Source organism: Lithobates pipiens, unplaced genomic scaffold (genome assembly GCF_037356315.1).
Source record: "Lithobates pipiens isolate NorthernLeopardFrog02 unplaced genomic scaffold, aLitPip1_a1.2 Scaffold_27, whole genome shotgun sequence".
NCBI lineage: Eukaryota > Metazoa > Chordata > Amphibia > Anura > Ranidae > Lithobates > Lithobates pipiens.
Window position 1 is genome coordinate 138788699 of NW_027507788.1, and position 576716 is coordinate 139365414.

The following is a 576716-nucleotide window of genomic DNA, read 5'->3' on the forward strand; positions in this document are numbered from 1 at the left end:
GGGGGTTTTGTACTGCCCTGCCATTTTAGCACCTCAAGAAATGAGATAGGCAGTCGTAAACTAAAAGCTGCGTAAATTCCAGAAAACGTACCTTAGTTTGTAGATGTGACAACTTTTGCGCAAACCAATAAATATACAATTATTGACTTTTTTTTTACCAAAGACATGTGGCTGAATACATTTTGGCCTAAATGTATGACTAAAATTGAGTTTATTGGATTTTTCTAATAACAAAAAGTAGAAAATATCATTTTTTTTCAAAATTTGCGGTCTTTTTACGTTTATATCGCAAAAAATAAAAATCGCAGAGGCAATCAAATACCATCAAAAGAAAGCTCTATTTGTGGGAAGAAAAGGACGCAAATTTTGTTTGGGTACAACATTGCATGACCGCGCAATTACCAGTTAAAGCAGCGCAGTGCCAAAGTGTAAAAAGACCTCTGGTCATTTACCAGCAAAATGGTCCGGTCTGAAAGTGGTTAATTAAACTTACCGTAAACGTTAGGAATTAATTATCTGCATGCAGTCTTCACAACTGTTATTTTCCTGCCTAATTTGGACTAATTCTCTGTTTAGACCAGTGTCAATATTGATACAGTTGACCATGACAGGTGGGGCCGAATGGAGTATTTGGACCCCTGTGTTGCGTTTGACAGATGTTTTGGTCTGTAGAATTATGAAAAAATCGCTTAATCTGTCAATGTGTGCAATTTAACGAGGAGAGACATGGTTATGGAAGATGTGTATCCTTTCCAGATTTTGGTAATGCTGCTTTACATTCAAAGGGTTTGATTCACTAAGGTGGAGAAATTATTAAAACGCAACAACTTACTTTACCTGTTTCAATTCACAATTGTAAATGTAACCTTTTATTTTTTCACATGGGGTGAACATTTACAGTATCCATTGAGCGTTCTATTTTGTTATCTTAACATGTGAAGTGTTATTTTGTTGCTTTTTTGAAGCCAGTGTTACTCTTTAAAGTGACAGTCCTGTGTAGTAACTTTTGACACTGATTCATGAGGGCCAATGAAATAGCACTGACAGTGATAAACTTTGAGTAATATTTTACCAATATAGTAGGCCTAATAGAGTAAGTTATGTTCTTGTGAATTGAAATTTAAATGATATAAGGTATTAAGGAGAGTAGAAGAAAAACACACGGCCATCAACAATTAGCAATCGCTTGATAGAATGTGGAAGGATTTAAAACTGGTACTGAGTACTGATTATAAATGACCGTGGTTGAATTCTCAAATAATTGAAAATAATGAGGTTTAGTTAATTATTATTATAGGTATGGAGTAAAATATTCTTAGCATACTTTAAGTGGTGTTTAAGAGGACCATGACAAATAAGGTGCAAGGTTTCTAACTTTCTTGCTATCTTACTTACAACATTCAGAAAACCATGGTTGAGAGTGGGGTGGAAGAGAAGGGATTTCAAAAGCATATTTGGGCCTTAATGAATAGTTCTGCTCTAGTTGACACTCCGTTGAACTGGCCATACTCAACTGATCTTTGAGTGATCAAATGACTAAACCAGTTGTGCCCTGCGGTAATAAGTTTTTCTCTATTGTTATTGCAAGATGTATATAAGCCAATCACAAAATTCTCCAGTATGCTGGAAATTTTCTGATAGTTACAGCAGGCATGTGTAGCTTAGACAGTGTCTGTTGAAAAAAAAATGAAACAACGGGCTTGATTTCATGAGTGGAAATAGATGTGGCGCTATACCGATAATACCAATTATTGTTGCGAACCTCTGTGTGAGGACTCTATTGTATGTAATTCTCAGTGTGCTGGCAAATTAAGTATGGACATAAATGTGCTATCATACACCCTATGCTATTTGTTAGTAAACATCACATAGGTGGGAACACATATTACATGTAATTCTCTGCGTGCTGGTTAATTTAGCACAAAAACACGTATTACATATATTTCTCAGCGTGCTGGTTAATAAAACCCAAAAACACAAAAAATCACAAAAAATCCGAAAATCAAAGACACAAAACCTTGTGACCATAATATGGAATACTTATCTCTATATCATAACAGTGTATAGTTATTAATAAGGTGCAAGTGCAAATAAATCCATATGTGCCTTAAAGGTAAGGATATACTGTTCGGTAATGAAAATAAAAATAAAAAGGAAAAGGAGAAAAAGGACTGGATATAATAATTGGTGAAATAACCGTGAATGTGATATTAATATTTTAAAATAGGTGCTCAAAAGTAATGTTAAAAGTGAATATCACAGTGGTGGCACAATCTGATAGCTAGTCCAATTGTGATAAATAGTACTATATAAGATGAAAGAAAATTTTTTTTTGCAGTAAACATGAGAATACCATAAAACTTAAATGCAATAAAATACCATAAAAATTGAATAAAAATTGGAAAAAATAAAATAAAAATAAAAATAAAAATAAAAAAATGTGCAAAAATGCAGGTGAACTGTGGACACTAAACGTAGTGAAACAAGTCTCTAATAAGTGACGGAATCTTCCGTGAGTGAAGGGGGGAGGTGATGGTTTCCAGTTGTGTTCCTCACGTTCGGTGGCTACTTATATGTTATATTTTTATGCTCTCACCGGAAAAAATGCCCCATCCGGGGTGGATCAGCCTTCACAATATCAGCTATTGTGTCGCTCTCTGGCTTCCTTCAGATGTAAAATTAGGGATCCCTCGTTCCTCCGTGAGTGCAGTGTGCCACGTTATATAAGGTAAAGAAGAGGCACATCCATAGTGTGATACCATTTAAAACATTGCTTTTATTCCAAGAAAGAGATTAAAACTACTTACAAACAAAATGTTTAAAATTGCGGTAGTGCATGTAGCTTTAAAAGTCCCGCTCTGTTATCTCCGCCTGAGCTCGAGGTGTATGTTGCCTGGACACGCTCTACGCGTTTCGTCACACGGACGTCGTCTGGAGCGGCCATTTTCGTACACCTTTCATGCTTTGTATGGTGTATTGTGTCTATCGCGCATGCGAGGTCAATCTGCGCCATTTTAAGTGAGGGAATGCCCTCATAATCTTATACTGCGAGACAGACTATACACAATAAAGAATTGGGACTTCGCAGTAAGCTAATACCGGAAAAGGAACTTTTGTCTAGCATAATTTAACAAGGAGAATAAAATGCTGAAAAAACAAATGTGAAATTCCTAGCGAGAGTGAGGGCGTCTATACTGAAATACTTAGTGAGGAGGTTGATTGTGTTAAAGTGAATGTGGGTGCTGGCTATTTGAACATTAACTCTCTGTTGTCTTGCAGGGGCATGGAAGACGTTATATATAAAATGTATATTACGCTGATTCATTACTAGAAATGGGAATGAGTGAGGGTGAGGAATAGTAAGTTTAAATATTATAATTAAGGAAAGATTAAATTTAAAATAAAAATTAGATAATAATAATAAAAAATTAGATAATAATAATAATAAAAAATAATAATAATAAAATAAGACCGAGGCAGGAAGAGATATGGTATTACTGTAAGGAGTATAAAAATGTATAAGATATAGGGTATGCAAGGTATAAAAATATGTAAAAAAATATATATAGAAATATAAAATGGAATATGTATAAAATGGGAGAGAAATAGGACCCTATCCAATGATCAATATGTGGGGGAATATATGGCAATGTGGGAGAATATAAAAAATAAAAAATAACAATGTGAGAGAATATAAAAACACAATTGGGTATATATATATATATATATATATATATATATATATATATATATATATATACCGTATATACTCGAGTATAGGCCGACCCGAATATAAGCCGAGGCCCCCAATTTACCCCCAAAAAAACTGGCAAACTTATTGACTCGTGTATAAGCCGAGGGTGAGACATGCCTGTCCATCCCTGTGTGTGTGTCCGTCCATCCCTGTGTGTCCGTCCATCCCTGTGTGTCCGTCCATCCCTGTGTGTCCGTCCATCCATCCCTGTGTGTGTGTGTGTCCATCCATCCATCCATCCCTGTGTGTGTGTGTCTCCATCCATCCATCCATCCATCCCTGTGTGTGTGTGTCTCCATCCATCCATCCATCCATCCATCCCTGTGTGTGTGTGTCTCCATCCATCCATCCATCCATCCCTGTGTGTGTGTGTATCCATCCATCCCTGTGTGTGTGTGTGTCTCCATCCATCCATCCATCCATCCGTGTGTGTGTGTCTCCATCCGTGTGTGTGTGTGTGTGTGTGTGTGTGTGTGTGTGTGTGTGTCCAGCCTACCTGTGTCCCGAGCCTTTGTCCCGAGCCTCCGTCCCGTGTCGTGCCTTGCCTTCGTCCCGTCCCGTCCCATCCCGTCCCGTCCTGTCCCGTGCCGTGCCTTGCCTTGCCTCCGTCCCGTGCCCTCTTCGTCGGCGGCCATTGTAAAATTCAAAAGCCGCGCCTCCTCCTTCGCCTGTGATAGGCGGAACACTGAATTTCCCAGCAGCCTGTGTTCCGCCTATCACGGACGTCGTATCATCCTCGTCCGTAGTACGAGGATGAGAAGATGCCCGTGATAGGCGGAACACAGGCTGCTGGGAAATTCAGTGTTCCGCCTATCACAGGCGAAGGCGGAGCCGGAGGCGCGGCTTTTGAATCAGAATGGCCGCTGTCTGTCTGCTCGACACGCTGATCGAGCGGGCAGACAGCGATGACTCGAGTATAAGCCGAGGGGGGCACTTTCAGCCTCAAAAAAGAGGCTGAAAATCTCGGCTTATACTCGAGTATATACGGTATATGTATATATGAAGAATCTTCTTATGATATATGCAAACAAAACCTATAATGAATGAGTTTCCGTTTCTATCCTAAAAATTACCTCCGAGGGGTTTATTTTTATTTTTATGAATAACGTTCGACCCTATTCTTTACAAGAAATAACGTTATTAAAGTAGGGTTGAACGTTATTTATTTATTTATTGTAAAGAATAGGGTCGAACGTTGTTCATAAAAATAAAAATAAAAATAAACCCCTCGGAGGTAATTTTTCAGCATTTTTATATGGACTCTAAGTGGGTGGACTCTCTCTCTAGGGATGTTTATGTAGTAAGAACACTTCACATTCCTGGAGAAACCAGCCTTATTCCAATCCTGCGTAATTTACTGAATGCTCGGTTAAGATGATTTCACTAATTAAGGGTTAGGTAAAATGTTTTTTTACTGATATTTTATTGAAGATAATCATTTGGGTGGAGTAAATAAACTCACTGCTTGAAATGTTTTTTTTGATTATGCAATAAATTAATTTCCTCTCTGGTAACTGTGCTGCTGCTTTAGCATGTCTATGGGTAGGTAAGAAGTTATGTCCTCCCATAGAAGGAAGTTGTCAGACCCAGAACCTTTGTACACCATGGGACCAGGAGAACTCATAGAGGTAACTGAGGCCCACATTTGACAAACCTAGGAAAGACCTGATTTTTGTATGAATGAGTATTAGATGTTTGCTAAATGCACATAACTATGTTATAACTGCTGCTTTAGACATTATGGTCAAACCTGTGTCATAAGCTCCCTGGGACCTTTAGGTAGCTAAAACAAGTAAGCTAAGAATGTTCCTATGATGTGACCATCTGGCAAAACATGTTGAAGACTATCTGTACCTTTATTGTTGTTTATTTATAGTGTGACATGCCATACTTGGCAATCTGTCCAAAATCCGTCATGCGGACAAGACTGCAATTATTTGTAAACAATGTTGAACCGTGTATGTGTCTTCCATACAGTATAAATACCCCTGTAAAAGAACAACTCTTGGCCAGTCTTCTTTAAGAGCTGGTCCATAAACATGTATGTTGTCAATAAACAACTTTGTTCACCATAAGAATGAGTGGTCTTGACAAAATTCCACAACAGTGGGCCTCTGGCCTGGCGGCAAACACCAACAACTGGTATAGCAATCACTGTTGGGACAATGGAATCTCCTGTAAGGGGAGATCCAGCTGATTTATTAGATGTTGGTATTGGGAGTCCTCCAAGGTAGACATGGAAGCTTGCAATGGGGCACAGATAGCCTCTACCCCTGGATGGCAGGCTGCATTACACTTCTTGGGTACCACATAGATTCCTGCAAGAATTATTTTGTTTGGTGAATAAACAGGTGTAGGCCTTTACGAGGAACTACAGTCTGCTCACATCATTTGTAATAAAAACATCTTTACCATTCTGAAGCTTCCTTCAACCACTTTGCATATTATTTTGTATATACTGTGATTCTGTACTTGCCAAATATGCTGCAGAAATCTCCCTCCACTGAGTCTGGCTGCAGCCATTTTAACTCTAAGCAGCTGAAGTTGCTGCATGTACACTTCCTGGATTTACACAGACACACAGAGGCACACCTCCAGCTCTGCAGCTCTCATTGGCCCTCTTATGACTCACCCCCCCCCCCTTCCTGGCAAACTCTCACGAGAGAGAGAGAGAGAGAGAGAGAGAGAGAGAGAGAGAGCCGTGCATGATGTCATAAGCATAGGCTTTTTACCAGATGAGAAACAGGAAGTGGGATGTACAGTATCTCACAAAAGTGAGTTCCCCCCTCATATTTTATTATATTTTTTCATGTGACAACACTGACGAAATGACAGTTTGCTACAATGTAAAGTAGTGAGTGTACAGCTTGTATAACAGTGTAAATTTGCTATCCCTTCAAAAGAACTCAACACACAGCCATTAATGTCTAAACCGCTGGCAACAAAAGTAAGTGCACACCTAAGTGAAAATGTCCAAATTGGGCAGAATTTTCAATTTTCCCTCCTGGGTATCATATGACTCATTAGTGTTACAAGATCTAAGGTGTGAATGGGGAGCATGTGTGTTAAATTTGGTGTTATCACTCTCACTCTCTCATACTGATCACTGGAAGTTCAACATGGCACCTCATGGCAAAGAACTCTCTAAGGATCTGAAAAAAAGAACTGTTGCTCTACATACAGATGGCCTAGTCTATATGAAGATTGCCAAGACCCTAAAACTGAGCTGCAGCATGGTGGCCAAGACCATTAAGTGGGCCTTCTCCATGTATCCTCCTGATCCCGAAAGTTGCTCCTTCTAGCGACTACTTCTTGCCTCCTGGACTGGGGTCATACTGTTTAGGGTTCTATGCCACCCCTTATGAGAGAACTTGGCTGTGGGCTTCCACTGGTCATCCCCTGCCTGGACATCCTAGAGCTGATATCGCACAGCACTGTAGCACGTTATCCCCTTCTCCCTTGTTTTTAAGTGGATGCAAAAATATCTTAACCACTTCCCGACCGCGATCGTCTCATGGGGAGGCTGAACGGGGAGATGCCGATGTAAACAGCATCTCCCTGTTCTGCTTAGCAACAAGTGACACTGATCTCTGCTCCCTGTGATTGGAGCAGAGATCAGTGTTCACTAACACACAGCCCAGCCCCCCACAGTTAGTAACACACCCCTAAGACACACTTAACCCCTGCAGTGCCACCCCCTGGTTAACCCCTTCACTGTCAGTGTCATTTACACAGGAATCGGTGCATTTATATAGCACTGATTGCTGTATAAATGACAATGGTCCCAAAAATATGTCAAAAATGTCTGATGTGTCCGCCATAATGTCGCGGTCACAATAAAATCGCTGATTACATTACTAGTAAAAAAAATTATTAATAAAAATGCCATAAAACTATCCCCTATTTTGAAAATGCAATAAATGTTGCGCAAACCAATAAATAATAACTCATTGCGATTTTTTTTTACCAAAAATATGTAGAAGAATACTTATCGGCCTAAACTGAGGGAAAAAAAATTTTTTTATATATATTTTTGGGGGATATTAATTATAGCAAAAAGTAAAAAATGTTTTTTTTTTTTTAATTGTCGCTCTATTTTTGTTTATAGCGCAAAAAATAAAAACTGCAGGGGTGATCAAATACCACCAAAAGAAAGCTCTATTTGTGGGAAAAAAAGGATGTCAATTTTGTTTGGGAGCCACGTTGCATGACCGCGCAATTGTCAGTTAAAGCGACGCAGTGCCGAATCGCAAAAAGTGGTCTGGTCTTAAGCCAGCAAAATGGTCCGTCTGAAAGTAGTTAAGCTCTCAAGTAATACTTCTTGGTCAGTGTAAATACAATTTTTCTTATTAAATACATATGCATGATGTCTTACCCTGCCACCACATTTTATGTTTACAATTGTCTTTTAAATTTTTTTACCAGTTTTTGTGCATCCTGTATACCCACTTGTTGATTTTTTACACTCACCTTTCTATATATACGAAGATTGTGTTTGTCTAATATAGGGATGAGCTTCGTGTTCGAGTCAAACCCATGTTCGACTCGGACATCATCTGCGTGGTGGCCTTGTATAGTAGGTGGTTAAAGCCAGACAGAGAGAGACGGTGTCATTTAATTTGAGTTAGACAGAGTAGGCAGGCGAGTCAGTTAGCTTTAGTTACAGTGTGTAGAGGATATATATGCATCCTAGGTTTGTTATATATATATTTATACACTGTATTCAGTTTAGCTAGATCCATTCCTGTTCTTCTCTTCATAATATACTGACAGGCAGGGAGCTGCACTATTTTCACTTAGTGTACTGTGTCCTTTGCACAGTGTGCACCTTAAAGGGGTTCTGCACTCAAAATACAACATTTGCCCATTCTGTTGCCTATAGTTAATATATCTCATAATGCCACCTGTTTTTTTTTTTTGATTCACCTACCTTTTGTAATCTTCAGTACTTTATTTCAAACCCCTGCGGCGATGGGCGGTCTCTTGCGGCGATGGGCGGTCTCTTGCGGGGATCAGCGTAATTTCCTGTTGAAGCCCGCACTGTCTCCTGTGATCTCGTTCGTGTAATCCCAGGAGACATTGCGGCTAATGCACCCGACATCTCGCGAGATTTCGGGTGCTACAGCCGACATCTCGCGAGATTTCGGGTGCTACAGCCAACATCTCGCGTGATTTTGGTAATTACAGCCGAGATCTCGCGAGATCTCGGCTGAAATTACCAAAATCACGCGAGATGTTGGCTGTAGCACCCGAAATCTCGCGAGATGTCGGCTGTAGCACCCGAAATCTCGCGAGATGTCGGGTGCATTAGCCGCAATGTCTCCTGGGATTACACGAACGAGATCACAGGAGACAGTGCGGGCTTCAACAGGAAATTACGCTGATCCCCGCAAGAGACCGCCCATCGCCGCAGGGGTTTGAAATAAAGTACTAAAGATTACAAAAGGTAGGTGAATCAAAAAAAAAAAACAGGTGGCATTATGAGATATATTAACTATAGGCAACAGAATGGGCAAATGTTGTATTTTGAGTGCAGAACCCCTTTAAGCTTTACCTGAATACAATTGCCGGTGTTCCCATACAAATACAGGCAGGGAGCTGCAGTATTTTGTTTTAGTGTCCTTTGCACAGTGTGCACCTAAAGCTTTACCTGAATACAATTGCCGGCGTTCTCATACAAATACAGGCAGGGAGCTGCAGTATTGTGTTTTAGTGTCCTTTGCACAGTGTGCACCTAAAGCTTTACCTGAATACATTTGCCGGTGTTCTCACACAAATACAGGCAGGGAGCTTTAGTATTTTGTTTTAGTGTCCTTTGCATAGTGTGCACCTAAAGCTTACCTGAATACAATTGCCGGTGTTCTCATACTAATAATACTACAGGCAGGCAGTTGATTTTTCTAGCTACAGTATAATTAGTATATATATTCGTCCCAGCTACTACATCTCCCTGCAGGCCATTAGTATGTCTGGAAGGCCAACAAGGAGAGGCAGACAGTCATGAGCCAATAAAAGAGGGCAAGCAGGCTCTGTGTCTAAAGGCAACAGTGCTAGTCATGGACACGGTGCATCCTCATCAGCATGTGGCCGTGGGACACGCTTGTCCTTTTTTTCAGCAGACCAAGCCGTCCTCATCCTACTCGTCCTCTCTCACCCAGGCTCAGGGTACTTTGTCTGGCAAAGCAGCTGCCAACGCGGCCTCTTCCCTCGGCTCAATGGCATCAGTCACTCCTTCCCAGGCCCCAACATGTCTCCTGAGGAGTCCCCGAACTGTTTGACCACAGTGTTGGGTACATGTTCCAGGAGCATGCCCAGCGTTTTGAAGGCTCTGATAATGATACCCAACTAGAACAAGGCAGTAACGTGAGCTTTTGCATACTGCCAGGTTTGCTCCAGTGATGAGCTGGGAGGGGATGATGAGGTCACTGACTCCATGTGGGTGCCCACTGTCTGATAGGAGAGAGGAGGAGGAGGAAGAAGAGGAGGAGGAGGTGGCACATTTCCAACGAGGCAGGATGCCCTCCAGGGGCCAGCTTAAGGGCAGCACACTGACTGCATCACACCGCAGAGCTCCACATGTGCAGGGCACTGCTGTCTCTGCACGTTATTCCAAAAGTTCTTTGGTGTTTTTAGAGACGAGTGCATCAGATTGCACCGCTGCTATTTGCAATATATGTCTCAAGTGTATCTCGCGTGGCCAAAGCATCAGCCGCTTGGGCACCACATGCTTGACCAGACATGGTATATTTTGAGTGGTATTATTTGCTTCAATTAATTTTTTTATCTTGTTCAAAATTTGATGTGGATAATTTTAATGTATTGTATATTATGATTTTTGTAATAAAAACTTTTTTATGGATATTTTCCAATATCTATCTACTTTGTTTATGACACCTTAAAAATCCCGGGGTTTTCCACCCCACTGTCCTTTGTCTCTATAGTGTATGGTGTTACACTGTCTATCTGTTAACTCTGTATGCTTTTGGAACCAATGTTTTTATGCATGTAACCTTTTAATTATAGAAGTCTTACATAATTTTCAATAAAATTCAAGTTTGAAAAAACAAACAAAAAACAATTGGCTTCATGCATCAAAAAAGTGCAATTATGACACACATGTTGCAGCCCTTTAAAAATGAAACAAACTTTTTGATGAATACCTTTCTGGTTTTGGTTTGAAGATGCTAACAAATACCATTTTACAGTTTGATTTTTCAAAGACACAATAAAAATGTTTGGATTATTAAATAATCACATTGAATCCTGAGTAGGAGCTGTTAGATCTTTTTTGTGCCAGATCTACCACTTAAATTACATCAGCAATTTTACAGTAGGGGGTGTGAAATTTATAAGACAACATACATAGCTTTTATTTTAGTTGGATTATTAAAAGAAGGCCTAATGTCATTTAAGGGTTTTGACCACAAATATTGCTGCTCCTAATGAAGACGATCAAGCATGTATTATTACAGTAGCACACCCTAATGTTCCTAGTAGGGATGCACCAATACCATTTGTTTAACACCGAGTACGAGTACCGATACCTTTTTTTAAAGTACTTTTTTGGTATACCGATACCAATTACCAATACCTATCGGTAGGAAGAGTAGGTGGAGGGGTGGTTTAGGAGGTGGGGGGTTAGGCAGCTGGCTGAGGGCAGGGTGGGGGGGGTAAGTGAGGGCAGGGTGGTCAGGGTAGTAGAGGGATAAGTGAGGGCAGGGTGGGGGGGTGTAGGGGGATAAGCGAGGGCAGGGTGGGCGGGGGGAGTAGGGGTATAAGTGAGGTCTTGGTGGGGGGGGGGTAGGGGGTAAGTGAGGTCAGGGGGGAGTAGGGGGGTAAGTGAGGTCAGGGTGGGGGGGAGTAGGGGGGTAAGTTAGGGAAGGGTGGTGGGGATTAGGGGGGTAAGTGAGGGCAGGGTGGGAGGGATTAGGGGGGTAAGTGAGGGCAGGGAGGGGGCGTAAGGGGGTAAGTGAGGGCAGGGTGGGGGAGTAGGGGGGTAAGTTAGGGCAGGGTGGTGGGGATTAGGGGGGTAATTGAGGGCAGGGTGGGGGATTAGGGGGGTAAGTGAGGGCAGGGTGGGAGGGATTAGGGGGTAAGTGAGGACAGGGTGGGGGGGGAATAGCTGCACAGTGGAGGATTAGATCCTTGGTACACAAAATTTAGAACAGAGAACTTTGAGAGAGCAACCCACTTTTCATGGTGTGCTCTGAGAGTTTTCAGCAGCAGGGAATGAACCAATAGGTAGCCTGTGCTGTGTTCTGTGCTCTCCAGTATCAGCCTGAAGCTGCATAGCTGATTGTGTGTCCTCCTCCCTCCCCTGCCTAGATTTGGCTGGACTTTGTGTGGTGGGGGTAGAGGGGGGGAGAGAACTCACCAGTGTCCTGAGAGGGTGAGCCATATCTTCAGTTATGCAGCCGGCGCCATGTTTCCTGTCCCACCAACAGAGGGATAGAAGTTGGTAAACTGCTGGGGAGGGATGGAGGACTTCCGGATATGTCACCCAGGTGAAAGAGGATCTTGGGAGGCAGCTTAGATGCCAGAATCAACTCCTCTAAAGTTGCTGTGTTTGCCGCTAAACACCTCAGGAAGGCAGGAACGCTGAGCTAAGCGCCCTCTTCCTCGCTGGCCAGAAATGCCCCCTGTTGACAGCTGTTGACAGCCCAAAATGTCACTGGTTGTTAAGGACGCGCCGGCCTCACTCCTTAACAACCAATAATTGCTGGTATTCTTTTCTTTACATTTCAGTTGTTAGTGGGAAATTCCTCTGACAGCTGAAAGAACCGAGCCAAAATGTTTGGGTTTCGGTTATCAGTACGTTATCACGAGTACCGATACCCGTGCAAATGCCTAGTATCAGCACTGATGCACTGATACCGATATCAGTATCGGTGCAATCCTAGCTCCTAATGTTGCTAGTTTCTAGTGATCAGGAAATTAAGATTACACAAATCTTTGATTTGCTTCAGACATTTTCTAACATACCAAAAATATTTATAATTATTAATAATTATTTTAATATTTTCAGCTTGTGGAAATGCACGTTGAAAATAAGTAATCAGACTGTGTGTTTTTGACAGCAGTACTGGGTTTCCATCACGTACCCAAATAGTGTCAGTATAGGAGACTGCAACACATGCTCAGAGTAGGCACATGTATTTATACAGAAGGTATAGAAACAAGAACTGTCAAGATGTGATACAATTTCTTTATTATAAAATACCCTCTGTGCAAGCATATTGACTAAAAGGACAACTATTCTTCAAAACAAAGAAATTACACAAATTCAACAAATTCACTTTAAGACACAGGTAGCTTTAGTTAGGTATATCTACAGGTGTACTTCGTAGCCCTTGTACACACGGTCGGAGATTCCATTCGGAATGTGTCCGATCGGAGCGGTTTGTCAGATATTCCGACTGTGTGTGGTATGCATCGGACTGTTTCCGTCGGAATATCCGTCGGACCAAATTTTCCAACTTGCTGGAAATATTTTCCGACAAACTGCTCCGATCGGACATACTCCGATCATGTGTAGAGAATTCCGATCGGACAAAGTGACACACATGCTCAGATCAAATTCCTACATCAAAGCTATTGGCTACTAGCCTGAACGTAGCCCAATCGTAACGAAATTACGTTCTGAAAGATCGGATTTTCCGACAACTTTGTCCGACCATGTGTATGCAATAGTTTCGGACAAGATCCGTCGGACAAAATCCGACAGAAAAAATCCAACGGATTTGGTTGTTGGAATCTCTGACCGTGTGTACAAGGGCTTATAGGTGCAAAGTGTATTCTTACTTTGTATATATATATATATATATATATATATATATATATATATATATAAAATATATAAAATGTGTGTGTGTGTGTGTGCGCAGCACTAACCCCTGAAGGAGCTGCTGGTTTTATGCAGGCTTACCGTTACCTCTTCTGCTCGCCTCTTCATCATAGGGGGGTCCCGTGGAAAGTAGCCCAAATGAAGATGTATAAGACACGTGGTCCCTTTTTGTAGATTTATTTAGGGATAACATCAAAGAAAGACCCAAGACACAGTCCTTCAACAGAGGGTTAGAGGATAAGGGGAGTTCAGGCACCTGGTAATTGCAGGCTAGAGGTATCAATCAGATCCAGAGGACAAACAGCTCCACAGACTGGATCCAGCAGTCACCGGATAGGCACCTCTCACTTGACCTAGCAGCTGATGATATACCAAACAAAGTCTCTGCCACAGACTTGTTAAATGAACTTAGTGGTTCTTGAAAGTAGGTGTGCAACAAAGTCTCTGCCACAGACCTGTCAATTAAACTTAGAGATTCTTCAAAGTTTTTAGGAAAACTACCATACAGTACCAGATTCTTTCAGCTGACCCGGCGATACTGTAAGGATATTGATCCGGGATGCATCCTCAAACTGAGTTTCCAGGCTCCTCCAGAGACACCAGCCTTGCGCTTGGTCCTCCACTGGAAAAGTCCACCCCTGGGTCCTTCAGCTCTCCTCGGCTTCTCCTCGCAGGCGAGACAGCACAGGACCACCCCTGGATCAGTAGGCCCCAAGACATTTTTGGGCCTACACTCTCAGTTGCAGAGCCTCAGCCAGCAGGCCCCGAGGCGCAGGACCATGCGTCACACACCCCAGGCCAGTTGGGATCACGGACCCCAGATGGTGACAGTGACACCTACGGTCACGTGGGAATTAGTACAACCCAGCTGAACTGGTACAGAAACCAGAACTTTAGAGAAATTAATCTGAGCCAAACTACAGCTTTAGATAATTAAATAAAAAAAATAAAAAAATAGTGTCTGCCCCGTAAGACCATGGAATTGGTACAGCGTACCTTCTGGTGGCCCGGCCTGAAGGAATTCTGCAAGAAGTATGTCGACTCCTGTCCTGTGTGCATCCGGAGCAAGGCAACAAGGAATCAGGCCTGGGGACTTCTAAAGCCTCTTCCTGCACCTGATCGGCCTTGGAGGATGATCACGATGGACTTTATTGTCGAGCTTCCCTGCTCTGAAGGTTGCATGGCCATTTTTTGTGGTTGTAGATAGACTGACTAAGATGGCCCATTTCTTGCCCTTGAAAGGGACTCCATCTGCTCCAGAGACGACCTGTGTCTTCATAAAGGAGACTGCATGCATCGTGTCTGACAGGGGGGTCCAATTCACCTCCCGGTTCTGGAGGGCCCTGTGTGAGTGTTTGAAGATCGAGCTGGCTCTGTCATCTGCCTACCACCTCCAGACCAATGGACAGACTGAGCGTACCAACCAGACCCTGGAGCAGTACAATAGATGTTTCACGTCCTTTCTCCAGGATGATTGGGTATCTCTGCTGCCCCTTGCGGAGTTTGCCTACAACAACGCTAGTCACTTAGCCACAGGGCAGTCCTCGTTTTTTGCTAATTACGGGTTTCACGTAACCTTTCTGCCTGACTTTCTTCCAGAGTCACCAGTTCCAGCAGTCCAGGACACTGTGACCTTCCTCAGTCATAACAATCGGGTGTTACAAGAGGCGGTATCCAAAGCTCAAGCAGACAGCAAGAAGACCTTCGATCGTAAGAGAAGAGGGGAATTGAACCTGCAGGTCGGAGATCAGGTATGGCTTTCTATGAACAATCTTAAATTAGCCTGTCCTTCTAAGAAACTTGCGCCCAAATTTTTGGGACCCTGTAAAGAGAAGGATTAATGAGGTGTCGTATGAGTTGGTCTTGCCTGATTCAATGAAAATCCACCTCCACGGTCTTTCATGTGTCCTTTCTGAAGCCCTCGGTGCCTGATCCCTTCCCGGGTAGAAGTTCCAGACCACCTGAACCCGTTTTTAGCGATGGTAGCGAAGAGTATGAGGTGGAGGCTATCCTCGATTGTAGAAGGAGACAAGGTCAGAGACAGTTTTTGGTTAAGTGGAAGGGGTACGGTCCAGAAAGTAATTTGTGGGAACCCGATGGTAATTTGCATGCCAAGAGACTGGTCCGTGCCTTTTTCTCTGCTCATCCGGAAAAGAGGCACCTTGTGGGCACCCGGAGGTTGCCCCTTGTGGGGGGGCAATGTCAGGGTTTCTCCCGCACGGAACGGGCGGATGCGTGGTTTGCACGTGCGCGTCGTGCGCGCTCGTGTGCGCATTAGCGTGGTTTGGCGCCAGTGGGCCTATTTAAAGGGGGCTGCTGCATCTACTCGGTGCTGTTTGTCTGCAGCTCTGTACCCGAACTACCTGCTATCTGCCTGTTGTTGTGATATCTGACCCGGCTACCGTCTGACCTCGCTGACCCTTCCTGCTCTGACCCCGGCCTGCCTGACCTTGCTTTGGACTGTACCTCTGTTGCCGAACCTCTGCCTGCCTGCACTTCTCTTCTGCCTGCTGTACTTACATGTCTGCTTATCCATTGTGACCCGGCCCGCCTGACTATTCTTCTGCTGTTCAAGTGTGCTGCACCCAGTCCTTGCTGCCGCTGCCTTGCCTGCTGATCGCTGCCTGCCTGTCTACCATCTTCTCTGCAGTTCCAGCATCCAGAAGTAACCAGCAGCTGCTTCCAGTCAGACACTCCTACCCTGCTGCGCTCACAGGGCCACTGTCTCCATTCCAGTGGTCCCTGAACCAGAGCTGTAAGAGAAGTCTTCTTCCATCAAGTCGGCTCATCACCAGGTACCTAACACCCTGACTTCTGGCCTGGCTGACTACCCGATCTGGTTACTGGACTCTGGCTATGCTTGACTACGCTTTTTCTATTTACCCTTTTATTTTTATTAATAAACAAGTGTGATTTAAATGTACTTCTGTCTCAGTCTGATTCATGGTTTCTGACAGTAAGCAAGGCCATGAATTCAGAAGATACAGTCAATTCACTTGTTGGTAATATTTTTTCCAGCTTGGATGAGCAAGATCACCGCATGGATCAGTTTGCCATGGCGTTACAAACGTTCCTGAATCGCACGGCTCACGTGGAATCCCCCACGGTGGCTTCTCCGGTACAACCTGAGTCGCAGGCTGTCCCTGTTGCTGCGCCAGTCTTTGTGCAGGCACCCACCTCGAGTATTACCTCTATAAGAGGTATGTCTTGTTCTGCTCCACTTCCCCAGCGATTTGGGGGCAATCCAGTTCAATGCAGAGGGTTTCTCAATCAGGTTGAGATATACTTCGAGATGCTGCCCCAGGCGTTTCCCACGGACAAAAGCAAATTAGGTTTTGTGATATATTTGCTTTCTGAGAGAGCCCTGGCCTGGGCTAACCCTCTATGGGAGAAGCAAAAACCTGTTGTCTTGAGTTACCCTCAGTTTGTGGCCTCCTTTAAAAGGGTATTTGACATTCCCACACGCTCCGCTTCTGCTGCCAAGTGCCTCATGTCCATCAAAGTACGAGAACTGTTGCCGACTACGCCATTGAATTCTGTACTCTGGCAGCAGAGGTTGCTTGGAATGAGGCCCTCGTGGCTGCTTTTTCTCATGGTCTCTCGGATTCCATCAAGGATGAGATAGCAGCCCAAAATATACCCATGAGCTGGAGAGCTTGATCTCATTTGCCATCCTCATTGACTCCAGACTCAGAGAAAGACTTTCTCTTAAGGAGCGCTTACGGAAGCCTCCTGTACGTTTGCCTCTGAGCTTTGTAGTCCCACCCATGCCTCCCTCACCTCCCATGCCTCCTGGTACCGAGTTGGTCAGTGAAGATGAACCCATGCACCTGAGCTTCACTTGTCTCTCTGCGGATGAGAGAGCCTTTAGGAGGAGGAAGACATTGTGCCTTTATTGTGGCCAGGCAGGTCACTTTTTGAAGTCTTGTCCAACCCGTCCAGGGAACGCCCAAACCTTGAGGTCCTGTCATGGACAGACCTTAGGTGACGTTGTTTCATCCCCAGTTATCCAGAAGGATAAGCCCCTGGTTTTGGTCACCCTTTCTTGGCCTGAGTCATCCATCGAGATACAGGCTCTAATCGACTCTGGGGCTGCAGGCCTGTTCATTGATGCTGCATTTGTTTCTCAGCACTCGATTCCGTTGCAGCTGCGTGACACTTCACTTGCCATTGAAGCTCTTGATGGGAGACATTTACAGCCTGCCCATGTGACTCACGAGATGGTTCTGTTGTCCATGGCCATAGGGGCTCTTCACCATGAGATAATCCAATTCCAAGTTATTTCCTCACCCAGGTTTCCGCTGGTTATTGGTTATCCCTGGTTACAGAGACACAACCACTCTTTTGATTGGCTCTGTGCTGAGGTTCTCTCCTGGTCACCACAATGCAGTGAGACATGCTTCCTGAAGGTATCCAAGGTCCTGTGCACCTCTTCAATCCCCTCCCTGCTGGAGGAATACAGTGATTTTAGTGATGTCTTTGATAAAGGTCAAGCCGGTAGTTTGCCTCCACACCAGTCTTATGATTGTGCAATTGACCTTCAACCTGGTGCCATACCTCCTCGTGGCCGGGTTTACCCTTTGTCGGTTTTGGAGGATAGGGCCATGGAGGAGTATGTTGCTGATGCACTTGCTCGAGGTTTCATCCGCAAATCCTCGTCTCCTGCTGGTGCTGGTTTCTTCTTTGTGAAAAAGAAGAGCGGTAAACTGAGACCTTGTATAGATTATAGGGGTGTCAGTTGTGTCACGATTAAGAATGCCTACCCGATTCCATTGATTACAGAGTTATTTGACCGCCTCAACGGTTTTCACAAAGCTTGACTTGAGAGGGTTCATACAATCTCGTGCGCATTAAGGAGGGCGACGAGTGGAAAACTGCGTTTAATACCAGAACAGGCCATTATGAATACCTAATAATGCCTTTTGGCCTTTGTAACGCCCCAGCAGTTTTCCAGGAATTTATTAACAATGTCCTCCGAGATTTGTTGCAGTTGTGTGTGGTGGTTTATCTCGATGATATCCTCATATTTTCCAAGTCCCTGGAGAGCCACCACACAGATGTATGTCGTGTGCTTCAGAAACTAAGAGAGAACAATCTCTATTGTAAACTGGAGAAGTGCGAGTTCCATCGTGAACAGGTTACATTCCTGTCATTTCCACTGCTGGTTTTTCGATGGACTCAGAGAAACTTTCGGCAGTCCTACAGTGGCTTCGACCTGTGGGTTTACATCCTCTGCAGCGTTTCCTGGGCTTCGTCAACCTTTATCGGAAGTTTATTCGTAACTTCTCGTCTCTGGTCAAGCCCCTGACCGATAGTTGGTCTCCGGAGTCCATTAAGGCCTTTGAGACTCTCAAGGCTGCCTTTGTTTCTGCTCCTGTGTTGGCACATCCTGATCTCATGCTGCCTTTTATCCTAGAAGTTGCTGCTTCTGAGACTGGAGTTGGCGCCCTTCTGTCTCAACGCCCTAACTCTGAGAGCGCTATGCATCCGTGTGGCTACTTTTCCAAGAAATTGTCACCTGCTGAGTGATATTATGAGATTGGTGACAGAGAGCTGTTGGCGATCATTTTAGCCCTGAAAGAATGGAGACATCTCCTTGAAGGTACCACTGTGCCTGTTCTTATTCTTACTGATCATAAGAATCTTACATTCTTGTCTGAGGCTAAGCGACTCTCTCCCAGAAGGGCGTGATTGGCTCTTTTCCTGTCGAGCTTTAATTACATTGTCTCATTCTTACCCGGTACTAAGAATGTAAGGGCTGATGCCTTGTCACGACAATTTTCCTCCACTTCCAAGTCGGAGTCAGTTCTGGTTCCTATGATTCCTCCTGATGGTATCTTGACTACGGTTTGCACCAGTCTTACTTCTCCTTTGGGTGACAAAATTCTTTCTGCTCAGGTCCATGCTCCTCCTGATAAACCTTGTGGCCGCTGCTTTGTCCCAAAAAGTCTCCGTACTGCTCCAGACTTACCATTCTCCCAAGGCAGCTGGCCATCCTGGGAAGAATCAACTCATTTGGGCCATTTCCCAACAATTATGTTGGCTTAGTCTACGGGCTAATGTTACTGCCTTCGTAGCTGCCTGTCCCGTGTGTGCTCAGAGTAAGAATCCACGACACCTTCCAGTGGGCCTCCTACAACCCATACCCAATGGAACGAGGCCCTGGACTCACCTGTCTATGGATTTCATTGTGGAGTTGCCCAACTCCCAAGGCAACACTGTTATCCTTATGTTGGTTGACCGGTTCTCAAAGATGTGTCATTGTATTCCACTTAAGAAGTTGCCCACCTCTAAGGAACAGGTTTCCATTTTTGCTCGGGAGATCTTTCGCTTAGATGGGCTACCCAAGGTGATTGTCTCGGACAGGGGCAGTCAGTTTGTCTCCCGGTTCTGGCGAGCCTTTTGTGTACAGTTGGGAATCCAGCTTGCGTTCTCTTCTGCGTATCACCCGCAGTCTAATGGGGCCGCAGAACGAGCCAATCAGTCCTTGGAGCAATTCCTACATTGCTATATTTCTGACCATCATAACAACTGCTCTGACCTATTACCTTGGGCAGAGTTTGCTCACAACAGTGCCTTGAATTCTGCCTCCCGATTGTCTCCATTTATGGCAAATTATGGTTTCCAACCTTCCATGTTGCCTGACTCGTTTGTTCCGCAGAGTATTCCTGCGTTAGAGGAGCATCTCTGTCACGTACCTGGTTGGAGAGCCCAAACGTGCAGGGAGCGGCGCCTCGTCAGCCTCCGGCTCGAGAGCCCCTGGAGGTGGAGACAGGGATTCAGGAGTCCGGAGGACACAAGTGCCAGGCCGGATAGCAGATGGCAGGCACAGCCGGAACAGGTAGCTGACAGGAACGGTAGGTGCAACTAGCGCTGGAAGCCGGACAGGAACTGCAGGAACAGCTGGCACAGGTAGTCAAGCAGGAACCACAAGGGTAGTAGGTGCTGGCACTCGGGAGGACAGGCTGGCGTGGTCAGAGGCGAGCCGGGTCGGTAACTATCGGACAGCAGAGGTACAGAGCAGAAGGCAGAAGCGTGGTCAATCAGGCAAAGGGTCGGAGGCAGGCAGCAAACAGACAAGGTCAAGGAACAGGCCGGGTACAGTATCAGGAACACACAGGAACTGGTAGCAGAAGTCACAGGAACGCTGTAGACAGGACAGCACCGCGGAGCAGAAGCTGATCCCTTAAATAGCCTGTTGGGTGCCAGGAACGGTCGCACGGTACGTTTGCGTACCCCCGCGGGTGACCGTGCTCCCGTTCGTGACCCCGCGTACCCGCGTACGCCCGATCGGATTATCGCGCACCCGCGTGCGCTCGCTCGTATCAACGCGCACCCGCGTGCGCCTGTTAGGGACTACATGCACTCGCGTGCGTTCGTGTGCGCCAACCCGCGTCCGAGGGCACCGACGATCCTCTTGTACAGGAAACCCGCGGGTAAGTCTCCTATGTACGATCGGGATGGTGGAACGATCGTGACAATCTCCGTGGTCTTCGTTCCACTTGAGTACAAGTCCAGGAGGCTTTGTGTCATGCTAATGATAGGTACAGACTCCATGCTGTCCACAGACGCCTGCCTGCACCTTCCAACCAGGTTGGGGACAGGGTCTGGATGTCATCTCGCAACCTCCGGCTTACACGTTGGACCTTCCTCCTAGTATGCGCATCTCAAATGTGTTTCATGTCTCCTTATTGAAACCGTTGGTCTGTAACCAATTTACCACCTCGGTGCCACGTCCTCATCCTATTCAGGTTGAGAAACATGAGGAGTATGAGGTACAATCCATTGTTGACTCCCGTAAGTTCCGTGGGCGCATACAGTACCTGGTGCATTGGAAGGGCTACGGTCCGGAGGAACACTCCTGGGTTTCATCCTCTGACGTACATGCCCCTGTCCTTCTCTGCGAGTTCCATAGACGGTTTCCCCTCAAGCCTGGTGGCCCCCCAAGGGAGAGGGGTCATTGAGGAGGGGGTACTGTCAGGGCTGGCTTAGCCCTTCCTTCTCTGGCCTGGCCCCACAGCTGTCGGCTAATTGCCAGCTCTCTTCTCTCTCCACAGTTACCAGCTGTTCCTGATGATGCTCGTCTGACCTGCCTACTTAAAGCCTTCCAGCTCACTTCACCTCTGCCTTCGCCTTGGTCACATCACTAGAAACCATCTCCTGCGGTTTGTTTAAAGACTGGCTTGCTGACATCCCTTCTGGCTCCTTATCCTGCTTGCTGTTGATCCACTTGGATCCCTGACTTCTGGCCTGGCTGACTACCTGATCTGGTTACTGGACTCTGGCTATGCTTGACTAAGTTTTTTCTATTTACCCTTTTATTTTTATTAATAAACAAGTGTGATTTAATTGTACTTCTGTCTCAGTCCGATTCATGGTTTCTGACACCCACAAACAGTTTGCTGAAGACAACATGAATTACTGGAACCATGTCCTGTGGTGTAATGAGACCAGGTTAAACTTATTTAGTTCAGATGGTGTCAAGCGTGTGTAGTGGCAACCAGGTGAGAAGTACAAAGACAAGTGTGTCTTGCCTACAGTCAAGCATGGTGGCAGGAGTGTCATGGTCTGGAAATGCATGAGTGCTGCCGACACTGGGGAGCTACAGTTCATTGAGGGAACCATGGATGCCAACATGTACTGTGACATACTGAAGCAGAGCTTTATCTCCATCCTTCAGAGACTGGGCCACAGGGCAGTATTCCAACATGATAACAACCCCAAACATACATCCAAGACGACCACTGCCTTGCTAATGTAGCTAAGGGTAAAGATGATGGACTGGTCAGGCATGTCTCCAGACCTAAACCCTATTAAGCATCTGTGGGGCTTCCCCAAATGGAAAGTGGAGGAGCGCAAGGTCTCTAACATCCACCAGCTCAGTGATGTTGTTGAAGTGGAAGAGGACTCCAGTGGCAACCTGTGAAGCTCTGGGGAACTCCATACCCAAGAGGGTTAAGGCAGTGCTGGAAAATAGTGGTGGCCTCACAAAAGTTTGACACTTTGTCCCAATTTGGACATTTTCTCTTAGGGGTGTACTCATTTTTGTTGCCAGCGGTTTAGACATTAATGGCTGTGTGTTGAGTTATTTTGAGGGGACAGCAAATTTACACTGTTATACAAGCTATACACTCACTACTTTTCATTGTAGCAAAGTGTCATTTCTTCAGTGTTGTCACATGAAAAGATATAATAAAATATTTACAAAAATGTGAGGGGTGTACTAACTTTTGTGAGATACTGTATATGTCTTGAATATTTGATAAAGATAGTCATTCTAGAGGGAGTAGCTCTCTGCTAATGTGGAGCTTGGTGTTATACGCCTTCTATTCTTTCTTTGAGATGGAGATGTATTGTTTAAGAATTTTGTAATTTAAGTATAGTGACCCTTTAATCTGGGTCTGCATTACAGCCTGCTGGTCTGCACTGACATTAGAGTCTTACCATACAATATATCTTATGACAAAACATAAACTATCCTGTCATATATGAATTTGGATCACAGCTTATAACCAGACTTGTAAACTAAATCTCATAATCCTATACTATTTCTCTATTGATATTTGCGCATTAGTGCTTTCCCATATTTCATGCAGTATAATCAATCCTTCAGATATTTGCAGACAGTTCATAAAAATTGCTGGCAGATTAAGGTTGTCCATAAAATCTTTTCCTGCATTTGGATATAAGACAGCCATGGTATTATTATGACCTAGTAATACAAGCTGTAATATTTATATTTCAAATGCCCTCTGAACATCAAATAGATCCTTGTATGTTGTTTAGCACTCTGTGGTTCATTGCCAGCCTAATTAAATATTGCTCCTGGCTTACTTGTTACTTTTTTTTGTGGATTTACAGGGGGGAGGTTATTTCTCACTGAGGTTAAGCCTTGTACACACAGTACGAAAATCAGAAGAGGATTGTCGTTTGACACGCTGTTGTCCAAAGTTCTTACCGTTAGTACGCTCCTTTCAACAATTGTTTTCCAATTTTCAGCCAACAAATGTTGGATGACAGGCTAGTAAATTTTTGTCAATCGACGGCTCCATGTCTGATTTTCTGATAACCAGTACACAAATCTGTCACACAAAAGTTGAAAGTACAAGCATGCATGATCAGAACCAAGGAACTAGCTGGAAGCAGTCGGTCTTGTGAACTAGCCAGAATCGGTTGGTCTTGTGAACTAGCCGGAAGTGGTTCGTCTTGTGAACTAGCGTTCATAATGGAGAATTAACATTCGTCATGTGGCAAATTATGAAATGTCGAAATGCAGCACACATTCTCTTCTTCTTTAATGGGATAATAATGAAGCTGCTTTGCTGGTGATACTGATGGAGTTATGCTAAACGTATTTTAAAAGGCATTTATTTTCTAGTGATATCAAGATTATTATTATTATGCTTGTTGTTTGATTTTTTGGGCAAGTTACCACAACACCATTATCCCTGATTTTTTTAAGATCAAAGATACAACTATGTTGGTGTTCCTTGTTAATTTTACATTGAATATTTTAACTGTAACTGCCTACTCCCAAACTGTCATTGTAAAAGTAAAACACATTGCTAAGTATTATTTTACACAATTTATTTATTGTGCATAAAAAATAACACAAATTAAATGAAACATGCTATATGCCATCCAAATACCAAGAACGTAACAAAAAGTGCATTCAATGTGTACAAAAATATAGAAAATATAAAAAAATAAAAACAGTATTCCAAAAAAAAAAAAAAAAAGAATAGAAATTAGTAAGTGGGGAAGGGGTGAAAATCCCCAGACCAGTGGGGTTGTTAGGGTACCTGTGGCTAGTATTGCCACTGACCTGCATGCTGCTGTGGTGGATGGGGTGGCTGTGGTCAGTGGGTTGGCTGTGGGGGTGGTGGAGGTGGGGCCATAAAATCTGAAATGTGGGTGTTTTCAGAAATGTCATCCCTCACCCCCTTGTTGGGGAGCTGCAGGATCAGTTCCTCACACCTGCTCCTTTGCTCACTGGCCATCTGCCTTAATTCACACACCCAAAGGCTTCAGCCTCATCTGGGTCAGTAGGGAGTGCAGTAGTGGCTTGGCTGTGAAAGGAAGCTGTGGCCTCCTCCAGATTTCTGCTCTTCCTGGCTCTTTTTTCAGCAGGAGGGCGTAGGGGAGAGATCTGCAACTCCATCTGGCTACTGGCCATTGGCTCTTCCAGACTGACACTTTAATGTGTATGAAAATGGGACATAATTAGAATCTTTTTTTGGGTTTGGTCATCAATCACACACAGTTTTGTCTCCTCACTGTTGCAAATTGAATGTGGAGAAATAGAAAAGACTATCATTCTGACCCCAGCATTTTTCATTCTTGTTCAAATAATTTTTGGTCCCTACTGTCTGATCATATGGAAATCACTCTGTTAAGGCAGAAATATTTTCACAATAACGTCTAGTTATCATCATTGTATTTTTGGATACAAATATGTTCAACAATGCTATACCTGCAAGTCGGGCTCCTCCACATCTTCATCTTGTGCATCGGGACCTGTGCGGACCTCAGGAGCTGTGGCCTTAGCAGACGTTGAAGGGAGCATAGACAGTGATGGCCTGGGTTCTGTCTGGTCTGTCAAAAACTGCAGTTGTAATACCACAGCCTGGGGACACATAGGTCATCCGATGCTGCTCCAGATCTCTCAGAATCCATGACCTTGTTCAGCTCCCTTTTAAATGTACTCGGAAGGTTGGCTATCTTTTGCTTGAAGTAGTTGGTGTCTGCCCTGGGGTACACAGGTTTGCACAACTATACCAGTTTCTCCAAAGCTGCCTTCCTCTGTATTTTATTTGAGTAGTCTCTACTCTTCACCCTCCAGAGACAGGGCAGCTCCCAGTACATGTCAATGAAATGGGGGAGAAATTCTGGCGAAGTGAACTTATCAGTCATGATGATATGATTCCTGCAAGACAGAACACAAGACAAACCATAATGTCTGGCTTAACCCAGAAGCTGGCCCCAATATAGGCCTTAATCTAAGCAGTATAGGCCACTAACCATCCATGCCCCAATTTCCAATTGTAACTTTGTTTTCTGCCTCCTTTCATGCAATGGCGATAGTTTGTCCTCCATGCCAAGATCGTTCCTACAGCCGTTCCATCGACCACACGTTCTGGCTTTATACACACTGCGCATGCATCAAACTCCGCTCTCAGTGCATCATGACGCTGGGGCATGACCATCTCTCTTCTGCATGCAACACACACGGTGGAACATTCGTGAGGGACAACATGGCGTATTGGGCAGATTGCAGCCAGCCCCTCAGTGGTGGAGCTCATAGGAGGCACAAAACAACCCCCATGAGCAAGGGTGAGATGGTGGAGATGGTGTGCATCCTAGAGAAGCATGATTACAACTGCAAGCTGCGCAATTACGAAATGTCCAACACCCGAAAGGACAGCATTTTGGAGAAGATCATCGCCGTTTTTCAGAGAGAATTTTCAGTGGACCGATCAAATGAACAAATCCGAAAAAGATGGTCTGGTCTAAAACACTGGGAGCAAGACCAGATGGAGAACATGGTTGATATCATAAAAAAGGTAAGCAATATTTGGAGCTAAACAATATGTATATGTGTAAATTAGCTGTCTTTCTCCAAGTAGCTCTAGAGAATTCTATATAAGCTTTTCTGAAAAAGTGTTTGGGGATCCGGGTCCTGCCCCATGGCAAAACAGTTTTAAAGACGGACGTTTTTTTCAGGAGCAGTGATTTTAATAATGCTTAGTTAAACATTAGTGAAACAATAAAAAATAAATATTCCTTTAAATATTGTGCCTGGGGGGTGTCTATAGTATGCCTGTAAAGTGGCGCAGTTTTCCCATGTTTAGAACAATACCACAGCAAAATTACATTTCTAAATGAAAAAAAGTAATTCAAAACTGCTTGCGGCTGTAATGTATTGTCGTATCCTGGTGATATAGATGAAAATCATTGAGAAAAACGGCATGGATCCACCCCCCAGCCCATTACCAGGCCCTTTGGGTCTGTTAGGGATATTAAGGGGAACCCCACACCCAACTTTTTTTTTTTAAATGGCATAGGGGGCCCCCAGGCACTATATACTCTGCAAAGAAGTATGTATACTATACGGCCTGCCAGTGGCCGATGGTGCTCAAAATTTTTGGGGGGGGCGCAAACTAAAAAAAAAAAAAATCAATTGCAGCCTCACTGTGCCCATCAAACGCAGCTACTGTGCCCATCAAATGCAGCTACTGTGCCCATCAATTTCCACCACTATGCCCATCCAACACAGACAATGTGCCCATCAGACATAACCACTGTGCCATCAAATGCAGCCACTGTACCCATAAATTGCCACTACTGTGGCCATCAAATGCAGCCACTGTACCATCAAACGCAGCCACTGTTACAATAAATTGTTACCACTGTGCCCATCAAATGCAGCCACTGTGCCATCAAGCGCAGCCAATGTACCCATAAATTGACACCATTGTGCCCATCAAACGCAGCCACTGTGTCATCAAACGCAGCCACTGTACCCATAAATTGCCACCACTGTGCCATCAAGCCCAGCCAATATAACCATCAATTGCCACTAGTGTGCCCCATCAATTGCTGCCAGTTTGCCCCATCAATTGCCGCAACTTTGCCCCATCAATTGCCGCAACTTTGCCTCATCAATTGCCACCAGTGTGCCCCATCAATTGCCACCAGATTGCCCCATCAATTGCCACCAGATTGCCCCATCAATTGCCACAAGTTTGCCCCATCAATTGCCACCAGCTTTCCCCATCAAATGCTGCCAGTGTCCCCCCCACCTGTCTTCTCCCATCCTCTTCTGCTATGATTGGACGTCCGATAGGCACCCAATCACAGCGCCTGTCGCTTCAGCCAATCAGGTGACAGGTAACCAGACCCGGTGCACCTGATTGGTTGAGAGGTGCGTCAGTGTTAGGGAATCAAATAAATTGCTTCCCTAACACAGCACTATGTAAGCAGTGAACGCACTGCAGTGCGCCCACTGTTTACCAATTTGGATGCCTATTAGAGCTGACAGCGCTAATCAGGCACTTCCAAAAACACCCCCGCCACTGTAATTCAGATGCCCGGCGCCCAACAAGGGGCCGGGCACCTTAATAGGGGGTGGTAGTGGTGACAATAGATAGATTCATGCAATGCATGGATCTATCTATTGAAGATTGACGGGTGCAGGAGAAAGGGGCGGCGCTCCTGCACCCTCTATGGATTCACAGACACTGCGGCCTGCCCAATATACGCTGCAAAAAATTGGGCCTTAGGTGTTGGTGGTACGTCCTCACAGTTACTCTTGGTGAGTGCAGGAATGGGCACTGCTGTGAAATACTATATCAAAAATTTTAATTAAATGCCCCTGTTGAACAGGGGCAGAAAAACTGGGCCTTTGGTGGTGGCGTTGGTGGTGCCACAACACTGTAAGCCCCCACAGTTACTCTTGGTGGGCTCAAGAACAGGTCCTGCTGTGAAATATTAGATCAAGAATTGTAATTACATGCCCCTGTTAAACAGGGGCAGAAAAATTGGGCCTTTGGTGGTGGTGCCACAACACTGTAAGCCCTCACAGTTACTGTTGGTGGGCACAGGAACGAGCCCTGCTGTGAAATATTAGATCAAGAATTGTAATTACATGCCCCTGTTAAACAGGGGCAGAAAAATTAGGCAGTGGTGGTGGTGCCCTAAACCAAAAATATTGTTGGAAGCTAGCATCATCAAGATTGAGGAGGAATAGGATAGTCACTCAGCATAGGCAGTCTTCAAGGGATCCCACATCCATAGAAAAATCAATCAGTTACATCAGCATCAGGTGCTTGATAGCTGCTGATCCAAGACTGATTCATTTTTATGAATGTGAGCCTATCAGCAGAGTCTGTGGACAGGCACACTCTATGATTCATTACAAACCCTCCAGCAGCACTGAATGTGCGTTCAGAAAGAATGCTGGATGCAGGACAGGCCAGTAGCTCAATTGCATATTGAGCAAATTCTGGCCAGTGGTCCATCCTTAAGACCCAGTAACCCAGTAGATGCTCTATTGGAAAGGTCTTCAAGTCTGCTCTTGCCCCTAGGTATTCCTGCACCATGTAATGCAGATACTGGCGACAGTTGCTTGAACTGATCAGACCTTGGTGCCGAGGACTGAAAAATCGTCTAAAGGCATCGGTCAGCTGTCTACCTTCTCCACCGCTCTTCCTCTGACTGAATGAAGCCTCAGCAACCCGTTGTCCAGCACCAGGAAATTGTAACCTCCCAGGGTCTGAAAATGCATTGCACAGACCTTTCTTCAAGGCCTTCTGAAGATGTTTCATCCTCTGCTCCCTCTGCAAAGGCAGGATGAGTTTGGCAACCATACCCTTGTAACGTGGATCAAGAAGGGTTGACAGCCAGTAATGATCTCTCTCCTTGATACTACAAATCCTAGGGTCCTTTCACAGGCTTTGCAGAATCATGCAGTGTAAGTTTGCAGAGGAATTAGATTCTGAGTCCTCTGGGTCACTAAGGATCACATGATCCGTAACAACCTCCTCTCAGCCAAGTGCAACTCCTTGGGTTTCTGGGGACTGAAAACCATCCCTTGAAGACTTTTGCTGAGTGTTATCTTTCACGTCCATGCTGACACAATCCTCCTCTTCTTCCTGTGTGTTTGGCAGGCCTGCAGAAATACTATCTAGATAAAGGGGGCCTTGAGAGGAAATTAAGTCCTCCTCTTCCTCCCGCTGTTCTGCCTCAAGTGCCCTGTCCATTATTCCACAAAGCATGTGCTCCAACAAAAAGACAAGAGGGACAGTATCACTGATGCATGCATTGTCGCTGCTCACCATCCTCGTGGCCTCCTCAAATGGCGACAGGACAGTGCATGCATCCTTGATCAGTAGCCACCGGCATGGCGAAAAGAAGCCAAGCTCCCCTGACCCTGTCCTGGTGCCATACTTGCACAGGTACTCATTGATGGCCCTCTGCTGTATGTGCAGTCACTGCAGCATTGCCAATGTTGAGTTCCACCTGGTGGGCATGTCACAAATGAGGCGGTTGGTGGGCAGGTTGCATTCCTGTTGACTGTCAGTCAGCTAAGCACTGGCATTGTATGACCAGTGGAAATGACCACAGACTTTTCTGGCCTGCCTCAGGAGATCCTGTAAGCCTGGGTACCTGCTCAAGAAATGCTGCACCACCAAATTCAGGACGTGTGCCAAACATGGAACATGGGTCAAGTGTCCCTGTCGAAAGGCGGAGAGAAAATTGGTGCCATTGTCGCATACAACCATTCCTGGCTGAAGCTGGCATGGCGTTAATCACCTCTGAGCCTGCCCCTGCGGAGCTGACAGAATCTCGGCTCCAGTGTGGCTCCTGTCCCCTTAGTAGACCAACTCAAGCACCACATGGCATCTTTTTGCCTGAGTGCTTGCATGGCCCCTTGAAAGCTTATGGAGCACCGCTGGTTCAGAGGACAAATCTGCAGAAGAGGCCATAGAGGAAGAAGAAGGGGAGGGGGTGGAGGAGAGAGCTGAGGCAAAATCACCACTAGCATTTTAGAGGCATGGTGGCAGAACAAGCTCTAATAATACTGAACCCTGTCCTGCATCCTTCCCAGCTGCTTCATGGGTGGTGCCCCATGAACATGGGGACACGGTGTTTTGGGGGGGGACCCAAAAACATCCTCCCCATGTTGAGGGCATGTGGCCTGGTACGGTTCAGGAGGGGGTGGGGGTTCTCTCTTGTCCCCCCCTTTTCCTGTGGCCTGCCAGGTTGCGTGCTTGGATAAGGGTCTGGAATGGATTTTGTGGGGACTCTTAAGCCATTTTTTTATTTTGCCACGGGTTCCTATTAAAATCCATACCAGACCTGAAGGGCCTGGTATGGATTTTGGGGGGAACCCCACGCAATGTTTTTATTTTGGCCAGGGTTCCCCTTAATATCCATACCAGACCCAAAGGGCCTGGTAATGGACTGGGAGGGGGACCCATGCCAGTTTTAAATTACATTTTTTCCTTTACAAATGTCATTTTGCTGCTCTCATTCATAAAACTATGTACGGCTGCCATGTAAGCAGCCTTACATAGTGTGGGGTGTGGCCAAAAGCACCTTGCCTTTGGCCAGTCATGGCTCTCAAAGTACAGCACGCTGTGATTGGCCAAAGCATGCAGCAGGTACATGCTTTGGCCAATCAGCAGCCATCAATACATTGCGATCTCTTCATTATGGGGCATTCCGCCGGCGATCGAATTTCCCACGAACACCCCATAATATTCGATATTCGGTAAACGCCCGATGTCCGACTCAAACGTAAGTAACATTGGGCTCATCCCTAGTGTTAGCTGGTCAACATATGATTTCCTGACGACATATGGGCTATTGGACTAATCAGTTTATGTAGAGAGTGTTTTGACCTTTCAAGACATTGAGAGTCACATTAATTCTGGTAAGTGCATACATGTGTTTTAGCTTATGGAGCACTGGGTGTTTCACACATGAAAGTGTTTGAAGAGCACACTTTGTGGAAAGTAGAATATCACACTGGTGGATACAAACTTTTTATTTTTGCGTGGACCTTTTTTGTCGGATATATGGACTTTGTGATGTCATATTCTATGAACGCAGCATGTATTTATTAATATTCTATATTTACAAGGTATGCCCTGTTCATATTATGTGTTTTCACTGATTTGTATGCCCTTTTGCACGTTAATTGTTTTGTTGTTTCAGGTTTAAGTATAGCTAGTATTTGACTGGAATACTACTTTAAATAGCAATTTCAGTCCCAAATTTACTACAAAGAGCACAGGCTGGAGTTTTAGTACATGATTTGAGATCAGCAGCACAGTGGTTAAGTGGTTAGAACTTCAGCCTAGTAGTAGCACTAGGGTCGTTAGTTAAAATCCCCTGCATGGGGTTTGCATGTTCTCCCTGTGCCTGTATGGGTTTTCCTGTGCCATGTGTGTATGTATAAATGTGAGTTAGAGTCCTTAGATTGTAAGTTCCTTGAGGGCAGGGACAGATGTAAAAGTACAATATATACAGCATGTAAAAAAAAAGAGCTTCGTAAATTGATGGCACTATACCTGTAATAAATAAATACTGCAGTTTAAAATTGGCCAACAGTAGGACATTTTTAAATAGCATTTTTATGCCCAAATTTACAACAGATAAATTGTACAGGTAGGGGTCCCACTACAAGAATTAAGTTAGTACAGAGGATAGAGCAGTGTAAAATTAGTTAATAAAAATTTACTCAAAGTTTGGCATTGTGCTTTAGGATGTTTTCCCGAACCTCTGACTTTTTACCTAGTGGCATTATTTCTATGGCTACTTCCTATGATAGCTTCATATCAATGTTTGCTAAGGAAGCAGCAGGTGCTGGCACCCACCACATTCTTAGCAACCAATGACGTCACCTAGTCCCATTAATTTACTGTTCAATAATCTCCGACAATGTGAACAACCAACCCGTCTGATTTTTCCTAAATGTTCAGTGCCGCTAGCTATAGTGGGCAAAGCTGATCATTGTATTTTGATGGCAGGGAAGGCTCCCTGCTGTCAGAATACAATATCACAGTGGGAAGGATTCCCCAATTCACCTCGAAAGTGTGTGTCACGTACCTTACAGCAGAGTCCGAATGCTGGGGGTTGCCTCTTGCATGTTTCAGTCTCAACACCCCTGGAAGTGAGGACAGGGAGTGCTGAGGCAGCGAAAGGGTGCAGGCTGAAGATTGATGCTTGAAGACACTGGATCCTCACGGAGGAAGAAGTGTAGACTGGTCACCGGAGGTGTTCAGTGGGAGCCAAGCAGGTATGTAGAAATACTGCACGTCAGGAACAGGCAAGGTTGGTAACAGGCTGGCAATGAGGTACAGGAACAGAAGGCGGGTTCATAGTCAAGGACAGGCAGAGGTCTGGCAACGTGCTGGCAGTGAGGTACAAAGTCAGGAAGCAAGCCGAAGTAGAGAGTCCAAGCCGGGGTCAGTATAATAAATCCAGGTAAGTAGTAAGTAGGGGTGATCCAGAAGAATAGTCAAGCAAGCCGGGTAATCAGGAACAAGGTAACAGGTACAACAGCAGTCAGGTATCTCAGGAACGAGCTGAAGACGATCCAGCACTGGTATCAGGTCAGGACCCTGTTTAAATATGGTGACATGTGCCAGGATTGGTGGACGTGGTCGTGCATGCATGACTACGTACACACGTTCGGATTGGCGCGTGAGTGCGCCCACGTGTTCGTATTGGCGTGTGCGTGCTTCCGTTCATTCCGGAACTCGTTCGCCTCTGACGGGGACACCGGGCATGGCCCTCGGAACGAAAATAAGCTGCTGCTATACGGGGATGGACATTCACATGGTGAGTTCCCTGACAGTGTGGATGTGGGAATCTGATCTTTTTTTCCATTCAACCTGTTGGTTGTGTGTAGGAATGTAATGTAAATACTGAAAATCTGAAAATTCCTATTTTCTTATTTGTATACATGTTTCTATGCAACTCCTTACTTATTATATAGTATACAGATTGGCTCTGTTTGGAACTAAAGATGGCGGCTACCCCCTGCTTCCCACGCATTGCAAGAATGCGGAGGTGAAGACAGAGCCAGCAACAACCAAGTCTTGGCATCAAATCTCTCCATTTCTCTTGTATTTAAACCAATGAGATATACCTATTAGATTGACATAGCAATGACGTATCTTTGTTTCTAAACATTAGCACCACCCTGGAATAAACCAGAAGTGTAAGAAGTAACTGAGCTGAACATGTCTCAGAGTGTGTTTACTTCTAGAGTGCATGCACATCTACACTTTCTAATTAGAAACAACAGCAGATAACCTTGAGCTTGATTGAAGTTCTTAAACTTATCAATTGAATGAAAAAAAAAGATCAATGTATAACTTGCCTTAGCCTATAAAATGGCAATTACTGTTTTTTAATATTCAAGCTTCATTAATAGAGATGGCCTTGCGGTTCGCCCAACGGTCGGTTTGCGGCGAATTTTGCGTGTTTGCGATTCGCCAAACTGGCGGACTTCTTGCGCTGTTTGCCCGGTGGACATATGTGTTTACATTGTGAAAGAACTTTGACCCATGATGACACATCCATCATGGGGTACAGGACAGCCAATTGAGACATTTCAGCACATGGACAATTGGACATTCCCCCTACCTTATAAATAGACCATTCTGTCTTTTGTCAGTGTAGGGAAAGGTTGCTGTGTGGAGCAGGGACAGACTGTAGTGACACAAATCGCTAGCTATTAGGTCCACAAAAGTCCTTTTAAGGACTGGTATAGGTGTACAGTATATAGGGTTCTGGTGCACTGCTGTGTTGGTGATTGCTAAGTGCACTGCTGACTGATTCTGCAGCTGTCTTTTGTCAGTGTAGGGACAGGACGCTGTGTGGAGCAGGGACAGTCAGTTTAATCACTAGCTATTACTATTAGGTCCACAAAGTTACTTTTAAGGACTGGTATAGGTGTACATTATATAGGGTGCTGGTGCACTGTTGCTGACTGCTGTGCTGGTTATTGCTGAGTGCACTGTTGACCAATTCTGCAGCTGTCTTTTATCAGTGTAGGGACTGAGGGACAGTCTGCAAATCACTAGCTACTAGGTCCACAAAGGTCCTTTTAAGGACTGGTATAGATGTACAGTATATAGGGTTGTACACGTATAATATACTTTCTTCCAAATATAGAAAGAATATTATACTGGACTGCTGCCCGATTCTGCAGCTGTCTTTTATCAGTGTAGGGACTCAGGGACAGTCTGCAAATCACTAGCTACTAGGTCCACAAAGGTCCTTTTAAGGACTGGTATAGGTGTACAGTATCTAGGGTTGTGCACGTATAATCTACTTTCTTTCAAATATAGAAAGAATATTATACTTGACTGCTGACCAATTCTGCAGCTGTCTTTTATCAGTGTAGGGCCTGAGGGACAGTCTATCATGGTGCTGGTGTCAGTGCTCTCTATCATGGTGCTGGTGTCAGTGCTCTCTATCATGGTGCTGGTGTCAGTGCTCTCTATCACGGTGCTGGTGTGGTGTCACTGCTCTCTATCTCGGTGCTGGTGTGGTCTCAGTGCTCTCTATCACGGTGCTGGTGTGGTGTCAGTGCGCTCTAACTCGGTGCTGGTGTCAGTGCTCTCTATCACGGTGCTGGTGTGGTCTCAGTGCTCTCTATCTCGGTGCTGGTGTGGTCTCAGTACTCTCTATCACGGTGCTGGTGTGGTGTCAGTGCTCTCTAACTCGGTGCTGGTGTCAGTGCTCTCTATCACGGTGCTGGTGTGGTGTCAGTGCTCTCTATCTCGGTGCTGGTGTCAGTGCTCTCTATCTCGGTGCTGGTGTCAGTGCTCTCTATCTCGGTGCTGGTGTCAGTGCTCTCTATCTCGGTGCTGGTGTCAGTGCTCTCTATCATGGTGCTGGTGTCAGTGCTCTCTATCACGGTGCTGGTGTCAGTGTTCTCTATCACGGTGTTGGTGTCAGTGCTCTCTATCATGGTGCTGGTGTCAGTGCTCTCTATCTCGGTGCTGGTGTCAGTGCTCTCCATCACGGTGCTGGTGTGGTGTCATTGCTCTCTATCACGGTGCTGGTGTGGTGTCAGTGCTCTCTATATCGGTGCTGGTGTCAGTGCTCTCTATCATGGTGCTGGTGTCAGTGCTCTCTATCACGGTGCTGGTGTCAGTGTTCTCTATCACGGTGTTGGTGTCAGTGCTCTCTATCATGGTGCTGGTGTCAGTGCTCTCTATCTCGGTGCTGGTGTCAGTGCTCTCTATCACGGTGCTGGTGTGGTGTCATTGCTCTCTATCACGGTGCTGGTGTGGTGTCAGTGCTCTCTATATCGGTGCTGGTGTCAGTGCTCTCTATCTTGGTGCTGGTGTCAGTGCTCTCTATCATGGTGCTGGTGTCAGTGCTCTCTATCATGGTGCTGGTGTGGTCTTAGTGCTCTCTATCACAGTGCTGGTGCTGGTGTCAGTGCTCTCTATCTCGGTGCTGGTGTCAGTGCTCTCTATCACGGTGCTGGTGGGGTGTCATTGCTCTCTATCACGGTGCTGGTGTGGTGTCAGTGCTCTCTATCTCGGTGCTAGTGTCAGTGCTCTCTATCTCGGTGCTGGTGTCAGTGCTCTCTATCATGGTGCTGGTGTCAGTGCTCTCTATCACGGTGCTGGTATGGTCTTAGTGCTCTCTATCACAGTGCTGGTGCTGGTGTCAGTGCTCTCTATCTCGGCGCTGGTGTCAGTGCTCTCTATCTCGGGGCTGGTGTCAGTGCTCTCTATCTCGGTGCTGGTGTCAGTGCTCTCTATCACGGTGCTGGTGTCAGTGCTCTCTATCACGGTGCTGGTGATCATCTCCTGCACCCTCTTCATAGCCTGCCCTGACCTTTCCTCTCCTCCATGACCTTCATGCGCTCCTGAATTGTCAAAATTTCACAGATAAAAAAAGAACACTTGTCGTTGTCGATCCCAGATTCACTTAATACTTTTGTTATGTCAGTATCCATGTGGTGGGACTATGTGTGAACAGCTAGTAAGTATTTTGTGGCTGAAAATATGACCTGTAGGTTTTTAAGGTTCGCCTGCCATTAAAGTCAATGGGGCCTGCCGCGAACTTTGCGGCTTGCAAACTTTTGGCCGCATTCGTGGTTCGCGAAACATCCTGTCGGAAGTTCGTCCATCATTATTCATTAACTGAAATGAGTTTTGGTTTCGGCACCCAAACTCATGTTTGCCAAACCTCCCTCAAATTAAACAGATACATTCAGCTCATCCTTATTTTCCAGCAACAGGACAGTTTTAATCAGTGATAATAGGCCTAACTAGTGTACGCCTAAATTTTATTGTATCTGTTGGATGGGGGGGGGGGGGGTATGTGCATTGAGTGATATTATGTGCAATGCTTTAGGCACACACTGGGGGTTATTTACTAAAGGCAAATCCACTTTGCACTGTTGCTGTAGCTCTAAGGGGGACACGCAAGGAAAATAAAAAAACAGCATTTTAGGTTGCACATGATTGGATGATAAAATCAGCAGTGCTTCCCCTCATTTCAGATCTTCCCCTCAGATCTACAGCGACTGCATTTCCAAGTGCGCTTGTAGTGCAAAGTGGATTTGCCTTTAGTAAATAACCCCCATTGTTCTTCCATCTAGTTTTATTTTAATTTCAATGAAGCATCATGCTGAAAACAAAGGGCAGATTCAAAAACAAAACAAAAGCACAGTGGGGGTTATTTACGAAAGGCAAATCCACTTTGCACTACAAGTACACTGCAAGTGCACTTGGAATTACAGTCGCTGTAAATCTGAGGGGTAGATTTGAAATGAGGCGAAGCTCTGCTGATTTTATCATCCAAACATGCGCAAGTTAAAATGCTGTTTTTTATTTTCCTTGCATGTCACCCTTAGATCTACAGCGACTGCACTTCCAAGTGCACTTGCAGTGCACGTGTAGTGCAAAGTGGATTTGCCTTTAGTAAATAACCCCCAGTGATTTGAGAACCCCTAAAGTATAAACTACCCTTTTAACATAAAAGAAAAAAATGTAAACACCCCAAAACATGAAATCCTAAAACACGCAACCTTCAAATGCCTTTTTTAGAGGGAAGCCCTGCAACAACAAAAAACAGTTTAACCTAAAAAGGCCATATCAACATAAAATAAAAAATATAACCACAAATTAAATGTAAACCAATAAATAATACCTCCTGAAATAAATGCCTACATTGTTGTATGAGAAGCCTTGCACACTGATTTCTAAAATTCTTGGTACTTTCTCCAATGAACCAGTACAATCCTATTATATTGATTACATTCAACGTATCCCCCTATGTTCATAGACAAAATACAAGTTAGGCGCATATTAGTTAGGCCTATTATTCTGCTGGTCAGTTTTACACTGCTGTATCCTCTGCAGTATTTTAATTCTTCAAACGGAAATTAATCAGATTGAAGTGGTGCTGTTGTATATAAGCCAAGCTAATTGTAACAGAAAAAAAAAAAACAATTACACAGTTAAATATGCACTACCAGTATACTCTGTTGCTGAAACTGTCTATGAGAATTGTACAGCATTAAGGCTTCTCTTAAGCATTTTGAAGGGTTGTGTATTTGTAATGTTGCTCTCAAAGCTGCATAAAAAGACCCTCTCCCCTCTGTCCTGTATTTTGTTAGCATTGGTACATGTACCCCACACCAGACGTCAATAGCATTCACACCTAAGTTCAAAATTGCAGAACTTGGAACAAGATGAGACAAACCCACGGTGAATCAAATCAGGACAGAGTCATCCGTCGCTACTTTTAGATCTGTATAACATAAAGGCTACCAATTCTGCAGTCTTCATGACAATGAAAAATGTATGCAAAGGACGCAGGACAGCTCTGGATCTCAGATATGATTAACATGTATTTTTTGCACTTATCAAACACATATACATAAAACCTACACTAAACAGAACAGCATTTTGTTAATTGCAAGGGCTTATATAGACTTTAAGATTTCTGTGCAGCTTGCAGAAAGTAAAGCGTGGCAAGATAAAAAATATATTTTTCTGTACTTGTAGATAATGTACTTAGCCTGAAAAAAAAATTAATGCAGCCACCAAGGACTGGTAAATTGCAATACATGCAATGTTTATTTTTGGGTTTAGATACTCTTTAAACTTTAGTAATTGCAATCATATACAATATTTTGTTAACGCTTGTCTTAAAACATTAAAAGCAAAAAAAAAAATTACATGTAGAGTGAAAGCTAGCAAACATTAGGTCAAAGAAAATGCTTGTTATATTCATTTGATGTATATATTGGTCATACGGTCATATCAGTGTCCCCCTGTAAAAAGAGTCAGGTGTCAGTTTGGTTACAGAAGGAAACTATGTAACAGGTGCTGTGAAGCTGAAGAGGGTGATAGCAGCCAAATATCATAACCCTTGGTATTCACTGGCCAATAGGTCATCTGAAAGGAACTCACATGCTGTATCCTTCAGTTACTTTAGATATGCAGATCTAAGTCTCTCTGTGGAAAAAACAATTATTGTGCCAGCTTTGTACGATAGAAGGGAGGGATTCAAGATAAACTCTTTGTGAGGTAAGCAAAGGTACAGCCAGTTTTCTTTACACCTAAGCCATGGTGCTTACATGATACAGAACACCACAATAATATCAGCAAATATAAGCAGTAATATGAAAGGGCTTTAGTCAAAGTAAACATATGCCCCAGTGCCCATTGCAAGAAAAATGGGGGGCAAATCTTCTTATCCCTCCTAAACCTGTTTACAAATGAGCCTGTCAGCTTTCAGTAATAGTGATCCCCTGTAGACCACCAACTCAAGTTTACCCAAGGTGCAGAGCCTAAGCCCCAGCCTGCTTCTTCACCAGATCCCGATGGTGGGGGTGGACTTGCAGAAAACTGGTAGGAGGTCACAGCCCCTAGGTAAGCCTAGCTGAAGATGCAGAGACCACACACATGTGCAGAGTACAACCGGCAGGAAACAGAAAGACATCAGGAAACAAGCCAAGATCAGGCATGTACTGGTCATGGGTACTAAGGGGAGTTTCCCCGGTGGGCTGATGGCTCAGTGGACCGGTTTCAGTGACAGCCTGTCAAAGTAATGGCTGGGCAGCTCATGCAGCTATTAATTTAAGCACTGATGTACTGCCCAGTGGCGTCGCTAGGGGGTGGCTTTTGGGGCTAAAGCCCAGAATCTGGACCCCATAACCCAGAGTCTCTGAGGCCGCGTACACACGCGGGGACTGTTCGCTCAACTTTGTCCGCTGAACAGTGTTTCGGCGGACAGTCCGCTCGTGTGTGGGCTTCAGCGGACAGTTTCAGCGGACAGTCTGACGAACAAAGTTTTTCGGAAATTCCGAAAAACTGTCCGCTGAAACTTGGTTTGAGCGGACAGTCCGCCCGTGTGTAGGCTTGTTCGTCAAACTAAGTCTCGCGCATGCTCAGAAAGAATTCACACGCCGAAGGTTGCATTGCAGTGTATAGGACGTCGTTTTCTAGTCCCGTCGTACGTGCCGTTCACGTCATCGCGCACGGTTTCAGCGGACTGTTCGTTCGTCGTGTGTGGGCAAGTCCGTCCATGCTAATTTTGAGCGGACTGTCCGCTGAAACTGTTTGACGAACAAAGTTGAGCGAACAGTCCCCGCGTGTGTACGCGGCCTCAGAGATGCCCATGGCCTCTCTGCAGCTGGGCTGCGAGTGCAGCGGGCAGCATTGGAGAGCGGGCAGGCATGACATCTTCTCTCACCACCCGCCCTGAATCACCGTTGTTCCGCTCTCACTGTGCAGATGCAGGCAGCAGAGAGATGACATCATCTCTCACTGCCTGCCCTCTCTTTTGGTGATCCTGATGTAAGGAGCGGTTCTCTGGGGACTCTGAGGTAGGGAGGGGCTCTCTGGGGACCCTGATGTAAGTGGGGGGCTCTCCAGGGACCCTAATGTAAGGGGGTCTCTGGGGAACCTGATGTAAGTGGGGGCTCTCTGTGGATCTTAATGTAAGTGGAGGAGGCTCTCTGGGGACCCTCATGCAAATAGGGCTCACTGGGGACCCTGATTTACGGGGGGTCTCTGGAGACCCTGATGTAAGGAAGGGGATCTCTGATTACCCTGATGTAAGGAAGGGGCTCTCTGGGGACCATGATGTAAGGAGTGGCTCTCTGGGGACCCTGATGTAAGTGGGGGGTCTCTCTGGGGACCCTGATGTAAGTGGGGGAGGCTCTCTGGAGACCCTGATGTAAGTGGGGGAGGCTCTCTGGAACCCCTGATGTAAGGAAGGGGCTCTCTGGGCACCCTGATTTAAGGAAGGGGCTCTCTGGAGACCCTGATGTAAGGGGGAGGCTCTCGGGGGATACTGATGCAACTGGGGGGCTCTCTTTAAACCCAAATGCAAGGGGGCCTCTCTGGGGACTCTGAGGTAAGTGGGGGAGGTTCTCTGGGGACCCTGATGTAAGGAGGGGCTCTCTGTGGACCCAAATGTGAGGGGGCTCTCTGGGGACCCTGATATAAGGGAGAGGCTCTCTGGGACCCTGATGCAAGGGAGGTTCTCTGCAGACCCTGTTGCAAAGAGAGGTTCTCTCAGGACCCCTGATGCAAGGGGGCTCTCTTGGGACTCTGAGGTAAGGAGGGGCTCTCTGTGGACCCTGATGTAAGTGAGGGAGGCTTTCTGGCGACCCTGATGCAAGGGGGGGCTCTCTGGAGACCCTGATGTAAGGGGGAGGCTCTCTGGGGACCCTGATCCAAGGGGGCTCTCTGAGGACCCTGATGCAGGGGGACTCTCTGGGCACTCTGATGTAAGTAGGGGCTCTCTGGGGACTCTGATGCAAGGAAGGGCTCTCTAGGGACCCTGGTGTAAGGGGAGGCTCTCTGGGGACCCTGATGCAAGGGGGCTCTCTGGGGACCCTGATGCAAGGGGGCTCTCTGAGGACCATAATGCAAAGAGGGGCTCTCTCAGGACCCTCAATGCAAAGAGGGGCTCTCTCAGGACCCTCAATGCAAGGGGGTCCTCTTGGGACTCTGAGGAAAGGAGGGGCTCTCTGGGGACGCTGATGTAAGTGGGAGAGGCTCTCTGGGGACCCTTATGTAAGGGAAGGCTTTCTGGGGACCCTGATGTAAGGGAGGCTCTCTGGGGACCCCGATGTAAGCGGTGCATACTAGCTCATTATGCCTTTGCCTTACAGGGTTTTTTTTTGTGGTTTTTTTTTTCTGTGGGTTTTTTTTTTCCATGTGCCATTTTTCCAACTGCTTTAAGTGCCTCCTAGGATTGATTGATGAGTTAAATTCCATTCAAAAAGATTTTATTTTGAGGGGATTAGATTTGGTCTTGAACATAAATATTTTTGGTTTGGTGGGAAGTTCAATAGACAAGTCAAATGGACGACGGTGGGTGCCAAATTTGCTCCTAGTGCCACCAATGCCTTTATGGCAAAATCTGCACCCATTCTGAATGAGAGCAACTTATTATTTTACAGGGCTTTATTGACAATATTATAATGGTATGAAAAGGCACAAAGGAGAACTTATGTTGTTTTTTGGGGGTTTTTTTGTCACAGCTTAACAAAAAAAGTTTTATTTTTTTAGTTATTAAAATGTAAAATTATAGCACACATCCCACGACAATGATTTTTTTTTGATATGGAGCTGTTTGTTAAAGGGGACCGCTTGGCAACTATAACTTTTTCAAATACACTGTCAGGAACAGTTTTATACCCCTATCCAGTTGGTATTATTCTGCAAAGTTCTCAAACATCCTTAGAGGCCAATTCCTCAGGATAAAGAGGATAAGCACGGATGAAGAGGATTTTTTAAAACAGTCTGATATACTAAAAAAGAGATTTGTACATAAAGATTATCAGGAAAACAAGTTTATTTGCTTGTGATTTAGCCATTATTCTTGACTTCAATATCCAGTATAGACAAGTTGAAAAGATAAAAAAAAAAATGGGATATTTAAAATAAGATACACACATTGGGAACATTCCTCCAGATAAACCTATAACTATTTATCACAAGGCACCGCCCCTTGGAAGTTCATCTGTATTACTGGATCCTTTAAACCCCTGTTTCAGGATTGGGTTGGTTTTCCATTCATATGGTACTATGCATGTAGGGTAGTTACTGGTAATGAAAAGAAGAAAAAACATTTTCGTATTCGAACTTCTAACAAGAGGGTTACAGTTGATCAATTTATTTCATGTTGTTCTGAGGAGGTGGGCTTCATGTTACAATGTCCCTGTGGCCTCCAATATGTGGGGAAGACCACCAGAAAACTAGCCACTCAACTCAGAGAGCATATCTACAATATTAAAAGGGGCTTCAAAGGACACAATGTCTTTAAAAACTTTAATTTGTCACAATAGAGACCACTGGGGTTTAACATTTTGTGGAATAGAGAAGACCATCAAACACTGGAAAAGGGGAAGTTTTAAAAGAGCATTATCAAAGAGGGAGACCTGGTGGATATATGAGGATAACACTCTTGTCCTGTGTGGCTTCAATTTGTATATATATTTAAATGGCTTTATTAGTGATTTGTAATAAATTCCCCCAGGCTTAGCCTCTTTTATACCCCCTCTATGTTCCTATTGTCAGTATTGTTTTTACAATTTTTATTATATTTTTTTGATTTTATCTTACCTGGCTCTGTATGTCAATATGACCCTGAATGCACTCAATCTTGTCTGATTTTGGAGGTTAAGTAGGGTTGGGTTAGTACTTGTATGTATTTGCTTTTTATTGCTGTTAATTGATATGCTATGATTTGATGCTTTATATTGTATTTTATCATGACTTTGCCCACTGTAGTAGTATTTTTCAGTTTGCAATACCGCTCCCCTTTTTTATAAGGATAGACACCAACTGCAATACTGCTGCCTGCAATGGCCTTTTTATCACAGAGCAGAGCCCGTTTGTGGCAATTAGAGTGTGGTATATCAGCTCTCTGTTGTGTTGAGAATGTCTGCTCTGAGTGGGTCCGCTTGCCTGCTGTAGATGAGAGATTTGAGCCCAAGCCTATCCGCAGCAGCGGAGGGCAGAGTATGGGTGTCCAGTGTATATATATCTCTCTCCCAGACTATGATGGGCTGTGTACCCTGATGACGTCACAGCGACAAAACATGTGGGGCAGATCTTCACTGATTCTGGAGAAAGAGAGTATATGGTGAGCTGCTGGCTTCTGTTGGCTTTCCCTACAGGCTGTGTCTATGCTGATTAGAGAAGTGAGAGGAATACTTCTTCGTGCAGTTATTCTGTCTCCTTAATGTGAGTGCAATTTATGCTTTTAATCAATAAAATTAGTTTTATGAGTTTTCTTCTGTTTTTTTGAGTTAAGCTTTGGTTTGAAATTAAATATCCTGTCACCTGCTGTGAATACCTGCATATCCATCGGATACACCTGGCAGCCATTTTGGATCCCAGATTGTTTCGAGACTTCATGGCCTTTGTAATAAGGGCCTAGCTTTAAGGTACACCTATTTGGGGATTCCTGGTGATGGTCCTATGTGTGCATTTCTGGATTAATATTTCTCCTTGAAATTGTAAATCCAACTTTGGTCATGGATAAGTTTGCATGGATGAATAAAAGAGGTTTAATGTTGATAAATCTACAGTTATGCACTTTGGGGCTAAGAATATGCATGCCTCATACATAATAGGGGGAGATACTACTTGGGAAATCAGTGATAGAAAAGCATTTGGGTGTTCTGGTAGATTATAAACTACTACTAATGTACAAATCTCTTATAAACTTAATAATAGCATGCAATGCCAAGTTGCAGGTTCCAAAGCAAGCAAAGTCCTTTCTTGTATTAAGAGAGGTATGGACTACAGAGAGATAGATATAATTTTTCCCCTGTAAAAATCATTAGTAAGACCTCATCTGGAATATGCAGTTCAGTTTTGGGCACCAGGTCACAAAAAGGATATTGTGGAACTGGTGAAAGTGCAAAGAAGAGCAGCCAAACTGATAAAACTTTTTGTTTTCCCCTTTTTATTGGTTGAACTAGATGGACTTGTGTCTTTTTTAATCAGACTAACTATGTAACTATTTAACTATGGGGGTTATTTACTAAATTCTAATTTACAAATTTACACTGCAAGTGCACTGCAAGTGCACTTGGAAGTGCAGTTGCTGTAGATCCAAGGATGACATGCAAGGAAAATAAAAAACTGAATTTTTGCTTGTACATGATTGGATGATAAAATCAGCAGAGCTTCCCCTGATTTCAGAGCTTCCCCTCAGACTTACAGCGACGGCACTTCCAAGTGCAAAGTGGATTTTCCTTTAGTATCAAATAGTATTAAATCAACCCCCTATGTATGGATCACGAGTAAACATGAACTTATATGAACATGATTTTTATTGATATTTGTCATTATTTAGTGTTTGGTTGTGCACATTGTGCGACTGTACTTTTTATATTGATGGTTCACACCTAAGTTCACAGGAATCATGAATAAATATAAATTTATATGTTCTTTATTTATGTTTATTGTTGTTTATCAATTGGTTGTGTATATTGATCACACTGCTTTACAACAATATTTTTTTTTATCGATTGTACTTTGCATTTGCACCGACTTCAATTTTCACACATTGTCTGCATTTTTGACCAGTTTGCACCTTAAAAGTTCATTTGTTTGAGGAGACATTAAAAAGTTATTTAAAGAGGATGGCCACCTGAAAAAAAAATATTAAAAGCCAGCAGCTACAAATACTGCAGCTGCTGACTTTTAATAAATGGACACTTACATGTTCCAGGGTCCAGCAATGTCGGCAGCCGATGACGAGCAATCGCTCGGCTGCCCCCGTCATCCTTGGTCAGGGAATCGGGAAGTGAAGCTCTGTGGCTTCACTGCCCAGTTCCCTACTGCTCATACGCGAGTCGCTCTGCTCCACTGGTCCCTGCAGCGTCCTGGGAACTGTGTGTTTCCCAGAACACAATGGGGGGGGGCATCTACAGCTAGCTGTGGCTAGCTATTCCTGGAAGTGGATGCAGATACCTGTATTATACAGGTCTCTGCACCCCCCTCCCCCCTGAAAGGTGCCAATTGTGGCACTGGAGGGGGGGGGGTCCGATGAGCGGAACTTCCACTTGAGGGTGGAATTCCACTTTAACTTTTTTTAGCATAGTACACGTTATGCACAATGCTTATAAAGTGTTAGCTGGAGTCTGGCTTCAATTTGTTAGCGTATTTAAATCTACTAGTTAATCTAACACTACCTTCTCCCAGGACTGAAGATGCTGTTGTCCAAATGTGCCCTCTGTGTTCCTTCATGCAGATTGGAGGCTCTCTAACACAGGGGGTGTGTTACTGGCCAGATCACCAGGTAAAAACAGAGTGAAAGAAGCAATATATCTACAATAAAGAGCCCAGCTCTAGACCCTGTAAACTTGCTTTGTACCTGCTCAGTGTCTCTTAGTAAGCCCCCTTCAATCACTCACATGTCCAGGGAGACAATCCCTTTTAGCTCTTATTTTGCATGCCCTGTTTTATTGGTTTGCGTACAGTTCTCTATGCTTCCCATTAATAATGGAATAAATTCACCAACCCATGCCGCCCCAAGTCTTTACTGTTAAAAGACAGGCAAACTGTATGCAAAACATATTGTTGCATGAGTTGTGCCTTTCTGTTGCAGCCTGTCTCAGTCTGTTCATACTGCCTGTTATCACAAAATTGCTTACTTGACTCCTATGATACTATACACAAACATGGTCAGAGTTTTGCATTCCTAACACAAGCCATGGTCTAGGGTGGCACGGGTAGTACAAAGCTAGCCACACAATATGTTTCTAGCCAGCAATATCACAATTAGGTTTATGATAAAATATTTAAGACTGCCTTTCTGCATTCCACATTAGCCCCATGAAGTCCACGCTGTTACTGTCCCCATTTTTGTATAACCTAGTGTTGCCACCTGTCCAGTATTCACCCGGACAGTTGGGGTTTGGAATCATGTGTCCGGGTTTCAGACTGCCTGAAACCTGCACGCTTTATTTAGACTGGACTATGGCTTCCCAGCAGGGTTGCTGGCTGCAGTTGTATAAGCTGAGAGTGTCTGTTACATTCTTTCACACTGCCCAAAGCCAGCACTAACAGACCCCCAAAACACACACACAGACAAGAGAGGAGAGAAGGCTCGACCTGCAGCTCTTACCCCCACTCCTACCCCTCTGTGTCTGCCCATGCTCCAATCCCCGGTGCTGTGCCTCAGAAAAGGAAAGTTGGGGCTGGAAATCTGAAGTCCAGCAGCCTCAGATACATCTGGAGGAGAGGTGCCAATGGGTGAGTGAGCTCACCATCCATTCCTGTCTGTGACTGAAGTATCCCTCCTTCTCTCTCCCGCATCTGAGTAAGTATACTAAGGCAAATCAGGGTTCTCAGAGCACCCCTTACATCAGAGTTCCCCTTTACATCAGAGGCCACAGTGTTTCCCCTTACATCAGAGTTCTCAGTGTCCCCCTTAAATCAGGGTTCCCAGAGCATCGCTTATGTTAAAGGCCCCACAGTTCTCCCTTACATCAGAGTCTGCAGAGTCCCCCCTTACAGTGAAAGGGAACTCTGCGAGTTCAGATGTACAAGGGGTATTCTGTGGACTCTAATGTAAAGGGGGACTCTTGTTATTAACTTCATATGTTTAGAAATGTTATTTAATAGCAAAATATATGTATAGTTTATGCTACAAAAAAAATTGCTGTGCACCGCTAAAGTGTTTGGGTTTGACTTGAAGAAAAGGTGGCAACCTTAGTATAACCCCAAATCCCAAAAAGTTGGGACCCTGTGTAAAATCTACATAAAACAGAATGCAATCATTTACAAATCTCATAAGCCTATAATTTTATTCAGAATGGAAAATAGAAAACATCAAATGTTTAACCAGTTCCCGACCGGCGCACACCAATGTACGTAGGCAGAATGGCACAGCTGGACAAATGGGCGTACCTGTACGTTCCCTTAAATTTGCCACCGTTGGCGCGCACGCCGGTCGGGACCACCGTGAGTCAGGTTGCGGGTCCCGCAGACTCAATCACCGCGGGGATACCCGCGATCATCTCACGGACAGGAAGAACGGGGACATGCTAATGCAAACAAGCATCTCCCCGTTCTACCTAGTGACAGTGTCACTGATCTCTGCTCCCTGTGATCGAGAGCAGAGATCAGTGACGTGTCACACGTAATCACACCCCCCACAGTTAGAAACACTCCCCGAACACACTTAACCCTTACACTGCCTCCTGGTGGTTTACCCCTTCACTGCCATTGTCCTTTACACAAGAATCAGTGCGTTTGTATAGCACTGACTGCTGTATAACCACTTCGCGCCCACGCTATAGCCAAAAGACGGCTACAGCGCGGACGCTAAATGCCGGGAGGGTGTCCCTGGATGTCCTCCTGTTTACTTCCCCTCTGCAGCTGCAGCGTCACTGAAAAGTAAGTTCACACACACACACACACACACACACATGCCCACCTGTCCCCAGTGCACCTATCAGTGCCATCTGTACCCTGTGCCACCTGTCCCCAGTACCACCTATCAGTGCCATCTGTCCCTAGTGCCACCTGTTAGTGCCATCTGTCCCCAGTGCCACCTGTCAGTGCCATATGTCCCCAGTGCCACCTATCAGTACCATCTGTCCCCAGTGCCACCTATCGGTGTCATCTGTCACCAATACCACCTGTCACCAGTGCCACCTGTCCCCAGTGCCACGTGCCACCTGTCCCCAGTGCCACCTATCAGTGTCATCTGTCCTCAGTACCACCTGTCCCCAGTGCCACCTATCAGTGCCACATGTCCCCAGTGCCACGTGCCACCTGTCCCCAGTGCCGCGTGTCATCAGTGTCACGTGGCATTAGTGCCACGTATCAGTGCCACCTGTCAGTGTCACGTTTCGTCAGTGCCATGTATCAGTGCCATCTGTCATCAGTGTCAGATGTCATCAGTGCCATCTGTCATCAGTGCCACGTATTAGTGCCATCTGTCATCAGTGTCACATCAGTGTCCCGTGCCATCAGTGCCATCTGCCATCAGTGCCACGTGACATTGTCCTGGTGCTCCAGGGCCTTCAAAAGTGTAATAGGTAGTCAACAAGTTAGATATGTAGTTTATGCTCCTAGAACACATGACGGCGCTCCCTGCATGTTGGGCCTCTCTAAGTGGGCAGGCTGTGAAAAAGTCCCACACGTGGTATCATAATACTCAGGAGGAGTAGCAGAATGTATTTTGGGGTGTTATTTATGGTATACACATGCCATGTGCGAGAAATAACCTGTTACAATGACAATTTGGTGGGAAAAAAACTAAAAATAAAAAAATCTTCATTTTGCAAAGAATTGTGGGAAAAAAATGACAACACCAAAAACCTCACCATGCCTCTTACTAAATCCCTTGGAATCTTGGAATCTCTACTTTCCAAAAAAGGGTCATTTGGGGGGTATTTGTACTTTCCTGGCTTGTTCGGGTCACAAGAAATGATATAGGCCACCAGTACATCAGATGTGATACATTTTTTATGATTTGCACCACAGTTTGTAGACTCTCTAACTTTCACAAATACCAAATAATATCCACTAATTTGGGTTATTTGTACCAAAGATATGTAGCATTATAAATTGTGGCCAAAATTCATGAAAACATTTTTTAGTAGTTTGCAAAATTTTATCACAGAATCAAAGAAAAATGCATTTTTTTCAAAATTTGCAGTCTTTTTCCATTTATAGTGCAAAAAATTAAAAACCCAGAGGTGATCAAATACCACCAAATGAAAGCTCTATATTTATGAAAAAAGGACAAAAAATGTATTTGGGTACAGTATTACATGACTGAGTAATTGCCATTCAAAGTGTGAAAGCACGAAAGCTAAAAATTGGTCTGGGCAGGAGGGGGGTTTAAGTGCCCAGTAGGCAAGTAGATAAATGACAATGGTCCCAAAAATTTGTCAAAAATGTTCAATGTGTCCATCATAACGTCACAGTCACAAAAAAAAAAAAAAAACGCTGATCGCCGCCATTACTAGTAAAAAAAAAACTATTAAATTATTATTATTATTATTATTATTAAAAATGCCATAAAACTATCCCCTATTTTATAAATGCTATAACTTTTGCGCAAACCAATCAATATACGCTTATTGTGATTTTTTTTACCAAAAAGCGACGCAGTGCCAAATTGCAAAAAGTGCTCTGGTCAGGAAGGGGGTAAAATCTTCCAGGCTGAAGCAGTTAAACTGAGAAAATGTACCATTATAAGGAAAAAAAAGGTAATTTTGAAATTGATGCCAGTAACACATTTCATAAAAGTTGGAACAGGGAATCAAAAATATTGGGGTAAGGCACATAATTATTTTTGTACTCTATAATTAGGTTGCCTGGTATTCTTAATTTTGTGTTTAAGTAATTAGAAGCTCATATTGGTCAGTTTAAAGAAATTGTAAGTTACTTGCACTGTGTTCATTATTTTATTCCAAGTTGGTTTTCTTACCACTGAACATGTTTTTATTGCTTATGAATCTTCAATGTACCTAAAAAATTTAAAAAATTATGTACTGAAACACTGAAAAAAGCGTTCTATTTTTGCATCACTTTCAGCCCCAATGACAATGGACATCAGGGCAATTAAACAAGGTAAAGTACTATAGCAGAGATCCAAACAGCAATTAAAACCTAAAAGGGGTTCTAACCCTTCCCTACTCTCTTCAAAATAATAAAAAAAAAATCTTTGACTTAACACACTTTAACCACCTCCTGTCCAACCTAATATAATAATAGGGCCGAGCGGGAGCACCATTATCCCAGGTGGAAATCATATGACATTCTCCCACTTGTGCACCTCGTGCACAACATAGTGGTTGTGCATCAATGCGATCTGTGACCCGCTATGTCCACTGGACATAAAGGGAACACAGATCATTGTACCATGCCAGCACTGGTACTATGTGATCACTGTGACCAATTACAGAGATCACAAGTCATTTGTATACAAAGAATAAGGCCTGGAGATGTGCAGCATAGGCCGGAGGCCGGACATGACTGGGTTGGCAGGATAGGTGCAGTAAAGCATGGGTTAAAAATTTAGTTGTGGTTTAAGCCATGTCCCCTTCCTGATTGGAGAAAGCAAGGGTGGGGCAGGGTGGAGTCAGTGTAGGAGTAAAGAGGTGGTCCTTATTCGTTAGAGTCAGTCTGAGCCAGGACAGCGTGTAGGAAGAAGCTTCTGACTAGGTGCTCGGTCAGTTTGCGGTGATGCAGAACAAGATGGGTGGTGGTGGCACACAAAGTGGTGAAAAGTTATTTTTATAGAGCATGGATGTGAATTAGAGTATGCATATTGAATTCATATGATAAACGGAAGTGGACTTTGGGGATTAGTGTAAAATACCTCAGTTCTGGGGTTTCAATATTTTGCACTTGATAATTTGCACTCTATATTGACCCATTGACATGTTGCACTTTACAGTTTATAGTTTTTTATTGTTAAGGTTTGTATACAAGGTAAAGACACGGTTTTAGTGGTAATATTGCCATAGTACTTTTGGATCAGTGCAGTTACATTTTCAAATATATATTTTTTCCTAATCTATGGTATTCAAACTTTTTAACTGCAGCACATCAATTTTTTTATTTATTATTACTATCTTTGATCAATTTGTGCAGGTTACAAAATGTTCTATTCATTAATGGAGAAAAATAACCAGAGTAGTGTTCCCCCCTTATTTGCTACCTGGACTCCATTAGTGAGGCCCATGGGTATATGGGGGAGTTGCTTGTTTGCGCTATGACAAAAAAATGTCATCAGCGCAAGGTGGTGAGGCCGGCTTTGAGATTGGACCACAAGGACATTAACTTGTGGATGAAGCTCATGACCCAGGCCAAAAGAGCCAGCTCGCCCTTTCTGAGCGGGGTCGGCAGTGCCTCATCCTCGAAACCTTCAGCCACAAAGCAAAAAGGGTATTGCTGGCAATATAATGAGGGCTCCTACAAATTTGGGAGGTCATGCTAATTTAAGCATGAATGTTCAGGTTGTGGAGGTCAGCACCCATCATCCAGATGTTTCAAGAAAGGACGTGGTAAGAGTTCCGACACTGGAAAAGGGAGGACACCGGTGAGAGTGGAAAAAATGGGCCAGTTCCTAAGTAGGTATCCTAATAGGGAAGTGGCACAGCTTTGTTGAACAGGTTTTCTGATGGTTTCTGGTTCTCTTGCACTTTGTCAATTGTTGTTTTACCATGGGTTGTGCGATTTCATGCTCCCTGTTTGAAATGTTTAGCTCATTTTTGGAATGGGTTATTAGGGATGTTTCCAGTTTGTCTTCTATTCTCAATTATCTGGATGATTTTTTGGGGATTGGTCCTCCTGGGGATTTGACTTGTGTGACGTTGTTATGATAAAACACATGTTCTCCTCTTTTGGGGTGCCCCTGGCTCCGGATAAAACGGAAGGTCCTTGTACAAAATTGAGTTTTCTGGACATAGTTATTGATACTCTGGCTATGGAATGCCGTCTACCTCTCCACAACCTGGCGGATTTGTGGGGGACCATTGAGGAGGCGTTGGGTTGCATGCTCTACAGTCTCTGCTTGAAAATTTTACTTTGCCTGCCGCATAATATCCATGGGGCAGGTGTTTTGTCACTGGTTGGCTGCTCCCACGGCCGTTGTCAAGTCCCCTCATCATTACATTAGGTTTACCAAAAATTTTCGTGATGATCTGAAGGTGTGTGAGATGTTTTTGCCAACATTCTATGGTCGATCATTGTGGTCGGATGAGCCTGTGTCTGAATTTGATTTGGAATTGTATACTGACACGGCAGGTTTGGCTGGCTTTGCAGCGTACTTTAAAGGTCAGTGGAGTGCTGGGAGGTGGCCAGATTAGTGGAGAAGATTGGATTGTATACATAACCTTGTGTTGTTGAAGTTGTTCCCCATCGTCTAAGCCATGGAATTATGGGGTTTGGACTTTCAGAATACGCAAGTGAAATTTACTTCTAACAATTTGGGGGTGGTTTGGGCTATCAACAGCATTACTTCTTCCTCTCCTGCAGTTATCTGCTTGCTCAGACATTTGGTGTTTAAGTGCTTGCAATCAAATAATTTTTTCTATGCTGTTCATGTGTCAGGGGTTACTAAAACTGTGGCTAATGTTCTAACTCGATTCCAGTGGGATAAGTTCCATCAGTTGGCACCGGAAGCGGGGCAGCGCAGAATCCCCTGCCCGAGCATTTGTGGACCATCGCCTTTCCACAGTAGCTGGCTTGATATACAATCCAGTAAGTGATTCCACACGGAATGCGTACGAAATAGTTTGGGCTGCTTGGTATGATTTGGTAATTTTTGCGGGGGGGGGGGGGGGGGGGGCGATGACAGATTACATGTTTTGCTTTACTTTATTGTTGGGCTTAACTTTGAGGAAGGGTTTTCAACGTCTTCACTGAACCGCAAGCTGGCTGGTTTGGCATTTTTGTTGATGATGACTGGATTTTCTGATGTTACCAAGCATTTTTTGGTTAAAAAGGCCATGCAGGGGTATAGTAAGGGTAGACTGGTTCCTGATTCAAGATGCCCTGTCTCCTTTACAATGCTGGGGCAGATTTTGGAACAGTGCAGGGGATAGCATTGGGGGTTTGGGTTGTTATCAGGATGGTGAGACGGGAGGAGTGAAGTTCCTATTGTTATGTTTGTCTGTCTTTGATGTATGTCTGGTGGAGAGATGGCCTCTTCAGTTGCTGTGCAAGTTTTACTTATTTTATCTTTCAGGCTCGCCTGAATGCTTGGTCTTGATCCTCGGGCACTCATATGTCTTTTGGAGTTCCAAGAGGGCAGATGTCAGACAAGCAGGCTGACAGTTGGGTCTTTTAAGATGGGAAGCCAAGGTGTGGTGGATTGGTATAGCTTGGTTTTGCCTGAGGCTCACCACTATGCCAAGTTTGATAGACCCCCTGATGTGCTCCTGTTGTATGCTGGAGCTTCAAGGGAATCAGTCAGGGACATAAAGTTTGACTTCTTAAGGCTGAGGTCATTTTAACCTGAGACCATGCTAGTGTGGTCGGAAATTGTGGCCAGGAAAAGTTGACGCCTGGCTTGTTCCATTTATAGCCTTAATAAAGCAAGGATCAATGTCGATAAGGCAGTGGCCCAGTTTTTCATCAGGAACTGGGGGCATAGCGGTTTGCCATTCGGAACTATTCGGGCATTGGATGTATCTTAGGGCTGATGGAGTTCATTTGAATGATATCGGTATAGACATGTAATCGTTAGGCCTTCAGGATGGAATACAGTGTGCCCTGCAGGTGTGGATGGCCACCCAAGCATAAGGTTTCATGCTAGGGTGTTTCTGGCAGGAGTCTCAGTGTGTTGGAAGTCAGTGGGTTAAAAAGTTAAGATTGGGGTAAGGTGTACGCAGCCGTAATATCTACAAATACCTCAGTCATGATTTTTATTTATAGCCAATTCATTGAGTGCTATTGTGATCTATGTGATCACATGGTACAGGACCAATCACCTGTGATAGCTGTGGCCAATCACAGTTATCACAATTATACACAATGGCATATGAATGGACGTTATTCATAAAAAAATTATTACTTATAAAGTGATAGTCACTGTAATAAGCAATCATAGTGCAAAAAAATCCTGACCACCCCCAGAGCTGTACAGTGTAAAAAAAATGTAAAAACACACACACATATATATATATATATATATATATATATATATATATATATATATATATATATATATATGGGTCATTTTGGGAGTATTTGTATTGTCCTGCCATTTTAGGGCTTCAAATGAGACAGTCAGTACATCAGGACTGATCACTTTTCAAATATACCATAGTTTGTAGACTCTATAACTTTCACACGGAGTAAATAATATACGATCATTTGGGTTGTTTACCAAAGAAATGTATCAAAATACATTTTGGCCAAAATGTATGAAGAAAGATTATTTATTTGCAAAATTTTATAAAAGAAAGTCAGAAACTAAGAAAAACACGTTTATTTCCAATTTTCGGTATAAAATAAAAAAATTAAAAACTCAATGGTGATTAAAACTACCAAAAGAAAACTCTTATTAAAAATGTATTAAAAAAACTATAAACATTTAATTAGGGCACAGTGTTGCCATTCAGAGTGTGACAGCGCTGAAATCTGTTAATTGCCCTGAGCAGGAAGGGGGTGAAAGTGCCAGCTACTGAACTGGTTAATGAGAATATATTAAGGCAGACAAGCGGGGCTCCCTTCTTCAGGTGGAGCTCCGCTTGTCTGCCTTCTCCCCCCCTCCTCTGCCACATTTGGCATCTTTTGGGGGGACAGGTACCCATGCCCACTTCCGTCTGAGTTTTCCACGGTCCCCCTTTTCCTTCCTCGGCACCTGAGCTCTTCACAAAGAGCAGCACGTTTTGCGTGGTGCGTAGTAGAGAAATAGCTGTGAAGCCGCAAGGTTTTCCCTTAGCCGAGATGGCAGCGGCTCGGGTGAGGACACTGCTGGAGTCGTGGACGGGTAAGTTTCCTAATATTAAAAGCCGCTGACTTTTATTTTTATCTGAAGGAGCCTGAAGCTCCGCTTTAAGACTGGACCAGCCAGAATGTGGAAAAGCCATGCATGGCAACCAATCAGCTTCTAGCTTTAATTTTCAAAGCTTAAAGTGATTGTAATTCAGAAGGTTTTTTTATCTTAATGCATTCTATGCATTAAGATAAAAAGCTTTGTGTGTGTAGAAGCCCCCCTCGCCGCCCCCCCCCCTAATACTTACCTGAGCCCAGGGATGTTGCAGCAGTGTCTTGACTGCCGTGGACTCCCCTTCTCATTGGCTGAGACAGCAGCGTGGCACCATTTTCTCCAGCTGCTGTTAATCAAAGTCAGTCAGCCAATGAGAAAAGAAAGGGGGCAGAGTCGGGCTGCGGCTCCGTGTTTGAATGGGGAGGCTCTCAATAGGAGGGAGGGGAGAGGAGCACTGAAGAGGGACCAGAGAAGAAGAGGATCTGAGCTGCTCTGTGCAAAAACAACTGCATAGAGCAGGTAAGTATAACATGTTTATTTTTAGCTACAAAAAAAATGAAACTTTACAATCACTTTAACTGAACAAGCTGAACTTAGAAGCTGATTGGTTACTATGTACCGCTGCTCCAAATCCTGTCTGCGTCAGTTTTATTAAACCCTCCCCTTTTTGCTCCACTGCACAAACTCTTCAGTGTCCCTTTACACATTCTACATGTGTTTTATAAGCATTTTCCATTTTGCAAGAGAAAGCAAATGTGAACATTATTAATTGCATTGTGGAAAAGAAAGAAGATCACACGTGACAAAAAGCAATTATTACTATCACCGTTTTTTTTTAAAACATTTTTTACAAAAAAATAATTATCTTGATGTGTATATAAACAGAGGCATTCATCAATGTACAAAATTATCTGAACTTAAAAGAAGAGCCAATATAAAAGTAAATCAGGAACAAGTTTAGCTAATATCATAATATATATATATATTTTTTTATACAGTATAGTACCAATAGTTTGTGTGGTAATCTACAAACTACAAGAAGGCATAACATTCATTTAACGTTGGGGGCAGTCTGTCTCTAGTAATACCGGGCACAGTCTTTCGGAACATAGTAGCAGTAAAAATAATTGTGAGTAGACCTTTTTGCCAAATTTTCCATTTTTACTATGAGAGGAGCAGTACTGTGCATAAAATATGTTGTAAAATGTACTTGAGAATAGAGCATGTTGGAAACAGTTTTGATACAGCAAGATTGCTATTTAGCTATTTTTATAATGAACTTCTGTTGCCAAAAGCCAGATCATTTTATTAACAGATATCAGAATATCATGTAATGCTGATAGCACAGCCAGTCTATGTACTAAGCTCTTGCTAAATAATGGCATGTACTATGGTAATCTATGTGGAACTTACTGAATTACCAGACAGCGGATTTCAACAGAAGAAGTAATTAAAAACCCCAATGACAAAACTGTTGTCTATATTAAATTAGAGTGATTTGAATGTGCTAACCACTTATGACACAATTAATTAACCTCCCTGGCGGTATGATTTAGTCTGGAATAAGGTGCTGAAAGCGGTACAATTATTTTGCATGGAAATCTGGCTTTTATTTTGTAGTCCTGTAATTCTTAGGAATAACGCTCTGAAATCTCTTCAAACCAGAGTCTAGCGGACATCCCAGGTATGATAAAGTTTATAATATAATAAAGAATAATAAAAATTATTCAATAATGTAATCAAATCCCCAAAAAACTGAAAAAGGGACATGTTTTGGTTGCTATGGACAATCTCCAAATTCCAAGCAGTAAAAAACTGTATTTATAATATAAAAGTGCATGCAGGGCATTGCACAAACCACTAGGGACAAAGGGGGTGTGTATTTTTTACTACAGCACTGTAATCTGTAAGATTACAGTGCTGTGTGTGTTTTGTGTGTTTTTACTTTTTTGAATTTGCCGCCGTTCTCCGCTCCCGTGCGTCGTAACGCCGCAGGGAACGGAGCTCGGCGGCATTCGGCACTGTGAATCGAGCGGAGGACAGCTCGATCACACAGCGCGGCGGACATCGCTGGATCCAGGGGACAAGGTAAGTAACGATCCCTGTGTCCTCCCCTGCATTGAGCGGTGCAAACCCGAGTCTGGCTCGGGGTTACCGCTATTGTAATGAAAATCCCAACCCGAGCCAGACTCGGGATTACCGCTAGGGAGGTTAAATAAGCAGCTTTTACGTCCCTGTCTGATTATTGGTTACAGATCTGAGCCAGATACTTATGATGTCTAAGGAAGCACTACTCCACTGATCACTAGACATGTGCATTAGTTTTCGTCCGAATGCATTTTCGTCTGAATTTCAGGTATTTTCATTATCCTTTTAACAAATGATAACGAAAGGGCAGAATCTGAAAAACAAAAGATCCAACATAAACAAATGCTTTATTTTCATTTTCGTTGTGACAACAGTTCGAAATAGATAGGAGATTCGACATGACACTGACAATAACAATCTGTGTCTATCGAACCTGTGGTCGAATGTGCCTAACCTTAACTCTATTAGTCCAGGATTATTCAACATAGAGAGAAAAGATTTGACATAGAGTGGAAAGATTTGACATAGATAGAAAAGATCGCTGCTGGAATTGGGTGGGGGAAGTAAAATAAAAAAAATGATGATGATGAATGTTATTGGCTGATTGTAACCAAGGAGGAGGAGCAGTAAAATAGCTAGAAGTACACACGTACAGCCAACTTACTTACGATTGCTAGCCGAGAGAGACACACACACTGAATCATTTCAGAAGACAGTCAATCTCAGCTGGTCCGTTGGTCAGAGAACTTAAATTATTTAGCAATTAAGCATAAGTACAACAGAAGAACAATAGTGAAGCAAGCTATAGTTCAACTTAACTTTTTCATAATAATCTTCTGCTATTGTGTTACTATTGTGAACTTGATAGTGATACTAGTGTTGCTAGTGTTGTGATAGCCTCAGAGGCTGCTTGTGTTGTGTGTGTGTGTGGGGGGGGGGGGTTTATTATTATAGATTCTATATTATAGATTGAGATTCTATATAGATTCTATATACCCTATCTTGTTACCTGTCTGATCAGTGATTACTATCACCAGTCCATTTTCTGTTTGAACTATATACATTCAACATAAACGACAAAGATTTGACAAAGCAGCGAAAAACATACGGACGTTGAATCTTTGGCTTATGGTGTCTGTCGAAAGTTATAAGAAGATTAGAAGGAGCAGCTAAACTATACAGAGTCATACAGTTTATCTGCTCCTTTGAATCTTCTTTGAACATTCGACAGACACCATAAGCCTTCAATGACAGATTCAACCTTAATTAGGCTGGATGCACACCTATGCATTTTTAGTGCTTTTTGCATTTTGCAGATTTGCACTACAGTCCATTTAACATGGTTTCCTATGGAACACCTTCTGTAGTGCAAATCTGCAAAATGCAAAAAGCACTAAAAATGCATAGATGTGAATCCAGCCTTAATTTGGATTTTTGGACGGATGCATTTTTTTAACGAAGTAACTAAGTAAATGTATTTTTCGGACGAAAATGAAATTCGGAAACAAAATATTTCACTGTGCACATGTCTACTGATCACCAATGTGTGGGAAGCCTTCTCTCTTGGTCAGTAATGTAAGGGTTTTATTTTTATACTGATACACTAATGTACTATGGCATTTATACTGACAACTAATGTAAACAGAGTCCCGGAGCAGAGAAAGAAGGAGATAGGTGCAGGGACGGCATGACATTCTGGGACAGCCCAGTCAGGCTGTTAAAAGAAACATTTGTCCCCTTTAAGGAAAGGGGAGGGACCGTGCAGCAGGGAGGCGCTAGGGGTTTAGGAATGTGAAGAGGAAGGGAAGTGATGTCAGTTTAGAGCGGCGGAGGAGACTATTCCCACCCACCCACCCTCCCGAGTTTGGGCAGAAGGCAGTGTTGGGTCTTTGGAGGAGGAGAAGATGTATGTTATATGTATATAACATGGCTGGTACCCATCTATGGTAGGGGGGTTATCTGGTACTTCCAGGTTATGAGGGGTTAACCTGGAAGGGGTAAAAAGGTAGGTCACTGCGAAGGTTGGGTACCGTCTCTGAGTCAGGGGGCTGGCAACTGGAGGCCTACATTTTAAAGAAGTTGTTTGCAGTGACCAGTGGTGTGTTGTTTCCCTCTAAGACCACAAAAGTACATAGTTTATTATTGGTTATTTAAAAAATGTTGTTTATTAAATTTTATGGTAATTGTTAATAAAAGGCCGTCAAGGCCATTTACTCCAAATCATGTCACGTCATTTGTGAGCAGATTTGGAAGGGTGGGGTTTTATGGATAATTGGTGGGGTCAGGTTTCTGTGTTTAGGTCCTTCAGATGTCAAGGGTCCTTTATAAGGCTTTCCTGATCCTTCCACTGGTCACCAATATAATATGAAACTTTTATTAGGGTGTTGTCCACGAGCCATCAATAAGAAACAGGTGAAATTAGGAGGAGTGTGTAGGCTATCACAGAGCACCAATAAATAGAATGTCCAATAAAATATAGGTCCCTGGGGGGGATTACTCATACAATCCTAACCAGATGCCTTTAAGGATTAGGGTCTGGTATGAATTTTTAGAGGAAACCTTGTTTTTTTTTTTTTTTGTGGGGCACCTCTGACAATCCATACCAGAGTATTATATAGGATAATGGTCTGATATGGATGTTAAAGGGAATCTCAGCTGTTTTGTTCACAAACAGAATGAAATGGCAAGGAAATGTACTTTATTTGCAATTTAAATGGTATTTTTGTAAATGTCACTTTTTATTTAGCACATTGTATAGGTGCGCCACTTCGCATGAACGTTTAGGGCATCCCCCCAGTATGTTAGTTTAGAGAAATGGGTATTTTTAATGTTACCCTTTAAGCCTTATGTAGGTCCTTTCAGTCAGGAGTGCCCTGCTTTGTTCAGCAGGGGATCTGTGAGCAGATCCCTTGCTAAATCAGAGCTGAACAGGTCAGAAGTCAGTTTTGTGACATCTTTGCCTGTTCAATTTTTGTCTGCATCTTGACAACAGACTGCAGTGGACCCTTGATGGTTCTATAGGCAGCTGGATGTCTTAAAGGAGCAGATTATTCTGCACTCCTGTGATCCGTTTTTAGCTGACAGTGGGCTAAATCCAGCTGTCGGCTGACGTCACTGAGCCAGCCCAGGCTGGGGAAAGATCATGACCAATTTTAGTTTTTCGTGAAATTCAGATGTATTTCCGAATTACAATAGTACCAAATTTCATTGCATCCAAAATAACAGAAAATTCCATGCCCCACCAGGTGGAACTCAACATTAGCAAAAGAAAAACTGCGCTATTCAAAATAAGTGCTAAAAAGCTGCAACTCAAAGTGATATACAACACAAGTAAAACAGTAAGGTCCCGTTCACACCTATGCGAATTAGATGGATACACCACATCCAATTCGCAGGACGTTTCAAAATACATTCATTTTAATGAGGCTGGTTCACATATCTGCGGTGCATTCGCACTCCGCATTGCACAAAAAATGTGTGCGTTTCCTAGACAATACGGTTCGGCTCAGGTGTGAATTCAGGCACATTATCTTCTATGGGCACGCATCTGATTTCGCAGATGTGATCCGTTGTAAACAGGATAAAATACTGATGCAATTCTGAGCTGATACTGAAGCAATCCTGAGTTGATACTGATGAAAAACTGACATGAAACGCTGAACAACTGAGTTTTCTCTTCGTAGGGAAACCTGAGCTTCAATTCGCACCACACATGTGTGAACCCAGCCTAAGGGCCAGTTCACACCAGATGCAGTTCCATGCAGTTCTGTTTTTTCTGCACCAATAGTCAGTTCCGGTCAGTTTCCAGTGAGTTTCTGCACCAGAAACTCACTGCAAACTGACTGGAAACTGACTGCATGGTGTGAGCTAGAGCCATTGGAATACATGGAAAACACTGTGCATGCATTTTTAGTGCAGAAAAAAGCGAACGGAACTGCGCCTGGTGTGAACTGGCCCTAAAACAAAAAGGAGCTACGCTAGTGGTAAATAGACAATGATTAAGTGAATAAATACACAAACTTAAAATACAGTCATGCATATGTGTTTGTGTGTCACACCAGAATTACCATAATGTTAATGAGCACTATGGACCAGATCAAAAATGCATGAAAAAACAATGGTGCTGATAATGAACGCAAATGAGCACAAAGTCAGTGGCAGTAGTAATCAACACGATGATGATGCTGTGACACCCTGTGACAAATCTTCATGGGTCAGGGAACAATGTGATTCCACTTCCTTAAGGAATGCAGGCATGCCAGATTACCAGCTGAAAAGGGCTTGTCACCCAATCCTGGGTAGTAAAGGTCTCCCGCTGCTGCAAACGGCCGTTACACACAACTTGAAACTCATGTGTCCAGGTTTCAGTCCATTTGAAACCTGGACACATTATTCAGACAGAAATGTGGCTCAGAAACAAGGCTTGACAGGAGGGTGAGGGGTCACTGTGTGCGCCACATTACTATTCATCCAAATGTGTCCCAGGTCTGTTACAATCCTATGATGTATACTAAAACAAAAAAAAATGTACTGTGAGCTGTTAAAGTGTTTGAGTTTGGCTTACAGAAAAAGTGGCAACCCAACTACCCATGGGGCACACACCCCAGACTTCTTAGCATAAAAGTTGATTGAGGATTAGTGGGTGAGAGTCAAGGAAAGTAAAGGATTCCATATATACTGCAAAAGATCTGACATCACCTAGTTCCCAGTTCCAACTATTCATGATGCAACAGTAAGTACTGTCAATAATACTTATCCCTTGGCAAAGCTCACACCATTCCCATTCTCAGCAGGCAACTAAACACAAAAGCAAAACTTCCCCTGCATTACATATTCGAAAAGCAATGAGAGGTATGAAAGGCAGGGACGAGGGTGCAAGATTATTTTTGCTCCTGAGCCATATGACATGTCAGGCTAAAATGGACAGACAAGTGAACCACAAGGTCAAAAGACTCTTTTACTAGAGAGCATGCTAAGCTTCATCTTTAGAATGGAAGCTGGATAAGCTTCTGGGGTTAGTGGTGCAAATAGTCAGATGTCATTTTACACAAACAAATACCTGGGCATATTAGAATAAGGCCTAGGCTCAGACTAATGACATTGTGAAAATAATGATGCACAATTAACAATAACAACCAAATAGAATGTGTTTGTTTTTCGGTTTAGAACTCTCTAATCAATTAAATATCATTTCTTAATAGCTCATATGGTTTGCTTGTACTACAGATTGTATATTACATTTTGTGTTAAAAAATTGCCTATTTGTTTTAATTTACTAAGGGGGTCTATTCAATTAAAAATTTGCATAGCTGTTCTTCTGTTGACAGGGTGTTTTCTCTTCTTGTCATATGTTCTTAAGGATTTAAATAATGTAACTCAGCAGGCACTTGCTTTAATTTGCAGATGAAATAAGCATCAGTGTATTTTGAATACTCATGTCAATTCTGAGATTGGCAATACTGTGTGGTAGGTAGATACAGTAGTCACTGTGGCACATAGACATCTTAAAGCTAGGGAAGACTTTGCAGCAAACTGAGGACTGGAAAACCAAAAAAAAAAACAGAGGGTGCACCAGCCTTACGTATTACCTAAATAATTTTTTTTTTATTGAAGAAATAAAACAGTTACAGTATCTCACAAAAGTGAGTACACCCCTCACATTTTGTAAATATTTTATTATATCTTTTCATGTGACGACACTGAAGAAATTACACTTTGCTACAAGTAGTGAGTGTACAGCTTGTATAAAGCCCCATACACACTATAATTTTCTGCTGTTTTTTTCCTTCAGATTTACCAAAACTATATAATATGAGGTCAAACCTTAGGAGTTTCAATTTTTATGCAATCAGGCAGGCCCTTGTACTACATAGTTTTGGTAAATCTGAACACAAAAATCAGCAGAAAATCTGATAGTGTGTATGGGGCTTAACAGTGTAAATTTGCTGTCCCTTCAAAAGAACTCAACACACAGCCATTAACCTCCTTAGCGGTAATCCCGAGTCTGGCTCGGGTTGGGAATTTCATTACAATAGCGGTAACCCCGAGCCAGACTCGGGCTTGCACCGCTCGATGCAGGGGAGGACACAGGTAACGTCACTTACCTTGTCCCCTGGATCCAGCGATGTCCGCCGCGCTGTGTGATCGAGCCGTCCTGCGCTCGATTCACAGTGCCGAATGCCGCCGAGCTCCGTTCCCTGCGACGTTACGGCGCACGGGACCCGAGAACGGCGGCAAATTCAAAAATGTAAAAAGACACAAAACACACACAGCACTGTAATCTTACAGATTACAGTGCTGTAGTAAAAAATACACACCCCCTTTGTCCCTAGTGGTCTGTGCAATGCCCTGCATGCACTTTTATATTATAAATACTGTTTTTTACTGCTTGTAATTTGGAGATTGTCCATAGCAACCAAAACATGTCCCTTTTTCATCTTTTTTTGGATTTGATTACATTATTCAATAATTTTTATTATTCTTTATTATATTATAAACTTTATCATACCCGGGATGTCCGCTAGACTCTGGTTTGAAGAGAATTCAGAGCGTTATTCCTAAGAATTACAGGACTACAAAATAAAAGCCAGATTTCCATGCAAAATAATTGTACCGCTTTCAGCACCTTATTCCAGACTGAATCATACCGCCAGGGAGGTTAATGTGTAAACTGCTGGCAACAAACGTGAGTACACCCACAAGTTAAAATGTCCAAATTGGGCCCAATTAGCCATTTTTCCTCCCCGGTGTCATGTGACTCGTTCGTTTTACAAGGTCTCATGTGTGAATGGGGAGCAGGTGTGTTAAATTTGGTGTTATCGCTCTCACGCTCTCATACTGGTCACTGGAAGTTCAACATGGCACCTCATGGGAGAGAACTCTCTGAGGATCTGAAAAAAAAAGAAATGTTGCTCTACATAAAGTAGGCCTAGGCTGTAAGAAGATTGCCAAGACCCTAAAATTTAGCTGCAGCTTGGTGACCAAGACCATACAGTGGTTTAACAGGACAGGTTCCACTCAGAACAGGCCTTGCCAAAAGAACTGCAAGGTGGTAATATTGACAAACTACAATGCCTTATGGTGAAAGACTGGGATTCCGTCATTGGTGATTGAGGTCAAATCTTGTGGCAAGAATGGTAAGTATCCTGGGTCATAGGACTTGACATGGACAAGGATTAGGTCCAATGTGGAAGTACTAGTAGTTGTATCAATGTGATAGCAAAGTAATATATTCCATCGAATCTGCAGTTCATAAGTAATCAGAGCCGACATGAAGCAAGGATGGGTGAAATTGGAGGCTAATCAGAAATGATGTATGATGGACAGTGTAAAGCTCTGTAATACACAGAATCAATCAACCAGCTGATAGTCTCTTCATCCAATCAGATAATTATCTCAGAAGACTAGATAATGCTGATCCCAATAGTTAACAGGAGTTAGCAGTATGGTAATACCGTGTGTAACAGTCACAGAGATATACTGTAGCAGAGCAGTATGTCACAGTACATGTTGGCATTCATGGTTCCCTCAATGAACTGTAGCTCCCCAGTGCCAACGGCACTCATGCAGCCCCATACCATGACACTCCCACCACCATGCATGACTGTAGGCAAGACACACTTGTTTTTTGTAATCCTCACCTGATTGCCACCACACACACTTGACACCATCTGAACCAAATAAGTTTATCTTGGTCTCATCAGACCACAGGACATGGTTCCAGTAAGCCATGTCCTTAGTCTCCTTGTCTTCAGCAAACCCCTTCAACCTCTCCAGCAATGCTGGCAGCACTCAAACGTCCATTTCCCAAAGACAACCTCTGGATATGACGCTAAGCATGTACACTTAACTTCTTTGGCGAGGCCTGGTATGGAATTTAGGGGGATCCCCACGCATTTTTTAAAAATTTTTGGCTACGGGGTTCCCCTGTGGGGAAATCCCATGCCGTTTTTTTTAAATGAACTTTAATGTGTATTGCTGGACAGACAATTCATTATAGCCGCGAGTAGTTTTAAATTACTTTTTTTCCTTTAGAAATGTCATTTTGCTGTCAGTCTGTGCTAAACATGGGAAACATGCACCGCATTACAGGCATACTATAGACACCCCCAGGTACCAAATTTAACCTCCCTAGCGGTAATCCCGAGTCTGGCTCGGGTTAGGAATTTACTAGCAGGAGCGGTAACCCCGAGCCAGACTCGGAATCGCATCGCTGGATGCAGGGGAGGACACAGGGAGAGTTACTTACCTCGTCCCCTGGATCCAGCGATGTCCCCCGCGCTGTGTGATCGAGCTGTCCTCCGCTCGATTCACAGTGACAAATGCCACCGAGCTCCGTTCCCTGCGACGTTGCGGCGCACGGGAGCGGAGAACGGCGGCAAATTCAAAAAAGTAAAAACACACAAAACACACACAGTACTGTAATCTTACAGATTACAGTACTGTATTAAAAAATACACAACCCCTTTGTCCCTAGTGGTCTGTGCAGTACCCTGCATGCACTTTTATATTATAAATACTGTTTTTTCTGCCTGGAATTTGGAGATTGTCCATAGCAACAAAAAAGTGTCCCTTTCAGTGTTCTAGGATTTGATTACTGATTGATTTGAAACTTTATCACACCCGGGATGTCTGCTAGACTCTGGTTTGAAGAGATTTAAGAGCGTTATTCCTAAGAATTACAGGACTACAAAATAAAACGCCAGATTTCCATGCAAAATAATTGTACCGCTTTCAGCACCTAATTCCAGACTGAATCATACCGCCAGGGAGGTTAAAGGAATATTACACTTTTATTGTTTCACTTTAAGCATTATTAAGATCACTGCACCTGAAAAAATGGCCGTTTTTAAAACTTTTGTTTGCAATGATACATGTTCCCTGGGGCAGGACCCAGGTCCCCAAACACTTTTTATGACAATAAATTGCATATTAACCTTTAAAATTAGCACTTTTTATTTCTCTCATAGACATTTAAAGTGTGTTCTGCGGATTTCTGTCCCTTTAATTATTTTTTTTTATCATTTTTATTGTTATCACAGGGAATTTAAATATCCACTATGAGAGCAATATGTAGTGACAGGTACTCTTTTTTGAAAAATTTGGGGTCTATTAGACCTAGATCTCTTTTCAGCCCTTAAAGCATCTGACCACACCAAGATCGGTGTGATAAGATGCTTTCCCAATTTCCCAATGGTGCTGTTTATATCTGGTGAAACTGAAGTCATGAAATGCTTGTAGCTTCCGGTTTCTTAAGCCATAGAGATAATTGGAGCCATTCTGGTCATCGCTCAGCTCTATGTTCAGTTGGCGGAACCACCGTCTGCATTCTCCGGTTCCCCAGGGGGACAGGAGAGCCCTAGGAAAGCATGGAAGACAGAGGTGCAGGGGGGGGGGGGCGTTCCCTCCCAATGCTTGTAAAAGCCGTCTGTGGTTAATTAGCCACTAGGATTGCTTTTACATGAAAGCTAACTGCCTGCTGAAAAGAACACCAAAATGGTGCCGAAACCTTCAGACATCATTCCAGTTTAACCACTCAAAGTCCAGCAACATACCAATACGTCGCTGGTCCTTGTTGGGAATATATCGCAATGTTCTTTTTTTTCATGCAGCCTGTGGATTAAATGAAAAAAAAAAAAATCGATCGGTGGTATTCCCACCATTAGACTACCACCTGGCATCCACCCACTTCTAATGATGGCCATACATGCACCATTCAAATTTAACTCTGGTGGTGAAATCCCCTCCTACAGTGCTGGAGCTGCTGATTTACGTATCGTGAGAGCAAACCCTGTTGCTGTCAATAAAAAAAAAACGTGCTGCAGCTGAATGGAACATCTGAAAAGCAAAAAATGGTAACAATAAAACATTAACTCAATAAAACAACAATGATCTGTGCCAAAAAAAAAAAAAGAGTAAAAAATATATGCCAAAGTATTGGGGCAATCCGCCCCTAATGTTAGGGGCCGATTGCCCAAATCGCCCAACCACCCCTGCCCCTATGCTTCATCGTGTATGCTTTTTTTTAACTGTGGTGGTGAAATCACCTCCTACAGCTCTGGAGTCACTGATTTATGTATCGTGAGAGCAAACCCTGTTGTTGTCAAGATAAATAAATCAGTGCTGAAGCTGAATGGTGTACCTGCGAAGAAAATAATTGTTAACAATAAAACACAGTAAACAGTAAAGTATAAAGAATTACAGCAAACATGATAAAACAAAGTACCAATAAAAGTTTGCAGTTAAGCATAAAATACAGTAAAACAGAGCAGAGCAATAGAAAGAGAACACTAGAGAGAGAACAAGAAAATTACAACTATTTTTGGCTTTTTTATTTTATTTATTTATTTTTACTTTATTTATTTTTTTACACTTTTATTTGTAACTGTAATGCCTTGTACACACGTTCGGACTTTCTGGCGGAAAATGTGTGATCGTAAATCCGATGGGGGGCGGGCTCCATCTGACTTTTTCCATCTGAATTTCTGACACACAAAGTTTGAGAGCTGAATCGAAGATTTTCAGACAACAAAATCCAAGTGTTTCAATTCCGATCGCGGGTAGACAATTCTGACGGACAAAGTGCCACGCATGCTCAGAATAAATTACGAGATGAAAGCTATTGGCTACTGGCCCGTTTATAGTCCCGTCGTATGTGTTCTACGTCACCGCGTTCAGAATGATCGGATTTTCCGACAACTTTTTGCGACCGTGTGTAGGCTAGACAAGTTTGGGTCAAAACCTGTCAGAAAAAATCAGACGGATTTTGTCGTCGGAAAGTCTGACCACGTGTACAGGGCATAACTGTAAAGGTTCCAGGTTTCGGTCTCTCAAAATGCGATTGCATCTTTGGAAACCCTGTGAAAGTGTGCCCTAGAACTGTGCATTGCTGTACCCTATGCTAATATTCCACTAGTGTGTGGTAGTAATGGTAACAATCACTGATGCAGAGACCAGGTTAGTCAGAACAGGAGGGACAATAAAAGCGTGTGTCAAACCTATATCCAAGCTTGAAATAGATACATCTTCTTTGGGGTGTTCTTTGGGTAGGGTTACCGGGGTGAACATCCAGAAAATGTCTCTCATTCTGCCAACTCACTGCATTTGCATTGGAAAGTTGGGGCACAGCACCATCTGGAAACAGAAGGGCTGTGATGATCTCTTCCTAGAATTTAAGGAAGGATCCAGTTTGTCCTGGTGCTTTGTATAGCACATAAGCGTTCAGCAGAGTTAATTGAAATAGATATACAGACACTTTTTTTACACCAGCTCTATGGACAATTAAGTACAGCGCCATCAACTGGTCATTAAAGTCCACCCCTCCCATGTTAATGTTGTAATCATGGACACAGAGGGGCTTCTCAACAACACCAGGCACCGTTGCAATTTGGACTGTCATATCTGTGTGAATGGAGGACAGAACAAAAACATTCCAATTATCCCTTTTAACTTAATCAGGGACTACTCAATGCAGACAACTTGATTCGGAATAAACAAGGCTGCAAACTGTTGGTTGAAGTGGTTACGAGGGGCTGCATTTTGTGAAGCCGATCAAATCCAGGATCATATCGAGGATGATAGAGTTCATTGTCATTAAAATGCATGAACTGCAAGACATGCTCAAATCATGTCCTGGTCATGGAAGCAGAGAACACTGGCATATGGCGAATTGGGTCAGTGAACCAATATGACCGCAACTCACTTTTTTTAGTTATGCACATGAGGAAGGATAGGCCAAGAAAGGTCTTACGTTCGTAAACTGTAATAGGTTTCCATTCTCTGGCAAGGGTCAAATGGGGATTAGTGGTGACAAATTGACCAGCATACAAATTGCTTTGGCCCACAATAGATCTATAGAGATCTTCTGTGAAAAACAGTGAATAAAAATCAAACAACGTAAAATCAACTGTTTCCACCAGAATTCTGGGTTGGCCAGTGAATGGGTGAAGTACTGGCACTTTAGAAGTGGTGGGCTCCCAATAAGTATTGGAATATGCAGCAGACACTATGGGCTCTATGGGCCTGTCTTTGTCTTCTTGGTAGCTGTGGGACACTACTTGTGCTAGCAATTGCGCCAACTTGAACTGCACTTATGGGATGCGCCACGTCGCCAAGTGCTACTGCAGTGCCAGTTTGTCTACGACCAGGATGTAATAGGCACTAGTACTGGCTCTCTGCTCCATATGAGAGCCCTGCGGTTCTTGCACCTCAACATCAAAAGAATGGGGTCGGGTACGCCAGACCTTAGTAGGGACCATTACTCCATCGTCAGAGGTATCTGTTAGGGTGCCGCTGCTCTCTACTGGTTCGTATACTGAGCCTGAATCTGAGCTTCCCCATAGCTCTCACCTGTCATGCTCAGCAACGTGTAGCCCTCTTCACTAGTGTACCTCTATTTGGACATTTTGGCCTCTAAATATATAGGTACAGCTAGTGTGACTCACCTTCAGCTTCAATCGCTACCAAAAAAATTAACTGTTACGGGGATCAGGTGTGATTTTGTGAAAGCTGCAGTTATGTGTGCTGTGATTTGTAAGTGACAGTGATCTATTGATACTGCACTTGGGTGAGCTGGGCTAGGCTGGGCGAGGGGCTAAACGCAGGTGCCAGCACATGTCTGAGTTGATCCCGCTAATGCTGCGCTTTTGGGAACACTAAACTACTGGGAACGCTAATATAGTTTTGTTTAGGAACACAGAAAAGACAAACAGCTGTGCTATCATAATGGGTGTGATATACTCGGTTGCTGCCGCCCCAATACTTCACACCTCCCAAAGAAAATTGTGAACTGTAGCTGTTAGGAAAAAATAGGTGAAGGACTCTGGCGCTACCTATACTGAATACAATTGTGAACAAATGTGTCCTTACTAAGTAAGATAATCTATATTACCATTTTAATATTGATGTTCCATAGGTAGGAAAGAGAGATATACCACATGTGAGTGGCAAAGAAACAAACAATAAAACAACAATAAAAAACAGTAAAAAAACTGTAAAAAAAGGGGCAGCTAACACATGGAAACCGCTACAAGGGTCCCTATATTTAAATTATATTGTATTCCCAGGACCTATAAGGGTTATCTACTAGGCTATTGCTTAATGTATAGGCCAGCTAATTGTTTGTAAGCGTACTATATAAAGATGAAAGACTCAAACTTAGTGCAATTTCACATTATGAGGCCATTAACCCCCCCTAGCGGTAATCCCGAGTCTGACTCGGGTTAGGAATTTACTGATAGGAGCGGTAACCCCGAGCCAGACTCGGGATCGTTTCGCTGGATGCAGGGGAGGACACAATGAGACTTACTTACCTTGTCCCCTGGATCCAGCGATGTCCGCCACTCTGTGTGTGCGAGCCGTCCTCCGCTCGATTCACAGTGCCGAATGCCGCCGAGCTCCGTTCTCTGCGATTACAGTGCTGTATTACAAAATTACACACCCCCTTTGTCCCTAGTGGTCTGTGCAATGCCCTGCATGCACTTTTATATTATAAATACAGTTTTTTTTCTGCCTGGAATTTGGAGATTGTCCATAGCAACCAAAAACTGTCCCTTTTTCAGTGTTTTAGGATTTGATTACATTATTGAATATTTTTTATTATTCTTTATTATATTATAAACTTTATCATACCCGGGATGTCTGCTAGACTCTGGTTTGAACATATTTAAGAGAGTTATTCCTAAGAATTACAGGACTACAATATAAGGCACCAAATTTCCATGCAAAATAATTGTACCGCGTTCAGCACCTAAATCCAGACTGAATCATGCCGCCAGGGAGGTTAACAATCAGCAGGAATCCATATGGACCAGGCTCAGAGAGAAACAATAGAGGAATACAAAGAATACAAAAAAGTTGGCGGTATCGGTAACCAGCTGTAAGGCACTATGCCAAATCCAGAGAGTCTCCACTCCAAGTGAACCCCCAAATACCTTATACAAAAAATTATATGTGTAAGCACATGAAAATGGTCCACGAACAGGGGCCTAAAGTGCAAAAATTCAAACAGGTAAAAAAATGTGCAATTAATAGAAATTTGTGCAAATTTGGTGCAAATTATGCAAGCAAAGCAAATAAAAAGTAAATTATCATATATACACAAAGAAAAAATAATAATACTACATAAATATGTATAATATATGATATTAGCCAAGGGGTGTAATCAAGTAAGAATGACCACAGGAACCCTCAGATTCAGAAAGTGCAATAGTGCAAAACCCCAAAAAATTGTGTAAAAATATCACAAAAATATCATAACCACGAGAGACTCAGATTAGGTAGATAATAAAGTGCAATAAGACTATAATTCTTATATAAAGTCCTCGAGCAATAAGTCCACTTGTTGAAGATAATTATATGTATATGCATGCAGACAATCCGGTGACTTCTGTGCACCCCCTCAGGTCCCCACTCACCAGATCCCTATGCCCACTAAGGGGCAGATGTGCGTATATATCCCAATAACAGGAACCCATCAGGCCCAAAGAGTCCACCGCTTGTTCCTCCTTTGGTATATAGTGGATGCTTCAATGGAGCTGGTACATGCAGGCCGGTGTGTCCTCAGGGAGATGAAAAAATATACCCCATAGTGTAGTAACGTAAGTTCACCAGCAAGAGCTTGTATTCAATGATTAATTTTTTTAAGGGCCATTACAATCGGCCAGAAAAAAAGTATATATAAAAGCTATATATAAAAACAGCTTCCACAGCTTACAGTCCCAGTGAAAGCAGGTAACAAAAAAAATAAATAAAAATAATAATAATAATAAACAATATAAAACAATAAAAAACGAAAAGCAAAAATTATAAAAACAGCAGTCCAGAATGGCTATTATTAATGATCAAAGCCAAAAATCCACAGATAATCAGGTTTTTAATATAGTGCAGGCAGCGGGGGTCTGCAATGGAGTGTGCCTAGGAGCACAAGTCCGTATTGTAATACTCCAATAGTAAATAACTAGGAGACCCACCGCCCTTAGTTTTGATCAGGTCAAAGATTTTTATCCGTTCAGACAATATACTAGTAACGGAGCTATCTAGTGTGTGTGTGGGTGTTAGAGTACCTACACTAATCTGACCCTGCCTGGGATTTACACTGACCCTAACCGATGCTAAAACCTGATGTCACCCGCCGGGTGATAAGGGGGATAAACCTTTATTAGGTGATATGGCGGGTACCCTGTCCCCATAAAAAACAAACTAGCATCACCCATGACACTAATGCAATGATCACTGGTGACAGGGGGAGTGATCAGGGGGTTAAAACCTTTATCAGGTAATACATGGGGGTACCCTAACGCTTTAAAAGACTGATGGTAAAATTAGCCAATTAACTAGCATCAACCGTGACACTAATACGGCAATCAGAAAATAGATCTGTACACAATACTAGTGACGCTGGTGACAGGGGGAGAAAGGACTAACTGGGGGGCGATCAAGGGGTTAAACCTTTTTTGGGGTTAATGAGGGGTACCCTAAAACAATCTGGGGCTACTACTAACTGCCCTAACACTATTTAGTGTCACAAATGACACCAGTGCAATGATCAGTGAAAAATCTGAAAACTGCACTTGGTGACACAGTGACAGGGTTAATTGAGGGGGTGATCAAGGGGTGACAAGTGTGCCTAAAGATGTAATATTCCTTTAAATTTCGTACCTGGGGGGTGTGTATAGTATATCTGTAAAGGGGCTCATGTTTTCCGTGCTTAGAACTGTCCCTGCACAGAGTTTCATTTCTGCAGGAAAAAAAGTCATTCAAAAGCACGCGCGGCTATAATGAATTGTCGGCTCCCCGTAATACAGATAACTCTCCGGGGTCCAGCGATGGGTGCTCTGATCCAGCAATGGGTGATCTCTCCCTCCAGCGCAACACATCCATCCTCTGTCTCCACCGGAGACACTGCGGGCATCCCGGCAGCCTGACACTTCTTAACTGAGGAGGGCGGGGCCATCCGTACGTCACTGGGGAAGCCCGGATTTCCCCTTGTGTCAGAGGGGGGCGGGGTCAGGTGACGGATGGCCCTGCCCTCCTCAGTTAAGAAGTGTCAGGCTGCCGGGATTCCTGCAGTGTCTCTTGTGGAGACAGAGGATGCATGCGCTGCGCTGGAGGGAGAGATCACCCATCGCTGAATCAGATCACCCATCGCTGGACCCCGGAGAGATGATCATCCATCGCTGGATAGCAAGAGTGGATTACCACCGCTGGAATATTTTTTTTATTTTTTTTTAATTTTTAATAAAGGGCTTTTGCAATGGTGTGTGTGTATGTTTAACATTTTTTTACACTTTCTTTGTGAAATTGTAGTGGTACTTTTGTACCCCCTTACCATTTCAAACAGGGGGGGATCTGGGGGTCCCCTTGTTAAAGGGGGCTTCCAGATTCTGATAAGCCCCCCACCCGCAGACCCCCACAACCACTGGCCAGGGTTGTGGGGATTGGACCCCTGTCCTCATCAACATGGGGACAAGGTGCTTTGGGGGGGACCCAAAAGCATCCTCCCAATGTTGAGGGCATGTGGTCTGGTACAGTTCAGGAGGGGGGGGCACTCTCTTGTCCCCCCTCTTTTCCTGTGGCCTGCCAGCTTGCGTGCTCGGATAAAGGGTCTGGTATGGATTTCTGGGGGGAACTCCACTCCATTTTTTTTAAATTTGGTGTGGAGTTCCCCTTAAAATCCATACCAGACCTGAAGGGTCTGGTATGGATATTTGGGGGGAACCCCACGTCATTTTTTATTTAATTTGATGCAGGTTCCCAATAATATCCATACCAGACCTGAAGGGCCTGGTAATTGAATTTGGGGAACCCCACGCTTTTTTTTTTATCAATGACTTTCAATGACTGTTCTCTGTATTACAGGGAGCCGACAATTCATTATAGCCGCGAGTGCTTTTAAATGACTTTGTTTCCTGCAGAAATGACACTTTGTGCAGGGACAGTTCTAAGCACGGGAAACATGCGCCCCTTTACAGGCATACTATACACACCCCCCAGGTACAAAATTTAAAGGAATATTACACTTTTATTGTTTCACTTTAAGCATTATTAAAATCACTGCTCCCGAAAAAACTTCAGTTTTTAAAACTTTTTTTTGCATTGATACATGTCTCCTGGGGCAGGACCCAGGTCCCCAAACACTTTTTAGGACAATGACTTGCATATTAGCCTTTAAAATTAGCACTTTTGATTTTGAATATTCGAGTCCCATAGACTTTAATAGGGTTCTAAAATTCACACGAAGTTTAGGTCTGTTCGCAAGTTCTGGTGTGAACTGAATCGGGGGGTGTTCGGTTCATCCTTAGCAGGGATGAGTTACTGGATGTTAGGACACTGTCAGGTGCTGGTTCCCTAACAACAAGGAACCCTGAACAGTAAGCCATCCTATCAGTAGTACTAATGCTGCTTCTAAATATTTGACTTCACCTTGCAGCTGAAGATTTGATCGGCAGAACACCCAATTGTTTGACTTTTCACACAGGAATCACAATAGACTGTACACGGTGCTGAGATTTCTCTCACAGTATTTTCCCTGCTGGCCATATTTTCTTAGCCTATAGTGTAAAGCTATATTCTCTATTGGCGAATATTCTTTAACTTTTATGGTCAAATCATTAAGTTAACTAATTAAAGAGGAAGTAAACCCTGATGGGTTTACTTACTCTTTCATTCCCTGTAAAGGTAAAGCATAATGGACTACTATGCATCGCATAGTAGTCCATTATGTGTCACTTACCTGACACAGAAGCCAGCAAATTCACCGCTGTCCCCTGTAGTCCGGTGTCCATTTTTGTCGGTGGGCCTCGCCGTTCTGCCACTGTCAGTCGGCGAAGCCGCAATGACGTCACTCCCGAGCATGCGCACGGGAGCCGCCACGCACGGCATATCGCCGTTGATGGGTGCCGCACTCAGTGCGCCTGCGTGCCGCTGTCTACGGTGCATGCGCCGTAGACAGCGGTGCCTGTCTTTCGGCAAATATCTCCTAAACCGTGTAGGTTTAGGAGATATTTCTTGGACCTACAGGTAAGCCTTAATCTAGGTCAAAGTATGTTGTAGGGGTTTACAACCACTTTAAGTAGAGACAATGCTCACTGACCATACATGCACACCAATGTGCTGTTCACAACCGATGAGTGATCAGCTGTCAGCAGGGTTTCCCGCTAACAGCTGAAAAAAAAAAAAAGAATTGCCGACAAAAAAAAAAAAATTTGTGAAAAAAAATCTCATGGGGTCCCCCCCCTCAAATCCATACCAGGCCCTTCTGGTATGATTTGGAAGGGAACCCCATGGCAAAATAGAAAAACAGTGTGGGGTCCCCTCCAAATCCATACCAGACCCTTATCTGAGCATGCAGCCCGACAGGTCAGGAAAGGGAGGAGATGAGCGAGTGGCCCCCCTCCGAAGCATAACAGACTGCATGCTTTTAACATGAGGGGGATGCTTTGGGGCAGGGGGGGCTCTGCCCCTCCACCCCATATCACCTTGTTGATGTTGACAAGGGCCTCTTCCCCACAACCCTGGGCTATGGTTGTAAGGGTCTGCGGGCGGGGGGGGGGGGGGGGGGGGCGCTTATCAGAATCTGGAAGCCCCCTTTAACAAGGAGTCCCCGGATCCTGCCCTCCATGTGAATGGGTATCGGGTACATTGTACCCCTACTCATTCACCAAAAAAGTTTTTGACAAATCCTTTATTAAAAATCCAAAAATAAAGGCCCCCATTGCAGATCCATCAATCACGCTGCCCACCGGACCTGAAAAAAAAAAAGAAGAAAGCTATGCACTCATAGAAGGCTAACCACTGACCGCCCGCTCCTCCATTTGACAGTTCTTAACCACTTTCAGACCGGACCATTTTGCTGGTAAATGACCAGAGGTCTTTTTACACTTTGGCACTGCGCTGCTTTAACTGGTAATTGCGCGGTCATGCAATGTTGTACCCAAACAAAATTTGCGTCCTTTTCTTCCCACAAATAGAGCTTTCTTTTGATGGTATTTGATTGCCTCTGCGATTTTTATTTTTTGCGATATAAACGTAAAAAGATCGCAAATTTTGAAAAAAAATGATATTTTCTACTTTTTGTTATTAGAAAAATCCAATAAACTCAATTTTAGTCATACATTTAGGCCAAAATGTATTCAGCCACATGTCTTTGGTAAAAAAAAAGTCAATAATTGTATATTTATTGGTTTGCGCAAAAGTTGTCACATCTACAAACTAAGGTACGTTTTCTGGAATTTACGCAGCTTTTAGTTTACGACTGCCTATCTCATTTCTTGAGGTGCTAAAATGACAGGGCAGTACAAAACCCCCCCAAATGACCCCATTTTGGAAAGTAGACCCCCTAAGGAAATTGATAAGAGGCATGTTGAGCCCATTGAATATTTTATTTTTTTGCCTCAAGCGATTGAATAATGACAAAAAAAAAATTTTTTTTTTTTTTTTACACAAAGTTGTCACTAAATGATATATTGCTCACACATGCTATGGGCGTATGTGAAATGACACCCCAAAATAAATTCTGCTGCTTCTCCTGAGTACGGGGATACCACATATGTGGGACTTTTTGGGAGCCTAGCCGCGTACAGGGCCCCGAAAACCAAGCACCGCCTTCAGGCTTTCTAAGGGCGTAAATTTTTGATTTCACGCCTCACTACCTATTACAGTTTTGAAGGCCATAAAATGCCAAGATGGCACAAAACCCCCACAAATGACCCCATTTTAGAAAGTAGACACCCCAAGCTATTTGCTGAGAGGCATGTTGAGTCCATGGAATATTTTATATTTTGCCACAAGTTGCGGGAAAATTACAAACTTTTTTTTTTTTTTTTTTTTTTTCACAAAGTTGTCACTAAATGATATATTGCTCATGCATGCCATGGGCATATGTGAAATGACACCCCAAAATAAATTCTGCTGCTTCTCCTGAGTACGGGGATACCACATATGTGGGACTTTTTGGGAGCCTAGCCGCGTACGGGGCCCCGAAAACCAAGCACCGCCTTCAGGCTTTCTAAGGGCGTAATTTTTTGAGTTCACTTCTCACTACCTATTACAGTTTTGAAGGCCATAAAATGCCAAGATGGCACAAAACCCCCACAAATGACCCCATTTTAGAAAGTAGACACCCCAAGCTATTTGCTGAGAGGCATGTTGAGTCCATGGAATATTTTATATTTTGCCACAAGTTGCGGGAAAATTACAAACTTTTTTTTTTTTTCACAAAGTTGTCACTAAATGATATATTGCTCACGCATGCCATGGGCATATGTGAAATGACACCCCAAAATAAATTCTGCTGCTTCTCCTGAGTACGGGGATACCACATATGTGGGACTTTTTGGGAGCCTAGCCGCGTACGGGGCCCCAAAAACCAAGCACCGCCTTCAGGCTTTCTAAGGGCGTTACAGTTTTGAAGGCCATAAAATGCCAAGATGGCACAAACCCCCCCCCCAAATGACCCCATTTTAGAAAGTAGACACCCCTAAATTTAGGGGTACACTAGTGAGACTAGGTAATAAATGGCGGGTGCCCTGAAACTATAAAAAAATAACTAACCAACCAGCGTCACCTGTAACAGTTATATGGTGATCACTGGTGAAAGGGTTAACTAGGGGGCAATCAGGGGGCTTTATGCGGTAGTATATGGGGGTCCCTGGCGCTATAAAAAGCTGCGGCGAACCTAAATACCTACCTGCCTAACTAGCGTCACCTGTGACACTAATACAGCGATCAGAAAAACGATCGCTTATTAGGCTGGGTTCACACTGGAGCGATGCGGGAACGCCACGAATGCGCGGCGGGTTCCCGCATCGCATGCCTCCCGGCGGCAGTTCACACTGCCCTATGCGAACTGCTGGGAGTGTCAGTGAAATGTTAATGACACCCCCAGATCAGTTCGCATATCGCAGTGCGATCTGCAAACTTGGATCGCATGGTGTGAACACCCATGCGATCCGATTCTGCTGCGGACCAAAAAAAGGGTCCCGTGCGAGTTTGCGGCGGGTGCGGCGGGTGCGACACGAATTCAGCCATACTATCTGTATAGCTGAACTCGAATCGCACAGAGATCGGATGTGATTTGCACTGCAGTGCGGTGCGAATCACATCCGTTCTCATAAACCGCTGCAATGTGAACCCAGCCTTAGTGACACTGGCGACGGGGGGTGATCACGGGGTTAAACCTTTATTGGGGGGGTTAGGGGGGTACCTTAGAACTAAAGGGGGCTAACCCTAACTGCCCTAACAGTTATTAGTCACAAATGACACCTGCCGGGTGATCAGGGGGTTAAACCTTTATTAGGTAATAAATGGCGGGTGCCCTGAAACTATAAAAAAATAACTAACCAACCAGCGTCACCTGTAACAGTTATATGGTGATCACTGGTGAAAGGGTTAACTAGGGGGCAATCAGGGGGCTTTATGCGGTAGTATATGGGGGTCCCTAGCGCTATAAAAAGCTGCGGCGAACCTAAATACCTACCTGCCTAACTAGCGTCACCTGTGACACTAATACGGCGATCAGAAAAATGATCGCTTATTAGGCTGGGTTCACACTGGAGCGATGCGGAAACGCCGCGAATCCGCGGCGGGTTCCCGCATCGCATGCCTCCCGGCGGCAGTTCACACTGCCCTATGCGAACTGCTGGGAGTGTCAGTGAAATGTTACTGACACCCCCAGATCAGTTCGCATATCGCAGTGCGATCTGCAAACTCGGATCGCATGGTGTGAACACCCATGCGATCCGATTCTGCTGCGGGCCAAAAAAAGGGTCCCGTGCGAATTTGCGGCGGGTGCGGCGGGTGTGGCGGGTGCGGCGGGTGCGGCGAATGGCTGAACTCGAATCGCACAGAGATCGGATGTGATTTGCACTGCAGTGCGGTGCGAATCACATTCGTTCTCATAAACCGCTGCAATGTGAACCCAGCCTTAGTGACACTGGCGACGGGGGGTGATCACGGGGTTAAACCTTTATTGGGGGGGTTAGGGGGGTACATTAGAACTAAAGGGGGCTAACCCTAACTGCCCTAACAGTTATTACAGTCACAAATGACACCAATGCAAAAAAAAAAAAAAAAAAAAAAAAAATGACATTGGTGTCACTGTGACTGGGGGGCAGGGGTAATTGGGGGGGTGATCGGGGGGTAAAGGGGGGGTGTGAGTGTGCCTGGCATGTTCTACTGTGTGTGGGATGTGTTGGTGCAACTCACTGATCCGCTCTCCTCCGTGTCGGAACGAAAAATACCGACACGGAGGAGAGAATACATCACTTCCTCTCCTGTGTTTACATTACAGGAGAGGAAGTGATGTCACCGGGGATTTCCATTCGTCGGGAGCGATCGCGAGGGGGTGGCCATGAATGAATGGCCGTCCCCTCGTCCGGGATCGCTCCCGAACGAAAACCGACCGCCGCAGGCACCGGGCGGGGGCCCGATCGGGCCCCCGACCCGCGGGAGGCAAAGGACGTACATGTATGTGCTTATGCCTGCCCGTGCCATTCTGCCGACGTACATCGGCGTGCGGCGGTCGGCAAGTGGTTAAATAGGTAAGGAGTGGGGCCACGAGTTGATGTTACCCCGTGGCCCCACCCCTTGTGCCATCACTGCCCCAGCATGCACCCATATCCTGGGAAGAAGTCCAGTGGAAGAAATGCATCAGAAGTGATAGCAGACACCGGAAGTGACATTATCATGCACAGGAAGTGCAGGGGTGGCCATTGTAACAGTTTTAGGCTTTAAGGTTTTTTACAGTGATTGATTGTAAGTCGATTTTGAACACTTAACTTTGGGTTTTTTGCTTTGGCCCTGTTTTATTATCTTGCATGAGTGAGTCCTAACCCTGGAGGATGGATGATCGGAAAGTATTAATGACAGCGTTTACTTGTACCACTCTGGTAAGGTGCATGGTGTGATACCAGGTGGCTGGGAATAATATTTCATTTTTTGGCCACTTGAGCATGTAATATCACAGGAGTGGATTGGCACTTTGCATATTTAAAAAAAAATCCTAAAGAGGTATTACACTATATTTTTTTATTTGTTTATTTTTATTTTTTAAGGTTATATGCCTTTAGCTTGGATGTGGAAGCAATTGAAGTTCATCAGAAAGGATTATGTGAGGATGTACATATTGATGCACTTTTGTGAATAATCAGATTTTGCAGTTGGTGAAATACGTTTATTAATTAATTTGTTAATTTATACGTTTATAGTATCACACTATGTGAGTTTTTTCATAATTTGCAAGTTTCCAACATATCGTATTGAGGTGAGGAGGGAAAGAATCCGTCTGGAGGAGAGGTTGAGACAAACAATGACAGACGCATGCGATTATTATGAAAGGCTTTATTTGAGATACATGAGGGTAAGAGTACATATATATGAGCACATTTGGATCTGATTGAGATTTGTTTGATGTAAGCACAATATAAACACATGGTATTTATTGATGGTATCAGACATACTACACCATATATACAGTAGTATTTTTTTCTTTCAAGATTTCTCATAGACGGGAGGGAAGCATCACAAAGAAGCTTCATCAGAGGGGACATCACTGAAGTTGCTTGGCCCATTTTGGACTTAGAAATGTTTTAAATCCTTTGGAAGGACAATTTTTAGACTGGGAATTTAAGAGCACATTTTGTTTATTTTTATTGAGCGCTGTTTTTATTTATATGTTGTTTCCCTATTGTGGGTTTTTCTCAGCCTTGAGTTAATACATAAAACTCCTTTTTTACCTGTAAGGTATGGTCAAATGTTCTTGTTTTTTTGTTTTGTTTTTCTCTTAGGATTGTATGTTAAGAAATGAAAAACAAATTGAAACTGATATTACACACATATTACAAACATTACGGGTATTATTTATTATGCTTGCTCAAATCAAAACGTAATAAATAAACCCCTATGTTTTGTTATAACAAGCTTAATAAAATGCTATTATGATGTCATACCACCAAGTGCCTGCACAAGTCCTTTTTGTTCTTTAAGGCTGGGTTCACATGTGTGGCTGCAGCTTCGTGTTCCGGGGATTCCTGTTCACAGGTTCAGGTCCGAATTTTTGCCTGAAATTCGCACCTGAACCGGACCCAAATATGCACAGTAACCTTTTAAAATCTGCACCTGTGTAAATTGACTCCATTGAGAGCCAGTCACACTTGCCTGTCATGCGAATTGGATGCAGTCAAACCGCAACCAATTCGCACATATGTGAGCCCAGCCTTAGCAGGTACCAGGAGTCCCAGAAGCTAGAGTGCTGTATTATGCAAATACTGACTTCTGAGCTAAAGTCACTCTTGGAATAATAGAGGAACCTGTGTATGGTGGCTCCTAGTGTACTCTAGAGCAGTGCTTCTCAACTCCAGTCCCCAAGTCGTCCCAACGGGTCATGTTTTCAGGCTTTACATTATTTTGCAATGGTGATTTGATCAATTTCACTACCTTAGTAATTACCACAGCTGTTTTATCTGAGGGAAATCCTGAAAGCATGACCTGTTGGGGCGCCTTGAGGACTGGAGTTGAGAAACACTGCTCTAGAGGGCAACTCAGGAGATGAGACACCTAGAGGTGTCCAACAGAGATGGATTATTAAGTCCTTGGTGCAGTGAAGTTTAATATGCAAATTCTTGCCACTCTCATAAAATCACAGAACAGACATACAGTATATACGAGGGCGAGTTTAGTCAGAAGCCAATATACCTACCAGTATGTTTTGAGAGAGGCAGGTTTCCCTGAATAAAACCCATACCAACACAGGGGCAACCACCAACAAACTCATTGCAACTCAAGGCATGAGTGCACACCAATACTGAGCAAATATGATTCAGAGTAGTTTGAAAAAAAAATTCTGAAACACAGCTTTTGAAAAAAATATTACGTTAAGTTAAAGGCAAAACATTTCAGTGGATACCACAGGCTTACGTTATTATAACAGGCATTAGCTACATGAAATTCCTTGCTGCCATGTATAATTGCCAGTGCCTGTCTATTAGAACTTGATCCAGTAGTGACATTTAATACTCCAACGAAATCTCCCACTGTGTTCCAGCAGTCAGCGAAGATTATACAGTATCGGGTGCAATACTTCACTTTCTCCACAATGAAATATAATATACAGCTTGCCCATTCCAGCGGATTATCATTCTGCAAATCTTAAGAAATCAGAGTTAGGCCTGGAAATGCACTTTGCAATTAATTCCTTCCAGCATGTTCTACTAATTTATTAAAGAGAAATTATCTTTGTATTCATTCTTGATTTCTTTAAATTCTGACAGATGTATTCAAATATAGAGGTTATTGCTCTGTTGCTAATGTCTTTTACCCAAAAAAAGGGCATCATTAAAATGGTAATAAACCCACTTACTTAAAAAGTACTGACAGGGATGGTTTTTATGACAAGTGAGTCTCTTCGGCCATAAAGGCTTCTTCCTGGCTGTCAGCTGCCACGTTCACTGAGCCACGAATGTGCAGCTCTGTGAACATGCATGGCACCTGATCTGTGCCGCGGTGATTTTATTCCCATGCACATGTGCGGGTTTGATGTGGTCCTGGCCAAGCCATTCAAGGGGCCTCACAGGTGGAACCTGGAAGTAAGACTGGGTAAAGCTAGATGTGCCAGAGCACTGACATTGCAGCACTGAATGGTTTCCTGTAACAGGAACTGACTGGAGGGGACTTGTGTTAAAAAGTTAGCTAGACTTGCATACAAAAGATTGGGCCATATATTTCAGGTGAGGATTTAATCCACCTATTTACAGTTGTGCTCATTCGTTTACATACCCTGGCAGAATTTATGATTTCTTGGCCATCTTTCAGAGAATATGAATGATAACACAAACATATTTATTTCACTCATGGTTATTGTTTGGCTGAAGCAATTTATTATCAAGCAACTGTGTTTAAATCATAATTACAACAGAAACTAGCCAAATGACCCCGATCAAAAGTTTACATACCCTGGTGATTTTGGCCTGATAATATGCACACAATTTGACACAAAGGGGTTTGAATGGCTATTAAAAGGTAACCATCCTGACCTGTGATCTGTTTGCTTGTAATTAAGGATGAGCTTCGTGTTCGAGTCGAACATACGTTCGACTCGAACATCGGCTGTTCGCCCATTCGGCGAATTCCGAACGTTATGGGCCGTTCGCGCCAAATTCGTGTGGCGCTCACGGCCCACAATGCACTGCGTCATCGCAGTGCATTGCTGGCTCATGATTGGCCAAGCATGCACTGTGACCCCGCATGCTTGGCCAATCACAGCGCCAGCAGCGAGGAGAGCCATGATTGGCCACAGGCAGGATGCCTGTGGCCAATCATAGCTCAGGCTGTGTAGTACACGCCCCACACTATATAAGGCCGCCAGCGCGGCGGCCTAGTGTAGTGTGTTGGCGTCTGAAGCAGTTAGTGGGTGTTCTGTGTACCTTCAACACAGTACACACCGATCGTTTTCGGCCGATTTTCGATCTTGCTGTTGTGTAGTGGTTGTTGTCTGTGTGCCCTGACTGCAGTATACACCGCTATATTCACCTCACCTATATAGCTAGTGATCTATCTTTTATAATAGAGCTTGCAGTCAGTAGTGTTAGGAGCTTGTGCGTGCTGTCTGCATGCTCTGTATCCAGTACACACCGCTATATCCACCTAGATAGCTCTTCTCTATTTGAGCCCACTTGCCATCTGCAGGAGTTATTGGAAGTTGTGTGTGCCTCCAGCACAGCACAGTATACATCTGTATATACCCCTTTATCTCTGGTGTTCTATAAAAAAGGCATCTGCAGGAGTTAGTGGTTTTTTTGTGCCTCCAGCACAATATACACCTGTATCTACCCTTTATTGCTGTTCTCTAATAGAGGAATCTGCAGGGCTTAGTGGGTGTTGTGTGACTCAATTACAGTATACCCCTTTATCTCTGGTGTTCTATAATAAAGGCATCTGCAGGAGTTAGTGGGTGTTGTGTGACTCCAGCACAATATACACCTGTATCTACCGTTTATTGCTGTTCTCTAATAGAGCCATCTGCAGGGCTTAGTGGGTGTTGTGTGACTCCATTACACTGCTGTTTTACCCAACTCCCTTCAGGCCATTACCATGTCTGGAAGGCCAGCAAGGAGAGGCAGAGAGGCGCGAGCCGATAAAAGAGGGCAAGCAGGCTCTGTGTCTAGAGACAACAGTGCTGGTCGTGGACGCGGTGCATTGTCATCAGCACGTGGCCATGGGACACGCTTGCCCTTGTTTTCGGCAGCTGGACATGTTGAACCGCAACATGCCAACGACTTGGTAGAGTGGATGACCAAGCCCTCTTCATCCTCCTCATCCTCTCTCACCCAGTCTCAGGGTACTAGCAAAGCAGCTGCCAACGCATCGTCTTCCCTCCTCTCAATGTCATCATCAGTGACTCCTTCCCTAGACCCACCACGTCCTCCTGAGGAGTCTCCTGAACTCTTTGAGCACAGTGTTGGGTACATGCTCCAGGAGGATGCCCAGTGTTTTGTGGGCTCTGATGATGACACTCAACTAGAGGAAGGCAGTAGCGTGAGCGCAGAGAGAGGGGATGCTCAAGAAGGACAGCAATCTGGCAGTCATGTTCCACAAGCTGCAGCATACTGCCAGGTTTGCTACAGCGATGAAGAGGGAGGGGATGATGAGGGCACTGACTCCACGTGGGTGCCTGGTAGGAGAGAGGAGGAGGAGGAGGCACATGTCCAATGAGGCAGGATGCCCTCCGGGGGCCAGCTTAGGGGCAGCACACCGACTGAATCACACCGCAGAGCTCCGCCTGTGCAGGGCGCTGCCTCTGCGCGTTATTCTAAAAGTTCTTTGGTGTGGGCCTTTTTTGAGACGAGTGCATCAGATCGCACCGCTGCTATTTGCAACATATGTCTCAAGCGTATCTCGCGTGGCCAAAACATCAGCCGCTTGGGCACCACATGCTTGACCAGACATATGTTGACTTATTGCTCCTCATCAGCTGGCATCTCCAACCCCACTAGACCTTCAGTCCTCTCTGAAACCTGCTCTGAGAGGAATGAAGGTGTAGAATTAGGTGTGTCACAGCCAAGTGCTTCCTGGAACTCTGCTAGCAGTACACCCACGTCCGATTATAGCAGGCAAATGTCCCTGCCCCAGCTGCTGGACCGGCGAAAGAAGTTCACTCCCAGCCATCCACATGCCCAGCGGTTGAATGCTAGCTTGGCTAAATTGCTAGCACTTCAACTGCTACCTTTTCAGTTGGTAGACTCGGCCCCCTTCCGTGAGTTTGTACAATGTCCGGTTCTTCAGTGGCAGGTCCCCAAACACCACTTTTCCTCACGGAAGGCGATTCCGGCTCTCTACCGGCATGTGGAAGGCAATGTCCTTGCCTCGCTGGACAGGGCGGTCAGCGGTAAGGTGCATATTACCGCTGACTCATGGTCCAGCAGGCATGGACAGGGACGTTACCTGTCTTTCACGGCCCATTGGGTCACTCTTCTGGCAGCTGGGAAGGATGCAGGACAAGGTGCAGTAGTGTTGGAGGTTGTTCCGCCACCACGCCTCCAAAATGCTACTATTGGTTGTGACACACCTCTCTCCTCCACCCCCTCCTCTTCTTCTTCCTCCATGGCCTCTTCCAGTGCTCTGTCCTCAGAACCAGCGGTGCTCCGTAGGCATTCCAGGGGCTACGCAAGTACGCAGGCAAAACGATGCCATGCCGTGCTTGCGCTGGTTTGTTTGGGGGACAGGAGCCACACTGGGGCGGATGTTTTGTCAGCTCTGCAGGGGCAGGCCGAGAGGTGGTTGACGCCACGCCAGCTTAAGCCAGGAATGGTGGTTTGTGACAATGGCACCAACCTCCTCTCTGCCCTCCGACAGGGACAACTGACCCATGTGCCCTGTGTAGCTCACGTCCTTAACCTGGTGGTGCAGCGGTTCTTGGGCAGGTACCCCGGCTTACAGGATGTACTGAAGCAGGCCAGGAAAGTCTGTGTGCATTTCTGCCGATCATTTAATGCCTGTGCTCGGCTGGCTGAGCTCCAAAAGGAGTTAAACCTGCCCAAGAACCGCCTTATATGTGACATGCCCACCAGGTGGAACTCAACGTCGGCCATGCTGCAGCGGCTGCACACGCAGCAGAGGGCCATCAATGAGTACCTGTGCGACTACGGCACCAGGACAGGGTCAGGGGAGCTTGGTTTTTTCTTACCACGCCAGTGGGGCATGATCAGGGATGCATGCACTGTCCTGTCACCGTTTGAGGAGGCCACAAGGATGGTGAGCAGTGACAGTGCATGCATCAGTGACACTGTACCTCTTGTCCACCTCTTGGAGCATACGCTGCGTGGAATAATGGACAGGGCACTTGAGGCAGAACAGAGGCAGGAAGAGGAGGACTTCCTTGCCTCTCAAGGCCCCCTTTATCCAGACAGTGTTCCTGCTGTGCCACCCATCACACAGGAAGAGGATGAGGAGGAGGAAGAGGAGGAGGAGGATGATTGTGTCAGCATGGAGGTGGAGGCTGGCACTCAGCATCAGCAGCAGCAGCAGTCTTGTAGGGAGGATTTACAGTCCCAAGAAACACGTGGACTTGTACGTGGCTGGGAGGAGGTAGCTGCAGATCATGTTGCCCTTAGTGACCCAGAGGACTCCGGACCGAATGCCTCAGCTAACCTATGCTGCATGGCCTCCCTGATCCTGCAAAGCCTGCGGAAGGATCCTCGTATTCTTCGGATCAAGGAGAGGGACCATTACTGGCTGGCCACTCTCCTTGATCCACGGTTAGTCCGCAGCCCCAAGGTATGATCGGTTCCAGCACCCATCGCCAGCGTCTGATTTACATGGTGCAGGAATACCTAGGGGCAAGGTCAGACTTGGACACCTTTCCCATCGAAAATCCTCTGGCTTACTGGGTCTTGAGGATGGATCACTGGCCAGAGCTTGCACAGTATGCAATTGAGCTACTGGCCTGTCCTGCATCCAGCGTTCTTTCGGAACGCACCTTCAGTGCTGCTGGTGGCTTTGTTACCGATCACAGGGTGTGCCTGTCCACCGAATCAGTTGATCGACTGACCTTCATCAAGATGAATCAGTCTTGGATCACCCACAGCTACCAAGCACCTGAAGCCGATGTAACCGAATAATTTATTTTTTAAATATCACATTCCTTCAAGACTGCCTATGCTGATGCTGAGTGACTGTCCTGTTATGTTGATTGTCTATCCTCTTCCTCCTCCGCTGATATGTTGGAAGAACATTTCTGGTTCTGGGTGATGCCATTAGCCCAATTTTTCTGCCCCTGTTTAACAGGGGCATTTAAGTACAATTTTTGATGCAATGCTTTGCAGCAGGGCTAATTCCTGCAATAAAACTAGAGTATATGGGAGAGGTTGCAGTGTCGTGGCACCAGCACCAGTGCCTAAGGTCCAATTTTTCTGCCCCTGTTTAACAGGGGCGTTTAATTACAATTTTTGATGCAATGCTTTGCAGCAGGGCTAATTCCTGCAATAAAACTAGAGTATATGGGAGAGGTTGCAGTGTCGTGGCAACAGCACCAGTGCCTAAGGCCCAATTTTTCTGCCCCTGTTTAACAGGGACATGTAATTACAATTCTTGATATAATATTTCACAGGAGGGCCCGTTCCTGTGCCCACCCAGAGTAACTGTGAGGACTTATAGTGTTGTGGCACCAGCACCACAACCACCAAAGGTCAATTTTTCTACCACTGTTCAACAATGGCATGTAATTACAATTCTTGATATAATCGTTCACAGCAGGGCGCTCCAGCGCCCAGCAAGAGTCACTTTGAGGGCTTACAATGTTGTGGCAAAGTAAAAATATGCTAAAATAATAATCCACGCCAGCCCATATAGCACACTGCTCTGCGCTCTTGGGTGTTTAAATGCAATATTTACACGGTATCACACCTATGTAAGAAACCTACTTTTCAGCTGCTGCTTTTTTTTAAAACATAAACATATAAAAAATGCACAAAACCTGTAACTCAAAATAAAATGAAAGTCCACTTTTTATGTATAGCAGCGCATGCACATTTTTCACAAAACATGCGTTTAAGTAGAAGTTCAGTTCAGTGTCCATAGAGCAGGGTGCTTTGTTCTATCCACTCGCTTTGTGATTGAAACACAGCTTCCACCATATAGATCACCACTTGTGGAACAAAAGACGACCCCCTATGGGGATGCACTCACCGAACTCATGAAACAAACAAGCCTTCAAAATGCCAATGCAGCTTCCTCCTTTTTGTCACTAGTTATCTCCCTTATTGGAAATCGGCTTTCACATATAGGAAACAAAAAATAAAATATAAAATCTGTATATGCGTACCAAGTAGAAAACTGTTTAAGCATTAAAAATAATGTGCCTTATTCCGCTGGGTCAATTGCGCCCGAGGAGAAACGACCGTTTCAACGTGCACCTATAGATATGCACTTCCGCCTTTCCTCGGATCGCTGGAACGCAGGCGGAAGTGCATATCTATAGGTGCACGTTGAAACGGTCGTTTCTCCTTGGGCGTAATTGACCCAGCGGAATAAGGCACAGTATTTTTAATGCTTAAACAGTTTTCTACTTGGTACGCATATACAGATTTTGCTTTTACATAATAAATATTGTCATACAGTATTATGCTATGTCTGGGCATTTTTGTTTCCTATATGTGAAAGCCGATTTCCAATAAGGGAGATAACTAGTGACAAAAAGGAGGAAGCTGCATTGGCATTTTGAAGGCTTGTTTGTTTCATGAGTTCGGTGAGTGCATCCCCATAGGGGGTCGTCTTTTGTTCCACAAGTGGTGATCTATATGGTGGAAGCTGTGTTTCAATCACAAAGCGAGTGGATAGAACAAAGCACCCTGCTCTATGGACACTGAACTGAACTTCTACTTAAACGCATGTTTTGTGAAAAATGTGCATGCGCTGCTATACATAAAAAGTGGACTTTCATTTTATTTTGAGTTACAGGTTTTGTGCATTTTTTATATGTTAATGTTATGGCAAAACCAACACCTTGTTCCGCCATTTCTGCAGAGCATATAGGGCAGGCCCCTACTTTCAAACATCCAACTTACAAACATCTCCTACTTGCAAACGGAAGGAGACAACAGCAAGTGAGATGAAAAAAGATGGACGACAAAACTAATTATACAGGGGTGATAACCCTTCCCTATGTTTTCCAAAAACAGCTTAAAAATTGTTTTTTTGACTGGAGCTACACTTTAAAAATGTACCAGTTAAAAATTACAAACAGATTCAACTTAACACAACAAACCTACACAGTCCCTGTCTTGTTTGCACCGCCTGTATACTGCTGTTCTGAGTATATAGGGCCTGGGGGCCACACGCATTTCCTTTTTTTAATATGGGTACAGGGTTCCCCTTGATATGCGTACAAGACCCAAAGGGGCTGGTAATGGGCAGGGAGGGCTACCCATGCCATTTTTCTCAATGGTTTTCAACCATATTGCAGGAACCAGATATAACATTAAAACCGCAAGCAGTTTTCAATGATGTTATTTCTGTTTAATGTCATTTTGTGCAGGGACTGTTCTAAACACGGGAAACACGTGGCACTTCACAGGCATACTACAGACACCCCTCAGGCACCATATTTAAAGGAATATTTCACTTTTTTTTCACTTTAATCATCATTAAAATCAGTGCTCACACCAAAACGGCCATTTTTAAAAACATTTTAGGCATTGACCCATGTCCCCTGGGGCAGGAGCCAGGTCCCCAAACCCTTTTTAGGACGGTATCTTGCATATTAGCCGTTAAAATTAGCACTTTTAATTTCGAACGTTCGAGTCCCATAGACGTCAATGGGGTTCTAAAGTTCGTTCGAATTTGGGGTCCGTTCGAAAGTTCTGGTGCGAACCGAACCGGGGGGTGTTCGGCTCATCCCTACTTGTAATTAGTGTGTGTGTATAAAAGCTCAATGAGTTTCTGGACTCCTGACAGACCCTTGCATCTTTCATCCAGTGCTGCACTGATATTTCTGGATTCTGAGTCATAGGGAAAGCAAAATAATTGTCAAAGGATCTGCAGGAAAAGGTTGAACTGTATAAAACAGGAAAGGGATATAAAAAGATATCCAAGGAGTTGATAATGCCAATCAGTAATGTGACGTCAGAGGAAGGCGGGGTCATCCATTTACGTCACTGGGTGGCCCCGTCTTCCTCTGACGTCACATGGCATCAGCGGGGGCATGGTCACCCCCGCTGATGCCCTCAGCTATATACTTTTTACAGCCCCACCCTCAGCTATATAACAGCTTTCATCGCAAAGAGGCTTCAGTCAGCGGGAGCCTCCCATGGAGGTGGAGTTGTTGCATTTTTTTTTTTTTTTTATTCTTGGGTCTTCGGATGCTGTGATCGAAGATGAATAGACATCGCGGGACAGTTTTTTTTAATAAAGGACTTGTCCTAAATTATCTACTGCCATCTTCACCATTTTGACACTTTTTTTTGGTGAATGTGTAGGGGTGCAAGGTACAATGTACCTGATACCCATTCACGTAGGGGGGCAGGATCTGGGGGTCCCCTTGTTAAAGGGGGCTTCCAGAGTCTGATAATCCCCCCGCCCACAGACCCCCACAACCAGGGGGCAAGGGTTGTGGGGATGAGGCCCTTTGGGGGGGACCCCAAAGCATCCTCCCCATGTTGAGGTCATGTGGCCTGGTATGGTTCAGGAGGGGGCACTCTTTCATCCCTCCGCCCCTTTTCCTTTAGAAATGAAATTTTGCTGTGGTATTGTTATAAACACAGGAAAGATGCACTACTTTACAGACATACTAAGGACACCCCACAGGCATGATATTTAAAGGAATATTTCATTTGTATTGTTTCTCTTTAAGCATTATTGAAATCACTGCTCCTGAAAAAACTGCAATTTTTAAAACATTTGTTTGCATTGATACATGTCCCCTGGGGCAGGACCGAGGTCCCCATACACTTTTTATGGCTATAACTTGCATATAAGCCTTTAAAATGAGCACTTTTGGTTTTTCATGTTAGTGTCCCATAGACTTTAACGGTGTTCCGCAGCTTTAGAATTTTCCGCGAACACCACATAATGTTCGCTGTTCGGTGAACAAGCAAACACCCGATGTCTGAGTCAAACTTACATTCAATGTACTGTACATGTAGGCAATTGGTGTCTAATAGCAGTACGCACACACAATACAAATAATGTGGCTTCCCTGTGGATATTTCATTTTATTTTAAGGTCAGTAAAAGAAGGATGAAGACCAAAGCTACCTTGCCTTTGGACCATTTTGCCCTAATCCATCTCTGCATGGATACAGGTCATTCAGAATAACAGCTAAGCAACAAACATCTTAGAAGGTGGTCAGCAATGCCAGCCCCTATACTTCATAGTGCCAGAATATGGTCTTTTTTGACTCAGTTCCAAATGTTGATAGGCTTCTCAGTGTCCCCACGTGCAGGATGTGGCAACTATCACAAGTTGGCATCCTGCACCTGGGGACACTGAGATGCATAAAAACTTTACAGCTGTGTTAAAAGGCCCCTGTTATGGCACAATGAAGTCCCACTGAGGATATACACAGCATACCATCTTTATACTCCAATCCCATTTGTCTCTCCTAGTGAACATACTTGCTGGCCCTCAGATGGGGGTAATGGATAAAATATCCAACAATTACGCAGCTTCATAAGCAGATTATAGTGCTTAAGTTTTCTCAACCAGTTTCCCTTCCCAGTCTGCATCTAATGTGCCCTTGCACTTGCCCCTAGAAAACCCATGGTGTAGTATATTTTACATGCAGGATTCTGTATTCAAATGTCATTTGCTGCTTTCTCTCTCCCTCCTGAGGAAGTGAGCTGCATCCTGTGAAATGCTTTGAGGCAACACAGCCCCCTTGGATATTCCAATATTGCTATATAGTGGCATGATATTTATACATAAATAGAAGGAAAATGGTAAGTAAACATTGAATGTTTAGAGCCGGTTCACACAGCGGGCGATGCGAGGCGACACGACTCGCCTCGCCTCGCTCTCGCAAGTCGCCCCCGTTCTGCACAATGGAACCGTTCTGAGAGGAGCGACTCGAGTCGCTCCGACTCAGAAAAAAGGTTCCTGTACTACTTTTGGGCGACCTCGGGGCGACTTGCATTGACTTCTATACAGAAGTCATTTGCAAGTCGCCGCCGAGGCCGCTGCAGGTCGCGGCGAGGCAAGTCGGAGTCGCCTCGCCTCGCCTGCAGTGTGAACCGGCCCTTAGTATCACTTTAACCACTTCAATACCAGGAACTTTTACCCCCTTTCTGCCCAGGCCAATTTTCAGATTTCATTGCGGTCACATTTTTAATGACAATTGCGAGTCAGGCAACACTGTACCCAAACAAATTTTTTATCATTTTGTTCACACAATTAGAGCGTTTTTATATTTTTTTGGGTGGTATTTAACCACCTCTGGGTTTTTTCTTTTTTCCTAAATAAATGGAAAAAAGACTGAACATTTAAAAAAAAAAAAAACGCATTTGTTTTCTTTGTTTCTGTTATAAAAGTTTGCAAATAAATAATTGTTCTTCATAAACTTATCCCAAAATGTATGCTGTTGCATTTCTTTGGTTAAAATAACCCAAATCAGTGTAAATTATTTAGTCTGTAGGAAAGTTATTGCGTCCACAAACTGGAATATATCTGAAAATTGATCAATCCTGATGTACTGACGGACAATCTCATTTCTTGAGGCCCTAAAATGCCAGGACAGTAGAAATACCCCCAACTGACCCCCCTTTTGGAGAGTAGACAGTTCAAGGTATTTAGTAAGATGCATGGTGGATTTTTGAAGTTGAAATGATTTGTCTTTTTTTTGGAAAAGTAAAAAAATAAAAAATTCACAATTTTTTTTTTTTTACATACTGTCACCAGTGCAGTACACATCATCATATAACTGGTTTGGCAGTGTTTGAGGACACTGACTGGTGACAGAAACAGAAAAAAAAAAAAATTCTATATATAATTTTTTTTTTTTTTGTATTACATTATTTTTCTTTTACAAATTTTCTGGATACAATATCATTTTACCATGTTAAAATTGTACTACTCTGGGGAAGTAATCAAGATTTTTTTTTTTTTTTTTTTTTAGACAATATGTTTGCTTATAGCAGTGAATTACATTGCTATAATGTCAGAAACCATGAAACAGACTGAGACAGAAGTACAATCAAATCACACTTGTTTATTAATAAAAATAAAAAGGTAAATAGAAAAAAGCATAGTCAAGCATAGCCAGAGTCCAGTAGCCAGATCGGGTAGTCAGTCAGTCCAAAGTTCATTAACCAGATCGGATAATCAGCCAGGACAGAGGTCAGGGATCCAAGGAGAGCAACTGCAAGCAGGATAAGAAGCCAGGAGGGATGTCAGCAGGCAAGTCTTGTAACAAACAGCAGGAGATGGTTCCTTGTGATGTGACCAACGCAAAGGCAAAGGAAAACGTGAGCTGGAAGGCTTTAAATAGGCAGGTCAGATGAGAAATTAGCCGACAGATGAGCGGCCAGCCCAGAGGAGGAAGGGCTAAGCCAGCCCTGACATATAAGCAATAATTTTACTGAATAAAACCTAATTATTCAGTTTGTTTTGTTGGTATCTGGTACTCTGGTCAGTCATCAGTTGTGCCCTGTTTACACAGCCGGTGACAGATCACGCCGCTGCACCACTGCTTCAAGTCTGCGTGCCACTCGGTTGTCAATTGACTATATGCTGGGCTTAAAGTGGTTAAGGATGAGAGTTTGATTGCTTACCCCTGCCTGTAATAGAAGCTTCCAGAGCTTAGTGAGGGTAATGGAAATAACCAGTCTGAATATTTATCATGCTCCAGCCAATCCCAGGAGACAATCGTACAGAAGGGGACTGGAAAGGTGATAAATAGCTTGAAGCACTGGAGAGCTGGTTTCCTTCTCCACAGGAGTAATAGAGCTTGGGTGTCTGCTACCCTCAGGCAGCCCATGAACAGTACAGCTATTCTAGAGGCCTCAGAGGTGTCAGGCCTGAGGACCTCAATGGATCTGCTTAGAAGCTGATTGCAGGACCTTACTACAAGGAATCTGGTCTAGAGAAGGACTATCTGAATCACTGGAACGAGTCCAGAGGAAGCCGGAAGGTGGCAGCTGCGAGTTAAGACCCTAAATTGATCCCTGTGCAGTGTTCTGGAAATCACATTGGCTACCAGTAGTTGTGCATAGGCGAAAAACTTGCATACCAAAAAACGTGCCTCGTGGTCTCCAGCTGTAAGGTCTTAGCCTGTTCAAAACATTACCACATGATCTTCAGCTCTGGGGATTTAGATTGTCCAACATTCACATTTACTTAAGGAGAAGAAGAAGAGTGTCCTCTAATTGCTAAATGCGCTAGTTCTTATGGAGTATCCCATGCCCTAATCCCTCTCCTGTTTAAAGTTTCTTTAAGCAATAAATCTTAAAAAGACATCCCCTAGATTATGTTATTGGAGCTGGTGTGAATGTACTGGTGCTTGTGGGGACAAACAGCCTCTGTACTGCTAGAGAAGAACCAGTTAATGCCAGCAGTACATTACAAGTGTCTTTAGCATGATCGTCACATTTTATAATTGCTACCTCAGTTAGGGACTTTTTCAGTACATTCAGCATGTATTGTAGGCTTTTACACAATCATAAAGCCTCACAACTTCCCCACAATTGGCCAAAATCATAATATATGCCAGAGGTAATGTTCCCGTCTACAGTATTTTCTTTTCTTTCCTATTTTACAGTTCTAAGAGCAGTTTGGTCTGCCACCTAGACTGATTTTTAGATAGTGTTCCAAAAAAAAAAAAAAAAGGCTTTACCTGACAGATTGAGAAACCTAGTGTCCCTCTTCTGTGTAGAAATGGGAACTCTGCAAAAACAGTAAGATCAGCATCTTTGATAGGGCAATCCTTCATCCTCTATATCTATATATCTCTATATCTATCCTATAAAATAAATAATGTGAAATAGGTTCTTTAACCATTTCAGCTCTGGAAGATTTAGTCCTCCTTCATGACCAGGTCATTTTTTGCGATACAGCAATGCGTTTTCTTTAACTGACAATTACACGGTTGTGCGACAATGCACCAAAATAAATTGTATGTTTTTTCCCCACAAATAGAGATTTATTTTGGTGGTATTTGATCACCTCCACATTTTTTATTTTTTTTGGACATTTTCACTTAGGGGTGTACTCACTTTTGTTGCCAGCGGTTTAGACATTAATGGCTGTGTATTGAGTTTTGAGGGGACAGAAAATTTATACTGTTATACAAGCTGTACACTACTTTACATTGTAGCAAAGTGTAATTTCTTCAGTGTTGACACATGAAAAGATAGAATAAAATATTTATAAGAATGTGAGAAGTGTACTCATTTTGTGAGATGCTGTATCTCTCTATCTATCTATATAAAATCATTACATATCTGAGTGCGGATTCCCCACCTACATCAGGGTCCCCAGATATCCCCCACTTAAATCAGGGTCCCCAGAGCCCCCCCCCCCTTGCATCACGGTCTCCAGGGAGCCTCCCTACTTACATCAGGGTCCCCAGAGAACCCCCCTTACATTAAGGTCCCCAGAGAGCCCATCTTTACATCAGGTTCCCCAGAGACCACCCTTTACAACAGGGTCCTGCAAGACCCCCTTACATCAGGGTCCCCAGAGAGCCTCCCCTTACATCAGGGTCCCTATAAAGCCTCCCCTTACATCAGGGTCCCCAGAGAGCCTCCCCTTACATCAGGGTCTCCAGAGAACCTGTCCTTACATTAGGGTCTCCAGAGAACCCGTCCTTATATTAGTGTCCCCAAAGAGCCCCCCTCTTACATCAGTGTCCCCAGACAGCCGCCACCCCTTCCTTCCAGAGGTTCCCTTGTACCTGGCAGGTCTCCGCTGTGCACCTGCAACCCCCAGCACATCTCTGTACCCCCCCAGGGGGAGGTTGGAGGCAGTGATCGTCAGCTCTATGGTGTCCATGGGGCTTGTAATTCTCTTCCCCAGTGTAAACAGTGGGGAGGGGAGGGGCCTCTGACCGGGGCATGTAACCGTGTACAAGCAGAGTGACTCACTTGTACACTGAAGAGTGAAACTGATACATGCCCGGTTCAGAGGCATCTCCCCTCTCCACTGTATACACTGATACTCGGAAAGAGAACTACTAACCCCAGGGAGATCCCATCTCCCACGGGCATCATAGAGCTGCCGATCGTCGTCTCCCACCTCTTCCCACTGCATTCTAAATGGGCAGCCAGAGGTGCAGGGGGAGATGCCGGGTCTTGGGGCCCCCCACAGCAGCAGAACGGCAGGACCCAGTCACAAGTGCGACCTCAAAAGTTCTGCCACTGGGCTGTATTTAGCAGTCACCTCTCTCTTTCATCCCACAATGGCTGTGTGTGCTGCAGAGCCACTTTAATTGGTGCAGTACCCTTTTTACCTATCCAATCACCATGCAATCACATGACTGTGCCTGGAGGATTTAATTAATTGATTCTCCACATAGAAGTGACCTAACGTGATAATTAACCTTCCGTTTTTAAGCACTTTCAGCAGCTGGTTTAGTCATTTACTGAGCATGCAGCTTCTTTATCACTTAAATCATTGTCTATGTTCCAGTTTAAACCAGTGCCATTACTGCTGCCCCAGGTTACCTGTTTTAGGATGGTTTCTTTCTCTTACTTTATCTATCTTGTGGAGCCACACCTTGACAAGAATTCTATCTTCCTACACTGTGTGCATCAATATAATCGCTATAGTGTAGACTATAGTATAGACTGCACTGTCCACTGTTAACTGCTTCATGTAAAGACCAGGAATTCAGCGAAGGAACCATTGCAAGTTGAAAACAAGTGTTGAGGTAAGAATTTTAACAAATTGTTTACTGGGTAAAGTTTATTTTATTCTGCTCAAATTGTTAAAGTGGTTGTAAACACTCCCTCACAACTTTGTCCCATGTAAATCAGCATAAAAAACCCCCAATGAACACTGTTTGTAGATATCTCCTTACTTGCTTAGTATTGTTGTAATCCTTTTTGTTCTTTAGAATGACGTCACTGAGCATGCCCAGATCTCCCCTGATTTACGCCACACTCTGTGTACTTTATCTATTATCAGGACTTCCTACGGCATAACACTGAAATCCCAGGAGACTGAGAGCTTCCTCCTACACCCCATGTGACATCACATGCAGTGTAAACCAGGGCATGGGACAGCATTACTGCAGTCTCATCAGCTGAAACTGATGAAACTGAAACAGGCAAACACTAGATAATCGGCACAAATACTATGAAATAAAACAAGTCAGCTATGAACAGGGAAGCAGGGTTGCCAAAGAAATGTTGGATTGAGAAGGAGGCTTGGTTAACTTCCCTGGCGGTATGATTATTTTAGATTTTTGATGCGCAAAGCAGTACAATGTTTTGCATGGAAATTTGGCGTTTTATATTGTAGGCCTGTAATTCTTAGGAGTAACACACTTAAATCTGTTCAAACAAGAGTCTAGTAGACATCCCAGGTATGATAAAGTTTGAAACACAAAATCATAAATTATACTATACTAAATAACTATAAATAATTAGAACAGATAATATAATAATAAAAATGATTCAATAATGTAATCAAAAACACTAAAATTTGTTCAGTTGCAGAATTGTCACTGTCATTACTTTCAGTGTTTGAGGACGGATTTCCCCACAAATCACTATCGCTCAATTCTGCAAGTCATTCTAATTTATTGCAAAGGAAACTCTATAAAAATGAATCAATACATCTAACGATAAATTCATCCATCAAAACAGAGAAAAACAGCGCATAATATTATATTTGCAAACAATGACCATAGAGTGCAATAAATAAGATGATCCTCATTAAAATTATGTGAATTCACAATGTATATATAATCCGTGGATTCAAACTCTGTATCTCATTTTATAGTCCATCTCCAATATCCAGTTATTAACCCCATGGTGAGGCCATGGGGGCTAAATTTGCCCCCAGCATAGCAAATTTGTTCATGGCCGAATGGGAGGATAGGGTGGTCTTTTCACGACAACAACAACATAGAACATCACTTGTATTTTACAAAAGATTTATAGATGACCTCTTGTTCATTTGGGGGGGGTTCAGAAAGCTCCCTGTATGAGTTTATGAAGTTGTTAAATACTAATAATAATAATATCCATTTGGAATACGAATACAGAAAGGAAAAAATACATTATCTGGATATGGATATATTGAGGCAAGGTGTGGCCCTTATCACAAGAGTATATTTCAAACCCACAGACAGGAATAGTTACTTACCTTTGAATAGTGGACACCACCCACAGTGGTTAAAAAATATCCCCAAGGGTCAAGTGATGTGTATTCGGCGTAACTGCACATTAGACAGTAATTTTTACGCTCAGTCAGATATTATTAAGAAACGATTCGTAGAAAAGGGGTATAACGAAAATGATCTGAATAAAGTAGTAGTTGAAATAGGAAAAATTCCGCGGAACAAATGCCTTAAGAATAGATTAAAGGAGAATTCCACCAATCAAGAATGGGGGTTTATCTGAGACTTCCATGTCCAGTACAAAGAAGTAGAGACCATACTGAACCGGTACTGGCATATATTGCTCCTAGATAGAACATTGTCGCAGTCCCTACCACCTCGTCCGTTGTTTATTTACAGAAAGGCGCCTAATTTTGGGGACCAGGTGGTAAAAAAGATATTGAATCCCCCAAAAAATTGGAAACCTTTTGGGATAAATGTGTTTCCTGGTGCCTCCATGGCAGCATACCTGTGACAAGCTCCGCCTTGGCTCCTCCCTCAGGACTAGTGAATAGTATAAAAGAAAAGGTTAGTACAGCCCCCGCATTCTCCTTTTTTTCCTCATACCTCATGGCAGTGAATCCTGGTCGGCGTCCTTACCTTCTGCATTCGGCAGCGTCCGTCCGGGTTCAAGCCTCTCCCGGACGCAGTTCCTTCTCTTGGGCAGCTAAATGCGCTAATAAGGTTGGAAGTCCCTTCTGTAGGATCTTTTGGGACAAGCAGTTTGTCTCTTAAGTAAGAGCTTTACCTGCAGTACGGGCATTCAGGCTTTAGTTCATGGCAGCAGAGGTGGCAGCTTTTCCCTGTTCTTGAGACTCGTTTTCTGGTCTCCCCTGTCTCCCTCTCTTTCTCTTTCCTCTCCAGCACCCTGGTTGTTCCCTGGCTCCCATTCCTTTTAGAGGCCCCCCCCTCCTTCCCCCTTGCGTCTGTCATTCCCACTCACTAGGGGCCGCGCGCGGCGAGCCTCTGGTGCTTTATTGTCGCTCGGCGTTCCCCGCCGTCGTCTGCGCATGCGCCGGCGGGTCATATGTTTCGACGGTTCGTCTCGACGCTCGGCGCATGCGCGGTAGCTTCGGAGGCTTTGGCGGCCTCCACTCCACTCCCCCTCCTCCTATTTTATGCCTGTGGCTGACAAGAGAACTACACTCTGGACTTCCAGGCTATTCCCACCGCTGTTAAAGGTAAGGCATGTCTTAATGCTTGTAGATGCATTTTGTCTTTTATATATATTGCTGGAGGAATAATTTTTTTTTAATCGATGATTTATTAATTTATTAAGTTATTTAAAAAATAATAATAATACATTTTATTTTGTCATTGGAATTTCCGAAAAAAAATAAAAATAAAAAAAAATAAAAAAAAAATAAAAACCACACAGTAGTATGGGGGGAAAATCGTTACTTCTGTAGGCAAATTCCCTTCTTTTCCTTGTAAATTAGTGCATGACCAGTCGACGCCCCTCCTCTGACTCTTTCCTAGCTGTTACCTCTGCTAAGCCGCCTAATATGAGCCTTTCGCCGCCCGCTCAAGATCCTACTCTACTCCCAAGGTAAGGACCTACGTCCAGGTAAGTTTAAAAAAAAAAAAAAAAAAGAGTGCACTAAGGACGGTACTTTTGTATTTCAGTCCTGTACGCCAGAAGATGTCTAAGAAGACCTCAAGGCGATACGAAGATGAGGATGACTCCTGTCACAGTAGAATCAGATCGCCCATACATGGGACTTACAGAAGTGGCAGAAAAGCTTCGGCCAAGAGGCGCCGTCACTCACGTTCCCCTAGACCTAGACCTACTAGATGCCAGGCCTGCGGTGGCACCCCGCTTCCGGACAAACTAATTTGTCGAGATTGCCTTAGAGACTATGCAGCAGACAGAGAGTCTGAGGGCCTACAAGTGCCAGATCTCCTTAAAAAGGCAGTAAAGGTTGGTCGCCACAATGCCGATGCAACAACCGGCATCCCCTTCTCAGGAGCAGGCGGCTGAGGCCTCCATGCCCAGGCCGTCCACGAGTGGAAGTTTTTGTCCGTTCCCTGCCCCCTCCTCTAGGCATCAGGACGAAATGGCCGTTTCAGAGGATTCCTCAGATGACCCAGATGCCTCTGTCTTTGCCTTTGCCTTGGTCCGGCCTTATGTGCAAGCTGTTAAACAAGCGATCGGAAGCGGATTCCGCAATACTGGAGGGCCCTCCAGTAGTCGATGCCGCAGTAGTAAGGCTGGCCAAAAATGTCTCTTTGCCCATGGAAGATTCAACTTCCTTCAAGGACCCTCTGGATAGGAGGATGGACCTTGACCTTAAGAAGGCCTATCAGATGGCAGCCAATGCCTGTAAACCTGCGATAGCCCTGACATCAGTGTCCAACGCATTACGCGTTTGGACGGATAATATAGAGTCGGCAATCCAATAGGACATCCCTAAGGAAGATATAATCAAGGCGTTGGATGAGCTGAAGCTCTCTTCATTCAGTAATGGCCAAGAGGGCACTGTGGCTAAAACCGTGGGCAGCGGACGTTGCCTCAAAGCAAAACTGGTGCAAGATACCTTTTGATGGTAAAGCCTTGTTTGGGGAGAAACTTGATAAGGCCATCTCTCAGGTTACTGGCGGAAAGTCAGGCATACTTCCCCAAGACAGGCGATCCAGACGTTTCAGATCATCCGCACCAAGGTTCCAATACTCCAAAAATAGGGACTACCGCCAATCCAGACAAGGGAAAGGCTTCAGGCACAACTGGAAAAGCACAGAGTCTACGCTTCTCAAGTCACGGAGGTAGAGGCCAGTACCCACCCCACAGGATCCATCAAAATCCTTTTGACGCCAGGCCAGCCCAAGTAATCCCTGTGGGGGCCAGGTTGAAACAGTTCTCAAAGATTTGGGAACAAAAATGCAGGGATCCCTGGGTAGTTGCAACAGTCAAACACGGTCATTTCTGGTCTTTCCTAGAAAAACCTCCCAAGGACTTTTTTTTCCCCGACAAGGGTATCAAGATCTCCTCAGAAAGCGGAAGCTCTAAAGCAATTTCTTCTTTCCCTACAGGAGCAACGAGCAGTAGTTCCAGTGCCTCCATCCGAGGGATTTTTAGGTTTCTATTCCACCCTGTTTCTAGTCCCCAAGAGAAACGGAGGGTGGAGACCCGTGATAGACCTAAAGAGGCTAAATCGCTATATCTTTCTGGAAAAATTCAAGATGGAGTCTCTACAGACGATTATTCGCGTAGTCCAACCAGGGGATTGGATGTTGTCAATAGACCTGCAAGACGCTTACTTACACATACCCATACTCCCTACATTCCAGAAATACCTGAGATTCGCGGTGGGGCAAGTACATCTGCAATTTCAGAGCCTTACATTTGGCCTCTGCACGTCACCAAGAGTCTTTACAAAGACCCTGATTGCCATAATAGCACCTCTGAGAGAATTGGGGCTCCGGGTGTATCACTATCTGGATGACCTTCTACTCCTGGCGAAGGACCCAACCCAGTTATTGGAACACAGGAATATCCTGTTGACAACACTAGTGGATTTTGGATGGAAGATAAACCACGAGAAAAGTCTCCTCTCTCCGACTCAAGAGATGGTCTATCTGGGAGCCCTGTTCAATACAATGAGCAGAACGGTGTCTCTCCCACCTCAGAAGGTATCTTCCATTATCCAACAAATGAAGAAGGTGAGCTTGAGATCCTACCTGACAGCCTCAAATTGTTTGAGCCTGATAGGACGGATGTCATCATGCATCCCTATGGTCCCCTGGGCCCACTGGCATTTGAGACATTTTCAGCTGGAGTTCTTAAGACTGTGGAACAGACGATGTCTATCCCAACCCATACACCTGACGATCCGGATGCTCAGGAGTCTACATTGGTGGATGAAGAGACAGTCGCTTCCGAAGTCTTGCCCACTAGGGCATGTCGACTGGATCATAATTACTACCGATGCCAGCGCAGCTGGTTGGGGAGCACATTCCAACCAGACCTCAGTACAAGGAAGATGGTCCTTCAATGCAGCCGGCATGGTGTCCAATGTCCTGGAGCTCAGAGCGGCCTATCTTGCACTACTAGCCCTGGAGTTCGAGTTTTCGGGCAAACCAGTTCTCCTCAGGATGGACAACAGGGCCGCGGTATCCTATGTGCACCGACAAGGGGGAACACGCAGCAGATCTCTCCTGAACGAGGTGGAGCCCATATTCCTCTGGGCCGAAAGGAATCTGAAGGACCTGAGGGCAGTCTATCTGCCCGGCCATCTCAACTCAAGGGCGGATGGCCTTTCCCGCAGGTTCGCAGATACCAACGAGTCCTTACACCCGGAAATCTTCAGCTGGATAGTGATCCAGTGGGGGCCACTCGAGCTAGACCTCTTTGCGACAGCATCCAACACCAAACTTCCAAGGTTTATCTCGAGGTTTCCGCACCCCCAGGCGGAGGCAACAGATGCCCTCTTAGCCCCTTGGGCATGCGATCGGGCCTACGCTTTTCCTCCGCGGCCCCTCATACCGAGGTTCCTGTCAAGACTCATGAGGGAGACATCGACGGTGATAGCGATTCTACCATACTGGCCAAGAAGGCCCTGGTTCCCTACAGCAATGGATTTGAGCACCAGTCCTCCAGTCAAGGTTCCAATAGTACCCCTCCTCCTGTCGCAAGGATCCCACATCCACCCAGATCCCCGCAGGCTGGACCTTCACATCTGGCAACTGAAAGGAAAAGGTTGCAAACCCTGGGGTGCTCCGACAAAGTGATCGCAACCCTGCTCAAAGCGAGAAAACCATCCACGAACAACATATACGATAAAGTATGGAACAAGTTCAGGGCCTTCATGCTTGATAGAAACTGTGACCCAGGTTCCCCTTCGTCATCTCAAATTCTTGAGTTCTTACAGGCAGGCCTGGACCTAGGTCTTGCGTTAGGTACATTGAAGGTACAGGTATCAGCGATCTCAGCAGCAACCAGTAAAAGATGGGCGGAGGATCCATTGTTAATCCAATTCTTTAAGGCCGTCAGGAAGATCAGACCACCAACCAAACAATCTTTTCCCACTTGGGACCTTAAGGTCATCCTGGAGTCCTTAGCCAATCCACCCTTTGCCCCTTCGAACTCAGCATCGCTTTGGAATCTAACTTTAAAATTAGCCTTTCTGATAGCCATAACCTCCGGCAGACGGGTGTCAGAGTTCCAAGCCTTGGGAGCAGATCAGGATCACATTATATTTTACCCAGATAGAGTGGAACGCAGAACAGTACGAGGGTTTATTCCCAAGGTCGCTTCATCCTTGAGCATGTCAGAACCCTGGGCACTCCCAACATTTTCTGAACAGGACTCTGTCGCTCTTCATGAATTAGACATCGCCTCCACTCTGAAATGCTATCTGCAAGCCACAGCTTCATTCCAGGCTTCCATCAGACTGTTCATAATTCCCTGGGGAAAATACAAAGGAAAGGAGGCATCAGCCAGAACGATCGCCTCATGGATCGTCAAACTCATCCACAAGGTGTACAGGACAAAGGGACTAGAGACCCCTTCGGCGGTCAGGGCGCACTCCACAAGAGCGGTTTCTGCCTCTTGGGCGGCAAGAGCGAATGTGTCGATCGAAACTATTTGTCGGGCAGCGACCTGGTCGTCCCAACACACATTCCTGAAACATTACAGGGTGGACCCAGGAGCTCTCTCCTCAGTGGAGTTTGGCAGACAGGCAGTCACTTCGGCCTTCGCCTCTTCTAAATAATAAATTCTTTAAATAAACCTCTAAGCATTATCCCACCCGTCTCAGCTAGTTATTTGTCACAGGTATGCTGCCATGGAGGCACCAGGAAAACAGAAAATTGTACCATACTTACCGTAATTTTCTTTTCCTGGTGCCTATCCATGGCAGCATACATTCCCACCCTCGGTATTCTATATTAACGAGAATGCGGGGGCTGTACTAACCTTTTCTTTTATACTATTCACTAGTCCTGAGGGAGGAGCCAAGGCGGAGCTTGTCACAGGTATGCTGCCATGGATAGGCACCAGGAAAAGAAAGTTACGGTAAGTATGGTACAATTTTCTGTTTTTTTTTCTCACGTAGAAGGTGTCAACCTTGTATCAGAAGTAATCATGCGATCAGAGGCCTAGTAGAGTTTATTTCAACAGGTAATAATAGAAAATTTGAAATTAAAGAATTTATTACATGTAATTCTACACATGTGGTATACATGTTACAGTGCCCATGCAACTCGATGTATGTGGGAAGAACAAAGAGGACTCTGAAGAAGCGCAGCACATGTATAATATAGAAGTAGGATACAAAGATCACAGTGTGTCCCTGCATTTTAAGAAATACCACAATCAAGACCCTTCTTTATTAAAATTTTGGGGAGTAGATAGGGTGTATACCAATTGGCGAGGATCAAATATGGTTCGGGAAATTTCTAAGAAAGAATCCCAATGGATATATCGAATGAACACCCTCACGCCTAGTGGATTGAACGTCGAATTAGACGTGAATTGTTTTATCAGTGAATTTAAAAATAAAAATAATATTATTGATTTTTGTATCATTTTATAAAGAGTTCTGTGTCAATATAGGTAGATTTACATTTAAGATGATTAATTCACTTACCCCAGAAAACGGTCATTTTGGACGTGAAGAAGGGGGGTATAGATAAGGTAGGTAGATATAGAGATGAATATGCTAGGTAATTGATATGCCTTGTAGAGTTGAGTTTATTTTATGGGTGCTATTCATGATGTGGATTTTTATTCATTGTATCTGTTTATTCTTTTAATTCATTGTATCATCTGAGTTTTTCTCTGTATTTTTATTTGTGTATCCAATCATTTATACAAGAATATAGTCTGTATATTTAATAGACGTAGCTAGATAAATATGTGACTAGTATGTGGCCGATCCGTCACTCGGGGAGGTGGGTTATACCTAAATATGCCCTTTTTATGAATTTTCTAATAAGAATTCTTAGCATACATTTTTAATATGATTTTAGAATAGATGTCCCTTTAAATATGGATGAAATTATATTTGGGGCAAAGCAGATTATAATAGAGAAGTTTGTCACATTTTTCGGCCTCCACTGACGATTAAGATCGGGCAGTATATGGTCCATGGGGACAGGGTAAATGCTCGTTTATTGGAGGGGGTGCGGTACTTGTGTAGGATCATCGATATGGCAGCAGGTGAGGATTACTGAGCCATCCACCGATAGAGGAGGGATGGCTCCAGATACCCTTAAGTCTGAGGATAATATGAGGCTGAATAGATTAGTGTTGCGGGGATAGTACCTTGAGCGGCGAACCGGGTATGGAAATGAAGCCTGGCGAGTCCCCCACTAAGAATGAAGAAGCAGGGGATGATTGGGATTAGTATCCATCACCTCATCCACTGATGAGCATCGTTAAGGGTTCCCAGTTCGATGCACAATATATATGTATTTTGTACTTCCTCTTTATAGGTGTAATATTAGTGTGAATGGGATAGTGCTTGTAGTAGAGATGGAGAGGACCCGCACTAAAGAGGGATGGGGTACGAGCGGGATGGACTATAAAATGAGATACAGAGTTTGAATCCACGGATTATATATACATTGTGAATTCATATAATTTTAATGAGGATCATCTTATCATTTATTGCACTCTATGGTCATTGTTTGCAAATATAATATTATGCGCCGTTTTTCTCTGTTTTGATGGATGATTTTATCGTTAGATGTATTGATTCATTTTTATAGAGTTTCCTTTGCGATATTGACAGGTTTTGATTTTATATAAAACCTGATTTAAAGCAGCTGCTAAATAGGAGCGAAATTCCACAGTCCCCAGAAGATATACACACAATTTTGGGGTGTAAGCGCTTGTCTTTTTACATCTAGCAGGGCGGTGGTTAGCTGTAATTAAGTTGGGGTAGTTTGACATTCTAATTTATTATTCCTGTTATCTAGCTGGACTAAAACCGCTTTTGATGTAAAGGGACAGTTTTGGTTGCTATGGACAATCTCCAGTTTCCAGGCAGAAAAAAAGCAGTATTTATAATATAAAACTGCATGCAGGGCACTGGACAAAGCATTAGGGACAAAAGGGATGTGAAATTGTTTGATACAGCAATATAATCTGTAAGACTACAGTGTCTGGCTTTTCAGTACCAAAAGCGGTAACCTTGAGCCAGACTCGGGATTACCGCTATGGAGGTTAACAGTACAGGAAGTGCTCAATGTAGGGGCGGAAATACACTCCACTGTGGACTCAGAAAACAATACTTAAGATGGTGTTGCCTAACCCCTGGAAACAAGTTTTTTAAAGATTCTTTAAACAGTAAGTAATATGCAATTTGGGCTGGATTACAGTGGCTATAGTTTGATAATTACTTATTATAATGGACTAAAATGAAAAGAAGCATCAGAGTGGGAGAGTTTACTTCCTCTTTAAGATAAAAAACAAAACAAAAAAAGAGAACACTGAGTGTTTAATACTATTTTAACATACCAACTCAAGCAACTAAGGCCCCGTATGTACAGTAACTGACTCACCACCACTCCTGTTCAAGGACTGATATTTGTAGGGTGTAAAACTCACCTGAGCACACTCTGAGACATTACGAAAGTATGTCCAGCATAACATAGTATTTTTGCCAAATATGTTCCCTTTTCATCCTGTAGCATAGCAGGTTTATAAGCTACGTGGGAAAAACTGAAACTTAATTCCCTAATCCTGTGGCATGTATCATACTCAATCATTATTCTGCAAGAGCTTCAGAGAGACTCTCTAGTTGAGATCTGCAGCCCTCTAGTGGCAAACACTGGTGGCTTATACCATCAATTTAAAGAAGAATGTAGAAAGTGAGCTTGATCCATCAGGTGACAGCATACCACACTGGGTATCTATAAATAGGTTAAAAAGTAAGGATCCCAACACTGAATCTTGGAGAGTACATAACTAATATCCTTAGACCATTCAGCATATGAATCATTAAACACTACTCTCTAAATAGGGTATTTTAACCATTTTTCTTTCCATTTACAGACTGGACTTTCTAAGTTTGTATACTTTATCTTACACTTTTTTATTACAGGTACTTATATAGCGCCATCAATTAACGCAGCGCTTTACATATATTGTATATTATACATTCACATCAGTCCCTGCCCTCAAAGAGCTTACAACCTAAGGTCCCTAACTCACATTCATACATAGACATACTAGGACCAGTTTAGACAGGAGCCAATTAACCTATTAGGATGTCTTTGGAGTCTGGGAGACTCATACAAGCACAGGGAGATCATGTAAACTCCAGGCAGGTAGTGCCATGATTGAGATTTGAACCAACGACCCAAGTGCTGCTAGGCGGAAATGCTAACCACATTAGCCGTGTGTGAGGAACTATGTTAAATGCTTTTGAAAAATCCATGTATACCATCTCCACAGCCACAACTTTGTCTAAGTTTTTGTTTAATTCCTCAAAAAGAAAGCAGATTTGTTTAACTTCAGTCTTTTGAGAATTCTTGTTGACTATTGCGATACAGTAAAACCTTGGATTGCAAGCATAATTTGTTCATGCTTGTAATCCAAAGCACTTGTATATCAAAGCAAATTTCCCCATAAGAAATAATGGAAACTCAGATGATTCATTCCACAACCATTTATTCATAGGTCTTTCAGTCTATATAAAAAGATGTACACTTACAAGTCCATATGATGAAGATACCCATCAGAGATTAAAACGACCTGGGGTACTCAGATGCTTCTCCGGGGATTCCGGTATCGACCCCTCAGCCATGGAGATGTTGGTATTTGGTCAGGGACTTCTGTATGGTGTTGTTCACTTGGCAAGAAGCTCCATGCTGACCAGTCTGGAATGCGGAAGTGGAAGTGATGTCACCACGGTAGGGCAGGCATTTGAGCTGGGGACTGTAATGCAGGAAATGTACAAGCTATGCGCTCGGAGCTCACAGCTCCTTCTACTGGCCTAGTGCTCTTGGGAGGAGACAAGTTTAAATACCTGGGCAAGATGTCAAAGGACGTAAGTCTATAACGGCCAGCAGACCTACGACTGTAAAAAATAAATTTTTATCTTAAAAACATATGTTTAATGAAAAAATAATATAAGATGTGATATAAACTATGTTAAATATGTAATGGAACGCATTGTTGGTAATGAGTTATAAAAAAAAAAGACCCAAAAAAACAAATGGGAATGGGGGAGGGCTTATTCTTTTAGAACAAGGAGTTACTTACTATATGTATTAGATACCACCACCCCCAACTTGTAAGGAAACCGATGTCCAGGAATAGATGAGAAATTACCATAAAAATTATGCTGTAAGACGCTAAAGAAATTGGGGTGATTAAAAAGAGAGAAAAGTGATAAATAGAGGGCTATAATATGGAATGTGTCTCGATTTCTTCATCGAGTCCCCCTGGTGAGAGAGTATTCAACAAATATATCTATTAGGCCTCCTACTGACATAAGCGTTTAAAGTGTGCTGCAGCAGGAAGACCTCTGGGGACAGCCTTGGTGACTCCCAGGTAATTTTAATCTCTGATGGGCATCTTCATCATATTGACTTGTAAGTGTACATCTTACACTGATATATTTAAACAAATTCGATTTATTCAGTTGGCGCCTCCCCTCTTTTACTTTCTCACTTATTCACAGAGGTACTGGACACCCTCTGAGGATGGCTGCCTCCTGTTTATAAGCATTTATCTAAAAGGACTTGCTATAAAAGCTCCTACTATAACTCTTTACTTAGGGCATCACACCAATTGGAGCATCAGAACTTTCTTCCTTTACAATGCAAGTTTTAGCCATTGATTTGAATGGTACAATTGTAACTTCCCTGAATAAATCCTTTTAATGTTGAGATGAAATGTATATTTCTCTGAAATAAATTTTGCTTCCAGCATTGTTGCTTCTACTTTATCCATTTTGTTTTGAAGAATGCTAGAATGTGGAATATTTTTATGTTTTGGTAAAATATATTTCTCTCTGTCACTTTCACTTGTTACTTTCCATCTCACAACAATCTTTACCCAAACTCACACAGATGTCTTTACAAACCACAAACAATACCATTGCTAATGCAAATTTAAAATGAGTCACAATTTTGTTCTTTTTATTATTTCCAAATAATCATAATTTGAGCCAACATCAGAAATCTAAATTTAATTCCCAAACATTTGAGGGTAATATCACTATTCTACACTTACCCACAAAGAACCACCAAATATCACAGAATAAATCAAGAAGAATAACTATTGAGTAATATAATTTCACCACCTGTATGTCCAAAGAAATGTAGTATTTATGTGTAGGAGATTTTCACATGTGGCAGCTCCGTGGCTTAGAGGTTAGAACTTCTGTTGAATCCCAAACATGCCGCTTCATAGGAAGAAGTTATCTCATCTCCCAGGTCCTAAAACTATGTCTAAATGTAGTATTTATGTGTAGGAGGGTTCTACCACTATTGTAAATCTTGCTAGATACACTATCTAGCCAAAAGTATTGGGACATCTGCCTTTACACACACATGAATTTGAGTGGCAGCCCAGTCTTAATCCGTAGGGTTAAAAATGGATTTGGCCCTCCCTTTGCAGCTATAACTGCTTCTGGGAAGGCTAGGAAGACTGCCCACAAGGTTTAGTGTGTCTATGGGAATGTTTGCCCATTCCTCCAGAAGTGCATTTGTGAGGCTAGGCACTGATGTTGGATGAGAAGGCATGGCTTGCAGTCTCTGCTCTAATTCAGCCAAAAGGTGTTTTATCAGGTTGAGGTCAGGACTCTGTGCAGGACAGTCAAGTTCCTCCACCCCAAACTCTCTCATCCATGACTTTATGGACCTTGCTTTGTGCAGTCATGTTGCAACAGGAAGGAGCCATCCCCAAACGGTTCCCATAAAGTTGGGAGATTGACATTGTCCAAAATGTCTTGGTATGCTGATGCCTTAAGAGTTCCTTTCACTGGAACTAAGAGGCCAAGTCCAACCCCTGAAAAACAACCCCACATCATAATCCCCCTCTACCAAATGATTTGGACCAGTGCACAAAGCAAGGTTCATAAAGACATGGATCAGTGAATTTGGGGTGGAGGAACATGACTGGCCTACACAGAGTCCTGACCTCAACACAACAGAACACCTTGGGAATGAATTATAATGGAGACTGCAAGCCAGGCCTTCTCGTCCAACATTATTGTCTGACCTCACAAATGCACTTATGGAAGAATGGTTACACATTCCCAATAGACACACTTCTAAACCTTGTCGACAGCCTTCCCAGAAGAGCTGAAGCTGTTATAGCTGCAAAGGGTGGGCCAAATCAATTTTGAAGTCTACAGACTAAGACTGGGATGTCATTACAGTTCATGTGCGTATAAAGGTAGGCGTCCCATTACTTAAGACAATATATTGTATATTGTTTCTGACACTGAGCGTGTCTACAGACTTGCTGGTTCACACCACAGAGATGCAGACAACATGCCTAAGGCTGCCTGCTGGCTAAATGGGTAACAATTCCATCTAGCAGCACTGCGGTTGCTGGTTCAATTCCCCAACATCCTAATGCTTGTGTTGAAGTTTATATGTTCTCTCTGTATGGGTTTCTCACCACAATCCAAAAGACATGCTGGCATTCTATTTGTCTCCGGTCGAAATAGTGTTTAATGTAAGAAAGTTAGTTTCGGACTTTAGATTGGAGGCTCATTGAAGCCAGGCACTGATGTTAATGTTTGCTAGCGCTGATTACGCCCAGGGACTTGGACATTTTAAATTGTAGGGTTTACACTGCACAGGTACAGATGCATAGAAAACTGTCTTTTTATTTATGTGCATGCAAATGGACTTCCATCTTTGGCCTGTAGTTGGAGATTTGATGCACATAGCCAAGGGCTAACACAGTTACAAATAGTATTGTGTTCCTGGTCATCAGGTGCAATCACTTTAGGCATACATGAAGAGACAGATTGAAAGATACTGGTGGGTATATACTTCTATTAGGCATGTTAGTGTGCCAACAATAACAGGGGGGGAACAGCGGCGCTAGATATGGTGATAACATAAAGTTATATAGCAACTGGAATATAAGTATACATAAAATGTGTGTGTGTGTGTGTGAATAAGCGGACATAATATTAAAACATTTGTTTAAAACATAATGTCCATAAATGATCCGAGATCTTGTATGATTAGCACCTGGAGGCAGCTCCCTTAGAGTGAAGTGATGGGCTCCGTGTAGAAATGGGAACAGAGGGGCGCCAGACTGAGTGCAGTATACATCATATATTTAATAAAAACAAGTAGTAACTCACAGGTTAAATTAGATGAGTTCAGTATGTGGTGAAAATCATCAGTCCTGGAGTCTCATAAAAGTCTTCCCTTTGCAGCCTGGGGCACTGGTGTGATCTTACAGGGATCCAGAGGATGCTGGGAACCAGGAGGGAGGAAACAAGAAGCAGCTGGTCGTGACTTCACAGGAACAGGAAATGTGATTATTCACAGTGGCAAGGAATGGTAATGCATTTCGAAGCTACAGTTTCTTCATCAGACCATGATTGGCTGGCAAACCTGGCAGTCTTAACCACTTTCAGACTGGACCATTTTGCTGCCTTAAGACCAGAGCACTTTTTGCGATTCGGCACTGCGTCACTTTAACTGACAATTACGCGGTCGTGCAACGTGGTTCCCAAACAAAATTGACGTGCTTTTTTTTCCCACAAATAGAGTTTTCTTTTGGTGGTATTTGATCACCTCTGCAGTTTTTATTTTTTGCGCTATAAACAAAAATAAAGCGACAATTTTGAAAAAAACAATTTTTTTACTTTTTGCTCGAATCACAGGGAGCAGAGATCAGTGTCACTTGTTGCTAGGCAGAATGGGGAGCTGCTGTTTACATCGGCATCTCCCCTTTCAGCCTCCCCGTGAGACGATCACGGGACCGGGGGCACCGGCGGCGCGCATGCGATGGCAGGGCGGCAAATACAAATGGACGTACCTGTACTCCAATTTGCCTGCCCGTGCCATTCTGCTGACATACATCGTCGTGCGCCAGTCGGGAAGTGGTTAAATACAGAGGAAACAGAGAAATCTGATGGGCTGGCCAGCCCGTCAATCAAATAGACAAATTTAAAGAGGTAGACGGTTGGAGACCGAAGTGAATGGAAATATGAGTAAATATGAGTAAAAAGCTTGCTGATTAATAGTGGATGATGATAATTTTATGACGTTTGAAGAAATCAATCAAATAATTAATTGATTAAATACATAAATATAAATGTATAAATATACCTCAGATATAGAATGAATACATTTTTATGAATAAATTAACTGAAAAATTTATTAAGAAAATTATTAGCAATTGGTAATCAATTGATTATTATAAATTATAATGAGTTAATAAAATGGTGAGAATGGAGGAAGGAAAGGACTCTATGCTAGATATAATGTTAAAGCGGGCGTAAACCCGCTGACATTTTTTTTTCTTTTTAGAGCTGCAAGGCAAAAGGCATAATGAGCTAGTATGCACCGCATACTAGCTCATTATGAAATACTTACCTTAGAACGAGCCCCCGACATCTCACCTGATCCACACCAAGGGAGCTGACATGTTCCCTCGGCGTGTCTTCCGGGTATCGCGGCTCCGGCACTGTGAGTGGACGGAGCCGGGATATCGTCACTCCTACTCAAGCGCGGGAAATTTCTTTCCTGCAAAGTCTGGCGTCTGCCGGGCTTTCAGCCAAAAATTTCCTGTGCGCATGCACCGCTGCAGTCAGCGGCTCATTGCGAGGGGAATATCTTCTAAACCTGTAAGGCTTACCTGTAGGTAAAGGTAAATAAGAAAAACCCTATACAACCGCTTTAGGCCCCATTCACACCTGAGCGTTTTTTAGCTTGAAGCCTGAAGCTACAAAATGTTGGAGGGGAAAAAAATCTATTATTCTCAATGGAGATGGTTCACATGTCCACTCCATGTCACCTGAAGCCGAACGCCTGAAGCTCAAACAAATCCTGGACCCTTTTTTGTCCCTCAAATCGGGCAAATTTGGAAGTTTTTCTTCTTTTTACATTGCTGACCTCTTGCCCTGTGCAAAATCGCGGCAAAACGCAGTAAAAAACCTCACAAAATCACGGTAAAAATGCAGCAAAATTGCTGTAAAATTGTGCGATTTTCTGCCTGAAAACGCTATGTTCAGGTGTGAATGGGGCCTTAAGGTTCTGAGTTATATCATAACCAAAAATACTTCTCAAAAGGATAAAATTAAATCTTTAGATAATAAATGGTTAATGGTTAATGATGGTGATACCTACTGTGTATATATGTGTGCACACATATAATCATACATACATACATACACAAATACAATAACAGTTCATGCATATACATGCACGTACGTATAGTTGTAAACATGTACATGTGCAACAAACACATGTATACACGTAAGTATATGCAAACATCTTTCTGTCCCAATACTCTCTAGCGGGAACACAATATTGTACAAAAAAAGAGAAGGGGGGAAAAAAGGGGGGGGGGGCGGGGGTATACACCTGCAAGTAAATGATAAAGGTGGAATCTTTATATATAACAGCTGTGGAGAATTGCAGGTAATGAATTCAGCCGATGGATAGGCGGTGCTGTATGTGTCAGCCCTGGTTCACATTGGTGCGATTTGACATGTCAAATTGGCAGCAATTGCACTGCTCTTATTGGTGCGGCGCCGCAAAGTGGCAGAAAAATAGTGTGACTTTCAGGTCGCAGCATTGTAAATGAGATTCATGGCTAAAACCTTTGAATTAGGCCCTATTCTCACTTGTGCATCCTGCAAGTAGGCCAAATTGATCTCTTCACTACTTTGGTTTGACTTTGAAGCGACTTGAGGTCCATATACCGCAAGATTACATAGGCATTGGTTGCACAAGTGCAAATGGGGCCTAATTCAAAGGTGTTATCAATGAATCTCATTAGGTTCCTTTCACACTTGGCCGACCTTTCATACAACTTGAGGGCCATAATGCCCCTTTCACACCTGGAAGTCCTGCGATTTTGCAGTGCTTTTTGCCACAAATTTGATGTAATTTGAAGCAATGCGATGTGATCTTGACCTCTATGGAAGCAGGAGTCGCAAGACAAGTTGCACAACTGTAAAAGGGGCCTTAGGGCCCAGAAGATGGCGACAAAAGATGGTGGCAAAAGAGACATCACCAGGAGAAGATGGGGGGGGGGTGGATCTGGAGGCCCCATTGTTAAAGATGCAAATTAGCCCCCCACCCGCAGACCCCCACAACCAACAGGCAAGGATTGTGGCACTTGTCCCTATCAACATGGGGACAAGGTGGTTTGGGGGGGACCCCAAAGCACCCTGTCCATGTTGAGGGCATGTGGCCTGGAAAAGTTCAGGAGAGGGGGGGGCTCTCTCACCCCCCCTTTTCCTGCAGCCTGCCAGGCTGCTTGCTCGGATAAGGGTCTGGTATGGATTTTGGAGGATCCCCATTCCATTATTTTTAAAATTGTGGCATAGGGTTCCCCTTTATATCCATACCAGACCGGAAGGGCCTGGTATGGATTTTGGTGGGAAACCCCACACAATTTTTTGCTTATTTTGGCACAGGATTCCCCTTAATATTCACACCAAAGGGCCTGGTAATGCACTGGGGGGGGGGGGGGGACTCACACAATTTTTTTAAGTGATTTTTATCTATATTGCCGGGATGCGACAATAAAATACAGCCATCAGCAGTTTTAAAAAACATTTTTTACCTTTAGAAATAAAATTTTTCTGCACTACTGTTCTAAACATGGGAAAAATGCACTACATTACAGGCATACTAAGAACACCTCCAAGGCATGATATTTAAAGGAATATATCATTTTTATTGTTTCACTTTAAGCATTATTAAAATCACTGCTCCTGAAAAAACAGCTGTTTTTTAAACTTTTTTATGCATTGATTCATGTCCCCTGGTCCAGAACCCAGGTCCCCATACACTTTTTGTGGCAATAACTTGCATATAAGCCTTTAAATTTAGATTTTTCATGTTCGTGTCCCGTAGACTTTAACGGTGTTCCTGTGTTCGCCCAAATTTTTTGCCTGTTCTTAAGTTCTGGTGCGAACCGAACCAGGGGTGTTTGGCTCATCCCTATCCAATAGCCAATGGCACATGAGCATGGTTGGTACCATAATATTAATGCCTCAAATGCAAAACATTATTGTATAGAATGAAAAGAATCAAATGTTAGTAATAGTATTTTCTGTGGATGATTGTGCTCAGTTCCATAGCGTAGTGGTATGCCCTGCTACCTTCAAAGATTCAAGCCATGGGTTTGAATCCCACCAATGGTATCATCTCCTGAAAACGTTCATTGTACTCAGCAGTATAATTAGTGAATGCACAGTTTGGTTTAGACCCTCATTTTAACTCCTCAAATGCATGTAATGGCATGGTATGCATTTTAAGGGGAACCCTGCACCATTTTTTTTCTAAAATGGTGTGAGGGTCCCCCCAAATCCATCCCAGACCCTTATCTGAGCAAGCAGCCATGGCAGGCCAGGAAAGGGGGGATGAGCGAGAGCTCCACCTCCTGAACCATACCAGGTCGCTTACCCTCAACATGAGGAGGGTGCTTTGGGTCCTCCCGAAAGCACTTTGTCCCCATGTTGATGGGGACAAGGGCCTCATCCCAACAACCCTTGCCCGATAGCTGTGGGGGTTTGCGGGCGGGGGGCTTATCAGAATCTGGAAGCCCATGCCCACTTTAACAAGGAAAGAAAATGTTTTTGGACATTTCTGGTAAATTTAGGATATATAATATAATGCAGCAGGGACAAAGTGATAGGGGGAGCACAGTAATATTTTAAGTAGGTTACGAGTCTAAATTATTTGTATCAGCCTTAATGTTTTAAATCATTTTTTATGAAGGTTAAATAAACTTATGTATTTTATAAACTAGTATTGTTTGTTATTACCTAAAAAGTCCTTTGTTGATATATTGTTGTTATCTTGCAAAGGGCCCACATGCTCAGACCTGATCTTTTTACTAGTACAGTGTTACCTCATTCAAAAAATTAGTTTGTGAAACGACTCTGGTCACGAACCAAATTGGTTGCGAACCAAGGCAAATTTTTCTATAGGGTTCAATATAAATCAGGTTAATCCGCTCTGAACTTTTTTTGTTTATATATAAAATTATGAAATGTATGTACAAATAAAGGATTTTAAATATACAGTATCTCACAAAAGTGAGTACACACCTCACATTTTTGTAAATATTTTATTATTATTATTTATTATATTTTTTCATATGACAACACTGCAATGTAAAGTAGTGAGTGGACAGCTTGTATTATAGTGTAAATTTGTTGTCCCCTCAAAAAAAACACTGGCAACAAAAGTGAGTACACCCTTAAGTGAAAATGTCCAAATTGGGCCCAAAGTTTCAATATTTTTTTTTTTTTCAAACTGAGTGTTTATTGATTTTAAAAACAAAGAAAACATACAGTTGTACATACATGGTGATTTTTCTACTGGTAGAAGGACAATGTTTAAATCGACATGTTTACCTCAATACAAAGTTACTTCTTGAAGCATTGTCCATAGACAGTCGAGTAGCAACCTAGCGTCCACTTCCCATTCACCCCCAACGGGTACTAGCTGTGAACGGTAAGTGGGTGCCAGACTTGAGAACCCTAAAAACAGTAAATGAACAGAAAAAGAGATACTATTATAGTCTTAACGTGACCGTACCGGAGTTCAATATTTAGCAACTCCATAAGCATCAGTACTATAGTCCTTGCATGGATAGCCAGGGTGATGGCGTATCCTTTCTGGGTGCATGATGTATAGGAAGACAGGAGTGGGGGGGGGGAGAAAAATAAAAAATAAATTAAAAAAAATTAAGGGGGGGGGGAGGTGGGGCATGAAATAATGCCAAAGTTTCAATATTTTGTGTGGCCACCATTACTTTTCAGTACTGCCTTAACCCTCTTGGGCATCGAGTTCATCAGAGCTACACAGGTTGCCACTGGAGTTCTCTTTCACTTCTCCATGACGACATCACTGAGATGGTGGATGTTAGAGACCTTGCGCTCCTGAACCTTCCATTTGTGATGCTCAATAGGTTTTAGGTCTGGACACATGCTTGGTAAGTGCATCACCTTTTCCTTCAGCTTCTTTAGCAAGGTAGGGGTCATCTTGGAGGTGTGTTTGCAGTTGTTGGAAAACTGCCCTGTGGCCTAGTCTCTGAAGGGAGGGGATCATACTCTGTTTCAGTATGTCACAGTACATGTTGGCATTCATGGTTCCCTCAATGAACTGTAGCTCCCCAGTGCTGGCAAAACTCATGCAGCCTCAGACCATGACACTCCCATCAATATGCTCGACTGTAGGCAAGACACACTTACATAGTTGATTGAAAAAAGACACAAGTCCATCAAGTCCAACCTATGTGTGTGATTGTCAGTATTACCTTGTATATCCCTATATGTTGCGGTCGTTCAGGTGCTTATCTCATAGTTTTTGAAACTATCAATGCCCCCTGCTGAAACCACCGTCTGTGGAAGGGAATTCCACATCCTTGTCGCACTTACAGTAAAGAATCCTCTATGCAGTTTAAGGTTAAACTTCTTTTCTTCTAATTTTAATGAGTGACCACATGTCTTATTAAACTCTCTTCCACAAAAAAAAGTTTATCCCTATTGTGGGGTCACCAGTATGGTATTTGTAAACTGAAATCATATCCCCCCTCAAGCGTCTCTTCTCCAGGGAGAATAAGTTCAATGCTCGCAACCTTTCTTCATAACTAATATCCTCCAGACCCTTTATTATCTTTGTTGCCCTTCTCTGTACTCTCTCCATTTCCAGTACATCCTTCCTGAGGACTGGTGCCCAAAACTGGACAGCATACTCCAGGTGAGGCCAGATCAGAGTCTTGCAGATTGGGAGAATTATTGCTCTGGAGTTAATCCCCTTTTTAATGCATGCCAATATTTTGCTTGTTTTGTTAGCAGAAGATTGAGCCTATCCTCTACTAAGTCCTTTTCCAGCCTTGATTCCCACAGAGGTTCTCCCCCTAGTGAGAAGATTGCATTCATATTTTTTCCTCCCAAATGCATTATTTTACATTTTTCTACATTAAACCTCATTTGCCATGTTGTTACCCACCCAATTAATTTGTTCAGATCTTCTTGCAAGATTTCCACATCCTGCAGAGAAGTTATTGCCCTGCTTACCTTAGTATCGTCTGCAAATACCAAGATTGAACTGTATACCCAATCCTCCGGGTCGTTTATGAACAAATTAAATAGGATTGGTCCCAGCAATGAACCCTGGGGTACCCCACTTCCCACCCCTCACCATTCCGAGTACTCTCCATGTATTACCACTCTCTGAACTCGCCCTTGTAGCCAGTTTTCAATCCATGTACTCACTCTATGGTCCACATCAACAGATGTTACTTTGTACAGTAAACGTTTAGAGGGAACTGTGTCAAATGCTTTTACAAAATCCAGATATACCACATGTATGGACCTTCCTTTATCTAGATGGCAGCTCACCTCCTCATAGAAGGTTAATAGATTGGTTTGTGACAGTATATTTCTAAATATAAACTTGCGCTTATGGAAACAACTAGGTAATAAAAATTTGCAGCTGCTTTACACAAGGTGCTAATCACTTGAATGAATATGGATAAAAAAAACAGCGCTCACAACACAAAATATTAGTAAAATAAACAAAAAAGTCCAAATGAATAAAACTGAAGTGTTGATCCACAGTGGAGTAAGTGCAACTCCACCCTAGCACCTATCAGGGAGCTCTATATTAACCTGTGCACTGCAGGCCAGCCTTGCTGATCAACCTTTGTGTGTTAGCTTCCTGTTTCCTGTTGTGTGCTCTTCTACTGTTTTCCGTTACCGACTTTGGCGTGTCTTTGACTATCCCTGTTTGCCTGTGATCCTTACCTTTTGGCGGGTCCCCGACTATTCTTGTCTGCTTGTGGCCCCGACCTTGGCTTTGTCCCTCACCATCCCTATCCTCCTGTTGCCTACTGTGGGTGTGAGCTGGGGCACCCTGGGGGTCGTGACCTGGAGATAGTTGCAGCCAAGTCCATCCTCACCACTAGAGGCGCTGGTGAACACCTGCTGGCTCTTAGGCCGCGTACACACGGGCGGACTGTTCGCCCAACCTTGTTCGGCAAACAGTTTCATCAAACAGTCCGCTCAAAATTTGCATGAGCGGACTTGCCCACACACGAGCGGACTGTTTGACGAACAAGGTTGGGCAAACAGTTCGCTCAACTTTTGAAATGAACGGACTCGCCCACGTAAGGCGGAGGCAAATCCGCCCATTTCGAGCGCGTGTACAGGTAGGCGGGGCCCGCGAAGGAGACGTCGCGGGCTCCGCCGCCTGGAATGGGCTTAAAGGGGAACCCCAACGCCGAAAAAAATCGGCGTGGGGGTTCCCCCCAAGTCCACACCAGACCCTTGTCCGAGCACGCTACCCGGCCGGCCAGGAAAGGGGGGCGAGCGAGCGCGCCCCCCCTCCTGAGCCGTACCAGGCCGCGTGCCCTCAACATGGGGGGTGCCTTGGGGAAGGGGGGGCCGCGCGGCCCCCCCACCCCAAAGCACCTTGTCCCCATGTTGATGAGGACAAGGGCCTCTTCCCGACAACCCTGGCCGTTGGTTGTCGGGGTCTGCGGCGGGGGGCTTATCGGAATCCGGGAGCCCCCTTTAAGAAGGGGGCCCCCGGATACCGGCCCCCCACCCTATGTGAATGAGTATGGGGTACAATGTACCCCTACCCATTCACCTGTGAACTAAAGTACAATAAAAAACACAACACAGAGAAAAAATACTTTATTGCACAGCTCCGGGGGTCTTCCGTCTTCGGGGGTCTTCTCGCCGGACTCCTCCGCTATGTGTGTGTAGCTCTTTTGCTAGCGGAGGAGTCCGGCTTTCTTCCTCCCCGCCGCCGGCCTCTTCTCCCGACTTCGGGGGTCTTGTCCCCCTCTTCGGTTCTTCTGCCGGGCCACCGCGCCTGGTCCGGTGGCCCGGTCTTCTGTCGCCGTCTTCCGTTCTTCTGTCGCCGCCTTCGGTTCTTCTGCCGGGCCACCGCGCCTTCTTGTAGCTCTTTTACAGGCGGTGGCCCGGTCTTCTGTCGCCGCCGCCGCCTTCCGTTCTTGTTCTTCTTCTTGTTCTTCTTCTTCTCCTGGAGATGTTGACTCGACGAGCTCTCCGGCCGGAATGCCAGAGCCGCGCTGTGCGGTCACTTATATAGTGACAATGGGGCGGTGTCACATGGTATATGTCACATGGGTTGGTCACATGGTGACCCCGCCCCCTTACGATGTCATAGTCCCCATGTGACATCAACCCATGTGACCAACCCATGTGACATATACCATGTGACACCGCCCCATTGTCACTATATAAGTGGCAGCGGAGCGTGTCCCTGGCATTCCGGCCGGAGAGCTCGTCGAGTCAACATCTCCAGGAGAAGAAGAAGAACAAGAAGAAGAACAAGAACGGAAGGCGGCGGCGGCGACAGAAGACCGGGCCACCGCCTGTAAAAGAGCTACAAGAAGGCGCGGTGGCCCGGCAGAAGAACCGAAGGCGGCGACAGAAGAACGGAAGACGGCGACAGAAGACCGGGCCACCGCCTGTAAAAGAGCTACAAGAAGGCGCGATGGCCCGGCAGAAGAACCGAAGGCGGCGACAGAAGAACGGAAGACGGCGACAGAAGACCGGGCCACCGGACCAGGCGCGGTGGCCCGGCAGAAGAACCGAAGAGGGGGACAAGACCCCCGAAGTCGGGAGAAGAGGCCGGCGGCGGGGAGGAAGAAAGCCGGACTCCTCCGCTAGCAAAAGAGCTACACACACATAGCGGAGGAGTCCGGCGAGAAGACCCCCGAAGACGGAAGACCCCCGGAGCTGTGCAATAAAATATTTTTTCTCTGTGTTGTGTTTTTTATTGTACTTTAGTTCACAGGTGAATGGGTAGGGATACATTGTACCCCATACTCATTCACATAGGGTGGGGGGCCGGTATCCGGGGGCCCCCTTCTTAAAGGGGGCTCCCGGATTCCGATAAGCCCCCCGCCCGCAGACCCCGACAACCAACGGCCAGGGTTGTCGGGAAGAGGCCCTTGTCCTCATCAACATGGGGACAAGGTGCTTTGGGGTGGGGGGGCCGCGCGGCCCCCCCTTCCCCAAGGCACCCCCCATGTTGAGGGCACGCGGCCTGGTACGGCTCAGGAGGGGGGGCGCGCTCGCTCGCCCCCCTTTCCTGGCCGGCCGGGTAGCGTGCTCGGACAAGGGTCTGGTGTGGACTTGGGGGGAACCCCCACGCCGATTTTTTTCGGCGTTGGGGTTCCCCTTTAAGCCCATTCCAGGCGGCGGAGCCCGCGACGTCTCCTTCGCGGGCCCCGCCTACCTGTACACGCGCTCGAAATGGGCGGACTTTCCGAGCGGGAACAGTCCGCTCATTTCGAAAGTACAGCGGACAAGCCCACACACGGGCGGACTGTTCACTCAAACACAGTTTCAGCGGACAGTTTTTCGGAATTTCCGAAAGACTTTGTCCGTCCAACTGTCCGCTGAAACTGTCCGCTGAAAGCCCACACACGAGCGGACTGTCCGCCCAAACACTGTTCAGCGGACAAGGTTGGGCGAACAGTCCGCCCGTGTGTACGCGGCCTTAGACTCCGCGCCCCAGGGAATCTTACGCTCTAATCCCAGTGGGATCTGTCCCCCGTCTGCAGCAGTCAGCCGTAGGGTCCACAACCTTGCGGTGCACTCCTGATCCCTACGGTGTGCACCTGTCACCTCGCCTCAAGGGGACCTGACAGTTTGATCAGCCATGGACCCGGCTAACGTGCTGTTTCCTGCAGTCGATCCGTTGCAGGGCTTAGTTTGCAGACTTGAGACCCAAGAATCGCATCAGACCCAGATGATGCAATTCCTTCAGGATTTGGCATCCCGTTTTGAACAGGCTCAGGCCTCATTAGGACCCCCTGTTCAACAACCGCAACCGCTATCTGCTGCTACACCTATCGCATCAGTCGCAGCCACACATTCATTACAACTACCAGCTCCGGTCCGTTTCTCTGGGGACTCCAAGGCTTGCAGGGGGTTCCTTATACAGTGCACAATTCATTTTGAACTTCAGCCCCAAAACTTCCTGTCCGATCGGGCAAAAGTCGCACATATCATATCCCTCCTGTCCGGCGAGGCGTTAGCTTGGGCTGCCCTTCTGTGGGAACTGAATGATACAGTGGTTTCTAGCCTGTCTGATTTCTTGAAACTTTTTCGGAATATCTTCGAGGAACCGGGTCGTGTCTCCTCAGCGGATAGCGCTCTTTTAAGTCTCCGTCAAGAGTCCGCGTCTGTGGGACAGTATGCTCTTCGGTTCCATATCCTCACAGCTGAATTGAGCTGGAATAATGAGGCCCTAGTTGCAACCTTTTTACATGGCCTCTCTGATAGAGTGAAGGATGAATTAGCAGGAAGATCCCTTCCTGCTGATCTTGACAGTGTCATCACCTTGTGTAACCAGATCGATATTCGCTTTCAGGAGAGGGCCCTGGAAAAAAGACGCCAGCACTCCCCGTTCTTTAGGCAGCTGGTCAGATCCTGGCTTGGGGTTCCTCCTGTTCCTCTTCCTGCCTACTCAAGGGTACCCCAAAAGAGAAAATTCCTGTTACCACCATCCCAGTATCTTCTGCTATTCCCGCTGTATATAGCGATCTCTGGGACGCGTCCTGCAATAGTTGGACTGATGCACTCTCTAGGTCATGTGGTACTCTGGATGAGGAGCCCACCTATGAACCTGAGTCGATCATTCACTCCAGTTTGCATGGCCATTTACCTTTGCCTGTCCCTAACCTTCCTTGGACGCACAGTCAGGCTAACTTGTCTGCAAGTTCCACAGTTGCTATGCCCTGTGATGCGATTGAGATGGTCGCTACACCTGACAATACTATTCAGCCGGCCTCTGCACCAGTTATGCCAGTCCAGCCCATGCCCAATAAGCTTCCTGCTTCTTGTTCAGGACCTTCTGTAAGCCTGGCCTCACCCTACTGCTACTATGTCCATTCAAACCCGTTTAAGAGGCTCAATCCATCCTTTGGATAGACTGCCTCATTCGGCCAGGTGGGGTTTTCAATCTTTTTCTCAGGGTTCACCGCATTCCGTTTGTGTTTCAGCTATCCAGCTTGACTCTTGTGACATGTCACCTTCTAACCAACCTGACCTCAGGGATCCACTGACCTCTGCCCAGTCTGGTGGTCCTGTTCTGGATGCCCAGCTCATCTTTAAGGGTCTGGGGGACCCTGCTCAAGCTCCTGATCTTCTCATGCCCTTACCCATTCCTAAAAAGCCTTTAGTCCTCAAGTCCTCTCATCCTCTCCCTACCTCGGTTCCAGTCTCTGAGGATAATCTAAAATACGACGTTAGTCAAGTTTTGGATTCCCGGCTCCGTAAAGGCATTCTTCAGTACCTCGTACATTGGAAAGGGTTTGGCCCTGAGGAGAGGCCTTGGACCTCTGCATCTGAGGTCTTTGCGCCTAGTCTGTTGAGGAGGTTCCATCTGGAGTTTCCCTTTAAGCCTGGACCCAGGCGGAGGAGGGGGAGGCCTCGTAAGAGGGAGGGCACTGTCATGGTTATGCAATAGTTTGTCTGCTTACCTGTTCCCATGTGTTCATCTAGAGACCAGCCGACCCTCACCTGTCTGCTTTTGTAATCCATCCTCTGGCATGGTTCCACCTATCAGGGAGCTCTACATTAACATGTGCACTGCAGTTCAGCCTTGCTGATCAAACTTTGTGTGTTAGCTTCCTGTTTCCTGCTGTTTGCTCTTCTACTGTTTTCCGTTACCGACTTTGGCGTGTCTTTGACTATCCCTGTTTGCCTGTGATCCTGACCTTTTGGTGTGTCCCCGACTATTCTTGTCTGCTTGTGGCCCCGACCTTGGCTTTGTCCCTCACCATCCCTATCCTCCTGTTGCCTACTGTGGGTGTGAGCTGGGGGACCCTGGGGGTCACGACCTGGAGCCAGTTGCAGCCAAGTCCATCCTCACCACTAGAGGCGCTGGTGAACACCTGCTGGCTCTTAGACTCCGCGCCCCAGGGAATCTTACGCTCTAACCCCAGTGGGATCTGTCCCCCGTCTGCAGCAGTCAGCCGTAGGGTCCACAACCTTGCAGTGCACTCCTGATCCCTACGGTGTGCACCTGTCACCTCGCTTCAAGGTGACCTGACATTTTACCAGTCTTGTTGATGGGCACAGTCTTTCAGATTCAGCATTAGCGCTAAATTGTCCATAAGAAAAATAAACCTTATGTTGCAAGTATTAATCTGAATCTTTTTGTTTGTCCCTTCTCCCCTGAATGTTTGTCAGAACAAATTTGCAGTGTGGTATGACACAGATGAACTGTCAACCAGTTGATCATCTTTCAGCTATGTTCCAGAGACCTCTCCAGTCTCGCTCCACCAGGACTCTGGAAGTGAAAAACAAGAGCAGAATCAAATTCTTATCCACAATATCTACTCGCTTGCTATGTTTACTTATAGTTCCTCCTTGGAACCCAGGAACTGGCTTCTGGAACTCTGAACAAATTATTAAAACAAAACAACCATGGTTTATTTTAGGATTAACCCACTCTAAAATGGATCCCCATGGTAAGAGCAAAAAAATTTAAAAAATAAACGTGAATGTTGCTTCTCATAAATTCTCATTTTAAACGCTAAAAAAAAAACAATCCATCCACCTTAAGACCTATGCACTAACTCCCCTGGACAAAACTTAATCATTTTGGAACCTTTTCCACCTTAATGTAAATAAAAACAAAAAACTACAATAACTCCAGCAGCTGAAAGGGCTTTCTACCATCTCTTGTGTTAAACAAAATGTATTCAGCTGCTAATTGAGGGCATAGTCAGTGACCATGTATTCAGTTGCTTATTTAGGGCATAGCCAATGACCCCCCTTTCAGATGGACTAAACCTAACAATTTTCCACCTGGAAAAAAACAAAAATAAAATAACTGAATAACAAATAACAAAAAAAATGTAAATAAAAAAATAAAAAAAATAAAAAAAAACAAATATGAATAGCATGCTTCCAGTCCGAGTATAGACCTGTAGTTCAGAAGAAGCTGTCTGCGAAACACGTTAACACTTTGTTTTTGACACACATTGTAACTGGAATTGTCATAATCTGATGAGAAATTTTTTTCATGATTTTAAATGTTTATATGTATATGTTTTCTTAATAAATTTGTTGAAATGGAATTATATATGAGTTCCTCACACGTACCGCAATAGTCAGTTTTTCTGGTTGTTTTTGTTGTAAGAGTACGAGAACTGTTGCCGATTACGCCTTTGAATTCCATACTCTGGCAGTAAAGGTTGCTTGGAACAATGAGGCCTTTGTGGCTGTTTTTTCTCATGGTCTCTCGGATACCATCAAGGATGAGATAGCAGCCCAAGATATACCCACTGAGCTGGAGAAGTTGATCATATTTGCCATCCTCATTGACTCCAGACTCAGAGAAAGGCTTCCTTTTAAAGCGGAGGTCCACCCTAAAATGGACCTCCGCTCATCGGAATCCCCCCCCCCCCCTCCGGCGCCACAATCGGCACCTTTCAGGGGGGAGGGGGGTGCGGTTACCTGGATAATCCAGGTAACTGCACCTACTTCCGGGCTAGCTCTCTGCGGAAAGGGGCGTACGCTACGCCCCTTTCCGCAAGCGCCTGCCCCCTTCAGCAAGTGCCCCGCTGCCTGCTGGGAAACACACAGCTCCCAGAGGCAGCGGGGACCGTCCGGATTGCGCCGCGCGGCTCGCGCATGCGCAGTAGGGAACCGGGAAATGAAGCCGAAAGGCTCCATTTCCTGATTCCCATACCCAAGATGGCGGCGGCACGAGCGAGCGATCGGCTTCGGGTGCCGACATCGCGGGCGCGCTGGACAGGTAAGTGTCACTATTTAAAAGTCAGCAGCTGCAGTATTTGTAGCTGCTGGCTTTTAAAAAAAAAAAACGCGGAGTCCCGGTGGACTCCCGCTTTAAGGAGCACTTGTGGAAGGCTCCTGTACATTTGTCTCCAAACTTTGCAGTCCCACCATTGCCTCTCTATACTCCCATGCCTCCTGGTACCGAGTCGGTCTGTGAAGATGAACCCATGCATTTGCGTCTCTCTGCAGATGAAAAAACCCTTAGGAGGAGGGAGAGATTGTGCCTTTATTGTGGCCAAGCAGGTCACTTTTTGAAGTCTTGTCCTACCTGTCCAGGGAGCACCCAAACCTTGAGGTCCTGTCAGGGACAGACCTTAGGTGGTGTTGTTTCGTCCTCAGTTATGCAGAAGGATAAGTCCTTGGTTTTGGTTACCTTTTCTTGGGCTGAGTCATCCATTGAGATACAGGCTCTAATCGACTCTGGGTGTCACGATCAGGGGTCAGGCTCGAAGACCAATTACTATAGCAGTTGCAGGACTACAACTAACCAGCAGGATAGGTACACAGGCAGTCACCCTGGCAGATGACACAGGCTCACCTGAGGTGCGGAGTCTAAGTACTAACCGGCAGGGCAGGACTTAGGGTGGTGGGAGCCCCTGGGCTTGAGTCACTTTCGGGCCCTACCTTCTATACATTACCGTATTTATTGGCGTATAACACATGCCGGCGTATAACACGCATCCCAAGTTTAGGAGGGAAGTTTAAGGAAAAAACTTACATGTAAAATGCCCATCAATGCAGCCTTGTCCATCCATCTGCTGCCTTGTCCAATGTCATTGCAGCCTTGTCAGTGTAGCCTTGTCATTTGCAGCCTTGCCCCAGTGTCATTTGCAGCCTTTTCATTGCAGTCTTAAAGTTTAAAAATGGTGCAGAGTCCTGTGTATCTCGGTGACTCTCGGCAGCTCTCGGGTCCTCTCGCAGTCCCGAGCGGAGCCGAGAGTAACCAAATGTACTCGGATCGGCTCACAGTCACGCCCAGTCCCTGTGTTATGTCCATCATAGGGCGTGACTGGGCATGACTGTGAGCGGAGCTGAGTCGAGTACACTCGGGTATGTATCTCGGCGGGGTGTTAGTACCAGGTCGCGGTCCTCAGGATCGCCCCACCAGGAGGTGAGCAAGCCGGGGTTCAGTAGCGGATGAGCAGGTAAGAATTTATTAACAATGTCCTCCGAGATTTGTTGCAGTTATGTGTGGCGGTTTATCTCAACGATATTCTCTGGCCACCCTGGGAAGAATCAACTCTTTTGGTTCATTTAACAACAATTCTGATGGCCTAGTCTACGTGCTGATGTACCTGCCTTTGTAGCTGCCTGTTCCATGTGTGCTCAGAGTAAGACTCCACGACACCTTCCAGTAGGCCTCCTACAACCCATACCCAATGGAGTGAGGCCCTGAACTAACCTGTCTATGGATTTCATTGTGGAGTTACCCAACTCCTAGGGCAACACAGTTATCCTTATCGAAAATGTCCCATTGTATTCCCCTTAAGATGTTGCCCACTTCTAAGGAACTGGCCTCTAATTTTTGCTCGGGAGATTTTTTGCTTACATATGCTACCCAAAGTGATTGTCTCGGACAGGGGTAGTCAGTTTGTGTCCCAATTCTGGCGAGCCTTTTGTGCACAGTTGGGAATTCAGCTTGCTTTCTCCTCTGCGTATCACCCGCAGTCTAATGGGGCTGCAGAACGAGCCAAGCAGTCCTTGTAGCAATTCCTACTTTGCTATATTTATGACCATCATAACAACTGGTCAGACCTCTTACCGTGGGCGAAGTTTGCTCATATAGTGCCTTGAATTCTGCTTCCCGATTGTCCCCATTTAGGGCAAACTATGGTTTCCAACCTTCCATGTTGCCTGACTCATTTGTTCCGCAGAGTATTCCTGCGTTAGAAGAGCATCTATGTGGTCTTTGTTCCACTTGGGCACACGTCCAGAAGGCTTTGCGATATGCTAATGATAGGCACAGACTCCATGCGCCTTCCTACCAGGTTGGGGACAAGGTCTGGCTGTCATCTTGCAACCTCTGACTTTGTGTTTCCTCTCTGAAGTTCGCACCTTAGTTTTTTGGGCCTTTCCGTATTCTTCGCAGGATTAACCCAGTGGCTTATGCATTAGACCTTCCTTATAATAAGCGTATCTCAAATGTATTTCATGTCTCCTTATTAAAACCTTTGGTCTGCAACTGCTTTACCACCCCAGTGCCTCATCCTCACTCTGTACAGGTTGGGAACCATGAGGAGTATGAAGTACAGTCCATTGTTGACTCCCGTAGGTTCCGTGGGCGCTTACAGTACCTGATGCATTTGAAAGGATATGGTTGGGAGGAGCGTTCTTGGGTCTTCATCCATCAGACATATATTGCCCCTGTCCTCCTCTGTGATTTCCATAGACGTTTTCTCCTCACACCTGGTGATCCTCTGAGAGGGAGGGGTCATTGAGGAGGGGGTATTGTCAGGGCTGGGCTCAGCCTTTCCTTATCAAAGCTGACCGCTCAGCTGTTGGCTAATTGCCAGCTCCTTTCTCTCCACAATGACTCACCTGTTGATGATATCCTGCTCATCAGTCCTGCCTGCTTAATCTGTCCAGCCCAGATGATCTGTGCCTTTGCGTTGGTCACATCTCTAGAGACACTCTCCTGGGTTTCTGTTAGGGACTTCCTTTGCTGATATTCCTTCTGACTCCAGATCCTGCTTGATGTTCTACTACGCTCATCTCTGGCTCCCTGATGTTTTGACTTGTCTGACTATCCGTTCCGGTTCCTGATAGGGATGGCCGAACTGTTCGCCCGGCGGCCGGTTCGCGGCAAAATTTCGGCTGTTCGCAGTCCGCCCGATCGGCGGACTATTGCCGCTGTTCGCCCGGCGGACTCACGTGTTTACAGTGTAAAAGAACTTTGACCTATGATGACACATCCATCATGGGGTACAGGACAGCCAATTGAGACATTACAGCACATGGACACTTGGACATTCCCCCTAACTTATAAATAGACCCGATCCGGCGGCCATTTTACATTCTTTCTACTGTCACTATAGGGAGAGGTTGCTGTGTGGAGCAGGGAGAGACTGCAGTGGCCCAAATCGCTAGCTATTAGGTCCACAAAAGTCCTTTTAAGGACTGGTATGGTGTAGGTGTAGTTCAGGATATAGGTTTGAGGCACTGCTATTCAAGTTATTGTTGCAGCAGCCTGTGTTTTGTTAGTTTAAATAGGGACAGACAGGAAGCTGTGTGTAGCAGTGAGGGACAGTCAGTTTAATCATTAGATGTTACTATTAGGTCCACAAAGGTCCTTTTCAGGACTGGTATGGTAATAGGGTTGTACACGTATAATATTCTTTCTTCCAAATATAGAAAGAATATTATACTTGACTGCTGACCTTCTGCTGCAGTAGTCCTTTATAAGTATAGGGACTGAGGTACAGTCTGCTAATCACAACCTACTAGTTCCACAAAGGTCCTTCTAAGGACTGGTAAGGTATAGCGTACTACAGTATATAGGGTTGAGTGAGGTACAGTCTGCTAATCCTTAAGGAATGGTATAGGTCCACAATATATAGGGTTGAGGTGCACTACTGCTGACTGCTGCCCTTCTGCTGCAGTAGTCCTTTATGAGTATAGGGACTGAGGTAAAGTCTGCTAATCACAACCTACTAGTTCCACAAAGGTCCTTCTAAGGACTGGTAAGGTATAGTGTACTACAGTATATAGGGTTGAGTGAGGTACAGTCTGCTAATCACAACCTACTAGTTCCACAAAGGTCCTTCTAAGGACTGGTAAGGTATAGTGTACTACAGTATATAGGGTTGAGTGAGGTATGGTCTGCTAATCCTTAAGGACTGGTATAGGTCCACAATATATAGGGTTGAGGTGCACTACTGCTGACTTCTGCCCTTCTGCTGCAGTAGTCCTTTATGAGTATAGGGACTGAGGTACAGTCTGCTAATCACAACCTACTAGTTCCACAAAGGTCCTTCTAAGGACTGGTAAGGTATAGTGTACTACAGTATATAGGGTTGAGTGAGGTACAGTCTGCTAATCACAACCTACTAGTTCCACAAAGGTCCTTCTAAGGACTGGTAAGGTATAGCGTACTACAGTATATAGGGTTGAGTGAGGTACAGTCTGATAATCACAACCTACTAGTTCCACAAAGGTCCTTCTAAGGACTGGTAAGGTATAGTGTACTACAGTATATAGGGTTGAGTGAGGTACAGTCTGCTAATCACAACCTACTAGTTCCACAAAGGTCCTTCTAAGGACTGGTATAGGTGTACTATTTGGTGTGCAGTATATAGTTGTGTAATACACATATAAAATACTTGCACATATAGAAAGCATAGTATAGTGCGTTTCCACTGTGCAGCATTGTGACTGCTGAGCGGTTCTGCAGTGATACTAAAAAGAGTGACAAACACAATCCAAAAAAAAAGTATTGTAACTAGTGTGATAGACCAGTGGCCCCCAAAAACAACAGATTGAAGTGGGGTGTTATATACCTTCTTCCACATACATACTGCACTTCTGTAGAGAGTTTTGTCATAGGGTCATTTAAAAAATGACAGGCAGAGGAAGAGGCAGGTCCTTCCGCAAGGGTGGTAGGGGTAGGGCAGGAGCAACGGGCTTGAGCCAAAGTGGGAAATTGCAGAAGGTGTGTGCGATTACGTCAAAGGAAGCACCAGAATTGGTTGAGTGGCTCACTCAGCCTTACTCTTCTGCACCCTCCTCATCCTCTCAATCTGCATCCTCTTCTTCACTTTCTGCTATGTGCACCCCCAAAGACACTACCACCAACAACACCACCACCACCACATACCTTCCGCTTGAGTCACAGGAATTATTTTCCGATCCATATCAAGACATTTCTGATGCGCAGCCACTCTTGGCATTGGATCAGGAAGAGGAGGTAGCAACAACCGCCACTCAGCAGTCTGACGACAGTACCCAGATCAGCCCAAGGAGGAGGTTGGTCACCGGTGTTGCTGCCTACTCCGAGATCTCTAATTATAGCGGTGGGGAAGGTGACGTCGATGATGTGTCTAGTGATGTCACGTGGGTGCCCACAAGAGAGGAAGAGGAGGGGAGTTCAGAGGGAGATATGGACCATCAGATAGGGAGGAGAAGCAGGAATAACTTACATTGCACAGGAGGGACAAAGCAGACTGCTAATGTATCAGGAGCGAGTCATCGACCATGTACAGTCACATCTGGCGCTCCCAGGACGCCGGCACATGGCTCCGCAGTGTGGGCTTTTTTTAACGTGTCCGCTGCTGACAATAGTGTTGCCATCTGCAATCTTTGCAGTCAACACATTAGTCGCGGTAAGCCCAACACTCACCTAGGGACGACTGCCTTAAGAAGGCACATGAGCTGCCATCACCGAGCCCAGTGGGAGCAACGGAACACACAAAGCCACACTCCAGGCTCTCACCATCCAGCCTCGTCTTCTACTTCTCCTTCTCCTCTCTCCTCACAATTGTCCTCCACTCCACCTTCCATCACACTAAGCTCACGTTTTTCTGCAAAAAGGCAGGCTTCCGTGGGCCTAATGTTTGAGCGTAAAAAAATGATGACGCCGGATAACCCTCTTGCCCAACGGTTGACGGCTGGCTTGTCAGAACTGATAGCCTGCCAACTACTGCCATATAAACTGGTGGACTCAGAGGCCTTTCGAAAAAGTGTGGCCATTGGAACACCACAATGGAAGGTCCCAGGAAGAAAGTATTTCTCAGAGAAGGGCATCCCAGAGCTATATGGCCATGTTCAGCGGCAAGTGAATGTATCTCTGGCACACAGTGTCGGTGCCCAGATACATCTGACCACCGACACGTGGTCTAGCAAACACAGGCAGGGAAGGTATATCACTTTTACTGCCCACTGGGTGAACCTTCTGATGGCCGTCAAGCATGTAACCCGTGGCACCCGTGTAGATTTGGTTTTACCGCCACGGATTGCATGCACGCCTGGCTCTTCTTCTCCTCCTCCTCCTACTCCATCCTTCTCCCTCTCCTCCTCGGCTGACTCCTCCTTTTCCGCTGCTAGCGTCTCTTCCGCTGCGCCGCCCAAGCTCCCCAGAACCTATTCGACATGCCAGGTGAGACGTTGCCATGCCGTGCTGCGTCTGTTGTGCCTGGAAGCCAAGAGCCACACTGGCCCGGCACTCATTTCAGCTTTGCGTTCACAGGCAAATCAGTGGCTAACACCGCTCAATTTGACAGTTGGTAAAGTGGTGTGTGACAACGGTGCCAATCTGCTTAGCGCATTGAAACAGGGCAAAATGACGCACGTGCCATGCATGGTACACGTCTTAAACTTGGTCATGCAGCGATTCGTTGTCAAATACCCTGGGGTCCAGGACATCTTGCGGCAGGCAAGGAAAATCTCTGCCCATTTCAGAAGATCTTACACGGCCATGGCTCGCCTTGCTGGCATTCAGCAGCGACACAATCTGCCGGTCAGACGTCTTATTTGCGATTGCCTGACGTGATGGAACTCAACCTTCTATATGCTTGATAGGCTGCTCCAGCAGAAACGTGCAGTTAACATCTACCTGTATGAGCTCTGCGGCAGAACAGGTTCTGGGGAGCTGGGGGTTTTTTCACCGCGCCAGTGGCTACTCATGCGCGACGCATGCAGACTTCTGCGGCCATTTGAGGAGATCACCAAACTGGTCAGTCGCAGCCATGGTGCCATCAGTGACATGGTACCTTATGCCTTCTTTATGGAGCGTGCATTGCGTTGTGTCATTGATCAAGCTGTGGAGGAGCAGGAGCGGGAAGATGAGGAAGTCGCAATGCTGGATGAATTCCCAGGGGGGGCTACTCTATCTGAGATAAGTGAAGAACAGGAGTCTGAAGAGGAGTCAGAGGAGGATGGTGCCGGGGCAGATGAGGAGGAGCAAGAAGAGCATGCTTTAAACCTTTCTGGGATCCCTGTTGTTGTGCGTGGATGGGGAGAGGAGAATGAAGAGGACGACATTATCCTGGATGATGAGCAGGAGCCAGGCCACCACACTGCTTCCAGTTTAGTGCAAATGGGGGCCTTCATGCTCCAGTGTTTTAACAGGGACCCCGTATAAAAAGCATAAGGACCAGTACTGGGTGGCAACGTACTTAGACCCCCGGTACAAACACAAAATGGTGGAAATGTTACCGCCGTCACAGAGGGCTGTCAGAATGGAGCACTTCCAGGCCTTGCTTCGAGAAATGCTGCATTCTACTTTTGCGTGCGCTGGCAGAGGAGCAATTCCCACTCCCAGAGAAGGAGTTGCGGGTACTAATCCAACAGCGCCAGCAAGAAGAGGCCGGTTTGAAGATGTGTTGGTGACTTCTGATATGAGGTCATTCTTTCAGCCGACCCATCGACAGGTGTCATCCGAATCCAGCATCAGGGAACGCCTAGACCGACAGGTGTCTGACTACATCGGGTTAAAGGCCGATGTGGACGCTCTGAGGAGTGATGAACCCCTGGACTACTGGGTGGGCAGGCTTGACCTCTGGCCAGAGCTTGCCCAATTTGCAATGGAACTGTTGGCTTGCCCCTCGTCCAGTGAAAGGACATTCAGCGCAGCAGGGGGGATCGTGACCGATAAGCGTACTCGCCTAGCTCACGACAGTGTTAACTACCTCACATTTCTAAAAATGAATGAGGCATGGATCTCGGAGGAATTCAACAAGCCCGTACCCTCCTGTTTGAAGAGGTTGAGCGGTGTCATATTTTTGGGGCCCAGCAGCAAGTTGCTGGTATCAGTGCTGCTGTTAGTGCTCTCTATCTCGGTGCTGGTGTCAGTGCACTCTATCACGGTGCAGGTGTCAGTGCTGTATATCACGGTGCTGGTGTCAGTGCTTTATGTCACGCTGTTGATGTCAGTGCTCTCTATCATGGTGCTGGTGTCAGATCACTCTATCACGGTGCAGGTGTCAGTGCTCTATATCATGGTGCTGATGTCAGTGTTTTATGTCACGGTGCTGATGTCAGTGCTCTCTCTCTATCACGGTGCTGGTGTCAGATGACTCTATCACGGTGCAGGTGTCAGTGCTCTATATCACGGTGCTGGTGATCATCTCCTGCACCCTCTTCTTTGCCTACCCTGACCTTCCCTCGCCTCCATTGCCTCATGAGTCCTGAATTGTCAGAATTTCACATATAAAAAAAGAATGCTTGTAGTTGTCGATCCCAGATTCACCTCATACATGTGTTATGTCATTGGTCATGTGGTGGGACTATGTGTGCACAGCTCATAATTATTTTGTGGCTGCAAATTTGACCTGTAGGTTTGTAAAGTTCGCCTCCCATTGAAGTCAATGGGGCCCGAACTATCAGCCGCGTTCGCTTTTCGCGTTCGCGAAACGTCCCGTCGGAAATTTGTCCATCACTAGTTCCTGAACTCTGGCTATGTTTTGACTATACTCTGTTTACCTTTCTTATTATTATTATTAAACAAGTGTGATTTAACTATACTCCTGCCTCAGTCTGATTTATGGTTTCTGACAGAAACTCACATCTAAACCTTATTCAAAGCAAAGAAACATTAACCAGAAAATTCTTACCATCCATGCAGCTCACTAAGGGCTGCTAACATTGTTTCCCCCAGTGCTATATTTGAATTAACATGTGGCTACCTCCATTTTGAGTTTATGCAGCTGTTCTACATAGTGATGCCTTTCCTGTCTTAATTGACTATTTTTGGTTTGTAGTCTCGGCATTTGGGTACTAAAAGGGACCCGGGTTTGATTACTATGGCCTCTATGCCTTGGATTGCTACCCCATCTTGCAGAATAAACTTCACGACGCCTTGGTGTAGTTTTAGGGTAGTGCGATTTACCTTTGTGACCCCCCTTTTTTACAAAAAAAGCATTTGAGAGCTGGTCTCTCTGCATAGGCACTTCTCTGATCATATGGTGATGGAGACTTACATTGCTGCACACCATTACTATGATTGGAATGAACAGACTTTACACTTTCATTGTCTGAGGAGTCACTAGAAATGGACTCATCGGAACTCTCCACTGTTTCAACTCCTGAATTTCAAGCTCAGTTACTGCACTTTTATTTACATATTCCTCATTCAGATCTCCAACATTGATTCCTACCATAGCAACATCAGTTGCAGCAACAAGAGCATTTGGCTTTCCTACATGTTGTTCTAGAGCTTTTATTTCTGCTAAGCACTGAGCATGTTCAAATGATAACTCCATTATGGCAGATTGGGCTTCATGTAATTCCCCCTAAGCAGTGTTATAATACAGTCATTCTCAATATGAATGTGCTAATTTTGTATGAATGTGTCTTTAACCAGTTCTCACCCAAGCTTTAGCCAAAAGACGGCTTACTTTGAAGTAAAGGCGTCCATTGATGTCCTTACGTGATCCTTCAGATTCAGCTGATCACAGATCGAGGTAAAATGGTCAATTACAGTGACCCTTTACCACATGATCAGCTCTATCCAATGACAGCTGATCACGATGTAAACACAAGCTGGTTATTGGCATTCCTTTCCTCATGTTGACGGAGAGGACAGAAGAGAGCAGATAACCAGCTTGTGTTAAGGGGACATCTACATTGATAATCATGGCACTGATTATTAGTGTCCTGATTGTCAGTGCAGTCCCAACAGTGCCCACCAGTGCTGCCATTCAGAGCTCATCAATGCAGCCAATTAGTGCCCACCATTGCTGTCAATCAGTGCCCATCAGTGTCACCTATCAGTGCTGCCTATCAATGCCCATCAATGACGGTTACCAGTGCCTATCAATGCCACCTATCAGTGCCCATCAGTGCTACCTATCAATGCCACCTATCAGTGGCCTTCAGTGTTGCCTATCAGTGCCACCTATCAGTGCCCATCAGTATCGCCTATCAGTGCAGCCTCATTAATGCCTTCTCATCAGTGCCCACCAGTGGTGACTCATCAGTGCAGCCTTATCAGCGCACATCAGTGAAGGAGAAAAATGATGTTTTTTCGCAAAATGTTATAACAAACTATGAAAACTGTTTGTTTGTTTTTTCAACATTTTGCAGTATTTTTTCATTTGTTTAGCAAAAAATAAAAAAAGCCAGTGGTGATTACATGCCACCAAAAGAAAGCTGTATTTGTGAGGAAAAAAATTATAAAACTGTTTTTCTTCCCCCCCCCCTTTTTTTTTTTGCTTCTTTTCCTTTTTTGGATTCTATTTATATTTTTTTCTTTTTCTTTTCTCCTTTCTAACCGTTCGCACTTTTCCTTAATGTATCGCTGACACTTTTGCTCCTTCTTACAGCCGCTTTTTCCTTTGGCTCTGCCACTTGCTTTCGCTTTTCACCCTTCCCCCCTCCTCTGTAAATATTTATATTGAACCAGGGGCACCTGACATTACGGGTTTCAATGGTAACGGCGGCTCCGCGTCTTCCCACTGCCTGGTTACTCGCATATCATGCATTCACGAAATACGTGGCGCTTCTAATGGTGGTTGGCTTCACTATTTGCCGAAGCTTACTTCTGGGACCTACTGCCTGTAAGGCTCGATTCACACTAGCGCGTTTTTGATGCATTTTGCAGAAATGCAAGGAAATTTTTTAACATGGGTTCCTATGAAACATGTTCACATCAATGCATTTTTGTGCCTCTGCCTTTTTGGAAAGGGTCGGGGACTTTTTTCATGCAAAATGCAGCATTTTGCATGTAATAGAAGTCAATGGACCTGCATTAAAAATGCAAGTACCGCGTTTTTACTGCGTTTTGCCGTGCTTTTGCCACGATTTTGCCACGATTTGCATTTTGCCTTTTTTTTTTCTTTTTTTTCACTGTATATATCTGGTTGCTAAGCAGCCACAGTGTAAAAAAAAAAGAAAAAAAAACGCAAAACGCGGCAAGCACCGCAAAAAGCACTGCAAAAATGCTCAAAAGCAACATGCATAGATGTGAATCAAGCCTTAGCCAGGATCAGGCGCATCTGGCTGATGTGCCGATCCATAGCAATCTGAATATTGCTAACTGCACTGATCGGTTTACATTCTTTTATAAACACAATAGGTTTATCTGCCACACTCAGTCCTGTAACCATTATTCTTTTTGATATATTTTTGAGTTATGACATCACTGGACATCAGATGAGGGGGGTGTCACCATTTTTATGTTTCTGATTGGTGGGTTGTTCACATATATTTTGTTTTGCCACTGTGGCGCTTTATCACATACCTGACGAAGGGGTCCTGCATGGCTCCCAAAATGTTGCACTTGTCTTTGTGATGTGATCTATCTGCAATAAAAACCCTTGGATGGTAACTGAAGATTCCTGGTGTGCTGGCATCTTCATCACATGGTGGGAGATTAGCTAGGGGTGAAAACAGATATGGAGAGCTTTCCAGTTGATGATTCACTGAATTACTGGGTCATGAGAATAGACCACTGGCCAGAACATGCACAGTATGCAATAGAGCTGCTGGGCTGCTCTTCATCTAGCATGCTTTCCGAATGGGCATTCAGTGCAGCCTGTGACAGATAAGAGAGACTAGCTTTGTAGGTGTTGATTTCATCTGGAAGAACTTTTTTGGTGTGGGCTTCATGGGCACAATTAACACACAAAGACCAAGTTTTCCACACCTGTTTGGCAGGTGCATATCTTTGCAATTTTTGATAGCAAGGCCAATTCTTGCTTTCATCAAGAGTACCTGTATAGGATTACGGTGTGAAGTCACCAACACCCAATGACCAAGTTTTCCACACCTGTTTGGCAGGTGCATATCTTTGCAATTTTTGATAGCAAGGCCAATTCTTGCTTTAATCAAGAGTACCTGTATAGGGTTATGGTGTGAAGGCATCACTGACACCCAAAGACCAATTTTTCACCTGTTACTTCTACCCAAAGCCTGCAAAAGAGACACCATAATTTATCCAAAAATATCTTGAATCTTGTTCCGAGTGCACTAAATTGTGGCCTCATCATACAGACTGGCTCCCAAGCCATTGTTTATAAAATAAAGAAAGCTTGAATGGAAAATGTATTTTCTTTGGCTTTATAAACATCATTATTGCTGCAGCAGGCTCTATACATGGTAGAGATGTGCCACATTAAAGGCAAATTAAGGGAACCCTCAGGCACTATATTTAAAGAAAATTTTCATTTTTATTGTTATTTATCATGTTGATGGTTTCACATTAAGCATTACTGCTCATTTAAAAATTATGTTTACAAACAGCAGATGGAGCCATTGATTCCTGCTGCTATCAATCAAATCCTGTGAGCAGAGAGCAGGGGGTGGGACTGGGCGTCAATAGATGCACACAGGAGCAAACCCGCACATGTGCCTCCATAACAAGCATTGTCCTAAGGTTAAGCATGAAGAAGAGCAGGAGCCAAAAGTGCCGGCAGGGAACCCCAGAAGGGAAGCTTCTGGGATGCTCTGTGCAATGGTAAGTATAACATGTTTGTTATTTAAAAAAAGATTTTAGCCTTTATAACTAATTTAATCTTGGCAGGATTCTTGTGAGCTGCTAACTTCCTGTGCTTTCTGTCTGTGGTCCCTCAAGGGCAAGGTACTGTATTTTTTTGTCCTAATATGTACTTTACTGTAAATGAGTGTTGTCATGCTAGAACTTGAAGTGTGTACGGTAACTGGCAGAATAAATAAATGAAAATAAAGAAAAAAATTGAAAAAAGAAAACTAATACAAGCACATGATCTAAAGACTGGTAAGCTGCAATATATAAACTTTTTGTGTTTGGGTTTAGATATACTGTATGTTTTAAAGTATTTTTCTTTGACGATACAGCACCCTCCTAGTTGCTTTTGGCTATTCTGGATCTCACAGGCTGCAGGTTTGATTGTTCTCTTCTGCCTTCTGGAGGTCCCTGGAACATAGAAGATTGAGCAAGGCAAATGAGCAACCTGACTATTTATTGTATATTTAACTACATGCCCACCAGCTGCTGCAGTTGTACTGTGGCAGAATGGCACGGCTAGGCGAAATGATGTTATGTAAAGTCGCTTCACCCTGTGGCCACTAGGGGGCACGTGCGCACCGCCGGAGGCACTCGCGTGTGCCCCCGCTCGCTCCCCAAGCTGATGCGAATGCCCGGTGGTCTCCAACACCGCCGGGCTCCCGTGATCGCTCAGGGCACAGGGAGAACCTGGAACTGTGTGTGTAAACACACGGTTTCCGGTTCTCTGAGGGGAGAACTGACAGATCATCTGTTCATACAGAGTATAAAACGCGATCTGTTAGTTTTCCTGCACAGTCCCCATCCCCCTTCAGTTTTAACACAAACTAGGACACACATTAACCCCTTCAGTGTCCCCTAGTTTTAACCCCTTCACTGCCAGTGACATGCCATAAAACGATCCCCTATTTTGTAGACGATACAACTTTTGCGCAAACCAATCAATATACGCTTATTGCGATTTTTTTTTTTTACCAAAAATATGTAGAAGAATACGTATCAGCTTAAACTGAGGGAAAAAAATGTTTTTTTTATATATTTTTTGGGGATATTTATTATAGCAAAAAGTAAAAAAAAAATGCATTTTCAAAATTGTTGCTCTTTTTTTGTTTCTAGCACAAAAAATAAAAACCACAGTGATCCAATACCACCAAAAGAAAGCTCTATTTGTGGAAAAAAGGGCATCAATTTTGTTTTGGACCCACGTTGCATGACCGAGCAATTGTCAGTTAAATAGACGCAGTGCCGAATCGCAAAAAATGCTCTGGTCTTTTGCCAGCCAAATGGTCTGGGGCTGAAGCAGTTAATATTCCTAATTTTTTATTTTTTTTGCATATTTATCACACTTAAATGATTCAGATTATCAAACAAAATGTAATATTACACAAAGATAACCTGAGTAAATCCAAGATGCAGTTTTTAAATTATTATTTAATTTATTAAAGGAAAAAAGCTGTTCAACCCTGCCTGGTCCTATGTGAAAAAGTAATTGCCCCCTCTAATGCTGAATCATGAATGAACTGTGATTAACCACAATTTTTTTGAAAGCTGAGCTAAATTTCACTCGCCACCCAGGCCTGATTACTGCCAAACCTGTTGAATCCAGAAATCACATAAAAAGAAGCTGTCTGATAAAGTGAAGCATGCTAACAGATCACAAAAAGACACACATCATGATGCCACAATCTAAAAATAATCAAGAACAGATTAGAAACAAACATGTATCGTCTAGGAAGGGTTTCAAAGCCATTTCTAAGGCCCCTTTTACACGGGCGGATAGAATTGTGCTTTTAGCTGCGGACAGATGACGTTATCTACCGCAGCTAAATGCACACAATGCTTTCCTATGGGGCCATAAAAGAACCCAGAAAAACATCTAAAGAACTGCAGGCCTTACTTGCCTGTAAGATCAGTGTTCATGATTCAACAATAAGAAAGAGTCTGCTGACCAAAACAGAACACAAAGGCTCATCTCACATTTACCAAAAAACATCTTGATTATCCCCAAGACTTTTAGGCAAATATTCTGTGGACTGATGAGGCAAAAATGTAACTTTTTGAAAGGTGTGCGTCCCATTACATCTGGAATAAAACTAATACAGCATTTCATAACAAGAACATCATACCAACAGTCAGACATGGTGGTGGTAGCCAGGGCCGTATTAACATAGGGGCTATTGGAGCTGCAGCTCCAGGCCCCTTTCTCAAGATAGGCCCATTTGCCCAAAAAAAAAAAAAAAAAAAAAAAAAGATTGACTTCGAGGATTGTAGCTCGGTGATCAGGAGTCACAGAGACCACACGTTTTGGGGGATAGATAGCTAAAGACCCACTCCAGCACTGGTTAAAATATGGGGCTGCTATCTTCTACGGTTCCAGAGATACGGGGCTCCTTGCATAGCCTGTCAGAAGCTACATACAGAGCGGTCAGTATAAATACAAGCTGGAACAATCTGCAGCAGACTGAGAGGATGAACTCACAGGGCTTATAATAATAATTTGTATATTACTTATGATAATTAACCCCTTGCCACCCAGGCCCATTCTGAGACTTCTCTCCTACATGTAAAAATCATCATTTTTTTTAGGCTAGAAAATTACTCAGAACCCTCAAGCATTATACCGTATATACTCGAGTATAGGCCGACCCGAATATAAGCCGAGGCCCCCAATTTACCCCCAAAAAACTGGAAAAAATTATTGACTCGTGTATAAGCCGAGGGTGAGACATGCCTGTCCATCCCTGTGTGTCCGTCCATCCCTGTGGGTCCATCCATCCCTGTGTGTGTGTCCATGCATCCGTGTGTGTGTGTGTGTCCATGCATCCGTGTGTGTGTGTGTGTGTGTGTGTGTGTGTCCATGCATCCGTGTGTGTGTGTGTGTGTGTGTGTGTGTGTGTGTCCGTGCAGCCTACCTGTGTCCAGCCTGCCTGTGTCCGTCCAGCCTGCGTCCCGTCCAGCCTGCGTCCCGTCCAGCCTGCGTCCCGTCCCGTCCCGAGCCGAGCCTCCGTCCTTCAGCTCTTCGTCGGCGGCCATTCTAGGATTCAAAAGCCGCGCCTCCACTGACTGCTGTTCCGCCTATCGGATGTCCGTGATAGGCGGAACACTCAATTTCCCAGCAGCCTGTGTTCCGCCTATCACGGGCATCGTCTCATCCTCGTCCGTAGTACGAGGATGAGACGATGCCCGTGATAGGCGGAACACAGGCTGCTGGGAAATTCAGTGTTCCGCCTATCACAGGCGAAGGCGGAGCCGGAGGCGCGGCTTTTGAATTCTAGAATGGCCGCTGTCTGTCTGCTCGACACGCTGATCGAGCGGGCAGACAGCGATGACTCGAGTATAAGCCGAGGGGGGCACTTTCAGCCTCAAAAAAGAGGCTGAAAATCTCGGCTTATACTCGAGTATATACGGTATATTGTTTTAGCAGAATAAAATGGTGGTCTTTGCAACTTTTTATGTTACACGATATTTGCGCAGCAATTTTGCAAACGTTTTTTTTGGAAAGAAACTGTTTCATTCATAAAAAAACACTAAAGTTAGTACACAACAAAAAATCGGGCTAAGCGATGCTTTACATTTTTTTACAGGTTACATTTTTAGGGTTACAGAGGAGGTCTAGTGCTAGAATTATTGCTCTCGCTCTAAAGATCGTGGTGTATGTAACCTGTGTGTATCTGGCTCTGATACTAACCAGTGCCTACCCAGGGACTGACTAGTATCTCTCCCCAGCCTGTCCCCACACACCCTCTCACCTGCTGACCTGTGAATGGGGCAATCACTCCCGCAGTGTTATTGTGTTCTGCCAGTGAATACAATGATTAGTGTTGCTAATTATAGCTGGCAGCACTGATTGTTTTGGGGAAAACCTGACAGGCTGGTTATACTCAAGTCGGTTAATAGGTTGACTTGTGTAAAACCAGCTAGCCCATACATAGATCGACTATGGCTGGTTTTTGCTTAATTGGTGTAATTTCAATCCATGTCTGGCCCGCTTAACCACTACGCAGTGCCTAAACATCCTTCCACAAACCTTTACATTTTTCCTTTTACTTCATTATTTCATCCTCCTCTCCTGTACATACTGCTCACAGTCATAACCTCCACACTTCTCTCCTATACATAACGCCCGCTGTCATACCCTACACACTCCTCTCCTGTACATAGTGCCCGCTGTCATACACTTCTCTCATGTACATAGTGCCTACTGTCGTACCCTCCACACTCCTCTCCCATACAAAGTGCCCACTGTCATACCCTTCACACTCCTCTCCTCTACATATTACTCACCGTCATACCCTCCATACTCCTCTCCTATACATAGTGCCCACTGTCATACATCCAACACTTCTCTCCTATACATAGTGCCCACTGTCATACCCTCCACACTCCTCTCCTGTACATAGTACTCACTGTCATACCCTCCATACTCCTCTCCTATACATAGTGCCCAGTGTCATACCCTCCAGACTTCTCTCCTATACATAGTGCCCACTGTCATACCCTCCACACTTCTCTCCTATACATAGTGCCCACTGTCATACCCTCCAAACTTCTCTCCTATACATAGTGCCCACTGTCATACCCTCCACACTTCTCTCCTGTACATACTACTCACTGTCATACCCTCCATTCTCCTCTCCTATACATAGTGCCCACCGTCATACCCTCCCTCCACACTCCTCTCCTCTAATTACTGCTTACTGTCCTACTCTCCACATTTTTCTCCTGTACATAGTGCCCACTGTCATACCCTCCACACTCCTGTACATATTGCTCACTGTCATACCCTCCACACTCTTCTCTTGTACATAGTGCCCAATGTCATACCCTCTACACTCCTCTGCTGTGCATACTGCCCACTGTCATACCCTTCACACTCCTCTCCTGTACATAGTGCCTTCTGCCATACCCTCTGCACTCCTCTCATGTACATAGTGCCCACTGTTAGACCCTCCACATTCCTCTCCCTCACCTGCACATACTTCCCACTTTTATACCATCCATACTCCCCCCCTATGCCTCTTACCCACAAAAACTGTTATTTGAAATTATACTGAAAATCCTCAATGTTACCAGCTCTAGAATGGGCACACTTTTGTTAGTTCAACTAAAGGAAATCTCACAGTCCTCATATTTGTTCTGCCCCATTATTAGTACTTATTTCATTTTGTAATTACTATTGTGATGTATAGAGGAACACGGGGGATGTCAGCTACTATAAATATAGCACTTGTAAAAAAACGTGTCCCTGAAAATATTTTTGAAATGTTGACAACTATGCACTTAGGCACTGCCCAAGGGCCACAGGGTCAGTAGGGGGCCCCATGAGAGGCTCCTGTGATATTAAAGCGGTAGTAAACTTTTCTAACATTTCTACTTTTTAGAGGCCTTGGGGTAGGTTATGCCATAATGTACAAGTATGCCCAGCATATTAGCACATTAGGGTACACTTAAGTTATCAGACTGAGCCCTACAGTGCTGTGCTGTGATCAATCTGGCGGGGCCCGGGCACTTCCATCTTCACCCGGGCATCCTTATGGGTTCTGTGCCTTCAGTCACTTGCCTTGGCCAGGCTGCGTTGATGCCATTCCCACACATGCTCATGTGCAACCTCTTTCTCTCATGAATGAATGAATGAATTAAATACTTGTATAGCTCACAATACGAACTGAATCGCCTCTAGGCGCTGCTCATCCCCTGTTCTCTCTCGTCCTCCCTCCCTTACCCCTCACACCTCTTTAATCCCCTTTCTCGCTCTCTTTCTCTCTCTCTTATTCTCCCTCTCTCTCTTTAATTGAATTTGTTATAACAAAAAATAGTTAGCATTTTTATTTATTTATTGTTTATAAAAGACCCCACCAAAATCCTCAGCACCAGGCCCATGATGTTCTTAATCTGGTCATGGTGGTAGCGTGATGGTCTGGGGCTGCTTTGCAGCTTCAGAACCTGGACAACTTACCATAATTGATGGAACCATAAATTCTGAGCTCTATCAGAAATTCCTAAAAGAGAATGTCCGGCCATCAGTTTGTGACCTCAACCTCAAGTGCACTTGGGTTATGCAGCAGGACAATGATCCGAAACACAACAGAAAGTCCACTTCCAAATGGTTCAAACAAAGCAAAATTTCGATTTTGGCGTGGCCTAGCCAAAGCCCAGACTTAAATCCACTTGAGATGCTGTATCATGACCTTACACAGGCTGTTAATGCTGGAAAACCCTCCAAATGGTTCAAACAAAGCAAAATTTAGGTTTTGGAGTGGCCTAGTCAAAGCCCAGACTTAAATCCACTTGAGATGCTGTATCATGACCTTACACAGGCCGTTAATGCTGCAAAACCCTCCAATGTGTCTGAATTAAAACAATTCTGCAAAGAAGAGTGAGCCAAAATTGCTCTACAGCAATGTGACTCATTGCCAGTTATCGCAGACGCTTGATTATAGTTGTTGCCGCCAAGGGTGGCACAACCAGGTTGAGGGGCAATTACTTTCACATAAAGCCAGGCAGGTTTGGGCAGCTGTTTTGCCTTAATAAATGAAACCATCATTTAAAAACTGCAGTTTGTATTTACTCAGGTAATCTTTGTGTAATAATAAAATTTGTTTGATGATCCGAGTCATTTAAGTGTGACAAATCTGCAAAAAAAATAAAAAATCAGAAAGGGGGAAAATACTTTTTCACAGCATGATTATATACTGTAATATATATATATATATACATACAAACAGTACTATACACATTATTATTAGTATTATTGTGCTCCAGCCAATTCCTCGGGAGGTGTGCTTAGAAGGTGGCTGGAGAGGCATATAAATAATCTGAGATTTAGAGCAGCAGGGTCTCTTCTCCCTGTGCCAGGCAATCCACCAGTCTGGGTGGGAGTGCCTGATTCCAGCTATTATTGATCAAGGTCCCAGCTGTGGCAGAGCTGGGGGGCTACTGCTAATATTCAACATTTAAAGCTAGTGAAGAGAATCCTTATCTGGAAACCCTTGTCTGGTGAGTGCATGGTGGAGATTAGAAGGAGCTGTGGCATAATGAGTATTAACGTTTCCCTTACTGAAGAGTGTCCTGTGGATATTGGAAGGAAGCATCTGGTGATCTTGTGACATTGTGAGTACTGAACTGGGTTCAGAGTTCTTGTGACTGTGTGCTAAATCTCTTGGGTGGAGAAGCCAGTAGTATTTCTGCCTGGGATAGGTTCTAAAAAAGGGACTAGTTTTTGCCATATGCGCTTGTTCCCACATGGAGACTGCTTGGAGAAACTTAAGAAAGTGAAGTGTCCTCCTGTAAATATTCAGTGAATCTGGAGTATCCCAAATTACCATATACCCCACCAAGTACTTCAGCAATAAAAACTCTAAAAAGGCACCACTAGAGTGATTATTGAGAGCATGGATAGGCTTTTGCCGTGTGCATGACTGCCTCTGCACTAACTCTGTGGAAGAACTGGTTACATTTACAGTGGCTCCTACGGTTGTAGCGCTACAACTATCATGCATATTCTGTTACTAAAATTGGATTACATAACTCTTTGAGTTTCATTTTAACAATGATGGGATGTAAAATTTAATAACCCATAGCAACCAGATTTCTGATCAGTAAAAAGCATTTTTTATTGTCTGTAATGGATTGCTGCACTTTTTATGTTTCTCTTTGCCCTTATTGAATGAGCATTATACTGTGTGCTTCGCTTGTAAAAAAGAGTATGAAATATAAACTGGAGTGTAATATGATGACAGAGATTAGCGATGGTATAAAAAAGTGTGGCCTGGTGTAGTTAGGCTAACAGTTCATGAACAGTAGAGAACAGCTGCAAACAGTGATACCCCCTGGCTGAGGACCTGAGAGGTGTCATGTTAGGCAGAGAGTATGGAGTCAGCGATCTTTGCATTCAGCAAACTAACCAGTTCCTGTCTGAAAGGTCATACTGTATATTTTACGATGTAGCAACATCTGTGCTTTGTAGCCATGTATTATAAAGCAGTGAAAGTTACGTGAGATTTAGAAATGTTTTTTTCACACAGAACAGTTCAGAGAATTGGCTCGTACTTATATTTATGTAATTACATTATATTACACTACGGGGGTTATTTACTAAAGGCAAATCTACTTTGCACTACATTCCCTAGAATGCAACACAACTCTGCCTTTTAATAAAAAGCCTGTATTCCTTATTATTCCCCAATCAATATTATTCCCAATTATTATTATTATTATTCATCGGAGAGCACAACTTTTTTTTTAAAGTTTTAGATCATCATGAAATTGTGATTTTTGCTTTTATTTTTTACAGTCTGGGAACCCATTGGGGAGATTTCTCCTCACTTCCTGTTCCTCTGACAGCCCGTGACAGCACAGCAAGAATTGAGGGAAGCTGTTGTTCCAGGAAGAGGAGGATTCTATTACTTTCCTATTTTATGTTAAAGGCTAGATAATTAACCACTTGATCTCTGGAAGATTTACACCCCTTCATGACCACGCCATTTTTTTTTGCGATTCTACACTGCGTCACTTTAACTGACAATTGCACAGTCATGCTATGCTGTATCCAAATAAAATGTATGCTCTTTTTTCCCCACAAATAGAGCTTTCTTTTGGTGGTATTTGATCACCTCTGCGTCCTTTATTTTTTGCTCTATAAAAAAATTGTAAAAAATATATTTTTTACTTTCTGCTATAAAACCTATCCAATAAAACAAATTGAAAAAAATCTAATTTCTGCATAAATTTAGGCCAATGTGTATTCTGCTACATATTTTTGGTTAAAACAAATCCCAATAAGTGTATATTAATTGGTTTACACAAAAGTTAGGGCATCTACAAACTATGGGATATTTTTATTTATACATTACTAGAAATGAAGGTGATCAGGCACTTATAGTGGGACTGCGATATTGCAGTGGACATTCTGACACTAACTGACACTTTTGACACTTTTTGGGGACCAGTGACACTAATGCAGTGACCAGTGCTAAAAATATTCACTCTCAGTGTACTAATGACACTGGCTGGGAAGGGGTTAAACATCTAGGGCAATCAAAGGGTTAAATGTATGCCCAGCTAGTGTTTTACTATGCTTTATGAGGTGCTTTTACTATTTGAAGAGATGGAATATATTCATATTCCATTCCTTCCTTCCTGTCAGAATGGCGATCTGCCTTGTTTACATAGGCAGATCATAGTTCTGTGTCTCTGCCTACCAATTGGCAGGTTCCGGAAGACATTGAATACCCTGCACTTGCCAATTAGCTTACTGTGTGTAATCAAAGTGAAAGCGAGACTCCGGCTGTGCGCATGCGTGCCCCCTATCCTGATGTGGCGAATCACGTATATATATACACGTGATCAGTCGCTCAGGTGACGTCCTGTAGCAGTAAAACTGCTATATAGTGGACCTAAAGTTTTAAACCCAGGACCTTGTATTCAAATTATCTGATCTCCCACACAATGTGGAAATGCAATTACTTTAGTAAATTTTAATTGATAAGTACCTTTTCTCATCAGCAGTTAAAGCAGTCTTGTGACGTCTATCAGTGTCCAGCCAAGCACTGGTTAAAGCTTGTACGAGGAGTTTCCTGACTGTCCTATGAGACTGCAAGACCCTCTCCCATCCCTCTGTCTGGACAGTGCAGATTGGCCCTGTGCTGGTCACATGCACCCTCCCAAGAAAAAAAAAACTCTCTAGTAATACACACCAAATTGAGCATGTGCAGCCTGACTCCATAGACTCTGTGTGTGAAATTATTAGGGGACAGTGGAAGGAGGGGAGGATCCGAGAAGAGAGGATTAAACAGCATTTTTACACAATGTGGATGATTAATCCCTTAGGTTCCACAGTGAGTATAACAAGCATGCTTTACTGCATATACAGACTGATTTTACGGTTGTGAATTTAGTGACTCAATCGGTTTGGCTTTTTTCAACAAAACAATCTTATTGTCAAGCATGGGCATATCTCAACATGATTCTTCCCTAGGAATACTTAAGATGACACCCTTTTCTACAAGCTCTGTTCCTTGTGTTATATCATAATTCATAAATCATAGTAAATACCAATGCTAGAATGAACTATTGCAGGCAGTATGGAGTCTACTAGAATTACTTTTTAACTGTACAAACTGCAAAACAAGGAAAAAAAAGGATGATTTCAAATTTCCAAAACAATCACAATGTTTTTAAACCCTATTAGCATGATCTATGCCCCCCTAACGCCATTATCTCTTCTTTTTCTTTTAGATTGTGTCTCATAACGTTACCTCTGAATATTTCTGTGAATCTGATTACCTGATATTACTCTAGCATTTTTGTTTTGATGTTAGTAAAGAAAAAAGGACCAAAAAAATTCAAACAAATGCAGCCACCACATCTATGGATTGGAAGGCTGCACTATATTACATTTTTGTTTTTGGATTTAATACAGTTTTAATATTAAATATTCAATTTATCTGAACTTTGCTCTCCATGGGCTGGAGAGAGGAAAATATGTAATATGTATATTTTCTCCCTTCTTTACTAAACTATTATTTTTTCTGCTATTATTCCCATTTCTATGTTTTAAACAATTAATATTTCAAGCTTTTATTTTACTTAATTGTATTCATTTTTTGGTAGTTTTTTTTTTTACTGCTGTCTTAAACAAATGTGCAAAATAAAAAAAAATAAAAAAACACCTGATTTTAATTTTATTAAAGGAAAATAATAGAATAACATTTGTACTTTTAATCTACAGTAACACTATATTTTTTTTACAAAACTAGCACTGATTAAAATATATAAAAGCGAGTTTTATGGGGGGGGGGGGGTTGTCTAATGATTGCATAGAAAATAATACAAATGTGTTTGCAAGACAATATACCCCCCCCCCCAAAAAAAAAAAAAAAACCTTGCTTGTCCTGAAAAAAAACAATAAACCTATTGCTTTGTTATCGTAAACAGTGACAGCAGTGATCACTGATAACAGGCCCAAGGCAAAAAGAGGCAATCTGGTATATTCCCTGGATCAACTTTACCTATAAATATTAGTATCCAGTTATATTATGTCTATCTAGGAAAGAATCCAGGCCTTTGTTAAAACAATCTACTGAGTTGGTCATAACTGCCTCATGAGGGAGTCTATCTCACATTTTCACAGCTCTTACTGTGAAGAAGCCTTTCCATATTTGGTGATGAAATCTCTTCATCCTCCAGATGTAAAGATTGCCCCCTTCTCCTCTGTGATGACCTTAAAGTGAATAACACCACCAAGTTTACTATACTTATGTATTTTTACATGTCGATCATATCTCCCCTTAATCTCCTCTTCTCAAGAGAGAATAAATCCAGTTCCTCTAATCTTTCCCCATAGCTGAGCTCCTCCATGCCTCTTATCAGTTTGGTTGCCCTTCTCTGCACTTTCTCCAGTTCCCTGATATCTTTTTTGTAAACTGGTGCCAAAAACTGAACTGCATATTCCAGATGAGGTCTTACTAATGATTTGTACAGGGGCAAAATGATATCTCTATCTCTCTCTCTCTCTCTCTCTCTCTGGAGTCCATACCTCTCTTAATACAAGGACTTTGCTCACTTTGGAAACTGCAGCTTGGCATTGCATGATATTATCAAGCTTATGATCTACCAAAACCCCCAGATCCTTCTCCACCATTGACTCCCCTAACTGTTCACCTCCTAGTATCCGTGCATGAAATTAAATCCTCTGAAGCGGGGCCCAGATAGCAACAAATGTTACAAGGGTGTTAACCCTTCCCTATGCTAGCTATCCAAATGTAAAAAATAAAATAAATTGGGCTGTCACTTAAAAAATATACATGTTACAAATTCAACTTATGAATGAACCTACAGAACCTATCTCTATATATCTTGTTTGTAACCCAGGCACTGCCTAAAGGGGTGGCATTAATAGAATTCCAACTAACAAACACACAGCTTCCATATTTTTTATTGTAGAGTTAAACAATAATTGTACTGGGTGGAACTAATACTTTGTTTCACTGAATATGAAAAAAATCACACTAACAATTATTTTTTCCGTGGTAACTTTTTATTTTCAGACAACATTGAAAACACAAACACTTTTAGTTCAAACTGGTAAAATCATTCATGAAATGTGTAGTAACTCCAGTTAATGAGCAGCGGTTGTCTAATTCTGATGATGGACACAATCTTTTTGTTAGATCACATTGTTGCTTGTTAGTTATTTCTGCACGGATGCTCTTTGCTTATTTGCTTGCATGTTGCCCTTGTAGAACAAAATAAAACCTTTTGCAAAGAGGTCATTTTTAGCTCATGCAGTGTCATTTATGCATAGCAATCAAGCAGTAACATTACATGACTAAGAATGAACATCTCATATGAAAGTAAATCTTTTGGCTTATCCTGTGAAGAAAATGATTCTACTACAAAGCACTTCAAAAAAATAAGAGCTGGAAGCTGCCACAGATAATACAATATTTCCTAAAATAATTAGCATGTGTGGTGAGGTCTCCATGCAGAACTTCGGTGGCTCATTTTATTGTGTTCATTCTGATTCAAGGAACACAGTTCCAATAAGACACAATTGTCATTAAGAGTCCCATAAAAGTCGTTATTGGGACAAGCACAGAGATTACACAGGGTTGATCAAGTCACCTTCTTCATCAAGTGACAATGTTTGAACCTAGCGACTGGCTGCTCAGATTCTAGCACAGCATCACAGGAGGAGGCCATATGATTCCCCATACAGAAGCAACAGGTATATTGGGGTGGCTGCAGCATAAGAAAAACCTATGGGGGAACTCTGTAATGATGAGTATCAGTAAATTGGGGGCAGAGTTTAAAGAGACTCTTTCACTTTGTCTTCACATCCAAAAATAATAAAAATGTTGACATGTTTAACAGAGGTAAAGCTATGGGCAAACTTTTGTTTTTTAGCTGAAATCATGAAGGGTTAAAATTTTTGTCCAGCTTTATTGCTCAGGAGAGCTTTCCGCTCGCTGCTATGCCCCGTGACACCAGGACAAGACATTAGGGCTATGGTAGTCACTGGGACAAGAAAACACAGGCAGAATTTTTTTTTTTTTTTACAATGGTCCTAACTTTTCCCCACTAAACACCACTAAAAAATGTTTTGTTGTTCCTTGGTGTACACAGTATTAAGATTTTTCCTAATTTCCTGTCCACTCAAGACTTTGCCACCCGAACAAGAAGCAAGGGGGAATCTCCCCAATGGGATCATAGAGAAAAAAGGAAAAAAAACGACTCTGGGATTGTAACACCTCCCCACTCTATGCAAAACCTAGAAAGTTTTGGCTGGAGTTGTACTTTAACTACTGCAGTACTATCAAAATCTAAACTAGTCCACCAATCATAACAAGAGTTCAAGTGTAGTGTGGAGATCTTTATCTTTGATCATTGTGTAGTTATTGCAGCCAATGTCAAAAGATTGTGGCCCTTTCTGACCCTGTACTCAGGCCTGTGCAAACAACTAGGTAGGATTGTTAAAGGAATACAGTCTACCCATCACATCTATTAATCTTGAGCTTGAATATCAGTTTTCTTTTACTATCACTTTGTACATGCTACTTTGCTATCAACATTTGAAAGGTTATTCAAAGCACATTGCATTTTTCTGTCTTCTCAAATACACCATAGTCATATACAACACACAATAACATACTAAATAAATAATGATATGCATATAGCTTTACAACATCCCATTATCCCTCATTTCATTTTAGGGAAAAAAATATGACATGTCAGGTTCGGTTTATCATCTTTTGACTTGCCATTAGTTGGAATAATAAAGACTTGCAGTCCTGCCTATAAGTATATATACCAAATAATCAGGATGAATAAAACCAGCAGTCTTATATATGAGTTGGACTACATTTTGCATCTTTAATGGGTTAGCACAAGGTTTCTCAACTCCAGTCCTCAAGGCGCCCCAACAGGTCATGTTTTCAGGCTTTCCGTTATTTTGAACAGGTGATTTTATCAGTTTCACTGCCTTAGTAATTACCACAGCCGATTGATCTGAGGGAAATCCTGAAAACATGACCTATTGGGGCTCCTTGAGGACTGGAGTTGAGAAACACTGAGTTAGCATATCCCTAATCCATCTCTATAGTTTTAACTTAAATTGCCGACTTGCAGATTAGTAATTCAAATAGAGACACATAAACATTTTATCACCCAACAGGCTGTGACTTAGACCAGGTTATTTTTGTAAAAGGAAAAGAGAACATGTAGGACTCACAAGAAAATTTCCAATCAGATCAATCGCTTTGATGCTGGCATCCTGTGTAAAGTTCTATATTGCACTGCATTGTACCCCGTTCAACCCCATTATACTGCATTGACCCCATTTAATGCCCAATAATTGTTGCAAAAATACACATATTGATTACAAGGTTACTCCACACCCTGGCCTATTTATAAAATGCAGGCCATGGTGTGCATTCTGCAGTATGGCACAGAGTTCTGTCTATGTAGCACTGCAAAAAGTACTCTCTGATTGGAGAAGAGGTCAGCCACATGTTTTTAACAGGTAATTTGACCAGGCTCTACCTTCTGAAGCAAGCGTGCAAACCACACCACAGTGTTAGGCCATAGTGCTGCTTTACAAATGGACCCTTAAGTCAGATACTGATATTTATGAAGCTTTGCTATCTAAAAAGGTAATATCACACTTGCGTCTGTTTTCAGGCAGGCCATTTACAATTTTAAAAACTGAGCACAGTTTGATAATTCTTTGCCTTACAGAGAATACAATAATATCATCAAGGTTTTAATCGTATGCCATAAAACATAGAGTATTTTTAATTTTACTGTAGATTATTCCATTCTATCCCTCTTTACTCCCTATTACACATGTGCTAAGAGATTTTAGGTTTTGTGACCTCTAAATTGTTTGATATTGCCTATCCACTCTCTCACCTCCCTAGAGTGACATACCACCAACTTCCCGCAGCCTCCTGGAATTTTTAAATTACACTTCCAAGGAGGGTGCAGGTCAGTAAGTACAGGATTATTGCAAGTTTTTGCATCTGCATAGCTGACATCTAATGTAGGCGCAAAGTCTCGTGATACCTCGGCTGACTTACCAAACTACAACCCCCAGGGATATTTGATATGAAAATCCCAGGAGGCTGTGGGCAGCTGAAGGTATCTAATTTATGGGAAGTGGGAAGGGTGCTGGCAATATTAGGGCCGGTTCACACAGCGAGGCGCGGCGAGGTGTCTCCGACTTACCTCGCCGCGACCTGCGGGGAGCTCAGCGGCGACTTGCAGAGGACTTCTGTATAGAAGTCAATGCAAGTCGCCCCCGAAGTCGCCCCGAAGTAGTACAGGAACCTTTTTTCTGAGTCGGAGCGACTCGAGTCGCTCCTCTCAGAACGGTTCCATTGTACAGAACGGGGGCGACTTGCGGGAGCGAGGCGAGGCGAGCCGTGTCGCCTCGCCTCGCCTCGCTGTGTGAACCAACAATTCACAGGTAACAAAATATTTCTAGCAAGTGTGTAATTGAGGAGAGGGAATGAAAAAGAAAAGAAATAAAGGGTGAAAGGGCCACTTTAATGCTCTTACTCTCTCCAATAATTTAAGCAATACCCTAAAAGAGATTAGTCCCAAGCATTTTCTTTTTTTAAGCTTTTTCTGAGACGGTTTTACTTACAAGTAATCTGTGAGCAACATAAGCAGTAAGACAAGTGGGTCTGAACCTTAGTCCTTGAGCCCAAATAATTGCATTTTTGCCATCCGAAGTTCACTAAGCATGCTTTTTAGATTATGGCATACAGCGATTTAAACATGAACAAGGACCTCTATACAGGACATACAGAATCTGTTTTTTAGCACACATAATGATGAGACGACAAAAGGGACACATATTACATAAGAAAAGTGCAACAACAGTTAACAAGAACAAAGAGGCAAATTGTTCACATATACTAAGATGTGCATATTTAAAAATACACATTAGTAATAATATAGGACATCACAAAACACATGATGAAGACGGATTTCTTTTTTTTTCTTTGCAGTTTTAAATGAAAGACCCAGGTATATCTCATTCAGACCTCAAGCTGCAAAATGTAAAGAAAAGGCAAAAATTAGTGAAACTTATTTACAGGACATATTTTTGTAAATTTATTAGCTTTCAGTACATCAGTGATGGAAGTTTCACAACAGGGTTCTCTTTGAATAATAAAATCCCACCTTTAGACTCCCCTCACACTTTACTTAACCCTTCCTGTAACCCTTACCGCCATTCTGACCCTTCATTTTTTATTTTTTGTACTGTCAGAATTTTTCCTGCAATATAATCTGTGCAGTAAAAACAAACACCCCAAACCAAAATAACAGTATTCATGTATCACGTTTTTGACAAGTGTGCTCCCCACTGTGCATGTGCATGGCAGGGCAACACTGTGAGCCCTGCAGCCTCTTGGGATGTGTGATGTGTCCTAGGAGGCTGCAGGTAGGGAAGGAGGCCATAAAAAGCTGGCATAATTATTGTCTAGGTAAGTATTGAGGAAATGAGAGTGGGCACATTAATAGATCCTTATATGTTGTTTTAAATACTACTTACCCTGAATTTGTAGAACACATCCCCTTAAAGGAGAATTATACAAAAAGGGTTGGTTAAACCTACAAGTGTTTTTTTTTTTTTACCACTGCTATGCCTTTATTATGGATTTTGGAATTTACAGATGCAGCAATTTAGAAACTGGAGGATACATTTAGCATTGTAAAACATTTTTGAATAGTTAAATAGTGCATTTTATATACAAATACTGTATATAAATCAGACCAAAAATTAGGGACAAATCAGAATCAAAGAGGGACAGAGGGACTTTGTTCAAAATGAGGGACAGACCCTCTAAATCAGGGACAGTTGGGAGCTATACAGTATGTGTAATGCAATTGCACATTTAGCTGTTTGCCTGGACTTTAGCTTGAATTGCAGTACATCTGTTTCTTTTACGTGTCAATGGCTGTATCAAGCTGGCAACATGATAGCTTTGCATCACAGTAGGTGGGCTGCCTCATTTGTCAGCATTGATGCTGTACCATTTACATTCTGTAATATTTTTATTGACTTGATTCCCCTTTTTGGGAAGACACTAAAGTCAGGGGCCATAAAAGGAAACATGCACACGAACACTGGGTACACTATGTACCCATATCTTGCGTAGGCAACCCCTATAAGTTAAAGATTAGTCATTGTAACACACAAAAATTAATGTTCTCATAGATTTAAGATGCCAACCTCCTGATTATTGTTGCATGGATCAAGCAGAGATCTAAAGCCTGTGGGGTAGTTCCCAACAGTCATGAATAGGATTTTCTGGAACCAGAATGATCAGATATATTAGAAAAACCTGCCATCATTGTTTTCAACATAGATACAGTAATTCTGCACTAAGACTGTCTGCAAGTACCCCCCCCCCCCTTTTAATGGCCAAAAGAAAAATGTTAATACAAGGGGGTTCTGTTTTTGGGCAGAAGTTTGCCCAAAAAACATTTGCTAGCACATGTAGGCCAGGCCGTTATTGTCTATAACCATTCGCCAGCTTTATTTTCAGACTTTCTTTTAGTATGAACAATACTTACTGGAACTGCTTATCAATCCAGGATGGGATTACTGGGGAACTGCATTAAGAAATGAAAAAAATGTAGTTAACACACTTGTATGAACTCTTTTCAAATACAGATACACATTTGACTTGAATTGAATTTTTGTTTTTGGTGCCCAATTCCTTTTAGTTTGTTAAAACGGTATTAAATCTAAAAACACACATTGGCATATTGCAGTTTACCAATCCTTAAAAGTGGTGACAACGTTAGCTTTAATTTTTTAGTGTTCATTTTCTTTATTTTCATATAGTGATCTGGCCAGTAACACACTTCCTATCTTAGGGTGTTTCCACTCTGGATACCAGAGCAACAGAAATACCTTTGGATAGCAGCATAGTCAATTTTAGGAGTGGGTGGTATTAGATGTACTAGCATACTTAGATGAACTTGACTAACAAATTATAGCCAAACTCCAGCTAACACATTTTTAAGCAGTTACAGTATTTTTTTTACTTTCGGGATAAAGGTTGTACATACAGTATCTCACCCCCATCAGGTCACAGGACATGGCTCCAGTAGTCCATGTCCTTAGTTTGCTTGTCTTCAGCAAACAGTTTGCAGGCTTTCTTGCGCATCATCTTTAGAAGAGGCTTGCTTCTGGGATGACAGCTGGCAACAGCCATGCAGACTAATTTGATGCAGTGTGATGCGTATGGTCTGAGCACTGACAGGCTGATCCCCCACCCCTTCAACCTCTGCAGCAATGCTGGCAGCACTCATATGTATGTCTGTTTCCTAAAGACAACCTCTGGATATGATGCTGAGCATGTGCACTCAACCTCTTTGGTTGACCATGGAGAGGCCTGTTCTGAGTGGAACCTGTCCTGTTAATCCTCTGTATGGCCTTGGGCACTGTGCTGCAGCTCAGTTTCAGGGCTTGACAATCTTCTTATAGCCTAGGACATTTTTATGTAGAGCAACAATTCTTTTTTTTAGATCCTCAGAGAGTTCTTTGCCATGTTGAACTTCCAGCGACCAGTATGAGACAGTGAGAGTGATAACACTAAATTTAACACACCTGCTCCCCATTCACACCCGAGACCTTGTAACACTAAAGAGTCACATGATACCGGGGAGGGGAAATGGCTAATTGGGCACAATTTGGGGTGTACACACTTTTGTTGCCAGCTGTTTAGACATTAATGGCTGTGTGTTGAGTTATTTTGAAGGGAAATCAAATCGACACTGTTATACAAGCTGTACACTCACTACTTTACATTGTAGCAAAGTGTCATTTCTTCAGTGTTGTCACATGAAAAGATAAAATAAAATATTTACTAAAATGTGAGAGGTGTACTCACTACTCACTTTTGTGAGATACTGAAAATGAATAAAAACACATCATTACTGTATAAGCACCCCTGTCAGTGTTAAATGGTTGATCTCAACCCTCTTACAATTTTGGCGGACAGCTTGGTCTGTTAAAGGAAGTTGACTGGCTTGATCACCAGGTGAAAATAAAGAAAAGAAAAGCCTTAAAAGAGAAAACAAATGTAGCAATCACAGTAAATATATAGAAAGCTGCAAAATAATAATAATTTGGGGGTGTTGGTTAATACTAACCTGACCATTACAATATACTGCCATTTTTAAGCTAAGCAATAAAATAATTGAATAAGTTACCTCTGACTTCCAATCTACAGTCCACTTCAGCTTCACCCAGCTCGTTGATGGCTTTGCAGGTATAGGTTCCACCATCAAATGGGCTGGGTTTGCGGATATTTAGGGTAAGAACTCCTTGATTATGTTTCATGAGGAATTTTGGATCATCTCTAATCTCCATTTTATTTTTCATCCAGATCACTCTAGGCTGCATTAAAGAAAAACACTTTAAGAATGACTATTTGAGAGAAGGTCAATTAATATCTGGAGGCACCTACTTATTTTGTATTGTAGAAGTTTACTCCACAAAAAACTATGTTTCATTAGTAGTTTCTTATGCCCCTCTGGAACTCTGAGTTAGAAGTGTCAGGCCTTTTGCCCCTCTGGGACTATGACCTCCAGATTTCAGGTAGGGTGGCATTTCACAGGGGGCCTTACCCTATCTGTCAGCTGTTTCACTGACTATGCAAAAGGCAAACATCTTTAAAATAGTTTGAAACATTGCTGTGCCAAAAGATCTAAGTGTGCACATATTGCATCCCATAGTCTGTGCATGCTCATGCACTTTAATGAGCATGCATGTCTGGCACTGGTTTAGGTGCCAATCACCCTATTTAAAGGTGAACTCTCTGAAAGATTCAAAACTACTTTAGCAGTGTGGCTCACCCCCACACTGCAAGGGTTTAAAACCACTCACAATCCTGGCGCCCAGGAATCATCTGGCAATTAATGTCATAGTCCACTGCTGCTTTGAGTATAGAAGCTGGTGTGCACTCCAATCCGCTGGTGCTGCTTCCAAACCAAGTGGATGACTCGCCCCTATGCGTACATCTTCTGTCACTCCAAGGACATCATCCATTGTGAGTGGTTTTAAACTTCTTTGTACTTCGAATGTTAATAAATGGTATGCACTATGAATATCCTCTCTGTTTAAATCCTTCCCTGCATGTGAGCAGTGATATGGACCTCTGTTATAGGCTGAAACTAGAGGAAGATTGACAAGCACAGCTGCGCTGTGGAACAAGCTTTTCAAGCCTACCTGGGTAGAAGCTAGGGTGGTTATCTATATTTGGCGAGTGTGATCCCATCGGGGGCAAGGGCACTATTTGCACACAGTGGAATGTTGGTGTTGAAGAGTGGGACACATTATTATAGAAGAAATAACTCTTTGAAGCACTGACACTTTTTGAGCACAGGCACTTTGAAAGACATTGATTTATTGCACATTATTTGGACTACTAAAGTTTTCACACAGATTTTCTCTTGTTTTATTTTTTGGTTTTGGTTTATTTGATTTATTAGTTTGCACATATTTGATTGATGGAAAATTTCATACAGGATAAGTGTGGCTTCTGGTATTTACCGTGGTAATGTCACTACAGTATATAAGCTGAAGCACCCTGCACTTGTATTATTACAAATCGTTGGGCAGATTTCTTAATTGTTATCAAATTGTGTTATCATTATTAATCCTGTTTATGCTTGCCTAGTTACCTAACATATTGGGTGACAATATATTATGTTTGCCTTTACTATCTGGTTTGGTTCCTGTTTTCTTTGATATAGCACTACTACTGGGTGCTAAGTATTACTTACAGTGATTTCCTATGATACTGTATGTTTGTACACTTAACCTTTTGTGTTAGAGGAGAGGAGGCTTGTTTTTTTTTTCTTCTACATTTCTTCTTTAAGGTTGAGGCAAAGAACAAAAGACCCATTCTAATCAGCAGCTCCTTTGGGGATAGTGCTATATGTAATTCTCATCAAAACTTGTTTTTATATATGTTTGGATGCAGCAGAAAAGAGGTTAGGATCTTTTCTATGTTAATAATGCTGTTCAAGGTCACGAAAAATCTGCAGTGGGTACACTGACCATAATTAAATGTTGGTGGGGTTCAAACCTTACCTTAATCTTCCTATTTTTACATTTTCTGTTATTGCTGTCTATGTTACAGCTGGAGATTTCCATTTCCTCCTTGTCTGGGTAACAATGTTGTCACCGGGACAGAAAATAATAAATCTCACCAAAAAATCTCAGACAGCATTAAAAATATGAAAAATATTCTAGACGTTCCAATAATAACCACAAAAAGAAATGTCTGGAAATAAGCTTGATGTGAAAAGCTACCTGGGGGACTTCCATATGAATTTACTTATAACCGAAACATCTCAGTGGGTGTACTGACCTGACCTCACAATTATGAGACATATTTTTTGAGAAAAAATTAGCACTACCTGACACGCTACTTACTGATAAAATCCATGTTCAAAAGAAATTATTTTAAATAGGGTATGTGTATTGACATTTATAAAAATATAATCAGTTCCATGGCAATCAGGTTTCTCTGTAGAAGATTGCTGAATGCTTTTAAATGTACTGTACTGCAGACATGATCTGTTTCACTAGAGACAGCTGTGTACCTTTGGATAAGCTCTTACAGCACAATTCAAGGCTGTACTGTACCCAGCCACTACACTGCGGTCTATAAGAGGTGTAAGGAACTTAGGAGCCATGCAGACATCCATTTCTTGATAGTCACGAGGCTTGTAGACTAAACCTGAAAAGCAAAAAAGGAGAAATTAATTTCACAAATTGGGAAATATATTGATTTCTTTTTACAGCCTCTGGTTGAGAAAACTCCCTACTATCTTAAGGACACAAAACAAATGATTAACCTATTAAGAGAGGTAACGTGAGGACAAGCTATTACTTGTCACAGTAGATTTTTCCATAATAGGGGTTTTGAAGCAGCTAAACATTTCCTCCATTGAGGTTACTCACACCCTGAGATGCAGAGTAATTTTATTTTAGAGCTCTTGGATTTTGCATATTTATTTTTGGCACAACAACACTTTCTTACACAAAACCAGAGTGGTGATGGGTGCCAAGTTTGCGCTCTCACTAACAAAACCTATTTATGTCATGGTGGGAGGAAAATGTTGTTTGGGGCACTCAACAGCCTAAGCTAGAACTTTGGAGGAGGTTTATTGATGATGTGCTCCTCCTCTGGAGGGGAAATGAGGACTCTTTACATAAATTCATGGCCAGGTTTAATGCCAATGATTTGGGCATCAAATTATCTAAATGCAGCTCCACCCAAATTACCTTTTTTGGATCTCACCATATTGGTTAAGATTGGACGATTTTTGACAAAAACTTTCTTTAACCACTTCAGCCCTGAATGGTTTTACCCACTTCCTGACCAGGCCATTTTTTCCGGTACGGTACTGCATCACTTTAACTGACAATCGTGTGATGCTGTACCCAAATAAAATGTATGCCCTTTTTCCCCCACAAATAGAGCTTTCCTTTGGTGGTATTTGATCACCTCTGCGGTTTTTATTTGTTGCGCTTTAAACAAAAGACCGACACTTTTGAAGAATTTTTTTTTTTTTTTTACTTTCTGATATAATACATATCCAAAACAAAAATGTAAAAAAACTAATTTCTTCATCAATTTAGGCCAATACATATTCTGCTAAATATTTTGGTAAAACAAATCCCAATAAGCATATATTGATTGGTTTGAGCAAAAGTTTTAGCATCTACAAACTATGTAATAGATTTAGGGACTTTTATTTATGTTTATATTTTTTTACTAGTAATAGCGATCTGTGGTTTTTAGCAGAACTGCGACATTGCGGTGGACAAATCTGACCCTCAGTGACACTTTTTGATGACCAGTGACACCAATACAGTGATCAGTGCTAAAAAAATACACTGATTACTGTATAAATGTCACTGGCAGGGCAGGGGTTAATATTAGGGGGGGTCAAGAGGTTACATTTGTTCCCTGTGAGATGTTTCTAACTGTAGGGGGGAAGTGTTACACTGGAGGAAAGGAGAGATTGTGATTCAGTTTAGCTGAAACACAATCTCTCACTTTTCCTTACTGACAGATCAGTGGTGTGCTTTGTTTACATCAGCACACTGCTGATCTGTCTTTCCTGTGAAGGATCGACGGGTCGCTGTGGCCATTGCAGCCGCCAGACCGGCTGATTGGCTCCCGCTGTGTCCAGTCACAGCGGGAGCGGAACCCTAAACTGCCTGAATGAAATCATGTACAGGTACGTGATTTTGCGCACCCGGGCCACCCTGCTGCAGTAAATGTATGTGGGCGGTCCAGTGGCGCCAGGCGGCTCTAGCAATGAGTGACCAGTAGATCTCAGGCAGGGGCAGAGCCAAGGCTATGGTGGCTCAGTCTACCCCTGTTGCCTGCATTCCAGACTTCTCTGATTCACTTTCATTGCGGGAAATGTGGTCACCCTAGCAGGGAGCGGCCTTTTTGCCGGCCCCCAAAAATGGCCGCCATAGACCTGGGCCTTGTCTGCCTAGGCCAGGATACAGCCTTGGACTCGCCCCTGTAGCCAATTTTCAATCCATGTACTCACCCTTTGGTCCATACTGAGTTTGTACAGTAAATGGCCGAGTTTGTACAGTAAATGCTTGTGGGGAACTGTATAGAATGCCTTCGCAAAATCCACAGGCCTACCAGCCTTCCTTTATCTAGATGGCAGCTCACTTCTTCATAGAAGGTTAATAGATTGGTCTTCATGAATTAATGCAGATTACTGCTAATGATACTATTCTCATTACTGAAATCTTGTATATAATCCCTTATCATCCCCTCCAATAGCTTGCAGACTATTGTATATTAGGCCAACTGGCGTGTATTACCCAGGTATATATCTCAGTCCCTTTTTAACCACTTGGGTACCGCGCTATTGCCGAATGACGGCAACAGCGCGGACCTAGATTTCCGGGACTACGTCTATTGACGTCGTCCCGGTTACGAGCGGCCTGCGCGCCCCCTGAGGGGCGCGCGCGGCGCGCTCTGTGATCGGCGAGTCTATGAGACTCGCCTGATCACCGATCCGTGCAAGGGGTCGATCCCGACCCCTTATCACGTGATCAGCTGTCAGCCAATGACAGCTGATCATGTGATAGAACGGAGCCGGTAATCGGCTATTATTCCTCCTCGCGCTGACAGCGCGAGGAGAAAAAAAAAAAGCCGATCACCGGCGGCCGTGATCGGGACATCAGTCCCGATCACGGCCAGCAATGCAAGGCACCACATGCCACCTGCCAGTGCCCACCTGCCTCCCGCAGTGCCATCCTGAAGGATAAATAAAAGTAAAAGTAAGTGCCCCCCGTCTGTGCCCATAGTGCCCACAGTGCCACCCACAGTGCCACCCACAGTGCCACCCCACAGTGCCACCCACAGTGCCACCCACAGTGCCACCCAATCTGCCTCAAAGGTGCTGCACCCCAGTGCCGCCCATCAGTGCCCAGCAGTGCCGCCCATCAGTGCCCAGCAGTGCCGCCCATCAGTGCCCAGCAGTGCCACCTATCAGAGCCACCTATCAGTGCCACCTATCAGTGCCCATCAGTCCCATCTATCTGTGGTACCTATCAGTGCCCATCCGTGCCACCCATCCGTGCCACTTATCCGTGCCACCCATCCGTGCCATCTTATCTGTGCCCATCTTTGCCCATCAGTGCCGCCTTATCTGTGCCCATCGGTGCCGCCTTATCTGTGCCTATTAGTGCCGCCTTAACTATGCCTATCAGTGCCCACCAGTGCAGCCTATCAGTGCCCACCAGTGCAGCCTATCAGTGCCCACCAATGCAGCCCATCAGTGCCCACCAGTGCAGCCTATCAGTGCCGCCTTATCAGCGCACTTCAATGAAGGAGAAAAATGACCCGTTTGCAAAATTTTATAACAAACTATTAAAACATGATTTTTTTTTGATTTTTTTTTGCATCTTTTTTTGTTTGTTTAGCAAAAAATAAAACTCCGAGCTGTAACTAAATACCACCAAAAGAAAGCTCTATTTGTGGGAAAAAAATGATAAAAATTTCATTTGGGTACAGTGTTGTATGCCCGCGCAATTGTCATTCAAAGTGCATCAGCGCTGAAAGCTGAAAATTGGTCTGGGACTGAGGGGGGTTTAAGTGCCCAGTAAGCAAGTGGTTAAATATTGGTGCTACGTTAGCTTTTCTCCAATCAGCTGGTACCATTTTAGTCAGTAAACTGTCCATAAAAATTAGGAACAATGGTCTGGCTATCACCTGACTGAGTTCCTTAAGGACCCTTGGGTGCAAGCCATCTGGTCCCGATGGCTTATTAATGTTACATTTTTCAAGTCTATTTATAATTCTCTCCTCTGTTAGCCATGAGGGTGCTTCCTGTGATGTGTTATGAAGATTAACATTACCGTCTTGGTTACTGTATCCCATCGTTTCCCTTGTGAAGACTGAAGATAAGAATATATTTAAAACCTTCGCCGTCTCTCTCTGTCTTTTGTAACCAAATTCCCTTCATCATCCTTTGTGGGGCCATTATGTTCTGGCCTCCTTTTCTAACTATTTATATACTTAAAGTATTGCTTGGGATTTTGTTTACTCTCCTCCCCTATGTGTCTTTCATGTTCTATCTTTGCCACCTGATTGTATGCTTACATTTCTTATTGCATTCTTTGTAAAGTTGGAAGGCTGACAATGACCCATCAGCCTTGTATTTTTTGAAGGCCTTTTCCTTTGCTTTTATATGCATTTTTACATTGGCGTTGAGCCACCCAGGATTTTTATTAGCTCTTTTCAATTTATTTCCCATTGGAATGCACTGACCAATACTTTTATTTAATATGCTCTAAAAGCACTCACATATTTCCCCTGTGTTCTTTGTTCCTAGGATTTTATCCCATTTAATATTTTCTAGCAAAGAGCGCAGTTTAGGCAAGTTGGCTCTTTTGAAATTCAATACCTTTGTATTACCCTTGTGCTTCCTATTTTTGTGATTTATACGGACATCTTTTTCATTGCAATATGAAGACACTATTGGACATTTTTCTAACTTGATGTCACTATTTTTTTATTTTGATTTCACTATTTAAGTATGTTTTATTAGCATGGGCACATATGGCTTTTTGTGTAATATTCATAGTTTGTTTGTACAGTTATTTCTATTCCTAGGAAAAAATATGCGCATGTGTCAGGGTAGACTGTATAACACAAATTGGTATATTTATTAAAAATTCACAGAGATATTTGTTCTGAGAAACTCTATGTTCATCCATTCTGTGCAAACAGGGGGCGTTTGAATTTTCTTAGGTTGAATGTTATCCATTCATAGAAAATATTATTATTATATTATTATTATACACGATTTATATAGCGCCAACAGTTTACCCAGCGCTTTACAATGATTTAGGGGGGACAACACATTTACAGTACAGTTCAATACAAAAGGTACAGGAGGGCCCTGCTCCTAGAGCTTACATTCTAAAGGGGGGGGGGGGGGGTGGTACAAAAGGTAATAGCTGCAGAGAATGATTTGATGGGGGTGGTTTGGGGACAGTTAGGTGGGTGTGGGATAGGCTTTCCCTGAATAAATGATTTTTCAGGGATCTCCTAAAGGTGCACAAGGTAGGGGCTGATCAGATATACTAGGGCAGGGAGTTCCAAAACATAGAGTACCAAATAATAGAAAATAGAGTAGTTTTGAAGATAATGCATTTTGTAAATTGTTCCAAAGCCATAGCACATAACCATAGCTGGAACTATGCACTTACCAGTTTTCTCAATGACAGCTGTGTTCTTGGAGACACCGGGTGCGTCACTGAGCCCAACTATGTTCTCACTGAACACTCTGAAGTAATATTCATTTCCCATGATGAGGTCAGATACTGTACAGCGTGGCTGACGATTGTGCTCATATACTGTGAACCATTCCTAAAGATAATATGTGTACACCAGTAGAAACATTTATTGTATTTATATCCAGTAAGCTTTATAAACTTGTAAACACACTAAATAACCAGATGTATCAAGGTACATGCTTTTTCAACATTTAATTCTGAAACCAAGGATATTATTGTGAATCAGAGCCTCCATTTACTAGTGCAGCAGCCTTTTCTTTTCTGGGAAGGCTTTCCACGAAACATTGAGGCTGGGTTTACACTATTTGCAGACACTCGCAGCAGGGGGTCTGGTGCATCCCTGTTCACCATTTCAGTTGCAAATCAGGACTGAATTTTTGCCTGAATTTGGACCTGCAATGGAGCCAAAGAGGCACAGGACCCTTCTGCTGTGCTCTTCACAGTTGTCCCGGAGCTGTGTGAATCGGCTCCATTAAGAGCACGTCACACTCTCTTGTAATGCAAATTGGATGTAGGTTTCTCAAATTCGCACAAGTGTGAACCCAGCCTGAAACATTATTAGTGGGATTTACTTCACGTGAGCCAGAAGAGCATTAGTGAACATTCATTTCATCGCCTAGGTCAGTGATGGCTAACCTTGGCACTCCAGATGTTTTGGAACTACATTTCCCATGATGCTCATGTACTCTGCAGTGTAGTTGAGCATCATGGTTCCAGAAATGTAGTTCCAAAACGTCTGGGGTGTCAACGTTTGCCATCACTGTCCTAGGTGTTGCATAAGGTTGACTTCAAGGCTCTGTGTGGACTAGTTAGATTTAGTCATGAGATAAATCGGCCAATTAGACTTTCCTGAAACTTCAGTTACATTTGCCATTTTTTTGCCAAATTTTTTCCTATAGGCAAAATACATAGTCAATAGAGAAGGTGAAATTATGAAGGTTTTTGGTATTTTTTTCTCTGTTTCAGGGGTTGATTTACCTTTTGTTTGTGTATATTACTGTTTTTCTTGACAACGGGCAGTGCCAGATTTAGACCTTGGGGGGCCCGGGGCACTTTAAGTTGGGGGGCCCCTCAACATAGAAATGTAATTATATGACAATGAACTGAAATGAATGATAGAACACATTTGTTCGATAATAATATGTTAGGTCCCATAGAAGACACTTGTCTGATTTTTTTCCCCTCAATTTTATTGACTGTAAGAATCCACATTACACGGTGTGACATTGGGAATTTCTTAGCTAAATGGTAGTGCATAACAGTGAGGTCAGTCCACTTCAGCAACTCTGTTTAAGAGCTTGGTGGCCCACTTTTATTAAAAAGAACAGAAAACTTCACAAAAGACATCAGTTGCCCATACACGGGGTTTCCACCATCATCAATGTAAATTTGCTCAACAGGATACTTCAGCCTCCTGGCTCACTCTCTGATCACATGGCTGCTTCAGGCCTCAAGTCTAGAACTTAGGTCTGATTCTCAGACCAACACACACAGTTACTTAAACTCCAGTTTTCTCATAGCTTACTCTCGATCAGCTCATTACTGCTCTGTCACAGGCTAAAGCTGCCTCTGGCAGCTATGTACTCTCTGCATGCCCCATGCAGCCTTTCTCACTCCTGTGGAGAAATTGGAGTCCTCCTGACTCTTGGCACAGACCTCCTGTCTGTTGGGTGGAGTCCTGACCTACTCTAAGGTCCTAGATTATAACAGTGTGAACACCTGCACACTGAGCACCTAATGGTACCTGCTAAAATTTGGACATAGGATTAGAGAAGCACTTTGAAGTTTCTGAGTTCTGGTCCCTGATCCTGTAATTACAAAACCTGGAGAAAAATGAATACCCATCTTTCTCCACTCAAAACTTACATTCTGGAGCAAGTTTTCACACAGGCACAGACTCGCACTGCAACATGTGACCCCCCTTGTTTCGCACTGGAGGGTGGAACACACAAACTACTCACTCTGGCATATACGTGCCAGTGTCCAGCTGAATTAGTCTTGTTCTGCCTTACCTTTAGAGGGTCACTCTGACTTACAAGTTTTAATTAGACCATCTCAAGTCTTTTTCCTGGTATGCTTCCACAAGTGTTTCTTCCGAAATCTTAATGGGGCCCCACTGGTCCTTCTACAAGCCCTTCTACCTTTTAGCTTTGGGGCTCTGGGCATACTTTCAGTTTCTGGGGTACTCCTCTTTCAAAACTATATCCCCAAAGTTGGAGAGGACCTCCTTCTCCTGTAAAGGGACCACTTCTTCACCTTAGACACTGCAACCTATCTTTTAGAGTTAGCGTCCCTTTCCTGGTTACTGTTGGCAACCAAACTATCAGACATTAACACAACATTATTCTGTTAAATCATCAGCAATGGTCCACAATAGATTGCATATTTCCATGTGACAGTTCCCAATATCATAAGTAGGGATGAGCCGAACACCCCCCGGTTCGGTTCGCACCAGAACCTTTGAACGGACCGAAAATTTGTAAGATCTTTAGAACCCCATTAAAGTCTATGGGACTTGAATGTTCAACATTAATAGTGCTAATTTTAAAAGCTAATATGCAAGATATCGTTTTTTCGGGAGTACTGATTTTAATGACAATTAAAGTTAACAAAAAAAAAGTGAAATATTCCTTTAAATATCATGTCTGGGGGGTGTCCATAGTATGCCTGTGAAGTGGCAGGTGTTTCCTGTGTTTAGAACAGTCCCTGCACAAAATTACATTTAACGGAAAAAGATTTAAACTGCTTGTGGTTTTAATGTAATGTCTGGTTCCATCAATATGGATGAAAATCAGTGAGAAAAAAACCGAATAATTTTTTTTGAAATGTCACATCCCTTCAAGACTGCCTATGCTGATGCTGAGTGACTATCCTGTTATGTTGACTGACTATCCTTTTCCTCCTCAAAGATCCTGCTGATAGCTTGGAAGAACATTTTTGGTTCTGGGTGCCGCCACCAGTGGCTAAGGCCCAATTTTTCAGCCCCTGTTTAACAAGGGTGTGTAATTACAATTTTTGATGCAATACTTTGCAGCAGAGCTCATTCCTGCACTCCAACTAGAGTATCTGTGAGGGGTTGCAGTGTTGTGGCACCAGTGGCTAAGGCCCAATTTTTCATCCCGTTTAACAGGTGCATGTAATTACAATTCTTTATATAATATTTCACAGCATTGCCCGTTCCAGCGCTCACCGAGAGTCAAAGATGTGGAGAGGCTGATTCTCTGATATTTGAGAGGTTGAGGTATTTAAAGATACCTCCTGCTCACTGGAGATATCCAACATCACAGCTTGGTGTTCCCCCAGAGTGCTGTCAGATGCATGTCTCATACTCATCCCCTTTCTTTCAGAAACAGTGAGCCACTACAGGTCATAATCAATTCTATTTTTACTTATACATAGGGATGAGCTTCGAGTTCGAGTTGAACTCATGTTCGACTCGAACATTGCCTGTTCGCCTGTACGGCGAACAGTGAACAATTTGGGGTGTTTGCGGCAAATTCGAAAAGGCGTGGAACACCTGTACAAGTCTATGGGAGAAATCTAAAGTGCTAATTTTAAAGGCTAATATGCAAGTTACTGTCCTAAAAAGTGTTTGGGGACCTGGGTCCTGCCCCAGGGGACATGTATCAATGCAAAAAAAGTTTTAAAAACTGAAGTTTTTTCAGGAGCAGTGATTTTAATAATGCTTAAAGTGAAATAATAAAAGTGTAATATTCCTTTTAAATCCGTACCTGGGGGGTGTCTATAGTATGCCTGTAAGGCCGCGTACACACGGGTGGATTGTCTGCCCAACTTAGTCCGCTGAACCGTGTTTCAGCGGACAATCCGCTCGTGTGTGGGCTTCAGCGGACTTTTTCAGCGGACAGTCTGACGGACTTTGTCTTTCGGAATTTCCGTAATTTTGTCCGTCCAAACTTGGTTTTGTCCGTCCAAACTTGGTTTCAGCGTACAGTCCGCTCGTGTGTAGGCAAGTTGGACGGACTAAGTATGGCGCATGCTCAGAAAGGATTTACACGGCCGAAGGTTGCATTGCAGTGTATTGGACGTCGTTTTTCTAGTCCCGTCGTACGTGCTGTACACGTCATCGCGCAAGTTTTCAACGGACTGTCTGTTCATCGTGTGTGGTCAAGTCCGTTCATTCAAAATTTGGACGGACTGTCTGTCGGATTGTCTGACGAACTTAGTTGGGCAGACAATCCGCCCGTGTGTACGCGGCCTAAAGGGACACATGTTTCCCCTGCTTAGAACTGTCCCTGCACAAAGTGTAATTTCTGCAGGAAAAAAAGTCATTTAAAATCACTTGCGGCTAAAATGAATTGTCGGCTCCCCATAATATGGAGAACAGTCATCGAAAGTCATTGGTAAGAAAAAAAAAAAGTGTGGGGTTCCCCCGAATTCAATTACCAGGCCCTTCAGGTCTGGTATGGATATTAATGGGAACCCCACGTCAAATTAAAAAAAAAAATGACGTGGGGTTCCCCCTAAATATCCATACCAGACCCTTCAGGTCTGGCATGGATTTTAAGGGGAACTCCACGCCAATTTTTTTAAAAAAATGGCATGGAGTTCCCCCTAAAAATCCATACCAGACCCTTTATCTGAACACACAACCTGGCAGGCTGCAGGAAAAGAGGGGGGACGAGAGAGTGGCCCCCCTCCTGAGCCGTACCAGGCCACATGCCCTCAACATTGGAAGGATGCTTTGGGGGTTACAGACCCCTCAAAGCACCTTGTCCCCATGTTGATGAGGACCCCCTTACCATTTCAAATGGGGGGCGGGATCTGGGGGTCCCCTTGTTAAAGGGGGCTTCCAGATTCTGATAAGCGCCCCGCCCGCAGACCCCCACAACCACCAGCCAGGGTTGTGGGGATGAGGCCCTTGTCCTCATCAACATGGGGACAAGGTGCTTTGAGGGGTCTGTGACATACACATACCTTAGTGGTCACCCATAACAGATTGGCCTCAACACTCTGCTGAATGGTGTCAGGCACATGCATAGAACATGTTTCACTCTTATGCCACGTACACACGATCGGAATTCTCATCAGAAAAAGCTCTGATGGTTTTCCTGACGGAATTCCGACGGAATTCGGCTCAAGCTGTCTTGCCTGCACACGGTCACACCAAATTCTGATTGTTTATAACGTGGTGACGTACAACATGTTTGACGTGACTAGAAAAAGGAAGTTCAATAGCCAGTAGCCAATAGCTTCTGTTTCGTAGTTGAATCTGAGCATGCGTGATCTTTGGCATGTCGGAATTGCATACACACGTTTTTCCATCGGGAAAATTGAGAACATGCTATCAATTTTTGGCTGGTGGGAATTCGGACAGCTAAATTCCGATGGAGCATACACACAGTCGCATTTTCTGATGAAAAGCTCTCATCTGTCTTTTTCTGGCCAGAATTCTGATCGTGTGTACGCGGCATAAGAGAACACAGTTGTATATACATCAGCATTTTCAAACTTATTAGTAACACATCATTATATTCGGTTTTAACACTTATCTCCCTGCTACACAGGGCATTACATGGAAACCAGCCCTTAAAGCGGAGGTCCACCCTAAAATGGACCTTCCGCTCATCGGATTCCTCCCCCCCTCCGGCGCCACAGTTGGCACCTTTCAGGGGGGAGGGGGTGCAGTTACCTGGATAATCCAGGTAACTGCACCCACTTCCGGGCTAGCTCTCTGCGGAAAGGGGCGTACATTACACCCCTTTCCGCAAGTGCCCGCCCCCTTACGCAAGTGCCCCGCTGCCTGCTGGGAAACACACAGATCCCAGAGGCAGCGGGGACCGTCCTCATTGCGCAGCACGGCTCGCGCATGCGCAGTAGGGAACCGGTAAATGAAGCCGAAAGGCTCCATTTCCTGATTCCCATACCCAAGATGGCGGCGGCAGCACTCGAGTGTCGATCTAGAGATCGGCTTCGGGTGCCGACATCGGGGGCGCGCTGGACAGGTAAGTGTCACTATTTTAAAAGTCAGCAGCTGCAGTATTTGTAGCTGCTGACTTTAAAAAAAAAAAAAAACGCGGAGTCCCGGCGGACTCCCGCTTTAACAGTTCTCTGTCTTGCTACATGTTCAGCTTCAACCCGTGCTTCCCCATCCAGGGTATTACACAGCAGCAAGTCTCTTTTCACACAAATAGCAAACTTCCCAGCTGGATTACTCCCACTTTACCAGGGTCTGTCCTACAGCAATCACATTTTTTATCAGTAGCAGTCTTACCCTTGGCAAGTTCTGCAATCTTCAATTGAGAGCGTTATCCTTTTCTGTAAAAATTCCACAGGCTAATGTCTCCACATGGTCACAGGGCAACATTGCAGCCTTCTTGGACCATCCAACACCTCCTCTAGGCGAAACAGGTTTCCTGTTGCCAGGGGTAACAGCAGACCCAAACACATGGTCATACCACTTGCAGGATGATGGATACTGTGCCCTTTTTTCTGGGCTTACCACTTCACATAAGCAGGCATAATATGAAACCACTGGTTTCTCATGATCTCTGCCACCCCCTTCAGGCTGAACAAAAGTTTCACCACAGTTGCCAGGAGTGGCAACAGACACTTTTTTACTCGCTCAAGAATTTGAGCCACATCTCCACTGTAGCTCCTCCTTTCTGTCAACAGACTTTCTCCTGTTGCTAAGGGTAAAAGTTTTCCCTTACCAGAGCATTACTGGCTTTCCCAAACATGGCAATTCTATGTTATTTTCAGGATTTCAGCTTTAAGCTTTGTAATTCCGGCAACCTTGGCACATCCCCAGATAGACTGCCTAATAATTTATCCACAAAAGAAGCAGTAACTCTTCTAACCAGCTTTTTTGGGCCAAGCTACTTGTAAAGTCTCACTCTTAAACTTTGCAAAAAAGTCCTCAACATCATGAGGAGGCAACATGGGCTGTATGAAGTCAGCTACTCCAATCCCAGCATAGTTGCAATATCTAACAGCAGCCATCTCCTGCTTTGGCAAACTCTGTCTAGGCATATAAGGGACTTCTCCTGGCAATAACAACCCCTCCAACCATAGAGTTCTGTCTCTCATCTGAGCAAACATTGCTTCCTTCTTGCTTTTTGGCTGCCCCATCTTCACAGTTACTCTACTGTACAACTCCAAAAATATGGAGTACTGTCTCTTTAAGGGCTACAACACACAATGCTTTTCCTTTTGTAGGAACACTACCCGTTGCACCCACTGCAGAGCAGAAAGAATTTCTTGCAACACTCACTGCAAGAATGCGAGGATCTGGAACTTCACCATTACTTTGCCTGCATCCGTGCACCACTTGTGACATTGGAGAATTTGGAACTGGCAAGTCATACATCACAGCTATGCATTACACTACAATATTTACAAAAAGTCTTGCTTCCTGCACTTAGCATCTGCAAAATCTTTAACCAACTCATCAAACTGCATCATCTTGGGGACAATGCTCTCGACAGCCAGTAGGCACAGAGCACTTAGTCTTTCATGTGTCATCGTGTTCCCAGATAAATCTTTATCAGTGCCAATTTGCTGAACAAATATTCTGCCGAACAACTAGTGACCATCATGCTCAAATATATACTAGGAACTACATTAACACCCGAAAAGGTATTAACAAGCCCCTAATCATGTAATAAGCTGGTTGAGAAGGGATAAGACATGACCGGAGCTTGGCAAAGGCTGCAAACTGGTGGTTCATTTCCTTAACAAACACACTTCTGAAGTCTCCAGGGATTTCATTTTTTTATAAAGAAAGTCTGGGATCCCTCTGGCAGGGAGGGCTCGGGCAATTTCTCCTTTTGCCACCTTATATATCCGGCATTGATAACAGGAGCCCAAAAAGCAACCTCAATAATATAAAGGGACAGTTTCTTGCTTACTTTGTATATTTAAATGTTATTTGAGGTTTTTTAAGCAATAGAAAAAATAGGGTCTAAATATTTGTAGCATTTGCATTTTTAATTTTGGGCACATGCTTGTGTTACTGTCTCCCTTTTAAGCTATTGTTTGGACTTTTTTCTAATAAACCTCAAGAAAAAGCAAAATATGCAAAAAATTTTAATAGATACCATTTTTTTATTTTTACTTTACCCAACCCTCTTCTCATCAATCATTGTAGTAAAACAGACCCTAGGAGGAGCAGTTATTCTGACAGGCTGTTTAAAAGGCAACTTTGGAAAAAGTCATGGATGATTATTTGTAAGTCAAGCTATCACAGCACTGAACCCTGAAAAGGGAGTGTAACAAGCTGGTATTGAGGGGGTTCATGTACTGTGCACAAATGAGAAAATGGTTACTCATCACTTCTTATTTGTACCTTCTAAAACCATATTCATTAATTCAGTTGGGTTTACTATACAGCTCACTAATAAATAAGTCCATTCATAAAAATAATTCAATGGCCTTCTCTATTGATGAGCTGAATAGTAAACAGTATTTACTGTCTACTTCACAATTGCTTTACAGTTAGCCAAGACAGCTTTAGCAGGGAAGACATTAAAAAAACTGCCTTGTTGCAAAGTTGTCATGCTTTGCTGGGGCTGTGTTGATTATCCCGTTTTTTTTACTCAATAATACACTTGTCTTAGCAATGGATGTGGTGTTAATAGCCAGTTTACTGATTAGAAAATATCTTCTTCTGACCGTTTATACATGAAGTATCCTCCCGAAGGATGCCAAAAACTGGCAGAGGTCTACTCTGATAGGTTATGCAGATACAGGAATCTGATTCTGAATAAAGGTGTAGCATTTTATGTAACTAACTGATGATAGCAATTATAAAATGTGTAAAGTTGTCCATACATTTTATACTTATTGTACTGTCAAATTATAAAATCTCCAATTTATTGTAGTGCCAAGCTCTAACTAATTAATTGACTTCACTTTATATTCAGTTCACACTATTACATAGTTGTTAAATAGATAGTTAAATAAATTGTACAATCAAACTGTAAATTGTGTGGTCGGCTAATTATTTAACATTTATATAACATGAAAACGCTTGCATTTGCCTGAATACATAGTTTTTCAATTCAATGTAAATTGCAGCAGAACATTTGTTTAGTTGGTGAATGCATTAGGAATGTCTGTTTTAATGGGAAAAATGCTTTGCTTTATTTAAAACTGCTTTTCACTACTGTTGAGACTTGAGACAAATGACTGATGTACTTGCTACTGGTTCCAGTTAAGAACATAATTTGCAAAGTAGTAAAAAAGATAAAAGTAAATTAATGAAATCTCACCATTGTCTTTTTATCAGCTTTCTGAATTGTGTATCCTGTGATTTCAGAATTTCCATTGTCTTTAGGGGGCTGCCATTCCAGAAGTGCATTAAAGCCCCAGATCTCCTTGACCATTACAAGATGAGCTGGACCGGGTTTATCTATAAAACATAATTCATTTATTAGAAATGCTCTAAAACTGCAGTAGGTTTTAGTATTTAAAGATTATATTTGCAAAGTAGTTTTATAATGTGAACTATATATATTCATTATACCTTTCTATCCAGCAGGTGGCACTGCAGTATGATAGTGTGTTTTCTATGGTACAAAGTAATATCAGGATGTATTGTCTGTATCTAAGTGCATGTAATTGTATCCTCCTGTTTCCTGTAAAGATATGTTCTTATAATTCTCCATGACAGTAACGTATTCTGCTGCATACAAGAAGCTTCCAGCCATGATTTTAATACCCAAATTATCACATTTCTAAAACTAATTTACCTCTGCTCTTCCTTATCTTTCCTTACCTAAACATGTTAAATAAAGTGTATAGCCCAATGCTCCTATTGTTCCTAAATGAAATACATGCCAAGTAAGTGTAAAAAGTACCTAAAACATACAACTATCACAAATACATTGGAACTGTAACAATCATAATGTGTCGTAACAATATACAGTATACCACAGTTCAAATGAAACTGCATGTCATAAAACAGGGTCCAATCTAAAATCTTCCAGAAACAATGTCCTTGGAAATAAGCATTAAACATCTTGCATGACTCCTATCAATTTCATAAATTATTCACCACACTGTGTCTACAAATCTATTCTATGATATCAAATTATCCCCCACCTATTTCTAAAAATCTGATCATTTTGTAACTTTTCTAAACAAGTTTACTAGGCTAGGTGCAAACGGTGCCGCCATTACAACACCTCCAGTCTAGAAATAAAATATAATACTGTACCAAAAATAAATTCTACTTGTTGCAAATTCTAAACTGCTTAGAATATGTTTAATCTGTTTACTGAGTATGCGTTCTAATATTTGCAGTCCCCACTGGGCTGCCCTCATACAATCTTTGTGGACAATATATGTGTACACAGGAACTGCGTATACTGTTGCAGACACTAGTTTTTTTCAACCTACTTATCACTTTCAAATAGTTGATTATATCCTTATTATCCTTTATGATGGGGTTTTTAGTCAAATCAGTGTTTATTAGTGGAAAACATGACAAAGCATCTCACGTGAGATTTAAAAATACAGCTAAGGTTGGCATGGTATGAACAATAGAAGTACAGGCAGCTACATGCCATTCACACAGAAAAAATACATAGGGGGTTATTAACTAAAGGAAAATCCACTTTGCACTGCAAGTGCACTATGGAAGTAAAGTCGCTGTAGATCTGAGGGGGACATGCAAGGAAAATAAAAAACAGCATTTTAGCTTGCACATGATTGGATGATAAAATCAGCAGAGCTTCCCCTAATTTCAGGTCTACCCCTCAGATTTACAGCACAAAGTGGTTTTGCCTTTCGTAAATAACCCCCATAGTGTTTACATAGTTGCGAGAGCGATCAATATTATATGGTAGCAGACTTTTTCTATTAAAGAGGGGCATAGCCCCAAAATGAAGAACAATAAGGGTGCAGGAAGCAGTAGCTACATACCCAGTGCAGCGAGTAAGAGACAGAAAGAAGAGAGAGAAAGGGAAAAAAAGGGGTGAATCATGTCACAACCAATGTGGTGGCCGGGTTGAAGTTTCTACCTCTAGCGGTTGTATCATAAATCAATACATTATCCACTCTGGAAACGATTAAGTCTATCCCGAGTACTATTGTCCTTCTAAAGTTTTTTTTTTCTTTAGGTCTTTGTGGATCTTAGGGAAATAGTACATGGAAACTATTAAGTCTATCCCGAGTACTATTGCCCTTCTAAAGTTTTAGTTTTTTTCTTTAGGTCTTTGTGGATCTTAGGGAAATAGTACATTTTGCTTTGCTTCTAAGACCCACAAAGACCTAACCCCCCAAACACACACGCACATCCTGCTGTAGTATGTGCTTGTGAGATTTGGGCTACTCAACATTCTCAGGGATCCTGTCAACAGGAATATGTAGGAAGATTACATAACTTCATGCACCAACTGACTTTCCAGGAGTTTTTTTTTAGATCAAAGATGTTACTATTTCTATGGAATCCACAAAGGCCTATGCCCCCCTACCCCCTTGTTGACGATCTTGTTGGCAGGAAGATGACCTCACTACCAGCACTTTAGAAGTTGGAGAAAGAGGAGTATGTTATCTAACTGTTTTACCCCCCCCCCCCCCCCCACAGGGATATAATTATTTAGGGAGGGGAACCTTGATAAAGTGGAGCTTGCTACTGAGGTGTATGGTCAACTTTAACAAAAATCTAAAGCCAAATGTTTTTTTTTCTTTAAATATTGTAGGGAATCTCTATATTCCTGGTCAGATTTTCTTGCTGTCTGGGCGCTTGTCCTAGGAGTGAGAGAAATGCTCTCCAAAATGAGGCAAAATCCTCAGTTGTAACTGTAATAGGTATCCTTATTGGAAGATTTACTCTTGGTTTGTTGGCACACGTAACATTTTGTATTTCCCATCAGTTTATGTCCTGGTGGCAATGGTCACTAAAACAACCACAGAGAGCAAATCTCCCCAGCAGTGACACAGACAGCAATAACAACTTCACGCAGTGGAAAAACAGGCAATGTGCAATATCTGCACATCCAGCACTACTTCAGTGAAAAAATAAATAGTACCTGCTGATTGTACATGTAAAACAAAAATTCCCTAAAGCTGGACAAAAGGGAAAAATAAAAATGATAACAAATAATTGAAAAAAAACAAAACAAAACGATGATGCTCAATCCACAAAAATTTCGAATCTATTTAAAAACACATGTATTTTCGGCAGACAAAATAGATGATAAAGAGATCAATGATCATTTTTTTTTTTGCAATTACAAAGATTGATTTCCACAGAAACTCTCCTTTGGTGGCATCTTTAGAGCAATACCTCAAAAAAGGAGAATCTCCAAGGGCTTGAGAATCAAGATATTCCCCTCTTTTGAAGTAGAGGATGAGAAATTTAAAGCGCAAAGGACTGGCATATTGAATGAGGCATCTAAGGTACTAATGAGGTTGATTATCAACCATAAGAATACACGTTTAGAATAGCTTAAAATAGACATCAGTCAGTCTAGTTTCAGGGAAAGGCATCCAAATGGCCTCTTTGGATCAAGAAGTCCCTGGGACACTCCACTGGTAGCTTGGAGAGACCGGGGCATACTCAGTGTGTTCCCCCAGAGCACCCAGTTCCCGATTCATTGGGGATCAGTATGTGAGTCAGTATCCAGCCCCTGTTTCTGATGGACTTCACTTAAGTATCGCAGGACCTTCACCTTTGGGGAGATCTGGGAGTTGCCCTTGTAACAGGCCCAGTGACTTGGTCCCTAAGCTGGACCATGATGAGTGTGCTGCTCCTGACTTCAATATCCTTCACAGAGACAAGACATAACCATCTGGCTCTCCTTATCTGAGGGTCTCGGCATGTATGTGTGAAGGTTTCACATCTAGTTGCTGCTCACTGCCTGCATGTCAGAAAATATCTATCACTGAATGGCCTTGTGCTCTTCTGAATTGTTAGCTGTAAGTTCCCTCAGTTGGAGATAGAGTAAGCCTGGTGGCCTTCTTGGGACCTAACTATCACAATCTATGTACTCTTTTTGTGGCTGAGTTGCAGCCTCATGGGGAAGTTTCTTCAGATTCCTTTCTTGTTCCTGTTTCTAATCAGGTAATTGTTTCAAGCAGTATGACTAGGATTCCTGCCCTTTGTTCCTAATCTGAGCATACTTCATTGGTTTCATTTAGGTTTGATGTTTCATGAAACCTTATTTTTGGATAACAGTTAGGCAGGTTTGCAGATTTCCTCTGTCAGACCCAAGGGACAACTTCAGGTGTTGGAAAGCTGGGTTCCGTCTCATCTGTTGACATTTTGGTGTCATATGCAGCCTGGGACACCATTATTCCTGTTTATCCTTTTAAGAGTGCCTTCCACTCACCTTACTTTCCATCGGTCAGTTGATTTTAGTAGTTGGTACCCTTAAAATTTCTCCTAGTCTCAGGGTGTCATGGTCCAAAGTACCAGGTCGATCCTCTGTGCTCCACCGTCATCATGGTAATTCCCCTTCCTTGCAGAAAGCTTCAACTCTTCTGGTTTTGATTTGGGTGTTGCTCCTTGAGATACTTCTGCATACAGATAGTTCCATATTTTCTTGGAACATAATGTAAGCTGTGCAAGACTGGCCACTCTGCACAGTGCCTACACCAGTCATGCTGCTGAGTAGGAATGGGCCAAAAACCTCCCAGTTTGGTTTGCACCAGAACATGCAAACAGGCAAAAAGTTCCAGCGAACATGCGAACACTATTAAAGTCTATGGGACACGAACATGAAAAATCAAAAGTGCTAATTTTAAAGGCTTATATGCAAGTTATTGCCTTAAAAGTGTATGGGGACCCGGGCGCTGCCCTAGGGAACATGTATCAATGCAAAAAAAGTTTTTAAAACAACCATTTTTTTCAGGAGCAGTGATTTTAATAATGCTTAAAGTGAAACAATAAAAATGAAAGATTCCTTTAAATATCATGCCTGGGGGGTTCCCTTAGTCTGCCTGTAAAGTGACGCATCTGTGAAATGTTCCCTCAACATGGGGAGGGTGCTTTGGGGTCCAGTGAGAGATGACATCATCTCTTGCTGCATGTCCCGCATCACCGCTCTTCTGCCTTCACTAAATGGACCAGTGCTGCCAGCAATGCAGCGTCAGTGCACATTTGGTGGCACTGGCTGGCATGGCAAGTGACAACCCACATCTGGTGACTGATGACGTGGCAAGTGACAACCCACATCTCGTGACTGGTGATGTGGCAAGTGACAATCTGCAAATGGTGGCAGGAGATGTGGCAAGTGACAATCTGCAAATGGTGGCAGGTGACGTGGCAAGTGACAATCTGAAAATGGTGGCAGCTGACTTGGCAAGTGACAATCCCCATCTGCTGCCAGGTGAAAGTGGCAAGTGGCAATCCACATCTGGGGGCAGGTGATGGTGGCAAGTAACGCTCTGCATTTGGTGACAGTGGCATGTGACACGCTCCATCTGGTGGTACGAGATAGGGCAAGTGACACACCCAGGGCTCCCACTAATTCTGCGTTATGGTGAGTTGAACCACTTCATTATATATTAGAATATAACAATAGAAACAATGAGCTTCAATCACCCTGACACCATATCAACCATTGTGCCATGATGATTGAAGCGCCAACACCAGCCATTGCCTGCAAAATATGGCTTACCACCTGTCCCTGTCAACCCCCCCCCCCCCGCGGGTTAGGGAGCGCTGCTATGGGCTCTAGCCTGGGATCTTTTGCAGACCTAGCCATGCCCCTGCTACTCTGCATTGTGAACATAAAATAATGGGGCAATCCCTTCAATTCTTAGATAAAGCCTATGAATATTTTACTATTAGGAGCTTAGTTCTGTTACATACTTTACAAAAACCAATATTACAGCAAAGCGGAATAGGAAACAGCAAGGTTTGTCTCAGATTAACAGGATAATTTTCCTATTTCCAGGCTTGTGCAATTTAAAATCTGAATTTGGATGTATTGAAATAAACCTCCTTTCACATTTTGCGGCTTCCACGAGCTTGGTTTAGAAGCCTTAACTGGATATTATACTCTAGGATTAGATATAAATAGATCAGATAAGGGAACATGATCTTTGCAGATATTCCGCCCTCGTGAACTTTAAATGTTGCGCTTGCATCAGTCAGCAATATGAAGACAGGCGTGAGCAATGTTAGTCAGACGGTCTACATGCATTAAGACTGTGGAATATATTTGGTAACACTATAAGTATCTTTCTGCAGTAGAATGTATTTAAACTGCTTTGACTAACTGGTGATAATGGAATGCAATAGAGAACTTAATAGACTTTACTTTAATGGGAAATGTCCTAACCCATATTTACTTATTTGCAGATATAACAAGTGAATGTAATTATTATTATTTTATTTATTTTTTATTATTATTATTATTATTATTAATTATATTATTTAAATTAAGCCAATCATTATGGATAGACTTGTGTATTTTTTTCAACGATGTAACTATACAATATCTATAAGCTGGGGCGTTTTAAAACTTTGTACTTATATTTTCAGTACAAATGTACATGGCAGCATCGATATTTGTTTTTACATGTATGCTGTGCTTTATGCTTAGAAGTACAGCATAATAGGTGTGCTTTAGTCTGCCTTATCAGCAGTGTCTAACTAAAAATCAATATCACTGAAGAAAACCTCTTTAGGCAACACATATTGGGAACAATACACTGTCCAGGTGGTTTTGTATTTAATATTTCCATAGCAGTTATCTATCAACTGTGATGATTTTACTATCTGATTGCCACAAAATGGAAGCTCTAAAACGTCACTGGCATATGATAAAGAAAAATAAGTAAGTAGTATGAGCATGTGTAGCAATGACAGAACTGGACCTTTCTAACTGATCAGAATACAATATGTGTAAAACAACAGATCTGGGAGCATTTGGGAAATAGACAAGAGCTGACTATTTATGACTGAGGGGGGGGGGGGGGGTCCTACAACCACCCTATTTGTGTGGATGAAGGACACTTTTTATGGACAGCTTAAGATATGGTAACTTTTCAGTTAATATTTAAAAAATATTGAACAATGGTGGGTGGGGAAAGGGGCAAAATGATAAACAAAACCAAAGGGAATTTAGATGAATATATAAGCACTTATATTATTGAAATGCCATATATAGCCCCATATGAGCAGACAGAGTGAATGGAGGGTGTACCTTCTCTTGCTTTACTATAGACTATAGAGCACCATCTGCTGGCATATTACCTGACCAAAAGAAAAATAAATAATTGTTTCCAAAGCCTGAAACATAAAACAATAAAAAAAACAAAAAAACAACAAAAGTACTAGTAGTTGCACTTTTAGCTGCTATCCCATTCATAGCAATTTTTTTATGGTATGTTGATTGGGCCTTTATTTTAGGTTAAAGTGGTTATAAAGCCTAAACATTTTTTATCTTAATACATTTTTTGGGGTAGTAATATTCTCCCCTCACCCCCCCTTTACACTTAACTGAGCCCTTATTCGATCCAGCACTGTGTCCATCTCCTCTTACTTCCTGGTCACACAGGCTTTGCTGAATCTATGTGAGCCAGTGGCTCCCATTGCTGTCAATCAAAATCAGTGGGGAGCGGGGCAGAGGCCACTGTCTATGATAATAGATGCACACAGTGAGGTTTAGGAGCCAACCCGCATGAGTGCCCAATAGGAAGAGGCTTCCTATGGGAGCACTGGTGAGAGAGGAGGAGCTAGAAACGCTAGTGGGGGACCCGAGAACAGGAGGTTTGACCAGCTTTGTGCGATTCCATTCCTTAGAGCAAGTAAGTATTAACCTGTTTGTTATTTATTTAGTTTTTTAAATTACATTTACAATAACTTTAAACTATTTTGTTTCTTTCATGTGCATTTTGTTTAAGGTTGGCATTTTGGGATAGGTTTGACTTGTTACTGACCATCTGTTCTTGAAGCAGCCTTTTGTTCATAGCACACTGCTCTATTGCTTTAAAGGTAAAAAATAATAAGCTCAAGAAACATCTCACATTATTACTTACATTCATAGCACCTACTTAATTCATGTAGCAAAAATTCTCTCTACCGATGAAAAAATAAATCCTACCTGTGCTCTTTGTCCAAAATAAAATTTGGCCTATCTTTGCTTATTACTGCCGGTGTCTTTTCGAATACTGTCCCTCGTCGGATAGTGTCCTCCCTGTACTGCGCCTGCGCAGTACGGAGGACAAGGAGGCACCGAAATTCTCCGAAGATGAACGGCGCCTGCACACTGAGCTCAGGTTCAAGCCCCACCATCCAAGTGGACATAGAGTTAGAATAAAAAATTGCCAAGCAAAGTGAGGCCGTGCCTGAAGCGTGGTGAGTGAAGCGAGCCCGCGAGGAGCTCAGTTACTAAGTGCATAACGTATGTCTACTTGCATGGTGGGGCTTGAACCTGGACTCAGAAAGTACTATTAAGTGCGCAGGCGCCGTTCTTCTTCAGAGACTTTTGAAGTCTCCTTGTCCTCCGTACTGAGCAAGCGATGTGCCTGCGTAGTATGGGGGGAAAAAATTCCAATGGGGGGACAGTTTTCGGCAGAACACCAGCCAATTGTATGTCTGTAGGCTCTCGGGCTCTTTAATCCTAAGATAGTGTTGTATCTGTGAGAAAAGGGACAGCCACAGTAAACTTCTGCCCAGTTTCTAACTGCCATCCAAAGTGGGAGTGGACTGTAATTATTTAATGAAAAAGTATGTGTCACTGCTATAATTACCTATAAAAAAGCCTTTCTTTCAAACCGAAATAAATCACATTGGGGTTGTGTTGCTGTATAAAAGTCAGGCTAATTGTAAAAATAAACAAAAAACAGCCAAGTATGTTCTGTCAAGTGTACGCTATCGCTGAGACTGTTGGTAAAAACAGTTCCGTAACATCACCTACAGCTTTAAGGCATCCTGCAAGCATGTTATTTAAAGTAGTCCTATATATTCAATGTGGCCCTCAAAGCCACATGGAAAGACTCTTTCCCCACTGTGTGGTATTTTTAAAATAATGATTTTGTATTGGTGCATGTCCCTCATAACACAGCCCAGTGTGCATAGCTTTTAGCAAAATGGCAGTAGTTTGCCTATTCACACAAAAAAATTGCCAAAAATGTACAAGATTTGCCACCTTTCCCCATAGGCTTCAATGGGATTATCTCAAGTTCAAACCTGATTTTCAAACAAGATTTACCAGTCCCTTGGCAAATCAAACCCAGGCCGATTTGCTTATCACTAATGACAACTTTATTCCCAGTATTTTTACAAGGTTTTACAACTTACCGACAATGCGAATGTTAATTGTTGCTGCGTCTTCCATATTCTCGATCTGAACTGATAGGTCATATTTTCCTGAATGAGCCCTTTCAGAGGATCTTATAAATAAAATGGTGTCTGATTCGGAAGTTCTGATGCTAACTTGCTTTGGATCCAATGGTTGGCCATCCTTAGTCCATGTTACCTTTGGTCTTGGTTTTCCCTGTTATGAGAGGGTCAAGAAAACACAATATTAAGAATTCTCAAAAAAAGCAAAATACGTGCACTTCACTTAGTGTCCATTTCATCACTGTTTTCACAGCTTTCCACAGTTCACAACATTCACTCAGTGGACTCAAATCTTCTCAAAGTGGACATGCTGTAGATCTTAGAAGAACAGACAAAAAAGGATGCACATGTGGATTTACATTTCAAATGCCATTTTATATCTATAGGTCAAAACATTAGTTTCAGGTGCCAGAACTCCTGCAGCAGTATCTACTGGAAGAGGAAAATTAGCCTACACATCAGAGGATCAAGGCATAGGTAAGGTTATGTTTACGTAAACGATAGTTGTACTTTTGTACATATAATATATATATATATTGTATATTCTACATATCAGTGCCCATCAGTGCCACCTTATCAGTGCCAACTCATCAGTGCCCATCAGTGCCGGCAGTGAAGGAGAAAACAACATTTTAAGTAAGAAATTTCAGTCTTTCAGTTTTAGTTTGTTTTATCAAAAAATAAAAACCTCAGAGGTGATCAAATACCACAAAAAGCTCTATTTATGGGAAGAAAATTATAAAAATTTAGTTTGGGTACAGTGTTGCATGACCGCACAATTGTCATTCAGATTGAGACAGCACTGAAAATTGTCCTGGGCAGGAAGGGGCGAAAGTGCCTGGTACTAAAGTGGTTAAACTTCCCTCTTTAAGCCACTCGCACTGTAAGGTACAACCTGACCATGACTACGAACATAAATTGTGAAAAACGAAACCAAAAAATATCAAAGGAAAATGAACCAATTACTGAAATTAAATGTCCCAATATGGAATGACTATACTTAATGAGTAATCAAAGTTTCACCGACAGTGCAAATCATGATGAGAAAGACCAGAATAAATAAAAAATGTCCTTCCGGTGATATTAACACCATCCAACACCACAAATGAAGTGAAACCTCCACCATAAAAAAAGAATGCTTACCAGCTTGCATGCACCTCCTATCACTGGAGGGCCATCACACTTGTGGCTAATATTCTGCCAGGGCCTTTATCCATACAAAATGATATGTAAATGGAACTCCCACCATATATGAACTTCCCACAGCACAGGTGCACCGACAATCGCAGCTCAGTCTCAGCAGACACCCTCCACGGAGCCCATACGGCACAAAATCTCCCTTCAGATAGTCATGCTCACGGAAGTTCCCCAAAAAGATATAAGGCTCACCATAGTGTAAAACCATATAAACTTTAATCCAACTTAAAAATATTACACTTACATTAAAATTGCATAGAATATGCATTGGATAATCTTAAGGCCGGCTATAGCATAAACACCCATCCTTCTGGGATCTAAGAAGCACAGTGACGTCAGCACGTCGCTCTTCCCGATTCGTTTCGTCACACACTGACGTCATCCATGTCACATGGCAGGGGTCTGCCCCCCTGCTAAACTCTACATGAAATGGCTGGCGGTACTTTTTTTTTTAACAAGGTTATCTTTATTGGTACACATATAAAAGTTAACAATAACAGACAAGAACCAAGCTAGCATGGTCAAAGATGAAGAGAGAAACATTTTGCAAACATCTCACAATGTTAACCAGATATATAGGGGAGGGGGGAGAAGGAAAAAAAAAAAGGGAAGGCCAAGCAGAAAAGGGACCTACTGGGCCATCCAAGGATATCAAACTCTATCACACTTTTTACAATTCCTGTTCATGTAAATCAGCATATTTAAGAGTAAGACAGTACTGATGATTTCCAGGACAAAACAGTAGGAGGAGTGGAAGAATTACACTTACAAAGGATTTCCTTCTTGGCATAGTACAGGAGGTAAGAAATCAACAATTTAGTATGGTGAGCTCTCTGGACATCTGCCTGTAAACTTAGCAATGCCATCTCAGGGGAAACTGGCTGGTTCAGTTGCAGAAAGACATTAAAAAGGTAAAAAATTTCCATCCAGAACTGAGACAACTGAGGACAGGTTTAAAACATATGAAAATATGTGCCTAGAGCTATGAAAACAGCGGGGGCAGATGGGCGACCTCTCAGGATATATCCTATGAAGCCATAGGTAGTATAGTACATTCTATGCAGAAATCTCTTCTGTATCTTCTGAGATAATTAGGCCTTCTGGACCAAACATGAAAAACTGCCCACCATTGTTTTCATTAACGATCAATCAAGAAGGGCTACATACAGGTTGGAAAGAGGCGTTTGTAGAGTATGCTATGATAAGGGACTCAATAAGAGCAGCTTGAGCTGGTGGTACTATTTAGTCAGGCGTGTGTGAGGGGAATGGAGTTTCCAGTAGTAAACTCATCAGTTAGGAAAGCTCACACAGGAGCTGGGGGACTTAGCTGTCTTAAAAAGGGATAGATTTTGGCCTGATGCTGACTGGAGTGATCGAAGGGGGGGGGGGGGGGGGCAGCATTATAGCAATGGGCACATGCACTGAAGAAATATGATGTTTCATGGAACCCTCACATCCCTGTAAAAATCAGGCTCAAATACTGTGTGTCGATGAGATAGTAAAGTCTCTTTTTGACATTTAGATTGCATTGGTTTTAAATAGCTATATACAAACACTTGCACATTTTTTTATCTTACCTGAAAGGGAATAAGTAGGTTGACTTGCTCTCCTACTCTCTTAATATATGTCTGCCTCAGCTGCCGTGGTAACCTGATTTTTGGTGATTCTGGTAAAGAAAAGAAAACAATAAATGCATAGCCCTACAATCTGCATACTTAACTGTGTGTTGTTACAGTTTCAACAATCATCTGAGAAAAGTATGTAGCCTACCAATACGTGACCTAAATATGGTAACAGGTCCTAACTGAACGCTGACCTCACTGGCTCCATAATTGGTCTAGCTCAGTGACTCAGTAACTATTCCAATCAAATCCTCTTTAGTAGCATGGGAAAAGGACCTTGGTACTGAGTAATTGCAGAGAGCTTTGAGTACAACATACAACTCTACCAAGAGTGTGAATTTATAGGAATTAACTCAAAAAAAATTCCATGCATTGGTACTTGATTGTTGGAGAAAATGTGGGGGTCCCGGTACCTTAATACATATTATATGGTCTTGTCCACGTCTTTCCAAATTTTGGCCTCCAGTTTTAAACCTCATTACATGAGTTTTGGGATTGAAAATTCTGTTATCTCCAGGTATGGCATTGCTTTCCTTGGGAGTTGATTCTATTCCTCCCACATTTAGAACCCTGGTGACACATATACTTTTAGCAGCCTATCTCACTTTATTTCGACAATGGAAGCACTCCAAAGTCTCGGAACTCAGAGAAGTGATCCAAACAATGCACAATCATGGTACATATGAAATATTTTTGCATCCCGTATTGGAAAATACCCTACTTTTATTGTATTTTGGCAGCCTTGGTTGATATGGTACTCTAAGATCTTACTTTTGATACAGTTCCCTTCTTATAGCTGGAACTTCCCATTAGTCATTTATCTCTCCTCTAGGACTATAATGCAATTAATCCTGACTGTATTTGCTTGTTGTTTAATGTCAACTGTTTTCTTAATAATGCTCTCTTGTTGTAGACTGTACACTTTGAGCTCAGCCTACGCTTGGGTTGTACATTTTGTACTATGTGCCTTATTGTTTTTTTCATATTCGTTGAATGTTTTTTGCCATTTTGCCTCTGTATGTTTTTCTATAAAACCAAATAAAGATGCATTGGAAAGAAAAACTATTCCAGTTAAAGAAAGTCAGGCAACTGAAATTTTTCTTGTACACTGTGACACAAAGGAATTTTTAGACTTCCCAGTTATACTGCCCCCTACAGGAGAAATTGAGATTGTTGCCGGCCCATTACACAGCAGTTTTTTATATCCAGGGCCAGATTAGGAGCATCATGGGCCTTATGCTGAGTATTCTGGGATTCTGGTGGGCCTTTTTATATAAATAAATGAAAAATGCAAAAAAAAATGTGTTAAAGCAGTAACGATGAGCCTAATAAAGCCTCCAACATGTCACGCTTTCTAATAGTGCATGCTCATGGATTAGCAACAAACTATGGTACTTAAAAATCTCTATAGGCAACACTTTAAAAGCCTATACAGGTTACCAGATTAGAGTTACAAATGAGGTCTGGGGCTCAAATTTTTACTCGTACTATAACATTTGTGAGGATACCTCAAATGTGTGGTGCATATGTGTGTGTGACCTACATATGCCTCTGTTTTTGTGTGCATGCACGGCAAGACAGGCAGGACGGGGTGCTTTAAAATAAATGTTTTTATTATTTGTTATATTTTTTTTCTTTTTATACTGTTCCTTTAATTTTTTTTCTGTCAATTTTTTTGCTATCACAAAGAATGTAAACATCCCTTGTGATAGAAATAAGCATTAAAAGGTCCTACTGAGACATCTGGGGTCTATTAAACTCCAGGTCTCTCCCTTGCCCTGAAAGCATCTGATTAAACCAAGATTGGTTTGAACAGATGCTTTTTCCAAGCCAAAAAGGATCTTTTTACATTCTGCAGAAACTGGAGGTGACAAAATACTAATCGCTTCCAGTTTCTAATAATTTAGAGATGATCTGGGAAGTTCTGGTCCCTGATCAGCTCTATGGTAAGCCGGTGGAACTGCTGGCTTCAGTCCCAGGCTCCCCCATGGGATGGAAAAGCCCAGAGAGGTACTAGAGGGTGGTGGGAAGGGGGGAGGACCCCTCTTGTTGCCTGTAAAAGAAATCCGGTGGCTAAATAGCTGCTGGGATTGCTTTAAAAAAAAACTGAAGAAAATAAACAGCTGCTATAAAAAACAACACAGGTACAGACATCAACCCGGTATGCCACTTCAAGCTTCCAACTTATATATGTACACGGGGCGTTGCATGAGCAATGCAATGCCAGACCGGGGAGATCTCTCCCCATTAGCCCATTGTATTATGTGCGTGTGGTATAAGTTGGGTTTTAGGGTCAGATAGGGTCTGCGTCGCCCCAGGTAGCATCAGGTTAGTGCCAGTACCGCTAACACCCATGCACATATAATACACCTCCCTTAGTGATATAGGGGGTTATTTACGAAAGGCAAATCCACCTTGCACTGGAAGTGCAGTCGCTCTAAATCTAAGGGGTGGATCTGAAATTAGTGGAAACTCTGCTGATTTTATCATCCAATAATGTGCAAGCTAAAATGCAGTTTTTTTATTTTCCTTGCATATCCCCCTCAGATATACAGTGACTTTACTTCCAAGTGCACTTGCAGTGCAAAGTGGATTTGCCATTAGTAAATAACCCCCATAGTATCTGAACAGATCAATATCTGATCTGATCGGAATGTATACTAGCGTCCCTAGCAGTTTAGGGTTCCCAAAAACGCAGTGTTTGTGGGATCAGCCCAGATACCTGCTAGCATCTGCATTTTGTCCCTCTGCCCACCCCAGCCCACCCAAGTGCAGTATTGATTGATCACTGTCACTTACAAAACACTATACACACATAATTGCAGCATTTGCAGAGTCAGGCCGCGTACACACGCGGGGACTGTTCGCTCAACTTTGTCCGCTGAACAGTGTTTCAGCGGACAGTCCGCTCGTGTGTGGGCTTTCAGTGGACAGTTTCAGCGAACAGTCTGCTGAACAAAGTTTTTCGGAATTTCCGAAAAACTGTCCGCTGAAACTTGGTTTGAGCGGACAGTCCCCGCGTGTGTAGGCTTGTTCGTCAAACTAAGTTCCGCGCATGCTCAGAAAGAATTTATACGCCGAAGGTTGCATTGCAGTGTATAGGACGTCGTTTTCTAGTCCCGTCGTACGTGCCGTTCACGTCATCGCGCACGGTTTCAGCGGACTGTTCGTTCGTCGTGTGTGGCCAAGTCCGTCCATGCTAATTTTGAGCGGACTGTCCGCTGAAACTGTTTGACGAACAAAGTTGAGCGAACAGTCCCCGCATGTGTACGCGGCCTCAGGCCTAATCCCTGTGATCGCTAACAGTTTTTTTGGTAGCATTTGAATCAGTTGCTAACAGGAGCTTTTTTTTATCTGTGAGCCTCACTAGTGTACCAGTAAATTTAGAGCCCAAAATGGCAAATCGAAGGTACACTAGTTAAGAGGCCTACCCATTTCTGAGCATGACAGATAGTGAAGAGGAAGTCACTCATTTGTCAGATTCAGGCTCAAAATACGATCCTGTAGACGACAGCGGCTCCATGACAGATAGCTCTGATGATGGAGTTGTGGTCCCTGCCAAGGTCAGGTGTACCAGACCCTGATCTTCTTCTGCTGTTGAGGTGCAAGAACTGCAGGGCTCTCGTATGGAGCAGAGAAGTACTAGTGCCGCTATTCCTTCTGGTGAACTGGCAAGCACCAGCGGCCTAGTACACATACCTCACAACTTTTTGAGATGGGAATGAGGGACACCTATCAGCAAAAGTATGCAGGCATAGGACACACCCCTGGCCACTCCCCCTTAAATGGGAATTGTACACAAAAACAAGATTTATTAAACCCACAAGTGCTTTTTTTACCACTACTATTCCTTTATATTGGCTTCTGGAATTTTCAAATGCAGCAATTTAGAAATCAGATGAAAGGTTTAGCACTGGGAAACACTTTTTGAAAGATAAAAAGTGCATTTTATATACAACTATATAGATCAGACCAAAATGAGGGACAATTGAGGAGGAAAGAGGGACAGAGGGACATTGCTCCGAATCAGGGACAGTCCCTCCAAATCAGGGACAGTTGGGAGCTATGCTAGTACACCCTGGTCATAGTCAAACCAGCACTGCAGTAACATGTGGTGACGTGGTGAGTCCCATAAGTGCAGTTCAAGCTGGTGAGGTGGCAAGCACAAGTAGTGTTCTGCTGCCACCAAGAAGAAGACAAACACAGGCCTGTCGTGCCCATAGTGCCCTTCCTGCTGCATTTGCCAATCCTAATTGGGAACCCACCACTTCTGCTGCACCCGTACTTCCCTCATTCACTGGCCAACCCGGCATTCAGATGGAAACAGTTGATTTTATGTCACTTGATTTTTATTCGCTGTTTTTCACCGAAGATCTCTAAAGATCTATTGTGGACAAAAAGCAATTTGTATGCTGGTCAATACATCGCCGTAAATCCCCAGTCCTCCCTTGCCAGAGATTGGAAACCAACTACCGTTTCCAAATTTAAGATCTTTCTGGGGCTATCCCTCCTCATGGGCATAACCAAAAAGAGTGAGTTGCGGTCATATTGGTCCACTGACCCAATTGCCTCTATGACAAGGGCATGATACGAGCAGATCTTACGATTCATGCATTTCAACAACAATGAACACTGTCGTTCTCATGGAGACCCTGTATACGATAGGCTCTACAAAATTCGGCCCCTCGTAAACCACTTCAACCAATGTTTTGCAGACTTGTTTACTCCCCATCAAGTTGTCTGAGTTGATGAGTCCCTGATTACGTTTTCTGGCCACTTGTCTTTCAAACAGTATCTTTCCAGCAAGCCTGCCAGATACGGGGTCAAGATCTATAAGCTCTGTGACAGGGCCATATAGTTTTATGGTTTACAAGGGAAAAACTTCCGAACTGCCCAGATCACATAGGGAGCGCTGGCAAGATTTTGTGGGACTTGGTGTCACCCTTATTCGGAAAGAGGTACCACTTGTACGTGGACAATTATTACACGAGTGTGCCACTTTTTAGTCACTTGTTTGATCATCAGAGCATGTGGCACTGTGCAATCTAATCACCGGGGCTTACCTCAGAGGCTTGTAGATTCCCATCTTAGGCTGGGGAAGAGAGCCTGCTTCAAGTGTAATAATTTGCTTGCTGTGAAGTGGAGGGATAATAAGAATGTTTTCGTTTTTACCTCCCTTCATGCAGACACGACGGTCCTACGGCGACTGGTGTTGTGGATAAACCCCTCTGTGCCCACGTATATAACCTTAATATGGGAGGGGTGGACCTCAACGACCAGTTGTTGCCGTCGTACCTAGTTGCCCGTAAGGCCAGACGCTGGTTCAAAAAAGTGTCTGTGTATTTATTTCAACTGGCTTTGCTGAATGCTCATGTGCTATACAGAGCTTCAGGACAGACTGAATCCTTCCTTAAATTCCAGGAAGAGATCATCAGGGCCCTTCTGTTTCCAGACTGTGCTCCACCTCCCCTTCCCAATCCAAATACAGTAAGCCTGCTGCATGAGAGGCATTTTCCGTATGTCCTCCTGAGTACCCCTACCCAACGAGCCCCCCAAAGAAGATGTCATGTACTGACAATCCTGGTCTTTGCATTGGTGAATATTTTCAACGCTATTTTCAACACCATACACTAGTGTCGGCCTATATTTTTATGGCCATTCAACTGCAGCACTGATTTATTTATCTTGAAAGCAACAGTGTTTGCTCCCACGATAAATAAAGCCGTGACTCCAGCGCCGTAGGAGGTGATTTCACCACCACAATTAAAAACAAAATGGTGCATGTATGCCCATCATTAGAAGTGGGTGGATGAAGGGAGGTATTCTAATGGTTGGCATACCCACCGTTCAATCTCTTTTTTACGTTCAGCCCACAGGCTGCATGAAAAAAAAAAAGATTACAATATATGCCCAACAAGGACTAGCAATGCACTGTTATGATGCTGGACTTTGAGTGGTTATACCAGAATGATGCCTGTGGGCTTAGATAACATCTTGGTATCATTCTTTTCAGCCAGCGGTTGGCTTTCATGAAAAAGCAATCCTAGCTGAAAATTAGCCTCTAGACTGCTTTCACAAGCAGTGGGAGGGAATGTCCCTCCACTCCCAACGTCTTCCATGGTTTTCTCTGACTCTCCTCTCCCAACAGGGAACCTGACCATAGAGCTGATCAGAGACCAGAATGGCTCCAATCATCTCTATGGCCTAAGAAACCAGAAGCTACGAGCATTTCATGACTTAGATTTCGCCAGATGTAAATAGCGCCATTGGGAAATTGGGAAAGCATTTTATCACACTGATGTTGGTGTGGTCAGACACTTTGAGGGCAGAGGAGAGATCTAGGGTCTGATAGACCCCATTTTTTTCAAAAAAAGAGTACCTGTCACTGCCTATTGCACTCATAGGGGATATTTACATTCCTTGAGATACCAATAAAAAAGAAAAAAAAAATGAAAGGAACAGTTTAAAAATAAGATAAAAAAGCAACAAAAAAAAAGCACCCCTGTCCCCCCCTGCTCTCGAAGGCAAGCGTCGGTCTGGCGGCAATTGTACAATGCATGTGAGTTATCACCGCAAAGGTCAGATTGAGGGCAGTAATTTTAGCAGTAGACCTCCTCCGTAAATCTAAAGTGGTAACCTGTAAAGGCTTTTAAAGGCTTTTAAAAATGTATGTAGTTTGTCTCCACTGCATCCTTAATAGATGTCTGTTTAACTCCTGTTAATTTCCTCTGCAAAATGGTCAGACCTCAAAACCATATTCTGTTAGTGTCTAAAATTAGTTGCGAGTCTTATCTTTATGAAGCTTTTTAAATCTCACATGCCCCATACACACTATCAGTTTTTCTGCTGAGTTTTTCCTTCAGGTTTACCAAAACCATGTAGTGCAAGGGCCTGCCTGATTGCATACAAATTGAAACTCCTAAGGTTTTACCTCATATTATATGGTTTTGGTAAATCTGAAGGAAAAACTCAGCAGAAAAACTGATAGTGTGTATGGGGCTTTAGACTCTTGTGAGACCCCTCTCATAGGCCACTACATGAATGTTCCAATCGTTTTGCATTAGAAAATGATAGAATAATGCTCTACGTTTAACAGCAATGTTAACCTCCCTGGCGGTATGATTATTTCAGCTTTTAGGTGCTGAAAGCGGTACAATTATTTTGCATGGAAATTTGGCGTTTTTATATTATAGGCCTGTAATTCTTAGAAATAATTCACTTAAATCTGTCCAAACAAGAGTCTAATAGACATCCCGGGTATAAAATAATTTTAAATATGAAATCATAAAAAATTATATATATATATATATATATACAGTGGTGTGAAAAAGTGTTTGCCCCCTTCCTCATTTCCTGTTCCTTTGCATGTTTGTCACACTTAAGTGTTTCGGAACATCAAACCAATTTAAACAATAGTCAAGGACAACACAAGTAAACACAAAATGCAATTTGTAAATGAAGGTGTTTATTTTTAAAGGTGAAAAAAAATCCAAACCATCATGGCCCTGTGTGAAAAAGTGATTGCCCCCCTTGTTAAAACATACTATAACTGTGGTTGTCCACACCTGAGTTCAATTTCTCTAGCCACACCCAGGCCTGATTATTGCCACACCTGTTCACAATCAAGGCATCACTTAAATAGGAGCTGCTTGACACAGTAAGGTCCACCAGAAGATCCTTAAAAGCTAAACATCATGCCGAGACCCAAAGAAATTCAGGAACAATTGAGAAAGAAAGTAATTGAGATCTATCAGTCTGGAAAGGGTTATAAAGCCATTTCCAAAGCTTTGGGAATCCAGCGAACCACAGTGAGAGCCATTATCCACAAATGGCGAAGACATGGAACAGTGGTGAACCTTCCCAGGAGTGGCCGGCCGCCCAAAATTACCCCAAGAGCGCAGCGGCGACTCATCCAAGAGGTCACAAAAGACCCCACAACAACATCCAAGGAACTGCAGGCCTCACTTGCCTCAGTTAAGGTCAGCGTTCATGCCTCCACCATCAGGAAAAGACTGGGCAAAAATGGCCTGCATGGCAGAGTTCCAAGGAGAAAAAAGCAAAGAGAACATCAAAGCTCGTCTCAATTTCTCCACAACACATCTTGATGATCCCCAAGACTTTTGGGACAACATTCTGTGGACCGATGAGACAAAAGTGGAACTCTTTGGAAGGTGTGTGTCCAAGTATATCTGGCGTAGAAGGAACACTGCATTTCATAAAAAGAACATTATACCAACAGTAAAATATGGTGGTGGTAGTGTGATGGTCTGGGGCTGTTTTGCTGCTTCAGGACCTGGAAGACTTGCCGTGATAAAAGGAACTATGAATTCTGCTGTCTACCAAGAGATCCTGAAGGAGAATGTCCGACCATCTGTTCGTGTACTCAAGCTGAAACGAACTTGGGTTCTGCAGCAGGACAATGATCCTAAACACACCAGCAAGTCCACCAGCGAATGGCTGAAGAAAAACAAAATGAAGACTTTGGAGTGGCCTAGCCAAAGTCCTGACCTGAATCCTATTGAGATGTTGTGGTATGACCTTAAAAAGGCCGTTCATGCTCGAAAACCCTCTAATGTAACTGAATTAGGACAATTCTGCAAAGATGAGTGGGCCAAAATTCCTCCTGGACGCTGTAAAAGCCTCATTGCACGTTATCGCAAACGCTTGGTTGCAGTTGTTGCTGCTAAGGGTGGCCCAACCAGTTATTAGGTTTAGGGGGCAATCACTTTTTCACACAGGGCCATGATGGTTTGGATTTTTTTTCACCTTTAATAATAAACACCTTCATTTACAAATTGCATTTTGTGTTTACTTGTGTTGTCCTTGACTATTGTTTAAATTGGTTTGATGTTCCGAAACACTTAAGTGTGACAAACATGCAAAGGAACAGGAAATGAGGAAGGGGGCAAACACTTTTTCACACCACTGTGTATATATATATATATATATATATATAAACTATAAATAATTATAACAAATAATAATATAATAATAATAATAAAAATTATTCAATAATGTAATCAAATCAAAAACACTGAAATATGCTGAGTTGCAGAATTGTCGCTGTCATTACGCTCGTACAGCGGGGGGACATCGCTGGATCCAGGGGACAAGGTAAGTACACCCCTCCTTGGATCCAGCGATGCGGTCCCGAGTCTAGCTCGGGAATACCGTTCAGGGCTGTCTTTAAGGCAGGGCAAAAGGGGCAGCTGCCCTGGGCCCTGTCATTGTTGTGGGGCCCAAAACAGCTGCCTCATACTTGCCAACTATCCAGGTTTAAATTCCCTTGTCCCTTGAAGTTTTATTCCTGTGCTGTGTCCCAATATCTCAGTCTGCAGTGTTGGTACTAATGCTGCCCAGCTCTGCCCTATTGTTGTGTGCAGATGACTCACCTGCAGATCCTATGTTTACATGTAAATAACCGGCATTCGTATGTAAATAGCGGCGACAATACTAAGTAAATAGCTGTGGCCAGCGGCATTGGTATGCAAATAAAGGTGGCATTCCTATGTATATCATGCTCCCCTGCTGTGCTGTAACCTCTAGCAACTAATCAGTGAGCCGTAATGTGTGCTGTAACTTCTAGCAACTAGTCAGTAAGCAGTAATGAAATGATGTAACTGCTGGCAACCAATCTCAACTGCTGCCTGATCTGATACAGAAAACTGATTTTAAGTCTAGCTGCTATTTATTGTATGTCTCAGAGTAGGTGGAGAGGGAAATTGCATGGGGGGGGGGGGGCCCAAGAAAATTTTTGCCCAGGGTCCAATCTATACTAAAGACGGCCCTGATACCGCTTATGGTATTTAAATCTCACCCGAGCCAGACTCGGGAATACTACCAGGGAGGCTACCCAGCAAGATTTTGTCGCAAGGAAGTACAGAGCTAGGAACTCCTTTCCAGATATCTTCTCTCTACAGTAACAGAGAGTTATAAGATACTATTATCTGCTAATTTTTGAATTATCAAACAAGGGTGTTCTAACTCTTGAATTTGAATGGTTAGGCACACTGTTAGGTTTATGAGAAAAATACAACTTACGCACAATCTCCCGAATTGTAACTGGCTGTCCCAGAATGGCTGGTTCACTTTTACCGGCAATATTCACAGCACGTACGCGAAATAAAAGTTTTTCTCCTGTTGGTAGATCCTTTGCTTTGTATCCACATCTTTCTACCAGCTCCAAATTGGTCGCAACCCATTCATCAGCTAAAAGATATTAAAGTGGTGTATAATAGAAGAAATAAAACATACATAAAGTTTCAAACTAAAGCTAGATTTTTATAAAATAACCTGTTATGGCATCTTAATTTTATAAATGTTGTTTTATAAAATAAATTAAATCTAGAACTGGTTATGGGGCCCAGAAGCCCAGGGGGGCCTTTACTGTTAGTACATGTACTTATTCTTCTATGCAGATCCCATGAATAAGTCGATAATGACGAAACATGTCGGATGTGGCTGTACGGCGATCACGTGTAACGTTTGACGCTGCACATTGAACGAGGAAGTGGAGAGCTGTTTCGAACCTGAGGGGCTGGTGAGATTGAACCTGCTTTCTTGCATCCGCCATGACCATTACACACCACTGCTAAAAATCGTTTGGGGAGTTGCTGTGATTATATTTCTTTGCTTTTAAAGATTTTATTTGATGTGAGTATAATGGATGATGTTTTTTCTGAGTGTTTTAATTAAACTGGTTTAGTTTACTACACTATTGGGAGCACTTCTTTATTTACATATGGAGCGATCTTGATTGATGTTCACGGTCGGAGTTTGAAAATCCATTTAACCCCTTGGTGTGTGGTTGAAAGCACTGTTGTCGAGCACAAGAGTGTAAGGCACTACGAGTTGGTGAGTGCGCCTTTTGAAGGGAGAGGAGTCCCTGTCACATATGGTGTGGTGGAAGAATTAAGAAGATTATTAATTTTTTGGAGAAAACACTGATGGACTTGTCACTTTAGTGAAATTTTTTTGATATAATAAGAAATCACTTTTTCCTTCATATAGTTTTTTCACTTATGTCACAGGGTGGTTTATATTTAATCATTTGATGCAAATGGATTAATTCACATGTTTGTTTTATTATTGTGTTAATCACTACTATATTTTTTTCACTATTAGAGGTTTAAGAAATAAATCACACTTGATCTGACTTGACTTCAGGTTTGCAGCTACCCCCACCTCCCAGACAACTTACACCAGGTATATGGATTGGTATCCCCATATGTAACAGCTTCATGTAGAGGTTTAGAGAATAAATGATAAAGACAACTGTATAGTAATAAGTGCAGAGGCATTTTTATTTTTGGCTAATAAGCTTTATATAAGACAGCCACACCTCTACCCAGTTACCAAAACGATGATCTGGTTGCACACAGACTGCAAACTTAATTTTTTATCATGTTAAAAAGGACTGAAAGCAGCAGGGACAGGTGTTTCAAACAAGATGCCCATAAAGCTAGGGCTGTGTTAGGACCTGGATCTGAAACCAGGACCTCTTCTGTGTCTAGCAGTAACTCTTCTTGCTGAGCCACCTGCAATGCTGTACAGCTCCCTGTCTGATTTCTTAAGACAACCTTGCTTTGTTTCTTGTTTGTCTTGAAATTTGAACCCCTTGCTCCTCCCATGATATTCCTAGTAAAGCCATGCCTTTGCACTTCCTATTTGCCAGATTATTGTGCTTTCTCCAGCCAATATCTCATCCTTGTCATTCTTGCTGCTGTCCGTATCTTCGCTACCACTTGTTGCCAACCTTTGGCTTGTTCCTCGACTATGCTTCTGTTTGATCCCAGCCTGCAACCACTTGTTACTGACCTTTGGCTTGTTTACTGATTACACTTCTGCTTGATCCCTACCTGCTGTATCTGCTACTGGATCCCAGCTTGCTCACCACCTGGTGGAGCGATTCTGAGGACCACAACCTGGCACTAACACACAGCAAAACCCTTCTCCACCACCAGGGACTCTGGTGAATGACTGTTAGTACATAGACCCCGCACCTCAGGGGACCATGCTTCATCTGCCAGGGTGACCTGTTTGTGAACCTATCCAGCTGGTCAGTGGGAGCCTCTCTACTGGTATAGCTACTGGCCTTTGAGAGCAATAGATTGTTGACATAGACTTCACCCCTGCTGGGGCAATGAAAACAATCAACTGTCTTCAGGACATAGTCCATAATCAACAAGCCTACAATTATTGTCTCTTGTTTCATTTAGATGACCTAGAAGACCAGCACCAGGAGAACAGCGTTTGGCTGAAAGGCATCCCAGAGGCCAGGGGTAACAACAACCTCACTCCATTTTGGACTGTGGACCTACAGAACCTATCAAGCTAGAAAGAGAGCAAAGGACACCAGGCAACTGCAATCCCAACACCATCCAACCTTGGGATTTGTTTTATAGGGTACACTTTTTCCAACAGAAAGAATTCCCAACAGAAGGTGATCTTGGATTTCAACCCAGCCCAGCTGAAACTACACCCAGATATATGCCCCCAGACACTCGCCTGCCACAAGTCTCTCTGTCCACTGACAAGAGCATTCCAGACAGCTAATATCAATTATCACTTGGGATACCACTTTCATCTTGGCACATAAGAATGAGAGAACTCAAATCCTCTTCTTACTGACAGATCTCCCTACTTTTACCAAGGCCCTGGATCTCCCGATGATGAGACCGAAAACAATAAATAAATAAATAAAGCGCAGCACTCCTCAATACACATGCCCTCCTTATGTCCTTAGGACTTCATCATAGGGTCCTTCGATGGATATTCTCAAGTCCCCCAAGATTTAGAACAGTTATCCCATAAATGTGTGATGCAAACCTGTTTGGGGGATTGCCTCCTCATCCTGCTACCCAAAAACCTTCTACACCATGACTCCTTTCTTCCCCCTTAACCACACTTGGCTTTAAATTTCCTGTCTCTCCTACACTTTTACTTGTCTACTATTCACCTAATATGTGTTTCCCCTCTTTTAATTTGTTTCTGTACATCAAGGTTCTGCAATCAAGTTAAAATCCTCTTGCAGGGATGTTTAACCACTTAAGCCCCGGACCAATTTGCAGCCAAAGGACCAAGCCCCTTTTTGCGATTTGGCACTGCGTTGCTTTAACCGGTTCCCGACCAGCGCACGACGATGTACGTCGACAGAATGGCACGGGCAGGCATATTGGCGTACAGGTACGTCCAATATTCAATGCCGCCCTGCCATCGGGAGCGCGCCGCCGGCGGCGCACTCCTGCGCTGGTCGGGACCCCCGTGAGTCCGGTCGCAGGACCCACGGACTCGATTGCCGCGGGCATCCCCGCAATCGTCTCACGGGACGGCTGAATGGAGGAAATGCCGTGTAAACAGCATTTCTCCATTCTGCCTAGCAACTAGTGACGTTGATCTCTGCTCCATGTGATTGGAGCAGAGATCAGTGTTCACTAAATGAAAGCCCAACCCCCCCACAGTTAGTAACACACCCCTAGGAACACTTAACCCCTACACTGCCACCCACTGGTTAACCCCTTCACTGCCAGTGTCATTTACACAGGAATCACTGCATTTATATAGCAGTGATTACTGTATAAATGACAATGGTCCCAAAAATGTGTCAAAAATGTCTGATGGGTCCCCCACAATGTCGGAGTCACAATAAAAATCGCTGATCGCCGCCATTACTAGTAAAAAAAAAATAATAAAAAATTATTAATAAAAATGCTATAAAACTATCCCTATTTTGTAAACGCTATAACTTTTGCGCAAACCAATCAATAATCGCTTATTGCGATTTTTTTTACCAAAAATATGTAGAAGAATACGTATCGGCCTAAACTGAGGGAAAAAAAAATTTTTTTATATATTTTTGGGGGATATTTATTATAACAAAAAGTAAAAAATAATGCGTTTTTTTCCAAATTGTCGCTCTATTTTTGTTTATAGCGCAAAAAATAAAAACCGCAGGGGTGATCAAATACCACCAAAAGAAAGCTCTATTTGTGGGAAAAAAAAGGACGTCAATTTTGTTTGGGAGCCACATCGCACGACCGCACAATTGTCAGTTAAAGCGACGCAGTGCCGAATCGCAAAAAGTGGTCTGGTCTTTGACCAGCAAAATGGTCCGGTCTGTAAGTGGTTAACTGACAATTGCGTGGTCATGTGACGTGACTCCCAAACAAAATTGGCATAGTTTTTCCCACAAATAGAGCTTTCTTTTGGTGGTATTTGATCACCTCTGCGGTTTTTATTTTTTGCGCTATAAACAAAAATAGAGCGACAATTTTGAAAAAAATTCAATATTTGTTACTTTTTGCTATAATAAATATCCCCAAAAAATATATAAAAAAACATTTTCTTTTCCTCAGTTTAGGCCGATACGTATTCTTCTACATATTTTTGGTAAAAAAAAAATCGCAATTTGCGATTATTGATTGGTTTGCGCAAACGTTATAGCGTTTACAAAATAGGATGATGGACACATCGGACATTTTTGACACATTTTTGGGACCATTGTCATTTATACAGCAATCGGTGCTATTTAAATGCACTGATTCCTATGTAAATGACACGGCAGGGTATGAGTTAACCACTAGGGGGCAGTGTAGGTGTTATGTATGACGTTATGTGTTTTTTTTTATTATAGGGGCATGGCCTGGCATGTGACATCACTGATCGTCTTTCCCTATAAAAGGGAACAGGCGATCGGTGACAGCCACAGTAGGAAGCATGGGGAGAGGTTTGGTTGCACAGACCTCGCCTCGTTCTTCAGCTCTGTGACCCAATCGTGGGACACCAGTGGTGATCGGGTCTGCTGGTCCCGCAGCAACAGTCACGGAGCACGGCTGGGCACTTAAATAGCAACGTACAGGTACGTGCTTGTGCCCAGCCGCGCCATTCTGCCGACGTACATCGGCGTGAGACGGTCCTTAAGTGGTTAATAATTACAAATAAGATACACTCCCAGGTTGACTTCAGTACACTTTCTGCCACATGTTATATAATACCTGATACCTAGAGTATGCCTAGAGTGTGCCATGAAAACACCAAATTTAATATTTTTCTGTGGGTCATTGTTTCTTTCTTTAAGATATTGCTAATAAGTGCGCTTCTGCACTTCTCTTTTTAAGTCTATGAAACAAATAAACCTTTACTCTTTAAAAAAAGATTCTATGACTTAATCTGATTTTACTCACATGCACAAACATTAGATCATATACTGTACAATTTACTTACATCCTTCTTTGCAGTACTCAATCAAATAACCATCTATTCCTCCAGCTCCAATGCGATCTGGTGGTCTCCATTTCAGTGTGCAAGTGGTATCTGTGACATCCTCAACTTTCAAATGCAGAGGCTCACTTGTAGGAGCTGAAAGGAAATTTACAGCATGATCATTCAACAGTATTTACAAAACTTTAATAGTGACCCTGAATAATGTCACCTTTGGATTACTTTATTGTATAAAAATGTAATAGCTTGGAAGTCCTGAAAGGGTGACATCTTCAAAAAGGTAGAGCCAAAGTTACTAGAGAATTCTAACCCTGGAGTATCAAAGAGATGGAATGTTTAAAAGTGTGCGATTCATTCCATTGGTGCCCACCCAAACTGATTTGGGGGAAGTTGGCAGTGTATCATACACAGATCTGATCATTTTAGCAGTTTTTCATGTAAACCAGGAAACTTTCATATTACCTAGTGAAAATGTTCCCTAATCATACTTTGAAGTATTAAAATAATATACAGTGCTGTGAAAAAGTATTTGCCCCTTCCTGGATTGTTTTTAGTTTGCATATTTCTCACACTTAAATGATTCTGATCATCAAACATATTTTAATATTACACAAAGATAACCTGAGTAAATCCAAGATGCAGTTTATAAAATATTATTTAATTTATTAAGGGAAAAAAAACTGTTCAAACCTGCCTGGCCTTATGTGAAAAAGTAATTTCCCCCTCCTATGCTGAATCGTGAATGAACTGTGATTAACCACAATTTTTTGGAAAGCTGAGTTAAATTTCATTTGCCACACCCAGGTCTGATTACTACCGGACCTGTTGAATCAAAAAATTACATAAATAGAAGCTGTCTTACAAAGTGAAGCATGCTAACAGATCACAAAAAGCCACACACCATGCCGCAATCTAAAAAAATTCAAAAACAGATTAGAAACAAAGTAATCTACCGGTCTAGGAAGGGTTTCAATGCTGTTTCTAAGGCTTTGGAACACCAGTAAACAACGGGGAGACCCATTATCCACAAATGGAGATTACTTGGAACAGTGGTGAACCTTCCCAGGAGTGGCCGGCCTACAAAAATTACTCCAAGAGCATGGTGACATCTCATCCAGGAGGTCATAAAAGAACCCAGAACAACATTCAACAATAAGTAAGAGACTGGGCAAAAATGGCATCCATGGGAGAGTTCTAAGGCCTAAGTCACTGCTGACCAAAAAGAACACAAAGGCTCATATCACATTTCCAAAAAAAAATCTTGATTATCCCCAAGACTTTTAGGCAAATATTCTGTGGATTGATGAGACAAAAAAATTACTTTTTGGAAGGTGTGCATCCTGTTACATCTGGCATAAAACTAAAACAGCATTTCATAAAAAGAACTTCATACCAACAGTCAGACATGGTGGTGGTAGCGTGATGGTCTGGGGCTGCTTTGCAGCTTCAGGACTTGGACGACTTACCATAATTGATGGAACCATGAATTCTGAGCTCTACCAGAAAATCCTAAAGGAGAATGTCTGGCCATCAGTTTGTGACCTCAAGCTCAAGTGCACTTGGGTTATGCAGCAAGACAATGATCCTAAGCACAACAGCAAGTCCACCTCCAAATGGTTCAAACAAATCAAAGTGTAGGTTTTGGAGTGGCCTAGTCAAAGCTCGGACTTAAATCCAATTGAGATCTTGTATCATGACCTTACACAGGCTGTTCATGCTGGAAAACTCTCCAATGTGGCTGAATTAAAACAATTTTGCAAAGAAGAGTGGGCCAAAATTGATCCACAGCAATGTGACAGACTCATTGCCAGTTATCGCAAATGCTTGATTGCAGTTGCTGCCAAGGGTGGCACAACCAGTTATTAGGTTTAGGGAGGCAATTACTTTTTCACATGAAGCCAGGCAGCTTTGGACAGCTTTTTTGTCTTAATAAATTAAACCATCATTTAAAAACTGCATTTTGTGAGTGTGGCCTTGAGAGCAATGGAGTAGGACACATGCAGTGAGAGCTCTGCCTGTTTACACTCCTGTATTGATTATCCTGCTTAAATCCTGATCAATCTTGCCCAGCCTCTACAACCTAGCAGACCTGCATTACTGCGTCCACAATCCTCAGAACCTCTCAGTGGGTTGAGGAGCCGCCCATGGCCGCCATCATCGGACTGCCTGTAGGAAAGACCATGGCTCTGGCCTAGTTCCCGGAGGGGCTACCATCTTTCTCCACCTGGGGAAGGCACCTGTAAGTTTTCCTGGACTCCCTGAGTTATAGCCGCCGGATCCCGCAGCTGGTCAACCGCTACCCGCACCCCCATTGTGACACCCCTAAACTGCGACGGGAGGGGGACATCGAGGATCCAGCCTAGTAAGCAGCAGCGATCTTGGTGCATCCGGGGACCCTCCTGAGCACCTCTGGAATATGTTCCCACCGGAAAAGGTTTCCGAGACCGCCGACAAACTTGCCAAGTACCGTCAGCTTGAAGAAGACCAACAGGCCAAAGATGGAGCGGGGCCTCCTCGGATACAGAGCATTCCGTGGCAACCACCAACGAAGTGCTCGATGCTATCACCCTATGCCAGAGCTCGCTCACCACCAAAATAGAAGAGGTCAAAATTGGCGTGGCCCTTATCTGGCAAGGCCTCTCTACCCTGCGGGACCGCGTGGCGGAGACAGAGACCCGTATTGGCAGAGCGGAAGACATCTTACACCTCCTGAAACACACGACCGATGAGGTGCGCCGCCAACTACAACAGCTTAGCGTAAAACAGCACACCATGGAGAATCGCCTTCGGAGATGCAGTCTCCGCTTTATTAGCCTTCCTGAAACTGCCAAGGGCAATGACCCGGCAAGCTTTCTTGAAAACCTCCTGACAACTACCTTTGACAGAGATGCATTCTCAGTAATGTTCGCAGTGGAGAGAGCTCATGTAATCCCTGCCCATCCTCCTCCCAAGGAGCTCCACCGCCTACCCTGATAGCAAAATTCCTGAATTTCAAGGACCGCGACAAGATCCTCCAATTGACCAGGTAGAAGGGAAATATCCCTTACACCAATACACATGTGGCCGTCTTCCCGGACATCTCCAATGAGGTACAATGGCAGCGGTCCAGATTCCAAGATGTTAATCAGCGTCTCCGCGCCCTGCATCTTAAGTACACTATGCTGTACGCTGCTAAGCTTTGTGTGGAGTGCGATGGCCGAAACCACTTCTTTGAGGACCCTGGGATGGCGTCCAGCTGGATCAATTAGAGGGATTGTCGAGACTGAGTATACCACACTGACTGCCAGCTGTGAGTACTTTTCTTTTCCCTCCCCGCTCCCCCCTGTGACCGCAAAGCTGCCCATTCCCATCCTGATGCTTAGCCCTTCAGTGGGTATATTGCATTTACATGTCCTCAACCAAGGCAGGGGGGCAGACCTCAAAATAATTTCCTGTAATACACTGACTCTCACAGCATGCCTGCCGCCCTGATCGACCTTGCTGACTCATGATCCCCATTCTCCCCACACATGAGAGATGTCTGTAGAGGACAGCATATTGAACGTTGCTGAGGTTTACCTACCACCCTGATGGCAGATGGGGCCTCCACCTGCACAGCTGCAATGGTGCTACACTTTTGTGGCTCCTACACCCCATGCACTTCTCAGAGAAGAAGTCGCCCCCCTAGGATCTTTGTGAACTTTTTTACCCCCGTTTACCTGACTGTTCTTTCTTCTCAGTTTTTTTGGTGTTCATCATGGGTATCTATGCTCCATTGCAATTAAGTCGCCTCCAATGGGTACTACACGTTGGATGTCCCCTGTTGATATCTGGTTATGAGGTAGTATGTCCATGCCGAGTTGGGGTGGCAGTGGACTGGGTGGGAGGGAAAATGTTGTGGTTATTGTTTTTTTTGCACCACCATGTTCCCAACTGTTTATCATTGCCAAAGGTACGTTATTGTCAAACATGCATTACCGATATTGGTTGTCAATGTGTTTTATGCTATCTGATGTGTCTGTATCTGCTCTGCCATTCCTGGTCCAGTCGTGGTCTAACATATACGCCCTATACCCGCCATGAGTTCTTTAAAGTTTCTCACGTGGAACATTAGAGGCTTGGTCAATATGATCAAATGCACAGCCATCCTGACATTTCTCAAGTCCCAGCGTGCTGACATCACTGGGGACTCTACACTTTCCAAGTCGCCCACACTTACCCAAAATACCAGGGACTACTTAGCGGGAGTTAAACTCCCTAAATTGATTAACGACCAGGTGGAACTCCTGGAAGCCCCTATTACTAAAGAGGACATTTCCGAGGCTATCTCCTGTCTGGCCACATCTAAGGCCCCCAGATCGGACGGCCTACCACTTGAATTCTATGCCACCTACTCTGAAATTCTAACCCCTAAACTCTACAACCTGTACAAATCTATATTTGATTCGGAATCCTACCCCCCTCTATGAGAGAAGCCCAAATTGTAGTAATCCCCAAGCCCGGCAAGGAACCTAAATACCCGGAATCGCATAGACCTATCTCCTTACTACATGTAGATGTCAAAATACTTGCTAAGATTTTAGCCTCACACCTTAACCAGGTCATTCTGTCACTGATCCACCCTGACCAGACAGGTTTTTTTGCCAGGGATAAATACAGCTATGAATATTCGCCGCCTATTTATGAACATTCAGGGGTCCCATGATGAAATCAGCTCAAGGGTCGTGGTGGCTCTCGATGCCGCCAAGGCCTTCGATTCCGTAGAGTGGAATTACCTGTGGGAGTGCCTCTTGGAATTTGGATTTGGCCCAAACATTATTCGCTGGATTCAGCTCCTGTATCAATCCCCAAAGACAAGTTGTTTATGAATGGCTGACTTTCCAACCAATTGCTGACAGAGAGAGGGATCCAACAAGGCTGCCCCCTTTCCCCCATGCTGTACGCATTGGCTGTGGAGCCACTGGCCATCATGATTTGTGCAGACACTAGCATTTGAGGCCTTAAGATAGGGAGCCTGGAAGAAAAGATCGTAATGTATGCTGAAGATACACTCCTATACTTGTCTGAACTCCTATACTTGGCCGTGGGACGAAATTTTGGAGGATGTGAAAAGAGTTTCCCCCAAACTGTCAGATCACCTCATGCAGTTGTACATTATACATAGGACATATTTGTCTCCTTTAGAGGATAGCGCTTTACAAACCCACGTACAATCCAGGGTGCCACCTATGTGACTACACCCCAGACTCCCTCTATCACCTCATATGGTCCTCCCCAACTATACAGGCATACTAGATAAAGGGGGTTCATTTTCTGCACGACCAGATGGGCTCCCCTGCTACCCTAGACCCAAAGATCTGCCTGCTCGTTCTGCTGCCGGACTTAGACGCCGACAAACCCCTCCATACCTTTCTACGTGAGACGCTATTCATGGCGAGAAAAGTAGTGGCTCGCAATTGGATGCAGGCCATACCTCCTACAATCCAGTGCTGGAAAAAGGAGATTAACGATACTCTTTCATATAAGAAGCTGATCTATGTACATAGAGGGTGCCCACTTAAGTATGAGAAGGTCTGAAACAGATGGTTAGCAGATGGTGAAACATGTGCTTGATATGTTTATCCCCACCCCCTTTTTTTCTCCTTTTTCTTCCCTTTCTCTCTCCTTTTCTTTATTAAGTACTGGTTCCACCCCTGGTATTTCGCCTTATGTCACACAGATATTTCAATGTGTTCATGTATGTACTACTGTTTTGGCCACGCTGGCTTATACCGATTTATGTACCATGCGTATACTTTTCAATAAAGTTCGTTTTCCACTTTAAAAAAAACTGCATTTGTATTTACTCGGGTTATCTTTGTGTAATAATACAATTTGTTTGATGATTTGTGTCATTTCAGTGTGACAAATATGCAAAAAAAAAAAATCAGAAAGGGGCAAATACTTTTTCACAGCATTTTATGTTTCTATTATGTACTATCTACATTTAAACTGGTTAAGATGTTGCCTTTCATCTTATAAATGACTAGTGATGGACGAACTTCCGACGGGACGTTTCGCGAACGCGAAACGCGAACGGACACAAACGTTCGCGAAAACGACCGTTCGCCGCGGGCTCCATTGACTTCAATGGGAGGCGAATTTCGCAAACCTTTAGGTCGAATTTGCGGCCACGGGGTAATTATTAGGGGGTAGCACGTAGTCCCACCACCTGGACAATAGCATAATACATGTATGAGGTGAATTTGGGATCGATAACTACAAGCATTTTTTTTTTATTTGGGAAATTGTTCTGACAATTCAGGACTATGGAGCTAATGAAGGCAATGGAGGAGAGGGAAGGTCAGGGACCAGGGTAGGCAAACAAGAGGGTGCAGGAGATACAGAGCACTGACAGCAGCACCGTAATACAGAGCACTGACATCAGCACCGTGACATACAGCGCTGACAGCAGCTCCGTGACATACAGCGCTGACAGCAGCTCCGTGACATACAGCGCTGACAGCAGCTCCGTGACATACAGCGCTGACAGCAGCTCCGTGACATACAGCGCTGACAGCAGCTCCGTGACATACAGCGCTGACAGCAGCACCGTGACATACAGCGCTGACAGCAGCTCCGTGACATACAGCGCTGACAGCAGCTCCGTGACATACAGCGCTGACAGCAGCTCCGTGACATACAGCACTGACAGCAGCTCCGTGACATACAGCGCTGACAGCAGCTCCGTGACATACAGCGCTGACAGCAGCACCGTGACATACAGCGCTGACAGCAGCTCCGTGACATACAGCGCTGACAGCAGCTCCGTGACATACAGCGCTGACAGCAGCTCCGTGACATACAGCGCTGACAGCAGCTCCGTGACATACAGCGCTGACAGCAGCTCCGTGACATACAGCGCTGACAGCAGCACCGTGACATACAGCGCTGACAGCAGCTCCGTGACATACAGCGCTGACAGCAGCTCCGTGACATACAGCGCTGACAGCAGCTCCGTGACATACAGCACTGACAGCAGCTCCGTGACATACAGCGCTGACAGCAGCTCCGTGACATACAGCGCTGACAGCAGCACCGTGACATACAGCGCTGACAGCAGCTCCGTGACATACAGCGCTGACAGCAGCTCCGTGACATACAGCGCTGACAGCAGCTCCGTGACATACAGCGCTGACAGCAGCTCCGTGACATACAGCGCTGACAGCAGCTCCGTGACATACAGCGCTGACAGCAGCTCCGTGACATACAGCGCTGACAGCAGCTCCGTGACATACAGCGCTGACAGCAGCACCGTGACATACAGCGCTGACAGCAGCTCCGTGACATACAGCGCTGACAGCAGCTCCGTGACATACAGCGCTGACAGCAGCTCCGTGACATACAGCGCTGACAGCAGCTCCGTGACATACAGCGCTGACAGCAGCTCCGTGACATACAGCGCTGACAGCAGCTCCGTGACATACAGCGCTGACAGCAGCTCCGTGACATACAGCGCTGACAGCAGCTCCGTGACATACAGCGCTGACAGCAGCTCCGTGACATACAGCGCTGACAGCAGCTCCGTGACATACAGCGCTGACAGCAGCTCCGTGACATACAGCGCTGACAGCAGCTCCGTGACATACAGCGCTGACAGCAGCTCCGTGACATACAGCGCTGACAGCAGCTCCGTGACATACAGCGCTGACAGCAGCACCGTAAGCAGCCCCAGGAGGAAGTCAGCACAGCACAGGGATGGTGTGATCCCCTCATAATAAGAACCCCCAGGAGGAAGTCAGCACAGCACAGGGATGGTGGGAGCCCCTCATAATAAGAACACCCAGGAGGAAGTCAGCACAGCACAGGGATGGTGGGAACCCCTCATAATAAGCAGCCCCAGTAGAAATATGACACCGCTCAACCTCTTCAAAGAGGAGGGTAGGGGCATATAGTACGGTGTGCTTTTTTGGGTCAGGGAAGTGAGCCAAATGAATTAAGAAGGTCTGTGTGCTTGATTCCAAAAATTGTTTATAGACATATACATGGTCTACTGATCACATGTGTTGAATTCCTCCGAGATCCATGCCTCATTCATTTTTAGAAATGTGAGGTAGTTAACACTGTGGTGAGCTAGGCGAGTACGCTTATCGGTCACAATCCCCCCTGCTGCGCTGAACGTCCTTTCGGACAGGACACTGGATGAGGGGCAAGCCAACAGTTCGATTGCAAATTGGGCAAGCTCTGGCCAGAGGTCAAGCCTGCCCACCCAGTAGTCTAGGGGTTCATCACTCCTCAGAGCGTCCACATCGGCCGTTAACCCAATGTAGTCGGACACCTGACGGTCTAGGCGTTCCCTGATGCTGGATCCGGATGACACCTGTCGATGGGTCGGCTGAAAGAATGACCTCATATCCGAAGTCACCAACACATCTTCAAACCGGCCTCTTCTTGCAGGCGCTGTTGGATTGGTACCCGCAAATCCTTCTCTGGGAGTGGGAATTGCTCCTCTGCCAGCGCACGCAAAAGCAGAATGCAGCATTTCTCGAAGCAAGGCCTGGAAGTGCTGCATTCTGACAGCCCTCTGCGACGGCGGTAACATTTCCGCCATTTTGTGTTTGTACCGGGGGTCTAAGTACGTTGCCACCCAGTACTGGTCCTTGACCCTCATGCTTTTTATACGGGGGTCCCTATTAAAACACTGGAGCATGAAGGCCCCCATTTGCACTAAAGTGGAAGCGGTGTGGTGGCCTGGCTCCTGCTCATCATCCAGGATAATGTCGTCCTCTTCATTCTCCTCTCCCCATCCTCGCACAACAGGGATCCCAGAAAGGTTTAAAGCATGCTCTTCTTGCTCCTGCTCATCCGCCCCGGCACCATCCTCCTCTGACTCCTCATCAGACTCCTGTTGTTGACTTGTCTCAGATAGAGTAGCCCCCCCTGGGAATTCATCCAGCATTGCGACTTCCTCATCTTCCCGCTCCTGCTCCTCCACAGCCTGATCAATGACACGACGCAATGCACGCTCCAGAAAGAAGGCATAAGGTACCATGTCACTGATGGCGCCATGGCTGCGACTGACCAGTTTGGTGATCTCCTCAAATGGCCGCAGAAGTCTGCATGTGTCGCGCATGAGCAGCCACTGGCGCGGTGAAAAAAAACCCAGCTCCCCAGAACCGTTTCTTTCGCAGAGTTCATACAGGTAGACGTTAACTGCACGTTTCTGCTGGAGCAGCCTATCAAGCATATAGAAGGTTGAGTTCCATCGCGTCGGGCAATCGCAAATAAGACGTCTGACCGGCAGATGGTGTCGCCGCTGAATGTCAGCAAGGCGAGCCATGGCCGTGTAAGATCTTCTGAAATGGGCCGAGATTTTCCTTGCCTGCCGCAAGATGTCCTGGACCCCAGGGTATTTGACAAGGAATCGCTGCACGACCAAGTTTAAGACGTGTGCCATGCACGGCACGTGCGTGATTTTGCCCTGTTTCAATGCGCTAAGCAGATTGGCACCGTTGTCACACACCACTTTACCAACTGTCAAATTGAGCGGTGTTAGCCACTCATCTGCCTGTGAACGCAAAGCTGAAAGGAGTGCCGGGCCAGTGTGGCTCTTTGCTTCCAGGCACAACAGACGCAGCACGGCATGGCAACGTCTCACCTGGCATGTGGAATAGGTTCTGGGGAGCTTGGGCGGTGCAGTGGAAGAGACGCTAGCAGCGGAAAAGGAGGAGGCAGCTGAGGAGGAGAGGGAGGAGGATGGAGTAGGAGGAGGAGAAGAAGAGTCAGGCCTGCATGCAATCCGTGGCGGTAAAACCAAATCTACACGGGTGCCACGGGTTACATGCTTGACGGCCGTCAGAAGGTTCACCCAGTGGGCAGTAAAACTGATATACCTTCCCTGCCCGTGTTTGCTAGACCACGTGTCTGTGGTCAGATGTATCTTGGCACCGACACTGTGTGCCAGAGATACATTCACTTGCCGCTGAACATGGCCATATAGCTCTGGGATGCCCTTCTCTGAGAAATACTTCCTTCCTGGGACCTTCCATTGTGGTGTTCCAATGGCCACAAATTTGCGAAAGGCCTCCGAGTCCACCAGTTTATATGGCAGTAGTTGGCGGGCTATGAGTTCTGACAAGCCAGCCGCCAACCGTTGGGCAAGAGGGTTATCCGGCGTCATCATTTTTTTACGCTCAAACATTAGGCCCACGGAAGCCTGCCTTTTTGCAGAAAAATGTGAGCTTGGCGTGATGGAAGGTGGAGTGGAGGACAATTGTGAGGAGAGAGGAGAAGGAGAAGTAGAAGACGAGGCTGGACGGTGAGAGCCTGCAGTGTGGCTTTGTGTGTTCCGTTGCTCCCACTGGGCTCGGTGATGGCTGCTCATGTGCCTTCTTAAGGCGGTCGTCCCTAGGTGAGTATTGGGCTTACCGCGACTAACGCGTTGACTGCAAAGATTGCAGATGGCAACGCTATTGTCAGCAGCGGACACGTTAAAAAAAGCCCACACTGCGGAGCCATGTGCCGGTGTCCTGGGAGCGCCAGATGTGACCGTACATGGTCGATGACTCGCTCCTGATACATTTGCAGTCTGCTTTGTCCCTGCTGTGCAATGTAAGTCATTGCTGCTTCTCCTCCCTATCTGCTGGTCCATATCTCCCTCTGAACTCCCCTCCTCTTCCTCTCTTGTGGGCACCCACGTGACATCACTAGACACGTCATCATCAACGTCACCTTCCCCACCGCTATAAGTAGAGTAGGCAGCAACACCGGGGACCAACCTCCTCCTTGGGCTGATCTGGGTACTGGCGTCAGACTGCTGAGTAGCGCTTGTTGCTACCTCCTCTTCCTGATCCAATACCAAGAGTGGCTGCGCATCAGAAATGTCCTCTTGATATGGATCGGAAAATAATTCCAGTGACTCAAGCGGAAGGTATGTGGTGGTGGTGGTGGTGGTCGTGTTGTTGGTGGTAGTGTCTTTGGGGGTGCACATAGCAGAGAGTGAAGAAGAGGGTGCAGATCGAGAGGATGAGGAGGGTGCAGAAGAGTAAGGCTGAGCGAGCCACTCAACCAAGTCTGGTGCATCCTTTAAAGTAATTGAACGCACCTTCTGCAACTTCCCACTTTGGCTCAAGCCTGTTGCTCCTGCCCTACCCCTACCACCCCTGCGGAAGGGCCTGCCTCTTCCTCTGCATGTCATTTTTTAAATGACCCTGTGACAAAACTCTTAGTCCCTATACCGCTGAAGGACTGCTGCAGTATAGGTGAGCGGTCAGCAGTGGTGCACGTCAACCCTATCTATTGTGGACCTATAGCGGTCCTTACAGAACAGCAGACTGTACCGCACTCAAGCCTATGTACCGTAGCACCCTATACCAAGTTACCAGTCCTTATAAGAACTTTTGTGGACCAAGCAGGTTGTGTATTAGTGTTTAGCAGACTGTACGTCAGTCCCTATACCGCTGAAGGACTGCTGCAGTATAGGGCAGCGGTCAGCAGTGGTGCACGTCAACCCTATCTATTGTGGACCGATAGCGGTCCTTACAGAACAGCAGACTGTACCGCACTCAAGCCTATGTACCGTAGCACCCTATACCAAGTTACCAGTCCTTATAAGAACTTTTGTGGACCAAGCAGGTTGTGTATTAGTGTTTAGCAGACTGTACGTCAGTCCCTATACCGCTGAAGGACTGCTGCAGTATAGGGCAGCGGTCAGCAGTGGTGCACGTCAACCCTATCTATTGTGGACCGATAGCGGTCCTTACAGAACAGCAGACTGTACCGCACTCAAGCCTATGTACCGTAGCACCCTATACCAAGTTACCAGTCCTTATAAGAACTTTTGTGGAACAAGCAGGTTGTGTGTTAGTGATTAGCAGACTGTACGTCAGTCCCTATACCAATGAAGGACTGCTGCAGTATAGGGCAGCGGTCAGCAGTAGTGCACGGCAACCCTATGTATTGTGGACCGATAGCGGTCCTTACAGAACAGCAGACTGTACCGCACTCAAGCCTATGTACCGTAGCACCCTATACCAAGTTACCAGTCCTTATAAGAACTTTTGTGGACCAAGCAGGTTGTGTATTAGTGTTTAGCAGACTGTACGTCAGTCCCTATACCGCTGAAGGACTGCTGCAGTATAGGGCAGCGGTCAGCAGTGGTGCACGTCAACCCTATGTATTGTGGACCGATAGCGGTCCTTACAGAACAGCAGACTGTAACGCACTCAGGCCTATGTACCGTAGCACCCTATACCAAGTTACCAGTCCTTATAAGAACTTTTGTGGACCAAGCAGGTTGTGTGTTAGTGATTAGCAGACTGTACGTCAGTCCCTATACCAATGAAGGACTGCTGCAGTATAGGGCAGCGGTCAGCAGTAGTGCACGGCAACCCTATGTATTGTGGACCGATAGCGGTCCTTACAGAACAGCAGACTGTAACGCACTCAGGCCTATGTACCGTAGCACCCTATACCAAGTTACCAGTCCTTATAAAAACTTTTGTGGACCAAGCAGGTTGTGTGTTAGTGTTTAGCAGACTGTGCGTCAGTCCCTATACCGCTGAAGGACTGCTGCAGTATAGGGCAGCGGTCAGCAGTGGTGCACGTCAACCCTATCTATTGTGGACCGATAGCGGTCCTTACAGAACAGCAGACTGTACCGCACTCAAGCCTATGTACCGTAGCACCCTATACCAAGTTACCAGTCCTTATAAGAACTTTTGTGGACCAAGCAGGTTGTGTATTAGTGTTTAGCAGACTGTACGTCAGTCCCTATACCGCTGAAGGACTGCTGCAGTATAGGGCAGCGGTCAGCAGTGGTGCACGTCAACCCTATGTATTGTGGACCGATAGCGGTCCTTACAGAACAGCAGACTGTAACGCACTCAGGCCTATGTACCGTAGCACCCTATACCAAGTTACCAGTCCTTATAAGAACTTTTGTGGACCAAGCAGGTTGTGTGTTAGTGATTAGCAGACTGTACGTCAGTCCCTATACCAATGAAGGACTGCTGCAGTATAGGGCAGCGGTCAGCAGTAGTGCACGGCAACCCTATGTATTGTGGACCGATAGCGGTCCTTACAGAACAGCAGACTGTACTGCACTCAGGCCTATGTACCGTAGCACCCTATACCAAGTTACCAGTCCTTATAAAAACTTTTGTGGACCAAGCAGGTTGTGTGTTAGTGTTTAGCAGACTGTGCGTCAGTCCCTATACCGCTGAAGGACTGCTGCAGTATAGGGCAGCGGTCAGCAGTAGTGCACGGCAACCCTATGTATTGTGGACCGATAGCGGTCCTTACAGAACAGCAGACTGTAACGCACTCAGGCCTATGTACCGTAGCACCCTATACCAAGTTACCAGTCCTTATAAGAACTTTTGTGGACCAAGCAGGTTGTGTGTTAGTGATTAGCAGACTGTACGTCAGTCCCTATACCAATGAAGGACTGCTGCAGTATAGGGCAGCGGTCAGCAGTAGTGCACGGCAACCCTATGTATTGTGGACCGATAGCGGTCCTTACAGAACAGCAGACTGTACCGCACCCAAGCCTATGTACCGTAGCACCCTAGACAGACCAAGTTACCAGTCCTGATAAAGAGCTTTGTGGAACAAGTGAGTTGTGAATGATTAGCAGACTGCAGCAGAAGGGCAGCAGTCAAGTATAATATTCTTTCTATATTTGGAAGAAAGAATATTATACGTGTACAAGCCTATTACCGTACCACTGATACCAGTCCTGAAAAGAACCTTTGTGGAACTAATAGTAACAGCAAGTCTTTAAAATTATCCTCACTGCCTGACACACTGCTTCCTGCCTGTCCCTATACAAATTGGCAAAAAAGAGTAGGCTGGAACGATTAGCTGGAACAGCTCTTTTGTGGACCTGATAGTAACAGCTAATGATGATGATGATGATGATGATGAAGAAAGACTAATCTGGCTGAGCTGTCCCTAAAATAGCAGCATACAGCGCTCTGTCCCTTTATCTAAACTGACAAAAGAAACTCAGGCTGCTGACCTAACACCTATACCAGTCCTGAAAAGAACTTTTGTGTACCAAATAGCTAGCGTTTTCTCTGTCCCTACTCCACACAGGATCCTTTCCCTACAGTGACAGAAGAAAGAATGTAAAATGGCCACCGGATCGGGTGTATTTATAGGTTAGGGGGAATGTCCAAGTGTCCATGAGCTGTCATGTCTCAATTGGTTGTCCTGTAACACATGATAAACGTGTCACGAAAGGTTAAAGTTCTTGTATACATTAAACACGTAAGTCCGCCGGGGCGAACGACGGAAAAAGGCGTTCGAACCCGCGGACGGCGAAAGTCGGAAATTCGCCGCGAAACGACCGCCGGGCGAACCGTTCGGCCATCACTATAAATGACCAGTCAGGGAAGTCTACTCCTAATGTATGTGGCATGTATCTTACTATTTCCTAGCTTTACCCCATACTTCAAGTCCTCCCAACACAGCATTATCCCTTTCTGCTCCTACCACTGAGAATGGGGGCCTACAATAGGGCCAATTATTGCTTTGTGTAACCTAGCTTTTTCTAATTGTTTTATGTTCAATATTTAATTTTTCCTCCATTGTCAAAAATTCACTTACCAATTGGCATGAATGGATTAGTGGTATTAGCTTCCTGTGAAATGCCTATAGCGTTGACAGCAAAGACTCTAATTTCATAGAGTACTCCTTCAATCATGTTTGTTGACTGGTAACTTGTGTCCGTGTAAAGATCAAAGTTCATCTTCATCCACCGTTGGCTCCCTTTCTTTTTCCTTTCAATAAGATATCCTGAAGAAAATATACACAATCTTATTTATTATTATCAAATCTACTTCACACAAAAGACAATATATTATAACAATATGTAATAGGAATCACTATCAAAATATGTGAAATATAAAACAATCTGTAAACCAATCATTTATATTTGCATAAAGACATTGATATTCCAAATATAGTGATAAATCTGAAAAAGATAAAACTCCATAAAATCAAATGCTCAAAAAAGTCCATGAAAGTGCAGGTTTCCAGTAGGAACAGGAGTAAAATCGAATGCTCAGCAGACAACAGTGGCCCTCATACTACTGAGTGGCCAAAATCGCTTGAGGCATAACCCCCAAACATGCCCACAGTGGATGATATATTCCAGCTCTTTAATCCCGATTTAAAAGATCAAAGCCTATAGTTCAGTTTAGCAATTAAACTCACTCATATTATATTAGTTGCAAAGGGGTATAGCAATAAAGCTGCAGTGCAATAGCATCAACTACATGATCCTTCAGGCCGGAGGCGGCTGTGCGTGATGACGTCATGTTAGGCACTGCCCTATGTATTTTGTCATACGTTTGATGTCTTCAGGGGTATTTATCAATACTAGAGGAGTAAAAACTGTTTACTTCACAAAATGAATGTTAACCTAGCAAAGTGAATGTCAGTAAATATATAGTTAAATACAGTTGTGTTCACAAGTTTACATACCCTGGCAGAATTTATGATTTCTTGGCCATTTTTCAGAGATTATGAATGATAACACAAAAACCTTTCTTTCACTTATGGTTAGTGTTTGGCTGAAGCTATTTATTATAAATCAAGTGAGTTTACTCTTTTTAAATAATAATGACAAAAGAAACCACCCAAATTAAATTAAAAGTTTACATACCCCAGTTCTTAATACCGTGTATTGTCCCCTTTAACATCAATGACAGCATGAATTTTTTTATGGTATTTGTGGATGAGGCTCTTTATCTTCTCAGATGGTAAAGCTGCCCATTTCTCTTGGCAGAAAGCCTCAAGTTCCTGTAAATTATTGGGCTGTCTTGCACGAACTGCATGTTTGAAATCTCCCCAGGGTGGCTCAATGATATTAAGGTCATGAGACTGAGATGGCCACTCAAGAACCTTCACTTTATTCTGCTGTAGCCAATGACAGGTCTACTTGGCCTTGTGTTTTGGATCTTTGTTATGTTGGAATGTCCAAGTATGTCCCATGCGTAGCTTCCTGGCTGATGAATGCAAATGTTCATCCAGTATTTTTTGATAACATACTGCATTCATTTTGTCATCAATTTTGACCAAATTCCCTGTGCCTTTGTAGCTCCCACATCCCCAAAACACTGGCGATCCACCGCTACGTTTCACAGTAGGAATGGTGTACCTTTCATCATAGGCCTTATTGTCTCATCACTCCAAATTACTTTGTGTCAGAAGGTTTGAGGCTCATCTCTGTGCTGTTTGGTGTATTGTAAGCGGGATACTTTGTGGCATTTGCATAGTAATGGCTTTCTTCTGTTGACTCAACCATGCAGCCCACCTCTCTTCAAGTGCCTCCTTATTGTGCATCTTGAAACAGCCACACCACATGTTTTCAGAGACCTGTATTTCAGCTGAAGTTGTTTGTGGGTTTTTCTTTGCATCCCAAACAATTCTCCTAGTAGCTGTGGCTGAAATTTTGGTTGGTCTACCTAACCGTGGTTTGGTTTCAACTGAACCCCTCATTCTCCACTTCTTGATTAGAGTTTGAACACTGCTGACTGGCATTCTCAATTCCTTAGATATCTTTTTATATCCCTTTCCTGTTTTATACCGTTCAACTACCTTTTCCCGCGATGGTTACCTTTTAATAGCCATGCAAACCCCTTTGTGTCAACTTGTGTCCATGCTATCATGCCAAAATCACCAGGGTATATAAACTTTTGATCAGGGTCATTTGGGTAGTTTCTGTTGTCATTGATAATAAATGGCTTCAGCTAAACACCATGAGTGAAAGAAATGTGCTTGTGTTATCATTCATATTCTCTGAAAATGGCCAAGAAATCATAAATTCTGCCTGGGTATGTAAACTTATGAGCACAACTGTAGTAGGTAAGGCTGAAAAATGATACAAGTCCATCAAGTCCAACCTATGTGTGTGATTACTGTATATGTCAGTATTACATTGTATATCCCTGTATGTTGTGGTCGTTCTGGTGCTTATCTAATAGTTTTTTTAAATTATTGATGCTCCCACTGAAACCAACGTCTGTAGAAGGGAATTCCACATCCTTGACGCTCTTACAAGAAACAAGGTGAAGAAGTATTCACTTTGAATTATGTGCTAGCAACAATCCTGTTTTTTTTATTTTTTTATTTCCCTAGTAGTACATGATTAGGTATTTAAGGTGAACACGGGTTCACATTTAGTACTAATAGTCACTTAGTGAAGTGAACATTCACTTTGTGCTAGAGAACGGTCCATAGAACAGTGTCAAAGAACGGGTCCCAGAATCTGTCACGCACTGATCCCCAGTGGCCTATTTAAAGCCAGCAGCATGAGCCACTAGTTGCTGGATGATCTTCAGCTCCCCATGTGTTCCTGAGTTCCTGTTCCTGCTATTATTGGATTTCCTGTTACTGACCCAGCTGGCCATTGACCTTTCTTGTCTCCATTCCTGGCTTTGACCCTCAGCTTGTTTCATTCACTCTGCTTTTGCCTGCTGATACATGTATGACCTCTGGCTTGCTCTTCTGACTTTGCTGCTGCCTGATTACCATTGTATGGCCCTAGATGACTCCTGACTTTGCTTGCTGAAATCTCATCTGGTACTCCTGAGGGACTCCTGCCCAGCCATGCAACCTGGTCATTAGCCGCCACCCAGCAGACATCTCCTCGTCACCTCAGCCTGTCACAGCTGGCAATCCCTGCTTCTTTCAGCATAGCACTCTCTGTTACAACCTTCAGGGGCGCTCTGCACTTAGCCATAAGGAAAGCTCTCTCAGCACTTCGGCCTCCGACCAAGTATGTGAGACTTTGCCAGGGGAACAGCCTCTAAACCTTAAGTAAATCAACCCCTGTGTTTATTGCCTGAATTAAGTCTATGCTTCATTTGAAAAGACTGAAGAAAAAACAAAAGTCAGTACATGAGTCAAGAGGGTTTTATACCACACTAAAGGTTCTAAAGTTGTATTAGTCCCCCATACATGATAAATTAGTGGGAAGGATTTTAAAGCTTCCGGTTGTCTTTTTAACCACTTGACCTTCATGAGATGTATCCCCCCATACACAAACTTTGTTACTTTATTTGGTAATTGCACAGTCATGTATATTTTGCCCCCACAAATAGAACTTTCTTTTGCTGGTATTTGAACACCACTGTGTCTTTTATTTAAAAATACATAGCCAATAAAAAAAAAAAAAAAAATTCTTCATAAATGTATTCCAATATGTATTCTTCTACATGGTTTTGGTAAAATAAATCCCAATAAGCGTATATATTGATTGGTTTACGCAAACGGTATAGCATCTACAAACTATGGGATATATGCTGGGATTTTTATTTATTACATTTTTTTATACTAGTAATGGTGGTGATCAGCAACTTATTGTGGGACTGCAATATTGTGGCAGACAATCAGACACTAACTGACACTTTGCAGGAACCAGTGACACTAATACTGTGATCAGTGCTAAAAATATGCACTGTCGCTGTTCTAATGACACTGGCTGGGAAGGGGTCAAACATCTAGGGCAATCAAAGGGTTAACTGTGTGCCTAGCCAGTCTTTGTGTCTATTATGTGTACTGCTTTTACTAGGGGAAGAAATGGATTTGAGTCCCTGCTTTGTAGTAACACAGAGTCTATCCCTTCCTCCCTGTCACAATGGAACCCTGCCTTGTATACATAGGCAGACAGATTTCAAAATGCTTTAGTGAGTCAACACTGGAGACCCTTGGATAACATGTTATCACACCACAATTATTAAATATTTGGGGCTCTGGCACACACTGTAACATGCAGTGTGTGCCACAACAATAAAAAATGAATATCAATTGATTTCTACTTTAAAATATACGTGTGCAATAACATGCCCATGCAAAACCATTCTCTCTGTCTTGGGTTAGCTCAAATTTAGCATCAGGCAGAGCTATAGTTATACTCGTGTGGCTGGTGCATAGAGAAGCATGGTCAGAGGATTCCGGTTAAGCCAAACATACCTGCTTTTGGTTTGGGGAATGTTTGACGAGTATTACTGAAGTTCAGATTTAGAATCTGAACCCCATTGGCGTCAATTAAAGCCAAAAGTTAAATTATATTAATGGCCATTTTCTAAGCTAAAATTCAAGTGATTGACAAAATATGGTTATGGGGTCCAGGCACTGACCTGGGAAACATGCTCTAAAGGGAAAAAAATGTAATCTTCAATGGAGAGAGGCCACTTTGGAGCTGCTCAAAGGGCATAAACATAAAAAATTAGCAATTTCTTTAACCGGTTCCCAACCAGCCGCCACAGTTATACTGCGACAGGATGGCTACCTGGGCAAGCCATCATAGTTGTACGTCGGCTCCTTAAGGCGCTTTTACAGGTGCACGAATGTGCCCACAGCTTGTCCTCGGAGCTGATGCAACTGTCCGGTAGTAGTGATGAACGCCGAGCACCCACGATCGTGTGAGTGAGAACCGGGATCTGTGAGTGTAAACACACATATCCCGGTTCTGTCAGGGGAGAGGAGAGAGATCATGTGTTCCTACTAAGTAGGAACAACAATCTCTCTCTTCCCCTGGTCAGTCCCATCCACTCCCAAAGTTAGAACACACTGAGGGAACACATTTAACCCCTTGATTGCATTTTACATTACATTTATACAGTAATCAGTGGTTATTTTTAGCTCTGATCGGTGTATAAATGTCAATGGTTCCAAAAATGTGTCAAAAGTGTCGGATTTGTCTGCCGCAATAGCGCAGTTCTGATAAAAATCGCTGACTGCCACCAGTACTAGTAAAAAAATTATAATAATAAAAATGCAATAAATCTATCCACTATTTTGTAATGCTATAACTTTTGCGCAAACCAATCAATATACGCTTATTGAGATTTTTTTTACCAAAAATATGTAGAAGGATACATATCGACCTAAACTGAGGAAAAATATATATATTTTTTTAAATTGGGATATTTATTAAAGCAAAAGATATTGTGCTTTTTTTCAAAATTGTCACTCTTCTTTTGTTTATAATGCAAAAAATAAAAACTGAAGAGGTGATAAAATATCACCAAAAGAAAGCTCTATTTGTGGGAAAAAAGGACGTACACTTTGGTCTGGGTACAGCGTTGCATGAACGCGCAATTGTCAGTTAAACGACGCAGTGCTGTATCGTAAAAAAATTACCTGGTTGGGAAAGGGGGTAAATTTTTCCAGGGCTGAAGGGGTTAAATAACATGCTCAGGAGATGACTTAAAGCATACCTTCAGTAATTTTTTTCAACTTCCATCTATTAAATCTTCTGCCCCTTGTGACCACCTGTGCTCTAGTTCTGAGGCACCTCCCCTGCTTTCGGGGGGAGAATGTTCTGGAAGAGAGGCAGGGCCTAGAACTGGAGTGGCAGGCAGCTCATGTGGGATCTCTGACCAATCCCCAACTGGTATTAGCAGGGGGCGGGCCTCCTATATAACCAGAACGTGGGGTCCGGTTAAGTTCTCCATCATGGACTGAGGGCAGAGAAAGGTCGGTGTGTGTACCACAGTGAAGGGCTGGATGTGGAGACATGCCAGGGAGTCTGTGAGGGAACTTTGCCTTTACACGGTCATTGGTGAAGTCCTTATCATTGCACGGTCATTGATAAGGAGTCCTGGATAAGAGGAGAGACTGTGGGGAGTAGTGTAAAATTGATGTGGCCTGAGGGCACAGAATTTACAAGCTGGGCTAACTGGGAACAGTAGTCCACCATTCAGAACATGCTTTTAAACTACTAGGCCTCCGGGGAAAGGTACTGCAGACCTCTGGCCTAGTAGCAGCGAGTGAGTTCTTTTGCTTACAGAAGAAGATGTGACAAGGAATTAATATGCTACAGTATATGTTTGTGCAGGAGGAGAGAAAGAGCAATAGTCTTCAGGAGTTAGGCAGAGAAAAAGCAATAATCTGCATGGTGATGCAGGGAAAAGACTGTAGCTGTTAAACATGCGCATCATTTCTTCAGGCTCAAATGATGTGCTAATCTAGAAAATCTCTAAATATGATGGCAAAGTGATTTATTCTATGGGCATCCATTATACCCCTTTCCCCCAACCAAGTTGTACCCCCCAATAAACAATAACAAAACACAGCAAATTACTTTTCATTGTCTCTGCAAGTGATATATGTAAGTCTGGCAGTGGGGTGATATGATGGATGTTTGTTACTAGTGGCAACTACACCGCTACATATGCAAAGTGGTTGGAGGGAAGCTTCAGAATGGCAAAAATGTTTTTATTACAAATTTTGTGAGCAGACTGCAGTTCCTCTTTAAACTAATTTTTTGTGTATTTTAAAACAAAAAAGGTCAAGCTATCAATATTGTATAAATTGCCTAATGGGTAAAAAAAAGTCACATAGCAAAGCTTGTTATGATCTTCTGTACATTCCACAAACTCACATTGCAGAGCTACGGAACTTGTTATGCTAAACAAGAAAAGAAAAATCATAATGCCATATGTCAGAGACAAAATCAAAGCTGGAAGACCTGCAAGCAGTTTGATAGGGGGTCAAAATTAGCAGAGGGGGAACTATTGGGCAGGGATTCCAACTGCATGTAGCCTAACACAAATTGTTAAACTTACGGCTATGAATGTGGCCAATTTACGATTGCCAGGGATGCTGTGTTTGGCATAGTATCCCCAGTGGTGGTCAGCACAGACAAGCAGAGCCAAGGAACATCTAGAGGGATGCCATGTTTCCAATAGTACCGGCGGTTCATGGCCATAAGGCTGGATATAGGGGGGTACTGGGATTTCAGTTGCACTCCATCAAAGCCCCCCAATCCTCAACCCCCCGCCACCCCTGACATTGTGCCTGCACTGTATACACAGCATGAACACATAGCACATAGGAATATGATCATCTACCCAACTTTTTCTGCTCATCAGCTATCCCTAGGCTCCTTTCATACTTTGCAATATTGAATCGTGGGCAAATCGCACTGCAATCATGGCAAAACACACCATGCAAAGCTTGGAGTTTTGCCACAAGAATGAATGGTACACAAGCATGCATGGTGTGTTTTGCCACAATTGCAGTAGGATTTTGAATCGTGGGCAGAAACTATACCTGCAGAAATGCCGTGATTCTGCCCGTGATTCAAAGTCACAAAGTGTGAATGGGGCCTTATTGTTAGATGTGTGGCCTAAGCAAATCATCTGCTCCCAATGATAATATTTTGGCAGTTGCGGTGAAATGTGAACTACTCTGAGGACCCTGGGTGACAGAAGAGGAAGAGGAAGAGGATTGGTTGGTTAGCTAGTCCACCGCCTCCTTTGCATGCTATGGCTATATAGTATGCTCAGCACCCAAAAAAAGTGTAAACCTGCCTGCAGGTGATGGCCATGTCCATGACCACCAGCTTGGCCTATGAACACAGAGGTTGCTTGCCCCCTCCTAGCTGCAAACCTCTGCCTTTCCTTGTTAACCTCACAGACATGATGTGGGTCTTATTCAAAGTATATTACTTGTAAATAACGGAAGTGCTGTGTGGTGAAGGAGGGGGTTGTGCTTGGGGGCATTGGAAGCTCTGATGCATTGTAAAATGTGGTGCTTTGGGGTGCTGGGTGTACTAAACGACCAAATAATATGCAGTGCTCCACTGCAAAGAAAGAGCGGCTGTTGTGGTAACACCAACATATTTATGCTGCTGTTGCCACTGCTGATCTCTTAACCACTTGCCGACCAGCCAGTAGAAATTTTACCACTGTCCAGCGGCTACCCCAGGCATTATACCTGTACATCACGCCAAACTTCTGGGTTTACAGTATGAGCTTGTCAGCAGGTTCACAGCCAATGATTTTGGCTGTGAACTTACTGATTGCTGTGGCCAATCACCGCACAGATCTGTGTGTGTTAGTAAACACAACACAGATATGGCTTTTTTTCTTCTCCCTGATTTCACTTACCTTTCAGAGAGGAAATCAGAGAAAAAAGTCAGCCAGTCTGTAATTGGGTAAAAGCAGCACACATACACTTGTTGGACACACAGTTGTGTGCCTACACAACAGTCCCTTCGGAGCGCATGCGCCAGTGACATTTGCCTTTCTATTCAACCCGTCACCCAGCCAGTGTCCTTAGTACAATGTCAGTGTACATTATCAACACTATATTAGTGTCACTAGCGACATGAGTTAGCATCCCTCCCAGACAGTGCCAGTTATCGCCAGTCCCTGATTGCCTACCACACTATCAAAGTCACTGATCACCACCATTACTAGTATAGTGTCTGTCTGGATATGTATCCTGGTCACTGTCAGAACTATACTAGTGTCACCAATAGTATAGTGTCCCCAAAAATGCAGTGTTTTATAACAGTTGTATAACAGAAAGTAGTAAATGTATTTTTTTTTCAAAATTTTCTTTTTTCGTTCATATAATAAAAAAACAAAACAAAAAAAAACAGTGGTGATCAAATACTACCAAAATAAAGCTCCATTTGTGTAACAAAATGATATAAATTTAATTTGTGTGCAATGTTGCATGACTGAGCAATTGCCAGTTGAAGTATAGCAAAAAATGGTCTGGTCATAAAGGGGGTAAAACCTTCTGGAGGTCAACGAAATAAAAAAAAACTATATAAAAAAAAAAATATGTAGTAAAAAAAGTAAAGAAAAAATTTACTTCAAGCACCCATCCAAAAACAAACTAAAATCACATTTATTCATTTATTGGCTTATTGAAAAAGCAAAACAAAAAAAAAAAAAAACTACTTTTACAAAAAAATGGGGAAACTTCAGCAGCACAGCAATAGAACCTGCCACTGAAAGTTCTATTGGGACTATTTAAAGCGGTAGGAAATCACACCAATTATTTTTTTTAAAACCCTGCAAGATGAAGGCATAATGTGTTAGTATGGACAGCACACTAGCACATTATAAAAAACGTACCTTAGAACAAAGCCCTCCAGCGGCACGCTGTCACCTCTGAGATGGCTTCCATCTTCACCCGTTCTTCCTTCCGGGTTTGCGTGCTCCGACCAGCTGACCATCTGATTGGCAGTGCCATGATGGCATCACTTCTATGCATGCACGTCGGAGTCATGGACCGCGGCACGGTGGTTTTGAAGGGACAGCGCGGGTATGTAGTCCCTTCAGAGCGCATGCACTGGTGACATTACTGGCTGCATTCAGTGTGAATACCTATTCACTGTACCTAAAGGTAAGCCTTATGTAGGCTTACCTGTAGGTTACCTCTAGGTACAAGTGCAAAAAAGATAAAGTAGTGAATGCATTTGGGCTTACACTCCACTCTCCCTAGCCATACAGACTGCAAGGTATCACTAGCAGAAAGGCATCACACAATAGAGTACTGTGTATATAGCACTAAACTGTAGAACTGTAAATAGCATGATACTTAAAGCATGCTAATTTGTCTTTTCTTTAAATGTCAGCTGTCCATCTCTCACACTAAATCAAGCAATACACTTTACTGTGAACCAACATTGACCACAATCTTGCAACTGACAATATACAGTAGCTGAAGCAATGCATTGTGGGATGTTCGCAGGAGGAATCTCTGTTTAACGTCCTTAAGGTTTGAACATCTGAGAAGCAATTCAGCTCATCCCTAGAGCGAACATACATCCTTAAACTGCAATAATCTTTTTCTTATTTAAATTTCATCCTTTGACCCTTGTGGATAACTTCAGCAAGAGAAGTGTAAAACCTCATACACCAGATCAGATTTTCCGCAGACAAAACCTCAGACTTTTGTCCAAAGGGCATTGGCCAGGAACTTGTCTTGCATACAAACGGCAAGCAATTAGCCAACAAACACGTAGTGACGTACTATGTGGTTTTCCAGCTCTTTAGCGCCACCCCTTGGGCTCCTTCTGCTAATTTCGTGTTAGTAGAAGTTTGGTGAGTGTTGATTCGCACTTTTCATTTCACACTTTTCAGTTCTTTTCTGAACAGCCATTCGTCAACCAGCCATGTTGCGGAATCGGAGAAGATAACGTGTTATTTATTATTGGCCTTGGATTTATTGCTTTGACCCAAGTCCAGTCCAGGAACAGGAAGAGGAGGATTTCTTGGACCAAAAATTGGTTGCTTTATTAATTGTGACCAATTATGTCAATTATGTCATATGTCTTTGCTGCAGGAGCTCCAGGAGAATAATCCAGATGATTTTCCGAATTATCTCTGGATGACAGACCCCTGCTTTCACTAACTCCTGCCATTGTTGACCCCCTATATTAAGAAGCAGGACACATGCATGAGTCTTTTTTTATTTTTTGGTTGAACAATGATTTAATTTGGTATATGAAGACACTTTTTGGTTAAGTTCTATTGGCAGATAGCATGTCTAATTTTATTTGTTTTCTTTTTTTAATGCACAATAAAAAAAACTGTGGAGAATAATACTTGGCTATGTGTTTTAATTCAAATGACAGTTTGGGAGTAGGCAGTTACATTTTAAAAAATAAAATGTAAAATTAACAAGGGATGCCAATATAGTTGTATTTTTGATCTTAAAAACTATGGAATGTTGCGGTAACTTGCACCAAAAAAATAAATAAAAAAAATAACAAGCATAATATTATTCTTGATATCACTAGAAAAAAAAAGCCTTTGAAAATTTGTTTCTCCATCAGTATCACCAGCAAAGCAGCTTCATTATTATCCCATTAAAGAAGAAGAGAATTGTGCGCTGCATTTTGAGATTTCACAATTTGCCACGTCATGAATGTTAATTCTCCATTACGAACAATCGTTTACAAGACCGCTTCTGGCTCATCCTTGCTTCTGAGCATGCCTGTTTGTACTTTGGACTTTTGTGTACACATGCTTTTTTTGTGTACAAATTTGTCCGCGGAAAATTTTAAAGCCTGCGATCCAACATTTGTCTGTGGAAAATCCGTCAACAATTGTCTGATGGAACTTACAAACGGTCAGACTTTCCACCAACAGCCTGTTTGCACACAATTCCCGCCGGACAATCTGATCGTGTGTACGAGGCTTATGAATGCATATGAGGCGTATGAATCCTTCCTGCTCACCCCTTCCTCTACTATCTGCATGAGTCACCTTTGACAGATAGGGGTTGATTTACTAAAGGCAAATCCACTTTGCACTGCAAGTGCACTTAAAAGTGCAATAAAAGTACACTGGGAAGTGCAGTCACCGTAGATCTGAGGGTAAGATCTGAAATGAGGAGAAGCTCTGCTGATTATATCATCCAATCATGAGCAAGCTAAAATGCTATTTTTTTTTCCTTGCATGTCCCTCTCAGATCTACAGCGACTGCACTTCCCAGTGCACTTTTAGTGCACTTTCAAGTGGATTTGCCTTTAGTAAATAACCCCCCCCCCCATGTCTAAACATCAGGATATCCTAAGAGATGGCCCCAGCCTCAGCTGTGCATGTTTCCCTATGAGACTGTGTAGAGGGGGGTGTTTCCATATTTTTCCAGCCTGCTCCTCCTAATATGCCTGTAAATGTGTAGAGGTGCTTTTACAGGCTGGACAATAAAAATATCAAATACTTGTAAAAGCTGTGTTTTGTGAGCCCTGAATGCGTTTAAACCAAGTTCAGCTGGTAGGAATGGAATTTTACCTAACTAAGCTGGCTAGAACTGCTGTCTGCTTGCTTTATTACAGATTCTCATTTATATTGTCATCGCAATATTGCAACAACTGCAGCTACGTTCTGTTGGAAGTCTGTAAAAGGACAGTAGGTGGCACTGTGTTATTTGATTTCTTTGCCTGTTGCATATTACTATGTGGTCTACTACAAAACTGTGTACTTGCCCTTCTGCTTTGTATCTAATCCACCATGTTTTATATATATTTTCAGTGCTGTTCAAGGAAAGTTTTTTCCACAAACTTTAACATATAGCAGATTCAGTTAAACCTTATTATATTCTTGTTGCTATTTAATAGACTTTATCTCATATAACTGTTTTTTACATTTGAATTCTATGACATTTGTTGTGAAATTCAGGAGTTTGTATGTTATTTTGTATGGTTTTATCAAACAAATAAATAAGGAAAGTCAAGCCCTGTTTAAAGTATAACTAACGGCAATTATTTTTTTTATTATTATTTTAGATAGAGGAGAGACGGATTTGAACACTTGCCAGTTTTTATTGCTGTCTATATCCCCGTTAAGGAGAGTCACCCTCTGCTCTGTTTACCATTATCAGCCCTCAAATTTCCCACTTGCCTAGCAAAATTATTTCTGGCGAGCGTGGGCTGCCTCAGAGTGGGTGGGCGAGCACTGTTGGCAGGCGAGGTTGGATGGGAGCCCTTCTTCCAGCGATCGTCCAGGGGAAGAGAGAGAAGAGCAGGTGGGGAACATCGCTGTAACAGCTTTTATTTGAATTGCTGAGTGTTCCCTGCAGTCACTGTCACATACAGCCCCCCCTCTTGACCCAGGCACTTTGATAAACAGAACACCAGTCCAATGCCGGGACGTGTGACATATGTCAAAGTACCCGGGCCAGGAGGTGGGGCTGTATGTGATGGTGAGTGCGAGGAACACTTGACAATTCAAATGAAAGCTGCTACAGCAATGTTCCCCGCTTTGTGATGATCTGGCCAGCAATCCTCTTCCTTTCCTCCCTTTTCTCCTGCATGGGCGAAGCGGCAAGGCTGCATAATTTTTGGGCACAGGTGAAGCTGTATTGATGAGCAGCAATGCTGCACTGTTGGGCAGAGGTAAGGCTGCATGATGAGCAGTAAGGCTGCATTATTGGGCACAGATCAGGCTGCATTGTTGGGCACAGGTGATGCTGCATTTTTGGGCACAGGTGAGGCTGCATTGATGGGCACAGGTGAGGCTGAATTGATGGGCACAGGTGAGGCTGCATTGATGAGCAGTAAGTCTGCATTGTTGAGGAAAGGTGAGGCTGCATTGATGAGCAGTGAGTCTGCATTGAAGGGCACAGGTAAGGCGGCATTGATGGGCACAAGTGAGGCTGCATTGATGGGCACAGGTGAGGTTGCATTGATGGGCACATGTGAGGCTGCATTGATGGGCACAGGAGAGACTGCATTGATGGGCACAGGAGAGACTGCATTGATGGGCACAGGTGAGGCTGCATTGATGAGCAGTGAGTCTGCATTGAAGGGCACAGGTAAGGCGGAATTGAGGAGAAAAGTGAGGCTGTATTGATGGGCACAGGTGAGGCTGCATTGATGGGCACATGTGAGGCTGCATTGATGGGCTCATGTGAGGCTGCATTGATGGGCACAGGAGAGGCTGCATTGATGGGCACAGGTGAGGCTGCATTGATGGGCACAGGTGAGGCTGCATTGTTGGGCACAGGCAAAGCGGCATTGTTGGACTTAATTCTGCATAAAACATTTAAGTGTCAATTCATGAGATCATTTATGAGGGCGTGTTTAGGGGTGGAATTAGGAGTGGGGCAGGGTAGGGGTTGGGTGGGGCATCTGGTGGCGAGTAACCCTAAAGGCCTGACTAGTAGCGCTGGATCGAGTAAGGACTTGTGTATCAGGTAGGGGTTAAGGGGCGGATTCCAGAGAGCTCCCCACATCTTGGAAAAGGGCATCTGCATCCTGAAGCCAGTGCTACTCTTTCTGCTTAATGTTTTCAAAGATTCAAGCAATCAAAGGTCAAATCTGGTTGGTGGCTGTGAGGAACGTTAGGAAATAGTACTTATAATTTTAACTTGTTCTTTCTCTGAGTAACCAGGTGTGTGCATGTGTGTGTGTAAAATAGGTTTTAAGCATTACAATCAGGTAATGCTTCTGTGTCTTGTCCAAGTCCCTGGTGTGATGCTTCTGCCCATCTAACATCTACAATCAAGCTTGTCCATGACATTGTTTCATTTGATCTTGCCTCTGCTCTTTAGATATTGTATCTTGGCCCATTTGCACTACCCTTTTTGCCATCTATTGACACTATCTAGGTAAGATCAACCCATTTGTGCTCAATAATTGAATGCAAAAATAGGAATGATGCAATATGGGGAAAAACAGGGGTAATTAAAGGTTTCTCATCATAAACAAAATTCTTACAAAAAAGCTCTCTGAATTTGACTTATCATGTAGCTATATCTAGGAACTCTCTGTCTCTTGAAGACAATGGCACCAATCCTTCAATCAGAAGATCACTGATTTAGACGAAAAGCATTGTGGCACCAGCCGCCAAGCTTAAACCATAGCTCAACCCTTACTGAGTCTTTTTAAATTTTGCTTACCTAAGATAGGTTGACCACCATCATATTTTGGGGGGTCCCAAATAACATCTGCCCAGTCCTCTCCAACACCTGGGATTTGAATGTTCTGTGGAGGATCAGGAATATCTAAATAAAATGTAAACATGGCGTTAGTAATACTTCTTAGTTGCCTGCTACATATGAACTATTTCCAAAATCATAATTCTAGTTTATATACATGGATTTTTACCATTTCCTTACCTACTACTTTGACATATAGAGTGGCACTATCCTCTCCAGAAGGGTTGGATACTACTATCCTATAATTGCCTTCATCCTCTCGTTTTGCTCCGTCAATAACAAAGCTGCTTTGATCTTTTTCTGTGTCTACATGCACCCGGCCCTCAATATCTTTAAATTCCTACAATGAAAAAAAAAAATATTACAAACCTACATTTTAAAAAAAAACCTCCATACTAAATAAAGAAGCAGGACGCATTTGATTACCTAGTCACATATACAGGTAGACTTAAGATTTACCAGTATTGCCAATGATCGTTGCCTTAACCACTTCAAGACCAGGCTGTTTCAGGCCCTTGAAGTCAAGGCAATATTTCAGTGCTGTGACACTTTGAAAGACAATTACAATTATTTTTAACCAGAGCTTTCTTTTGGTGGTATTTAATCACCACTGATTTTTTTTTACTATATAAAGTAAAAAAAAAATACTGAACATTTTTTTCTTAGTGTCTGTTATAAAACTTGACTATTAAATTATCTTTCTTCATGAATTTTGGCAAAAGTGTATTCTGTTACATTTCTTTAGTGAAAAAAACAAAAAACAAATCAGTGTATATTATTTAGTTGGTGTGAAAGTTATAGAGTCTACAAACAATGGTATATATATATATATATATTTGAAAATTAATCAATCTTGATATACTGACTGCCTATCTAATTTCTTGAGGACCTAAAATGCCAGGTAAGTGCATATACCCCCAAATGACCCCTTTGCGGAAAGTGGACAGTCTAAAGGCCCATACACACGATCAGACTTTTTGACAACAAACATGCAAATTAGCTGTTTTAAGGCAACATCTGACCGTGTGTACGCTCCATCAGACAAACTTTTTCAGTTTTCATCTGGCTTTTGTTGGCTGTGCAAATGAACAAACCTTCCGGCAAAAGAAGTCCGATGGAGCAAAATCTGATCGTGTGTACAGAACACCATAGGACTTTTGTACAGAGTACAAACACACATGGTCAGAACCAATGCAAAAGATCAGACAACAATACAGAAGTTGACCAAAGGTGGCGGTAAAGAGCAGAAAAACCACGTGATTTGGTGAAAGTTGGCTGAAAAAGTCCTGCCGTGTGTATGTAATACAAGTTCACGACCGACACCCTTTGTACAAAAATCCATGGGAAAGTTTGTACAAAGCCCAATCGTGTGTATGAGGCTTAAGGTATTTAATAAGTGATGAGTTTTTGAAAGTCATTTTGTCAAAATTTTTAGCAAACTGAAGAAATAGAACAAAATTTGTGTTTTTTCACAAAGCTGTCATTCTAGCTATTTCTCACACGCAGCATAGGTATACTTACAATTACACCCAATCACACAATTTGGTACTCCGTAGTATGGGGAACCACACATTTGAGACTTTTTCACAGCCTACACACATAGAGGGGGGGCACAAAATCCAAGGTGTACTTTTGGGCTTTCAAGAAGCATAAATTATGCATCTAATTTCCTGGCTATATGTCACTTTTCTTGAGTCCCTAAAGTGCCTGGACAGGAGAAACACCCACAAATGACCTCATTTTTTAAAGCAAACACCCCCAGGTATTTTCTGAAAGGCATAGTGAGTCTTTTGAAAATGCAATTTTTTGCCTCAAGTTTTTGTAAAATGCAGGACTGGAAATTAAACATTTTTTTACACAAATTTATCAATTGATAAAATATTTCTAACGCACAGCATAAGCATACTAAGAATTACACCCTAAAACACATTCTGCTACTTTCGAGTACAGAAATACGACCTGTCAGACTTTTTCATAAACTAGCCACAGAGAAAAAGTCCCAAAATCCAATAATAACATTTAGGTGTTCTAGGGGCATAACGTATACACCTTATTTCCTAACTACTTATCACATTTTTACAACAATTTTTTAAACAAATTTTTGGAAAATGTGGTATAAAAATTCTGCTACTTCTCTTGAGTCCGGTAATACCACATATGTGAGATTTTTTTCACAAGCAAGCCACATCGAAAGTCCCAAAAACCAAGGAGCACCTTCAGGTGTTCTAGAGGCATAAATTACACATCTAATTTCCTGACTTTCTATCACATTTATAGACACTGTGACTGGATGCACTATTAGGGCTCAATTATATGCAATGTGGGGGTGGTAAAACAAACCATAGGAAGAATTATACCCCTGTCATTTCACCAGGCATAGTGCCCACCAATCATGACCCATTTAAGGGAATGGGAGTGCTTGTGCAGGGCCCAAGAGGTTAAAGCAAGCAGTGAGGAGGCGATACATCACCTCCTCACTGCCTGTCAAATGGCCTGTGAAGAGAGATCTGAACACTGATTACTTTTCAGAGAGCACAAGGCCTTATGGTGACACTGGGACTGGTGTGGTGGTGACTGGTGACACTGTGACTGGAGACATTCCTGCTGTTGCTGTGACCATGTACAGTGGCTGGCTGATCTGATGACACTGTATGTTAGTGTAGCCAGAAAACCAGGTGGTAGTCTTGCAAACTGGGAGAGTTTCATGATGCCAAAAAGAACAAGAAGCACCTACAGACCTAGAAAGAGTTTACATTGTAGGAAAAGAAAAAAATCCTTAAAGTATAACTAAAGACAATATCTTTTTTAATTTTGAACAGAGTGGAGAGAGATTAGAACACCTGTCATATCTTTATTGCTGTCTGTGCCCGCATTTGGGAGACCCCCTCTCTCTCTTTACCGTTATCAGTGAAAGTGAAAGAAAATCCTACATTTTGGGTTATCCCCAGAACAATCATTTAAGAGAAAGCTTCCAGTGAGAATACCGTCATTCTGCTGACATTGGTGAAAATAGGGATTCCTTCACATCAGAGGGATTTCTTCTCACTTCCTTTTTTGGCTATCCAATGAGGCACAGATGGCAAAAAACACCTGACAGGGGTTATGACCCTCCCTTTCTCTACTCCAAAAAAATAAATAAAAGTTTTGCTCCTCCTGCAGTGGCAGAGATACATGCTCTCACATCCCAAGCAGGAAGTAAACTCTTTATTGGTGAACTATACTGCTGATAGAGGGATTGAAGAACAAAAGCCTGTTTGAAGTGAAAGACACAGACTACCTTAGGCAAGAATGAAGCATTGGGCCTCAACACCGCCCCGGTCCCTATGTAAAACCAGAAAGGGTCCCTTGCAGAATAAGGCCCTTAGTTCAGACACTTGTCTCAAAGAGGTGGATAGAAACACCATGTTGCAAGTGAGAGTAGATGGAGAAATGTTTTTAACTGGTCCATATGGTGCTCTCTGAACTGTTTTTATGTTCGATGATAGACCTTACATAAATTAGGCTAGCATTAAGCATTGTAGGAAACACAAATTCAGAGACGCCCAAAATCAAAAAAGAAAGGGCTTCAATACCAATGTCATTAAAGCCAGTGACTAGGAAGTATGATGGCAAAATAGCTATTAAGATGGAAGATCCTTAGAGAAGAACGTAAACGCTTCACTCCGAACTTCCTAGATCTACTACTCAAAGATGACTCATACAAAATTTAGGACATTTACAAGCCTCTGCTCCAGAAAATCTCCTCCCCACTAACGTCCGCATCAGTCCCCAACGGGGGTAAAGACTTTCCTGATGCGAATATAGTTGACAAGATTCTGCAAGGTCTCAATAATGTGCACCGACTAACCCCAAACGAGGTATGGAGAGAAACACAACTGAAAATCGCCCACAGAGCATATCTACCCTTCCTACCATCCAACACCGATCAGGACAGTGCCAAATGCCCCCATTGTCTCCAACACAGACCCTCCTTGACCCACCGTTTTTGGTCATGCTCCTATATCTCCACATTTTGGGATCATGTCCTATCCTACATTTTCAAAATAACTTTGCTACAACTACCAAAGGGCCCCCTCCTCTTCATTTTTGGATATTGGGACCCTCTACTGCTTCCGTGGTTTCACAACACGAGCCCCGTGCCCAGTAACTACCCGAATGCCCGACATACACACTCGGAATGGTCTTTGCTTTGCCTACTTATTGCCAGGAGAACCATCCTGAAGAATTGGACTTCATCTCTCTGCCCCACTGTCACCCAAATTCAAAGATAGCTCCTATCTCTCTTGTACAAGGACCGCTGCAACGCAAATTTTCATGACGAAAGATCGAAATCTCGCTTCTATGCGATGTGGCTTCCCTTCATGTCCTCCACTCTTCCTCCGGAAGACATAACCACTATTGGCCATTTCACCTTCTTATACCACGTTGCGCACCAATCCGACCTAGAGGCCTCCACCACCCCATCTATGGACTAACCTGCTACCAGCTACCTACTGGTTTTATGGACCGCCTTCTTGGATCTCCTTGGATCTTCCTCTCTCAGGGACTGTTCGCTAAGGACTCACCCCCCCTTCCCCCCCCCCCTTTCTTTTCTCCACCTTCAGCTATTGCTACCTAATTATATGTTATCCAATAAAACCCGGGAAATATTGTTTTCCATGTAAGTATTGCTTTTGCAACTGGCTCCTATTACATGATCCATCCAGTTAGTAATATTTTAGAATGTTACTCCGGTGTGCACACTGCACTGTTTTCTTGCTGTTAACGGTACTGCTGTTTATCCATCCTGAACGTTCAGCTTACCCTGTTTTGGTATAATCATCTCCTGCTTATTGTATCTGTACAATTTCTTCTTCTATGTACCTCATCTGCGATGTTGGTTCTTTGATATCGTGCCTGTATCTGTTGCACCTGTATTCTTTTATATTTCTCAATAAATACATTTTCAAAAAAAAAAATAAAAGATGGAAGATCCTGAGAACTCACAGATCATATGCCAAGAGTCTTACCAGGTCAGCATGTCACATCTGCCCGGGCAAGTCCAGAGCAAGGAGCAGCACTGAAACACCCTCCATCTTAAATCTATGAAGCAGTTGAGGAAGAAGTTTTAGGGAACGTAAAGTATAGATTAGGATTTACTGATCCCAAGGAGACACCAGAGCATTCTGTGCTTTCTCTAGAGGATCCCTGTACATGGAGATGAACCTGTCCAGTTTGTTGCCAAACCTGGAGGCCAGAAAGTCCATATTCAGTGTCCCCTACCTGTGACGTAGGTCCTATAACACATATGGGTGCAGGGCAGCCATCAGAAATTTCTGGGCCCCTTACACAGCTTTAGGCCTGGACCCCCCCCCCCCCCCCCCGAGCCTGACAACTAACATCCCCCAGGGCTTTCATATGGGCCATCCTACCGACTCCGCACACCAGCCACCTCACCTGTATGCACTCAGCCCCCCTCAATCCTGTATATATATCAGCCCCCCCACACACCTGTATATTTGTCAGCCACCCCCCACACACACCTGTATATATGTCAGCCCCCCTCACACACACACACCTGTATATATGGCAGCCCCCCTCACACACACTTGTATATATGTCAGCCCCCCACACACCTGCCCCACTCACACACAGACCTGTATATATGTCAGCCCACCCACACACACCTGTATATATGGCAGCCCCCCTCACACACACCTGTATACATGTCAGCCCCCCCATACACACCTGTATACGTCAGCCCCCACACACACCTGTATATATGTCAGCACCCCCACACATACACACATCTGTATATACTGTATGTCAGCGCGCCCACACACAAACACCTGTATATATGTCAGCCACCCCCCCCCCCCCACACACACACACACACACCTGTATATATGGCAGCCCCATATACACAAATCTGTACACACACAAGCTTCTGGCCCCTCCCTGTACACAAATCGTTTCTGTACTACACAGCATGGATCCCCTTTACCCGTCCTGCCTTCTTGTGGCCTGGGCAGGCCCCTGAGGCCCTGGGGTCCCTTACAGTTGTAGCTGATGTTTGGGTGTAGGGATCAATCCTCCAGGCACCCAGGGACAAATGCCCAGAACAAATACCTGAAAAGCAAGCAGTCTGTACCTGTGCTCCCCACTCGCACTTAAATGCTAGAGCCTCACACACCAACGCTAAACACCCATTTTGCATGGGGCTAAAGGAAGTTTGCCTACTAATTGTCTAGACTTGAGTGGAAAAAGTGGAAAGGTTCTGTCCAAGACTTAATCCAAACGGCCTGTCTGATGTGGTGAAACTTCTAATTCCTCTCTGATGGTTGTAGTATTTTCACACAGTGCCCTGCTAATGATTTCTGTTAATACTACCTCAGATAGTTTCAGATAAAATAAAGGGAGTAAACCCCTACACAGCATTATTCTACTACAACCACTCTCAAAGATGAGCCTCCATAGATAGGGGCAGGTAAAACCTGCCTTGGCTCTGGACTGGTAACTCTATAAGGAATCCCCAGACATATTGGTCTAGCCTGAATATTAGAGCTGGAAAAAATTAGAATTGCGCTACCTCTGTGACTCTAAATATGTAGAATCACAAATGCTATAACACCTGTTAATCAATTAGTGTAGAAAAAGGGTCATGTATATATCAAGACCAAAAGTGATGAATCAAAACAAAATATTATTAAGATTCAAAAATTATGTGTCCGCAAATTATGAATCAAAAATAAAAAACACACATACAGTCCATAAATGTGCGCAATAAACTGGTTGCAAATTTAAAAGGTTGCGAGCAATATAAAACACACACCAGTGTACTGTGAAATGAAAGTCCATATAATTGTGAAAAAGACGTCTTCAAAATTCTATAACCAGGAAACCATGTTGAATCCACCATCAAACCAGCAAGAATAAACTCTTACCAAATCACCGTGATCCCCCATGACAAAGGATCAAGGGACGCATGGAATGAAGCACAGCTCGGCTCCAAATAAAGGCAGGCACAATCACAGGTTGCTGGAAACCACCTTGCGGCCTCTCAGACCATCACATGGATAAACGTGGTGCATAGAAAATAAAACTCACCACAGAGGGTAAAACCTTACAAAAGTTTAATGTTATAAAAGAAAAAAAAAAACACACTCATAATGTTGCAGTAAAAGAGAGCCCGACTTCTGATGTGCCGGCCAGTGCACAAACAGACAGCCTGGTGAGTACCCCAGTGCTGTGAGTTCACATGTGCTGTGAGTACACGAGTACTGTGAGAGCGCGTGGCTGTGAGTACACGAGTGCTGTGAGTGCACATGTTCTGTGAGTGCACGAGTGCTGTGAATGACAGATTCTGGTGGTAGGGGACTTAATTCTGGTGGACAGATTACTGGGAGGGGTTGGGGAAGACCCGGCTGTCATGGTGCACGTTGGCACCAATGAAAAAATCAGAGGAAGATGGAGTGTCCTGAAAAACGATTTTTAGGACTTAGGAGCTAAATTGAGGAAAAGGACCTCCAAGGTAGTATTCTCAGAAATACTACCAGTACCTTGAGGCACACCAGAAAGGCAGAAGGAGATTAGGGAAGTAAACAAGTGGCTGAGGAGCTGGTGTAGAAAGGAGGGGTTTGGGTTCCTGGAGAACTGGGCCGACTTCTCAATCGGTTACCAGCTCTTTATCAGGGACGGACTGCACCTAAATAAGGTGCAGATCTGCTGGGAGTGAAGATGGCAGACAAGTTAGAGGGGCTTTTAAACTAGGAGGGGGAGGGTCCAGAGGTAGAGATAGTCAGAGAGGAACAAATTCCAGAGGGTGGTAATGGGGGCATTAGTTGACACCTAAACCCGAGGTAAGTACAGTAACAAGTCCTATTTACAACCTCAGAACACCCAATAAAGGAGATAGTATGCGTCTGGGGTAAGCTACGTTCACCAATGCCAGGAGTCTGGCAGACAAGATGGGAGAACTAGAGCTACTGTTGTACAAAGAAGATTTTGATTTTGTAGGAATTTCAGAGACTTTGTTCAAAAGCTCTCATGATTGGCTGGCAACCATTCAAGAGTATTCCCCATATTACAGGGATAGAGAGGGTAAAAAAGGGGGAGGGGTATGCCTGTATATCAAAAATTTTGTACAGGGCGCATGCGCGCGATCGCCGAGATGGCTGCTTAATCTCAGCGCTCCGCGCCACCGGCCGTTTTACACTCGGCTAGCACAGCACCGCTACGAGCCAGACACACGAAAATCAGCGTCCCAGGCAGCGGACAACGGCGGGCTCCCGCGGGAATGCACCACTCGCAGAAGGGCAGGCAGAAAACCCCTAAACAGCATAAGATGTTATCAGCAGCAGGGAAGGGCAAGATGGCGCCGGAGCCTCCCGAGCCAGATGACACCACTAGGCTCTCTGCAGCAGCACCTGCATCGCCCACTGACAGTCTGCTACAGTATCCCTCGGATCTGGTAAGCCCTGACCAACAGACCTCAGAGGACATGCTAGCCAGGTTCAGGTCTATAGTGAGAGATGAAATCTCGGTAGCCCCACGGAAACTTTCCTCTGACCTCATGCGAGGTCTTAAAGAGATAGGCCATCGCACTAACCAGCTTGAGCAGAGAATGGACTTAACTACAACAGTGCTAGAGGGCCATGAAGAGGAAATTGAAAAACTGACTGGTGAGCTAGAGGGACTGCGGGATAAGTTGGAGGACTCTGAATATAGAGCCTGCAGGGACAATTTGAGAATCCGTGGGATTCCCGAGGCCATTACAGATCTACAAGGTATGGCCACGGCCTTTTTCCAAGAGCTGGCTCCGGAGATTCCTGTCGATCGTCTGGAGTTTGACCGCTTCCATAGGTCCCTGGCCCCAAAACCCACAGAGGGCCCCCCCAGGGATGTCATTATTAAGTTGCATTACTATCGCACAAAAGAAAGACTCCTACAGGCAGCAATGGAACGCCAAGACCTTAGCTTCCAGAATCTTTCCCTTCAGTTGTTTGCGGATCTATCTCCAGTTACAATTGCCAAAAGAAGGACTTTAAAACCTTACCTACTGATTCTGCAAAACCAAGGCATAAAATATAAATGGGGATTCCCCTTTAAGTTGTCCTTTACCTATCCGAGACACCAAGTTCACGCTTCCTCTGTGTCCGACCTGAAATGTCACTTCCAAGACTTACAGTTGGATCTCCCTCCATCTCAGAGTGACCTGCCTGTATCGTCCTCTCGCACCGGACAGGGGCACCCTCCCCGCAACTCCTCACAGGCCTCTCAGCAGGGATCCCAGGCCCTGCGATCGCTTCAGGCCCAACGCTACCAGGATGTCCACACAGGATGAAATTTATTCTGCTTATGACTGGGTCGTTCATCTGCTCGGCACTGTGAACAGTATTTTTTGTCGCTTCATATTTTAGTTTACTTTTATTTTTCTACACATCTTGGTTCCGATTTAAATTGGAGGTGCGGTTAATACCTATCTTGCCCTGTGCTCCAGGAGCAATTCTGTGAGGGCATGTTATGGATATCGTACCCTTTGACTGGAGGGTGGCCCCCCTTCTTTTTTTTTTTGTGTGCTGAGGGCCTCCCCCGGGTTCCTCCGGGGCCCACCTGTTGTTATCGTTGAGTTGCAAGGGAACACTTTACAGTTTGTTTATGCAATACAACAGATGGATGCAGATCAGGGGTTAGGGTCGCCTCCGTCTTTGGATGGCGGTCACTTCCCCTGGTTCCTATTGGTTCTCCTGATGGGTTCCTGGTCGCAGGGTTTCTATAACTCCCGGAGTTAACGATTATTGCACTGTTCTATTTTTTTTTTCTTTCTTTTTATTTGTTTATTAGGCCTGGTTTTAGTGTCAACTGTTTGTGTCTGACAAAATAACACGTTTTGTGCTATGTTTTTTTTTGACTGCTATTGAGTCAATAGTTAAACAGAATTAATCTGGTGGTTATGTTTAATGTTTGTTTCATTTATAACTTTTTTAGATATGCCGAGTGGGCCTGGTGGACCACTGCGCCCCCACTGTGTTGGTACTTGCGTGGGATCATGGTCCCGCCCAACCACCGATCTTCAGGTGGACCCACCAGTCCACGCCTAGTGGCACTGTTGCTTCACTTTATATATCTTGTCCAAGCTCCTCTCGGCTTTATTCTGTCTCTGCCTTTTCTCTCTTTCCACCATTCCTTTCAGGCCCTCCTGGGCTTCCCTATTCCTATTCCTTTTCCCCTTCTCCCAGAGTCCAGGGGGGGTTGCGCACAGAGCCTATAATAAGCCTCCTTTTCTCTACCCAAGATGACACTACATTGGCTGTCTTTGAATGTGCAGGGTATGAACTCGCCGCAGAAACGGGTTAAAATATTTAAATACCTTAGAAAACAACGTATTGACATTGCATGTCAGCAGGAAACTCACTTTTCCTCTGCCTCCTATCCTAAATATTTTGATTCCCAATATCCCCAAGTATTCCAGGCCAATGATCAGACCAAACAACGGGGAGTTTTGATTGCTTTTTGCAAGACAGTCCCATTCCGCTGTGATAGACAGATAGCCGACCCCGCCGGTAGATACCTTCTGCTTTTAGGTAATATTCAGGACACCGAGGTTACTATTTTGACTTATTATGCCCCCAATTCTAACCCAGGCCCTTTCTTGTCCCACATCTGTGCTCTGTTGACATTACACCAGAGAGGGACCCTATTGCTAGCAGGAGGTTCCAATGTAGCCCTAAATCCAACCTTAGATAAATGCCCTTCGGACCAGATGGCTCCCTCCTCGGCAGCTAAAATGTTTTCCCGCTCTTTACGCTCCCACGATTTAGTAGACCTCTGGCGGGAATGCCACCCATCAAGCAGGGATTATACGTACTATTCCCATCCGCACCATTCACACTCTAGAATTGATCATGTCATCATGTATAGAAAACATCTTCCTTTAGTGGAGTCGGTATCTATCTTGGCAGCTCCCTGGACAGACCATGATCCCCTTTTAGTAGTCTGCCGGTCATTAATGTGTAACCCACAACCTTCCCCCTGGGTCATGAATGACTCGTTACTATCATTGCGAGATATTCAGGACAACTTAATGGAAGCGTCAATTGAGTACTTTCGCTTTAATTCTGCCTCGGTTTCTTCCCCAGTGACCCTATGGGAAGCATACAAAGCCATTCTAAGGGGCCATATTATTCAGTTAGCATCGAAATGCAAGAAAGAAAGACAAAAATTGCAGACACAATTGGAGTCCCGCCTGGACTCTACTTCAGCTATTTTTAAGAATACCCCTTCCCGTGCTAACCGTAAGCTCCTGGACTAGGCTCGCATGGAATTAGACCTTTGCTTGACTGATCAAGCTGAACGCATCTTGCGCTGGTCTCGCCAACGCTGGTACATCAGAGCAAATGAACCCACTGTGATGCTGGCTAGGAGATTATGGACATTTGATTCTAAACCAGCTCCTATAGCCTTGCGCACTCAACATAACCAACTCACGAGTAACCCGGTGCGTATACTGGATGAATTCCGCCATAGACTTTCTGTTCTATACTCTGCCCAGGACTCTGGATCAGAGCGAGATAGGACAGAATTTCTCCAGCGAATTTCACTCCCCTCCTTAACAGGGGCCCAGAAGGACCTTATGGACCGTGATATTTGTGAATCCGAGGTTAGGCAATGTATTAAAGATCTAAAAATTGGGAAGCGGCCGGGCCCGGATGACTTTACGGCCCTTTACTATAGGAAGCTAGTAGATGTGGTAGCAGCCCCATTGACGGCTGTGTATAACTCCATTAAGAATGGCCAGAACCTTTCACCAGAGTTACTCACCGCCAACATAGTGATGATACCGAAGCCCAATCGTGACCATACCTCCTGGGCGAACTTCCGTCCTATTTCCCTAATTAATATAGACATGAAAATTCTTACAAAAATATTGGCCAATCGTCTCAATTCTTTCCTCCCCCACCTAATTAAAAAGGATCAAGTAGGCTTCGTTACGATGAGACAGGCTGGGGACGCTATCCGGAGAATCATTCAACTGCAGAACATTGCCCACAGCCGATCTTTAGAATCCATGCTTTTGTCGCTGGATGTGAACAAAGCTTTCGACACGCTATCCTGGCCGTATCTTATGACCGTACTCCGCCACTTTGGCTTTGGAGCTTCATTTCTGCGGTGGTTGGCAGCACTGTACGACGCCCCTCAAGCCAAAGTTAAATACTATGGGTTTGAATCACCCAAATTCCCTATCCGAAGGGGCACTCGTCAGGGCTGCCCACTTTCGCCCTATTTGTTTTGGCTATGGAACCTCTAGCAGAGTCGATCCGGTCACATCCTGACATCAAGGGCATCGAAGTGGCAGGTTTTCCCACATAAGATTTCGCTATTTGCAGATGATATCCTGTTAACTTTGACTTCACCCAGACTTTGCCTACCTAACCTGTTTTCTCTCTTGGAGACTTTTGCGTCCCTTTTCGGACCTACAAATTAACCCTACCAAGTCCAAGTAAATCAGTAAATCTCTCACCTCTAGAATTATCCTCTATAAAAGCAAATTTCCCTTTTCAATGGCTTCCTTCATTACCCTATTTGGGAATTCATATCACCCCTAGGTACGAAGGTTTGTACCAGGCCAATTTTCCTTCTCTTTTTCGTAAACTAGACGCATTGTTGTCCTCCTGGTCCCTCTGCCCGATCTCCTGGTTTGGCAGAATTACAGCGTTCCGTATGACCTATCTCCCTAAGTTATTATATCTCTTTAGGGTTCTGCCCATCCCAATTGCCCCCCACATACTGCGAATTTATCAGCGTAAACTTCTGAAATTTATATGGGGGTCCTCCCCTCCTAGAATTAACAAACAGATATTGTACGCCAGGCGGATTGAGGGGGGCCTGTCGGTCCCTAATCTTCGGGCGTATTATCTGGCGGCAAATATTGCCCCAATCACTCGCCTCCACGACAATTACCAAATGCCACTGTGGGCCACTATTGACCTGGTCGACTCACACCCTACACCCGTCTCGTCCATACCATGGCTTCCCCCGCGAAGCGCCCAAAGGGGCTTGGACCGTGTATGGTCCATTCGCTACGCCTCTGGGACTTGATAAAATATTCAGCGAGTCTCATATCCCCTCATTTGCCTTTACTACGCCTTGCACACTGCCCAATGTTCCCCCCTAGTTGCGACAATCCTGGTTAGTTTTCTTGGTGGGCGGATAGGGGCTTTACAGATGTTTACTCACTGCTTACTCCTATGAAAATAATCTCCTTTGAAATGCTTTGTTAGGGGAACATTACAGTCACCTACAAATCAAGCACTTTCTCCAGCAACTCCTCCGGGGCCAGCCTACTCCGTACACTTTGACCTCCTTTGAAAAGATATGTAGGGCTACTCCTCACTCCCCAGGGACTATATCCCTACTATACTCTTCTATCATTTCTATTAGCAAACCCCCCGTAAATAAATATTATCTTCAATGGGAGAAGGACCTAGCGAGACAGCTGGACCCGGAGGACTGGCAGACTATGACATTATCTCTCATGAAAAGTTCAAGGAATGTTCTTATTCTAGAAAATGCATATAAAGTCTTTTATAGGTGGTATTATACGCCCGACAGGCTAGCGAGATTTATCCCCTCTTATTCCCCTCATTGTTTTAGGGGCTGCCCGATAACGGGGTCCATGGCACATATTTGGTGGACATGCCCAAAAGTCTGCAGACTCTGGGTCAGGGTCTATGCACTGCTACGAAATATGTTTCATACCAACCTGAAAAGAGATCCATATGAAGCCCTACTTTGCAAACCTTTCCAAGAGCTCCTTGGCCCAGAGCGCCAACTAGCCCAACATCTTTTTAATGCAACAAAATTGACCATTGCGCGCTCTTGGAAAACTCCTGTACTCAGCTTTGAGGCAGTCAAAAACCGTATGAATGACATCATGGTCAACGAGAAACTAACGTCCCTAACCTCCGACACGCACAATAAATTTCTTAGAATCTGGAGTCCCTGGATATCTTGTAACCCGTCCTCCAGATTTGATAGTCGCTTGATGTCAATCTAAAGGCTCTGTGTGCACCCCCCTTCCCCTAGTGGGACAGACTCTCTCCCTTCTTTTTCTTCTGGCCTTTCCTATCTATCTTCTTTACCCTCTTTCTGACTTTTGCTTCTAACCTACTTCTTCCTTTCTTTTGTCCACATGTGTACTCCTTCCTCCGACCTAGGTTGTGAAGGACCCAAATTAGTCTTGCTGGTTATGGTGGTTGGAAATAGTCAAACCCGACAGATTGCACTATATTTTCATTTTTTCTCCTCTCCTATATAACGTTCTTTTGTTCCATTTATAAGCGATTGTTCATTTTGGGTGCGTTTTTGTTTTTCACCGTTTCTCAGCACTCATGTTGATGTACACTATGCTATACATGTAATATTTCGCTGTCGGGATTTTTTTTTCTTTTGTTGATATCTAATGTAACCAGCAATCATTTGTATATTCTTGTTATGTTTTACTCATTAATAAAACTTTTGTAAAAGAAAAAAAAAAAATGAAAAAAAAAATAATAATTTTGTACAAGTGAATGTGAGAGACGACGTCACAAATGGAGCAAGGAAGGAGGTGGAATCCTTATGGGTAGAGTTACAAAGGGAGGAAACTAAGGCAAAAGTAATGTGTATGCTAGGCCCCCTAACCAGAGGTAGGAGGGGGAGGTCCAATCACAATTTAGATTAATGGCAAGGATGGGAAGTGCCATTATAATGTGGGATTTTAATTATCCAGACATAGACTGGGCACCAAAAAACGCACATTCATCTAAAGCTCGCCATTTCCTAAATGTCTTGCAGGACAATTTTATGGGTCAGATGGTAAATGCACTAACAAAAAAAAAAGCGTTACTAGACCTACTGATTACCAACAATACAGACATGATCGCAATAATGGAAATACGGGACAAGTTAGGAAACAGCGATCACAGGTCAATTCGTTTCAATATAAATCACACAAATAGGAAACATTAGGAGAATACAAAGCCACTGAATTTCAAAAGAGCAAACTTCCTTAAACTACGATCCTTGCTAGAAGATACTAAATGGGATAAAATCTTAGGTAGAAGGAAGGAAAAATGGGTATGCTGTAAGAGCATATTAAATAAGGGCATTAGCCAGTACATCCCAATGGGAAATACATTTATAAGAGCTAATAAAAGTCCTGTGTGGCTTAACTCCAACGTAAAAATGCATAAAAAGCAAAGGAGTAGGCCTTCAAAAAAATACAAGGCTCAGGGATCATCATCAGCATTCCAACTTTACAAAGAATGCAACAAGAAATGTAAGGGTGCAATCAGAGCATCTAAGATAGAACACGAAAAACACATAGTGGAGGAGAGTAAAAAAAATCCATAGAAATTCTTTAAGTATACAAATAGTAAGAAAGGGAGGTCAGATCATATTGGTCCCATAAAGAATGATGAAGGGAATCTGGTTACTAAGGATGGGGAGATGGCAAAGGTATTGAATTTATTCTTCTCCTCAGTCTTCACAAGGGAAAGCGGGGACTTCAGTAACCAAAACTGCAATGTTTATCCTCATGACACATCACAGGAAGCACCCTCATGGCTAACAGAGGATAGAATTAGAAATAGACTTGAAAAACTTAACATTAATAAGTCACCAGGACCAGATGTCTTGCACCTGAGGGTCTCAGTCAAGTAATTGCCAGACCATTTTTCCAAATTTTTACGAACAGTTTACTGACTAGAATGGTACCAGCAGATTGGAGAAAAGTCAATGTAGCTCCAATATTTAAAAAAGGGCCAATATTCATCCATGGGAATTACAGACCAGTTAGCCTAACATCAATAGTATGCAAGCTTTTGGAGGGGATGATAAGGGACTATATACCAGATTTTAGTAATGAAAGCGGTATCATTAGCAGTAATCAGCATGGATTTATGAAATGTCATTCTTGCCAAACCAACCTATTCACCTGCTTTGAGGAGGTGAGCTGCCATCTAGGTAAAGGAAGGCCCATAGACGTAGTGTATCTGGATTTTGCAAAGGCATTTGATACAGTTCCCCATGAATGTTTACTGTACAAACTAAGGTCTGTCAGCACAGACCAAAGGGTGAGTACATGTATTGAAAACTGACTGTGTTCAGAGGGTGGTGATAAATGGGCAGTACTCGGAATGGTCGGGTGTGGAAAGCGGGGTCCCCCAGGGTTCTGTCTTGTGACCAATCCTATTTAATTTATTCATAAATGACCTGGAAGATGGGATAAACAGCTCAATCTCAGTATTTACTAAGCTAAGCAGGGCAATAATTTCTCCACAGGATGTGGAAACCTTACAAGAAGACCTGAACAAATGAATGGGGTGGGCAACTACATGGTAAAAGAGGTTTAATATAGAAAAATTTAAAATAATGAATTTGTGTGTCAAAAATATGAATGCAATCGGCTCACTAGGAGGAGAACCTCTGGGGGAATCTAGGATGGAAAGGGATCTGGGGGTCCTAGTAGATGGCAGGCTCAGCAATGGCATGCAATGCCGAGCTGCTGCAAACAAAGCAAACAGAATAGTGGCATGCTTTAAAAGGGGGATTAACTCCAGAGATAAAACGATAATTCTCCCACTCTACAAGACTCTGGTCTGGCCAAACATGGAGTATTCCGTCCAGTTCTGGGCACCAGTCCTCAGGAAGGATGTGATGGAACTAGAGAGAGTCCAGAGAAAGGTAACAAAGCTTATAAAGGGACTGGAGGACCTTAGTTATGAGGAAAGATTACGAGCACTGAACTTGTTCTCTCTGGAGAAGAAACGCTTGAAAGGGGATATGATTTCAATGTACATATACCGTACTGGTGACCCCACAATAGGGATAAACAATTTCCACCAAAGGGAATTTAAAAAGACATGCGGCCATTCACTAAAATTAGAAGAGAATCGGTTTAACCTTACATTGCATAGAGGGTTCTTTACTGTAAGAGCAGTAAGGATGTGGAATTTTCTTCCACAGGCGGTAGAGCACCAATAGTTTAAAAAAACAAATAGATAGGCACCTGAACGACCACAACATACAGGGTATACAATGTAATACTGACACAAAAGCACACACACAAGTTGGACTTGATGGACTTGTGTCTTTTTCTAACCTCACCTACTATGGGTTGTAAGACATAGTAATTGTCAAACAAACTGTCACATCACTGAAAACTGGGCTGAAATGGAAAGGGGGGGGGGGGGGCTATTGAACTTTATTCGGACAAGGTAACAACAAAAATAGGAAATGATTTGTTTTAAAAATAATCAGATAATCTGAGATTTTCTTGCTATGAAAGCTAGGAAAGGTTTTAAAAACGATAACAAAAAAGCTCACAATGTTTTCTTTAAACCAGGCTACAGTTGGTGCAGGCTCTCCAGTGATGGGGACATCGAATCGTAGTTTGTTTCCAGCCACAACAATGATGGTGTTGATAGGTGTTCCACCACTGCAATCAAGGTGGATTTTAGGTGGCTCTGCAGTAAGAACATAGATAACACTATCAAGAAACTGTAGATTAAAGGTGAACTCCAGGCACATATACAATATACAAATTAATGCATCCCCGTATTCATGAATACATCAATACATGTATTTTAATATTGTAAACAGTGTAATTACCTGAACTTGATTTGGCATCAGTCACTTGCAATCCCCTGTACAGCAGAGCTCTCACAATTGGGGAGTAAGAAGCAGCACAAGGAGCCAATTTAGTTGTGCTGCAGTGCAAGAGCATGCTGATAGGAGGAGAGAGCAGAGTCACAGAAAGATGAGCTCATCAGTCTGCTGCTTCTCCTTTCACTGTCCAGTCACAGGCTGGGGGAGTAGAAGAGGCTTCTACATTTTCTTTTAGGATGGTCACTGTGCTATTTGCCTAGTTCAGCATAAATCAGCTTTTTTGTTTCTTTGGTTAGCCTTTTCTGGACAGAAGTTGACTCTTATTCACTTTCCAATAAAAGGCCAAAGATGGAAGACATGACATAGGAAGGAGGGGCCTCCACCTATCACTCAATGTCCCACCAATGGTTCCATGCATTTATATTACAATCGTTAATAAGAACCACCTGTCAAATGATAAACCAAATATACCTGCATAATAGATCTACAAAAATATATTTTATTCATAAAGAAAAAAAAAAAATCTAACAAACAAGCATATGTAAAAAAAAAACTTTGGCCAAGTGCATAAATTATTAAAATTACATTTTTTTTTTATATAACTAACTCAAAGCAAGCAGCAAATCTGACATTTTCCCTGACTCCAAAAATGTTATTGGCAGGACTTAAATAGTAATTAAACTTTATGAAATACTACAAATCAGGATTTGGATATTCCTTTGTAAATGATTAAAAACAGCTTATCGACCTGGTTTGCCTACTTCATTCATGTCAGCCTAAAACACTACCGATTGTGAATCACATAGTGACGGAGCAAGACATTTCCTGGAATTGTTGTGACATCTACTGAGGGCAGTTCATTTTCTACTGTCAACATAAGCTTTTAACAAAGAGATGTTTACTTACTACCAATTTGCTTGTGTGACATTAGAGTCATTATTCCAAAACTTATTTTTGGTAATTGCTGGAAAGAATGGTTATTTCACATGAACCAATCTCCTGCAGTTGAAGAGTGGGACCCTTGCTCTCTATGGGAAGTAGTGGTCTCCTTGCAGGGGCTCTACAAACCCCCTGCTGAGACAGGCCTACAGCTTTGAAATTACCAAAGCTCATGCTCCCTGCTGATGGGAGAGCTCTGTCTCATTGATGATTGGCCCTGAATGCAAACAGTTTGTTGTTGCAGGACCAATCATTCACACATCCACAGTTAATCGCTGCAAGTCCAAATGATTGCAGGTGCCATCAGCCTCTTCTCCTGTATAGGGCTTCTTGTCTGCAGGTGTTTGCAGAAACCTTGCTGAGTCTTCCAAAGGAACTCCTTGTTGGCCCCTAAACAAATGTGTGAGTGACACCTTACGGCCTAGGTATGTGGGTTTTTGTGTTCATCAGAACAGCTTGTCTCCTCATTTAAATCAATGGAAAAACAATTTGAAGCAGATTGATGTAGATTACAAGGAGGTACAAAGCAGGTCAGGAGTTGGTCAAATTCAGGTCAAACGTGTCTGTCAATGAAATTTGAATGATCTTATTAGCTTCTCAAACTATTCTTAAGACCCCTTTCACACTAAGGCTTTTTTCAGGCACTCTAGCGTTAAAAAAAGTGCCTGTAAATCGCTTGAAAGAAGCCTCATCTGCTGTGCCAATGTGAAAGCCCAAGTGCTTTAAGAGCCCTTTCACAATGTCAGTGCCCGAAAAACGCTCGTAAAGCGCCACTTAAACTAGCAGCGCTTTACCAGCGTTTTTTCTAGCGTTATTGGGGCACTTTTAACCCCTGCTAGTGGCCAAATAAAGGGTTAAACGCGCCCACAAAACGCTGCTGCCAATAGCACTTTTCTGGCGCTTTTCAGGCATTTTACAGGTGCTTCCCATTGATTTCAATGGGAAGGGGCGCTTTAGGAGCGTTGTACTTACCGCTCCAAAAGCGCTGCAAAGAAGCTGCTTGCAGAACTTTTTTTGAAGCCCTGCCAGCGCAGCGCCTTGGTGTGAAAGCACTTGGGCTTTTACATTGGGATTGCAGTTGCGGCTTATTTCAAGCGCTTTTTTTTAAAGCTAAATCACCTGAAAAATGCTCCAGTGTGAAAGGGATCTCGGTGTGAAAGCACTCAGGCTTTTACATTGGGATTGCAGTTGCAGCTTCTTTCAAGTGCTTTACAGTCGCTTTTTTTAACGCTAAAGCACCTGAAAAACGCCCCAGTGTGAAAGGGGTCTAAATGCTAGCAGAATAAACCTGAAAGCACACTGTCTTTGCCCACCAATACAAGCCCTTATGTGGCACGCATTATATTTAGAGAACCTTCTTACCTTCAAGGGGAACATATTCAATCTTGACCTCTGAAAAAGTAAAAAAAACGGTATGTCACTTAAGGAACTCCTTCTTTGTTTTAATTGTAATTGTAAATACATCTATTACATGCACTTTATACTAATTGGTAATTTAACTGGTAAGAATACTATACAATGCATTTTGCTAATATGGATGCGTTTAAAGTACACTTTTAAGAAAAAAATAATAAATGCACATATTTTTGCAAGAACGATCTGTGCATATATTATGTGGATCGTTGGTTCAGTGCCAGACACTCCCTTCAGCTCTTTGCCGTAACTCAGTATGGGTTTTCAATTAGAAGGCTGGAGGGAGTGTCAATGGACTCATGGTCAGTTCGCTGATTTAGCACACTCATTGCCCATTGAGAACTACACGTTTGTCTGCCACAGTGATATAGAAAGACTTGTAGTTTATTCATTCACAGATCTCTGTGAATGAATAATGTGGCTGTGCAGATGGAGGCCCACACGGCCACGCTGATTTTAAATGTGACAATGGGTGCAGGGGAGAGAAGGAGGGTGGGAAGCAGGTGTTTAGGAAAACTTTACATGGTACACCCTATATATGGGTTTAACCATGTAACAATAACTGAAAGTTGAACTTTGCCTAAACAATTCAAATGTGTTTAAGATATGTAGTCCAAAATACAGTAGTAATACACAATTTTAAAAAGTGTTTCAGACTATACTATATTTCAAGCCTAGCCTATACAGCCTATCATTACTTATGTAAAAAAAAATAGCATTGAAGCTATTGTTAGCCTTGACAGTAAAAACCAATTTTCAGATGTCAATTTTTAGAAAATTAAAGAGTTAGTTCACCTTTACAGAAATAATTAAAGGATGAACTAACACCCCCCCCCCCCCCACCCTCCCCCACGCCCCTTGTCAGGTCCCTGCTGTTCTTGCCTCCATGAGTAATGAGCTGTCACTGCCCACGTACCTGGTGCAGCAGTCTGGAGATATGAAATCCCTGTTCTTCTCCCCCTTCTTTCTGCGTGGCTTCTGGGATGGCTCAAAGCATTCTCAGTGCTAACCAATCAGAATTGCTCTTATCCATCCCGGAAGCAATGCAAAATGAAGAGGGAGGACATGGATTTCAAATCACCAGACAGCTGCATCGACTGCATGGGCACTAACACCTCATCACACATGCAGGTAAGTACAGGGGACCAGAGGGACATGTGAAGGCTGTAGTTTACCTTTACATTCTTTCTGTAAAGGTGAACTTACACTTTATATTATAGAGTATGTATAACCAAAACTTTTTTTATTTGGTATGGGATAGATCAAAGAAAGCTTAGAAAAAAATTAAATTTCATTTTTTTTCTGCCTGTGTCAATTTAGGAAGATTTTTTCCCTTTCTGTCCCAGAAACTTTACAGGAATTATCCCCAAAGTAGGGGCAATTCACCCCTGAGACAACTGTCCTTAGAATAGGTATCTCTGTCGGAAAATCCCTGGTTGACAGCTGAAAGTGCCAGGTGAGAATGAATCACTGGTTGTTAGGATGTCGGCAGGAGGAAGCGGTCACATTTTAGTAGTGCTAGTAATTCCACTGCTAAATGTGTTGCTTCACTCTGCAGCTTGAGGTTCTTTGGGCCAAGCACCCATTCATTTGGCCATTCGCAAAAGATTCTCCATAGAATACGCACGGTCCGAATATTTTTATAATTTGGCCCCTTAGTGAACACTAAAATTGGCTTTTCAATTGTTTTACTACTATTCTCCCCACTTATCACTAATTTACTAACAGACATATCAGTCTGGATGTCACACAACTTCCTCAAACTCAATCTATCCAAAACCAAACTTAGAATTTTTCCTCCACCACATGCCCTTTCCCCTGATCTCTCTGTCAAAATCGATGGCACAACTATAAGCCCATCCCTGCATGCCAAGGTCCTAGGGGTAGTCCTGGACTATTAACTCTCCTTTAAGCCCCACATCCAATCACTGTCCAAATCTTGCTACCTCAATCTCCACAACATATCTAAAATACGCCCCTTTCTAACCAATGACACAAAAAAGCTCTTAATTCACTCCCCAGTCATCTCTCTCCTTGACTACTGCAATTCCATTCTCTTTGGCTTACCTCTACATAGGCTATCTCCCCTTCAATCCATCATGAATGCTGTTGCCAGACTCATCCACCTTATCAATCACTCTGTGTCTGCTACTCCTCTCTGTCAATCCCTCCACTGGCTTCCGTCATTACTATCCTAGTCTCAAAAATACCAACCTAATTGTTCTCTTCGTTTCTCTCAAGACCTCCCACTCTCTAGCTCCCTCATCACCTCCTCCTATGCTCGCCTCCGGAACATTTGCAGAGCCTCGCCAATCCTATGCAACTCCTTACGCCAATCTATCCAATTATCTCCTACTCTATTCGCTTTAAGAAGATCCCTGAAAACCCCCCTCTTCAGAGAACCCTATCCTACCCACACCTAACTGTATTTTCATTTTCTCCATCAGTTCTCAGTTCATCCCCCACAGTTATTCCCTTTTCTTTCACTTGACCTTGCCTTCTGTATTGTAAGCTCTAAGGAGCAAGGTCCTCTGATTATTCCTGTATTGAATTGTATTGTAACTGTATTGTCTGCCCTCATGTTGTAAATCACTGCGCAAACTGTTGGCTCTATATAAATACTGTATAATAATAATAATAATTGTGATTAGTGAATCTTAGAAATAACTGAGCAAATGTTAACCACTTACCGTCCACCCACTGTCAAATGATGGAGGGGCAGTTCGGCTCGCGTTCTGGGACATCATCATATGATGTCGTCCCAGAACAGGTGAGTGGGATCATGGCACGCAGTGTTGCTAGGGCACAAAGCAACCCCGTTCTCTGTAAAGAGCCAGGGGGGGCATCTACACATGTAATCAGGGCCCTAATTATAATATAGGGTGAGAAGCGCCAGTAATCAGTGGCAGAAATCAGTGCCCACCAGTACCCACCAGTGGCAGCAATCAATGCCCACCAGTGCCAACAATCAGTGCCCACCAGTGCCCACAACTGCCACTAATCAGTGCCCATTAAGCCACATACACACTATCAGATTTTCTGCTGACTTTTTCCTTCAGATTTACCAAAACCATATAATATGAGGTCAAACCTTAGGAGTTTCAATTTGTATGCAATCAGGCAGGCCCTTCTACTACATAGTTTTGGTTAATCTGAAGACAAAAATCAGCAGAAAATCTAATAGTGTGTATGGGGCTTTAGTGATGCCAGTTAGTGCTGGCTATCAGTGCCGCCTATCAGTGCTGCTCATCAATGCCCATCACTGCTACCCATCAATGCCCATCAGTGTCGCCCATCAGTGCTACCCATCAATGCCCACTAGTGCCACCTATCAGTGCCCATCAGTGCCACCTATCAGTGCTCATCAGTGCCACATATTAGTGCCATCTATCAGTGCCCATAATTGCAGCATATTAGTGCCTCCTCATCAGTGTCACCTAATCAGTGCCCATAAGTGCCGCCTCATCAGTGCCTATATGTGTCACCTAATCAGTTACTTAATTACTTATTTACAAAATGTACTAACAGAAACTAAGAAAAACTTTTTTTTCAAAATGTTCAGTCTTTTTTTTTTGTAAAAAATAAATAACCCAGCAGTGATTAAATACTACCAAAAGAAAGCTCATTTGTGTGAAGAAAATTATAAAAATGTCACATAGTTACAGTGTAGCATGACCGCGCACTTTCCATTCAAAGTGTGACAGTGCTGAAAGCTGAAAAATGGCATGGGCAACAAGGGGGTATAAGTGCCCCCTATTGAGGTGGTTAAAGAACTTGTACTCAAATAATAAAAAGTAATATCTAAGCTCTAGCGTGTAGACCACCTTCCATTTTCCTATTAATTATTCTTACTCATAATTTAGTAATCATTCTCTTATAGATAATTCCTAAGTTGACAACTTTTAACAGTAGTGGAGAGTGCCTAAAACTGTCATATTTAATAAATTTGTATTTTAAAATTTTAAAATGTTAAAATGCTTTTATTGTTACTAATTCGTATGTTCATTAATTCATTAATATTATATAGAGTATCTACACTTCAATTGTAATATACACCAATATATATATATATATATATATATATATATATATATATATATATATATATATATATATATATATATATATATTAGTACATCAAAAATAAATGCTTAAGGGTTACATTACCAAGAAAGTTGAGCTTGGCAGACAGAGACAAGGCATATCCATCGGGGACAAATGTGTAGTCTGCTTCATCCTCTGGCCTAACATCATCAATAACTAACTTGTGAATCCTGTATGAATATAGGAAATTAATAGATTATCTAGACCATCCAAAAAATTAACCTGGTCACCAAAACCAGAACCTATTAAGGTCATTACCAAATAGAAAATATATTCAAGTAAGGAGGCTAAAATTAGAATTTTGTAAATAAAAGAGAATCTGTCACATTAAATTATCAAGGTGAAGTACGACAATCCTTTAAAAACCCAACCCTTAACTTTTTGTTTGTCTGTCAGGGCAAAAAATACCTGGTTCCTGGAATGCAGGAGCATGTGACCTTCTTCCCTTCCTCCCAGGATGTAGTGCTTAAACCCAAGCGACCAATTGCCAGGTTCAAACTCTATCACACAAGCGGGAGAATAAGGACATTAACCCTGTATAAGCTTTGAAGTATAAATCCCATTCTATACTGTCGAATGCTTTGGCCACATCAAGCGACAATATGGCTACTGACAAAAAGCTTACAAAGGAATTAGATTTAAGGCTACCAAAGGCAAACAAGCTTGTGGCAGAGCACTGGAAATTTAGATATCAGTGGGAGTGACCTATCAAGAGAACCTGTCACTTAGCCCTGAATTGTAAAAGTACAGATTCTCTTTAAAAAATAAAAAAAGTAAAACGTGAAGTTTCTTCGATTTTGATCTGGTGATCTGGCCAGTAAGTCTGTTCTTTTTCAAAAGAACAAGCTCTCTTCCAGGTGTATCAGTTAGGGCTAGTTTACACTTGCTTCAAAACATGGCTTCAGACAGGCTTTGTTAAAGCTCTCTGAACGCCAGTCAAAGCTCTTGTTACTAAATAAAATGGTTAACTTACAGTCCTGTTTACATCTGCTTTTACTTGGTGTTTTGATGAGGCTTCGATAAGGCTTCATGGGGATTTGGTGGGGCTTCGTGAGGCTTTGTGGGGCTTCGATGAGGCTTCGGTGGCGCTTCAAGTGAGCTGTCACTGATCACAGATCAGTATGCCATGTGATTGCTTTGACCAATCACAGCAGGTCATGCGACAGTGGTACATAATGAATGGCTGCCATTCATGATTGGTCACAGTGATCACATGGTACAGACAGGGCCAATCACAGCCCATCTGTACCATTTTCCAAGTGCCTTCTTCTCCTCAGTTTTTACGCAGGAAAAGGAGGTTATACCGAGTGTGACAGTACTGTTAGTGACACGTCACAGGGGATACCGTTGGGGCTAACAGAAGCGAAGTGAAGGAAAGACCTAATAATCTTAATACGTATAAATCACCAGGACCAGATGGCTTACACCCGAGAGTCCTCAGAAAACTTAGATTATAGCAAGACCATTGTACCTAATCTTTGTGGACAGCATACTGACAGGAATTGTACCTGCTGATTAGAGAAAAGCCAATGTGGTACCAATATTCAAAAAAGGTCAGAGACAAATTCCTGGAAACTACATTTACAACTACAACTAAAATTATTGGATGGGGTGATAAGTGACTATATCCAAAAATTTACTGAAGAAAAAATATCATTAGTAGTATCAACATGGGTTTACAAAAGGTCGTTCCTGCCAGACCAATCTGTTAACATTCTACGAGGAAGTGAGCTGCCATCTAGACAGGGAAAGTTATATAATCAACCAGCTGATCTGTAGGAGGAGGGAACACAGGGATATCCACTGAATAGCATGGATGCACACCTTCTGTGTTTCAGTAAAGGATGTCCTTGGAAATGTCCCAAAATCTGGGAGACCTGATGTAATCCTGCCCTCACCTTGACCATTAATGGGAAATAATGTTTACCTTATACTATGTGTTTTACTGTGTGATGCATACATCTGTTATAGTGGCATACATAAATTGAATGCATACATGATAATGAATAATAGAACACAGTTGTTTAAAGTTTTTTTTTAGCACTGTTTATTGAATTACAAATATGTATCTTCAGAATTTGTATTCTGTATGTTTCTAATATGGTTTAGATATTCTGTCTTTGTATTTTTTGTGCAATAAACAGAGTTAAAAAAAATGATGCCTCAGGACGGTTTTTTCTGCACTGGCTAATTTTTTTGTTGCCCATTTCTCCTGTAGCTGCCAGTATAACTCAACAGTCTGAGAAATAGATGAGTGAAAAATTAAGCCTAATAACTTATCCTAATGTAACGCATGACTAAAACCTTTAAATAAGCCCTCCAACTCCTATTCTTACTCAGAAAATAAATCATTAACAGTTAAAAAATTTTGATGTTTAACCCTAATCTTGATCCAAACCATAACTGTAAACCAAACTCTTTATTTCACCCTTCTGTCCCTTAAGCTGGCCATAGATGGTTTGATGAACCGGCCAAGATTCAAACCATCTATGGGCAGGCTGCTTGTGCCCAAGTCAATCCATTGACCTACTTGGGTCCAACAAGCAATTATTGCCAGTGACTATAGCCACCACCAGCAATCACTTCCCCCTGGTAAGAATGGATTCTTGCACCCCCCCCCCCCCCCAACACTTGTGTGACTCATGGTTGCTGGAAAAAATATTACATTATTTATAGTCTGCCTTAACCTAAAGTGGGGACCCTTTCTTAAGCTGCAGTGTCCCTAGCCAAATTTTGTGTTTGCAGTTAGGCTGTAATCAGGCTGAAATTGTTTGATGTTATCTGCCTGAGAAAAAAGAAGATAGTCATCCATCTGGGATCACATTATTCTTGGTGAATTCTGCTGTGCAGATATATTTTTGCTGCTATTTTCAAGTAGCCTGTATTTCTAAATCCCTCTCTACAAGATAATCAAGCCAATAAAACTGAAGAAGATTCAATTATCTGATTATTGACTTTCTCTCTGTTGCTGCTGATGGATCATTAAGTTAATTGGTGCAGCTACAGGATGGGTCATCACTAGGAAGAATAGTAGGGTCCATTGAAATTCCGGCCACTCCTGCAGTGGTGAGTGCTACACTTACTATAATTTACCCTGTGACAAAGAAACGTAACTATCATTTAAATGATCAACCAACAGGCAAATCTTAGGCACTATGATAGCTAAGGAAACCTATAATAAGAGAAATACTGATTGTGTTATGGCTGACATCCTTCTGAAAAATATTAGTTCCCCGGCTGTCCCTGACCTCAGTATTTTTTGATTCACTGACTTTGAACAAACATGCACATATGGAAGTCAAAACTTCTGACCTGCATATGTGTACTGGAAAAGTGGGCGAGAGCTCAGCATTGGCAGCCACTGTATTCTCTCAATTTTCTCGGATTTCAGATTCTCCAGTTTGTTAAATACTAATATATTTTGTGATGTCTACACAGAGCCACGTACATTGCTTGTTGAACATTTTATATAAGAAAACCAATTATACCTTTTCCTGCAGACCATTTCTCTGATCACTTAAAAAATAAATAATTTTCAACTTTGTTCTGCTAGAAGCTATGTGTGATGAGGAAGGCTGGCCTACACAGAATGACTGACAATAGTCTGTAACCTCTTCCCCAAAAATACTCCCCATTTCCTATTCAACTCATGTTGAATTTGAGGGAAAAAAAGTAAATTTAATTGGCTGACTTTCTAGATAGCATTAAAAAGATGGCTTTTAAATATTTCAAATCACACTAAATATAGTAGCTTATAGCAATAAAGATACTTTCCTGTCTTACAGTTATGAGGTTCCCAAAAACAATATATTTCTCATAATAAAGTAGAACTCCATTCAAAACTAAAAAGAAATGTTTGACGTTTTTCTTTACCATCAAGGCTCCATGCACACTGAAGCTCAAAAAAGCTTTTTCTGGATGCCAGATTGCTGGCAGAAAACGCTGGTTGAAAAACGTGCTGTTAACAGCGTTTTGTACTAGCGTTTATGAGCATTTATTAGCGTTTATGGGCGTTTTCAATAAAAATACACAGAGGACACTCCAAAAATTCCACAGTGCATTCCAAACTCCCACAATGCATTGAAAAAATAGAATGCCGTACACGAATTAACGCCTGTTTATGAACGTTTATAAGTGTTTATGAGCATTTATCTGCGTTTGTTATTTTTTTGGAGGTGAAAAACGGCACATTGAACGCGAATTTCTGGCATTCAGAAAAAAGCCCATAAACTCTACTGCTCATTAAAGCTGAAAAAACTTCCATATGTGCATGGACACATAGGCTAACATGGAGTTTATGGGCTTTTAAAAAAAACGCCCAAACTCCAATAAACTGCAGTTTATGAGCTCCAGTGTGCATGGAGCCTAAAATTAGCCAGTTTTTAGCAAGGTACAACTATTCAATCCAGCATAAATATGTTTGCCATTACCTGCCCTTATGGGTCATTGTGATGCGTTTGCTTGGTCTGATTTCCACTCCATTTTTAAGCCACTTGCCTGTCACTTTCTCATCAGAAACCTCACATTTAAATACCGCCTGTTCAGCTGCCTTTACCGTCAGGTCAGCAATGCCCTGTAAGACTTCCAGCTTCTTATCTGTAAGCATTATTAATGAATAATATTAATATCAATAAGACTGTATCGCTGAAATACACAAGCAAGGATCATTCAGGAATGTGTGTAGTTTCAAAACACCGTACCTTCGATTGCAAGGTCAGCCTCACATTCTCCACCATTGGTCTGCACCGAGTAGCGTCCAATGTCCTCTTTGGTGGCTTCATTTATAATCAAAATGTGTTTTTTACCATCTTTTTTGAAACGGTATTTAAATGTTTCCTCACGAGTTAACTCCACTCCATCTTTCATCCTTACAGAGAGATAAATGGGATCATTAGTATAAACACTGGTTAATATACTGTATTTGAATTTCAAAAGAAACATCAAATGTGACATGTACCAGATCACTTGGGCACCTTCTTCAGAGACCTCCACTTCTAATTCCACTTTATCTCCCACAAAAACTTGTTGGTCCTCCAACGCCTTCTCAATTGTAACAGGAGGCTCTGCAGTGCACATGAACAATATTTTTATTGCAAAAAGAATAATGTAAATTAGCTGTCTATATAAAAAAACATTATTTTTGTATCTTTCAAAATACTATAGGTTGCTTCTATCACATGAAAGTTTTACAAATTCCTATCAGACATGTACTACTGAATGTCTAGACACCACCTTTGATACTGAGAGTGTTCACTGTGACAGGAGTCATTTTGGGCGGGGGGCTTGTGGAACCCAGCTGAAGTTCTAACAGGGCAGAATGCTAATGGCCTCTGCACACAACAATCAACTCCGCAGGCAATCGGCACATCACAACTGCAGCTTGAGCTGAAATCGGTGGATGGGACTGCATTCTCCACTGACAGCAACCCAGCAGAAGGACTGGCAACAGGGCAGAGGCCTAACTAACAGAAGATGGAGTTCATGTGGTAGTGGATGGGGCTTCGGTCTCCACTGACACAACCCCAGAAAATTGTCCAGCAATGATACAGGAGAATGTCAGCCATGCTTTGCAAGCACTGGGGGATTTTCATCTAGTAAAACTGGATGGGACTTCAGTCTCCACCTGTATACCCCATGGATGCTGGGCAGTTGGCCCGGATCCCCAATGGGATGACGGAGTGAGTCCAGCCACCCCGTCTTCTCTCCAGTGGCTGAAAGGACTCCAGGGAGAAGGGCCTGTCAGCACTTCTTCCTAGCAGCGGGTATGTTCTACGAGAGAGGCAGAGGTTGGCTGGGTGAGTAATGCTCTGTTTGGGACAATGCGTTTGGGGTACTGTGTGGGTACAGGCATTGGGGGACTGGAACTACAGAATAACTTCACTGTGTTAGTCTTCTGTCAAACGGGGAGATGTGTGACAGGAGTCACTTTGGGCAGGGGAGCTTGTGGAACCCAGCTTACCTTGAAGAGCACTGGAATCTCCTTATCCAGCTACTCCGGCCCCTCATATGTATAAGTAATCCTGTGTCTATTAGGGGCACAGGGTGACCGAGAAACCCAGTCTGATCTGCACTAATCAGACTCACCATACAACCACACTGGAATATTATATATATATATATATATATATATATATATATATATATATATATATATATATATATATATATATTGTATATGGTCTCATATACTGTTGTTGACTCTTTACTAGATCGTTTAAGGTGTGGCTGTATCCCATTGTTCTATTGTGTTTGTCTGTCTTGGGAGCAACCTATTATGGGATGTATATTTATGTATATATGTTTTTGCTATTACCACTATAGCGTGATCTGGTTCTGTGTGACGTGTGTTTATCATTATTATGGGATGTATATGTCTATGTGGATTAGCTGCAATTTGTCCAGCAGCCCCTCGTGTTACTGGTGGAGGTAAAGTTTACCCAACCCTGTGTCATTATGCAAAGAAGGAGGGATTGTCCCCTGAGTGTATAACCCTGTGTGCATTTGTTCAAATAAGCTGTTTATGTTCCAGCTTTGCAGCCAAACGAGTCCTGCCTTGTTCTTGGTTGTAATATGCAGCAATAATATCTAATATCTATATTCAGACTGGAGGAAGCGGTATATGATTGAAGCACTCAGGTGGAATGTGGGACATTCCATTATTCAGCACAAGGATTTATAAGAGTAAAATGACTACCTATTAAAATGGCAGCAGCTAAACAAACTGTTTACTATACATAATGTCAGAATTTAAATAGTTTATTTTGATAAAAAGTTTAAATTGAATAATGACAGTTTTACTATTTACACAGTTGCAAAAATTGACAATTTACCTATTTACATTTATTTTACACTTTACAGTTATTTTACCTATAACTTGGGGGGCGTGACCTTCTTTCCCGAACCACCCAGAACTCCATCCACAGCAGTCAGCCATAGGGTACACTACCTTAGCGATGCACTCCTGACCCCAACAATCTGTCACCTGGCCTTAGGTGACCTGACACGCTGGCTGCAGATGCTCTCTGTTGTGCTGAACTGGTTACAGCTTTTTCAGCAAAAGGGGGAGCTAATGAGCAGGAATAGTTAAAAAGACTGAGGCAGGTAGCAATGCATTATGGGAACTGTAATCCCGAGAAGAAACTCTACAGTGTAATCAAGAGCTTTTGAACTACATTCCCCAGATAGGATATTGTCAGTAAGAGGGATAATAGCTGCATTATCTCTGGCTGTACATGACACAGCTCCTCTTGCCATGAGGGAGCCTGGAGAGTGCATATTGTTGTTAAGGGTGCACCATCACTGCTGCATACTGGTAGCTTATGCGGGATTCAAAGTGCTGAGTTTGAGGCGAGGGCCAACAGACAAAGTCACTTTGGTGCAGAGCAAAGAGTGCACTAATGGCTGTGTGTTAGCAGATGGTGAGCTGCAATATCTCTGGGACTGGTGAGCTGCTGCTCTGGGAATTTATGCTGCTAGAGAAAGAGACTGAGCCTTTTTGGATCTGACTATACAGCCATCTAGTAGCCTTTTTGCTGCCTGCAGGTGTGACTATGACTTTACTCATGTGCACCAACAGTACAACTGGAATAAAGGAGAAAAAAGGAATAGATATGGCGCTATACCATTTTCTGCTAGGAACACATGAATGAGAAATCTGATTTACATATAATTCTCAGCGTGCTGGCAATTAAATAGAAAATAGTGAAATGAAACCATAAAGTGAAAATACCATAAATGATTATGACAATATACTGTTTCCTAATTACAGTTAATAAAGTGCAAATGCCAGTGAATCTACATGTGCCAATTTTTGCGTCATAAAGACTAAAAATTATATCTGCATATCATAGATAAACCATAAACATAAGTTAATTAAAAAGGAAAAAAAAAATTTTTTGGGAATAAAAAGCAAGATTTTATATCTGTGAACTGCCGGTGAATAAGGTGATTGTGGTTAGTCAAATTGATGTGACAAAAAATTGGTGCAGAATATGAACGAATTAATATTGCAATTAGTGACACAATATTAGTGAATAAAAATAAGAAAATATACAGTAAAAATTAAAAGTGAAACATATGCATACAAAATGGGGATAAGCTAAAATAGGTGACGGAATCTTCCGTGAGTGAGGGAGGGGGGGTGACTTCCGATGTTGTTCCCAGTGCTCAGTGGCCACATATATAATATGCTCTCACCAGAAAAAGACCCCATCCGGGGTGGATCAGCCTTCACAATATCAGCTACTGTGTCGCTCTCTGGCTTGCTTCTGATGTGATGCTGGGGGTCCCTCGTTTTTCCGTGAGTGTAGTGTGCCACGTTATATATGGTAAGAAAGAGGCATATCCATAGTGTGATATCGTTCCGACGTCTGAATGACGAAACGCGTAGGGCGTGGCCAGGCAACGTACACCTTTAGCTCAGACGGCGAGGAAGCCGAGCGGGACTTTTAAAGCTGTACAAACAAACGCAATTGCAACTCTTTCTTTTGTAAGTAGTTTTAATCCATTTGAATAAACTTCACATTTTTAAACGATATCACACTATGGATATGCCTCTTTCTTACCATAGCGCAACCTACCCCCCTCTTAACAGTACAACTGGGCCCCAGCACTAGCTGGCTGTAGAGTTAGGACTAAAGACTAGACATGTGTGATTAGTTTCGTATTAATCGAAAATTCGTATGAATTTCCGGAAATTCATACATTCGTACGAATCTGAAATACAAATTTTTATGCTTATGAATTTCATACGAAATACGAAATGTCGTTAACGAATTTCAGATCCAAATTAACAGAAACATGACTGGTGTTTTGTTCACCAATCAGAGGAAGTTAGCACAGCACAGGGATGGTGGGAACCCCTCATAATGGACACAAAGCAGGTGCACAGACCCGGGAAGTGGGAACTCAGCACAGGGACATAATGATAAATTCATCATAACGAACATTCGTAATTGTTACGAAAAATTAACAAACCTAAAAGTTAAAAACCCAGGAAGTCAGCACAGGGATGGTGGGAACCCTTCAAAATGATAAATTCATCATAACGAACTTTTGTTATTTTAACAACAAGTTTACGAATCTAACGAAAATTCGTATTTCGTACGAATCCGAATTAAATTTCGTACACAAATTACGAAATACGATTTTTTTTTTCATATGGAACAAAACGGAACGAAACTAAACAAATTTTTTGACAGCGCCCATGTCTATTAAAGACTGCCCCTTCACAGCTTCTACACAGAGATCTTTACGTATTGCTTATGCTAAAGGGTATGTCAAAAGAAATGATGTGTAAAAACCTGGGTTAAACTCAATACTCCACCAAAAGATTTCAAAATAGTCTACTGCCACATGATAATCCTAAAACAACTACACAACATGTATGAAAACGTGTATTATGTATTACATTATTAAATATACACAGAATATACAAGAATATAATAAAAAATATCTTGGCCAAAAGTTAAAACGTGCACATAAGACTGATACCCTCAAAGATTAATGCCTGCTTAATCATTACATTCTTAAACATGAGTTAGGCCATCTGCCAGTTTTTTTGCCAAATGCAAACCCCTGCAGAATCACAATCATAAATTGTACCTTCAAGTGCATATTCAAAGTACATTACCACATCTCTTCATTTATCTTTTGATTATGCCACAAATGAAAGTTTTACATAATCTGGTACTTCTATGGCAACAATTTACAAAATAATTAGCTAGCAATGAATAGGATTTTCAAGAATGATTTATTATTTGTTGTTTTTTATAAACGTTCTATTAAAAGTCATTTTTTGAGTCTGTGCTGGATTTCTACTGTTGTCCGTCACTATGGGGTTATCCTGGGTGACCACATGCCCATTTTGGTATTGTACTTGTCTCCTTAAACATTAGCATGTCATGATGTCATTGCGCCATCACACATGTATGTCAACATGCCATTGGCGGGCTAAGCCCTTTCTGTAGGCATTTGCCCGTGGACCCTGAGATAGGTAGGTTCTGCCTTTGATGCAACTGGTGTGACCCAGCAAAAACACACATATGTTATTGCCTATTTGCCTATCTTTTCAAAGTTACATTCTGCTTTTTACATGACATGACAACAATATATGTTAGACAATCGCTATGCTGTACAGGACATTTGGGATCTTTTATGGATGTCCTGCATGACAACAGCTTATGATAAGCAGCCACTACATTGAACAGGACACTTGGGAGCTTGTATGAATGTCCCTGCAGACTACAGAATATACTAACTTGCAGTGCAGTGGTCACATGTATAGCTATTGCATATAGTGTGAATCCATAGGTCTACCCTAGTCTCCAAGACAAGGACCTGCAATTCACACTGCATATATGCAAAACACTTGAATATATACAACTATAACTTCAATCCCAAGTTGTTCAAAATCTGTGTGAAACATGGTGGGACCTTCCCATAATTAATGTACTCTATTTAAGTTGCACAGACTTAAGTCCTTTACATTATTATTTTATATTATGTACTATGCACTCCTGAATGGCTTTGATCCTGTATGTGGTCGGAAAATTGGTACTATACTTTGAAAATGCACTCTGAGGTACAGTTTTTCACACGTGATATCTTTCTTTTTTTTTTTGTTAAATTTCTCAGCACCTCCTCCCCTTTTTTTCCAATAGAACTTGAGAATTCTTTGGTTTGGGACTTTTAACATGATCTGTTTTTATGCTAAAGAGGTACCTCTCAAGTGACATTGCACTATATCCTAGGCATTGTCCTACAGTGCACTCTAAACTAGTGATAGTACTATTACTTACAGTTAAGGCTTATATGCACTGTTTATTGCTGACTTTGCAGATTCATTAGTTAATTCCAGTCTAGTGGTACAGAACTATTCTAAGTTACCTTGGTATAGTGATTATACTGTTTAGTCGACTGTGTCTAAACCTACCTTCTGTGTGCACATTTATGCTCAAACCATCATTTATTCCAACTCATACTATTACATTGGGTTAAAGCGGTGTTCCGCCCCCCCCCCAAAAAATAAAATAAAAGCCAGCAGCTACACATACTGCAGCTGCTGGCTTTTACCAATAGGATACTTACCTGTCCTGGAGTCCAACGATGTCGGCACCGCAGCTGATGTTTTCATCAGCCGTTGGGTGCTGCCGCTGGCATTGTGAGTATGGATACCCGGCAGTGTAGCCTTCATGCTGGGAAACCTACTGGGCAAGGCACCGCTCCTTTCTTCTACTGGCCTGGTGACAGGGAGAGGAGGAGGGAGGAGGAGGGAGCCCCACGGTGATGTCACAGGCCGCGGCCTGGACTTCCGAAAGTGTAAACGGGATACCTGTCAAAGACAGGTATCCTTGCCCTACCTACCCCCGAAAGGTGCCAATTGTGGCACTGGAGGGGGAGAGGAGACAATTGAGCAGAAGTTCCACTTTTGGGTGGAACTCCGCTTTAATTTACCACTAAATGGTCTTACAATGATTTTCATTCAACCAGATGGCTGAGGTTCTTCTTGGAGTCGAGAGGCAGAACAAACAACCCAAATTACCAAGCGAGTCCTGCGGGGGTAGTGCTACAGATGCAAAGTCTAAAGTATAGGAAATATCTTTAAACCATAATTCTGATGCCTCCTCCAACCTGGCTTACCAGAATCCACATATTCCAAAGAACCTGAAGTGATCTGTAATAACACACATAGTTTAAGAACATAACTTGGCGTTATATCACCATAATGGTATTTCTAGTTACTAGAAAAAAGTCGAGAACATTTACTGAGACACTGTGACATCAGTTATATGCATCCTAAATTACTTCAAACACACTCCTCTGCCACCATTCCATGCAATGCATTCGAACTTAAGATGTTGCCAATGTAGAAAGACATATAACTCTATTCTAGGTAACTATTTCATACATGAAAGCAGAGGATTCATTTATTTTAAGATATTTTTACAAATAAAATGCCTATCACAGCTATTTGAACCTTACCTTTAACATAAAGTTCGGTTGTAGTCCTCTCATCACCAACTACACACGCGTATTCAGCATCATCTGCCAGGCTACTTTTGTTGATTGTGAGCACTCTTCTGAGACCAACATTCTCAAATACATATCTATAAATATAAAAGAAATGCACGGTCTCATTTTAAGTTGAAAAGTCTTCTTGACACACAGGGTGTTTTACTTTTACTTTCTCAGGAATACTGCAACTATTTATTAAGATACTTTCCATGTTCTGGCTTACTCAGCTTGGACTTTTTGATTGCAGAGATACTTGTGAAGCTAAAGGTACTTGAAGTGCTGAGACTAAATCGATAAGTGTTTTTACTTAGGATACTTATATTTTGGGAGAGTCCTGAAAAAGAGCTGTATGATACCTGCATATATCTGTAACATGCAGTTACCTGTTTGGCTTCTTAAAAGAAAAGTTCACATTTGTTCCTTTTTGTTTTCTAAATTCCAGCTCCCCTATGCACCAATATAGAATTCATGTACTTTTTTGCAAAAATATGAATGCTTTCCATTAACAGACACTTCACTGTCCTCATCCATGTTTCCAGATGTATCCATTAATAATGTCTTACTTCCTAAACAGACTCTTGGTCGTGGCACAGGAAGGAGTTGACCAGCTGACCTCATTAGCACACACCCTGCATTATCCACCTACCCATTACCAGCTGCACATTTTTTAAATGAAATGCAATCAATCAATAATTACCCTTCTCACTAAATACACAATATACAATGAGATTGCATAGTGAAAGGTCATATTAGTACAAGTACATAGAAGGGAGTGGACAGAAACACTCAGCTGTCAAGCCCCAACATGTTTTTTGTCTCATTTTTCCTGTGACACGCATAGGGCAGCCTGTTCATTTCAACGATACTAGACGTCGCTTATGGGACATTTTGGCGTTTTGTGGGTTGCGTGTTTGCAGCATTTGCCCCTCGTTTTTTCACATGGTAAAATGTGTGTTTGCTTCTGTGTTTGGTGTGCCGTTAACAATTAATGGCACTGAAAGCGCAACTATGTAATTTCAGGCGTATAAAGAAGGCCATACACTATACAATCAACTATGTAGTGTAAAGGCCTTCCTTATTGAATACAGAGTGATTGGCTAGATAGGTGTTTCCTCCTATTATATAAATTTGGTAAATCTAAATAAGATTGTACAATCAGATTGATTGTATAGTGTATGGCCATGTTTATGCACCTACAATTACTAGTGGCGCTTTCAGTGCCATTAATTGTTAATGGCACACCAAACACAGAAGCAAACACAAATTTTGCCATGTAATAAAATGAGGGGCAAATGCTGCAAAAAAAAATATGTGCAACCCACAAATCACCAAATTGTCCTATTAACCAATTATCAACCGGCCCATAGCCGAACTACGGCTACAGGGCGGTTCGATAACTCTGGGAGGGCATACATTGATGTCCCCCCAGAAAACCGCTCCCGCATGCCCCCTGGGGCGCGCTCACGAGAACATCCATGCTCGCCAAGTTCACGAGACCCGGCGCAATACGGATCGCGGTAAAGGGCCAATGACAGCAGCCCTTTACCATGTGATCGCTCTGTCCAATGACGGAGCGATCACAGATGTAAACAATGCAGGTAAAGCAGGGTCATCAGGAGTTCATCGCTATCCTCACATCGATGTAGCGTGAGAGGAGAGGAGAGCCCAACTGAGTTTTTTGATATATATCAGTGCCCAATCCAGAAACCAGCTTGTATCTATGGGGGGAGTGGACTTCAATGATCAGATGATTGAACCCTACGTTCCCAAGAAAATCCCGTCATTGGTATAAAAATGTCCATTTATTTTTTCAGTTTGGCGATGTATAACACCTTATGTTAATATTTACCAAAAATCTACTGAGACCTCAGTATCCTATCTGCACTACCAGGAACAAGTAATCTCTGCTCTTGTACCCTGAAAGCCCACCAGAAAATATTTGCATTGATTCTGTGAGCACTTTCCTGAGAACCCCCCCCCCCCCCCCCCCGTGAAACAGGCCACAGACGTCAGCAGAAATGCCGGGTGTGCTCCAGAGGAGGAGTTAGAAAAGACACCACGTATTATTGTCCCCAATGTCCTTCCCAAACAAGCCTCTGTATAGGTGAATGTTTCTGCCGTTACCATACTCCTCTACATTATTAGGGAAGTATGGTAAATGTAATTCTCATTTCATGTCATTTTCCTCCACACCCCTTATGCCACTGCACATACCTTTCTCCAGAAGTGACCCTGCCATTTTATACGACCAAGCTTCTGCCTAACGCTAAACTGTACCTACCTCTGCCTGCTCTGGAACTGACCCTGGACTGTTTGAACACGTTTTTTGCCTGCCTCTTGGACTGATCATTTACCCTGCTATGCTAGTGGGAACACATGGGTCTCACATATGTGAAGGGCTCCAGAAATGTTTTTCTGGATGAAGAAAACTATTTTTTTAGTTTTCTCATTCCCAGATTAGGGTCTGGAGACTCAGAGGCTTCAAATAGATTTGGGTGGGAAAAGCCTCTACTCCTGTTCCCATTCTTTCCTGGCCTGCTACTTGGACCATGTTCCTGCTTACTACCAGGACCAATATTTTGGCACTGCTGGCAATGTCTCTACTTACACTCACCCTGGATTGTATATGTACAGTATCCCTGCCTGTACTGACTATGGACAATATTCCTGCCTTCTGCCTGGACAATTCCATTCACTGTCGCTGACTACATGGACAACTGCAGTACTAAAACCACAGGTAATCTTTTGTTTACCCTTTGCTCAGCAGAATGTATTCTGGGTGTAATTCTTGGTATGTTAGAAATATGAAGGTCCTTCAAAAATGAGATAGATTGTAAAGAAATTAGATGTGTAAGTTATACTCCTAGAAGCCTGAATGTGCTAATTCAGGCCCCATTCACACCTGAGCATAGCGGTTTCAGGCAGAAAATTGATTTTACAGTGATTTTGCAACATTTTTTACCGCGTTTTGCCGCGATTTTTTGCAGGACAAAAGGTCACCAATGTTAAAAGAAGAAAAACTTCCAAAACTGCCTGATTTGAGTGACAAAATAGGGTCCAGAACTTGTTTGAGCTTCAGGTGTTTGGCTTTAGGCGACTTGGAGTGGAGATGTGAACCATCTCCATTGAGAATAATAGATTTTTTTCTCCTCCAGCGTTTTGTAGCTTCAGGCTTCAAGCTACAAAACGCTCAGGTGTGAATGGGGGCTCAATGTTGGGCCTCTGTATGTGGCCAGGCTGTGTAAAAGTCTCACACATGTGGTATCGCTATACACAGGAGGAGTAGCAGAATATATTTTGGGGTGTGATTTTTATGTAAATGCTATGTGTTGGAAATATCGTGTGAAATGGACAATGTAAAAAAACTTCTGGAAAAAAATGAATTATTCAAAAACTCATTATGCCTCATGGATTATAAGTTGGGGTGTTTTCTTTCCAAAATGGGGTCACTTTGTGGGCGTTTCCATTGTCCTGGTGCTCCAGGACCTTTAAAAGTGTAATAGGTAGTTGAGAGATTATATGTGTAATTTATGCTCCTAGAATGCCTGAATGTGCTACTTCAATGTTGGGCTTCTGTATGTGGCCAGGATGTGTAAAAGTCTCACACATGTGGTATCGCCATACTTAGGAGGAGTAGTAGAATGTATTTTGGAGTGTCATTTGTGGAATGTACATGGCATGTGAGAGAAATAACCTGTTATAATGACAATTTGGTGTGAAAAAAAAATCTTAATTTTGCAAAGAAATGTAGGAAAAAATGACAACTTCAAAAAAACTAACCATGCCTCTTACTAAACACTTTGGAATGTCTACTTTCCAAAAAGGGGTAATTTTGTGAATATTTGTACTTTCCTGGCTTGTTAGGGTAGGGTCTTAAGAAATGAGAGGCCTCAGTACATCAGGTGTGATCAGATGTGATAAGTTTTCAGTGATTGGCACCATAGCATGTAGACTCTATAACTTTCACACAGACTAAATAATGTCCACTAATTTGGGTTATTTTTACCAAGGAAATGTAGCAGTATACATTTTAGCCTACATTTATGAAGAAAAATCAGTTATTTGTAAAATTTTCGGCCTTTTTTCACTTATAGCATAGAAAATAAAATCCCTGAGGTGATCAAATGCCACCAAAAGAAAGCTCTATTTGTGAGAAAAAAAGGACGAAAATTTCATATGGGTACAGTGTTGCATGATTGCGTAATTGTCATTCAAAATGTGAGAGCACTGAAAGCCGAAAATTGGTCTGGTTAGGAAGGAGGTTTAAGGTTCCAGTGGGTAAGTGGTTAATCACATGTAATGCAGCCAATTGAAATCAACATGCTGTCCTGTGCGTGTCACAGGAAAAAATGAGACACAAAACGTTCTTTCCCACTATGCTAGATGTGGGGTCTGAAAGTGAAATTGGTGTGTTAACACAAAAACAATGATGCTCCATTCACATCTGCGCGTTTCCTTGCATTTTAGAAATGCGCTGCAGCAAAAATCACAGTAAAAATCCCACCAAACCCCATAAAAAGTTCTGAAGCTTGGGGCGATTGCTGTGAGCAAACACCCCCCCCCCCCATGGCAAAAAGAAAAAAAAACACATAAACACATGTGCGAATGCGAGTTCCCGCCATGCAGAGATATGAATGGGGCTTGGCAGCTGAGTCTTTCTGTCCACTCCCTCCTATGCACTTGTATAAAGATGGCCATAAACTATGCAATCTGATTGTATCTTGTGTATTTAGTAAGAAGGGTTTGCACTGATTGATTAAAAAATGTGCAGCTGGGAATGGATGGGTAGGTAGGAGGATGATGATGCAGGGTGTGTGCTAATGTGATCAGCTGGTCAACTCCTTCCTATGTCATGACTTCTAGTCTGATTAGGAAGTAAGACATTACAAATGGAAACGTCTGGAAACATGAATGAGAACAAGTAAAGTGTCTGTAGATTTAATGGAAAGCGTTTATATTTTTGCAAAAGAAAAGTACATGAATGCTATATTAGTGCATAGGGAAGCTGGAATTTAGAAGAAAAAAAAGTGAACAAAGGCTCCATGCACACTGAAGCTCAAAAAAGCTTTTTATGGACGCCAGATTGCTGTCAGAAAACACTGGTTGAAAAACGTGCTTTTAACAGCTTTTTGTACTAGCGTTTATGAACGTTAGCGTTTATGGGCGTTTTTAATAAAAATACACAGAGGACACTCCAAAAATCCCACATTGCATTCCAAACTCCCACAATGCATTGAAAAAATAGAACGCCAAACACTAATTAATGCGTGTTTATGAGCGTTTATGAACGTTTATTTGCGTTTATTGGTGTTTGTAATTTTTTGGAGCTTTGAATGCGAATTTCTGGCATTCAGAAAAAAGCCCAAAAACTCCACTGCTCGTTAAAGCTAAAAAACGTCCATGTGTGCATGGACACATAAGCTAACATAGAGTGTCATTTATGGGCTTTAAAAAAAAAACACCCAAACTCCAATAAACTGCAGTTTATGAGCTCCAGTGTGCATGGAGCCTTAAGCTTACCGGCAGGTACAAGAAATATCTCCCAAATGTGCTCCGTTTAGAATATATTCTCTATTTTTGCAGCCAGTGCTGTCACCAGCACATGCACGCTGCTCTGAATACATGTCATACTGAGAACACCATCCCTTCAGAGTGCTGCGCCAAGATCATGACTTTAAATAACAGTTTTTGTGGGTAAGAGGCATGGGGGGGGGGGGAGTATGGATGGTATAAAAGTGGGAAGTATGTGCAGGTGAGGGAGAGGAATGTGGAGGGTCTAACAGTGGGCACTATGTACATGAGAGGAGTGCAGAGGGTATGGCAGAAGGCACTATGTATAGGAGAGGAGTGTGAAGTGTATGGCAGTGGGCAGTATGCACAGCAGAGGAGTGTAGAGGGTATGACATTGGGCACTATGTACAAGAGAAGAGTGTGGAGGGTATGACAGTGAGCAATATGTACAGGAGTGTGGAGGGTATGACAGTGGGCACTATGTACAGGAGAAAAATGTGGAGAGTAGGACAGTAAGCAGTAATTATAGGAGAGGAGTGTGGAGGGAGGGTATGACGGTGGGCACTATGTATAGGAGAGGAGAATGGAGGGTATGACAGTGAGTAGTATGTACAGGAGAGAAGTGTGGAGGGTATGACAGTGGGCACTATGTATAGGAGAGAAGTGTGGAGGGTATGACAGTGGGCACTATGTATAGGAGAGAAGTCTGGAGGGTATGACACTGGGCACTATGTATAGGAGAGGAGTATGGAGGGTATGACAGTGAGTACTATGTACAGGAGAGGAGTGTGGAGGGTATGACAGTGGGCACTATGTATAGGAGAGAAGTGTTGGAGGTATGACAGTGGGCACTATGTATAGGAGAGGAGTATGGAGGGTATGACAGTGAGTAGTATGTACAGGAGAGGCGTGTGGAGGGTGTGACAGTGGGCACTATGTATAGGAGAGAAGTGTTGGATGTATGACAGTGGGCACTATGTATAGGAGAGGAGTGTGGAGGGTATGACGGTGAGTAATATGTAGAGGAGAGGAGTGTGAAGGGTATGACGGTGGGCACTGTGTATGGGAGAGGAGTGTGGAGGGTACGACAGTGGGCACTATGTACAGGAGAGAAGTGTATGACAGCGTGCACTATGTACAGGAGAGGAGTGTGTAGCATATGACAGCGGGCGTTATGTATAGGAGAGAAGTGTGGAGGTTATGACTGTGAGCAGTATGTACAGGAGAGAAGTGTGGAGAATATGACAGTGGGCACTATGTATAGGAGAGAAGTGTGGAGAGTATGACAGTGGGCACTGTGTATAGGAGAGGAGGATGAAATAATGAAGTAAAAGGAAAAATGTAAAGGTTTGTGGAAGGATGTTTAGGGACTGCGTAGCGGTTAAGCGGGCCAGACATGGATTGAAATTACACCAATTAAGCAGAAACCAGCCATAGTCGATCTATGTATGGGCTAGCTGGTTTTACACAAGTCAACCTATTAACCGACTTGAGTACAACCAGCCTGTCAGGTTTTCCCCAAAACAATCAGTGCTGCCAGCTATAATTAGCAACACTAATCATTGTATTCACTGGCAGAACACAATAACACTGCGGGAGTGATTGCCCCATTCACAGGTCAGCAGGTGAGAGGGTGTGTGGGGACAGGCTGGGGAGAGATACTAGTCAGTCCCTGGGTAGGCACTGGTTAGTATCAGAGCCAGATACACACAGGTTACATCACGATCGTTAGAGCGAGAGCAATAATTCTAGCACTAGACCTCCTCTGTAACTCTAAACATGTAACCTGTAAAAAAATGTAAAGCATCGCTTAGCACGATTTTTTGTTGTGTACTAACTTTAGTGTTTTTTTATGAATAAAACAGTTTCTTTCCAAAAAAAATGTTTGCAAAATTGCTGCGCAAATATCGTGTAACATAAAAAGTTGCAAAGACCACCATTTTATTCCATAGGGTCTCTGCTAAAACAATATATAATGCTTGAGGGTTCTGAGTAATTTTCTAGCATAAAAAAAATTATGATTTTTACATGTAGGAGAGAAGTCTCAGAATGGGCCTGGGTGGCAAGGGGTTAATTATCATAAGTAATATACAAATTATTATTATAAACCCTGTGAGTTCATCCTCTCAGTCTGCTGCAGAGTGTTCCAGCTTGTATTTATACTGACCGCTCTGTATGTAGCTTCTGACAGGCTATGCAAGGAGCCCCGTATCTCTGGAACCGTAGATGATAGCAGCCCAATATTTTAACCAGTGCTGGAGTGGGTCTTTAGCTACCTATCCCCCAAATGTGGGGTCTCTGTGACTCCTGATCACCGAGCTACAATCCTCGAAGTCGATCTTTTTTTTTTTTTGGGCAAATGGGCCTTTCTTGAGAAAGGGGCCTGGAGCTGCAGCTCCAATAGCCCCTATGTTAATACGGCCCTGGCCAAGATCATGGCTTCCGTGCACAATCCTCCAGAGTGAGTAGTTTTGAATAGAGAATTACAATTCTCATAGTTTAGTCACATTCACTTTCACTTACTTGGCACTAGGTTTTATCACTTGCCCATTCTTCATCCACTTAACAGGCAGGTCAGGGTTTGTCAACTCTACTTCCAGTTTAATCTTCTGACCTTTGTCTACTGTATAGCAGTTATTTAATCTCCGTTTAAATGCTGCACAAGAAAAAAAAAAAGAAATGTTATATGGTTAATATGTTCTAAATCTAGACATCTGTATGTAGCGATGGACATAGACAACAGACAGTAAATCCAAGTCCAGCTGCCGATCATGTTTTTACTTGATGTGCCATAAACTTTATGCCTACTATATCCTTTGATTGTGCCATCTATGAACATTAAAGACCACCATGGAATAAGTGGCATACAAGGGCTGAAAGGAATCCAATAGGGCCTTACTAATTGGACCAAGCAGCATGTACAAAACAAAGCTTTATTGAAAATATATATATAATAATCAAGCAAAAAGGTCAGTGCTAAAAAAAACAAAAAAAACAATCCTCCATCACTGTAATATTAAAAAGACAATGTTGTCTAGTCACCACTGCAGCTGCTTGCATGCCTCACACATGCATTCACACCTCCTACTGCTGGACCAAGTAGGAATTAATAGATTAAAGACACCAGGTGTGAGCAGCCTGTCCAATGGGACTAAACGCAGGTGAAAAACCACCTATCATGTGTTGGACAAACAAATGTACTCCCATGCCAGGCAGTCCCCACTAGGGTCTCTACATAAAAAGTCCAATCCTCGGTATGATGGATAATGAAAAGCAAATCACGGCTGCCAAGCACATACACTATATTACCAAAAGAATTAGGACGTCTACCTTTACACGCACATGAACTTTAATGGCATCCCAGTCTTAGTTTGTAAAGTTCAATATTGAGTTGGCCCACCCTTTGCAGCTATAACAGTTTAACTCTTCTGGGAAGGCTGTCCACAAGGTTTAGGAGTGTGTCTATGAGAATATTTGACAATTCTTCCAGAAGCGCATTTGTGAGATCAGGTACTGATGTTGGACAAGAAGGCCTGGCTTGCAGTTTCCACTCTAATTCATCCCAAAGGTGTTTTATCGGGTTTGGGTAAGGACACTGTGCAGGCCAGTCAAGTTCCTTCACCCCAAACTCAGTCAAACTCACTTAGTTCTAGTGAAGGGATCTTTTAAGGTGTCATTATACCAAGACAATTTGGACAATTTAATGCTCCCAACTTTGTGGGAACAGTTTGGGGATGGCCCTTCCTGCTCCAACATGACTGCTCACCAGTGCCCAAAGAAGATCCATAAACACATGGATGAGCGAGTTTTGGGTGGAGGAACTTAACTTGGCTGCATGGAGTCCTGACTTCAACCCAATAGAACACATTTGGGATGAGTTAGAGTGAAGACTGAAAGCCAGGCCTTCTCGTCCAACATCAGTGCCTGACCTCACAAATGCACTTCTGGAAGAATGGTCAAACATTCCCATAGACACACTCCTAAACCTTGTGGACAGCCTTCCCAGAAGAGTTGAAGCTTTTATAGCTGCAAAGGGTGGGCCAGCTCAACTCAATCCTTTGTAATGATCTTCAAGTGAATAACTCTGTACAAAGTTCACTATATGGACCACTTTTGTATTTATACATGTTGATCATATTCCCAATAAATTGCTCCTTTAAAAAGAAAATATATTCAGTTTAGGTAATATTTTCTCATAGCAGGGGTCTTAGCAGTTTAGTTTTCCTTATCTGCATTTTCTTCAGTTCTCCAATATCTTCTTGAAGGCATATTTTATCTGCACTACCTGAAGGACCTGAAAAATTGCAGCATGCCTTTTTATGTTTATTTTCAATATCTGGGGCTTGGACTTTAATAGTGAAAAGTCTCAGTTGAGGGCAGTCTAGGAATGTTAGGCACCTCACTGTGGGTTCTTTAGTAGGTAAGAGAGATACCAAGACAATTCCAAAGGAAACCCTAATGCAAAGGCCAGGCATCATCCTTGTAACAGAAGGATTTAAACTTTAGATAGGCGGCTGCAATAGGGTTAAATGAATCGGAAGCCCAATTTGTAAATACAATAGGCACTTGTATGACAGGGGTAATAATAATATCCCGCCAGCCTCACATAATCAGTGGGCTGCGTCAGAACAGAGTCTACCTGGGTGGAGTGGTGGAGCTATTTTTAACATGTCTCACTGCCATACCAAAGAGAAGCCTAGGTATTTCAGGCATGTTTTGGCTTTGTCTACTGTGGATGGTGCATGGCTTGCCTTAAAAAGTAAACTGTAGCATAAATAGGAAGCTCCCGTTACATCTTATGCAATGAACCTGCAAGGTTCTCAGGTAAGGTGTAAAGTACTGCAACCTCATAATAGTGGCAGTAGAGAGATTGACAAATAATCTAAAAATTATAGCCCTGTAATTCCAGTCTGTTTTTATCATGTGTGGCCTCAAGGAGCCTGACCCTCATGCTGTACTAATGGAGTCTGACAGCATACCTTGGAGGTTCATTTTTATCACTAGTGTAATCAAACAGAGCATTTTTATGGGGAGCTCCAGAGCAGATTATGGAAAATTGCATTACTGTTTATTGCAAGCCTTCTATAGGTTTTGATGGCCCCCCCAGGGGAAGGTTAGGTCTCCTATCTTGATTTTCAGAATCTAGTAGTGATATCATTACAGCAAGATTCAGGGAAGAATGTTCTTTTGCCCATCTCACAGATCATTTTACTAAGCTTGTTCTTTGATTTTCCTTGACATTTTTTCAAATGGCCTCGGAAACATGATATCTACCTTTTGTTAGGAATTTATTAGTAGTCAGTTCTTGAACAGCAGGAGCTGGTCATTCCCAGCTTCCAGGGAATCCCCAGAGTCTTGCACATATCCTTTACGGATATATGATGTATGATAGTAGAAGCAATATTTTGTCTCTAGCTGTGTAAAGACCCAGGTCATGGCAGCTTTAAAGTGGGTTGCCAGGCTGGTGTCAATGGTCTATGGTGAGTCAGAGGTTGCCTAGAAAGCAGTCATCAGTGGACTTTGTGAATGCCTCCCCCCAGCATGGAATAATATCTTAATGTCAGTTGTAAATTATATTTCTGATAATTGTCGTGCCCTCTCCATCCAATCACTAGCCAATTTGATATAATTTAGTGATTTAGGGGGGTGAAATATTCTGTTACTTTACAACAGTGTCTACCTATATATTTCTTCCTTAACTCAATTTGGAAAATAAACAAAACAGTCAGGTTGGGCAATTCATCCCAAATAATGAATAGCCAGCATTATTCCCATAAAATACCTTCACTTTTTTTAATTTGCACTTTCTTCTTCTTCAGGTGCTTGAGCATGCCTCTCAAGTCAGTGACACCATGTTGAAAGGCAATTTTTTCATACTCGCTTGGCTTAGCATTTTTCAATATTTCCCAGACATGAGGAGGAATACTATCCATTGGATCCTCATCTCCTTTTTTCTTTTGTTTTTCCGCTTGTTCTTTCTTTTCCCTCTCTCTGCAATGAGTGAAAACAAACTACTGTTAATAACTGAAATGGATCCAGCAATGATGGCTGGTAGCCTGACTTCAAAACAATGTCTGATTTCTGTGCTGGTAGTTTGAAGTGTCAGATGTTACAGAAGCCCTTTTCCCTACCAACGCATGCAGGTGGAAGATCAGGAGGAATGCATGCAGGTGGAAAATCAGGTGAAATGTTTTCCTCCCCATCCAAATGCATCTCCTAAGAAACATGACTACTTCAACAACTTCCCTCATTAGGTAAGACTGCTTGTTATACTACTGCATGCCATTCTTTGCCATGAATGGTACAAATCAGTGCCAAAGTATTTAAAATAGAAGATAAATGTTGACCTCTAAGTTTTGGTGATAGTTATGTTTTTGGGGTTAACTAGGCTAAAAGGTTAAGGTTTGATTGACAATTAGGCTAAAGGACAGGGGTTAGGAAGGTATTTTCAATGCTTAGAATAAGTGTTAAAGTAAAGAGATTTTTTCTTTATCCTATTTCTTGTGAATTACTTTAAAATCTTTTAGACAGTAATAAGATAGTAAAGAAAAGCAAACTTTGAGCAATTGTGTTCTTTATCACAAAAACTATTCATCAAGGATTCAGACCTTTCACATAGATACCTGCCACAGACAAAACCTACCGAATGGTCTGGCATGGCAAATTGGCAAATAAATGCCATATCAAACATTTTGGGAGATGTTCTGATAAATTATGGATATTCATACTCAATGAAAATATACTGAATACCAATTCCCATTATAGTAAACATGTCATAAGCACATAAAAGGCATACAGTATGTGCCTTCAAATGGGACAGAGATTTAATATAAAATTTAGGAGATTTCTATTGCTGATAAATAATGAAAATGAAAGTTCCTGGGCTATCATTCGGAAACCTCTGACTTCAATACTTCATTGATATACTGATCCTGAAATGTTGTACAGATCAGGAGCACCTAAGTTCCTAGCACTAATAAACCCGAAACAAAAAAGTAATACTGTCAAGCTTATTAATCCTTAAATGTGGTGACTGCATTTGTTTCCTTTTTTGCATTGTTTTCCATTATTTTCACCCGGTGATCTGCCCATTAATACACTTTTTGTCTCCACTCTGGATGGAAAAGCAAAAGGCACTTTTGGAAGCAGCATTGTCAATCTGCGAAGAGGTTTTATTAGGTACATTAGCAAATTTAGATCAACTTGACTAACAAATTCAAGCAAAACTGCAGCTAACACTGTTTAGAAAGGAGCTCTAGTCTGGGCAAAAAATAAATAAAAGTCAGCAGCTACAAATACTGTAGCTGCTGACTTTTTTTTCAAATATATTTTTTATTAATTTTAAGAATAGAAATTGCAATATTGTATATAATTTATACAATAAATACAAATTTAAAGTAAGAATACATTAACAGTTAAAAAATAAAGAGCAAAAAAGGATATGGGGATATCAGAATGAGAAGGATTGATCAAAATTAGTATAAGAGTTTTTAAAAGTACATCTCACGTGCAAAAGGGATCTATCAAAATTTGGAGGAAAGAAAGATGTAACCCAGAGGGACCATATTTTCTAAAATTTGTGTAAATCATCGAAGAATAGCAGCAAGATTTTCATTAGGCGTGTACCAATTCATTTTATTTTTAACTGATGAGGAATTTGGTGTAGAGGACCACCAAGCTTTTGCCAAAGTTTATTTGGCAGCAGTGAATAAGAATGTTATGAAATTGTTTGGTTTGAGATTTAGTAAGGCTTCTAGTGGGTCCTTGGGAAGCGGTTTACCAAACATGTTTAATAAAAATATGATTAAATCACACCATATATGTAAGAGTGTATCAATACTCAAACATCCGCTAAAGCATTTATCAGCGACTGTTGGTTTAAATTTGGCTAAGCGTTGGGGAACTAAATACCATCTCATTAGAAATATATACTTGGATTCTACTGCTGCTGTGTTGATAGAACAGTGGGAACAAATCTGTTTCCAATCTTTTTCTGCTATAGGTTCACCAAGTTCACTTTCCCATTTAGTTATGTATGAAAGAGATGAGGTGTCTGTTTTTCAAGTATAGATGGATATATCATCGAGAGAAGCCCCTTAGTAGTAGGGTAATGTTTACATAAATGTTCAAAAAGAGTGAGGGTTTTTAGACCGGAAGACGATCCTATAGTTTGGAATACGAAATGTTTAATTTGAAAGTATATAGAAATTTCTTGATGAGGTAAGTCATGTGTTTGTTTTATGGATGAAAGATTCAAAACTTCAGTGGAAGATATCAGATCATATATTTTATAAATATTTTTAGAAGTCTATCATTTGAATTGGAGGGGTTTATGGAATCTTGGTAAAAACATTGGGTTACATCTAAGTAGTAATGGGGGATCATAAGAGGACATAAGATTTCCTCTAATTTTGTATGTATCCCATATTGATAGGGAATGTTTGATAATGTGGTTATCAATAGATTACTGAAATTTTTTAGGAATCCAAAGAATAGCATCAACAGATATAGGGTCAAGCTGGTCTGGATAGTTATGATAACCTGTAAGTTGTGCAATTTGAGCTGCTGAGTAATAAGCAGAAATATCTGGAACAGCCAGACCACCATTTTGTTTTGTCTTGAAAAGAGTTTCTCTATTTATTTGAGGTTTAGAATTTTGCCATATAAAGGAAAATATGGGAAGGAATTTTAATAGGAAGTACTCTTAATAAGTAAAGTAATTTAGGAAAAAATTGCGTCCCACCCACGAAACTTGCTGTTTTTCCCATGTTTTTTTTTTTTTAACAATAATTTTTTATTGAAAGTTATGTAGGGTACAGAAGGAAAAGTTTTTCCCATGTTTTGAGAAGGGATTTTAAATAATGTATAATGGAAGGATAATTGACTCTATAAAGGGAATTGTAAGAGAATTTAAATTTAATACCTAAATAAGATAAGGGAATATCTTCCCAGGGAAAAGGAAACGTTGCTGTAATATGAGTAATAGCAGCATCCAACATATTTATATTAAGGGTTTTAGAGTTAGTATTGATAACATATAGTATACATTTCGAAAGGTATCTAGTTCCTTATTTAAATTAGGTAAAGTGGTTAAGGGTTGTGTTACAAACAAGATGACATCATCAGTAAAAAGACATATTTTGTGATGATAATTTGCAATGTCTAAACCTTTAATATTAATTCTAATTATTGTTGCAAGAGGTTCAATTACTAGCAGAAATAATAGTGGGGGTGAAGGGCATCCTTGTCTAGTGCCTCTTTGAATATCAAAAAGGGGTGAACAAAATCCGGCATATTGTATAAATGCTCATGGATTATCATAAAGAGAATTTACCCAAATACAAAAGTGTGGACCAAAACCCAATTTTTTATGGAGAATGTTTAAGTACGGTCAGAGGATTGTATCAAATGCTTTTTTAATGTCTAGAGATAAGAGAAAGCTAGGAATTTTTCTATTTTTTCAAATTTTTAGCCAAATTAAGAATTTGCAGAATTCTGCGTATGCTATCACTGGCTTGTCTCTAATGGGAAAAATCTTGGATGGTTTTTCAGACGGAATTCCGCTCAAGCTTGGCTTGCATATACACGGTCACACAAAAGTTCTCTGAACTTTCGACCGTCAAGAACACGGTGATGTACAACACTATGACAAGCTGAGAAAATTAAGTTCAATGCTTCCGTGCATGCGTCTAATTGTTTGCGAGCATGCGTAGGAATTTTGAACGTTGGAATTGCTGCAGACCATAAGAATTTCCAATCAGAACTTTTTCCGTCTGAAAAATAGAGAACCTGCTCTCAATCTTTTGCTGGCGGGAATTCCGCCAGCAAAAGTCTGATGGAGCATACACACGGTCACAATTTCTGACCAAAAGCTCTCATCGGACTTTTCGATCGTGTGTACGGGTCATTAGGCATGAAACTAACTTGGTCTTTACTTATTCATTTATTCACTCCAGTGTCTAAACGATTTGCATAAATTATAATGAGGATTTTAGCACCATATTTGAGAAGAGAAATAGGGCAAAAATTAGCAAGGTAGTATTGTCAGAATTTGGTTTTGGTATCATGCATATAGAAGAAAGGAGTGTATGAGAATTTAAATTATTACCTTGCAATATAGCATTATGATAATTTGACAATTGAGGGGCTAAAAAATCTGAATTTTTTTTATAATAAAGAGCAGATAGTCTATCTGGACCTGTGTGTGTTTTGAGAGATTTAATGGCTAAAAGAATTTCAGGAACAGATATATTTTTTTAGCTGCTACCTTTAATATAAGTACACTTACCTGTCCAGGGATCCAGCAATGTCGGAACTCCGAGCCGCATCTTCACTAAGAAGAACTGACAGTGAATCCTTCAGGCTTCACAGCCGGTTTTGTACAGCCCATGCACAAGTTGCACTGTGCTTTGTGAATGGTCCGGCTATCTTCTATAACCTGTGTGTGTCTTAGAGTGCAGCAAGTGGAAGGAGGAGGGTCCAAAAATATTTAGAGATTGTCGTGGTGATCTCATCCGGAAGTGGGAGCGGGTACCTGCCAAATCCCGGTACCCACTCCCACCACAAAAAGTGCCAGATTTCATTTTGGGTGGAACTCCGCTTTAAGCAGTTACAACAGCAGTTTTTCTTTTCCTTTTGGGATAAAGGTTTTATATAAATAAATAAAAGCTGACCATTGTAAGCCCCCTATCAATGTGACATGGTTTATCTCAACCCTCTAACTGACACTTTTTCTGGACAGTTTGGTCTGTTAAGAGAAGAAAAAAAAATAACAGACTTACCAGTCAGAATAACAGCTGAAAATATAGCAAAAAGTCTACACAAAGAAAACTAAAGCAGTGCCACATCTAAAAATGGGTAAGCTGCAATGTGTATTTGTTTTAATACTACTTTAATTTAATAATATACCAATATTTAATATTATACTGTACATCCCAAAGCACATATAAACACCAAGCAGCAAAACATTTGTGAACAGGTAAAATAAGGTTAAAACAGATATTTCTAAATATTTGTCAGTTTGCATCCAGAAAAAGTTTATTACGTTTTTTTGAGGAGGGCGCTGAAATCAAGTTCCCCAGCATCATCTCTTCTTTTTCCCTCTGCGCTGGTTCTAAAGACAAAAACAAAGTAACATTAGCCATGTTTAAAGTTCTGGTTTTAAACATTCCAACATGCAACATTAGCAACTTTGCATACTCCAGGCAAGCTTTAAATACATTGTATTATATTATTCCTGGTGAGCACAAAGATCCTGGTGACTACATAGTGAGAGGAAGTGGCTGATTTACTATAAGGTTTGAGAATATTCACACAACAAAATCTATGAAGACTCACTTCTGTTATATAATCATTAGTGATGAGCCAAGCCTGGGTTAGGTTCAGGACAGGCCGGCTGGACATTACTAAAGTACAGGTACAATATCTGAACACCACTGAAATCAAGGAGTCGGTTATTCTAAAAAACATAATGGCCATTTTTTAGGCTAAAGGGCAAGGTATTGAGAAACAAATGGCATGGCAGGCTAGGCAACCTGGAGGACATACCCTAAAGAAAACTTTGTTTGGAAGGAAACAGCTATTTCAGTAATGCTGAAAATGAAACATAAAAATGCTAAATTTCTTTAAATGACATGCTTGGGGGACTCTGACTCTGCCTGTGAAGTGCCGTATATGTGTGATGTATATAACCTATTGCAGCAAAACTGACATTTACGAAGAAAAAAGGTGTGTTTAAATTGCTGGCAAAATGACAGATCCCAGCTGCTTTGTCCTGTTTGTTAACAGAGCGGCAGGGGATTCCATTCATTTATACCAGATGCTTATTCTACATGAGAGTCTCATATACAGTAAATGTTAACCACTTGCCTACTGGGCACTTATACCCCCTTCCTGACCAGGCCAATTTCCAGCTTTCAGCGCTCTCACACTTTGAATGATAATTCCGCGGTCATGCAACACTGCACCCAAATTAAATTGTTAGCATTTTTTTCATCCAAGTAGAGCTTTCTTTTGGTGGTATTTTATCGGCACTGCAGCTTCCGGGTCAGTTACCTCTTGAGTTTGGCCTAGGGGACAGTACCTGAACCCCGCCAGATAGAAGATGTGAGGACAGTCTGTAATGTTGCCTTCCAGGCACTGGATCCTGCACTGGATGATCACCAAGGCACATGGTGCAGCACGTTGAGATAGGCTGCTCTACAGATTCAGGGTCAAGTTCCACCATTATGGTGAAACCCAGACCCTGAAGACCCCCTAGGTGGTATACCCACCAGATGAGCAAAAACTGTGGATTGGGGCTTGTTCTTTATTTCTTGTCTACATGATCTAGTAAGCTGGCAGGAACTACAGGGAGTCCTCAGAGCACCATGCAACGATTAAAGGCTTTGACCCTTTTATTGTGGGGTGGGGTGTCTTCTTCCTGCTTCTTTGTACTCCCCAGGGGTTAACTTGGAGAAACCGGTGCGACATATTAGGTAACATGCCGGGGCCAGAAAGAAGAAAAATACCACCGTTTCTGGGGCAACATTATTTTGGGATTGCTGCCCATGTTTCAAACGAAGCCTTTTTTACAGAGTGCGCATCTCTAAGTACTTTCGATCTAGCCTCCTGAGCCGTAACCCTCACTATAATTTACCAGACAGAACTTGGGCTCCCTGCTGCCTATAAGGATACACATGATTCTGTGTGCGCACTCTGAAGTTTTGACTCAAAATTGTCCACCAGACTCGGCAGTCCGGGGGACAATCCGCCTGTCTGTGTGCTAGTCCGCCGGACTTTTGAAATGAACGGACTTGCCCACACAAGGAGAAAAATCTGTTCATTTTGAACGTGGCTCTAGGTAGACGGAACTAGCGAAGGAAGTCAATGTCGCCGCCTCCATTGGCGAGATTGACACCTCACGAGCCCCGTCACCTGGTATGGATTTAAAGGGGAAGCCCTACGCCGAAAAAACGGTGTCCTTGCCATTACGGCCAGACAGAGCGCCGCATCATCATTGGAAGAAGGAGAAGAAGAAGAAGAGAAAAAGAAGCAGAAGGCGGCGGCTGCGGCAATGGCGACAGAAGACTGGGCCAACGCTAGTAAAAGAGCTGTAAGAAGATAGCGGAGGCCCAGCAAGAAGAACCGAAGAGCGGGACAAGACCCCCGAATAGCGGGACAAGACCCCCGAAGTCAGAAGAAGACCCCCGGACGGCGGTAGCGACGAAGGAGAAAGCCGGACTCCTCCGCTAGTAAAAGAGCTAGTAAAAGAGCAGAAGATAGCGGACAAGAAGAAAGAAGACCCCCAAAGACGGAAGAAGAAAAGACCCCCGGAGCTGTCGAATAAAGTATTTTAAAAACCTGTGTTGTGTTTTTTTATGTACACTTTTTTCCCCAGGTGAATGGGTAGGGGTACATCGTACCCCATACTCATTCACATAGGGTAGGGGGCCGGAATATGGGGGCCCCCTTATTAAAGTAGGCTCCTGGATTCTGATAAGCCCCCCGCCAGCAGACCCCGACAACCAACGGCCAGGGTTGTCGGGAAGAGGCCCTTGTCCTCATCAACATGGGGACAAGGAACTTTGAGGTGGGGGGGCAGTAGGGCCCAACCCTTCCCCAAAGCACCACCCCATGTTGAGGGCACATGGCCTGGTATGGCTCAGGAGGGAGTGCTCACTCGTCCCCACCCCCTTTCCTGACCGACCAGGCTGAGTAGTCAGATAAGGGTCTGCTATGGACTTTGGGGACCCCATGCCATTTTTTCGGCGTAGGGCTTCCACTTTAAATCCATACCAGGTGACAGGGCTCGCGAGGTGTCAATCTCGCTGATGGAGGCGGTGACATTGACTTGCTTCACTAGTTCCATCTACCTGGAGCCACGTTCAAAATGAGCGGACTTTTCTCCATGTGTGGGCAAGTCCGTTCATTTCAAAAGTCCGGCGGACTCCCGCCATAGTCAGGCAGACCTCCGGTGCAAAGTCCGGTGGGTTGTCCGCCGGATAGTCTGATCGTGTGTATGCGGCATTAGTGTGCCTTTTGAGCCTATGAAGATTATTCCTCTCTCTCTCCTTACTCACAAGTAGGGATGAGCTTTATGTCCGGGTTGAATACGAGTTTGACTCAAACATTGGCTGTTCGCCTGTTCGCCAAATAGCGAACAATTTGGGGTGTTAGCAGCAAATTCGAAAGCCTCGGAACACCCTTTAAAAGTCTATGGGAGAAATCAAAATGCTAATTTTAAAGGTTAATATGCAAGTTATTGTCATGACTTTTTTCCTTTAGAAACTTAATTTTGCTGTCAGACTGTTATAAACACGGGATACATGCTCCACTTTACAAGAATACTATAGACACCCCCCAGGTACGAAATTTAAAGGAATATTACACTTTTCTTTCACTTTAAGCCTTATTAAAATCACTGCTCCTGAAAAAAACTGCAGTTTTTTAAAACTCAAATATTCATACCAGACCCAAAGGGCCTGGTATGGATTTTTGGGGGGACCCCCATGCCGTTTTTTTTAATGATTTTTATCTGTATTGCCGAGACCCAACAATTCATTATTGCCGCGAGTAGTTTTAAGTTACTTTTTTTCCTTTAGAAATGTCATTTTGTGCAGGAACTGTTCTAAACAGGGGAAAAAAGCAACACTTTACAGGCATACTATAGACACCCCCCAGGTTCGAAATTTAAATTAATATTTAACTTTTATTGTTTCACTTTAAGCATTATTAAAATCACTGCTCCTGAAAAAACAGCCATTTTTAAAACTTTTTTTGCATTGATACATGTCCCCTGGGGCAGGACCCAGGCCCCCAAACACTTTTTATGACAATACCATGCATATAAGCCTTTAAAATTAGCACTTTTGATTTTTCATTTTTGTGTCCCATAGACTTTAACAGTGTACACGTCTTCGAACAAATTTTTTGCCTGTTCGCCTTTTCTGGTGCGAACCGAATGTGGGGGTGTTCGGCCCATCCCTACATACAAGGTTGCCATTCTTGTCACCTATGGTTCTACGAGGCAAGTTTGAGTTGGCTGCCCCAACTTGTAAGTGACCAGCTCCTGTTAAATTAGGAGAAGGTTGTCTTGAGACCCTATGCCTCCTTTCTTAGCAAGGTGGTTTCTTCCCTTCACCTTTAATGGGACATTATTCTACCCTTTCTCTGTCCTGCTCCACAAACATCCTTAGGAGATTTTCCTGCATTGTTTGGAGGTGGTATGCACCATTTGAGTTTATCTCTCAGATACAGTCTTTCTCTCTCTTTGTCCTGCCTGACAGTCCCTATAGAGGACAGCCAGCGCCTATTTCCACTTTTGATGGGTGGTTTCGACAGCTCATTATTCATGGCCTCAAAGGCAAGTTTCCCTCTTTCCCCATCAGAATGAATGTTACAAGGTCAGTTAGTGCTTCTTGAACTTTCAGCGTCAGGAATCTGTTTCACAGATTGCAGGGCTACCTTGTTTTCTCTTCTTATGCCGTGTACACACGATCGGAATTTTGGTCGGAAAAAACGCTGATGGTTTTCCCGACGCTATTCCGACGGGATTTCGCTCAAGCTGCCTTGCATACACACGGTCACACCAAATCCCAACTGTTAAGAATGCGGTGACGTACAATATGTACAAATGGACTAGAAAAGGGAAGTTCAATAGCCAGTAGCCAATAGCTTCCGTCTCATAGATGAATCTGAGCATGTGTGAGTTTTTGTGTGTTGGAATTGCATACAGACAATCGGAAACTTTTTCCGTCTGAAAAATTGAGAACCTGCTCTCAATCTTTTGCTGGCATAAATTCAGCCAGCAAAATTGGAGCATACGCACGGTCGCATTTTCTGACGAAAAGCTCTCATCGGTCTTTTGTTGGCCGAAATTCCAACCGTGTGTACGTGACATTACTTTCGTTGTGTTTTTTCCAGGTGACTATTCAGGCTTCAGATAATATCAGCTTCAGTTATAAGGCTTTGTTTTCTGTTGCCCACACTCAGGTAGATTGCTTATACATTTCCCATTGTTTCAAAATACCTCTTTCTGTGTCCTATTATGTACAATGTGGAAATAGGACCTTTTCCTGGAGTACATTACAGGACACAGGTCCCTCCGCTTTGTTCTTATGATACACTCCTCTTTGATTGCAACTAAGGCAAGGCATGATGGGAGTAGGAGGGGTTATACTGGGCTGTCCTTATAGCTTTGCTTTGTTAGCATCCAATTCTCCTGAAGGTAGCAGTATAACCAGAATTTAAGAATACCCCTTTCTGTTCCATGTATTGATCTGCAAGGAAAGTATTTTACAGGTAAGACAGAAATCCTACTTTATGAGCACTGACTAGCTAGCCTCTGGGAAATGTCCAGCCCTCTGACCCATATACATACCTGGGAATGGAGCTGCTGACTTTTTCCTGGGTTGCTGGCTTTTGCTACCTGCTCTTCTGAGTTCTGACTTCTTACTGATTGACAGAGGCATCACTACCATAAGACAGATCAGGGGTGGTTGGCCCTGGTGTGGATTACTGGAAACGTATGTGTAGATGCTGGGACAGCCAACAGACAGGTTTGCTGGTTCCACAGTGTTGGGCAGGAGAAAGCAACTTGCAGGTTGGAACAGTCAGAGCACAGGGGACACTAAGGAGTACTGGCTGTGGCAGGTAGCAACATGATCTATTGCAGTAAGCTTCTGCTTAGGAAGGTATTACTACAATGTCTGTTCTACATGGCCTGTGTCTCTATATAGTCACTGACTGCTATGCTGACTGATAGGTACATGCTTTAGGCTGCACTCATGAAAACACAGTGGGGAATGGCCCTGAAGTCAGAGTATCCATATTGAACATTCTGCCCTTAGTGCACATTCAGCCCCAACCACCTGAGTCCTAGCAATCAATGATGATGTGAGATCTGGGCAGCCAGTGTCCTAGCAACCAACGTCCTAGGCAGCATCTGTCCTTGGCACAGCCCTAGGAACATAGAATAACTAGTGTCTCTACTCACTGTTCCATTTACTTTATGTCATATATGCTGAGTATGTATAATCTATGCCGACAGTTATAAAAAATAGCTGGCAGTTAGTGTATGAACAAACATGCAAACTGTTACCTGTTGTCTAAGATTTACTGTATATTGACTGTTATGTTTACTTGTGACTTAAACTGATATACAGTATATATTCATACTGCCTCTTATTCTGTAATTATACGCTTACCGTATATATAATGATCATCTGTTTTGACTACATACTCAGCCCCCTGCCCCATCCCTGTTCTCGGGCACGCTGATTTACCATAGTTCCAGGTTATGCCCAAGTATGTAATAGTGCACTCAACATTTACACGCATGGAAAACAAAAAACACAATACATAAGAAATAGCAACAGACAGCATGATATACTTACGTTCTCTTGAAAGCTTGCAGAATATTGCCTTCATTTCCCGCATCTATAAAACAAAGCATTGAATTATCAGTTTTAGAGTTGTATTCTATTATAAAGAGGTAGGGCATTAAAGTTATTGTAAACAATCACCTTTCAAAGCAACCCATTCAGTTTAAAATAGAAATTAAATGCAAAATATTTTTATAAAGACATAAAAATATTTTATAAATACTTTTTCCCCCTTTTTTTCTAAGCGCTTCTAAGCTGGGGGAAGAGAAGCAGCAGTACACTGAGCTTCCCAGTAAATGCTGTGCAGTGGGGGTGTAGCAGGACAAGTCTGATCATTGGAGGAGAGCACACAGCTTGAGAACTTACCATGGTGTGCTTTCCTGTTTAGTGTGGTTGGTTTTTAATAGGAAAGTAGAGGGACTGGCAGGAACACCAGGGATTTCATATAAAGCAAGCGATACAAAGAGAACAAGATACATTCTCATACAAGTACGTGGTACAGCAGGCACATAACAGGAATATGAAGTTTTGGGGCAAGAAATGCTTTAAGGTAAAATATTGCCTTGTGTTTTGTCATTATCAAAAAAAGACATTACTTTGTAATGTAGAACTTGTTCAGCTGTCAGGAAAATGACAGTTTATTACACATTAGGGACTTAAGTTGTTGTTTTCTGCATCTTTGCAGCCATCAACATGTATCCTTCAGCAAACAATGTCCTAAACCTTACATAACCATTGCTGCTTTTTAAGAAGAAATATTATATTCAATGAGGTGTTTTTTTCTGGAAAATTCTAAGGGCAATTGTACATCTCAGTGTGAATGGTGCAATGACTTTAGGTGGTGAACATATGTTATCATTCATTTCTATGGAATGCGTGTTTTACTGGAAATATCACCAAAGATGCAGCAAGTGGAACTTTTTTAGTGCAAGGCACCAGAATGGGTTGTGAAATGGCTCTAAGGAGTGAGCAAAAATGTCTCGTGCTTTGCCTAAGATATCTGACTGCCAATATGTAAGTAAAATGCACACACTACAGGGGTCTTGGTCTTGGCTAGGATGGCATCAAAAAAACAAACATTTAATTCTGCAGTAAGTGATACCTTTGGATCTTCAACAGGGATGAGCTTTATGTTCGACTTGAACATTGGCTGTTTGCCAGTTCACCGAACAGCGTGGGGTGTTCGCGGTAAATTCGAAAGCCGTGGTACACCCTTTAAAAGTCTATGGCAGAAATCAAAAGTGCTAATTTTAAAGGTTTATATGCATGGTATTGTCATAAAAAGTGTTTGGGGACCTGGGTCAATGTATCAATGCAAAAAAAAGTTTTAAAAACGGCTGTTTTTTTCGGGAGCAGTGATTTTAATAATGCTTAAAGTGAAACAATAAAAGTTAAAAATTCCTTTAAATTTCGTACCTGGGGGGTGTGTCTAGTATGCCTGTAAAGTGGTGCATTTTTCCCCTGTTTAGAACAGTTCCTGCACAAAATGACATTTCTAAAGGAAAAAAGTAATTTAAAACTACTCGCGGCTATAATGAATTGTCGGGTCTTGGCAATACAGATAAAAGTCATTGAAAAAAACGGCATGGGGGCCCCCCCAAAAATCTGTAACCAGGCGCTTTGTGTCTGGTATGAATATTAACGGGAACCCTGAACCAAAATTAAAAAAAAAAAAATTGCGTGGGGGCCTCCCCAAATTCCATGCCCTTCAGGTCTGGTATGGATATTAACCTCCCTGGCGGTATGATTATTTCGGATTTTAGGTGCTAAAAGCGGTACAATTATTTTGCATGAAAATTTGGCGTTTTATATTGTAGTCCTGTAATTCTTAGGAATAACTCTCTTAAATCTGTCCAAACCAGAGTCTAGCAGACATCCCGGGTATAATAAAGTTTGAAAAATGAAATCATAAATTATAATATAATAAATAACTATAAATAATTGTACCAAATAATAATATAACAATAATAAAAATTATTCAATAATGTAATCAAATCAAAAACATTGAAATTTTCTCAGTTGCAGAATTGTCACTGTCATTACTTTTCAATATTTGATGACGGATCTCCCCACAAATCAATATCCCTTAATTCTACGAGTGATTCCAATTTATTATCGCTGTTTTCTAGCTGGTCTAAAATAATTTTTGATGTAAAGGGACAGTTTTGGTTGCTATGGAAAATCTCCAGTTTCCAGGCATAAAGAACAGTTTTTATAATATAAAACTGCATGCAGGACACTGGGCAGACCACTAGGGACAAAGGGGATGTGAAATATTTACATACAGCAATGTAATCTGTAAGATTACATTATACCGTATGTATACTGTGTGTTTCACTTTTTGAATTTGGCGCTGATCTCCGTCCCCGTGCGTCGCAACGCTCGCAGGGAACGGAGCTCGGCTCCGTGATAGATCGAGCGAGACACGGCTCGCTCGTACAGCGGGGAGACAATGCTGGATCCGAGGGAGAAGGTAAGTAAACCTCCTCCTGGATCCAGCGATGCGGTCCCGAGTCTGGCTCGGGGGTTACCGCTAATGGTACAAAAATTCCACCCGAGCCAGACTCGAGAAGACCGTCAGGGGGGTTAAGAGGAACCGTGCACCAATTTTCTTTTTTAAAAATGGTGTAGGGCCCCCCCTCAAAATCCATACCAGACCCTGGAACCCTGCACCAAAATTAGAAAGAAAATGGCGTGGGGTCCCCCCAAAAGTCCATACCAGACCCTTATCTGGGCACGCAACCTGGCAGGCCACAGGAAAAGAGGGGGGATGAGAGAGCGCCCCCTCCTTCTGAACAGTACCAGGCCACATGCACTCAACATGGGGAGGGTGCTTTGGGGTAGCCATGTTGATGGGGACAAGGGCCTCATCCCCACAACCCTTTCCTGGTGGTTGTGGGGGTCTGCGGACGGGGGGCTTATTGGAATCTGGAAGCGCCCTTTAACAAGGGGACCACTAGATCCCGCCCACGGTGTGAAATGGTAATGGGTACATTGTACCCCTACCATTTCACAAAAAAAGTGTCAATGTTAAAAAACCACATCTTGGGGCAATGCTCCGCCGATGGACCGCAAAAACAGTTATTCTATAACTGAGGGCGGGGCCACACTGTGACGTAACTGGGTATCCCCGCCCCCTCTAACACATGGGGACATCCTGATGGCTTCTCTGTGGTGTCAGAGGGGGCAGGGAAACCCCTTTTACATACCCGGGTGGCCCCGCCCCCTCTGAGGCCACAGGAAGCCATTGGGAAGTCCCCGTACCTCAGAGGGGAGTGGGATTGAGATCTGGCTCAGGTATGTATGGGGGGGAGGGGCTGTGAGGGGAGCTGCATGCAGAAGGTTTTTACCTTACTGCAGAGAATGCAGTAACATAAAAAACCTTCTGCCTCTAGTATTTTGTCATACTTCTCTTGTGGATCACAGAAGTTCACTTACTTTTGCACTCATGTGACCCAAAGTTGGCTGACAGTGGGCCACAACCTGCTGTCAGCTGATGTAGCAGAGCTGACCATGTTGTCAGGATCCACCCCGCTGTATAATTGAGCTGAAGCCAGCTGTGCCCGTCCCCTCTCCAGCTCAGTGCTCCATTGAGTGCTCAAGGAGAAGAACAGAGAGCAGTCACTGATAGTCACTTCTCTCTGCTGCAAGCAGACCTAGAACTGAGCAATAAACGGTATTGTAATGAATTTGTTCTCAGTCTTAGAGCCAACATGGGACAGCTGTAGCATAACACCGATGCTGCTGCAGAGAGGTGGGTATGATAAAACCAGTCCAGATGGACAAATCTCCCTCCGTGGCTTATGTATTCTGAAAGCTGCTGTCAGAATGCCAGAACAGAATACAAATGACAATTTCCACCCAGCTTCTTTGATTTTCAATTGAAGAATGAGGAAGATGGTCAACCAATGAAGCAAATTTTCCTGAAGAACTGGATGAAATTTGATCAATGTATGACCAGTTTTAGTTCTGCAAGGGTTCATCCATTTCCTACCCAGCAGACTGTGGGCATTACACTTGTTCAGTCTTTCATTTATGTGCTGATTTATCCTACACATGGAGGTCACTCAACGTGCAGCCACCCAATATCACTTCTAGACATATGTTCTCCCAAACACTCATGCCAAAACGTGATCATCAGGCCCCACTACGGAATCCCCTTGGGATATTCATGAAAGTGTTACTAAACCCACAACAGTAAAATTAGTCTGTATATATGCAGTGAAGCATGCTTGTTATACTCCTTGTGGAACCGAAGGTGTTGAGCCTGTCTTCTCGTATCCTCCCCTTCAACAGTCCCAAATCTATCCCCTGACCGTACAGAGCCCTAAAAGGGACTCTGAACAAGCTTAAGAAATTGTTTTCTTCTTTTTCTTGGAATGGTGCATATAATCAGCACAGGGCCAATCAGCACTGTTCAGACAGAAGGTCAGGGGTCCTGCAGCTGCATAGGACAGTCAGAGGAGAATAGAAACTTCTCCTACAAGCTTTAAACAGTGCCTGGCCTGACACTGATAGAAGTCTCAAGACTGCTATATATTGCTGACGAGAAAAGGTATTTAACAGTTTATTTTTACTAAAATAATTGCATTTCCATGTTCTGTGTACTGTGGGAGACCAGATATAGTGAATGCAGGGTCCTGAGTTTTGTAACACTTTAACAAGACAGATATGTATGACTGCTCAAGTGCCTTAAACACATACTATATACTGTATGATCAGCACACTATTTGTTATTTAATTCAAACTGTTCCCTTCTGATATGTATGCTTACCTTGTACTGAGACAGTGAACGTGCAGTTTTCACGTTGGTCCGGTGCAGTGACTTCACATCGATAGGAACCATTATCAGCTTTAACTGCCTTGAAAACTTTTAGCTGAAAGTGGTATAGCTGTGGGAAACAAATAAGGGGCATTGATTATGGATGTTTGCTAATTTTGTCCTAAATGTTCTGCTTTCCACTGACAATTGGACTTATTGTAAAATACACGTACCGATCATAGAGACCTGGATGTAGTAAACCATTTAAACAATTACTTCTGTTTAGTCTTCACAGAAATAAATTACACTAACAGTAACAAGTTGGGGAATCATATTGGTTCTAGTAATGACGGTTCATTTTTTTTATTTCTGGACACAGAGGAACTGGCTCAGTTACAGCTTAATAAAGCAATCGGCCCTGATGTTATTCACCCCAGAGTTCTTAGCCCTTGTACACATGGTCAGAGAATCCATCGGAATGTGTCCTATCGGACCGTTTTGTCGGATAATCCTACTGTGTGTGGTATGCATCGGACTGTTTCCGTCGGAATATCCGTCGGACCAAATTTTCAGACTTGCTGGAAATATTTTGGTCCGATCATACCCCGATCATGTGTAGAGAATTCCGATTGGACAAAGTGCCATGCATGCTCAGATCAAATTCCTACACCAAAGCTATTGGCTACTAGCCTGAACGTAGTCCCGTCGTAACGAAATAACGTCATCACGTTCTGAACGATTGGATTTTCCGACAACTTCGTCCGACCATGTGTATGCAACAGTTTCGGACAAGATCCGTCAGACAAAATCCGACGGACAGAATCCGTCGGATTTGGTTGTCGGAATCTCCGACCGTGTGTACAAGGGCTAAGAGAACTTTGAAATAAAGTTTTTGGACCAATAACAGATGTTTTTAATCAATCTCTTCTAACAGGAGATGTACCCCATGACTGCTAATATTGTACCTATTCACAAGAAGGGCAGCAAGGTAGAAATTGGCAATTACAGTTTTATTCAAGTTAATGGAATCACGCCTGAAAAGAAGGATCATTGATCGCTTAAAAAATACACAGCTTTCTGGACGCAAAGCAGCATGGCTTTACAGAGGGCAGATCATGTTAGACTAATCTGATTGAATTTTTTGACTACGGTATATTACCAATGTTTTGGATCAGGGTGGTGCTTTGGACATAGCATACCTAGATTTCAGCAAGGTATTTAATACAGTTCCACATAATGATCTAATACAAAAGATATGGGTAACAAAAGTGATGAAAGGTTTGGTGGATAAAATATATAGAGAGTGACTTCAGGAACATAATATGTACAGTCTGGAGGAAAGAAGGGGAAGGGGAGATATGATTGAAACCTTCAAATACATCAAGGGGTTGAATAAGGTTCAGGAGGACAGTTTTTTCAATATGAACCCAAACTCAAGAACACATGACCTCAAACTAACTGGAGGAAAGTTCAAAACAAATCCTAGAATGTATTATTTTACTGAAAGGGTAGTTGATGTTTGGAATAAACCATCAGCAGAGGTAGTGCGACAGTCAACAGTAAATTGCTTCAAACATGCATGGGACAAATATAGATTGATATTCTGACAATAAAGTTAACGGAAAAAAAACACCCCAAAAACATTAAAAATGGGCAGAGTCAATGGTCTACACAGTCCTTTTCTGCTGTCACTTTTCTGTTTCTATGTCTCATTTACACACATTAGTGCCAGATTTTGGAGAGATCTAGTGCAAATGGTCCCTCATCTGAAATATCTTTCCGTTAATAGTATATTTTTTTTTTTTGTGGGTTGAGTCCTTGCGAGTATCTATAATATTTATATAAGAAAAAATTAAAATAATTTAATGTATATACCCACTGTGTATGTTTGGTGAATCAATCACACCCTGCACACTCCCATATAATTGTGCTATACTCAATAAACAAATCAAATAGTGCCGCGCTCCACCTTCAATATAGAAATCCTTCTATTATATCATAAAACCACTATACTAAATAATATGAACTTGTGCGGTTACACCTTTAACCTTTGTGACTCAAAATAACATATATAAAACAAACATAAGTGAAATTCATATAACCAGTCCATGCATTTGTAACTACAGTATACAAATGTACTGAAGAAGTGTTCACATAAAATTAGTAAGTATATTCCTGCAAGACTTCTTGTTGAATCCCACAACACTGTGCTCAGTGCTCACAATTAAATTTGTACTTTGTGTATCCTCCACCTGATGTGCTCTCACCTAAAATCTGACCACACTTTCAAATAAGGTAATAGATAGATATGCCACATGTGTTAGTTGAACAAATCCTTACACTGGTATAATTACCGCTCCGCGTTCCCTGGCGAGCATTGTGACATCATCAAAGCCTCTCTCTTTGATGTACTTTGATGTTAAAATGCTCTCCGGATCAATAAATATACCAGTGTGAGGATTTTTGTTGAGCGAACGCATATCTATTACATGCGAGATACAGTGTGGTGCGTTGGAAGCACCAGAAAATAGGCCCATGATCATCACACTATCTATCATTTTGGTCAATTCTGCTAGTCAAACAAAAAATGTAAATCTTAACTGACATGTTCAAGCTTCAGGATCTATGTGTACAATTGTGCAATTACATCATGTGACAGACCCAACTGGGACGGGGGCTTTTGGAGGGGACTTAGGGCAAGCCTCTTACCCACTGATAATGTCCCATGGAGGAGACTGGTGATTCTGTCTGCTTCTCCCAATCAGAGCATGGAAAAAAGCTCAGTTCAGCCTCTGATCCCATGGAGAGAGCAGATTATTCTCTAATGATGGACAACAACGTGATGAACAGTGAGGGTGAGGCTAGGATAAATTCTCTAAATAAATACAATAAAGCTTCCCTTCTGGAGTGTAAGGAAAGGAGTAATATTAATCTTGTACAGGTTAATGGTCAGAGGAAATATGGCGGCCCTCCTGCAGACTGAATTGGATAAGCTCCTCCACTTAGGACAGAAATATTTATCATCAAGCTCCCTCAAGGAATCTATGAAGATACATTAATTCCACTTTTTCAGACTGCTGGAACATTGCATGAGTTTTGTCTTATGATGACTTTTCTAGTGGACAGATTCCACAAGTAAAAGCCAAACACAAGAAAGACAGCATGTGTAATGTAATTTGTGTATCCATGGCCCAGGACCTGCTGCCAGGCTGCTTGGGTGGGCTCCCTGACTAGTGATGGACGAACGTTTCGCCCGGCGGTCGTTTCGCGGCGAATTTCCGACATTCGCGGTCCGCACGTTCGAACGCCTTTTTCCGTCGTTCGCCGCGGCGGACTTACGTGTTTAATGTATACAAGAACTTTAACCTTTGGTGACACGTTTATCATGTGATACAGGACAGCCACTTGAGACATGACAGCACATGGACACTTGTACATTCCCCCTAACCTATAAATACACCCGATCCGGTGGCCATTTTACATTCTTTCTTCTGTTACGATAGGGACAGGTTCCTGTGTGGAGTAGGGAGAGATAAACCACTAGCTATTTGGTACACAAAAGTTCTTTTCAGGACTGGTATAGGTGTTAGGTGTTGATAGGTTTGCTGTGCTGCTGATTCTTGCAGCAGCCTGAGTGTTTTTTGTTAGTTTAGAGAAAGGGAAAGGACGGTGTATGCTACAGGGACAGCCAGATTAGTCTTTCATCATCATCATCATCATCATCATCATTAGCTGTTACTATCAAGGTCCACAAAAGAGCTGTTCCAGTAACCACTAATCGTTCTCTTTTTTTGCCAATTTGTATAGGGACAGGAAGGAAGCAGTGTTGTCAGGCAGTGAGGGTAATTTTAAAGACTTGCTGTTATTATTAGTTCCACAAAGGTTCTTTTCAGGACTGGTATCAGTGGTACAGTAATAGGCTTGTACATGTATAATATTCTTTCTTCCAAATATAGAAAGGATATTATACTTGACTGCTGCCCTTCTGCTGCAGTCTGCTAAACATTCACAACTCACTTGTTCCACAAAAGTTCTTATAAGGACTGGTAACTTGGTATAGGGTGCTACGGTACATAGGCTTGAGTGCGGTACAGTCTGCTGTTCTGTAAGGACCGCTATCGGTCCACAATAGATAGGGTTGACGTGCACCACTGCTGACCGCTGCCCTATACTGCAGCAGTCCTTCAGCGGTATAGGGACTGACGTACAGTCTGCTAATCACTAACACACAACCTGCTTGTTCCACAAAAGTTCTTATAAGGACTGGTAACTTGGTATAGGGTGCTACGGTACATAGGCTTGAGTGCGGTACAGTCTGCTGTTCTGTAAGGACCGCTATCGGTCCACAATAGATAGGGTTGACGTGCACCACTGCTGACCGCTGCCCTATACTGCAGCAGTCCTTCAGCGGTATAGGGACTGACGTACAGTCTGCTAAACACTAATACACAACCTGCTTGGTCCACAAAAGTTCTTATAAGGACTGGTAACTTGGTATAGGGTGCTACGGTACATAGGCTTGAGTGCGGTACAGTCTGCTGTTCTGTAAGGACCGCTATCGGTCCACAATAGATAGGGTTGACGTGCACCACTGCTGACCGCTGCCCTATACTGCAGCAGTCCTTCAGCGGTATAGGGACTGACGTACAGTCTGCTAATCACTAACACACAACCTGCTTGTTCCACAAAAGTTCTTATAAGGACTGGTAACTTGGTATAGGGTGCTACGGTACATAGGCTTGAGTGCGGTACAGTCTGCTGTTCTGTAATGACCGCTATCGGTCCACAATAGATAGGGTTGACGTGCACCACTGCTGACCGCTGCCCTATACTGCAGCAGTCCTTCAGCGGTATAGGGACTGACGTACAGTCTGCTAATCACTAACACACAACCTGCTTGTTCCACAAAAGTTCTTATAAGGACTGGTAACTTGGTATAGGGTGCTACGGTACATAGGCTTGAGTGCGGTACAGTCTGCTGTTCTGTAAGGACCGCTATCGGTCCACAATAGATAGGGTTGACGTGCACCACTGCTGACCGCTGCCCTATACTGCAGCAGTCCTTCAGCGGTATAGGGACTGACGTACAGTCTGCTAAACACTAATACACAACCTGCTTGGTCCACAAAAGTTCTTATAAGGACTGGTAACTTGGTATAGGGTGCTACGGTACATAGGCTTGAGTGCGGTACAGTCTGCTGTTCTGTAAGGACCGCTATCGGTCCACAATAGATAGGGTTGACGTGCACCACTGCTGACCGCTCACCTATACTGCAGCAGTCCTTCAGCGGTATAGGGACTGACGTACAGTCTGCTAATCACTAACACACAACCTGCTTGTTCCACAAAAGTTCTTATAAGGACTGGTAACTTGGTATAGGGTGCTACGGTACATAGGCTTGAGTGCGGTACAGTCTGCTGTTCTGTAAGGACCGCTATCGGTCCACAATAGATAGGGTTGACGTGCACCACTGCTGACCGCTGCCCTATACTGCAGCAGTCCTTCAGCGGTATAGGGACTGACGTACAGTCTGCTAAACACTAATACACAACCTGCTTGGTCCACAAAAGTTCTTATAAGGACTGGTAACTTGGTATAGGGTGCTACGGTACATAGGCTTGAGTGCGGTACAGTCTGCTGTTCTGTAAGGACCGCTATCGGTCCACAATAGATAGGGTTGACGTGCACCACTGCTGACCGCTGCCCTATACTGCAGCAGTCCTTCAGCGGTATAGGGACTGACGTACAGTCTGCTAAACACTAATACACAACCTGCTTGGTCCACAAAAGTTCTTATAAGGACTGGTAACTTGGTATAGGGTGCTACGGTACATAGGCTTGAGTGCGGTACAGTCTGCTGTTCTGTAAGGACCGCTATCGGTCCACAATAGATAGGGTTGACGTGCACCACTGCTGACCGCTCACCTATACTGCAGCAGTCCTTCAGCGGTATAGGGACTGACGTACAGTCTGCTAATCACTAACACACAACCTGCTTGTTCCACAAAAGTTCTTATAAGGACTGGTAACTTGGTATAGGGTGCTACGGTACATAGGCTTGAGTGCGGTACAGTCTGCTGTTCTGTAAGGACCGCTATCGGTCCACAATAGATAGGGTTGACGTGCACCACTGCTGACCGCTGCCCTATACTGCAGCAGTCCTTCAGCGGTATAGGGACTGACGTACAGTCTGCTAAACACTAATACACAACCTGCTTGGTCCACAAAAGTTCTTATAAGGACTGGTAACTTGGTATAGGGTGCTACGGTACATAGGCTTGAGTGCGGTACAGTCTGCTGTTCTGTAAGGACCGCTATCGGTCCACAATAGATAGGGTTGACGTGCACCACTGCTGACCGCTGCCCTATACTGCAGCAGTCCTTCAGCGGTATAGGGACTGACGTACAGTCTGCTAAACACTAATACACAACCTGCTTGGTCCACAAAAGTTCTTATAAGGACTGGTAACTTGGTATAGGGTGCTACGGTACATAGGCTTGAGTGCGGTACAGTCTGCTGTTCTGTAAGGACCGCTATCGGTCCACAATAGATAGGGTTGACGTGCACCACTGCTGACCGCTGCCCTATACTGCAGCAGTCCTTCAGCGGTATAGGGACTGACGTACAGTCTGCTAAACACTAATACACAACCTGCTTGGTCCACAAAAGTTCTTATAAGGACTGGTAACTTGGTATAGGGTGCTACGGTACATAGGCTTGAGTGCGGTACAGTCTGCTGTTCTGTAAGGACCGCTATCGGTCCACAATAGATAGGGTTGACGTGCACCACTGCTGACCGCTCACCTATACTGCAGCAGTCCTTCAGCGGTATAGGGACTGACGTACAGTCTGCTAATCACTAACACACAACCTGCTTGTTCCACAAAAGTTCTTATAAGGACTGGTAACTTGGTATAGGGTGCTACGGTACATAGGCTTGAGTGCGGTACAGTCTGCTGTTCTGTAAGGACCGCTATCGGTCCACAATAGATAGGGTTGACGTGCACCACTGCTGACCGCTGCCCTATACTGCAGCAGTCCTTCAGCGGTATAGGGACTGACGTACAGTCTGCTAAACACTAATACACAACCTGCTTGGTCCACAAAAGTTCTTATAAGGACTGGTAACTTGGTATAGGGTGCTACGGTACATAGGCTTGAGTGCGGTACAGTCTGCTGTTCTGTAAGGACCGCTATCGGTCCACAATAGATAGGGTTGACGTGCACCACTGCTGACCGCTGCCCTATACTGCAGCAGTCCTTCAGCGGTATAGGGACTGACGTACAGTCTGCTAAACACTAATACACAACCTGCTTGGTCCACAAAAGTTCTTATAAGGACTGGTAACTTGGTATAGGGTGCTACGGTACATAGGCTTGAGTGCGGTACAGTCTGCTGTTCTGTAAGGACCGCTATCGGTCCACAATAGATAGGGTTGACGTGCACCACTGCTGACCGCTGCCCTATACTGCAGCAGTCCTTCAGCGGTATAGGGACTGACGTACAGTCTGCTAAACACTAATACACAACCTGCTTGGTCCACAAAAGTTCTTATAAGGACTGGTAACTTGGTATAGGGTGCTACGGTACATAGGCTTGAGTGCGGTACAGTCTGCTGTTCTGTAAGGACCGCTATCGGTCCACAATAGATAGGGTTGACGTGCACCACTGCTGACCGCTCACCTATACTGCAGCAGTCCTTCAGCGGTATAGGGACTGACGTACAGTCTGCTAATCACTAACACACAACCTGCTTGTTCCACAAAAGTTCTTATAAGGACTGGTAACTTGGTATAGGGTGCTACGGTACATAGGCTTGAGTGCGGTACAGTCTGCTGTTCTGTAAGGACCGCTATCGGTCCACAATAGATAGGGTTGACGTGCACCACTGCTGACCGCTGCCCTATACTGCAGCAGTCCTTCAGCGGTATAGGGACTGACGTACAGTCTGCTAAACACTAATACACAACCTGCTTGGTCCACAAAAGTTCTTATAAGGACTGGTAACTTGGTATAGGGTGCTACGGTACATAGGCTTGAGTGCGGTACAGTCTGCTGTTCTGTAAGGACCGCTATCGGTCCACAATAGATAGGGTTGACGTGCACCACTGCTGACCGCTGCCCTATACTGCAGCAGTCCTTCAGCGGTATAGGGACTGACGTACAGTCTGCTAAACACTAATACACAACCTGCTTGGTCCACAAAAGTTCTTATAAGGACTGGTAACTTGGTATAGGGTGCTACGGTACATAGGCTTGAGTGCGGTACAGTCTGCTGTTCTGTAAGGACCGCTATCGGTCCACAATAGATAGGGTTGACGTGCACCACTGCTGACCGCTGCCCTATACTGCAGCAGTCCTTCAGCGGTATAGGGACTAAGAGTTTTGTCACAGGGTCATTTAAAAAATGACAGGCAGAGGAAGAGGCAGGCCCTTCCGCAGGGGTGGTAGGGGTAGGGCAGGAGCAACAGGCTTGAGCCAAAGTGGGAAGTTGCAGAAGGTGCGTTCAATTACTTTAAAGGATGCACCAGACTTGGTTGAGTGGCTCGCTCAGCCTTACTCTTCTGCACCCTCCTCATCCTCTCGATCTGCACCCTCTTCTTCACTCTCTGCTATGTGCACCCCCAAAGACACTACCACCAACAACACGACCACCACCACCACCACCACATACCTTCCGCTTGAGTCACTGGAATTATTTTCCGATCCATATCAAGAGGACATTTCTGATGCGCAGCCACTCTTGGTATTGGATCAGGAAGAGGAGGTAGCAACAAGCGCTACTCAGCAGTCTGACGCCAGTACCCAGATCAGCCCAAGGAGGAGGTTGGTCCCCGGTGTTGCTGCCTACTCCGAGATCTCTACTTATAGCGGTGGGGAAGGTGACGTTGATGATGACGTGTCTAGTGATGTCACGTGGGTGCCCACAAGAGAGGAAGAGGAGGGGAGTTCAGAGGGAGATATGGACCAGCAGATAGGGAGGAGAAGCAGCAATGACTTACATTGCACAGCAGGGACAAAGCAGACTGCAAATGTATCAGGAGCGAGTCATCGACCATGTACGGTCACATCTGGCGCTCCCAGGACACCGGCACATGGCTCCGCAGTGTGGGCTTTTTTTAACGTGTCCGCTGCTGACAATAGCGTTGCCATCTGCAATCTTTGCAGTCAACGCGTTAGTCGCGGTAAGCCCAATACTCACCTAGGGACGACCGCCTTAAGAAGGCACATGAGCAGCCATCACCGAGCCCAGTGGGAGCAACGGAACACACAAAGCCACACTGCAGGCTCTCACCGTCCAGCCTCGTCTTCTACTTCTCCTTCTCCTCTCTCCTCACAATTGTCCTCCACTCCACCTTCCATCACGCCAAGCTCACATTTTTCTGCAAAAAGGCAGGCTTCCGTGGGCCTAATGTTTGAGCGTAAAAAAATGATGACGCCGGATAACCCTCTTGCCCAACGGTTGGCGGCTGGCTTGTCAGAACTCATAGCCCGCCAACTACTGCCATATAAACTGGTGGACTCGGAGGCCTTTCGCAAATTTGTGGCCATTGGAACACCACAATGGAAGGTCCCAGGAAGGAAGTATTTCTCAGAGAAGGGCATCCCAGAGCTATATGGCCATGTTCAGCGGCAAGTGAATGTATCTCTGGCACACAGTGTCGGTGCCAAGATACATCTGACCACAGACACGTGGTCTAGCAAACACGGGCAGGGAAGGTATATCAGTTTTACTGCCCACTGGGTGAACCTTCTGACGGCCGTCAAGCATGTAACCCGTGGCACCCGTGTAGATTTGGTTTTACCGCCACGGATTGCATGCAGGCCTGACTCTTCTTCTCCTCCTCCTACTCCATCCTCCTCCCTCTCCTCCTCAGCTGCCTCCTCCTTTTCCGCTGCTAGCGTCTCTTCCACTGCACCGCCCAAGCTCCCCAGAACCTATTCCACATGCCAGGTGAGACGTTGCCATGCCGTGCTGCGTCTGTTGTGCCTGGAAGCAAAGAGCCACACTGGCCCGGCACTCCTTTCAGCTTTGCGTTCACAGGCAGATGAGTGGCTAACACCGCTCAATTTGACAGTTGGTAAAGTGGTGTGTGACAACGGTGCCAATCTGCTTAGCGCATTGAAACAGGGCAAAATCACGCACGTGCCGTGCATGGCACACGTCTTAAACTTGGTCGTGCAGCGATTCCTTGTCAAATACCCTGGGGTCCAGGACATCTTGCGGCAGGCAAGGAAAATCTCGGCCCATTTCAGAAGATCTTACACGGCCATGGCTCGCCTTGCTGACATTCAGCGGCGACACCATCTGCCGGTCAGACGTCTTATTTGCGATTGCCCGACGCGATGGAACTCAACCTTCTATATGCTTGATAGGCTGCTCCAGCAGAAACGTGCAGTTAACGTCTACCTGTATGAACTCTGCGAAAGAAACGGTTCTGGGGAGCTGGGTTTTTTTTCACCGCGCCAGTGGCTGCTCATGCGCGACACATGCAGACTTCTGCGGCCATTTGAGGAGATCACCAAACTGGTCAGTCGCAGCCATGGCGCCATCAGTGACATGGTACCTTATGCCTTCTTTCTGGAGCGTGCATTGCGTCGTGTCATTGATCAGGCTGTGGAGGAGCAGGAGCGGGAAGATGAGGAAGTCGCAATGCTGGATGAATTCCCAGGGGGGGCTACTCTATCTGAGACAAGTCAACAACAGGAGTCTGATGAGGAGTCAGAGGAGGATGGTGCCGGGGCGGATGAGCAGGAGCAAGAAGAGCATGCTTTAAACCTTTCTGGGATCCCTGTTGTGCGAGGATGGGGAGAGGAGAATGAAGAGGACGACATTATCCTGGATGATGAGCAGGAGCCAGGCCACCACACCGCTTCCACTTTAGTGCAAATGGGGGCCTTCATGCTCCAGTGTTTTAATAGGGACCCCCGTATAAAAAGCATGAGGGTCAAGGACCAGTACTGGGTGGCAACGTACTTAGACCCCCGGTACAAACACAAAATGGCGGAAATGTTACCGCCGTCGCAGAGGGCTGTCAGAATGCAGCACTTCCAGGCCTTGCTTCGAGAAATGCTGCATTCTGCTTTTGCGTGCGCTGGCAGAGGAGCAATTCCCACTCCCAGAGAAGGATTTGCGGGTACCAATCCAACAGCGCCTGCAAGAAGAGGCCGGTTTGAAGATGTGTTGGTGACTTCGGATATGAGGTCATTCTTTCAGCCGACCCATCGACAGGTGTCATCCGGATCCAGCATCAGGGAACGCCTAGACCGTCAGGTGTCCGACTACATTGGGTTAACGGCCGATGTGGACGCTCTGAGGAGTGATGAACCCCTAGACTACTGGGTGGGCAGGCTTGACCTCTGGCCAGAGCTTGCCCAATTTGCAATCGAACTGTTGGCTTGCCCCTCATCCAGTGTCCTGTCCGAAAGGACGTTCAGCGCAGCAGGGGGGATTGTGACCGATAAGCGTACTCGCCTAGCTCACCACAGTGTTAACTACCTCACATTTCTAAAAATGAATGAGGCATGGATCTCGGAGGAATTCAACACATGTGACCAGTAGACCATGTATATGTCTATAAACTATTTTTTTAATCAAGCACACAGACCTTCTTAATTCATTTGGCTCACTTCCTTGACCCAAAAAAGCACACCGTACTATATGCCCCTACCCTCCTCTTTGAAGAGGTTGAGCGGTGTCATATTTCTACTGGGGCTGCTTATGATATCCCTGTGCTGTGCTGACTTCCTCCTGGGGGTTCTTATTATGAAGGGATCACACTATCCCTGTGCTGTGCTGACTTCCTCCTGGGGGTTCTTATTATGAGGGGATCACACCATCCCTGTGCTGTGCTGACTTCCTCCTGGGGCTGCTTACGGTGCTGCTGTCAGTGCTGTATGTCACGGTGCTGCTGTCAGCGCTGTATGTCACGGTGCTGCTGTCAGCGCTGTATGTCACGGTGCTGCTGTCAGCGCTGTATGTCACGGTGCTGCTGTCAGCGCTGTATGTCACGGTGCTGCTGTCAGCGCTGTATGTCACGGTGCTGCTGTCAGCGCTGTATGTCACGGTGCTGCTGTCAGCGCTGTATGTCACGGTGCTGCTGTCAGCGCTGTATGTCACGGTGCTGCTGTCAGCGCTGTATGTCACGGTGCTGCTGTCAGTGCTCTGTATTACGGTGCTGCTGTCAGATGCCTCTATCACGGTGCATGTGTCATTCCGGTATGTCACGCTGCTGGTGATCATCTCCTGCACCCTCTTCTTTGCCTACCCTGGTCCCTGACCTTCCCTCTCCTCCATTGCCTTCATTAGCTCCATAGTCCTGAATTGTTAGAACAATTTCCCAAATAAAATAAAAATGCTTGTAGTTATCGATCCCAAATTCACCTCATACATGTATTATGTCATTGTCCAGATGGTGGGACTACGTTTTACCCCCTAATAATTACCACGTGGCCGCAAATTCGACATGAAGGTTTGCAAAGTTCGCCTCCCATTGAAGTCAATGGGGCCCGCGGCGAACGTTCGGTTTCGCGAACGTTTGGGTCCGTTCGCATTTCGCGTTCGCGAAACGTCCCGTCGGAAGTTCGTCCATCACTATCCCTGACTAATCAAAGCTTGTCTGGGTGTCTGGCTGTTGATTAGCTTACTGTTAAGTAGAACTCTGTTTAATTAGATCACCTGATTTAAAACGCTAATTGCTGTGCTACCATCTCACACTCATATGCATTGCATGACAATCATGGGCTTAGATCAGGTGGTGAGGAAGCAACTTATCCCCTCCTCACCACCTGTCAAACATACTCGGATCACTTTTCAAAGAAACAGCAGTGCCTGCTGCACTTGTGAATGATTTTTGCATTCGGCAGTGGCACCCTTAGGGCTCATTCACATGCAAAGTTGGGGGTGGTAAAGGCCTGTGGTTGAGTCAAGGTTTTATCACCCCAAGTCCCTACCTCCTTTAGCTGATGAGGCAGCAGTCAAAAGTGTACACATGCCACAGCAGGAATTAAGCCCCCTGCTGCTTTTGGTGGGTGCTACCACCTTCAAGTAAATGGGGCCACTCTGCAAGCGCCCTGCAACTGCATGCCTCTGCGGTGCCCAAGGGGTTAAAGCAGGTGGTGAGAAAGCAACACAACACTGTCTGCTGTAACCCCTTGTTTGCTGTACTGCACAAGGTTGCAGGGTACTTGCAGTGCAACACCCACCAACCACCAGAGGGCATATAACTCCTGCTGCGGCTATGACATGTGTACAGCCACCACTGCAGCTAAAAGGGGTGTGGTTGGGGCGGGAGTGGTAAAAATATGTCTTAACTATGGTTTATTACCACCAACCCAAATTCAAACGTAAATTACTTTTTACTGTTCTGAGCCCCCTGTAAGGCTGCTTTTACACCAATGTGCTCCTGTTTACCCACACTTATATCCTGCACGTGTGGTGCACTTTCTGAAAGCACACCAAAACTCCTGCATTCAGAAAGTGCATCAAACCTGCAGGATATAATAGAAGTCTGTGGCTAAGCACAGCTATCCCAGGAAAGCCGCAGGTACACTGCACTGCCCCCCAGTTGTGGGTAAACCGCAGTACATCAGTGTGAAAGCAGCCTTATACTATTATACCCAGTGTAATGCTTCACACTGACCTGAAGATCTCTCCTTTCCTGCTGCTGACCAGGGACATGTAGCTAGGGGAGGCAGGTGAGGCCATGAACATTAAAAAAAAAAAGAAAATCAAGCTTTAAGGGTCGTAGCTCGGCAATCTGGGGCCATAGAGACCCCAAATTTAGAGGGTGTGTAGTCTAAGTGCTGCCCCACCACTGGTAAAAAGTCCTATGACCTATGGTTCCAGGGATATGAGGCTCCTTGCGCAGCCTGTCAGAAACTACATATAGAGTAGCCACTTTAAATACAAGCTGGCACACTCTGTCCAGCAGACTGAGAGGATGAGCTCACAGTGCCTCTCACTTTTTGTCAGAGGCACTGAGCTCAATAAACAGCTTGGAGTCTTGGACCAATGGTAAAGTACCATTGGTCCCAGCTGTCCAATAAAAATGCTGTAGTGGAGGAACGCCTCCCACTGCAGTGTCATAGAAGGGGCATGTGTCTAAAAGACAAATGTTCCCTTCATGCCCAGCCCTCTTTACCACAAGGAAAAAACATGTTTATGTGCATAAGATTTACCCACAATCCCATGTTTTTCTCACACAGTTAAGCCAGAGAATGATAATCTGCTGCCTGCTGAAAAGGTACTGTTATATTCAAGCAAAATAATATATTATTATGCTATATGTTATAACATAATAATTTATTATTTATCTATTTACTGTGAAATTACTGGTTGGAAGTTATAACTTCCAACTTCAGTAATTTCTCCATTAAGCCACCTGCTTGAGTACAGATTTTGAAAATATAGTAAATTACATTAAAAACAATATATAATAATTATTTGTATATTACTTATGGTAATTAACCCCTTGCCACCCAGCCCAATCCTGACACTTGTCTCCTACATGTAAAAATCATACTTTTTTTCTAGAAAATTACTCAGAACACCCAAACATAATTAAAATATATATATATATATTGTTTTAGCAGACACCCCATGGAGTAAAATGGTGGTTGCTGCAACTTTTTATGTCACACGGTATTTGCGCAGCAATCTTTTTAAACACATTAAACAGTCCACATTCAGTGAAAGTTCATGTACTGCAAAGTGCTCCATACATGCTGAAATCAATGCGAACTCATTAAACCAGGCATGTCCAAAGTCCGGCACATGTTCCAGTTTCAAACAGCCCCACTGGTAATTTAGATATATATCTTTTGTGGCCCCCAACAAATCCCTGAGCACCGTGGGGGCCACAAAAGATATATACCCGTATTTATCTGTGCCTTGGAGGGGACAGGGAAGGGATGGGATGAGTTACGACTGATTGCATACAGGAGAATCTCCAATTTACTCAGCAGCCTTTAATAGGAAGTCCCGTCTCCTGCGCTGCCATTGGATGACTGTTCTGTCTATCATAGGAGGCGGGACTTTGTATTAAAGAGGCCACAGAGTAAACAGGAGATTCTCCTGTATGTAATCTGTCGGCTCTCAGCCCGCCCCCCTCCCTACCCCCTCCGAGGCTGCAGATGAGCATCTATCAGGCTGCATTGATGGCAAAGGTGAGGCTGCATTCATGGCACTGGAGAGGCTGTATTCATGGCAATCGTGAGGCTGCTTTCATGGCAATGGTGTGGCTGCATTCATGGCAATGGTGAGGCTGCATTCATGGCACTGGTGAGGCTGCATTCATGGCACTGGTGTGGCTCCATTCTTGGAAATGGTGAGGCTGCATTCATACCAATGGTGAGGCTGCAGATGGGCACTGATTAGGCTGCATTGATGGGCACTGACCCTTATTTTTCTACAAAGTTCTTTATTTAACCACTTAAGCCCCGGACCATTTTGCTGGCGAAAGACCAGAGCACTTTTTGCGATTCTCCACTGTGTCGCTTTAGCTAACAATTGCACGGTCATGCAGCGTGGCTCCCAAACAAAATTTACGTCCTTTTTTCCCCACAAATCGAACTTTCTTTTGGTGGTATTTGATCACCTCTGCGGCTTGTATTTTTTACGCTATAAAGTTTAGGCTGATACGTATTCTTCGACATATTTTTGTTAAAAAAAATTGCAATAAACGTTTATTGATTAGTTTGTGCAAAAGCTATAGCATCTACAAAATAGTGGATAGTTTTATGGCATTTTTATTAATCTAATTTTTTTTTTACTAGTAATGGCGGTGATCAGCGATTTTTATCATGACTGCGACATTATGGTGCTCCATGGTGTGCTGGCAAATATCTTCACTGCGACATTATGGCGGACACATCAGACAATTCTTTTTCTTGTTTAATTTTGGATGTGGCACTACCCCCTGCACAATATCACTGGCTCAATAACCCTTTTATATATATATATATATATATATATATATATATATATATATATATATATATATATATATATATATATACAAATAACACACCCAAGCTCATCTCTTCACCACACACAGCCGCAAAGGCAAGAGAATTCTTGTTGGGCAGTGTATTAGTGCTTGGACTAACGTACTTAAACCACATTTTAATGGTTCCACTCTTTAAAGAAAGTTTGGACACCCCTGAATTAAACAGTCTACATTCAGTGAAAGTTCATGTACTGCAAAGTTTGCAGTACATGAACTTTCACTGAACTTGGACTGTTTAATGAGTTTGTAGCATGGATCACTTTATTGGAATATCATGATCTGTATACAGTGTCTTAAAAAAGTATTCATACCCCTTGAAATTCTCCACAATTTGTTATGTTACAACCAAAAAACGTAAATGTATTTTATTGGGATTTTGTGTGATAGACCAACACAAAGTGGCACACAATTGTGAAGTGGAAGGAAAATGATAAATGTTTTTTGATTTTTTTTTACAAATAAATATGTGAAAAGTGTGGGGTGCATTTGTATTCAGCCCCCCTGTGTCAATACTTCGTAGAACCACCTTTCACTGAATTTACAGCTGCAGCTGCTTTTTGGGGATGTATCTACTAGCTTTACACATCTAGAGAGTGATATTTTTTCCCATTTTCTTTGCAAAATAGCTCAAGCTCTGTCAGATTGTATTGGATTTAGGTCTGGACTTTGACTGGGCCATTCTGATACAAGAATATGCTTTGATCTAAACCATTCCATTGTATCTCTGGCTGTATGTTTAGGGTCTTTGTCCTGCTGGAAGGTGAACCCCTGCCCCAGTTTCAAACCTTTGGCAGACTCTAGCAGGTTTTCTTCTAAGATTGCCCTGTATTTGGCTCCATCCATCTTCCCATCAACTCTGACTAGCTTTCCTGTCCCTGCTGAGGAAAAGCATCCTTACAACATGATGCTGCCACCACAATGTTTCACGATGGGGATGGCGTATGCAGGGTGATGTGCAGTGTTCATTTTCCACCACACATAGCATTTTGCTTTTAGGCCAAAAGGTTCCATGTTGGTTTCATCTGACCAGAGCACCTTTTTCAATGTGTTTGCTGTGTCCCTCACATGGCTTCTCACAAACTGCAAACGGGACTTCTTATGGCTTTCTTTCAACAATGGATTTCTTCTTGCCACTCTTCCATAAAGGCCAGATTTGTTGAGTGCATGACTAATAGTTGGTAATAAAAAAAAGGGGGGCAGGCAGGGGACAAAAAAATAAATAACTAAAAAAAACTTTTATAGCGTGGGGTGGGAAAATGAGCACTGAGCCATGATTAGAGAAAGTCATCATCACTTTGTCCAATCAGGGCTTTGACAGTGCACTATGCCCTAATTGCCAATGCCTTGTACCTGACCAGTGGTGGTGCAAGGCTTCATCCAATTAGGGCCCTAGAATGCACTGTGAAGTGTGCAATGCATTGTAAGGTGCTCTGAGGCGAACATTCTGGCGAGCTCCCCGAGTGTTCGCTGACCAAGCGAACAGGCGATGTTAGGGCCAAACTTTTGCTTGGCCCGAACCATTCACCCAACACTAACTATAACAGTGATATACTGCTGAATGATGAGAAGGGACAGGCATTGGGACTGGGATCAGAGACCACAGAGAGGAAGCGCTGAGAAAGTGTGAGCTGAGTCACCCTATCCTCAAGTATAGGGGCTGCGAGGCTCTGTCTGTAATGTGCTTTTGCTACCAAATTGCAACAAGGTGACACAGCAGGAGTTCTGCAAGCAAGTGAGTGCTGGGAGAAGCAGGAAGCAGAGGAGTGTTTATAGACTGTATATAGGAGAAGTTCTCCCTGAAGTTTGTTTCAAGTCAAGTGGGCAGCCCATAATTTTCCAATCCCTATCCAAGTTCTAAGTTTCAATAGAAAAAAAAAAAACCAAAGTACCAGACTGCTCTCTGACTCTGGAATGACTGTGAAAATTTGGTGGGCCTGGCTGTGTAGGGTGGGGGATCCCATTCTATTTGCGGCTCCTTAGGGGGTGCGCTACATATTTGTGTTAAAAAGTAGCCTGTTCTCTTTGTATTTCTTCCTTTGTTTGAAATACCTGATTATCCTGCTATTCCCACTGCTTTCCTATTTCAAACTGACCATAATAGGCATAGAAACACATCTATCCCCGTGTGGTTAGTTTTATAGCTGTCCTGGGTACATAGCCTGCTTGTCCTCCAGTGGCCAAGACACACTCCCATGATTCACTGGGAAGATCAGTGTGTTGAGATTTCTCTGCCCTTTGATGACCCTTTTGAATGATAATCCACAGATAAAACATCATGGCACTAGAGTTGGGTAGAACACCCCCTGGTTCGGGTCACGCCAGAACTCTTCAAACATTGTAAAAGTTCGGACCCAATCTCTGAACCCTATTAAAGTCAATGAGACCTGAACTTTAAAAATTAAAAAAAAGTGCCTATTTTGAAGACTTATATGCCAGTTATTGGCCATAAAAAGGGTATGGGGGCCCAGTTACTGCTTCAGAGGACATATACCCTGTTTCCCCAAAAATAAGAACTAGTGTGGTTGTGGGTGATGGCTGCAATATAAGCCCTACCCCGAAAATAAGCCCTACCCTGAAACTAATACCTACAAGGACTTTAACTAGGGCTTGTTTGGGGGATGGGGGTGGGGCTTATATTGCAGCTATCACCGACAATCATACTAGGTCTTATTTTCAGGGAAACAGGGTATCCATACAATTTTTTTTTTAAATATGGTTTTTAAAGGAGCAATCATTTTAACGATACTTAAAGTAAAACAATACAAATGAAAAATTATTTTAAATATGAATGAGGGGTCCCCTAAGTCTGCCTGTAAAGTGGGGCATATGTATCATGTATAGGACCCGCTGCAGAAAAATGTACATAGATAAAGAAAGAAAATTTACATTTAAATTGATTTTCTCTACAAGCTTTCTTTATTTTGTAAACACCGCAGGGAGCCAGTCTGTATGATGAAGCCACAATTATTGCATTCGGAACAAGATTAGAGATTTTATGGATAAATTCTGATGTCTCTTTGGCAGACTTTGGATGGAAATAACAAAGTTTTGCACCACAGTGAGCAAGACTCGTGAAGAAAACAAAATATAGTACACTCAGGCCAGGAAGTCTGGTGTTTCTATCTCAGACTTTGGATAGAAGTAACAGGTGTAGAAAAATTGGGCATTGGGTGTTGGTGGTACCTTCACACCATAACCCTTCACAGTTATCCTTGGCAAACATAGGATTGGATTCTGCTCTTAAAAACGTCACACAGGTGCATAAAACATGGGCCTTGGGTGTTGGTGGTGCCTGCATCCTGTAACTCATCACAGTTACTCTTGGAGGGCGCAGGACTGACACTGTGTTCAAAGTTTAGTAAGCTAGTCCACCACCTCCTCTGCATGCTGTGGCTGGATAGCATGGGCAACAGAGAAAAATGTGCCCTGCCTGAGGACAGACCACATCCACCTTTACCTATTGACACAGACACTGCTGTCCCGCTCATAGTGGCATGGGAACGTCTGCCTCTGCTTGTTGGCCTCACAGACATGATGGGGGGGGGGGCTATTCCAAAATTTAATAGATACTGGGAAATGTGTAATTGGATGCCCATTATTTAATAAAAAGTGGCGTTTGGTGCACTTTAAATTAAGGACTGCCTCTGACAGAAATTTCAAAACTATAAAAAAAAAAATGGGGTACAACAGCATCGCTGCCAGAGAAACTGCAGGTGACAATTTAATAAAAGGGTGCTGAAGGTCTATTCTGCTGCGAGAGAAAAGCATGCTCAAGACGAGCATAAAAGTTATAACAGCGGTTTAACGCTGCTCACCTTATTCATTAACCCACATAGCAAGTAATTGTGCAGCAAGTTTTAAAATTACTTGCTAAGCTATTGCTAAACTTCACAAGTTTATTGCACAATTGTAGCAAGTCTTCATTTCATGAGTCCAGATCAACTTTCTTTGCAAACAATCTGCAAGTCTGCTGTAAGTTCTGGTTCAGTTATGTTGTGCAATAGTCATTCCACCACAGGGGTCACTGTGGTGGAATTTTCATGCTGTAGACATGCAAAGCTCTTCCTGTAGATTCACCACTGCAATTTTGCTCTTGCTAGAGACTTGCCACGCAAATTTGCTATAGGGAAAGTGACAGCTAGAATGTGTGCTTCAAGTGCTCTGCAAGTGTACAAGCTGATAGTGAAAATGTGCAGCAAGTTAACAGAGTTACAATTCAACACTAACTAGAACAGTTACATGGTTACATAGTAGGTGAGGTTGAAAAAAGACACACGTCCATCAAGTCCAACCTATGTTCTAAAGTTATCTTTGCTAACTGGTACATGGGATGCCCTGTGTATTTGTGTATATATTGTGACAAACAGCCCCTGTCAGCTATCGATGGTGTGTATCTGCCATATAGGATCTTGAGGTTCTTAAGGTAAATGGGCGGCAGTGAGAGGTCTGTAGGCAGCAAGGAATTAAGCACTGGCCACACCTTGTTCCTCACCTGGGGTATAATTGGTCTTCCCTGGGTTAATCTGGTTGGTGCTGAGAAAGGAGACAAGCAGGCTGTGAGGGGACATGGCTGCATGACTGGAGCAGCCACATTGAGGTCTGTTTATTAGCCAGGAGGCTTACATTTCTTTTACTGGACTTTTGTTTTGGAACTAGGTTTCCTAACCCTGCATGGGAATACCTTTGTTTGATTGGACATGCTGACCAATAAACACGAGCAGGAAGTCCTTAACCTTTCATGCGGCTTGGATAACCTTTCTGAGAACTTTCCACTTGAAGCTGATCCCCACAGTGTGTATGTGTCATCTGTGGCTCAGTGTGTCCATGTCACTCACCCCATGCTCTTTCCTTTCTCTCTCAGTCCTATAGCCAGTCCTTGTCCTAGCTGTGTCACTCACTGCAACTCCATCCCCTTCGGACCTGAGCAGGGAGAGGGCCACACTACTGTGGGAGCTATAGAATAAATGATTCAGAGCTGCAAATTGTTTTCTAAGATGTCAGAAAAATAGAAAACACTGGCTCCCAATCCCATAAATGCTAAATTCAACTTCATCTCTAATTGAAGAGTAAAGCACGAACCAACTGAGTTTTGAGACTTCATAGTGGATATTATGAGGATCCCATTCCCTCTTACCTTGTTTATTTTGGTGCTATGTAATAATTGATTTTGTTCTTATTTTAATAGGCCAGTTCCAGATCCAAGCCCATAGGACAGATGGATTATATATTTTTTATTGATTCATTTTAGTATTGTTTTTGTAAATGTTCTTTTTGATATTTTTATAAATGTTATTTTTCATGTTTTGTTAAATGTTGAACCTAATAATAAAAACTGTTTGTAAGATGTAATACCATGTTATGTACTGATTTTATTAAAATATTTTAAGAAACTTATTCATTTAGATCAGTTTTGTCTTAATGCACTAATCAGTGAATTGAGGCAACTGTTCAGGAAAATGGTAAAATATAGGCTAAAAAAGCTGAACTAAAAATATTTGAATGGGAGATTTTTTTTTTATTCTACTTCAGCCACTTTGGCTCATGTCCCATACACATGAGCAGAATTTCCGTCTGAAAAATCTTGGCTTGCAAACACATGGTCACAAAACAGTTCTCTGAACTTTCGACTGTCAAGAACATGGGGACATACAACACTACGAGGAGCCGAGAAAATGAAGTTCAATGCTTCTAAGCATGCATCTAATTGTTTCTGAGCATGCGTTTTTTTTTGCGTATTTGATTTGCATACAGACTAACGGAATTTCTGTCAAGAACTTTTTCCGTCGGAAAAATAGAGAACCAGCTCTCAATCTTTTGCTGGCGGAAATTCAGACAGAAAAAGTTGGATGGAGCATACACACGGTCAGAATATCTGACCAAAAGCTTCCATCACACTTTTTTTGACGGAAATGCTGACCGTGTGTATGCAGCTTTAGACTTTGCAATTCACCTGACAATTCACATCTTTACTAGGGATGAGCCGAACACCACCCGATTCGGTTCGCACCAGAACTTTCGAACGGACCCCAAATTCGAACGAACTTTAGAACCCCATTGAAGTCTATGGGACTCGAACGTTCGAAATGAAAAGTGCTAATTTTAACGGCTAATATGCAAGATACTGTCCTAAAAAGGGTTTGGGGACCTGGCTCCTGCCCCAGGGGACCTGGGTCAATGCCTAAAATGTTTTTAAAAATGGCCGTTTTGGCGGGAGCACTGATTTTAATGACGATTAAAGTGAAAAAAAAAGTGAAATATTCCTTTAAATATGGTGCCTGGGGGGTGTCTGTAGTATGCCTGTGAAGTGCCACATGTTTCCCGTGTTTAGAACAGTCCCTGCACAAAATGACATTAAACGGAAATAACACTATTTAAAATTGCTTGCGGTTTTAATGTTATATCTGGTTCCTGCAATATGGTTGAAAATCATTGAGAAAAATGGCATGGGTAGCCCTCCCTGCCCATTACCAGCCCCTTTAGGTCTTGTACGCATATTAAGGGGAACCCCGTACCCATATTAAAAAAAAGAAATGCGTGTGGCCCCCAGGCCCTATATACTCAGAACAGCAGTATACAGGCGGTGCAAACAAGACAGGGACTGTGTAGGTTTGTTGTTTTAAGTTGAATCTGTTTGTAATTTTCAACTGGTACATTTTTAAAGTGTAGCTCCAGTCAAAAAAACTATTTTTAAGCTTTTTGGAAAACATAGGGAAGGGTTATCACCCCTGTATAATTAGTTTGGTCGTCCATCTTTTTTCATCTCACTTGCTGTTGTCTCCTTCCGTTTGCAAGTAGGAGATGTTTGTAAATTGGATGTTTGAAAGTAGAGGCCTGCCCTATATGCTCTGCAGAAATGACGGAACAAGGTGTTGGTTTTGCCACAACATTGTAAGCCCTCAAAGTGACTCTTGGTGGGCTCTGGAGCGCCCTGCTGTGAACGATTATATCAAGAATTGTAATTACATGCCATTGTTGAACAGTGGTAGAAAAATTGACCTTTGGTGGTTGTGGTGCTGGTGCCACAACACTATAAGTCCTCACCGTTACTCTGGGTGGGCACAGGAAGGGGCCCTCCTGTGAAATATTATATCAAGAATTGTAATTACATGTCCCTGTTAAACAGGGGCAGAAAAATTTGGCCTTAGGCACTGCTCCTGGTGCCACCACACTGCAACCTCTCCCATATACTCTAGTTTTATTGCAGGAATTAGCCCTGCTGCAAAGCATTGCATCAAAAATTTTACTTAAACGCCCCTGTTAAACAGGGGCAGAAAAACTGGGCCTTAGGCACTGGTGCTGGTGCCACCACACTGCAACCTCTGCCATATACTCTAGTTTTATTGCAGGAATTAGCCCTGCTGCAAAGCATTGCATCAAAAATTGTAATTAAACGCCCCTGTTAAACAGGGGCAGAAAAATTGGGCCTTAGGCACTGGTGCTGGTGCCACCACACTGCAACCTCTGCCATATACTCTAGTTTTATTGCAGGAATTAGCCCTGCTGCAAAGCATTGCATCAAAAATTGTAATTAAACGCCCCTGTTAAACAGGGGCAGAAAAATTGGGCCTTAGGCACTGGTGCTGGTGCCACCACACTGCAACCTCTGCCATATACTCTAGTTTTATTGCAGGAATTAGCCCTGCTGCAAAGCATTGCATCAAAAATTGTAATTAAACGCCCCCTGTTAAACAGGGGCAGAAAAATTGGGCCTTAGGCACTGGTGCTGGTGCCACCACACTGCAACCTCTGCCATATACTCTAGTTTTATTGCAGGAATTAGCCCTGCTGCAAAGCATTGCATCAAAAATTGTAATTAACCACTTCAGGACCGCCGTATTGCCAATGTACGTCAGCACAATGGCACAGGCAGGCACAATCACGTAGATGTACGTGATTGCCTTCTAGCGGGTGGGGGGTCCAATCGGACCCCCTCCCGTTGGATACGACGGTCCGGTTCCCTCCAGGAGCGCTCCGTGATGAGGGGATGGCCGTTCGTTTTCGGCCACCCCCTCTGGATCGCTCCTGGCCAATGAGAAGCTTCCTCCCACTGTGTATTGTTTTATTGAAGTGATGTCATTCTCCTCGGGGCGGTCTTTTTGACCGGACTACGAGGAGAAGAGTAAAAGTAAGTGTGCACCAACACTACACTGACATGTAGGTACACACAGGCACACAAACCCCCCCCGATCCCCCCCCCGATCGCCCTCCGATCCCCCCCGCCCCCCCTCCCCCCCCCAGTCACAGTGTCACTGATTGCATTGATCATTTCTTTACTGATCAATGCATTCAGTGTCAGTTGTGACAGTAAAAACTGTCAGGACAGTTAGTGTTAGGTCCAGGGTAGCCCCCTATCACCCCCCAATAAAGATTTAACCCCCTGATTGCCCCTAGAGTTAACCCTTTCACCCCCTTTTGCCAGTGTCACTAAGCGATCATTTTTCTGATCGCTGCATGTGTCGCTAGGTAGCTAGTTATTTTTTTAGGTTCACCGCCAGGTTTTTATATCGCTAGGTACCCCGATATACTACCCAATAATGTTTTTAACCCCCTGATTGCCGCTAGTTAACCCTTTCACCCCCTTTTGCCAGTGTCACTAAGCGATCATTTTTCTGATCGCTGCATGTGTCGCTAGGTAGCTAGTTATTTTTTTAGGTTCACCGCCAGGTTTTTATAGCGCTAGGTACCCCGATATACTACCCAATAATGGTTTTAACCCCCTGATTGCCGCTAGTTAACCCTTTCACCCCCTTTTGCCAGTGTCACTAAGCGATCATTTTTCTGATCGCTGCATCAGTGTCGCTAGTGTCGCTAGGTAGCTAGTTATTTTTTTAGGTTCACCGCCAGGTTTTTATAGCGCTAGGTACCTCGATATACTACCCAATAATGGTTTTAACCCCCTGATTGCCGCTAGTTAACCCTTTCACCCCCTTTTGCCATTGTCACTAAGCGATCATTTTTCTGATCGCTGCATGTGTCGCTAGGTAGCTAGTTATTTTTTTAGGTTCACCGCCAGGTTTTTATAGCGCTAGGTACCCCGATATACTACCCAATAATGGTTTTAACCCCCTGATTGCCGCTAGTTAACCCTTTCACCCCCTTTTGCCAGTGTCACTAAGCGATCATTTTTCTGATCACTGCATCAGTGTCGCTAGTGTCGCTAGGTAGCTAGTTATTTTTTTAGGTTCACCGCCAGGTTTTTATAGCGCTAGGTACCCCGATATACTACCCAATAATGGTTTTAACCCCTTGATTGCTGCTAGTTAACCCTTTCACCCCCTTTCACCAGCGATCACAGTATAAGTGTCACTGGTGACGCTGGTTAGCCAGTTAGTTATTTAGGTTCCCCGTCAGGTTTTTATATATATACTACCTAATAAAAATTTGAACCCCTGATTGCCCCTAGTTAACCCTTTCACCACTGATCACCGTATAAGTGTTACGGGTGACTCTGGTTAGTTTGTTTTTTATAGCATGAGGGCACCCACCATTTATTACCCAATAAAGGTTTAACCCCCTGATCACCCGGCGGGTGATATCAATTAGGTTTTAGGGTCAGGGTCTGCGTCGCCCCAGGCAGCGCTAGGTTAGTGCCAGTACCGCTAACACCCACACGCAAAGCATACACCTCCCGTAGTGCTATAGAATCTGAACAGATCAATATCTGATCTGATCAGATCTATACTAGCGTCCCCAGCAGTTTAGGGTTCCAAAAAAACGCATTGTTAGCGGGATCAGCCCAGATACCTGCTAGCACCTGCGTTTTGCCCCTCTGCCCAGCCCACCCAAGTGCAGTATCGATCGATCACTGTCACTTACAAAACACTAAACACATAACTGCAGCGATCGCAGAGTCAGGCCTGATCCCTGCCATCGCTAACAGGTTTTTTGGTAGCATTTTATATTTAAATCCGGAAGGCAGTGCTTGGTTTTCGGAGTCCCGTACGTGGCTAGGCTCCCAAAAAGTCCCCCACATGTGGTATCCCCGTACTCGGGAGAAGCAGCAGAATTTATTTTGGGGTGTAATTTGACTTCTGCCCATAGCATTGCACAACTTTGTGCAAAAAAAAAAAAGTTTGTAATCTTCCCGCAACTTTTGGCAAAATATAAAATATTCCATGGACTCAACATGCCTCTCAGTAAATAGCTTGGGGTGTCTACTTTCCAAAATGGGGTAATTTGGGGGGGTTTTGTGCTATTTTGGCATTTTATGGCCTTCGAAACTGTGATAGGTAGTGAGGAGTTAAATCAAAAATTTGCACCCTTAGAAATCCTGAAGGTGGTGATTGGTTTTCGGGGTGCCGTGCGCGACTAGACTCCCAAAAAGTCCCACACATGTGGTATCCCCGTACTCAGGAGAAGCAGTAGAATGTATTTTGGGGTGTCATTTCACATATGCCCATAGCATGTGTGAGCAATATATCATTTAGTGACAACTTTGTGCAAAAAAAAAAAAGTTTGTAATATTCCCGCAACTTGTGGCAAAATATAAAATATTCCATGGACTCAACATGCCTCTCAGTAAATAGCTTGGGGTGTCTACTTTCCAAAATGGGGTCATTTTGGGGGGTTTTGTGCTATTTTGGCATTTTATGGCCTTCGAAACTGTGATAGGTACAATGGGCTCAACATGCCCATCAGCAATTTCCTTGGGGTGTCTACTTTCCAAAATGGGGTCATTTGGGGGGGATTTGTACTGCCCTGCCATTTTAGCACCTCAAGAAATGAGATCGGCAGTCATAAATTAAAAGCTGTGTAAATTCCAGAAAATGTACTCTAGTTTGTAGACGCTATAACTTTTGCGCAAACCAAAAAATATACGCTTATTGACATTTTTTTTACTAAAGACATGTGGCTGAATAAATTTTGCCCTCAATGTATGACTAAAATTTAGTTTATTCGATTTTTCTTTTAACAAAAAGAAGAAAATATCTTTTTTTTTTCAAAATTTTCGCTCTTTTTCCATTTATATCGCAAAAAAAAAAAATCGCAGAGGCAATCAAATACCATCAAAAGAAAGCTCTATTTGTGGGAAGAAAAGGACGCAAATTTCGTTTGGGTGCAATATTGCATGACCGCGCAATTACCAGTTAAAGCAGCGCAGTGCGAAATTGGAAAAAGACCTCTGGTCCTTAAGGTGTTTATTGGTCCGGGGCTGAAGTGGTTAAACGCCCCTGTTAAACAGGGGCAGAAAAATTGGGCCTTAGGCACTGGTGCTGGTGCCACCACACTGCAACCTCTGCCATATACTCTAGTTTTATTGCAGGAATTAGCCCTGCTGCAAAGCATTACATCAAAAATTGTACTTAAACGCCCCTGTTAAACAGGGGCAGAAAAATTGGGCTGATGGCATCAACCAGAACCAGAAATGTTCTTCCAACATATCAGTGGAGGAGGAAGAGGATAGATAATCAACATAACAGGACAGTCACTCAGCATCAGCATAGGCAGTCTTGAAGGGATGTGATATTTCAAAAAAAATTATTCTGTTACATCAGCTTCAGGTGCTTGGTAGCTGTGGGTGATCCAAGACTGATTCATCTTGATGAAGGTCAGTCGATCAACTGATTCGGTGGACAGGCGCACCCTGTGATCGGTAACAAAGCCACCAGCAGCACTGAAGGTGCGTTCCGAAAGAACGCTGGATGCAGGACAGGCCAGTAGCTCAATTGCATACTGTGCAAGCTCTGGCCAGTGATCCATCCTCAAGACCCAGTAAGCCAGAGGATTTTCAGTGGGAAAGGTGTTCAAGTCTGACCTTGCCCCTAGGTATTCCTGCACCATGTAAATCAGACGCTGGCGATGGGTGCTGGAACCGATCATACCTTGGGGTTGTGGACTAAAAAATTGTCTGAACACATCGGTCAGATGGCCACCTTCTCCACCGCTCCTTCTGACCGATGCCTCAGCAACACGTTGTCCAGTACCAGGAGTTTGTAACCTCCCAGTCTCTGGGAACGCGTTGCACAGACCTTTCTGCAAGGCCTCCCCGGAGATGTCTCATCCTCTGCTCCCTCTGCGACGGCAAGATAAGGTCGGCAACCTTACCCTTGTACTGTGGATCAAGGAGAGTGGCCAGCCAGTAATGGTCCCTCTCCTTGATCCGAAGAATATGAGGATCCTTCCGCAGGCTTTGCAGGATCAGGGAGGCCATGTAGCGTAGGTTAGCTGAGGCATTCGGTGCGGAGTCCTCTGGGTCACTAAGGACAACATGATCCGCAGCTACCTCCTCCCAGCCACGTACAAGTCCACGGGTTTCTTGGGACTGTAAATCATCCCTACAAGACTGCTGCTGATGCTGAGTGCCAGCCTCCACCTCCATGCTGACACAATCCTCCTCCTCCTCCTCCTCCCCCTTGTCCTCTTCCTGTGTGATGGGTGGGACAGCAGGAACACTGTGTGGATAAAGGGGGCCTTGAGAGGCAAGGAAGTCCTCCTCTTCCTGCCTCTGTTCTGCCTCAAGTGACCTGTCCATTATTCCACGCAGCGTATGCTCCAAGAGGTGGACAAGAGGTACAGTGTCACTGATGCATGCACTGTCACTGCTCACCATCCTTGTGGCCTCCTCAAACGGTGACAGGACAGTGCATGCATCCCTGATCATGCCCCACTGGCGTGGTGAGAAAAAACCGAGCTCCCCTGACCCTGTCCTGGTGCCGTAGTCGCACAGGTACTCATTGATAGCCCTCTGCTGCGTGTGCAGTCGCTGCAGCATGGCCAACGTTGAGTTCCACCTGGTAGGCATGTCACATATAAAGCGGTTCTCTGGCAGGTTCAACTCCTTTTGGAGCTCAGCCAGCCGAGCACAGGCATTAAATGATTGGCAGAAATGCACACAGACTTTCCTGGCCTGCTTCAGGACATCCTGTAAGCCCGGGTACCTGCCCAAGAACCGCTGCACCACCAGGTTAAGAACGTGAGCCACACAGGGCACATGGGTCAGTTGTCCCTGTCGGAGGGCGGAGAGGAAGTTAGTGCCATTGTCGCAAACCACCATTCCTGGCTTAAGCTGGTGTGGTGTCAACCACCTCTTGGCCTGCCCCTGCAGAGCTGACAAAATATCTGCCCCAGTGTGGCTCCTGTCCCCCAAACAAACCAGCGCAAGCACGGCATGGCATCGTTTTGCCTGCGTACTTGCGTAGCCCCTGGAACGCCTACGGGGCACCGCTGGTTCTGAGGACAGAGCACTGGAAGAGGCCATGGAGGAAGAAGAAGAGGAGGGGGTGGAGGAGAGAGGTGTGTCGCAACCAATAATAGCATTTTGGAGGCGTGGTGGCGGAACAACCTCCAACACTACTGCACCTTGTCCTGCATCCTTCCCAGCTGCCAGAAGAGTGACCCAATGGGCCGTGAAAGACAGGTAACGTCCCTGTCCATGCCTGCTGGACCATGAGTCAGCGGTAATATGCACCTTACCGCTGACCGCCCTGTCCAGCGAGGCAAGGACATTGCCTTCCACATGCCAGTAGGGAGCCGGAATCGCCTTCCGTGAGAAAAAGTGGCGTTTGGGGACCTGCCACTGAGGAACCGCACATTGTAAAAAAAAAACACGGAAGGGGGCCGAGTCTACCAACTGAAAAGGCAGCAGTTGAAGTGCTAGCAATTTAGCCAAGCTGGCATTCAACCGCTGGGCATGTGGATGGCTGGGAGTGAACTTCTTTCGATGGTCCAGCAGCTGGGGCAGGGAAATTTTCCTGTTATAATCGGAAGTGGGTGTACTGCTAGCAGAAAGCCCGGAAGCACTTGGCTGTGATACACCTAATTCTACACCTTCATTCCTCTCAGAGCAGGTTTCAGAGAGGACTGAAGGTCTAGTGGGGTTGGAGATCCCAGCTGATGAGGAGCAAGGAGAGGTCCGCTTTGTTCTTTGGTGTGGGTCTTTGAGGTACGCTTACCAACGAGCTGCATGGCAGGTCAACATATGTCTGGTCAAGCATGTGGAGCCCAAGCGGCTGATGTTTTGGCCACGTGAGATACGCTTGAGACATATGTTGCAAATAGCAGCGGTGCAATCTGATGCACTCGTCTCAAAAAAGGCCCACACCAAAGAACTTAGAATAACGCACAGAGGCAGCGCCCTGCACAGGCGGAGCTCTGCGGTGTGATTCAGTTGGTGTGCTGCCCCTAAGCTGGCCCCCGGAGGGCATCCTGCCTCGTCGGACATGTGCCTCCTCCTCCTCCTCTCTCCTACCAGGCACCCACGTGGAGTCAGTGCCCTCATCATCACCTCCCTCTTCATCGCTGGAGCAAACCTGGCAGTATGCTGCAGCTTGTGGAACATGACTGCCAGATTGCTGTCCTTCTTGAGCATCCCCTCTCTCTGTGCTCACGCTACTGCCTTCCTCTAGCTGAGTATCATCATCAGAGCCTACAAAACACTGGGCATCCTCCTGGAGCATGTACCCAACACTGTGCTCAAAGAGTTCAGGAGACTCCTCAGGAGGATGTGGTGGGTCTAGGGAAGGAGTCACTGATGATGACATCGAGAGGAGGGAAGACGATGCGTTGGCAGCTGCTTTGCTAGTACCCTGAGCCTGGGTGAGAGAGGATGAGGAGGATGAAGAGGTCTTGGTCATCCACTCTACCAAGTCTTCGGCATGTTGCGGCTCAACATGTCCAGCTGCCGAAAAGAAGGACAAGCGTGTCCCATGGCCACGTGCTGATGATGACGATGCACTGCATCCACGACCAGCACTGTTGTCTCTAGACACAGTATATGGAGGCACCCAACACCCACTAACTCCTGCAGATGGCAGATGGCTCAATTAGAGAAGAGCTATATAGGTGGATATAACGTTGTATACTGCAGTCAGGGCACACAGACAACACGCACAATCTCCTACAACTGACTGCAAGCTCTATTACAAAAGAGCAATATAGCTAGCTATGCAGGTTGATATAACAGTGTATACTGCGGTCAGGGCACGCAGACAGCACGCACAATCTCCTACAACTGACTGCAAGCTCTATTACAAAAGAGCAATATAGCTAGCTATATAGGTGGATATAATGGTGTATTCTGCGGTCAGGGCACGCAGACAGCACTCACAATCTCCTACAACTGACTGCAAGCTCTATTACAAAAGAGCAATATAGCTAGCTATATAGGTGGATATAATGGTGTATACTGTGGTCAGGGCACACAGACAGCACGCACAATCTCCTACAACTGACTGCAAGCTCTATTACAAAAGAGCAATATAGCTAGCTATATAGGTGGATATAATGGTGTATACTGCGGTCAGTGCACACAGACAACAGGCACAAACTCCTGTAGATTGCTAACAGCTCAATTACAGAAGAGCAAGAACACAAAATCGGCCGATAATGAACGGTGTATACTGTGTTGAAGGTACACAGAGAACACCCACTAACTCCTACAGACGCCAGCACACTACACAAGGCCGCCGCCCTGGTGGCCTTATATAGTGTGGGGCGTGTACTACACAGCCTGAGCTATGATTGGCCACAGGCATCCTGCCTATGGCCAATCATGGCTCTCCTCGCTGCCGGCGCTGTGATTGGCCAAGCATGTGGGGTCACAGTGCATGCTTGGCCAATCATGAGCCAGCAATGCACTGCGATGGCGCAGTGCATTGTGGGCCGTGAGCGCCACACGAATTTGGCGCGAATGGTCCATAACGTTCGGTATTCGCCGAGCGGGCGAACAGTCGGTGTTCGAGTCGAACGTATGTTCGACTCGAACGCGAAGCTTATCCCTAATGCTGAGTATCAGTCTGACAGCCGTTCTCTATCCATTAGCAGCCTGAGCTTCCCCAGCTGTCCAAGCTCAGTGATGGACACCCTGTGATTTCCAAACTGGTCACATGCAGTGGCAGAGAGTTAGCTGGCCTGTGGATGATCACGGTCAGTGCAGCTGCTTGCTCCTACCTTGCTGTCTGGGCCTTCGCTCCAGATCTCCTCGTCCACCATCACAGCAGAGCATAGAAGACAAAGAGAGTCTTACCAGATGGGTGGTGCCAAAGGACAGCTGCATCCCCTCCTCTGTCGACCTGACTTTGTTCTCCCTCCACTTAGCTGCATTCCCTCCTCTCTTCTGTCCATCTGGCTCCATCCTCCCCTCCAACAAGTTGCATCCCTACCTCTCCCTTGTCCATCTGGCTCCATCCTCCCCTCCAACTAGTTGCATCCCTACCTCTCCCTTGTCCATCTGGCTCCATCCTCCCCCCACCTAGCTGCATCAGTCTCTCTTCTCTGTACTTCTGGGGCCATCTCTCCTCTCTTTACAACGCTCCATCCTCCCCTCCTTTCCTTTGTTCACCTGGTTCTATCCTCCCCTCCACTTGGCTGCATCCCCTCCTCTCCTCTGTCCACCTGGCTCTGTCCTCCCCTCCATCTGGCTGCCTTCCCTTCTTTCCTCTGTTTATTTGGCTCTGCCCTCTCCTCCACCTGGCTGCATCCCTTCCTCTCTTCTGTCCACCTGGATCTGTCCTGCCAAACCTCTGGCTGCATCCCCTCTCCTCTTCTGTCCACCTAGCTTTTCCACCTGGCTGCATTCCCCCTCTCCACTGCCCTCCCAGCTGTATACTACTCACCACAAACCCCCACCCCCCCTCCACTGTATACTGCTGGCTCCTCCCCCCAAGCAAATCAGGGGCTACGGCTGTGAAAAAGGAAGAGCCCTTAATAATCTGTTGCAGCAGAACTAGTGAAAGGGACTCAGGGAGTGCTAAAAGTCCACAAGTTAGAGGTCACAAATTAGTTGCATTGGCCTGGGCGCTGACAATCCACCCATACAGCTGATGTTGTTTATGTAAATAATTTCTTCTCTGGGGCTCTTTTTTGAATGTACAGGTTATTACTGTTTATCAAGGACAGCTATAAAAAGGGGAAAAAATGGAAGGAGTTGGCTTAAGCCCAAGGCAACAGGCTGACGTGTGACTGTGGTATATGTTTTATACTGTATATATCTATGGAATATCCATAATGTGTGCAGTGCATGTTTTATACATTGTACATCTATTGTACACATTGAGATACAACTGTCCTGACATTTTTGAAAAAGCTGGCTTCCCGTAGGTCAAGGACATGTCTCATTGCTATGTGCTGGGACTTATTCCATCTCCTAGCTTCAGCTCTATGCAAGTACTGTCAGGCCGAGTAACCTCCTGGCAGACAGTACTTTCATAGTTCCACTGATATCATTAGTCAAAGATGGTAGACACTCTCTCAGGCCAGTGTAAGGCTGGCCATAAATTATACAATTTTCTTGTACAACTTTTCTTTAAATTTACCAAAACTATATAATATGAGATCAAACCTAAATATTTACATTTTTTATGCAATCGGGCAGGTCCTTGCACTACATAATTGAAGGGAAATCTAAAGAAAACGCATGGCCAGCTTTAGAGCTATGGTAACAGGTGTAACTGACACCAATGCTGGGTGGGAATGGGGGGGGGGGGGTAATTAAATCCCACTAACACCAATGCTGTGTGGGGAGTATAAGAAATCCCACTGACACCAATGCTGGGTGGGATTGGGGGGTAATTAAATCCCACTGACACCAATGTTGGATGGGGAGTATAAGAAATCCCACTGACACCAATGCTGGGTGGGGAGTATAAGAAATCCCACTGACACCAATTCTGTGTGAAGGAGAGTATATTTAATCCTACTAACACCAATTCTAAGGCCGCGTACACACGGGCGGACTGTATGGCCTACTTAGTCCGTCATACAATCCGACGGACAGTCCGTCATACTTTCGAAGGAACGGACTTGACCACACACGGATAGCCAAACAGTCCGACGAAAGCTTGCGCGATGATGTGTACAGCACGTACGACGGGACTAGAAATAGGAAGTCCAATACACAGCAATGCACCCTTCCGCCGTGTAAATCCTTTCTGAGCATGCGTCATTCTTAGTCCGTCGAACTAGCCTACTGACGAGCGGATTGTCTGCTGAAACCAAAGTATGACGGACAGAATTACGGAAATTCCGAAATACTTAGTACGCCAGACTGCACGCTGAAAAAGTCCACTGAAGCCCACACACAAGCGGACTGTCCGCTGAAATGTGTTTCGACGGACTAAGTAGGCCATACAGTCCGCCCGTGTGTACGCGGCCTAAGGGGCATGGGGTTTGTTGAATGACAATACCCCTTGCACTGGGTGAGGAGGGTGTTTATTGAATCCCACTAATAGCAATACCCTTTTTTATATATTAAATTCCACTGACTGGGGGAGGGGGATTATGTTATTCCACTGACAGCAACAATTGCACTTTTTTTGTTACCAGTGATCACCAACACTAGGGTATTCTAACTCCCACTGATACCAGGGCTTTTTATCTTCCACTGACACTAACAGGGAGCCTGCATTTCTCAGGTATGTGTACAGGCAAAAGTAGGAGGTATAACTGACACCAACGCTGGGTGGAGATTCTTTCTTTAGTCCCACATTGACACCAGATGCTGGGGGGATTTTTTCTGTATTCCCGCTGACATCAACAATTTTTTATATTTTATCTCATTGACACCAGATGCTGTGGGACGGGGGGTTCTTCCTTTATTCCTCATGACACCAATGATCTTTTTTATTTTATCACACTGACACCAGATGCTGGGGGGATTCTTTCTTTATTCCCACTGACACTAATGATCTTTTTTATTTTATCTCATTAACACCAATGTCAGGGGGGATTCTTTCTTTAGTTTTGCTGACACCAAATATTGGGGGGGGGGGAGGGTAATCTTGCCAACACCAATGATCTTTTTTCTTTCATCCCATTGACACCAATTCTGGGGGTATCGTTTGTGTATTTCACTTGTAGGCAAGTGGGTGCTGCAGTATATCTCCAACCTGAAGGTGGCACTGTGTCATTCCTTCAGGCTGGCAGGAGCCCATTAAAGATTCATTGTCTCCTGATATTGGATCCAGGCAGCTACCTCTTGAGGACAGCAATCCTATTGGATACCGAAATCCCACAAGACCCTGGCAGCCATCTTGACTGAGAATTCCATAAATAGTGGAATTCTGTGTGATACAGTGTGGGAGTAATATAGGGACAAGAGGCCTCACTGGTTAAGGAGATTTTAGGAGTAGCATTAGGGAGATGTACCTGTTGAGGAGAGTGAGAGTCCCCTGTCAGCTTCCTGGAAGTGTCTCCCACTGGTAGTTGGATATCTACAAGGACTTATGGGGATTGCAGTGTGGGCCTTCTATTTCATAGCCCCCTCCTAGGGAAGTTATCTCCTAGCGAATTTATCTACAAGTACTTATGAGGATTGCAGTGTGGGCCTTCTATTTCATAGTCCCCTCCTAGGGAAGTTATCTCCTAGGGAAGTTATCTACAAGTACTTATGGAGATTGCAGTGTGAACCTTCTATTTCATAGTCTCCTCCTAGGGAAGTTCTCCTCTGTCATACTGTGGTACTATATGAGGTGACATTGCTGAATTATTACCATTGGAAAATGTCTTGTGGATAAACAACACCCTCTTCTGCCAGAAAAAGGGTATGATGTGGTGCAATTGCTGGCAATTGCCTTATTTCTGGTAACAGTCAATTTCTACAATATAGACAAATTTTAACTATCCATGCGTGTTTACTCAATTTTTGGATTCACTGGTTAGACCCTGCCTACATTGTGACAGCAATAATTTGACTTTTTCTCCTCCTACTCACCTCCAGCACTAGAAAAATATTCCTTCCACTGATGCCAGGATATATTTTCCTACCACTGACCAGTTATATGAGACATACTATGTTATATACTCCTGCACTGCACTGCAGTCTGCAAGCTGTGCTATATATTACTTTGTCCTTACCAAAGTGTTTGTCTCAACAGTAGTAGGTTCCTATGCATTCCCTAACTGTTTTAAAGTAGTCCTTCATTATCCACTTCCCCTTTGAAGGAATCTTTTTGATTTTTCCCAAACATTGATCCCTGAAGTGTGGGTTTGAGTTGAATACTGGCAAGATACTGTATATTTCTGGCATTTTATCTACATACGTATATAAGTATAATTTTAACCTTTAAATAAATCAGCCCAAAGATTTTATACCATTGGAGCATTTTGTCTTTCTATACTTCTGTCCATGTCTTACATGGAGCCTTGCTGGGAAGAGAACCAGTGGTGCATTCCCTGTAGGAGCAGATTAATACTAACATCTGAAGGACCCCTTTGGTGACTCTGAGCATTGCCTATATGGCCTTGATGACTCTGATCATTGCCTATGTGTCCTTTCTAGAGATAGAAGGTCCATAATGTGTGGTAAGCGCTCTCTATTTTAGAGGTGGAGGTTTCACGCTACAGCGGTTTATTGCTGTTGGTGTTGGATTTCTTGGAATTAACTGTTAAAGAAGATTTTTTTTCACCCACTTTAAACATTCACGTGGACTTTATTTCTGTCACTGATATACATTTAATAATATCTTATATGCTACTATTATATAGTACTATTTTTATATCACATGTTTAAGTTCCTGCTTAGCGCAAGGTTTTACACAATGCTTATGGGTTTTTTTTTTGGCATTAGCGCAGATTCTGTACATTTATACAATGCTTTAAAGGTATTTCTATAACTCCAGAGTGTGTGACAATACCAATATGTGTTGCACAAATGCTGTTTGTATATATGTGCACACCCTACATGAGCGTAGGTGTTCAGATATGTGTGTGTGTAGTCATCAGGGGTGTCTTAAATATTTTGTTATTTTTATCTGTTTTATTATACTTTAGATTTTTAACACTTTTTTGTTTTATATTTAACTTTATTGCTATCACAAAGGAACCCATTGGGTAAGTGACAGGTACTCTTTATGGAGACGTTATTAGACCCTTAATGTCCCTCCAGAGCTCTGCTCCAGCCGACCAAACAGGCCTTTTCTCAATTAGTTGTTTGTCCGGCTTTCTAGTTGATATTTGGCAGCAGTGCTTTTACAGTAGTTGGTCACTTCCTGATTTCACATTTAGCCTAGAAGATCAGGGAATAGATGTTCCTTGATCCCCTCCCACTTACCATTCAGATATCATTGTTGTGGTCCCAGGGAGCCGCAGCCCATTAGTCAGGTAATCATGTAGTCTACAGCTGCCCTTGTCACTGTTACAGAAAAGCCCAGAGACTGCTAATTAACCACTTCAGCCCGGCACTGCTCTATTTTAACTGACAATTGCGCGGTTGTGCAACACTGTACCAAAACAAAATTCATGTCCTTTTTTCCCTACAAATTGAGCTTTCTTTTGGTGGTATTTGATCACCTCTGCAGTTTTTATTTTTTGTGCTATAAACAAAAAAAGACTGACTATTTTGAAAAGAAAAACCACAATATTTTTTACTTTTTGCAATAATAAATATCCCAAATAAAAAAAAAAATAATAATTCTTCCTCAGTTTAGGCTGATATATATTCTTCTCCATATTTTTGGTAAAAAAAATTGCAATAAGTGTATATTGATTGGTTTTCGCATTTTTATTATTATTATTTTTTACTAGTAATGGCGGCAATCTGCGACATTGCGGCGGACAGATCGGACACTTTTGACACTTTTTTGGGACCATTGACATTTATACAGCGATCAGAGCTAAAAATAGCCACTGATTGCTGTATAAATGTCACTGGTAGGAAAGGGGTTAACACTAGGGAGCGATCAAGGGGTTAAATGTGTTTCCTCAGTGTGTTCTAACTGTAGGGGGATGGGACTGCCTGGGGGAGGAGACCGATCGCTGTTCCTATATATACTAGGAACACACGATCTGTCTCCTCTTCCCTGTCAGAATGTGGATTTTTTGTGTTTACACACACACCCCTGTTCTGGCTCTATCAGGAACGATCATGGGTGGCCGGCGAACATTGTGGCTGCCAGGCACATGTATCGGCTTCTCAGTGACGCGGCGGATGTGTGCACATGCTCCCTATACCCCTTAAAGTAGCCGCTGTACAGCTATGGTTATTCGCGCAGGGGAGCCATTCTGCCTCCGTCGGGCGGTCGGCAAGAGATTAAATACAGAAACAAGCTGACAGCTGCCAGTTGGATCCATAGACTTTCCATAACTCCTTTGGAAGACTTTTAGTTGCATTGCATTGGGGGCTCCATCTCTTTTGGGATTTCTGTTTGTTTGCTGCTCAGATATAAAACTTCAAAGGGGATGTTTTCATGCTGAAGTTATTGTTCAGTTTAGAGTCCTCCATGTTCAAGTATAGTTGTCTGCCCTATCCCTATGTTCACCCCTTCCCTATCCAAGTTTACCCCAAAAACAAAAAACAAGCTGCATGGCTGCGTTTACTGACTTTATTTAGTATCAAAATGTGGTGTGTCTGGCTGCTGTGTGCCTACTATGGAATGGAACCCGGATCAAATGGCTAGACCAATCCAGTCTTGTAGTCTTCAGCACCCCAGTGGCTGAAAGGGATAAGCAAGAGGATGCATATCTAAACTATGTACATTACATGCCCCTTGACCCTTGCACTTTGTGTTTTACTCACCCTTGACCCCTCTACACTATGTGTTACATACTCCTAACTCCTGCACATCATACATTACATACTTCTGTTCCCTGTCCTCTGTACGTAGGCTCACTGTTAGCGCAACTTTGTCACACCTACAATCACAGGCTTCCACTCTGGGATTGTATTGTTGAGAAAGGGGGACCAACTTATGACCTTGTTCACAAGTCCAATGCATTCAGAAAACACACCAGATATATTTTTTGTATGAATAAAATTGGCATAGAAAAACTTAACAAAACTCTTGAGACTCTTCCTCACATCTTACCTTTGATGATTCTTTATACTCATCCGAAAACTTGTAACGAGTTCCACTTTTACTCCCCAGTTCCAGCCACTTTCCTTTAAACCACTTCACTTGGGGCTTTGCAGTGAGGATGGTGCCATTGACAGTGATATTTACTACAAAATCTTTTCCTGCAAAAAAAAATATTAAAATATAAAAGGTGATTGCGTTGTCTCCCCAAAATATTTTTTATTCATGTCATATACTGTGCATGTGTATGTATAATTTATCTGAACTGCAGCCAAAACACATTGTTTTAGCCCTTGTACACACGGTCGGAGATTCCGATGGAATGTGTCCGATCGGACCATTTTGTCGGATATTCCGACTGTATGTGGTCTCCATCGGACTGTTTTCCAACTTGTTGGTAAAATTTTCCGATAAAATGCTCCGATCAGACATACTCTGATCACGTGTAGAGAATTACGATCGGACAAAGTGCCCCGCATGCTCAGATCAAATTCCTACACCTATTGGCTACTAGCGTGAACGTAGTCCCATCGTAACAAAATAAAGTCATCACGTCGGATTTTCCAACAACTATGTCCGACCGTGTGTATGCAACAGTTTCGGACAAAATCCGTCAGACAAAATCCGACGGATTTGGTTGTCGGAATGATGTCCGACCGTGTGTACAAGGGCTTAAGGTTTTTGATAGAGTGAGAATGGTTATAACTGCTGTCAAGTTTTTTACTGCCCGTTTTCTTATTGTAGGAATTTCTTCCCTCTTTCTGTTTGATTATGGAGACATTTAGTAAGGCTGCCTTAACATACGCTATATTGTCAAAAGTATTGGGCCCCCTGCCTTTACACGCACATGAACTTTAATGGCATCCCAGTCTTAGTCCCTAGGGTTCAATATTGAGTGGGCTACCCTTTACAGCTATAACAGCTTTAACTCCTCTGGGAAGGCTGTCCACAAGGTTTAGGAGCGTGTCTATGAGGTCAGGCACTGATGTGGATGAGAAGGCCTGGCTTATAGTTTCCGCTCTAGGCAATCCCAAAGGTGTTCTATTGGGTTGAGGTCAGGACTCTGTGCAGGTCAGTCAAGTCCCCCCCCCCCCCCAAACTCGCTCTTCCATTTCTTTATGAACCTTGCTTTGTGCGCTCATCCAAATCATTTGGTGGACCGAGGATTATGGTCTGTTTTTTTTTTCAGAGGTTTGGCTAGTTACAGTGAAAGAAACTCTGGGGGATTACTTGGATCCCATGTGTGCCTCACTGCATACAAACTGATGTATGTTAGCATAGACTGGTGTAAAGTTCTCACAATATGTATTTAAATTCCCAAAATTCTGAAAAGAAAAATGTAACAAGCAATAACGAGCAAACAATAATAAAACCTTCTGTAAAAGTCAAGTGGTGCAAAGAGGAGTTGTTGGACATCAAGCAAGTTAGTTTTAGGCTGGGTTCACACTGATGCGAATTGAATGCGGTTTTCCCAGCATCCAATTTGCAGAGACAGTTCACACAGCTCCAGGGCGGCTGCGGGGCGCACTGGAAAAGGGCCATGTGCGTATTCGGCTCAGTTTCAGGTGCGAAGTAAGCCAAAAATTCGGACCTGATTCGCACCTGAAATGGTGTACAGGGACGCACCGGACCCCTTGCTATGAGCCGTGGTTGCAGCTAGTGTGAACCCAGCCTCATAGTAAAATATGGGGATGTTTTTAATATTTGAGTCTTTTATGCTGGTTTGGGTTTGTGGGGTTTAAAGCATCAGAGTTTGGCATCTATGCATAGCAGAACAACAATTGGAACCATTACTTATACCTTGACACAGTTATGAGTTTTTAAATATTGTTGCCACCAAAATCCTACCTGTTCCAATTTGGTAAAATGCAGTGGCCAGCCCATCACATCACATCGGATAGTCTGAATGGGTGGCAGCTCACTTGTCTAAGGTAGAAAAATGGAGATCTGCCATTGCATTTTTATATTTGAGGGGGTCTCATCTATGTGGAAGGTATAGTCTGCGTTTTTTGGAGAAGTAATTTTTTCATACAATGTATTCCTTGTATCTTAAATATTGTTTGTATTGGTGTGTTTCACTTTTTAACTTCTGTTTGCATATGCTTTAGACTATAATATAATATTTTTCTATACACTGTCCGCCTAGGGATATTAACCAAGGACGTGCAGTGACGTCAGTGGCTGGTGAGGCACTGGCTATTATCAGAGCCTGATACACACAGGTTACATACGCCACGATCAGTAGAGCGAGAGCACTAGAACTCTGTAAAATGTAACCTGTAAAAAATTTTAAAGCGTCTCCTATGGAGATTTATAAGTACTGAAGTTTGGCGCTATTCCATAACTGTGCACAATTTTAAAGTGTGACATGTTAGGTATCTATTTACTCGGCAGAACATCATCTTTCACATTATACAAAAAAAAAATTGGGCTAATGTTAGTGTTGCTTTTTTTTCCCCCAAAAAAACATATTTAAAAAAAATTGCTGCACAAATACTGTGTGACATAAAAAGCTGCAATGACCACCATTTTATTTCATACGGTGTCTGCTAAAATAATATATATAATGTTTGGGGGTTCTGAGTAATTTGCTAGCAAACAAATTAGATTTTTACATATTGAAGAGAATTGCCTGGGTGGCAAGGTGTTAATTACCATAAGTAATATACAAATAATTATTATATATTGTTTTTAAGGTGACTGACTATATTTTCAAAATCTGTACTCAAGCAGTTGGCTTAATGGACGAATTACTGAAGTTTGAAGTTATAACTTCCAACCAGTAATTTCACAGTAAATAGATAAATAATAAATTATTATGTTATAATATACTGTATAGCATATATATATATATATATATATATATATATATATATATATATATATATATATATATATATATATATATATATATATATATGATTTTGCTTGAATATAACAGTACCTTTTCAGCAGGCAGCAGATTCTCATTCTTCCTCTTAACTGTGTGAGAAATACATGGGATTGTGGGTAAATCTTATACCCATAAAGACATGTACAGTATCTCACAAAAGCGAGTACACCCCTCACATTTTTGTAAATATTTTATTATATCTTTTCATGTGATAACACTAAAGAAATGACACTTTACAATGTAAAGTAGTGAGTGTACAGCTTGTATAACAGTGTAAATTTACTGTCCCCTCAGAATAACTCAACACACAGGCATTAATGTCTAAACTGCTGGCAACACAAGTGAGTACACCCTAAGTGAAAGTGTCCAAATTGGTCCCAAAGTTTCAATATTTTGTGTGGTCATTATTTTCCAGCACTGCCTTAACCCTCTTGGGCATGGAGTTCACCAGAGCTTCACAAGTTGCCACTGGAGTCCTTTTCCACTCCTCCATGATGACATCACAGAGCTGGTGGATGTTAGAGACCTTGCACTAATCCACCTTCCGTTTGAGGATGCCCCACAGATGCTCAATAGGGTTTAGGTCTAGAGGCATGCTTGGCCAGTCCATCACCTACCTTTACCCTCAGCTTCTTTAGCAAGGCAGTGGTCCTCTTGGAGGTGTGTTTGGTTTTGTTATCATGCTGGAATACTGCCCTGCGGCCCAGTCTCTGAAGGGAGGGGCTCATGCTCTGCTTCAGTATTTCACAATACATGTTATCATTCATGGTTCCCTCAATGAACTGTAGCTCCCCAGTGTTGTAGCATTCATGCAGCCCCAGACTATGACATTCCCACCAATATGCTTGACTGTAGGCAAGCCACACTTGTCTTTGTATTCCTCACCTGCAGACTTCACAGCGATGTGATTGAAAAATGCAGGAGCAGTAGACTTATGAAATTATCACTATGGGGGTTATTTACGAAAGGCTAAGATAGAAACAAAGAAAACCTTTTTTGGAGGTTTTTTAGCAAAGAATAAAAAACCCAGCGATGATTAAATACCATCAAAAGAAGCACTATCTGTCTCAAAAAAATGCAAAAAATTTTAATTGGGTAGAGTGTTGCATGTCACGCAATTGTCATTCAAAATGTGACAGCGCTGACAGCTGAAAATTGGCCTGGGCAGGAAGGTTGTGAAAGTGTCTAGTGCTGAAGTGGTTAAACAAAAGAAGTTTTTTCCTTTTAGTTACATTTTAACTACTTTAGGACCGCCACATGTAAAAATACGTCGGCACAATGGCACGGACAGGCACAAGCACGTACCCATACGTGCCTGCCTTCCAGCGGGTGGGGGGTCCGATCGGACCCCCTCCCGCTTGCTGCGGCAGTCCGTTTCGCTTCAGGAGCGATCCGGGATGAGGGGATGGCCGTTGGCTCCTGGCGAATGAGAAGCTTCCCCTGCCTGTATAGTGTAAACACAGGCAGGAGGAAGTGATGTCACTCTCCTCGAGGCGGTCTTTTTTACCGGACAGCGAGGAGAGAAGACATAGTAAGTGCACCAACACTACACTGACATGTAGGTACACATAGGCACACTTTAACCTCCAGTCACCCCCTGATCACCCCCCCGATCACCCCCACCCCCCCTTCCAGTCACAGTGTCACTGATTGCAGTGATCATTTATTTACTGATCACTGCATTTAGTGTCAGTTGTAATTGTAAAAAGTGTCAGGGCAGTTAGTGTTAAGTCCAGGGTAGCCCCCTACCCCCCCAATAAAGGTTTAACTCCTTGATTGCCCCCCCAGGTAAACCTTTCACCCCCTTTTGCCAGTGTCACTAAGCAATCGTTTTTCTGATCGCTGCATTAGTGTCACTGGTGCCGCTAGGTAGCTAGTTATTTTTTAGGTTCACCGCCAGGTTTTTATAGTGTTAGGTACCCCCATATACTACCTAATAAAGGTTTTAACCCCCTGATTGCCCCTAGAGTTAACCCTTTCACCAGCGATCACCGTATAAGTGTCACTGGTGACGCTGGTTAGCCAGTTAGTTATTTAGGTTCCCCGTCAGGTTTTTATATAGCGTCAGGGACCCCCATATACTACCTAATAAAGGTTTTAACCCCCTGATTGCCCCTAGTTAACCCTTTCACCAGTGATCACCGTTAGTTTGCTTTTTATAGCATCAGGGCACCCACGATTTATTACCCAATAAAGGCTTAACCCCCTGATCACCCGGCGGGTGATATCAATTAGGTTATCAGATCTATACTAGCGTCCCCAGCAGTTTAGGGTTCCAAAAAAACGCATTGTTAGCGGGATAAGCCCAGATACCTTCTAGCACCTGCGTTTTGCCCCTCCACCCAGCCCACCCAAGTGCAGTATCAATCGATCACTGTCACTTGCAAAACACTAAACACATAACTGCAGCGTTCGCAGAGTTAGGCCTGATCCCAGTTTTTTTTGGTAGTGTTTTATATTTAAATCCTGAAGGCGGTGCTTGGTTTTCTGGGTCCCGTACGCAGCTAGGCTCCCAAAAAGTCCCCCACATGTGGTATCCTCGTACTCGGGAGAAGCAGCAGAATTTATTTTGGGGTATAATTTCACATATGCCCATAGCATGTGTGAGCAATATATCATTTAGTGACAACTTTGTGCAAAAAAAAAAAAATTTGTAATATTCCCGCAACTTGTGGCAAAATATAAAATATTCCATGGACTCAACATGCCTCTCAGTAAATAACTTGGGGTGTCTACTTTCCAAAATGGGGTCATTTGGGGGGGGGGGGGGTTGTGTTATTTTGGCATTATGAAACTGTGATAGGTAGTGAGGAGTGAAATCCTGAAGGCGGTGATTGGATTTCGGGGCGCCGTACGCGGCTAGACTCCCAAAAAGTCCCACACATGTGGTATCCCCATACTCAGGAGAAGCAGCAGAATATATTTTGGGGTGCAATTCCACATATAACTATGGCATGTGTGAGCAATATATCATTTAGTGACAACTTTTTGTCATTATTCAATCACTTGGGACAAAAAAAAAATATTCAATGGGTTCAACATGCCTCTCAGCAATTTCCTTGGGGTGTCTACTTTCCAAAATGGGGTCATTTGGGGGGGTTTGTACTGCCCTGCCATTTTAGCACCTCAAGAAATGAGATAGGCAGTCATAAATTAAAAGCTGTGTAAATTCCAGAAAATGTAGTTTGTAGACGCTATAACTTTTGCGCAAACCAATAAATATACGCTTATTGACATTTTTTTTACTAAAGACATGTGGCTGAATACATTTTGTCCTAAATGTATGACTAAAATTTATTTTATTTTTCTTATAACAAAAATTAGAAAATATCTTTTTTTTTTTAAATTTCAGTCTTTTTCCATTTATATCGTAAAAAATAAAAATTGCAGAGGCAATCAAATACCATCAAAAGAAAGCTCTATTTGTGGGAAGAAAAGGACGCAAATTTCGTTTGGGTACAACATTGCATGACCGCGCAATTACCAGTTAAAGCAGTCCAGTGCCAAATTGTAAAAAGACCTCTGGTCCTTAGGCTGACAATTGGTCCGGGGCTTAAGTGGTTAAATATCTGTCTGTAAAGCAGCCTCAAAAACACGCAGGAAATCAAAATGCTGGCGTTAGTATTGTTTGATATTCAGTAATACATACCAGTTTCCACATTTACACTTTGTGGTTTTTGCAACAACAACATCGTCATGTCAGGAGGTTCATGATCTGCATCTTAAATGAGAACAAATATTGATTAGAAAAAAGACATGCAAACATGGCACTCAATCTAATTATTTTTCTGCCTATTATTCCTATTATTAGTATTACTTGTTTACTGTCTAGAAGCTACCTTTATTTATTGACAAGCTTATAAATCCTTGAGTTTTGCAGTTTTATGTTTTGCTGCAAAGGCCCAATGAAAAACATAAAAAAAGACTTTACATTGCTTAAAGAAGACCTATATTCAAATGGTACCATAATGCTATGTTAACATTCATACTGGGATTAAATAATAAAGAATAATTTAAAACATATCTTTCTTTCCCCAGGTTTCCTCCAGTGCCGGAGACATGATAAAAAGCACATGCCGTTGCATGATCTCTGCTGAAGAGGAGGATCAGCCATTTTCAACTGAGACCTATTTCTTCAGAGGAACCAAGGCAAAGGCTCTTTGTTTTGTGACCAGAACTGGAGGGAATCCGAAGCAGAATTTTCATCAGCAGAGGTAATTATTCTGTTCTTCTGCTACTCCTTATGTATCCTTACTAGCAAGGTAAAGCATCTTAGTTTGCTCTCAATAAGTCCTTGGCTGATCACAAAGTAAATAAAATCTACAATTGCGCCAACTTATGTACAATATAGATAGATAGATAGATAGATAGATAGATAGATAGATAGATAGATAGATAGATAGAATAAAGGTTTAAAATGCAATAATACAATTATAACATACAGGAATCCATTAAGGATAAAATGGGAAAAAAATCATTTAGCGGCATATAATATAATTTTCAGATAATCTTCTCAATTAGGTTTACTTGCTTCTCAAGCTGTTTGATTCCAATGTGAATTCACATTATTTTGAATAATATTTATATCACATGCTTAGATGTGTTTTACAGATTTATTACAGTCTAGTGGACAGTCCAGTTTACAGAAATTCAAAAATATGCACACAAATATATGGAAAAAAGTATAGTAAAAAAAAAAAAATGTATATAGTAAAAACAGAATAACTGATTATAAACTTTTCATTAAAAAAATGTATAATCTTTGCTCACTAATTTCTTCTTTGCCTCTAGCTATGTTTATAAACACTAGGCTTTAGTTTGTGGTCCAGTTTAAATTCAAATATCCTTTCAACCCAGAGTCCTATTTGGCAATTCATCTGCTTGGCAATAGAACTTATCTTAATGCATCTTCCTTTCTATTGCTGTATCAGTATCATTGCTGTTCAGTTATAAATATTGTATTTTGTAGGTTTCTTTTAGAGAAATAATATTGCTCATTTGCATTTATTCTGTTAATGGTTTGTATTGCGATATTTCTGCCTTTATAAGCTATTTGTTTTGTTTTTTGTCCAAAAATAAGCAAGTTTCTGAATCCATAGAAAATATAATTACTAGATTGTCTCATACTGAGAAGTTATTAAAGTAGGTGTCAGCAGATCTTACATGTGAATAATTAACAAGGATGAAAACATATAGTCCATCTATGGTGATGGTCAAATGTTTTTTTTTTTTTTTTTTCAATTGCTGCATTAACTATACCATCTGATTTTTTGTGAAATATTTGTAAAGGCAATGAACTTACCATATGATGATGAAATTTCCTCAAAATAGTCCGCTGAAAATCAAATAAAAAAATGAACATTTATGAATAATGAAAGAAATAAGGTTGTTTCTCATCATAAGTGATACCGCGGAGCTGTAAAAAAAAAATGACTATATTTTCACATTTCAAAATCTTGTAATGCTAAATATATCAATCAAATGGCCCCATTATTTACTTTGTGGATATACTTGATTTTTCTGCCAAATTTAAAATATAAATGTGTTTGGCATTTGTTAGGCTTTTTCTTGGTGTGATAACAAAACCGCTAGATGTCACTAGTCCATTCTTCTTGATATAAGACATGTTTCTGCTGTGCCAGTCTTGAATTACTGTCAAACCGCTTCTGTTGGAAGACTTACCCATCTCCTTCTCATCTTCATCGTAAGACTCTGTAAGTCAAAAGATTAAAATGGAAACTCAGAAATATGTAGAGAATGGCATTGACATTTTCTATCCAGATGTGTACCGTGCGTTACACCAACTGTGAACTATAATTGTGCAATTATCAAGGCTTCATGACACTGACAAGCCAGCTGGTTTCCTGACATGACGATGTTTTCAGTCCGGGTTTTCCAATGACCTCTCATGCCCCATGCAAAATGGCTCTTCAACTGCACCTTCCAAACCGGCAAGAAGCTTGGTCCTTCGATGACAGATGATGAGCGTTTGAAAAATCCAGCATGCAAACACGAACAAGGGACCAACCACAGACATCTAGGATCACAGACAAACAAGACATCCAGTGCTTCCATGCAGTAAAATCAAACACAGCATAATCTGAACAGGACATTCTCAATAATTCTACATATATAACACAGGGAGAGGACATACAACTGGAATATCTTTTAAACACTAACATTTAACGCTAACATAGAACACTAAATCTCCAGCCAAGTGGCTACATACACAGATGAAACACACATATAGGAATTGTTATGAAGTTTAAATGATTTGTAAAGTAATGAACACCTACCCCTGTTGCTATACAGTGCCTTGAAAAAGCATTTATACCCCTTGAAATTTTCCACATTGTGTTATGTTGCAACCAAAAACGTAAATGTATTTTATTGGGATTTTATGTGATAGACCAACACAAAGTGGCACATAATTGTGAAGTGAAAGGAAAATGATAAATGTTTTTCAAAATGTTGTACAAATAAATCTGAAAACTGTAGCATTTGTGTTCAGCCCCCTTTACTCTGATACCCCTAACTAAAATCTAGTGGACACAATTGCCTTCAGAAGTCACCTAATTAGTAAATAGAGTCCACCTGTGTGTAATTTAATCTCAGTATAAATACAGCTGTTCTGTGAAGCCCTCAGAGAATCTTAGTGAACAAACACCATAAAGAGGGCCAAGGAACACACCAGACAGGTCAGGGATAAAGTTGTGGAGAAGTTTAAAGTGGGGTTAGGTTATAAAAAAAATAAGCTTTGAACATTTCACAGAGCACTGTTCAATCCATCATCTGAAAATGGGAAAAGTATAGTACAACTGCAAACCTACCAAGACATGCCTGTCCACCTAAACTGACAGGCCGGGCAAGGAGAGCATTAATCAGAGAAGCAACCAAGAGGCCCATGATAATTATGGAGGAGCTGCAGAGATCCACAGCTCAGATGAGAGAATCTGTCCACAGGACAACTATTAGTCATGTACTCCTTTATGGAAAAGTGGCATGAAGAAAGCCATTGTTAAAAGAAAGCCATAAGAGTTTGCGAGAAGCCATGTGGGGGACACAGCAAACATGTGGAAGAAGGTGCTCTGGTCAAATGAGACCAAAATTTTACTTTTGGCCTAAAAGCAAAATGCACTAGGGTTGATTTCCTAAAGGCAAATAGACTGTGCACTTTGCAAAGTGCAGTTGCACTCTGCAAGTGCAGTTACTCCAGTCCAGAGCTTTGTAAATGAGGTAAATTTTCACTTTGCAAAGAGTAACCAATCACATGCAAGGAAAATTAAAAAAAAATGATTTTTCTTACAGATGATTGGATGATGAAAGTCAGCAGAGCTTCTGCTCATTTACTAATCTCTGGAGCAGCTGCACTTGCAGAGTGCAACTGCACTTTGAAAAGTGCACAGCCTATTTGCCTTCGGTAAATCAACCCCTATGTGTGGTGGAAAACTAACACTGCACATCACCCTGAACGCACCATCCCCACTGTGAAAAATGGAGGTGGCAACATCATGTTGTGGGGATGCTTTTCTTCAAAAAGGAAGCTAGTCAAGAGTTGATGGGAAGATGATTGGAGCCAAATACAGGGCGACCTTAAAACAAAACCTGTTAAGCCTCAAACACATGATCGGATTTTCCAATGGGAAATGTGTGATGACAGGCTGTTGGTGGAAAATCCAACGGTGTGTATGCTCCATCAGACAATTGCTGTTGGATTTTAACAAATGTTACATTTTGGATAGCAGGTTTTAAAATTTTCCACGGACAATGTCTGCTGAGTCCAAATACGCATGCTCGGAAGCAAGGACGAGCCAGAAGCAGTTGGTCTTGTAAACTAGCGTTCGTAATGGAGAATAAACATTTGTGACGTGGCAAATTATGAAATCTTGAAATGCAGCGCACATTCTCTTCTTCTTTAATGTGATAATAATGAAGCTGGTTTGCTGGTGATACTGATGGCGTTATTCCTAATGCATTTTCAAAGGCTTTTTTTTCTAGTGATATCAAGATACAAAAGATATAAAAGATACAACTATGTTGGTGTCCTTTGTCAATTTTACATTGTATTTTTTTAAATGTAACTGCCTACTCCCAAACTGTCATTTAAAGTAAAACACATAGCCAAGTATTATTCTCCACAATTATTTTTATTGTGCATTAAAAAAAGAAATCAAATAAAATTAGACATGCTATCTGCCAATATAACCTAACCAAAAAGTGCATTCTGTGAATCCAAAAATATAGAAAATATACCAAATCAAATCATTATTCAACCAAAAAGAGTATGTCAAAGCAATAACTCCAGGGCCAATAATAAATAAACGTTATCTCCTCCGATTCTGCAACATGTCTGGTTGTCGAATAGCCACTCAGAAACAAACTGGAAAGCGCAAATGAAAAGCGCAAATCAACACTCATCAAACTTCTACTAAGACGAAATTAGCAGAAGCTGCCCAAAGAGCGTCGCTAAAGAGCTGAAAAACTTGGTAGTACGTCACTACATTCATGATTGTTGGCCAACAATTGTGTGCCATGTGTATGCAAGACAATTTTGGGCCAACGCCCTTTGGACAAAAGTCCACAGTTTTGTTGGCCAACAATCCAATCGTGTGTATGAGGCTTTAGAGTCTGCAAAAGACTTGAGACTGGGCAGAGGTTCACCTTCCAGCAGGACAACGACCCTAAACATACAGTCAGAGCTACAATGGAATGGTCTAGTCACAGTCCAGCCCAAAACCCAATTGAGAATCTGTGGCAAGACTTGAAAATTGCTGTTCACAGACACTCTCCATTAAATCTGACAGAGCTTGAGCTATTTTGCAAGGATGAATGGGCAAAAATGTCACTCTCTAGATGTGCAAAGCTGGTAGAGACATACCCAAAAAGAGTTGCAGCTGTAATTGCAGTGAAAGGTGGTTCTACAAAATATTGACTCAGGGGGCTGAATACAAATGTACACTTTTCAGATATTTATTTGTAAAATAAAATTGAAAACCATATATCATTTTTCATTTCACTTCACAATTATGTGCCACTTTGTGTTGGTCTATCACATAAAATCCCAATAAAAGACATTTACGTTTTTGGTTTTAAGCTGACAAAATATGGAAAATTGCAAGGGTTTATGAATACTTTTTTAAGGCAAGGTATGCCAAGTCCACTCTTTTTAGATCCTACAGTTTTACCTCCTAATTCTGTGAGTAGTATACAAACTGATAACCACACCATCCACAAAAGTGTGGCATTAAATAGCCATTTATTGCACTCTGCAGAGCAAGTTGTCTGTCCATGATTTATATTGGCAGGGCCAGATTAAGAGATTTTGGTAGGCCTTTTTATGGAAATAAAAAAAATGAAAATGTAAACAATTTTTGTTAAAAACAAAATTAAATTTTGTAATTACCATTAAAGCTGGTAGGGAAGGAAAAGAGGGTGCATGTCATGAAAAATCATAAAGACATGTAAAGCAAGGAAAGGAGGATGTATGTCATGTAACGGTAGGGAGGATGCATGTTGTGTAATAGGTCAAGAGGATGCATGATATTTAAAGGGTAAGTGTTGTAAAAAGGGAAAAGCAGGTGCATGTCATGTAAAGAGTAAGGGCTGGTGGAGCAAGAAAGGTAGGGTGCATGTCACATAAGGGGGAGGAGGATGCAAGTCATGTAATGGGTTAGAAGGATGCATGAGATTTAAAGCGGGATTCCGCTGCCATTTTTTGTTTTTTTTCCCTGTGTCACTGGTGGGCGATTCCTACGGTGTCTTTGCAGTCACAATCGGCATCTTTTTAACCCCCGGCGTGACGATTTCATTGCTAAGGAAATTTTAAAAAAAAGCAGTCCGGTGGTTTCCATTTTCACTGTGGGTGTTTGAAGCCCACAGGCATTTACTTTGTGGATGCGATGACGCTGAGCTCCCAGCATCCACCGCTCCATCTCGCACATGCTCATTGAGTGTCCTCTTTGTTTTTCTTCCTCTTGCCTCGTGTGCTATAGTGGTAATGGCAGATAGAGCTGCCTGCCCACTTTCAAAATGGCAATTTCGGACACGCCTTCGTCACGTGACCGGCGTCCTCCTTCCGAAATCTCACGAGATTTCGGCATGACTGTGTCCCCCACGGATTCCTGGGAAATAGCTAAAAAAGTTCCCAGGGACCATTGAGAAGCCGATAAACACGCCTACTCCCACGGGAGGAGAGCCCGGAAGTCGGCATAAACATTAAAAATAAAAGGTAAATACTGCATATTATTTTATTTCAATGGTCATAACTGCATCTATGTTCCAAAGCCATTTGAATAAGATGAACTTGCAATTTTCTGTACAAATCCGCTTTAAGGGGAAAATGCTGGTAGAGAATGAAAAGGGGGGGTGGGGGGGGGGGGTGGGGATATGTCAGCATCTTGTGTAAAGGTTAAGGAGAAAGCCTGTCATGTTATGGATCACCATAATGCAACGTATTTAAAGGGCTACTGGAGTAGGGAAGGCATGATTCATTGTATTTAAATATTAAGGAGGATGCATTTCATGTAAAATGTAAGGGTTGTTAGAGAAGGGAAAGAAGGATGCATGTCAGGTGATGGATCAGGGGGATGTATGCTATTTAAAGGATAAGGGTGGCAGTGTAGGGAAGGTATGATTTGTTGCATTTAAAGAATAAAGGGGATGCATGTCATGTAAAATGAAAGGAGGATACATGTCATGTAAAGGGTAAAAGCTGATAAGGAAGGGAAAGGAGGATGCATGCTATTTAATGAGTAAGGAGGATGCATGTCATGTATTGGGTCAGAAGGATGCACTGTATTTAAAGGGTAAATGCTAATGGAGCAGGGAAGGAATGATTCATTGTATTTAAAGGGTAAGGAGGATGCATGTCATGTAAAATGAAATGAGGATGCATGTCATGTAAAGGGCAAAGGCTGGTAGAGAAAGGAAAGAAAGATGCAAGTCATATAATGGGCATGGAGGATGCATGACATCCAAAGAGTAAAAGCTGGTGCAGCTGGGTACAAAGGATACATTTCATATATAGGGAAACTTGGATACATGCCATGTAAATGGAAAGGAAGATAGATGCACTTTAACCTCCCTGGTGGTATTATTGTGTCAGATTTTTGATGCTCAAAGTGGTACATTGTTTTGCATGGAAATTTGGCATTTTATATTGTAGGCCTGTAATTATTAGGAATAACTAATTTATATTTGTCCAAACCAGAGTCTAGTAGACATCCCAGGTATGATAAAGTTTGAAACACAAAATCATAAATTATAATATAATAAATAACTAGAAATAATTATAACAAATAATGGTATAATAATAATAAAATGTATTCAATAATGTAATCAAATCAAAAACACAGAAATTTGCTCAGTTGCAGAACTGGTGCTGTCGTTACTTTCAGTGTTTGAGGACAAATTTCTCCACGAATCACTATCGCTCAATTCCGCAATTGATTCTAATTTATTATCGTTCTTTTCTAGCTGGTCTAAAACCACTTTTGATGTAAAGGGACACTTTTTGGTTGCTATGGACAGTCTCAAGTTTCCAAGCAGAAATATAACAGTATATATAATATAAAACTGTATGCAGGGCACTGGACAAAGTATTAGGTACAAAAAGGAGGTGAAAGTATTTGATACAGTAATGTAATCTATAAAATTACAGAGTACTGTATGTATTATGTGTTTTCATTTTTTCAGTTTTTAGCGCCGGGCTCCGTCCCCGTGCATCGCGACGTTCGCAGGGAACGGAGCACCTCACTGTAATACATCGAGCAGGGTACACAGCCCATGGACACAGCGGGAAGACATCACAGGATCCTGGGGACAAGGTAAGTAACTTTCCCTGGATCGGGGTTACCACTTTTGGTAATGAAAATACGCCAGGGAGGTTAATAGGGTAAGGACTGTCGACAGGGGGCGTGGCCGGATGCGGGAGTGAGTGAGTGAGTGAGTGCGAATGCTGGACGCCCGCTCTTAGCCTCCCCTCACTCTCCCTTTATGTAAAGAAATTTCCCCGTTAATAGAAGTGGCGCCTAGCCTGGGTTCCCAGCCGGGCTCCGAGCTCAATACAGCGGCCCCAGCTTCCTTACTCCGGAGCTCGTCGAAAACCATCAAGCGGAACTTGGCGTTAGCTCTCGCGGGATCTCGTACCAGCGTGAGCCCAGTGTCATCTGTGACGCGTCACTAGGAGCGAGTTGAACCGAAGGAGCCCGCGGGAGCCCGAAGGAACCCTTCCAGCAGACCCGGGACGCTCTGAGAACAGATACAGCAGCTTGAATTAAGAAGACCCAGGCGGCGGCCCGTAGTAATTCACGAAGAAGCCTATGGTATCTACCTAGGCTAACGGTAAACCGGGAGTGAGCCGCGGGGTGAGAGGCAAGCAAGGAGGAGGGGCAGTACCCGGGAATGGGCATATGAACGTTTAAATATACTGGTCCAGTGTTATTGACCCACTAAGCTTGCTTGTTGGGAGATAGAGGCTGCCAAACTCTCGGTGCTTCCGGGGCTTATTGAAACGGCTCTCCCCCCCCCCCTTTTTTTTTTTTTTTTCCTTCATATGACTGTATTGCTGTGTCTACAGCGTGACGAACTGTGTTAGCCAACTACGCAAATTCAATACAGCGCTGAGAAGCAGATAATCTGTCGGTGGAATAATCTCCTGTTTTCACGCTAAATCTGTATGGTCAGCTTGTTGTCCCCTTGGTTTGGGGCCACTGCACTATTTTTTGCTTCACCGCACGGACTTGTACCATATTGACAAATTAGGGGAGGGGGGGAGGAAGAAAGGGGGAGGAGGGGAAAGCGAAGGAAGGAAAGGAGAAGTAAGCAAGAGAGAAGGGAGGAAAGAAAGGGGGAGGAAAAAAGCTGACTGTTTGGAACTGCGCCTCTACTGGTTCTCTACCCTTTTCATTGGTGGTCAGCTAGCCTCCTTTCCCCCCTTTTTTTTTCGGTTGTACCCTTCCTTCCCCTCTCCCTTTTTCTTTTTTTTGGGGTGACTTTATCGCAATTTTCCAACACCACTACTCGTAGCCACTTCTCTACCATGCTTAGCAAGCGGGCCAATGAGGACGGGCTGATTGGTGAGGGGAACCAAAAAACCCGGGCAGCCAAAGAGAAAGCAAACCAGGCATCTGCTACTGTGGCAGCAAAATTGGAACGCTTTGCCCATGCAACTTCCCCTACCAGGAAAGGGCCCCATCAGTCAGCAGGGCAAACAAAGATACAGGGGGGCACTACGGAAAGGAGAAGCATCACTCAACTAGCATCTAACCCAGGTCGATCACCTAGTGGAAGCAAGATGCATGATCCAGCTGCCGTAGTAAGCAAGATAGCGCACAATATAATAGCTCCGGTGGAATCCCCTCCGCTAGAGGATGATGAACCCACATTGCGCGATATATTGCAGGCAGTCAATGAATGCAAGGTGTCTATAGGTGGCCTTGATAACCAGTTAGGCAGTATTAAAACTGAACTGCACTCCATGGGCCAACTACTGAGTAACACAATGGCAAGAACCATGGTCCTGGAATGAAGACTAAGCACGATTGAGGACGATCTCTCCCCATTACAGCAAAAAATAAATGTGCTACAGAAACAAATGGCCATACAGTCAGCAAAATTAGATGCGTTGGAAAATAGTAACCGTAGGAATAACATCCGCCTGATTGGCCTCCCAGAGGGAAGCGAGGGGCCTAACCCTATAAATTTTCTGGAAAACTGGTTCAGGGAACTTTTGGGCAATACCCCTTTTACCACTCTCTTCGCTATTGAAAGGGCCCATAGAGTTCCCGCAGGCCCGCATCCATCAGATGGCCGTACCAGACCTCTGATATTGAGACTTGTGAATTATAATGATCGTATTATTTTGCTACGAAGGACTAGGGAACTGAATGATGTCTTTTATAAAGGATCTAGGGTTTCGTTCTACCCAGACTTCTCACCAGATCTACAGAAACAGAGAGCCGAGTTTATCCCCATTAAGCGAACCCTCCGTAAATACAAGTTAAACTATGCACTGTTGTATCCTGCCCGGCTACGAATAACCGCTTTGGGCTCAACTTTTTTTTTTGGCACTCCATGGGAGGTGGAAAAGTGGCTGGAGGAACATAAGAGTGATTTCTAGCTATTTTGTAACCACTAGGACTGGCTAATAGGGCCGGCTCCCTGGGGACCCTTCTTCTCTTCCCCTCCTCTCCCTTTTGGGGGTGGTGGGGAGGAGTCGAGGGGCAGGAGGGCTGTGCCCGTCAATTTTTTTTTTTTTTTTTTTTGTGAGCATTGTATAATATCTGCACGAGAAACAATTCTATTGAGTAGAGATGTGGAATATTTATTATGGTAGTTAGATCTAGTCTGAGGCACGCGATTATAATGTCATTTAGAACTAATTAGCACTTATTAGCAAAGAGGGGTGAGCAAGGGTGTTGGCAGAAATGTTGGTATAAATAGTACAATACAATGTAAATATCACTATAAATCTCACATAAGTTTTGGAGGGGTCGTCACTGAATACCCCCCTTCTTTTTTTTTTTTTTTTCTCTTTGAAGTAAGAGAGTACTGTATAATATTTGCACTTGAAATAACTCCATTTAGTAGCAATGGGGAATGTTTATCATGGTTGTATGAGGTATGTTACTATAAGGTCACTCTTCACTGATTAGTATAGGGGGGTCAGAAAGGGAGATGGTATGCACGGTACAATATAGTATAAATATTATTAGAAATGCTTAATAGTTAAGTATCGGGGGTACTGGTATTGAATATTTTCTGCCATCCCCCCTTTCTCCTTTTTTTTTTTTTCTTTAGGCCAGCTCGGGCCTACGCTACATTGGAGGTGGAGTGGCTGAGGGGGGTTGAGGCGAGGCAATCCGGGGAGTCTAGGGGTCCCCAGGTAATTTGGGTGAGAGGGGGGAGCGGGGACGGGTGTCCAGGGTTTCGGTGAGTATGGAAAGTCGGGCCACAATAGTGACCCCCAGGGGATGCCCTGATGGGTGGGGGGGGGGGCGGGAGGAGGAGGGGGGGGGAGGGGTCGTTCAGTTGGGTTGGGGGGGGTGGGGGGACGAGAGGGGGGGGAGAAGGGGTGGGTAGTAGGGTTAAGGGGGGCACCTCGAGCACGTATAGCTGGTACAACGGAATCGGGGGGGGCGGGGCGGTGGGCCCGTCGTGGGAGGGCGGGCCCCCTCCTCTCCCTCTCCCTTGTCCCGTCCGGTTTGGATAGTAGCAACATCTATGGGTAGTGTACACATCATATCATGGAATGTGAGGGGACTGGGAGATCCAAAAAAGAGGGCAGCAGTTTTGCTGGAAACAGAAAGGGGAGGTCCCGGCCTGCTCTTTTTTCAAGAGACACATCTAACCCCTAGTACAGCCCCATTGTTAAGGAACCGGAGGTTTTCGGCATACTACCATTCCTTTTACACATCATACTCTAGAGGGGTGAGTGTTCTTGTTAAAAGAGGCACGTATTTTCTGTGCAAGGAGTCCTCTATTGATAAAGAGGGAAGATTTGTTTTTTTATACGGCCTGCTGTGCGGGCGTCAATGCATCTTAGCCAATATTTATATACCCCCTCCCTTTAAACTGGAAGTAATGGTCAAACTGATGGCGTTCTGCTTAGATAAGCCAGATGTCCCATGGATAGTAGTAGGCGATTTCAACGAAACGCTGGATCCGCATATGGATAGATTTCCTCCCCCATTGGTGACCAAAATAGGGCGCTTGCAGGGCTTCGTCTCCGAAATAGGGTTAAATGATCTATGGCGAACACGTCATCCTCAAGCAAGACAGTATTCTTGCTTCTCCAGTACTTATTGCACACTATCAAGAATTGATATGGTGCTGGGTAATAAAGTAGCCGCGGAGGTGGTCCAGGAGATAGAATACGGAGCAAGGGGGGTCTCAGACCACTCCCCCTTGTCCATGATACTATCTTTGGGTGCTAGACCAGGTCCAAGAGAGTGGAGGATAAACCCGGGTTGGCTGGCATTAATGGGTGGCCCAAGTCCCCCCCAGGACAAGATAGGGGAATTTCTTCAAATAAATAGGGGCTCTGCCCCTCTGGGTATAGTCTGGGACTCCCTAAAAGCCTATATTAGGGGCACATTAATACAACAAGTCGCAATTATTAAGAGGAAAGCTCGAGAGCAGGACCTAGCAATGAGAAATAAGGTCGCCCAGTCAGAGCAGGCATACATAACAGCTCCATCGACTGTAAGCCAGCGGGAATGGGTGGCCAGTCAACAAGTCTATAAAATAGCTCTCCTAAAAAAAGCAGAGAATAGGCGGATATTTCAGCGTCAGCATTACTTTGGCGAAGGAGAGAGGGTAGGTAGAACCCTCTCTCTCCTGGTTCAAACTAATGGTGCGCCAACAGTAGCCCAGGTAATTAAGTCTCCTACAGGCGATCTTGTCTCCAGCCCCCCCGCGATTATGAGGATACTTTATGATTACTATAAAAATTTATATAAATCCGTCATCCAGGGACAAGGTAACTCAGCTACCGATTTTTTACTTCGGTCAGCAATACCAACTTTGTCAATGGATGACAAATTATCCCTTGAGCTACCACTTACGCTGGAAGAATTAAAAAATGCAGTAGCCGCAATGCCCAACGATAAATCTCCAGGGCCAGATGGCCTCCCAGTAGAAATCTACAAACGTTATGGGGATGTCCTACTACCAGAACTCCTCGTGACATTGAATCACGCATTGGAGACGGGGGAGCTCCCCGCCTCGATGCGGGAGGCCAATATTATTTTAATCTTGAAGGAGGGCAAGGACTGCCAGGAAGTTCCATCATACCGACCGATATCCCTGCTATGTTCGGATATCAAAATACTAGCCAAAGCACTTGCAACTCGGTTAAATACACACATCCATAAACTCATACATCCAGATCAGTCGGGCTTTATCCCGGGTAGGGCAACCAGCACCAATATTAGAAGAGTCTTTCTTAATGTCCAATTACCCAGAGATAATGAGGGGGTGGGGGCTATCTTAGCACTCGATGCTACTAAGGCCTTTGATAGCTTGGAATGGGGCTATCTGTGGAGGGTCCTAGAGAGGTTTGGATTTGGCCCCGTATTTATCCAGTGGATAAAATTAATGTACAATAAACCTAGGGCCAAAATTAAGATGGGTACTGAAGTCTCTGAATCATTCCAACTGGAGAGAGGTACAAGGCAGGAGTGCCCGTTGTCCCCCCTCCTATTTGTATTGGCCATGGAGCCCCTTGCGGCTCTGGTAAGATCTTGCCCGGATATACAGGGATTTCGGCGGGGTAGCGACGAGGAAAAAATTGCCTTATTCGCGGATGACCTCCTATTTTTTATTGGCGATGTGGACTCTACCCTGAATAGAGTGATCCATCTGATGGGCGAGTTTGGTCAACAATCGGGCTTAGAGATCAACTGGGGCAAATCAGCTCTTCTACCACTGTTCAGGTATGGGGAACAGGGGGTGCCCTCAACGATAGTAGGCCTGGAGACGGTGACTAAGCTGAAGTATCTGGGCATCTGGATATCTGGGGACGTAAGTCAATATGCCAATGAGAACTTGGCACCACTACTGTTGAAAATGAAGACGAAACTTAATAGATGGTGTGGCCTCCCTCTCTCGGTGGAGGGACGCTGCAGCCTAGTAAAAATGCTTTGGCAACCCCAAATACTTTACATTTTACACAACTCTCCAATTTGGATTAACCAGAAATGGTTCCAAACCATGGATTCGCTTATTCGGGAATTAATTTGGAAAAAGGGGCATGCTCGGATAGGGTTGCATACGCTGCAGCTCCCCGTCGCGGAGGGAGGGTTGGCCATACCCCATTTGGGTGCATACTTCCTGGCTGCCCAACTCCAGCACTTAGCAGGGGCAGGGCTCCAAGAGGGGGGGCCTACAAACCATAAGTTGATGATGCTGGGAGCACCTCATAAACTGGTACCCGAAGCCCTGGAGGCTAACGCCTTTTCTTACAGATGCCCTACTAATACTCTAATGAGGAAGGTATGGCAGCAAGCAAAGCAGAAGTTAGGATATGCGGGAATAACTACTTATACCCCTCTATGGTGTAATCGCCACCTGCCCGAATTAAACAAGGTAGATAAAGCTCCGGAATGGGATAGTCAGGGGATTAATAGAATAGTGCACCTCTATGAGGGGAACGTAATGAAACCCTTCGAAACTATCAGACAGGAATTTAATGTCCCTAATAGGTCGTTCTACAAATATTTGCAGTTGAGACATGCAATTCAAGCCCAATACGGGTCACTCGCTATTGAGCGAACTGAAATCCCCCAGCTCCAGGCCCTTATAGATCGTAGGCATGTAAAAGGCCAGATTTCGCGGCTATATACAAAGCTTAGAGGCAGTTTCTTGAAAGGTGAAGGCCCAGCCAAGAGTAGGCAGGGTTGGGTGGGGGATGTTGGCCCGATATCTCGGAAACAATGGGCTAAAACGCTTGAACAGGGGCATTTGGCCTCTATATCTCCATCCCAGCGAGTGTCCCATTTGTTCCTTATATACCGGGCATATTACACCCCCCAGAAGCTATGGAAAATGGGCAGGAAACCTAGGGATGAATGTCCTAGATGTGGGGCACCGGGTGATCTCTTCCACATGGTATGGAAATGCCCAAAACTGTATAGCTATTGGTTAGAAATAGTCATTAAAATAAATAGAGCTTTTAAGACCACCCTGAAACCCGAGGCCAGGGCCTGTTTACTGGGGATATTTGAAGGGGTAAATATTCCTCTGCCAATTAAGCCATCCGTCCTGAAGTGCTTATATCAAGCTAGGCGACTGATAGCAATTAATTGGCAAGCTAAGGATCCCCCGGATACTGGACAATGGGTTAATGCAATTAACTCTTTAATATGGTGTGAGAGAGCAATGCTTATAAAGCTAAATAATTTAAGAAAATTCGAGATATTATGGTATCCTTGGCTGAGTGATATGGGGTTCCCTTTGGAGTGAGGTCAATATATGAATGGTTTAGAACCCGCTGGGTGGGTGGTAGGGAGGAGTTTCCCTTCCCCCTTACGTGGATCCTTTTTTTTTAGGGGTGGACTTTGGAGAGGATTCTCCTTTCCTCTACTCTTCCCTTTTTCAAAAATTTCCTTTTCTCTTTCTCTTTTTGTTTATACGGATATAGCTATCTGGCTACGACTGAGACGGTTGTTGCCGGCGCTGCATGCTCGAGGCGGGCTGGGTGGGTGGGAGGGAGGTTTGGGGGGGGTAGGGTGGGGGGAAAGCACATCAAGGGGAGGCATTGATGAGTAGGCGGTGCATAGCAGCTTCAGTGCACTAACTTGCTCGATACGTAATTTGCCTCTTCTTCTCCTTTTCTATACAGTACAATATTGTTATTTATGTATGGAAAATCTTTAAAAAGTATATCAATTAAAGTAGGGCAAGAGGTGGGAAAGAGAAGGAAGGGGTAGGTTGGTGTTGAGCGGGGGAGGGGGGGGTCTCGCCCCCCATCCCACAACACAACTCCTAGATGGAGTGATTGGGTGTGGGGACGACGCCTTCACCCCTCGCCTATCGCCAACAATATATTTAACACTTAAGCCCAAATGTGATTTATGCTATGTTAACGTTATTACTCAACTGTATCTTACCTTTTGTTCTAGAATGTATTAGGCTACGCTACCCTGGCCCCTTAACTTATCTTTTTGTATTTGCGAAAATCTCAATAAAAATCATTGAAGTTAAATAGGGTAAGGACTGGTGGTGCAGGGTGAGAAGGATATTCTATGTACAGGGCTGGAGAAGCTGGGTGAGGAGGATGTTATGCATAGGAAAAGAAAGATGCACTGTATTTAAAGAGTAAGGGGCTGATGGAGCAGGATATGCTGTGTAAAGGGCGAGAAGCATAGCTGTCATGGAAAAGGCTGGAGGAGAAGGGTAAGGAGGATGAGCACCCTTCCACTGCTAATATGACATATAAGAGATTAGGAATGAGAGGCCCCCAGTATAGAAGGAATGTAGGGCAGAAAGGGGGTGATGTTTCCAAGAAGAGCCAGCAAACTTGATGCTAGTGAGGGCAGCACAGGACACCTTCAGCAGGTGAGAGCGGCCTGGAAGGGTGGATCTGAAGCAATATTATATGTTTGCATTACAGTCTGCCTCCTATTTGTTCTCTGGATTATTAGTGAGCATCGCTGCTTTAAATTCTCTCCTCTTTCATCTATCAGTTTTTAGAGCTCCTGCTAAGCCCCTGTTCCCACCTTTCAGCTAGGAGTTACCCCTAAAAGCTCAAATTCAGCTTTCAACACGTAGGGTGGGCCATTTTAAATTTAGATTTCAAATAATTACGCCACTTGAACTGCAAAATAATGTAATTTTTTCAGAAGGGTGTATTTGTATATTTGCCTTTAATGAAAAACATGATATATCCCTTGCCTCCCACCAAGGTAGCAATTGGGGAATGGAATAAATGGTTAGACGCTAAGCCTCAGTGCTGTCCCATGCCATGTGTGTCATTCATAGTTCAGTTCAGTACTATTAAGCAAAGTGCTATAACGTAGCATAGCCTATGGCAAGCAATGAGAAATCAGTTTTCTAAGGCTCAGAAGAATAATGAAAATTAACTTATGGTCTGTTAAGATTGGTAACTGGACTCCTTTTATTTGCCCGATAATTACAGTGGAGCTCCAGCCACAATTTTATATTAGTTTGGAATAGGATATGGAATACTTAGAACCTCTGTTAGGTTTTTATTGTTGCCTGTGGCTCCATTGAGAAGGTTTGTTCTTATTTCCTGACTCTATGGCCAAACAGCACAAGAAGGAAAACCCTAAAAAAGTAAAAAAAAAAACCCCAAAACATTGGAATGCCACAAGATGTATAACTTTGGTTTCCCAAGAAACCAGACATTTATTCCAAAATAGATGTACATATATTGACATGCATTAACACAGAGAAAATAATCAATCACACATATCAGACAGACATGGGACACACTATTAACCTAGAACAAACAGAAGGTAAATAATCTAGTAAACTAGCGCAGATAATTTGGTTTAAAAAGGTATATGCTCATCCACCACACAGGAAGCCTAAGGCTCCCCTGTCCATCTGAAAGGTACTCATATAGAATGCTGAAAAATCTTCTCAGAGGATGAGCATATCAGTTTGTCAATTATTATGTCTCCAAACTTTCTAAGCAAAAGGCCAGTTTATTGTCCTTTAGACTTTAGGGGGGGCCGGATTGTGGCCAGCAGGAGCAGAAATTGTCCTGCCATCAGTGGGAGTAAACGTCACCCCATTTGGTATTAGGGGAGGCGCAGTGCCCTATCATTTGTATCATTGGCAGTAATGGTTCCCCATTGTTGATGTCAGTTGGCACAATAGTGTCTCATATCAGTGGGAGCAATAGTGCTCCAAGGGCCAGATAAAGACAAGCAAAGGGTCACATCTAGATCCAGGGCCACAATTTGGAGAACACTGAACTACATTGTTGTTTGTTTGCATCATAAATGGCAGATCAGCAACATGACCTTGTGTAGATTACAATTTTAAGATCAGGCCGACCTTCTCATCAAGCACATAAAGACATGTATGTACAAATACGTATAACAGTCACAAAACATTGACATAAGCAACAAATAAGACAAAGTGCATGCAAAAAACATACAATTTACAACCATACATTTCGATATAGAAACGTATTTATTGACAGGTAACAAGAAAAAAACGACGGTGACAGTACAAAAGAACATTCAAATATTTTTTAACAACTCATAAATAAATAAAAAAAAGAAATTTTACATTTTATTTTGAATGTTTCATGCATTTCCAAAAACAAAAACAAAATATTGTTTGTGACCTTAAAGATTTTACTTGTTAACTCACAAAAAAAAAAATTCCCAGGCTAAATTTGTAAAACTTATTTCACACACTAATTCAAGTAGACTTATTAGGTCTCCTCACCTTTTTCTTCATCCTTTGTGGTTTCTTCTGAAGTTGGTGTTACAGGTTCCTCTGGAGCTGGTGGAGCTTCAGCTGGAAGCGGTGATGCGGGAGACTGTTCAGGCACCTTTGCAGGTTCTTCTGCAGCAGCCTTTGGAGCTTCCTCTGCTTTTGCAGGGGCCTTTGCAGGCTTCTTCACAGGGCCAGCCCCCTTCTTACCTGCTGTATAAAAGATGGGGAAAACGTTTAAACTATCCAATAAAAACTGATGAATAGGTCATAAAGGAAGTTTAAAGGCGATTCCACTAACAGTATACAATCCCAGTAAAATGGTCAAATATATGGACAGAGACCAGCATCAAAATCTACAAGAAGTATGACACCAACATCCTTTAGAAATAGAAGAGAAATTTAGGAAATATGGGACTTTATGGGTTCATTACAATGTAGAAATCACTCAAGGGTGCATGTAAAAATATAAACAACATTTTATTAAATGAACAATATCATAAAACCGATGCATACAATACAATCATAGCCATAGGTGTGCACTAACATCCTATTAAAGACAACGATTTACTGTAATCACATTCATATTTTCATCACATTCATGATTTCTACATGTTTCGCTGTGTGGCTTCCTCAGGAAAGAACGTGAAGATTCATTTGTCAAATATGAAGCCCTATAATCAATCAACTTTAAATGTGCACAAAAAACTGAAAAACAAGAAATCAGCAATAATTAACATATCATATATTATTATACACATATGGCTGAAATTGCACACATGGCAAGTAACACCTAATGGAAATTAGGTTTCTACCTCTGAGTATGGGAACCTGGATGGAATTAAAACATGAATAGGGAGTGGAATCTTGTGATGCAGGTGTTTATAAGTCTGTCATGAATTCTCACATCTCATTCTTATCCAGTTAATTTGATGTGATTATTATATGTTTATATTGTCAGGTCATTTTCAGAACTGCTTTTTACATAATGTTTTATACCCCTCCCTACAGGTGACCCCGGCAACTTTTGGCGGTTTTGGCTGTGCGGATGCACTGCATCACAGGATTCCACTCCCTATTCACGTTTTAATTCCATCCAGGTTCCCATACTCAGTTAAAGAGGTAGGAACCTAATTTCCATTAGGTGTTACTTGCCATGTGTGTAATTGCAGCCATATGTGTATAATAATATATGATATGTTCATTCTTGCTGAACTAATTTCTTGTTTTTCTGTTTTTTGTGCACATTTAAAGTTGATTGATTTCTCTTCCAATCCCAGTAAGATGATAAATTAGGTTGCACAATCTGAGGAATTCATAAAGGGTGTGTTGCAGACACCTTTTATAATTCCGTCAGGGAACAGTACCAGAAATGATGTTGCTTGTACCCAATTCATCCATCAGTGGGAGTAAACATCGGAAGTGACGATGCTTGTGCCCAATTCATGTACGTGTCTGAGACAGGTACATGAATTTATCAGTGTCTGTACTGAGGAAGAAGGGTCCACAATGGTTGATCTTTCCTCAGTGTAGTCACTCCCAAACTCCCTCCCAGCCACTGTGCCTGTCACACTGATGAAGTCTGCTTTATATTTGATTGATAGTGTACAATAGTGGGGGATCCATATTCTTCTTTGATAGCTGCTATTCAGTCCAAAGTGGGTTTGAATCTGCCCACTGCTATTTGCAGTCATTCACAAGCCAGGTGGGCCTGATGGAGAACTAGCTTCAGAGCTCCCCATCAGGTTTAGACCATCTTACAGGTGCAGCTGTCATAAATCTGAGTTGCCAGATGGGCAGAGCCTGATGGAAAATACTGAGACTATTTCCCTGTCAGGTCCGCTTTGCCTGTGATTGATGGTGCATGGCAATGGAAGGATTCCAAAGCCACTACTGGACTGAATAATCGTATGGAATTTGCCCACTGCCATCCTCTGTCATTTGCAGGCACGGTAGATCTGATAAATAAATAGTTTCTCAGAGTTCCCCATCAGGCTCTGCCCACTGTCAGTTCAGTGTGCCCTGTCTCTTTGGTTGCTAGGATGCAGGTGGCCCTCATCCTAGCAACCACTGAAGTGAATATAAAACTCAGTCAAACACATTAATAAAGTAATGAACACACAACAGTTAGAACCACTGTAAGGTTTTTATCACTGTCTGTGAAAAGATTCACTCTAATTGTTCCAATCACAAATATCATCAGGAAAGTAAGTAGTGTTATTCCATTGAGAGACACAGGAATTGTAGGCATTCTTAACAATCGGGTTATATTGCTGTCTACAGGGGTAGGACAGTGGCAAACAAAAAAAAATACGTCAAGCCAGTTCCCATATAACTCCACCTCCAACTGTCACAAACCATTTTTGCTAGTGGAGAAAAAGTCTAACTATACAGCATTTTTATGACAGCCTTTTCATTACATTTTTTCTTCAGTCAAGATACTCAGTACACTGTAGATATGTTTTATTTTTGGTGACTTCAATCAACACTTTAAAAAAGCTTCTTTGAGCTAAAATGTGCACAGCAGCTATCCAGTCTCTAAAGACTTAAGTAGCTATTAAGGGCGGTCAGGCTGAAGCACAAGGGGCCACTGCCTTCTTTGATAACTGTTTAGGCTAAGGGAACTGAGCATTGACATCAACTGCTAGGTAAACTGTTGCATGTGCACACTCCACACTTTTTTTTGATATTCAACATGGAGAAAACATAACTCTGCTGCTGCTCTTATTGATTTATTTTCAAAGACACACAGAGGACAGTCTTGCTGCAACCGGTGACCACAACCCATGCTCTTCCCTACTGCTTCCAGGGCAGTTTCTTGGTATTTTCATAAAAAAACAATGCCTACAACTTAGCTTGGGGACCCCTTTTCATATATGGTTATCTTTATCTGAATCTTGTATTGTTCTGCTAGCTGGAGCTGAGATCTCCCCTGTGTCCACAAGGCCATGTTATGTCCACTTTGAATTTTTTGGCACTCTGTGTATAATGGAGCAATCTGCTCTCAGTGAGTTTAGGTGCACTCTGGAGCCATCCAAGATAGGGTATAATTCCTACTGGAATTCAGTGTACCTAAAGTACTTTTACCATTTCTTATTCAGATTCAAAGTCTTCACAGTCTATTCCAAAAAAGAATGAGCAAATTGCTTATTGCTCAGATCTTAAAGCAGTTGTTTCTTTTTTTTTGAAAATATTTTTTATTGTTTTTTATAGTATACAGTTGCGAAACAACAGTAATAATAACACAATTGAAAACAGAATAAGAATAAGGAGTACGCAGACTCCAATCTCCATTTAGTACCACACCAATAATGTTAATACATCCACTTGTCACTATATTTATTCACAGTCCTTCCTTCCGTTAAATAAAATGATGTTTTTTATAAAATGGGTCCCATAGCCTCCACCAACTTTCATGATATTCTGCCTGTATGCAATGCTTTTTTCGAATGAGTATGAGTCATCAACCAGACAGAGTACTTCCCTTATACTAGGGGAAATGTTTGACTTCCATTTACGCATTATAGTCAATCGAGCCGCAAAAATGATATGCATTACCAAAGTGCGGCACGAAGGGGGGTACAGATCCATGTTGAGACTTAACAGGGCTTGTTCAGGTCTGAGTGTGTTCAAAATACCTGTCATTTTGGCTATTAACTTAGCTATTGCTCCCCAAAAACTGCGTAGTGATAAACAATACCAAAGCATATGTGCTAAGTTGCCTACCTGGCCACAATCTCTCCAGCACAAGTTCGAGTTGCTCCCCCCAAACTTCGCCATTGTGTAGGGTGTTCTGTACTACCTCAATGTTATCTTTTGAGCTGCTTCCCTGAAGTTTGAGCATCTAGTGTGGGTGTGATTACATTTAACTGCTCTCATCCATTGAGCTTGTGATATCGTTATGTTTAAATCTCTTTCCCATTTAACCAATGGAGACATCATTTCAAATTGTAGCTTATTACGTATAAGATTGTATATTCTAGTAATGCCTTTCCTATAACTAAATGTGGGTTGCCACGTTTCCCATACTTGTTCCGGGACTGAGAGTTGATAATTGCCCTTAGTGGGCAGTATACTTGCTATTCTGGCGTAGTTCAGGAATTCCTTTGTTGGTAGTGAGTATTGAGATTGCAGTATACTGAATGGCTTTATTTTCCCACCATCCACTAAATCATGGATAAATGAAATCCCATGGTCTGAAAGCAGTTGTTTCTAACATTGTAATTGCATTTGAAGGATCAGCCAGCTGTTCTGGGCCAAAGCATCTTTTAGAGCTCTTACAACAGTAAAGACATTCCTAATGCATTCTATATGCATTCTATATTAAAAACTTTTCTCTATAAGGACCTGAAATAACCTATAGAATCACGGGGCCCTTTCTAACAATGTGAAGATGCTTTTTCCCTTTGAACAGGAATTTATTTCTAAGTGGTCTCTCATACCTTGACAAACATACCACCAGACAGGATTATGGTAATTTTAACTTTAGGGATCTCAGTTGGTTTCCCTACTTAGGTCTCAATTTTAATTAATTGGAGTGACTATTTGTAGTCTTTTGGCGGTGATTTTGATTTGTGTATGCCACTATGGATCAAATCAGATAATGCTGACTCCTCCATCACAAAACCTTGTATACTGAAGCTTTTGGAACAAATGTCTGGAGACCCACCCTTCAGCTGGGATAGCTTCTTACAAGCATCTAAGCTTGTGTCTCCAATGAGGTGATGTCTATTATAATGCATAGGGCACTTTGGCTGTGTGCCTAGGAAGTCAAGAATTCATCTAGGAAACATCTGATTCACTTGACCCTAACTATATTTCCCTTAAGGGCACTTCATTTCTCTTGACATGCCCTGGACAATCTGATAGACCTGCATAAAGATGTCCTCCCACTTTAGCAAGTGATGACCTGTTTGTTTTTCATACTGGGTCACTTGGTAATTTATCTCTTTGTAATTTGTATTCTCAGGCTTTTCTCGGTAACTTCCACCTTAAAGTGGAAGTAAACTTCCATCACTAGCTCTTACCTATAGGTAAGCCTATAACAGTTGCGGCCCATGCACTGTGGGCACCCGGGCACCGCCCCCACCCTTTCAAGATACCAGACGCATGGACTCCTATGGTGGGGGCAAGGGGGTGGTATTTTTTGAAGCACCCAATTTGAGCCAGAGGTTCTAATAGGCTTCAAAATAGGGTGGGCTCGGGGTGCGCCCTGATCTCATCCAATTGTGTGACAATAGCGAATTCATTTTCACTATTTTCACACTAACACTAACACTATTTCCTGATTGGCCAAAGCTCCAGGCCACCCTATTCCATGCCTGGTGCTTAGGAAGAGGAGCAGAGGAGAGGCACGCTGGAGAGGAGCTTGGTTTATTTGGGTTCCATGCTCCCTGGAATCTCTGATTCCTACTCTCCCAATTGAACTCACACTCCCTTCAGAAGTATCTTTTCATATCACAGATTATTTCACCTCTTGCCGTGCTTAAATCTTCTCAGTCTTATGTTGGTAAGGGTCTGACTTCAGTATCCTCCAGCAATTGTGGACACTGCTAACACCAGTGACCCTTATGTCCTCGCTAATGCCTTTTCTGGAATCTACTTGGTAAACATACAGGGGACCTGAACGCTATTCTGGCCATGTGAAAATGGTCCCTTGCCCAATTCTAGCAGGACTGATATATCCTCTTACCCAGTGGCGGCTCATCCATTAGGGGTGCCCAAGCGCAGCCCTCTCTCTCCTCGTCAGCCCCTATATTCAACGGATAGATTCATGCATAACATGAATCTATCCATGGCTGCCGCGGGTGCATGAATTATAGCGGCCAGGTTTTTTCGAAGCATCCGATTGGAGCCTAATAGGCTTTAAAATAGGGTGGGCTCGGGATGCAGAAAGTGCGACCAGAGCCCACCCAGGCATGTTGCTACAGTGACTGAATATTCACTGTTGCAAGACTGATCTGCCTCCTGGCCGATCGGGAAGTGGGTCTGATAACCATCACCCAACTGGCTGAAAGGACAGGCGATTCTATTGGATGCCTAGGAGGAGGTGAGGAGACACACGGAGGAAGCCAGGAGGAGAAGAGCTGCCAATGCCTGGATACCTGATCTCCAATCCCCACCACCGCTCCACGGATGCCCGATCCCAGCCGCCACTCCACGGATGCCTGATCCCCGCCGCCGCTCCAAGGATGTCCGATCCATGTAGCCGCTCCACGGATGCCCGATACTGTTGCTGCCTAGTTGGGGTAAGTGCCGGTAGACAGCGGGGGGTTGAGTTGCCATGGGGGGCTTGATTGTTTGCCCCCAAACAAAAAAACACCAGCCGCCACTACTCTTACCTACTTCTTGAATCTGAAACAGACAGTTCCTAATTTATCAGGGCTCTCTCAGATGGTGTTTTGAGTTGACCTCTGCTGGATTTTAACTGGAGGATGAAAAATCTCCATCCCCAGAAAGATTTGAGAACTTCTCCTGCAAAAGACAGGGTGATCTACTCCCTACACTGGACAGTGTTAAGTGTGTCATTCCCGGGCACACTGCCTTTCCTTGAGTAAAGATATTGAGTTTCATTCACAGAATGAACTTGCATGAGATATTTAGGTGTCAGGACAAATTTTGACTAAATATCTCCTGCGGACCTAAATACTGTCAATTCACTAGACCTTTTATGCCGTATTTCCCGAAAAATGATAAAAACGATTGGTAAAAATATGCATTAACATGCATCCACAGAAGGAAATAAAAAATTAAATGTATGAGGAAGTTAAATAGTAGTCCAGGCATGCAGTATTTGCAGAATATGTACTGGGTGTTAAGGAGCAGGCGGCCGCCATGTCCTTAACAACCGATGAATCATTAACTGTCAGTGGGGTTCCTTGCTGACAGTTGGATCTAAGAAAGAATTGCTAGCAATGAAAAAAATGCATACCAGACTGATGGGTCTGAAATGGATTTTAAAGAGAAAAAAAATGCCATGCCCCCCCCCCCCCCTCCAATACCATAACAGACGCTTATTTGAGCATGCAGCTCGGCGGTCAGAAGAGGGAGGCTATGAGTGAGCAGGAGCCTTCGGCACAAGTGAATCTTTTTTTTTCTTTCTTTGGATCAGTGGTGGCAGCGGGTGTTGTGATTGATGATGGATCTACACCAGGGGACATTTATTTTTATTTTTTTAAATAAAGGACTTGTAAAAAACTGTCTATTGACTTTTTTTACATTACACATTTTTTTGGAGTGAATGAGTAGAGGCACTGTGTACCCCTACTTGATCACATGGGGGATGGGATCTTGCGGACTCCTTGTTAAAGGGAGATTCCAGATTCCCCGCCTGGGGTTTCCCTTCAAAATCCATACCAGACCCAAAGAGACCTGTTTTCTCCAAAAAAATTTATTGTCAGCAATTATTTTTTTTAGATTTAGCTTTCAACAGGGAACTACGTGGATGCCCGCTTACAACAATGATGTTTACTGGTTTTTAAGGACACAGGGAGCCGTCCACTCACTAACAATGCCTATTTATTAATGTTAATATTTATGCCGGCTAGTGCTAGGGGTTAAATTACCACGTTTTCACTAGTAAAATACTGCAAGACTTCCTAAAATAACTCATGCGGTATTATAGTAGTGGCTTCTTCTGAATGCGAAAACATGTTTTGAAAAAATTATAAACAGTATTTTACAGCATTTTTTAAGAGAAACAATACCACTTTGTGAATAAAGCCCATTGCCTTTTTGATCTCTTCTTCTGATGATAATCACTTTTGTTCAGTGGGAGTTTTGCATGTTAGTGCTTTTTCATAGAAAGTATCTATCACTGGAAGGTCTTGAATGCTCCTAAAGGTCAGCAGGAAGGACACACTGGAGTTGAGTTACTAAAAATGGATGGTGCAAAACTGGTGCAGCTCTACATAGAAACCAAACAGTTTCCATTTTTTTTAAAGCTTAATTGAAGAAGCTGAAGTTAAAAGCTGACTGGCTATCATGCACAGCTGCACCAGATTTTGCACTTTCCAGTTTATGTAATCAACCTCACTGTTACCCTGCTGCAGGTTTCCCCTAAGTAGAATAGTGTACTCCCAGAGGCATTTTAAATACTTCAGTATGGAGAATGGATCCTTTTCTGTGACCAAGCTATAATCTTCTGAGGACATCTTCTTAGATTCCTTCCTTCCTATTCTCTATCAGGTGAATCTTCCTAGCACTAGTGCTAAGATTCCTTCCCCTCACTCCTCAGCAGGGAATTCTGCTCTTTACAGGGGTGTGATGAATGATTCATAGAATTTTAAACTTAAGAACTAGTTAGGCAGGTTTGAATCACTGATGGGTGTTCGCTGGAATGACTTTTTACATTTTTATTGGAATTTCCTTTCAAATTTGGCTAACGTAACTCTTAGCAATATGAATGTATCCGAAGTTATGAATTATTCGAAGTAATGAATGCTGTATTTAAACGAATGGAATGGAATGAATATGAATGCATCCAAAGTTATGAATGATCCAAAATAATGAATGCCGATCATAACAAATGATCCGATAAATGATAAAAAAAAAAGAATGAAACTAAAACGAACTAAACAAATTTTTCGGTTGTGCATATGTCTAGACAGTGTATATCTTTTCAACTTTCCCCTTGGGTACATTTTCTCTCTGCAACTTGATCCAGTAAATATTTTTTTGTTGAGCACATTAATTATTGGTCAAGCTTTCTCCTGTTTAGGTAGTGTGCTATTTCACCTGTTTGTGGATGCCTGGCTGGACCTTCACTTTACTGATTGAGGCCCATAGCTTCTTCAGGTAGTAGTTGGAGGCTGGAGGTGGGGATATACAAGGGATGGCTTAACTTTTTTTGTTTGCTAATAAACAGCATTATAACTAAACTATTTAAGAACTCCTACAATTCCTGATTCCCTCACTGGTCTCTATTTAAAAGATTTTACGGTAAGCGCAAAACTCTTAGAACAGGAAAAGGAAGGAAATCTTCCAATTTGGACATTTGTTCTCATGACATATGTCTAAGACATTATTTGAAAGGAGGTTGGGACTTTAAAATGAAGCGGCTGAAGTGTGGAGGTAAAGGTAAAAAGAGTATTTAATTTAATTCATGATAATATATAATACAGAGTAAATTCATATATATACATACATGTACAACTATTTGGCACAAGATATGTTTATGATGACATCAAGGTATATGTAAAAACGCATCAATCAAGAGGCATATATAAACAGTAGATGGTATGTAGAGCAACAACATGGCCTAAAAGTGCCTTAAGGCGACATATCCTTTTACTTCTTGTTTAGTCTACATGACAGTAAATGTAGGGACATCTCTCTGATACAAAGATGACTAGATGACAACTAGAGATACTAGCATTGGTTTTAACCCTTCCTTACTCAAACCCTCTATACTCTATATTTAGATATACTTTAAAGTTGCTTGTAAACCTTCACATATACTGTACCCAGTGAAGTGACTAGCCTCAGATGATACACAGAGATTAAACCTCCTACATACATTTTACTTACACATATGTTCATTATTTGCAGTCATCTCTACGCCCCTTCAAATGGACAGAAAAGTGTTAAAATCTATCTTCATTTGTCAGAAGAACAGAGGAGGGGGTGCAGAGACTGCAGTTACAGTGTGTGAGAGCTGATTGGAGCAAAAGCACCCCCTTTTCACACAGCAGAAGAACTGTTTTCTGAATAGACAAGCTCCATTCTGAGATCTCCCTCCCTCCCTACACAAATTTATCTCATGTGTCTGGAATACTCAGACTCATGCTGAAAACAGAGGAATGAAGCACCATAGAAAAACAACAATTAGAGAGTTGGAGAAAGATAAGTAAACGCTACAGATATATGTGCTTTGCTCACATTCCATGACTAAGGTTTACATTACAACCATGTTAAATAACTATTTACACTGCATCTTTATCAATGCCTCATGGGGGGCGGTTATACAGTAGTTCTTTCATGTGTAGTAAAAAACAATTATTTGCTTATTTAAGGTTATATGCCAGAATAGTGAAACTGTCAACTTATTCAACAACTCAAAAAATTGTCTGTGCTGCCCTGAAAGATTTTGATTTGAGTTTATGTGAGAGAACGGTAGACATTACTGTACCTACCATGTACTCTAAGGTCACATACTTAGAGCATTCTGTTAACATAGCTATGTTTTGCCTAAAATAGCCCATATTTAGAATAACTTTATTGTAAAATGCTTTGCTTGCTTATGACCCCTATTTATTTCAAATAAATCCAAACCCCGTTTAAAGCATAGTTTAATGTGATTTACTGTGAAGACCTTTTCTACTGACTCTAATGGCAATCCATGGATCAAAATTCTAGTATATGTTTTTCAGAATGAAATAAAATAATAAATATAAAGGATCTCACTTTGTTTGCATAATGTCAGGGGTCTCCAAACTGCAGCCCAAGGGTTGGATGTGGCCCTTTGCTAGCCTTATCTGGCCCTATTCCTCCCACTCACACCAACAATGGGACATTATTTCTTCTACGGATACCAATAATGGGGTACTATTCCTCCTAATAATGACTACCAACCCTGAGGCTATGTTTATTCTCACTGATGCTGGGCCTGAGACATTTTCTACCCCCACTGCCCATAATTCACCCCCCTCCCCGAAGTCTGGAGGACAGTAAACTGGCCCTTTGTTTGGAAAGTCTGGAGACCCCTGCATTATGGGTACCCTTCCTTTTCCTGTCTTTCTTGGAAGCTTGCATTTATATACGAAATGCAAATAGCCATTGTATTATTGTTTAAGCATATATGAAGTTTAAAGTTTGCAGGATCTTAGTGGATCCAATGCAATCTGAAAACTCAATGGAACCATCTACTGCCAATAAATCTCTCTCCACAGTTTAACTTGGCTTGTATTTTGTAACATCTGTGAGTGATAAAGAAGAAGGTAGAGGTCTTTCCTGATATTATTCCTGGCGAATATTATCCGCATTGGCACAGACTCCACCCCTGTACTTGTCCCTACAATTACAGGGGTGGGTTAAACCTTGATGAACCAGGTGACTTTCACAACAAAATAAGACCAATTGGGATATCTGTGTGAGGCGATAATACCAAAATGTAGAGGATAAAATGAATAACACTAATTCACAAAGCTTTAACACAAAGACAATTGTTTTATTTTAGTCACATGACTGTAATTTCCAAATCTAATTTTCTCACCTGAAAATAACTGTCCCTTTTATTAAAAGTAAGTATCTTTATCAACGTGTGTTACTTTTTGTGAATTGTGCATACATAGGCAGTTGACCTGAATATTGAACTGCTCAAACAACTTTTATTTGGTTATACATCTATGATGCAAAGTGTCACTTAGGGGATAATTTATTTAAGTAGTATAGGTTGTTCCCTTGGACAGTGGATTTTTACTTAGCTTAATGAGTGAGGTGAAGCTGTGCTAATGTCATCTAATCAAGTGCAAACAAAAATGCTATTTTCTTTTTTAATTTGTCCCACATGTGTTTGGGTATTCTTTGCAAAGTGAATTTTCACCACATTTATTTAGCTAAGTGAACATTCCCTTGAAAAGTTTGCACACTTTACTCCTTTAGAAAATCTACCCCATTTGTTGCTAAAGTATTTACCATACGTCAGCATTGATTTAATGGCACTAAACTAAAAGACTGATATATTGCTTTTGAAGGGATGTTTTCTAAGGTATTATTATGCCTTTAATAAACCTGTCATGAGAGATACATATAGATTGCTAGCTGTCTGACTGTGAAAATAAATTGAATTTACACTAGAATAAATGGAATTTGGTCAGTTGCTAAGGGCATATCAGATGCTTTTTAATTCAATTTAAAAAAATGACACACTAAAAGACTTATATTTAAGTAAACGCATATTTATCGCTGCAGTTCTTACATGATACTGTATGATTTATACTGCTATAGTAATCACTATAAGACATTTAATGCAACAAAAAGTAATCAGATTTATTCGGCATGCAAGACCTAGGTCTGAGAACATGGTGTCATTTTATATGGCTGTATATTAAGCCCATGTACGCTCAGCATGTTCCACTACCTTGAACTTTTCGAGCCTCTTTTATTAGATAGGGAACCGGTGAGGACATACTGTCATATAGTCCAACAGATCTCTGGCAACGAAGGAGAGAAATTGTAAACAAATCTGTCAAGTGAAAGATCAGCACGTTCCAGATTAAAACAAGCTGAAAAAATGGTGTGACAGGAGCTCATGTGGCCAGACCTAGTGTGACTGCAGAACACAATTCATACTACTACTTTGACTCCCTTCCATGTTTCATTTATCTGCCCTGTATGTCTTTCTTTTTTGGCTAATTTACAATTATCTAAAAAGATATAATTTTCAGGGATAAGATCACAGGTTATTGTCTAATGCTCGCCAAAATTGCTTAACACACAACTGCCACTTTGGAACAAGTGACTGTGTGGCATGTGATTTGGGAAATTACTTGCAGACCCAAATAAGACGCTGAAGTATGCCTCTACTCACTAGTTACAAAACTGTCACACTGATGATGAGGTCTGTTTTTCCTGAGTTACATGTCACATTACAACTCATTGCATATTATGTAACATTATGCAAATGTACATTTGTTTGTGAATGTGTTTTTGGCAGTAACAAAGTTTGAACCCACTCTAATTTTGGCCCTACACAGGTCAATTTTTTAAGAATTTTAACCACCTTTCAGTTGCAATAGATTAAGACAACCTTACAGTTTAAATATTATACTGAATACTTGTATGGTGGGGTTGTTGATAGATTGCCTTGATCTGTTTGAGGTTTCTTTGGTTAAAAACTGGTGGTTGAAATTGTTAGAAAACTGTATGTGTATATGACCATAAAAGGATTCTACAAGCATCATTAATAATGGTAACTATGAGTATGTCATAGCAACCAGTCTTGTTTCTGCTTTCAGCAGGTTCAAGCTGATTATTGTATGCAATGGGTTTTCATGTTCTGTTGCATTGTTAGGGGACCACCAAAATGTAATACATGCCAAGTTGGTTTGCATATGGCATAATAAGATTTCCTCTAATGTTACTTTTTTTTAGGTATACTGATGCTAAAATAAGCAAGGCAGGTTGCAAGCAACTCATTAGTATGGCATGTAGAGCTTCTAAGCTGAAAGCTGGTCATGTGAAAAGCAATGGTAGTGGCCAATAAATCAAACTTTTGGCACACAAACAAACAATAAGGATTTAGAAAACATATAGAGGTACAGCAAGATTGCTTTGTGTACTTCATGCAAATATAACAAACTAGTAAAAGTCTACTTTTTTTTATTTGGATAGAGTAGGGAACAGTTAGAACATCTTTTGGGTTTTCATAGATTTTTGAGATTTTACCTAATTTCCTTTCTCAGGTGATACCAGTATCTGGGACAGAACATGAAATAACATTTCCCAATGAGGTCACAGCAACAGCAAAAATCTGTAACCACTTTATTATAACTGTATACATTTCCCCACACATTCTGTAGCAGGTGACACCATATGCTACAGCAGATAGTAAGGATGAATTTCCCCAATGGGACACCAACAGAAGTAAAAACCCATCAGGTTCTCACTCTCTCACCCTACATAAAAAAAATGGTAGACTTCCACTTTTGAAAGTATTTTAATATACAAAAAGTACAGTAATCATTAGCAGCTAATCAAAATTCATATTTCACTGATGTAATGCTTGCAAGTAGAATTTGAAAAGTTGCTGTGGGCTACTGCTCTCAATGAAACTTTTGTTGCAATAATATATTAGCCAATTTGAGTTTTAGGTCTTTGTAGTTACTATGTATTTAACTTGACCTATTTATTATTTAACGTGTGGTCCATCCAAAAGTTGTGTTTCAGTTATAGGTGACAACTATCTTTATCACCATCTGGCTTCTTTCATATCCTGGGATCTTTGGTGATAAGGTGTTCCTGCCTAAATTGGAGCTTTCTGTGGACCCAACAACCTTTGGGTGCTCCCATTCCTCCTGCCATTATCTAAAAGTCCAGCAGGGAGAGTAATACCCATTTACAATGACTGGTGCAAGCATAACAGACCTGGAAATGTAACTCATCACCAGCGTCCCAGAGAGATATAAGAAACCATTTATTTTGGATAGAGTGACCTTTTAACACATGTAGGCAAGGCAGAAATAATATTTAATCTTTACCTACCTTCCTGAATGCTCAGTAGGTATCCTGTGCTTAGCGGCAGTTAGAAATGTAAGCCTGTAGATGCAGGTAACAGCTGAGAATATTCCACTTGTAGAATAATACACAAGATAGAAAACTCCAATGCATTTTATTATAATACAATTATTACTGTGGTTTTTTTTTTTTTTTGTTATTGTTATAGATTATCTTTTTGCAGAAAGCTTGAAATTAACATATGATTAGATTTACACATGCTGATTGCAGAAAATTCTAGTAGGGTTATTATTGCCATGCTGTTATTCCTACCTGGCTCCAAGCTTACTGCCTCCTTCTTTGACTTGTCTGGTTTTGTTCAGTAAGCTGTATTCCTTGAGCCCCTTTTCAGCTCAGATATACTCTAGTTAGTCGGTAAGGCTAGACGTGTGTCATCAGCAGAACACGTAAGTGATATTTGTAAAAGAAATGTTGCTGTCATCCTACATCAATGTCAATGTCAAACTGTGTTAGTCTGTTAGTGTCAGTCTGTAGTAGTGTAAGAGGTATTATTAGTGTTGGTGTATTTAAATTATACTAGTGGTCAGATTCAAATGAGCTTATCCAATAACACAATATGGGCTTAAATGGTAAAGAGAAGGTTACTGGTAATGCCAACTGTGTAGTAACACAAACAATCAATTAGATATTAGCTGTCACTTATTTTGCTAGAGAGATTTAAAATCTGATTGGTTTAATTGAGGTATTTCAGTACACAGACATTTCAATTGCTTAGGTACAATTTCCAACAAAAAGTATACACACATACAGCTCCAGTCAGAATTTATGAATGCCTGGCCCGTAGATGACCTTGCTGAACGTATCCCTATGCAAGAGAGCGATGGTGTGAATTTCCATCCTCACTACAATCTATTAAAGTCAAGATAACTCCAACAGTAATTTGTACCCAGCATGATTGTCAGCTAAACCTGTAAAAGTTTTAAGTCTAACAGTAGCTTTAGCAACATGGCAACTACAAAGCCACTGAGGGGTGTACTACATACTCAGTATATAAAATGTGTTGAAGACATATGCATATTACGTTACAATCTTATATAAACCTCTCTTGCAACTTGAAATATATAGTCCAGATTTGTATTTATGTTCTTTGATTATGACCTTGGACATGACATCCACAGTAATCTCTGAAATATTCCCATAAAATAGTCTTGGGCACAATGCCTCAAGATACAACATCTCAAATTCAACATACCGCTGAGCTAGCAGATGCAGATATGTATTAATGGCGCTTGCTTCTCTTTGCACACACGTTCCATACCTCAAACCCTTCCAGGATGATTTCTATACTTTAAAGCTCTCAGATTCCAAACACTTTACCTATAGTAAATTAGATAGACTTTCAGTTCATTCTTACTTCTGTTTGAGATACAGAAGACTAGAAACAGCTGTTGGTACAGATAGACACAACTGTGTTATGTTCTGCTTTTATACATTTCTTAAGAAGTAAGGATTAGGGAGAGCAAGTGTGTTTGCAAGAAAGAGGATTTTATATATGCTAGTGCTCCACAGATTCTATAGTCTACAGTGGTAATGATAGCAAAGACCCAGTTTCTAGTGTTTAACTCTTTAATGTTCTGTTCCACCATTTGGTAGAGCACCTTTTGGGTCACGCTAACTCATTGAAAAATGTGGACTTTAAAGCAAATGTTTACTCTTTGTTTTTAAATGCAATGCATTGCATCAGCATTCACCCTCCTGTATCTTTCCACATTTTGTGGTTTTACAACCTGCAATTAAAATATCTTAATCATTCAGTATAGGACACAGGCTGGGTAGTCATAGAACCTGAGTTATAGTTTTGTTGGATATGACCCCCATGGTGTACACCTATAACCCTACCCCACTCAGCGAGTTCTTGTTTTTTTTTTTGCTAGTGCCCTAAGCTGTAGGGATGGCCTGTAATGGTATTTCTGACACTTTCTGTATCCTGCTTGGGCATTCAACATGGCATTTGAAGTCCATCCCTATAGAACCCAGAACCCCCCCCCCCCATCATTAGGGGTATGGCCACCGTGAAGGGGGAAGCTTGGACTCTGATTAGGGCAGGTAAGACAGGTCAACTATGTACTGGACTGATATGGTAACATCACTTATTTACTTATTTACAACTTTCCAAAATAGTATTTGTTCTACAGTATGATGGAAATATAGGGAAACTGGGAATTGTGTTTGAAATGTATTCACTTTTGGCAGTAAAAATTCCACTATTCAGAGTGCAGTCTCAAAATGATGACTAAGGTGTTATATCCCACCATAGGTCACACTATTACCACCACTTCTGCCTAGAGCCTTTTAACAGATACTCAGGCACTTACAAACTCCTATCCATAAGTACCCCATAGGGGAATGCTCTCCCTGCTAGCATTGGTGGAAGACAGGTGCAAGTGAACTATGGAAACCATAGCAAAACTGCCCAGAGAGAGGACAATTTCCCTTGTACCTTAGCAGGAACCTATTTTAACACTGTCCTCTGCATCCAATTCTAGCTCTTTCAGACACGCAGCAAGTGACCTACTTGACCATGGCAGATTTTTCTGAAACTATGTCAGACTTTCTCAGACAACTAATGGCTGTAATAAGACCATCTGTCCAGAGCACAGCAGATCCAAGCTCCTTCTCACCCACCACCATCTTTTTCATGGTCATAAAATGAAATTACTCCTCTACAGGACACAGACATTGAGAGGAATCAACAGGGACCAAAGGCAGCGTAAGAGGAGGCTGCAAAAGATTTCTCACTCCCAACCTCTCATATATACCTGGTATAGCTGTTTCTTGCAAAATGCTTACCAGTGTAGATTTACTCACTTCTACTGTGTGCAGAAGCCATTGTTGCACTTTATTCTCTTTATTCAAGGTTGGTTATTGCCTCTCTGAGATTCTCTATAACAGTCTGGGTCTCATGGTACCCTAATTCAATGCCATACGCTTCACTCAATTCCATTCAAAGATTTTCCAATGCATCATCTTGTTGTCCTTGAACAATCACTCTCCTTCTCTTCTCCTCCCAATAGACCCCTCCAGCCAAACAATAAACTCCCTAGCTTTGTGAATTTCCAATTGCCTTGATAAAGGGGAAGTAATTTCTACCACACCTATGAAAGGTGATAACAAAAGATGTCAACCTCATAGGCTGAGGAGGAGTGTTCAAATATCTCACAGTTCAGGGAAGATAGGGAGTGATAAAACTAGCTTTGCGTCACTAGATGCTCCTTCTTCGTGGACACCCAATCAGGGTACAATCAGACAATTCTCTGGGATCTTAATTTGGTTCAATCTGCCCTGCAGAAATCACCCTTTGAGCCCATCATAGAACTCTCTCTGAATGATCTTTCCTGCAAAGTAGCCTTCTTAGTTGCTATCAGATTGCTTCTTAACTAACAGTTCTCTCTTGCTTGAGTGACACAGTTTGACACCAACATCTTTAGTAATACAGAGAATAAAAGACCAAAGAAAAATAGGATCATGAAATGGTTACAGCAAGCCTGTGTTCACACCCTTTGTATAAAAGACAAACATATGAATAATATTTTGAAGGATGTGGGTGAGGATGCCAAACTGTGAAATAAATATTTAATCTATTGTAAAATATATTGTTTTGTTATATTGTATGGGCCACTTATGACCAGAATGTCATGCACTTTATTAATCTATTGATCAATCATTTTAGGTTAAAATAAATAAAACTATTCTAGATTTTTATGATAGTGGATGTCTTATATATGTGAGGGGACCTTACAAGTCCAATTTTTCTTTGGCCTTCCAGTCTCTCTCTTGTAAGGAGTCAATCCTAATGATTCACAAAAACATCAATTTGTAAACATATTAACAAAAAATAAATTACATTAAACGTTCCCCAAATCATTACATTACTTTGAAGTATTGCATTAGCTTAAACCCCATTAACACCGTTGAGACTTTGGAATCAAATCAAGATATACTAGCCAAAAAAGAAATAAAACTCTGAATCCAGTGATAGAAAACATTGATAAAATCAACTTTGTATCTATTTATTTTTTATAAGTTCATTATTGCAAGAAGTAGTTGTCCAAAACTGAACTCTAGCCATAGAGGATTTAAATTTATTTTTTAGTTCAAAGATTTTGCATTCAGTGTTATGAATCAAAAAGTGCTTGAGATTTTCATTTTTTTCTTTTACTTCCTGGGTGATTCTAACCCACCTTAACCAGTTTTAATTTCCTATGTAACATATTGTTTAAAAACTATTTTATTCTAAATACGAAAGTTTCTCATTAAAATCCATACAGCGGGTCAACACTTATACTAAGACCCGCACAGTGCCTCATTATGACATATAATTTACTAACAATATATATATATATATATATATACATACAGTGTATATATATATATATATATATATATATATATATATATATATATATATATATGTATATATCTATAGAGCATATAGGGGGTGATTTACTAAAACTGGTGCACACAGTATCTGATGCAGCTGTGCATAGTAACCAATCTGCTTCTGGGTTTTTTTGTCGGAGCTTAATTTATTTATTAATTATTCACGATTACAGGTACTTATATAGCGACATCAATGTACCCAAAGCTTTTATATATATACTGTACATTCACATGAGTCCTTGTCCCCAAGGAGCTTACAATCTAAGGTCCCTAACTCACATTCATACATGCAAGGGCCTATTTAGACAGGATCCATCTAGCTAACCTACCAGCATGTTTTTGGAGTTTGGGAGGAAACCCACTCGGGCAGGGAGACCATGCAAACTGAACAAGATAGAGCAAGCAAGTTAGAAACTGATTGGTTACTATGCACAGCTACAATAGTACGTTTAAGTAATGCATTTGTATATATATAATTCTTTCAAGGTTTTATATGTAGACTGTGTATAATTATTATTTTTTTGGTAAAATGAATAACAATATGGGGAAAAAGTTATTGAACTACACAGTAGGAAATATTGTAAATTTTGATTACAATATTCAGTAACTAAATTATGAATAAGAGCATGGAAATTTTCTGTAATCTAATTTTTGCACCGAATAGCAAAATCCCATTGGTTGATTAGCCTCTGAACAGAAGACAGAGGCTTGACATCTTGCATTATCCCAGTAAAGTGAGTAAAGATTTAAAAAAGCCTATAGTGATAAAAGTGTTCAAAAATACTATTAGACTACCCAATGTTAGTGCTGGGAAATTTGATTGCACCCGGAAATAAAACAGAGCACCAGCAAAGAGATATTTGAATAATTCACTTATTTTTTGTGATTTCTAATTACTTTCTCTACAATAAAATGTCTCTGATACAAGAGATAAGCCACTAAAGTACTTTATCATTAACTTTTCCCTTTAGTAACCATTTATAGAGATCAAATACATCAAAACCGCACAGCTATTTACCCACAAAGTTTAGCTTGTTGATTTTAGTGGGGTAATGCTTTCCTAAATTCTGTAGCAAAAGTCAGTTGATTTAAAGCCAAAACCAAAAATTGTATATATTATAGCTTAGCAATCCTTAGATGTTGGGGCTGCATTAGCTTTCTATTTTAAGCTTTTTTGCTTTGTTTTACCCTGGTGATCTGGCAAGCAACGCACCTCCTGTATTAGAGTGCCTGTACATATTGGTTGAAGAAGCATAGGGACACCTTTGGATAGCAGCATTATTAATCTGGGGAAATGGAAGTGATTGATGGACTAGCAGATTTAGAAACACTAACACATTGAAGCCAAACTCCAGCTCACACTTTTTAAGAAGTTGCAGCAACACCATGTTTTTTTCCTTTTGGGATAACTTACAATATAATCAAATTTTGTGTTTGGGTTTAATACTGCTTAAATTATGAATGCAATTAATAACTCACAAAGAAAATATTCAGCTACACTTGACTCCCATACCATGCACGATAAATGAAAAATCACATTCACTCTTCTGTTCTTGTAGTTAGGAAATGTTTCCACATAACTACTGCCAATACATTGAACCCTGTAGTTAACCAGTTTATCATCTGTTCAGCAAGTTCTACTATGTACTTCAACTATGCATAGCTTCAGTTCTTAAAGAATACATTGTAACATGAATCCTGTTTTGACATAGTGTGTCATAGGATTGAGTCTCATATGGCAAATATCTAATCATTCCATCCACTACTAATTACAGACCATGCACTGACTACAGTATGAGCGACTAAGCCCCTTCTCAGTTTGCTGGCTTTCAGGAGTATCTCCTATTTAAGACACAGAGTATAGAGTAACAGACTGTTGATTAAACATGCAACAGAGACAAATTTAGTCTCTCACAGAGGGTAAGGGATGCAAAGCTTATGAGGATTAAGAGGTTGAGCTTTTAATGGTGCTGTATGTAAATATATGCATGAGTAACCAATCAGGGCTTCTTTAATAAAGATGCAAAGTAGGAATTTGTTCCTACTGCCCCCTCCCTCAATAGACTTCCAAGTAATGGAAAACAGCTTAGTAAGGCTGCAAATGAGATCATATCTCAGACATCTGAATTACTAGGATGACAATGTATCACTTGCTTTAAAGCTACTGTATACACTAATATACCCTTCATTTTCTATTTTAAGTTAAAACATTAGTGCGGTGCTCTAATACAGCACCAAGGTCCATTGTATTTCATCTCAATTAACAAAGTAATGATAACATGAGATTTTAAAATGAATTAATTACAATTTGATGGCATGGCATTTAGTTTATATCCTTTATTGTCATATTTGATGTTAGTACCCACCTCAATAAGGCATAGTTGCTGCTTTAAAACCTTTGATGTTGGCATCCATTTTTACCATGATCAATGGTATGCCATGTGGGTGCCATGGTCATATGATACTAGTGTGCAGATTTATATGAGCGGAAAGGAAGATCTTTCCGTTATTGGATTACTTTCCTAGCCTCTTACATCTTTGGATAACCATCTTTTCCCTCTTCACAAACACTGTCAATTTAACAATATATTTAACATTGCATGGTTACATAACTAGTTTAAAACTCATGCCCATCAAATTTAAATCCATAAAAGTGATCCGCACCACCGCTACTGCTCGTTACAGATAAAGTGAGTTAACAAACTTTATCTCTGACCTGTACGCTGTGGTTTCTACAATAAACACAATTTTAAGGTCAGCAACAGTGGTACAGATCACTTTTATGGATCTATACTACAGCAGTGAGACTGCAGATCGGGTACCCGTTAGCTCTATTAATGCTGGACTGATTGGGTGGCAGCACTAAATATTTATACTTTACCCTCAAAATTAAACCCCCACAAACCTTAGTAGCTATGCATTTACATAAATTCCCTGTATCAAAAATGTTTTCACACTATCCTTTCATTCATGGATGCCATTAGTTAAAGAAACACAGCAAGCATCACTTTTTTAATCCAGTTTGTTTTTCCATTGCAATTCGGCATTCAACAACTTAATAGTTAAAGAACCTCTTTTTGTACCAATAGGAAAACCTTTCTTCACATGCAAGTGATTTGCCAATATATCAATAAAATAACTTCTAGGATATATATATATATATATATATATATATATATATATATATATATATATATATATATATATATTATTATTTTTTTGGAAAAGTAATTCCTAAACAGGATGCAGTGGGTGTAATAATATGTAATATCTATTCGTATACAGTTATCATGTTTAACATGAAGGATATGAGTGTTATATCTGTCTATTTAACCTTTATCTATCTTTGGACAACTTGTCAGTGGACTTTAGAAATTGAGCACTACAAGGGTTAAAGGACATGTCTGCACCTCTGTCAGTCCCTGGAGGAGTAACGCAGCTGCTTGCTGGTTTGTAGCATGTCTTTTAATGCTACATTACTAATACATTGAACCACAGGAGAGCTACTATATTACACATGTACTACATTTCTGGTTGAAATTTGTCTTTTCTAACCTGAAGAACTTGGGATCAATTGCTTAGCAATCTAAATAAGGTAAAATATAAATAAACCAGAACACAAAAGCTAGTTCTAGTTCAATACAAGTGCTATACATCCTATATATCCTATTATTACTGTGATCTATCTATCTATCTATCTATCTATCTATCTATCTATCTATCTATCTATCTATCTATCTATCTATATATATATATATATATACACACATATATAGATACATACATACATACATACATACATACATACATACTGTAGGTAATATAATATAGTAAGTATAACAGAACATTCAGGCATTCAGGCACAATCCAGTCATCACAATCATGTGTCACAAATGTACCTTCCATAAACCTAAATGTTCAGCTCAGTCAAGCATTTAAGTCTAGTAATAGGCATTAGATGAGAGAGATATGGACAAATCCTGCATGTGACAACCTTTTTAAACAACAATCAAAATGGCAAGATTAGACAATTGTGCCAATGCATATCTGATTTGGCTACACAACCATATTTTGCCATTTATATTAACAACTATGTAGTAAGAGGGCCTACCTAACTGAATATAAAACATACTTGTCAACTGTCCTGGATTTTCTGGGATGGTCCTGCTTTTCCACTAATCACCCTGCCTCAACTATGTCATAAGCTGTGTCCTAGGAATGAGTGTGAGGCTTGCTAAGTGTTATTGAGCATGCACCCACAAACACATTGCCATACATTATGACAGGCCACATACTGTATAGCCGAGGGCTTCCCCTCTTCACCTCCAGCGTACATTCTAGCTGGAACGTGGGGCAGTGCATCTTTCCTGGGCAGGCCCTGGCTTCTGAATAGGTGACAAAAAGTGTCTGTGCGAGGCAGTCACATGACATTGTGGGTTGACTCAAACTCTCCAGGTCTGCCCTCAGCGTATATACACCAGAGAATTAGCAATAAGATGTGGAGTACTGTAACTGTACAGATAGTGAGGATATGTTGTTAGGCTGCAGAGTTGTGTAAGGGGGGACAGTAATGGCACAGATGTACAGAGGAGGAATGTAAACAGAGATGTTCTGGGGGGACATTAGAGACAGAGGTGTTCTGGGGCATTGGAGGCAGACGTATGCTGGGAGAGGCAATGCAGGCAGTGTGCTGGGGGGCAGTGGAGGCAGAGATGTACTGGAGGCGCATTAGAAACAGAGGTGTACTGCAGGGGGAACTGGAAGCAGATGTGTTCTGAGGGAAATGGGAGGAAGAGGTGTGCTGTGGGCACATTAGTGGCAAGGAGTGCTGGAGGTACAGAGGTCTTGGGGGGAGCATCTGTGAATGGGGAATAATTTGATGAGTCAAGATAGTTTCTCCCCAATTCCTAAATTGTGGTTCAGGCAGGAGAAGCAATAAAAGGTCTTTGTTGGTGTCAGGATCACTTAAGTGCTCCTCATTTCAGCATCTGGATTTTGGCTGTTGTATTCTCCCTGTTTGTGTCCAGCTGCTGGGTGATTGATGTGGTCAGTCCCCTGTTATAACCAAGTCAAACGCTCTGTCCTTTGCTTGTGATAGCGAATGATACCTGTAGTTCCTGATCGAGCTCCCTGTCTGTCTGCCCTGCTTCATTAGTTTGGATTTCCCTGTGTATGACCTGGATCTGATATTGGACTATTCCCTAAGCTCAGCCTGCCTTTTACCTGAACTGTCATAGAACCACACTATCTGTCTGCTAACTGCAAGTAGTCTTTTTGTTTGCTCTGTTTGCATCTGCCCTGGCGTGGTGGCCAGGCATTATAGCATTGTGTATAAGTCCTGGGGTCAACCAAGCACCAGTAGGCCAGCTTGCCTTAATGGAAAGGGGGCTGCTATAGGTGAAGCACACAGTAGCCAGCTATAGTGTCTGACCACCCGCATTGGGGTAGAGGTGACAGTTGGGAACATTTCGCAGAAAAGAGAAAACCAAAGCTATTAACCCCGGTAGTAAAGAGAAAGTTCAGAAACAGGAAAAGAATGAGGCATCTCAGCACAGATTTCTCTAAGATCCAGCTGCCTGGAATGTCCTTCTCTACTGACCAGCTCACAAAAGCTGGCCTTTTTTTGTTCAGCACAAAAATGTAACTGATTTCTCCATCTACACTCAAAGTGGATGGGAAATCCTCCCAGCTTATTGTATTCTGACAGTGGGGGGACTCCCTCACTGTCAGAATACACAAATCAGTACTGCGGTTTTTGGCTGAACATTTTGTAGCCAACAGGATGGTTTAACAGAAGTTGATTGGTAGATGAACTTCTATTCAACTGCAGTAGTCACACATGGATCAAATTTTGATCCATCTATGGCCACCTTAAGCCAGTTTTTGATCAAAATGGAGGTAAAAACTATGCAGCTTTACACCGCATAGGCTTTCAGTTTTCTCCACTGCTGTTATCAGCATATCTGTCATTTAAATTCTTTCAAGCCTTAATTTGAATTTCTTTCTCTTGTACCACTCCCCAGGGACTGCAATAATGTGGTTATGACTCTCTGCATATGTGTTAACAATAGTCTTTCAAAAGCACATTCATATGCACAGACCACTTGCATATGTCATAGAGTGCTTTTATACATGGTCAACCCTTAGAATAAAGTAACAATTACATTTTATGTTTGGTAAAAGGATCCATCTCCAAATATGTGTTTATAGTGCAGAGTGACACAATTAAGGAATTTAAAAGATTAAAGTAAGATTAAAGATTAAAGTAAAGTAAAGATTAAAGTAAATAGGGAGACTCCAACTTTTTCAAGTACATTTCAAGGGTTGCTAATATATATGGAAGAAGGACCATCAGGCATATTCTACATAATGGTGAGCTGAATCCAGGCTCTGCCATAATATTGAGCTTGGATAATATGTAAAGTTTATTTACTGTAATACATTAAAAACTTTAGAGCTAATCATTAATGTCCACCCAAAAAAAGTCAAAGACATGTACCGCCTTCTCAACAGGCACCCTTGGAATTTTAGGCCTTTCATGTATAAGTGATATATGATATGTAGCTTTATACACATCTAAGCCAATGTATAGCAGCTGCTCTATTCTAATTATTACAAAATAAAGCGTTGCCAAATATTTTCAGTCTAAATATAGGAAATCATATTACACTTAAATAAATTGCCTGTGTATTTTATTTGTAGACACACTATCCTTTTATAAAAGTTATTCCTTTTATTTTAATTTTACATAAAATGTCATGCTACGTTTGAAATGCTACAAATAAAACAAGTCGGATTGACTTTAAAGCTGATATTTCAGTTTTTGGCTGCCCAAAATAATCAGGTGTACAGGAATTTTAGCATGCAAATAAAGTATTCATGGCTTTATCCTCTTTCTCTGATCCCTAATTCCCTCCATCTTTCCATGTTTACTGGCATCAGATAAAACTCAAAACTATGTACTTTTCTGTCACAAGGATGTCACACATGTTTGCAGTAGACTATTTCCTAAGATTCTTGTTATTAAAAAGGGTCATCTTATCTCAGATATGGAAGATCTTCCAGAATCTGGGGACGATAAAAGCATTATGAGAAGTGCATGAAAAGGTAATAGGAAGTGGTGTGACCAGGTCCAACCTTAAAATATATCTATATCTCAAAACAAAATTATTATATTGTAGCTTACAAGTCCTCCTCAGATGGAGTGGCTGTATTCGTTTTCTTTTTTGGGCTTCTTTTAATTTCACTTGGTAAAAATGCGAATAACAATTTTTCTGTTTCTGAACTTCAAACGTGTCTGCCATTTTTAATGCCTATTTTATTGGGAATGGGGAGATTATTCATTTTCAGAAAAAAAGGTTGTTTTCTGCTTCCACTACAGCTCACAGGAAGTGACAAGAACACTGTTTTACTTGCAAGGTCAGCAGGTATTTTCTGTACTTGCTAAAAATGTTCTTAGCCTGAAAAACAAAATGAATGCAGCTACTAAAGTTGGGCCAAACACCCCCTGGGTCAGTTCATGCCAGAACTCTTCTTTTTTTAAAAGATGATTTTTACAGAAGCAGTGATTTAAGGATGCTTAAATTGAAACAATAAAAATTAAAAATTATTTTAAATATAGTGCCTGGTGGGTCCCCTTAGTCTGCCTGTAAAGTGGTGCATCTGTAATGTGTATATAACCTGCTGCTGAAAAACTGACATTCATAAAGAAAAACAAATTACATTTCAATTGCTGGCAATACAAAATTTTTTAAAAAACCAGCGTGGAGTTTCCCCCCAAAATCCATACCAGACCCTTATCCGTGCACACATCCTGGCAGGCCAGGAAAGGGGGGAGACAAGCAAGCGCCCCCCCCACCCCAAAGCACCTTGTCCCCAGGTTGATGGGGACAGGGGCCTCTTCCCGGAAACCCTAGGCTGTGGTTGTGGGGCTCTGTGGGTAGGGGGCTTATCAAAATCTGATAAGGTGCTTTGGGGTAGGGGGGCAGAGCTTTTATGACCCAAAGCACCCCCCATGTTGAGAACATATGGCCTGGTATGATTCAGGAGGGGTGGGGCACTCGCTCACCCCCCTCCTTTCGTGGGCTGCCAGGCTGCATGCTCAGATAATGGTCTGGAATGGAATTTGGGAGGACCCTACGCCATTTTTCACATAAAATTTTGACCTGAGGGTTTGGTATGGATTTTGTTGAGACCCCACTCCATTTTTTTTTTTTTTTTTTACATTTTGGCATAGGGCTTGCCTTAAAATCCATACCAAACCCAAAGAGCCTGGTATGAAGTGTGGGGGGGGGACCCCACACCTAATTTTTACATTTTTGTCTATAGCCTGCAATGATTTTTTTTTTCTGTTGTCAAGGACGCTGTGGCCGGCCTCCTGGACTGCTCCTTAACAACCAGCTATTCACTGTGCCCTGATTGGGCAAAGCTTTGCTCAATTAGTGCTTAGAATGTGGGGCATTCGGCAGGCAAACATCCCGCGGAGCACCCCACAAATTCGGGTGTTCGCCGAGCAGGCGATGTTCAGGCCAAATTTTTTTGGGCTCAAACTGTCGCCCAGCTCTAGCAGTTACCACATATAAGGACTGGTAAGATGCAATATATTAAAGTTTACTCTTAGGTTTTGTTATCTTTTTGTTTGTTTCCTGTGCCCACATGTATCACTTATAGATTCAAAAAGTCTGGGAAAGTAAATGGTTTTTGAGGATGGATAGTGTAGTATCAAATGGAGCAATTGTAAGGAACCACTCAGCATGTCAGGATGTATTGTAGGGCTTCTTTCTTTCTTTTTTTTTTTGTCTGTATAACAAAACAATAAGAAAAGTCAACCCTCATAAGGGTTTTTAGGATAGATTACCTCTACACAAATCCTTAGCCTTCAGGTTGTTCACTGGACTGTTTTGTCAGCTCCTAGTCTCAGGCTGTTCCTGCCAAAGACTGAGTTTCTCTCTCTAGCCTCTCCCTACTACACTTTATTAATTAGGTGTGAGAGGTTATGTTCAGCTATTAACCCCCTGTCTACTGCTAAACAGCCAGATTGCAGGGGGCCAACCTGTCTACCTGATAAACGCAAAAGTCTGGGTGAGATATGCCCTCCTTCACCATGCCCTTGACCAGCTGGGGTTATTTGCCACAGTAAATATTGTTGCCTAGATTATCTTCTCATTTATGATCCACCCTAAGCCTACAGAAGAAAAAGTGCACACACACATTTGTATTTTAAAAATGTTATAGTAAATAAGAAAGCCATACAAACTGTTGCTGTTTATAGGTATTGGTTTCATTTTTTAAATATGTTTTTATTAGAAAAAACTTGGTTAATCTTTCACATAATTATGTCTATAATTGAGCAGGAAGTGCATGAATTGTAGGAGTTAAACACAAATTGTAAGATTTTAATGCAAAAGTCTGGGTGACATTTGCCCTCCTTTATCATGTCCTTGACTAGCTGTGGTTACCTACCACAGTAGATATTGTTGCCTAGAATGTCTTCTCGTCTATGAACTAAGCCTACAGAAAAAAAAAGAAAGTATGCACACACATCTGTATTTTATAAATGTTATAGTAAATTAAAAATATTGGGTCAGATTTTTTTCTAATAAAAACTTACAAACATGTGTTGTTTATAGGTATTGTTTTAGTTTTATAAAAAAAATATTTTTATTGGAAAAATTTGGTTAATCTTCAACACAATTTTATGTCTATAATTGAGCAGTGCATGACTTGTAAGAGATAACCTTGATCTGTTTTAGGTTTAGGTTTTAGTGAAGGGAGACACCCAAGATCCATTTGTCTGGTAATCAATCATCAGCTCAATCATATGTTTGTACCAGACAGTACATATTAGTTTTAACAGATGGGGAATGACCAACACCCTATCAGTCTGTAAGCTTAGCAAGAAGTGAGGACCTGCCTGTTTAAGTCCTCTAACTGGCATGAGTCACAGTGAGGGGGGTAATATTCATGTAGTTGAGAAGATGTAGGTAACAGAAGCTCTGTATTTGAAGATTGCAAGACCAGCTTGATGTGCGTGCCTAATGAGCATTGCTGCACCAGTGAGGTTTAATAACCTGTTAATGTGAAATCCATTAACACTCATCTATAACAGTTATGTATGTACCTACTAGCTCTGACAGACATTCAACCAATGTCCCTACATCTACTAATATGTTTTACTGTTTTAGGCTGGGTTCACACCATCACTGCATGTGGCTCACAGCATCCTGGTTCACCGTTTGAGGTCCAATTTCAGACCTGGAATGGAACAAAAGATGCACAGGGCTCCTGTGCAAATTCGCACCTGAGCCGCAGTGGTGATATGTGAACTGGCTCCATAGAGAGCCGGTCAAAATCTCCTGCGCATAGGTAAACCCAGCCTTACTATTTTACCACTTACCATTAAACCTGTCAGCTATTTTAAAACAAAACATTCTGCCTATCTTTTATTACCTTTATGAACCAGAAAATCCATAACCAGCCACCTCCCCACCACCACTGACACCAGTTGCTGCTTTCAATCTTTTTTTTTTCCGACTGAAGTACTGACTTTTGGTTTAGATCTTGCCCTCCTACCATCCACCCAAGAATGACAGTGCATTTATTGGCCACCCCAGGTACTTCCACTGGAAAGAAAGCAGATGTCAGTCCTAATGTCAAGAAATCAAGGACAATGTGACACCCTCCTTAAAGGAGGGACATTATTTTATGATTGCCTTCTCTGGCAATCTTCAGACATTTGTAAGACACTCCAACAGCAGAAGTGAAGAAAGCATTGGGCAAAGGAGTTTCTAAGAACAGTCCCAAGACTGGTGGACATTACAGTGTAGTGGCTGCACTGTATACAAGGCAGAGAGCATGCTGCTTCTAATAATGCATTATGGTTTAAAATCCCCACTAGAAGTACAGTATATAATGTGATTGTGGATCAAGCAGAAGAACCAATACAAAAGAGGTGGCAGTATTTGCATGTGCCTAGGGATGCATAATCTCTTGATATAGGTTTTAGAGAACATTAGCACTACTAAATCTGTAATTACTACAATGCTTTATGCAATAAAGAAGGCTTAGAGCCATAGAACAAACACATGTCTAAGATTTTCAAGCTGTGAATTAAAGCTGCTCTGGGGAATGCAGTGATAATTTGTTGTAGTCCGTCTATAAGATAACAGAATTACAACAATCACTGCACTGACTATTCTCCATAAGTCCTTACTTAGTTTATTTAGAGTAAAGCTTCACCAGACCAGCCAGCATTATGAAATGTAGACCGGCAAGTTACATTGTTGCTGTCAATCATCTAAGTAATGAGTGAGGGATTTAGATCAGGGAACCTTACGTACCAAGAGGAGAATGTCTTTCTTCCTAGTGCCATAATTATTGAAACCTGAACACTTTCAAAAATGTCCTAGGGTGATTGTCATTACAAAATGGGCAATTGATATAGACATGTGATGGAAAGAATGAGTCTAAATAAACACTAATGTTGATTTTATGTGATCACTGAGTGTCTCATTAACATGTATATTATTATTTTAATTTTACCTTATTAGTCTGGTCATTTTTTACACAGTATGTAAAACCTGCTTATCATCTGAACATGTTTTTTATACAACTGTTCTCCAAACTGTGGGTGATGAGCCACATGTGGCTTTCAACCACCAGTGAGGTGTATAATTGCAAGGTCTTAGTACAATTTACTTGTTTGTAAAATCCCCTACTGCATTATTCTCCACCAGTAAGGCCTCTTTCACACGGGCCGGATCCATGACGATCCGCCCCATGAACATCCGCTTGCTCAGAGGGGATTGCTCAGTTGACCCCTGCTAAGCAGGAAGATGACAGGTCCGTCTCTGCACAATGTTGCAAGGACGAACCTGTCAGAGCATCATTCTCCCCTATGACGACAGATCGCAGAGTCCATCATCACCCAATCCGACCCTCAGATGGATGGAAAAGTAGGTTTTTCCTCCGTCACACTTTTTCGGATCGGAGCGGGTCGGATGTCAGCGGACATATCACCGCTGACATCAAACGCTTTATAGAGGTCTATGGAGCATCCGTTCAGGTTCGCCTAAAAAACTGACAGGCAGACCTGAACGGATAGTTCGTGTGAAAGACCTAACTATTAAGTACCCAGCGATAGTCCTTGTTCATATATATGCATAAAGGGCAATTACCACACATTTTAATTATTATATAACATTTTTGCATTTTTTGTAGAAATACTTAAAGTGGTTGTAAAGGCAGAAGGTTTTTTTTTATCATAATGCATTCTATGCATTAAGATAAAAAGCCTTTTTTTATGTAGCAGCCCCCCTAATACTCTCCTGAGCCCCATCTCGATCCATCGATGTTGCGCAAGGCTCCCCTCCTTATTGGCTGAGATGCTGTCAATCAAAGTCAGTGATCCAATAAGGAGAGAACGGAAGCGGGGCCGGACCGTGTCTCCGTATCTGAATGGACACAGGAAGCTGCAGCTCGGGTACCCCCATAGCAAGTTGCTTGCTGTGGGGGCACTCAACAGGAGGGAGGGACCAGGAGCACCAGTGAGGGAACTGAGAAGAGGAGGATCTGGGCTGCTCTATGCAAAACCACTGCACATAGCAGGTAAGTATAACATGTTAGTTATTTTTAAAGAAAAAAAAAACAGAGACTTTAGTATCACTTTAAAACTTTCAGAAGCTCTTTAAAAACTAACTTATATTAAAATAGTATGAGTGTGGTTATGTATTAAAGCATATAGTTAACTTCTGATCCATTGATTCTATAAAAGAGAAATTTTTCTTACGGTCCTTAGTGTTTAAGAATTTCTACTAAATAAGGCCCAAATTGTTTTACAGATAATGTTTTATTTTTTATATATTGGGGAAGGCTTTTGTCAAGATTGTAATGCTCTTTGTGTCCTTAATGGGAAGCGTACCCTTTATTTCCTGTCATATCCTATTACCTAGATAGCATGAAAAGGAAAATTGTAAATGAAAGAAGACACTTTAAGAGGTTCTAACTCTTCCCCACTCAAATAAAAAATGTTTACACTTTTGTATGCTATTTTTTATTGCTATCCTTTTCCCTGTATTGGCGACCTCCCACCCCACTCCTTGCGATCAGCCTGAGACTCAACAAATAGAAAGGAAATTGTAGGAAATATTTCTAGTGGGTTTTCTAGACAGCAACAAAGACTGTTATTTTAAAACGGTCTAGTGGGAAAAAAACCTGATCCCTTCATTACGTTGTATGGTTCTTCTAAGCTTGATCCTCGGTCTGATACCCTGGGATTCACAAATAACAGTAAACTTTTTTTCCCCCAAACAGTAACTATCCTCATGGTAGCTTCATCTTTATCATCAGCTTAAATATTAGTTAGTGGGGCAAACGTATCACACAGTTATGCCATCAGTAAGGCATGATTCGTAGAGGATGGTAGGCTGGAAACAGTGACTATAGCATTGCTGTTAACAGGAGAAAACACAACACTTTGTAAGGACCTTGCATTTTTAGACAGAATATAGACCTGGTAGACAGGTTCCTGCTACATTTGTTGCTTTTCATAGGTTTAGGCCTTGCCTCGCTAGATAATACCCCAAGAAATGTGTTCTATGCCTTTGTAAATGTCACAATTTTGCAGGATGGCACTTGCATACAAAAATCTCTTAATAACAGTTTAAAAAATGTTTTATAATAACATTTTTATCCCAAAGCAATAGTGTATTGTAATTGTTGCTATTGGGCAAGTGCGCCCCTCCGCAGACCTAATTGGGCCCCTGAATTCAGCACTCTGTTTCTCTATGGTTTGACATGCCTTGTATAGAATTATGCAGACACTGTTCATCAACAAAATTCCCAAAGCAAAGCCTCACCCCCATACTCCCATTATGGCCATTTCAAGGAGTATTTATTTCCAACTAATTTATTCTCCATGCATTTTACATTTGGAGGAATGCAGTGGGAAGAGCCCTTTGCATAACTTCTTAATAGCTGGGGGTTTGGGGAGGGTAGGTAGAACTTTGATGTCTAAAGCTGTATATATCATCTTACTACTGGAGTCCCTAGGAGACTTAAAATCTAAAAGCTGATTCAGTTTACCAGCATCCACCAAAGGCTATGATATCAGTAACTGTAGACATAGCCTTTAACTGTATAGCTTAAATAACAATTGTTTGTCTAATCAAAAAATCAAATGTTGGTACAATAAGTTTGGCTATGATAACAGAGAAAACCCATACATTTTTATGTTTCTTAATGAAAGCATTTCAAGCTGCCAGCTAAGATTAATAGAAAGTCTATCATATGTTTTATGCTGATGCTTGGATAAGTGCTATGGAAAATTATCCCATCAGACCAACATATCAAAGGCGGCATCAGGCTCTCAGACCGTTTAAATTTCAAATGCTTAGCACCTATCACTCAAACATAGATATTAATACACTATGATTGTTAGATGCTGGGTCTCAAGATATTAATACACTATGATTGTTTGATGCTGGATTACATTTGAAAAACAACTCTTATGGTTGTTCCATATCCTAATTCAGATAATAGCTGTTAAATGATTTTTGCCACTTGAGCCTGCAGTGCATTGAAATTTCAACCTTGAATCTGACTGATGATCAAGAATAATTTTGAATAATAGCCAAATTGAATTTAAAAAAATTAAACTGATACAGTATTATTAACATTACATGGACAGCAGGTATTTTCATTTACACACACACTTTCCCTGTTGTTCTTGTAATGAACACTGCTAACAAATATATAAAAGGGAATATGCACCTAACACTGAAAAAAAATGTTTACACAAAAGATATTTATACATGCATGTTATTGGTTGATCCTCCTTATCATATATCTCTTGAAACATCCTTTTCATGCATGCAAATGTCAACATTGAATCTTATTGAGGGTCAAGAATAATTTTGAACATCAGCCAAATTTAATTAAAAGGTGGAAAAGCGGTTTATTCACAGGCAGCTAACACTTTTCAGGTATTCAAAGACAAGCAACAGGTATTTTTCATACCCAAATATACACTATTTCTTTTATTACAATTGCAAAAAATGTATATGAAAGGCAATAGTGTAATCAAGCAGATTCAAATATTGAAATGCTATTTCAATGGAAAAAAATGTAGGCTCGAATACTGACAATTCTTTTTCATGCTAAAGATATTCAGACATGCTAATTACAGTAAAACCTTGGTTTGAGAGTAACTTGATCTGAGAGCATTTTGCAAGACAAGCAAAATTTTTTAATGAATTTTGACTTGATTTACAAGCAATGTCTTGATATACAAGTAGCGTCATGTCACAACTGAGTATAAAAGAGAAGAGAGGCGCCTCTAAGTGAAGCAATATGGTAATGTTTATTGAAGGCAAAACATTTAGCAACATATTGCTACACTTAGAGGTGCCTCTCTTCTCTTTTATACTCTGTAGCTCCTGCTGGATTTTGCTTCTAATCCCTTTGTGGAGGCTACCATTTGTGGATGGACATTTTATGGTTATGGTTACACAACCTGGTCACATTGCTATAATCTTTTTAGATGGACTATAAACTGAAAGACCTATGAATAAATGGTTGTGGAACGAATCGTTTGAGTTTCCATTATTTCTTACGAGGAAATTCACTTTGATATACAAGTGCTTTGGATTACAAGCATGTTTCTGGAACAAATTATGCTCGCAATCCAAGGTTTTACTGTATTTGTTTCTCCTTATCACGTGATTCCTAAAAGATTATTTTTCTGGCAACAAATGCATCACATATGTACACCTGTAAGCTATTAAGTACAACAGTTTTTACTGTAAGCATCCTCTGCTTGTATTCTGACCAATTGTTATAAAGGAAGCATTTCTTTTGGATTAATAGGAGTGTCTGGGCAGAGGTACCTTAATAATCTTAGTATATAGCAGAAAGCAATTAGGTGATGTCTTTGCACCATCTCTGTACATTTGTGACTTCACGTGCAAAGATGCTGATGGCTCTGCAATTTGAAAACGCTTTGCTTCAAAGTGATGGTAAACTATGTTTTACCCTTTGAACAAATTATTACATACTACTAGCAAAACATGCTTAAAAATAAAAGTATTGAGATAATCTGCACAATCCAGGTGTAGTAGTGACATTTTTAAATATTGCTTAAAAGACTATGGACCAAACTGCTTCTAAAAGCAACCGAAGCAATTTATCTTACACTGGAAATAAAATACAAAAACACCTGAACAAAAGTTAAATATCCTCATATCATGGAGCATTATAGGAATTTCTGTTTAAATTTAATGCACGCACTGATTAACTATGCAATAAAGCATCATTCATCTTATGAATGAATTAGAAAGTAGGGAATACAGGAGACTGTCCTACCAGGTTTTGCTGGTTCAGGCATGCTTGTGTCACCTTCTTCTTCGGTCCAGGCACAAACTCTGTCTTTGAGGTTGTCTCTTTAAAGACAGTCTCTCCTCTCCTGAGAGATGTTGATAAATGTCACCTGACCCCTGAAGCTGGTTGCCAAATTCCTAAGTAGTTCCATAAACTTCCCAAAAACTCTTGATGGGGGGGGGGCTGAATCTTTGCCCTGGCTGGCCTTAATAGTATGCTCCAGTGGAGGGGACTAGATGTGACTTGACTGATGGATCAGAAGTCTGAGCCTATAACTAGCATAGGAGAGCCAGCTGCAGCCACAGAGGAAGCAGAAAAAAAGCAGATTTGGGAGGGGGATATCAAGCACAGCTGACGACTTTGTTTCTAGAAGTGCAATCTCCATTAAAGCTAAATATCTTTCATTAAATAAAAAAACATATCCCATCTTTTATTACTTTTAAACTTGTTTTTATCAAGTTTCAGTGAATTAATTTAAGCATAAAAATTAACATGATTTTCTTCCAGTAAAGCTGTTGTTACAGCTTTTTTTTTTTTTTAATCCTGTGAAATAGAAAATCTGCCTCTTTTTCTTAAATTTAGCTCTACCAATGCAACTGACACTCTGAACACTTACAAACTGGAGAATACCATGTATTCTAATATTTAGGGCAGTCTGCACTTGTAAATCATGCTTTTCACTTTCTACCAGCTCTCTTCTCTGATTATTTTTAAGCTTTCTCCTCTATACCTAAAAACTCAGCTGACTTCTTTTTTTAATATATATCTGTGATTCCAGTGTCTGTGGGATCAGTAGATGAACAATAAAAAAAAAATACAAATAAATGAAATATATCAAAAACTTTAATCAAACTTTAATCAAACTCTTATGCTCTGACTGACACATGTCTTCTATATGATCTTCACTAGGGGCTACCGAACCTGGAAGAAGTCATATAGGTGGAGCAAATTAGTGGGAACATACATTGATCTTTAAACGTGTTTTAATAGATATCTATGATATTTTAATTAAAACAAATTTGGCTATCTATCCATTCTGAATATTGCCAGGGTTAGGAAGAGGAAGCTTGGATAAGGAAATCTTTTCATTTCCCCTGGGCAGCACAATTACATTGGTTCAGAGGGACATCTAAGTCACTTTTTCCCTGCTCAGAGCTAGGACTTTTCAATATTAGTGACCCACTAGTAGGCAAAGGTATCATGGTGCCACCTTCTATTTAATTGCAAATTACTGGTGCTGCAGAATCTGAGCATGCACAGAACGGCTTAAATATCCTACTGAAAAACTACTAATAAATGAATGACAATATAATATATAACCTCACCGGCCACTTTATTAGCACCGGGTTGGACCCACTTTTGCTTTCAGAACTGCCTTAATTCTTTGTTTCATAAATTTAACGAGATGTTGGTCCATACTGACATGATAACATCACACAGTTGCTGCAAATTTGTCAGCTGCACATCCATGAATCTCCCATCCCAGAAAGTAAGGATAACTTGCCACAAATTTGTGGCAGTGTTGAATTGTAAGTTAAATTGAAATTTTCACTAGCAAATTGTACAGTTGTAGAGCACTTGAAGCACAAGTTCTAGTTAATATGTTTCCAATTTGTAGCATATTTGCATGGCAAGTCTCTGGCAAGAGCAAAGTTGCAGTGGTGAGTCTACAGCGAGAGCTCTGCAAGTTTACAGTATGAAAATTTTGCCACAGTGACCCCTGTGGTGGGCTGACTATTGCACAACATAACTGAACCAGAACTTGCAGCAGACTTGCAGGATGTTTGCAAATAAAGTTGATCTGGAGTCATACAATGCTGACTTGCTGCATTTGTGCAACAGACTTGTGAAGCCTGGCAAGTCTAGAAATTGTTTAACAAGTAACTTTCAAACTTGCAGCACAATTACTTGCTATCTGGGGTTCCACCACATGCCAAAGGTGCTCTGTTGGATTGAGATCTTGTGACTGTGGAGGCCATTTGTGTACAGTGAACTCATTGTCATGTTCAAGAAACCAGTTTGAGATGATTTGAGCTTTGTGACATGGTGCATTATCCTGCTGGAAGTAGCCATCAGAAGATGAGTACACTGTAGTCATAAAGGGGTGGACATGGTCAGCAACAATACTCAGGTAGATCATTGCATTTAAATATTGCTCAGTTAGGGAACCAAAATTTGCCAAGAAAATATCTCCCACACCATTACACCACCAGCCTGAACTGTGATACAAGGCAGGATGGATCCATGTTTCCAAATTGTTTACGCCAAACTCTGACCCTACCATCTGAATGTCACAGCTGAAATTGAAGGTTTCCGTTACATCAGAGGGGACGGGGTCACCCATACGTCATTGGGAAAGCCAGGCTTTCCCCTTGCATCAGGGGGCGGGGTCAGGTGACGGGTGGCCCGCCCTCCTCATATAAGAAGTGTCAGGCTGCCCGGATTCCCAAAGTGTCTCCGGTGGAGACAGAGGATGGATGCGCTGCGCTGGAGGGAGAGATCATCCGTCGCTGGATCAGATCAGCCATCGCTGGACCCCGGGGAGATGATCATCCGTCGCTGGATAGCAAGAGTGGATTGCCACTGCTGGAATCTTTTTTTTATTTTTAATAAAGGACTTTTGCAACGGTGTGTGTGTCTTTTTTAACTATTTTTTACACTTTCTTTGTGAAATGGTAGGGGTACTTTTTTACCCCCTTACCATTTCAAACAGGGGGGTGGGATATGGGGGTCCCCTTGTTAAAGGGGGCTTCCAGATTCTGATAAGCCCCCCACCCGCAGACCCCCACAACCACCGCCCAGGGTTATGGGGAGGAGGCCCTTGTCCTCATCAACATGGGGACAAGGTGCTTTGGGGGAGACCCCAAAGCATCCTCCCAATGTTGAGGGCATGTGGCCTGGTATGATTCAGGAGGGGGGCGCTCTCTCGTCCCCCCTCTTTTCCTGCGGCCTGCCAGGTTGCATGCTCGGATAAAGGGTCTGGTATGGATTTTTAGGGGGAACTCCACGCCATTTTTTTTTTTAATTTGGCATGGACTTCCCCTTAAAATCCATACCAGACCCTTCGGTATGGATATTTGGGGGGAACCCCACATCATTTAAAAAAAAATTTGATGCGGGGTTCCCCTTAATATCCATACCAAACCTGAAAGGCCTGGTAATTGAATTTGGTTTATCAATGACTTTCATTTCAATGACTGTTCTCTGTATTACGGGGAGCCGACAATTCATTATAGCCACGAGTGATTTTAAATAACTTTTTTTCCTGCAGAAATGACACTTTGTGCAGGGACAGTTCTAAGCACGGGAAACATGTGCCCCTTCACAGGCATACTATACACACCCACCAGGTACAAAATTTAAAGGAATATTACACTTTTATTGTTTCACTTTAAGCATTATTAAAATCACTGCTCCTGAAAAAATGTCAGTTTCTAAAACTTTTTTTTGCACTGATACATTTCCCCTGGGGCAGGACCCAGGTCCCCAATCACTTTTTATGACAATAACTTGCATATAAGCCTTTAAAATTAGCACTTTAGATTTCTCCCATAGACTTGAACAGGGTGTTCCGTGGCTTTTCGAATTTGCCGCGAACACCCAAAATTGTTCGCTGTTCGGTGAACAGGCAATCGAACTCGAAGCTCATCCCTAGTTGTAACGAGTGGCTATTTGAGTTACTGTTGCCTTTCTATCATCTCAAACCAGTCTGTCCATTCTCATCTGACTTCTGACATCAACAAGGCTTTTTCAAAAATGATATAAAATGATATAAAAGCATGAACACAATATTGAATATTAAAGTCCACACAGTGCTCCAATGAATACAACCGTGATGTCTGACACTCAGATAAAACTTGGTGCTTCTGTTCAGATAATATAATAAACAGCACCGCTTACCAGATTAGGTGTATCTCAGATTCTAGACGTCACCACGCACCAGCTGGTTGGCTTGAGCCGCGGCTGTTTGAAAGTACTGTTTCACTGTTATTTGGATGTCAGTGCCTACGAAGCTTTTTTTTTTTTAAACATTACCTCTTTATTCAACATTTTCTTATTTACCAGTTTTACAATATCCATACACACACCAATTTTAACAATGATTTTCCAAAGTATATATTTTTAAACTTCTAATTTCTTATTTCCATAGATCCCCAGCAGTGACTATATGCCGCAAATAGAATTACCTACACAAAACCATTCATAACATAACAAAAAGGGAGAAAAAAAGCCCCCCTCCCTTACCCTTCCCACTTCCACCCTCTCCTCCCACACTACTCAACACTTCCCATACAGCCCATAGTTTTCCCTATCCACTCTCTCTTCTTACATTCTTTACTATTATATTTGGAATCCAAGAGAATGAGGCCAGACCTGGTGTTATTAACCAGGGACCCCACAGCTTAACCAATATATCCATTGTGCCCCTATTCTGATAAGCCTGTTGCTCCATTAATATTGCCTCATTTACCTGGGAGCGCTATTCCTCAAATACTGGAACACTGGAGTACATCCATTTTCTAGCTATTAACTTACGGGCTATAAATATTAGTCTACCAATTGAAATGGTTATTTCCCTCGGATATAACTCTTCATTAAGATAACCCAGTAAACATATTTTGGGGTCCAGATCTGGCTTTTATAAACCCCATTAATTGTGGACACCACTTCTCGCCAGTATCTGACCAGTTTAGGACATTTCCAAAGCATATGAAGCAAATCTGTCTGGGATTGCTTACATCTTGGGCAATGCAAAGTTTCCCTCCGCCTCCACTTATATCATTTTACTGGAGTCCTATATGTCCTATAAATAATAAACAGTTGTGTTGACCACTTCAGCGATTCAGCACTGCGACGTTTTAACTGACAATTGCGCGGTCGTACGATGTGGCTCTCAAACAAAATTGACGTCCTTTTTTTCCCACAAATAGAGCTTTCTTTTGGTGGTATTTGATCACCCCTACGGTTTTTATTTTTTGCGCTATAAACAAAAATAGAGTGACAATTTTGAAAAAAACGCATTATTTTTAACTTTTTGTTATAATAAATATCCCCCAAAAATATATAAAATAAAAAAAATTTCCCTCAGTTTAGGCCAATACATATTCTTCTACATATTGTTGGTAAAAAAAAATTGCAATAAGCGATTATTGATTGGTTAAAAAGTTATAGCATTTAGAAAATAGGGGATAGTTTTATGGCATTTTTATCAATTTTTTTTACTAGTAATTGCGGCGATCAGCGATTTTTATTGTGACTGCGACATTTTGGTGGACACATCGGACATTTTTGGGACCATTGTCATTTATACAGCAATCACTGCTATATAAATGCAGTGATTCCTGTGTAAATGACACTGGCAGTGAAGGGGTTAACCAGGGGGTGGCAGTGTAGGGGTTAAGTGTTCTAGGGGTTAAGTGTTCCTAGGGGTGTGTTACTAACTGTTGGGGGCTGGGCTTTAATTTAGTGAACACTGATCTCTGCTCCAATCACATGGAGCAGAGATCAGCGTCACTAGTAGCTAGGCAGAACGGGGAAATGCTGTTTACAACGACATTTCCTTGTTCAGCCGCCCTGTGAGACGATCGTGGGTATGCCCGCGGCGATCGAGTCTGCGGGACCCGCGACCGGACTCACGGGGGTCCCGACCAGCACGCGAGCGAGCCACCGGCGGCCCGCTCGTGATGGCGGGCAGCATTAAAGATTGGACGTACCTGTATGCCAATATGCCTGCCCCTGCCATTCTGCCGAGGTACGTCGGCGTGCGCTGGTCGGGAACTGGTTAAGCATTGTGTAGATGATAAAGAGACCATTGGTGCCCTCTTCAGAATATTGCCATTTCTCCTCCAGTAAAACCCCCAGGTCTAGCTCCCAACCCTTTCTGCCTGGGCTATTCAAAATATTTTGATAATTCGCCATAAATTGGCTATACATTTTTTTTTCCTACGAAGCTTTAATACATTTTAAACCAGAGTACTGCACCATGAAGCCTTTTCTTTCTATCCTGTGATATGCCAATGTTGGAGATTACTGGGAGAAAGTTATCACTGCATTTGTGAGGAATATCATATCAACAAAGAGTAAAATCAGTATTGGTCCTGGGCAAATACAATGTGTAATAATAAATATTAAAAGTGCTGCGTGCTAAAAATACATAAATATTTAGAAAGTGAGCACCAGATTTAGTCCATATAGTAAGTCTTTAAATGTAATTCAATGGCACCAGAGGTATTCAGATAGATTCAACTCAGAGGAATAGCAAGTGAAAACGTATTCATATAGCAAGGAAAGATATGGACTCTCAGAACTCTCACCTCCACTTCTTCATAAAAAGGCACATCAAATATAATAAATAGCCTCCGTTCTCTCTTTTACCACCAGGGGGTCTTCAACTGTAAATAACTCCCAAATTATGGACATCCACACTGGGCCACCAGGGGGCCATTCATCCCTGTAGTAACTGTATTCTGGACCAGGTAGTGATCTCCACGAATATATTCCACTCAATGTAAATGCATAAGGACAAGGAAAAGGCTCCAATAGTGTAGTATTTTAGTAAAAACGAACGGTTTTGTTTATTAAAATACGAATCAGACTCTCACATTTGAAAAAAGTTAAACAGCACACAAAGAAAATGGTGTCCTGGCGTCTTCCGCCAGTCTTAAGTCACTTCTGGTATTACGTCATGGCCACTCCCTACGCGTTACGTCAATCACGTGACTTCATCAGGGGATGAATCAGGGGATCCCCTGATGAATCAGGTAACGCGTGATTGACGTAGCGCGTAGGGAGTGGCCGTGACTTAATACTGGAAGTGACGCAAGACTGGCGGAAGACACCAGGACACCATTTTCTTTGTGTGCTGTTTAACTTTTTTCAAATGTGAGAGTCTGATTCGTATTTTAATAAACCGTTTATTTTTACTAAAATACTACACTATTGGAGCCTTTTCCTTCTCCTTATGTATTTACATTGAGTGGCATATATTCGTGGAGGTCACTACCTGGTCCACAATACAGTTACTACAGGGATGAATGGCCCCCTGGTGGCCCAGTGTGGATGTCCATAATTTGGGAGTTATTTACAGTTTTTATTTATTATATTTATTATTACACATTGTATTTGCGCAGGACCAATATTGATTTTATTTTTTACTGTTTGGTATTATGTGAATACTACTAGGTCCAGCTGCAACTATTAGCACTTTAACTGCTATTTGCACGTGCACACTTCTTAGTGACACTTGTTTGGTGTATTTTAATTTACTTATTGTATCATTACTTTACCCATATATACTTTTTCGTGTATGAGGTTCATCACTACATATATATATTGTTTTTTCCTATTCGCAATTTTACACTTATAAGTAGTAGCGCAAAGGCCTCTTTCACTTATATAAAAAGAGCCCGCTTTATAGAGAGAATCCCTGGTAAGCGCCGCTGTTTATCATATTATCTGAATAGAAGCACTAGGTTATATCTAACATCACGTTTTTATTATTTGGAGCACTGTGCGGACTTTAATATTCAATATTGTTTTTATGCTTTTATATCCTTTTGCCACATATCATTGTTTTTGATTACACATTTTTACTTTATTCACAATCCTATGAGCTTATTATGGTTTTTTCTGTAATTTTTTTTTCACCAGTTTGGGGTAGCGCAGATATTTCACCATACACAATAAGGGACTTTCATCCACACAACTCCTACTCACTGGATATTTTCCCTTTTTCCTACCATTCTCTGTAAACCCTAGAAATGATTGTGCATGAAAATCCCAGTAGATCAGCAGTTTTTGAAATACTCAAACCAGTCTATCTGGCACCAACAACCACGCCACGTTCAAAGTCACTTAAATCCCCTTTCTTCCCCATTCTGATGCTCGTTTGAACTAATATGTAGAAGAATACATATCATTAAACATACATACCTAAACTGAGAAAAATGTATTTATTTATTTTTCTAAAAATTGGGATATTTATTATAGCAAAAAGTAAAAAATATTGTGTTTTTTTTTAAATTGTCGCTCTTCTTTTGTTTATAGCGCAAAAAAATTAAAAACGCAGAGGTGATCAAATACCACCAAAAGAAAGCTCTATTTTTGGGGAAAAAAATACAAAAAATGTATTTGGGTACAGTGTTGCATGACTGCGCAATTGTCTTTCAAAATGCGACAGCGCTAAAAACTAAAAATTGGTCTGGGCAGGAAGGGGGTGAAAATGCCTTGTATTGAAGTGGTTAAACCATTGTTTTTTTGTTTTTGTTTTATTAAATGTGAAAAAAAAATGGAGCTTGGTAATGGTGCACCAGATACAGGTCCTTTAATATATATACACATCATACACAGAGGGAGGGGGAGAAGGTGAAGGGGTAATGTATAGGTCATATACAGTAGGAGTGTGGATATGAGGGGCTTATGTGAAGGATAATGAAGGTGAAGAAGTATATACGGGGGGGCAGGGGGTGTATTGTGTGTGGGGGGAGGCAGGGGGTATATTATGTGTGTGGGGGCAGGAGGTATATTATCTGTGTGAGGTGGGGGGTGGATTATATGTGTGTGTGGGAGGGGCAGGGAGTGTATTGTGTGTGGGGGGGCAGGGGGTGTAGTGTGTGTGTGTATGTGGGGGGTGTATTGTGGAGGGGGGCAGGGGGTGTATTGTGTGTGTGTGCGTGTGGGAAACCTCTAATGAGAGAAATACATAGGCTGCCATCGCACTTTGTAAATGTTAGTTTACTGGTTGCCATGGCGGTCCAATGGGACATGCAGTGTCTCTTCTGCAATAAAATGCATGTACTTATCTGCTTGCTGTTTTCTTTGGAGTTGTAAACCGAGTTGTGCATGCAAAGCTGGATGGAGCAGGCAGCATCAGGGGCACTGCCAAATAGGAAGTGCAAAATTGTTGCACAAAGCAGATAATTTATATATTTTTTAAATTTTATTTTGAAAAATACCCTTTAATAGCACCTTAACTTTAATGTGATGGCCTGTAGGGGCTTTTATAATGCTGCCTATTGAAAAAGTAGGGTACTGAAGTTTGTTTTTGTTTTGCAATTCTAATGCTTGACATGTTGTGTATTATATTGTGTGCACCAACACTAAAATTGCATTTTTTAATTTCAAGCCTTCTTCACATGAAGGCATTAAACCAAATAACAACCTAGAGATTTCAAAACCTTTTGCACCTGAAAGGAAGGAGGAGATCTTCAGGCTGATGATGTATGCACAGATGGACAGAGCATGTGATTCCTTCATCCTCAAATCGGGAGGAGCGAGATTTTTTGACCGAAGGCAAGATGAAGTCCAAATTGACCAGGTAAAAACAGGACTAACATTTTATTATGTTACACACACTGGTTAACATACAATGACTGGCATGCATTGACCTACACTAACAGAGGACTTCCAGATGTACATAACCTGACTGGTCCATGATTTAGAGAGATGCACACAGACAGACAACCAAATTAGGAGAGAGTAGATAGCACACACAGATTATAGGATGAGGCCTACTACAAACATACATCCAACATTAGAAAAATTACGATTAACATCCAGTAGGGTCTCTTATTGTAGTTTAGTGTAGGTCCTGCCCTAGAAGAGTCTACCTTGTCATGGTGGGCAGGCTTGGAATCTCTTGGTCAAAAGTGTGTCAGCGAATGGGCGAGAGGATCAATAGATCTTCACTTCTGGTCAATTGATTTTAGCAAAGGACTCTTGGTTTAATCAGAGTATACATTGTTGGAAAAGAAAAAAATGTGTATAGGTCCATAATTATACTTTCATAAACACACAATAAAAATTTGGTATATTTGGTATATTTACATTTGAATTGCTTCCTCTTTTACTCAATCCTTTCATGACCGGGGGTCATTACCACTTGGATGCACAGGCCACGTTTGCAAGGCTGGAAGGGGCTCTATGACTACTTCATCCACTTCCACTGGTGTGCATAGGGATGTTTAATAGGTGTGTATGTATTAACATGTATATGTGCTTCTGTGTCAGAATATATATGTGTAGCAGCCAGCACAACCAAAGACCAGTGGAAAAACAGTAAAATTGAAAACAAAGTGCAGCGCTCATATATATATTGTGATGTTGGGGTGTTTAGCTCAAGTGGTTAGAGGCATTTTTCAGTCCACATCAGGCAGGCGTTTATAGTTAAGGGCCTGGTAGCCCACGTTTATTAAAAGGAAAAACAAAATAGTCCATCCAGGAATCCCACGCAGGGGTCCAATCTTAAATTAAATACACACAATCCAAATGAAAAATGCTAGCCCACCTGGCTACTCTTCAGCAGTAGTGCTGCTAGAAGTACTTGCCCCTCAAACGAGCTGCTTGGATACACACAGTCTTAGGCTCCTTGGACGCACGCAGCTTCAAGCCTTTTAACACACAGCTTTGGACTCCTTGGACGCACACAGCTTCAACCCTTCAACGCACACAGCTTTGGGCTCTTTGGACGCACACAGCTTCAACCCTTCAACGCACACAGCTTTGGGCTCTTTGGACATGCACAGCAGCAAGCTACTCCACTCCACCATCCTCCACCCTTCATTATATGGCCTGTGTGCAGCTGGGCACACACCCTGCTCGTTATCATCAAGACCTGGCCACAGGGTTGGAGATCCCTCTTTCCTCCAATTTCACAGGGGCAGAGCCTCGCTCTGTCACATATCCCCCCCCCCTTTGTTTCGATCCGGAGGGAGGAACACCAGCACCCATCATGATGGTTGGGACACCTCTGTGCTGGCTGTCAGCCATGTAGGCCCAACCTTTTTTCCGGGTGTGCTTCCAGGCACGCCTTACCCTGGATCGCAATGGGGTCCTACAGTTCTGTATCCGCAGCCTACTTCCTCTGTCCTTGGGGTTCCTGAGATCCCATTTATTTTCTGGTGGCCCACCGCCTTTCCTGCTACTTCCTTTCAACTCTGTTTCCAGATTCCGTAGGGAACCTGCTTCAGACAATACACCTGATGAGGAACTACCTTTTCCCTCACTGGTACTGGTTTTCCCCATCACAACAGGTCTCTTGGGTTTACCAACTCCTTTACCCTTGACCACCAACTCCCCAGAGCTTAACATCTGTGTATCACGCTCATTTTCCAAGAAATTATTTATGTTCATATCAAGGCCATTATTTACACCAACCTTCAGTAATATACCACCATTTCTCCAATTACCAATACTGTCAGTTATTTCTTGCTCGGGATTTGTTAGGGCCAGGCCCAAGGACGGACAACACACAGGTGAGCAGCTATCCCCTATGGGATCTTCATAAGGCTTCACTTCACCTGTTGTCCAAATCTCTGTGGGCAATTGTCCTAACAATTGACATTGAACAACGCATGACCTATTTTCACCAGTACTAAGCTTTGCCAGCTCACCCTTTTCCATGTCACAATTTTTTTTCCTCTCCATTCTATATTTGAGAGCGTCTCCGGGTACACAAACTTGTACCTCTCTGTAGGTGATAGACAGAATCTCTGCTTTTGCCATGTCTATATCTGGCCCTTCCTTCTTACGAGGTCTAGCGGGTGACGCAGTATTCACACCATTTACTGAACCCTGCTCAGCCGCACCTCGGACTGCACCAGCAGACATGTCTATCACTGCACCAGGCGGAGAGACCTCTGATGTCTCCAGCAGCCCCTTAGAGCGCCTTCCGTACTGAACCGTATCCGGAAGCACTCTCACAGGGAACGGTGAGATCACTTTCCAGACTATTAAGCACCATACCACCCAGTTCCACTGGTGATTAATGTTACCCAGCACAGCTTGCATTACCTGGCTCCACCCTTTGGTACCATGCAGCATTACCACATCTGACTGTAACAGAGGCACCCAGGTGTACAAGGAATGTGCTTTCATCAGTTCAAGTAGTTCTACTAGCATATCTGTAAATTCTACACACTCCACATCAATATGCAAAACATTTTTGGGGACCTTTCCCTTATCAGAGACATAGAGGGGCTCATTCACTTCAGCGTGAGGGGCCACGACATTTAAGGGGGCCTCCACCTCACTGGAGGTATCGATCACAACCTGATGCTCCTCTGGAACACTGTTAGATGTATGTCTCCCACTCATCCCCTCTAACTCACCAATAAGCCTCTGCAAGTCAAAATTTATTACCGTGTCACCTTGACACTTGACATTTAGCGGCTGGGTTGTGAGCACCACATCTGCCATGCATGCGCCCTAATCTGGTCCTTCCGACAGGAGGGAAACATCCCTTGCAGTGACCAATGCACCCTCAACCATCGGTCGCTCTGCAAACTCCCTGTCTGGCATAGCAGTTGTTGTATTCAGACCCCTGTCACTCAACATAGCCTTGTCTAACATGGCTAGTAATTGTTTGTCCCAATCCATTGTGCTTCCATAATGAGGGCTCAGCAGTACCTCTTCTGCTTTAGGAGGCACCATGGATTCTGCAGCACAATCAGTACCTTTGTCAGTTCTATATAAATTACATTTTGACGACATGCTTTTAGTCTTTGCTAATGCTTCATCAAACAAGGCAGGGTGCAACTCACCATCACCACCTTGCTTCTGGGGCACAAGCACACTCAGCTGTGTACCTTCAGCTTTGGCCAGTGGACTTAACCCTTTACCAACTGGGTTACACATATGGTAAACAGACTGCTCACACAAACTATCATTGCATGGTGTAGACCCAGTCTGTTCCCCCAGAGCAAATTCAGTGCTGTCCTGGAAAATCTCTGGCTCAAAAGCATGGAGAGCCCCTGAGACTTCCATGGACAACCCCCTGGCTCTGCGTCTGGTTACCAAGGGAGACATCGCTCTTTCCTCATTACTTTTGAGCAAATCAGAATAAGTACATTTATCATCGGCAATACCTTTACCATCAGCATTGATAGACATAGCAGTATTTTTAAGCTTTAACAGGCTGTTTTTGGTCAGTACACTCAGCACCCCGTGTACCACTCAGCACACCACCCTTCCTCTCCAAAGGCATTATTTTGGCTATTAGGGCAGCTTCACAGTTGTCCTGGGAAACCACGTGCCTCACCCCTGTGGGCTCTGTAGCACCAGTCACTAGGGAACCTGGCACACAAACTGTATTGGTCACCCCTAGGTTACCACTTCCAGCACTCTGGTGGATTACACCAGGCACACACAGAGTCCAGTCTTTTTGAGTTCTTAACCTTGCTGCAGGTTGAGCTTCAACCTGTGTCTCCCCACTACTCAGGGTAGCACACTGCAGCAAGTCCATTTTTACACCTTCTGCTGATCTTCCAGCCGGATATACTCCCACTTCACTGGAATCAGTCCCACAAACTGCAACAGTCTTACCATAATCTGTAGCAGGTAACTCTGGCTTCATTTGAGTACGTTGTCTCTCCTTTATCACACTTTTACTGGCCAACTCTCCCTGGTGGCCTTGGAACGAAACTGCAGCAGCCACTTCTGACTCCTTAGCACCCCCTGCAAGCACAACAGGTACTTCCTCACTGTTGCCAGAGGTGACTGACAACATGTTTGCACACAAATCTGGGCTTGCGGACAAAGACTTGTGCCCAGTAACTACATCTCCAGGCATGTTCCATAACCTGGGACAAGAAAAAATACCATGCCCCAGTTGACTACATTCCAGGCATGGTACATTTCTGCACATATCTTTAGGGGGACGCCGCTCCACATCTCCACTGTAGCTCCTCCTTCCGGTTAACACCCCATCTCTTGTTGCCAAGGGAGATGGCATTCTTCCAGCTGTACTTTGACTCTCCCAAATGCAGCGATTTCGCACTCGAAGCATTGTTGCTTTCACCTTGCCACAATCCTCTGCAGGCCATACTTTTCTCACGTGGTCGTCTGCAGCCTTTACATTACCACGGTTGCTACGGGCAACCACATACTTATTGAACTTCTGATCCGCCTTTTGGGCACTCCTGGGACTCAAATCAAGTTTCCTAAACATTTTTGCAGACCTTTGTCTGGCTGTGTCACTTTGTATTGGAGACAGAGACAATGGGCACGTGGCGACAACATGACCCCACTCTCTGCACCGCAAACAGCGCTCTTGTTTCAGAGCCTTAACAGGGCTTCCCCAATTGCATCCCCTTTCAAAATTAGGCTTCTGCACATTGATAGCTGGCCTGCTTGCACCAGCGTTGTCAGGGGCAACAATATGCATGTCCCCTTTAACTGGGGTTGGTGTAGCAAAAAACAGTCTGCAATACTCTCCAGCAGGCTCAAACCCTTGCTTCATCTTTGCAGTCTCTCCACCAGACTTTTTCGCCTTCCAGCAAAAAAAATAAAAATTTAACGCTGTCACTTTAAAACAAGTTGCTTTTTCTCTTCGTGCAAGCTCTCCTCAGCTGCACACACAAATTGTGCTGTCTCATGCACACAAACACAGTTCATAGCAAGAAATTTTTTTTTTTTAGACTTTTCATTCACAGGTACACCACCTGCAACACGCAATGCCTTTTGCCTGGCTGCGCTTCCACACACAGCCAATAGTTCCTGACTTGAACTTACTGTAGAGCAAGGACCCGGATTCCACTGTCTTCTGCCCGCATTCGAACACCACTTGTGATGTTGGGGTGTTTAGCTCAAGTGGTTAGAGGCATTTTTCAGTCCACATCAGGCAGGCGTTTATAGTTAAGGACCTGGTAGCCCACGTTTATTAAAAGGAAAAACAAAATAGTCCATCCAGGAATCCCACGCAGGGGTCCAATCTTAAATTAAATACACACAATCCAAATGAAAAATGCTAGCCCACCTGGCTACTCTTCAGCAGTAGTGCTGCTAGAAGTACTTGCCCCTCAAACGAGCTGCTTGGATACACACAGTCTTAGGCTCCTTGGACGCACACAGCTTCAAGCCCTTTAACACACAGCTTTGGACTCCTTGGACGCTCACAGCTTCAACCCTTCAACGCACACAGCTTTGGGCTCTTTGGATGCACACAGCTTCAACCCTTCAACGCACACAGCTTTGGGCTCTTTGGACATGCACAGCAGCAAGCTACTCCACTCCACCATCCTCCACCCTTCATTATATGGCCTGTGTGCAGCTGGGCACACACCCTGCTCGTTATCATCAAGACCTGGCCACAGGGTTGGAGATCCCTCTTTCCTCCAATTTCACAGGGGCAGAGCCTCGCTCTGTCACAATATGTTCACAAAGTGTTTATCAAAATACATTCATAAGTGTATACCATTGTGAAATGGATCAATTATAGATCAAAAAGATTGTGAGGAATGAATAAACACTCAAAATGAATTATTAAATAAATACATTTATATGGAAATAAACATATAGGAATGTCAGTCCACCACAGTGCATAAACCAAAGTTTTAAGTGAAAAGATGTAGATATATGGACATCACTGGATTGCACTTAAACAAACTGTGTCAAGGCTTACCGGAGGTAATGGACTTAAAGAGGTGTATACCACTTAAGTCATGCGAGCTTGTGGTAATGTTCACCGTACACTCAAAGATAATGGTGCTCACACGTCCAGATCACGACCACATGGGTACATCCCAGAAAAAGGGTGGATTTTCCAATACAATCAAGGAAGGTCTCAATGTTCATACGTGGTTACCCAAAATGAAAGAAAAGGTCCACATAGCGTAATATCGTAAGGATTTTTATTATTAAAGGAAACAGTAAAAGGTACACTCACATTTCCATAGAACATAAAAGCATTGAATGGAAGCACAAAGTAGTATAGTGGTGCAGGCAGGTCTCGCCCGATGCGTTTCATCTTATAAGACATTATCTGGGGTGATGATGTCTTATGAGACAAATAAGATGAAACACGTTGTGTGAGATCTGCCTGCACGACTACAGTACTTTGTGCTTCCATTCAATGCTTTTATGTTCTAGTCCAGGGAGCCCGCGATGTTGACCACTGGAGGCCAATACGTCCATCAGATTGGGTCCTGGCACCGCCATTCGAACTAATGGAAACAGGCAGTGGAGCCTTGCGGCTTCACTGCCCATTTCCTACTGCGAATGCTCGAGTCTCACAGAGCTTTGTGAATGGTCGGCTGTGTTCTGGGACACACACAGGTCCCAGGCCGCGTACACACGGGCGGACTGTTCGCCCAACTTTGTCCGCTGAACAGTGTTTGGGCGGACAGTCCGCTCGTGTGTGGGCTTTCAGCGGACAGTTTCAGCGGACAGTTTGACGGACAAGGTTTTTCGGAAATTCCGTAAAACTGTCCGCTGAAACCTTGTTTCAGCGAACAGTCCGCTCGTGTGTAGGCTTGTTCATCAAACAAAGTTGCGCGCATGCTCAGAAAGGATTTTCATGCCGAAAGTTATAATGCAGTGTATAGGACGTCGTATTTTTCGTCCCGTCGTACGTGCCGTTCACGTCATCGCGCACGGTTTCAGCAAACTGTTCGTTCGTCGTGTGTGGCCATGTCCGTCCATGCTAATTTTGAGCGGACTGTTTGCTGAAACTGTTGGACGGACAAAGTTGGGCGAACAGTCCGCGCGTGTGTACGCGGCCTCAGAAGACACCGCACCCCATTCCCCAGAAGACAACGCAAGGAGAAGAATGAGAAGATTAGGACTATCTGCCTAGTAACAGACATTTCTGGTAAGTAAAAAACATTATTTTTTCAATTTATTTATTTTTCAAATTTTTAGGAGCATTTTTATGTAATTATTACTTTAACATTATTTCAGGGGTTTCCTAAGATCTCAAACTTTTTGCCAAGGGTTCCTCCAAGGTAAACAAGTTGAGCCTGATATAGAGAAACGGGATTGTCAGTGTAAAAGAGATGCCTAAATCCAATTTATGTTACCAATCACATGAACAGGTATACCTAATAAAGTGGCCGGTGAGTGTATATATATATATATATATATATATATATATATATATATATATATATATATACACTGGGGTTCAGCACGAACAGAAAAGCAGAACAGGTTAGATCATAATTATCTACATGTAAGGTCCCTTTAAAGGTTCTTGCACCTTATTTTATTTTCTGACAGAATAAAAATAGTTTTCCCCAATGGTGTAATCAAATAAAAAGTGTTCTGCCTCCTAGCAAGCATTTCTAACAACTAATATGGTTCTTTCTCAGACAAAAACTCCTCATTAACTTATTTTTTATTCAACTATCAAGTGAAATGTAGAAATGGACAGGGAACCCAATCTTATTTTCCTTGCCCCGTTCCAGGGCATTAATCAGATGGGAATCCACCATCCTGCTGCCTGCCTCTGGAGCCTTTTCTTGTCTCATGAAGTGGCAAAGGACCTGTATTAAAAAAGTTCCAACATTACTTTTGACAGAGGTAAGTGACATCTGGGGGGTTTATTGGAGAATCTTGTTAGATATAGCTTTATATTTTTCTGTATATACATTAATGCTTTGTTTTTTTTTCTGATAGTATTTCATAAAGCAAGTTATGTTTCATTACAGTTTTACTTGCTTTTTACCTACCAAATTGTGCTTTTGGAATAGAATATATAATATCTCACAAGAGTGAGTACACCCCTCACATTTTTGTAAATATTCTATTTTATCTTTTCATGTGACAACGCTGAAAAAAGAACACTTTGCTACAATGTAAACTAGTAAGTATATAGCTTGTATAATAGTGTAAGTTTGCTGTCCCCTCAAAATAACTCAACACACAGCCATTAATGTCTAAACTGCTGGCAACAAAAGTGAGTATACCCCTAAGTGAAAATGTCCAGATTGGGTCCAAAGTGTCGATATTTTGTGTAGCCACCATTATTTTTCAGCACTGCCTTAACCCTCTTGGGCATGAAGTTCACCAGAGCTTCACAGGTTGCCACTGGAGTTCTCTTCCACTCCTCCAAAAATTACATCATGGAGCTGGTGGATGTTAGAGACCTTTCCCTCCTCCACCTTCTGTTTGAGGATGCCCCACAGATGCTCAATAGGGTTTAGATCTGGAGACATGCTTGGCCTGTCAATCACCTTTAACCTCAGGTTCTTCAGCAAGGCATTGGTCCTCTTGGAGGTGTGTTTGGGATCTTTATTATGTTGGAATACTGCCCTGCGGTCCAGTCTCTGGAGGAAGAGGATCATGCTCTGCCTCAGTATGTCACAGTACATGTTGGCATTCATGGTTTCCTCAATGAACTGTAGCCCCCCCAGTGCCGGCAGCACTCATGTAGCCCCAAACCATGACACTCCCACCACCATGCTTGACTGTAGGCAAGACACACTTGTCTTTGTACTCCTCACCTGGTTGTAGCCACACACGCTTGACACCATCTGAACTAAATTCGTTTATTTTGGTCTCATTAGACCAGGTTTCAGTAATCCATGTCCTTAGTGTGCTTGTCTTCAGCAAACTGTTTGTGGGCTTTCTTGTGCATTATCTTTTAAAGAGGTTTCCTTCTGGGACGACAGCCATGCAGACCAATTTGATGCAGTGTTCGGCATATGGTCTGAGCACTGACAGGCTGACCTCCCACCCTTTCAACCTCTGCAACAATGCTGGCAGCACTGATATATCTGTTTCACGTGCACTCAATTACTTTGGTCGACTATGGCGATGCCTGTTCTGAGTGGAACCAGTCCTGCTGCAGTTCAGTTTCAGGGTCTTGGCAATCTTCTTATAGCCTAGCCCATTCTTATGTAGAGCAACAATTTTTTTTTTCTGAACCTCAGAGAGTTTTTTTTTATGAGGTGCCATGTTGAACTTCCAGTGACCAGTATGAGAGAGTGAGAGCGATAACATCAAATTTAACACACCTGCTCCCCATTCACACCTGAGACCTCATAACACCAATGAGTCACATTACACCAGGGAGGTAAAATGGCTAGTTGGTCCTAATTTGGGGTGCACTCACTTTTGTTGCCAGTGGTTTAGATATTAATTTTTATTTATTTTGAGGGGACAGCAAATTTACACTGTAAGCCCTTGTACACACGGTTGGATATTCCGACGGAAAATGTCCGATCGGACCATGTTATCGGATAATCCGACCATGTGTGGGCTACATTGGACTGTTTCCGTGGCAATATCCGATCGACAAAGTTTTGGAGCTGGGCTATAAAATGTTCCGACAACATGATCCGATCGGACTTTGTCCGATCATTTGTAGAGAATTCCGATTGGACAAAGTGCCATGCATGCTCAGGTCAAATTCCTAGATCAAAGCTATTGGCTACTAGCCTGAACGTAGTCCCGTCGTAACAAAATAACGTCATCACGTTACAAACGATTGGATTTTCCGACAACTTTGTCCGACCGTGTGTATGCAACACCAGTTTCAGACAAAATCCGTTGGACAAAATCTGACAGATTTTGTTGTCGGAATGTCCAACCGTGTGTACAAGGGCTTATACAAGCTGTACACTCACTACTTTACATTTTAGCAAAGTGTCATTTCTTCAGTGTTGTCACATGAAAAAATCTAATTAAATATTTACAAAAATGTGAAGGGTGCACTCACTTTTGTGAGATACTGTATGTTAAATTAATGGCTTAGACAGTCTACAGATCAGTTTCAATTGAAATGGAAGAACTATTGTGTGAATTAATGTGCAAGCATTCACTGATAGTCCTTGTTACTTGTGAGCATTCTATAACAGTTTTTGTTACAAAAGCCGAGATTCCTATGTTTATTTAACCACTTGCTTACTGGGCACTTAAACCCCCCTCCTGCCCAGACCAATTTTCAGCTTTCAGCGCTGATGCACTTTGAATGACAATTGCGCGGCCATACAACACTGTACCCAAATGAAATTTTTATCATTTTTTTCCCACAAATACAGCTTTCTTTTGGTGGTATTTAATTACAGCTGGGAGTTTTATTTTTTGCTAAACAAACCAAAAAAGATGCAAAAAAAATAAAAAATCATGTTTCATAGTTTGTTATAAAATTTTGCAAACAGGTCATTTTTCTCCTTCATTGAAATGCGCTGATGAGGCGGCACTGGTGGGCACTGACAGGCTGCACTGGTGGGCACTGATAGGCTGCACTGGTGGGCACCGATAGGCACAGTTAAGGCGACACTAATAGGCACAGATAAGGCGGCCCCGATAGGCACAGATAAGGCAGTACTGATTGGCACAGATAAGGCGGCACTGATGGGCAAAGATAAGATGGCACAGATGGGTGGCATGGATGGGTGGCACTAAGGGGCACTGATAGGTACCACTGATAGATGGGACTGATGGGCACTGATAGGTGGCACTGATAGGTGGCACTGCTGGGCACTGATGGGCGGCACTGATGGACACTGATGGGCACAGATATGTGGCACTGGGGTGCAGCACTGTTGTTGAGGCAGATTGTGGGCACTGATAGGTGGCATTGTGGGCACTGATGGGTGGCACTGTGAGTACTGATGGGTGGCACTGTGGGCACTGATGGGTGGCACTGTGGGCACTGATGGGTGGCACTGTGGGCACTGATGGGTGGCACTGATGGGGGGCACGTTTTTATTATCTAGGTGGCACTGGCAGGGGGCAGGTGGGCCCCGATCATGGCCGCTGGTGATCGGCTTTTTTTTTCCTCCTCACGCTGTCAGCACCAGGAGGAAAAATAGCCGATTACCGGCTCTGTTGTGTCACATGATCAGCTGTCATTGGCTGACAGCTGATCACATGGTAAGGGGTCAGGATCGACCCCTTGCTTCGATCCGTGATCAGGCGAGTCTCATAGACTCGCTGATCACAAAGCACGTGGCGCGCGCCCCTCAGGGGGCATGCAGGCCGCTCGTGCGCGGGACGACGTCAATAGACGTAGTCCCGGCAAAGCAGGTCTGCGCTCTGGCCGTCATTCGGCTATAGCGCGGATCCCTAGTGGTTAAAAAATCAAATGTAGGGGCGTGGCCGGCAGCCGAGGAGTATGGCCGCGTAGTTAGAGAGCTCCGTCCACCGCAACATTCCCGGAGCTTATTACCGCATACCTGGGCCTCGTTTCTCAGCACAACTTACCTCTCCAGGTCCGGGCAAACGAGGTGATCATGTCCCGCTGCAGAAAGGAAGCCAAGAGACTGAGCAGGATGACGGACTTCTACCACCAGCCCCGCAATGTACAGGCCCAAGATGGCGCCGGTAAGCAGCATGTCAGGGAACGTGGCACACAGGCAGAGGAGCACTCCCCTAACACTGAGCACAGGCAGCCCCGTTCAGGATCTTCCCCGGGGGATAGGCTCACCTCACCAGCGGCGTCCTCTACCTCCAGCCCAGTGAAGGCAAAGCAACCCCACTTACAGGAGAGAGAGGAGGGGGACTTTGGTGATGTTTCCCTAAACGATACTAGGGAATTACAGGACTCCATCTTGGAATTCCCCACTAGCAACCAACCTGTGATTGACACCACATTGAAGGATATGCTAGTATCTCTTCGCAGTACCATACATGCTGACATTTTGTCTCTTGCAAGTAGCTTTAAAGCAGAGGTCAAAGCGGTGGGAGACAGGGTCTCACATATAGAGCATAAAATGGGCGAATTTGCAGAGACTATTAATGAAGTCATCGATGCTCATAATGAGAGAGATGATGAGCTTACTTTGATGAAAGAAAAACTGGCTGACCTTGAAGACCGCTCAAGGAGAAATAATATAAAGATCCGCGGGATCCCAGAATCAGTTAAGCCAGCGGAGTTGCAAGCTCACTTCCAAAAAATTTTGCAGGACGCTTTACCTGATGCCTGTATGATCTAGCTATTGATCGGATCCACAGGCTGCCCAAGCACAAGCATATTCCGGATCACTTGCCCAGAGATACAATTGCCAGAATTCACTTCTTTCAAACCAAAGACAAATTTCTTTTGCAAGTCAGAAATCCTGAAAACTTACCAGAGTCAGCCCAAGGTCTGTCCTTCTTCCCTGACCTATCTTCCTTTACAATGCAAAGGCGAAGAAATATGGCGACTATTACAAAACCTTTACGGAATCATCGTATTCCCTACAAGTGGGCGTACCCGGCTAAACTGGTGGTTTCCTATGAAGGGAAGACTTTCACAATCAAGTCAGTGACAGAGGGCATCCGTCTTCTGAGTGACTGGCGTATTTTTCCAAGGGAAGAAGGTACCCATTCTGCGGGTTCATCCCCACGTCCAGGTTCCCCCACCTGGTCCAGACCCGGCACAAAGTGATGACCCAGGTACTCATTAAAGTATTTCAATTTAGAGCTCCGGAACTCGGTGGAATCTCTAGCTCCTTATAAGCCCTCTGTTGATTAAGGGTATTATCCCTACAGATTCTTTGAATCGCCTGTTTTTATTTCTGTTTTTTCTTTGTTATTGTTATTTTTTTTTCATTTTTGACTGTTTTCGATTGCGCACTCTCTGGTGCACAAAACGTGGAACACTCCAAAGCAACGCCTCTACAGTAGGCCAAAGGACCATTCATATACCTATATGCAGTACTATTCCTGGGGACCACTTACCTTGACGGATTGTCTTTCCCTTATTTTGGTCTGTTTTCTGTTTGTTTGACTGTTTTTTCCTTGTCGGGTGCTAACTCACCGGCTCAGCCCAACACTAATATTGTGCAGTTTGATAATTTTGCTATTGGTTATTGCCTATTCGACCTGTTGTGCTGACTCTGACACCGGAGGTCTGCAGAATGGGTTTCAAGATTACCTCATTCAATGTCAGGGGGCTGAATAGCCCGCAGAAGCGGGGGCTACTCTGGAGAGAGGCGAGGAATCTGCGGAGCGATGTCCTGTGTTTACAGGAAACGCATTTCCGCAGTTCCAAGCATCCGCAACTACAAAGCTCCCACTATCCTACAGCTTACTATTCTAATGCACAAAAGAAACATAGAGGAGTAGCTATTTTGATAAGTAATTCAATCTCATTTAAATGCATCCATGTTGAATCTGACCAATCTGGTAGATTTATCATTTTGGTAGGGGAAGTTACAACGTTACATACACCTTTATTAATGTATACCTGCCTAATACCGGGCAGCTTTCTTTCTTACGTAAAGTGTGGAAAAAGGTGAATGCAGTGCGCAAGGGATATCTAATTCTGTGCGGGGACTTTAATGCTGTCCCCAACCACTCTCTTGATGTTTCTACAAAACCTTCCAGGACGGGAGGCAGGGTCTCCCTTGCGCGCTTCATGGCCTCAGAGAGTCTGTTTGACGTATGGAGGTGCCAGCACTCCACAGAACGCGATTACTCCTATTACTCTTCTGTACATAAATCTTATTCTAGAATTGATGTTTTTCTGCTTGACAATTTTTTACTCCAAAAGGTCAGCTCTTCCTCTATCCATAATATCACGTGGTCAGACCACGCTCCGATATCTATTGAGGTGGAGGGGTGGCGTACAGAAACAAGGGCAAATAGGTGGAAAAATGACTCATTTTTATTTTCTCACCCGAAATTTAAGGCAGAGATCGCAACTGAACTGCGTGGTTTTTTCAAGCTCAATGCCCCATCGGTGACAGATCCTTTTATTCTTTGGAACTCTCACAAGGCCTTTGTGAGGGGCATCCTCATTAAAATGAGCAGCTCGGCCAGAAAACAGTCCAACCTGAAGGTGCAATCCCTCATCTCCCAAAGAGAGCACTTGGACTCAGCCAACAAACGTTCCCCTGACCCCTCTATAGGCAATCAGTTAGACAATTTGAGACACTAGCTACGCCTCTTGTTAATTTCACGTCAAACTAGGTTACTAGCAAATTGGAAAGCTAGACTTTACCAACAGGGTAACCGGGCGGGGAAACTTCTAGCCAAGCAGATAAAAGAGAGGTCGATTCAGCAGAAAATTCCTTTTATTTATCACCCCGCAACTGGTTCTAAACTATCCAATCCTAAAGATATTGCGATCGCATTTCGTGATTACTATAACGCTCTCTACAATCTGAAGGACGACGCGTCCATCCCTCAACCCTCCCCTGCCACGATACAGGGATTTTTGGAGAAAATTTCTCTCCCTAAGATAAGTCAGTCACAACTAGATATCTTAAACGAACCGATTTCTTTGAGCGAGCTATCAAAAACGATTTTGGCCATGCCTTTAAATAAATCCCCAGGCCCTGACGGCTTCTCGGCGGAATATTATAAGGCATTCTACCCAATTTTGGGTGGGTACCTTCTTGACACCTTTAGGAAAGCCACGGTAGACTCCTCGTTTCTGTCGGAAATGTTATCCGCCGCAATAGTGACACTTCCAAAACCGGGTAAATCCCCAGATAAACCTCAGAACTTCAGGCCTATATCCTTACCAAATGTGGACCTGAAGGTCTTTGCAAAAATTTTGGCAAATCGGGTATCAAATATTCTTTCCACACTGGTCAAAAATGATCAGGTGGGCTTTATCCCGGGGCGCCAGGCGCCGGATGCAACCAGGAGGATCCTAAATTTAATTCATGCAGCCGAAATATCAGGTGTCCCTTCTCTGCTTCTGACTCTAGATGCAGAGAAGGCTTTTGATAGGGTCCACTGGGGGTATTTGGGCCAGGTTCTCGATAAATTTGGTATTTTCGGTACTATTAATTCAGCCATCTCTGCTTTATATTCCAAGCCCTCAGCCATGGTTTATACTGAAGGTATGTTCTCCGACTCCTTCCACATTACAAATGGCACTCGTCAGGGGTGCCCGCTGTCGCCCCTGATCTTTGCCCTTTTGATGGAACCTCTGGCTGAAACGATACGCACGCATCCTCAAATAGCCGATATTCAGACATCCAAACTTACACATTCTATCATGCTATTCGCTGACGACGTTATTTTGACCCTAAAACACCCCTCTTCCTCCCTACAAGCGGTACATGACACCCTTGCACAATTTAATAAAATATTAGACATGTGCATTAGTTTTGGTCCGAATGCATTTTCGTCCGAATTTCAGCTATTTTCGTTTTCGTTTTGACAAACGATAACGAAAGCACAAAATCCGAAAAACGAAAGATCCGACATAAATAAATGCTTTATTTTCGTTCGTTTTCATTGTTACAACAGTTCGATATAGAATAGGAGATTGGGTCCTGCCCCAGGGGACATGTATCAATGCAAAAAAAAGTTTTAAAAACGGCCGTTTTTTCGGGAGCAGTGATTTTAATAATGATTAAAGTGAAACAATAAAAGTGTAATATTCCTTTAAATTTCGTAGGGGGGGGGGGGGGGTTGTCTATAGTATGCCTGTGAAGGGGCGCATGTTTCCCGTGCTTAGAATTGTCCCTGCACAAAGTGTCATTTATGCAGGAAAAAAAGTCCTTTAAAATCACTCGCAGCTATAATGAATTGTCGGCTCCGTAATACAGAGAACACTCATTGAAAGTCATTGATAAAAAAAAATAAAAAAAATAAAAAAAAAGCGTGGGGGTCCCCCAAATTCAATTACCTGGCCCTTCAGGTCTGGTATGGATATTAAGGGGAACCCTGCCTCAAATTTAAGAAAAAATTTGATGTGGGGTTCCCCCTAAATATCCATAACCAGACCCTTCAGGTCTGGTATGGATATTAAGGGGAACCCTGCATCAAATTTAAAAATTAATTGACGTGGGGTTCCCCCTAAAGATCCATACCAGACCCTTTATCCGAGCACGCAACCTGGCAGGCCGCAGGAAAAGAGGGGGGGACGAGAGAGCGGCCCCCCCTCCCTCCTGAACAGTACCAGGCCACATGCCCTCAACATTGGGAGGATGCTTTGGGGGTCTGTGACCCCTCAAAGCACCTTGTCCCCATGTTGATGAGGACAAGGGCCTCATCCCCACAACCCTGGCCGGTGGTTGTGGAGGTCTGCGGGCGGGGGGCTTATCAGAATCTGGAAGCCCCCTTTAACAAGGGGACCCCCAGATCCCGCCCCCCCCCCTGTTTGAAATGGTAAGGGGGTACAAAAGTACCCCTACCATTTCACAAAGAAAGTGTAAAAAATGGTTAAATAAAATAAACACACTTTTGAAAAATTCCTTTATTAAAAATAAAAAAATAAAAAAAAGATTCCAGCGGCGGTAATCCACTTTTGCTATCCAGCGACGGACGGTCATCTCTCCAGCGATGTCTCATGTCATCCAGCGCAGCGAATACATCCTTCTTCTGTCTCCTCCACGGAGACACTGCAGGCATTCCGGCGGCTGACGTTTCTTATATACGGAGGGCGGGGCCACCTGTCACCTGACCCCGCCCCCCTCTGACGCAAGGGGAAACCCGGGGTTCCCTGTGACGTAGGGGTGACCCGCACCCCTCTGATGTAACACAGGCAGGTTTCCGTTGATTACCGCCGCTGGAATCTTTTTTTTATTTTTTTATTTTTAATAAAGGAATTTTTCAAAAGTGTGTTTGTTTTATTTAACCATTTTTTACATTTTCTTTGTGAAATGGTAGGGGTACTTTTGTACACCCTTACCATTTCAAACAGGGGGGGGTCGGGATCTGGGGGTCCCCTCGTTAAAGGGGGCTTCCAGATTCTGATAAGCCCCCCGCCCGCAGACCTCCACAACCACCGGCCAGGGTTGTGGGGATGAGGCCCTTGTCCTCATCAACATGGGGACAAGGTGCTTTGAGGGGTCACAGACCCCCAAAGCATCCTCCCAATGTTGAGGGCATGTGGCCTGGTACGGTTCAGGAGGGAGGGGGGGCCGCTCTCTCGTCCCCCCCTCTTTTCCTGCGGCCTGCAAGGTTGCGTGCTCGGATAAAGGGTCTGGTATGGATTTTTAGGGGGAACCCCACGTCAATTTTTTTTTAAATTTGACGCGGGGTTCCCCTTAATATCCATACCAGACCTGAAGGGTCTGGTTATGGATATTTAGGGGGAACCCCACATCAAATTTTTTCTTAAATTTGAGGCAGGGTTCCCCTTAATATCCATACCAGACCTGAAGGGCCTGGTAATTGAATTTGGGGGACCCCCACGCTTTTTTATTTATTTATTTATTTATTTTTTTATCAATGACTTTCAATGAGTGTTCTCTGTATTACGGAGCCGACAATTCATTATAGCTGCGAGTGATTTTAAAGGACTTTTTTTCCTGCATAAATGACACTTTGTGCAGGGACAATTCTAAGCACGGGAAACATGCGCCCCTTCACAGGCATACTATAGACAACCCCCCCCCCCCCCTACGAAATTTAAAGGAATATTACACTTTTATTGTTTCACTTTAATCATTATTAAAATCACTGCTCCCGAAAAAACTGCCGTTTTTAAAACTTTTTTTTGCATTGATACATGTCCCCTGGGGCAGGACCCGGTCCCCAAACACTTTTTAGGACAGTAACTTGCAAATTAGCCTTTAAAATTAGCACTTTAGATTTTGAACGTTGGAGTCCCATAGACTTTAATAGGGTTCTAAAGTATGCTATATAGTTAGCTCCGTCAAATCTTCTTTATACATTGACAGACACCATAAGCCTTCCAAGACAGATTCGACCGTAATTCATGTGGATTTTCGGACGAATGCAATTTTTGAACGAAAAACAAAATAAATAAAAACGAATTTCGGGAGTAACTAAATAAATTAAGTTTTCGGATGAAAACGAAATTCCGAAACGAAATATTTTACTCTGCACATGTCTATAAAATATCATACTATAAGGTGAACTCCTCAAAATCCAGTATTTTAGCTATCAATGTCCCTGAGCAAACTAAATCGCTTCTGGCGAAGCGATTTCTTTACCCTTGGTCTGCTGACCCCATTCAATACTTGGGAATATATTTAACATCGCCTAGTGCCAACACTTTCAAGGTGAATTTTCCGCCCCTCATATCATCTATACAACAGGAACTTATAAGGCTGAAGGGGTTCTACTTATCATGGATGGGTAGATTGGCGGCATATGAAATGCTGATTCTTCTAAAGTTATTGTACTACTTTAGGGCCTTGCCAATCGCCATCCCTAGGTCATTCTTCACTTCAGCCCAATCACAGCTACACAAATTCGTTTGGGGGGACAAAAAACCCAGATGCCCATATTCTTATCTTCTCAGGAAGAAAGATGTGGGCGGCATGGGTCTACCTGTTTTAAAAGACTACTACGTAGCGAATCTACTAGACCAAACGAAATTTTGGATATGCCCCCCGGTGGAGAAGCAGTGGGCCTCGATTGAGAGCTCTTGGCTTCTACCCGGTACACCATACTCCACACTGTTGGCATCTATCATAACCACCAAGACCTTTAATTCAGCTTTCCCTATAGTACAACTGGTTGTGGACACGTGGAGAGGCTTTGTCAGGGACGGGGCGTTACTCCACCCCTCGATTGACATCCCTATCCCCCTCTCATCCATATGCACACACGTCCCGGATCTGGATTTAGGGGCTTGGGAGAAGTTGGGTATTACATTGATCTCAGATTTGTTGGACGGTGGTAGACCCCTTTCTTTCGAGTCACTTATGCATAAATTTGAACTACCTAGGTCGGAATATTTTACTTATAGACGATTAGTCTCGTTCCTGTCTCAACACAAGGGTTCGGTTATTCCAATCCTGCGAGAAGCGTGGGCGTTCTGGTCTGATGTATCTAAAGTTAAAGGGGGTATTTCTTTATTTTATAACTTACTACAAAACAAGAGCTGCTTTGTGAAATCCCCCCCATTTCATAAATGGGAAAGTGAGCTCTCTGCGAAGTTCTCGGACGATCAGTGGAGGAATGCAATTAAAAGTAACAGTGGATGCATCAGATCAGTTACGCATTGGGAAGTCTCACAAAAAATCCTACTTCGGTGGTATTATACCCCTTACATCACGGCAAAATTTACCCAGGGAAGTCCAAATACTTGCTGGAGAGGGTGTGGGAGAGTCGGCACTTTGTGCCACATGCTTTGGGAATGCCGCCTCATCAGAGGCTTCTGGAGAGGGGTGTTTTCCTTGGTCTCTAAAGTGACTGGAATCCTGCGTGGGATCTCCAGAGTTGGTGTTGCTAAACTTAAATATTGATCAGTTCCCACCTTCCTTGAGAATGATAGTGACCCAGATTCTATCTACAGCTAGACTATTGATAGCAAAATATTGGAAAAACCCCTGCCCCCCTGGCAAGGGGGAATTAATCAGAAGGATTGATGAAACGTATAAGCATGAGCAGCTACTGGCCAGTATGGAAGGAAAATTTTCAAGTTTTTGTTTCCAATGGTCCCCATGGACTAACATTAGGAATATTGCGTAATTTGATATTTCTTTTTCTGCTGTTTTCAAATACGGTATTAAAATTCACCGTTATTTACCTGTTTTTTTCTGTATATTTTGAAAATGCTACTGTTGTTATAACACAAAAAGGGGCTTGTCACCCTCTGGCGCCCAGGGGGTCACAGTGTACATTTCTATTTGTATGATGTGAACTGTAAATTGACACATGTATGTTTGTCATTGTTACCATCCATCTACCTTATCTGTACACCATGCAAGCCTTTCAATAAAAAATATTTCTCAAAAAAAAAAAAAAAAAATCAAATGTAGAAAGCTTTAAGATAAGCTGATTCAGCCAAATTGCACTGGATGTCGTTCATGCAGAGTTTGGTGAACTTTGTGTGCTGAATCTGAAAACCACTTAAATTAATGGAGGCCAAATTTATCAAATTAAAAATGCTAATTTTCTGGGCTTTCAAGGGAGTATAAAAAAAATAGAACAGTTTGCATGGGGGGTGGACAATGCCCTGGGGAACATGTGCCAATGCAAAAAGAAAAAGATTTTATAAATTTTTTTTATTCATACAAAGTAATAATGGAAGCAGAACACATCAATACATAACCATCACTACCCAAACAATAATGATTTTGCAAAGCAAGCAAAGAGGAGTGGAAGAAAGTTCCAGCAGATCAAAACTGGTAAGGGGAACCTAAGCCCAGACCTAATAAAATAGTGCTGAAAATGCACACTAGTTTAAGTTGTTACAAGTAAGAAAACACAACTAAGGTTCAAGCAGTGTTTTTTTATTTTAAAGCACTGACATTTACAAAAGTTAAAGAGTTTTATATTTAAATTGCTGGCAAGTGACATCTCTCTTCCATTTCCTTTTTTATTTCTTTTTTTTTTTTTATGAAAAAAACAACACATGGACCCCAAAGGTCTCCCGCAATACAGACTCCGAAGATGAAGACCTAAAGATGGTCCTGAATGATTGTTTTCATTCCACCAGTGGCCAAATTTAGATCCATCTATTGGCCAGCTTAGGGGGTATTTTCCAAGTGACCACCAAATATGTCTCTTACATTGGCGATCAGTAAAAGGAGAGATGTCCCATATATTGGTGATAAATTGGACAAATGCAAATTTAATCAATTACCAATGTAAGGTGATTCTTCCTCCTACTGAATACCAACGTAAGGAAGATTTATCTCTCCAGTTACCAGTAATGTAAGGATGACTTATCTTCTACTTCTCACAAATGTAAAGGAGATTAATCCTCCCAATGACAACCAATGTAGTGCTGCATACACACGATCAAACAATCGGGTGGAAAAGTCTGGCAAACTCAAGTCCGCTGGACAATCCCCCCGCGTGTAGCCTCCGGCGGACTTTTTTTACCCGAAAGTACGGCGGACTTAGAAAGTAGTTTTGCACTCCAATCTTCCCGCCAGACTTGCATTTCGGCAGACAATCCGGCCATGCGTATGCCAGTCCTCCGTACTTTTGAAATGAGCGGACTTTTCCCGGCCGGAGAAAAGTCCGCTCATTTTGAGCACGTCTCCAGGTAGGCGGGGCCCGCGAAGCATGCGTCGCTGGCCCTGTCACCTGGTATGGACTTAAAGGGGAATCCCAACCCCGAAAAAAATCGGCGTGGGGGTCCCCCCCAGGTCCACATCAGACCCTTGTCCGAGCACGTTACCCGGCCGGCCAGGAAAGGGGGGGATGAGCGAGCGCCCCCCCTCTTGAGCCGTACCAGGCCGCGTGCCCTTAACATGGGGGGTGCCTTGGGGAAGGGGGGCCACGCAGCCCCCCCACCCCAAAGCACCTTGTCCCCATGTTGATGAGGACATGGGCCTCTTCCCGACAACCCTGGCCGTTGGTTGTCGGGGTCTACGGGCAGGGGGCTTATCGGAATCCGGGAGCCCCCTTTAATAAGGGGGCCCCCAGATACTGGCCCCCCACCCTATGTGAATGAGTATGGGGTACAATGTACTCCTACCCATTCAACTGTAAAATAAAGTAAAAAAAAACACAACACACAAGATAAAATAGTTTATTGCACAGCTCCGGGGGTCTTCTCGGCCGGCCGGGTAGCGTGCTCGGACAAGGGTCTGATGTGGACCTGGGGGGAACCCCCACGCCGATTTTTTCGGCGTTGGGGTTCCCCTTTAAGTCCATGCCAGGTGACGGGGCCAGCGACACATCCTTCGCGGGCCCCGCCTACCTGGAGACATGCTCAAAATGAGCGGACTTTTCTCCGGGTGGGAAAAGTCCGCTCATTTCAAAAGTACGGCGGACTGGCATACGCACGGCCAGACAATCCCCCCGTGTGTAGCCTCCGGCTGACTTTTTTTTACCCGAAAGTACGGCGGACTTAGAAAGTAGTTTTGCACTCCAATCTTCCCGCCGGACTTGCATTTCGGCGGGAAGATTGGAGTGCAAAACTACTTTCTAAGTCCGCCGTACTTTCGGGTAAAAAAAGTCCGCCGGAGGCTACACACGGGGGGATTGTCCGGCGGACTTGAGTTTGCCGGACTTTTCTACCCAATTGTTTGATCGTGTGTACGCGGCATTGGGATTCCTGTCTGTTCAATCTGGATTTTCAAACTTGCCTGCTTGTTGCTTATATATCATCAAAAGTGGCAATTTTCTGCCTCCATATCAAAATGATTGCCCATTTGTTGCCTTTGTATTGTAATGATTAATAGTTGTTGTCTGTGTAATGTAACAATTGGCTGTTTGCTGCCCATGTAGTGTTGTATCACTGGTGTTTAGTAGACTATAATTTATTCCCCTTCATGCCTGTCACTATTAATCCATGGTAAAAACAAGGGTGAACAGCGGCGCTAGATATGGTGATAACATAAAATTATATAATTATATAATTATATAATGGAGAGCGTTTTCAAAAAACACTGGTCTATACTACAGCAAGACCCACACTTAAAAACCACTATTCCTACAGTGCCACAATTTGCCTATAGGAAGGCTCCAAATATAAAAGGGAAAATCGCTCCTAGCAAAATTAAATCTGCCCAATCTATATCCAATAACATTCAACTAACACTCATTCCTCTGGTGGGCATGTTTCAGTGTAAAAAATCCCTGTGCCTGACTTGTGCTCATATTGAACATGGTCAAAAATCCTTTGCTCATAAGGGTAAGACATACACATTCAACACCTTCCATAACTGTTCTTCCATGTTTGTGGTTTACTGTCTAGCTTGCCCTTGTGGCATGCTATATGTGGGCCGTACAATCAGAGCCCTTAGAGCCAGATTTGGGGAACATCGCAGATTTGTCGATGCTGGTCTCCCTAAACACAGTGTCCCCCGCCACTTTCTAGAATATCATAAACAATCATCCAAGGATCTAAAAGTTTGGGTCCTTGAATCAATTCCAGATAAATTTCCCCCAGCAGAACGTTTCAAAAGACTGTGTCGTCAGGAAACGTATTGGATTTTCACTTTGGATACTATGTCGCCTAGAGCAGGGGTCATCAACCCCCGGTCCCCGGCCCTTCTGCAGGTGGGCCGTGGGTGCGGGCGGCCACAAAACACATGCTGGGCTACGGGTATGAAAGCGGTGGATGGAAGAAGCGAGCGGGCGGGCAAGCAGAGATGATATCTCTCTCCGCCCCCTCTGCATCACCTGTCTTCCGCCCTCAAAGCCAGTCTGTGTCAGAGGTGCAGCAGGGAGCAGAGAGATGACATCATCTCATACTGCCTGCCCCGCATCGCTGCTCTCCCCCGGCTCCTCGTGTGTGAAAACTTATGCTGATTCCTTGTTCAGCAGCGCAGATTGCCTGCCCCCCAGACAGCTTATAAGGGGTGGCAGAAGGGTGGAGCCAGAGACTGAGAGCCGAAGGAGTCCCAGACCCTCCCTCTGCCAGATGAGACCAGCTGCAGCATGAGGAGAGAGACACCCTGCAACATTCAGAGGGGCGATCCCACAGAGATGTGACATCATCAATGACAGGTGAGCTGTGTGTGGGAGTACAGGTGAGGTATGCTGGGACCTGTAGTTCACCCCCTCAGCTGTCTGCCTGACCTACCACAAGGGGCGCTCCACTCACTCTGCATCTGGTGACAGGCAACGTGGCAGGTGGCAATCCACATCTTGTGGCAGGCAGTGTGGCAAGTGACATTCCGCTTCTAGTGACAGGCAGCGTGGCAAGTGACTATGCACATCTAGTAGCAGGTGACAGTAGTAAGTGACACACTCGGGGCTCCCACTGATTCTACAGTATGGCGAGTTGAACTATTTCATTTATTACTGCAATGTAATAATAGAAATAATACGGTTCAATCACCCTGACACCATATCAAGCATTTTCTTAATTCATTTTTTAGTTAATTTACTTATAAAAATGTATTCATTTTAAATTTGAGGTATATTTATACATTTTATATTTATGTATTTAATCAATTAGTGAATTGATCGATTTCTGCAAACGTTATAAACTTATCTTCCACTATTAATCAGCAAGCTTCTTACTCATATTTACATTCTCTTCGGTCTCCAGCCATCTACCTCTTTGAATCTGTGTATTTGATTGACGGGCTGGCCAGCCCATCAGATCTCTCTGTTTCTATTTCCTCTGCAATATAAGACTGCCAGGTTTGCCAGCCAATCATGGTCTGATGAAGAAGCTGTAGCTTCGAAATGCATTACCATTCCTTGCCACTGTGAATAATCACACTTCCTGTTCCTGTGAAGTCACGACCAGCTGCTTCTTGTTTCCTGCCTCCTGGTTCCCAGCATTTTCTGGATCCCTGTAAGATCACACCAGTGCCCCAGGCTGCAAAGGGAAGAATTTTATGAGACTCCAGGACTGGCGATTTTCACCACATACTGAACTCATCTAATTTAACCTGTGAGTTACTACTTGTTTTTATTAAATATATGATTTATACTGCACTCAGTCTGGCGCCCCTCTGTTCCCATTACTATTAATCCATGGCACTGTCATCCTCATGTGCCAATCTTACTTTTTTTTTTACTGCCCTGATTACATATATGGCATTCAAAAAAGATTTTCTTTCCGGAGTGTTAGTACTGTGCCGACAATGTTCACAAACATGTTTGCAATGTGTCTGTAAGACATAAAAGGGAGGCTATTAAAGTGGTTGTAAACCCTTACAAACCACTTTGACCAACAGGTAAGCCTAGATTAAGGCTTACCTGTAGGTCCAAGAAATATCTCCTAAACCTACACGGTTTAGGAGATATTTACTAAAAGACAGTCACAGCTGTCTATGGCACATGCACCATAGACAGCGGCGCGCAGGCTCACTATCACTGCTGCTAACAGCGATATGTCGTTAGTGGTGGCTCCTGTGCACATGCGCGGGAGTGACGTCATCGCTGCTCCGGCGCTGTGAGGGGCTGGAGCAGCGATACCCAGAAGAAGATGGACGCTCCAAACTACAGGGGATGGTGGTGACATCGCTGGCTCCTGTGTTAGGTAAGTGACACATAATGGGCTACTATGCGATGCATAGTAGCCCATTATGCTTTACATTTGCAGGGAGACAAAGAGGAAGTAAACCCATTAGGGTTTACTTCCTCTTTAAGGTATTCCTCAGAAAACTGAAGCTCTGAATGGGTATGTTTGCTTTCTTGATTGTGGTAAATAGAAAAGGAAGACAAAATTGGGGACTTGTTTTAAGGTGTATTTTAAGGCTTCCATGTTGATCTGTACCACAGATTTTGGTGAGCCACTGACTAAAAAGCAAGGGTATATATCATGTAATACTTTATCCAGATCTGCAGCTTATCAATTAGTGAAGGAAGAAAGATTACAGTTCAATAGCACCTCCTATCTGTCTGCCTTGACTCATTCATTTTTGTGGGTTCAAAAAGAGCTGTGTTTGAACAAGTGAACACAATGACCCTACATTTCACAGATTTTGCGTCATTTGGAAGCAGTTGAAATCAGCAAACATAGGTGTTGAGGTTAATTGCAATGATGAAAACAAAGCTGATCAGTAGGTAGGAATCCCAATGGGCCCAATTTGCTAAAGCTTTTGTAAACAGTTGGATAGACATATCATATCCTCACTAGGGATGAGCCGAACACCCCCCGGTTCGGTTCGCACCAGAACTTGCGAACGGCCCCCACGTTCGTTACGAACGTTAGAACCCCATTGAAGTCTATGGGACTCGAACGTTCGAAATGGAAAGTGCTAATTTTAACGGCTGATATGCAAGATACTGTCCTAAAAAGGGTTTGGGGACCTGACTCCTGCCTCAGGGGACATGGGTCAATGCAAAAAAAAGTTTTAAAAACGGCCGTTTTGGTGGGAGCACTGATTTTAATGACGATTAAAGTGAAAAAAAAAAGTGAAATATTCCTTTTAAATATGGTGCCTGGGGGGTGTCTGTAGTATGCCTGTGAAGTGCCACATGTTTCCCGTGTTTAGAACAGTCCCTGCACAAAATGACATTTAACGGAATAACACCATTTAAAACTGCTTGCGGTTTTAATGTTATATCTGGTTCCTGCAATATGGTTGAAAATCATTCAGAAAAATGGCATGGGTAGCCCTCCCTGCCCATTACCAGCCTATTTGGGTCTTGTACGCATATTAAGGGGAACCCTGTACCCATATTAAAAAAAGGAAATGCGTGTGGCCCCCAGGCCCTATATACTCAGAACAGCAGTATACAGGCGGTGCAAACAAGACAGGGACTGTGTAGGTTTGTTGTGTTAAGTTGAATCTGTTTGTAATTTTCAACTGGTACATTTTTAAAGTGTAGCTCCAGTCAAAAAAACTATTTTTTTAAGCTTTTTGGAAAACATAGGGAAGGGTTATCACCCCTGTATAATTTGTTTTGCCATCCGTCTTTTTTCATCTCCCTTGCTGCTGTCTCCTTGCGTTTGCAAGTAGGAGATGTTTGTAAGTTGGATGTTTAAAAGTAGGGGCCTGCCCTATATTATAGTGGTATGTACTGGGTACAGAGCACGCAGACAGCACGCACTATCTCCTAACACTACTGACTGCAAGCTCTATTATTAACCACTTGACCACTGGGCACTTAAACACCCTTAATAACCAGACCAATTTTCAGCTTTTGGTGCTCTCACATTTTGAATGACAATTACTCAGTCATGCAACACTGGACCTATATGAAATGTTTGTCCTTTTTTTCACACAAATAGAGCTTTCTTTTGGTGGTATTTAATCACCTCTCAGTTTTTATATTTTTTGTGCTATAAAAGAAAAAAGACCGGAAATTCTGCGAAAAAATGAATTTTTCTTTGTTTCTGTTATAAAATTTAGCAGATTAGTAATTTTTTTTCTTCATAAATTTTTTTTTTTACTGGTTACATGTTTTGAGTTGCAGAGGAGGTCTAGGACTAGAATTATTGCTCTCGCTCTAACGTTCTCGGCAATACCTCACATGTGTGGTTTGAACACAGTTTTCATATGTGGGCGGGGCTTACGCATGCGTTCGCTTCTGCATGCGAGCACATGGGGACATGGGCGCTTTAATTTTTTTTTTTTTTTTATTGTTCATTTTACTTTATTTATTTTAGTTTGACATTTTTTTTCCCCAAAAATATATTTTTGATCACTTTTATTCCTATTACAAGGAATGTAAACATCCCTTGTAATAGGAATATGGGGTGACAGGTCCTCTTTACAGTGAAATCTGGGATCAATATGACCCCACATCTCACCTCTAGGCTGGGAAGCCTGAAATAAAAAATAAAAAAAAGATTCTGGCTTTGATCGTACTGGCGAGTTGGTAGAAGCATGGGAGGGCGGTGAGGGGTGGGGGGCGTCTATGGCTGGGTATTTCAGGGTATCACCGAGTATGGCTGGGTATCTCCGAGTATGGCTGGGTATGGCAATTTATGGCAGGGTATTGCAGAGTATTGGCGGGGTATTGGCGGGGTACTACAGAGTAATAGCAGGGTACTGCAGAGTATTGGGGAGTACTACAGAGTAATGGCAGGGTACTGCAGAGTAATGGCAGGGTACTGCAGAGTAATGGCAGGGTACTGCAGAGTAAAGGCGGGGTACTGCAGAGTAATGGCGGGGTACTGCAGAGTAATGGCGGGGTACTGCAGAGTAATGGCGGGGTACTGCAGAGTAATGGCGGGGTACTGCAGAGTAATGGCGGGGTACTGCAGAGTAATGGCGGGGTACTGCAGAGTAATGGCGGGGTACTGCAGAGTAATGGCGGGGTACTGCAGAGTAATGGCGGGGTACTGCAGAGTAATGGCAGGGTACTGCAGAGTATGCACTGGTATTGCAGAGTATTGGCAGGGAATTGAGGGGTTAAATTCGGTGAGCAGCGATGTGGGCACTGCAGATGTAGCCCACATCGCTGCTGACACCGATCTCTTTCCCCTCCGCTGTACCGATCGGTACAGAGAGGGGAGGGAGGAACCGGCGTCATAACATGACGCCGGTTTGTTTACAAGTGATCACTCCGTCATTTGACGGAGCGATCACGTGGTAAACGCCCGCGACGAGTGGCCGTTTACCGTGATCCGTGATGCGCCGGGTCCACAGGATGCTCTCGAGTGCGCGCTCCAGGGGGCGCGCGAGAGTAGAATTCTGGGAGGCCGTTAATTAGCAGCCTCTCAGAGTTAAACAACCGCCCTGAAGCCGTTAATCGGCAATGGGCGGTTGTTAAGTGGTTAAAGATAGATCACTAGCTAGCTATATAGGTGAGGTGAATATAGTGTAGTGGTGTATACTGCGGTCAGGGCACAGACAATAACCACTACACAAGAGCAAGATAGGAAATCAGCCAAAAACGATTGGTGTGTAACTGTGTTGAAGGTACACAGAACACCCACTGCTTCAGATGCCAACACACTACACGAGGCCGCCTCAAAGGCGGCCTTATATAGTGTGGGGCGTGCACTACACAGCCTGAGCTATGATTGGCCACAGGCAGGATGCCTGTGGCCAATCATGGCTCTCCTCGCTGCTGGCGCTGCGATTGGCCAAGCATGCGGGGTCACAGTGCATGCTTGGCCAATCATGAGCCAGCAATGCACTGCGCCATCGCAGTGCATTGTGGTCCGCGCGCGCCATACGAATTTTGACGCGAACGGACCAAGAGTTCGGATTTCGCCAAACGCCCGAACAGCCAATGTTCGAGTCGAACGTATGTTCGACTCGAACACGAAGCTCATCCCTAATCCTCACAGTATTTACCATGTGCCCTCAAAGCATGGGTACATGTGAGTCTTGGCTATTAGACATGTGCATTCGTTTTCGTCCGAATGCATTTTCGTCCGAATTTCAGCTATTTTCGTTTTCGTTTTGACAAACTATAACGAAAGCACAAAATCCGAAAAACGAAAGATCCGACATAAATAAATGCTTTATTTTCGTTTTCATTGTTACAACAGTTCGATATAGAATAGGAGATTCGACATGACTCTGACAACAATCTGTGTCTATAGAACCTGTGGTCGAATGTGCCTAACCTTACCTCTATTAGTCCAAGATTATATAGAGAAAATATTTGACAGAGAGAAAAGATTCTGCAAGTTACTGTCCTACAAAGTATTTGGGGACCGGGGTCCTGCCCCAGGGGACATGTATCAATGCAAAAAAAAGTTTTAAAAACGGCCGTTTTTTCGGGAGCAGTGATTTTAATAATGATTAAAGTGAAACAATAAAAGTGTAATATTCCTTTAAATTTCGTAGGGGGGGTTGTCTATAGTATGCCTGTGAAGGGGCTCATGTTTCTGGTGCTTAGAACTGTCCCTGCACAAAGTGTCATTTATGCAGGAAAAAAAGTCCTTTAAAATCACTCGCAGCTATTATGAATTGTCGGCTCCGTAATACAGAGAACACTCATTGAAAGTCATTGATAAAAAATAAATAAATAAATAAAAAAGCGTGGGGGTCCCCCAAATTCAATTACCAGGCCCTTCAGGTCTGGTATGGATATTAAGGGGAACCCCGCGTCAAATTTAAAAAAAAATTGACGTGGGGTTCCCCCTAAAAATCCATACCAGACCCTTTATCCGAGCACGCAACCTGGCAGTCCGCAGGAAAAGATGGGGGGACGAGAGAGCGCCCCCACTCCCTCCTGAACCGTACCAGGCCACATGCCCTCAACATTGGGAGGATGCTTTGGGGGTCTGTGACCCCTCAAAGCACCTTGTCCCCATGTTGATGAGGACAAGGGCCTCATCCCCACAACCCTGGCCGGTGGTTGTGGAGGTCTGCGGGTGGGGGGCTTATCAGAATCTGGAAGCCCCCTTTAACAAGGGGACCCCCAGATCCCGGCCCCCCCCTGTTTGAAATGGTAAGGGGGTACAAAAGTACCCCTACCATTTCACAAAGAAAGTGTAAAAAATGGTTAAATAAAACAAACACACTTTTGAAAAATTCCTTTATTAAAAATAAAAAAAGATTCCAGCGGCGGTAATCCACTCTTGCTATCCAGCGACGGACGGTCATCTCTCCAGCGATTTCTCATCTCATCCAGCGCAGCGAATCCATCCTTCTTCTGTCTCCGTGGAGGAGACACTGCAGGCATTCCGGCGGCTGACGTTTCTTATATACGGAGGGTGGGGCCACCCGTCACCTGACCCCGCCCCCCTCTGACGCAAGGGGAAACCCGGGGTTCCCCGTGACGTATGGGTGACCTCGCCCCCCTCTGATGTAACAGAAACCTGCCTGTGTTACATCAGAGGGGGGCAGGGTCACCCATACGTCACGGGGAACCCCGGGTTTCCCCTTGCGTCAGAGGGGGGCGGTGGCCCTGCCCTCCGTATATAAGAAATGTCAGCCGCCGGAATGCCTGCAGTGTCTCCTCCACGGAGACAGAAGAAGGATGGATTCGCTGCGCTGGATGAGATGAGACATCGCTGGAGAGATGACCGTCCGTCGCTGGATAGCAAGAGTGGATTACCACCGCTGGAATCTTTTTTTTATTTTTAACCACTTCCCGACCAGCGCACGACGATGTACGTCGACAGAATGGCACGGGCAAGCATATTGGCGTACAGGTACGTCCAATATTCAATGCCACCCTGCCATCGGGAGCGCGCCGCCGCCGGCGCGCTCCCGCGCTGGTCGGGACCCCCGTGAGTCCGGTCACGGGACCCGCGGACTCGATCGCCGCGGGCATCCCCGCGATCGTCTCACGGAGCGGCCGAATGGAGGAAATGCTGTGTAAACAACATTTTTCCATTCTGCCTAGCAACTAGTGATGCTGATCTCTGCTCCATGTGATTGGAGCAGAGATCAGTGTTCACTAAATGAAAGCCCAACCCCCCCACAGTTAGTAACACACCCGTAGGAACACTTAACCCCTACACTGCCACCCACTGGTTAACCCCTTCACTGCCAGTGTCATTTACACAGGAATCACTGCATTTATATAGCAGTGATTACTGTATAAATGACAATGGTCCCAAAAATGTGTCAAAAATGTCCGATGGGTCCCCCACTATGTCGCAGTCACAATAAAAATCGCTGATCGCCGCCATTACTAGTAAAAAAAATAATAATAAAAAATTATTAATAAAAATGCTATAAAACTATCCCTATTTTGTAAACGCTATAACTTTTGCGCAAACCAATCAATAATCGCTTATTGCGATTTTTTTTTTTAACCAAAAATATGTAGAAGAATACGTATCGGCCTAAACTGAGGGAAAAAAAATGTTTTTTTATATATTTTTGGGGGATATTTATTATAACAAAAAGTCAAAAATAATGCGTTTTTTTTCAAAATTGACGCTCTATTTTTGGTTATAGCGCAAAAAATAAAAACCGCAGGGGTGATCAAATACCACCAAAAGAAAGCTCTATTTGTGGGAAAAAAGGACGTCAATTTTGTTTGGGAGCCACGTCGCACGACCGCGCAATTGTCAGTTAAAGCGACGCAGTGCCGAATCGCAAAAATGGGTCTGGTCTTTGACCAGCAAATTGGTCCGGTCTGCAAGTGGTTAATAAAGGAATTTTTCAAAAGTGTGTTTGTTTTATTTAACCATTTTTTACACTTTCTTTGTGAAATGGTAGGGGTACTTTTGTACCCCCTTACCATTTCAAACAGGGGAGGGCCGGGATCTGGGGGTCCCCTTGTTAAAGGGGGGCTTCCATATTCTGATAAGCCCCCCGCCCGCAGACCTCCACAACCACCGGCCACGGTTGTGGGGATGAGGCCCTTGTCCTCATCAACATGGGGACAAGGTGCTTTGAGGGGTCACAGACCCCCAAAGCATCCTCCCAATGTTGAGGGCATGTGGCCTGGTACGGTTCAGGAGGGAGGGGGGGGCGCTCTCTCGTCCCCCCTCTTTTCCTGCAGCCTGCCAGGTTGCGTGCTCGGATAAAGGGTCTGGTTATGGATATTTAGGGGGAACCCCACGTCAAATTTTTTCTTAAATTTGAGGCAGGGTTCCCCTTAATATCCATACCAGACCTGAAGGGCCTGGTAATTGAATTTGGGGGACCCCCACGCTTTTTTATTTATTTATTTATTTATTTTTTTATCAATGACTTTCAATGAGTGTTCTCTGTATTACGGGAGCCGACAATTCATAATACCTGCGAGTGATTTTAAAGGACTTTTTTTCCTGCATAAATGACACTTTGTGCAGGGACAGTTCTAAGCACCAGAAACATGAGCCCCTTCACAGGCATACTATAGACAACCCCCCCCCTACGAAATTTAAAGGAATATTACACTTTTATTGTTTCACTTTAATCATTATTAAAATAACTGCTCCCGAAAAAAACGGCCGTTTTTAAAACTTTTTTTTGCATTGATACATGTCCCCTGGGGCAGGACCCGGGTCCCCAAACACTTTTTAGGACAGTAACTTGCAAATTAGCCTTTAAAATTAGCACTTAAGATTTTGAACATTGGAGTCCCATAGACTTTAATAGGGTTCTAAAGTATGCTATATACTAGCTCCGTCGAATCTTCTTTATACATTCGACAGACACCATAAGCCTTAAAGACAGATTCGACCGTAATTCATGTGGATTTTCGGACGAATGCAATTTTTGAACGAAAAACGAAATAAATAAAAACGAATTTCGGGAGTAACTAAATAAATTAAGTTTTCGGACGAAAACGAAATTCCAAAAGAAATATTTTACTCTGCACATGTCTATTGGCTATAGCTTACATATAATGAATATACTCAAAAGTGTGGTTGGCTGTTGCATTGACATGTTTGCATGCAAATGTACACCGACTAAACTGTGGTGGGCAATACCCCCCAGAGGAGCTTCTGAATTGTTTTGTGATATCTTTGCACACTTCAAGATGACACACTTCATTCACCCAGCACTTACCAATACACCTTGTGGTGTTTCAAAAAATGTATTAGGCCAAGCATAGCCTAAAAGGAGAAATGGTTAGTAAGTGTACTTAAAAAAGAAATCGATGAGGCAATAATGTTGCTATGAGAGATATGGTTAAATATCTGCAGTATTCTGACTAACAGAAATTAACTGCATTTACCTATCAATAGTGTATATAGAAAGTCCTAACTTGCTACAACAGTCTCTGGCCAGTGAATGATAAAAAAAAAAAAAAAAAAAAAAAATTGGTCTACAAAGTTGGGGCCCTTAAATAAAGCACCATAGGTCTCAGGAGACAATAAATGAACATATATGATGTTAGTTTCTTACCAGACCCAGGGTACCCCAAACCAGGATAGAAGTTGCTATGATCTCTGTCTTTGTATTCTGCTGAGATAGTCCCTCTTTTCCTTCCTTACAAGGAGTGGGAGTGGTTTCTAGTGCAGTCTTTATAATCTAAAGGGGCACTGGATTGTCCCCAAGTAAATAGGAAGTAAAGTGGTTGTAAACCTCTGACATGAAATATGGGAAAAGCATATACCATTGGGGGGGGGTTATCCTCACTGAGCTCTGCAGAGTGTAACTTTAGTCTCCCACCCTTCTTTCAGTAGTAGGAAATAGTCTTCTCCTGATGGTCTGAGCTGTGCTGATGATCACAGTCACTTGCAGCATTCAGCAAGTGAAACACTGATCCTCAGTGTGGGCTTTCAGGATCCAGGTCCCCTCACGAGTAGTATTGCACAGAGCCTAATGGCAGCAGGTCTCGAAACAATGCTCTTCTCCTGGGCAGCTCCAGCGAATTCTGGCCACATGCCACTGTTCCCCAATTACTGCACTTTGTGGTGTCCTCTCTCAGTTGCTCAGCATAGGAAAATGGTTGCAGCAGCACATGGTCCCTACACTGGCTTCCTCCCTGCATTCTGCAGGCTGGTAACACAAATGAGCCCCCTTTCTCCAGCCACCCAGTTCATTGTCTCCTTGCTCTTTTGCAACAGCCAATCACTGTCCTCCAGACCCAACTAAAATAGCGATCCCCTGCATTGGAGACACCACATAGATGAGCATTGCAAAGTGGTCTTTCTAAAGATGGCTGCTCAGCTTCTGCATTAATGAATATTCAATTTAGCCCTGTCAACACTACAGAAGGTTAGCAAGTCGTTCACATTATTTTTTTTTTCTTTTTTGAATTTTAAATACACTGTTGCCACTAGCAACTTAGTGCAACTTATCAGAACAGGATTGAAGCATTATTTTGATGTCTGCACAGCACACTAAGACAAATCGATACACATTCAACATCAGTGACACTTGATTTATTAGCAAAGTTCCGGGAATGTGTTTGCTACGTGCACATACATACATGAATTCATGCAAGTCCAAGGTGCAAGCTTCTAAAAAGAATGTATTTCTATTCTTGTTCATTTCCTTTGGAAAATCAAGCCGATTATATGAGTTTTACAGGCAAATTTTAATGTGTAATAGAAGCATACCATTAACATTTGGTAGTTCTTATTTCATCAGATGTATAGCACCATGTGAAGTGTCAGTCTTCAGTTCGCATCTGACTCCACTCTCAAGGGCTGTCTTATTACAGCTCTTATTAATTGAGGAATGAGAGTAAGCTAATATCCCTAGTCTGATAAAACATATTACTATTTATCGTTCTAATTGTTTGTAGCTTTTGCCAAGAAGAAATTGGCATTGGGTCCAAGACTGATCCTATCACATTACATTTATGTGGCTAAGTCTGTGTGACTCTGCTCTCTTGCAAAGGTCACACTAATTTTCACTATGTGATATGTCCATTGGAAATAATTGGGGAGGATTTTTAAGGAAAACTATTACCTTATTAAAATTTACTTTATTTATGTACATAATACAGTGAAATACGTGGCATTACAAATATGTCTGCACAGCATAGGCTGGTAATGAACAGATCTGATTACATGGAATTGTGAATGTTAGCTGAGATGGGCAAAGATTGGGCACTAGGTGTGGTGTGCAAAAAAATGTAACCACACCAAAAGTTGGAAAGATGTCTCCCTGGTTCTGGGCCTTGGGTGTGTATCCTACATGCCTAGATGTACTACAGTTCCATAGGTAGCTCTAACTTAAAGTACATAAACAAACAAGATAGATCAGCAGTAAATATTTGATGAATTGCATCTTTACTGCATTATATATGACCCATAGTTACATATAACATAGACTTTGGGAATTAAACTCCCAGTGACTCTAGGAGGTGTTGTTTTGGACTCTGGTTCCAATGGATTACAGATAACCCAGCTAAGATAAATAGCAAAAACAAGAATCTTCTGATTTTAGTACAGTTACAGTGTTTGATAGATAGAATTTGCAGCTCACTGATTGTTTTCACTTGCTATTTTAACACACTCTATATAATTGTTTTAAATTCAAATGATCACATCTTAATCGTATGGTAGTGGACATAGATTTCTTTAGGTCTTAATCTTGGCTGTAATCACTACCCACTGCAATCATAGACGAATGAGCACCACAACTGGAAGGAGATGCAACTGCAGCTGAGCCTGCAAGTGATTTCATGCTCTAGAGACCACTGGCTGAGGTTCATCACATCAGGAGCTTGGTATATTCTCACAACACCATAGGCAAAATAGATGGCTAACAGTAAATCCATATATTTAGGTGTAAACTTCACATCAAGTACAGATGTTCTGCTGTCCACAAGTGTAGTTATTTTAACCCAGTGACTCTGCCCACAAGGTTTGTCATTTGATTCATCTACTATTTCCTCCCAAACAGCAGCTGTTCTATCAAAAGAGCATGAAGCCAAACTTTTAAACTCTGATCACTCAAGCAGGTCATCATTCATCTGCCATGGAAATCAAATGACACGTCATGGATGAGATCCTTGTGATCAGCGGTGATGCTCCGGGCTATGAACATATCAGGAGCCAAGTAGTGATGCAGGTTTCTGGCTTATAATTCCAGTATTATTGAAAGATTGAAAATTACACTTAGTTCTTCACATGGAGAAATTCCTTCCCCATAGCTCTTGCAGCAATATGATTGTAGCTTCTGGCAGTGGCGTAACTAGAACCTTCAGGGCCCCGATGCAAGAAACCATGAAGGGCCCCCCTAAACCCCAGCCAGGGCCCTTTCCTCCGAGTCCGGCGGTGGAACTCCAGGGCGTGGTCACAGGTATGACCTTTGTGAGCCCTGTAGTTCCACCACTGGCATCAGTATTTTTTTTTTATTATTTTTTTTTTTCTCTGGCTGGGGAGAACAGACATCAGACTGAGCGGCAATGCATGGAGCAGGAGAGGGGTACTCTGAGGAGCCAGGGAGTCAACCTCCACCTCCAGCCACCCATGTGCATGGTGCACTGGTACCCCTAGCGGCCTATGCTGCTGCCGGCCATATGTAGAGGGGGCTGCATGGGCCCCCTGCAGCACAGGGCCCAGTTGCGGTTGCGACTGCTGCACCCCCTATAGTTACGCCCCTGGCTTCTGGATCAGTCACCCCTTGGCAGTGACTCTATGAACCATACACAGACTACACCACATGGGAGAAGCAGGGCTTGCCTGTAACATTGGTGCTGGACTCTGTACTTGGCCTTCATCTTTGGTACAGCAGTGCAACACAGCGCAGTTAGCTGCAGGGTGCTCTACAGGTTCAGGACAATAAAAAATCCTGGTAGTTTCAGTCCCTGAGGGCCTTTCTCCACGGAAGAGGGGATATGTCCCCAAAGCTGCAAAGTGGGCAGTCCACACTTGGTGGAGTCTTCCCTGGTGTTGTGAGTCTGGGGGTTGGTCCTTTTCAGCTCCCTCCAATCCCAAGCCTGGGAGTAGTCTCTAGACATCAGGCCCCTGCCTTGGACACAAAGGGACGGATCACAGGAGTACCTTAGCCTGGAGCAGTGTGTTGCAGGTGGGCTGTGGCCTACTGTGCACCACTTTTTTCTCACAAGAGAACTATCTGCCATATCAGCATAGAGCATAGACCTGCAATAAACAAGTTCTCATGCAAAAATCATACACAGTCTAAGCTAGACCATATGCCATTAATATTTTATTGAATGCCAGTCCATTTGAACTATGTGAGACAGAAGAGCTCTTTTTAAGAATTTGGGCATTGTCACTTTATACTGATATGTGCATTTAATTAGTGTGATGATAATGACATAAGACTCTTTAACCAGAGTATGCTATCAGCTATTCATATGCACTGAATGGACAAACTTGGAAGAACAATGACTGTCCAATCCAGCCAAATGCAATCTCTGCTAAAAATGATAATGCAGGGATGTCTGCTTTGAACCAAAGGCACCCAATGGCATCACAGTCCTTGTCTCATTAGATACTTTGTCCAGTGGGTGTGGTTATCTGTAGACTTTTTATATATTCTCAATTTTCTACTTGCTTGTGTAGCACTACTCCCGAGTAGCTGCTGAATTGTTTTGCAATTTATTTGCACACCTGAACATGACACACCTTGCTCAACCAACACTCACCAAGCATTGACCCAGCACCTACCAACACACCTTGAGGTATTTAAAAAAATGGATTAGGCCAAGCATAGCTTAAAAGGACAAATCATTAGTAAGTGCACTTACACAAACAATCAATAAGACAATAATGTTACTCTGAAAGATATGGCTACACACCTGCTGTATTCTGACTAACAGTAATTATGGTACCAGAATTGACCTGCATTTACCCAGCAACAGTACATAAAGAAAGTCCTAACTTGCTATAGTCCCTGTTTTATCCCTCTGGCCAGTTATTGATATCCAAAAACTTTGGCTATCAAGTTTGGGTCCCTTAAAGAAAGCACAACAGTTCCCAGCAGACAACAGGTTAAAGTGATTTAAAAAAAAACAAAAAAACAAACATGATATACTTACTTGCTCTGTGCAATGGAATTTAACAGGGTGGCCCCGATCTTCCTTTTCTCCAGGGCTGGCGCCCCTGGCTCCTTCTCAGCTCAGTGTGCCACTATAGGAAGCGGCTTCCTATTGTGGTATACCCATGGGCTTGATCCCAATCCATGCTGCCAGCAGACCACAGATTAACATGTATGATGTTAGTCTCTTACCAGTCCTGCTGTTCCTTCCTTACAATTAGTGGGAGTGTTCTCTAGTACAGACTGATCTCACCAGACATACAAATCCCACCTTCCAAGGGAGAAGGTTCTCAATCTCTTTGCTTTGCTTTTCTGAGTTTTCACCTGATTGTGGTCAGCTATGGCAGAGAACCATTCGTCCAGCAGCAGCAGCAGCTTAACCACTTGCTGCCGCCAGCCGTCATATGATGGCCAGGTGGTGGGCTCTCATTCTGGGCAGGCGTCATTTGACGTCCGTCCATTTAAACAGGTAGTGTGCGCGCATCCCTGTTCCTTCGGTGCTGGCGTGTCACAGAAACACAGTTCACCACCAAGGAGGGGTGTTTACCATGTGATCGGCCATGACTTCATCACGGGCACGTCGGTGGCAGCGTGTTCCGGGGAGCACTGCTCGTCACCGGCCCTGGTAAATAGCCATTGGCCAGCGGCTGTTTACCACATGATTGGCTGTGATCCTTTCACAGCCGATCACTAAATGTAAACATAGATCATCCTGGCGTTCCGGTCGCACACGGGAGACATACCCGCAGAAGCCTGTCGTTGAGAACCCGTCGTTTCCCCTTGACGCGCGCTAAAGCGAACAAACGCACTCGCGTCAACATGAACAAGCGCACTCGTGCACATGGGGTCACGAACGGGCGCACGTCCACTCGCGGGGGCACGCTGACCCGTCGTACGACCGTTTTGGCGCCCTAAGGACTTCTTAAGGCCCTTGCTCTATCCCATCTTTGCTGTCCAGTCTACAGCGTGTTCTGTGATCCTGCTATTCTGTACCTGTACCCGTTACCTTGGTTCCTGATACCCGGCTAGTTCTTGACCTTGATCCGTTGCTGCCTGCCTACGACTTCTGCTTGTCTGACCACGTCTCTGCCTCATCCTCTTGTACCACGCTGATCGATTCCTGCTGACCCGGCCTGCACCCGACCCTGCCGTTCCTGCCTACCCGTTGGATTCCCTGTACTTCCTGACGGCCACCTGCCTGCCAGTCTACCCACGTGTGCCTGTCTACACCTGCCAAGTACCATCAGCTCTACCTACTCGCTGTCGGTATCCTGCTGTTATCCGGACCGGTCTCCATCTGCCAGGCACTTGTGCCCTCTGAACTTTTGAATTCCTGTCACCATCTCCAGGGGTTCATTAGCCAGGGGATACGAGGGGCCGCTCCCTGCATTCCGGGCTCAACTACTAGGTACGTGACAGTGAGAAGGAGATTGTGGTAACATCTCATTACCGCTTACAGTGAATACCAATCACACTGATTGCCCCCCCAATAAAGAGGATCTGTCACCACCCATCAAAGTACCTGTTACGGTCCATATGAGTACCTCTCACAGTTCATCTGCGTACCCGAGTACCTGTCACAGTCCATCAGATTACCCGAGTACCTGTCACAGTCCATCAGAGTATCCGAATACCTGTCACAGTCCATATGAGTACCCGAGTACCTGTCACAGTCCATATGAGTACCTGAGTATCTGTCACAGTCCATATGAGTACCAGAGTACCTGAGTACCTGTCACAATTCATCTGAGTACCTGAGTACCTGTCACAGTCCATATGAGTACCCGAGTACCTGTCACAGTCCATCTGAGTACCCGAGTACCTGTCACAGTCCATCTGAGTACCCGAGTACCTGTCACAGTCCATCTGAGTACTCGAGTACCTGAGCACCTGTCACAGTCAATCTGAGTACCCAAGTACCTGTCACAGTTCATCTGAGTACCTGAGTACTTGTTACAGTCCATCTGTGTACCCGAGTACCTGTCACAGTTCATCTGAATAACCGAGTACCTGAGTACCTGTCACAGTCCATCTGAGTACCCGAGTAACTGTCACAGTTCATCTGAGTATCCGAGTACCTGACACAGTCCATACGAGTACCTGTCACAGTCCATATAAGTACCCGAGTACCTGTGGCAGTCTATATGAGTACCCAAGTACCTGAGTACCTGTCACAGTCCATATGAGTACCGAGTACCTGAGTACCTGTCACCCTTCACAGTACCCAAGTACCTATCTGTAGCTCATCAGAGTACCCGAGTACCTGTCACAGTTCATCTGAGTATCCAAGTACCTGAGTACCTGTCACAGTCCATACGAGTACCTGTCACAGTCCATATAAGTACCCGAGTACCTGTCGCAGTCCATATGAGTACCCAAGTACCTGAGTACCTGTCACAGTTCATCTGAGTACTCGAGTACCTGAGCACCTGTCACAGTCAATCTGAGTACCCAAGTACCTGTCACAGTTCATCTGAGTACCTGAGTACTTGTTACAGTCCATCTGTGTACCCGAGTACCTGTCACAGTTCATCTGAATAACCGAGTACCTGAGTACCTGTCACAGTCCATCTGAGTACCCGAGTACCTGTCACAGTTCATCTGAGTACTCGAGTACCTGAGCACCTGTCACAGTCAATCTGAGTACCCAAGTACCTGTCACAGTTCATCTGAGTACCTGAGTACTTGTTACAGTCCATCTGTGTACCCGAGTACCTGTCACAGTTCATCTGAATAACCGAGTACCTGAGTACCTGTCACAGTCCATCTGAGTACCCGAGTAACTGTCACAGTTCATCTGAGTATCCGAGTACCTGACACAGTCCATACGAGTACCTGTCACAGTCCATATAAGTACCCGAGTACCTGTGGCAGTCTATATGGAGTACCCAAGTACCTGAGTACCTGTCACAGTCCATATGAGTACCGAGTACCTGTCACCCTTCACAGTACCCAAGTACCTATCTGTAGCTCATCAGAGTACCCGAGTACCTGTCACAGTTCATCTGAGTATCCAAGTACCTGAGTACCTGTCACAGTCCATACGAGTACCTGTCACAGTCCATATAAGTACCCGAGTACCTGTCGCAGTCCATATGAGTACCCAAGTACCTGAGTACCTGTCACAGTCCATATGAGTACCAAGTACCTGAGTACCTGTCACCCTTCACAGTACCCAAGTACCTATCTGTAGCTCATCAGAGTACCCGAGTACCTGTAACCAGCCCATCAGAGTAACCGAGTACCTGTCACCAGCCCATCAGAGTACCAGAGTACCTGTCTGCAACTCATCAAGTTAACTGAGTACCGGTCTCCAGCCCATCAGAGTACCAAAGTACCTATCTTCAGCCCATCAGAGTACCCAAGTACCTATTTGCAGTCCATTCCTCATAGAATATACGTTGGGTTGTTTGCTTTCCAAAATGGGGTCATGTTGTGGGTAATTCCATTGTCCTGGTGCTCAAGGACCTTCAAAAGTGTGATAGGTAGGAATTAAATGAGATGTGTAATTTATGCTCCTAGAACGACTGAATGTACTACTTCAATGATCGGCCTCTGTATGTGACCAGGCTGTGTAAAAGTCTCACACGTGTGGTATCGCCATACTCAGGAAGAGTAGCAGAATGTATTTTGGGGTGTAATTTTTGCTATATACATGCTAGGAGTTAGAAATATCTTATAAATTGTCAACTTTGTGTAAAAAAAAAATGAGTTTTCAGTTTTTTCAACATTTTCCAAAATCTTCTGGAAAAAAATCAACCGTTCAAAAGACTCATTATGCCTCTTAGATTATATGTTGGGGTATTTTCTTTCCAAAATAGGGTCATTTTGTGGGCAATTCCATTGGCACCAGAGCCTTCAAAAGTTTAATAGGTGGTTGAGAAATGAGATGTGTAATTTATGCTCGTAGAACGCCTGAAGGTGCTACTTCAATGTTGGGCCTTTGTATGTGGCCAGGCTGTGTAAAAGTTTCACACATGTGGTATGGCCATACTCAGCAAGTGAAGCTCAATGTATTTTGGGGTGTAATTTGTTGTATGCATATGCTGTGTGTAAGAAATAACCTGATAATATGAAAATTTTGTAAAAAAATAAATAAAAATCTCCATTTGCAAATAATTGTGGGAAAAAATTAAACCTTAACAAAACTCATCATGCTACTAACTTAATACCTTGGAATGTCTACTTTCTAAAAAGGGGTAATTTGGGGGTGGGGGAGAGGTATTTGTACGTTCCTGACTTGATAGTGTCTCAAGAAATGAGTTTAACCTGAAGGCCTGATCAGATGTGATCAATTTTCAGTGATTGACACCATAGTTTGTAGACTCTATAACTTTCACAAAGACCAAATAATATACACTAATTTGTGTTATTTTTACCAAAGATATGTTGCAATATAAAGTTTGGCCAATGTGTATGAAGAAAAATTACTAATTAGCAATATTTTATGAGAGAAACAAAGAAAAAGGCATTTTTTTCACAAAATTGAGGGTCTTTTTTTATTTATAGCACAAAAAATAAAAAACCTACTAGTGATTAAACACTACCAAAGGAAAGCTCTATTTGTTTGAAAAAAGGGACACAAATTTCATATGGGTACAGTTTTGCATGACTGAGTAATTGTTATTCAAATTGTGAGAGTGCTGAAAGCTAAAAATTGGTCTGGGGCAGGAAAGTTAATGGTTAATCTCTGATTAATACCCTTCTCCTGGGCAGCATTGCATCAGATAGTGCTAGTAAAAATGATGTCCACACACCACTATTCCCTAGGGTTGTCACCTTTTCTTCAAGTCAAATCCGAACACTTTAGCGGCGCTCAGATTTTTTTTTTTATAGTATAAACTATACATATATTTTGCAATTAAGTAACATTTCTAATCATATGAAGTTAAACACAAGAATCCCCCATTACATCAGAGTTCACAGAATTCCCCTTTTACATCTGAATCCACTTGCAGAGTTATCTTACACTGTAAGGAGGAGGGGGGGGGGGGGATCTGAAGACTCTGATGTAAGGGAGAACTCTAGGAACTCTGACATAAGTGATGTTCTTGAAACCCTGATTCAAGGGGAAACACTGAGAACGCTGATGCATGGAGAAGACTCTGATGTAAGGGGAAACACTGTGGCTTCTGGTGTAAAGGGGAACTCTAAAGTAAGGGGTGCTCTACGAACCCCGGTTTTCTTTAGTGTACTCATTCAGAAGCAGGAGAGAGAAGGGGGAAGACTTCATTTACAGACAGGGATGGATGGTGAGCTCACTCACCCCTTGGCAGTCAGCACCTCTCATCCAGATGTATCTGAGGCTGCTGGGCTTCAAATTTCCCATCCCCATGTTCCTTTTCTGAGGCAGAGCACCGGGAATTGGAGTGTGGGCAGACACAGAGGGGTAGGGGTGGGAGGAAAAGGTACAGATTGAGCCCTTTCTCCTTTCCTGTTTGTGTGTGTGTTTGGGGGGGGGGGGGGATTGTTAGTGCTGGCTTTTGGCAGTGTTAAAGACAGTGTAACAGACACTCTCGGCTTTGGAAACTGCAAGCCACAGAGTAGTCCTAATAATGTGTCCGGGTTTCAGGCAATTTGAAACCCGGACACATGATTTCAAACCCGAACTGTCTAAGTGAATCCTGGAAAGGTGGCAACCCTACTATTCCCCCTTCACTGAAACCTTGTGTGCTCTTTCCCAACTGAAGACCTATTCCCCTTGCTAGAGATGGGCTGAACACCCCCCAGTTTGGTTCGAAGCAGAACTCCCAAACAGGGGAAAAGTTTTGCCCCCGAACCACAAACTCCTTTGAAGTCTATGGGAGCCAAACATGAGAAATTAAATGTCCCCATTTTTAAGGCTTATATGCAATGCCCCCCCCCCCCCCCCCCCGAACCGTGCCACACTACAAGTAGTATTACAATGCAAACATTTATTGCACAAGATTAAAAGCACTTACAAGATATAAAGTCATGAAAGTCATGCTCTTAATAAGTATTCAGTCCTGGCAGTTCTGATGTGTTCCACGAGCTCCACACACACCATCCGGATCGCAGGGAAGGAGTCAGATTGGTTGTTGTACTGTATAGCTGTGCTTCAGAGAGAACCAGGAAGTGGTCGGCTGCACGCTGACCAGCTTGAACCGGAAGCAAAAATGACATCACCAACACGGGGCGGGAGGAAGGGATCAGGACTGTCTGTGTAAACTGAGAGGCTCCTGGTTCTCTCTGGATCAGGCTCAGGCAAGATTGTGACAATGAAGTCAGGATCTACCCACATGCCTTGACCGTCACCTGTGTCGGCCTCTCCCACCCCCTTCACAGCACAGCGCTCCAGTGAGGGCTTGGGGGGGAAGGGGTGTCGGGGTAGGGCAGAGCTCAAGGAGCTGTGAGAACCGAGCAATCGGCTGTGTTCGGACTGATGCTGAGTATGATCCTTAAAAAAAAAAAAAAAAAAGAGAGCATACATCAAATGAATACTCAGTTTTACACTGTCCACACTGCAGAAGAATAACACAGCAGCAACGTGGAAGAAGTTCCACACCAGCTATCAGTACAGTTCAGGTTACACTTGCAAAACTACCTCCCAGTTAAGCCTGCTATTAATATATTTGTTTCTATATATATTTTTATGTACCAGGTTTGGAGCTTAAATACAGTAATTAGAGATGTAGGGACAAGACAGGGGTTTGCAGAGGTGCCTTGACACAGCAGTGTATCTTATTTTTTTCTGCAAATGTATGCAAACATCTCTGCTTTAATCCAAATGTTAGATTTTTGTGCTTACTAGCTAGATTTAGTGCTGGGAAAAGTATGTACTGTTTACTATTAATTAATGGCACTCGCAGGCATTCCAGATGGCTACTGTTAATTAGCTACTTCATCCAGTGGGTATGGGTGTCATTAGACTTTAACATATGCCCAGTTTTTTACTTGTGTGAACAACTAAATGATCTGACAAAATGTCCTGATTATAGGTCTGCTGACACTTTGCAGGCACTATATCTTCATATTAGCCACACCTTGCTTGTGGTTAACGGTGAGAGAGTAAAATTTCACTGATGAACATTTGCCAGTATTTCTGTGAAACTCCTGATACTCTCTGAAGGAGTTGTCTGCTAGCAACTTGTTCTGTGGGCTGCAAGAATAACTGATACATGATCAGCTTAATGTGAAGATGCAGCAGATTATACTGAGTGAGTAGTTATATCTAGCAGAAGTGCAGTACAGAACTCAATAATGGAACAGGTGGTAGACAGACGAAGGAAACTTAGTGGGTTAATTAAAATCTCAGTTCACCTAGAATTAGAAGTCTAGTTGTATTTGGAGCCTGGATGAATGGGTCACATCCTGGTTTCTTATATGTTATTAGGACTGTTTTGATGAGATCTTACTATAATACATCTTTGGAGTTCTTGGTGTTCCCTACTGGAGAGTGCTGAGCCATCATGGGCCCCATTCACCTCTAATCTTCATAACACAGAATAACATACTAAAAAGGCTAGATTAATATTAATATCTGAACTTACTGTCTCGTACATGGCAAAAGCGAGTGAATCATGGACAGTTCAAAGCCATGAATCAGTTAGGGGAGATTGAAAATGATACATCATTCTCTAGATTAGCTTCTAAGTTCCTTAGAGCTCCTGCACCCCAAAATTCAGAAAGTGGGACCTCCAGTTATAACTAAAAAACTTTTCTAGATGGAAAAGAGGCTTTATCAAATCCAGAATAAGATCGGCGTTGGAATGGTGAAGGGGTGAATTTGCAGAGCACAGAGTCGGAATAAGTATGAATTGATGCCAGGGTTTCTACTTTATGTTTAACCCATACTGGCCAATTACATTTTTCATTCTTTGCCCAGGTCGGCTTTTTAATGCTGTTTTCATAAACAAACATTTATCTAAGAATACCCAGCTGGCATGTGCTACCCTACCAAATACTAATCCAGGAAAACAAGTTTGCATCATTTCTGTTGGTGGTGAAAGGGTGTCTGCATTGCCTGAATGAGAGTCTAATTTTATTAAAACAACAAGGTACTAGGCTGCAGGGGTCATTAGCATACATGGAGGCACACATAGCTAAATTGAAGAAAAAAATCCCTTCGTTTAGTACTGTTTACCTGGGGATAGAAGAAAAAAATACAATGGGATCACTAACATAAAAACACAATACTTATGTTGAGGGAGACCTGGATGTAGCAGCAAGCCATTTAAAAGCGTAGGTGTAGGTGGGCAATAGGGTTGATATCCCTGGAGATATCTGTAACATGGAACATGATTTGGCATTGCTGGAAGATTAGTCAAATCAATGTAAACTGCAGTTCAATGTGTTCAATTGTAAAATAATTTAAGGAAAAGTAATCCCTTGACAGAGCACAACACTGCGGGTACAGTGTTGTTCATCATTACATAGGAAAACGATTTAGGGGTACTTATTTCAGATGGTTGCAAAATGAGCAAACAGTGTGACCAGACAGTGGAAAAAGCAAAATTCTAGGATGCATCACTGGAGGAGTCACCAGTAAGAGGAGGTCCTGATTCCCCTTTATAGATCTTTTACTCATTTAGACTACTTTGTCCAGTTCTAGAGACCTCACTTACAAAAGATATTGATAAGATAGAACGAGTCCAGAAACAGGTAACAAAAATGGGGAGATAAAACATGGGGAGGGGGAGGTTATAAATGGGGGGTGAATAAAGTTCAAGAGGGCAATATTTTCAATACGAAACTGTCAGAAACCATGAATCAGACCGAGACAGAAGTACAATTAAATCACACTAGTTTATTAAATAAGAATAAAAAGGTAAATAGAAAAAGCGTAGTCAAAGCATAGCCAGAGTCCAGTAACCGGATCGAGTAGTCAGCCAGGCCAGAGTTCAATAACCAGATCGGGTAATCAGCCAAGCCAGAAGTCAGGGATCCAAGTAGAGGAACAGCAAGCAGGATAAGGAGCCAGAAGGGATGTCAGAAAGCCAGTCTTTAAACAGAACCGCAGGACATGGTTTCTTGTGATGTGACCAAGGCGAAGGCAGAGGTGAAGTGAGCTGGACAGCTTTAAGTAGGCAGGCCAGACGAGCATTATCAGGAACAGCTGGTAACTGTGGAGAGAGATGAGATCTGGCAATTAGCCAACAGCTGAGCAGCCAGCCCAGAGAAGGAAGGGCTAAGTCAGCCCTGACAGAAACCAAGATCAAGAACATGAGGACATGACCTCAAACTAACTGGAGGAAGGTTCAAAACCACATTATCAGATTTTCTGCTGATTTTTTCCTTCAGATTTACCAAAACCATATAGTGCAAGGGCCTGTCTGATTGCATACAAATTGAAACTCCTAAGGTTTGACCTCATATTATATGGTTTTGGTAAATCTGAAGGAAAAAATCAGCAGAAAATCTGATAGTGTGTATGGGGCTTTAGAAAGTATTATTTTACTGAAGGGTTGTTCATGCTTGGATGCTTGGGGCAAACATAGATCTATACTTAGAAAAAAAAAGTACCCCCTAAGTGGGACTTTGACAGACCACCAACACATGCAAAGGAAGTATAAAATATCATGTTTATTGATACACAAAGTAATAAAACCAGGGACAGATGACTAGCATCTGAACAATAGGAATATGCAATACAATACAAATAGAAAAGACAATAAACCATATAACAACACTTATGCTCTCATAGGGATTGGATATCCCAAGATCCGATGCGTTTCCAGTTTTGCTTGAAAACTTTCATCAGGGGTGGAGAGTAAAGAAAAATACAATATGATAATAGCTCATGATTGAGCCACTCCTCAGTGAAAGGTAGAAATATTAATTAGTACACAGACAGCCAGACCACAATGTCAAATTCCTAGTGACGGCCATAGATATTAGCGCATCCCTCCGCAGGAATTGCAAGCTAAAGTGGGTACTGCGAATTACGTATCCACTAGTTCCCTAAGGTAATGCAGGGTAAAATGGACCCCGCATCAAAGTATATACATGCCCAAAATGTGGCCCCCAGGAGGTCCCCTATCCATGTGGATCCCTTATTGAGAATACCTAGGAAGTGATGATGTATGGTATCCCGTCTGGTTCCAATGCTGCTACTAATACTTTATAAAGTATTTTATTAAGGCAGCTCCAGCTCTTCCCCTATTCTGAAGATGTCTTCTCCCTCTGCCTGTCCTTCGCCCCTCTCCAGTCCTTCTCCCCACGCCGGTCCCTCTCCCCTCTCCTGTTCTTCTTCCCTCTCCGGTCCTTCTCCGGTTCTTCTCCCCTCTCTGATTCTTCTCCTCCTCTCTGCTCTGTCTTCTCTCTTCATTGTCTTCTCACTCTTTTGATGGGTCTTCCCTGCTGTCTTCTCGCTCTTTTTCCGGGTCTCTTGCTGTTTTTCTGGGTCTTCTCCCTTTGTTCTTCTTCCGATGTTGACTCAACGTGATCTCCCGATGTAATACTGGATCCGCTGTGTGCAATGACTTATATTGGCATGGGGTGGGGCCACCCAATGATGCAGTTTGGAGACTACGCCCCTTGTGATGTCAGCGACTGGGGCATGATGGGGAGATAACATCACAAGGGGCATGACCTCCAAATTGCATCATTATTGTGACCTCGCCCCATGCCAATATAAGTCATTGCACACTGCGGACCCAGCATTACATCGGGAGATCGCGTTGGGGTAAACATCGGAAGAAGAGCAGAGGGAGAAGACCACGAAAATTTGTGAGAACACAGCGAGGGATAGAAGACAGCACAAAGAGGAGGAGAAGAACTGAAGAGGGGAGAAGGACAAGCAGAGGGAGAAAATGTCGCCAGAAGAGGGAGAAGAGACGGAGCTGCCTAAAAAAAATACTTTAAAAACCTGTGTAGTTTGTTTATTTTTGACACTTTTTTTGTGTCCCCTTGTTCGGATTCCGATAAGCCCCCACCCGCAGACCCTGACAAGCTTGTAGGAGAAGTTTTAATTTCCTCTGACTGTCCTATCAGACTACATGACCCCTGGCCCTCTGTCTGGACAGTGCTGATTGGCCCTGTGCTTATCACATGCACCCCCCCCCCCCCCAAAGAGTGCTCCAAAGGCTCTGTACTATCAGGAGAATGATTTGGGACAGTAAAAAAAGGGGATTAACCCCTTAGGCCCCACAGTGAGTATAACAAGAATGCTTTACTGCATATACAGACTGATTTTACTTTTGTGGGTTTAGTAACACTGTGGTTTGCTAGGCACAGCTGCTCCAGATTCTGAGTTCACCAGTTTTGATAAATTCCACTCACTGTGTTTTACATTTCATACTCCTGACTATTGCATTCTAAGTACATCATTGTTAAGGTTAGCTGTGTGTAGAAAGGGATATGTAATAGAACAGTTTTATTTGATTAAAATTAGTGCACAGTCCTTTATCAGTATAGGGATTGAGAGTTTTGTCACAGGGTCATTTAAAAAATGACAGGCAGAGGAAGAGGCAGGCCCTTCCGCAGGGGTGGTAGGGGTAGGGCAGGAGCAACAGGCTTGAGTCAAAGTGGGAAATTGCAGAAGGTGCGTGCGATTACGTCAAAGGAAGCACCAGAATTGGTTGACTGTCTCACTCAGCCTTACTCTTCTGCACCCTCCTCATCCTCTCGATCTGCACCCTCTTCTTCACTCTCTGCTATGTGCACCCCCAAAGACACTACCACCAACAACACCACCACCACCACCACCACATACCTTCCACTTGAGTCACAGGAATTATTTTCCGATCCATATCAAGACATTTCTGATGCGCAGCCACTCTTGGCATTGGATCAGGAAGAGAAGGTAGCAACAACCGCCACTCAGCAGTCTGACGATAGTACCCAGATCAGCCCAAGGAGGAGCTTGGTCCCCGGTGTTGCTGCCTACTCCGAGATCTCTACTTATAGCGGTGGGAAAGGTGATGTCGATGATGTGTCTAGTGATGTCACGTGGGTGCCCACAAGAGAGGAAGAGGAGGGGAGTTCAGAGGGAGATATGGACCAGCAGATAGGGAGGAGAAGCAGGAATAACTTACATTGCACAGGAGGGACAAAGCAGACTGCTAATGTATCAGGAGCGAGTCATCGACCATGTACGGTCACATCTGGCGCTCCCAGGATGCCGGCACATGGCTCCGCAGTGTGGGCTTTTTTTAACACGTCCGCTGCTGACAATAGTGTTGCCATCTGCAATATTTGCAGTCAACGCATTAGTCGCGGTAAGCCCAACACTCACCTAGGGACAACCGCCTTAAGAAGGCACATGAGCTGCCATCACCAAGCCCAGTAGGAGCAACGGAACACACAAAGCCACACTCCAGGCTCTCACCGTCCAGCCTCGTCTTCTACTTCTCCTTCTCCTCTCTCCTCACAATTGTCCTCCACTCCACCTTCCATCACGCCAAGCTCACGTTTTTCTGCAAAAAGGCAGGCTTCCGTGGGCGTAATGTTCAAGCTTAAAAAAATGATGATGCCGGATAACCCTCTTGCCCAATGGTTGATGGCTGGCTTGTCAGAACTGATAGCCCGCCAACTACTGCCATATAAACTGGTGGACTCGGAGGCTTTTTCGAAAATTTGTGGCCATTGGAACACCACAATGGAAGGTCCCAGGAAGGAAGTATTTCTCAAAGAAGGGCATCAAAGAGCTATATGGCCATGTTCAGCGGCAAGTGAATGTATCTCTAGCACACAGTGTCGGTGCCAAGATACATCTGACCACAGACACGTGGTCTAGCAAACACGGGCAGGGAAGGTATATCACTTTTACTGCCCACTGGGTGAACCTTCTGACGGCCATCAAGCATGTAACCCGTGGCACCCGTGTAGATTTGGTTTTACCACCACGGATTGCATGCAGGCCTGGCTCTTCTTCTCCTCCTCCTCCTACTCCATCCTCCTCCCTCTCCTCCTTGGCTGACTCCTCCTTTTCCGCTGCAAGCGTCTCCAGAATTGGTTGACTGGCTCATTCAGCCTTACTCTTCTGCACCCTCCTCATCCTCTCGATCTGCACCCTCTTCTTCACTCTCTGCTATGTGCACCCCAAAAGACACTACCACCAACAACACCACCACCACCACCACCACATACCTTCCGCTTGAGTCACAGGAATTATTTTCCGATCCATATCAAGACATTTCTGATGTGCAGCCACTCTTGGCATTGGATCAGGAAGAGGAGGTAGCAACGACCGCCACTCAGCAGTCTGACGACAGTACCCAGATCAGCCCAAGGAGGAGGTTGATCCCCGGTGTTGCTGCCTACTCCGAGATCTCTACTTATAGCGGTGGGGAAGGTGATGTCGATGATGTGTCTAGTGATGTCACGTGGGTGCCCACAAGAGAGGAAGAGGAGGGGAGTTCAGAGGGAGATATGGACCAGCAGATAGGGAGGAGAAGCAGCAATAACTTACATTGCACAGGAGGGACAAAGCAGACTGCTAATGTATCAGGAGCGAGTCATCGACCATGTACAGTCACATCTGGCGCTCCCAGGACGCCGGCACATGGCTCCGCAGTGTGGGCTTTTTTTAACGTGTCCGCTGCTGACAATAGTGTTGCCATCTGCAATCTTTGCAGTCAACGCATTAGTCGCGATAAGCCCAACACTCACCTAGGGACGACCGCCTTAAGAAGGCACATGAGCTGCCATCACGGAACACAAAGCCACACTCCAGGCTCTCACCGTCCAGCCTCGTCTTCTACTTCTCCTTCTCCTCTCTCCTCACAATTGTCCTCCACTCCACCTTCCATCACGCCAAGCTCAAGTTTTTCTGCAAAAAGGCAGGCTTCAGTGGGCCTAATGACGGATAACCCTCTTGCCCAATGGTTGACGGCTGGCTTGTCAGAACTGATAGCCCGCCAACTACTGCCATATAAACTGGTGGACTCTGAGGCTTTTCGAAAATTTGTGGCCATTGGAACACCACAATGGAAGGTCCCAGAAAGGAAGTATTTCTCAGAGAAGGGCATCAAAGAGCTATATGGCCATGTTCAGCGGCAAGTGAATGTATCTCTGGCACACAGTGTCGGTGCCAAGATACATCTGACCACAGACACATGGTCTAGCAAAAACGGGCAGGGGAGGTATATCACTTTTACTGCCCACTGGGTGAACCTTCCGACGGCCATCAAGCATGTAACCCGTGGCACCCGTGTAGATTTGGTTTTACCGCCACGGATTGCATGCAGGCCTGGCTCTTCTTCTCCTCCTCCTCCTCCTACTCCATCCTCCTCCCTCTCCTCCTTGGCTGACTCCTCCTTTTCCGCTGCTAGCGTCTCATCCTCTGCGCCGCCAAAGCTCCCCAGAACCTATTCGACATGCCAGGTGAGACGTTGCCATGCCGTGCTGCGTCTGTTGTGCCTGGAAGCTAACACTGGCCTGGCACTCCTTTCAGCTTTGCGTTCACAGGCAGATCAGTGGCTAACACCACTCAATTTGACAGTTGGTAAAGTGGTGTGTGACAACGGTGCCAATCTGCTTAGCGCATTGAAACAGGGCAAAATTACGCACGTGCCATGCATGGCACACGTCTTAAACTTGGTCGTGCAGTGATTCGTTGTCAAATACCATGGGGTCCAGGACATCTTGCGGCAGGCAAGGAAAATCTCGGCCCATTTCAGAAGATCTTACACGGCCATGGCTCGCCTTGCTGACATTCAGCGGCTACACAATCTGCCGGTCAGACGTCTTATTTGCGATTGCCTGACGCGATGGAACTCAACCTTCTATATGCTTGATAGGCTGCTCCAGCAGAAACGTGCAGTTAACGTCTACCTGTATGAACTCTGCGGCAGAACAGGTTCTGGGGAGCTGGGTTTTTTTTCACCGTGCCAGTGGCTGCTCATGCGCGACGCATGCAGACTTCTGCGGCCAATTGAGGAGATCACCAAACATGGCGCCATCAGTGACATGGTACCTTATGCCTTCTTTATGGAGCGTGCATTGCGTCGTGTCATTGATCAAGCTGTGGAGGAGCAGGAACCGGAACATGAGGAAGTCGCAATGCTGGATGAATTCCCTGGGGGCCTACTCTATCTGAGACAAGTGAACAACAGGAGTCTGAAGAGGAGTCAGAGGAGGATGGTGCCGGGGCGGATGAGGAGGAGCAAGAAGAGCATGCTTTAAACCTTTCTGGGATCCCTGTTGTTGTGCGTGGATGGGAAGAGGAGAATGAAGAGGACGACAATATCTTGGATGATGAGCAGGAGCCAGGCCACCACACCGCTTCCAGTTTAGTGTAAATGGGGGCCTTCATGCTCCAGTGTTTTAATAGGGACCCCCGTATAAAAAGCATAAGGGTCAAGGACCAGTACTGGGTGGCAACGTACTTAGACCCCCGGTACAAACACAAAATGGCGGAAATGTTACCGCCGTCACAGAGGGCTGTCAGAATGGAGTACTTCCAGGCCTTGCTTCGAGAAATGCTGCATTCTGCTTTTGCGTGCGCTGGCAGAGGAGCAATTCCCACTCCCAGAGAAGGAGTTGCGGGTACCAATCCAACAGCGCCTGCAAGAAGAGGCCGGTTTGAAGATGTGTTGGTGACTTCTGATATGAGGTCATTCTTTCAGCTGACCCATCGACAGGTGTCATCCGGATCCAGCATCAGGGAACGCCTAGACCGTCAGGTGTCCGATTACATCGGGTTAACGGCCGATGTGGACGCTCTGAGGAGTGATGAACCCCTGGACTACTGGATGGGCAGGCTTGACCTCTGGCCAGAGCTTGCCCAATTTGCAATCGAACTGTTGGCTTGCCCCTCGTCCAGTGTCCTGTTCGAAAGGACGTTCAGCGCAGCAGGGGGGATCGTGACCGATAAGCGTACTCGCCTAGCTCACGACAGTGTTAACTACCTCACATTTCTAAAAATGAATGCGGCATGGATCTCGGAGGAATTCAACACATGTGACCAGTAGACCATGTATATGTCTATAAACGATTTTTTTTAACACACAGACCTTCTTTCTTCATTTGGCTCACTTCCTTGTCCAAAAAAAGCACACCGTACTATATGCCCGTACCCTCCTGTTTGAAGAGGTTGAGCGGTGTCATATTTCTACTGGGGCTGCTTATTATGAGGGGCTCCCACCATCCCTGTGCTGTGCTGACTTCCTCCTGGGGCTGCTTATTATGAGGGGCTCCCACCATCCCTGTGCTGTGCTGACTTCCTCCTGGGGCTGCTTATTATGAGGGGCTCCCACCATCCCTGTGCTATGATGACATCCTCCTGGGGCTGCTTATTATGAGGGGCTCCCACCATCCCTGTGCTGTGCTGACTTCCTCCTGGGGCTGTACCTCTGCTTTGCATATTATGAGGGCTCCCACCATCCCTGTGCTATGCTCATTATGAGGGGCTCCTACCATCCCTGTGATATGCTCATTATGAGGGGCTCCCACCATGCCTGTGCTGTGCTGACTTCCTCCTGGGGCTGCTTATTATGAGGGGCTCCCACCATCCCTGTGCTATGCTGACATCCTCCTGGGGCTGCTTATTATGAGGGGCTCCCACCATCCCTGTGCTGTGCTGACTTCCTCCTGAGGCTGCTTATTATGAGGGGCTCCCACCATCCCTGTGCTATGCTGACATCCTCCTGGGGCTGCTTATTATGAGGGTCTCCCACCATCCCTGTGCTATGCTGACATCCTCATGGGGCTGCTTATTATGAGGGGCTCCCACCATCCCTGTGCTGTGCTGACTTCCTCCTGGGGCTGTACCTCTGCTGTGCATATTATGAGGGGCTCCCACCATCCCTGTGCTATGCTCATTATGAGGGGCTCCCACCATCCCTGTGCTATGCTGACTTCCTCCTGGGGCTGCTTATGGTGCAGGTGTCAGTGCTGTATATCACGGTGCTGGTGCCAGTGCTTTATGTCACGCTGCTGATGTCAGTGCTCTCTATCACGGTGCTGGTGTCAGATCACTCTATCACGGTGCAGGGGTCATTGCTGTATGGTGATCATCTCCTGCACCCTCTTCTTTGCCTACCCTGACCTTCCCTCTCCTCCATTGCCTTCATGCGCTCCACAGTCCTGAATTGTCACAATTTCACATATAAAAAAATAATGCTTGTAGTTGTATATCCCAGATTCACCTCATACATGTGTTATGTCATTGACCATGTGGTGGGACTATGTTTGCACAGCTAGTAATTATTTTGTGGCTGCAAATTAGACCTGTAGGTTTGCAAAGTTTGCCTCCCATTGAAGTCAATGGGGCCCGCCGCGAACGTTACGGTTCGCAAACTATCGGCCGCGTTTGCGAAACGTCCCGTTTGAAGTTCGTCCATCACTAGTAGTGAGTTATTGCGCGTTGTGGTACAATGTATGTACTGTACATCGAAGCTGCATTGGGTTAGCATGTTGGAATGCCATTCAAAATAATATTAATGCATTTTGATTAACATGTATGTTACCACATCGTCCCAAAAGCTTTGCCTTCTGTTTTTGGAAAACATGTACATTGCCACCATTCCAAATCAGAAAGGTCACTTAGATTCAAGTAAAGGTAGTCAAAATCCATTGCAGTCAAAATTGAAACGTAAGCCTTTAAAGGCTTATAGGTATCGCAGCAGAAATTGAGGGAAAATGTCTCCAGTGGGGACATACACAGCAATTAAAACCTGAGAGAATCTTACCCATTCTACCAAAAACTAAAATCAAATTCTGCAAATAAGGAAGAACACAGGAAGAACTACATCAGTTTGGTGCTGTATCTTCATTGTTCAATTGCAGGCAGAGGAAAGTCCTGAACCAGGTTCTGATGTTCATCTGCAGTTAAGTTTGCAGTGTGTTGTCTGACAGGGTGGCTGGATCCAATAACTGGTTGAACAGAACTATAAATTAATTTATCAGTAAAATATTCAGATGTAAATATTTCAACAGTATATTTGTCTGGAGTTCATCTTGAAAAAAAAATACAGGAAAAAAGAAAGCAAAGAGATAGTAATAATATTAATAATTATACCGGCAGAGAAGAGTAAGCAAAGCCAAGACAAGTGGAGGATGTAGACCTTTAAAGGATGTAAAGGTATTTAATTTAAATTAAACAGCTAGCAGAAACACTATGGAAAAGCCTGGTTTGCTTTGCAACGTTGTATTACAGGGATTGTAAAGCTTCATGTTTAATTTTATTAAAATAACTAACATGTTATACTTACTTGCCCTGTGCTCTGTGGCTTTGCACAGAACAGCCCTGATTCTCCTTTTCTGGGGTCCCCCCACTGACACTCTGGGCTCCATCCCCCAGCTGAGTGCCCCCAGAGCAAGCCACTTGCTCTGGGGGCACTTGTGTGTGCTTGCTCCTGAGCCCTGCTCTGTGTGTCCATTAGACACAAAGGGGCAGGGGCGGATCCAGAGTCTAGTCTCGGGAGGGGCACTGCTATAAAAAATGTTTTTTGGGGGGTAATTAATATGGGAAATGGCCGGTATTGGCGCTTCAATCATTACGGCACCATGGTTGTTATAGTGTCAGGATGATTGAAGCGCATAATTTCTATTATTACATTGTAATATAAAATTAAATGGTTCAACTCACCATAATGCAGAATCAGTGGGAGTCCTGAGGGTGTCACTTGCCACGTCACTTGTCACCAAATGCGGATTGTCACTTGCCACGTCACTTGTCATCAAATGCGGAATGTCACTTGCCACGTTACCTGCCACACATTGCGGATTGCCACTTGCCACATCACCTGCCACACATTGCTGATTGTCACTTGCCACGTAGCCTGCCACACATTGCTGATTGTCACTTCCCACATCACCTGCCACACATTGCGGATTGTCAAATGCCACATCACCTGCCACACATTGCGGATTGCCACTTGCCACGTTACCTGCCACACATTGCGGATTGCCACTTGCCACATCACCTGCCACACATTGCTGATTGTCACTTGCCACGTAGCCTGCCACACATTGCTGATTGTCACTTCCCACATCACCTGCCACACATTGCGGATTGTCAAATGCCACATCACCTGCCACACATTGCGGATTGCCACTTGCCACGTCACCTGCCACACATTGCGGATTGTCACTTGCCACGTCACCTGCCACACATTGCGGATTGTCACTTGCCACGTCACCTGCCACACATTGCGGATTGCCACTTGCCACATCACCTACCACTAGTGATGGCCGAACGGTTCGCCCGGCGGTCGTTTCGCGGCGAATTTCCGACTTTCGCCGTCCGCGGGTTCGAACGCCTTTTTCCGTCGTTCGCCCCGGCGGACTTACGTGTTTAATGTATACAAGAACTTTAACCTTTCGTGACACGTTTATCATGTGTTACAGGACAACCAATTGAGACATGACAGCTCATGGACACTTGGACATTCCCCCTAACCTATAAATACACCCGATCCGGTGGCCATTTTACATTCTTTCTTCTGTCACTGTAGGGAAAGGATCCTGTGTGGAGTAGGGACAGAGAAAACGCTAGCTATTTGGTACACAAAAGTTCTTTTCAGGACTGGTATAGGTGTTAGGTCAGCAGCCTGAGTTTCTTTTGTCAGTTTAGATAAAGGGACAGAGCGCTGTATGCTGCTATTTTAGGGACAGCTCAGCCAGATTAGTCTTTCTTCATCATCATCATCATCATCATCATTAGCTGTTACTATCAGGTCCACAAAAGAGCTGTTCCAGCTAATCGTTCCAGCCTACTCTTTTTTGCCAATTTGTATAGGGACAGGCAGGAAGCAGTGTGTCAGGCAGTGAGGATAATTTTAAAGACTTGCTGTTACTATTAGTTCCACAAAGGTTCTTTTCAGGACTGGTATCAGTGGTACGGTAATAGGCTTGTACACGTATAATATTCTTTCTTCCAAATATAGAAAGAATATTATACTTGACTGCTGCCCTTCTGCTGCAGTCTGCTAATCATTCACAACTCACTTGTTCCACAAAGCTCTTTATCAGGACTGGTAACTTGGTCTGTCTAGGGTGCTACGGTACATAGGCTTGGGTGCGGTACAGTCTGCTGTTCTGTAAGGACCGCTATCGGTCCACAATACATAGGGTTGCCGTGCACTACTGCTGACCGCTGCCCTATACTGCAGCAGTCCTTCATTGGTATAGGGACTGACGTACAGTCTGCTAATCACTAACACACAACCTGCTTGGTCCACAAAAGTTCTTATAAGGACTGGTAACTTGGTATAGGGTGCTACGGTACATAGGCCTGAGTGCGTTACAGTCTGCTGTTCTGTAAGGACCGCTATCGGTCCACAATACATAGGGTTGCCGTGCACTACTGCTGACCGCTGCCCTATACTGCAGCAGTCCTTCAGCGGTATAGGGACTGACGCACAGTCTGCTAAACACTAACACACAACCTGCTTGGTCCACAAAAGTTTTTATAAGGACTGGTAACTTGGTATAGGGTGCTACGGTACATAGGCCTGAGTGCAGTACAGTCTGCTGTTCTGTAAGGACCGCTATCGGTCCACAATACATAGGGTTGCCGTGCACTACTGCTGACCGCTGCCCTATACTGCAGCAGTCCTTCATTGGTATAGGGACTGACGTACAGTCTGCTAATCACTAACACACAACCTGCTTGGTCCACAAAAGTTCTTATAAGGACTGGTAACTTGGTATAGGGTGCTACGGTACATAGGCCTGAGTGCGTTACAGTCTGCTGTTCTGTAAGGACCGCTATCGGTCCACAATACATAGGGTTGCCGTGCACTACTGCTGACCGCTGCCCTATACTGCAGCAGTCCTTCATTGGTATAGGGACTGACGTACAGTCTGCTAATCACTAACACACAACCTGCTTGTTCCACAAAAGTTCTTATAAGGACTGGTAACTTGGTATAGGGTGCTACGGTACATAGGCTTGAGTGCGGTACAGTCTGCTGTTCTGTAAGGACCGCTATCGGTCCACAATAGATAGGGTTGACGTGCACCACTGCTGACCGCTGCCCTATACTGCAGCAGTCCTTCAGCGGTATAGGGACTGACGTACAGTCTGCTAAACACTAATACACAACCTGCTTGGTCCACAAAAGTTCTTATAAGGACTGGTAACTTGGTATAGGGTGCTACGGTACATAGGCTTGAGTGCGGTACAGTCTGCTGTTCTGTAAGGACCGCTATCGGTCCACAATAGATAGGGTTGACGTGCACCACTGCTGACCGCTGCCCTATACTGCAGCAGTCCTTCAGCGGTATAGGGACTGACGCACAGTCTGCTAAACACTAACACACAACCTGCTTGGTCCACAAAAGTTTTTATAAGGACTGGTAACTTGGTATAGGGTGCTACGGTACATAGGCCTGAGTGCGTTACAGTCTGCTGTTCTGTAAGGACCGCTATCGGTCCACAATACATAGGGTTGCCGTGCACTACTGCTGACCGCTGCCCTATACTGCAGCAGTCCTTCATTGGTATAGGGACTGACGTACAGTCTGCTAATCACTAACACACAACCTGCTTGGTCCACAAAAGTTCTTATAAGGACTGGTAACTTGGTATAGGGTGCTACGGTACATAGGCCTGAGTGCGTTACAGTCTGCTGTTCTGTAAGGACCGCTATCGGTCCACAATACATAGGGTTGCCGTGCACTACTGCTGACCGCTGCCCTATACTGCAGCAGTCCTTCAGCGGTATAGGGACTGACGCACAGTCTGCTAAACACTAACACACAACCTGCTTGGTCCACAAAAGTTCTTATAAGGACTGGTAACTTGGTATAGGGTGCTACGGTACATAGGCCTGAGTGCAGTACAGTCTGCTGTTCTGTAAGGACCGCTATCGGTCCACAATACATAGGGTTGCCGTGCACTACTGCTGACCGCTGCCCTATACTGCAGCAGTCCTTCATTGGTATAGGGACTGACGTACAGTCTGCTAATCACTAACACACAACCTGCTTGTTCCACAAAAGTTCTTATAAGGACTGGTAACTTGGTATAGGGTGCTACGGTACATAGGCTTGAGTGCGGTACAGTCTGCTGTTCTGTAAGGACCGCTATCGGTCCACAATAGATAGGGTTGACGTGCACCACTGCTGACCGCTGCCCTATACTGCAGCAGTCCTTCAGCGGTATAGGGACTGACGTACAGTCTGCTAAACACTAATACACAACCTGCTTGGTCCACAAAAGTTCTTATAAGGACTGGTAACTTGGTATAGGGTGCTACGGTACATAGGCTTGAGTGCGGTACAGTCTGCTGTTCTGTAAGGACCGCTATCGGTCCACAATAGATAGGGTTGACGTGCACCACTGCTGACCGCTGCCCTATACTGCAGCAGTCCTTCAGCGGTATAGGGACTGACGTACAGTCTGCTAAACACTAATACACAACCTGCTTGGTCCACAAAAGTTCTTATAAGGACTGGTAACTTGGTATAGGGTGCTACGGTACATAGGCTTGAGTGCGGTACAGTCTGCTGTTCTGTAAGGACCGCTATAGGTCCACAATAGATAGGGTTGACGTGCACCACTGCTGACCGCTCACCTATACTGCAGCAGTCCTTCAGCGGTATAGGGACTAAGAGTTTTGTCACAGGGTCATTTAAAAAATGACATGCAGAGGAAGAGGCAGGCCCTTCCGCAGGGGTGGTAGGGGTAGGGCAGGAGCAACAGGCTTGAGCCAAAGTGGGAAGTTGCAGAAGGTGCGTTCAATTACTTTAAAGGATGCACCAGACTTGGTTGAGTGGCTCGCTCAGCCTTACTCTTCTGCACCCTCCTCATCCTCTCGATCTGCACCCTCTTCTTCACTCTCTGCTATGTGCACCCCCAAAGACACTACCACCAACAACACGACCACCACCACCACCACCACATACCTTCCGCTTGAGTCACTGGAATTATTTTCCGATCCATATCAAGAGGACATTTCTGATGCGCAGCCACTCTTGGTATTGGATCAGGAAGAGGAGGTAGCAACAAGCGCTACTCAGCAGTCTGACGCCAGTACCCAGATCAGCCCAAGGAGGAGGTTGGTCCCCGGTGTTGCTGCCTACTCTACTTATAGCGGTGGGGAAGGTGACGTTGATGATGACGTGTCTAGTGATGTCACGTGGGTGCCCACAAGAGAGGAAGAGGAGGGGAGTTCAGAGGGAGATATGGACCAGCAGATAGGGAGGAGAAGCAGCAATGACTTACATTGCACAGCAGGGACAAAGCAGACTGCAAATGTATCAGGAGCGAGTCATCGACCATGTACGGTCACATCTGGCGCTCCCAGGACACCGGCACATGGCTCCGCAGTGTGGGCTTTTTTTAACGTGTCCGCTGCTGACAATAGCGTTGCCATCTGCAATCTTTGCAGTCAACGCGTTAGTCGCGGTAAGCCCAATACTCACCTAGGGACGACCGCCTTAAGAAGGCACATGAGCAGCCATCACCGAGCCCAGTGGGAGCAACGGAACACACAAAGCCACACTGCAGGCTCTCACCGTCCAGCCTCGTCTTCTACTTCTCCTTCTCCTCTCTCCTCACAATTGTCCTCCACTCCACCTTCCATCACGCCAAGCTCACATTTTTCTGCAAAAAGGCAGGCTTCCGTGGGCCTAATGTTTGAGCGTAAAAAAATGATGACGCCGGATAACCCTCTTGCCCAACGGTTGGCGGCTGGCTTGTCAGAACTCATAGCCCGCCAACTACTGCCATATAAACTGGTGGACTCGGAGGCCTTTCGCAAATTTGTGGCCATTGGAACACCACAATGGAAGGTCCCAGGAAGGAAGTATTTCTCAGAGAAGGGCATCCCAGAGCTATATGGCCATGTTCAGCGGCAAGTGAATGTATCTCTGGCACACAGTGTCGGTGCCAAGATACATCTGACCACAGACACGTGGTCTAGCAAACACGGGCAGGGAAGGTATATCAGTTTTACTGCCCACTGGGTGAACCTTCTGACGGCCGTCAAGCATGTAACCCGTGGCACCCGTGTAGATTTGGTTTTACCGCCACGGATTGCATGCAGGCCTGACTCTTCTTCTCCTCCTCCTACTCCATCCTCCTCCCTCTCCTCCTCAGCTGCCTCCTCCTTTTCCGCTGCTAGCGTCTCTTCCACTGCACCGCCCAAGCTCCCCAGAACCTATTCCACATGCCAGGTGAGACGTTGCCATGCCGTGCTGCGTCTGTTGTGCCTGGAAGCAAAGAGCCACACTGGCCCGGCACTCCTTTCAGCTTTGCGTTCACAGGCAGATGAGTGGCTAACACCGCTCAATTTGACAGTTGGTAAAGTGGTGTGTGACAACGGTGCCAATCTGCTTAGCGCATTGAAACAGGGCAAAATCACGCACGTGCCGTGCATGGCACACGTCTTAAACTTGGTCGTGCAGCGATTCCTTGTCAAATACCCTGGGGTCCAGGACATCTTGCGGCAGGCAAGGAAAATCTCGGCCCATTTCAGAAGATCTTACACGGCCATGGCTCGCCTTGCTGACATTCAGCGGCGACACCATCTGCCGGTCAGACGTCTTATTTGCGATTGCCCGACGCGATGGAACTCAACCTTCTATATGCTTGATAGGCTGCTCCAGCAGAAACGTGCAGTTAACGTCTACCTGTATGAACTCTGCGAAAGAAACGGTTCTGGGGAGCTGGGTTTTTTTTCACCGCGCCAGTGGCTGCTCATGCGCGACACATGCAGACTTCTGCGGCCATTTGAGGAGATCACCAAACTGGTCAGTCGCAGCCATGGCGCCATCAGTGACATGGTACCTTATGCCTTCTTTCTGGAGCGTGCATTGCGTCGTGTCATTGATCAGGCTGTGGAGGAGCAGGAGCGGGAAGATGAGGAAGTCGCAATGCTGGATGAATTCCCAGGGGGGGCTACTCTATCTGAGACAAGTCAACAACAGGAGTCTGATGAGGAGTCAGAGGAGGATGGTGCCGGGGCGGATGAGCAGGAGCAAGAAGAGCATGCTTTAAACCTTTCTGGGATCCCTGTTGTGCGAGGATGGGGAGAGGAGAATGAAGAGGACGACATTATCCTGGATGATGAGCAGGAGCCAGGCCACCACACCGCTTCCACTTTAGTGCAAATGGGGGCCTTCATGCTCCAGTGTTTTAATAGGGACCCCCGTATAAAAAGCATGAGGGTCAAGGACCAGTACTGGGTGGCAACGTACTTAGACCCCCGGTACAAACACAAAATGGCGGAAATGTTACCGCCGTCGCAGAGGGCTGTCAGAATGCAGCACTTCCAGGCCTTGCTTCGAGAAATGCTGCATTCTGCTTTTGCGTGCGCTGGCAGAGGAGCAATTCCCACTCCCAGAGAAGGATTTGCGGGTACCAATCCAACAGCGCCTGCAAGAAGAGGCCGGTTTGAAGATGTGTTGGTGACTTCGGATATGAGGTCATTCTTTCAGCCGACCCATCGACAGGTGTCATCCGGATCCAGCATCAGGGAACGCCTAGACCGTCAGGTGTCCGACTACATTGGGTTAACGGCCGATGTGGACGCTCTGAGGAGTGATGAACCCCTAGACTACTGGGTGGGCAGGCTTGACCTCTGGCCAGAGCTTGCCCAATTTGCAATCGAACTGTTGGCTTGCCCCTCATCCAGTGTCCTGTCCGAAAGGACGTTCAGCGCAGCAGGGGGGATTGTGACCGATAAGCGTACTCGCCTAGCTCACCACAGTGTTAACTACCTCACATTTCTAAAAATGAATGAGGCATGGATCTCGGAGGAATTCAACACATGTGATCAGTAGACCATGTATATGTCTATAAACAATTTTTGGAATCAAGCACACAGACCTTCTTAATTCATTTGGCTCACTTCCCTGACCCAAAAAAGCACACCGTACTATATGCCCCTACCCTCCTCTTTGAAGAGGTTGAGCGGTGTCATATTTCTACTGGGGCTGCTTATTATGAGGGGTTCCCACCATCCCTGTGCTGTGCTGACTTCCTCCTGGGTGTTCTTATTATGAGGGGCTCCCACCATCCCTGTGCTGTGCTGACTTCCTCCTGGGGGTTCTTATTATGAGGGGATCACACCATCCCTGTGCTGTGCTGACTTCCTCCTGGGGCTGCTTACGGTGCTGCTGTCAGCGCTGTATGTCACGGAGCTGCTGTCAGCGCTGTATGTCACGGAGCTGCTGTCAGCGCTGTATGTCACGGAGCTGCTGTCAGCGCTGTATGTCACGGAGCTGCTGTCAGCGCTGTATGTCACGGAGCTGCTGTCAGCGCTGTATGTCACGGAGCTGCTGTCAGCGCTGTATGTCACGGAGCTGCTGTCAGCGCTGTATGTCACGGAGCTGCTGTCAGCGCTGTATGTCACGGAGCTGCTGTCAGCGCTGTATGTCACGGAGCTGCTGTCAGCGCTGTATGTCACGGTGCTGCTGTCAGCGCTGTATGTCACGGAGCTGCTGTCAGCGCTGTATGTCACGGAGCTGCTGTCAGCGCTGTATGTCACGGAGCTGCTGTCAGCGCTGTATGTCACGGAGCTGCTGTCAGCGCTGTATGTCACGGAGCTGCTGTCAGCGCTGTATGTCACGGTGCTGATGTCAGTGCTCTGTATTACGGTGCTGCTGTCAGTGCTCTGTATCTCCTGCACCCTCTTGTTTGCCTACCCTGGTCCCTGACCTTCCCTCTCCTCCATTGCCTTCATTAGCTCCATAGTCCTGAATTGTCAGAACAATTTCCCAAATAAAAAAAAAATGCTTGTAGTTATCGATCCCAAATTCACCTCATACATGTATTATGCTATTGTCCAGGTGGTGGGACTACGTGCTACCCCCTAATAATTACCCCGTGGCCGCAAATTCGACCTAAAGGTTTGCGAAATTCGCCTCCCATTGAAGTCAATGGAGCCCGCGGCGAACGGTCGTTTTCGCGAACGTTTGTGTCCGTTCGCGTTTCGCGTTCGCGAAACGTCCCGTCGGAAGTTCGTCCATCACTACCTACCACACATTGCTGATTGTCACTTGCTATGTCACCTGCCACACATTGCTGATTGTCACTTGCCGTGTGACCTGCCACACAATGCGGATTGTCACTTGCCACGTCACCTGCCACACATTGAGGATTGCCACTTGCCACGTAGCCTGCCACACATTGCGGATTGTCACCTACTGTGTAACTTTTCTGCTAAGGTGGTCTTTTGTTGTATCCCAGAGTGAAGATAGGCAGCAGAGAGATGATGTAATCTCTCTGCTGCACACAGCTTCCTGCACAGTGAGGGCGGAACTGGAGGGATGCAGGGCAGTGAGAGATGATGTCATCTCCCTGCTCCACTGCCCGCTGGCTTCCCGATTGCCCAGCAGCCCTCAGACCCTAAGCCGCCCAGCTGCCCCCCCTCACCCGTCCACTCACATGCACTCAGCGCAGTCACCCACGGAACCGGCCATGGAACCGGCCACGCTGGCACCCGCGGAACCGGTCACAGAACCGGCCACGCTGGCACCCGTGGAACCAGTCACAGAACCGGCCGCACTGGCACCCGCGGAACCGGCCGCGCTGTCACCTGCCGGCCATATTCTCGGAGGGGGCAATTGCCCTGTTGCCCCCCCCCCCCCTGGATCCGCCCCTGCACAGGGGTTGCATTCACTAAAACTGGAAAGTGCAAATTCTGGTGCAGCTGTTCAAAGAAACCAATCAGCTTCCCGTTTTTGTTTTAGTCAAAGCTTAATTTAACAAGCAGAAGTTAGAAGCTCATTGGCTACTATGCACAGCTGCACCAGATTTTGCACTCTTCAGTTTCAGCCTAGGATCACATTGATGCGATTTGGCATGCCAAATCGGCGGCAGTTGCCAGCAATGGCACCGTCCAAATCAGTGCTGCGACGCACTGATTACCAAAAGTAGTTTCTGTTTCGGGGTACGATTTGTATAGACATCTGTGCAGGAACCCGCACAGATGTCTCTGAAATCACCCCCAAAGTCGGACTGACATGCGGGAATGAAATCGAACTTGCACGATTTCAATCCGGTTGTCAGTGTGAACCCAGGCTCAATCAACCTTCTGAATATCAATGGTAAGAGTTCCTTTGATTTATCCTTTTTGCTGTTTCAAAAAAAAAATGTCTTATCTGGGATGCAGATGCCCTTGATGTCCAGTGTTGAGTGGTATATATTTTTTTTTAAATCAGAAAAGAGTTTTATTGAAAGCAAAACAACTTCCAGTGTACATACATTTCAAAAACAGATAAGCAGGTATACCTACCACATCAATCATTTCAGTACATCAAAATATATTTGTGTCCCAAGGCACCACAATACCTGTGTCCCTTCTCAACCAGATATTACAACTGGCATAAGATACACTGAATAAAATCAACCTGTAGGGCATTGTAGAATTCTTGACATTACAAATTCCCTAGGGCATAATCCGGGCGTATCAAGCCAAGGGGCCCAAAGCCTCTCAAACTTGCCTGAGCTGCCCCTATGTTGATAAATGTAGTGCTCCATAATAAGAGTATTTCCCATATGAGTTATCTATGAGGTAACTGGGTGGTGAGGATGATTTCCATCCCTTAAGAATAACATTTCTGGCCTGGAATCGAACCTGGGAAAAACCAATTCTGACCATCTCCTTCTTAATCACCTCCTCAAGGATGGCAGGTACACAGCAGATTGGATCTAAAGGTACAGTCGTCTGAAAAACCTGATTGAGTGTTGAAAGAAACCCACTCCAATAATTATGGAGCTTTGGGCAACGCTAGAGGAGATGGATAAGATCCCCAGGAACAAACCTGCACCCACCACACAAGGGAACCCACCAACCTACCCATCCTATGAAGCTTTACCAGGGTGTAGCATATTCTGAGTATAATGTAAAGCTGAGGCACTTTTTGAGATAAATTTAAAGAACAAGTAGGGATAGATTGGATAGCTTCCTCCCACTGATCCCGCATTAGTGACCCTAGGTCTTTTTCCCATAGAGATATTACTGTGGTGGGATAAGCTTTTAAAAATTCCAGCAGTAGCATGTGATAGTACTGGGAGATAATTCCCTTATGCCGCGTACACATGATCAGACTTTCCGGCAGACTTGGTCCGGCGGTCCGGAATCCGTCGGACATTCGATCGTGTGTGGGCTCCAGCTGACTTTTTTTCCCAAAAGTCAGACGGACTTAGAAATAAAACATGTTTCAAATTTATCTGACGGACTCAAAAATCTGGAAAACCGTTCGTCTGTGTGCTAGTCAGATGGACCAAATACGATGCAAGGGCAGCTATTCGCTACTGGCTATTGAACTTCCTTGTTTAGTCCCCGTTTATGTCATCACGTTCAAAACAAATGGACTTTCGAACTGACTTAGTCCGGTCATGTGTGGCCAAGTCCGTTCGTTCAGAAAGTCCATCAGACCTCCGCCGAAAGTCCATCGGGAAGACCGTCGGACCTAGTCCGCTGAAAAGTCTGGTCGTGTGTACGCGACATTAGTCTCATTACTAGAGTGTAGCAGATGGAATATAGAAGTAGGAGATTGTATCCACTCCCCTGTGTCACCCTCTGCTGGAACAGCATGTTGTAGCTGTAAATAGGGATAAAGCATGGTAGCGGGTAATGTAAACCTGCTTTGCAAGTCAGGGAAGGGAAATAATTTTCAGTTATGAAATATGTGGGACAGGTGAGTCACACCGAAGGCACGCCACTGTTGTAACTTAGCAAGCTTTACATATGTTTGATTGTCGCATATTGGACTATATTCAGTAAATCCCATCACCATTGCAATTGTCTGCCTTTGTTCCATATTTTTTGAAGAAGTGCAAGGGTTGGCATTTGTTTATTCGATTTCTGAAACAGCTGTGCCTCCAGTCCCTCCGGAATAGAGTCCGCACCACTGCCAATAAGCATGAGACGGGCCGACGAACCAGCTGGACTAGGGGACATAGAGCCAATTAGATGTTGTAATTGAGCAGAAATGTAGTATAGCCAAGGATTGGGTAATGCCAATCCTCTGCCATCATTAGGATATTGCAATTGTTCCAGCTGAACTCTGGGAGGGTCAGTATTCCATAGTAATAAAGGAATCCACGGGGGAATTATGAAGAAAAAATATAGCATCTGTGGCATCAGAATCATTTTAATTAGGTTTGTTTTCCCCGCATTGACATTTTAAGCTTTTTCCAGATATTCATCTTAACCTTGAATTGGGTCAATAGAAGATAAACATTGAGTTGGCAGTAATCAGTAATCCTGGGAGAAATCTGAACACCCAAGTATTGTAAAGAAGAGACCACTGGAACAGGACATTATGTAGGTAGTGTCAACCCATGCTCCTCATCCAGCACCATCAATGCCGACTTAGTCCAGGCTCGACTAGTGCCCAAAATCCGAACTTATGGACATGACTCTAAGCGGGGAAGCAGAGCTGCCCCCCAAGAAAAGCATCATGTCATCAGCATAGAACATGATCTTCTAATGTAGGTCAACATATTTAACCACTTCAATACTAGGCACTTAAACACCTTCCTGCCCAGACCAATTTTGAGCTTTCAGCTCTGTCGCACTTTGAATGACAATTGCGCGGTCATGATACACTGTACCCAAATGAAATTTTTATCATTTTTTTCCCACAAACAGAGATTTCTTTTGGTGGTATTTGATCACCTCTGCGGTTTTTATTTTTTGCTAAACAAATAAAAAAATACCGAAAATTTTGAAAAAAAAATGTTTTTTTTTGTTTCAGTTTCAAAACTTTGCAAATAAGTAAGTTTTCTCCTTCACTGATGGGCACTGATGGGGTTACACTGATGGGCAATGATAAGGCTGCACTGATGGGCACCGATGAGGTGGCACCAATTAAGTGGCACTGATGAGGTGGCATTGATGGACACCGATATGTGGCACTGATAGGCGGCACTGATGGGCAGCACTGATGGGCGACACGGATGGGCACTGATAGGTGGCACAAATTGGCACTGATAGCTGTCACGGATTGGCATGGATGGGCATGTATAGGTGGCACAGGTGGGCGTGGGTTAGTCGGCACAGGTGGGTATGGGTAGGCGGTACAGGTGGGCATGGGTAGGTGGCACAGGTGGGCATGGATGGGCACTGATAGGCGGCACACATGGGAACTGATAGGCGGCATTGTATTATAATATATTGTACTAATGGATGCCAATCAGTGCCAAACAATAATGCATGCCAATCAGTGATGCCCATTGTGGGCACTGGCATCCATTATGGGCACTGATTGGCATCCATTGTGGCACTGACTGGAATCCCTGGTGGTCTAGAGTGGCATACCTTGTCCTGGGCATCCCTGGTGGTCTGGTGGCGTCCCTGGTGGTCCAGTGTGGGCATCCTCGGGGGGGCTGTGCTGATAATCGATCAGCACAGACCCCCCCTGTCAGAGGAGCAGCCGATCGGCTCTCCTCTACTCACGTCTGACAGACGCGAGTGAGGAAAAGCCGATCACCGGCTTTTCCTATTTACACTGTGATCAGCCGTGATTGGACACGGCTGATCACGTGGTAAAGAGTCTCCGACGGAGACTCTTTACCGAGATCGTAGTTGCCGGGTGTCAGACTGACACCCCGCAACAACGATCGCCGCGATGCGTGCCCCCGGGGGCACGCAGCGGGAACTATTGAGCTAATGAGGAGCGAGCCAGCCATGTATGGTTGCCACCTCATCCCTTTAAAGTGGTTGTAAACCCTTACAAACCACTTTGACCTACAGGTAAGCCTAGATTAAGGCTTACCTGTAGGTCCAAGCAATATCTCCTAAACCTATATGGTTTAGGAGATATTTGCCCGAAAACGGGCACCGCTGTCTACGGTGCATGCGCCGTAGACAGCGGCGCGCAGGCGCACTGAGTGCGGCATTTCCAAGAATGGAGCTGCCGCGCGTGTCGACTCCCGTGCACATGTGCGGGAGTGACGTCATCGCGGCTTCGCCGAACGACAGCGGCGGAGCTGCGAGACGCCACCAGCAAGATGGATGCGGCGGACTACAGGGGACAGCGGTGACTTCGCTGACTCCTGTGTCAGGTAAGTGACACATAATGGACTACTATGCGATGCATAGTAGTCCATTATGCTTTGCCTTTGCAGGGAATGAAAGAGGAAGTAAACCCATCAGGGTTTACTTCCTCTTTAAACCCAAGCACATATTAATTACACAGGTTCTGTGGCTGATTAAGGTGGTAATTAAACTCACTTGGTGCCTTATCTGCATTTAATTAGCCTCAGAACCTGTGTAATTCAAAGGTGTTTGGGTTTAAAGGGATGAGGTGGCAACTCTAGAGCCGAGAGAGCCTTGGCTCTTGTGCACCTTTCTGGATTGAGATTGGGTTTAGGTATAGATTTAGGGGGAACTGCATGCAGGAGGTTATTTACCTTACAGAATGCAGTAAGGTAAAAAAACATCCTGCCTTTTCAATTTTTATATAATGTTTCCAATACCATAATTTATTAGCAGGGCTTGCAGAAGATATGCTATTAGAACTGCAATCTTTTGGTACAGTCCAACCCTCTCTTACATCTATAATTCTAACCAGCCTACCTGAAAGGTAGCATTATAGGCAGAGAGAAAGCAACACTTCCAAATTACTTTTGAATTGATCAGGTGTGTGCCTGTTGATACTGCATGTAAAGTTGTAAATCCCTTGTTTGCTAAATCCCAGCTTTGTGAGGAAGCGTTTCTAGAACACCATGTTACAACAGAGTGCCAGGATGAAAATAAAAGCTCAAGAATGTAGGCCGAGTCCCTGTATGCATTTCCACGCTAAAATGTCCAGTCTGAAAGCAGTGCACCTTCTAAAAGAAACCTGTACCAAGTGAAAATGGAGGTTGCAATTGCAGAGTTCTCTTTCAGCCCTGGTTCACATTGACTGCAGGAATGAAAGCATGTAAGATCAACTGAACTCACACACTTTCATTCCTGCATGTCAGTCCCAATTTCAGCTGCGATTTAAGAGACATCTGTGCGGGTTTCTGCACAGATGTCAGAGGAAATCGCACCCCCAAAATTGCCAAAATTAGTACAGAAACTACTTTTGGAATTGGTGCGGCGCTGCAAAAGCAGCGTTGCACCGATTAGGACGGTGACATTGTTGGCAATTGCTGCCAATTTGACATGCGATTTGACATGTCAAATTGCATGTCAAATCGCACCAATGTGAGCCAGAGCTTATAGATGGATAGCAATATGGCTGGCATGCTAATTCAGTTACTTCAATACTTTCTGATTATTGGTCTCTCCCATTGGCAGTAATGTTTAGTGACTTTTGAAAAAATGTATCAAAAATGGAACGCTGTTCCAGAGGGCAGTATGGCAGCAGCTGGCAGATGTTCAGGAGGGGCTATTGCCATTTTCAGATGCCTTTTTTTTTTTTTTTTTACTTTTTTACATTTCTGAATGGTAATTGTACATTGTGGGACAGTTCCGTAACTGCTCCAAACATTTGACTTGCAGCTCCACTGATAGATGAGTATGAAAGGCAACGCCATCTGTCAGCCCAAGTTAAAATTGCCATATCTGTGAAGCAAGACATGTGTACATCCCCAAAGTTTGGCCAGGGGGTGATAGAACTGCAGCCCCGCTGTCCGTTTTTACCCCCCCCCCCCCCATCAGTGCGAAAGAGCCCTTACTGAACTGGATACTGACAGATTTCTTTCTTTACTCTAATTTTCTAATTGCCAGGTATCTCGTATTCCTAGAAGGAGGTGCATCTCCTGTATTCCTTTGCTTTGAGCCCACATTTACATTGGGCCGATTTGACATGTCAAATCGCATGCTAAATCGGCAGCTATTGTCGGAAATGGCACCCTCCGAATCAGTGCAACGCCAACATTGCAACCGTGCACTGTTTCCCAAAAATAGTTCCTGCACTACTTTTGGCGACTTCGGGGGCACTTGGAATAGACATCTGTGCATGAACCCAGACATATATCTGTCCAATTGTCCCTGAAGTCAGACTGCATTGCCGGTTTGAAATTGTGCAAGTTCAGCTGAATTTGCACGATTTCAAACCCACATCAGTGTGAACCTAGGCAGCGTTGTATTTAGGTTTTGTGCTGCCCTAAGCCTGACTAAACTCATGCACCCCCTAATTTAAATATAACCCACCCCTTGCGGTCAAGGCCACACCCCATTCTGTTTAAGACCCACACTGTCATCTGTAAACCACACCCCTTCCTCTTTAGGATCCCCCTTCTACTCTTAGAGCTCCACCTCTTCCTCTCTGTATATTAAAAGTGGGTACCAAGTGCCTACTTGTAAGCTCCTTGATGGCAGGAACCGATGTGAATGTACAATACAGGCCTCAAAATTTCAAGTCCTGAGCCACTAGCCAGGCCTTAAGAGTTACTCCCTACCACTTTCCCCATCCAACCCCTACCCTGCCCTGCCCCTAAACACACTCTCGTAAATTATCTCATGAGACGACACTGTACGGCCCCTTTCACACAGGGTCAATCCATTTTGATGGACATAGCTAGCTCAGCAGGCAGATGACAAGTCCGTCTCCGCTCAGTGTGCTGAGATGGACCTGTCAGAGCCCACTCTCTTCTATGGCCAACAGGCCCTCTTACCAGACCGAGCGAAACAGCAGCAGTGATCCCTACGGCTGGATGTTCCCTCACCCTGTGTTGTGTAGCGCTCCATATGGTGGTGATGGGCAGTGTGGTGCTCTCTCTGGTTTTGCTGGGCAGTGTGGTGCTCTCTGATGGTGATGGGCAGTGTGGTGCTTTCTGATGGTGATGGGCAGCGTGGTGCTCTCTGATGGTGATGGGCAGGCTGGCACTCTCTGGTGATTCTGGGCAGTGTGACACTCTCTCTGGTGTTGCTAGACAGCATGGCGCTCTCTGGTGGTGCTGGGTAGCGTGGTGCTCTCTCTGGTGGTGCTGGGCAGCGTGGTGCTCTCTCTGGCTTCCCCCAGCACAGTCCTCTCTTTTGTTTTCCTGTCTCCTGTAACTGGCTGTTACAGTGTAGCACTCACGCCCTCAGCTTGTTCCTGGGATCTCTCTCTCTCTAGCATGGAGGGGAGGGTGTAGCCGGTTCCCCCTGGAGAACAATGGGGCCGCCAATCTTCTCCAATCGTCTGGGACTACATGTCCCATGATGCTTCCCTAGTCTCTTTTGATTGGCTTCCGCTGTGGCCAATGGGAAGGAGAAGAAAATGGGCAGGAAGCAGGGTGGCAAATCTGAAAAGAGCCCTCTCTCTTATCCTGCACAGCTGACAGGAAAATAGGGGGGTGGGGTGAGCGGGGGAAACCTTCCAACAGCCCGCCTCTCCCCTGTCACAGTGCCAGTACCTGTCTTTAGCTGAGAAGCAGTGCGCTTTCACCGCTTTACAGTTAGAGGGGCTCGACAGTATCCATCACTACAACTGCTTCCTGGAGGGTGCCACCGGGTGTGTTCTGTCCACCATGCACCCCCATAGCGATGCCACTGCCTGGGGGTTCCCAACATCCTCCTTGCTCTGCTCCTCTGGACACAGACAGACCACGCCCCAGGGAGGAGTTGCAATGTGTAAGGATGCCAGTGGAGGAGGGTAGGCAAAGCTTTAAGCTCTGCCTTGGACAGCTGCATGGCCAGTCAATGGCCACTCTACGGGGGCGCTAGTCCCTCCCCCCACCTAGCTAAGTACGCTCCATATTCACACTGTCTACAACAAATGCTGCGCTACAACAAGCCGCCGGCCACCGGGGACCGGGGACTGAATATGTGTGGGAGGTGGCTGTGTGAGGCGGGACTTGGGAAGACGGTCGGGGTGGCTTTTTTTGTGTGGGCAAAGTGCAAAGTTCCGCCCTAGGCCTGGGCCTTGTCGGCCTAGACCAAGAGAGAGCACTGAACCTAAGCTTACAAGTGTTTCTACATTTCTTTTAGTGCCCTTTGCAGTTTATTTTGGCTTATATTTATTATTTTTCATGATCACAGCACTTTTAAAGAAGATAGCCACACTTTATGCAGCAGACGGCCTTCATTACATTTATTAGGGCTGTGCTGGCTGCTGAACATATTATCAAATGTCATACTGATTACAGGAAGAAATCAGGTAACAGGTGCTGACCAGCTAAAGACTCTACTTCTTCACAGCCAAATATCATCACCAGCCTTGGTATTCACTGGCTCATAGGTCACTTCAGTGGAACTCACACTCTGATATGCAGATCTAAATGTTCAATGAAGTAAACAATTATCATGCCAAATGGGCGCAAAGAAAGAAAAGTACTCATGGTGGACTTTGAAAATGTTTGCAAGTCACTTTAATTTGTGCAAGCGAAATTCTTGTGTCTTAAGCCCCATACACACGATTCGATTTTCTGCAGATTTTTGTCTTCAGATTTAACAAAACCATGTAGTGCAAGGGCCTGCTGGATTGCATACAATTTGAAACTCTTAAGATTTGACCTCATATTATATGGTTTTAGTAAATATGAAGACAAAAATCTGCAGAAAATCAAATAGTGTATATGGGGATGGAAACAAACTAAAGGAAAATGCAATCAAAAATTGCTATGATGCATTTATTTTAGGTGGAACCCCAGACAATAAGCAGAAATGTAAACTGTAACTTTAATCCTCTTGATTTTTATTTTTATTTTTAAATGAAAATTAAGCTATTATTTGTACCATAACTGATTGCAAATCAACTTTTTGTACAGCAAGACTCAGACTGAGAAAGGGGCACCAGTAGATTAATGCATATAGGTTTAATTGATGTGCACTCTGCTATCAAACACCATGAACGTGCTTACAGAAGGAAGAGCACAGATATTGCCTGATCAGCACACTGCTGCTCTCTCACTGTCCAATCAGTAAGCTGGGAAGGAAGTAACACCATTTTATTAAAAATGAGCGTATTTGTGTGCTGCTATGTTGTGTTATTGAGTGCTATAAGACTACAAAATTTACTAAGCGGATCACTCACACCTATAGACACTCTCTAAAAGTGTATGAATGTGCAAAATTCTATTCAAAGATGGTGCCACGCTCCCAAATGCTAATGTATTAGTATCCCTTTGAATCTTTTTGAATAGCAATTTTCAGAATCAGCATATCATATATATATAACATATATATATATATATATATATATATATATATATATATATATATATATATATATATATATATATATAACTATATATAACATTAACAAAACAAACAATGCATCAGTACATAAAGTGTCCTTTGGAATGAATTTGCTGGCACATGCTCAATCTTTCATAAAAAACAGGCTTGTGTTCACATATCTAAATGACTGCTTCCTTAACCTCCCTGGCGGTATGATTATTTCGGATTTTAGGTGCTAAAAGCGGTACAATTATTTTGCATGAAAATTTGGTGTTTTATATTGTAGTCCTGTAATTCTTAGCAATAACTCACTTAAATCTGTCCAAACCAGAGTCTAGCAGACATCCCGGGTATGATAAAGTTTGAAAAATGAAATAATAAATTATAATATAATAAATAACAATATTATTAACAAATAATAATATAACAATAATAAAAATTAGTCAATAATGTAATCAAATCAAAAACACTGAAATTTGCTCAGTTGCAGAATTGTTACTGTCATTACTTTTCAGTATTTGATGACAGATCTCCCCACAAATTGCTATCGCTCAATTCTGCGAGTGATTCTAATTTATTATCGCTGTTTTCTAGCTGGTCTAATATCATTTTTGATGTAAAGTGACAGTTTTGGTTGCTATGGACAATCTCCAGTTTCCAGGCATAAAGAACAGTTTTAATAACATAAAACTGCATGCAGGACACTGGACAGACCACTAGGGACAAAGGGGATGTGAAATAATTACATACAGCAATGTAATCTGTAAGATTACATTATATTGTATGTAATGTGTGTGTTTTACTTTTTGAATTTGGCGCCGATCTCCGTCCCTGTGCGTCGCAACGCTCGCAGGGAACGGAGATCGGCTCTGCGATGAATCGAGCGGAGGATGAGCTGCTCGTACAGCGCGGGGACATCACTGGATCCAAGGGAGAAGGTAAGTAAGTGTCCTCCTGGATCCAGCGATGCGTCCCGAGTCTGGCTCAGGGTTACCGCTTTTGGTATAAAAATTCCACCCCGAGCCAGACTCGGGAATACCACCAGGGGGGTTAATTAGCGTTCACCACTAAGTGCTCCAATCATCCACATGCATTAGTGATAATCCCCTCATCCAAAGTGCCCTCACCTGGGGGATAAGACAAACCAATGTCTATATGCACTTTTGTCCCTCTCTGGGGATCTGTTTTATGCAGTTTTACTCCTTTGTTGGTAATCTTGAGATTAGAATCCTTCTTCTCACATACTTACATAGTTGGGAAGGTTGAATAAAGACAACAGTCCATCCAGTTCAAGCTGTTTTGGTGAAATATAATCTGGATTTACAATAACTTCTAAACTAAATATTATCTGAGGGCGGCCATGGATTCCCTCTATTTATTCCATATATGTAATAATGTGTCTATTGCTATAGTTAGCTAGTCTATTAAAACTCTGATCGTTAATGTTGGTAGCGTAATAATATAAGGTTAGCTATGAAGTCAAACACACTGCTTAATGAAACAACATCGTATTTATTTCTCAAAAAGATTGGAAAACGCTAACATGAAAATACTAAAGGAAGGTATTACAAAGTATATAACAACAGGAAATATCAAATATACTTATCGCAAAGCTGTGCTATATACACAGTACCCTCACGCTGGGTTTGAGATCGTAACAGAGAGAGCCATGTGGCTCAGAAAGCCATCAGGCTTGAGCCAAGAGCGCAAAAGGACCAACTTCCCTCCTGTGTACCCTTTTTATACTTCATCCGTACACCGCCCAGACCCAACCCCATTGCCTTCCCATTTTGGTTTCTAACAAATGAAAGTAGTTCTGGGGCAATCCTTCTCAATATATTATATTTCTGTCCGTCCTGCTGTATTGGCCTCTAGGGGCAACATACATTCATGTATAATCGCTATGTGACCTGGGTCCTTCAGTCTTAGCTGGCCCTTTGATAAGCAGGACATTCATCAATCATCTTGTCAGCTATGGTCCTTTTCAAGCTTGCTTGCAGAGGGCTAATCGAGGATTTTCATTTTATCACACTAGACAGACAGGAGCCAAGCTTTTGTTCAGCCTTGCTTCATACAGATAAATAATCTATTATGCTACAAAGCTTTGATGTGCAACTTGTTACATTCTAAACAGCCCCTAAGGATGTGAAGGTGTGGTATAGCCTTCGTTCATATTTCTGTCAGAAACCATGAATCAGACTGAGGCAGAAGTACAATTAACTTACATGTGTTTATTAATAAAAATAAAAAGGTAAATAGAAAAAGCATAGTCAAGCATAGCCAGAGTCCAGTAACCAGATTGGGTAGTCAAAGACATAAAATCACGGTACTCCTCCGGCAGGGAGGGGAGTGAAGAGGTGCACAGGTCATGGATACCTTCAGGAAGCATGTCTCACTGCATTGTGGTGACCAGGAGAGAACCTCAGCACAGAGCCAATCAAAAGAGGGGTTGTGCCTCTGTAACCAAGAATAACCAATAACCAGCGGAAACCTGGGTGAGAGCCCCTACGGCCATGGACAACGGAACCGTCTCCTGAGTCACATGGGCAGGCAGTAAAGGTCTCCCGTCAAGAGCCTCAATGGCAAGTGGAGTGTCACGCAGCTGCAGCGGAATCGAGTGCTGCGAAACAAATGCAGCATCAATGAACAGGCCTGCAGCCCCAGAGTCAATTAGAGCCTGTATCTCGATGGACGACTCAGCCCCAGAAAGTGTAACCAAAACCAGGGGCTTATCCTTCTGAATAACTGGGGACGAAACAACGCCACCTAAGGTCTGTCCATGACAGGACCTCAAGGTTTGGGCGTTCCCTGGATGGGTAGGACAAGACTTCAAAAAGTGACCTGCCTGGCCACAATAAAGGCACAATCTCTCCCTCCTTCTAAAGGCTCTCTCATCCGCAGAAAGACGCGTGAAGCCCAGGTGCATGGGTCCATCTTTACTGATCAACTCATTACCAGGAGGCATGGGAGGTGAGGGAGGCATTGGTGGGACTACAAAGCTAGGAGGCAAACGTACAGGAGGCTTCCGCAAGCGCTCCTTAAGAGAAAGTCTTTCTCTGAGTCTGGAGTCAATGAGGATGGCAAACGAGATCAAGCTCTCCAGCTCAGTGGGTATATCTCAGCTGCTATCTCATCCTTGATGGAATCTGAGAGACCATGAGAAAAAGCAGCCACGAGGGCCTCATTATTCCAAGCAACCTCTGCTGCCAGAGTACGGAATTCAATGGCGTAGTCGGCAACAGTTCTCGTACTCTGTTTGATGGACATGAGGCACTTGGCAGCAGAAGCGGAGCATGCGGGAACGTCAAATACCCTTTTAAAGGAGGCCACAAACTGAGAGTAACTCACGACAACAGGTTTTTGCGTCTCCCATAGAGGGTTAGCTCAGGCCAAGGCTCTCTCAGAAAGCAAAAATATCACGAAACCTACTTTGCTTCTGTCCGTAGGAAATGCCTGGGGCAGCATCTCGAAGTATATCTCAACCTGATCAAGAAACCCTTTGTATCACCCCCAAATCGCTGGGGAAGCGGAACAGAACCAGACATACCTCTTATCGAGGTAATACTCGAGGAGGGTGCCTGCACAGAGACTGGCACAGCAGCAGGGATGGCCCACGACTCAAGTTGTACCAGAGCGGCCACCGTGGGGGATTCCAGGTGAGCCGTGTGATTCAGGAGCATTTGTAACGCTATTGCAAACTGATCCAGTGGTCTTGCTCATCCAATCTGGAAAAAATATTACCAACAAGTGGATTGACTGTATCTTCTGAATTCATGGCCTTCGCCTACTGTCAGAAACCATGAATCAGACTGAGACAGAAGTACAATTAAATCACACTTGTTTATTAATAAAAAATAAAAAGGTAAATAGAAAAAGCATAGCCAGAGTCCAGTAACCAGTTCGGGTAGTCAGCCAGGCCAGAAGTCAGGGATCCAAGTAGAGCCAGAGTCCAGTAACCAGACCAGATTAAACAAACTACAGGAGGTGGTTTGTAGTGATGTGACCAAGGCGAAGGCAGAGATGAAGTGAGCTGGAAGGCTTTAAGTAGGCAGGTCAGACAAGCATCATCAGGAACAGCTGGTTACCGTGGAGAGAGAAGAGAGCTGGCAATTAGCCGACAGCTGAGCGGCCAGCCCAGAGAAGGAAGGGCTAAGGCAGCCCTGACAATTTCAAACACCTCTTGTATCATGAACTAAAACACGTTTCCTTCCAACAGTTGGCGTACATATGTCAGTGTCGATAATTGTTTCCCATATCCCTGTATATTGTTTTCACTAGGATGCATGCCCACGAGTCTTTTAAAAATATCAATACTCCCCGCAGACACCACCAATTGTGGAAGAGTTTTCCACTTCCTTATCGCCCTGACAGTGAAAAAACCCTGCGCAGCTTTAAGTTAAACCTCTTCTCCAATCTCATTGTGTGGCCCCGTGTCCTCTTAGACTCCATACAAACTATACCACTTTTCTTGCCTGATTTCCTTTAAATTTATCAAAACCAAGGGCCTGCCTGATTGCATACAAATTGAGGTTTGACCTCAGATTAAATGGTTTTGGTAAATTTGAAGACAAAAATCTGAAGAAAATGTAATAGTGTGTATGGGGTCTTACACTCCTTGAGACTGAATATTTTTTTTCCTACGCTGGGATCACCATTAAGGTATTTGTAAATCTCCATATGCCCAAATCATAAAGAGAGACAGCTGGACATAGTGCTTTATCTTTTAAAACACTAAGTAATAAATCACTCACATTTCCTGGTGCTTAGAGTGCACAAAACTGTAAAAAGCATTCAGTCCTCACAGTGCAGGTATAAGACAATAAGACAGCATTACCACGGTATGCTCACAATGCACGCCTCAGCCCATTTCCTATGCATTACGTCACAGGGTCATGTGGCTTCCTCAGGGGGATTTCCCCTTGTTTTAAAAGATAAAGCACTATGTCCAGCTTTCTCTTTTTATGATTTGGGCATATGGAGATAAGTGTAATTGATGGAGGATTCTAATCTCAAGATTAGCAAACAGAGGACTTGGGATTTCATCAGCACAAAGGACATGTCTCATTGAATGTAAATACTCTCCCTTCTGCTGTTTCAAAAAAGAAAGAAGACATGACTTAAAAAAGAGAAGCTATGGCTAAAGCTTTTTTGACAATATTTCTCTTGTGGCTCACAGGAGTACACTTAGTTTTGTACGGCTATGACCTAGAATCAGCTTATAGTGGGCTACTGCTTACTGTCAGCTGGTGGAGCAAAGCTATGTAAAGATCTTGACAATATTGTTGTGATCCATCCAGCTGCCTGACTGATAGCTGGCCCTTATCTCTCAGCTCAAGACCAGCTGTGCCCGACCCCTCCCCAGCCTTGGGCTCCACTGAATGCTGGAGGAGTGGAGAGCAGTGACTAACGTGAGACAGCTGCATTATCACACCAAAGCTGCAGCATAGAGGTGAATATAGATGTTTATTTTTTTCATGAACTCATACTGCTCCTTTAACCACCTCCTGCCCGCCCTATAGCCGAATGACGGCCTTAGAGCAGGCGGGTTCCTTCGCCTGGCCGTCCCTGGACGGCCTTGTGTTTACTTCCGCAATGCGCGCCGCCGGGGGCGCGCATCGCGGAAGTTTTGTATTCGCCGTGACAGGCAAATACAGATCGCCGTGAACGGCCAATCAAAGCGGCCGTTCACAGCGCGATCGCAGCTGCCAATGGGAGATGATCTCATATGTAAACATATGAGATCATCTCCCATTGCCGTGTCTCTCCCTCCTCACACAGAGACAGCGTGTGAGGAGGGAGAGCGATCTGTAAGTCAGCCCCAGTGCATCTGTCAGCCCCAGTGCCATCTGTCAGCCCCAGTGCCATCTGTCAGCCCCAGTGCCATCTGTCAGCCCAGTGCCATCTGTCAGCCCAGTGCCATCTGCCAGTAGTGCCAGTGCCGCCAGTGCCACCTGCCAGCGCCAGTGCCACCTGCCAGTGCCAGTGCCTGCCGTCAGCCCCAGTGCCGCCAGTGCCACCTGCCAGCACCAGTGCCACCTGCCAGCCCCAGTGCCATCCGTCAGCCCCAGTGCCATCCGTCAGCCCCAGTGCCGTCAGCCCCAGTGCCGCCAGCCCCAGTGCCGCCAGTGCCGTCAGCCCCAGTGCCACCTGCCAGCACCAGTGCCACCTGCCAGCGCCAGTGCCACCTGCCAGTGCCATCCGTCAGCCCCAGTGCCGTCAGCCCCAGTGCCGTCAGTGCCGCCAGTGCCAGTGCCACCTGCCAGTGCCAGTGCCACCTGCCAGCGCCAGTGCCACCTGCCAGCGCCAGTGCCATCCGTCAGCCCCAGTGCCGCCAGTGCCAGTGCCGCCAGTGCCACCTGCCAGTGCCACCTGCCACCACCAGTGCCAGTGCCACCTGCCAGTGCCACCTGCCACCTGCCAGTGCCACCTACCAGCACCAGTGCCCCCTGCCAGCACCAGTGCCATCCGTCAGCCCCCAGTGCCGTCAGCCCCAGTGCCGTCAGCCCCAGTGCCGCCAGTGACACGTGCCAGTGCCATGTGCCAGTGCCCCCTGCCAGTGCCAGTGCCATCTGCCAGTGCCACCTGCCAGCACCAGTGCCATCCGTCAGCCCCAGTGCCGTCAGCCCCAGTGCCGCCAGTGCCAGTGCCACCTGCCAGTGCCACCTGCCAGCGCCAGTGCCATCTGCCAGCCGCAGTGCCATCTGCCAGCCCCATTTGCCAGAGCAATTAGCCAGAGCAAATAGCCAGCACCATCTGCCAGTGCCATCTGCCAGTGCCAGCCCCAGTGCAATCTGTCAGCGGCATCTGCCAGCGACATCTGCCAGCCCCATCTGCCAGCCCCATCTGTAAGCCCCATCTGTAAGCCCCATCTGTAAGCCCCATCTGTAAGCCCCATCTGTAAGCCCCATCTGTCAGCCCCATCTGTCAGCCCCATCTGCCTCCAGTGCCATCTGCCTCCAGTGCCATCTGCCTCCAGTGCCATCTGTCAGTGCCACATGTCGTCAGTGCCACGTGTTGTCAGTGCCACGTGGGGTCATTTTGTGGGCATTTCCATTGTCCTGGTGCTCCAGGGCCTTCAAAACTGTAATAGGTGGTTGAGAAATAAGATGTGTAATTTATGCTCCTAGAACGCCTGATGGTGCTATTTCAATATTGGGCCTCTGTATGTGGCCAGGCTGTGTAAAAGTCTCACACATTTGGTATCGTTATACTCAGGAGGAGTAGTTGAACGTATTTTGGGGTGTCATTTGTGGTATACACATGCCATGTGAGAGAAATAACCTATTACATTGAAAATTTAGTGAGAAAAAAAAAAAAATCTTCATTTTGCAAAGAATTGTGGGAAAAAGATGACAACATCAAAAACCTCACCATGCATCTTAGTAAATACCTTGGAATGTCTACTTTCAAAAAAGGGGTCATTTGGGGGGTATTTGTACTTTCCTGACTTGTTCGGGTCGCAAGAAATGAGATAGGCCACCAGTACATCAGGTGTGATCAATTTTGTGCGATTCGCACCACAGCTTGTAGACTCTCTAACTTTCACAAAGACCAAATAATATCCACTAATTTGGGTTATTTTTACCAAAGATATGTAGCAGTATAAATTGTGGCCAAAATTTATGAAAAAAAATTATAATTTGCAAAATTTTATCACAGAAACAAAGAAATATGCGTTTTTTTTCAAAATTTTCGGTCTTTTTTCATTTATAGCGCAAAAAACAAAAACCCCAGAGGTGATCAAATACCACCAAAAGAAAGCTCTATTTGTGGGAAAAAAAGGACACAAAATTCATTTGGGTACAGTGTTGCATGACTGAGTAATTGCCATTCAAAGTGTGAGAGCACCAAAAGCTGAAAATTGTTCTGGTCAGGAAGGGTGTTTAAGTGCCCAGTAAGCAAGTGGTTAAGTAAACATGTAAATGGGGATGAAGGTCTGCCTTAAATAACTCCATCTAACAATTATTAAGAAGTTATAACACTCATTTTTTTCTTATGGTAAGAAGAATTTTTTTAAGAAATTACACTTTGCTACAATGTAAAGTAGTGAATATACAGCTTGTATGAATATACAGCTTGGGCGGCACAGTGGTGTAGTGGTGGGCGGCACAGTGGTGTAGTGGTTAGCACTCTCACCTAGCAGTAAAAAGGGTCGCTGGTTCAAATCCCAACCATGACGCTACCTGCCTGGAGTTTGCATGTTCTCCCTGTGCCTGTGTGGGTTTCCTCCAGGTACTCTGGTTTCCTCCCACACTCCAAAGACATGCAGGTAGGTTAATTGGCTTCTATCCAAAATTGGCCCTAATATATGAATGGGGAACTTAGATTGTGGGCTCCCTGAGGGTAGGGACCAGTGTGAGGGTGCAATGTACAGGGATAGGGGTAGACACTCACTCAGGTTGAACTGGATGGACTGGTGTCTTTATTCAACCTTACTAACTATGAAACTATAACAGTATAAATAACCCAACACACAACCATTAATGTCTAAACCGCTGGCAACAAAAGTGAGTATACCCCTAAGTGAAAATTTCCAAATTGGGCCCAATTAGCCATTTTCCCTCCCCAGTGGCATTCGACTTGTTAGGCCACGTACACACGCGGGGACTGTCTGCCGAAACTAAGTTCGTCAAACAGTCCACTCAAACTTTTGAATGAACGAACACGCCCACACACGGCACTTTTTGAGCGGACAAATACGGCAAACTTTGTTCGTCGTACTAAGTCCGCGCAACTTTTGAACTGAACGGACTCGCCCACACACGAGGCAACAGTCCGCTCATTTCGAGCGCGTGTGCAGGTAGGCGGGGCCCGCGACGGAGACGTCGCGGGCTCCGCCGCCTGGTATGGACTTAAAGGGGAACCCCAACGCCGAAAAAAATCGGCGTGGGGGTCCCCCCAAAGTCCACAACAGACCCTTGTCCGAGCATGCTACCCGGCCGGCCAGGAAAGGGGGGCGAGCGAGCGCGCCCCCCCCTCCCGAGCCGTACCAGGCCGCGTGCCCTCAACATGGGGGGTGCCTTGGGGAAGGGGGGGCCGCGCGGCCCCCCCACCCCAAAGCACCTTGTCCCCATGTTGATGAGGACAAGGGCCTCTTCCCGACAACCCTGGCCGTTGGTTGTTGGGGTCTGCGGGCGGGGGGCTTATCGGAATCCGGGAGCCCCCTTTAATAAGGGGGCCCCCGGATACCGGCCCCCCACCCTATGTGAATGAGTATGGGGTACAATGTACCCCTACCCATTCACCTGTAAAATAAAAGTACCCAAAAAAAAAACCACAACACACGAGATAAAATATTTTATTGCACAGCTCCGGGGGTCTTCCGTCTTCGGGGGTCTTCTCGCCGGACTCCTCCGCTATCTTCTTGTAGCTCTTTTGCTAGCGGAGGAGTCCGGCTTTCTTCCTCCCCGCCGCCGGCCTCTTCTCCCAACTTCGGGGGTCTTGTCCCCCTCTTCGGTTCTTCTGTCGCCGCTGTCGCCTTCCGGTCGCCTTCCGTTCTTCTTCTTGTTCTTCTTCTTCTTCTTCTCCAGGAGATGTTGACACGTCGCTCTCTCCGGCCGGAATGCCAGAGCCGCGCTGTGCGGCCACTTATATAGTGACAATGGGGCGGTGTCACATGGTATATGTCACATGGGTTGGTCACATGGTGACCCCGCCCCCTAACGATGTCATAGTCCCCATGTGACATCAACCCATGTGACCAACCCATGTGACATATACCATGTGACACCGCCCCATTGTCACTATATAAGTGGCCGCGCAGCGCGGCTCTGGCATTCCGACCGGAGAGAGCGACGTGTCAACATCTCCTGGAGAAGAAGAAGAAGAAGAACAAGAAGAAGAACGGAAGGCGACCGGAAGGCGACAGCGGCGACAGAAGACCGGGCCACCGCCTGCAAAAGAGCTATAAGAAGGCGCGGTGGCCCGGCAGAAGAACCGAAGAGGGGAACAAGACCCCAGAAGTCGGGAGAAGAGGCCGGCGGCGGGGAGGAAGAAAGCCGGACTCCTCCGCTAGCAAAAGAGCTACAAGAAGATAGCGGAGGAGTCCGGCGAGAAGACCCCCGAAGACGGAAGACCCCCGGAGCTGTGCAATAAAATATTTTATCTCGTGTGTTGTGTTTTTTTTTTGGGTACTTTTATTTTACAGGTGAATGGGTAGGGGTACATTGTACCCCATACTCATTCACATAGGGTGGGGGGCCGGTATGCGGGGGCCCCCTTATGAAAGGGGGCTCCCGGATTCCGATAAGCCCCCCGCCCGCAGACCCCGACAACCAACGGCCAGGGTTGTCGGGAAGAGGCCCTTGTCCTCATCAACATGGGGACAAGGTGCTTTGGGGTGGGGGGGCCGCGCGCCCCCCCCTTCCCCAAGGCACCCCCCATGTTGAGGGCACGCGGCCTGGTACGGCTCGGGAGGGGGGGCGCGCTCGCTCGCCCCCCTTTCCTGGCCGGCCGGGTAGCGTGCTCGGACAAGGGTCTGTTGTGGACTTTGGGGGGACCCCCACGCCGATTTTTTTCGGCGTTGGGGTTCCCCTTTAAGTCCATACCAGGCAGCGGGGCCCACGACGTCTCCTTCGCGGGCCCCGTCTACCTGGAGACGCGCTCGAAATGAGCAGACTTGCCTCCGAGCGGGAACAGTTTGCTCATTTCGAAAGTGGCCTACACATGGGCGGACTGTCCGCTCAAACCAAGTTTCAGCGGACAGTTTTTCGGAATTTCCGAAAAACTTTGTTCGTCAAACTGTCCGCTGAAACTGTCCGCTGAAGCCCCACACACGAGCGGACTGTCCGCTGAAACACTGTTCAGCGGACAAAGTTGAGCGAACAGTCCGCCCGTGTGTACGCGGCCTCAGTGTTACAAGGTCTCAGGTGTGAAAGGGGAGCAGGTGTGTTAAATTTGGTGTTATCACTCTCACTCTCTCATACTGGTCACTGAAAGTTCAACATGGCACCTCATGGCAAAGAACTCTCTGAGAATCTGAAAAAAAGAATTGTTGCTCTACATAAAGATGATGCTCAACTATACTGCAGAGTGCATGAGCATCATGGGAAATGTAGTTCCAAAACATCTGGGGTGCCAAGGTTTGCCATCACTGCCCTAGGCTGTAAGAAGATTGCAACGACCTTGAAACTGAGCTGCTGCACGGTGGCCAAGACCATACAGCGGTTTAACAGGACATAAAAGAAAAAAATGTATTGCGCTAGCCAAAAACCAACATTAATCTATAAAGAAGGCAGCAGCAATAAGTGGGATACACACACCTAACAGCAATAAGGAAATACAGAAAGCTGCGCCAACATACAAAAAATATTGTATACACCCACTACCCAAACTATAAGATATGAGAAAATTTATAATAAAATAATAAATAATTAATATACTTCAAAACTTATAAAAAAATGGTGACAGTCAATATGAATCCATAATTAATGAGTTTATGAAAAAAAGTCCATAGATGGTCAACACTTGCAATCCTATGTAAGAACACCACGGTGATTACACACACTTGAAAATGCACACACGTGCCCGTCACCTTACAGTGAGTGCGCTTACCAGATTAAAGCTTAGTGAGAGCGTTGTAAATATATCCTTAATCGCCTCAGGGTACTCCTCCTCTTAATGGATCAGCACACCGTAATTATAAGCAGTATTCATATGCACACATCTTAATCCAAGATCCCCCAACTTGCTATCAATGGCTCAAAAGAAGAAGAGGGAACCAACATAGTGTAATACTGATAAGAAGTTTAATAAGAGCAAAAAAAGGTAGCACACTTACAAGAACATCGAGTCAGTACAGCATATACGATAGAGCATAAAAAAGCCGGCCAGCATTCGGGAGCCCGTCCTCCCCTTCTGCAACGTGATGGCGTCACTGCATGCCTTCCCAGACGCGTTTCGTCATAAGTTGACGTTGTCAATGGGGAACGGTTTAACAGGACAGGTTCCACTCAGAACAGGCCTCGCCATGGTTGACCAAAGAAGTTGAGTGCACGTGCTGAGCGTCATATTCAGAGGTTATCTTTGGGAAGCAGCAGCCTGTCAGTGCTTAGACCATACGGTACACACTGCATCAAAGTGGTCTGCATGGCTGTCATCCCAGAAGGAAGCCTCTTCTAAAGATGGCGCACAAGAAAGCCCCCAAACAGTTTGCTTAAAGACAAGCAGACTAAGGACATGGATTACTGGAACCATCTCCTGTGGTCTGATGAGACCAAGATAAACGTATTTGGTTCAGATGGTGTCAAGCATGTGTGGCGGCAAACAGGTGAGGAGTACAAAGACAAGTGTGTCTAGTCTACAGTCAAGCATGGTGGTGGGAGTGTCATGGTGTGGGGCTGCATGAGTGCTGCCGATGTTCTGTCAAAAAGTGTCCGGCCATCGGATAGTGTCCGCCCCATACTGCACAGGCGCAGCACTTGCGCAGTACGGAGGAGAAAGTGACTCCGAAAGTCTCAGAAGAAGAACGGTGCCTGCACACAGTCCAGGTGCAAGCCCCATCATCCAAATGGACATACGGTTGCATATAGTAACAGGGCCCCTCGTGGGCTTGCTTCGCTCGCCACATTTCGGGTATGGCCTCGCTTCGCTCAGCTCTTCTTTATTCTGACTCTATGTCCACTTGGATGGTGGGGCTTGAACCTGGACTCACGTTGCAGGCGCCTTTCATCTTCAGAGACTTTCAGAATGTCCTTGTCCTCCGTACTGCGCAAGCACAGTACAGGGCAGACACTATACGATGGGGGACAATATTCGATACATCACCGGCACTGGGGAGATTCAGTTCATTGAGGGAACCATGAATGCCAACATGTACTGTGACATACTGAAGCAGAGCATGATTCCCTACCTTCAGAGACTGGGCCGCAGGGCAGTATTCCAACATGATATTGACCCCAAACACACCTCCAAGATGACCACTGCCTTGTTAAAGAAGCTGAGGGTAAATGTGATGGACTGGCCAAGCATGTCTCCAAATCTAAACCCTAAATAAACAAAATATTGACACTTTGAGCCCAATTTGGATTTTTTTTTTTTTTTTTCCATTTCAAAGGATTTATTGAGAAAAATTGAAGCATATAACAAATCAAGTAGAAATGTGTACATTATAAATGGTACAAGACTTGTCATTGAAACATATAATCATAACAACATAAACATACCAAGCTCTTCTGTGGGCAGCAGCCTTTAGTTTCATATCATGAATAAGACCCATTCAGTTTCATGACTTACTATGTCCTGTCGCCCTAGCCCAGCTCTTGAAAATAAATTTGTTGTTACACATTCAAGCAGTAAGAAGAAATGAAAAAGAGACAGAGAGGGGGTGGAAAAATAAGACGGGAGGGAAGAGAGGGTGGGGAGGGACCGGAGATACTCCTCTGGCTGAAGATTCGTCCAGTTCTTGATCACTGATGTCCTTCACCTACCTGCCCCGGAATTATTACCTGGGGAGTTAATTACTGATTAAGCAAGTCAAGGTATTCTCGAGAAAGCCTAGAAATAAACCACGGAGACCAAGTGGAGTGGAAGCGTTCCACCTTTTCTTCTGCCTGGTTTCGGGTGTCCTCCATCTCACAGATGTAGGCAATTTTTAGTAGCCAATCTTTTGTGGTGGGGGTCAGGGAGGATTTCCATAATGGTGGGATAAGGGACTTGGCCACATTTAAGAGGTGTCTGGTGAGCGAAGTTTTATATTTCCTGAGGGATGGGTTTGAGATGTGCAGCAGGTAACAGGCCGCATCTAGCTTAAGCTTGGTCTCCGTGATTTTATGCGTCAGCTCTATCACTCTGTCCTAAAATGCTCTAATGTGTTCGCATTGCCACCAAATGTGGATTAGAGTTCCCTTCTCCCCACCACATCTCCAACACATCGCTGAAGTCTGTGGATACCATTTGTGTATTTTTGCTGGTGTTGCATACCAGTGCGTCAAGATTTTATACGCTGTTTCCTGCATCTTAGTGCTCAGAGAGCACTTATGGGCCAAAACACAAGCTCGACTCCACTGAGCATCCATGATTGCCATACTCAAGTCTCCTGACCATCTCTGCCTGAGGCTGCTTGTATCTGGGGCAGTCCTGTTAGTCAGTCATTTGTATGCCACCGAGGTAGTCTTTGGGACATGTTCTCCTTTTAGGCATAACATCTCCACCTCCGTGGGTTCCCTTGTAAAGTGTCTGATGTGAGTGGTCATGCTAACATAGTTACGAACCTGGAAATAAGTCCACCAAGACAGGGAGGGCAGTTTACTGTCCTCCCTGAGACTGGTCAAGTCTCTAATTGTCTGATTGTGGAAGCATTGACCCGCTAGGATTGTCTGTTTTCCATCCCTTGAGTGTAATGTGTGGTTTGCCAATCCCGGTGGGAAGTCTGGATTGCCTTGCAAAGGGGTCAAGGGGCTCAGGGGGGACGTGAAGGTATTAATTGTTTTCTTTTTCTTGAGCTGGTGTATGATTCCTAATGTAGTGCCTACTGTCGGGTGCTCCTTTAACTTTTGGGAATGTTTAGCATAAGGGATCCAGGGGGAGAACCACAGGGGAGTCGGGCTAAGGTCATTTTCAATCTTTATCCAGTCCTTAACCCCTGCATGGCAATGCCAGTCTAATACCCGTGCGACGCGCGAAGCCTGGTAATACCTGCCATAGTCCGGAATCCCCATCCCTCCCTCAAATTTGCATCTTGTTAGTAGGGAAAACTTAATGCGGGGAGGTTTATGGGCCCAGATGAAACACATTTGGGCAGTCTGTAGGGACCTAAAAAAGCTTTGTGGTATCCTTATGGGTAGAGTGCGCAGCAAGTATAAGACTTTAGGTAAAATGGTCATTTTGCATATGGCTGCCCTGCCAAACCAGGAAAAAAAAACAGTTTGCCAGCCATTTAGGTCTTTTCAATCATTTTAAGAAGTGGAGGGAAATTCTTGGAGAAAAGTGAGGTTAGCTTGGGTGTCAGCATCACCCCTAGGTACTTGATGGCATGGGTTTCCCACTTGAAAGGGCTGTTGATCTGTGCGGATTGTAAAATATGCTCGGGAAGGGAAATGTTCATCGCTTCCGATTTAGTGTAGTTTATTTTCAAATTTGACATAAAGCCATATATTTTGAATTCCTTCATGAGGGCGGGTATGGAGAGGTGTGGCCTGGTTAAAAAGAACAAAAGGCCGTCCATGAAAGCGGCCACCTTGTACTCCCCAACCCCAACTTGGTATCCATGTAAATGGTTCTAAAGATAAGATAAACAGCAAGGGTGAGAGTGGACAACCCAGCCTGGTGCCATTGTGAATATCTAGTTTGTTGGGTGCCATTGATTTTTAATTTTGCTGATGGGTTTTGGTATAGGGACATTATCCATGTCATCATTTCAGGACCCAGTCCTATGTGTCTGCATGTTTCAAACATATAATCCCAAGCCACGTGATCAAAGGCCTTTTCCGCATCTGTGGACAGGAGAAGGCCCTCGATCTTACGCTCCCCAAAGGCGTAAATCAAATTCAATGCCTTAGTTACATTATCCCTCGCCTCCCTCCCAGGCATAAATCCCGCCTGGCTCAAGCCTATCAAGTCGTGGAGCAGGGGTTTTAGTCTGTTAGAGAGGATTTTGGCTAGTAGTTTAGCATCAATGTTCAAGAGGGATACAGGCCTGTAGCTGGCACAATGTAGGGGGTCCTTCCCCGGCTTAGGCAGTACAGTGATGTATGCTGATAAAAATTCAGAGGGGACCTGTCTCGGTTTCGAGAGTGAATTCAGAGCTGCCCTGAGATGCACTTCTAGACTGTCAAGGAAAGTTTTATAATATATGGCCGTGAGCCCGTCTGCGCCCGGGCTCATGCCCAGTTTGAGGTCCTTAATGGCGAGTTTAAGTTCTGACGGGGTTATGGGGTGTTCCAGGGATTCACTAACTTCTTTCCGGAGTGACGGGTTGCCGGAGCGCCCAAGGTACTCCCTTATCACCTGAGGCCTACTGCCCTGCACTTCCAGCGGCCTATGGTGGGGCAGGAGGTCGTAAAGGCTTGAATAAAACTCTTGGAAATGGTGGGCTATTTTATCACTGGTCCGATCTATAAGCCCCCCTGCATTCCGAATGCCCGAGATGGTAGTGCCCGCCAATGGGCCCTTTAGAGCTCTAGCGAGCAAACGCCCTGTTTTATCTCCCTGTTGGTAATACATTTTTTTTCCTGAAGTACAGGATGCGTCTAGTCTTAGAGTTCAAAATCAGTTTGAGAGCTCTTCTCGTGTCAAGGAGGGTTTCTGCTGATTGTATGGACAAGGTCTGCTTATGTAAAGTTTCCAGTCGTTTGATTGCGTCAGTTTCAATATTTTGCTTTCCCGGTCCCTCTTCCTTTGAGCACCCAACCTGATGAAATCTCCCCTCATATAACATTTATGGGTTTCCCAGACTGTTAATGGGTCCATTCCTGGTTTTGTGTTATGGCTGAAGAACTCAGCTAGTTTACTGCTCAGTTCAAAAAGTAATGCTGGGTCTGATATGAGGGAAGAGTTCAACCTCCAGGTACCTCCTCCCATGGACTTCTCCGCCAGATCCAGGCAAGTAGAAATTGGAGCATGGTCTGAGATAGTCTGAATCCCTATGCTGGCTTCCCTAACAAGATGGAGATCTCTCCGGGTCACAAACAGATAGTCAATCCTAGAGTGTCGATTGTGCTGAATCGAGTAAAATTAATAATCCTTGTTGTCCGGGTGTAAAAAGCGCCAGGTGTCTACTAAATCCAGTGAATATATGAGTGCTTTTATTTGTTTAAGGATCCTAAAGGTTATGTAGGTTTTCCCAGAGGACGTATCAACTAAGGGGTTGAGTGGGATATTAAAATCACCGCCCAGGACAAGATGGCCCGTACTAAATCCCTCCAGCTCCCTCACTATCTTTTGACAAAAATTCAAGTGGCCCGAATTGGGGAAATAGACATTGGCCAGTAGGATGGCCGAACGGTTCGCCCAGCGGTCGATTCGCCGAGAATTTTGGCTGTTCGCGGTCCGCCCGATCGATGGACTATTGCCGCTGTTCGCCCGGCGGACTTCTGTGTTTACTGTGTAAAAGAACTTTGACCTATGATGACACATCCATCATGTGGTACAGGACAGCCAATTGAGACATTACAGCATATGGACACTTGGACATTCCCCCTAACTTATAAATAGACCCGATCCGGCGGCCATTTTACATTCTTTCTACTGTCACTATAGGGAGAGGTTGCTGTGTGGAGCAGGGAGAGACTGCAATGACCCAAATCGCTAGCTATTAGGTCCACAAAAGTTCTTTTAAGGACTGGTATGGTATAGGTGTAGTTCAGGATATAGGTTTGAGGCACTGCTATTCAAGTCATTGTTGCAGCAGCCTGTCTTTTGTCAGTGCTGACAGAGGGACAGGACGCTGTGTGCAGCAGGGACAGTCAGTTTAATCATTAGCTGATACTATTAGGTCCACAAAAGTCCTTTTCAGGACTGGTATGGTAAAGTAGTACAGGATATAGTTTTGAGTGCTATTCAAGTTATTGTTGCAGCAGCCTGTATTTTGTCAGTTTAAATAGGGACAGACAGGAAGCTGTGTGTGGCAGTGAGGGACAGTCAGTTTAATCAGTAGCTGTTACTATTAGGTCCACAGAGGTTCTTTCCAGGACTGGTATGGTAATAGGCTTGTACACGTATACTATTCTTTCTTCCAAATATAGAAAGAATATTATACTTGACTACTGCCCTTCTGCTGCAGTAGTCCTTTATGAGTATAGGGACTGAGGTACAGTCTGCTAATCACAACCTACTAGTTGCACAAAGGTCCTTCTAAGGACTGGTAAGGTATAGTGTACTACAGTATATAAGGTTGAGTGAGCTACAGTCTGCTAATCCTTAAGGACTGGTATAGGTCCACAATATATAGGGTTGAGGTGCACTACTGCTGATTGCTGCCTAATTCTGCAGCAGTCCTTTATTAGTATAGGGACTGAGGTACAGTCTTTTAATCACAACCTACTAGTTCCACAAAGGTCCTTCTAAGGACTGGTAAGGTATAGTGTACTACAGTATATAGGGTTGAGTGAGGTACAGTCTGCTAATCCTTAAGGACTGGTATAGGTCCACAATATATAGGGTTGAGGTGCACTACTGCTGACTGCTGCCCTATTCTGCAGCAGTCCTTTATCAGTATAGGGACTGAGAGTTTTGTCACAGGGTCATTTAAAAAATGACAGGCAGAGGAAGAGGCAGGCTCTTCCGCAGGGGTGGTAGGGGTAGGGCAGGAGCAACAGGCTTGAGCCAAAGTGGGAAATTGCAGAAGGTGCGTGTGATTAGTCAAAGGAAGCACCAGAATTGGTTGAGTGGCTCACTCAGCCTTACTCTTCTGCACCCTCCTCATCCTCTCGATCTGCACCCTCTTCTTCACTCTCTGCTATGTGCACCCCCAAAGACACTACCACCAACAACACCACCACATACCTTCCGCTTGAGTCACAGGAATTATTTTCCGATCCATATCGAGACATTTCTGATGCGCAGCCACTCTTGGCATTGGATCAGGAAGAGGAGGTAGCAAGAACCGCCACTCAGTAGTCTGACGACAGTACCCAGATCAGCCCAAGGAGGAGGTTGGTCCCCGGTGTTGCTGCCTACTCCGAGATCTCTACTTATAGCGGTGGGAAGGTGACGTCGATGATGACGTGTCTAGTGATGTCACGTGGGTGCCCACAAGAGAGGAAGAGGAGGGGAGTTCAGAGGGAGATATGGACCAGCAGATAGGGAGGAGAAGCAGGAATAACTTACATTGCACAGGAGGGACAAAGAAGACTGCTAATGTATCAGGAGCGAGGCATCAACCATGTACGGTCACATCTGGCGTTCTCAGGATGCCGTCACATGGCACCGCAGTGTGGGCTTTTTTAAACGTGTCCGCTGCTGACAATAGTGTTGCCATCTGCAATCTTTGCAGTCAACGCATAAGTCGCAGTAAGCCCAACACTCACCTAGGGACGACCGCCTTAAGAAGGCGCATGAGCTGCCATCACCGAGCCCAGTGGGAGCAACGGAACCCATTAAGCCACACTCCAGGCTGTCACCATCCAGCCTCATCTTCTACTTCTCCTTCTGCTCTCTCCTCACAATTGTCCTCCACTCCACCTTCCATCATGCCGTCCTCGCGTTTTCCTGGAAAAAGGCAGGCTTCCGTGGGCCAAATGTTCGAGCGTAAAAAATTATGACGCCGGATAACCCTCTTGCCCAATGGTTGACGGATGGCTTGTCAGAACTGATAGCGCGCCAACTACTGCCATATAAACTGGTGGACTCGGAGGCCTTAAGAAAATCTGTGGCCATTGGAATACCACAATGGAAGGTCCCAGAAAGGAAGTATTTTTCACAGAAAGGCATCGCAGAGCTATATGGCCATGTTCAGTGGCAAGTAAATGTATCTCTGGCACACAGTGTCAGTGCCAAGATACATCTGACCACAGGCACGTGGTCTAGCAAACACAGGCAGGGAAGGTATATAACTTTTACTGCCCATTGGGTGAACCTTCTGACGACCGTCAAGCATGTAACCCATGGCACCTCTGTAGATTTGGTTTTACCACCATGGATTGCATGCAGGCCTGGCTCTTCTTCTCCTCCTCCTACTCCATCCTTCTCCCTCTCCTGCTCTGCTGACTCCTCCTTTTCCGCTGCTAGCGCCTCTTCCGCTGCGCCATCCAAGCTCCCCAGAACCTATTCAACGTGCCAGGTGAGACGTTGCCATGCTGTGCTGCGTCTGTTGTGCCTGGAAGCCAAAAACGACACTGGCCCGGCACTCCTTTCAGCTTGGCGTTCACAGGCAGATCAGTGGCTAACACCGCTCAACTTGACAGTTGGTAAAGTGGTGTGTGACAACGGTGCCAATCTGCTTAGTGCATTGAAACAGGGCAAAATTACGCACGTGCCATGCATGGCACACGTCTTAAACTTGGTCGTGCAGCGATTCGTTGTCAAATACCCTGGGGTCCAGGACATCTTGCGGCAGTCAAGGAAAATCTCGGCCCATTTCAGAAGATCTTACACGGCCATGGCTTGCCTTGCTGACATTCAGCAGTGACACAATCTGCCGGTCAGACGTCTTATTTGCAATTGCCTGACGCGATGGAACTCAACCTTCTATATGCTTAATAGGCTGCTCCAGCAGAAACGTGCAGTTAACGTCTACCTGTATGAACTCTGCGGCAGAACAGGTTCTGGGGAGCTGGGGTTTTTTTTTCACAGTGCCAGTGGCTACTCATGCGCGATGCATGCAGACTTCTGCGCCCATATGAGGAGATCACCAAACTGGTCAGTCGCAGCCATGGCGCCATCAATGACATAGTACCTTATGCCTTCTTTATGGAGCGTGCATTGCGTCGTGTCATTGATCAAGCTGTGGAGGAGCAGGAGCGGAAAGATGAGGAAGTCGCAATGCTGGATGAATTCCCAGGGGGGGCTACTCTATCTGAGACAAGTGAACAACAGGAGTCTGAAGAGGAGTCAGAGGAGGATGGTGCCGGGGCGGATGAGGAGGAGCAAGAAGAGCATGCTTTAAACCTTTCTGGGATCCCTGTTGTTGTGCGTGGATGGGGAGAGGAGAATGAAGAGGACGACATTATCCTGGATGATGAGCAGGAGCCAGGCCACCACACCGCTTCCATTTTAGTGCAAATGGGGGCCTTCATGCTCCAGTGTTTTAATAGGGACCCCATATAAAAAGCATAAGGGTCAAGGACCAGTACTGGGTGGCAACGTACTTAGACCCCCGGTACAAACACAAAATGGCGGAAATGTTACCGCCGTCACAGAGGGCTGTCAGAATGGAGCACTTCCAGGCCTTGCTTCGAGAAATGCTGCATTCTGCTTTTGCGTGCGCTGGCAGAGGAGCAATTCCCACTCCCAGAGAAGGAGTTGCGATTACCAATCCAACAGCGCCTGCAAGAAGAGGCCGGTTTGAAGATGTGTTGGTGACTTCTGATATGGGGTCATTCTTTCAGCCGACCCATCGACAGGTGTCATCCGGATCCAGCATCAGGGAACGCCTAGACCGCCAGGTGTCCGACTACATCGGATTAACGGCCGATGTGGACGCTCTGAGGAGTGATGAACCCCTGGACTACTGGATGGGCAGGCTTGACCTCTGGCCAGAGCTTGCCCAATTTGCAATCGAACTGTTGGCTTGCCCCTCGTCCAGTGTCCTGTCCGAAAGGACGTTCAGCACAGCAGGGGGGATCGTGACCGATAAGCGTACTCGCCTAGCTCACAACAGTGTTAACTACCTCACATTTCTAAAAATGAATGAGGCATGGATCTCGGAGGAATTCAACACATGTGACCAGTAGACCATGTATATGTCTATAAACAATTTTTTTAATCAAGCACATAAACCTTCTTTCTTCATTTGGCTCACTTCCTTGTCCAAAAAAAAGCACACCGTATTCTATGCCCGTACCCTCCTGTTTGAAGAGGTTGAGCGGTGTCATATTTTTGGGGCCCAGCAACAAGTTGCTGGTATCAGTGCTGCTGTTAGTGCTCTCTATCTCGGTGCTCGTGTCAGTGCACTCTATCATGGTGCTGGTGTCAGATCACTCTATCACGGTGCAGGTTTCAGTGCTGTATATCACGGTGCTGGTGCTGGTGATCATCTCCTCCACCCTCTTCTTTGCCTACCCTGACCTTCCCTCGCCTCCATTGTCTCAAGAGTCCTGAATTGTCAGAATTTCACATATAAAAAAAGAATGCTTGTAGTTGTCGATCCCAGATTCACCTCATACATGTGTTATGTCATTGGCCATGTGGTGGGACTATGTGTGCACAGCTAGTAATTATTTTGTGGCTGCAAATATGACCTGTAGGTTTGTAAAGTTCACCATCCTTGTGCTGTGCTGACTTCCTCCTGGGGCTGTACCTCTGCTGTGCATATTATGAGGGGCTCCCACCATCCCTGTGCTATGCTTATTATGAGGGGCTCCCACCATCCCTGTGCTGTGCTGACTTCCTCCTGGGGCTGCCTTTTATGAGGGGCTCCCACCATCCCTGTGCTGTGCTGACTTCCTCCGGGGCTGTACCTCTGCTGTGCATATTATGAGGGACTCCCACCATCCCTGTGCTATGCTCATTATGAGGGGCTCCCATCATCCCTGTGCTATGCTGACTTCCTCCTGGGGCTGCTTATGGTGCAGGTGTCAGTGCTGTATATCACGGTGCTGGTGTCAGTGCTGTATATCACGGTGCTGGTGTCAGTGCTTTATGTCACGCTGCTGATGTCAGTGCTCTCTATCACGGTGCTGGTGTCAGATCACTCTATCACGGTGCAGGTGTCATTGCTGTATGTCACGCTGCTGATGTCAGTGCTCTCTATCACGGTGCTGGTGTCAGATCACTCTATCACGGTGCAGGTGTCATTGCTGTATGTCACGCTGCTGATGTCAGTGCTCTCTAGAGGTCGACCGATATGGGTTTTTCTCTGGCCGATGCTGATGCCGATATTTAGAAACCGTGGCGGCCGATGGCCGATATATGATGCCGATTTTTTTTGGGCCGATATGTTAGGCCGATTTTTTATTTATTTTTTCCTTTTTTTTTCCCCCTTCATCTCATAAAATCTAAGTTGGACACCTTTCACACTGGGGCGTTTTTCAGGCGATTTTGAGATAAAAATAGCGCCTGTAAATTGCCTTCAAAATGGCTCCCCCGCAGTCTGAGTGAAAGCCCGAGTGCTTTCACAATGATGAGATGCGCTGGCAGGACGTTAAAAAAAAATCCTGCAAGCAGCATCTGTCACGTACCTTAAGGCAGAGCCCGGAGTGCAGGGAGTGGCTTCTCGTAGACCTCTGACTCGAGAGACCCTGGTAGTGATGACAGGGGCTCGGGAGCACAGAGGGGCACAAGTGCCTGACTGGATGGTAGATGTAAGAAGCAGCAGACCGTTGATGGTGGAGGTGTATTGTAGTCCAGTAGCGGAATGCAGGCAAAGGTAAGGTTCAGCAGACAGCAGAAGGATTCCTGTAGTCCGGCAACGGGATGCAAATGATCACAGGGTACAGCGAACAACGGGAGGGGTTCTGTAGTCCGACAGCGGATGCAGGTGCAAACGGTGATACTGCAGGAAGTGGGAAGAGTCCAGTAGTCTGCAGCAAGAGGTAGAAGGCAACAAGCGCAGAGGGAGTAACAGCCGGGTATGGTGGAAGACTGGGAGGTGTCCTGTAGTACAGCAGCGGTGAACAGGCAACTTACAGTTGACGGATGGTGTTACAGTCCAGGTCAGGCACAGGCGGGCAGATCAGGTACAGAAACGGAATCCAGAAGAGTAGTCGGGTACAAAGCCAAAGTCGGAGGGCAGGCAGCAAACAGCAGAGTCGGGAACAGGCCGGGTTTAATACGGATCAGGATACGGATGCAGGTTCAGGTTCAGATACAGGTTACCAGGAAGCACGGGAACGCTGTTGATCAGGCAGCAAGGCAGTGAAGCATGGATCCAGTTTAAATAGCGCTATTGGCGCCAATTGCGTCAAACGGCCGCGCGCGCTCCCGCGCGCACGCACCCGCGCCCACCGCTGATTGCGGTAACGCTCTTGAAACTGCGCAAAAGATCTCCTGCGACTTACGCCGCTCGGACGCCTGTGAGAAGGATCTTCCTGACAGCATCTTTGTCATTTATTAAACAAAATTTATTAAACAAAACAAACCTCCAATCAGTTCACTTGTATGTATAATTTAGATTAAAAAAAAACTATTTATTAAATACACAAAAACAGGTACTCAAAACTTTTGGACAAAAAAAAAAAAAAGGGCTAACTTGCGTTTGAAAGACCTCTGCGCAAATACCGCATCACATAAAATATTGCAACAACCGCTATTTTATTCCCTAGGGTCTCTGCTAAAAAAATATATATAATTTTTAGGGCTTCTGAGTGATTTTCTAGCAGAAAATACTGGATTTTTACTTGTAAGCAACAAGTGTCAGAAAAGATTTAGTCTTTAAATGGTTAAACTGAGAACTTCTACACAGGGAGTTCAGCCCATTGAAGAAGAAACATTGTATCACTTTGATCTTTTCTTGGCAGCCTGCCCAGAGAGGAGGAAAGTCCTTCACTGATGTCTTCAGGCAACTTACATTGACTTCTATTACAGAAGTCTTTTGCAAGTCGCGCTGAACATGTAATCGGCTTTTTTATCAGCACAATCGGCCGATGCCGATTAATTAAAAAATGCCAAATATCAGCCGATATATCAGCCGGCCGATATATCGGTCGACCTCTAGTGCTCTCTATCACGGTGCTGGTGTCAGATCACTCTATCACGGTGCAAGTGTCATTGCTGTATGTCACGCTGCTGATGTCAGTGCTCTCTATCACGGTGCTGGTGTCAGATCACTCTATCACGATGCAAGTGTCATTGCTGTATGTCACGCTGCTGATGTCAGTGCTCTCTATCATGGTGCGGTTGATCATATCCTGCACCCTCTTCTTTGCCTACCCTGACCTTCCCTCTCCTCCATTGCCTTCATGCACTCCACAGTCCTGAATTGTCACAATTTCACATATAAAAAAAGAATGCTTGTAGTTGTCAATCCCAGATTCACCTCATACATGTGTTATGTCATTGGCCATGTGGTAGGACTATGTGTGCACAGCTAGTAATTATTTTGTGGCTGCAAATTTGACCTGTAGGTTTGCAAAGTTCGCCTCCCATTGAACTCAAGGGGACCCGCCGTGAACGTTACGGTTCACGAACTATCGGCCGCGTTTGCAGTCCGCGTTCACAAAACGTCCCGTCGGAAGTTTGTCCATCACTATTGGCCAGTGTGATGGGCACTCCCAGGCATTCTCCCTTGATGAAAATGTATCTCCCCCCTGGATCCACCACCTTATCTGTCACTTTAAAGGATGCCTCTCTACTGAGCAGAATAGACACCCCCTTGGACTTTGAGATGTCGTTAGTGGCATGATGTGCCTCAGTCAAGTAGGAATCTGTTAGCCTGGGGACATGGTTTGTCTTAAAATGTGTCTCCTGTAGGAAAACAATTTTAGGTTTAACTTTTTTTCAGCTCCCTCAGAAGGGCAGAACGCTTCTCTGGAATGTTCAATCCCTTGACTTTGTGGGATATCACCATGGGGGCCCTCCCAAGCTCGGAGTAGGCCATCGTTTAAACCCAGGGACAGTTAAGATGGCAATCACCGAGGCTGCAAGGTGGAGGAGACAATTTCAATGTTTAGAGGAACACAAAGGATCAGCTACGCCAGAGGAGTCCGGGAGGGGGGGAGAGAGAAGAAAAGGGGGAGGGGTAAAGAGAAAGGTGGGAAAAGAAAAGCAGGTAAAGAGAGCAGATAGAGCAGGAGTGTGGAATCTCACCTATCCGCGCTGTAAACTGTCCAGATAGAACAAATGTAGTGTGCCACCGCCAAATATTAGCACCGACTCACTTTACGGGAATGTGGGAGGTCTGTGGACAGAGATTGGATTCAAGCTGGCCCAGATCTCCTCAAATACAAAGAGAGAAATCAAAAAAAAAAAAAAGAAAGAAAGAACCGTTCAACAGGGCAGCCGTGACCCTGCCCATCTGGCCAATGTAAAATTCCTGGTTATGAGCTACAAAATGCCTTACTAAACCTATAATAGGTGCCTGATGACCTAGATAAACAAGCAACCACTCTAGTAGATACATTTCCGCCATCAACTTTTAACATCGAACAAGTAACAGTCGGTGGGGAGCGATCGCATCCAAGGGGCTAAGCGCCCCCCCCCCCATGTTTGAGTGTCCCCCCATCATCCCACCCCTTCTCAAAAAAAAAGGAGAAGGAAGGGGAAAAAATACAACACACACCCCCCACCTCCCCAAACCCCCAAGACCAGTGTCTCAAGAATTGATTGCATCCCCCAGTATAAGAGGATAATGCTAATGCCTTTAGTTGGATTATAACCGAGGATATGTGCTCATGATGTCCAAGGCTCAATGAAACATCTTGATGTATGTGGCCAACAAGGTCTCTGGAAATGTTCCCTGGTCTTATGGCCATTGTGCCTGACATTGATCATAGTTTATTCCTTTAGCTGGTGAAGAAGTCAAGCTTCCAAAGTGGGTCAAGGCTATAAAGCTGCACACACAGTCTTAGAGTCAGGATCCCCTGGGGATGTGTGAGAAAAAAAAAAGGGGGGGAAGATGGGGGATAAGGTCAATGTCTCTGGAAGGGGGTTTATTGAGGAGCAGCTTGGACCCATGTAGAACAGACAAAAAGACATAGCTGGGAGTGAAGCAGTTAGAGAGTAGTGCATCTCAGATAATTACATTTCATGGGATTTAGTTATCCGGTATTCTTCTGGAGGAGTGTGACCTGCTGTGTGGTGTGTCAAATCCCGTACCATCCCGTCTGCCTTGTCTTTGCCGCTTGGGTAGATGTTTATCCGGGGTGGTCGGGGTAAGTGTAACAGGCTCCTATCTCCCCGTGGAGGCACAAATTCCTGATACCATTCTGGAAGGTCGATCCGATCAAGCTGCAGTGAATTACAAAAGTCCGGGAGATCATCAGGGGTGCGGAGTGTATGCTGCTTGCTGTTGTAAGTCGCTAGGAGTGCAAAGGGGAAGCGCCAGGTGTAGCGGAGGTCCTTAGCCCGCAATGTGTCCAGAAGTGGTTGCAAAGCCCTGCGATTCCTCAGCGTGATTTGGGACAAGTCCTGGAACAGCTTAATGTTTTCCCCATTAAAGACTATTTGGTCGTTCCTGCGCGCTTTGAGCATAATCTCTTCCTTTAGTGCGAAACTGTGCAGGCAGCAGATGATGTCGCGCGGGGGGAGGGTGTCTGAACCTCTGGCTCTTAGGGCCCTGTGTGCCCTGACAAAGTCTATGGCCGAATCTTCTGGCCTCTCCAGGAGACTGTTAAAGACCCTCTGGAGAGCAGGAACTATTTGGTCTGCACTCACTGACTCGGGGATCCCGCGCACTCTATTATTGTTCCTCCTCCTCCTGTTATCAAGATCCTCCAATGTCTGTTTATCTCAATAAAATGCATGGCTTGGGAGGTGGCCACTCTATCCATCCTTTGTATGGCATGATCCCGGGGCCTGCCTGCTGTCTCGGCAGTAGCCATCTTCTCTGTGAGAACCAGCAGATTGGTTTTTAAATCAGTTATGGCAGCTAAGAAGGAGGCCTTAATGTCAGCGGCAAAACCTGACATGTCTGCGTAGGTGAGGGAATGATCGGGTCTGGTGTGTCTCCTACCTCCTTCCTCCGATGTAGACTGCGAGTCCTCGCTGAGCATCTCTTCCTGCTGGGTCGGCGCCATCTTGTCTCCCGCCTGGCTCCTCTGTGTCTCAGCCTGGCTCTTGAATATGTCAGAAATATTCCTCCCCGCTAAGCTAGCGGTATGTCGGCAGGGTCTGTTGTGGTGCGCTGAGCGGTTCTGCCTGCTCATTGTCGGGTGCTGAACGGCAATGTAGCTCGCTGAGGCAGGGGATCTGGTGGAGCTCCTCGACCAGGCTGCCATCTCTCCCGCGCGCCAAGCCACGCCCCCCCAATTTGGAAATTTTCACTGCAGGGGTGTACTCACTTATATTGCCAGGGGTTTAGACATTAACGGCTGTGTGTTGAGTTATTTTGAGGAGACATCGTTATACAAGCTGTACACTCACTACTTTACACTGTAGCAGTGTCATTTCTCCAGTGTTGTCACATGAAAAGATATAATAAAATATAAAAAAAATGTGAGGGGTGTACGCACTGTTGTGAGATACTGTGTGCATATATATATATATATATATATATATATATATATATATATATATATATATATATATATATATTGCAAAGTTGGGGGTTGTTTAACTAGTGTAACACTTACCGCTGAGCGGAGTCCACGGCAGTTGTGCCATTTAAGGGCTTTTTGGCCCACTTTTATTTAACAAAAGAAATGAACAGTCCATCCAGAATTCCCACGCAGGGACTACAATAATCACAAATGGAAAATACCAAGCTACCTGGCTCTAGAGCAGCGCTGCTCAGGCTTTTGCTTTAACCCTCTTGGCTCTATAATGGAATTCTTATACCTCAGCACTCTTTTCCAGCTTCCTTGCTGTTCCAGCCCACAGGCTTGGATCCACTGTCTGCCCACGCCATTTAGGACATATTTACTTGTGAAGCCGCCGGTGACATCACTGGTGGCTTCATAAGTAAATATCTCCTAAACGGTGCATGTTTAGAAGTTATTTACTGTACCTATAGGTAAGCCCTCTAATACCCGTGCCATTCCTTCAGAGCCCTGTGCCATGATTGGGGGCTCCCACAAACATGTGCAGGAGTGACGTCATTGCGGCTCATCCAATCAAAAAAAAAAAAAAAATTTAAAACGCGTGGGATCCCCCAAATCCATACCAGGCCCTTTGAGCCAAAATAATCATTATTGACGTTAGAGCTACGATGGGGGACATTCTTCATTTTTTTTAAAAAGGACTCGTCAAAAACCATCTCTTGTTTTTTGTAACACTACACTGCTTTTTTTTGTTTTGATTAGTCAAAGGACAAGTCGCAATCATCTCAAAGTCGGATCCTATTCATTGAATTCGCATGGAAGTTGGACCTGAATTTGCAGGGCAAAGTCGGATCGAAAGTCATGTGGCATCCATGTCAGATCAGTGTGAGCATAGCCTTGAAATGATTGTAAAGGCTCGTTTAAAAAAACAAAAACAAATATTTTATACTTACCTCCTCTGTGCAGTTGGATTTCCATAGAGCAGCCGGGATCCTCCTCTTCTCGGGTCCCTCTTTGCTGCTCCTAGTCCCTCCCTCCTTTGAGTGGCCCCTCAGCTAGCAGCTTGCTACAGGGGGGACCCAAGCCGAGTCAGAGCTCTGTGTATCCATTCAGACACGGAGCCCGACATGGTCCTGCCCCCTTTTCCCTAATTGACTGACTGATGTTGATTGACAACCACGGGTGCCAATAGCACCTCTGCTCTGTCTCAGCCAATTAGGAGGAGTGTACTGAATGGCTGAGGGGATCATGTACATCGCTGGAGAGAGATGGGGCTCAGGTAGGTAATTGGTGGGTGCTGGGGGGGCTGCTACACACAGAAGGTTTTTTATCTTAATGCATAGCATGCATTAGGATAAAAAGCCTTCTTCCTTTGCAACCCCTTTTATCCACTTCAACCCGGACCATTTGGCTGTCCAAAGACCAGAGCGTTTTTTGCGATTCAGCACTGGGCTCTTTAACTGACAATTGCGCGGTCATGCGACGTGGCTCCCAAACAAAATTGACATGTTTTTTTCCCCACAAATAGAGCTTTCTTTTGGTGGTATTTGATTACTTCTGGGTTTTTTTTGCACTTTAAACAAAAAAAGAGCGTCAATTTTTTAAAAAATTTTGCTATAATAAATATCCCCCAAAAATATATAAATAAACTTTTTTTTCTCAGTTTAGGCCGATACGTATTCTTCTACAAATTTTTGGTAAAAAAAAATCACAATAATTTGTTGATTGGTTTGCGCAAAGTTATAGCGTCTACAAAATAGGGGCTAGTTTTATAGCATTTTTATTAATAATTTGTTTTATTAGTAATGGCGGCGATCTGCGATTTTTATAGTGACTTCGACATTATTGCAGACACATCGGACACTTTTGGCTCTATTTTGGGACCATTCACATTTATACAGCGATCAGTGCGGTTAAAAATGCACTGATTACTGTGTAAATGTAACTGGCAGTGAATGGGTTAACCACTAGGGGGCGCTACATGGGTTAAGTGTATCCTAGGGAGTGATTCTAACTGTGGGGGGTTGGCTACCTGTGACACGACACTGATCACCTCTCCCGATCAGTGTCACTGGGCAGAAGGAAGAAATGCTTGTTTACATCAGAATTTCCCTATTCTTCCTCTCTGTGAGACGATCGCGGGTATCTCCGTGGACATCGAGTCCACGGGACACGCGATCACACCTATAGAGCTTGTGACAGGGTCGTGCGTGCGTCGCCGGCAGCACGTGCGGAAGCATTCGCCGGCAAATTTAAAGGGATGTACCTGTACGCCCATTTGTCTGTCCATGCCATTCTACTGACGTAAATGTTCGTGCGGTGGTCGGCAAGCAGTTAAGCCTGCTCATGATTGTTAGGAAGCAGGGTTCCCAATTTACGGACACTTTGTAAAAATCTGTAATTTTTACAGTTGTCTTTGAATATCCATTATAGGCAAAAAATGTCTGAAATTATCAGGGATTATTTTCAGGCAGATGGTACTCCCTGATTATTACAGACATTTTCTGTGTTCCTGATTATTCCAGACAGCGACTGGGAGTAAGTTAAGTTTGTATTAAACCCAAAAACAAACAATTATTATACTGCATTTACCAATTTTTAGATGGGATGGCTGGATTTGCTTCCTTTTGTAGGCTTTCTTTTTTTTCTATTTTCACCTGGTGAACCAGACAGTTGTTGCTTCAACAGAAAAGCTCTCTAGCAGTCTCAGGGATAAGACCATTTAACACTGGAAGGGGATGATCTGCAAGGGGCATGACAGAGATCACTGTTCCCGATGACTGGGGACTGACTGCTCACATGCATATTTGGTAAATCTGCGTTTATACCCCCATCTACTTCATACTGAACATTGACTGACTGCTCACATGCATATTTGGTAAATCTGTTTGTCACCGCTGTTTCAACTCCATCTGTAGCTATGCTCACATTATTTCGATGTTTATTTAGCCATTAAGCCCCGGTCCTAAATTATTGGTTCCCTTATCTTTACAATTTTGGCCTTTTAGTCATCTTGCAGTTTGAATGTGATGTGAAAAGATTTGCTCTGCTAGCTGTGTGCCTAATATTACCTCCTGATTGATTAATTGGCAGATTCAACCCACACCCAACACAGTATAAAAACAAAGCCTTCCGTAGCATCGGCTCCTGAAGAGCATGCGCTATGTGTTTTTCAAATTTAAGGTTACACCTGAACTGCAGTTTGGTTTGGGTACAATTGTCTAAATTTGGACCTCAGCATCAGTCTGACTTGACTATGAGATGTTCAGCCTGACCACAGGGGGCACTGTCTCTTCTGGCTGGCATGGAACTATGGTCTGGTTGGGTGCTTAAGTTAGTCTCTCTCAGAGCCCGCCCAGTGGGAGTGGCGCTCTTGCTGTGCATTCTGGGAGAGGGCATTTAAGATGTGGATGTCACGTGGTCCGGGGTTCTGGTCCAGAAGGATTATAGACTTCATGGTCTTGGTCCTCCTGACCAGCCCCAGGAAGGCTATGGCCTGGGGTGCAGATCCACCTGATCTTGTTCTCTTGGGGCTGGCTAACCCGAGGCAAGGAAACTAAAGGAGGATTCTGAGGTGTTGGGGTGCCATCTCCGGTTTGGGAGAGACCCAGTGACTTCATGCTATCCAAGGGAGAACTCTTCAGAAGAAGGCCAGGTATGGGTTGGTTTCTTAGCAAGAGCCTGGAGGAGCTGAAGTACCCAAGAGAATCCTGTCTGGTGGATATCGCCAAGCTGGCTTAAAGATCCAGGTATCACACAAGGGTTCTACAAGTTTAGTTCTCCTACGTGTTCTACAACAACGTCTGTGGCAGAGACTTATCCTTGTCAAAGTAAGCAAGTTCTTCAAAATTGATTTTGACACTTAGTGCCCGTTCACACTACCGCGGCTTGTCAGACGACTTAGCCGCCTGACAAGTCGCGCTCCGTTCTGTACTATGGAACCGTTCTAATAGGAGCGACTCAAGTCGCTCCGACTTAGAAAAAGGTTCCTGTACTATTTTTGGGGCGACTTCAGGTGACTTGCATTGACTTCTATACAGAAGTAATTTTGCAAGTCGCCGCTGAAGTCGTGTGCAGGTCGCGTCTGTGAGTCGCGCTGCAAGTCGCGTCGCCCCTGTGTGAACGGGCACTAAGAGTACCTGAACTTCCTTTCCAACCTTCTGATTCCATTTTAAGAGACTGTTCATTGTCTACGTTTTTGCAAATAAAATCCATTTAAGTGGATCTGCCATCAGTCTCTCAAGTTACTGGGCTATGTACCACGGGACACCCCTAGATGTGAAGTGAGGAAAAAGAAGGTAACGGTAAGCCCAATCTAACCAGCAGCTCCTCCGAGGGTTAGTGCTACACTTCTTTATGGGGCAACACATACAAGTGCCTTGCGAACATATTCTGCCCCCTTGAACTTTTCAACCTTTTGCCACATTTCAGGCTTCGAAAATAAAGATATAACATTTTTATTTTTTGTTAAGAATCACCAACAAGTGGGACACATTTGTGAAGTGGAACGAAATCTATTGGATATTTTAAACCTTTTTAGCAAATAAAAAACTGAAAAGTGGTGCGTGCAAAATTATTCGGCCCCTTTACTTTCAGTGCAGCAAACTCACTCCAGAAGTTCAGCGAGGATCTCTGAATGATCCAATGTTGTCCTAAATGACTGATGGTGATAAATAGAATCCACCTGTGTGTAATCAAGTCTCTGTATAAATGCACCTGCTCTGTGATAGTCTCAAGGTTCTGTTGAAAGCGCAGAGAGCATCATGAAGACCAAGGAACACACCAGGCAGGTCCGTAATACTGTTGTGGAGAAGTTTAAAGCCGGATTTGGATACAAAAAGATTTCCCAAGCTTTAAACATCCCAAGGAGCACTGTGCAAGCGATCATTTTGAAATGGAAGGAGTATCAGACCACTGCAAATCTACCAAGACCTGGCCGTCCCTCTAAACTTTCAGCTCAGACAAGGAGAAGACTGATCAGAGATGCAGCCAAGAGGCCCATGATCACTCTGGATGAACTGCAGAGAACTACAGCTGAGGTGGGAGAGTCGTACAGTGCACAAATCTGGCCTTTATGAAAGAGTGGCAAGAAGAAAGCCATTTCTCAAAGATATCCATAAAAAGTCTCGTCTAAAGTTTGCCACAAGCCACCTGGGAGACACACCAAACATGTGGAAGAAAGTGCTCTGGTCAGATGAAACCAAAATCGAACTTTTTGCCCACAATGCAAAACGATATGTTTGGCGTAAAAGCAACACAGATCATCCCCACTGTCAAACATGGTGGTGGCAGCATCATGGTTTGGGCCTGCTTTTCTTCAGCAGGGACAGGGAAGATGGTTAAAATTGAGGGGAAGATGGATGCAGCCAAATACAGGACCATTCTGGATGAAAACCTGTTGGAGTCTGCAAAAGACCTGAAACTGGGACGGAGATTTATCTTCCAACAAGACAATGATCCCAAACATACAGCAAAATCTACAAAGGAATGGTTCACAAATAAATGTATCCAGGTGTTAGAATGGCCAAGTCAAAGTCCAGACCTGAATCCAATCGAGAATCTGTGGAAAGAGCTGAAAACTGCTGTTCACAAATGCTCTCCATCCAACCTAACTGAGCTTGAGCTGTTTAGCAAGGAAGAATGAGCAAGAATTTCAGTCTCTCGATGTGCAAAACTGATAGAGACATACCCCAAGCGACTTGCAGCTGTAATCGCAGCAAAAGGTGGCTCTACAAAGTATTAACGCAAGGGGGCCGAATAATTTTGCACGCCCCCCTTTTCATTTTTTTATTAGTTAAAAAAGTTTCAAAAATCCAATAGATTTCGTTCCACTTCACAATTGTGTCCCACTTGTTGGTGATTCTTCACAAAAAATAAAAATGTTATATCTTTATGTTTGAAGCCTGAAATGTGGCAAAAGATTGAAAAGTTCAAGGGGCCGAATACTTTCGCAAGGCACTGTACAGGGAGCTGCACATACAGGGGGTTCTTCCAAAAAAGTGAGTTCTTTAACTAAGTGGCACTTCTGCTCTTGCACTTCAACGATTTGCACAAAGCAAACCACAGCAGACTGCAGGTGACCTCATTTCCAAATGATCTCACCTTCCTCTCTGAAACATGCACTCTTTAACTCTCCTCCTTTTCACAATTGCAGCGTCTCTCCTCAAACTCACTTTTCTTCACCCCCCCCACTCCACCCCAAATTCTGTACATATCACCCTCACTTCTTCCCTCTCCCTACTACTGCACTCATCACTAGTGATGGACAAACTTCCGATGGGACGTTTCACGAACGCGGACCACGAACGCGGCCGATAGTTCGTGAACTGTAACGTTCACGGCGGGCCCCATTGACTTCAATGGGAGGCGAACTTTGAAAACCTACAGGTCAAATTTGCAGCCACAAAATAATTACTAGCTGTGCAAACATAGTCCCACCACATGGCCAATGACATAACACATGTATGAGGTGAATCTGGGATCGACAACTACAAGCATTCTTTTTTTATATGTGAAATTGTTGTGACAATTCAGGACTGTGGAGCTCATGAAGGCAATGGAGGAGAGGGAAGGTCAGGGTAGGCAAAGAAGAGGGTGCAGGAAATGATCACCAGCAGCGTGACATAAAGCAATGACACCTGCACCGTGATAGAGTGATCTGACACCAGCACCGTGATAGAGAGCACTGACATCAGCAGCGTGACATACAGCAATGACACCTGCACCGTGATAGAGTGATCTGACACCAGCACCGTTAAGAGAGCACTGACATCAGCAGCGTGACATACAGCAATGACACCTGCACCGTGATAGAGTGATCTGACACCAGCACCGTGATAGAGAGCACTGACATCAGCAGAGTGACATACAGCAATGACACCTGCACCGTGATAGAGTGATCTGACACCAGCACCGTGATAGAGAGCACTGACATTAGCAGCGTGACATACAGCAATGACACCTGCACCATGATAGGGTGATCTGACACCAGCACCGTGATAGAGAGCACTGACATCAGCAGCGTGACATAAAGCACTGACACCAGCACCGTGATATACAGCACTGACACCAGCACCGTGATATACAGCCCTGACACCTGCACCGTAAGCAGCCCCAGGAGTAAGTCAGCATAGCACAGGGATGGTGGGAGCCCCTCATAATGAGCATAGCACAGGGATGGTGGGAGCCCCTCATAATGAGCATAGTACAGGGATGGTGGGAGCCCCTCATAATATGCACAGCAGAGGTACAGCCCAGGAGTAAGTCAGCATAGCACAGGGATGGTGGGAGCCCCTCATAATAAGCAGCCCCAGGAGGAAGTCAGCATAGCACAGGGATGGTGGGAGCCCCTCATAATGAGCATAGCACAGGGATGGTGGGAGCCCCTCATAATTTGCACAGCAGAGGTACAGCCCCAGGAGGAAGCCAGCACAGCACAGGGATGGTGGGAGCCCTCATAGTAAGCAGCCCCAGGAGGAAGTCAGCAAAGCACAGGGATGGGGGGAGCCCCTCATAATAAGCAGCCCCAGGAGGAAGTCAGCACAGCACAGGGATGGTGGGAGCCCCTCATAATGAGCATAGCACAGGGATGGTGGGAGCCCCTTATAATATGCACAGCAGAGGTACAGCCCCAGGAGGAAGTCAGCACAGCACAGGGATGGTGGGATCCTTTCATAATAAGCAGCCCCAGGAGGAAGTCAGCACAGCACAGGGATGGTGGGAGCCCCTCATAATAAGCAGCCCCAGGAGGAAGTCAGCACAGCACAGGGATGGTGGGAGCCCCTCATAATAAGCAGCCCCTGGAGGAAGTCAGCACAGCACAGGGATGGTGGGAGCCCCTCATAATGAGCATAGCACAGGGATGGTGGGAGCCCCTCATAATATGCACAGCAGAGGTACAGCCCCAGGAGGAAGTCAGCACAGCACAGGGATGATGGGAGCCCCTCATAATAAGCAGCCCCAGGAGGAAGTCAGCACAGCACAGGGATCGTGGGAGCCCCTTATAATATGCACAGCAGAGGTACAGCCCCAGGAGGAAGTCAACACAGCACAGGGATGGTGGGAGCCTCTCATAATAAGCAGCCCCAGGAGGAAGTCAGCACAGCACAGGGATGGTGGGAGCCCCTCATAATAAGCAGCCCCAGGAGGAAGTCAGCACAGCACAGGGATGGTGGGAGCCCCTCATAATGAGCATAGCACAGGGATGGTGGGAGCCCCTCATAATATGCACACAGAGGTACAGCCCCAGGAGGAAGTCAGCACAGCACAGGGATGGTGGGAGCCCCTCATAATAAGCAGCTTCAGGAGGAAGTCAGCACAGCACAGGGATGGTGGGAGCCCCTCATAATGAACATAGCACAGGGATGGTGGGAGCTCCTCATAATAAGCAGCCCCAGGAGGAAGTCAGCACAGCACAGGGATGGTGGGAGCCCCTCATAATGAGCATAGCACAGGGATGGTGGGAGCCCCTCATAATATGCATAGCAGAGGTACAGCCCCAGGAGGAAGTCAGCACAGCACAGGGATGGTGGGAGCCCCTCATAATAAAGCAGCCCCAGGAGGAAGTCAGCACAGCACAGGGATGGTGGGAGCCCCTCATAATATGCACAGCAGAGGTACAGCCCCAGGAGGAAGTCAGCACAGCACAGGGATGGTGGGAGCCTCTCATAATAAGCAGCCCCAGGAGGAAGTCAGCACAGCACAGGGATGGTGGGAGCCCCTCATAATAAGCAGCCAAAGGAGGAAGTCAGCACAGCACAGGGTTGGTGGGAGCCCCTCATAATGAGCATAGCACATGGATGGTGGGAGCCCCTCATAATATGCACACAGAGGTACAGCCCCAGGAGGAAGTCAGCACAGCACAGGGATGGTGGGAGCCCCTCATAATAAGCAGCCCCAGGAGGAAGTCAGCACAGCACAGGGATGGTGGGAACCCCTCATAATGAACATAGCACAGGGATGGTGGGAGCCCCTCATAATATGCACAGCAGAGGTACAGCCCCAGGAGGAAGTCAGCACAGCACAGGGATGTTCTGACAATTCAGGACTCTTGAGACAATGGAGGCGAGGGAAGGTCAGGGTAGGCAAAGAAGAGGGTGCAGGAGATGATCACCAGCACCAGCACCGTGATATAGAGCACTGACACCTGCACCGTGATAGAGTGATCTGACACCAGCACCGTGACATAACACATGTATGAGGTGAATCTGGGATCGACAACTACAAGCATTCTTTTTTTATATGTGAAATTCTGACAATTCAGGACTCTTGAGACAATGGAGGGGAGTGAAGGTCAGGGTAGGCAAAGAAGAGGGTGCAGGAGATGATCACCAGCACCAGCACCGTGATATAGAGCACTGACACCTGCACCGTGATAGAGTGATCTGACACCAGCACCGTGATAGAGAGCACTGACATCAGCAGCGTGACATAAAGCACTGACACCAGCTCCGTGATATACAACACTGACACCTGCACCGTGATGGAGTGATCTGACACCAGCACAGTGATAGAGAGCACTGACATCAGCAGCGTGACATAAAGCACTGACACCAGCTCCGTGATATACAGCACTGACACCTGCACCGTGATAGAGTGCACTGACACCAGCACCGAGATAGAGAGCACTAACAGCAGCACTGATACCAGCAACTTGCTGCTGGGCCCCAAACAGGAGTGTACGGGCATATAGTACGGTGTGCTTTTTTTGGACAAGGAAGTGAGCCAAATGAAGAAAGAAGGTCTCTGTGCTTGATTAAAAAAATCGTTTATGGACATATACATGGTCTACTGGTCACATGTGTTGAATTCCTCCGAGATCCATGCCTCATTCATTTTTAGAAATGTGAGGTAGTTAACACTGTCATAAGCTGGGCGAGTATGCTTATCGGTCACGATCCCCCCTGCTGCGCTGAACGTCCTTTCGGACAGGACACTGGACGAGGGGCAAGCCAACAGTTCGATTGCAAATTGGGCAAGCTCTGGCCAGAGGTCAAGCCTGCCCACCCAGTAGTCCAGGGGTTCATCACTCCTCAGAGTGTCCACATCGGCCGTTAACCCGATGTAGTCGGACACCTGACGGTCTAGGCGTTCCCTGATGCTGGATCCGGATGACACCTGTCGCTGGGTCGGCTGAAAGAATGACCTCATATCAGAAGTCACCAACACATCTTCAAACCGGCCTCTTCTTGCAGGCGCTGTTGGATTGGTAATCGCAACTCCTTCTCTGGGAGTGGGAATTGCTCCTCTGCCAGCGCACGCAAAAGCAGAATGCAGCATTTCTCGAAGCAAGGCCTGGAAGTGCTCCATTCTGACAGCCCTCTGTGAGGGCGGTAACATTTCCGCCATTTTGTGTTTGTACCGGGGGTCTAAGTACGTTGCCACCCAGTACTGGTCCTTGACCCTTATGCTTTTTATACGGGGTCCCTATTAAAACACTGGAGCATGAAGGCCCCCATTTGCACTAAACTGGAAGTGGTGTGGTGGCCTGGCTCCTGCTCATCATCCAGGATAATGTCGTCCTCTTCATTCTCCTCTCCCCATCCACGCACAACAACAGGGATCCCAGAAAGGTTTAAAGCATGCTCTTCTTGCTCCTCCTCATCCACCCGGCACCATCCTCCTCTGACTCCTCTTCGGACTCCTGTTGTTCACTTGTCTCAGATAGAGTAGCCCCCCCCTGGGAATTCATCCAGCATTGCGACTTCCTCATCTTCCCGCTCCTGCACCTCCACAGCTTGATCAATGACACAACGCAATGCACGCTCCATAAAGAAGGCATAAGGTACCATGTCACTGATGGCGCCATGGCTGCGACTGACCAGTTTGGTGATCTCCTCAAATGGGTGCAGAAGTCTGCATGCATCGCGCATGAGCAGCCACTGGCGCGGTGAAAAAAAAACCAGCTCCCCAGAACCTGTTCTGCCGCAGAGTTCATACAGGTAGACGTTAACTGCACGTTTCTGCTGGAGCAGCCTATCAAGCATATAGAAGGTTGAGTTCCATCGATGTCCTGGACCCCAGGGTATTTGACAACGAATCGCTGCCCGACCAAGTTTAAGACATGTGCCATGCATGGCACGTGCGTAATTTTGCCCTGTTTCAATGCGCTAAGCAGATTGGCACCCTTGTGACACACCACTTTACCAACTGTCAAATTGAGCGGTGTTAGCCACTGATCTGCCTGTGAACGCAAAGCTGAAAGGAGTGCCGGGCCAGTGTGGCTCTTGGCTTCCAGGCACAACAGACGCAGCACGGCATGGCAACGTCTCACCTGGCATGTCGAATAGGTTCTGGGGAGCTTGGGCCGTGCAGCGGAAGAGACACTAGCAGCGGAAAAGGAGGAGTCAGCCGAGGAGGAGAGGAAGGAGGATGGAGTAGGAGGAGGAGGAGAAGAAGAGCCAGGCCTGCATGCAATCCGTGGCGGTAAAACCAAATCTACATGGGTGCCACGGGTTACATGCTTGACGGCCGTCAGAAGGTTCACCCAGTGGGCAGTAGAAATGATATACCTTCCCTGCCTGTGTTTGCTAGACCACGTTGTCTGTGGTCAGATGTATCTTGGCACCAACACTGTGTGCCAGAGATACATTCACTTGCCACTGAACATGGCCATATAGCTCTGGGATGCCCTTCTCTGAGAAATACTTCCTTCCTGGGACCTTCCATTGTGGTGTTCCAATGGCCACAAATTTTCGAAAGGCCTCTGAGTCCACCAGTTTATATGGCAGTAGTTGGCGGGCTATCAGTTCTGACAAGCCAGCCGTCAACCGTTGGGCAAGAGGGTTATCCGGCATCATAATTTTTTTACGCTCGAACATTAAGCCCACGGAAGCCTGCCTTTTTGCAGAAAAACTTGAGCTTGGCGTGATGGAAGGTGGAGTGGAGGACAATTGTGAGGAGAAGGAGAAGTAGAAGACGAGGCTGGACGGTGAGAGCCTGGAGTGTGGCTTTGTGTGTTCTGTTGCTCCCACTGGGCTTGGTGATGGCAGCTCATGTGCCTTCTTAAGGCGGTCGTCGCTAGGTGAGTGTTGGGCTTACCGCGACTAATGCATTGACTGCAAAGATTGCAGATGGCAACACTATTGTCCGCAGCGGACACGTTAAAAAAAGCCCACACTGCGGAGCCATGTGCCGGCGTCCTGGGAGCGCCAGATGTGACCGTGCATGGTCGATGACTCGCTCCTGATACATAAGCAGTCTGCTTTGTCCCTCCTGTGCAATGTAAGTTATTCCTGCTTCTCCTCCCTATCTGCTGGTCCATATCTCCCTCTGAACTCCCCTCCTATTCCTCTCTTGTGGGCACCCACGTGACATCACTAGACACGTCATCATCAACGTCACCTTCCCCACCGCTATAAGTAGTGATCTCGGAGTAGGCAGCAACACCGGTGACCAACCTCTTCCTTGGGCTGATCTGGGGTACTGTCGTCAGACTGCTGAGTGGCGGTTCTTGCTACCTCCTCTTCCTGATCCAATGCCAAGAGTGGCTGTGCATCAGAAATGTCTTGATATGGATCGGAAAATAATTCCTGTGACTCAAGCGGAAGGTATGTGGTGGTGGTGTTGTTGGTGGTAGTGTCTTTGGGGGTGCACATAGCAGAGAGTGAAGAAGAGGGTGCAGATCGAGAGGATGAGGAGGGTGCAGAAGAGTAAGGCCTTAAGGATTATCAGACTGTACCTCACTCAACCCTGTATACTCTAGTAACCTATACCTTACCAGTCATTAGAAGGACCTTTGTGCAACTAGTAGGTTGTGATTAGCAGACTGTACCTCAGTCCCTATACTCATAAAGGACTGCTGCAGAATAGGGCAGCAGTCAGCAGTAGTGCACCTCAACCCTATATATTGTGGACCTATACCAGTCCTTAAGGATTAGCAGACTGTACCTCACACAACCCTATATACTCTAGTACGCTATACTTTACCAGTCCTTAGAAGGACCTTTGTGCAACTAGTAGGTTGTGATTAGCAGACTGTACCTCAGTCCCTATACTCATAAAGGACTACTGCAGCAGAAGGGCAGTAGTCAAGTATAATATTCTTTCTATATTTGGAAGAAATAATATTATACGTGTACAAGCCTATTACCATACCAGTCCTGGAAACAACCTTTGTGGACCTAATAGTAACAGCTACTGATTAAACTGACTGTCCCTCACTGCCACACACAGCTTCCTGTCTGTCCCTATTTAAACTGACAAAATACAGGCTGCTGCAACAATAACTTGAATAGCACTCAAAACTATATCCTGTACTACTTTACCATACCAGTCCTGAAAAGGACTTTTGTGGACCTAATAGTATCAGCTAATGATTAAACTGACTGTCCCTGCTGCACACAGCGTCCTGTCCCTCTGTCAGCACTGACAAAAGACAGGCTGCTGCAACAATGACTTGAATAGCAGTTCCTCAAACCTATATCCTGAACTACACCTATACCATACCAGTCCTTAAAAGAACTTTTGTGGACCTAATAGCTAGTGATCTGGGTCACTGCTCCACACAGCAACCTCTCCCTATAGTGACAGTAGAAAGAATGTAAAATGGCCGCCGGATCGGGTCTATTTATAAGTTAGGGGGAATGTCCAAGTGTCCATATGCTGTAATGTCTCAATTGACTGTCCTGTACCACATGATGGATGTGTCATCATAGGTCAAAGTTCTTTTACACAGTAAACACGTAAGTCCGCCGGGCGAACAGCGGCAATAGTCCGCCGATCGGGCGGACCACGAACAGCCCAAATTTGCCGCGAACCGACCGCCGGGCGAACCGTTCGGCCATCCCTATGTGTCACCTGGCCATCCTCTAGTCTGGCCAACAGACACCTTATTATGCATAAGTGCCAGCCTCCTGGGTACCTGCACCATATTAATTCCGTTACGTCAATACATGTCACACATTAAAAAAAAAAACGTTTCTTCTTTTAATTCCTCCTTTTGACCAAAAAAACACATATTTTACATTTTCATGTTCTGACGGATTGGATGTGTCATATTCCTTCCCTAACCTCCAACCCATTGCACGTATGTTAATAACATGTTTGCATTCATCAGGAGAGACTCCGGCAAAAATGTTTCACAAGTCTTGTTGATAGGCACAGATTCAGCATTAGCACCAAGTTGTCCATAAGAAAAAAACAAGTATTAAACTGAATCTTTTTGTTTGTCTCTTCTCTCCTGATGTTTATCAGAACAAATTTGCGGTGTGGTATGACACAGACAAACTGCCAACCACATGAACATCTGTCATCCATGTTCCAGAAACCTCTCTAATTTTGCTCCACCAGGATTCTGGAAGTGAAAAAACAAGAGCAGAATCAAATTCTTACCCATAATATCTGTTCGCTTGCTACGTTTACTTATAGTTCTCTCCTTGGACCCCAGGAACCTAATATTCCTGGCTTCTGCAACTCTGACCACACTATCAAAACAACCATGACCTCTTTAGGCTGAACCCACTCTAAAATGGATCCCCATGGTATGATCAAAGATTTTTAAAAATGAACGTCAATGTTGCTTCTCAAAAAATTCAAATTTTAAACGCTAAAAGGACAATGCATTTATCTGTATCTTTAAGATGTATGCACTAACCCCCTTTCAGGAGGACAAAGCCTAAACCTTTTGGAACTTTTTCCACCTGAATTTAAAGAAAAAAAAAAGGAAAAAAACAACAACTCCAGCAGCTAAAATGGCTTCCTACCAACTCTCGTCTTAAACAAAATGTATTCAGCTGCTAATTGAGGGCATAGCTAATGACCCCCCTTTCAAGTGGACTAAACCTAACATTTTTTCCACCTGAACAAAACAAAAATAAAATAGATGACTAAACAAATATCAAATTTAAAAAAATCAAAAAGATCTGGCCATTATCACACAAAAACAACATGACAAGACAGCCTCCATTAAACAATGACAAACACTCAACTTTTAATTAAAGACATCCATGGACTTTCCTCATGAGAAGAGTGCTCATTTCGATCTGAAAGACAATTCGTTAATGGGAAAAACAAAAAAACAAAACATCTGTATCTCATCACAACATTTGTAACGTCATTTGTAGCTCTTTAATACTATTGTTTATTTTTTTCCTTGTTTGCAAACAATTACTAATTAATGAGCTTATGGTACCATGTGATAATCGATTATGCATTTACAATAGCCTAACCCCTGTTGTGCTATATTTGCCCACTGTTGTTCTAACTTTGAAGGACCTGCAAACAAAACACAAACATTAGTATCCAAAGCTGTTTAACTTCTTCCCTGGTCTCTGGAAAAGGAACACAAAGACAGTGATTACACACAATTATCATGACAACTGACCTTTTAAAGTGGTCGTAAACCCTCCCCCACAAATTTATTTTGATTAAAAACAAGGTAAAGACAGGTACTCACAAAAATATATAAATCAATGAGCAGTGTACAAACGAGCGGCGAGCTGGATTAGCGTCACTTCCAGTGGCAGCAGTCCCAAGCATACGGGTTTTCTTCATGTTCCACTTCTATCTTTTTCATACACTGAGCATGTGCGGAGGGTACCTCCACCACTGCACATTCGGCTTTTGCATGTTTGGAGTATAACTCCATTATGGATGCCTGTGCACCCTGTAATTCCTCCCTTTTTATAATCCCTAATCCTTCCCCAATCCTCTCTGATGTAGGATTAAAGAGAGAAGAACTTTGATTTAGGGGTTCTTCAGGATTGTCAGCCAAATATATTGGCTGTTGTTCGATCAGCATCCTATCTCCCTGCTCCTGTGTCACAAAGGGATGTGTATCCTTGTTAGCACAACAATGGCTGTGTACTTTCTCCATTGCCTGTGTTTCCAAACATAAAATGGTACAATCTTTTTGGGCTAGTTGAGTTTTACATTCTTGCAACTGTCTCTCAAGTATGTCTATCGTAGTTTCATTACCAGTTTTCATTCCTTTTCTAAAGATGCAATACACTGTTCCTTTAACATACATGTTTTCTCCAACTCATCTAATCTCTGTTCCAGTACAGATTTTTCAGTCACTAATTGTTCAATCTGATTACAAGCATCTGCATTGGCCTTTTCAAACATAATTAATATATTTTTTGTTACACTTTGTATCTGTTCCATGAATTGTTTTCTTTCAGCAAACCATTCTAATTCTTTTTGCTCTGCAATTTCTTTCATTTTCAATAACATGCCTAAGGCATTGGCCATTCTTTGTTTCTTGCCTTTTTTTGACTTATTATTTATGAGATCGTTATGTGTATTACATTGTCTCAAATGTTCACTAAATTGTTGTGTTAAATCACTCTCTTATATAGAGTGAAATCTAACACTGCCATGCTTGTTAATGAAACCTTCAATGACTTCCATTGATATGCTAATCTGCAAGCTCGTTACACTGAAGCTGCTCAACCAGTTGCTTACACAATGCAACATAGCTAAACAACCAAAAAAAAACCCAAAAAAACACATACAAACCATTTAAACCTAACAGTGACTTGTAGTTCTACAGCCTACAAGACACAAGGCACATTCTAAGACACAAGGCAGTTTCTTAATCAATGCCTTCCTGTTAGGTTGCAGGCCACATTGAACTTCTATTGGAACAGAGAGCTACTTCACTCTCACGTGGGTAAAAATAAAAAACACAATAATAATAGTCCACTTGACCAGCTACAGTATTCTAACAATTTGCATTAGCAATACAATACATTTAACATATATACATATATCAGCCAAAAAATCTCACCAGGTTTTCACGCGTCGCTAACTGATGAAATATTTCACAGAACTTTCATAACCATCCAGGCAGGATATCAGAATTTGCGAGCCAGCGCCAATCTTTGTCCACACTAGAGACGATTTTCAGTTCTGGGTGTATCAGAGCATTTATGCTTACAGGGACTCAAAAACAAAAATACGTTAGGTTTTTTGTGGATTCTGTGTAAAAATACATTCTACACGCCTCTGGGGTGCCAATTGTAGAATGCAATATAATAATTACTATTATATCTGTGTATTAATTTGTCTAGTCCCTATAGATTAGTTGGTCTATTAAAACCCTGCTAGGCACACTGATATAAAGTTAGTTATGAAACCACACAAACTGCTGCTAGCAAAACACTATCTTATTTATTGACCAAGAAATTAGGAAACCAACATAAAAGTATTAAAGGTATTACAACGTTACCATGCTTACAATCAGAACAAATATACTAAACAGCAAATATCTACAACATATAAAAATAATCAAACATACAATACAAGAATATACTTAGCACATCCCAGCAGCTGGCCTCGTGAGGGAGTAAAAGGTCTAGGCCCACATGGTTTAGGCCCAAACCATCAGTCAGAGCGAAGTCCCAAGATGGCAGATAGACAACCTCATGGCAGGCTTTGCAGCGAACAGAGAGAGGATCACCCTTTCATTCAAACATACACGCCCACTCCTAGCAACCCCCATTTGCCTTCCATTCAATAGATATCGCTAAGAGGTAATCTTTTAAATGTCTGCCTATTCTTCAGGAAGCATGCTGTATTGTCCACTAGGGGCAGCGTCTCTATTAGCCCTGAGTTGTTTAGCTAGCTCTTATTCTCTTTGAAGCCTGTGATCACACATATCATAGCAGGTAGGCTTGAGCCAAGCCATTGTTCTTCTGATTACAAAGCTTTGATGTGTTTCATTCCAACTGAGGCTACCTGGCTGTAACAACCAAGAAGTGAAATGCCAGAAGTATTATACTAAACCATATTTTTATACAACAGGTATATACTATAATGAGGGACAAATGAGGAGGAAAGAGGGACTTTGTTCCAAATCAGGGACAGTCCCTAGAAATCAGGCACAGTTGGGAGCTATGACAACGTAATTTCTGCTGCCAGTTCAGAGAACTAATATACCTACTGAGTGGGTTTTCCAGGTGTGCACCACAATGATCTAAGGCTAGAATGGGAGCGCGATCTGCAATTCTGAAAAAAACATACTTGTGCTAAGGTGGCTACACTTAAGGCCCATACACACGATACGAAAATCAGATGGAAATCAACGTTTCATTAGTACGGTTTTCATACGAAAAAAATTGTAAGAGCAAGGCTACACATGCTCAGGAACGAAAGAATACATACAAAACTATTCAACACATTGCGTGACTTCTGAAGTTGTATTCTGTCGTAGAAAAATCTAATTGTGAGTAACCTCTTCAACCTCTTCAAAAATGGACATTTTTTTCAAAAGACAAGCATAGACAAGCATAGAAATAAAGGACAGTGATGTCACTCGTTTCACCACAAACTTCTGGGAAGGCCTTGTGCCTTCTGGTTATGTTTCTACTTTTGGTCTTTGTCCCAGTGTGGATAATAACTAACTGTATCTATCATACTGATGACTTAGGAGCCTTGAAACTCAAGGTGGTAAATGCAAAGTACCCACCAACCATACTGACATTCACGGTCATCTGAAAATCAAAGCATGTGTAGGAGGCTTTACTCACCCCACAGTATCAATGGAGGAAACCATGGTTGTTATCCAGACTGCACTCAAATATATTTTCTTTTCTCAATTTTCAGTACATGGGGATAGGGGATACTAATTTCCAAAAGGAGGATAACATTATGTTTTCAGATTAGCTTACAGGAAGTGACAAGAAAACTCTACTTCTGGTAAGAACAACAGACATTTTTTGTACTTGCTGAAAATGCTCTTAACCTGAAAAATGAAAATGAATTGATTGCAATATATAAATATCTAAATGATTATTCTAGCATAGGGAGAAAACTGTTCAGTCGCAGGTCACTCAAGAGGATGCATTGGGCACTCAATGAATTTGGTTGAGAAGCAGCTTAGCCCCAAACTGCGTAAGGGGTTCTTTATTGTTAGAACAGTAAAGATGTAGTATTCCCTCCCACAATCGGTGGTATCAGATGGAAGCGTTAACAATTAAAAAAAAACTCTTAGATAGGCATCTTAGCATAACCAATATAAAGGGATATGGGTAGTGCTAGAGACATAAATGCATACCCACTCCCACACAGGTTGAACTGGATGGACTGATGTCTTTATTCAACCTTACCAACTATGTATTTATGTAATGCAGCCACCAGATCTGTCACCGTTTCAGATAACTTATGTGTAGAAACAGTTAGCAGGGTAGCGTGTCAATGGGGGAGGACAGTTTTGTCAGCCCCTTTTGGTTCTTTTCTGGTTCTCTTTCCATATTATTTTATATTCTGTGTCCACAGATCACTAACAAAGAAGGTTTAACTAACTAAAAGCAAATAGACTGTTCACTTTGCAAGTAAAGTTTCACTTTACAAGGACATTTTCTCCAGAGTGTATGAAATGAGGTGAAGCCCTGCTAACTTCTATCATCCAATCTTGTTCAAGCAACAATCCTATTTGTTCCCTTGCACGTTATTGGGTATTCTTAGAGAAAATTCCCTTGCAAAGTGAACAGCCTATTTGCCTTTAGTACATCAACCCCATGATCTCAAAAACACTACATTTTTCAAGCACATAGGAATACCCAGGCATAGAAAAGAAGACATACTGCTATCTTCTTTCGGTATCCCTATTTTAGACCTTATATAAAGAACTTCTGTACTATGCAATTTAACATTTCCCACTACTTAATATTCTCAGTAGGGTTAAAGGAGTTCTCTCAAACTCATCATTTTGTAATGTGTCTGTAAAAGTAATTTGTTTCTTGTTAAGCTCACCGCCACTATTTTAAATGAACTAGCCTGAAACAAATCATCACTCTGATAGAATACAATATAGAAGGTGTGAAGTCATTTGAGTCGGAGAACCCAAGAGATGTATGTTCCAGATGTCAACAGCTTCCATGTGACAAATGTATTTACCCAAACATTAGCCATATTAGCACTGTAACCCAGCCTATATGGAAAACTATATGCAGACCTGTGAATATAGGGTCGGTATATGGAGCTTTTCTATTTTCTATTGATATATTTTATTGGCGGAACTAAGTGCACTTGTAACTATGTGACTATGTAACTATTGGGAGCAGCAATCTGCTGTAGTCCATGAGAACCAGATAGATGTTAGCTTTCAATAGTATAGTGAACCTTTCGAAAACATGCACTATCTCTGCTTTCTAGGTATTCAAATTAACCCCTTGACGCCGACCAAGCTTCAGCATATATGCAGCCCAGTTAACCACTTAAAGACCGCCTACCACAGATATACTGTGGCAGGTCAGCTCTATTGCGCAAAACGATGTACCTGCTGTATGTAATTTCGTACAATAGACACTGGGGGCATGCATGCCGATTGGATGGGGGGGGGAGCCAATTAGAGGGTCCGGCAGACCTGATGTCCAATAACCACCTGCAATCGTTCCCTAGAGAGGCAGAATGGCGATCTGCCTATGTAAACGTGCTAAGCAGGAACACGGATCTCTGTCTTCATCCAGTCAGACCATCCCCCACACAGTTATTAAGCACCTCCTAGGGACACACTTAAAGTGTTTGTGAAGGACTGTTTTTTTTTCTTTTAAATATAAACATGTTATACTTACAAAACCCTTACACAGAGCATCCCCGATCCTCCTCTTCTGGGGTGCCCTGTTGGCACTCCTGACACCTCCCCTTCATCAGGTGCTCCCACGGAGACCCGCATTCCCTGGGGGCACCCGTACTGGTGCGCTCATGAGTCCCACTGCTGCATTCATTGACAGGCCCACTGGATTTGATTGGCAGCAGCAGGAATCAATGGCTCTATCAATTGCTATCAATCTATCCAATTAGGACGAAGACAATGCCTGGAGCCCCTGGGCTCGTGCTCGGCACTTGAGCGATCAGATTCAGGTAAGAAAAAGGGGGACTCTGGGGGACAGCTGCAGCACAGAAGGTTTTTCATTCTATGCATTAAGGTGAAAAACCTTGAGACTTTACAACCCCTTTAACCCTTTGATCGCCCCTGATGTTAACCCCTTCCCTGCCGGTGTCATTAGTACATTAATAGTGCATATTTTTAGCACTGATCACTGTAATAATGTTGCTGGTTCCCAAAAAAGTTTCAAAAGTGTCAGTTAGGTGTCCGATTTGTCGCAATGTCACAGTCCAGCTAAAAATCCCTGACATTACTAGTAAAGAAAATAAATAAATAAAAATGCCATAAATCTATTCCATAGTTTGTTGACTATAACAGAGATATGCAATTAGTGGACCTCCTGCTGTTGCAGAACTACAAATCCCATGAGGCATAGCAAGACTCTGACAGCATGATGGGACTTGTAGTTTTGCAAAAGCTGGAGGTCAGCTGCACAGTTAAAGTAAATGATGTATGCAGCTTTTCTGAGCACCCTGAGCATCTTGAGCATCCTGAGGCAGGGGGCAGCGAGCTAAGGGTAATCTAAGACCTGAGTGGAGGGACACAACCCCCTCTACGCAATCTCACGAGGCTGTCAATCACAGGCTGTGTGCTGGAGGCCCACTTCCTTGTCCCCTTCAATACCTTAGAGTTGGCACAGCCTATCAGAAGTGACTCATGCAGATAGCAGAGGAAGGAGACTGCAGACAGAAATCAAACAAAACTCTTTTAGATTCACTATATAAAAGTGAGACCAGAGAAACGCTTCTAAGTGCATTATTCTGACAGTTTATTTATGGCACAAGATTAGGAAAACCTACAAGCAGTAGTAAGGAATCAGGCTCATAAATTGTAAAATTATATCTCCAGAAGAGCTCCTGTGACAGTCTTTCCATACTGCACAGCCTACCAGCAGCCACGGGGAAGGCAGAGGCACAAAGGCAAGATGGCCGCCGCACTACCAGGCCTGCATGGAACGCATGTGCCAGATGTGATATCAGGAGGGGGTGGCAATGCATTTCAGAGCATGTTCAGAATCTCCTTCTTCAGACCTAAGACCCGAGGACTAAGGAGGCAGCTTATATGGGAGAAGGGGGCGGAGATATAGGCAGCTTATCATACAGAATCTATACAATGGACATATTAAAAGGGAGAACTATATCATTGTACATGCTAATATGATATTAGTAATACATAAAATTAATAACAGTACATTAAAACCACACAATGGGAAACGGATAAATAACATAATACATGGTTGCCGGAATAAAGATTAAAATAAAGATAAAGACTAAAAATGAAAATAAAAATATTAATATGTGGATGAGGCTAATTGTCACATTAGTGACCATATACGTAGCCTTGGAGATGCTGTCCCTGGGAGGTTTAAATTAGGAATTAGAAGTTAGCTCAGTATTATAGACCTCATTAATTGAGATTTTGGCTTCTCTATGTCACTTCGTAATGTTTAATAATAATTTTCTCTTTAACCTCCCACAAGTTCCTTTTTTTTCTCATATAAATACTATCCTTATTTTAATTTTGTTAGCTAATGGGTACATCACTCCTGTAAATTCCCCCAGTAAGTGAACTACCGTATAATCATGATGGTTATGTGCAGAATTCTATATATATATATATATATATATATATATATATATATATATATATATATATATATATATATATATATATATATATATATATATATATATAGACCTAGTCTTTGTATGATACCCATCTCTATCTGAATTTTCATGAGATAAATGTTACCTACTTTATATTACATACATTATAATTAGTTAAGGTTAATTTGCACAGATGTTCTCTCATGTTATTTTTACCTATGTATTCTTCTCTCATTTTCTCGTAAAAAAAATGTTTGATGTGGTGTTATTACCTGTTATTTTACAAAGGGATTTATAATGTTGATATGTACCCTATGGGACTATAGCATTTATTTTACAGTTACAGGCATAACTACTGCCTATTTGCACTGACATTCCTATAATGGCATTTTTTTGCCTGACAATCACAGCATGTCCAGCCAAGTGCTCTATAGGTAGACAGCTCTACAGGTAAAGGCCCCCAGCCGGACACCACTTCTGTATATGTAGGACCACTGTCTCATATGGCAACAATCTTGTAGCTGTTACTAACTAAAGTTGTAGTCAGAGTTTGGATACTGAATGGACATGAAATCCCCCCAACCCTGGTGACCTGAGGTGTGCCATGGCCGCCTGTAAGAGTATACGTAAAAGAGGGCATACCCTAAGAGTAAATAAATGAAAAAATGGGAACAGGTGGGAAAGAACCCGGAAATGGCAGCTGGCGCGATCATAGGGGGAGAGGAGGGGATTAAGAAGCCCCACACTCCACCTACAAATGCAGGCTAGCCAATAGCCAGCCTTCTAACTTGTAGTCAGAGTCTGGATACTGAATGGACATGAAACCCCCCAACCCTGGCGACCTGAGGTGTGCCATGGCCGCCCATGAGAGTATACTTAAAAGAGGGCAAAAAGACACGAACTAGGTATGAAAAGTGATTTTAATTAAACCAACAAGAAATAATCAACCTAACAACATGGTAAAAGCCCGTTTGACGTCAGCATGTGGATCCGGAATGTACCTAGTATAGCATGATGATTGCCAACGTCCCATGTACTTAATGACATGGGAAGGGACCCCCTGTTTGGAAGCTGCGCCAATCCTGAACGAGTGTACTGAGAACTGTTTCGGGTTGAGTCCCAACCTACCAAACAAAATTCTAACATGGGAAATGAACTGACTGGAGGAGAGGCCCTGAGAAGGAAAGGGTAGTAATGGGCTGTCGGGAGGAGCAGCAGCAAATAAGCCCATGAGCTGATCTAACACCTCCACTAGACACCAGTCAGAGTGAGATCTGTAGAACTTAATGACAAAACCCTGCCCTACCTGGTGGTTCTTATTGTTGGGAACCTGAAGTGAATAATGATCTGGCCACCTGGTGAGACTATTCTTCAGGAGAACTGGTGCATGACGCCTGGTACGAGACACCTCCCCTGGCCTCAGAAACCCAAAAAAACAAAGGTATATCGCTGCTTTCAGGACCAAACTAGGACCCAACCCGAAGGGCGAAAGGGAAAGTAAATTCGCTAGCCCCCGGGAACAACTGCCCTAAAATAGGCAAACGCGTGACAGCTGGCCTCCCCTGCGTTTTCTGAATACCTTTAAGCATCGCTCTAATAGGATGAGCCGCAAAAAATGACAGAAACTCAGGATGGAGCAGGGAAAAGAAATGTTGGACCCCAGCGAGGTATAATTTGATGGTGTTGAAGGAAAAAGACAATTTATCATGGCAATGAGCCATGAAAGCCAGAATGTATCTGACATCACCCACCCTATCAGAGGGGAAGAGGGACCTGAAACCACTGAAACACCCCCAAGCCGTTCTGTAAGCCCTGAGCGTGTTCCTGGATAATGATGCATTAATTAAGCCGGCCGCTTGAACACCTAGAGCGTCTAATCCAACCTCAGAAGGGCAAATGGCGGAACTGGCATGCCCCTCCGATCTGCCTCCGGATGCTGCGAAAAGAAACGCTGAAAATCAGCCCTGGATAAAGCATCAGAAGCCCTGTTAAAGACCCCACTAATAAACTCCCCCTGGAAATGAAAACTAAATTTGAGGCCTAACCAGGTCAATCTGCGCATGAATGCCATAATCACAAGAGAACCTGACCTTCCCTTGTTGATGATCTCCGCGGTGGCCATGTTGTCTGTGAAGAAAATAAACATCTGCCCAGACCATGAGGGACCCCAAGTGAAGGCAGCGGCCACAATGGGGAAAATTTTAAACAGAGCGGACGTCCGTGAGAAACCTGGAATGTCTGCCACCTCTGGCGGCCAGGGGCCCGCAAGCCACTGGTTCTCGAAAATAGCAGAGAAGCCTACCGAAGCGGCGGCATCCGAAAAAACCTGGGAATCTGACGTAGGAGGATGAATGAACAAAGAAATCCCATTCCAGCCACACAAGAACCGATCCCACATGAGAAGATCGGCCCTAGCGTCAGCCCGCAACCGCACCACCGAGTCTGCTTCTCGGAAGAGCGGGAGGAGAGCCAGGAGTCTAGACACAAATGACCTGCCCTGAGGAATGATCCTCATGGCAAAATTGAGCATACCCAAAAGTGACTGCAGCTCTTTTTTAGAGCACACCGGAGACCTGACCAACTTGTGAATGAACCCGCGTATCCTCACCAGCTTGTCCTGCGGTAAGCTAGCCATCATATGGACAGTGTCCAAAGTGATCCCCAAAAAGGCAATCACTGTGGACGGCCCCTCGATCTTGTGGGTAGCCAAGGGGACATTCAGATCCCTGAATAGCTCGGTGAGAACCGCGAGATCCTTGGGTGGCTGAGCCGGGAACTCCAGCAGTAAGAAATCATCCAGGTAATGAATAACCTTGCCACACCCCAACTGCGTAGACATAACCCAATTGAGTGCAGAAGCAAAATTGTTGAAAATCCAAGGGCTACTCTTGGAGCCAAATGTAAGCTTGGTAGCGAAGTAAAACTGCCCCCTCCATTTGAAACCATGCCACTGCCAGAGAGACGGTCTGATCGGGAGGAGCGTGAAAACGTCTGAGATGTCTGCCTTTCGACAACCATGTCCCCCTGCCTGACTGCAAGATATGTTGAATGGTAGAATCCACTGATGCATACTGCAAGGAAAACTCCTCAGATGGGATAAGAGAATTTAAACTAGGAATATGAAAGAATGAGGAGCCGACAGATCGTCAATCAAACGATATTTATTGGAAAATTTCCCTTTTACAACACCAATGGGGCTGACCCTCCACATACTGAAAGGTGGGGACAGAAAAGGCCCAATCACAAACCCCTTAGATAGCTCATCCTGTAACAGTCGGTCCACCACACCGGCATTGTCGGCAGCAGAGACCAAACTGGCACATTCATGAGACTGCAACGGGAGGGCGATTAAACCCTGTGTGAAACCTCTCCGAAAACCCATCCACCAAGAACCGCCTGAAACCTGGGGAAGAATGATGGCATAACCAAAAATCCAAACTGGGAATATTTACCCGGCTCAGTCAAGATGCCCTGGATGGCTTGATTGGACAGGCGGTTTTAGGATGAGCCCTAAAGCAGTTGGCACACACATGCAGCAGCCTACATTGATTGTAATTACAGGTAGTATAATTGAAATTGTTACAAAGCTGAGCCTTACCCAGCAAATGGATGGGCTTGCCGAGCTTGTCAAACTGCCCCGAAGGCCCAGAGGAAGGACCACTAAAACCTGACCTGTGAGCCCCAGAAACCCCTGGGTGGTCCAGATTGGGACACCGATTGACAGTTAGCACAAGTAGGAGATTTCTGACTAGCAAAGTTTCTACAGAATAACTCTGTGTCACTGTTACTCCAATATGTGACCAACTGGAACTGAGCCCACATCGCCGCCACTTTGGAAGAGAAAGACCTATGATAATCATAGAACGTGGAACTGCCATATTTGTGGGCCAAATCAACCACTTTGTGTAGATAGAGGTCCAGCTCCTCCCTCCTGCGGGACTAACCGTGCAGATGACATCCCTAAAAATACCGAAAGCAAGTACGAATTTAGCAATGCTTAGCTTGCGGTTAAGCCTGGGATCACGGGTTCTGAGGACCACCGAAACTTCCCCACAAGCATAAGCTTTGTCCTCTACCACATCCTGCAATGCAATGAGTAGAGACACCGGATTGACATCCTTCCCCTCCAAGATGTCCTTCTTCAGATTGGCCGGAATGAAATGAGCGGGAGAAACTGATGGCAACAAGGCAGAAGCTGAAGGAACTACCAAAGGTACAGGCCCACTGCTGTTACCTGCAGACGGCACCGACAGCACCAGACCAGGGGAAGCCACCGGCAACACCGCACTGGCTGGACGGGCCTCCAGTACATCCATCCTGTCCTGCAACAGCTGAACAGAAGTGGACAAGGTATTCAATACCGCATGGATCTGCGTCAGTGACGTGACCAGGGATGCCTGATCCGCGCTGGTGGCGGGCTGTGGCTGGGAAGAAACTGGAAAGAGGAGTCTAAATAATTCCGCTTTCCTGGCTGAGGCTGGGAAAGGAATGCCTTTGCCACGGAGCTCAGCCATGAGCCTAGGAACGGTCCAACTCCTCAAAGATGGTGTACTGCCGTGCTCCGAAGCCCTAGCCGGAGTGGATGGGATGAATGCAAATTCGGCACTTTCAGAGACGTGTGACATGATCCAATCTGTAGAAAAACCAATCAAAACATCAAGCACAACCTGACATGCCCAAACCTACCTAACCTAACCGAAATGGTGAGTGGTGCTGATAACACAGAACATAGCGCATGAGATGCTAGTGACCGTGACCCCCTGCGTGAGTGTAGCACGAGCCCGAGCAACCTGTGGCGCTAGAACAGCAAATTAAAAACGAAAACTCAGGGCTTAGTACCCACAGACCGTGGTAGGTACGAAATAAGAATGTAAGTGACGTGCAAAGTATGACGTATGAAAGTACAGACGAGAAGATTGCAAATACAACCAATTAAAAATGAAACCTCAGCCTGTACAGATCTGAAGACGTGACAGATCCAATTATGTAAACGCCTAACTAACCCTTGGGCAAGAAACAAGCGAACACACTTGATGTTCCTGAAAGAACAGAGGAATCCACCTGCGACACCACAATGAAAGTCCTGAAAACAATAACGAAATGCAAATCGACATCACCCTAACCAAAAAGTACTGAACCCCAAGGAAAAACCCACCCGAACAGAGAGAACGTGCTCTGTGGTAGGAAAACCCCAGGGTAAGATCAGCAGTAACAGTGACCCTGAGCCCCTGTGAAAAAGAGGCCAAGTGTCAACCTAAACCCACCAGGCTGGAACAACCCACAGCCCCCCACCCTGTAACCACCGTGACCACCAGAGACGTGGTCCTCACGTGAGAGCTGAGTGGCAGCGCGAATGAGGGGCTAACCGTGGCCACACAGCTGAGGAATACCCAACCCCATTAGGAGATAACCTGTGCGCCCCAACTCATGTGCACTTAAACCCGACAGAACAGACCCCTGCCAGCACCGATCGGACCCAGAGCAACAAAAGCAACCCATGACCCCCCCCCCCCCCCCCTCCAGCCGACCCTGAGACCTACTATCAACAACACCAGATACCCTGAAACTCCAAAGAGATAGGTACATAAACTCCGCTACTTACCCTTGTAAACTGTTTTTTTTTCCAAAAACCCCCTCCCCCCATGCCCCTGAGAAGGAACCTCACTCACCTTAGAACCAACAAACTGTATACCAACTGACACTCCTGTGAAGAAAGAAAAAATACCCTGTGCGTGGGGTAGAAACACCAATGAACCCCTGCAGCAGATTGACAGACACAAAAATAAACAGGACAGACATGATTGACCTTACACCTGTAGAAATTCGTCAGAAAATACAGACCAACAACTGACAATGCAATCACCCCCCCCCCCCCTCCCCAGCCACCTGCTCCACCAACATGCTGCAACCCCTGCCCAGAGGCAACCCCCCACCCTATCCCCCCTGGCCCTAGACCTACCTGCACCGCCAGCAGAGTCACTACCCACCGCAGCTGAACCCCCGCACACAGGAACCGGAACTACTGGCGCAGACCAGGATGACTGGAGCGACCTGCCGCTGGACCCCGGAATGAGCCTGCATGAGCGGAGATAGGATAGTGAGCATCTCCCCCGACCGAACGATGCAGCAAGGCTGACAGAAGACACCAACCGACCCCCCAGGAGGACGGCGCCGAACGTCCACGCTAACCGGCTGACTGCCGTACAGAGCTGACCCGGAACCAGAAATGTGGGTCTTCCGTCAACTAGCTCCCAGTCTCTCTCACTAGACTTTGATCCACTAGCCACTGGATCCCCTGAGCTCTGCTGTTCTGCCGGGCCCCTGACTTGGCACTTGCTGATGCTTTCCCACTCCTTCACCATCCCCGGTTGGTGAGAAGTCTGCTCTGGTACTCACTCACTGTGGTCTCTGGTAGCAAGGTGGATGGTCCCTTTGTGATGACAGCTTCCCCTCTACCTCCAACCACAACAGGTTCCCCGCCAGCAGAACTGTTACTTCTGGTTGGACTACAAGCCTGCAGTCCCAACCCTGCACTACTTCTGGATAGGCTCTCAGACAGCCTAGCAGCCAGATGTCCCCGGGATAGACCTTAGGTTTCTGGCCTAGCAGCCCGGGGCAATACAACACATGTCCACCAAGACAGCCGCCCAGGTGGCACAGAACACAGATCTCCTGACTCCACCCAAATAAATAGGCTCTCCCAGCAGGCCAAGGGACCCAAGAAAATCCCTTGCCAATTGACCCCATTCATTCCTAATCTGTCCTTGCAATGCCCTTGTCTTATCTAATGTCACCAGATATCTGGCCATCTGACAAAAGAGAGAAGTGCAGAAATTCCAGAATTAGGGCGAAATCAATTGACCTCCTATTAATTGGCCAAAGCAACTATCAGTTGCCAAATAAATTTAATAGAAACCCTGTCTAAACATCAGGGTGCTACACAAGCAAGGACAGCAGAGACACAGTGAAAAAGCAGCCACTCCTCTCTGTCAGCATTGCAGACCAGGGTTACACTTACCTTAATGCCAAAGGGTGCAATCCTTATAATGTGTTATGCATGCCAAACGCTCCCCAATTTAGGCCAAGGGACTGTGCAGCAACCACATGGTAAATATGGCTATGACAGTTGGGGTGAGGTTCTTCAATGTAAAATCCCCCCTGGGGATCGAAAAAACAGGCATTCAAGGAGATAGCAGTATCCTTTCCAGAATTCATATAAAATTGTCTTTAAACTGTGATTAGAAAAGTAATCAACCGCTTTTCAGAGCCTTCAGAGCCGTGTGAGAGAAGCCTAAAAATAATATTTTTTTTTATGTAATGGAAAAGTATCTACAACTGTGTAATATTAACTTGTAATCTAAGATTTGGAAGAGAACAGTTAGTATTGTGGGCCAATCACAGCTTTACTGCACGGTGCTGTCAATTTAACACTGGGAACTTGCTGGCAGGGAGAATGTTGATTGAACACAGTAATGAAGTAATTTTGGTGATGCTTCTTCACTGTCCAATTAGCAGGCTGAGGGTAGGTTGGAAACCAAACGATATAGTTTTACTGCAGTGGAAATGGTAAGATTGCTAACTTGGCTTTTCTGTTTGGCACGGTTGCTTGACTCCCAAGACTGGTTGTCTGAACTACACATTTTTTTGGTAAGTATGACAGTTCACATAAAGGAATATCATCTGTTTATTTATCTGATTGCCTGGGGCACAGCTTTTAGTCTTATCTCTTCAATGCTAAATTGTAAGAGTGCTTTACTAGAAGGAACAGAGCTAAGCAAGATTATCAGAGTAAATCCCTGTGATGCAACACAGTGTTCTCAATCTCTGTTAACCATCCTGTGATCTAGCAGCACTGGCGTTACTCCTGGTGTATTTGCTGGGATTCTTCCATGAAACCATAGCACTTGGACAACAGAGCACTTGGACACAAAAGAAATATCTGGATGCTGCAATACTATGACCTTGCATATATTTTTTAAACATGTTGACAGGTTAGAATTAGAGACAGATGATGGGAGATAGGATATCTCTTTGGTAATATAACCTGGTAGGTTAAAGTCAGCTGATGAGAGTACAACAAGGTCAGTAGAAATCTTCACATAGACTATATGTAATAGTTATTATTATCTGAAATATTACTGATTAGGTCACCAAAATACAGTACACATATATATATATATATATATATATATATATACACACCTGTTTTTGAAAGCACATAAAAGTTAGCAAGATAAAGGTGCAAATCACCAAAATACGAATTATTCAGTAACCAGTAGGTTGTAGCATTTTTATGGGGTTTTTTTTTCTGTTAGTTCAGTTAGCTGGATTTCTGCTTTAAAGAGTGACCTAATTCTCAATAAAAAAGGACCCGCCACTGCCCAAGCAAGGGGTGTTGTTCATCCCTGGTGCTAGTAATAAAGTTGAAAAAAAATAAAATAAAAAGTTTAACCACTAGAGATCCGTGCTGTAGCCGTCGTCCCGTGCACGAGCGGCCTGCGCGCCCCCTGAGGGCCGCTCATGGCGCGCTCTGTGATCAGCGAGTCTATGAGACTCGCTGGATCACAGATCAGAGTAAGGGGTCGATCCCGACCCCTTACCACGTGATCAGCTGTCAGCCAATGACAGCTGATCATGTGATGATAACAGAGCCAGTAATCGACTATTTTGTCTCCTTGCGCTGACAGCGCGAGGAGAAAAAAAAAGCCGATCACCGGTGGCCGTGAGAGGGACATCAGTCTGATCACGGCGAGCTGGCGCCAGCTCATCAGTGCCCACCTGTGCCCCCTGCCAGTGCCACCTAAGAATAGGCAACAATGTCGCCTATCAGTGCCCACAGTGCCCCCCAACAGTGCCCATAGTGCCACCTTTCAGTGCCCATAGTGCCACCCATCAGTGCTCACAGTGCCACCTATCAGTGCCCACAATCTGCCTTAACAACAGTGCTGCACCTCAGTGCCACATATCAGTGCCCGTCAGTGTCATCTACCAGTGCCCATCAGTGCCGCCCATCAGTGCCCATCAGTGCCACCTATCAGAGCCACTTATCAGTGCATCCTACTACTGCCTATGTCTCCTATGATAGCAGGATGTGAAGGGAGAATAGTTGCAGCCAAGAAATCATTGGACAGAATTTGGGTACGTTTTTGGAGGAGGGGAACCGTTAGTGGGGAGTTTATTACCTTAAAGCTATAGTAAACGACTGGCTTTTAAAAAATGAAAACACCTGCAAGACAAAATTATATTGTGCATCGCATACCAACACATTATGTGAAACGTACCTTAAAACAAAGCCCTCCAGTGGCACGTTTCCACCGCTAATGGGGCTTCCATCTTTACCTGGTTTTCCTACCAGGTTGGTGGGCAATGGACCTTTGATATGGCGAGCTGTGATGACGTCACTCCAGCATATGCATGTGGGAGCCGCTGGTCACGACACAGGGCTCTGAAGGAACGGCACGGGTATGCTTTTTCCTTCAGAGCACATGCGCCGGTGATGTCACTGGCAGCTTTGTAAGTAAATATCTCCTAACAATGCAGGTTTAGGAGATATTTACTGTATCTATAGGTATTATTATAGGCTTGCCCATAGGTAAAAATCAACTAAAGGAATTTACTCCCACTTTAATGCAGGGGAAGCATTAAGGTACAAACTTCTAGACTTTAAAGAGGGCAATATGTCTGCATTACCACAAGCCGGGATAAATGGCAGAATTATGGCTCTGTCTTGTGGTCACATGTTAGCCCTGTTGCTCTGCAGAGAACTGCAATTTGTCCTAATTTATTGGCTACCCAGGGGTAAACAAATGAACGTAACTGAAATGTTGCCCGTTGCTAGTTCTTCCTCTTCAAGAACATTTTTACCTTGATGATATCAGTCCTTGCCAGGTTGCGAGGGTTTTTACAAGTCCAAAGTCAATAAAAGTGCTTCTACAAGTTTCTTACCAGTACTTTTGTATCAAAGAGCACTGAGTGGCTTGCAAAGCATTTCAAGCTTTAATGATGCCATCAATCAGTTCTCATTTCTGACAATGTAAACATAACTCAGGGCTTGCATGAACAAAATGTATGACACGCGGTCTTTCCTATTCTTTCATGAATCATTGATTTGTTGCTTTTGGATACCAGGGGTTTAAGGAATGAATATTTTTATCTCTTCTTGGAATGACCTGGGAGTGACTTAATGCCTTTCCTACTCCCTGAATTCCACACAAGGTTTTACTGATTTTAGAGGATCAAGTTAACCAGTAATTGTTTACCCAGTTTATCCCAAAAAAAATTGTCATATTATTTTTCAAGTTCTAATAGTGAATGGGAAATTTTCCTACAGGTTTATAGGCATCTCTTGAATTTGGTACAAACCCTTCTCTACTCAATGCAGACCCATTAGGATTTCATTTTTTATGTAACGGTAGGACCAGAGTGTGGCGGGTACAAGTGCAACATTTGAACATAAGTAGTTTAAAAACAGCAGGCATTTGGAGACAGTAGACTGGCTTTGATCGGTGTTTGTGTTTGATTTTATTAATAATTTATTAAGATGTCTGGTTTAGTTCAGTGTAATTTGGGATGAGCTCAGTGTTCAGTCCTAATTTGAATTTAGGGCACTGATAAACATGACAGCTTCCAACTGTCAATGATTGCTAAGGAGGCATTGAGTGCTTGAACCGGTCACATCCTCACCAATCACTGATGTCACCCATTCACGTACATGGCCTGGAATCCCCAGCCACATAAACAAATGGGCAGTGATCAGAGGGGTTACATCATTGCCTAAATATCATTATTGCAATAAAAATGATGTCACCACTATCCATACCCCTTTCCTTGTATTGCCAGACACAGCTTGGATGGGCATTGTGGAAGTACACCACATAGTGGTATCTGGGTGCCCCTTACTGTTAAAGGGAGCTTCCAGATTCTAGCTAGAGCTAGCCAGAATGATGTACATTATGATCAAGGTAGGTTGTTGCATTACATTTTCAGAGGTAATGAGGTTAGCAAATAATAAGAAAAAAATAAGCATATAGGGGAAACAAGGAAATGAGAGGAATGTAAAAAACAGACAAAATTAGGTCACATATATTATCATTTCTGATAAATCACAGAAAGAGTAGGGATGAGCTCAGTTTTTGGTCTCAATGTAAGTCCAAAAAGTCTGATAGAATTTGGGGGAATCTCACACTTTTTTTTTGTAAGGTCCCCCTTTAAATTCATACCAGACCCGAAGGGCTTGATATGAATTACGAGGGAACTCCTACGCCTGTTTTTTTGTGGTAGTCCCCCATTACAATTTACAGTGAGGGAAAAAAGTATTTGATACCCTGCTGATTTTGTACGTTTGCCCAGCGGTAAACGTACAAACACCAAATTCTTCTGCTGATAAGATCAAGGGCCTCTTTCAAATAACCCTGGGCCACTGGTTGTGGAGGGATAAGGGCGGAATATTTAATATTATTTTTTTTTGGGGGGGGGGCATTTAGGATGTGCTATAGCAAAAGGGGCATTTAAACAAGAAAAAAATATGATTCATTTTAAATAGCAAGAAGATAATCCATCTTTTCCAACAGGACAAGTTCCCTGGACTGGAAGACAACTAATATTGCACCTATTCACAAGAACAGGACCATTTGGAAATACACAACCTGCTGCAACATGGCTTTAATGAGGACTAAATACTGTATGTCATACTATTTTGACAAAAATCTTGGCCTATATCACAAATGTTTTGGACTAGGGTGGTGTTGTGGACATAGACTATCTTTGTTTTAGCAAGCAAGGTATTTAAAACAGTTCCACATAATGATCTCATGAAAAAGTTGTACACGATAGATCTAAACTATTGGGCTTTTCAGTTTATACGCAGTTGGCGAACAGATAGATATCAGAGTGTGGTTGTAAACAGGGCTCATTAGAAACGGAGACTAGTCATTAAGGGTGTACCATAAGGCTCTATACTAGGTCCTGTTTTATGTATTACCGTTTGCAAGTGACATAAGCTATGTTTGCAAAATGGTCAAACATTGTGACCAGGGAGTGGGGAAAGGGATATGCCGGGGCGTAGCCAGGATGTAAGCATGGATAAGCATGGCTAGAAGCTACTCCTGCAATCCTGGTTATTTCATGTGTAGCACCCTTCTAGGTAGATGCTAATGTAAGTTTATATAGTTTTGGGCTTTTCTGCTTAACAGAGTAGATAGGCAAATCAATGTGCTGCCTGCTTAAGAGAGAGCAGTGATTGAGGAGTGAGGTCTGCTCAGTGTGCTCTGGGTGCGGCTCATGCTGCCTTGATGTTTTCTACTGATCCAATAGCAAGAAGGCATGTTAGACAGTGGGAGAAAACCTAGCAGATGAGAGCATGGATACAGATACAGCCCTGGCCAATTAGAAGGGGATGTGCCCCATGGAATACTGGGTGCCTGTCTCTGAGCTGGCCGCTCAGCTGTCGGCTAATTGCCAGCTCTTATCGCTCCACAGTGACTCACCTATTGGTGATATGCTGCTCGTCAGTCCTGCCTACTTAAACCGTCCAGGCTTCCTGACATTTTGGCTTGTCTGACTATTCGTTCCTGAACTCTGGCTATGTTTTGACTATGTTTACTCTGTTTACCTTTTTTTATTATTATTAAATAAAAGATAAAAAAATAACCTCATGAGACCCTCCCAAATGATTAGAAAGCAAACAAGTATTTATTAACTGTTTCAGCCATTCAGTGAGAGAACAGTGTGAGTAGCAGCTGAGAAAGCAGTGTGCTTGTAGCTAGCTGTTATTTTTGGTTGGTTTGTTAATATGGATCCCATGATGAGCATGTGTGAGGAAATGCTCCTGATGTTGCTTTTGCTGAGGCTCCAAAGATGTAGAAAATTGTGTGAGAGGACCAGAGTTTGTCACAACTGGACACATCCATTGATCGCTCAACGCGTGTCCACAGGATACTTTCTAATATCTATGTTCAGCTGCGTATTTATCCAAAGATTTATTTTTTCATTTTACATGCATGTCAATTGCTACCTTTGATATTCTTTTGGAAAAGGTTAGACCCCGTCTAGTTTGCATGGACACCAACATGAGAAAAAGCTGGCCATCAGAGATACGTCTGTTGGTGACTCTTAACTTCAGCCTCAAGTAATGCAAGTCATGTATTGTACAGCATAATTGGCCGATGAGGGGAATATCACATGGTACTGTATATCAAGCCTGCAGGAAGTGATAAATGAGTTTTTGGTGTGTTTTTAGTATTTTCCAGGCTCAAAAGTAATAAAAAAAGTTTCTCTTTAAAAACGCTCCTAAACGCGGGTAGCCTCTAAACACAGTTCTGAATGCATTTTTTGGGGTTACAAAAAAAAGCCGCTAAACTCAACTGTCTAGAAACGACTAGAAACGAACTTGTGTACATGTACTGATCAGATAACATAGAGGAGAGTTCAGGAGCAGTTGAAAAAAATTCCCAACTGCTCCTAAACGTCTGTTTACCAGTAGCAGTGTACATGAGGCCTTAGAAACACATCTAGGGAACACACTTGATTTCCCCCTAGTGTTAAACTCCCTGGCAGTGACATTTACACAGTGATCAGTGCATTTTTATAGCACTGAACGCTGTATAAATGATAAGATAAAGTATCTCATCTGTGCGCCACAATGTCACAGTCCCTATAAAAATCGCAGATCGCCACCATTACTAGTAAAAAATAAATAAATAATAAAAATTCCATAAATCTATTCCCTATTTTGTAGACACTATAACTTTTGCGCAAACCAATCAATATACGCTTATTGTGATTTTTTTTTTACCATAAATATGTAGAAGAATATATATTGGCCTAAACTGATAAAGAAATTAGTTTTTTAAATTTTTTGGGGGGCATATTTATTATAGCAAAAAGGAAAAAAATTATTTTTATTTCAAAATTGTGGCTCTTTTTTTTTATAGCGCAAAAAATAAAAAACGCCGAGATGAGCAAATACCACCAAAAGAAAACTCTATTTGTGGGAAAAAAAGGATGTCAGTTTTGTTTAGGTACAACATCACACGACCACACAATTGTTAGTTAAAATCGACGCAGTGTCTTATCGCAAAAAATGGCCTGGTCATTAAGGGGGCAAATCCTTTCCATGGCTGAAGTGGTTAATGGCTAAGACTTATACTCTAGTTCTATAATGTGGACCTATATGAAAGGACATAGGTAAGTTCAGAGGCTGTCTCACAGCTGATGAAACCCAGGTCTCTACGGTGGAAGATTCCACCTTGACCCATGTTGATAGTATTGCAACATACAGTGAAACTCCTGGCAGTGCGGTTAGAAGATGCTGAAAACAGGCTCCATTTTTATAACGTGTAATGTGTGTCTGTGGGAAGACGCTGAGGGCTCACACCCTGCAGAGTTTGCAGAGACTATTTTGAAACAGCTACTTAATCTCTAAAAAGCATCCCTAGCCAATACTGGGAAGAGGGCTCCCACGAGGAGTAGGCTTCCGGGTGCCTCACCAAAAAGAAAACACATCTCTCAGTTCTCTCATTGAAGGGAGATTGGATCCAGAGAGCCCTAAATACTACATCCTTAGATGCAAGAGATGCTGTGGGAAGGTACAGTATGTAACAGTACTATATACTGTTTTGGGAAAATAAACTTCTTAAAGCTTGGGATTTTAATAATATTCTGGAAAATTCTATGCATGTGTGTAATCTGGCTAGAGCTGAAAACCTAGAGTTAAACTACTGGACTGATGCAGTCATATGTGGAGTTGGAAAAGGTATTTACAGGACTGTGCCACCACATATGCTAAGTGTAGCAAGGTGCTGGGCTACAACTACATAGAGAAGGAGACATGGCCCTTTGTTATTTCACTCTCTAATGTGATGCTGGATGCCATGCTGCACTATCTCCTCCAGCCAGCAGGGGGAGAGATATAGCCAAGAAGCTTATGGACTCCTATTCAGGATGCTGAGAATCAGGGGAGTTGTAGTTTGATACATCAGCCATAGAATAGGGCCAATTGATCTTTTACACTACAGTTCCCAGAGAACACTAAGCCCCTGTACACACGGTTGGAGATTTCCACAACCAAATCCGTTGGATTTTGCCCGTCGGATTTTGTCCGTCGGATCTTATCCTAAACTGTTGCATACACACGGTCGGACAAAGTTGGCGAAAAATCCGATCTTTCAGAACGTGATGACGTAATTTCGTTACGATGGGACTACATTCAGGCTAGTAGCCAATAGCTTTGATGTAGGAATTTGATCTGAGCATGCGTGTCACTTGGTCCGATCAAAATTCTCTACACATGATCGGAGTATGTCCGATCGGCCCAGTTGGTCCGGAAATATTTCCAACATGTTTTAAAATTGGGTCCGACGGATATTCCGACGGAATCAGTCCGATGCATACCACACACAGTCGGATTATCCGACGACGCGGTCCGATAGGACACATTCCGACGGATTCTCCAACCGTGTGTTCAAGGGCTCAGAGAAGGGGGAGTGGCAAGAGGAATTTACCAAACTGCATGAGAAACCTCTTCCTCTTGGTGCCACAGGAACCAATGCTGACTTGACTGCTGGGAGACCAGACCAGTGGGAACTGAGCTTAAGGCTTGGGAGTGGAGACACCCAGTGAAGACCCACATGGACCAAAGCATTACATCTGCACAGTTGCCACAGGGAGAATCCTCTCACCCTCTTCTTCCCACCATTGATCAACAGAGTCATTCTGAGGCGAGACAGAGGGGACCCCTTTCACAGCAAGAGTTCACAGCCAAGGGGACTGTTGAGAGGGCTCACTGCCCATTGTTCATGCGGTTTGCAGGGACTAAGCCACTAGAGGCAGAATTATTATATGGCACCTCTACCACACCCATACCACATCTATACCTCACCTATATCGCATCTATACCGCATCTATACAGCACCTATACTTTATCCTTACGGCATCTAACTGCAGGCTGGTTTATTAAAGGGGTTGTAAACCTCACAGTTTTACATGGTTTTTACTTTCAAATAGTTTTATTAAGAGATCAAATAATATACAACATAAAGAGCAGAACATTGCAAAAATGAAGAGTAACCAAATATACAACAATTTAACTTTGCGGATATAGTTACGTCAGAAAGATCCAAGACAGATCTGAAAACCATATAGACACAGTGCAGATCTATTATGAAGGACCCAACGGGGAGCTGGGTTGGAGCAAACTTATGGTCTCCGAAAGTGGAGAGACATGTAAGTAACAACATCGAAATATTAGTTATCACAAGAGGTAACTGAAGACTGTCAAGTTCTGCATGTCAAATTTTACATACATGAAAAGAGAAAGAGCAGAAAGAATAGTTAGAGAGGAGATGTAGAGACTTATAGGGGAGGGAGGAGGTACATGAGAAAGGGGTGGGGTGAGAAAAAGGGAATGGTCGGATGGCCCACATGAACCCCGGGCAGCATCTATCGCGCCCAGGCGGCCACCGTTCTGGGCTATGGAGCCATGAGGCGAGCGTCAAAATCTTTTGGTAGAAAGTGTTCTGTCCAAGGTTGCCATATTTTATTAAATTGGGGGATTTTGTCCAGGATTACTGCCTCTATCCTGCTATGGATCATAGCATGCGTGACTTTATGCTTTGCTTTAGAGACATTCAGGGTTGGTGTCCTCCAGGCTTTTGCAATAGTCTGTTTGGCTGTGGTCATCACCTGGAGAAAGACGATTTTGAGCTTTAGTAAATTCTTGGGGTAACCAGTTCAATAAAGCCATTGCAGGTCGGGGTCTATGGGGCTTTGCATCAATAAGGATAGTATTTGGAAAATTGTTGTCCAAAAACTCTTCACTACTGGGCACGTCCACCAGATATGGACATAGTTGCCCCGGTCCTTGCAGCCCCTTAAACAGTTTGGTGGGTAGTTAGGTACAAATTTGGCAATTCTAGAGGTTTGATCATTGTCTGGAGAAAGTGAGCTATCTGGAGATAGCGGAAACACTCTTTAGGGGGTAACTGCACCTGGGCCTGCAAATCCAGGAACGCAATAAAGGAATTGCCTGAAGACCGGTCACACACACGAGTTAGGCCTGTGCGGAACTACGCCAAAAAGGCATTTGGCTCCACGCAGGCTGGATAAAAGTTTGGATGGCCTAAGAACGGTTTTACATGGTTTTTAACTGCATGCTGGTTTATTAAAGGGGTTGTAAACCCTCATGGTTTTTCACCCTAATGCATTCTATGCATTAAGATGAAAAACCTTTTGTTTTTTTTGGCTCTCACTGCTGTCAATCATATCCAGTGACACAGGAGCTGGGGGCGGTGCTGAGTCCTGGTGTCTGTGTCAATGGATGCAGCAGCAGGACCCGGTAGCACGCCCGAACGAGTGCCGTCATGGAAAGCGGGTCCCCGTGTGGGCACTCGAGAAGAGGAGGAGCCAGGAGCACCATGGAGGGACCCCAGAAGAGGGTGATCAGGGCCGCTTTGTGCAAAACCCTAGTACAGAGGAGATAAGTATAACACGTTTGTTACTTGGAAAAAATAAAACAAAAACAAAGCTTTGCAATCACTTTAAGACTCTCAATTAGTCTGCCAATGCCTCATTAACGGATCCCAATATAAGCTGGCAGAAGAACAACCTAAAGGACTGCACCCCCCCCCCCCCATCAAGCCACTTTTTGTAACACCTACTCATTATTAATTTGATGACTACCTCTGCCAGGGCCATCTTTAATATTGATTGGACCCTGGGCAAACATTTTAATGGGCCCTCCCTCCAGCTAGACTCAAAATGAGTTTACTGCAGCAGATCAGGTAGCGAGTTTGATTTGCTGCTAGAGGTTACAGCACATCATTTCCGCTTGCTGATTGGTTGCTAGAGGTTACAAAACATCATAACTGATCACTAATTGGTTTCTAGAGGTTACTGCAAATCATTATTTCTCACTGATTGGTTGCTAGAGGTTACTGCACATCATAACCTCTGCATCAAATTGCGGGTGTGGCCAATCTGCACTAGCATTGAGGGGTGCACTATATTAAGAGTGCATAGTTGAAAGGTGTGCTACATACAGGGTTGAAGGATTGCATTATGTACAGAATGCAGCGTTCAAGGGTACGCTAGGTACAGAGTGCAGGGATGTGCTATTTACAGAGTGCAGGGTTGGGGAGTGTGCTAGGTGTAGAGTTCAAGGTTTGGGGGTGTGCTATGTGCAGAGTGCTGGGTTGAGGGGTGCTCTATGTGCAGAGTGTTGGATTGAGGGGTACGCTATGAGCAGGGTTGAGAGTAACACTATGTGCAGAGTTCAGGGTTCATGGGTGCGCTACATACAGAGTGCAGGGTTCAGGGGTGAGCTATGTATAGAGTGCCCCCCCTCATTCCAGTACAGAGTTTTCCTCTGTCCCAAATGCTATTCACAGCATGTTGTCCTCCGATGTCCGTGCAGCATGTCAGTTCCAGAGGCAGCTTCCTCTGTGCAGATTCCCAGCCCCTTTCCTCCTCTGCTCTCATAGATTGTGTGTGTACCAGCATGATAAGAGCGGCCACTGGGAGATGAGCGCTGTCACTTGGAAATACAGAAGAAGCACTTCTGTATTTCCAAGTGACATTAGCGAGCAGCCAGCATGCGACCAGCACCGGAGGTGGCCGAACTCCGGCGGGCAGCACAAGAGCCATGCAGCGCAGGGCCCCCCAACAATAACAGGGCCCTGAGCAGCTGCTCCTTTTGCCCCGTGTTAAAGATGGCCCTGACCTATATAAAATATATAGGGATCAGTCTTCTTTTTTCATTTTTTCATGAATTTTTACTGAATACTTGAAGGAACCTAATGTTATCCCTCATTGGGAAAATGAACCTCATCAAATGAAAATACTAATTCTCTTTCTGGTATGGTATGTCTGCAATTCCTCTGTGTGGATCCCAAAAATGGCGTGTAAGAAAATGTATAGAATTTTATTGGACTTTTTGTGGCAGGAGGGTTGCCAAGGCTAAAAATATATAGCTGGATAGATAGTTTGTTCATAGATGTCTGGCCTATCCAAAAGATGATACTGCTATTTCCTTAGAGACAGTGGTATTGGAGTCTCATAAGGCTTTGTGTTATTTGGTACCCCACGCACACACAGACCTTTTCTGGGAAAATTCATTATGATCAGTCATGAACAATTCTACATGGAGTAGGTCTCAGTGCACCCACCCATTTTTCTCCTCATATCCCTTTTCAGAGCAGGCCGCATCTGCCCCATTTTTTGATGATCGCACACCCACGAGTTTTCTCATTTGAATTTTTTTTCAAATCATCTAACAAAGACATACATTTAGCCCTCAGTTTGGTTTGGATCTCCGGTCAAAAAGACTTATTAAGAAATTAGGAACTCATTTCTTAATGAATTGCTGTTTCAAGTAATGGACAAAATGCTACAGTCATATAAGGCAGCCTGGATAGGAATTATTCCAGATCACGATGGCGAAGATTAGGATGAGATGTGGGGTACCCTTTTACAAGACTGGTTTCAGCCAGAGATTAATTCATTCGTTATAAATTTCTACAGTGTTTACCATCCGTATTCCTGTCATCTGTATGCTGGGAATGCTCTCAAGTCCAGATGGATTTTATAAATATTTTATGGTGCTGTTCAACCATACAGCTCTACTTGCAAGGAGTGATTTATATCACTTACCACCTCCCCTCTCACTCCTTCTATAAAGATCTGCCTATTAGGTGTGGCTGGCAATCTAGCTCCTACCATAGAGTTTAGGACGTTGCTTGATTTATAAGGCTGCTTTCACACTGGGGCGGTATTCAGGCGTTACAGCGCTAAAAATAGCGCCTGTGTAGCGCCTGAAAAAAACCGGCCCCTTTCTCTCCAGTGTGAAAGCCGGAGGGCTTTCACACTGGAGCGATGCGCTGGCAGGACGGTGAAAAAAGTCCTGCTAGCCGCATCTTTGGAGTGGTGAAGGAGCGGTGTATTCACCGCTCCTAAACCGCTCCTACCCATTGAAATCAATGGGACACCACGGCAATACCGCCGGCAAAGCGCCGCTGTAGCGGCGCTTTGCGGGCGGGTTTAACCCTTTTTCGGCCGCTAGCGGGGGTTAAAACCACCCCGCTAGCGCCCGCAGACCGCCCGCAGACCGCCGCTAAAACGACGGTAAAGCGCCGCTAAAAATAGCAGCACTTTACCGCCGACGCCGCTCCCGCTGCAGTGTGAAAGCAGCCTTATGTCTTGGAAAAAATGCACCCACACTTCAAGCCTTAAGTCCACCAATGCTAATAAAGTTGTATATTCCAGGTTTGATAAAGTCTGGGGCTGCAAGAAAAATTTCACTTCTACTACCTCTGACTGACATCGGTATTAAAAAACAAGAGGACATAATCCTTTACTGAACCATGTTGTATGTTTAATTTTGGTTTCTGGATCACAGATTTATAATGGTTCAATTTATTCAACACCTGCTGTATCATGGGATTATTTTATAGAGAGACCATGTGGATATTACACCAAAAGATGAGATGCTTAACCACTTCAGCCCCAGACCATTTTGCTGGCCAAAAACCAGACCACTTTTTGCGATTCGGCACTGCGTCGCTTTAACTGACAATTGCGTGGTCATGAGACGTGGCTCCCAAACAAAATTGACGTCCTTTTTTTCCCACAAATAAAGCTTTGTTTTGGTGGTATTTGATCACCCCTGCGGTTTTTATTTTTTGCGCTATAAACAAAAATAGAGCAACAATTTTGAAAAAAAAGCATTATTTTTTACTATTTGTTATAATAAATATCCCCCAAAAACATATAAAAAAAACATTTTTTTCCCTCAGTTTAGGCCGATACGTATTCTTCTACATATTTTTGGTAAAAAAAAAATGCAATAAGTGATTATTGATTGGTTTGCGCAAAAGTTATAGCGTTTACAAAATAGGGGATAGTTTTATGGCATTTTTATACATTTTTTTTTTTTACTAGTAATGGCGGCGATCAGCGATTTTTATTGTGACTGCGACATTATGGCGGACACATCAGACATTTTTGACACATTTTTGGACCATTGTCATTTATACAGCAATCACTGCTATATAAATGAAGTGATTCCTGTGTAAATGACACTGGCAGTGAAGGGGTTACCCAGTGGGTGGCAGTGTAGGGGTTAAGTGTTCCTAGGGGTGTGTTACTAACTGTTGGGGGCTGGGCTTTAATTTAGTGAACACTGATCTCTGCTCCAATCACATGGAGCAGAGATCAGCGTCACTAGTTGCTAGGCAGAACGGGGAGATGCTGTTTACAACGGCATCTCTCCATTCAGCCGCCCCGTGAGATGATTGTGGGTATGCCCATGGCGATCGAGTCCACGGGACCCGCGACCGGACTCACGGGGGTCCTGACCAGCATGCGAGCACGCCGCCAGCAGGGCGGCAAATTTAAAGGGACATGCAGGTACGCCCATTTGCCTGCCCGTGCCATTCTACTGACGTACATCGGCGTGCGCTGGTCGGGAACCGATTAATGAATAAAGAAATGAAGACCTACAGTGCCTTGAAAAAATATTCATACCCCTTAAAATTTTCCACATTTTGTCACGTTACGATTACGAGCGTGAATTTATTTTTAGGGGGATTTTATGTGATAGACCAAAACAAAGTGGCACATAACTGTGAAGTGGAAAGAAAATGATAAATGTTTTTCAAATGTATTTACAAATAAATATGTGAAAAGTGTGGCGTGCATTTGTATTCACCCCCATTTACTCTGATAACCCTAACTAAAACTAGTGAAATGAATTTCCTTATTAGTAAAGTCTGTCTGTGTGTATTTTAATCTCAGTATAAAGACAGCTGTTCTGTGAAGCCCTCAGAGGTTTGTAAGAGGACCTTAGTGAACAAACAGCATCATGAAGGCCAAGGAACAGTCCAGACAGGTCAGGGATAAAGTTGTGGAGAAGTTTAAAGCAAATTAGGTTTAAAAAAATATCCCAAGCTTTGAACATCTCATGAAGCACTGTTCAATCCATCATCTGAAAATGGAAAGAGTATGGCACAACCACAAACCTACCAAGACATGGCTATCCACATAAACTGAGACCGCGTACACACGGGCGGACTGTTCGCCCAACTTTGTCCGTCCAACAGTTTCGGCAAACAGTCCGCTCAAAATTAGCATGGACGGACATGGCCACACACGACGAACGAACAGTTTGCTGAAACCGTGCGCGATGACGTGAACGGCACGTACGACGGGACGAAAAATACGACGTCCTATACACTGCATTATAGCTTTCGGCGTGAAAATCCTTTCTGAGCATGCGCGCAACTTTGTTTGACGAACAAGCCTACACACGAGCGGGCTGTTCGCTGAAACAAGGTTTCAGCGGACAGTTTTTCGGAAATTCCGAAAAACCTTGTCCGTCCAACTGTCCGCTGAAACTGTCCGCTGAAAGCCCACACACGAGCGGACTGTCCGCCCAAACACTGTTCAGCGGACAAAGTTGGGCGAACAGTCCGCCCGTGTGTACGCGGTCTGACAGGCCAGGCAAGAAGAGTATTAATCAGAGAAGTAGTCAAGCAGCCCATAGTAACTCTGGAGGAGCTGCAGAGATCCACAGTTAAGGTGGGAGAATCCATCCACAGGATAATATTAGTCGTGCACTCCACAAATCTGGCCTTTATGGAAACATTGCAAGAAGAAAGCCATTGTTGAAAGAAAGCCATAAGAAGTCCCATTTGCAGTTTGTGAGAGGTCATGCGGGGGACACAGCAAATATGTGGAAAAAGGTGCTCTGGTGAGATGAGACCAAAATTGAATTTTTTGGCCTGAAAGCAAAACACTATGTGTAGCGGAAAACTAACACTGCACATAACCCTGAACACACCATCCCCACCGTGAAATATGGTGGTGGCAGCATCATGTTGAGGGAATTATTTTCTTCAGTAGGGACAGGGAAGCTAGTCAGAGTTGATAGGAAGATGGATGGACCTGTTAAGCCCCTTTCACACGGGACGGATCAGTAATGATCCACCCCGTGATGATCTGCTTGCTCAGCTGGGTTTGCCCCGTTGTCCCAGCTGAGCCGGCGGATAACAGGGCGGTCCCTGCACACTGTCAGCTCTCCATTCTCCTCTATGGGGGATCGGATGAGCATGGACCGTCTGTCCGTGTTCATCCGATCCGCTCTGCAGACAGATAGAAAAATAGGATTTTCGTCCGTCTGCAGAATCGGCAATAGCGGAGGCGGACGATATCGGGTGTCTGCGGATGTTCATCCGCAGACACCCGCTATCCCATAGGAATGCATGTATGTCTGTATTTCATCCGCAAATGGATGGATGAAATACGGACATAATATTCGCATTTGTGAAAGGGGCCTTAGAGTCTGGAAAAGACTTGAGACTGAGGCCGTGGTTCACTTTCCAGCAGGACAATGACTATAAACATACAGCCAGAGCTACAATGGAATGGTTTACATCAAAGCATATTCATGTGTAGGTATGGGCTGAACACCCCTCCCCCTCCCCTTGTTAGGTTGGTACCAGAACATGCAAACAGACAAAAAGTTCTAACAAACATGCAAAACTTATTAAAGTCTGTGGGACACAAATATGAAAAATCAAAAGTGCTAATTTTAAAGGCTTATATGCAAGTTATTGCCATAAAAAGTATATGGGAACCTGGGTACTGCCCTAAGGGACATGTATCAATGGGAAAAAATGGGGGGGGGGGGTCCCCTTAGTCTGCCTGTAAAGTGGCGCATCTGTGCAATGTGTAGAACAGTGCTGCAGCAAAATAACATTTCTAAAGGAAAAAAATGTCATTTAAACTTGCTCACGGCTGTAATGTATTGCTGGCTCCCTGCAATATAGATGGAAAATGAAGGGAAAAAACGGCGTATGGTCGCCCCCCCCCCCCCCCCCAGTCCATACCGGGCCCTTCGGGACTGGTATGGATTTTAAGGGGAACTCCACTACAAATGTTTGTATAAAATTGGCGTGGGGATCCCCCCAAAATTCATACCAGACCCTTATCTGAGCATGCAGCCTGGAGGTCAGGATAAGGGGGGGCAAGTGAGTGCCTGCCCTCCTGAACCATAGTGGGCCACATGTCCTCAACATATGGAGGATGCTCTGCGGTCCCCCCAAAGCACCTTGTCCCCATGTTGATGGGGACAAGAGCCTCCTAGGGTCTGCGGGCAGGGGGACTTAAAATGTGTAAAAAAGTAAATACTATAACAGACAGTTTTTGACAAACCCTTAATTAAAAAAGAAAAAAAGTGTCCCAGGATTTTTTTACTATTATTTGTGTCCATCGAGCCGCGTAATTGAAGATGGATGGACATTGCAGGACACTTTTTACATATTTTATTAAAGGAATTGTCAAAAACTGTCTGCTTGAGTTTTACTTTTTGACACTTTGTTTGGTGAATGGGTAGGGTTACAATGTATCTGATACCCATTCTCATAGGGGGGGCTGGAATCTAAGGACCCCCTGCCCGCAGACCCCGACAACCAATGACCAGGTTTGTCAGGAAGAGGCTCTTGTCCCCACAGCACCCTCGCCATGTTGAGGGCAAGCGGCCTGGCATGGTTCAGGAGGGGGCCCTCTTTCCTGCTTGCTCGGATAAGGGAAGGACCCCACGCCAATTTTTTTTTATTTTTTGGCGTGGAGTTCCCCTTAAAATCTATACCAGACCCAAAGGGCCTGGTATGGATTTAGGGGGCACCCCATGCCATTTTTTTCTTAATTCTGTCATAGAGTTCCCCTTAACCACTTCAATACATTGTATTATATACTGTACACTGACTGCACTGTGTCAACTAACTATGCCACTAACTAACCTGCCTAATCTAGCTAAAGTTCTCCAAGTTATCACACTATATCCGGCCAGCATAGACTTAGCCCCTGAGCCATGATTGGGCAAAGGCAACCCTGGCTCTGAAAGTACATTGCACTGTGATTGGCAAAAGCATGCAGGTCAGGTGAATGCTTTGGTGCATTATCGGGTTTGTGGCGCTCAAATTTGCCACAAACACCTTTGTTCTGCAAACAAACGAACATCGGGACCATCCGTATTCATGTGTTAGAATGGCCCAGTCAAAATCTAGACCTAAATCCAATTGAGAATGTGGCAAGACTGGAAAATTGCTGTTTACAGACACTCTCCATCCAATCTGACAGAGCTTAAAATATTTTGAAGAAGAATGGGCAAAAATGTCACTTCCTAGTTGTGCAAAGCTGGTAAAGACATGCTCAACAAAACTGGCTGGCGTAATTGCAGCGAAAGGTGGTTCTACAAAGTATTGACTTTGGGGGGCTGAATACAAATGCACGCCACACTTTTCACATATTTATTTGTAAAAAAAATAATTAAAAACCTTTATCATTTTCCTTCCACTTTACAATTATGTGCCTCTTTGTGTTGGTCTATCAAATAAAATCCCAATAAAATACATTTACGGTTTTGGTTGTAATGAATGAATGAATGTACAGTATCTCACAAAAGTGAGTACACGCCTCACATTTTTGTAAATATTTTATTATATATTTTCATGTGACAACACTGAAGAAATTACACTTTTCTACAATGTAAAGTAGTGAGTGTAGAGCTTGTATAACAGTGTACATTTGCTGTCCCCTCAAAATAACTAAAAACACAGCCATTAATGTCTAAACCGCTGGCAACAAAAGTGTGTATACCCCTAACTAAAAATGTCCAAATTGGGCCCAATTAGCCATTTTCCCTTCCCGGTATCATGTGACTTGTTAGTGTTACAAGGTCTCAGGTGTGAATGGGGAGTAGATGTGTTAAATTTGGTGTTATCACTCTCACTCTCGCATACTGGTCACTGGAAGTTTAACATGGCACCTCATGGCAAAGAACTCTCTGAGGATCTGAAAAAAATGAATTTTTGCTCTACATAAAGATGGCCTAGGCTATAAGAAGATTGCCAAGACCCTGAAACTAAGCTGCAGCACGGTGGCCGAGACCATACAGTGGTTTAACAGGGCAGGTTCCATTTAGAACAGGCCTCACCATGGTTGACCAAAGAAGTTGAGTGCACATGCTCAGCGTCATATCCAGGGGTGGTCTGTTTGAAATATATGTATGAGTGCTGCCAGGATTGCTACAGAGGTTGAAAGGGTGGGGGAGGGGTCAGCCTGTTAGTGCTCAGACCATACGCCACACACTGCATCAAATTGGTCTGCATGGCTGTCATCCCAGAAGGAAGCCTCTTCTAAAGATGATGCACAAGAAAGCCTGCTAACAGTTTGCTGTAGACAAGCCGACTAAGGACATGGATTACTGGAACCATGTCCTGTGGTCTGATGAGACCAAGATAAAATTATTTGGTTCAGATGGTGTCAAGCGTGTGTGGCGGCAACCAGGTTAGGAGTAGGGATGAGCCGAACACCCCCCCGGTTGGCACCAGAACTTTCGAACGGACCCCAAATTCGAACGAACGTTAGAACCCCATTGAAGTCTATGGGACTCGAACGTTCGAAATGAAAAGTGCTAATTTTAACGGCTAATATGCAAGATACTGTCCTAAAAAGGGTTTGGGGACCTGGCTCCTGCCCCAGGGGACATGGGTCAATGCAAAAAAAAGTTTTAAAAACGGCCGTTTTAGCGGGAGCACTGATTTTAATGACGATTAAAGTGGGAAAAAAAAGTGAAATATTCCTTTAAATATGGTGCCTGTGGGGTGTCTGTAGTATGCCTGTGAAGTGCCACGTGTTTCCCGTGTTTAGAACAGTCCCTGCACAAAATGACATTTAACGGAAATAACACCATTTAAAACTGCTTGCGGTTTTAATGTTATATCTGGTTCCTGCAATATGGTTGAAAATCATTGAGAAAAATGGCATGGGTAGCCCTCCCTGCCCATTACCAGCCTATTTGGGTCTTGTACGCATATTAAGGGGAACCCCGTACCCATATTAAAAAAAGGAAATGCGTGTGGCGCCCAGGCCCTATATACTCAGAACAGCAGTATACAGGTGGTGCAAACAAGACAGGGACTGTGTAGGTTTGTTGTGTTAAGTTGAATCTGTTTGTAATTTTCAACTGGTACATTTTTAAAGTGTAGCTCCAGTCAAAAAAACTATTTTTAAGCTTTTTGGAAAACATAGGGAAGGGTTATCACCCCTGTATAATTTGTTTTGTCGTCCATCTTTTTTCATCTCACTTGCTGTTGTCTCCTTCCGTTTGCAAGTAGGAGATGTTTGTAAATTGGATGTTTGAAAGTAGGGGCCTGCCCTATATGCTCTGCAGAAATGGCGGAACAAGGTGTTGGTTTTGCCACAACATTGTAAGCCCTCAAAGTGACTCTTGGTGGGCGCTGGAGCGCCCTGCTGTGAACGATTATATCAAGAATTGTAATTACATGCCATTGTTGAACAGTGGTAGAAAAATTGACCTTTGGTGGTTGTGGTGCTGGTGCCACAACACTATAAGTCCTCACCGTTACTCTGGGTGGGCACAGGAAGGGGCCCTCCTGTGAAATATTATATCAAGAATTGTAATTACATGTCCCTGTTAAACAGGGGCAGAAAAATTGGGCCTTAGGCACTGGTGCTGGTGCCACCACACTGCAACCTCTGCCATATACTCTAGTTTTATTGCAGGAATTAGCCCTGCTGCAAAGCATTGCATCAAAAATTGTACTTAAACGCCCCTGTTGAACAGGGGCAGAAAAATTGGGCCTTAGGCACTGGTGCTGGTGCCACCACACTGCAACCTCTGCCATATACTCTAGTTTTATTGCAGGAATTAGCCCTGCTGCAAAGCATTGCATCAAAAATTGTAATTAAACGCCCCTGTTAAACAGGGGCAGAAAAATTGGGCCTTAGGCACTGGTGCTGGTGCCACCACACTGCAACCTCTGCCATATACTCTAGTTTTATTGCAGGAATTAGCCCTGCTGCAAAGCATTGCATCAAAAATTGTACTTAAACGCCCCTGTTAAACAGGGGCAGAAAAATTGGGCCTTAGGCACTGGTGCTGGTGCCACCACACTGCAACCTCTGCCATATACTCTAGTTTTATTGCAGGAATTAGCCCTGCTGCAAAGCATTGCATCAAAAATTGTAATTAAACGCCCCTGTTAAACAGGGGCAGAAAAATTGGGCCTTAGGCACTAGTGCTGGTGCCACGCCACTGCAACCTCTGCCATATACTCTTGTTTGATTGCAGGAATTAGCCCTGCTGCAAAGCATTGCATCAAAAATTGTACTTAAACGCCCCTGTTAAACAGGGGCAGAAAAATTGGGCCTTAGGCACTGGTGCTGGTGCCACCACACTGCAACCTCTCCCATATACTCTTGTTTGATTGCAGGAATTAGCCCTGCTGCAAAGCATTGCATCAAAAATTGTACTTAAACGCCCCTGTTAAACAGGGGCAGAAAAATTGGGCTGATGGCATCAACCAGAACCAGAAATGTTCTTCCAACATATCAGCGGAGGAGGAAGAGGATAGACAATCAACATAACAGGACAGTCACTCAGCATCAGCATAGGCAGTCTTGAAGGGATGTGGTATTTCAAAAAAAATTATTCGGTTACATCAGCTTCAGGTGCTTGGTAGCTGTGGGTGATCCAAGACTGATTCATCTTGATGAAGGTCAGTCGATCAACTGATTCGGTGGACAGGCGCACCCTGTGATCGGTAACAAAGCCACCAGCAGCACTGAAGGTGCGTTCCGAAAGAACGCTGGATGCAGGACAGGCCAGTAGCTCAATTGCATACTGTGCAAGCTCTGGCCAGTGATCCATCCTCAAGACCCAGTAAGCCAGAGGATTTTCGGTGGGAAAGGTGTCCAAGTCTGACCTTGCCCCTAGGTATTCCTGCACCATGTAAATCAGACGCTGGCGATGGGTGCTGGAACCGATCATACCTTGGGGCTGTGGACTTAAAAAATTGTCTGAAAGCATCAGTCAGACGGCCACCTTCTCCACCGCTCCTTCTGACCGATGCCTCAGCAACACGTTGTCCAGGACCAGGAGTTTGTAACCTCCCAGTCTCTGGGAACGCGTTGCACAGACCTTTCTGCGGTCCGGAGTCCTCTGGGTCACTAAGGACAACATGATCCGCAGCTACCTCCTCCCAGCCACGTACAAGTCCACGTGTTTCTTGGGACTGTAAATCATCCCTACAGGACTGCTGCTGCTGCTGCTGATGCTGAGTGCCAGCCTCCACCTCCATGCTGACACAATCATCCTCCTCCTCCTCTTCCTCCTCCTCATCCTCTTCCTGTGTGATGGGTGGCACAGCAGGAACACTGTCTGGATAAAGGGGGCCTTGAGAGGCAAGGAAGTCCTCCTCTTCCTGCCTCTGTTCTGCCTCAAGTGCCCTGTCCATTATTCCACGCAGCGTATGCTCCAAGAGGTGGACAAGAGGTACAGTGTCACTGATGCATGCACTGTCACTGCTCACCATCCTTGTGGCCTCCTCAAAAGGTGACAGGACAGTGCATGCATCCCTGATCATGCCCCACTGGCGTGGTGAGAAAAAACCAAGCTCCCCTGACCCTGTCCTGGTGCCGTAGTCGCACAGGTACTCATTGATGGCCCTCTGCTGCGTGTGCAGCCGCTGCAGCATGGCCAATGTTGAGTTCCATCTGGTGGGCATGTCACATATAAGGTGGTTCTTGGGCAGGTTCAACTCCTTTTGGAGCTCAGCCAGCCGAGCACAGGCATTAAATGATCGGCGGAAATGCACACAGACTTTCCTGGCCTGCTTCAGGACATCCTGTAAGCCGGGGTACCTGCCCAAGAACCGCTGCACCACCAGGTTAAGGACGTGAGCTACACAGGGCACATGGGTCAGTTGTCCCTGTCGGAGGGCGGAGAGGAGGTTGGTGCCATTGTCGCAAACCACCATTCCTCGCTTAAGCTGGCGTGGCGTCAACCACCTCTCGGCCTGCCCCTGCAGAGCTGACAAAACATCCGCCCCAGTGTGGCTCCTGTCCCCCAAACAAACCAGCGCAAGCACGGCATGGCATCGTTTTGCCTGCGTACTTGCGTAGCCCCTGGAACGCCTACGGAGCACCGCTGGTTCTGAGGACAGAGCACTGGAAGAGGCAATGGAGGAAGAAGAAGAGGAGGGGGTGGAGGAGAGAGGTGTGTCACAACCAATAGTAGCATTTTGGAGGCGTGGTGGCGGAACAACCTCCAACACTACTGCACCTTGTCCTGCATCCTTCCCAGCTGCCAGAAGAGTGACCCAATGGGCCGTGAAAGACAGGTAACGTCCCTGTCCATGCCTGCTGGACCATGAGTCAGCGGTAATATGCACCTTACCGCTGACCGCCCTGTCCAGCGAGGCAAGGACATTGCCTTCCACATGCCGGTAGAGAGCCGGAATCGCCTTCCGTGAGAAAAAGTGGCGTTTGGGGACCTGCCACTGAGGAACCACACATTGTACAAACTCACGGAAGGGGGCCGAGTCTACCAACTGAAAAGGCAGCAGTTGAAGTGCTAGCAATTTAGCCAAGCTAGCATTCAACCGCTGGGCATGTGGATGGCTGGGAGTGAACTTCTTCCGCCAGTCCAGCAGCTGGGGCAGGGACATTTGCCTGCTATAATCGGATGTGAGTGTACCGCTAGCAGAGTTCCCGGAAGCACTTGGCTGTGACACACCTAATTCTACACCTTCATTCCTCTCAGAGCAGGTTTCAGAGAGGACTGAAGGTCTAGTGGGGTTGGAGATGCCAGCTGATGAGGAGCAAGGAGAGGTCCGCTTTGTTCTTTGGTGTGGGTCTTTGAGGTACGCTTGCCAACGAGCTGCATGGCAGGTCAACATATGTCTGGTCAAGCATGTGGTGCCCAAGCGGCTGATGTTTTGGCCACGTGAGATACGCTTGAGACATATGTTGCAAATAGCAGCGGTGCGATCTGATGCACTCGTCTCAAAAAAGGCCCACACCAAAGAACTTTTAGAATAACGCGCAGAGGCAGCGCTCTGCACAGGCGGAGCTCTGCGGTGTGATTCAGTTGGTGTGCTGCCCCTAAGCTGGCCCCCGGAGGGCATCCTGCCTCGTTGGACATGTGCCTCCTCCTCCTCCTCCTCCTCCTCCTCCTCCTCCTCCTCCTCCCTCCTTCCAGGCACCCACGTGGAGTCAGTGCCCTCATCATCCCCTCCCTCTTCATCGCTGTAGCAAACCTGGCAGTATGCTGCAGCTTGTGGAACATGACTGCCAGATTGCTGTGCTTCTTGAGCATCCCCTCTGTCTGCACTCACGCTACTGCCTTCCTCTAGCTGAGTGTCATCATCAGAGCCCACAAAACACTGGGCATCCTCCTGGAGCATGTACCCAACATTGTGCTCAAAGAGTTCAGGAGACTCCTCAGGAGGACGTGGTGGGTCTAGGGAAGGAGTCACTGATGATGACATTGAGAGGAGGGAAGACGATGCGTTGGCAGCTGCTTTGCTACTACCCTGAGACTGGGTGAGAGAGGATGAGGAGGATGAAGAGGGCTTGGTCATCCACTCTACCAAGTCGTTGGCATGTTGTGGTTCAACATGTCCAGCTGCCAAAAAGAAGGACAAGCATGTCCCATGGCCACGTGCTGATGACAATGCACCGCGTCCACGACCAGCACTGTTGTCTCTAGACACAGAGCCTGCTTGCCCTCTTTTATGGGCTCGGGCCTGTCTGCCTCTCCTTGCTGGCCTTCCAGACATGGTAATGGCCTGAAGGGAGTTGGGTAAAACAGCAGTTGGGTAGTGTATATTGTGCTGGAGGCACACAACACCCACTAACTCCTGCAGATGCCTTTATTATAGAACACCAGAGATAGGGGTATATACAGATGTATACTGTGCTGTGCTGGAGGCACACACAACTTCCAATAACTCCTGCAGATGGCAAGTGGGCTCAAATAGAGAACAGCTATGTAGGTGGATATAGCGGTATGTACTGGGTACAGAGCACGCAGACAGCACGCACTATCTCCTAACACTACTGGGTACAGAGCACGCAGACAGCACGCACTATCTCCTAACACTACTGACTGCAAGCTCTATTATAAAAGATAGATCACTACTACTAGCTATATAGGTGAGGTGAATATAGCGGTGTATACTGCGGTCAGGGCACGCAGACAATAACCAGAGAACACCAGAGATAAAGGGGTATATACAGATGTATACTGTGCTGTGCTTGAGGTACACACAACTTCCAATAACTCCTGCAGATGGCAAGTGGGCTCAAATAGAGAAGAGCTATGTAGGTGGATATAGCGGTATGTACTGGGTACAGAGCACACAGACAGCACGCACTATCTCCTAACACTACTGACTGCAAGCTCTATTATAAAAGATAGATCACTAGCTATATAGGTGAGGTGAATATAGCGGTGTATACTGCGGTCAGGGCACGCAGACAATAACCACTACACAACAGCAAGATAGAAAATCGGCCGAAAACGATCGGTGTGTACTGTGTTGAAGGTACACAGAACACCCACTGCTTCAGACGCCAACACACTACACGAGGCCGCCGCGATGGCGGCCTTATACAGTGTGGGGCGTGCACTACACAGCCTGAGCTATGATTGGCCACAGGCATCCTGCCTGTGGCCAATCATGGCTCTCCTCGCTGCTGGCACTGCGATTGGCCAAGCATGCGGGGTCACAGTGCATGCTTGGCCAATCATGAGCCAGCAATGCACTGCGCCATCGCAGTGCATTGTGGGCCGTGAGCGCCATGCGAATTTGACACGAACGGACCAAAATGTTCGGATTTCGACGAACGGACGAACAGCCAATGTTCGAGTCGAACGTACGTTCGACTCGAACACGAAGCTCATCCCTAGTTAGGAGTACAAAGACAAGTGTGTCTTGCCTTCAGTCAAGCATGGTGGTGGAAGTGTCATGGTCTGGGACTGCATGAGTGCTGCCAGCACTGGAGAGCTACAGTTCTTTGAGGGAATTACGAATGCCAACATGTACTGTGAAATACTGAAGCAGAGCATGATCCCCTCCCTTTGGCGACTGGACAATATTCCAATATGATAACGACCCCAAATACACCTCCAAGATGACCACTGCCTTGCTAAAGAAGCTGAGGGTAAAGGTGATGGACTGGCCAAGCATATCTCCAGACCTAAACCCTATTGAGCATTTTTGGGGCATCCTCAAATGGAAGGTGGAGGAATGCAAGGTCTCTATCCACCAGTTTCGTGATGTCGTCATGGAGGAGTGAAAGAGGAATCCAGTGGCAACCTGTGAAGCTCTGATGAACTCCATGCCCAAGAGGGTTAAGGCAGTGCAGGAGATTAATGGTTGCCACACAAAATATTGACACTTTGGGCCCAATTTGGAAATTTTGACCTAGGGGTGTACTCACTTTTGTTGGCAGTGGTTTAGACATTAATGGCTGCGTGTTGAGCTATTTTGAGGGGACAGCAAATTTACACTGTTATACAAGCTGTACGCTCACTACTTTACATTGTAGCAAAGTGTAATTTCTTCAAAATTTTTGTCAAAAGGGCTGTACTCACTTTTGTGAGATACTGTATGTTAAAAAAACATCCCAACAAAGAGGGGAAGAACCCAATTTTTCCAAACATCAGGGAGGGGTGGGGGACTCCAATTATTATTAATAAAGGCTCTCTCTATATTAATTCCATATGGGGAAAACACTTGCAGCTCATAGAACCACTTAGTTTACAGTCTTGAAATCTCTCTTCTTATGGTGCTCCCTTTCCAGTGTGGGGTGTACCTGTCTATACATGTGAAGAGTGTTCCTGTAAGATCCTTGTTATGGCAAGCTACATAATGTTTTGAGATACTATGTCCCTTAAAGCCCGTTTAGATATTATCAATATGTCCCAAAAAATTTTAGTGATACTAACAGGTAGTTGTGTTTGTTGCAAATGCACTAGCATAGCTGCAATCACCACAAACATTAATCAGGCAATCGTAATGCATCTATGCCATATGGCATGGCAGTGAGTGAGAATGAAAAACTGTATTGGGGTACATCCTGTGAATGTTTAATTGTTCGATAAGTTTACTTTGCACAATTTGTGAATAATTACATGGTGAAAGTTTAAATCAGATTAGTGGTGTGTGGAAGTCTTTAAATACAGTTTGTTAAGCTTTGGCTCTCTGTACACGTAGCACTGCTAAATCATGTCAGGCTGTGTTATAAATCAGTTACATAATAAAAATACTATTTACAAGCAGGAAACATGCAAATAGTGTATATGGCTTCTGTGAATGATAAGTATTCATACTTCTTTGAGAACAGTAAATCAAAAGCATCACAAATGTCTGCCAAATATGCAAACAGAGTGTTGTATAGACTGTATCATATCGCAAGGTACTTAACCACTTGTTTACTGGGCACTTAAACACCCTTCCTGCCCAGACCAATTTTCAGCTTTCGGTGCTCTCACACTTTGAATGACGATTACTCAGTCATGCAACACTGTACCCAAGTGAATTTTTTGTCCTTTTTTTCCCACAAATAGAGCTTTCTTTTGGTGGTATTTGATCACCTCTGGGGTTTTTATTTTTTGCGCTATAAATGAAAAAAGACCGAAAATTTTGAAAAAAAAACACATATTTCTTTGTTTCTGTGACAGAATTATGCAAATTATTAATTTTTCTTCATAAATTTTGGCCACAATTTATACTGCTACATATCTTTGGTAAAAAATAACCCAAATTAGTGGATATTACTTGGTCTTTGTGAAAGTTAGAGAGTCTACAAGCTGTGGTGCGAATCGCACAAAATTGCTCACATCTGATGTACTGGTGGCCTATCTCGCTTCTTGTGACCTGAACAAGTCAGGAAAGTACAAATACCCCCCAAATGACCCCTTTTTGGAAAGTAGACATTCCAAGGTATTTAGTAAGAGGCATAGTGAGCTTTTTGATGTTGTCATTTTTTTCCCACAATTCTTTGCAAAATTAAGATTTTTCATTTTTTTTTCTCCACAAAATTGTCATTGTAATAGGTTATTTCTCCCACGTGGCATGTGTATACCACAAATGACACCCCCCAAAAAATTCTGCTACTCCTCCTGAGTATTACAATACCACATGTGTGGGACTTTTTCACAGCCTGGCCACATAGAGAGGCCGAACATGCAGGTAGCGCCATCATGTGTTCTAGGAATATAAATTACACATCTAACTTGTTGACTATTTATTACACTTTTGAAGCACCAGGACAATGACACGTGACACTGATGACTGATGGCACTGATACGTGGCAATGATGACACTTATATGTGGCACTGATGACACGTGGCACTGATGACAGATGGCACTAATATGTGGCACTGATGACAGATGGCACTAATATGTGGCACTGATGACACGTGGCACTTATGCGTGGCACTGATGACACGTGGCACTAATACGTGGCACTGAAGACACGTGGCACTAATACGTGGCACTGATGACAGATGGCACTAATACATGGCACTGATGACGCGTGACACTGATGACAGATGGTACTGATAAGTGGCATTGATGACACGTGACACTGACAACAGATGGCACGTGACACTGACAGGTGGCACTGATGACAAATGGCACTGATACGTGGCACTGATGACAGATGGCACTAATACGTGGCACTGATGACAGATGGCACTATGTGGCACTGATGACATGTGGCACTGATGACAGATGGCACTTATACGTGGCACTGATGACAGATGGCACTGGGGACAAATGGCACTGACAACAGGTGGCACTGGGGGCAGGTGGCACTGGGGGCAGGTAGCACTGGGGTGGATGGCACTGGGGGCAGGTAGCACTGGGGTGGATGGCACTGGGGTGGATGGCACTGGGGCAGATGGCACTGGGGTGGATGGCACTGGGGTGGATGGCACTGCTGGGGGAGGGTGGCACTGCTGGGGGAGGATGGCACTGCTGGGGGAGGTTGCCACTTTTTTTTTTTTACTTTTTTTTTTCTAACTCGAGGCAGAACGGCTGCCGCTGCAGCCGCTCATCTCTCCCCTCTCACACTGTCTGTGTGAGGAGGGAGAGTGGCACTGAGAGATGATCTCATATGTTTACATATGAGATCATCTCCCATTGAACACGCTGATCACGCTGTAAACGGCCGCTGTGATTGGCCGTTTACAGCGATCTGTGTTTGCCTGTCCCCGGGGGACACGGCGAACACAGAACTTCCGCGATGCGCGCCCGCGGAGGCGCGCATCGCGGAAGTAAACATTAGGACGTCCAGGGACGGCCACCCTGACGAACGCGCCTGCTCTACGGCCGTCATTCGGCTATAGGGCGGGCGCGAGGTGGTTAATCAGGTAGAGGAATGAAGATGACTACAACATGACTAGTACCTAAACTAAAACACATTGGACTAAGGAAACCAGCATACTCTACACACAGTATTTTGTTATATATTAGATAGGTTAGCCATTATGTTAAAAGGTAAGTGTTTTCCAGATTCTGAATGTCAAGAAAGATAGATAGAAAGATAGATAGTTGGATTTGCTGCATTCATAGAATATATAAAAGGCATAAAAGGCATAATGAGCTAGTATGCACCGCATACTAGCTCATTATGAAATACTTACCTTAGAACGAGGCCCCGACATCTTGCCTGATCCACGCAAAGGGAGCTGACATGTTCCCTCGGTGTGTCTTCCGGGGATCGTGACTCCGGCGCTGTGAGTGGCCAGAGCCACGATATCATCACTCCCGCGCATGCGCACAGGAGATTTCTTTCCGGCAGGGTCCGACGTCTGCCGTACTTTCAGCCGAGAATCCCCTGTGCGCATGCGCTGCTGCAGTCAGCGGCACATTGCGAGAAGAATATCTCTTGAAGGGTCTGGTATGGATTTTGGGGGAACCCCTACACCATTTTTTACAAACATTTGATGCAGGGCTCCCCTTAATTTCCTTATCAGACCTGAAGGGCATGGTATGAATTTTAGAGGGACCCCCACGCAATTTCTTTAAAATTTTAGTTCGGGGTTTCCCTTAATATTCATACCAGATCCAAAGGGCCTGGTAATAGACTGGGGGGATCCCCTGCTCTTTTTTTAAAATGAGTTTTATCTATATTGCCGAGGCCCGACAATTCATTACAGCCAAGATCAGTTTTAAATTACAATTTTTCCTTTAGAAATTTAATTTTGCTGTGGTACTGTTCTATACACGAGAAAAATTTGCTACTTTACAGGCATACTATAGACACCCCCAAGGCATGATCTTTGAAGGAATATTAAATTTTTATTGTTTCACTTTAAGCATTAAAAAAAATCACTGCTCCCGAAAAAAAGGGTGTTTTAAAAAAATTAATTTGCATTGATACATGTCACCCGGGTCCCCAAACACTTTTTATGACAATAACTTGCATATAAGCCTCTAAAATGAGCACTTTTGATTTTTCATGTTAGTGTCCCATAGACTTTAACGATGTTCTGGCGGCTTTGAATTTGCCCCGAACACTGCATATTGTTCAGTGTTCGCAGAACATCTGAACAACCAAAGTTCGACCCAAACTTATGCTCTAGCCGAACCAATCGCCCATCCCTACCAATGACGACTTGGCCTTGTGTTTTGGATCATTGTCATGTTGGAATGTCCAAGTACATCCCATGCGCAGCTTCCTGGCTGATGAATGCAAATGTTCCTCCAGTATTTTTTGATAACATACTGCATTCATCTTGCCATCAATCGTGCCAGGAGGTTTATCTCTGTACTGTTTGGCATATTGTAAGCCGGATACTTTGTGGCATTTGCATAGTAATGGCTTTCTTCTGGTGACTCGACCATACAGCCTATCTTTCTTCAAGTGCCTCCTTATTGTGCATCTTGAAACAGCCACATGTTTTTAGAGATTCCTGTATTTCACCTGAAGTTATTTGTGGGTTTTTTTTGCATCCCGAACAATTTTCCTGGCAGTTGTGGATGAAATTTTCGTTGGTCTACCGGACCATGGTTTGGTTTCAATGGAACCCCTAATTTTTCACTTTTTGATTAGAGTTTGAACACTGCTGATTGCCATTCTCAATTCCTTTGATATCTTTTTATATCCCTTTCCTGTTTTATACAGTTCAACTATCTTTTCCCCGCAGATGCTTTGACAATTCTTTTGCTTTCCCCATGACTCAGAATCCAGAAATGTCAGTGCAGCACTGGATGAAAGATGCAAGGGTCTGTCAGGAGTCCAGAAACTCACTGACCTTTTATATAGACACCCACTAATTATAAGCAAACAGATCACAGGTGAGGATGGTTACCTTTAATAGCCATTCAAACCCGTTTGTGCCAACATGTGTGCATGTTATCAGGCCAAAATCATCAGGGTATGTAAACTTTTGATCAGGGTAATTTGGGTAGTTTCTGTTGTCATTATGATTTAAAAAGAGTAAACACAGTTGATTGATAATAAATGGCTTCAGCCAAACACTAACCATGAGTGAAAGAAAAGTTTTTGTGTTATTATTCATATTCTCTGAAAAATTGAAAAATGGCCAAGAAATCATAAATTCTGCCATGGTATGTAAACTTGTGAGCACAACTGTATATATATATATATATATATATATATATATATATATATATATATATATATATATATGGAGATGTGGTCTCTGCTGGTGGAATTCAGGCAGACCCAAAATATATGGGTCGTACAAGAGTCCCAGTTTCTTTACAACAGAATTTTTTTTGACCTTTATCTCTATTCTTGATGCATGGATTAGTCTGCATCTAAGATCTGTACTTACGAGAGTAAATTAAGGAGTATTTTTGATGAAACTGAAAATTCCTGAAGAGGAGAATACCTATCTTACATTCTACTCCTTACAACCCTACTCCTGGATCTGCCTGCCATAGGACCATATCTATCCAACCAGCCTTTCATACACAAAAAAAAAATATTTGGTATTTCTAAACTCTCCTGCAAATTCAAACACAATATCTTTTTCTTTTTCTTTGAGGGGGGTGGGTTGGTCAATTTTAGGAAGAGCTGGGTTTAATTCAGCTGCCTTTGCCCTCATAGTTAATTTCCCCTTACTTTCTGTGCCAGACATATCATAGAAAGTGAGTGTAATTCTTTCCAATTTTTGAGAAAATGCCACAGATATCTCTCATGCCACCTACACACCTGCCCCAGTGGCAACAATAAAATTCTGGATTTTCCATGAATGTCTGTTCCCCACCAATAGTGAATCGGGGTGTACCCATTTTCAACCCAGCATAGTAAGTTTGTTCCATCTCGAAACACTACTGAAAGCAGCACAATTCTTATTATACTACAAAGGTATAACTCAGTCATACCAAGTACAACTTCATATTTCCACTGTATTTATTTCCTTATTTATACCCACACTAATACACCATGTCCAATCCTCAACTCTGTTTCACACTATCTTCAACCCCCACAATGTCTGGCTCTCTCCAGAAAGGCATTTAACACCTCATGAATGTGCAGCGTGCTGAGAAATTACAGCTGCTCCCCTGCCAGAGATATTTACTCTTCATACACTCAAGGTCAAGCACTTATTTATCCTGATCATCAGTAACTTACACAGCCTAGGCAAAATCATTTTGATTTAAAATAGCATTCTCTTTAATTGGGAACATATCATTTCTAGGCTAAAATATATTACGCTTGCTATTCAAACATTAAAAAGAAAAATGTGTGCATTGTTCAGAAATTTAATTCAAGTATTTGTTTTTATTTAGAATTTGATTATGCTATTAACCACTTGCCGCCCGCCCTATTACAAATTGACGGCGGCAAAGTGGTTTCATTATCCTAACCGGACGTCATATGACGTGATTAGGATAATGAGCCGCTGCGCGCCCCCGGGGCGCGCATCGCGCCGATCGTTGTTGCGGGGTGTCAGTCTGACACCCGGCAACTACGATCTCGGTAAAGAGTCTACGACGGAGACTCTTTACCGTGTGATCAGCCGTGTCCAATCACGGCTGATCACAGTGTAAATGGGAAGAGCCGGTGATCGGCTTTCCCTCACTCGCGTCTGTCAGACGCGAGTAGAGGAGAGCCGATCGGCTGCTCCTCTGACAGGGGGGGTCTGTGCTGATCGATTATCAGCACAGCCCCCCCGAGGATGCCCACACTGGACCACCAGGGACACCACTAGACCACCAGGGAAAAGGTAATAAAAATCCATAATCCTCCCTAGACCACCAGGGTGCCAGTCAGCACAATGGGTGCCAATCAGTGCCCATAATGGATGCCAATCAGTGGCCACAATGGGCATCACTGATTGGCATGCATTATTGTTTGGCACTGATTGGCATCCATTACTATAACACCGATGCCGCCTATGAGTGCCCACCTGTGCCGCCTATGAGTGCCCACCTGTGCCGCCTGAGTGCCCACCTGTGCCGCCTGAGTGCCCACCTGTGCCGCCTATGAGTGCCCACCTGTGCCGCCTATCCATGCCCACCTGTGCCGCCTATCTATGCCCACCTGTGCCGCCTATCTATGCCCACCTGTGCCGTCTATCCATGCCCACCTGTGCCGCCTATCCATGCCCATCCGCGCCGCCCATCTGTGCCAGCTATCAGTGCCAATTTGTGCCACCTATCAGTGTCCGTCCGTGTCGCCCATCCGTGTCGCCCATCCGTGTCGCTCATCAGTGCCGCCTATCAGTGCCACTTCATTGGTGCCACATTGGTGCCCATTGGTGCCACCTTATCAGTGCCCATAAGTGTAGCCCCATCAGTGCCCATCAGTGAAGGAGAAAACATACTTATTTACAAAGTTTTGAAACTGAAACAAAAAAAAACATTTTTTTTTTCAAAATTTTCGGTATTTTTTTATTTGTAGCGCAAAAAATAAAAACCGTAGAGGTGATCAAATACCACCAAAAGAAAGCTCTATTTGTGGGAAAAAAATGATAAAAATTTCATTTGGGTACAGTGTAGCATGACCGCGCAATTGTCATTCAAAGTGCGACAGCGCTGAAAGCTCAAAATTGGTCTGGGCAGGAAGGTGTTTAAGTGCCCTGTATTGAAGTGGTTAACTAAGCGCTAGTAACTCCCTTGCCCTTCTGTATAGGATGTCAAGATGAGACTATAGAACAGGGATATGCAATTAGTGGACCTCCAGCTGTTGCAAAACTACAAGTCCCATCATGCCTCTGCCTCTGGGTGTCATGCTTGAGGCTGTCAGAGTCTTGCTATGCCTCATGGGACTTGTAGTTCTGCAATAGCTGGAGGTCCACTAATTGCATATCCCTGCTATAGAACCTTATCTCTCTCATATTGTCCATAACATTGAGGGTATGGTTCTGTAATTGATAACAGTCAGAACAGGCAGAAAGCACATGAAGTGCAAGATCAGCAGGTATTTTTTTAATCTGCCAAACTGATATAGCAATACTATTTCAATTGTACATTTAACATTCCAAAAGATATCATATATGAGAAGTTCAGTGTTAGAGTTTAAATACACTTTTAAGGCTCATGAACATATGCAATGCTAGCCATCTCAAAATGTAAGCCTATGTTTAGCTAATATCAACAACATAAAAATCAGCACACGGGACATAACATGATATATGTCCCTTGTGCTGATTCTTCTTGCTTTAGTATTGCTTCTAGGAATAGTGGATCTGGCAGGAAAGGTCAGGCATAGCGAAGCTTTCTTGATGAGTGGGGGGAGTGGGGTAGGATGGAGGAAGTTTTTTTCTGGAAGAAGAATCAGCACAAAGAACCCATCATACTAACTATAAATTATGTCCCTTGTGTTGATTTTTATGTTTTTGATTTTAACTAGTGATGGACGAACTTCCGACGGGACGTTTCGCGAACGCGAAACGCGAACGGACACAAACGTTCGCGAAAACGACCGTTCGCCGCGGGCTCCATTGACTTCAATGGGAGGCGAATTTCGCAAACCTTTAGGTCGAATTTGCGGCCACGGGGTAATTATTAGGGGGTAGCACGTAGTCCCACCACCTGGACAATAGCATAATACATGTATGAGGTGAATTTGGGATCGATAACTACAAGCATTTTTTTTTTATTTGGGAAATTGTTCTGACAATTCAGGACTATGGAGCTAATGAAGGCAATGGAGGAGAGGGAAGGTCAGGGACCAGGGTAGGCAAACAAGAGGGTGCAGGAGATACAGAGCACTGACAGCAGCACCGTAATACAGAGCACTGACATCAGCACCGTGACATACAGCGCTGACAGCAGCTCCGTGACATACAGCGCTGACAGCAGCTCCGTGACATACAGCGCTGACAGCAGCTCCGTGACATACAGCGCTGACAGCAGCTCCGTGACATACAGCGCTGACAGCAGCTCCGTGACATACAGCGCTGACAGCAGCACCGTGACATACAGCGCTGACAGCAGCTCCGTGACATACAGCGCTGACAGCAGCTCCGTGACATACAGCGCTGACAGCAGCTCCGTGACATACAGCACTGACAGCAGCTCCGTGACATACAGCGCTGACAGCAGCTCCGTGACATACAGCGCTGACAGCAGCACCGTGACATACAGCGCTGACAGCAGCTCCGTGACATACAGCGCTGACAGCAGCTCCGTGACATACAGCGCTGACAGCAGCTCCGTGACATACAGCGCTGACAGCAGCTCCGTGACATACAGCGCTGACAGCAGCTCCGTGACATACAGCGCTGACAGCAGCTCCGTGACATACAGCGCTGACAGCAGCTCCGTGACATACAGCGCTGACAGCAGCTCCGTGACATACAGCGCTGACAGCAGCTCCGTGACATACAGCGCTGACAGCAGCTCCGTGACATACAGCGCTGACAGCAGCACCGTAAGCAGCCCCAGGAGGAAGTCAGCACAGCACAGGGATGGTGTGATCCCCTCATAATAAGAACCCCCAGGAGGAAGTCAGCACAGCACAGGGATGGTGGGAGCCCCTCATAATAAGAACACCCAGGAGGAAGTCAGCACAGCACAGGGATGGTGGGAACCCCTCATAATAAGCAGCCCCAGTAGAAATATGACACCGCTCAACCTCTTCAAAGAGGAGGGTAGGGGCATATAGTACGGTGTGCTTTTTTGGGTCAGGGAAGTGAGCCAAATGAATTAAGAAGGTCTGTGTGCTTGATTCCAAAAATTGTTTATAGACATATACATGGTCTACTGATCACATGTGTTGAATTCCTCCGAGATCCATGCCTCATTCATTTTTAGAAATGTGAGGTAGTTAACACTGTGGTGAGCTAGGCGAGTACGCTTATCGGTCACAATCCCCCCTGCTGCGCTGAACGTCCTTTCGGACAGGACACTGGATGAGGGGCAAGCCAACAGTTCGATTGCAAATTGGGCAAGCTCTGGCCAGAGGTCAAGCCTGCCCACCCAGTAGTCTAGGGGTTCATCACTCCTCAGAGCGTCCACATCGGCCGTTAACCCAATGTAGTCGGACACCTGACGGTCTAGGCGTTCCCTGATGCTGGATCCGGATGACACCTGTCGATGGGTCGGCTGAAAGAATGACCTCATATCCGAAGTCACCAACACATCTTCAAACCGGCCTCTTCTTGCAGGCGCTGTTGGATTGGTACCCGCAAATCCTTCTCTGGGAGTGGGAATTGCTCCTCTGCCAGCGCACGCAAAAGCAGAATGCAGCATTTCTCGAAGCAAGGCCTGGAAGTGCTGCATTCTGACAGCCCTCTGCGACGGCGGTAACATTTCCGCCATTTTGTGTTTGTACCGGGGGTCTAAGTACGTTGCCACCCAGTACTGGTCCTTGACCCTCATGCTTTTTATACGGGGGTCCCTATTAAAACACTGGAGCATGAAGGCCCCCATTTGCACTAAAGTGGAAGCGGTGTGGTGGCCTGGCTCCTGCTCATCATCCAGGATAATGTCGTCCTCTTCATTCTCCTCTCCCCATCCTCGCACAACAGGGATCCCAGAAAGGTTTAAAGCATGCTCTTCTTGCTCCTGCTCATCCGCCCCGGCACCATCCTCCTCTGACTCCTCATCAGACTCCTGTTGTTGACTTGTCTCAGATAGAGTAGCCCCCCCTGGGAATTCATCCAGCATTGCGACTTCCTCATCTTCCCGCTCCTGCTCCTCCACAGCCTGATCAATGACACGACGCAATGCACGCTCCAGAAAGAAGGCATAAGGTACCATGTCACTGATGGCGCCATGGCTGCGACTGACCAGTTTGGTGATCTCCTCAAATGGCCGCAGAAGTCTGCATGTGTCGCGCATGAGCAGCCACTGGCGCGGTGAAAAAAAACCCAGCTCCCCAGAACCGTTTCTTTCGCAGAGTTCATACAGGTAGACGTTAACTGCACGTTTCTGCTGGAGCAGCCTATCAAGCATATAGAAGGTTGAGTTCCATCGCGTCGGGCAATCGCAAATAAGACGTCTGACCGGCAGATGGTGTCGCCGCTGAATGTCAGCAAGGCGAGCCATGGCCGTGTAAGATCTTCTGAAATGGGCCGAGATTTTCCTTGCCTGCCGCAAGATGTCCTGGACCCCAGGGTATTTGACAAGGAATCGCTGCACGACCAAGTTTAAGACGTGTGCCATGCACGGCACGTGCGTGATTTTGCCCTGTTTCAATGCGCTAAGCAGATTGGCACCGTTGTCACACACCACTTTACCAACTGTCAAATTGAGCGGTGTTAGCCACTCATCTGCCTGTGAACGCAAAGCTGAAAGGAGTGCCGGGCCAGTGTGGCTCTTTGCTTCCAGGCACAACAGACGCAGCACGGCATGGCAACGTCTCACCTGGCATGTGGAATAGGTTCTGGGGAGCTTGGGCGGTGCAGTGGAAGAGACGCTAGCAGCGGAAAAGGAGGAGGCAGCTGAGGAGGAGAGGGAGGAGGATGGAGTAGGAGGAGGAGAAGAAGAGTCAGGCCTGCATGCAATCCGTGGCGGTAAAACCAAATCTACACGGGTGCCACGGGTTACATGCTTGACGGCCGTCAGAAGGTTCACCCAGTGGGCAGTAAAACTGATATACCTTCCCTGCCCGTGTTTGCTAGACCACGTGTCTGTGGTCAGATGTATCTTGGCACCGACACTGTGTGCCAGAGATACATTCACTTGCCGCTGAACATGGCCATATAGCTCTGGGATGCCCTTCTCTGAGAAATACTTCCTTCCTGGGACCTTCCATTGTGGTGTTCCAATGGCCACAAATTTGCGAAAGGCCTCCGAGTCCACCAGTTTATATGGCAGTAGTTGGCGGGCTATGAGTTCTGACAAGCCAGCCGCCAACCGTTGGGCAAGAGGGTTATCCGGCGTCATCATTTTTTTACGCTCAAACATTAGGCCCACGGAAGCCTGCCTTTTTGCAGAAAAATGTGAGCTTGGCGTGATGGAAGGTGGAGTGGAGGACAATTGTGAGGAGAGAGGAGAAGGAGAAGTAGAAGACGAGGCTGGACGGTGAGAGCCTGCAGTGTGGCTTTGTGTGTTCCGTTGCTCCCACTGGGCTCGGTGATGGCTGCTCATGTGCCTTCTTAAGGCGGTCGTCCCTAGGTGAGTATTGGGCTTACCGCGACTAACGCGTTGACTGCAAAGATTGCAGATGGCAACGCTATTGTCAGCAGCGGACACGTTAAAAAAAGCCCACACTGCGGAGCCATGTGCCGGTGTCCTGGGAGCGCCAGATGTGACCGTACATGGTCGATGACTCGCTCCTGATACATTTGCAGTCTGCTTTGTCCCTGCTGTGCAATGTAAGTCATTGCTGCTTCTCCTCCCTATCTGCTGGTCCATATCTCCCTCTGAACTCCCCTCCTCTTCCTCTCTTGTGGGCACCCACGTGACATCACTAGACACGTCATCATCAACGTCACCTTCCCCACCGCTATAAGTAGAGTAGGCAGCAACACCGGGGACCAACCTCCTCCTTGGGCTGATCTGGGTACTGGCGTCAGACTGCTGAGTAGCGCTTGTTGCTACCTCCTCTTCCTGATCCAATACCAAGAGTGGCTGCGCATCAGAAATGTCCTCTTGATATGGATCGGAAAATAATTCCAGTGACTCAAGCGGAAGGTATGTGGTGGTGGTGGTGGTGGTCGTGTTGTTGGTGGTAGTGTCTTTGGGGGTGCACATAGCAGAGAGTGAAGAAGAGGGTGCAGATCGAGAGGATGAGGAGGGTGCAGAAGAGTAAGGCTGAGCGAGCCACTCAACCAAGTCTGGTGCATCCTTTAAAGTAATTGAACGCACCTTCTGCAACTTCCCACTTTGGCTCAAGCCTGTTGCTCCTGCCCTACCCCTACCACCCCTGCGGAAGGGCCTGCCTCTTCCTCTGCATGTCATTTTTTAAATGACCCTGTGACAAAACTCTTAGTCCCTATACCGCTGAAGGACTGCTGCAGTATAGGTGAGCGGTCAGCAGTGGTGCACGTCAACCCTATCTATTGTGGACCTATAGCGGTCCTTACAGAACAGCAGACTGTACCGCACTCAAGCCTATGTACCGTAGCACCCTATACCAAGTTACCAGTCCTTATAAGAACTTTTGTGGACCAAGCAGGTTGTGTATTAGTGTTTAGCAGACTGTACGTCAGTCCCTATACCGCTGAAGGACTGCTGCAGTATAGGGCAGCGGTCAGCAGTGGTGCACGTCAACCCTATCTATTGTGGACCGATAGCGGTCCTTACAGAACAGCAGACTGTACCGCACTCAAGCCTATGTACCGTAGCACCCTATACCAAGTTACCAGTCCTTATAAGAACTTTTGTGGACCAAGCAGGTTGTGTGTTAGTGTTTAGCAGACTGTGCGTCAGTCCCTATACCGCTGAAGGACTGCTGCAGTATAGGGCAGCGGTCAGCAGTAGTGCACGGCAACCCTATGTATTGTGGACCGATAGCGGTCCTTACAGAACAGCAGACTGTAACGCACTCAGGCCTATGTACCGTAGCACCCTATACCAAGTTACCAGTCCTTATAAGAACTTTTGTGGACCAAGCAGGTTGTGTGTTAGTGATTAGCAGACTGTACGTCAGTCCCTATACCAATGAAGGACTGCTGCAGTATAGGGCAGCGGTCAGCAGTAGTGCACGGCAACCCTATGTATTGTGGACCGATAGCGGTCCTTACAGAACAGCAGACTGTAACGCACTCAGGCCTATGTACCGTAGCACCCTATACCAAGTTACCAGTCCTTATAAAAACTTTTGTGGACCAAGCAGGTTGTGTGTTAGTGTTTAGCAGACTGTGCGTCAGTCCCTATACCGCTGAAGGACTGCTGCAGTATAGGGCAGCGGTCAGCAGTGGTGCACGTCAACCCTATCTATTGTGGACCGATAGCGGTCCTTACAGAACAGCAGACTGTACCGCACTCAAGCCTATGTACCGTAGCACCCTATACCAAGTTACCAGTCCTTATAAGAACTTTTGTGGACCAAGCAGGTTGTGTATTAGTGTTTAGCAGACTGTACGTCAGTCCCTATACCGCTGAAGGACTGCTGCAGTATAGGGCAGCGGTCAGCAGTGGTGCACGTCAACCCTATCTATTGTGGACCGATAGCGGTCCTTACAGAACAGCAGACTGTACCGCACTCAAGCCTATGTACCGTAGCACCCTATACCAAGTTACCAGTCCTTATAAGAACTTTTGTGGAACAAGCAGGTTGTGTGTTAGTGATTAGCAGACTGTACGTCAGTCCCTATACCAATGAAGGACTGCTGCAGTATAGGGCAGCGGTCAGCAGTAGTGCACGGCAACCCTATGTATTGTGGACCGATAGCGGTCCTTACAGAACAGCAGACTGTACTGCACTCAGGCCTATGTACCGTAGCACCCTATACCAAGTTACCAGTCCTTATAAAAACTTTTGTGGACCAAGCAGGTTGTGTGTTAGTGTTTAGCAGACTGTGCGTCAGTCCCTATACCGCTGAAGGACTGCTGCAGTATAGGGCAGCGGTCAGCAGTAGTGCACGGCAACCCTATGTATTGTGGACCGATAGCGGTCCTTACAGAACAGCAGACTGTAACGCACTCAGGCCTATGTACCGTAGCACCCTATACCAAGTTACCAGTCCTTATAAGAACTTTTGTGGACCAAGCAGGTTGTGTGTTAGTGATTAGCAGACTGTACGTCAGTCCCTATACCAATGAAGGACTGCTGCAGTATAGGGCAGCGGTCAGCAGTAGTGCACGGCAACCCTATGTATTGTGGACCGATAGCGGTCCTTACAGAACAGCAGACTGTAACGCACTCAGGCCTATGTACCGTAGCACCCTATACCAAGTTACCAGTCCTTATAAGAACTTTTGTGGAACAAGCAGGTTGTGTGTTAGTGATTAGCAGACTGTACGTCAGTCCCTATACCAATGAAGGACTGCTGCAGTATAGGGCAGCGGTCAGCAGTAGTGCACGGCAACCCTATGTATTGTGGACCGATAGCGGTCCTTACAGAACAGCAGACTGTAACGCACTCAGGCCTATGTACCGTAGCACCCTATACCAAGTTACCAGTCCTTATAAGAACTTTTGTGGACCAAGCAGGTTGTGTGTTAGTGATTAGCAGACTGTACGTCAGTCCCTATACCAATGAAGGACTGCTGCAGTATAGGGCAGCGGTCAGCAGTAGTGCACGGCAACCCTATGTATTGTGGACCGATAGCGGTCCTTACAGAACAGCAGACTGTACTGCACTCAGGCCTATGTACCGTAGCACCCTATACCAAGTTACCAGTCCTTATAAAAACTTTTGTGGACCAAGCAGGTTGTGTGTTAGTGTTTAGCAGACTGTGCGTCAGTCCCTATACCGCTGAAGGACTGCTGCAGTATAGGGCAGCGGTCAGCAGTAGTGCACGGCAACCCTATGTATTGTGGACCGATAGCGGTCCTTACAGAACAGCAGACTGTAACGCACTCAGGCCTATGTACCGTAGCACCCTATACCAAGTTACCAGTCCTTATAAGAACTTTTGTGGACCAAGCAGGTTGTGTGTTAGTGATTAGCAGACTGTACGTCAGTCCCTATACCAATGAAGGACTGCTGCAGTATAGGGCAGCGGTCAGCAGTGGTGCACGTCAACCCTATCTATTGTGGACCGATAGCGGTCCTTACAGAACAGCAGACTGTACCGCACTCAAGCCTATGTACCGTAGCACCCTATACCAAGTTACCAGTCCTTATAAGAACTTTTGTGGACCAAGCAGGTTGTGTGTTAGTGTTTAGCAGACTGTGCGTCAGTCCCTATACCGCTGAAGGACTGCTGCAGTATAGGGCAGCGGTCAGCAGTAGTGCACGGCAACCCTATGTATTGTGGACCGATAGCGGTCCTTACAGAACAGCAGACTGTAACGCACTCAGGCCTATGTACCGTAGCACCCTATACCAAGTTACCAGTCCTTATAAGAACTTTTGTGGACCAAGCAGGTTGTGTGTTAGTGATTAGCAGACTGTACGTCAGTCCCTATACCAATGAAGGACTGCTGCAGTATAGGGCAGCGGTCAGCAGTAGTGCACGGCAACCCTATGTATTGTGGACCGATAGCGGTCCTTACAGAACAGCAGACTGTAACGCACTCAGGCCTATGTACCGTAGCACCCTATACCAAGTTACCAGTCCTTATAAAAACTT

The 576716-nt window shown here is 43.9% G+C and overlaps 1 protein-coding gene across 5 annotated transcripts; it reads right to left on the minus strand.

Annotated features, from left to right (window-relative positions):
* Window positions 1-150375: 150375 nt before the first annotated feature.
* On the minus strand, window positions 150376-393201 carry LOC143934174 (myosin-binding protein C, fast-type-like). Of its 5 annotated transcripts, none has more exons than XM_077457560.1 (33): window positions 392947-393201; window positions 372175-372228; window positions 370052-370124; window positions 357985-358185; window positions 341743-341772; window positions 341363-341395; window positions 339710-339781; window positions 333180-333328; window positions 294440-294557; window positions 289678-289720; window positions 283347-283415; window positions 278085-278293; window positions 274826-274958; window positions 266759-266883; window positions 259734-259839; window positions 259477-259643; window positions 259207-259372; window positions 254840-254946; window positions 250622-250651; window positions 248039-248178; window positions 230873-231032; window positions 230654-230758; window positions 216101-216289; window positions 201536-201670; window positions 196355-196522; window positions 186269-186357; window positions 183453-183648; window positions 174466-174605; window positions 165149-165308; window positions 159994-160130; window positions 157594-157780; window positions 155947-155985; window positions 150376-154415 (listed from the first exon to the last, which is right to left on the minus strand). In XM_077457560.1, the coding sequence occupies exons 3-32, from the start codon at window positions 370098-370100 to the stop codon at window positions 155975-155977; spliced, it is 3624 nt and encodes a 1207-aa protein (XP_077313686.1). In that variant the 5' UTR covers window positions 370101-370124; window positions 372175-372228; window positions 392947-393201; the 3' UTR covers window positions 150376-154415; window positions 155947-155974. The 5 variants fall into 5 exon arrangements, with proteins under 5 accessions (XP_077313686.1, XP_077313685.1, XP_077313689.1 ...); XM_077457559.1 differs by lacking the exon at window positions 392947-393201 and adding an exon at window positions 372460-372550; XM_077457563.1 differs by lacking the exons at window positions 341743-341772; window positions 392947-393201 and adding an exon at window positions 372460-372550.
* Window positions 393202-576716: the final 183515 nt, after the last annotated feature.

Bases quoted from the DNA above. Each gene is read 5' to 3' on its own strand.
- LOC143934174 (XM_077457560.1), bottom strand. From the start codon at position 370,100: ATGTCCTCACCGGTTCCCTATCTAATAAAAGAGGCTCGAAAAGTTCAA. The intron at 259,644-259,733 runs GTACATGTCACA...TCTCTCTGTAAG, and splicing joins GAAGGTGCCCAAGTGATCTG to GATGAAAGATGGAGTGGAGT. The intron at 157,781-159,993 runs GTACACAGCTGT...TCTTTAATGCAG, and splicing joins CTGTAAGAGCTTATCCAAAG to CCTAGAGTGATCTGGATGAA.